This window comes from Rhineura floridana, chromosome 20 (assembly GCF_030035675.1).
Source record: "Rhineura floridana isolate rRhiFlo1 chromosome 20, rRhiFlo1.hap2, whole genome shotgun sequence".
Lineage (NCBI taxonomy): Eukaryota > Metazoa > Chordata > Lepidosauria > Squamata > Rhineuridae > Rhineura > Rhineura floridana.
Genome location: NC_084499.1, coordinates 16,488,082 through 17,028,413, shown reverse-complemented (window position 1 = coordinate 17,028,413; position 540,332 = coordinate 16,488,082). Strand labels below are relative to the sequence as shown.

Genomic DNA, 540,332 nt, shown 5'->3' with positions numbered 1-540,332 from the left:
ATTTGATCGATTCGGCGTGAAATGCAAACTGACTCCAATTTCTGCCCCCTCCCGAGCGCAGAGTTCAATTCTCTGACACATTGCAGCAAAATTCAGTGGTGGCTCCCAGCTCCATGCCCTCCCCTCAGTGCTTTCTGGGGTTCAGGGGGGGATTTAAAGGGGGGGCTAACAGGTCCGATATATAAAGGATCATAATACAGATGCCTCCTTGGATACAAAAATACAATAAAGAACCTCTGTAAGACAGCTCAACCTTGTTTTCAGTTCTCCCCGCCAGTCTCCGGGAATAGATTTTGCTTCAAGGATTTATTTATTTTGTAAACCCAAACAGACTGTTCGAGTTTGGGTGAGGCCCTTCCAAACGGCCCCCACCCAGCTCAGCCAAGCCAGCGGCCTGAATCACCACCGGAAAGGCCCCAAACGCCCCTTCTGTAGCAACCTTCCTCTCCGTGCCTGGTGTCTTAGCCAGAGAAAAAGAGAGGAGTGGGGCGAGGCAGCCTTTCTCCACCCAGACCAGCCCTCCTGTTAATGGGGCCCTTGTGGCTGAGTCAGCCTCTGTCCCCGTCACCTTCTGGGGACTCCTGTTTCTCAGGTCTGGCCACTGCTTCATTCCTCAAGGGAGAGGCTCTAAAGGGTTCAGCAGGTCACCTGCAGAAGTAGGGAAGGGAAGGGCACGAGCTCAGGGGTAGAGCCTCTACTTTACACGCAGAAAGTCACCGGTGGGCAGACAATCCGGAGCTCGATAGACTAACGGCCTGACTCAGAACGAGGCAGCCCCCTATGTTCCTGTTCAGAATCATGAGGACTAGAGTCTTACTTTATTTTTTAGTTGAAGGACAACCATTCAGTGACAGGGTATTTATTTTGCATGCAGAAGGTCTCAAGTTCATTCCGCGGCATCTCCAGGTAGGGCTGGGAGGGGACCCACGTCTGAAACCACGGAGAGCCACCATCAGTCAGCATTGACCAAACTGAGCTGATGGACCAATGGTTCGACTCGGTATAATAGAGATTCAGTCTCCTTAATTTTGTTCGCAGTCATTCTTCTTTCCTTTATTCGTTAGTTTCCATTTCATCTGCATGCTTTTTTTCCATTTTCCTTTGCAATTTTGGGTAGCACTTTTTCTGTGTATTTTGTCAACTCGGTATAAGGCAGCTTTCTACGTTCCTGTTCGGAATCACGAGGACTGGATTCTTTCTTTTTAGATGAACGACAGTAAGTCAGTCTCAACAGAGAGGAAATAAGTCCCAGCAAACCGAGGGAAGTGATTATGAACAAATTGGGATCTGTGGTTGTGCCACACACAGATCAGATCTGTGCAACCACTTGGTGGCTGGTGCCCATTAAGACTGGTGGGGCAGAAGGCAGGGAGACCCACAGCAGGTGGAGCCAGAACCAATGAGAGGCTGAGCCACCCCCTGATTGGTTGTAAATAAGATGGCAGGCAGATGGGGACTCTGGCTGTGTGGAACACTCACTCTGTTCCCTTTAATGACATCTCAGGATGGGCAAATATGTCGGTCTTGGTTTCTTTCATTTTCTCTACTCTAGTACTCTTAAATTCAGGTCTCCACAGTACTACGTCAATTTGCAAATTTCAAATTTAAAAGTTAGTGCAAGTTTCTCCCGACGTACACATTTTTTGCAAAGCAATTTCCCCCAATGTAATGCATTTTTGCATGCCGTTTTCACGAATGCATGTATGTTCATGCACACATTCCACAAGCACGTGCATTTTGTACACACTGCTTGGCTAGATCGCAAAAGTCAGAGAAGTGCACATTTCAAAGGAGGGCTGGGTTATGGTCGGCAAATTGTTTTGGAAAATGTGAATTAGGTAAGTTTGCCCTTAAATGGAAACTGAATAGAATTTCTCCCCACATCCGTAAAATCTGAAGAGGCCACTGCCTCATGACAGGGCCACCTCTTGCCCCTCCTCAAATCCTCCCCCCCAAAAAATCAGAAATCAGGATGCAAAGACCTGCAAATCCTTGCAGAATCCAGGCAGGCTATTGTATCATACCAGGACTAGAGGAGGAATAGCATCTTGGCTTGTCCAGAGCTGGGCAAAGAAGCCATGATCTAACTCAGCTTTGAGTCAGGATTCCAGTGTTAGTAATTTCCTTTGGGAGGCCAAGCTGCAAGCATCCAGGAGACAATATCCTAGCAAACAAGAATCTGCTTGCGTGGTGATCTGATTTCCCCTGTCCTTGGGGCAGGGAAATGAAGACGGTATCACAATAAGCTCGTCCCCTCCAGCCCTCCCTAAGACAACACACCAAAGCTTTATTCCAGGAAAGGCTTTGTGATTCAAGGATCTTGTAGGACCAGTGAAGTGCTTGAGGCCCAATCATATCTAGGCCCTGAACGGCCTTCCCCCAACTCTTAATCTTTGAGTGTGGATTACACGAGTCAACCAAGTGATTACATGGTAAACAGTTGTGTTGCTGCACATAGGAACATGCCTTATATGGAGTTCAGGCCATTGATCCATCTAGCTCAGAACTGTCTACACTGACTGGCAGCAGCTCAACAGAATTTCATACATGGACATTCCAGACCCTCCTGGAAATGCCTGGGGTTGATCCTGAGACATTTTGCATGCAATGCAGATGCTCTGTCGCTGACTTATTGTCCTTCATCTAAAAACAAAGTAAGGTTCAAGTCCTCATGATTCTGAATAAGAGATGCCTGGGATTGAATTTGGGACCTCTTGCATGCAGCACAGATGCTCTGTCACTGACTTATTGTCCATCTAAAAATCAAGTAAGGCTCCAGTCCTCATGATTCTGAATAAGAGATGCCTGGGATTGAACTTGGGACCTTTTGCATGCAAAGCAGATGCTCTGTCACTTATTGTCCTTCATCTAAAAATCAAGTAAGGCTCCAGTCCTCATGATTCTGAAAAGGGGATGCCTGAAATTGCCCCTGGGACCTGCGGATACCTTACCATGGAGCTACCACCTTTGCCTAACATTGCCCTGACATTTTTTTAAAAAAACAAAAATTGCAGCAGGAGGTTGCAATCTTATGTGGGGTGGGTGGGTGGTAGGGACAGCAGGTGGGTGCGTGGGTGTGAATACGTTCCCCTTGGGGTGTTTGTTCAAAGTCACCCCAGCTGCTTTCCCCCAAACAGGCTAAAAGATGCAAAGACAAAAACAACAACAACAAAAGCAGACAAAAGACAGGTTGGGGAGGGCCATTTAAAGAAGACGGTTGGCCCAAGAGGAAAGGCACTCTTCCCGTGTCCAGCTGGCCGCTCTTCATGAAGCAGGGCGGGAGTGCTAGCCTGATGGCTGTGCTCTGCCTCCACCGTCGGTGGCAGGACACTTCTGAATGCCAGTCACTGGAAACTGCAGGAGGGGAGAGTGCTGTTGTGCTCAGGCCCTGCTTGCCGGCTTCCCATTGGGGCATCAGCTTGGCCACTGTGAGAACAGGATGCTGGACTAGGTGGGTCGCTGGCCTCATCCAGCTGGGTTGTTCTTAGGTTCTACCTCCTGTGTTGGAGATGGCATGGTCTTTGGATGCCAGTTGCTGAGGATCACAAGCGGGCACAATGCTCTTGCGCTCAGGTCCTGCTTGAACGCTTCCTGTAGGCATCTGGTGGGCCACTGTGAGAACAGGATGCTGGACCGGATGGGTCTTTGGCTTGATCTTATGGCTGCCGCTCAGGGGTATAGCATTTGTTGGGCAAGCAGAAGGTCCTAGTTTCAGTGCCCCGACTCTCCAGCTGAAAGGAGCAGAAAGGGGAAGCCTCTGCCCCAAGACCCTGGAGAGCTGTGGGCAGACAGAGTAAATAGGCAATACTGTTTGGCAAAACAGCCTACCCTGTATATAAGGCAGCTTCCAGCTCTATATTAAGAACATCAGAAGAGCCTGCTGGATCAGGCCAAAAGGGGCCCATCTAGTCCAGACTCCTGTTCTCACAGTGGCCAGCCAGATGCCCATCATGGGAAGCCCACAAACAGAACTGACCGCATCAGCACTCTCCCCTCCTGTGGTTTCCAGCAATTGGTATTCAGAAGCACACTGCCTCTGACAGTGGACAGCGCTTCACCCACCTTTCGCTAATATGTGCCTTTTTATGCACCCTTTCCCTTAATATACACACATGTTTTGTTTGGGGTTTTTTTTGGCAAGAGAATGCCATTATAAAATTCAGAGAAGTGCAAATTTCAAAGGACAGTTGCACTGCATTTCACATATTGCTTCAGGAAGTGCCCATTTGGACCAGATGCACATTAAAATGTGAGCCGAGGTCCTTCCCCGTCCCTCGTTTGCCATGATGACTGATATCGCATATGGTGAAAGCGGAGATACTTGTAACCATTAACTTCTTCTGCTGTGTCATCCTTTCATCATCAAGCCAGAATTTAAAAAGAGATCTGTCTAAAGCATTCACAACACATGGGAGTATAACTTCAAGTCCTGTATTCTTAAAACCAAGGCAAGGCTTTTTCCAAATGATATATCTGCAAAGGCTTTCCATTTGAAAGAATCTGAACTGGAATGAAAGCACTTGTTTGAAACACGCTAGAAGCCCAGTGTTGTTGTTGTTGGTCTGTAGAGGCCAGCATCGCAACTGAGCCAATGAATCTTCTGGTCAAAGGTCAGAGAGCACAAATATGGCTGATACTCAGAATGGTAGGGTGGAAGGTAGATAGGCCCAACAGCAGGTGGAGACAGAGTCAATGACAGAGCCAACTCAGTCTAGTTTTGTTCCTGTCCTCCTCCCTACAGAGTTCTACAAGGGCAACACTGAGAACAAACAGGAAGAAGTCGACATCAAGGGACACTCCCTGGACTGGTTGTAAATAAGAAGGCAGGCAGGTGAGTGCTGACTGAGGACAGACTGAGGTTGGTGGGAAGGTGCCCCATTTGGCCTAACAGACCAGCCTCCACACCCAAGACACGAAATCCCCTGCCAATGGTCAAATGACTTTGAAAGGAGTGGCAGAGGCTGTGCACAGACAATTATTTCTGCCAAGCAATGGAAGCAACTTCTTTTTCACCATTGCCCTGCCTGTAGCTCTGATATTTGACAAGGTAACGGAAAAGAAAGGCTTGCTCAGGACGGTTGTCTCCACTACCCTGCATTGCAGCTGCTTCCGTACGCCCCACTCCAAATCAATGGAGCAATGAAAACCAACTAGACCAGACTGCATTTGGTCCAGTCAATTCCATGGCTATGGAAAGCTGCACATTTTTAACCTCCCTTTAAAAAAAATAGGGAAAGAAAGAATGAATGGCTTTAAAAACAATCCTAAAATTGAAGACATAGGAGTTGGAACCAATTGTATTATCTATCAAGGGCACTAGCCACTAGATGCCCATAACAGTTATCTAGTGGTTACTGCAGCAAGCACCAATCATGTTTATAGGGAGATGGTTTTGGCTCTTCCACAATCCAGTTTGAGCCTTTGCAAACACCTGCAAAACCAGTTTCAACCAGAGACTGTGGCAGGTTCCCAAAAAGGACGTGCAGAAAAGCCACAGAGCTCGGCTTCAACTTTTCACACTTAGTTTAATATTTCTAGCCCTTATCGTTGCAGAAAGAGATGCTTCAAAGCATGTGGACATCACCTGGTGAAATTGGTTAAAGAATGTCAGTTTTGTTTGCAGTGTCCAAAGCTACCATCTGAACACAGCCAAACTTGGGTAGCATTTTGATCTCCCCTGCACCAACTCATTTGTCAATGGCTGTCCATGGGGGCATCTCCTGAGGGATGGGTGAATCTGTCAATTTCAGTTTCTCAGTGTTTCTCATTTTTCCTGTCTCCCCATTTCCACATCAGATTGTGATTTTTTAAAAAGAGGTCCCCGTGAAAAGTCATCAGCATTATAGTGTGACTTTCTCCTAATATATACATCTGTATGCAAGTCTACCTAATGTACACATTTTTTTAGCAAAGCAGTTTTCACGAATATCATACATTTTTATATGTTATTTTCATGAACCTGTGCATTTTTATACACCTTACTTGCCTGGACAACTGCACTGCAAAATCCAGAGAAGCGCAAGTTTCAAGGGACGCCTGTGTTTCGGGTCACGTATGGTTCCAGAAAAGTGCGAATTAGGTAGGTTCGCCTTTAAATGTGAAGTGAACTGAATTTCTTCCCCACCCCTCCATCTCCTACGCTTTCCTTTCCTCTGCTCCGTGGCCCCAGTGTGTTTAAGTCTGCTGCAGTCTCTTGAGCTGCCAAGGACGGCGCTCTGGAGCACTTTTCCTGGCTCACTTCCGGCTGGAGCAGCCACTGGGCAAACTCCGGAGGATGGATTCGAGATTCCGCTTGTCGCTTTGGATCTCCTCCAGGTCTCTCTCGAAGGCCTCGATCTGTGCCCGCTGTGCTTCAGCCTCAAGCCACAAGGTGCTCAGCGCCTGACCTAGGTTGCCAGGCTCCGCCAGACGCAACTGCAAGCGCTGCAGCTGGGCTTGGCTCGCATTCAGCGCAGCTTCCGAAAGGGCAGCATGATCTAAGTCGCCTGGAAGGGACACAGGAAAACAGAAAAGGAGCACTCATTAGTTTATTATTTGCATTTTTTTAAAAAAAACAATCCTCATCAAAACTCTCCAGCATTTTAGTGTGAATTTCTGCTAATAAACACATTTTTGCAGGCAATTTCTCATCGTATAATGCATTTTTGTAAGTTATTTTCACCCATATATTCATTTTTGTGTACACTTTCCCCCAAAATGCAAATGCACTGCCTTCAAGTCAAATCCGACTTATGGCGACCCTATGAATAGGGTTTTCATGAGGCTGAGAGGCAGTGACTGGCCCAAGATCACCCAGCGAGCTTCATGGCTGTGTGGGGATTCGAACCTTGGTCTCCCAGGTCCTAGTCCGACACCTTAACCACTAGGCCACACTGGCATGTGCTTAAATTCTGGTTGCTTGGCGAACTGCATTGCAAAATTCAAGTAAGTGGGAATTTCGAAGGATGGCTGAGTTTTGGTTCTCATATCGTTTCAGAAAGTGTGAATTTGATATGTTCAGCTTGAAATGCAAACTGAATCTAACTTCTCACCCATCCCTAATGTTATTGTATTGCAATTTGAGTTCTATGGAATGCAAATTACAATACAATAACATACAAGAAAAGAAATACAAGAAGCAATAAAAATTCAATTCAAAGTCATACAGCATCTAGCACAGCGCATTATAATTGCTACAACAGCCAGGAGAATCGTTCAGTGGTCTGCCAAGACCATCACAAATTTTTAAGTGGTCCACGAGAGAAAAAGCTTTGGAAACTAATGATCTAAAACAAGGAAATCAGCCTAATGTCAAAGTGGCAGCTTTTGATTCATGGCAGAGGCAACACAATATTGTCCTGTTTTAAGAAACTTCAGGGGGAAGATATTCTAAGAAGACATTTTATTTCTAACTAGAATTGCTACTGCCTGGAGATCTGGAGCCTTTAAATAACTGCGATTGCTGGCAGAGATTCAACAGTGCAGATGTGCCATCACTGCATCCCGCAAGGACAGCTGCACCTGTTCAACTTCTGCCTGTCTCCCAACTGCTAAAAGGTATAGAGGGTTATAGTCTTGCAGAGGAAATTGAGAGAAGCTGATGAACCTAAGTACCAAATGTCCACTTTGGCAAATGAGTTTTTATTTATGATGTGTGAGGGTTTTTTTTATGTTCAAGAGAATATTTTGTTTTCCTGTTATGCTGCTTGCTTTTCATTGCATTTTTGTGGGATTTATTTTCACGTGCAAGGTTTTAATTGTTATTTTGTAATGTTTTATTTTGATATTTTGCTTTTTTATGTTTTAAGATAGCTTAAAGATTCCCACCCACCACCCACCCTCATGGACTGCTTAAACGTTGCTGGTGGTCTTGGCTGACCGCTAAATGAAATCTCAGAGCCCTCAATTTGTTCTGGCACAAAACGTTGTGGGCAGAATGCTTTTTCCACCACATACCCAGAAAGAAAGAAAAAAGTTCCCCTGCTTAATTTCTGCCAGCAAAGCTGCTGATAAAAGCATAACATTTGGGAAACCCTCACAAATCCTCAAAGGCTATTGATCACAGCACTTAGATTAAAGTTCACTCTCTACGTCTTAAAACTCCTTTTAAAAAATGGGATCAGTTTAAAAAGAAAAGCCTGCCCTCTAGTGGTTGTCACTTGAAGTGCTGAGAGTTCAGCCACAGGACAGGTTAGTTACAGGCCAGATTTCAGATTAGATACTATGCAGGAGTGGGGAACTGAATCTGACTGGTGGGCCAGATCCTTAATCCCCCCCCCAACAGGCCAACTTTGACAACCTGTCAATCACCTAACATCATACAGATCAGCAGATACAGCGAGCCCCTCTAAAGGCCATTTGCAGGCAGATTGACCCCAAACTGCACCTGCAAATGGACGAAGCAGGGCTAGCTATCAGTAGAGCAAATGGGAACTCCTTAGTCCAGCCAATCCCAGTAGGGCTTGCTGTCAGTGCTGATCAAGCTCCCAATTGTTCCCCTTGAGCCATGTCTTTACTTGGTGCAGAGCTGATGACACATACAATGTCACTTATGGGGCAAGTGGGCATGATTTGGGGGAAATGCCCTTGTAGGCCAAACTGGGATCTCTGCCAGCCTTAATTCGACCCGTGGACTAGAGGTTCCCTGCTGCTAGATTACTACATGTAACATTGCCTGGACTTTTTCTGCCCAAAAAAAACAACACCCCTAAACCACAGGTACAAGAGGTAGCAAAATTGTTTGGAAGAGGTGCTTAACTCATTCCCCTTCCAGCTATTTCCCCCACTGTTTTTCCACCCACTTGGCCTAAGATGCAGCTACAATCATGAGTTGCTGAAACCCTCGAACCTCACGTTCTCTGCCAGGGCCGGCCCCAGGCATTTTGCTACCCGACGAGCAAAGGACAAGATGGCGCCCTTTCTCATTCCGCAAGCGAAAGCCGACCAGACCTGCAGTGGAATCCTCATCACGGGTGCATAGAAACAGAGCAAGCTGCCTTACACCGAGTCAGAACCATTGGTCCACCTAGCTCAGGATTGTCTGCACTGACTGGCAGCGGCTCTCCAGCATTTCAGGCAGGGGGATGTTCTCAGCTGTACTGGGAGATGCTGCCAAGGATTGAACCAGAGATCTTCTGCATGCAAAGCAGGTACTTTACCTCTGAGCTACGGCTGAGCTATGGTCCTCCACTGCACCAGAGGGCAGCAGGATGGCTGAAGGGGCAAAGGGCAGGTGACATGCCCCCTCTAGCTCTGTCTTTTAACATCTTGCTGCTGCTCTGTGCACCTCCCCCCTGCCAGTATATCTGCCGCCTGGTGCATCTCCTTCACTCTGCCTAATGATAGGGCCGGCCCCGTTCTCTGGCCTTATGTTGGTCATTCTGTTTCCTGAATTGGTCGGGTGGGACTTTGCTTTTGGCTTCCAGGCTCCAGCTACTCTCACAGACAGGTGATGGAAATGAAGACAGCAAAGTGGTATCGGTTGCCCACCTAGACCGGAGAGCAGGCTGTTCAGCGTTGCAATGTCAGTCTCCAAGGAGCGCTGGGCATCTCGGAGGCTCCTGTCAAGATCGCTCATCTCTGCCGCAACCTTCCAATGAGATGGTCTGTGCGTTAAAACTGTAGAGTTGGAAGGTACCTCAAAGGCCATCTAGTCTAACCCCCTTTTGCCATGTGCTACAGTATCCCTAATAAGACAAGACAGGGCTGAGGAACCTCAGGCCCAGGGGCCAAATGCAGTCCTCCAGGCCTGCTTCTATCCAGCTCTTGGGACTCTCCGGAGGCCACGCTCCTCTCTCTCCAGGCCACACCTCTCACCAGCCCTGTTCCTCACCCTTCTCAATGTGCGGGCGTGCAGAATCTCTGACTTTTGCATGGCTGGAATGTAGCCTATTCTACAAAGGTTAAGAATCACACGTGGGGCTCCACCCACTTTTGCCTCTGACCACACCTACCACTGGCATGTCTCCCCCATCCCCCAGAGAGTTGCCCACTAGGAAATTCAGCCCTTGGGCTGAAAATGGTTCCCCACCTCTGGTGTAAAACAAACAATATTGGGAGCAAAGCAGAGATTTAGGGACAAAAGGGGGGGCAGATTATTATTATTTTTTAAAAAAGAGATAGCAATGCCTCCCTCTCCACCACCCCTTTCCAGCTGATGAATCTCAAACCGTCACTGACTTGGCCAGTTCCAGTGAGCTTGCTGTCCCGTTCTTCAGACTCTCCCTCCTGCCTGGAGATTTCTGCCACGGTCAGAGCAATGTGCCCCGCAAGTTTATCTGCACGCCTTTTCTCCCGCTTCGTGTCTCTGAGTGTGTCTTCGGCCTTCTGCAGAAGATAATTAAAAAAAAAACCCAGGTAAGAAGAGTAGAGGTGACTGGACTCCATGGTGTGGGCGATCTAAAGGTAATAGTAGGTAGAGTCATGGTTTGAGTAGGGCCTGCTAAAATGTCAAATCCCTACATAGCCATGAAGCTCACTGGGTGACCTTGGGCCAGTCACTGCCTCTCAGCCTCATGAAAACCCTATTCATAGGGTTGCCATAAGTCGGAATCCACTTGAACGCAGTACATTTACATTTTTAAAATGTCAGAAAGGAGCGAGCAAGCTTTTCAATTCCTCCTTGTGCGCACAAGAGCGCCGAACTCAATTGGGGCTCCCTCTGCAGCTGTTTTGTGTTTTTTTAAATGATTTTCATTGAAATTTCCAACCGTTTACAACAATAAAAACTGTCACCAACATACAACATACACGTCACTCCGTACAAAAAGAAATGAGCCTTAAAGATAAGACAGCTTCATAGAAACAAGAGGGAAAGTAAGGCAAGTTGCCAAAGTCTAGCGAATCGATTTTTAAGCGATTCAGTTCCCTTCCAACTTTTCGCAATTTCAACAGCTGTGCTGTAAACAGGAGTCTGGGTAAAAGACACATCAGAGTCTTAGGGATTTCCAAATGACTTTTGATACGCAGAAGCGCCAAGGCCAGATCTGGGGTAAATTCTGTCTTAAGAAGTTTACCAGCAACATTAAAAAACATACACCAAAATTGCTTAACTTTGTTACACTGCCACCATACGTGCAGAAAAGCATCCTCGCCAGCAGAGAGGAGACCCAGGCAGCTGTCACTGAGAGGGTTAAGGAGATGTGTTCAGTCCATGCAGCTAATTATGTTAAAAGCACAGGTATGCTAAATGGTGCTGTGCCAAAAGCTGTCCTCCAACTTCCCAGTTTGGGGGCTTTTCAGCTAGGAGGAAAGGTGAGGTAAGAGGAGACATGACAGAACTGTATAAAATTATGCATGGCCTGCAAAGAGTGGATATAGAAAAGTTTTTATCCCTCTCTCATGGTGCTAGAATGTGTGACATCCAGTGAAGCTGAACGTTGGAAGATTTAGGACAGACAAAAGAAAAGGACTTCTCCACACAGCGCATAGTTAAACAATGGAACTCGCTCCCAGAGGAGGCAGCGATGACCGCCAAGTTGGACGGAATTGAAAAAGGATAAGACAAATTCATGGAGGATAAGGCTAGCAACGGCTACTAGCCACAGTGGCTATGCGCTGCCTCCACTGTATGCCCCCAAATGCCAGTCATTGGGAGTCACAAGTGGTAAGTGGGCTGAGTGTAACAGCAGGTCTCACGTCTTGCAGTGATGAGTCATTCATACCTTAGCACCTTCCTTGGTGACCGACTCCACGTCGCTGGCAGTTTTCCGGGCCTCAGCAGAGACTGAAAGAGAACTTCCTAGAACCCTCCGCGCTTGCCTGATCTTTCTCTGAGCATCCACAATCGCCCTATCCCGTACGGCTGCCATTTTCCTGTTGGTGGGGGACTGACCTTTGTGACGTGCAACCTGCCTCCTCATCCCTGATGATGGGGAAATAAAGAGTGTGGTTACACTGCTTTGAGCCAGGGGGATGAACATAGCATGAGCACTGATTTACACCACTGAGCAGAAGTTTAAGAGTGGCCTTCCCAAGCCTACTGTGCCTGACATTCTTGGACTACAATTCTCATCAGCGGCCAATGATCAGGGACGGTGGAGATTGTGGTCCAAAAGATCTGGAAGGCACCAGGTTGGTGAAGACTGCTTTTATTGGGAGAAAAACACCAACATGTTACAAGTGACCTGAACCAATGGGGGGGGGAGGAACAAGAGACTGAAAGGAAATCTATTCTTCCCTCTGCTGATTCCTCCTCTAAAATGTTTGTTGTTTTGGCAGGCTTTGCTTCTCCCTTCTCTTCCTGTCTTTGTTTTCAGTTAGTTAGTAATGGCTCCCTGAGTGGAAGCCGCATGGCTGCTTCAGCATGTATGACTTTACCTCTTTGTAGGAATAAACTTTATGTTTCTTTCTTTCAAGTACCAGTCTTAACAGACTACATACAGACACACACACACCAAAAACTCCAACAGTTTTAGAACATGGAGAACACCTCCTGTATGGTAATACTATGGCTAGTACATGGTTTTCTCAATACCAACTGTTTGCTAAGTGAAAAATGCACTCATTATTGTGAAGGAAACTGTGAAACTAGTGATAGCATTTTGGAAACAAGGAAAGGATGGGTACAGTTTTCAGTGATCTGGGTGACTGGACATCTTCATCCAGCACAGCCGTCAGACACCTCCCCAGCCTCCCACCCAGTTTCTTTACCATATCGCCCTTCTGCAAGTCATATCCAAACACTTTCCCCTCTAGCCTCCCCCCCCCCAAAAAAAGAGCAGATCTAAACCTGAACATTTTGAATGAAACACTTCGCAGATTTTACATTGCACCCCTGCCAAAATGAGTAGACCAAACAGGATAGAATTCAGGTAAGATTTGCACAAAATATGGTTAAAACACAAAAGCAAATAGGCAAAAAGCATCTCTGATCCTGTAGTAAATTGAAGCACTTTGTCCCAACAATCCTTCCCTGGTTGTAGATCCTTATCGCTATGCATCTGAACTCAATACCGCAAGAATTTAGCTCTATATCAGCCTGGTACCCTGCAGATGTTTTTGGAATACAACTCCCATCAGCCTTAGCCAGCATGAGTGTGTTGTTGTGTAGGTGGATGGCCGCTGTAGTCCAAAACACCTTGAGAACACAAAGTTGGCCAAGGCTGATCTAGATAGGAATGAGGGTTACAGAGAACGGCTCAGGCAATCTGTCTTTACCATCCAGGCTGGACAACAGGTTCTTTGCTTCGGAGACGGCAGCCTCTCCGTTTGAGAGCGATGAGGTGGCCAGCGTGTGGGCATTGTATGTTCTTTCCCAGAACTGTAGACAACAAAAAGGAACAGGGTTGAATTTTGCCCATCCTTAATTGGTGTGTGGGTGTGTGCAAGCGTGCATTTAGATTCGTTTTGTTACAGCATGAATGCGTAGGATGATTTTGGTGCTTGCATTGTGTGCAGTGATATTTATGAATTTTTCATGATACACTGTCATTAGGTTGCATTTTGATGTAAGTTTTGATATATAAGGTTTGTTTTTGTGGTTCTCAGTTTGGGTTTCCCCAAGCCTGTTGACAGTTCCTTCTTGTGGCTAGAGATGGAAGGATCTGTCAATTTCGGTCCTCTCAGTTTCCATTCTTAAATTCAGTTCTCCACATTTCTGCAGCAATTTGTTGTTGTTGTTTTAAAAAATCCTGATAAAAATTCTTCAGCACTTTAGCGCAAATTTCTCCTGGTAAAAATATTTGTGTATGCAGTTGTGACTGATGTATACATTTTTGCCAGCAATTTATCCCAAAAGAATGCCTTGTTGTATGTCATTTTCACAAATATATTCATTTTTCTGCACATTTCCTCCTAATATAGCAAGCACTGCAGAAATTGTAAACATTGTTTGATTGGAGAACAACATCACAACATTCGGATAAGTGCAAACTTGGAAGGATGGCTGTGTTTCATTTCTCATATTGTTTTGGAAAGAACATATTTGACAGATTGGGCTTGAAATCAAATTTCTGTTCCTACTCTTATGCATGGGTGGTTCCATTTTGGCAACATAAGCGATGGCATGGACAGCCTGAATTATGCAGATTTCTACCAATGCAAATTCTCCTGCTTGAAAATGAGATGCAACCCCACCCAGAGCGTCATCACCTGCTCCTGCTGATGCATCGTCTGAAGCGTGCCCTCTAGTCTGGCTTGGACAACAAGGGATCCGTCGGACACCAGATGTTTCTTCACTTCTGCCAGTTGCTCCAGTTCACTGGCATGCCGAGTAAGATTTTCAGCTTCCTGCATTAGGGGGCGCTGTAGGATCAAACACCAAAGCAGATTTGTTTCGATTGCACGCTCCTCAGTGGCCCTCAAAGTGGCTCACCATCAATAAATGATACAAAAGGAAAACAAAAACAACAAAGAAACAAAACAATTTAACAAAATGGCACAAGGCCCTTAATAAAACAGTAACAATTCACTAAAAAGAATTCAGTGGGCCATTAAAACAACAGAGTTTCCTACCTGGGGATTAGCTATGGGTTGCATCCAATGCTAGTGCTACTCAGAGTAAACCCACTGAAAATGAAGGAAAGGACTAATTTAAATACATTAGTTTCAGGAGGTTTGCTCTGAGTACAACTTAGTTGGATATAGGGTTTCAGGCCGAGAAATGATCGTTCCTGTCATCTGCAATCAGATCCATTAAACTGGACTTAGCAGGTATTGAACCTAGAGATGGTGTAGAATATTCCCAAAATCGGATTTGGTATCGAATTCTGGGATAATCCATACGTTCATCTCATCGTCGAATAGATTCCCATTATTTGCGTGTGTTTGCGGCTGTAGAGCAATACCATAATTGTTTTTTAAAATCCGTGCTGAGAATTATGTAATTATTTACATAATTATTTTTGTAATCAGCTGCTGCTGTATACATTATATAAATTATACAGCAGCATAAGGAATAATGGAAAAACGGTGTAATTTTTCAGAAAAAATAATGGGGGGGGGAAGGAAGAGCCAGAAATCGTCATGATAACTAGCGGAATACAATTTACGGCGAATCGTAACTGGCAGTCCATTTGACGAACTGAAAAATGAAACATAATCAGATAGCAACCCCCATTCCTAGTTGAACCTGAGACTTTCAGCATGCAAAGCCAATGGTCTACCACTGAGCTGCGGTCCTTCTCTCACCAATGTTTGAGTGCTGATCCATGAGAAGTCCTTTGCCGTGTCTCTGTTGGTCTGATGGATCAAAGCAAAGGTTTTCTTGGCTTTGCTTGCGGCCTCTTCCATCTTGGAGCTGAGCTCCCCCTGTGCTTTTTGGATTCTCTGGTACCTGCGAGGAGAAGAAGCCAAAGAAAACTGAGTTGATGAGGTGGATAATGGATTCAGGAGGCAGAACAATGCAGTCTGGGGGATGGACAGGAGTGGGAATTCTGAGAAAGGTCCGTGGGGATTTTTGCCGTGGGTAAAACTCCCAGTCATGATTTCAGAGTCACTGAAAGCTGAATTGAAAGCAAACGTCAATGAGGAAAACAAAATGGAAAGAGAAAGGACCATCTGTAGGCAAAGTGAGATATAAATGTAAGAATAAAATAGCATACGATTATACAACAGTTATTTACAATTTTCTTATACCTTATCTTATTTTGAGCCTACGGCCATACTACCCTAAATACGCCCAATCTCGTCTGAACTCCGAAGCTAAGCAGGGTCTGGCCTGGTTAGCACTTGGATGGGAGACCACCTGGGAATACCGGGTGCCGTAGGCTTAGAGGAAGGCAATGGTAAGCCACCTCTGAACACCTCTTACCATGAAAACCCTATGAATGTATCCAAAAAAGATTCATAGGGTCACCATAAGTCGGGATCAACTTGAAGGCACATAACAACAACATCTTATTTTGATATTAGAGTGAAGATCCTAACATAGGAATGAACTTAAAAATAAATGAATGAAACTGTAAATTGATTGGGCATCGGAAAGTAGTATGTCAGTGTTATTTACATGTATGCATGTTTGTATGTTGTTTTTTAAACGGACTTACGAACTTCCTACAGCTATGTTCTACTTCCACTACTGGAAGTAATAATGCCTCTGAATACCAGTTGCTGGGAATCACGAGTGGAAGAATTGCTGCTGTACTACTTGTAAGCTTCCCATGGCCATCTGGTTGGCCATGGTGAGAACAGGATGTTGGACTGGATGGGCCTCTGGCCTGATCCAGCAGCCTTTTGTTTCTCAGACAGATTTCCCCAAGAGCTCACCTCTCTTCCATCTGTCCCATAAACTCCAGTGTTGCGTTGTCCTCTATGATGCTCTGCAGAAGGCGATAGGTCTTGCTGGAGGTGAGCATTGCCTTCATCGCAGTGGCCTCCACCAAGGCTGCAGCCTCCATCTGGCTATGGAGAGAAGACAGAAAATACTGTGGCGTCCGCATCACTGGCAGTCTCACCGGTCAGATCACCACTGCCACGAGGTGATTAATTGGCGAGGCTGCGATTTAAAAGGCACATTAATTTTTTTGGCACTTTTTTTTTTTGCTATGGTGTAATGGCGAATGAAAAACAAAGACAGTATAAAAGATGGCCCTGCTTTCAAGCGGCAATTGGTTGTTTTTGTTGATTAAACCATAAATTCTTTCATATTACATTTGGGGAGGGGCTCGGACTCAGCGGTAGAGCATTGCCTTGCATGCAGAAGGTCCCAGGTTCAATCCTCGGAGTGCAGTGATCGACTGCGTATATAAGGGGTAAGATGATATTTCAGGTATCCTGGCCCCAAGCTGCATAGGGCTTTGTACACCAAAACCAGAACCTGAAACCTGGCCTGGTAGCTTATGTGAAAATGAGAAACGTACCTCCGGGCCAGTCCCCTAGACTCCAGCGCTGGACGGCTCCAGTTGGTGGGCTGGTGTGACATCTCAGCAGGAAAATCCTTGAACAGGGTGACAGAGGGAAGAGAAACAAAAAAACAAAATAGGCTTCTGGGTTTTTGACACAAGCTCTCTTTCTCTGGGAGTCATGGCACAAATGACAGCAGGATTTCATCAGTAATATCTTGGCTGAGGGATGGGGAGGGCATGGTCAACCCCTGGATCTTCTAAAACAGGGTTGGGGAATCTTTGACCCACCAGTTGCTGCTGGACTACAACTCCCATCATCTCCAGGGCTGGAACAAGGCTTAGGGCGAGCAATATTTTAGAGGCTGGTTTTTTTTAAAATTGTTTTCAAAACTAGCAGCAGAAAATTGCTACATAAAAATCTAGTCACTTGCGGACCTTTGGGTATCAAGTGACTAATAAATCTAATGAATAATAATAATAGACAATAAGCAAATTAATGGAAAATTAGGGACCAAATCCAAATTAGGCAGAATTCTAGAATATCTCTAGAGTCTACTATGAATTGGCCTCGTCTTTGGATGCATCCCATAATTCACTTACCTCAGGGGTGGGGCACCTGTGGCCCTCCATTTGATGCTGGACTACAACTCCCAGCAACCCTGACCATTTTGCCCAACCACATTTGAAAGGCTGCAGGTTCCCTATCCCTGACTTAAAGAGTCCACCACCGCTACGAAACGGTGACAGCAGAAGGGTGGGTCTATTAGTCTCTCCATCGGCCATGATAAGTAAACAGAATCCTCGGTAGAATGGCAATATACCTGAGTACCAGGCTTTGGGGACAACCAATGAGAAAAGACAATCCTCTCCTTGTTAGCTTTCCAGAAGCACCAAGCTAGTCACTATTAGCCACAGAATGTGGGCCTAGAAGAGGGGAACCTCCAGCCCATGGGCCTAACTAGGCCTGTCAGATCTCTCCACGTGGCTCACTAGGCTGTTTTGGCCAATACACGCCCACTTGCCCTGCACCTGATGTCCTATATGATGTCAAGCATGCAGCAAGTAAAGATGCAGGTGTGAAACTGGCTTTGTAAGCTCCATTGACCAGCTGATGTCGGGATTTGCAAAGCCCAGTGTACGGCACTCTGGAAGTCCCGGAGTGATAGTGGTGGCTGGTGCCCATTGGGACGGGTAAGGTGGAAGGCAGGAAGCCCAAACAGGAGGTGGAGCCAGAGCCAATGACAGGCAGAGTCAACTCATTCTATTTCCCTCCCTACTGAGATCCACAACAGCAACTCTGAGACTAAGGAAGAGGAAGCAGACAGGCGGGCCACCCTCTGGACTGGTTGTAAGTAAGGTGGCAGGCCGGTGGGGACTGGCTGAGGACAGACTGAGGTTGGTGGGGCAGTCCCCCATTTGCCTCCTCTGCCCGGCGATCAGCGATCACTTTCCCTGTGCACAGTTTGGAAATTCTGAGAAACACCGGCTCAGCATTCGGCCTGGTACCATTGCAACCAGCGTCTCGGTGGCCAGCTGGATCTCTCGGTGAGTCGACCACAGGAAGGGCTGGATGTTGGAGAGGAGGGTGCAGCCTTTGGCGCCCCTCTGATAGTCACAGCCCAGGATCTCACTGGTGTTCCTCAGCCGGCTCCCTGCGTCGCGCACCAGGCTCTCCAGCTCCGCAAGCTTTTCTAAGAAAGCCACTTTGGCACCTGTGAGGGACAAAAATGGGCTCTTTACGGCAGCTGTTCCTGGGCCCACGCATCTGGGGCTGCAAAAGTTAATGTGGAGCCTTATTAATCTTATGTGTGTAATGAGGACGGTGTGTTGGGAGAGCGATCACTCCCCTCCCTTTGCACTGAAGATACATAATAAGTTTCAGGTATGTAGTAAGTTTCAGAGCAGCACGCTTGGGCTTCTGCCATAAGCCAGGGAACCAGGGACCACTGTGAAGCCTGGTCTCTCTACCCCCCAGAAAGAACACTGTAGCAAGGAGGAGACCAATCCATTGGCAAAAGAAGGATCACAGGAATATAGGAAGCTGCCTTATACTGAGTCAGACCGTTGGGCCATCTAGCTCAGTGTTGTCTACACTGACTGGCAGCAGCTCTTCAGGGTTTCAGGTAAAGACACCCCCCCAGCTCTATCTAGAGATGCGGGGGATTGAACCTGGGGCCTTCTGCACGTAAAGCAGATGCCCTAACCACTGAGCTATGGCAGTTACCCAAAGGAGAAACAGCTACAGAATGCCATAAGAGCTGATTAAGAGCTGCAGCTCACATTTACTGGACAAATATATGGTTCAGAATAGGGAATTCTGCTCAATTTTCATTTGGTACCAAATTTTCCATTAATTTGCTTATTCTCTACTGTTGCAGATCAGATTTTTATGTAGCAATTTTCCATAGCTGTTTTCAAAAACAGTTTTTTTTAAAGAAATCCATCTCTAGCATACCAATATTAAGAATAATTTTATAGATAATTCCTTTCATAAGATCAACCTTTCCTTTAAAATTATTGACATTTCCATTTAAAATATAGAAATTAATAACAATATTTTTTGCAAGGGGAAGAAAGGATCAGTAAAAGCAGTCACTAGCAGACACAGAACGAATGCAAATGGATATCGGCCTGTTAGGTCGACGGAAGGCTTTTGAACCAGGACCAGCCAATGGATCCCGTCCTTAGTTTGGAACATAATTGTCCTTCCATATTTTACGATAACAGTTCTTGGCTCAAAAAAGTACCAACATGCATTTAAAAAGTACCTATTTGGGGATTAGATCTGTTAGAAATATGTAAACTGAGACAAAGTACATATTATGGGTTGTGGTAAACAAGCTTTTATTCAGAGTAGACCCATTGAAATTAACGGCCTTGGCTAAATTAGGCCCACTAATTCAAATGGATCTACTCTGAGTAAAAGTGAGCTGAAAACAACCCTTAAATATGACTTTTTTGAGAAGATACTGTATGTTGTGACTTAAATACGAACGTTTGTATGGATTTGTACAAAATTCCCAGAATTATGCAAAGATGAGACAAGATGAACTCATGAATGAACACATGTGAAACTGACACAATCAAGATATAGACTGATCCATTCATCCTTAGCCCCAACCTTTTTCGGGACAAATCCTGGGGTGCTCTTGCGTTTCTACTTTGATGAGACATAGGAGATATATTGAATTGGACCATTGGTCCATTTAGCTCAGTATTGTCTACACTGACAAGGCAGCAGCTCTCAAGGGTTTCAGGCAGGAATCTTCTCTACCAGCCCTACCCAGAGATGTCATTGGAGACTGAATCCGGGGCCTTCTGCGTGCAAAGCAAATGTTCTAACCATTGGGCTACAACCCTTCCCCAAAAGGACAGAGGAAGCTGCCTTATACTGAGTCAGGCCATTGCTCCATCTAACTCAGTATGGTCTGCACTAACTGGCAGCAGCACTCCAGGTTTTCAGACAGGGGACATTCCCAGCCCTACTTGGAGATAGCTGGGGACTGAACCGGGGACTTTCTGCACACAAGGCAGATGCTCTACCAATGAGCTATGGCCTTTCCCCCAGGAGGATTCTGCTACTGTTGTGTCTGAAAATTCCCCTCCAGATCTTTCGTTTGCTACGACAGAAAGGGAAGCCCCCCTCCCCATCCAGCCCATCTTTTTACCTTTCAGCAGGTAACGGTTGTGGAGGGTGTCTCCCCGTGGGGCCTCCCCAAGCACAGCGGAATAATAATGTGCCCTCGGCCTGCCACAGTTCGGCTTCTGTAACCACAACTCCATCTCTGTCAGCTTGGCCTTCAGCCTGTCTGCCTGCAGGAGGGAAAGAAACCCAGATCAGATGGCTTTTAGGAAGGAAGACAGAAATAATATAAAAGTACAGCCTCGCTGTATATCCTTGAGCTTTGGGTCCACAGCTTTCTACCTGCAGGGGGGAAAGAGGCCCAGATCAGATGGCTTTTAGGAGGGAAGACAGAAATTATATAAAATACAGCCTCACTGTATATTCTTGAACTTTGAGTCCACAGTTTTCTACCTGCAGGGCGGAAAGAGGCCAAGATGAGATAGTCTTCGGGGTTGGCGGTGGTGGGGAGACAGACATACAAAAACAGCCTCATGGTATATTCCTGAACTTGGGATCACAACTTTCTGGCTGCAGGGGGAAAGAAGCCAATGTGAGATGGCTTTTTGGAGGGCGGGTGGGGAATAAACATAATATAACCCTGCACTTCAGGTCCATAGCTTTCTGCCTACAGGTGGAAAGAAGCGGAGATGAGATGCCTTTTGGGGAACAACAGACATCATAGAAAAAGGCAAGCTGCCTGACTATTCATTTAACTAAGCTGACTAAAAGTCTGATCGGCTGGCTAACTGGCTGACCGACAGACTGATCTCTGCACCTTTTGAAGACTTTCCTCTTTCAACAAGCATATCCCAGTCTGCGTCTGTGTTAGAATTGCTTTTTAATATTTTGTTTTTAATAATATGTTTTTAACCCTTTTTTAAAAGATGTTTTTAAAGCTTTTTTTAAAATGTTTTTAACGTTGTTTTGTTTTAATGTATTTTAAGGTCTATTTTTATGATGTTTTAAAGTGTTTTTAGCACTTCTGTTTGCTGCCCTGGGCTCCTGCTGGGAGGAAGGACGGGATAAAAATCAAATAATAAATAATAAATAAATTAATAAATGAAAGGAAGCGAGCCGGCAAAGCCGAGCAGGAATGTGGACCAGACCTCTTCCTTCACGAGGCTGTAGCAAATGGGGCACTCCTGGCACTGGTTGCTCCTGGGGTCATAGAAGTAGTTAGCCTCGCACTGGTCACACTTGTACCCCACAAAGCCTCTCTTGCACACGCACGTGCTGTTCTTGTGGCACTGGGGGGAGACAGAGCCGAGCCGGGAGCAGTTGCAGGCTGGAAGAAAGGGAAGAAGAGGAGTGATTGCGATGGTGGGGATGTAGCGCGCATGGGGAGTAGTAATCGAAGGAAAGGGGCTGCAGTTTGGTGGTAGAGGATTTGCCTTGCAGGCAGAAGTTCACCGGCTCAGTCCCCGGCATCTCCAGGTGGGGCTGGGAGGGACACCCTGCCTGAAACCCTGGAGAGCTGCTGCCAGTCAGTGGAAACAATACTGAACTAGATGGACCAAAGGTCTAACTCAATATAAGGCAGCTTCCTATGTTCCTAAAGGGAAGGGCCGTAGCTCAGGGGTAGAGCACCTGTCTCGCATGCAGAAGGTCCCCGGTACAATCCTCGGCATCCCCAGGAAGGTCTGAGAGAGCCCCTGGCCTGAAACCCCAAAGAACTACTGCCATTCAATGTAGGCAATATTGAGCTAAATAGACCAATGGTCTGACACAGTATAAGGCTGCTTCCTATGTCCACTACCCCCTTTTGATTCAAACTACACCCCACCACTCCCCAAACTCATTCTCCTATCCCCAGCTTGCCCAGCTTTTGGGGGGCGGGTGGGGGAGAGGCTTCCAGAGGAGGGCAAAGGGAACACAAAAGGGTTTTGTTTTTTTTAGGGCCACTATTTCCAGCTCAGATGGCTCCTACTGTTCCTTAGGACTGTTTACTCCCATAGGATGCTCAGTGTCACCTGATTTTAAATGGGAAGAGCAGATAGTTCCTTTGCTCCCACAAGAGGCCGTGCTGCCCAACAACTTGGATGGCTACTAGTCACGATGGCTCTGTTCTCCCTCCTCTGTCGGAGGCAGTATGCCTCCGAGTGCCCGTTCCTAGGAATCTCAAGTGGGGAGAGTGCTGTTGTGCTCGGGTCCTGCTGACGGGCTTCCTATTGGGGCATCTAATTGGCCACTGTGAGAACAGGAGGCTGGACTATGATGGACCACTGGCCTGATCCAGCAGGTTCTTCTTATGTTCTTCCTCCCTTGTTGGAGGCAGTAAGCTGGGAATCACAAGTGGGGAAAAGTTACTCCTATACTCAGGTCCTGCTTGCGGGCTTCCCATTGGGGCATCTGATTGGCCACTGTGAGAACAGGAGGCTGGACTACGATGGGCCTTTGGGGCCTGATCCAGCAGCCGGGCTCTTCTTAGTCATGACAGCCAAGAATGGAACCTCCACTCCCAGAGGCAGCCTATCTCTGAAAACCAGTTGCTAAGACCTGTGAGTGGGGCAAGTGCTGTTGCACTCAGGTCCCACTTGTGGGCTTCCCACTGAGGCATCTGGTTGGCCCGTGAAAACAGGACGCTGGACTAGATGGGCCAGTGGCCTCATCCAGCAGAGCTCGTCTTATGTTCTCATATAATCTGGCTGCATTTTTCACTCTCTGAATAATTTATCAACTTCTATCACATCCCCTCAGGACAGAGCCTCTGAATCAGCTGCGTTTCAGTTGTGTGTGCAGGGAGGAGATCCCAAAAGAGCGCCCCTCAACCTGAGTGAGACCAGAGAGTCAATTGTGAAGATGACCAAACTGGCATTGACGTTACCTCGGCAGCCTTGGAAGGAGAACCCGAAGAAGCCGGCCTGGCACCGATCACACAAGACTCCTTCCACGCCAGGTTGGCAGGCGCATTGCCCCGTGAGCAGGTGGCAACGGCTGTGCTGGGATCCTACCGGGTGACACTGGCAGCTGGGGGTGAGGAGAGAAGAGGGAAATAGCTTGGGACCAGGTTATCTGACAGACTGCCAGTATAATCCTACCTGTACGCTAAGATTCCAATTCCTTCTCGAGTGCCCATCATTAAGACTAGTTAGGTTGGCTTGGACAAGAAACAGGGCCTTTTGGTGGTGGCCCCAGAGCTGTGGAACTCCCTATTTATTTCTTTAACCACCCTGGTGGCACTTAGCCACCTGAGTTCGCTCTTAGAAGGAGTGACAACTCTTTTTAATCTGTGTTTTATTTTATAATATTTTAACTGTGCATTACATTTTTTTTAAACTGCGTTTTGGATTTTTTAAAATTGCAATTGTACAGTATTTTGGAACGTTTTCACTGTTTTAGAATGCTTTTCTTTTTCTTCTTAAATGGTTTTATTTATGTTTACAGCCCTGGGCTCTTTCATGAGGAAGAGCAGGATATAAATAATAATAATAACAACAACACCAACAACAACAATAATGATAATACCAAGTACCACCTTGTATTTCCCGTGTTACATATTCCCCACCTGACTTTTCTGTAGAGGTCAATTTCCCTGCCCACCCACCTCGTGTCCGTTACCTTTTGCACCCCTTTCCCGGTTGGAGGTCAAAATAACCCTCTTGGCACTGGCTGCAGTCCCGCCCAGTCACGTGGGGGAGGCAGACGCATTGACCGGTCACACTGTCACAAACCTCTGGCCTGCGGGCAGAGCCTCCAGGGTTACACTTGCAGGCTAGGAAGCAAGGAGGGGGAAATAAAGTGTGGTTTTATTGTCTTAAATCAGGGTTAGGAAACTTTGTCAGCCTGAGGGCCACATTTGTTCATGGACAACATTCCAGGGGCCACATACTAGTGATAGGTGTGACAAAGATGGGCGTAGCCAGAGACACAACTCTCTCTTTCTGTTCCATCCAGGCAAGCAAGAGCAGGGCTAGTGTGGGGTCTGGCCTGGGGACAGTTATGCGGGTCAGAGAGGCCTGGAGGGCTGCAATTTACCCCGGGGCTGAATTCCACCTCCCATGGAAACCATAATTTCAAGATAAAACCGATAGTAATTGTTTTTTAAAAATTGAAAAGTGTCCAGAAACATCAATTGATCCAGATAGACTGGTTCCAGATGATGACATGATTGGGCATTTGCTGGTCCCCCAAGGCCAATCACAGGGCCTGCTGCCCTAACCATGCTACTATTTTCACCCTACACAGAATATCCAAGAAGATCAGATGCAGCCTAAGAGAATTCTCGGTTTACATCTTTAGCCTTTTCTATGTTACAAGAGTATCACTGAACATGCTGTTCCATGACTGCACATGTCACAGGCCAGGACCAAGCCCTCACGACCTCTTCCTTTTAGAAATATGAAAAAGTAGGGGTGGTATCCAACTTAATTCTACTCAGGGTAGATCCCTTTAAATGAATGAACCTCAGTCATGTCCAACAATTCCTATGGCTCCACTCAAGTAGAACAAAACACTCAAGTAATGGGGAAAAAACCTACTTGTGCTGCTGGGACAAAAAGTTTCAGAGCAGCTCTCAGGGCAAGCTGGAGGTCTGTACTTACGTGCACACTTCTCAGTAGGGTTGGCAGCTAATGGATCCCCGTAGAAGTCTTCCTGACACCTCTCACAGCGGTCCCCTGCGGTGTTGTACAGACAGCGGAGACAGTGGCCTGAGAGGGCGTCACAGTTGCCCACGGCATTGGAGTCCACGTTGCCATTGCAGTCACAGGGGCTGCAAGGTCGGACTTGTCCATTCCTTCCCAGTGGGTCCCCGAAAAAGCCATCATCGCACAGCTCACACAGTCTCCCTGGATCAGGACAGAAGAGACAGGAGGAGAGAAGGGAGTTTTGTAAAAGGGTCCCACAAACATAAACTGCAGATGGAACTACAGACCCTAAGAAAGCAGTTTTCAAAAGGCTTCACTTTTCACAGGGTACACATGTAACATGCACTGGTGCTTTCAGGTTGAACAGGGTTGGTAGGTTATTGGAACAATTAAAAAAAGCTCTGCTCATCCTGTTTGATTGGATGTGAAAGTAGGATGACTGCATTTGTGATGAGTTTTATCCAGGTAAATTTTACTCAGGCCCCTTCTGTGCTATACATTTAAAGCAAGTATCATAACACTTTAAACAGTCATGGCTTCCCCCAAAGAGTAGACTCATTAAAATTAACGAACCTGATTAACTTAGGTCAATTAATTTCAGTGGGTCTGCTCTGAGGGGCCATCTGCACTGCACATTTAAAGCAATATTATGCCACTTAAACAGCCATGGCTTCCTCCAAAGAATCCTGGGAACTGTAGTTTGTTTTAAGGATGTGGAGAGTTGTTGGGAGACCCCTAGTTCTGTCACAGAGATATAATTTCCAGAGTGATTTAACAATCCATCCCTCTTCCCAGGGAACTCTGGAAACTGTAGCTCTGTGAGAGGAATAGGGGTGGCCTAACCAGAGCTTGGAAAAGTTACTTTTTTGAACTATACCTCCCATCAGCCCAATCCAGTGGTCATGCTGGCTGGGGCTGATGGGAGTTGTAGTTCAAAAAAAGTAACTTTTCCAAGCTCTGGGCCTAACAACTCTCAGCACCCTTCACAAACTACAGTTCCCAGGATTATTTGGGGGAAGCCATGACTGTTTAAAGTGGCATAATACTGCTTTAAATGTAGAGTGCAGATGGGACCTCAGAGTAGACCTACTGAAATTAATCGACCTAAGTTAGTCTGGTTCATTAATTTTATTGAGTCTACTCTTTCAAACCATCTTAAACTCTCTGGAAAATACACACACACATACTTGTTTGTCTGGTGTAATGCATAACAGCAATCCCTTTGCCACAATTAACTTAGCCAAGAGAATTATTTCTCCCTATTTTGTATTTGCCATTGTTAAAATGAATCCAAAGGCCCATAAAGGCAAAATTGTCTTTATTCCTCTCCCTCTGAAGAAAAAAAAAGACAAATCTGTTTTCTATCACTAATTGCAAGGGAGACAGAGTTACAAAACATTTGTCTGCCAATTCCATGAGTCAATATTTAAAATAAATGTGGAGGTCCACTGGGGCAAGGACAACAAGTGACAAAGGAAAAGGGGAAAGAGGGAAGGAAAGGTAGAGAGGTATTCCAAAGCTTGGCTCCATAACCATGAGGACTAGTAACTTGCTCTTTTTAAAAAATATGTTGAAAACGCAGAAAGAATGAGGATTCTTCAAGGTTCTGGAGAATTTGCAGCTTTGGAAACCACAGCTCTACAAACTTTTCAAGGAAGTCAAAATGACCAAAGAGGCAGTGAGGTTTTATGGCTGCCAGGGGAAGACCTCAAGGGTCTGACCATAGGCACCACATTGGCAATTCCTGACTTAACATATGAGCAGTAGGGCCCCGCTTTTTGGTGGCCAGCTTTTCGGCGTTCCACTAATAGGGCGGTTTTCAATTAGAGTAATTAGAGTAAGGCCCCACTAATACGGCGCTTGTTCCGTTTTTACGGCTTTTTGGGGGCGTTAGGTGCCATTTTATCGATGGAGTTTCACTTTTCAGCGGATTTCACTTTTAGGCGGGGGTCTGGAACGTAACCAGCCGTATGAGTGGGGCCCTACTGTAATGATACCTACCTCTCTGCCCCGGCGGACAATGGGTACAGACCACCTCTCCGCTCTCTGGGATGGCCATGCAAGGCGTCTGGCCGGGACAAGGGCAAGGCTCGCAGTCATCAAAGCGACCGATGAAGGGGTTGCCGTGGAAACCAGCGGCACAACGCTCACAGGAAGGCCCCTCTGTGTTGTGTAGGCACTGGCAGAGGCCTGTTGGAGAAGGGAACACAACAAGCCACTTCGAGGTACAATCAGAGAAAAGGAAAGGCAACTTTAGTTCTCCTCACACTGCACAACGCTCTTTGGGTAAGAACGGTAGAGCGGCCATTTCGCTCCATCCTAGGCCAGCATTGTTTTATCAAGCAGGAGTCAGTGAAGTTTCAAATATCTCTTGATTAAAATATTTTGACGGGCTAGCCTAATTTACTTGATCCCCTCAGTGGCACATTCCTCGCTTTAATCTGACAAACGTTGGTGGGCAGGTGGTCTCATGTAGAAATATATGTCTGTGTCTGGAACCCATCGTCCTTTTGCATGAACAACATGGTTCTAAACAGCTTTACAGAGCTGGGCTCAACCGTGGAGGCATTTTTATTATGTTACTTTATTTGCAAAATTTATGCATATTAGAAATGTCAAAGCAACATACAAAATCCTTGAAACAAATGAACGATAAAGACAAAGTCGCAATAAAAAGTGTTCTGATTCAGCGGTCCAAGTGGTATACATACTAGAATGATCAAGAAAGCACACCCAAGAGTCAAGTGAAGGAAAACATTTTAAAACGAGGAAAAAAAGAAAGAACAGTGTCAGTCAAGGTAATTTCATGGACAGAAGGGAGAAGACCGTGCGGTATATTTTTAGACACACAGGTTGCCTAAAGTTATTTTTGGGGGGGGTAGGGATGGGCGAGAAATTTGATTTGCATTTCAAGCTGAATCTATCAAATTTGCACTTTCCAAAACAATATGAGAACTGAGATACTGTCATCCTTTGAAATTCGCACTTATCCGAATTTTGCAATGGAGTTGCCAAGCAAACAATGTTTACAAAAATGTCTGTCAGAGGCAAGTGTGCCAAAAAAAAAGAAAAAGGAATATTTGAGTGAAAATAACTTGCAAAAATGCATTCTGGGATGAGAAATGGCTTGTAAAAATGTGTACCTTTGCCAAAACTGCCTACAAAAATATGTTTATTAGGAGAAATTCACTAAAACGCTGCAGAATAATCATGAGGATTTTTTTTAAATCGCAGATTGCTGCAGAAATGAGGAGAACTGAATTTAAGATTGCCAAAATGAGAAACTGAGAGAACCAAAATTGACAGATCTTTCCATCCCTTGGGCGGGGCGGGGAGAGAGAGTGGGAGGGTTGTTAAAATGTTTTCTTGTACTTTTGATAAGTAATGACCTGATTATATACTCGTAAAACTGCTAAATAAATTTATTTTAAAAAAGAAAAATAAAGCACACATACACAAATCCTTTTTTTTTTTGTCCTGAGAGCCACATTCTCATCTGGGCAACATTCCACATGCCAGTAGTGGGTGGGGCCAGAGGCAAACAGGGGAGGAGCAATGAATGTAAATTTTACCTTTGTACAGTATGCTAGTTTCTGCACATGCTCACACATCCCTTTCTAGCCTCCACCCAAGCAAACAGCCAGACAGCCAGACGAAAACACTTAAGGAAGATGCAAAGTGAGGCCAAAGGACAACATGGCCTGGGGAGAGGTGGTGTGGTTGGGGAGGTGGTATAGCACTGGGAGATTCCCGAGGGCCAGATAGAGAGGTTTCAAGGGCCGCATTTGGCCCAAGGACATAAAATGACCAAGAGGTTGTCTCGAATGAGCTCCATCACGAATGGGCATCACATAAAAGAATAGCTTCCTGGCTCTGGAGCGAGAGCGTTTGATGTCTGCTGAAATAGTTTCAGCCACCAACAAAAAGCAATGGCTCAACATTTCCGTGTTGTATGGTTTTCTGCCAACCATCAGTGGTTTCAGCCCTGATATAAAGCAGAGACAGTAAAAAAGAAAAGAATGCCACTTCAAAACAAGATGCAAAATGAGCCAACGCCTGGGGCCTCTGATAATGTGGGACCGTGCCTATAGATTCAACGTGCCCATTCTTAGGGATTTCTCCAGTTTACATATAAACTGTTTCCAATATGAAATGAAAGGTGTATTGGGGGGGGGGGAAATAGCAAGTTAGCAACACACTTCTGCAGGCAGTTAAAAGCAATGTGTCACACAAGGAAACACAATCACCAATGACACAGTAAAAGATTTAGGAAACAGCTCGAGGGCAGTGCTTATTTAATTTTTAAAATTATAAAACATTGCAGGTGATGGAGTGAACAAAACAGTGCAAGGAGACCGTCTCAAAAAGAGTAAAATCCAGTTCAGAGCATCAGCAGTAGTGATCATTCATACCAGCAGGAGCTGCAACAGAATGTTGCCATGTGGAATGTTCCAGGGATATAAGGATGCAGTGATTTCCATAAGGGATAGGCAATAAATTTGATTCAGTGCGCATTTTGAGCCGAATCGATCAGATTCACACTTTCCGAAACAATATGAGAACAGCAACACAGGCATCCTTCACAATTTGCACTTAATTGAATTTTGCAGTGCAGTCAACAACCAAACAATGTTTTCAAAAATGCTTATGTAAGAGGAAAGTGTGCATAACAATGAATATGAGTGAAAATAACATACAAAAATGAATTAGATGATGAGAAATTGCTTGCAGAAATGTGTACGTTAGTAAAATTGCCTACAAAAATGTGTTTATTAGGACAAAATGGCACTAAAATGTTAGAGAACTTTCATGAGGATTTTTTTTGAAAAAAATTGCAAATTGCTGCAGAAATGTGGAGAACTGAATTTAATATTGGAAATGTTGGAATACTGGAGAACTGAAACAGATCTTTCCATCCCTAAATTCCATCCTATTTTGTGTTTGTTGCAATCAGTGCTGTTTCCGTTCTGCAACAAAACCTATGTAATTTGTCTCACTGCCTGCTATGGCTAAAGCTAATTAATTATGTAATTAATTTCAGTGGAAGGGAAACGTCAAAAGTGATGAAAAAAATCACATAATGATTTGTGTAACATTTATGCACTAAAAACACAGCATCAACAAACACTTTTGTCTTTGCTTGGGTTTCGGTTTCTGGCCTCAGGGCACACATGTGGACTGTGGCAACTTCTGCTCCCATTTCCGACGGAATTATCCATCGTTTATAAATGCTCCTATTCAGGGTTCCAGCCAGCCATACCCTCTTCCAAGCTACTCCATTCCATTCGCACACACACACACACACACCCTGGTGAGTGAGCATTCTATGCCAATTGAGCATGCTCAGTCCTCCTCAGTTTCTCCACAGGCCCATTTAACCACTGTGGCAGCACAGGACAAGATGGAAATGAGGACAGTGTTAGTTGGATTGGATTTTCCTCGGGAAATGAGTTGCAGCCAGAGTGGGACAAGATGTGATGAGGAGGAGTCAAACAGAGAAGAGGAAATTGGGTATGGTAGGTCTGGGGAAAAATAATTAAGCGACTAGCAAGTGCCTATCTAATGGATGCACAGCTTGATTGGTGGAAACTAGAGCTGGGAGATCAAAGCCCTAGAATAGCATCCAGGGATTATGTGCAACCAGAAAGGAAGAAAAAAGAGACCAGACCCGGTAGAAAGCGGAGGCGGGAGAAAAAGGCTTGCAGAGCATCATGCTGTTTCCATTTGGCAAAGCAGAGTAACTTGTTAAGAACTTTCCTTTTAAAAAAAACAACTCAGCAACTCCTTTTATGTCTCAACCCCAACAAACATTCCAGATGTTGTAACAACAGAGCACCAGCCAGATGCTGGCAGCCTCTGCATCCATGAGTGTGTGTCCGTGCGTTGTAGAATCACACACAACAGGCGTATATGGATCGGGTTAAAGGTGGCCACTGCGTGGGCATCAGGGCTGTGGAGTCGGAGCCAGAGTTGTGGAGTCAGAAGCAATTTTGGGTGGAGTCGGAGTCGGTAGAAATGTACCGACTCCAACTTCAAAATAAAAACTTTCATAGGAATTTAGGAAAGTTTTCTTGTTCAGAAATTTTAATCAAATAAATGTATTTTATGTTCTATCAATCTACCTGATGATTCACATGGTGGTGATGAAATGCCTTGTGCTTCCTATTTACTACAGTAAATTTGTTATTACTAGTTAATATACATTTGCCATTTATGAAGGAGTCGGACAGTAGCAAAAACAGAGGAGTCGGAGTCAAAGGTTTGGCGTACCGACTCCACAGCCCTGGTGGGCATGTCCAATGACATTTTATTTGGGGGGTGGTTCCGATGTTATTGTCTGCATTTGTTTTGTATTGAAGAAATTCTTGATATTGATATCCCATATCCTTTTAAATTCTGTTCCTGGGGCATGGGAGACTAATGGCAGGATGACAAAAGTGGATTTGGCGAGCTCTTACGGTCACCAAGAGGCTTCGACTTCGAACCTGGAAGCACACCCACCATGTATTTTGCAGGGGTCCAAGGACCTGACTGCACTTCCTACATTTGAACCTACTTCTTATGAACGTCAATTTCACTTGGATATCTGTCAGGATGTGGGTGGCATACATAGACTTACATGTTTAAAGTGGGATGGATGTATTGATAGTCATTGTATTAATGTGAGCTGATGTCTTCTTTTCTTTTCCTTTCTTTTTGTTGCTGTGGTTAAACTTGCTATAGAAATGAACCACCACCATCACTCCCACCTTTGGCCACTGTAGCCTTTTCAGTTGCGGCTCAGGGCCTTTTCAGTTTTGGCTCCCCATCTGTGGAATGCTCTCCCTAGTGAGGTCCGCCCAGTGCCTTTGTTGACATTTTCGATGCCAAGTAAAGATTTACCTTTTTCCCCAGACCTTTGATAGACTGAGTTGAGTTTGCCTTTTAGGGCCCATTCATACCTAACTGCAAAATCCACGTTTTCCATACTCGGTTGGTGGCCTTGAGATCCATGCGTGTCCCATTTGTGGTCAGATTATTGTGAAAACCCGATTATCAAGCATCCATACATGTGGGCTTTTTTTTGGTCTAAATTGCTTTAGCATTGGCTGCTCCCCTAAGTCCACCCCTTTTCAGTGACTGGTCCATATGGGTCATTTGTTTTTTGCGCATTTTTTCAGAAGAATGCAGAAGTGTGTATCTTTTTTTAAAATTCCCATGCATGCACAGGTTTGCGGATGTGCTATTGGATGGGAAGGAGACAAGGGGCTTGGCGTATGATGGAGGAATACCCATGGACTGCATATTGCAGGAAAGTTTGTGGCATTGCGTCTGAGCGCACGGATGTGAATACAATTAATTACCGGTTTAGAAAAACATCAGGTTTTGGGTGGTATTTCTAATGTGCATTTGTGAATGTGAAAATCCGTATATAGTAAGAAATGTTAATATTTTATATGATTTTTTTCCTATGGTTCATGTGTGTTATGTGCCTTCAAATCAATTATGACTTATGGTGACCCTATGAATCAGTGACCTCCAATAGCATCTGTCATGAACCAATCTGTTCAGATCTTGTAAGTTCAGGTCTGTGGCTTCCTTTATGGAATCAGTCCATCTCTTGCTTGGCCTTCCTCTTTTTCTACTCCCTTCTGTTTTTCCCAGCATTATTGTCTTTTGTAGTGAATCATGTCTTCTCATGATGTGTCCAAAGTATGATAACCTCAGTTTCATCTTAGCTTCTAGGGATAGTTCTGGTTTAATTTGTTCTAACACCCAATTATTTGTCTTTTTTGTGGCCCATGGTATGCCCAAAGCTCTCCTCCACCACCACGTTTCAAATGAGTTGATATTTCTCTTACACTGAAGTAACCAGGTCATTAAATAAATAATACCCCCACACACAAGAAATGCCTAATAGCAAAGACAAGTAGGCAGAGAGAAAGGACTGACCTGTATCAGGATCGCAGCTGCCGTGCTGGTTGCAAGAACAGGGGATGCATCTGGAGAAAGGGCCACCAAAGTTTGCCTCCCGCTTGTAGCCAGCAGCACAGGACTCGCAGAACTGGCCTACGTACCCTTGCGGGCATATACACTCTTCGACCCACACGGCCGGCTGGGCAAGGCCCGGGCGAGCTGACGTCAGCTGGACTTCCTTCAGGGAGATCCTGCCTGTGGAAAAAGAGGAGAGATACAGAGGGGGGCACGGAATCAATGGCTACTAGCCATGACGGCTACATTTGTTGTCAGGGGCAGAATGCCTCTGAATACCAGTTGCTGGGAATGACAAGTGGGGAGATTTGCTTTTGCGTTCAGGTCCTGCTTGAGGGCTTCCCATTGGGGCATCTGGTTGGCTGCTGTGGGAACAGGAGGCTGGACTAGATGGGCAGATAGAGCAGCCGGGCTCTTATGTTAATTCAAGCTCAGTTAAAAGCAGAGGACACCTGAGAAATGCCTCCTTTGCTCATTCTAACACAAACAGACCCAATTCCAGCTTTCTGTTTGCACAGTGGCCAGCCAGATGCCCATGGGAAACCTACAAGCACTCTCCTAACAGTCAGCCAAAGGGCCTCCTTACATTCAGCTGAAATCTGCTTCTCTGCCATTTCCGCACCCATCCATTTGAATCCTGCCCTCTGGAGTGACAGAGAATGAGTCTGCTCCACCTCCTACATGACGGCCTGTATCAGGGAACAGAGGCCTTCCACACACAAGCTTCTTGAATGACTTACCTGGTCCCTGGCTGCTTCTGGCCCGGATCCGGAGCACCTTCAGGTTGGAGAGCAGGCGCTGGAACTGGAACACTGAGAGAGCCGGCTGCATCTCTTCTTGTGCCTCGTGAAGCCTATGACAGAGAAGACCAGGAAGGAATTGGAACCACACCAAATGAGCTGGGCGATTAAAACACAGATCTGCTCACCCCAGTGAAAGGACACTTATCTGATTTCTGCGTGCGTCCCCTTCAGACTTCAGCACCTAACCAGTTAGCGGCCACTGCCACCTCTGCCCAGAAGCATGAATGTACTGCAAATCCCTGACGCTAACCAAAAATTGCTAGAGTTAACTGGACCACACTAAAGTGCATTGAACTGCCTTGTGTTGTTATTTCATTAACTGCTCCCTAAATCTCAAACCAACAATTGCTGGTCATAGTGTTAAAGTAGATGATGATAATGATGTAGGACCTGGGAGACTGTCTTCTCAGACTTGAAGCTCACTGGGTGACCTTGGGCCAATCACATCCTAACCTACCTCACAGGGTTGTTGTGAGGATAAAATGGGGAGGGGGAGAACCCTGTATATCACCTTGAGCTTTTTGGAGGAAAGGTGGGATATAATAATAATAATAATAATAATAATAATAAATTACAGGCAGTCCATGTGACATCCTCCAGATGTTTTTGGACTTCAAATCCCATTATTCCTGACCACTGACCATGCTGGCTAGGGCTGATGGGACCTGTAGTTCATAATATCTGGATGGCACAAGGTTGGCTCCCCCTGTTATGTATCGTATCACATCAAAGTATATCCACATAAAAATACAGAGAAAATAGAACTTTTAAAATTAGGTGTGATTAGTGACCTCAGGTGATTCTAGCTGACCCTCTCTTTACTTTTCATTCGATGGCTGCGATGCTACTTTTCCAGTTTTGTAGCCTTGTGCATGTTAAAAGGCGTTCAGATCAAAAGTCCTTGGCCTGTCATACGAGCAGGTGCAACCCAGGAACAGAGTCAGACCATTGGTCCATCTAGCTTAGTACTGCCTACGCTGACTGGCGGTGATTTCAAGCAGGAAGTCTTTTCCAGCCTTGCTTGGAGATGCTGCCAGGAATCGGATTGGGGACCTCCTGCGTGCAAAGCACATGCTCTCCCACTGAGCTACGGCAGATGACCAGAATGTATTACCTGAACGTAATTATGTGCTCTTCACAATGCGTGCCATTTCTGCCGTCTCCTGCACCCATGTGACTTGCAGACACCAAGATCCCGTCCCCCTCCAAAATCAGCCAGATGGGGAAAGGAGGGGAGCCGGGTGTGGCGCCCTCTGTGCGGACGTGCACAGAGAGGGTCTGCCCATAGCTGAGGCGCTGGTTACCAAGGAACTTCTCTAAGAGAAACAAACAGGAAAGGCAAACATGAGATCTGTCAATTCCGCAGTGGCAGCTGGTGGCTTCCAGGTCAGTGGAACCCTCTCCAGGGTTTTGTCTGAGCTCTTTCCAGGAGCTCCCCAAGGTACTGAACAGCTTGGACAGCACCTTGAAAATTTGGACAAAACCTCGGAGTGGATTCCACTGACATTGGAGCCACCGGCTGCCATGGCAATTCTGGTTTCTTTCTGCTTCTAATTTCCCCAATCTACAATTGTTTGCCAATTGTCCCGCAGCCGTTTGTGATTTTTTGTAAGCCCTTATGAAAATACATCATTTCTCCTAATACATTATTATTTATTTACATTTAAGAATCACTCCCCATGAGACATCCCAGACAGTAGCATATATAAAACAATTACATATCTAAAAACAGTTTAAACAACTGCATATATAACAATCATAACAATTAAAACAGTCTAAAACAACAACAGCGTATACATAAAATCAGTCCAAAGTTTGGCATGCAATTTTGCGAAATATACAATTCCCACAGCGGTTTAACAGTCAATCCCTTTTCCAACTGACAATTCCCAGAGTTCCTTAGGAAGAAGAATTGTCACTCCGTGCAGGGAACAGAGGTCTCCTAACCAGTAGTGTATTAGCAAATTCAGAAATGTAGGGTCGCTTCATAGTAGTCACAGCCACACAAACACCCTTTTTTGCTCCTGGATTGAGAATGAGATCCTTGCTAATTCCTTCTCCCACAACAACAGATATATCTAGGAGCCAATCAACATGAAAGGGGACAGTGTTAGCTACTGAAAAGAGTCTTCTCAGTGGCTGACTCACCTCCTTTCACTCTGATCGGCTGCAATCCGCAGGAGAGGACAAGGGAGTATGTTAGAAGACTCTACGCAGTGGCTAACTCACTCCCATTTCATGCTGATTGGTTTGTAGCATGCTGGAGTCATAGGGACCCTGCTCCCCAAAAAGTAGGGGGACTAAGCCCCCCCCCAAGACCCTGGATGACTACATCCCTGCTCCTAACAACTCTCAGCACCCTTTGCAAACTGCAGTTCTCAGGATTCTTTGGGGCAAGCACGCAGGACTGTTTAAAGTGGAATCATAGTGCTTTAAATATATAGCGTGGGTGGGAAGTAAATTGTAATCATACCTGGTGATAAAAAATCAGCCAGTTCCTGTCCGCCTTGTTCTAGGGAAATCTCTCCTCTAGCCCAAAGTAGGGGGACCTCCTGACCACTTGGATTTTCTGCTCTCCAGCCATCAAGTCCTGGTTAAAAAAAAATACAGAGAGAGAGAGAAGCAAAATAAGTTTGGCTGACCCAATGGTTTGGTTCTGTTGCATACTTGTCCCAAACCATGCATAATGCAGACGATCTGGGTTCAGACCTCCCAATGGTTTCTGCCTCCTCTTTAAACCAGCAACTTGGGGGGAATGGGGTATTTAACCCCTTCCTTCCTGCTTTCCCCATCTAAAACCCCTCCTCTTAAAGGCTCTATAAGCCCTATAGTGTGGAAAATATAAATATGAAACATGTCCCTGTGTCACTCACAGCTAATTGCAGCTTTGGGGGAGCCTTTTAGACTAGGAAAATGCCGTGGAGATAAGAGGTTCAAACATGCAGATGCTCTACTGCGGATCTATGGCCCTTCCCCTTAAAATGAAATAAGATTCCAGTCCTCATGGTTAATGAATAAAGGGCTGAATTAAATAGGGACAGAGGAAGCTCCCATACACAGCATCAGAGCTTTGGCCCATGTAGCTCAGTTTTACCTACTGTGACTGGCAGCAGCTCTCCAGGATTCCAAATGGGGGTCTCTCTCCTAGCCCTACCTGGAGATGCCATTGGGGAGTGAACACAGAACTTGCATGCAAAGCTGGTGCTCTGCCATTAGGCTACTGCCCTTTCCTTCACCCTCCCTAGTCATGGAGAGCTGATTAAATTGCACCTATAACTTCACATCAAAACAGGAGCAGGAGCTTTGGCTGAAAGAAAAGAAAAATAAATGATCCAAGTTCTCAAAAACCTTGCACTGACATGGCCAAGGAGAAAGCCTTTGGATTCCAGACACAAAGACGTTTCAAGGTATAAAGGCTAGCTCTGGACCTCGCTGCAGGCATTCAAACCAACGCCTCAATTCACAGATAATCAGGGTAGGTTTTTATAGGATGGGGTGTCATATCATCCTATATGTACATTCTTAAACCTATTCATGAATCAATTCAATTGAATGATATGCCACTTTATTGCCAAAGTGGCTTCTAAGCAGTTTACAAGTATGAAACCCAATTACAATATATACATAATTCAAATACGCAATGAAACAGTTTCCACTAAAACATTAAAATAAACCTCCACAATTAAAATCTGCAACGAAACACACGCACAAACACACACACACACAGAGTTATGCAAGTTCAAATGGGTACATTAACAGTCAATAAACCCTAATTGGTATGCAGAGAATAACAGTTGTTTCCATCAGAGCAGGACATCAAAAACGTGGAATATTTTTTTTAAAAGCCCAAGAATGTCATACTGATCAATCAAACGATAAACTTATATTCAAATAAATGTCCAGAACAATAAATGTGACATGTACTTCCAATTCATCTAGAAACATCACGGGCATCTACTAGGTTAACAAATGCAAGGGCCAATAAGCAGAAAGTTACAAATTCCACAAAATAAACTCATACTTAGATGAAATGAAAGACTGAAATGATTGTTTGCTAATGTGCAAAATAAACTTCAAACTGCAACAAAATCCTCTGGGTCTGCCTGGCCTCTAAGAGGCTTTAAGTGATAGGTTAGCTTCTTTGAAATGGCAATAAATGTGGATTTTGACAGGCTGTACGATGGATGTCCCTTGGGCCACTCACCAGAGGGCGATCTTTCACACACGAGAGGGGGCTACCACATTGCTTTGGCCTCATCCCAATTCCTGGCTGCTGGATAGCTTGGGAGCAAACTATTTGATAGCTGTGTCCAAGCTAGGTTCACGCAGAGGCCTTTACCCCGTGGGGAATAAAGTCCTGCCATTCAAAGGAAGAACAGGAGGTAGAAGGCTTCATATCTCATTGGATTTACTTGGGACCACCAGCTGTGCGCTCTCCCTCCTGTCCCTCCACTGGCCAAACAGAAAGCTGTAATCCAGCCATGCTCAGCTTGGAGTTAAATAAATTCCAAGCACCGAGTTTACGCAGCTGCCTTCCCCTTTTCTTGGACTTGCTTTGCAATGGCTCTGTTCCACTAGGGAAGCTTTTGTGGACACTGAGCAACTTGCCTGATCTCAGATGCTCCACAGCGCCACCCAGATCATTGCCAGAGAGGGGTACTGCAGCTCAACAGCCAGGGCTATGCTAGAATTCTGCCCAATTTGGATTTGGTACCAGCTTCTCCATCAGTTTGCTCATTCCCTGTCGTTGTGGATTAGATTTTTTATGTAGCTATTTTCCACAGGTATTTTCAAAAACCGTTTTTTAAAAAAAAATCTGCCTCTAAAATATTGATACTAAGAACGCTACTTTTATCAATATTTCCTTTCATTTATCAATGTTTCCTTTAAAAATATTTATATTTTGAAATATCAGTATTCATATCAATATTTTTTGCGAGGGGGGAAAACGGACTAAAATCAGCGGCTAACGGACAAAGAACGAACTTGAATCAATACCGGCCTGTTAGGTCGAAAGGATGCTTCCGAACCGGCACAGACCAATGGATCCCATCCCTATAGCCCAGCCAGACCAGGTGATTTGGAGAGCCAATGGGGGTTAGCTGGACCTCTATAACCATTGCATTCAGGGTTGGCTCTTCATTCTAAGCCATTTGTCCCAAGGAGTAGCTGCTTTAGGGATGGCTAGATGGATCACGAGGATTCAGGGGTAGATCTGTGAGCAATTTGCCATGGATGGACGAGGGCTTGCGATTCTCAGCTGCTAACTAGCAGCAGTAACAAAATGTCAGAGCAGGGATTGCTCACGGGGTGCCCTCCAGACATGGTTGGATCTTGGATCCCATCAGACACAGCCAGCGGGGTCAATGGCCAGGGATGATGGGAGTTGCAGCCCAACAGCATCTGGAAGGCACCACGTCGGCTAGAGATTCCGTTGCCTCCACCCATAGACAGGACGGCTGCCTTTTCAAAAATGGCCGTCTGCCTTACCTGAGGTTGCACCTGCCTCTGCATGAACCAAACTGTAGAATCTGTGGTTCACATTAACATTTTAAATCCTTTCATTGAGGAGTTCCCAAACTGTGGTCTGTGGACCGACAGTGGTCCGTGAGCTTTTTTCAGGTGGTCCATTGCATGGTCGCCTTAAACATTCATATTGATCTTTAATTGCATTTTTGCTGCTTTTTATTTCACAGACTGTATTTTCTTGTACTACAGTTCCATGCAGTACAAGCTGTAATGAAATGTAATACAAGAAAATAAAAGAATCAATGATAAAAAAATTAAAAATGATACAGCATCTAGCACCGCAAGTGACAATTACTACAACAGGCAGCAAAAAATCAATAAGTGGTTAAGACCAGCAGCAATTTTCAAGTGGTCCACGAGGGGAAATTTTTTTGGCAACCACTTGTTTCAGTTCTTTTCTACAATACTTTAAATATTCATTCATTTATTTTTTGCCATTTTGCGTCAACTTATAATGCCGCTTACTTGTGCACTTTACACTACAGACTTATACTGATTTAACTGGTTCTGTCTTCCACCTGGGAGCCCTGGGAACTAGTTGTGCAAACGGGGCCTAGGGAAGTTCAGCCAAATGCATACAACTCTCACCAAACAACAACTCCTAGAGTGCTAGAGGAGAAACTGCGGCTGTTAAAGTGGTATGGACCTGATATAACTTCGTATAGATATACCCAGAGAGAAACATTCCCCAACTACCTTGGCTGAAGTCAGAGATGATATCATGAACCTCATAGCCCCGGGTTGCTGTGCATGCTGTTGAATGCCCATAGCAGAAGCAGCTGGTGCAACCAGTGGGGTTGTGGAGTTGAAGGTTGAAGCTACCAGGTTGGCATCTGCACAAGAAAGAGCATGTGTCAATCAGCTTCATTATTTTATTATTACTTATTTATTAAATGTATATCCTGCCCTTCCTCCCAGAAGGAGCCCAGGGCAGCAAACAAAAACTCTAAAAGCACATTAAAACATATTAAAACAAAAATCTTTTAAAAACAACTTAAAAAACATCTTTAAAAGCTTATTGGAAGAGACCATTTTTTATTTAGAATCAGCGCAGACAGGTGGCTCTGATGTCAGTGGGCAGTGAATCCATCCTGAGTTTTAGTCCGAACTCTCAAGGAGCTGACCAAGGTTCTGAAACCTAGAAAGCTCCTGGAAAGTTTGGACTAAAACCTGGAGCAGATTGGCCTCATTGACATCAGTGCCATCCTTTGCCATTGTTTAGGGGCCCATCCATAATTAACTGCAAAATTCACGTTTTCCATATTCATTTGGTGGCCTCGAGATCCATACATGTCCTGTTTGTGGTAGGATTATTGTGAAAATTCAATTATCAAGCATCCATACCTGTGGGCTTTTTTTTTCTAAATTACTTTAGCATTGGCCACTCCCCTAAGTCCACCTCTTGTCAGTGATTGGTCCATAATGGTTGTTTGTTTTTCATGCACTTTTTCGGAAGAGCGCAGAAATGTGTATATATATATATATATTAATTCCCACATATGCACAGATTTGTGGATGTGCTATTGGGTGGGAAGGAGACAGGGGGCTTGGCATATGATGGAGGAACACCCATGGACCACCTATTGCAGGAAAGTGCGCTGCATTGCATTCGAGCGCATGGACGTTAATGTTATTAATTATTGATACAGAAAAGCATATCGGTTTTTCAGTGGTATTTTTAATGCAGATTTGTTAACACAAAAATCTGTACTAGCTTGCAATGTCATATGGACGATGGTGAATTAATGAGGACACACAGCAATAACATTACAGATTATACAGTCACATGGACAGGACCTAGAATGTATGGCCTTTCTTACTTTCTAGTTTTAAAGACTGCTTCATCCCAAAGGCTTGGAACAGGTACTCCCCTCCAAAAACCCTAAATCAGGATTTTTAACATCTTCTAGGAATTTTAGGTGCTTTTGTTATCGACAACAACAAAATAACAAAAGGTAGATCCTTGCCCCCAAGGAGCTTCTGTTTGCACAGGAGAACAGAGCGAGGGGGGGGGGAGAGGATCAGGTTTTACTCACCTGTTACACAGGTAGCCTTCCACCTTCTCCTTGCACCTGCAGTGTCCTGTATTCGGGTCGCATGTTCCCACACTGCCAGCTGCATCACAAGCACAAGGTCTGCAAAAGAGGAGCCCCCAAAAACACAAATATTCCCTGCTCAAAATAAGCTGCGATGCAGCATAACCTGATCAGAGCAACGTCTCCCTGTGCCTGACACAGCTGCTGGGGCATGTTTCCCATTAAAGGCAAATAACATCCAGTTTCTTTCCTATTTTTGGTGCTAGCTCAGGAAGATGGAAACAGCTGGGGAAGGGTGGGCTGAGGGGAAAAAGCTTGGGGGATCAAGAGGAACATCTGGAGACAGGGCCTACCGTACCCCCAGCATCTACTGCCTGAAGCGGGTGCCTCGCTATGTCTAATTGTCTAATTGTAGGGCACACAATCCCTCCTCTCTCACCTGCACCCGCCGTCGCTGAGGGAGTGGAATCCATCTCGACAACGCTCACATTTCCAGCCAGTCACAGTTGCTTTGCACTCGCAGGCCCCTGAGCTGTCGCACTGGGGGTTCAAGGAACCTGAGAAGATACAATGAGTCAACAGAGAAAGCTGCCTTCTACCTAGTCAGACCATTGATTGTCTACACTGAGTGGCAGCAGTTCTGCAAGGTTTCTTTTTTTTTTTCAATAATTTTTATTCAAATTTTCATAAAACATACAAGACAAAATCATAAAACATTCAAAGACAAAAAACAAAATCAAAAATAGTTAAACAAAAAGAAAAAAAGAAAAAAAAAAAACAAAAATAAAAAATAAAGAGTAAAATATTGACTTCCCATTTGTCAAAGATCAAATCAGTTATAAGTCTATAATATATAGCAATCCTGTCTCTTAAGTCATATTATAAAATCACTTTCCTCCAGTAGTTATCTTACTTAATCATCAAATCTCATAAACATTACTTTATTCTTTCCACAAAAAGTCAAAGAGAGATTTCAATTCTTTAAGAAATATATCTATCAATTTTTTTTTTCCAGATAAGCATATCGATTAATCCATCTCATTACTAATTATGATAATCTTATTGTCATAACCATAGTCAAAATAAACATTTCAATTAATCCATCACATCAGAATCTGTTAGGTTCAGTAATTTCAGTAGCCATTGTTCTATTATCTCTATTAGTTCCATTTTCCATCTTCCATCTTCAGTAGTCTTGTTAAGTCCAGTAATTTCAATATCCAATCTTCCATTATCAGTATTCCATAATAATCTTGCTGTCAAAGCCATAGTCATATAGTAAGAGTCTGATGGGAATTACCTCTATCCCAAATATTTTCTTGCCATCCATTCTGAATAGGTTGCTGAAATACTGCTGTAAAATCATATCTCTGTTCTTTTTTTCAAAATACACTGGGTCATCTCTTAAAAGTTTTTCCATTGTCACATGGCTGCAGTTAATTCCATAGATTTTCTCTATATTGGGCTCCATCACATCATTCCAGTCCAGAAGATAATCCATGCCATTGATAACTTTATCTCTAGAATCTTCATTAATTTCTTCAGAGATAACATTGAGTTCCAAACAATAGATTTTATTTCTAAAGTCCATAGACTCCAAATCTTGTTCCTGTTCCACGTTTGTTCCAATCTCCGGGATCTCCTCTCTCACAGGGACCCCTATTCCAGTCTCCAGGGTCTCCTCTCTCACAGGGACCCCTGTTCCAATCTCCGGGGTCTCCTCTCTCACAGGGACCCCTTCCAGGGTCACCTCTCTCACAGGGACCCTTATATCTTTAATCTCCTGCTTCATTTTACTCAATTCAATTTTCGTTATCTCAATCTCATCCATTATTTTCTGAAACATAGTTATTTCCAGATTCTCAGCCACTTTCTTAATTGCCATTTTAAAAGAAAAATATAGGAAAACCACTTCTTATTTCAGCAACAATTGGGTTAATACTCCAAACTTGGTGACATCACAGTATAAACAGAGCAGACAGCCTTATCTCTCCAATAGTTAAGTAAACAAAATGCAGTTCCCAGGATCGAAACAATTAATGGCAATCGTCAAGAAACAGATTCGTCAAAATAAAATAGACCAAAAAGAGAGTAGTCTCAAAACAGTATAATATTTTTCAAAATAAAAATCTGGAATAGAAATCCCTCTTCTGTGTGTATCTTTAGAATGCAAATCCAGGACAGCTTTTTGCAACAAAAACAGAGATAAGCTATTAATTAGTGCGTAGCAGAGAGAAGTTACGGCTCCCCAGTGAGATGTCAAAAACCGATCAATCTGGCAAATCTCTTTTAAACAGCAACAATTTAAGTCAAGTAAAAGAAAAATATAGAAAGAAGGGTGCTTGCCTGTTAATGCGTTCTCTCTTAGAAGATAAGATGAACGTTCGCTTTAACAGATAGAGCTTGCTGTTGGAAATCCGTCCCACCTTCGTCGGCTGGACCTCGTCCCATAAATTAATGAGATCTGGTCGTCCCAACAAAAATAGGCTTTGAGGTTAATCTCTTCGTTTCTCCCTACCCGGGAGAAGTTTAATCAGTCAAAAAAAAAGAAAAAACTGACTGATATATCTGAATAAGCTTCTTTTGAGGCAGGAGCCCGTCTCAAAAGCAGGCACAGGCTAAGTCACCCTTCCCGGAAGTCAGTTCTGCAAGGTTTCAGGCAGGGGTCTTCCGCAACCCTACCAGGAATGCAATGGAAATGCTCTATCACTGAGCCATGGCCTTCTTCAAGCAGAGGCAGGTGACAGAGGGCCTAGATCAGGCGTAGGGAACCTTTGCCAGCCTAAGGGCCACATTCCTGTTTTGGCAACCTTCCAGGGGCCGCATGCTAGTGGTGGGTGGGGCCAGTGGCAAGAGTGCATAGAGGAAGGGATGAGATTCTTTCCTTCATTCAGCAGCCAGAATTTCACCTATGCAAAAGTCTGAAGTTTCTATATACATTCACACAAACACCCTTGCCCACCTTTCCAACGTCCATTCAGCCAAGCAAAAGGCATGATCACAGTTCAAGAATGCAATCCAGCCAGGCAAACGCACTCGAGGAGGGTGCAAAACAGGGCAGGTGAGCAGGGTGCAATGGGGGGAGGATGCGTAGCCTGGATAGAGGCCTAAGGGCCGCATATAGAGGCCTGAAGGGCCATATTTGGTCTCTGGACCTGAAGTTCCCCACCACTAGCTTAGTCACTCCCGATTGTGGGCCTGGTTTCTGGCTCCAGGGAACAGGTTAGAATGGGAAAGTGATGGACAGATCCTTGGTTGCCGCAGCCAGGCTGGGTTGGGACTGATGGGGGTTGTAGCCCAAAACACCAGCTTTGGGAAGGCTGCTCTGCCATTTGCTTGGGCTTCATTTGTGTTTCAGTAGTGAGGAGCCTCATAAGAAAACTTCATACCTTTCCTCATTAAGAGAGTCAGCATGGTGTAGTGGTTAGCGTCCCAGGCTGGGACTTGGGAGGCCAAGGTTCAAATCCCCATTCAGTCACAAAACTCGCTAGGTGACCTTGGGCCAGTGGCAGTCTCTCAGCCTAACCTACCTCACAGGGTCATTGTGCGGATAGAATGGGGAAGGGAAGAGAACCACATGTGCCACCTTGAGCTCCTTGCGGGAAAGGTGGGAAATAAAAATAAAATGATAAAAACATTGGTTTTTTAATAATATCCTTATTTTTTTTAATAACGCCCTGGGCTCCTGCTGGGAGGAAGGGCAGGATATAAATCAAATAATAAATAAATAAATAAGCTACCAGTTGAAGAAGATAGTTGGGAGCTGTGAGTTGTTTTGCCATCCTCCCTCCCTTATACCACTTCTGAAATCTGCCTACCTGCTGGGTTGCAGTTGCAGGGCTGACACGCTGTCTGGACGTCCCAGTGGTAAAAGTTCCGGCGGCAGATCTCACAGTGCGGCCCGTCCGTGTTATCCTGGCAATTCCGGCAGTGGCCGCCATGCCCAGTGGCCCGGTACAGCTCCCAGTCATAAAAGCATTCATCAGAGCGGCCGCTGCAGTTGCACGCTGGACAGAAAGCATTCACACAACCTTGTGTTGCCGCCCCTCAATGACTAACTTTCAAATTGTAATCTCCTTGGGGCAGAGATTTCTCTGTTTTATACAGGTTACGTCTTTACTGGAATTGCTTTTAAGATGCTTTTTAAAAACGTTTTGTTGCTTGTTGTTTGCTCCCCTGGGCTCCTTTGGGAAGAAGGTCAGATGATGATGATGATGATGATAATAATTATATATTTAATCTTTTTGCTTACAGTATTCTCTGAAGTACCATATGTCCTGATGGCACAGTACAATTTTAAAAATAGTAATGGGCCAACATGAGACATACTCAGAGATGACATACTGAAATCAGCGAGGGAGGAAGGCAGAAACCCCCAAACCTAAGAGGTGTGGCATAGGGGAAAGGGGTATGGCCTGGGAGGAGGTGCCTGAGACCTGCAGGGTCACATTTGGCCCCCGAGCACTGATATGGCCTGAACGGCCTCTCTCCTGTGAATGCGCAAGACTGTGGGTTCTGCATACTCCCGTTTGCCTGTCAGCTATTCGTCTTCAAGGTCCCACAAGGCTTCTTCTTTTCATCACTATATATAACAGTCCTTGTGCATTGCTGCTCATCTTTCTGCTACGACAGGTCACACCTGCCCACCTCCACCCCTTACCCGAGGGCAGCGTGCCACTTACGGAGACACTCGTTGGCCGACTCGGCAGTGCCCCGTGCCCACGGGCGGTCCTGATAAAACGGCTGGCAGGAGTCGCAGTCCACCCCGGCGGTGTTGTGTTGGCAGAGGCACACCAGCTGATCCTCCTCATTCGGGATGCATTCGCTCGCGTGGCCATTACACTTGCACCTAGGAGAGACCCAAACGCAGGAAAACTCAGCACTGGGTCCCTCTGCAGTACGGATCATCTCCAAAGTAGGGTACACTGTCTTCGCTCTTGTGCTGACTACCGCAGGCGTGGGAAGCCTCTGCCACACATACCAAATTAGGAACACAGGAAGCAGCCTTACACTGAATCAGAAGGTTGGTCCATCTAGCTCAGTGTTGCCTACACTGACTGGCAGCAGCTCCCCAGGGACTGGGGGAAGCGGTTTTCCCAGCCCTATCTGGAGACACCAGAGACTGAACCTGGGACCTTCTGCATGCAAAGCAGATGCTCTACCACTAAGCTATGGCCTGTCAGGTTTCCTAATTTGGCCCACTGGGTCCCCAAATGTTGCTGAACTACAACTCCCATAATTCCCAGTCATTGTCTAAGCTGGCTGGGATGATGGGAGTTGGAGTCCAAAAACGTGGGGACCCACAGTTGAAGATCGCTGCCGAGGCCATTTTCCTCTAGCCATGTCCACTTGATGGGGCCTCCAATTCACTGGGGGGAGCAGTGAAGCAAATAGATAAATTGCTACAGAGATGTGGAGAACTGAATTTAAGACTGGAAAAATGGACGCTGAAATTGACAGCTCCCCCCATCTCTACTTCTAATGCATCTTGGTGAGGGATGGAAAGATCAGTCGATTTCGCTCCTTTCTGCTTCTCATTTTTCCAATCTTAAATTTCACATTCTTGCAGCAATTTGCGATTTTTTTTAAAAAAAAATCCTCATGAAAACTTACGAGCATTTTCATGAGAATTTCTCCTAATAAACACATGTTTGAATGTGGTTTTATTTATTATTATTTATTATTTGATTTATATTCTGCCCTTCCTCCCAGCAGGAGCCCAGTTTTGACCAATGTACACATTTTTGCAAGCCATTTCTCCTAATGTAATGTATTTTGTGCGTTAGTTTCACTAAAATATTCGTTTTTACGTACCCTTTCCCCAATACAATATGCAGAAACAAAATGGGAAAGGCAAAGTGGAGAAAAGTTTGGGACCAGGAAATTCTTTCTCATTCTGCCCTCCTCCACTGAGAGGAAGTCATTTTGTTCCTTTAATCCACAATTCCTATTTATTTATTTTATTTATTTATTAAATTTATATACCGCCCGACTAGCAATAGCTCTCTGGGCGGTGAACATAAAATAGCATAAAAATACAATGAACAACAAAATAATACTAAAATACAATCATCAATCCAATACAATAAACATTTTAAAAAGTAAATCAGTGTAACTTAAAATGCTTCAGAGAATAGGAAGGTTTTGACCTGGCGCCGGAAGGAGAGCAGAGTCGGCGCCAGGCGTACTTCCTCGGGAAGACTGTTCCATAGTTCCTACCCTGCCTCATTTAAAACAGTGACTTTCCCGTAATACGTGCATTTTGGCAAACATGATTGGGTCGAAGAACTGCTTGCAAAATTCGGTAAGTGGGAGTTTCGAAGGATGGCCGTATTTTGCTTATCACTGTTTTGGACTTTGATAGATTCGGCTTTAGATTCAAACTGAATCAAAATTCTCCCCACATTCCTAGTCCCGGCCATCTTCCTCGCGTGTTCTTTCAACATGAGGAAAAAGTTGTCTGAAACACTCCTCATATTCAGCAATAACTGTGCTGTTATATTATTTGTGTTTTTTCTTTAGAAAGGTTCCCACTCCTCTACCCTCTGCTTGTCCTGAAGGAGCCTCTGTGGGAAATGAAGAGAATGCATTCTTCTCCTGGAAGGAATGTACGATAAGCAAAGTTCGAAAGGTGCAGCACAAATCAAGCTGCCTAGACCCTTCACCCCTTTTGACCTGGACTTAACCCTGACCTCTAATCCCAGGACTCGCTAGGCATGGCAGCTACTGGGGGGGGGGGTCACTGCCTTGGAGGGCGGCCTAATTTGGAAAACAACAAATCCCAGCTGCGTGGGACAGGACTCAAGGCAGATAAGGCCATTGCAGTCCTTGTGCTTTTGTAAGACCCTCGTTCCCCTGCCCCCCATCCTTCCTCTTTCTCTGTTGAGTTTTTTTCTGAGCGCTGTAGCGGAAATGCACAGAAACAAAATGGAACAGGCAACACGGGGGAAAGGTTTGGGACCAGGAAATTCTTTCCCATTTTCTCTCCCCCCATTGAGAGGAAGCTTGTTTTGCTTCTTAAATCAGCAATTTCCTACCCGCCTCCTTTAAAAGAGTGACAGAGCATCTGATTTGCATGCAGAAGAGCCTAGGATTCGACCCTGGCATCTCCAGGCAGAGCCAGGGAAATGTGAAATGGGTATTTTGCGGTACCTGAGACAATTTGCTTAGATTTGCATATGTGCCCGCATGCCCCAAAAGGTTAGCAGTCCTTGGCTTAGGGTTTTACATTGGAGCCATAAGATGCCAGGATTCATAAGCCAATTGTGGCTTAAAGCTTTGGAAAGACCATAGCTCAGTGGCAGAGCAGCATGCAGAAAGTCCCAGGTTCTCCGATTCAGAATCATGAGGACTGCAGCTTTACTTTCTTTTTAGATGAAGGACAATTTTTCAGCAATGGAGGATTTGCTGTACATGCAGAAGATCCCAGGTTCAGTCCCCGTCAGCATCTCCAGGTAAGGCTGGGAGAGAACCTGTCTGAAATCCTGAAAAGCCACTGCCAGTCAGTGTGGACAATACTGAGCTAGATGGACCAATGGCCTGACTCGGTTTGACTTTCTATATTCCTAAATTCCTAAGCTCAGTGGTAAAGAACGACTTTGCAAGCAGAAGGTCCCAGGTTCAGCCCCCAGCAACTCCAAAGGCTACCTGACAATCTGGAGAGTAGCTGCCGGTCAGTGTCAACAATACCGAGTTAAGTCTGACTCAGTATAAGGCAGCTTTTTATGTTCTATTGTCAAGGCTGCCTAATCAAGAAAATCCCTTGAAAGTCTCAGGAAGTATAGCTGAAGACTCACAGGCCAAATATCACAAGTACTGAAGCCCAAAGTACTAAAATCAGCCGGATGTTAGGGCAGGTGAACAGGCAGAGACAATCTCTGAGGACTGGCAATGATCCCTCCCCCCCAAAGCAGTGTGGACCTTGGCAACTGGCCAGCCGTACTGACCCCCCCTTACAGGACCGTGAACTCAACCCACATTTTCTCTTTCCCCAGATGTGAGCAGTCACCACCACCACCCCGAGAATTCTGCCAGAAATGGAAACAGGAACGGAAATTGCCAATGTTCGCTTATTACATCCAGAATGGAAATCAGTTCAGCAAACACAAATGGTATTTGCTGCTGTTGTTGCTTTTGGTCCACAAACGATACATAATCAATTATGTCTTCCTCCCCATTTGATCTGATTGTGTTTCCTCTGCACTGAAAGGAACAAGATAGCATAACATAATTGACGGAATTGATTTATGTGAGTTACATAATTTCACCGCAGTGGGCAGCGAGACAAATAATGTCGTTTTTTGCAGAAGACGAACTGCAGCAGAACAGAAACGGTGTTGCATGCAACAAATACAGGGCTATCCTTTGCCATTCTCCCCTTTCTTCTCCCCCACTTCCAAACTTACCTGCCCCCGACGGAGAAGTCTGAGATGGCGTAGTAGTAAGACTGCAGCACCTTGGGGTCCTTGAAGATGTCATCCCCAAAGGTATTGAGCCGGTCCAAAGAAATCAGCAGATCTGTGCCCGTCACCCACTCCTGTGGAGTTACACAAGATTGCCGTTGGCAACATGCTAGAGCCGAAATGAATGTTCGCAAAGAGGGTTGCCGGTCTGCTAAGGGTGAGATTCCAAGACAGGGGGAAGGAGCTGAGGAGCTAAAGTGTGGAGCTTGGAAGGTGAAGGGGCAGAGTCTAGTATGGTAGAAGATAGAGGATGTGATCTGCTTGGCCTAGGGTAGGGGGAGGAAATTATTTCAGCTCAAGGGCCACATTCCCAGGACCCATTGAAATGGATGAACCTAAGTTAGTCAAGTCTATTAACTTCAGTGGGTCTACTCTGAGTAGGACTCGCAATGGATACCACCTTTACTTAACAACCGGTCCAGAGGGCATCACTGGCTGTCAGCTTCCTCCTCCGTAATCTCAATGTCACCCTGGCAGATCTCAGCAGGAAGGAAGATGGGAAGAAAGCTAGAATGAGTTGGCTTTGCCGGTCATTGGCTCTGTTGGCCTGCCTGCCCTCTGCCTCACCAGTCCCAGTGGGCATCACCACAGCCAAACGAAGCCAGGGAGAATCGATGCACTGCCTGGGTAGGTGAGGCTCAACTGAAATACAGTTCCATTCTGTCTGGTTGCCACTCTCCCATGAAGGCAAGGCTGGGGAACCTGTGGCCCTCCAGATGTTGCTAGACTACAATTCCCAGCATCGTGACCCTTAGCCACACATCTGTTCCCTCCAATCAGGGAAAGCTGACAAAGCTACAATGAGAGCTGTTGCTTCAGCAAACAAGCAACTCAGACTGGTAAGCTATATAGGAGCTGGATGCTCCACCCCTTCCTGGCTGTCAGTCAGGCCTTGATCCATGCAGGTCCTTCCATGCACTTCCCCACTTCTCTTGAGTAGTCTCCTGGGAAGCTAGCCAAGTACTTGGATCCAAAGTTCCTGCCTGGCTCACCATATCCTCTCCTCCTGTGGCCCTAGGGGAGATGTACGGGAGGGAGATGTGAGCCAGCCAGGAACCCAGAGAGCTGATTTGGGGACCTCTACTTCTGGGGCAGGGATGCCCAGGTCTGATGACTCCTAGGGATCATTGGCAGTATGTAGATCTGCTGGAGGGTCCATCTCCCCTTGTTCCTCATCTAAGGAGACCTCAGGTTAGAGGCCGGGGCAGCGTGGGACCGGACACCACGCTGGCTGGGTCCGATTGGGAGTGGCAAGGAAGCAAGGGGGGAGGCACCCAAAAACAACAATAACAAAAGGAGTGGGAGACCCTCAGAGTGCCAAGCCAGTGAAAAAGCCAGTAGAAACAGTATTTTTTAGATTTTGGAAAAGATGTTGTGCCAGTATCTTATATATTCATTGTTATTTATTTCATTTTTGTGGTACACATCTCTATATACATTTTTGTTTCACTTTGTAATATATTCTACCTCAGTTGTCCCTCTCCCCTCTTTTACCTATTTATTAGAATCTTGTAGCCAGTGTCCAGTAAATTGTTGAACCGTTTATATTTAACTGATTAATGTTTTAAATAGGTTATTATGTTTGGTATGATTGAAAACTGTTGCTTATGTTGTATATTTGTTTTTTCTGACAGATTGCCCTTGACAAAGGGTGACTTACCCGAAACTCGTCGGGCATTTATTAAAAACATTCCTATTTCTACTACTGGCTTTTTCACTGGTTCGGCACTTTGAGGCCCCCCCCCTTTTGTTACTGTTTTTTTGGGAGTGGCGTCCAGTGACATTTCAAGGGCGACAAGTTCCCCAACTCTGTATTAAGGGACCACAACAATCCAGAGATTTGTACCTGGAGAATGGGGCTCTGGTCAAAGCTGTAGGCACTAGGCCGGCCTTCTATGGTGGAGAAAGCCACGTTGCCCCCGCTCAGCGGGGAGATGTCGCTGAACTCATCCGTGCAGAGGGCCACTTGCTCGTCTTCGCCACGCCGCAGGAACTGCCTTTCCGGCTTGCCATAGGTCTTCTCGCACGAGGCGCTGTAGTATTGATACGGGATCCAGGGGCCATCGGCATGACTCCGTTTATAAATGGCAAAGCTTTCTGGGCGGCTGGTGTGAAATTTCAGCCTCACGTATGTGATTTCATAGGATTTTCCTAGAGAAAGAGGAGAAAACAAAGGCTAGTTCAGTTTCATTAAGAGCTTCACCTTGCTGATGAGATGCTTATGGCGATTTCCCATGCCTCTCTGGTTCAATCGGCCTTTATCAGGGACCAAGACATTAGTGTAGCAGGCCTTGCCCTGTGGAACTCCTTGCCAATAGATACTCTGCAAGAGTCATCCCTGCTTTCTTTCAGATGTCTGTTTAAAACTGTGGGTTGTATCTGAAGTTAGTCCTACTCAGAGTAGACCCATTGACATAGCTAATATAGGTTCCATTATTTTCAATAGGCCTACTCTGAGTAGAGTGGAATACAAACCCATGCTGTTCAAAGAGGCCTTCAGAACACGATTTTTTTTAATAAGCCAGTTTTTTAATGTTTTTACTGTTGTTACTGTAGTATTGTGTTTTTATGTTGTATTTTCTAGGGAAGTGTGGTTTCTAAATATTTAAATGAATACAGATAAACAAGTATCTCACCAAACAAGAAAAAAAAAACATTAAGGGTAGAGTAGGCATGGATGAAACTGTCAGTTTTGCTTCCCAAATGTAATGTAATTCTCCACATTTCTGCATCAGTTTGCAATTTTTAAAAAAGAAAAAAGCCCTCGCAACAAATCATCAGCATTTGAGTGTATATTTCTCCTAATATCCATATTTTTGCATGCAGTTTTGCCTAATATTTACATTTTTGCAAGCCATGATCCCTAATATGATGCATTTTTGTATGGTATTTTCAGGAATATATTCCTTGTAATGCACACGTTCCCCTAAGGTACACATTTTCTGCCTGGAGATCTGCATTGCAAAATTTGGAGGAGCATACATTTTAAAGGATGGCTGTGTTTAGGTTTGCGTATTGCTTCGGAAGGGGTGGATTAGGGAGGTCCGCCTTTAAATGTGAACTGAATCAGATTTCTCCTATGTCTCTGCTCTCGTTAAGACAGTCTAGCATTCCTGGAATCAAAAACAGACAACTATACTTTCCCCTCTATCTTTTGGACCTAAAATGGAATGTTTATTTCATCTCCCCTGTGTTCTTCCCTAAACCAACAAACAAATGTGTTTCATCCAAAGAAAGCATTGCATCCTCCAGGGCCGTTCCGTGCCAGCGAAAGATTTAAAAAGCAGCCAAAACTGATTAAGGCAACCAGGACCACATGGCTGTCATAGCAATCCGTGGTTTTCAAAACTTTTTTACACTGGGGGGAAATACCTTTTGCGCACATTAGCTTGTCCACTGAGAAGCCTGTTCAGAGGCTTCATCAGCAGGTTCTAAGGTGATTGGTGTGGCTCGTGTGTCTGTGGGGCCTTCAGGGAAGAGGGCCTGTTGCAAATGCCTGCTGTATATGTAGTCCAATTGGCGAATATTCGCAACAGAACCTTCTCTGTCGTGGCCCCTAGCCAACAGAATGCCCTTCTCTGTGAGGTAAGATCAGCTCCCTCTCCTCCCATATATAGATGGCTGCTGAAGACCAATCTTTTTATGCAGCATTTGGTTAATTTTTTACCCTTTATGCTATCGTACTGATGTTTTTAAGGATTTTAAGGATTTTATGGATTTGTTTATGCATGGCTTCTTTGATATGTTTTTATATTATTAAATCTCTGTATGGTTTTATGTATGCTTTGTATTTTTAAATCTATGTATAACAAAAATAAATGAATCTATTATTATTATTATTATTTCTTCAGGGCCTTGTCAGCTCATACGAACTGACTTTATGCTCCAAGTGTCTGAGTCAGAATGTGGACTTTCAGCAGATGTGGGGAACCGGTGGCCCTCCAGAAGTTACTGAATGACAACTCCCTTCATCCCTGGCTGTCGGCCATGCTGATGGAAGTTGATGTTCAGCAACATCTGGAGGTCCAAAGCTTCCCCACACCTGAGCTAGAAGGATGATCGGTCTGATCTAGCAAGACACATGTTATTGTTATGCATGGGGGCACACCGCCAGATTTCATGTGCCTAAGGCGCATTGCTATATATTTATATATGGTGTGTTGCTATAGATTTAAAGCACTGAGCTAATATTTGGTGGGAGGTACGTGGTGCCAGGGCAAAGGCCAGCACCACCTGCCACCTCCATCCTGTTCTTCCCACTGTTGATTTCCCTCCATCAGTCACTTTTACACTGAAAGTAGGGGAACAACCCCCTAGTTTCCAGGGATGGAGAACATCTGAGGCCCTCCAGATGTCATCAAATGACAACTCCCATTATCCCTAACCATTGGCCATGCTGGCTGGGGCTGATGGGAGTTGGAGTTCAGCCACGTCTGGAGGGCCACAGGTTCCTCAGCCTGCCCTAGAGTGTATTTGAAGGAGGGACAGAAAGATCTGTCAATTTTGGTTCTCTCCGTATCTCATTTTTCTAATCTTAAATTCAGTTCTCTACATTTCTGCAGCATCTGGCGATTATTTGAAAAAAATCCCTCATGAAAATCCTCCAACATTTTAGCGTGAATTTCTCTTAATAAACACATTTTGGTAGGCAGTTCTGCCAACTGTACACATTTTTGCAAGCCATTTCTTATCACAGAATGCATTTTTGTATGATGTTTTCACTTATCCATTTCATGCACACATTCCCCTAACCTATGCATTTCTTGTAAACACTGGTTGGTTGGCAAACTGCATCGCAACATTCAAAAAAATGTAAATTTTGAAGGATGGCTGTATTTCAGTTCTCAGTTTTGGAAAGTCTGAATTGGATAGATTCAGCTTGAAATACGAACAGAATCAAATTTCTTGCCCACCCATATCCCTGACCATTAGCCATGCTGGTTGGGGCTGATGGGAGTTGACGTCTAGCCATATTTGGAGGCCAAAGATTCCCCAGCCTGCGCTGCAGTGTATTTGAAGGCTATATTCAGAGAGGATGGAACCGGTCATTCATTTTCCCTAGAACCCTTGGTGGTGTGGAGCTCTGTGCAGTGCTGGGCAGATGGGAGCTGCCATTTAAATTACCCATAGGGCCCTTGATTCCTAATGGCTTCCAGAAGCCATCACCTGGCACTGATTAGAACACCAGGGGGAAAAAATTAAAGGGAGGCTTGGATGAGGCCTTGTGGTGGGCCCCGTCATGGGCTGGTGATGCCAGGCCTGCTAAAAACAGGCCTCAAAATTAGGTCAACATTTGCACTGCCAGTTATTTTCAGTTGGAAACATCTGATGCAACAGTGGTGAGCTGAAAATGGCTGCCTTGGTCCCTTCACTCAGCGTTCGCACTTGAATCATTTAAATAATCCCTCAAAACGCTTTCATTGTCAGCCACAAAGGAAAGAATCCAAATGCAAAGAGCTGGTTCCCCGTCGCAAAAATGATTTATGACGAAAGGGGGGAGGGAAGATACCACAATTAGCTAACATCATTTGAGAGCTGAGACGCTAATGAATCCAAAATGCTGGAGAAAAGCAATTATTCTGGGACTTAGCAGCAGCAGAGGGATACTTAATTGTACCCACATGGATAAAGTCTGCAAAGGAGCTGGGATGAAGCAAGAGTCTTGCAGGGGTGTGTGGAGTTATTGAACAGCTACTGCGAGGGCAGATGTCAACGTCTGCTCTGGATTAGCATGCAAAAAACAATAAGAGGTTTTGGATCCATTGCACAGACACTCAACAGACATCTCCTGCCCCTTACGCGGGCAGGGTAGGAGACCAGCTCATAGAACCCCTGGAGTGCAGGAGGGGGAAATATCTGCTTCAATGCTTCTGCGCCATGATAAAGGAGGAGGAATTAAAGACGCCTGCAAGTGCAAAGCAAAAGCCACCCATTCATTGAGGAGGTGGCCTGTTGCACCTCTGCACGGCTGGCTGTTTTTCTAGCTGGCCCATGCTTGGGAGTGGTGACCTCCTCCTCCATCAGATGCAATTGGAACATTTGATGGATTCCCGATGAGCGCGTGAGGTTGAATTGTGCCTCTGCATGAGTTGCTGTTATGGCCATCCCAGTAAAATAAAATAAATGCAAATTGTCATTCCATGCCGCCACCACTCCCAGCCATCTGGTACATAGAGGTATATTGCGTCCAAGGCTGGAGGTTTTATCCTTAGTGTTCATGGCCAACAGATGCTGATAGACCTGCTTGCAAGGAATTCATTGACTCCTTTGGAGGAAAAGAAGGATTTTGCTGGCCTGGATTCCACCAAGAGGAGTCATCTGGTCTAGCATCCTAGTTGCAGCACCGCCCACATAGGTGCCTCTTGGAAGCCCACAAGCAGGGGACGGAGGTGATAGGTTTCCTTTTCGGAGACAGTCTGTGTGTGTTTGTGTGAACTTTCCACAACCTTTTTTAAAATGGCAACGGTGTTTACTTTGTCATTGTTGGACATGTTTGGAATTTGCTCAAGGCAGCCATTGCCCAGTGCTGCCGATGCTGTGCTCTTCAACTCCGTGTCATAAGAGCATAACAACATCAGAAGAGCCCTGCTGGATCAGGCCAGAGGCCCATCTAGCCCAACATCCTGTTATCACAGTGGCCAACCAGATGCCCATGGGAAGCCCACAAGCAGGACCTGACTGCAAGAGCACTCTACCCTCCTGTGGCTTCCGGCAACTGATTTTCAGAAGTATACTGCCTCTGAATATGGTGGCAGAGCACAGCCAGCATGGCTAGTAGCCATTCATAGCTTTAATCTTCCTCCATGAATTTGTCTTTAATCTTCTTTTAAAGCCATCCAAGTTGGTGGCCATCACTGCCTCTTGTGGGAGCAAATTCCATAGTTTAACTATGCGCTAAGACCTTCTACTAAGACCTTTCCTCCCCCCACCCACTGCGGCCTTCCAGATGTTGTTGGACTCCAACTCCCATCGTCCCCAACCACTGGCTACGCTGGCAGGGGCTGATGAAAGCTGGAGTCCACCTGGAGGGCCAAAAGTTCCTTGTGCCTGGAGTCAGGGCTGGCCCAAGACATTCTGCTGCTGAAGAACAAGATGGCGTTCCTCACCATGCCATGTATAGAAGCTGACTTAGACTGGCAGGAGAAACACACTTCAATACTGCTTTCTCTCTGTTTCTCATTTTTCCTGTCTTAAATTCAGTTCGCCACATTTCTGCAGCAATTTGCAATTTTTTAAAAAAAAAATCCTCCTAAAAATTACTCAGCATTTTAATGCAAATTTCTCCCCATAAAGACATTTTTGTAGGCAGATTTGGCTGATGTACACATTTTTGCCATCAGTTTCTCTGAACAGAACACATTTTTGAATGTGATTTTCACGAATACATTCATTTTTATGCACACTTCCCCCAAATACATGCATTTTTCTAACCATTGTTTGGTTGGGGAACTCCATCATAAGTGCATAGCCGTGCAAATTTCAAAGGATGGCTGTGTTTCAGTGCTCATGTTGTTTCGGAAAGTACGAATTGGATAGATCTGTAACATCAGGGTAGACCAACTCATTCCTGGTAGTTACAGAAAAAAAAATCCTGTTCCCCAGCGTGGCCAAGAGCTTTCAGACAGGCTGTCCCTAAGAGATGCCGGACATTGCCAACGGAAAAGTCTAGTTTAAATATAGGCGTCAAAGCCTGGAGCTAGGCCGTCTTCACTCCCTCCTTTAATCCTAAACAGGACCATCCAAATTTCCGATTTGGAACAGATGTTGGTACCTTCACAGGGGGCTGGGAAAGGAGTGACCTATCTCAGAGACAGGCCGCTCCAAGCTCTCGTGGCCTGAAGGGCCCCTCCCACTTTTCCCCTTGAGACTTGATGGCTGCAGCTTGAACCTCCATCCCCACCCCAAGTTCACCAGCTGGGGTGACAGCACAGGGCCCCTAAAGAGTGAGACACACAGAATATCCCATCCTCGGAGACGTAAGGGAGACCGGCGCGGCTGCAGGTTATTTGCTTAAGCATCCGTCGGAGATTATCCTGCAATCCCAGGAGTCAAGACTAGGGAGGGCAACGCGACATGAAAATATCATCAAATTGTTCAATGCTGGCAAGGCGCCAAGGTGTTGCTTATTTTAAAATGAAGGAAAAAGAAAAGGTGACTTAGAAGATTCTGGGGAGACAGTACATGCATTAAGATGGGGCATTTTTTAAACACTGCTAAAACAAAAAAGACAGGAGACAGGACAGGAAAGGCATCAGTTAATACCAGCACGGGGTTGGGGAACCTGTGGTTCTTCAGATGTCGCCAGACTACGACTTCCATCATCCCTGACTATTGGCTGGGGCTGATGGGAGTCAGAGTCCAGCAACATCTGGAGGACCACAGGTTCCCCATCTGTGTCTTAGCAGAAAGGAGTTTTGCATGAAGAGTAAGGGACGGGTGAGAATGTCTATCATTTCAAGCTGAATCTATCCAAGTTGCACTTTCCAAAACAATACGAGAACAGAAACACTGCCATCCTTTGAAATTCAGTTATTTGAATTTTGCAATGCAGTTCACAAAACAAGCAAAGCTTACAGAAATGCCTATGTTAGGGGAAAGTGTGCCTAAAAATGACTATATGAGTGAAAACAACATGCAAAAAATGCATTATGTGAAAATAAATGCAAAAATGTGTACGTGAGTCACAACTGCCTACCAAAATGTATTTATTAGGAGAAATTCGTACTAAAATGCTGGAGAATTTTCATGAGGATTTTTTTAAAAATCGCAAATTGATGCAGAAATGCGGAGAACAGAATTTAAGAGGAACTGGGACAGAACTGAAATGAACAGACCCTTCTATCCCTACTCAGACTTACCCAGGTGAAGGGTGATATTGACAGGGTTGGGGTACTGAACCCCGAAGGCCATGGATTGGCTCTGCCACCACGTGGACTCCTCCTGGCTGTGGAAGTCCGTCAGATAGGTGGCGTTGTGGTGAAGCGCGTCATCACCAGCGTCGCAGTGGTGGCAAAGAGCGGTGGAGTCCCTGGTGCCCATCTGGAGACAGTAATCCTCTGGCGGGGACCCGCATGTGTTTGACACCTGTGCCTGCCTCCCAAACGCTGCATTCTCAAAGATGGGCATGCACCGCTGTGCGCGCCCTTGCGCATCATAGCATGAATCCATGCCCCCCATGGCCAGGTGCACGTCCAGGAAAATCATGGCCAGGGACCAGAGAACATCAGCCATGATCGGTCTCAAAGGAGCCACTGAAACATCTTTACACAATCCCAGCCTCTAAAGACACTCACAGTTCCCTCCTCTTCTTTCTCCGACCTGCAGGGGATCTCCTAATATTCAGATCTTCTCTCTCTTGGTTCCATCTTGTGGATGGAGATGGAAATGCCACTCTGCATTCAGCGTTTTTTCTAGGGCAAAAAGGGTCTCCCCAAATCCTCAAGACCAAAGAACAGGGCATACCAGGGAGGCCCTGGATTCAGGAAATGAAACCCAGCGAATGGATTCACAAAGTACCAAAATATTTTATTGTGCCCAAGGTGATGCAGAATGAAGAAATCTCTTCATTTCTTACTAACAACCCACAAAGATGCATTCTTGCAGCTTTCTCCTTCGCTGATTTCTCTGCAATCACCTGCTGTTTGGAAGAACTCTGTTTTGCCCCTGCAGTCATGGGAAAAATGACCAAGTGACACATAAAGGGATCCTGTGAACATGACTTGTGCACCAGGAAAGGTGAAGTGATCACTCTCTTCCCTCTCTAGCTTAGTTAATTGTTCCTGGTCTGCACTGCCACCCTCCGTGATGACATCATAACTAGAGGTGTAGTTGTCCAGGGTCTTGGGGGGTCTTAAACCCCTTACTTTTTTGGGAGCAGGATCCCAGCAGAGTCCCTATGTCTCCAACGTGCTACGAGCCAATTAGCATGAAAGGGGAGCATGTTTGCCACTGAGAAGAATCTTCTAACATGCTTCAATGAATCATAGAATAGTAGAGTTGGAAGGGGCCTATAAGGCCATCAAGTCCAACCCCCTGCTTAATGCAGGAATCCAAATCAAAGCATTCCCGACAGATGGCTGTCCAGCTGCCTCTTGAAGGCCTCCAAAGTCAGAGAGCCACTACCTCTTTAGGTAATTGGTTCCACTGTCGTATGGCTCTAACAGTTTGGAAGTTTTTCCTGATGTCCAGTCGAAATCTGGCTTCCTGCAACTTGAGACCATTATTCTGTGTCCTGCACTCTGAGACGATAGAGAAGAGATCCTGGCCCTCCTCTGTGTGGCAATCTTTCATGTACTTGAAGAGTGCTACCATATCTCCCCTCAGTCTTCTCTTCTCCAGGCTAAACATGCCCAGTTCTTTCAGTCTCTCCTCATAGGGTTTTGTTTCCAGTCCCCTGATAATCCTTGTTGCCCTCCTCTGAACCTGTTCCAGTTTGTCTGCGTCCTTCTTGAAGACCAGAACTGGATGCAGCACTCAAGATGAGGCCTAACCAGTGCCGAATAGAGGGGAACTAATACTTCACACGATCTGGAAGCTTCCTTGGCCTTTCCTGTTGCTTGCAGCCAATCAGAGTGAAGGGACAGTAATCAGTCACTGAGCCATTTGCAATACAAAAAAATAGAATATATAAGCAATAAAAGACACAATAGAAATTTGATTCAAAGTCACACAGCGTCTAGCACAGCATATTGCAGCTCTTACAACAGGCAGAAAAATGATTACGTGGTCTACGAAGACCCTTGGCAATTTGCAAGTGATCTGTGGAGATCCACTAGCTTAATCTCCACTTCTCTGCCCTTCTGATCCTCTAAGTGTGCTGCTTTCAGCCACCTCTGATCAAGAGTGCCCATTACTTTCGCTAACCTAGCTTTCCCCAAATAATTTCTGCTTCTCCAAAGGCTGAATATTCTATTTTCAGTCCCTAGGCCACTGCCAGCCTGGCCCAAGAACTACAATTCCCAGGGTTCCCTGGTGTGCTCAACTTGATGTGACTGTAGTTGTGGGCGGGGCAATCTGCTTTCCAGAGGCATCATGGGAAGAAGAACTTCCAGTTGTTGCTTGGGTTAGTGATAAGATGGTTGGATGTTCTAGAGGCTCAAGGCCTCCACTGCGTTTTGTATTAAAATAAATGGTTTAGACTGCAATCCTAAACCCAATTCCTGGGGAGTAAGCCCCACTGAATTTAATAACACTTTTTAAAAGAACTATGATTATATTTATTTCCCATTGTTTCTCCAAGGACGTCTAGCTGACATGTACACTTTTGATAAAGTGTGGATTCCTTTTTATTAAAAGTTGTTAATATGAAATCAGACCATTTTTACGAGCACTGCTGCAATGATGTCCTGGATCTTTCAGATGAGCATTTGCTCATTGACCAACTGCCTCTCTTGGTTCATAATTCAAGCGTTTCGGAGTTTATTGTACAAGGATGTATACTCTACATAGTAATTTTTATCATATTTATTTATTTATTTATTTATTTATACTTGCAATAATGCTTGGTTATCCAAAACCAACAACAACATTTTTCTGTAAAGATGGCACACATACACACCTTCCCCCCTCTCCATTTTATCCTCCCAACAACCCTGTGAGATAGCTTAGGCCAAGAGATAGCAATTGGCCCAAAGGTGGGTTTCAGGGCTTGAATGGGGATTTGAACCCTGGTTGCTCAGGTCCTCCTAGTCCTACTTCTGAGTAGACATGGGGAGTTAGGACTGTGTTTTCAGTAAGTAGCGGTGTCAGTTCTCATGGGAAGCCTGAGGTCACCTCTGGCTCTTTAGAACAGCATTTGGGGCAAAAGAATTATAGTTAAATCAGTTGGTGTCTGCAGATAGACCCTCAGTGAGTTTGTGGATTAAGTGTGATTTGAAACAAGGACTTTGCAGCCACACTTGTGAGCCAGAACCTCCCTGCTTTGCAAACTGACACTGGTTTGTTTGTTTTTTTGTTTTAATATATATTTATGTACTACCTTTCAAAAATAAAAAGTCCCCAAGGCAGCTTATAGGACTCCACTAGATAGCCTATTAAGCATTCACTCTGATTTGCTTGCAGAAAGCTTACAGAGAAAGGTTAAATTACATCTGGTCTTTACTGAGCATTCATCTTGATTTGTTTGTGTGGGGAAGTATACAATGACTATTCATTCTGCATCTGTGCTGATTTCCTTGTGTGTGTTTACACATCTTGTTAATCATTCATTAAATCCACACTTTTCAATGCCTTTTCCTGTCACTTTCCATTTATTTTTTAATGTGGATTTGTTGTGGTTGGATGACAGAGCACGTTAATTCACTTTAATTTTATGCACACCTACATTTTCTGGTGTGTGCTTGAATCCATCTCTCAAAATATAGTTTGGGGGCATCCACTGGCTATATTAAATTCATTTTTCAATTTACTCAACTTCAGTATAGCTTCAGCAATTTTTGAGTGACAATGGCATACAAACTACAACAAAAATCCATAAAATGAAACAAATCTGCAAAATAATAATAGAAGTGTTAATCCCACAAAATCACCCATGATTACCCTCTTGCTCTCATCAGTCAATTGTTGTCTTCCCAACACAACCACACACACCCGTACAGCTGGAATTTGGCTAACACTAGGTTATGAATCTCTTATGAGGGACAGAAACATGACTGAGGGGTCTTCCTAGCGGGCACAGATGGAATAGTATCACGTGATTTTTGATCCAGATTTTAGTTTTTGGACTCTAGATTGCTCAGAATGGTTTTGAGTATAGTTGTATTCACTGCCATCTCCAAATTCTTTGTGTGGTTGTTTTGTCAAAAGGTTTTCACACTGGAGGTTTGTTTCCCCTTTAATCCTTGAAGGCACATTATCAGACATTTTCTTCTCATTTTCTGGATGGTCTGATGTTCCTTAGCTGCCTCCCACTGTGTTTATTCCCTCTTTATGCTTCTGAGAACTTCTGGATGCCTCTTACTCTAGACTTATCCTGAAGATTCTCTGCAAAGGTTGTGCTTCGCTTAAAGCAGTTTTTCTTTTCCCATCAGTCTCGGACAATTTAAGATCTGATTATGCCTTGGAACTTTGATGGGTGGCCTGACTGTTGTCAGATTCCACTTTGCTTGGTCATCACGGCTCTGGAGTAGTCCAGGGGATTTTCCTTAACAATTAGCTTAAAGGCCCAACATGTTCTATTGTGTAAAACTAGACATGAAGGGTTTTTTTTCCAGTCCCCTTCGGGTTTTGGACATTGATGGAGGAATCTGGTTGCTGGGTTCCTGGCACCTCCGAATCTTGCCATTGGATATTTGTTGGAAAGGAGTTGAGCTGGCAGCTAGAATTCATCCCTAATGATGGCTGTGGAGGAGATAGCTGACCTACCTGCTGTGTCCCAGGTGGGTGTCAGCCACTGAAAGAAAAACGTTGAAATGACTTTCTGAGGACAAAGAATCATTTATGGCTAACTAGAACAATGCGTGAGCCAGTCTAGGACTTCCATAAACACATGCTATGATATTTCAATATTCGACAAGGGGAATCACCTGCAATGAAAAAAACAGACCAAGAATTACAAACTGGTGGAGTCCAACTAACTGGGGTCAGGTCAGGAGAAATTCAAAAGTACAGATCGGGATCTGTGCCAATTATTTGTCCATTTTTTAAAAAAAAGCAAAAGTACTGAGACCTAGATCGGGGTTGGGTGTGTGTTAATTTCTTTGGGTTTCGAGGGACATCTGTCAACTGTCACGTGTCTGCTGCTGTCTCCTGGTCTCCTTGTAGAGCTTGGACCACAAAAATAATTGAATCAAGAGGAATTGGCAACCGTATGACCAAAGAAGGCATTTCATTACCGACATCCCCAGAATGAAGACCCAAGAGACAGGATTTTGTTCTAAAATTATCTTTATTAAAATGCAACATGAGGATCTTCAGCAATCTGTTCCAAACTATTCTGGAGTGGGCAGGTGGAACCTGTACAGAGACAGAAAGACGTCGTATCTATTTCCCATACTGGGCAAAACCACCCCAGAAGAGTTCCATTGACATAAAATGTACAACAAGTCTTCCTATCTTCCCATATAGGTGGGCATTGGGTTTGGGAATCTGGTTTGTACACTTCACCGTTCTGTTCAGTATTCAGTGAGGGGGACACACCCCAGGCCAGAAGAACACCAGACCAAGGACCCTTCCAACCTGGACAGCAATGAAAGATAGAGATGTGCCCTTCACCCAAAAGCGCCTTAGGGTTCATCCTAATCCATTTACCTGCCCGCACTAAATGCCAACTGGAATACAATGAAACTGCCACATTGGCAAGCCCAAGCTCATCATCAAGCATGGAATGGGATTGTTATTCTCTGACCTTTCCTTTCTTTGATGTATGTATGAATATTTGAATCTATTTCAATTGTTAATAAAAAGTTTTGTTGTTGATATATGTCTTCAAGTCAATTATGACTTATGGCAACCCTATGAATCTTTTTGGATATATTCATAGGGTTTTCATGTTAAGAGGTATTCAGAGGTGGTTTTCCACTGCATTCCTCTAAGCCTACGGCACCTGGCGTTCCCAGGCGGTCTCCCATCCAAGTACTAACCAAGCCTGACCCTGCTTAGCTTCCGAGATCGGGAGTGTTCAGGGTAGTATGGCTGTAGAATAAAAAGTTAAAATCCTAAAAAATAAATGGAGCAAACTTTCTGCTATTAAGAACTGTTGATGCAAGACAAGAAAATCCATCAAATATCTTGTAAAGCATCCTATATTAATTACCATGACAATCAATTCAAAGGGCCCCAACATGAAACATAATCTTCCATGAATGAGCCTGCTACCTGGAGGCCCCCTTGAATAGCTTTGGAGACCAAAGGTGTCCAGGAGATAACTGCGGAAGGCATAAAGACTCATCGCCTTATGATGACTGCCTAGTATCAGGGGCCCATCTGAGATGTGACATGTGAGTGAGTTGTCAGGGCCCAGGGAAAGTGGAGGGCACGCATGCAGAGTTAAGAACACCACAGCAGGCAAGATTTGTCAAGAAACCAACAATACAGCTGAAAATTGAGCAAGTGGACTGAACCACAGTAAAAAAAAAGGACTCTTACTAACCAGTAAACTCTTCTTCTTTGCAGGACCAAGTGGGAGCCTTTTATAATGATTTGTTTGTTTTAATTTTATTTCAAGAAAGAAGTTATCCCAAAAAAGTAAAAAGAATTCCCTAGTGAGAACAGCTAAATAAGTATCCTAAGTATACAATCTCACCCACCCAAACTTGGGCTTACGACAGTATGTATCCTGCTCTATGCAGACGATGTAGTCCTGGTTTCTCAAACCCGGCTGGGCCTAAAAAGACTACTTATGAGTTTTGCGGATTACTGTAAAGACAACCAGTTAATAATTAATCATGCCAGATCCAAGGTGGTCGTGTTCGCAAGGAGGAAGATCAGGTTCCCGTGGTTCTTGGGCTCTGCTAGAATTGAACAGGTTAACTCCTATAAGTACTTGGGGATTTGGTTTCACGAAGCTGCCAACTGGGGACCTCAAGTCAAATACATCAAAACCAAAGCTGAGAAAAACCTGGGCGCTATTTCCCGCTTCTTTTTCACTAAGGGAGGGAATTTTGTCCCAGCTGCCGTTTGCGTTGTTAGATCCAAAATTGTCCTGATGATGCTGTATGGGGCCCCAATTTGGTATCCCTATTTTAAGGGATCTCTTGAGGGAAGTTTAAATTTCTTTCTTCAATCCATCTTCGGAGTCCCTAGATGCGTCTCTGGTGCTACTCTTAAATTGGAAGCGGGCCTAAATTCTATAAACTGCTCTGCCTGGACTTATACAATCCAATACTGGGTTTGATGCTGCTCCCTGCTTCCGCAGGACTCACTCACGAGTCAGATGCTGAGTGACCCTACAGAGTCACCTTGGTTTAAACTGGTGAAAGTTGGCCTTTCCCATAATGACCTGCTTTCTATGGAACTCAGCATGGCTAGGGGGATTGTTAAACGGCTGTTAGCTGACATCGATAACCAAGAGCTTTTTGCAGATGCTTCGGGTCCCTGCTCGCCTCGCTCACTGGGTTTAACTGGCTTCCATCATAATGAGGAGATGCGTTACTTAAGTTGGTTAACTGTTCCCAAGTATAGAAGAGCTTTTTCCCTGGCCCGCTTTAAGGCCCTACCCTCCAAGCTTTTGGAGGGTAGATATAAAAAAATCCCCAGGAACAACAGACACTGCCCTTGCGACAACTCTGAAGTAGAGACGATATCTCATGTTTTGTTTATGTGTACATTTTATGATGGAGCTAGGAAAGATCTTCTGTATCCCATCTTCCAATCCTTCCCAGGACGTTCCTCTGCTCCTCTTTTGTCAATATTTCTAGCGGGCACTGATAAAGCAATTACTGTTCAGGTGGCCAAATTTCTGAACCTGGCCATGATGACTAGACCCCACATGATTGCGCACAGTTTTTAATCTATAATGTATGAAATTGATTTCTGTACTACTTATAATATGGCTCTATGTTTTAAGTTTTAACATTTTAATGTTTTGTACTAGCTTCGGATTGCAATGGTCGGTTGACTAAGCAATAAAGATATACTACTCTCAAAAGTATCCTAAGTATTCAAATCCCCACTGCTAGAAAACCAAAATTAAACAGTAGGATGGCATTGCACCCAGCAATAAAGCTTAGTGTAAATAAATTAAACAGCATCAACCCATTCCTGCTAATCTAGTGTGAGAAGGAGGCTTTTCCAGTTTTGCAACATTTCCACCCAACATACATCTTTCCCCGCTTTCTAAGCCTTGTTCTGGGGCCTGAGAAATACCCCGTCATTCCCCGTCATTCCTGTTGTGGATCTGTGCTCTCTGACATAAACCCCAAACATGTTCCCTACCATGTAATAGACCAGCGATGACATTTTCCCTTTGGTCAATCTCAGTTTGAAAGTCAGTTTCTCAGCCATTGTGCTATGGCAGAGGTGACTGGCCAAGTTGTCTATTGTTAAATGACCGGCCTGTTTTGAGCTGACACTTGAGGTGTTGACATACCTGGATTCACACCAAGCTGGATCGTGTCCATGCGGTGGACCCAGGCTTATGGCCAAAACCATTTTGTTATTTGGAGCCAGTGCCACAGGGACAACTGCTTGTCTGTCGTATAGCGCTCCTTTCCTCCGAATGCACAGGGGTCAAGGTTGCACCGTTGTACAGGTGAACATTCATCCCATCCCAGAAAGAAGATGGTTGAGTGTGTTTTCTTGCCCAGGCATCTGTAACAGCTGAAGAACTGGCCACAGGCTGGAGGTGGGTGTGCCCATAAAACCACTCCGTGAGGTTGGCAGCTGCACTGTTGCCTCAGTGGCCCACTGAAAGGCGTAGGGAGTTGGCTGCTTGTTCCCCATCCATGGACGGAAGGAGAAGGAGCTGCTGAGCTGGGAATCTGCAGCTGATTATGGTTCCCAAGTGCTCCCTGCAGGAAAGATGTTTTGGGAGGCAAGTGGTAGGATTAAGCAGGCAGAGCCAAAAATGGAGGCTGAAGCTAAGCTGAGCTCAGAGATGGTTCCAGATGTGCCAGAGATGCTACAAGGACCTCCCCCCATGGCAGAGCTGGTAGTCGTCACCAGCAAATGCTCAAAAGGTGACGATCTGAGCCTTCCAGTGGCTGAGTGTTCGGGGGCTGATCTGTAACAAAAAGTGTTCAAGGCCGTCCACTTTCTGCACCCCCTGACCAGCCTGAGCAATGGCCAGACCTTAATTAAAGCCCAGGTTAATATACTTAGCCAGTTTTGGATGTTCAGGTACATGGGTGTTCCTCACAACAGTCTTGTAACATAGGCTGCTATCATCATCATTTTGCAGAAGTGGTGGGAGGTGCAAGAACAGAGGCTTGCCGAAGTCTCCCCATGAGCTTAGGGTAAGGTGAGAACGATGCACCTTGCATGCTACCCTGGCTCTCTGCTAGGACGTTTGCATTTTGAACTATACACCTCTACAAAATTTTTATCAAGTGTTAATGAAACCCTTTTCTCTCTTGCATCCTTTATAACCTCAATCCCCCCCCTTATTAATCGGTGTCTCAATAATGTTAGCTGAGTTCAACATGCCCACCATGGACAGAGCCTTTTCAGAAGTGGCACCTTGTTTATGGAATAGCCTTCCCAGGGAGGCTCACCTGACACCATCTCCGGGTCTTTCTGGCACTAGGTGAGGACCCCACAGCTCTCCAAAAGCCTTGGGCAGTCCAAAGTGAGGGGCAGGCACCAGTTGAAGGTGCTGGAAAGTTATGAGTCCATTTGGACAGTCAAGGCATGACATCTAGCATAACCACTTGGAACAATAGCTTTCGCACACGCACCCCGATTAAAGGCATCTCTCAAATGTGAACAGCTTACTTTGGATACCTTGCCAGACGCCAGTCATGAGGACCTACAACCCTACAGGTCAGGAGAACTGACTGTGTGGGTCTTTCCCAGAGAATCAGCACTCTTATCGCCTTTTAGAGGCACTTTCGTTCCAAAAATAAGCCTAAGAGCCTGCACAAGGCAAGAGATCAAATTCCTTCCCTGTGGGGGCTATGCTCCTCCCTCCCCTCCACCCTTCACCTTTTAGACTGTAAACTCCTCTGCGAAGGAAACTGTCTGCAATATATACATATATCATTATATTCTGCTGACTCTGCTGCGTAAATTGAGGGGAGCATAGAAACCAACCAATCAATGCTACAGAAAAAGCACCTAAGACACCGAGGGCGCATGCTGCTGAAAGTGAATCAAGGCTGTCATGTTAAAAGCCACAGAATAGTAGTAGCGAATAAAAACATTTAGTTGTCTTTCTATACAAGCGCTTGCAACCTCAGTCACGGGCATTTCTGACATCCTTCTGCTGTCACACGCAATCCGTCATATATCAAACTGTCCCTAAATCGTTCACTTACCAAATTCTTCCCAAACGTGAGTTCCAAATCTATGGCTTGTTTAGCTTCTCCGGTAGCAGTTTGCTTCTTTTTATCTGCATTTCCATATACAAAAAAAAAAGTATAATCATACTACTTTGGATTGTTGTGCTGGTAATCACGTGGGCTTGACCTCACTAAACATTACACACAAACATTTTTTTAAAAACCAGTGGGAACAGGCCTTGGGTGTGGCTAAGCTAAGCCTTGCTGGTGTTCCTGGGACTTAGCTGTGACTCTTTTTCCAGGATTGTGCCCTGTGGCTTCCAAGTTGCATCCTCCTTGTTCACCTTTGTCATATCTTCTATCACAGTTTCTGCTTCCATGCGTCTAACTTTCTGTAACTTGTCCAAAGCCGTTAGTGCTTCCCCGACTATGAATCTAAAGCCTCCCAGCTAGCTTCTGTCTGAGTGCTACCTGGGACAAAATCTCACCAGCATTCCAGTGGCCCCGGCATAAACCCTCTTGGGACATCCAGCCACCCAGGCTTGTTGCCTCACCTCCTCCGTATCCCATGATGCACCACCAAATGCCCCCTCCTCACCCCCTTCTGAACATCTAGATGGCACTATGTCCTACCTGCCATGATGAATGTTCAAATAAGGCAGGATGAAGCAACGACTAACTCCGGTGGCTCCTAACTGATTGAGCGTCTGTCCGGTGAAGGCCATTCAACAGAATGGCGATGATGCAAAATTGTTTATCACCATCCCTTATGGTAACCCTGCAGATTGTAAAGAAGGAAAAGGTTATGATGTCATTGCAGAAGGCGAAAGCAGACCAGGAATGATCGACTCAGCTAGCGCAGGAAAAGCTTGATCAACTCTTCCTGGTGCACAAAGTCATCTTCACAGGCTTCCTTTTACACGCCAGTCAGCCCTCTCCCCCATGACTGCATGCTACGCAGGAGATGTGATGATCACCTTAGGTTGGTCTGGACTGGACCGTCTCAGGCTGCGGGTGGGCATTCACATGATTGAACACGCCTCTATTTTTTTAAATGGGAAAATTTTTAAAACCCTTCTCCCCAGCATATTTATTTATTTATTACATTTATACCCCACCTTTCCTTCACTATGGAACCCAAGGCGGCATACATGTGGTTCCCAGGCAGGCACTGACCAGATCCAGACCTGCTTAGCTTCAGCAAGGTGGTGGCCTCATGTGCCTTCAGATCATAGCCTGGAACCAGCATAGAAAACTAGACTAGACCTCTTCACTCGACATCCAGATTTCAGTATTAAAGTTTCGTTTTTAATATTGATGTGCATTCAGCCCCATCGGCCCACACCTACCATCCAAAATGGTGCAGTCCAGACAGAGGCTCACCACCTCATGGGGTTGTTGCAGGAAACAGGCCTTGAAGCCTTCAAAGCCCAACACAAGACAGGAGAGTTTTGATGCCTCCATTGCGGAACCCAACTCTCAAATTACTGGCTGTTGGCTTTAAAGGCCTGTGAGACATGTGGGCAACTTGCATTTTATGGGCTCACCCATGCCTCCTGAATCTGCCCCATTCTTTCACCCCAACAGAATTCTGACCTTCCTTGTTATTTTTCCCAGCTTTGCAAAGCGTCCCCACTCTTCCTAGATCGTTTCAGAATGACTGGAAGAGGCGGCATTGAGCTGGATACAAATATGTTGCTGGATACAAATACATTGCTGGGTTTTGGTTTATAAAAATAAAACCTGTTTGTATGGCTTGAGAGGGGAGGGAGAAAGTGCCTTCCTGAGTGTTATTCAATAAAACTATACTTTGCTGGGTTTGTCTTTTAAAAAAATCCTGCTTGTATGGCTTGTATGGTCCCTGCCCCTGCTGTCTGAAAACAAACAGATTGGTAGGTTTCTACCAGTGGTGTGAGGAATCAGAATGTGTGAAGCCAGAGACAAAATTGTCCTAGATTCTCTAATCTAGAGTAAGAACTCCCATTTTCACCATGCCTGCCTCCGATTACAATTCCTGATCCTATGCAGATCTACTGGGGTGGGGTGGGGGTGTGCCTCAGGCCCAAGGGCCAAATGTGGCCCTCTGGCCCTCTCTGTCTGGCCCCTGGGACTCTCTCCAGGCCACACCCCATCCCCAGCCACACTCATTGTCGCCAGGCCTCAACGCTCACTGCCCTTGTTTCATATCCACCACGAGTGTTTTTGCCTAGCTGGAATGTGCCTTAGAACTGTTAGTGATCCTTGGCGTGGATGGAGAATAGAGAGGAGCATGTAGCCCACAGTACAAAGGTAAAATCAACATGTCTTGCTCTGCCCACTTTTGCCTCTGACCCTGCCCGCCACTGGCATGTGGCCCTGGGAAGGTTGCTCAAAGGAGGGAATGTGACCCTTGGCCTGAGGAAGGTCCCCCACCTCTGCCTTAAACTGGCATGTGGCCCTTAGAAGGTTGCTCAGAAGGGAATGCGGCCCCCGGACTGAAAACGGTTCCCCAAACCCGGTCTACTGGATTTGATGGGGTTACTTTGAAATAAACATAGAGAAGTGGTTTTTTAAAAGTATATCACACTAATCAAAGTGTGAAAGGGATAAGGCAAGGAGCAGAATTTGTGGCCCTTCAAATCTTGTTGGACTACAGTTCCCATCAAACCTGCCCACCCACCTGCCCGTTGGCATGAGTCTGAGTAAACACTAGGGATGGGTGAGAATTTCGATTCAGTTCGCATTTCAAGCAGAACTTATCAAATTCGCTATTTCCAAAACAATATGAGAACCCAAACACAGCCATCCTTCGAAATTCGCATTTATTAGAATTTTGGGATGCAGTTTGCCAACTAAACAACATTTACAAAAATGCATCTATTAGGGGAAAGTGTGCATAAAAATGAATATATGAGTGAAAATCACATGCAAAAAGGCATGAAATGATGAGAAATGGCTTGCAAGAATGCGTACCTTTGTCAAAACTGCCTACAAAAATGTGTTTGTTTGGAGAAATTCGCATTAAAATGGAGAATTTTCATGAGGATTTAAAAAAAAATTCTCAGATTGCTGCAGAAATGTAGAGGACTGAATTTAACATTAGACAAGTGAGAAACTGAGAGACCCAAAACAGAGAGACAGATCTTGCCATCCCTAGTAAACACACACATGGAATCTGCTTGGAAAGAAGAGCCCAAAAGCTTCTCTCTCTTGCATTGTTCTTTCTTGTTTTCTTTTGTGTTATTATCTTTTTTTAAAAAATAAGCCATCTCAAAAGCTCCTATTTCCATCACTGATTGTTTGGCTGCAGGAAAACTGCAAACATTGCACAAGAGGCCCTCCGGCTTCTTTGGCAAACCCCCCAGCTGCAGGGAAAACCTTTCCCCTCCATCGGCCCCCCTCTCATTTGTTTAAACTCGGTGCTTCCGCTCCACACAGGGACAGGCCAAAGGAAAATCCAGAGTTTTACATTTGCTCGGAACGTGTCTGTGGCAGCTCCTGTTGCCATCATCATGATCCTAAATCCTTGGGTCCTATTTTTTGCAGCGTTCCCCCTGGGAGTTTGCTGGCTGTCAAGAACCCAAGGGGTAAGTCTGGCCTCTAGGGAAGCGGGGAGAGAATGGAGGGCAGGAAGAGCGAGAGAGCTTGTTTCTTTCTGTAAAGTAAATTAGACTGAGTTGATTTGCAAAGCATCCAGCTCCTTAAATGAGAATATGGGGCCTGCAGATGAGGAAGACTCACCTACCCTCTTTAGGTCAGTCATACCCCCCCCATTAATTTCCCCTGCTCAGCGTTGGGTCTGACCCTTGGAAATCTCTCCGAGTTGCACCATGGCAAAACCTAGCACACCTCTAGTCAGCAGGTTATCTTCTGCAAGTTTCATGCTGGGAAGAAGTGATTGATCAGATACCCGGAGGAGGGAAAGACATATAGCTGTCCTCCCCCATTTGAAAAAGAGAATCTTTTGTAATAGTGCTCTTTCTGAATTAGACTTCAAAAAATTATTATTAGTAGTAGTAATCTGTTGCTTCCCCCCCGAAAGGTGAACTCAAAACAACTTACAAAAACAAACATTAAAAACAAGTGTAAAAACATCCTAAAATATTCACCAATAACATAGGCACAAAAGAACAGATCCAATTCAGTTCTTCCACCCCACTAAAAGATAAGCTGAAAATTGAGATCTAAAAGCCTGGGTGAATTTTAAAAAATTTCCTAGTGCCTGACAACAGATAGTGATGGCATCAGGGGCATGCCTCCCTGGGAAGAGCATTCTGTAAATGGGGAGCCACCACCAAGAAGGCCTGTTTTTGTATTGCCATCCTCCGCACCTCCCTTGGAGGGGGTGGCACACAGAGACAGAACTCAGGTGACAAATGCAGGGTGCAAATTGGTGGTTATTGTTATTATTGGCATTTATATCCTGCCCTTGAGCCAACAAGGCTGTCAGAGCGGCCTCAAATAAGTGTACATTTAAAACAAGTGCAAAGATGGTCCCTGGCCTCAGGGCTTACAATCTTTAAAAAAATGACACATGAGGAAAAGAGGGTGGAATGGAATGGAGTCTCCTGGAAAAGGGCACGGCTGGCACCCTGAATAGCAGCACTGCACACTGCAATCTTCAGTTACGGGTGCCACTTGATGCATCCTGTTGAGCCACTCTGAGCCAAGAACACGAGCCCCTGTGTGTTCTTCTCTCCAGCTAGGGAGAGGACAGTGGTCTGAGGCTGCTGTCTCCCTCATCGCTGGAGGGTCCCAAGTTTCAAGTCTGTATTACCATCATCTTAACTATGTATTTACTTACAGCATTTCTGCCCCACCAGTTAACCAAAGAGGCTCTCAGAGCGACTTAACAAAAATCAATATTAAAATGGCCCCTGCTTTCAAGCTCACAATCTGAAAAAAGGACACGACTCCCTTACGAGGAAAGGTTGCAGCATTTGGGGCTTTTTAGTTTAGAGAAAAGGCGGGTCAGAGGAGACATGATAGAAGTGTATAAAATTATGCATGGCATTGAGAAAGTGGATAGAGAAAAGTTCTTCTCCCTCTCTCATAATACTAGAACTCGTGGACATTCAAAGAAGCTGAATGTTGGAAGATTCAGGACAGACAAAAGGAAGTACTTCTTTACTCAGCGCATAGTCAAACTATGGTATTTGCTCCCACAAGATGCAGTAATGGCCACCAGCTTGGATGGCTTTAAAAGAAGATTAGACAAATTCATGGAGGACAGGGCTATCAATGGCTACTAGCCATGATGGCTGTGCTCTGCCACCCTAGTCAGAGGCAGCATGCTTCTGAAAACCAGTTGCCAGAAGCCTCAGGAGGGGAGAGTGTTCTTGCACTCGGGTCCTGCTTGCGGGCTTCCCCCAGGCACCTGGTTGGCCACTGTGAGAACAGGATGCTGGACTAGATGGGCCACTGGCCTGATCCAGCAGGCTCTTCTTATGTTCTTATGTTCTTATGACACACGAGAAAACAGGACAGAGAGGGAGGAGGGAAAAGCAAACTCAAGCACTAGCTCTTTAAGTTGTAGTTCTTCAGGTTGCAACTTATGTTAGCGGAGGCTGTGGCTACCTTGCCCTTGATAAAGAGCCCTCCCTTCTTTGAAGCACTCTTCCCCCAGATCAGATCCCAGGAGCAGCGCTGGTGACAACCTCCAGGCCAGGAAGATAGGGCAACTCTGGCCATGCAGTTCTTCCCTGAAGACAGCATGAGCATTCTTCTGGACGGACTGTGCTTCCTGTTGATTCTCTTTAGTAGTTACTGGATTTGCTCTCCTCTGAGCCTTTGCAACTGACATGTAGAGGTGTTGTTGGTTAATGACATCAGTGGGCAATAGGGATGGGCGAGAAATTCGATTCAGTTTGCATTTCAAGACGAATCTATCAAATTCGCACTTTCCGAAATAATGTGAGAGTCCTCAGGAACCCTGTCTGCAATGGAGGAGGGAGGCTGCTGGAAGATCGTGCCTCCCCCTCTTCAGAGGACAGCCCATTGGGTCAGAGTCAAGTCCACACAGTGATGGTTTATTGAGACTTTCTCTCTCTCCCCTTGCAGGCATTTCTGGATTCTTTGGAAGCCCGTGACATTTTCTCATATTTTGCTACCAGTTCAGCCTCCGAAGGTATGAAGAGGGTAACAGAGTACCCTACAGGCCTAGCTAAGTCCTACTCATAGTGGACCCATAGAAATTAATGAACCTAAGTTATCCATGCTCGTCAACTTCAATGGGTCTACTCTAAATGGGATTAACATGGGATACAAACCTATATTTCCATTAGTAAGCCCAATCTGAGGTGAGGACGATCACCCTTTTCCCAGCTCAATCAGACTTTGAAGAAATCTTCTATTGGAACAAATTTTCAAGTCCTTTTTTTAAAAATCCATCTAGTCCAATCATTAATATGTATAAACTGTAAACAATACAACAGTTGCAAGAATTAGTTATATAAGTAACATAGAGAATATCTATATATAAATATAGTACCTTAAATGTAATGGCAAAGAATAGCTATTTATGTATGCATGATCTTTTATAGAATGGCAAGCCTAGTTTGCGTGGCAACGTGTTCATTGGTCCTTGGGGGTTACCCTGTAGGTACCCTAGAATGCACTCTACACTTCCCCTTGACAGCACATTTCAAGAGAAGTCAAGTCCCTGTGGATGCGCAGCGTTTGAGCAGCTCATCTACCTTGATTTTATCCTGAAAGAACCTCCTGATAATGCAATTGCAAATTACTGCAGAACTGAGTTTAAGAATGAGGCACTTGAGAGAACCTAAATCAACAGAACTTTCCCTGCCTCATAGTTGGATCAATAAGAATAAATATACAAAGTGGTTAAAAATAAATAACATTTTAATTTAAAAAATGGAACAAAAACCACACCATCGCCAATGGCAACTTACAAATAGAGCAAACTCATCATGACTTTGAGCTTTGACGCAAATGGAAATTACCAAGTATATATATACAGTAGTTCTCGTGTCAATACTGTAATTGGCTCGCATAGAAGAGCTATCCCTTCCATTGCACATAAAGTTATACTGTTCTCACACTCCAAATACAGAAAGGATATGTTGGATTGTATCCAGCTACATTTTACTCAGAGTAGGCTCATTGAAATTAATGCTGGAGAATTTTCATGAGGATTAAAAAAATCGCAGATTGCTGCAGAAATGTGCAGAACCGTATTTAAGTTTGGAAAAATGAGAAGCGGAGAGAGCTGAAATGGACAGATCCTTCCATCCCTACCTATTACCAATAGTCTCACCTAACATATTACTAAAACAAATGCATGTTGTGTAAATAATGTATATATTTTATGTATATACACACATCACCTTAATCATGATTTTGGTGCCTCCTTGAACAAGTGCAGAAAGGGTTCCACGTTTCCCAGCCCTGATCTTAAGAATATTTACATCCCTTTGAACTCTTTGTCAGTATTTATTGCTTCCGTTAATGCCAGCCCTTTCCACTCCCAATTTCCACAGTGCCGGAGTTTGACGTGGTGGGCCTGAGTTGTTCCTGCGAAGAGGCCCGCGCTGGGCCGACATCTTGCAAAACTCAACGTTGCTCCCTCACAGCCTGGGGGGATGTCCTTGCCTTTGAATTCCCTGAGGATGGAGCCCTCCTTTCCCCTTCCTTTGTGAGCCACCAAAGGCTGAACCCATCCGCTAGTTTGCTGCGCCATTTCCAGGGCAACTGCTTCGCCGCGGGAAAGGCCCTGAGTCCTCCAGGGGCAGAATGCCGACTGACGTACTGTGAAGGGCAACTAGTGAGTTTAGTCTCAGCATACTTCAGGGATCTCAGATCCTCCTTGAGGTGGCAAGGAGTCTAAATTCTGCACTGAATTCCGCATTGCAAATCAATATAATGGTCCCCAGTTTTTCTCCACAGGCCACTTGAAAACTGCTGAGGGTCTCAAGGGACTGCTTTATGGTTTTTCTGCTTACTGTAGCAATTGTAGAGCAGTGTTAAATGCTGTGTGATTTTTCATTGTGTTTTTATTGCTTCTGTTGTTTCTTATATATTGCATTTTATATTACTGGGGGGGTGCCCCCTGCTCGCTTTGCTCACCCCCCCTCCCTGCTCTCGTCACTTGCCAACCAGGGACTGGTGCAATCTTCTATGGTTTATTCTGAAATATGACCGCTTGGAGAATCTGGAACCTATTCAGTCAAGAAGGGCTTCTGACAAGATTTGCTTGTTCACTGTTCTTATTATTTTCTACCAGCAAGGATTTGTCCTTGTCCGTGGGGCAAAGGTTCACGTTAGGCCTGTTAGAAGACAACATCAAAGCCTGCTGATGGGTCCATTCCTTCCCAGGCCTCACATCATTTTCAGGACTCCACAGAACTACACAACAGCAGAGACAAGTAAGGACGTCTTTTAGGACCATCTCAAAATGGGGAAAAAAGGAGAAACTGAAATGAACAGATTCACCTTTCCTGAGTCTATTATAGCTGGCAAGTACTTGTAGACTTGCAAAGCCTTGGGCTTTTCATTTTAAGGGAAGCTGCTAAGAAACTAATAATAGGAATGCAATGTGTTTGTGACATTGATTATATATACTTTTGAGATTGCACACCCCAACTTGGCTGTTTATCTTTTGTGCCTGGGCTCCGATTTCCTTTGGCTTTTCCCAAGCTCCCATAAAGGCTTGTATCTAGGATACAACAGTCCATGCTCTGAGGCTTAAATTTCAAAAAGACATGACACAAAAGGAAAAGTGATTGGGAGGGAGGAGGAATGCGTTCTTAATGCATGAGCCACAAAAGCCACCTCTGGGTTTGCATGGAAGTATGCTGGGTTTCCGGGGAAAGGCCGGAAGAGTGGTAGAGCGTCTGCATTGCATGCTGAAGGTCCCAGGTTCAATCCCCAGCATCTCCAGGTAGGGCTGGGAGAGACTTCCTGATTGAAACTCTGGAGAGCTGCTGCCAGTCAGAGTAGACAATACTGAGCTAGATGGACCAATGGCTGACCCAGCATAAGGCAGATTCCGATGCCGTTTATCCTCCTGCTCCTCCAAGGGTTTCCTTCTTCTCAAAACCCTCTGTGTGCTGTTGCAGGAAGAAAGTTTCGGCCCCGAGTCCGCAAAGGGGCTGAGGGGGAGGTGAAGCACTTGGAGCTGCTGGTTGTGGTGGGGCCAGATGTTTACCACTTCCACAAGGAAGATACCGAGAGGTACATTCTCACCAACCTGAACATTGTGAGTTGCTCTCTGGCTCTGTGCGCGATTGTTTCCTTTGATTCTTTTCCTGGCCATTTGTACGCTTCTTGTGAGATTGCAGTAGAACATAAATAAAGCCCTGCCAATGGGTCTACTCTGAGTAGGACTAGCACTGAAATCCATCCAATGTCTCGCAAACCTTACCGACATCCTGATGTCGCCACTAATTGTCCCAGTCCCCCATCCCGGTAAAGCCCCTGTTGATTGGGCCAAAGGTCTGCTTTATTTGAGCATCCTGTTTCATTCCCACAGTGGACAATCAGGCGCCTTTATGCTCTGCTTGTGGGATTTTTCTGGAAAAGCCAAGAGTCTTCCTTTGCTGTTGACTTCTCCTCCCTTATCCCCCAGTATCTCGTATTATTCAGAGATAGACTGCCTCTGGGTATGGAAGCTCCGTGCACTGATTGATGCCTCCTCCTCCTCCGTAACATCTCCACCCTTTATTATTTGTTTGTTCAATTTATATCCTGCCCTTCTTCCCAGAAGGACCTCAGGGTGGCAAACAAAGGACTAAAAACACTCCAACACATCTTAAAACCTTCCTTTGAAATATATTAAAACATCTTTAAAAACATATTAAAACAAAACATATTTTAAAAGCATCTTAACAAATGCTTTAAAAGCATCTTAAAAAGCAGTTGCATCACAGACACAAATTGGGATACCGTTTCTACTTAAAAAGCTTGTTGGAAGAGGAAGGTCTTCAGCAGGCACCAGAAAGACAACAGAGATGGCGCCTGCCTAATATTTAAGGGGAGGCAATTCGGTGCCACTACACTAAAGGTCCGCTTCCGATGTTGTGCGGAACAGACCTCCTGATGAGGTGTCTGCAGGAGGCAGGAGGTATTGTTATATACCGGGTAAGACAATCTTTCAGGTCAAAGAAGCTGCATCTGCATCTGTGTTGGAATTGCTTTTTAATATGTTTTTAAACATTTTTTAAAAAAATACATTTTAACCTTTTTTTCTTTTTAAAGATGTCTTGAAAGCTTTTTAAAAAAATGTTTTTAACGTTTTGTTTTAATGTATTTTAATCTGTTTTTTATGATGTTTTAAAGTGTTTTTAGCGTTTCTGTTTGCTGCCCTGGGCTCCTGCTGGGAGGAAGGGCGGGATATAAATAAAATAATAAATAAATAAAGCTCTCAGAGCAGCTTACCTTACCAAAATCAGTTCTAGCACTGTCCCTGTCCTCAAGGCTCACAGTCTAAAAAGGCGAGGGTGGGCAGAGGGAAAAGCAAGCTCAAGCACAAGCTCTTCAAGTTGGAACTGATGTCAGTGGCAATTTTGGATGCTCTCCTAGGGATGGGCAAGCAATTCTATTTCAAGCCAAATCTGTCAGATCTTCACTGTCCGAAACAATATGAGAACCGAAACCCAGCCATCCTTCAAAATCTGCACTTATCTGAACTTAGCAATGCAATTTGCCAACCAAATAATGTTTACAAAAGTGCACATATTAGGGGAAAGTGTGCATAAAATATATGAGTGACGTACAAAAAGGCGTTATATGACAAGAAAGGGTTTGCAGAAGTGTGTATGTGAGTCAAAGCTGCGTACAAAAAGGTGTTTATTAGGAGAAATTCAGACAAAAATGCTGGAGAATTTTTATGAGGATTAAAAAAAAATATCACCAATTGCTGCAGAAATGTGGAGAACTGAATATTGCAAAAATGAGAAACTGAGAGAATCAAGCTTGACAGATTTTTCCATCCCCATTCTCTTTACAGGGAGCAGAGCTTCTTCGAGACGCCTCACTGGGAGCTCAATTCAGGGTTCACCTGGTCCGAATGATTGTCCTCACGGAACCCGAGGTATAAATTAATAAGTAAACTGTGCTGTGTTGGCTCAAGGTTCAGGTGGGCCCTCGCACAAGACATCCTCTATGGATCCCCCTTCCTCAATGAGTCTACCTCCTCAATGTGGCAGGTCCAAGGAGCTCTTGTCAGCGAGGCCTCTACTGGGATGTAGTCTGTTGGCTGTACAAAACTACAGGCCTGAGTAGTCCCGAGTCCACCATAAGCTGTTGTGTGGAGTTGCTCCATGAGACAAGGCTTCATGATCTGATTTTGCTCCTCCAAAGTTGTGGCTGATGGGCTCAATGACGATCCTCTCTCCAGGAATGCATCAATATCTCTGCCAACATCACTTCCTCGATCATCAGCGTCTGCGAATGGGCATGGAAAGTCAACCCAGAGAATGATTCAGATCCTCAGCACGCGGATCTGGTTCTGTACATAACCAGGTAATGAAGCACTCTCTTTCGTTTGAGTGTTGTGCGATGGACAGTGGACAATCAGCCCGGGCTTTGCCAGGCTTTGCTCTCCTGAATCCCTGCTGTGAGGATAAGGTCACTACCATGGATGTTGCAGGAGCACCCAATGCTGTTGTACATCGATTGCTGGTGTAGCCTCATATGTTTATGAGGAGAAATTAGGAGAACAATGCTGGAGAATTTTTCATGAGAATTTTTTAAATTTGCAAATTGCTACAGAAGTATGGAGAACTGAATTTAAGATTAGAAAAATAAGGGTACCTCAACTGACAGGTCATTCCATCCCTAGAGTAAAATGTGTGTAAAAATAAATATACTGGTGAAAATAGCATAAGAATACATTATATAAAAGGAAATTGCTTTGTGATAATATGTATTAGTAAAAAAATTGCATACAAAGATGTACATATTAGGAAAAATTCATCTTGCTGAATTTTCACAAGGACTTGTTTTTTAAGAAGAATCTGAGGTAGAAATGTGAACTGAAGAGTGGAAAAATGAGAAACCAAATGGACAGATTTGCCCCTCCCTGGCTTTAATCCACTTGAATGGTGCAAACCTAAATTCCCTGCTGTGCACTTGAATTCCTCTTGCAAAATACTGACAGCCTGGAAGAGCTCTTTCTCTATTTCTCCAGTGGTTTGCCTCTTTGCCTATTTCACTTTAGGTTTGACCTGCAATTACCCAATGGAAACACGCAAGTGCGCGGCGTCACCCAGCTGGGAGGGGCCTGTTCCGGGGCCTGGAGTTGTGTCATCACTGAGGACACGGGTTTTGGACTTGGAATCACCATTGCCCATGAGATTGGGCACAGGTAGGCATGTAAGGACCGGGGCTGTGCGATAGAACACCTGCTTTGCATGCAGAAGGTCCCAGGTTCAATCCCCGGCATCTCCAGGTAGGGCTGGGAGAGATTCTCTGTCTGAAACCCTGGAGCCACTGCCAGTCAGTGCTGACAATACTGAGCTAGATGGACCAATGGGTCTGACAGGCAGCTTCCTTTTTTCCTATCTAAGGCGGCATCATTTTCTGTTCCACCCTCTTGAATTGTAGCTCTGTTGAGGGGCAATCTACAGTTCCTAGGATCCTTTGGGAGAAATAAAGTGTTTTCAGTGTGCTTTCAATGAACGCTGTGTACACAGCCAGAATAAATAAGAGAGTGGATGATTTTCTACTCCTGCTGCACAAACTGAAAAAAGGGGTGTTCCCCAAACCTCCTTTCCCCTTTCATTCCTTCTTTTTAAATTTTCATTGCAGCTTTGGGATCCAGCATGACGGAGAAGGGAACCGATGCGCAGGTGACGGGCACATCATGGGCTCTGAAGGGGGTCACAACAGTGTGGATCTGACTTGGTCTGCTTGTAGCAGAGAGCAGCTCTTAGCCTTTGTCAGGTAAAAGGGCTGAGCCTGTGCCTTTTCTACTGTCTTTTATTTGTTCTTATTTATTTAAATTTTTATAAACTTCGAGAGAAGTTATTTCAGGATCCGTTCTCTGCAGGAAAACAAGAACACAAAATTGGTAAATGTCTCCTGCTGTTAAGGAAAATGTATCTTCAATTCCCACCTTCTTTTATTATTAATAATATTTTAATTAATCAATAACAAAGCACCAGGGTGAGTTTACACTGTCACAGAGAACACAGTGGCAGCTCCAAGTCATTCCGCATCTGCATAAGCCCACCTCCTTCATCTGTATATTCTAACCTGCAGCCACTGGGAGGAAGGGCGGGATATGCATATAATAAATAAATAATAATAATAAATAAAATAAATAACTCAGGGTCTGTGCCTCCTCTTCCAATACTGTAACCACCCTGAGCTTTTGAGACAGGGCAGGCTATCTATTTTAACAGCAGCTGTGCAGCTTAGGCCTGACCCACACACCATTTTTCTCTTGTGGCGTTTCACCAGTTCAGGCCAAGCAAGCTGCACGAATGACCTGCCAGACCTCAAGGACAACATCCCAGGAGGGAAGCCAGGCCTCTATTATGGGGCGGACGAGCAGTGCATGACGGCCTTTGGGGGCGGAGCGACAGCCTGCACTTTCTCCAGACACGACATTGTAGGTAGAATGCTGGCTTGCTGGGTTATCCTCATATTACTTGCAATAATAATAAGGGTAATACTTCCTGTTCACACTTAAGTTACAACATTTATATCCCACCTTCTCCCTTTCCTTCATATTTTATCCTCACAACAACCCTGGAAGGTGGGTTTGGCCAAGAGACAATGACTGACCCAAGGCCATCCAGTGAACATCATGGCTGAGTGGGGGAATTTGAACCCTGGCCTAGTCTGACACCTTAACCGCCACATTGTGCTGGTTCTCATGTTCATATAGTGTTTCAGTACATTTAACATGTATCACGTACATTAACTCTAATCTATACGACACCCTTGTAAGGTAGGCCAATGACATGGCACATTTGGGCAGGGCGCTGAGGCTGAGAGACTGGTTTGCCTTAAGTTCTCCCCTCCCGTGTTTTTCCTAAGTCAAATAAATAACAACAACATACACAGGAGCAGGATGCATCTCTTCATGCACAGACCCTATCTTTTGGCTGTTTCCAGGACATGTGCAAAGTTCTCTCTTGCCACACAAATCCGGCCGACCAGTCCAGCTGCACCCGGCTCCTTGTTCCCCTCCTGGACGGTACCGAATGTGGGATCAACAAGGTAAAAGGGTAATAGCAGCAGAAGAGAGATGGGGAACTTGTGGTTTTCCCAACATTACTGGGCTCCAACTCCCATCATCCCTGACCATCAGCAATGCTAGCTGGGGCTGATGGGAGCTAGAGTCCCGCAACAACTGAAGGGCCACCGGTTCCCTGCCCTTGCAGCAGAGTGTGGTGGGTGGAGCCAGTGGCGGCTGGTGCCCATTGAGATGGGTAGGGTGGAAGTCAAAGAGCCCAAATGGTAGGTGGAGCCCCAGCCAATAAGAGGCAGAGCCAACTCATTCTAGTTTTGGCCCCATCCTCCTCCCTGCTGAGTTCTAAAAGGGGAAACACTGAGACTTAAGTTGACAGCCAGCGCCATCCCCCGGGCTGGTTGTTGAGTAGGAAGGAAAGGAAGGCAGGTAGGGGACTGGCTGAGGTCAGAGGTTGGTAGGGCAGTGCCCCACTTGCCCTAAAGGGCAAGCCTCCAGTGGATGGAGCCATCTATTGTGACTGTGTGGAGCAGGAGCAGGCCTCAGCAGGGATTCAGCACTAGAGAAGCCCAGGGAAAGTTGAGGTGGTAGTCAAAGTATCTTGCCTGTTAAGATTCAGTAGGATGGTTGGTTGGCTGGTTGGCTGGCCGGTTGGTTGAGCTAGGAATCATTACCACTCAAGCGGAAGTCACTAGCCAAGAGATCCCATCTTGGGGACTGAAGTTGGGCACATTGAATCAAGATCAAGGAGAAAAATGGCACGAGCAGGAGTTACAGGGAAGACAATCCAGGCCAGCCAAGCAAGGGTGGTTTTGTTTAGAGAGGCAACGGCAAGATCCTAAAGTGTCAACCTGTTGCTCAGACAGAGCTGACTGGAGCCACTGATAAGGTTCTGGTTCAGAAGGAACCAATCAGAGCCCCAAGGTGGGCTTTGCCAACCAGTTCCCCTCCATATGTATTAGACTACAACCCCCATCAGCCCCAGACAGCCTGGGATTGTTCATCCCTGAACAATGGATGGGTTGGACAGGGTTGAGAGGAGCCGGAGTTTAAGCCTCTGCAGTCCTAGTTGTGCGTCGTTGGCACCATGCTGACGGCGGTGCTGTTCTCAATTCCAGTGGTGCTCCAGGGGCCGCTGCAGCTCTTTGGAAGAGCTGAATCCCATTGCGGCGGTCCATGGGCACTGGTCCAGCTGGACTGCCTTCACTGCCTGCTCCCGGAGCTGTGGAGGAGGAGTTGTGGCCAGACGGCGACAGTGCAACAACCCCAGGTGGGTAAGTCGGTGATTTTTTCCGCTTTCTGAGGTTAGGCGGTGTGGGTGAAGGGTTAGAGCAGGGTTTTTCAGGTTGTATTCCAAGGAGCCAGAGAAGCTTCTCTGGGTCTCCTCCCTGCAGTGGTGGCTGATGCTCATTGGGACTGGTAGGGCGGAAGGTAGGGAGCCCAAACCATAGATGGAGCCAGGGCTGCTTCTAGTTGTGTCCTCCTCCCTGCTGAATTCTGCAAGGATAACATCACGACTAAGGAGGAGGCAATGACATCCCCTAGGTTGGTTGTAAATAAGAAGGCAGGCAAGTGAGGGATGACTGAGAACAGATTGAGGTTGGAGGGAGGGAACATTTAAACAATTGTCCCATTTTAACAGTCATGGCTTCCCCCAGAGAATCCTGGGAACTGTAGTATGATCAGAGTGCTGTGAGTTGTTAGGAGACCGCTATTCCCTCTGCAGAACTACAATTCCCAGAGTTCCTTGGGAAGAGGCATCTTGTCTATGCTCAGAGAGCAGCCCCACATCAGAAAATGAGGTTTGGCTTGTTGTCCTGCCATACAGAAAGGTGTTCTTTCCTTCCAGACCTGCTTTTGGTGGATGTCAGTGTGAGGGGGAAGATTTGCAAGCAGAGATGTGTAACACGCAGGTAGGGAGGCAGCCATTTTGTTTCTGTGTTCTGTTGTAAAAGTAAGCCGTAAGCCCAGTTGGGTGTGGGGGTAGTTTTGGAAAGGAATTTGAAGGAAGAGACAGTGGACATGGAAAGGGTTAAGTGCCCCACCTTCTGATCGTTCTTTACAAGTGTTGCCTCCACAATGATGCTATCTCCACAAATTCAAATCTAGGACATGATGTTCTGCCCTTAAGACCCCCTACTTGGAATTAAGCTCCACTTAAATCAGTGGGATTTGCCTCCTACTAAGCAATGTGGTTAGAAGGGTGGGCCTTTACTTGTTCCCCAAAAGCAAAGGGCAGTCTGCTGTTATCGTGGAAGGAAGAAATGTGTTTGAGCTCAGCCACCTAGGAGTTCAGCCTGTCTCCTCTTCCGTAGCCCTGCCCGACAACCCAGGTGGGTTTCATGGATGAACAATGTGTAGCGACAGATTTGAAACCACTTTATCTGAGCCTGGAGTTCCCATCCTTTTATAAGTGGGAGTCGGCAGTTGGCTATGCCAAAGGTAATCCAAAAAGGGTGTTGTGTGAAAACAAGGGAGAGGGGAGGGCAGAGAGATACTTTTGCCAAAAAAAGAGAGAGAATGCATCACCAAAAAAGAGGACAGAGATTTGCATAAAATTTGCACATCCATGCATTCTGTTTGGTTGCTATTAAATTGATTTTGATTTTGGTTTAAAGGCTGTTCTGTGCAAGGCAGGCAGAAGTTCACAGAAAAGTTAAAAGTAAGAATGGAAATGTTTTGCACAGGAGGGTAAAAAGTACAGGGGGTGGGAGGGTCAAAAGTTCAGCCTGGAAACCTGGCAATTAGGAAGAAATAGAAACTAAACTAAAAGTCTACTCTCCTGATTCACTAAAATGTTGGGAGAAGGTGTGTGTCAGGCCCAGGATGTGACTCAGGAACCAGACCAACGATTGTAGTTAATTCGTGTTTCATTAGGGTAATGTCCAAACAAAGACTGCGTTTTCTCATGAATCAATACAGGGATACAGGTCCTGCGGCATTGGGAGAAAGTTGACAGAGCAAGGGACTTCTTCCCGCCTGTTCTTTAAGAAGGGGCCAAACGGGCGCGCAATCTTTCGCTCCTCCTTAACTGCCCCTCTGGTACTGCCCGCCTTCCCCCCCTTCTCTCCTGTCTTTTCAGCTGTCTGCGTGTGCGCGGTGAGGGGGGAAACATCACCCCCTCCTCTTCTGAAGTTTCCGATTCCAGGATGGGGGATAGGGGAGGGGCTGATGGTAAACTGCCTACCCGCTTTTCGGCTGTGAGCAGCCCTCCCTCTTCCCCCTCTTGCTCTGAGCCTGAAAGAGGGGGAGGCGTGAGAATGTCCAGGGAGGGCTCAGGCTCCCCGTTGCTAAGCGACCTTATCACTGGCAGTTCCTCTGTTTCGTCTTCGCTCCAAAGGGGGGAAGTTCCTCCCCCTTCCCTCTGCCATCCATCCGAATACTCTTCTCCCAACTCTCCGGGATCCAGCTCCCCGGGATTGGGACCCCAGCTCTGCCTTCCGACAGTGTGAAAATATTACTTATAGGTTGTTGGAAAATAGGGTAGTTAGTGGAACAGCTGCAAGAGGGAGAAAGATCTGAAACACTTCAAGGAAGCTGAAACTCTGGAAAGCGTTAGAACACAGTTGGGATACCGGAACAGAAAGAAGTAAAAAGGAAGCCATTAATTAACCCAGAAACTGAACTGTAGGCTGCAAATGGATAAGTATTGGCTTGATTAGGGGAACTGTCTAGAATACAGTAGGGCCCCGCTTACTGGCGCTCCGCTTATCGGCGTTCCACTAATGCGGCGGCTTTCCTCCCCTCTTTAAAAGCCGATTTTGCAGCATTCTCGCGGCATTTTCGCGCAACGTGCCCCATTAAATTCAATGGGGTTCTGCTTTACGGCGGGGGTCCGGAACGGAACCCGCTGTATAAGTGGGGCCCTACTGTAGCAATGACTGCATGTTTATCTCTCTTTATTTTTATTTGCTCTTATTTTGCTCATATTCTACTTGAACTATAAAAGGTGGGGTTCTAAAATTTTATCAGAAAACTGTTTAAACTTGTTGCCTTATTAAAACTCTAACTAAAAGCATACAGTAGTTTGTTTTGGGAAAAGTTGGTTTGAGGCCATCTTATTCTCCCCAAGCCTGAATGCCATACCACTCTACACAGTATAGGGAGTAGGTTGGGCCAATTAAATTACAAAAGTTTAAATGACTTTTGGAGACAAGAGGGGGAAAAATATATCCACTTGGTGACAGCAGGAAAGCAAATGAGAAGGAAAGGTTGGCTTGACTACTTTGCTACCTCCTTTCCCTCTCATAGCCATCACAATGTATAAATGAAAAGTTAGTGTTAAATACTATAATCGAACTAGAAACACAGTGCTTGCCAGAGTAAGGCAAGGGATGGAAAAGAAATTTGTCCTGCTTTATTGACTCTTCACATCCCTTTCTCCCCACCCTAGGAGACACCATGTGCAAACACATGTGCAGGGCATCTGGGAAGAATTTCATGGCGAGCCGAGGGGACCGATTCGCAGATGGGACAAGGTGTGAACTGAGCGGCCCAGCAGAGGAGGGAGCAGTTGGCCTGTGTGTGATGGGCAGTTGCAGGGTAAGGACGATGGCCACTCAGAGGCAGGCAGCAAACAACTGTCAAGGCAGATGAGTCCCAGTTCTTATCCTGTGTCTTTTCTTGTCTCATTACCCATTTTGAGTTCGCCTCTTCGGTTCAAAATCCTGGCTCAGGCCTGTGAAACCTTTCCCACAACATGCCTCTGAAACACCCCCCCAAACAACCCCCAAACCCAAAACAACTCTTTTTCTTTTATCTTTTAAGAGTCTGGGTCTCACTGTCTTGCTCAGGTAAGGTTGCAGCGGCTATTCACAGGCACAATCTTACTGTTGATCAGGATGGGAGTTTTGACCTGCTCTGCCTCTGACCTGGGCTGGTTCATCCTTCCTTGGTCAACCTGGTGGAGAAAAGTGGGAGGGGCAGGCAGCAAAGTGGTGTGGCCTGAGGGTGTCATGGTCCACACGGGCATCATGTTGGGGACCCCAGTCATATCCCATCATCAGGCCAAGTGTAGCTTCATCATTCCCTGCAAGTAATTGACGGTGCTCTGTTCTTCTTCTTGTTTTTTTTGATCAGGTGTTTGGGTGTGACGGCAGGATGGATTCTGGGAAAAGGATGGACATGTGCCGAGTGTGCGGTGGAGACAACTCTACATGCTTTGTTGTGAAGGATTCTTATGCAGAAGGGAAAGCCAGAGGTGCAGTGGTGTTCCTTCTGGGTTTTTTTGTAATTTTATTTAATTCTTGTTACATTTTTATTCTGTAGGAGCCAATGTGGTGTAGTCATTAGAGTGTTGGAATAGGACCTTGGAAACAGGGTTCAAATCCCAACTTAGCCATGAAGCTCACTGGGTGTGACCTTGGGCTATTCACTGCATCTCAGCCTAACCTACCTCACAGGGTTGTTGTGGGGATTAAATGAGGAAGGGGAGAACCATGAACACCACCTTGAGCTCCTTGGAGAAAAGGGATAACAATACTACTACTACTACTAATACTAATAATAATAATAATAATAATAATTTCAGTGCAAAGGAATTTAATTTGTGGACTGAAAAAAGCAACACAAGTGAATACCAATCAGTATTCACTGGACTGATTTTCATTCTAAGCATGGGTTAAATAAGCAATCATCATCAATTTCCTCTGTCATTTCTGTTTTTGTCAGAATTCTCTGACACCTCTAGTTGCACCTCAGTCCCACACATTTTTAGCTGCGTAGGCAATCAGGACACCTTCCTTTGCCTCTCATTCTCCATTGTTGGATCTTAACGGTATGAGTGTGCCCATGTTTCTCCTTCGTCTCCTAGAGTATGTTACATTTCTGAGGCTCCCTCCTAACACCACCACAGTCCGTGTGGTCAACCGGAAACCACTCTTCACGCATTTGGGTGAGTTTAGTGGTGCTAGGGACTAGGGATGTGCTAGATTTCTGCCCAATTCGGATTTGGTACCAAATTTTCCATCAATTCACTTATTCTGTATTGTTTCAGATTAGATTTTCATGTAGCAATTTTCTATGGCTGTTTTCGAAAACAATTTTTTTTACAAAAAAATCCACCTCTAAAATATCGACATTAAGAATGATAATTTTATTGATATTTCCTTTCAAACTATTTATTTTCAAAATATTGATATTAATATCAATATTTTTTGTGAGAGGAAATAAAAGATTGGTAAAAGTGGCAGCTAGCGGACAAAGAACAAACTCGATTTGATACCGGCCTGTTAGATTGACGGAATTGCTTTCGAACTGACACCTGCCAACGGATCCCATCCCTGCCAAGGGCTGCAAATGGGGCTTGCACATCAGAACTTTCCAGTGTGTGGGCAGCCAACATGGCGCCCTCCAGATGTTGTTGGGCTCCATCAGCCCTGGCTGGAATGGCCAAATGGCTGAGGATGTCAAGTGACAGCTGGAGAGCTGAAGGTTAGCCATCCCTGTGTAGAACATTTGGGGGGGTTGTTTGTGATTGAAAGGAAGCACTCGCTGCTCCGTGGCTCTCCAGCCATAGTTGGACTGCAACTCTCATCAGCCCCAGTTGGCATAGCCAATGGTCAGCGATGATGGGAGCTGGAGTCCAACAATATCTCAATGGCACCATGCTGGCTATCCCTATTCCAGTAGATTCTACTGTAAGAAAGGAAAGGTGAGGTCCACAAAGGTGCCAGTTTCCATTTATTTATTTTACTTTTATTTATTAAAATGATTTCTATGCTACTTTTCAGAGTCATTGATCACACACACACCCTTCCCAAAGTGGCTTAAAATAAAAGGATTGCAAATCGATACAATAAAATGACATAATTAACTACCCAATGAAAAAAATTAAATCACCTAAACTGCTTTAAATATCAAACAGAGCGGCAGATAGTAAAACTGTATTAAGATTGCCACCATCAACCCCACAATTCCTAACACAAAACCGATACAAGGGTGCTTTGAGGCTGTAAGTATTTTACAGGAGGGATTCGGTTGCATACCAGAAATTTAGGTTTGCGCTATTAAAGTGGATTGAAAGTGCTCTGCCACTCTAACACAACAAATACACTTTCTTAAAAAAAGACTTTTTGTGGGACAAACAACTGATTAACGGGAAGGCACAAAAACACCACTCAAGCCAACAAGGATGAACGTTCTTGTTTGTTGTATAACCTCCCCGCAAACAAAACAAAACAGAACACAACAAATGCTTAATAAAGAGCCAAGATTGTCTAACCTCTGGGTAAGCTTTGTCCAAGCCAATGAGAGTGAACCCTCAATAAACAGGTTGCACAGAGGAGCGGTAATATACCAGGCGAACAAACTCACCAGCTTACCATAACGCAAAGCAGATCAGAAAAGAAACATCTCGGGGGATTGTCCAGCAAGCTGCGCTTTCATGAAGCTCCATTTTGAACATTCTTATCTTCACAGCAATAGCAACAGGCAATGATGACGCGTTGCTGTTGCCTTCTTCTAGGTGTGCAAGTTCAAGGGCAGTATGTGGTGGCGGGAAAAGGCAGAATCTCCTTGAACGCCACCTACCCCTCTACCCTGGAAGACAACCAGATAGAATACAAGGTCTTTCTCACAGAGGAGAACCTGCCTGGCTTAGAGGAGGTTCGTGTGGATGGGCCAGTGCAGGAGGACATAGAGATACAGGTAACATGGCCAAGCCAGACTCAGAGGCTAGGAGGGCCACATTGGGCCCTGGGGCCTGAGGTTCCCCACCACTCCTTAAGCCCATTGAAATCAATTGATGTCTGGATGCTACTCAGACTCTAGTTCCTTTTCCTTCCAGGTTTATAGGAAGTACGGGAAGGAATATGGGGCCACCACCAACCCAGACATCACTTTCAGCTACTTCCGGCCGAATGAGAAGGAGGGACACGTGTGGGTCCCCCAGCTCAGCCCCTGCTCGGCAAGCTGTGGGGAAGGTGAGACATGCCGTTCTCTGATTCCATGCCCATTTTGATAGGAGATTCTGTGTCGAAGGTATTTAAGCAGAGGGAAGGTGGTCTGTCAAGGATGCTGACTCAGTGGAGGCTGGTCACCTGTCCCCACTCAAGAAACGCTATGACTTTTGTCATCCTCAGCTCTTTCCAAACAACATCGATTCTCCCTTTCCTTCCAGCCCATTGCAGCAACGGGAATCTTGATCTCCTATCTGTCTCTTATTTGTCAGGCACTCTGCAGGTCGGTTATTCCTGCTTTGACCAGGCAAAGAGTGAAATGACAGATGACCTGCATTGTCTGAAGACCCCAAGGCCCCCTGTCAGGCAAGAGCCTTGTGCTGTGGCCCCCTGCCTGCCTCGGTGAGTAAAGGCTTCTGCCGCTAGTCCTCTTTGAGGGGAAGGAAGCCCCGTTGGAACCCGTATTCATCAGCATCACCCATTGCTGCCAAGACTCAATATGCTAAAGGTAGGGCCTCAGAGGTAGAGCATCTGCTCTGCATGCAGAAAGTCCCAGGTTTAATCCCCAATGGCATCTCCAGGTTAGGTCTGGGGGAAGAAAATCTTGTTTGAAACACTAAAGAGCTGTCACCAGCCAGTGTAGAGGATGTGAGCTAGATAGATCAAAGGTCTAGGTTGGTATAAAGTAGCTTCCTACGTCCAGCTATGCTCTAATAGTAAATATGGGTTGAGTTGGAAGATAGGTCTGTAATGATGATACAATCTTAGAAGACCATCTCTGCTTGAATCCACTCATCCTAATATCCTAGTTTGGTTGGCTGAATTGGCTTGGCAAGGGTGCAACGATGGATGCACTTGGCAATACAAGGTCCCAGGAAGAGCAATCCCCCATGGAGTCTCCAGGCAGGGCAGGGAGAGACTCCTTTCTGAAAACTTGGAGAGCCCCTGCCAGCCAGTGTAGACGCTACTGAGCCAGAGGGACCAATGGTCTGACTCGGTACAAGACAGCTTCCTGTGCTCCTCATGCCACAGTGCTCACTTCCTGTGTGACTCTGGGTAGTTGTAACCAGCCCTTCCTGTTCTTTCCAAGCTGGGTAGCGGAGGACTTCGGGCCCTGCAGCGCCACCTGTGGCGGAGGTGTGATGGAGCGGCTGGTTCACTGTGCAAAAGAAGAAAGAGGGCTGGTTGTGTCTCTGCCTGATTCGGAGTGCGTGGATGCTCCCAAGCCTTCTCCCGTCGAGTCTTGCAACGATGAGACTTGTCCTGCGAGGTAATGCAGGGGTTAGGTGCACAACATGTGTGTCTCCTGCGATTCTGCACAACAGCAAGGAAGAAGTGCAGAAATCTGTAGCAGATGCAGAGTCCAATCTCCTCAAAATCCAGGTGTTTCCAGCCAGTCTTTGTCCTTTTGGCTGCAGAAATAATCTTGAAAGCAAGCAGGTGACAAACGTCCAGTGAGATTTCAGAGGGTGGGCAGGATGTTTAATCAGAGCCTGTTTCTTGATGCAAACGACCTCAGCACCCACCATGCTTGCTCAGTTTGCAGAATCCGTTGGGGGTTTTTTGTCTCAGAATCCGAGTCACCTGCTGCAGAATTTGAGTCAGTTTTAAGCACAGCCTTTAAGCAGCTCTGCCAGAAACAACAGCTGACTTCCTGGCACAGCTGCTGGTGGCTCAAGGCAAGGGGATGAATGTTGGGAGCTCTTTAAAGCTTGGAGCAAACCCAAGTATTTTTCATGTATTTTTTTTCTAGTAGGTAGAGATGCTGGCAAAGGCTTTTCCTGAGCTGAGCACAGATTACGAATCTCATAATAAAAGCCCCTGAGTTTTTCTCCAGCTTGGATCAAAAGAACTCCCTGCTTCTGCATGCCTGCTCACCTTTACCAACTCCAAAAGCCCGCCAAGCCAGCCGTCCATCCCCAAGCATTTGCCACACCTTGCCTTGCAAATGGCAGCTGTCTTCTAACTGGAAGTGATCAAGGAAATCTGGAAGTGACAAAGGCCACTCCATAACTGTTGTTTCTTCCCATCCAGATGGAAGGAATCTGAGCCAGGCAGGTGCTCTGCCATTTGTGGCTTGGGAGTTGCCCCCTTGAATCTGAGCTGTGTCCAGGTGCGCGATGGGCTGGAAAGCACCATGGAAGAAAGCCTGTGCCCGGTGGATGAGAAGCCCCCCGCCTTTGTGCCTTGCATGGTGAACGTCTGCCCTTTGGGATGGAACACAGTAAGTCAAACATAAGAGCCTACTGGACAAAGGCCTATCTGTAAATGAGACTCATGGTCAGATTTCCCCCATCTGTTCCTAAAATTTAACCCAAATACTGCTCTCTCAATGCATTAATATAAAGGGCAAAATATAATCATGTGTGCAACACTTTCAACCTGGCTTAAACTGCAGGGATAGATAGGTTTAGAGCATGGCATATTTCTGAACCTTCCTTCTAATTGCAGATGGGGGAGAAATTTGATTCACTTCTCATTTAGAGATGAATCTACCTAATTCGCAATTTCCGAAACAATACACAAGCCGGAAGAGAGCCATCCTTCAAAATTTGCCCTTCTCTGAATTTTGCAATGCAGTTGTCCAAGCCAAGTAATGGAAACAAAAATGCGTATTCTAAAATCAAGTGTGTACAAGAATGCATATATTCATGGAAATGACATGCAAAATGCATTCTGTTGGGTAAAATGTAAATATCAGGGGAAACGCACTTTGCCAAAATGTGAGTTAATGCATATGTTTATTGTGTAAGCCATAGACCAATATGCCTATTTTGGGCAAAACTGCATACAAGCCTGTATGTCTGTATGTTCTTTGGTGCTGTGGTTAAGGGTGTTCCAGGAATGGCAGATTCAGGAGGAGCTGCCACAACTTTGGTGGTGGGGCTGAATGCATGACCTTCCATGACCTTTCACCACACTAGCTCACTTCATGCAAGTAGCTCCTGACGAGGGCTAATGATTGCATTACATTTGAACGCATCCGCTGTATAACCACAGTTTCTGCCATGCCTATATTGTACACTTACTTAGCTTTTCTCTCCAATGGCTCCTGGGAAATGTAGTTCTGGAAGGAGACTCAGCCACTAATAGAAATCTCAGCACCTTTGTAACCAGAAATGGTTCCTTGTTGTTCCCTGGAGGAAACCAAGTTGACAATTAGCCCAGTACAAACAGGAGGTTAAATATGTCGTGTACATGCATCCTCGAACTGGGGATCCCTGGGAACTCAGTGTTATGAAGTTGCTGAGAAGATCCCAGGGCCAGAACTAGAGTTCCCAGGGTTCCCTAGAGAGGAATCATGACAGGTAAATTAGTGTATGAGTAGTGCAGTGTCAAATTTTCCATCCTAAATTGTTGCCCTTGCTGACTCCTCCAGCAGGAAAGTGTGCCCCATTCAGAGCACTCTGTTCCATTTTGGCCTCATCAGACTGGAAATCGCTCAGTGTACGTCTGGAGTCCTCTGGCTGGAGAATGCTCTGTCACTTGTGGAAGAGGTAAGGTGCTTTCCTGAATGTTTCTTCTCCATTAATGAGATTTTCAATAAAAGCCTGTGTACACACCACACATTTAAATTGCATGACTTCCGCCAAAGAATCATGGGAACTTTAGCTTGTTAAGGATGCTGGGAGTTGTAGTTCTGTGAGGGGTTAACTACAGTTCCTGGGATTCTGTGGGGGAAACTGTGTGCTTTAGATGTGCTTTTAATGTATGGTGTGTACATGGCTAAAGATTAAACACGGTATTATTTTTTAGAAATGAAGCATTGCTTGTGCTTTTTTGCATCCTGTCTTCATTTCCTCCCCCACCCCAAAAAAATTAAAACCACATTTACAAAATTGCTGTAGAAAATTTGAGGGGCAGGTGCTGGTGGTATCTTGGGAACTAGCCAATAGACACCGTCCACAGTTGGCTTTGCACAGTTGTAGCCTGATGGAATGGCTGCTGCCAGCTGACAATTGAGGTAGAGCCAAAGGCAGAGCCGACAGAATAGCCCTGCTTCCCTTCTCTCCCTGTACTTGGCAGCCTGATGGAATGGCAACTGCTAGATGACATTTGAGAGAGAGCCAAAAGCAGTTGGTCTCTCCACAGAACTTTTCTCCCTTTGGCTCTGCAGCCAGATGGAATAGATCAGCCTTTCCCAACCAGTGTGCCTCCAGATGTTGTTGGACCACAATTCCCATCTTTCCTGACCATTGGCAATGCTGGCTGAGGCTGATGGGAGTTGTGGTCCAACAACATCTGGAGGCATACTGGTTGGGAAAAGCTGGAATAGATGCTGCCAGGGTGAGAGTTGAAGGAGGGAAGGTCCAATGTCACTACAAGTTTGAAGAAACAGGTGATCTGAGAGGAGCTTCACGGGAAGCAAAGGAGTTTTAGATAGCTGACAAAATCCATGCTAGCCACTTCTTTTTCCAGGCCTGATGTCGCTGAGCTATGTTTGTCTGGTCTTTGACACCAAAGAAGAAGCAGAGGAGAAACATTGTAACCAGGCACTGAAGCCGGCGAGCCAGCTGGAAACGTGCAGTCCTGCACCGTGTCCACCACGGTAAAAACGCATGGTGCAAGCATGAATTTATCTTGCAAATCCTGTCTGCTTGCCCTTGAATCCATTTGGCAGCTCCTTCTGGCACATTATTAGCCTAAAAGAAAGAAAAGAATTCACTTTCTCTTGAGTTGGCAAGAAACACCTTGCTTGGTCACCTTGAAATTATTTCTACTTGCCACAGGTGACCAGGTCAGTGGTTAATCACAAGCCCGAGTAAGTAGGTGGAACAGCTTTGCCTGATTCCCACTGTCTTCTTGTGGCGCATGATTACTCTGAAATAAAATAATCCACTCTCTCTGGATTTACAAGAGGTCCCTTGCTGGGTCACCTGGAGATTATTCCTATTCACCACCGGTGACCAGGTCAGTGATTAATTGCAAGCCTGAGGAAGTAGTTGGAACAGCCATAACTCATTCTGGCTGTTTTCTTGTGGCACATTATTGTCCTGAAAGAAGGAAAAAGAAGGAATCTACTCTCTCTGAGTTTATCAGAAAGTCCTTGTCTGGTCACTTAGAAATTATTCCTACTCACCCCCAGTGACCAGGTCAGTGACTATTTGCCAACTCAAGGAAGTAGCTGGAACCAGCCATGCTTTATTCTGGTTGTCTTCTTGTGGCACATAATTACTATGAAGAAAAAATAATAATCCACTCTCTCTGAGTTTACAACAGACTCCATGCCTGGTCACCTGGAGATTAATCCTACTTACCACCAGTGACCAGATAGTGACTTAATAGGAAGTAGATGGGCATGCCTGATTTGAGTCTGTCCTCTCTGTTCCTTCTCTTGCTTTCTCTACAGCTGGGAAGTGAAGGAACTCACTCCGTGTCCCGTGACCTGCGGGGGAGGAAAAATACCTCTCTCTGTCCGCTGCGTCAGGCAATACGGGACTGTAACTCGGACTCTTCCTCACTCAAAATGTAGCAGGATGCACAGGCCATCCAGTAGCAAAGACTGTGCCACTGATCCATGTCCAGCAAGGTAAATCCCAATAGTTTTGTGGGATGTAAGCGGTATGGCTAAGGTTGGATCCACATGGCTGTACCTCCTAGCTAGTGGCTTTGCCATGGGCAAAGCACCTCTTCTCTTCCTGGTGCCATTGTGAGCAGATCAGAGCATCCGTTACTGTTTCCAGAGCGCTCTGATCCAAGACTTTGCTCGGCGGGCAGAGCATCTGCTTTGCATGCAGAAGGTCCCAGGTTCAATCCCCGGCATCTTCAGGTAGGGAATCTCCCATCTGAAATGCCGGAGGGCTGCTGCCATTCAGTGTTCTACGGTCTGACTCGGTATAAAGCATCTGTGGGCAGAAATAAGGGTGGGGTGCATATACTGGCTCCTGGGTGCTTTCAACAACTGGGTTCTCTTATTTCTTTCCATCACCACCCCTCCCAAGGTGGTTCTACAAAAAGGGCACATGTAGTACCAGCTGCGGTGGAGGTGTGATGCGCAAGGTCCTGTACTGTGCGCGGGGGATGGAGGAGAAGGAGGAGGAAGAAATCCTGCCAGATGCTGTCTGTGAGAGTTTGCCTCGCCCCGACGAACAGGAAGCGTGCAACCTGGAACCTTGTCCCCCAAGGTCATTCATTAACTGTGCATGCATTAAATGGGAGTCACTAATATGGTTTTATTTAATTACAGTACGTTTTATCCAGCTCAGAGACCACTTGTCTGCTATATATTTTGAGAAGTTCGCTATATGTTAGTACACATATTAAAGTTACCGTAACCAAATTTTGCATGATGGTTCCTGGGATCAGGGAGCAGGGTCTCGTCTATGTTAGGATACTTGTGCGTCCCATCTCGAATCAAGATGGCGGACAGAACCTTTCACATCTGCACAGACTGAAGCGCTGATTTTAAAGCTGCATTGATTTCTGTGGTGTCTTAAACTTTCCAAGCAATGCCAGGTACGAGAAAATAAAATAATAAAAAATAATGAATACCCAGGCTACAAAATACTAAAAATAATAAGAACTTATCTTGATCGCATTCTCTTTGGCTGCATGATTTTAATTCTATTTCTTATCTGGATGTTTTATAATACATTTTGATGTTCCAATTGGACTGCTCTGGGATTATGAAGAAAAGTAATGATGGCGGAAGAAATTGGATTCAAATCTGAAGCCAAATCTATCCAATCCACACTTTCCGAAACGGCATGAGAACCAAAACAACCATCCTTCAAAATTCGCACTTAATTTGAATTTTGCGGTGCAGTTCACCAACCAATGTTTACAACAATGCATATATTAGGGGGAAACATGCATAAAAAATAATATATTTGTGAGAATGACATGCAAAAATGCATTACGTTAAAAGAAATGGCTTGCAAAAATATGTATGTTAGTCAAAACAGCAGGAAAAAAACGTGGAGAAAATCACATGAAAATGCTGAAGACGTTTATTGAAAACAATTCACAAATTTAAATGAAGAAGCTTCATTGAAAAAAAATGCACAGATTACAGCGGAAATGTAGAGAAATTAATTTAGGACTGGAAAAAATGACAAACAGAGAGAACCAAAACTGATTGATCCTTTCATCTCTAAAGAGCAGTATATAAACTAAATTAATAATAATAAACGGATATGCTCAAACGCTCTGTACAAAGTGGAAATGAGAACAGATCTCTGTTTACATCTGGGGACGGTCTGGGGGGCAGTTGTGTGTTTACTTCTTACTGACCAGCTCTCCCCTTTCCCTCTGAGAAGGTGGAAAGTGACCAGAACCAGTCCGTGCTCCTCTTCCTGCGGCCTTGGGGTGGCCACCCAGATGGTCTCTTGCATGCAGCTTTCTGGGGGCCAAGAGATTGAACTGGCAAAGAGTCGGTGTTCAGAAGCAGAGAAGCCCCCCTTCAGCGTGCCCTGTGTGATCCGGGTCTGCCCTTATGAGTGGAGATTCACCACATGGGGACAGGTAACCGTTGAGGTCAGGGTGCGAGACCTCAAGCCTGGGGGACAAATATGGCCATCCAGGCCTCTCTAGCTGGCACTCAGGACTCTCCCCAGACCACAGCCCTCATCCGTCCTGCTTTGCACCCTCCTCGAGTGTTTTTGCCTGGCTGGTCCTTGAAGTCCAGCAATGTGTCTTGCTTGTCTGGGTGGAGGATAGAGAGGAGTGGGAGAGTGTCTGTAGAAGCTAGCCTACTGTACATGGGAAATTTACATTCTCTCGTGGATGACAGAGGTCTCCAAGTGGGTAGTGTGGCTCCCCCTACAGCTCGGAGACAGGAAACACTTCAGCAAACACTTTTGCCCCTACCCTCTCGCTGAGGCTCAGTTCGTTTCCCGTCTCAGCTCGGAGTAAATCCTATTTGGTGATATCTCTCATCTCTCTCTCGTCACTGCGTTTTTTTCCATTTTTCCACTTTCTCTGTCTCTCCTCCCCTCGTACTTACCTCTGTTTGTCTTTCCTCAAAAAAGGACAAGAGGTCTCCAAGGCCCACCCTTAGAGTATGCCTGTGTTTCTGCAAATTACGGTGGCTAGGACCGAGTCAATGAGCGCTGTGATTCTTTCTTACTATAGCTTTATTTGTTGATGGTCAGTTGACCTTGTTCCTAACACATTTGTGGTATGGTTCACTGTTTTTTATTCATGTAGTGTGTGTGTTAGCCTTCACTTCCTGTTGAGGCTGCTCTCCATGGCTTTTCCAAGAAATGGGCTGAGCCTCACCAAGAGGGGAGGGGCAAAAGGATTTGCTGAAGTGTTTCCTGTCTCTGAGCTGTAGGGGGAGCTACACTACCCGCTTGGAGACCTCTTGTCATCCATGAAGAAATACCGTTTGCGGTAAGAACAACTGTTCCTTCTGTGCTCTGCCCACTTTTGCATCTGGCCCCGCCCACCACTGGCATGTGGCCCTCAGAAGGTTGCCCAGAAGGGAATGTGGCCCTCGGGCTGGAAAAAAGGTTCCCTACCTGCGGTTTAGGCTTAAACAGCATTGAGAGACAAGTCAGAACTGGGACAAAATTTCAAACAAATCAGATCTTAATTGGAACCCTGACCTCAGACCTGGAATGCTGGGTAGCTTGTTTGACCAGTTTTTCTTCAGTGAAATGGGTATTTTGTGCTGCCCACCCTAGTTTTCTTAGATGTTGACATGTAATCCCTCTGGCCAAAAAATATTTTTTGGATTAGAATCTGGGACTAGGGCTAGGGAGAGCTGACTTCAAATCCCTGCACAGCCACGAAGCTCAGTGGGCATCAGTGGGTATGCTGTTCTTTCTCAGCCTAACCTACCTCACAGGATTGTTGTGAGCTAGGGAAAGCTGCCTATGCTGCCTTGAGCTCTCTAGAGAAGAGGCAGGTTAGAAATGAATAAATCAATGGTGGGTTCTTGTCCTTATGACAGGGCTGCTTTCTCACCCAAGAATGCTTTGAATAATGGGTTTACTGCACATTTAAAAACAGCTCCTGGATTTCTTCTTCCAGTGTTCTGTGTCTTGTGGAAATGGCATTCAGACACGGCAGGATTTCTGCATCAATCCCGAAACTAGAGCACGGGTGAATCCCATCTTGTGCATGCACTCTCCTAAGCCCGTAATGCTGAGAAGTTGCTCCGTCGCCCCCTGCCTTGAACAGGCTGCGGCAGACACGGTCTCCAGGTCAGATCTTAAGACTTTGCCCCTGGCTGCAGACTGGGTGACAGCTACGCTGACCGTTGTCCCCAAAGGACCACAGTATAAGGCCTTGGCTCTTCCACAGCCTGATGAACCAGCTCCTTCTGTGAAACAATTTGAGAAGATACCATGGGGTGCTCAGAAGTACAGTTACGTGATTTGTATTTATGTGTAGGTGTTACAAGAGGAGTCACCAATCATTTTGGTTCAGAGGGGGCACATTTGGAATTGTGAGAAAGTGCCACTGGTGCCAGTCACAAAATGGCTGCCGTGGGGGTGTGGCATAATGGCTTCAGTGCAGTGTAGGTTCAGCAGCTTTGACAGCTCCTTGAAGGTTCAGACTAAAACCCGGAGCGGATTCACTGCCCCACTGGCATCGGAGCCACCAGTCTCCACTGAGTGTAGGAGAAGCAGAAGCTCTGCCATTGACTTATGGCCTCTTCCCACGCAGGTGTCTGTGGGCAGCTGTTCCTCAATTCCACGGGGTTGATCAACATGACCGGCGTGCAAGCCAGCGACTGCACCGTTGCCATTGGCCGCCCCTTAGGGGAGGTCATCACAGTCCAAGTGCTGGAGAGCTTCCTCAATTGCAGTGCAGGTGAGTGTTTGGTGAATAGCACCAGAGAACCCGAGCTTGAAAGCTGGCAGTTCGAATCTCACCTTGTCCATGAAACTCACCAGGAGATGTCAGGATGAAAAAGTTTCTCCACTCTTAGTGGCCTAAATCGAGATAAGAGATGTCTAATACCCATTCAGGTCACTCTCAGCTGCGGGTGGGAGAAACATTGGATTCAGTTTCACATTCAGAGGAGAACCTACCTAAATTACCCTTTCCGAAACAATATGTGAACCGAAACACAGCCATCTTTTGAAATTCATGCTTCTCTGAATTTTATGCAGTGCAGTTCTCTGGTCAAGTAATATGTACAAAAATGCATCTGGTATAGTGAAATGCACTTAACGATGTCTGTATTATAGAAAATAACATGCAAAAATGCATGATATTTGGGCAGGGGTGACCCTTCAGATGTTGGTGAACTACAACTCCCATCAGCCCCTGCAGCAAGGGCCAAAGGTTCCTCATGCCTGCATTATAAAATGCACAGAGGCGATTACTCCGACATGTACCCCCTCCCCATGTCTTCTGCTCCAGGTGAGGTGGTGCTGATTTCTACACGCATGATGTGGCGGACAGGCTGCAAAAAGCTGGCGCATTTGACCGTAAACACCAGGATCAACACGCTGATGGTGAGACAGCGCCTCCTGGTGCCCAGGAATGGAGTTGTCTTTCAGTACAGCAGCAAAGAGGCAGCTAAGAAATATCATCAAGGTGAGTTGCTTGCCACGAAATTCACATGGCTGCTTTGGAAGTAAAAATTAAGCTTTAAGGATAAGGGTTTGGGCCAGACTACATGAAGGCAGTGGTCAGATCTTCGGATGTCTTTTCCTGAAATTAAAAATAGGTGGGAACATGCCTGGACCTGATGGGTCCAGTCTTACAGGGCAGAGAAAGCCTGGGCAAAAAGATCTGCCTTTTCAAGATGCCTGAAGCCACTAATGGCTGCTGCTTCATGTATGGCAGAGGGAAGGGCAATCCATAATACAGGGGCAATACCGGAAAACGCCCGTTTGCAGGTCACTATCCTGTGACATTCTTTAGGCTGCGTACCAGATGATCTAAGTTGATCTTACAGATCTGCACAGGGGCAGGTGGTCTTGGAGTGCTGGAGATAACATAAATGAGTCAGCTGATGTGGCCATGTAACAAACATCAAGCCTGGAAGGCCAGCTGAAAAAAAACAAAAGTCTTCAGGGCCTTCTAAAAAACCAGCAAGCATAGAGATTTGGGACAGGTCCAATGAGTGATCCAGCGGTAACATCAAAGAAAGGGGGAACAGGGCCGGCCCACCCATTAGGCAGAATTTGCATGAGACTATTCCCTTAGGTGGCAGAGGCCAGAGGGTGGCGAAGTAGCGTGTGTCCCCCCCGCCCCCTGCTCGCTAGCCACCTGTGTTTTCTTGCTGGTAATGTGGCAGCAGGCCACTTGCGTCTCCTCTCTGCCTCACTCCAAAGAAGGGAAGGGAGAGGGTCCTTCCGCAAAAGCGAGGCATTCTGGGAGGGGGTAGGCCCAGGAAAACGCCTGCACTGCTGCCACTTTTCCAGGGCCGCTGGATGTTCTCCTTTGAAATTATTTTTAAAGACTTTGAAAGCACGAGGAAAGCTCCACAGCCAAAACTGGACACTTTATCTTCTGCTTCATTTTCCCCTAACCTCAGATTGCGATGTGCAGTTGTTCGGCCCCCACGGGAAAATAATGAGCCCTGTGCCTTTGGCAGACTGGGGAACGCAAGTGGCTTGCAGGACGTTCATTGATGTGGCCCCACAACATCACATCGCCATCCACGCTGTGTACGTGGATCTGACGGCTGATGGCAACCAAACACACTCCGGTTACATCTCGGTGAGAGCGCTGCACAGAGTGAGGGACTAGGTCTCTGGCCCAAGGGGAAGTAAAGCAAAGCATTTGTCTGGTGCAGGGATGAGGAACCATTTTCAGCCCAAGGGCCACATTCCTTCCTAGGCAACCTTCCAGGGGCCATGTGCCAGTGATATGCAGAGTCAGAGGCAAAAGCAGACGGAGCAATCTTTGAAAAGTAGGCTAGTTTCTAACAAGCCCCCTGAGATTTTTGTGGGTCTTCAGCTCATTCTCTCTCCCCCAATGCTGCTTCCACACTGAACGTTTACTGTGGGATTGTGGGATCCAGATTGGTGGCTTTTGTTTTGTTTTATGGGTGTAATCTGCAACATGACATTGCTACAGTTATAATGCATTAGTGGGTGGCTTTATTCTGGACCATCCGAACACCATGGTGCTTGATTAGTTGTTCTACGATGCCTCCTCAATGTTACCACATTATTGCCAGCTGGAGGCCTGACGCCCTGATAGGAAGCAAATCAGTATGTCTGCCCTGAAACTTTTGCAGGCGCAAACAGTACGGAAACCAGGATGGCGTATCGCTGCCCCGAAACCATCACGAGCGCAAATCGTCAGGAGCGCCCCATAAAAAGGACATCTAGAGGGGCCATTGGTTCAGCCAGGTAGGTAATGTAACTGACTTGACCTTCTGTTCTACAGATCCGAGACGTTGATGCCATGAAGACTGCAGTCTTCCGTGGGAACCAGCCGTTCTACTGGGAATCAATTGGGAGCCGGGCCGAAATTGAATTCAGCAAAGACTTTGCCAGTGTCAGTTTCCAAGCGGAATACTGGGTCACCACGCCAAAATAAACACAGCTGCAAGTTGTTTGCGGAGCAACTGGTTCCAGTGGAGGGCCCAAGCGCTGCTGTATGTCCAAGGGTTATATAGCTAGGGGGATAGAGTAGGTGTCGCTTGTCACACAGCGTGGAGGAGAAGTAACATCTATTGCAGTCCCATCTTCTAAAAATCTTTAAAGTTGCAGGAGTGCTGGTTTCTTTTGCATCTGTTCAAAGGGCTGAAGAAGGGAGAAAGAGTTCCTAGTGCCCAAACTCAACCTGCCTCTGCCACTGGCTCAAATTGTGACCTCTGCCAAGTCACTCAATGCCCCTTTCCATTGCTGTTTTTTGTAGCGCCAAAGTCAGCACCTCAACTCAGTATGCACATAATTGTTGGAGATTGGCCAATAAAAGTGTTACGTGGGTGTGAACCTAGCTTATTAGTCTGAAGTTAAAAATTCCCAGCACCTTGCACAGTTCCTGGGTTTCTTTTTTGCGGGGTGGGTGGGGGTGCTTTAAATGTATGGTGTGCACACAGCCCTGGTTGCCTGTTTGATTTGTACAATTTGGCGGTGAGATGGGGTGGGTGGGAAACACATCTACCCAGCTGGAGAACTGCGCTGCAAAAGTCGAAGAAGTCCAAACTGTAAAGGATGGCTGCAATTTGGTTCCTGTATTGTGTCAGGAATTTGGCTTTGAATGCAAATTGAATCAAATTTCTCCCGTCTCTGGAAGGAGGGTGAGGGTGTAAAGGTTGGAATTAAATGGTATAGGATGCAAAAAGTGTAGTCTGGCCATTCAAAAATCAGAGCCTAAATGCACGCAACATAACTCTTCAGAGGCAAGTGGGGGAATAACAGAATCGTAGAGCTGGAAGGGGCCTCTAAGGCCATCGAGTCCAACCCCCTGCTCAATGCAGGAAACCAATTTAAAGCAACCCCAACAGATGGTTACATATTGTATTTGCACTGGTCAACCAGTTTTTAAAATCCTCCCATCCCATTTTTCACATGAATTAAGGCCTGAGTTAGAAAGCCCAAAAACTCCTCTCTTGTATTAGCTGTTCCTTCCCCCCCTTTTTTTCTTTTGAGGGGGAATGTGGGGAAGCTCACAGCTACACTTCAGTCCCTAATTTCCCCATAGTTTCCTAAGGGCTGGAGCGTTGCTTCAAAATTAACTAGGAAGTCGCATCGGGTCTAGACAATAGACTGGTCGGTCTACCGCTCTTTTTTTAAGTATATGGATGAGAGCTCCTCCTCTTAGAAGGAAAGAAGGGACGGGGGGACCCAGAATGCTATGCGAAGGGAGCCATGAATGGGTTAAACAGCTGTGTGGAGGGGAGGGGCCCTCTCCATTGTCAGCAGGAGCTGTGTTTAAAGGGACTGAAGGCAGGCAGTGGATGCACGGCGACGCGCTGAGGACTAGGATCGTACCCAGTGCGGGGGGAGGGAGTTGCGGTGGCGAGCACAAGGTGGGCGTGGGGGTGAAAGGGGGGAAAGTGCCTGTCCTTTAACCCCCCCCAAAGGGCAGGATGAGTTCCCAAGAAGAGCAGCCTCAATCCGATGCAGCTGCCACCCCATCGTCCCCCGATGATGATGGAATGACCTGGTGGTACAAGTGGTTATGCCGGCTGGCTGGCATCATCGGAGGCATCTGTGAGTATTCTCTACCCTCCCCTGCAACTTTTCCTCTGATGATTGTCCCCGTGGACGCAAAGTCCCGAGGCGCAGATTTCCCCTATGGTGGGCGTGCTTTGCACCTCTTTGAATGGTCCTGTGTCTTTTGGAGTTGCTTGCTTTAATTCTTCTCTCTCCAGGGTGGTGGAAAATTAAAGGTTGCATCCAAAGACGAAACGAGGGGAAACTCTCAAAGTGCCTAGCCAGCAAACAGCCAAAAATTAAAACAGAAATAGTTTATTGCTGCCTGAAGCGTTTTGGGTGACAAAGACCCTTTATCAAGGGCAATCTAGTGGAAGTATCACGCTGCTGCCTCATCGGTGTAGTTTTCACAGGTTGATCCAAAGCCAGCCCTCCTCAGAGACCTACTGAAAATCATGGGCATAACTAACTTAGAGCCATTCATTTCAATGGGACTACTCTGAGTAGTTGGATCCAACCCTAGGCTGCAAACTTTTTGTGTAGATGTATTTTTTTTTCCTATTGTGTTTTGCCACTTTATGACGTGAGCCCTCAACAGGACTATGCTATTGACTGCCTCATGTAAATATATTTAGCAGGTAAATAAATACCCGCATTTGTGCATGTGTGGTTCAAAACCAGATTCAAAAGGATGGTGCTTGCTTTGTATAAGCAAATGCAAGTATTTATTTCCATATTATTTCTGCCCTGGGCTCCTACTGGGAGGAAGGGCGGGATATAAATTTAATTAAATTTATTTATTTAATTAAATAAAACATTATGCTTTTCATGTTCTCTTCAGTTGCTCAGGGTGGCTTAGTTGTGGCTTCTTTCATTTTCATTTTATTTCTTTTATTTTTGCGTTTATGGTTCTCCCCCCTCTCTCATTTTATCATCACAGGAACCCTGTGAGGTAGGCTAGGCTGAGAGACAGTGATTGGCCAAAGGTCACTCAGTGAGTTTTGTGGCTGAGCAGGGGTTTGAACACGGGTCTCCCAGGCCCCAGCTGGACATTCTAACCACTACACCACACTTGGTGTACACTAGTGGTGTGTATGTGTGAAACTCCCATCCAGGCACTAAGGTCCATCTAATCCTAAATCTGGCCAGCCAGAATGCCCCCCGGAAGCCCATAAAAAAAGCATGTTGACAACAGCACTGTCTTACTGTCCACCTCCAGCATCTGATATTCAGAGGTACACTGCTTCCAAACATGGAGGCTCTGCTATCCTAGCAGGACTAGCTGGTGTTGACTTATTCTTCCTTCCATCTTTTGGCATTGAGTCGGTCATAGAGGCCTGGTTTGTAGGCCTACTTGTCAGATCAGTCTGATCAGCAGGGGCATGAAGGCTGGGATCTTGTTGGTAGTAGCCCCTTGTCTCTGGCATGCCCTTTCACGTGATCTGTGTATGGCCCCATCGGCACAGGCTTTTAAATGGGCTTTTTAAAAACCCACATCTTTCAGGGCGTGGGTTTTCTTAAAGGATTTCATAGAGCAGCTAGTCTGAATATGTTGCTTTAGTTTAGTGTTTAATGTTCATTGTTTTTGTTAATTATAATGGTGTGTTGCTGGCATGTGGATTGTTTTGGGCTCCTGGTTTAACTGGTTCTTTTTTTTTAATTAAAGTGTGAAATTATATTTTATGTTTGCTTGATGTAAGCTGCCTTGCAAGGGCTTTGCTCTAAAGGGGAGCCTATAATTATGTAAAAGAAATAAAAATGGGTAAATAGAATAAAACTCTATCCAAAAAGCCCATCCCGAATGAAGTGGAGGTGGAATGGAATGGAATATCTTGGAGAAGGGCATGGCTGGCTAGCTGGCTGGGACAGTGAACAGGGCCACTCCATACTGCAACATTTTGTTGCAGATCCCAGTTGTGTAGCTTACTTGCTGGCTCTCTGGCCTGTTTGCATTTTGACGCAAAGTTTATTTTTGTAGGAGAGGTTAATATTTAAAAACACGTTTTGCAAAGGCTGACTAGGCTGAGGAGGATGCCGAGAAACTTGCTCACAACTTGAATGATCATCTCCATTGCAACACCCAGCCCTGAATGTGCGCTGATTGCTGTTTGCCTCTTAGACCCAGATACACTGCGATTTTCTTCCTCATGTTTGAAGGCATAGTTGATAAGTGTTGGACTTCGCTCTGGGCATTGACCAGCTTCCCCGTGTGCTAACTTGTTGGGTAAACTTTCGTCAGGCGGGTATTTCCCAGCCCCACCTCCTAGTCTGCAAAGCAGAGGTCAGAGTGGCCTGTCTCACAGGTTTGCTCTTTGAGCAAAACAGCCTCAAGATCGTCAAAACCGTTTTGCTCTATAAACGATGTATAGTGGTGGCTTCGAGCAGGGGTGAGGAATCTCCAGCTCAGGGGCCAAATCTGGCCCTCCAGTCCTTTCTGTCTGGCCTTCGAGACTCTTCCTCAGGCATACCCCTCACTAGATTTATTTATTTATTTATTTAGATAATGCCTCTTGATCACTAGATGGAAGATAGAGGGTGTGTGTGTGTGTGTGTGTGTGTGTGTGTGTGTGTGTGTGTGTGTGTGTGTGTGTGTGTGTGTGTGTGTAAACTAGCCTACTCTACAAAGGTAAAATTCACATTTGTTGCTCTGCCTACCTTTCCCTCTGACCCCACCCATTTCTGCCATGCGGCCCCCTGAAGTTTGCTTATAAGGGAATGTGGCCCTTGGGTTGAAAAAAGGTTCCCCATCCCTGCCCTGAACACTTTAAGTGGGCTGTATAAAGGTACAGCACGATGCTTGCTAACTGTAATGTAGCAAAATGCCGTTTGTTTTTCACGCTTGCATCTTTAAAATCGGCCACGAGGACTGTGCCCACTTTGAAGGTGGGGAGCTGTGAGGCAGTGAACTTCCCGAGGCCACTATGTCAGTCGGTGGCGGAGGTTACAACCTGTATCTTACGGAGCCTTGTAAAATAAATCCTGACTGCTTCTCGTTTCTTTGACACCTCCCACTGTTGGCCCATAAGGATGGCTCCTGTTTTCTTATAGACTTACTCTATTGTGACTCAGATCTTACAGCTGAAGTGCTTTTGCTGTTTTCTTTACAATGGGAGGGGTGGTGAACCCCTGCCCCCCAGACCGGAATTGGCCCCCCTAATCCTTTTTTTAATACCTGCCGGATTTTGCGGGATCCGAACCAGTGTTGCAAAAACAAGCGGTGCTATAGTGTCCACAATCATCGCCAAGCTGGTGCCCTCCAGCTGTTTTGGACTACAACTCCCATCAGCCCCAGCCAGGGACAGTGACTGGTGTGGCCCGGGGCCAGAGGATGAGGCCTGGAGGGCCTTGTTTGGCCCTTGCTTTACAACCCTAATAATGGAACAGCGTCCTCCAGTGCCCCCGAAGGCAGTGAGCTCATAGCATCAGTCACCTGACCATAGCATCAGGCACACCTCACTGCCTAATGATAAGGTTGGCCCTTAAGGTGTGGAATGTCTCTGAGAGAAAACTGAGTGCCCACTTTTTTAAAAAAAGAATGGAGGCCCTGATTTCTCTCTCCTCTTCCCCATATTGTGTGTGAGCGCTTGCCCTGTGATGTGACATAACATGAGGGGTTCCCCCCCCCAAGCCAACAAATTTATTTATGTATTTGTCAGATTTAACCAAAAAGAAGCAGGGTCAAAAAAACCCACAAGCAATTAAAAAAAAAAAAGACAGGAGGAAGGAAGGGCTGGATATCAATTTAATAAATAAATTAATAATAATAATTAATTATACAGTCACAAGAGTGGCTGTATACTATAGCCAGCATGGGTTTTTCACATTCCGCAATGTTAAATTGAAAATACCCCCCATGCCATTCTGATGCTTCCCATAAGCTCATTTCAAAACAAAACCTTACAAAACTTATAGTTCTGAACTCAGAGACGCTTGCTTAACAACCCTCTCAATTTTCATGGCGATGCACAAAACAGTCAGAGAGAATAGAGAGTTCAAAGTCTAAAAAGGGAGGGAAAAAACCCCAGAGCCCTTTTGGACTTTTTTCCTCAGAGTTCTCATAATCTGTTGAAATTCATTAAAAATCATCCATATTCACAGAGTACCTGTAATCCTAATACTAACCTTGCCCCATACTCTGACCTTCATCTTCTGCAGTTTAATAAATAAATAAATCTGCACCAATGTTGGCTCACCTTAAACACACGCCAGTCCTTGGGGCTTCCGTCTACGATGAAACGCGCAAGTCGAAGTAAGCCCTCCAGATGTCCAAATAGGTACCCACAAGAAATAGGCGCTGATAAAAAAAAAAAGGGTTCAGATGTAGTCAGTTGAGGGGAGGTCCTCAGACCATTGTGTAATAAACGGCGGGTGTTTATCTTCCAATCTCCAAATATAAGCCACTAGCCAGGGACGTGGGTACAAGAAAAACTCCCAGACCTACCGAAGTTTTCTCGCAGGGCTGGATGGCAACAGGAGCAAGCGTATTTATTTATTTAAATATTTCTTGACCGCGGTTTCCGAAAAAATAGAGCAAAACGGGCAAAAATTGCAATAACCGCAATAAATAGTGGCTAGGAAAAATAAATTCATGTTTCAAAGGCCTGTCTGAATAACAGGGATATCAGGAGATGCCTTTTAAAAAGGCAGCGATGATCTCTGGCAAGCCTCTATCGGCAGGGAGTTCCACAGGGCACTCTCTGGTAAAGGTCGGCCAAACCTTAGGGGAAAGAGGAGCCACCAGAACTGCCCCTCCAGAGGATCTTGGTGACTGAGGTGAAGCAAAAGGGCCCTTAAATTCCTTTGGGCCCAAGTGGTTTAAGGCTCTGTCAGTTAACACAAGAACCTTGAACCTGGCCTGGTAGCAAGTCCTTTGCGTGAGGAGGCCCTTTGCGTGGACTGGTGTCTCATCACCTCATCTTGCTCCTCCGTGGGCTGAGAAGCTTCAGCTCTAGTTGGGTCACCAGCTCTGTTTCAGGGGTGTCCTGACCCTCGTGAGGCCAACCCTTGAGACTGGAAGGGCCTTTTCCGTCTGGAGAACCAAGACTGAGAACTCCAAGGGTTCTCCGGCCTAGCCGGCATTTCCCCTCCTCTCTCATAATACACAGTTGATCATGTGGCCCATAAGAGAAGAACTTGAGGTCAGCCCATCGTGTTGATGGGTGGTGCATTCAGGGTGAACGAAAGGAAGTGCTTCCTAAGACAATGGCTCCGTTTGCCCCTTCGCTCCCCCTCTGGTCCCGCTGGTTCCAATCCAAAAGTCAGCTCTCCACATTTCTGCAGCAATTTGCATTCACCCCCCCTTTAAATCCTCCTGGAAATTCATTAACGTTTTGGTGCAAATTTCTCCTCATAAACCATTTTTTCTCTGCCGTTTTGACCAAGGTGCACGTTTTTGCAAGCAATTTTTCCTGATAGAATAATTAATAATAATAATAATAATAATAATAAATTTAATTTCTGTGTCGCCTATCTGGCCAATGGCCACTCTAGGCAACGTACAACAGTTAAAACATAATATGATAAAATACAATACAATGATACAATATAAAAACAACATAAGAACAATACAGCAGCAGACAATAATATTAAAACAGGGTAGGAGGCATTCCAATCTTAGTAATTAACCCTCCCCGGAAATCCCGAAGGCCTGTTGAAAGAGCCAGGTCTTTAAGGCTGTACAAAATGTATTTAGGGAAGAGGCATGTCGGAGATCTTGTGGGAGGGAGTTCCAGAGGGTGGGGGCCGCCACTGAGAATGCCCTCTCTCTTGTACCCGCCAATCTAGCTGTTTTTGTCGGCGGGATTGAGAGAAGGCCCTGTGTGGCCGATCTTGTCGGGCGGCATAATTGGTGGCGTTGAAGGCGCTCCGTAAGATAAACTGGGCCGAGACCGTATAGGGATTTAAAGGTTAGTACCAACACCTTGAATTGGGCCCGGAAAACAACTGGAAGCCAGTGTAGATCAAACAACACTGGGGTGATGTGATCCTGGCGGCGACTGTTCATAAGTAGTCGAGCCGCCGCATTTTGTATAAGTTGTAGTTTCCGGACCGTTTTCAAGGGTAACCCCACGTAGAGCGCATTACAGTAGTCTAAACGAGAGGTGACCAGGGCATGTACTACCAGTGGGAGCATTTGTGTCTGCTGTTTTCACGCATATATTAATCCTTATGCATACTTTCCCCCTAATAAAACGTTGGTTGGTTGGAGAAGTGCATGGCAAAATTCAAATTTCAAAGGACGATTGTATTGCAGCTCTCATATCGTTTCAGAAAAGAGTTAAGTGTGAGGGATTCACCTTTAAGTATGAACTGAATCGAATTTCTCTCTCATCCCTAGCTGAGGGCAAGTCAGTATGCTTCCAGATACCTGTTGCTGGAAACCACAGGAGGGGAGAGTGCCCTTTGTGCTCAGGCCCTGGTTGCGGGCTTCCCATTAGGGCAACTGGCTGGCCACTGTGAGAACAGGAGGCTGGACTAGATGGGCCCCTTTTTGGGCTTTTCTGATGTTCTTAAGTCAGTCGTTCAAAGTCATGGGTTCAAATCCCCATTCACGAAGCTCACTGGGTGGCTTTGGGTCAATCTCAGCCTAAACTACCTCACAGGGTTGTTATGAGGATAAAATTGGGAGGAGAAGCATGTTTGTACACCACCTTGTGCTCCTTGGAGGAAAGGCGGGATAAAAATGTAATTAATTAATTAAATGCTCTTCTTTCAGGGCAGAGGAGGTACATTGATCTGAATGTCCTAGACGCACAACCACACTGACTCTGAGTGCGTTTGAGAATGAAACGTTTGCTTTCTAGGACACCTGTCAATGTTTCCAATAGAAATTTTGTCATTCTTGGGGGAGAGAGAGAGTGCACGCATGTTTTCTTTGTGGCTTTATTTATTGTTAACTCAGCAGCTGGGCCGTTCTCTTTCAGCAGCAGAGCCACGAGGCTCCTGTCTAATACTGAGATTAAGTTACCTGCTGACGAATGCTAAAGGGGATGGATGCTGTATCAGATGCAGAAAACCTTGTTGCAAGTTTAATGAGTACCAAATCCCAGGTGGTTCCACAGGTTATTTTTGGACTGTTACAGTGTACAGTTGCTAGCTTTTTAAAAACTGGCCCTGCTCCTCTGCCTTTAAACAGCAGCTGGACTGAGAATTTTAGCTGGTGAAATGTTTCCCAGCAGGGAGATTAAAACTGAGGGGTATTAGAGTTTTTGGTAGATATATATTGCAGCAGAGTGCAGAAATAACTGGTCTGTTAAGGCTGGTCATTGAAAGAATAAAGCAATTTAAGGTTTATTCTTACAAAGAGGCAAAGTTATACATGCTAAAGCAGCCTTGTGGCTTCCACTCAGGGAGCCAGTGCCAACTAACTGAGAACAAAGACAGGAAGAGAAGGGAAGAAAGGGAGGAGCAAAGCCTGCAAAAACAACAAACACATTAGAGGAGGAATCTGCAGGGGGAAGAATAGTTTGCCTTTCTGTCTATCCCCCAGCCCCCAAGCTGGTTCAGGTCACTTGAAACATGCTTTGGTGCATTACTCCCAACAAGAGGGGGGTGGGAGGGATGGAGAAAGCTTTACCTACTAAATTTCTCCATCTTGGGCTTCTGTAAAAGGAAGAAAAGCAGAGTTCAGAGAAAAATTGCCAGTGATGGGAAGGAAGGAGAAACCCAGTGAAGAAGGCTATTCACCTTGAACCTTTGGCTCTCCAGATGTTACTGAACTACAGTTCCCATCCTACGGCCAAGGATGATGAGAGTTGTAGTTAAGCAACATCTAGAGGGCCAGAAGTTCCCCACACCTGACTTGGAGCCTCCAGATCAGCAAATTCTTCCTAAAATAGGGAGGCAGAGCCACAATATCTCCAGAATCAATATCAGTGCGTAGCCTGAACTATGGAACTCCCTGCTGCAAGGAAATTGCCGTGTCAAAAATGGCAATCAAAGACTACTAACCCCGATGGCTGCGTTCGACTTCCCACTGTCGGAAGTTGTATACTTCTGAACGTCAATTGCTGGAAACTGCAGGAGGGGAGAGTGCTGTTAGGTACAGGCCCTGCTTGTGGGGTTCCCATTTGGGCATCTGGTAGGCCATTGTGAGAAAGAGGACGCTGGCCCGTGATAGGCCCTTGGCTCGATCCATCAGGGCTCTTCATAATGTTCTTGCCTGCCTTTTCCTTTCAGCATGTGCCCTCGCTGGTCTCTTTAACTGCGTGACCATCTACCCGCTCAACATTGCAGCTGGCGTTTGGATGATGTAAGTAAACTTGACTCTCTTGCTGTGTGCTTTGAGTTCTCCTGGGTGCTGCAAACCAACAGTGGCAGGAACAAAAGTGGGCTGCGAATGCAGGGGCAGGCAGAGGGCATTTTACACCAATGGGATGGGGGCAAGGGTGTAGTCGTCCAGGGTCTTGGGGTGTGTGTCTTAGACCCTTTATTTTGGGGGGAGCAGGGTCCCAATGTCTCCACCATCCTACAAGCCAATCAACATAGAAGGGGAGTGTCTTTCACCATGGGTGGGATGGGTCCTTTCTGTTTTTTGAGTCTGGCTTCTGCCCCCAAAGGTTGAACGCCTTCGTCCTCATCCTGTGTGAGGCCCCCTTTTGCTGCCAGTTCGTCGAGTTTGCAAACGCCGTGTCAGCTAAGGCTGACAAGCTCCACCCGTGGCAGAAAGCCGCCTTCTACTGTGGGTAAGCATGCTTCGGGGGTAGATTTCTGCCATTTTGAGAGCTGGGGTGCCTCTAGGCTTTCGTGGTCGATATTTTGCTGGAAGGATTGACACGCATGCCAGAACTTTAGGTTTAAATTGGAAGAAAGGATTATGTCACCCTAGCACAACAAATCCTCCTTAGATGACTTTTCACATTTTTGCTAAGGCAATGGGAAAACGTGTGGGATGAACAGATGACCAATGGGAAGACATATAAACACCCCATAAGCAAACCAGGACAAATACATTGCTGTAGAACCATCCCATAAACAAGTCAGAACAAATGTATCCACTTTTGGAGCTGGGTATTTTCCCCATTTTCACACACACACTTTCCCCCCGTTTCCTGAATGTCTGGCTTGTACGTATCTCTAATCACGTTGTGTGTTAAAATATATTAGGTTGTCTCCAATGCTGGTCCTACTCGAGCAGACCTATTGAAGGGAATGGAGCTGCCTAACTTAGATTCATTAATTTCAGTGAGTCTACTTTGAGTAGAGCTTAATTGGATACAACCTATTGGGGGCTAGGGATGGGGAGAAATTCAATTCAGTTCACATTTAAATCTGAATCAGTCTAATTATCACTTTCTGAAACAATACGAGAAGCGAAACTGAGGCACCCTTTGAAATGTACACTTATCTGAATTTTGCGATGCAGTTCCTCATCCAAACCATGTTTCCAAAGATTCATATATTAGGGGGAAATGTGCAGAAGAATGAAACTCTCAGTGAAAATCACATCCAAAAATGCATTATATTTGGGAGAAATGACTTGCAAAAAGTGCACTCTGGTCAAAACTGCATATACAAATTTGCACTAAAATGCTGATGAATTTTCATGAGAATTTAAAAGAAAATGCAGATGTGGAGAACTGAATTTAAGAGTGGAGAAATGAGAGATGGATGCTTCCAACTTTATTGGGAGCTAAAAATCTGAGGACACAAAATTCTGCTCCAGCTTGTCATGTCTGGGGTGGTACATATTTGGGTCCTCTCCGCCTGGGCATCGTGTGTTGACACAGCGGTAGACACTCCCTGGTCCTCACCTGCGTCCTCTCCTTTCCCCAGGATGGCCGTGTTCCCAGTCATATTGAGCCTGACGCTAACAACGTTAATAGGCAATGCCATTGCATTCGCAACAGGAGTGCTCTACGGACTTTCGGCGTTAGGCAAAAAGTAAGAGAGAAAAGTCTTCCTTTCCTCCCTGTTTCATTGTGAAGAGGCAATCCGATGTGAAAGCGAAAAGAATCACAGAAAGTGCACTTTGTGGGATCCGGTTTTGCAGAGACTTGTCAGTTTAGCCTGGTCTACAACAGGGCTAGCCAACTGATGTTGTTGGACCACAACTCCCATCATGCCTGAGCAGTGGCCAAGTTGAGGGAAGGGCCCTCCAGGTTAGAGCCTCTGCTTTGCATGCAGAAGATCCCAGCTACAATCCCCGGCATCTCCAAGTAGGGTTGGGAGTGTCCTCTCCCTGAAATCCCAGAGAGCCGCTAACACTCAGTGTACAGTCCTGAGCTAGACTGTCCATTCCTGTGTTCCTATTTTGCTACCCGAGGTAGAGCAGCAAATTGTGTCCTCTGGCCCCCAAAGACAAGGGACGTAGCCTTCAAGGGCGGTCAAGTTATTAAGGCACCTGAGGCAGAACATCCCACAAACTCCTCTTCCCCTGCATGCCCTTAGAAATCTATTAATGAGAAATGGAATAACCATGTGCTGCCCTTGAGAAACAGCCACGATCAGCTGCTTGTGGTGGCTGCCTCATCCTGCCTAATAGAGCCAGCCCTCGCTAGGTGGTCCACTGGCATAATGTGCCCTATGTCTGCCTGCCTGACTCTTGAAATGCGTCTTCTGGAAAGGGCTGGAAGATCCATTGACTACCTTCTAATATGGGGACAGGGGGCCTATGGTCCTCCGGATGTGGTTGGACTCTAGCTCCCATCAGCCCCAGCCAATGGCCAGGGATTATGGGAATTGTGGTCTAATAACATGTGGGGGAGTCGCCCTTGTGGGGTTGTTGCACTTGGTAGGTGCTGTACATTTCCATCCCCCCTCAAAGCCCTTATGCTGTCTTCTGCCTTTGTAGGGGAGACGCCATTGCATATGCAAGGATGCAGCAGTTGCAACGGAAGCCAGCGAACGACGAGGGGCTAACGGGAGCCGTCGAAGCGCAGGCAATGTGAGGCTTCCGTCATTTTAAGGCTGGCCCTTCCCATCTGGGCCATCGAAAAGCAAGCCGTGGGAATTCACGCCGGCAGTAAAACTGACCTTGGAAGCCCATGCTGTGAAACTCTTCCAAAAACTCCTGTTCCAATCCAGGAGAGAGAGTGCAAAATGAAAATGCACCCTTCCCTTCACTCCCCAGAACATTTTTTTTTAATTACATTACTGTGACACTGTGAATCTTTTAAACTGCAGCTTTAAGAGGGTGGGGTTTAAAGTGGGGCTCCTACCCCCACCACCACCCTGCTCCATTCTCAGGTTGGAGAGGAGCCAAAGAGGGTGAAAAACCCCATTCATTACATGGCTGGGATGTAGTCTCCGTTCGGCAGTCAAAATGCTGCTTGACAACAGCCTTTGGTACAGTTTTTGTGGGTCAAGAATGGTACTTCTGAGATCATCTGATGCTGTGTTCTAGGCCTTGATTTTTATTGTTGAAAGTCTGGGGTGATGGGGAAGCCATTGGGGGGGGGTAAGGGCATCAAATGAATACTAGGACCATGGCGTTATATCTTTGAGCAACCGGCTGCACTCTGATTTTGCATTCTCTTCGTGTTATGAACTTTGGGGGTGTTGATGAACTTTGATGCCTGGGACTTTTCCAAAAGTGTAGGCTCTCTCTTTCTGTGTAACACAGAGACCTTCCCTCCCCCTCCTCCCTCGGTGGGTTTTTCGATGACATTTCTTCAGTAATTTCAGAACTTGACAAACCATGTGCTGATCTGTAAGATGCATTTTCTGAGGGGGGAGAAATAGTGTGAAGATATTTGCTTTGTTCGTATTTTGTAGTCCCCCCCCCCTCTAGGATTTTCCAGCAGTGCAGGAGAAAAAAAATAGCTTTTGGTGCAGAAAAAGAGGAGAGCTTTTCGTAGGGATCCCTGAGGCTGGATCCAAAGGGCGGAAAGGGTGGGGACTTGCTGCATCCCTATGCCTGGCAAACACCCCTCCTCCTCGAATAGCACTGCCACCAGTGGAGGTTGGTCTGCTGGGCAAATGGGGCACTGCCCCACCAACTTCACTCTGCCCTTGGCCAGCCCCCCCTGCCTTCTTACTTACCCGTCTAGCGGGTAGCATTGCCTGTCAGCTTGCCCTTCCTTCGTCTCACTGTTGCCTCGTCAGGCAGGATTTTGGGGTGGGTTAGGTTTTTACTGTTATGGTTTTAAATTTTAACGTTTTAATGTATTGTTTTTTATCTTGTACGTCGCCCAGAGTGGCTGGACAACCAGCCAGATGGGTGACTAATAAATTTAACAAATAAATAAATAAATAAATAGAACTCAGCAGGGAGGAGGATGCGGGCAAAACTAAATTAGTTGGTTCCGCCTGTCGTTGGCTCCAGACTCCACCTACAGTTGTGCTCCCAGTCTTCTGCCCTGACCCTCCCAATGGACACCAGCCACCACCGGCTGCCGCTCTCACTTTGCACCAAAGAAAGTCAGAAGTGGCATGAGCGAATTCTTGGTTTACGAACTCCCAAATCCTTCCAGGTTATGCGGGGGGCATTCTGAGCACCCCCTCCCCCCAAGAAATCCTTGAGCCTTGGGGATAAGCATTTTTGTACCTATAAAAGGACAAAGGTTCCGTAACGCAGTACCCAAAAAGGGCTCACGCATTTGACTAGTTAGTGTTTCCGTTTGCTTTTGTAACTTGGAAAAGCTCCTCTGCCCTGAAGATTTTACAATCTCAGTCTTCTCTGTCGGTGCTTCCTTTTGTTTTCCAACACGAGAATTCTGCTCTTCCTATTTATACACTGTAGGTTTACATTTAATTTATTATCGCTATTCCTTCTAATTTGCTCTGAGGAACAGAATATTATTTGGACTTCATTTAAGACTGTTCTAATGGGGATCTATTCTCCTTGGGTATGGGACATGCAGTTGAGATCTCATTTCTTGGGAAACAACTGATGCTTCGTAGCCTTAGTTCACTCACTTCTGAGGAAGAGATGGGGTTAGTTATTTGAGAACTGGGGCAAAAAATGCTGTGAAGTACTAATTTAGTCTTTAGATGTAGTTGATGTAGAGGTGTGTGAGAATTTTACTTGCCAGCTGCAGTGTTGCATTCCACCAGTAGGGGGTCAATATTTTCAATGGCGTTATGGAAAGGAAGTGATTGGACAGGATGGTTCCTTTAGCAGGAAACACATTGGTAGAGAGGCTCATCTTCCTTGTTGAACTGCACACTTTCAGAGGAAGGGACCTTTTGGGGGGGGGGGGGCTTGCCTCTGAAGTTTCAAAGATCAAACAAAACTAGTTTGGTGCCATTTTTTCTCTCTTTTGAAAGATCCTAAAGAATAAACTGGTCTCTTCTCAGGGGCGGATACTTTTCCTGAATAAGAGTCCTACCGTTCTCAGAGACAGGATTCTGCATGGGGACCTTTTCTTTTTTACTGTACTGTAAAACTTCTTGCACACGTAACTACTTGTTCTTTCCCCCCGGAAGCGTATTGTGCAGTAATTGCTGGTTTTTCTTTAGGTGCTTTTGACATGTAAGAAACACATAATTGCAATAACCAACACCATCTTCTAAGCAGATGCAATCATTTAATTCAAGAATCTCCTTCTGGGATTTGAATTATCCTGTAATTAGTCATGGGTTGAGAGATCATGTATCCTGTAATGCAGGAGTGGAGAAAAATTTCCAGCCCTTCTCATCAACCTTCCGGGGACCGCATGCTAGTGGTGGAAAGGGCCAGAGGCAAGCATCTCCTCCTGCTCAAGAATCTACAGTTAACAATGCTGGCTTGCGTCAGTTCCATGCTGTTCTGTGGTGAAAGTTTTGATCCAAGTAAACCAATTTTTTTTATAATATAGAGAATCTCTTGGCATCCACCAGTTTATGAGCTGCCTAAAAGCTGGTCCTCTTTGTGTGTGTATGCAGTGAATAAAAAGACCATTCTACCTCTGGTAAGAACTTTAGTGCTTTCAAAGACTCGTTACTACAGTTGGGTGTGTGTGTGTGTTTGTGTTGGGGATGGCCGAGAAATTTGACTCAGTTCACATTTCAGCCTGAACCCATCAAATTCGCACTTTCCTAAACGAGGCATGCAATACAGCCGTCCTCCGAAATTCGCACTTATTTGAATTTTTCAACACAGTTTGTCAACCAAACAAGGTTTACAAAAACGCATATGTTAGGGGAAAGTGTGCATGAAAAGGAAAATATGGGTGAAAATCATACTCAAAAATGCATATTATGAAATATGGCTTGCCTGTAAAAATGTATTTATTAGAGAAAAATCTCCACTGAGTTGCCACTTTCCTGTCCCTCATCTCGCCACGATTAGTGCATGTACATTTTAATGTTTTGCCATATTTGCTCATAAAATAGTTGCTGTGCACGCCCAGAAAGGATCCACAAGTGTGTGTGCTTTTAGTCTATGATCATTTTAAGTATGAACGATGGTTTACATTTATATAACACTTTACACTGTGACGTTTTACAGCAGAGTGCCAGCACCTCGTATGGTGCCTGCGAAAGATCTCAGTAAATATCCCCTCAAAAAATTGCAATGCATGAGAGACTGCTTGCTCTTCCTGCTTAGTTCCTGTTTGCACTGGCTAGGCCTCTTCGATACTGAACATGTCCCCTTAAACAGGGCCGCATTTCATTGGATGCCAAGACTGGCCCCCACCCTTCCTTCTATTCTGAAAAGAGGAGGGTTGCAAAGCGCTCCTGTCTGTGAGCAAGCACAGCAGTGGCTAACAAGGTACCTTTTCCCCATTGATAAGGATGCTAATGGAGGGCATGCTCACTCATTTTATGGCCCTGACTCTTCTCTTCTTTTAGATGTGGCAGCCATTTTGTGTTATGCCACACATATCCACAGCCGCCATTTTGTGACTGGCGCCCATGGCACTTTCTCAAAATTCCAAATGTGCCCGCTGGCCCCAAAGGGTTGGCAACCCTGGTTTAGCAGGTTCAAAGTGCTTCACAGACACGCCCTAGCAGCAGTCCTTAACCATGCAAGGTAGGTCAGTGCTATTTTCAAATTGCAGCACTAATACAGCGAGAGTGGCTTGCCTTCAACCATTTTAATAAGTTTGTGGCTGACGGAAGCTTCCAGCTGAGAACTTTCTGAGATGTATCGCAATCCCTTAGCTGCTACAGTACCTTTCAGTTTTAAGAAAATTAACAAATGTAAACGAGCATCAATAGCTCATGATCTTTCCCCTGTCCCAGTTTAAGGACTGATGAGATCTATTCACTTGGAGAACAGCGACCACAATGGTCAACCTGTCTCAGCCTCAAAAGTCCCTCTCACTCTCCATAACGCCTGGACTTGAATTAGTTTTGAACTTTCATTTATGGCGTCGGAAGGATTCCAGAAATGACCTCCGCCCTGTGCGGAAGTATGATTCAATGCGCTCCAAGGACCTGGCTCTGGTTTCGGGAATGAAATATGTGAAGATAAGGTTCACCACGCAGATGGCGCTGAAGAAAAAGAAAGGCACCTCCAAGCCATACTTCTCCTGGGAAAGAAAAAAGAAACCATTCTCCTTCAAAGACAAGCGGAGAGAAAGGTGTGAGCAAGAGAGCCGGGTGAAAATGAAGGTGCATATCGGAGATGCTTTCTTACACATTCCAGACAATTGTGGAACTCCATCTTTTGGCCAATGAGGGGGCTTGGAGAATTGAGTATTGGCTACAGATCTGTAGCCAAGGATTTGGCCGTCTGTTGTTTTTTTAATCGGTACGTGAAATTTTGAACTCTTGGATGATCTGCTTTCTTCCCACCCAGCAAGGCTGTCTGGGAAAGACTTTGGGGCAAAAGTCCAGGCCCCAATGAGCAAGAGCCGCCCCCCTCAATTGCAGAGTTTACATTTTGAATCCACGTTACTATCGAAAGCGGCCCCTCCCAATAAGGCCATTAAGTACAGGGTTTAAATTGTCTAACAGCATTGCCTTTTCCATCCTCTTCTGTCTCTAGACCATGGGTGGGGAAACTCAGGCACAGGGGCTAGATATGGCCCTCCAGGCTTCTCCATCTGGGCCCCCGGACTCTCCCTAGGCTACACCCCATTGTCAACCATGCCCTCTCTCTCCAGGCCACACACCCTCACCAGCCTTGCTTCACACCTGCCTTGAGTGTTTTTGCCCAGCTGGAACATTTCCTTGAACTCTAAACATGCTTCTGGCGTGCCTGGAGGGAGGAGAGGGAGGTGCGTGACTGCGTGGAAACTAGCCTACTGTAGAAAGGTAAATTTTTGCATCTGTTTCTCTGCCCGCTTTTCACTCTGGCCCCGCCCACCACTGGCTGGTGGCCTTTGGAAGGTGACCCAGGAGGGAATGCAGCCCTCAGGCTGAAAAAGGCTCCACGCCCCCTGCTCTAGACCCTGTCCTGTGATAGAATGCCTAGAGTGGTTCAACCATCAATCTTTCTTCCCAGCGAATTGTCGCTCTGTGAGGGGAACAGGGGGATTCCTAACAACTCTCAGCACCCGTAACCAACAACACTTCCCAGGATTCTCTGGGGGAGGTCATGAACATTACAAGTGGTATGTTTTAAAGGTGTTGCAGATCTGGGGAACCTTTGGCCCTCCAGATGTATAGTACGGATGTGGCCTTAGTCTGTGGCACAGATGCCCCCCAATGTGTATAAGGTCTACCCTTCTTCGACTTACCTTAACCAACAGAAAGACTTTTGTCAAGGCAAAGGCAGTCAGCCAGCTCACGAGCACACACAGACCAGACACCACCCCTCGGGCCTTCAGCGGGAGAACCTCAGCCATGAGCAGCCACGTTATAGGACCCCAGCCCATGGCATAACCTAGAAAAAGGAAAGAGGGGCCCTTTGAAAAAGCCAGAAGAGGGGAGGCCTCAAGCTGATCTGAATTATGAGTCCCTCCTCAAAAATTATTCAATATTATATGGTCGAACACAAAGGCTCCACGTTCCAAACTTGATCTGGTTCTATCCGATAAGAACCGATGACCCTCCAGATGTTGCTGAACAACAGCTGCCATAATCCCTGGCCATTGGCCATGCTTGCTGCAGAGGCTGATGGGATTTGTAGTTCAGCAGCACCTGGAGGGCCAAAGGTTCCCTGTCCCTGCATACGAAGAGCCCTTCTAGAGGCCAACCAGATGCCTCTGCAAAGTCCACAAGCAGGACACATGTGCAACAGCACTCTCACTCATGTTCCCCAATGACCGGTACCGGAGGTAGTACGCAGCCATTTTTGCTAGTAGCCGCTGATAGACAAATTCATGGAGGATAAGGCTAACGTCTTTGTACAGCCATCTTGAGTTGGTAGCCATCGGCACATCTTGTGGGAACAAATTCCATATGGGCAGATCCACACCATACATTTAAAGCACCTGCAACGCACCTTTAAACCAAATGACTTCTCCCAAAATTTCATGGGAATTGTAGTTTTTTAAGGATGACAGGAAGTTGTAGCTCTGTGAGGGAGAAAGCCCGGCTCTCAAGATTCTTCTGAGGGAAGTCATGTGCTTTAAATGCGCTTTCAATGCAATTTAAATGTATGCTGTCGATCTGTCCTACATGCCGTGGGAAGAAGTACTTCCTCTAGTCAAGCCTTTGTCAACCTTCGGGTCCCCAGACGGTGCTGGACTACAGTTCCCATAATTCCTAACCGATGGCCATGCTGGCTGGGGCTGATGGGAGTTGCAGTCCAGCAATATCCAGGGACCCAAGGGTTGGGAAAGGCTGATTTAGTCTATCCTGAATCTCCCCAACATTCAGCCTCATCGGATGACCTTGTCAGGTTCCAGAATAATGAAAGAGAGAGGAATAAAAACCCCATGTTCCCACAGGATGCATACACACCATGCATTTAAAGAATCCCAAATGATTCTGGGAGCTGTAGTTTAGTTAAGGGCGCTGGGAACTGTAGCTCTTTAAGGGTAAACTACAGCTCCCAGGATTCTTTGGGGGCAGATATGCTCCAAAGGTGCTTTAAACATATGGCACATACACAGCCATGTTCCCACATTTAACGTACCTATGATGAAGAACATGGTGGCGACCAGAGGGATGACCATCAGGCCGCTTCTCAGGCTGGTGGCTGGGCCCTCGTGGCTGCTGCCGTTCACCATAATCGCTGAGGAATTATGGGAATGTTGAGGGAGGTAGTGGATGTAGAAGCCCAAGGTCAGGTTTGAAGCGAGCATGATGCTGGCTGCCATAAGCGTGAGGGGACAAAGGATAACATGAGATGCAAGGGTAGTTAGGCTCATCCGTTCACACCCAGACTCTGGATCCTGACCTTCCATGGAGATGCCCCTGTGGCTAATAACCCTAAAGCCACCTTCCCACCATATGCTTATTCCACTTTAAACAGTCATGGCTTCTTACCCCAAGGAATCCTGGGAACTGTATCTTGTGAGGGGTGTTAACAGCTGTTAGGAGACCCCTATTCCCCTCACAGAGCGACAATTCCCAGAGTTCCATTCTGACAATTGTAGCCAGGGCTTTTTGGGATAAAAAAAATTGAGGTGTTGGTATACTCATCCCTTGATAAAAGTGCTCTGGGTGCCAGCACAAAGTGGTTGCCACGGGCAGCCCCCCAAAAAGATGGCGGTACTCTCTACCACTGAGTAAAGTCACACACACAACACACAAAAAAACCATGTAGCTCTGTGAGGAGAACTGGAGTCTCCTAACAATTCTCAGCAGCCTTCACAAACTATAGTTCCCCCGATTCTTTGGAGGAAACAGCCATGACTGTTTCAGGTGGAATAATATGGAATAAACATACGGTCTGGCCCTCTTGTTTTCTGCCTGTAATATCACCATGGAATTGGACAGAACTGAACCACCTGAAAGGTATGTTGCCCCATCTACCTGGGCTCCCAACCCCTCCCCAACAATCCATTCTGTATCCTCAGATATCAAGGGGATGGTGGCTGCAAGGTCTCAAGGTGAGACCATGGCTGAAGATCCTCAGGCCTAGGGGCTGAACGTGGCCCTCCAAAAGGTGTCAGACAGAGGAGGGCCAGGATCCTTTCTCAATCAACCCAGAGTGCAGGACATGGAATAAGGGGCTCAAGTTACAGGAAGCCAGATTTCGAATGGACATCAGGAAAAACTTCCTAACTGTCAGAGCGGTACAACAATGGAACCAATGACCCAGGGAGGTGGCGGGCTCTCCAACGCTGGAGTCCTTCAAGAGGCAGCTGGACAGCCACCTGTTGGGGATGCTTTAATTTGGATTCCTGTATTGAGCAAGGGGTTGGACTGGATGGCCTTACAGACCCCTTCCAACTCTATGATTCTATAAGCCTCTCTGTCTGGCCTCTGGGACTCCCTCCAGGCCATGCTCCCTCTTCCGTAGCTGGCTGGGGCTGATGGGTGTTGTGAAGGGCACTAGGTTGGCAACAGCTGGCTAGTAATTAACCAAGTATGGAGGGAATGGAGGATATGAAATTCGCACCTGAGATATACAGAAGAATCTTCCTTCCAGCTTTATCCATTGAGAACGCGGCAACCGCCACCGACGCTAAGCGGACGGCCCCCACGATAACAGCGTCGTATTGTGGCTCCTGCAAAGGAAAAAGGAGATGTGAATTAGAAAGTTTCAAGGCTCTCTCTTTCCCCAGCCAGCAATTTTATGGAGCGCTTTTAAAAAAAGAGGACACAGGAGACTTCTGACCGAACTGGACACAACCATAAATCTCCCTCCCTCCCTGTCCGTTTTCCTTTTGTGTCATGTCTCTTTAGGTTGTAAGCCTGAGAGCAGGGAGTTTTTTGGTGGGTTTTTTTTTTTGGCTGAAATAAAAAAATTATTTAAAAACATTAATAAAGAAAGGAAAGATGTCAACTTTTTTTCTTAGGCCATTTTCACACCAGACCTTTATTCCACTTTAAACAGTTGCGGCTTCCCTCAAATAATCCTGGGAAGTGTAGTTTGTGAAAGGTGCTGAGAGTCATTAGGAAACCCCTGTTCCCCTCACAGAGCTACAGTTTGTCAGAGTGGTTTTACAGTCAGTCCCTCTTCCCAGAAAATTCTGAGAATTGTAGCTCTGTGATGGGAATATGAGTCTCCTAACAGCTCTCAGCACCCTTCCCAAACTACACTTCCCAGGATTCACTGGGGGAATCCATTACTGTTTAAAGTGGAATGATAGCGGAATAAACGTCTGGTGTGAATGTGGCCTTAATCAATAGCAGATGGAGATGAGGGGTAATTGTTTTATGGTGATTCCTAATGTCACGTTTAGCATCCTGTCCAGGATGTGCTTAGGAGGGGGGAATATATAGGTCATAAAGGTAGAAACAAAACACACAGTGGACAGGCAGAGCTGTCGAGTCTGTAGGTTGGTTTGGTATTTGATGCCCTCCAAACACTTTGGATATAACTCAGCCCCAGCCGGCACGTCTAATGGTTACGGATGATGGGAGTTGTAGTGACTACCCCCTGGTTGATTGCTTTTGATCAGCACATACATTCAGACAAATTGTAAGTAAAAACAAACATAAGAGACTTCAGGTACCTTAAAGACGAAGGTTGCAGATGTACCATACATTTAAAGTCCTGTTAAAGTGGTCTAATGAGAGCCAGTGTGGCGTAGCGGTTAGAGTGCTGGACTACGACCTGGGAGACCAGGGTTCGAATCCCCACACAGCCATGAAGCTGACTGGGTGACCCTGGGCCAGGCACTGCCTCTCAGCCTCAGAGGAAGGCAATGCTAAACCACCTCTGAATACTGCTTACCATGAAAACCCTATTCATAGGGTGACCCATAAGTCAGAATCGACTTGAAGGCAGTCCATTTCCATTTTCCAAAGTGGTCTCACTGCTACCACCAAAGAATCCTGGGAACTGTTGTTTGTTAAGGGTGTTGAGAGTCATTAGGAGGCCCCTTAACAAACCCTTGTTGCCAGGAATCTTTGGGAGAAGCCACGACTAGTAAAAGTGATGTCAAAGGGTCAGCTTACCAATATGACGGCCGTGCTCTCAAATATCAGCTGCAAATATACAAGGATGGGGGTGACCCCGGAGAGCTGCTGCAGGAACCTCATCAGCAAGGTGATCGCCAGCGGTTTGCAGATGTAAGGCTGCCTGATCTCTGCCCACGAAATCGGTTTGCTCTAAGGAAAGATGGAGATAAAACTGGTCAGACGGATACGTGTCACCCACCTCCTTGAGCAAGGTCCTCATTTTGTGGGACAGCCTCCAAGATAGGGGACAGCGCCTCCACTTTCGCTGAGCCGTCCCTTTCGGCAGTCGAGGGCTCTGCGACAAGGAGAAAACAGATTCGCACAGCATTCGAGGATCTGATGTCTTACAGGTGAACATAGGAGCAGGGCTGGCGCCAGGCATGACTGGGCCCTTGGGCACCAGCCTGCCCTGGGCCTGTGGTGCCGTAGCCCAACATTCCCTCCCGATATAGGCGGCGTGGGATTAATAAACCTACCTGCATGCCCCACCCATGTCATATGAACTATGAACTATGAACTATGGGTGGTGGGGGCATCAGCCCCTTAAGGGACCTCCTGCTGCCACCTTAGGTGATGGTAGGCATGCATGCACAGCACCCATGATGTTCATCCTGATGGGAGAGGTAGGTGGAGCATGCGTGCAGGCTTATTGAAGCCCATACTGCCTGTATGGGGGGGCGCCTGGGAGCTCCCTCTCTGCTGTCCGCTGCAGCATTGGGTTGCAGAACCTGATGCTGCCACAGATAATGGAACGGGAGCACCAGCCTCCCACCCTAAGGGGGGACCCTTCAGGGGACCCTCTCAGCTACAGGGGCCCTCAGCCAGAGCCTAACCTGGCCGCCCTTTGGTGCCGGGAGTATAGGAGTAGCTTCTGTGAAAAACTACTGCATTTAAGGATATCTACCAGCTTTGCCACCCTAGTGCCACAGACCTGAACTTACAAGATATGAACAGGGTGGTTTATAACAGATGCTATTGGAGGTCGCTGATTCATAGGGTTGCCGTAAGTCATAGTCGACTTGAAGGCATAAAACAACAACAAAGCAGGAGAAATTCACACAAAAACGCTGATAAACTTTCATGAGAATATATGTGTGTGTGTGTGTATGCGTCTCCCTCTCTCTCTCAAAGTGATCTGTACACAGCACACCTGCTCCTTCACGCTGTCCTTGATCTGCTCATATTCCCACCAGTAATCCACATCTGTTCCTCTCAGCCACCTCAGCGCCTGCAGGGCCTCGTCCTCCTTCCCCTTGGAGATCAGAAAACGAGGTGAGTCAGGCATGAAGCACAGCAGGACGATCATGAGAAGGACAGGCACCTGCCCGGCCACCGCCAACCAGCGCCAGGGGACAATGAGGCCTGCAACAGGAAAAGGTCGCATGAGGAGGTGAGTTTAAAGATTGCTTGCAGGAAGCAGCAAGAGCAATAAAGAACCATTCTCCTCTGTTTCCGATGTTCAGGGATGACGGGCGTTGTAGTTCAATCACATCTGGAGGGCACCATGTTGGCTACCCCTGCTTTTGAGGCTTGGCAGCACCAATAGAAGTGTAGTTTTCAACCTGCTGCATCATGCGGTGACATGGTTAGGGTGTTGGACTAGGACCTGGGAGGTCAGGGTTCATATCTGCACTCATCCATGAAAGCTCACTGGGTGATCTTGGGGCCAGTCACTGTCTCTTTCTCAGCTAGGGAAGGGCAAGAAATTCGATTCAGCTCACGTTCCGAGCCGCATCTATCAAATTCGCACTTTCCAAACCAAGATGAGAAGTGAAACACGGCCATCCTTCAAAATGTACACTTGTTCAGATATTGGGAAGCAGTTCGCCAACCAAACAATATTTACAAAAATGCGTATGTTAGGGGAAAGTGTGCATAAACATGAATATCTTTGCGAAAAATAACATCAAAAATGCATTCTAGTCAGAGAAATCGCACAAATGTGCACATTAATCAAAGCTGCATACAAAATCAAGCTGACTAGGAGAAATTCGCACTAAAAATGTTGGAGAATTTTCATGAGGATTACAAACAAAATCGCAGATTGCTGCAGGAAGTGGAGAGCTGAGTTTAAGATTGGAAAAACGAGAAACCGAGAGAACTGAAAGTGACAGATCTTTCCATCCCTACTCTCAGCCTAGCCTACCTCACAGGGTTGTTGTGAGGATAAAACTGGGAGGGGCAGAACCATGTTTGTAGAGCTCCTTGAGCTCCTTGGAGGAGGACAGGTGGGAACTAAATGTAATAAACAAAGAAATAATCAATCAGTGCTGGATCCCATCCCCCTAGTCCAGTGGTTCCTAACTTTAATTGGGCCAGGACCCCTTTGAGAATCTGATGAAAGCTATGAACCCCCATGGATAAATAAATATAATTAATTTTATTACAATGGAAATTGGTTAGTTGTTTTTGTTTTTGCACCTGGTTTACAGACCCCCCCGTTAAGCCCATCCACGGATCTCCTAGGGGTCCACGGACCACACGTTAAGAACCTCTCCTCTAGCACTTTGCCAGCCAGAATCTTTGGAAAGACCTGCAATGTGTTTTCAGTTAAATCGGTGGGGCGCCTTGAGCAACTGCATTGTCTCTCCCCGGGCATTCCCAAGGCTCCTGTCTTGTTCTCGCCTGGTGTGTTTGACTTACGCAGCTGCTAGCTGGCTCTTGCATTACCTGGCTGTCCCCCTCTTCAGGGCCAGCCTGCAATTTACAGGAAGATTGCCTGGCCATGCAAAAGTAGCCTCTGAAGCAGGGAGCAGTCAGAGGATGCTGGTCCAGCGGGGAGGTCCAGTGGTGCTGCCCCACCAACCTAGGCTTGCCCTCAGCCAACGCCCACCTGCCTGCCAGTCCAGGGGGTGGCACTGCCTGTTAGCATCCTCAGTGTTGCCCCTTGTAGATCTCAGCAGGGAGGAGGATGGGGGCAAAATTAGAATGAGTTGGCTCTGCCTCTCATTGGTTGTGGCGCCACCTACTGTTGGCCTCCCTGCCTTCCGCCCTACCAGTCTCACTGAGCATGAGCTAACGGTATGGATAGCATTTTTGGTGGCAAATACACGTTTCTCATTATCTTGAACCCAAATTGTACATTTTGGCACAGACTTCTTGATGATTATGATGATTAAAGATCATAGTTTGAACCACAATGACGAGAAAACATAGGAAGCTGCCTTATACAGAGTCAAACCTTTAGTCATCTGGCTCAAACAGGAAGCGGTTTTAGAGATTCAAACCACTGGTCCATATAGCTCAGTATTGCCTACCCTGACTGGCAGCAGCTCTCCAAGAGTTTCAAGGCAGGGGACATTCCCAACCTTACCTGGAGATGCTGGGGACCGAACCTGGGACCTTCTGAATGCAAAGCAGATGCTCTGTCAATGAATGATTGTCCATCATCTAAAATAAAGTAAGACTTCAGTCCTCATGATTCTGATGCTGGAGACTGAACCTGGCAGATTTGCTATCACTGAGCTATGACCTTCCCCCCCCCACCACCAAAATCTTCTGATTGCCATTGGGTGTATCTGCCAAAAGGTCTAACAAGGAGTTAACACAGATGACTTTAAAAGATCAGATAATTTTTTTTTCAACTGCTTGTGAAATTTCCAGTGTTTCACCAAGCAGATCAGGAAGAAGGAGTTACCGGGGAAAAATAAATCCTGCAATTTGGGGAGGTCCCGAGCCGGTCTTACTTGTCCAACCAGCAGACGAAGCCACTGGATTGGCACAGAGGAGGATGTTTGACCAAGTGCCAAGAGGGAGTGGGCGCGAAATAAGGATACCTGAATCCTTTCCAAACAAAGAAAACATTTCAACAATCTCTGAAGCTCAGCTGTCCAGTCTTAAAAACCAGCCGATCTAAGGGCCACCAACTGGCTTCCGTTTCAGCCAGTAGTTTGCAGTTGACCAATCCCTGTAAGACTCGCATTCGGTACTTGCCTAAAGCATAGAGAAAAAGGGCGCCCAAGACAGCCATGATCTGAGGGCAGGAACCCAAAGCACCTCGGACCCCAGGGTGAGAAATCTCGGAAATGTAGACCTGGAAGAACAAACAGAACAGGAAGGTAAGTGGCACTCCCAGAGGAGGGAGCAATTTGGCCAGGTCGCCAGAGTTTTGTCGGTAAAACGGGGTTGTATCCAACTGAGTTTTACTGAGTGGGCCCACTAAAAAGAAAGGACCCAAGTTAAGGGATGTAGCCACAATGGTTTTGTTCCCCCTCGACTGTAGGAGGCAGCCTGAATACTGGTTGCTGGGGATCTGAAGTGGGGAGAGTTGCTGTTGCTCTCAGGTCTTGGCTTGGAGGCACCTGGTTGGCCACTGTGAGGACAGGATGCTAGCCTAGATGGGCCACTGGCCTGATCCAGCAGGGCTCGTCTTAAGTCTTTAGTCATGTCCATTCCTTACAGTGGGTCTACTGTGAGTAGGGCAGGCCTTTCTTTTATCCTCACAACAATCCTACGAGGTAGGCAAAGCTGAGAGTCAAACAGGATGTGGCTTCAGTCATTCAGTTCATTGGCCCGTCTAGCTCAATATTTGGCACATTGATCCACTGGGGCTCTCCAGGGTTGCTGGCACAGGAATAGTTGCTAACCTGACCGGGAGATGCTTTGGCTTGAACATGGCATCTTTTGCATACAACGCATGTGCTCCAACCTGCGGCCCTTCCCCTTAAACCAGGAGTGGGAAACTTTAGACCCAGGGCCGAATGCGGCCCTCCAAACCTCTCTATCAGGCCCTCTCCCTAGGCCACACCCGTCACGGGCCAGCTTCACAACCGGAGTGTTTTCGTCTGGTTGGAATGTGAACCTCTTGCTTGTCTGAATGGAAGATCTCAGAAACTAGCCTACTGTCCAAAGGTACAACTTACATTTGTGGCTCCACCTACTTTCGCCTGTGGCCACGCCCACCACTGGCATGTGGCCCTCGGAAGGTTGCTCAAGGAGGGAATGTGGCCCGCGGGCTGAGAAAGGTCCCCCACCTCCGCCTTAAACATAGGAAACTCCCTTGTATTGAAAGCAAAGATAGCTAGATTCGGCTCTCCTAGACGCTGACCAACGCTGAACTTACACCCAGAGATTCTGGATTCGAGAAACGCACAAGAGCTGATCCTCCATTTTTGAAAATATTCTGCCCAGCAGTTTTCTAGCTCTGTCTCCAGCCTTGAGCAAACACATAGCTTCCTTGGGGAACATCACTACAGATAACTGAGCTACTGATTTTTATTAGCAAGCCAGAGATGAATTTTAGGTGTCGTATACTGAGTCATTGGTCCATCTAGCTCAGTATTGTCTACACTGACTGGCAGCAGCTCTCTGGGTCTCAGGTAGGGGGCAATCCCATCCCTGCCTGGAGGTGCCCAGGATCAAAGCTGGGACTTTCTGCATGCAAAGCTGGTGCTCTACCACCGAGCTACTACGGCCCTTTCCCCCGAAATAAAGTAAGATTCCAGTTCTCATGCGTTTGAATAAAGGGCTGATTTCAACAGGAAAACAAAGCTTATGAGCTATGGCCACAATAATTCCTCGACGATAGGTCCTCCACTCTCCCACACAGGTCTATGGTGAGGGTATTTCTTCTAGGACGGCTGCTGTCATCACATGCTTGAGTATGTAACCAGGAGGTGTGTTCTCTATTCATAAGCTAATGTTGATATCTGTTTGGAAGTTAGAAAAATTCAATAAAATATATTCTAAAAAAAAAAAAGCTTTGAAAAAAACCACGCAGCTTTATCACTGCCTCCACTTTTCCTGTTTTAAATATTGCTTAACCGAATTACATACTGGGCCATCCGGTAAATGGAAGAGGAAGGAAGCGTGTGGCAAAGACAAAGACCGTTTTCCCATCCAGGCCTTGCACCCATGCCCGAAAGCGGCGCTGGAGGCAAAGAGGATAACAAGAATCCATCCAAATCCCAGTATGGATGGTGGTATCCAGAACAGTTGCCAGGACTCCAGGGCCGTGCTGTTAGCGGCACTGCTCTGCAAAACAGGGACCAGTTGTGAATAGGTGACCCAGCAACGAAGAGAAGTTTCCTGTGGTCACAGATTTGTGGCTCTGTGGCAGGGGTGGGGGAACCTGGAGCCTGAATGTGGCCCTCCTGTTCTCTCTGTCTGGCCCTTGGAACTCTCTCCAGGCCACGCCCCTCACTGGCCCTGTGTCGCACCCCAAGTATTTTTGCCAGGCTAGACTGTGTCCTTGAACTCGGATAATGCCTCATCTGGATGTACGATAGAGAAGCCTGTGTGTAGAAACTAGCCTAATGTACAAAGGCAAACATTCAAATGTATCGCTCTGCCCATTTTTACATAGGAACATAGGGAAGCTGCCTTAGACTGAGTCAGACCATTGGTCCATCTAGCTCAGCACTGTCTACACTGACTGGCAGCAGCTCTCCAGGGCTTCAAACAGGGAGCCTCTCCCAGTCCTACCTGGAGATGCCAGGGATTGAAATTGGGACCTTCTGCATGCAAGGCAGATGCTCTACTATACTCTACAGCCCTTTTGATTCTGGCTCTGGCCACCACTGGGATGTGGCCCCCAGAAGGGAATGTGGCCCTTGGGCTGAGGAAGGTTCCCCACCTCTGCTCAAAGGTGATGAACCTTTAGCAAGAAGCTCAATGAACCCTGAAGAAGAGGATATACCAGGCCAGCACACTTGCTCTCTTGCCCCAGAAGTGGGATCACGCACTTGCTATACCCACAGCTTCTATCGCTGCTGGTTTGTATTTATTTGTTTTCAGGTGCGATTCAGTCACATCCTGGCAAACTCAGGTTGTACAATTAAAGTTGATCTGGCTCTCTTGTGTCACAACCTGCCTCTCCCCCCATCCCCAAATCGGACTTTTTGCGATAAGGAAATGCACTGTAAAGGAGGGAATAACAATTACTTGACACAACAAGATCTGTGCTTTCATCAGAAACGTTCTTCATACCGAACAAATCAAATAAATCCGGCTCTTTTGCCAGTAAATCGTGCAACATGCGAGAAAGAAAATGCAAACACCCCTTCAAAAAACCCCTCCCCAATAAACTGCCCTCTAACCCCCAAGGTGGTGTAAATCAAAAGGTGAACAAATCCATAGTTATTATCGTTCATAGCTTCTAAGGCCCATAAGGCGCAGAAATAGCCTGGATTAACTGCGAAGACGTTTCTTTTCTTTATGAAAGAGAATTTTGTTGTGCAAGGCCACATCCGCACCACACATTTAAACCATTCTTATACCACTTTAACAATCATGGCTTCCCTCAAAGAATCCGAAGAACTGTGGGTTGTATTCAACGAAGTCCTACTCAGAGCAGACCCATGGAAATTAATGAACCAAACTGAGCCATGTCCGTTCACTTCAATGGGCCTGCTCTGAGTAGGACCAGTCTTGCATACCGCCCTGTAGTTTTGTTAAAGGGTGCTGAAAGTTGTCGGGATGGAAACCCCTGTTCCCCTCCCAGAGCTACAATTCCCAGAGATTCCCTGGGATGAGAGGTTGACATTTAAACCACTCTAGGAATTGTAGCTCTGGAAGGGGAATTGGAGTCTCCGAACAAACATGGAAGTGCCCACCTTCTGAATTATCCGGGGGGGGGGGAAATCAGGAAGGAAATGGTAAATAAAAGGGCTGTTGCAGAAGCACTCGATGACAAGTATGTTGTTGCTCTGAAGCCAACTTACCGGGATGGAAGCGGAAGTCACGCCCCCTGCAAATCCTGTTAAGAGCCTGCCCACCAGCAGCATCCAGATCTCTTGAGCGCTGGCCATGAAGAGATACCCAATTACAGATGGGACAGCGGAGATCATGATGCTCAGCTTGCGGCCCAGGTAGTCGTTGAAGTACATGGTGCCCAAACCGCCTGCAGCAACTCCGAGGGTGAACACGGACTGCAGGGCACACAAATAAATTGGAGCAATTTGTAGCAAAGCAAATCTGGATCATCGTGGCAGCCTGTGACCAATAGGGGCCCAAGGATTAGACCTCAAATTCAGCATCCTGAGAAATTTAGGGTGTTTTGGTTTGGGGCAAAAAATCAAGTTTCTAGTCCTTATGATTGCGAAGATACGCTTGAAAGCCAGGGTAATTATGGCACCCTGTATAGAAATATGTTTAAAATTTAGAAAGTGTGTTCAAGAAAGAGTTTCTCACTCAGGAAAGGAGGAGGAAGAGGAGGCATTGTAAGCAAATCTAGTTGACTGCACAGGTTGTTCATTAAAGTTACTATCGTGCTTGGAGTCAATAAAGGCGCCTGATTAATTTCTCATGAGCAGAATCTATGCCAAAACAGAGAGAGTCAGAGACAGAGAGACAGAATAAACTATGGAAAATAAGCAAATCTCTTGTGCCTCCTAAACCCATCAATCAAGTACATTTAAATACATTTGCATATTGTTAACGCCCCAGCGTGGGTGATGTTAAGAAAGCAAAGGAAATGTGTGAAATTAAGGTTTAATCAGTGAAAGCTACCGATCTCTGTTGGATAGAAAGAACACTTTTAATGCTTCATTTCTTCATTAGAGGAACACACTGTGAGCCATTATAACCTCGAGCAATAAAGTTGGGCATCTTTATCTCTCAGTTCTGCCAGTTAAAATGAGCATCCGTTGACTAATCTGATGCACCCGCTGATTGGACTCTGCGATTAAAGCTTGCTGGCCTAATCATTGGCACAACATGTACTGGTGAATTTCACAGAATCGTAGAATTGGGCGGGGCCTTGAGGACCACCTTCTAAATCCAGGGATGGAAAGGCCCGGGGGCAGATGTGGCCCTCCAGACCCCTTTACCTGGCTCTTGGGACTCTCTTATAATAAGAACATAAGAAGAACCTTCTTAGATCAGGCTCAAGGCCCATCTAGTCTGGCATCCTGTTCTTACAGTAGCCAACCAGATGCGGCAATGGGAAGTCTGCAAGCAGGATCCAAATGCAACAGGAACTCTCCTCGCCTGTGCTTTCCAGCAATTGGTGTTCAGAAGCATACTGCCTCCGACAATGAAGGCCACATCCCTCACCCAGTCTGGCTTTGCCTCCTCCTGGCTGGAATGAGTCCTTGAAGTCTGATCGTTCCTCTTGCTTGCCCAGATGGGGGACAGACGGGTGTGTGTGTTGTAATTAGCTTGCTGCATAAGGGTACAATTGTCACTAGCTGCTCCAGCCATTTTTGCCTCTGGCCCCGCCCACCACTTGCATGTGGCCCTCGGAAGATTGTGCAGAAGGGAAGGTGGCCCTCACACTGAAAAAATGTTCCCCCACCGTACGCTAATCCAGCCACCTGGTCATACGCAGCCTCATAGTACGAGAGAAGTTTGGGAATCGCTGCCTGAGAGACTGGGCATGTTTTGCCTTGAGTAGAGAAGGCTGAGGGGAGATACGATAGCCCTGTTCGAGGACATGAGAGGTTGCCACACAGAGGAGGGCTGGGATCGCTTCTTGATCATCTCAGAGTGCAGGACATGGAATAAAGGGCTCAAGTTACAAGAAGCCAGATTTCGGATGAGCAGCAGGAAAAATGTCGTAACTGTTAGAGCGGTACGACAATGGAACCAACGACCTCGGGAGGTGGTGGGCTCTGCAGCACTGGAAGCATTCAAGAAGCAGCTGGACAGGCACCTGTCGGGGATGCTTTAATTTGGGTTCCTGCATTGAGCAGGGGGTTGGACTCAATGGCCTTATAGGCCCCTTCCAACTCCACCGTTCTATTATTCTTTGATCTGGAGATCTGACATCCCTCCTTGAACACCCTTGGGAATTCACCACAAGTCAACCAGTGACATGTACCTTCCAGGTCTATTTTCCCTCTCTCTCTCAGCCCGCCAGCCAGCCTTCCTTACCCCAAACCAGGATGCTGTTGCCTCTGTTAGTTTCAAATTGGGGACTGGAGTTTTTTCCAAAGCAGGGATGACCGGGGAGGTGTAGACTAAAGCAAACCCGAAATTAAAGTTCCCCAACACGGCAGCAAACGTGGCCAGGAAGAGCCGCTGGTTTTTAAGAGTCCTGAAAAAAGAGAGAGGAGGGTTCAGTTATGGAAGAAGAATGAGGTCACTCCATGGGTGCTGAAGGCTGCTTATGCACCATACATTTAAACCACATTCCACCCTCCAAGAATCCTGGGAACTGTAGTTTGTTACAGGTCCTGGGAATTGCAGCTCTGTGAGGGGTAATCAACTGTCCCCAGGATTCTTGGGGTGGGGGGGGAGTGTTTTTTAAATTTGCTTTAAATGAATGGTGTGTCTGTAGCCAACAGCAACAGGGTTCCTGTACCTTAGTTAATAAAGTAGAAGAACATATGAGGAGCCGCCCCGGGGTCAGGCCAAAGGTGGGGGACATTGGCAGTGGGCCCCTGCAAGGTTGCTAGCCCCTGGTAACTGCCCGGGGATGTCAGGTGTTGGTGCCAGCCTTGAGTATCATTTTCCTCTTTTTCATCCTCCTGAACTTGACACCCATCACCTGCACTCCAGACATCCCTTCCTTTCCCTGGGACCGGTATTGTTCAGAACAGGGGGTGGGGAACTCTGGGGGCCAAATGCAGCCCTCCAGGTATCTCCATCTGGCCCTCGGGACTCATCTCAAGGCCACGTCCCAACTCCATACCCTCCTTGAGGGTGTTTGCCTGGCTGGAACGAGCCCTGGAACTCTCGCTTGTCTGAATGGAGAGGCATGTGTGAGCATGCATAGAAAGTAGCTTACTGTAGAGAAGGAAAATGTACATGTGTTACTCCGCCCACTTTTGCTTCTGGCTCTGCCCACCATTGGCATGTGGCCCCCCAGAAGGTTGTCCAGAAGGAAATGCGGCCCTCGGGCTAAAAAAGGTTTCCCCCATGCCTGGTTGACAAGAACACAAATGATACACTGTCAAAGTACGTGGCATTAGCAGAGTAACCTTAAGCAAAACTGACAGGTCCCTGCCCCAAGGAACTTACAGCTGAAATCACAACAGCCAGGGAGACAACATGGAAAGGAGAGAAAATGGAGGGCCTGGTTAGGAATTAGGAATGGGGGGAGAAATTCGATTCAGACAAATTTATCAAAACACAGACATCCTTTGAAATTCAAACTTCTTGGAATGTTGCAGTGCAGTTCTCCAGCCAACCAGTGCTTACAAAAATGCATACATTGGGAGGAAATGTGCGCAAAAAGGAACACAGTCGTGAGAGTAACTTACAAAAAAATGCCTCACGTTATGAGACATTGCTTTGCAAAAATGGCTACCTTTGACGAAACGACATAAAAACACGTAGACCAGGAGAAATGCACGCTAAAGCACTGAAGAACCTTCACGAGGATTTAAAAAATAATTTAAAAAATCACCAACGGCTGCAGAAATGCAGAGAGCTGAGTTCAAGACAGGAAAAAATGAGACACCAAAATGGACAGATCCTTCCATCCCTAGCGGCAATGAGAGGCGAATGTGTGCCAATGCTGCTAGAGGGATGCAAGCACCAATTCAGTTGAGGGTGAGGACTAGCAGCTTAAGCCAAAGGTATTCCTGGAAAGGCATTTTTTTTGGGGGGGGGGAAGGGTTAAAAGGAAGACAGGCAGAGCTCCAGGTGTAGGAGGAAGAAAGGGAAGAGCAGAGCTGTCCAAGAGAGCTGGAGATATTACCGGTAATATTCTTTCTCCACTTGCCGGGCATCCTTCTCCCCCAAAGCTTGATAATCTTCGCCCGGCTCCCTGCAGAGGAGCGGCTCTTTGATGTTGGGATCCAGGGTGGCTCCAGCTGTATCTTTTTCCCCAGGGAGAGATATGGAGAGGTACTGCAGGGCACTCCTCTGAGCAGAATTGTGTGGCCAGTGTCTCTCTCTCTGCTGTGCCCAGGGAAGCTGTTTGCCTTCAGCAAATAATCTTCCAGAAAGCCGTCTTTGGCTGGGATTTCCCGAAATGGGCAGGGAAGAAGGAGAGGCGAGAGAAAGCAAAAGAGAAAAGAAAGATCAAAGTGTGCAATACTGGGGGAAAAAAATCTCTGTTCTTCTGGCTAAACAACAGACCCAAAAGAGGAAGCCGGGAGGAGGTGGGAGGAAATTGGGTGTAGAAATGAGATAACAGAGGACAAATGACGCTTGAGCCAGGACAAAAATGGTAGAGTAGAATCTCCAAAGCAATTTTTAAAAAATTATTATTATTACTATTAAGATTTGTTAGTCGTTTGTTACCCAAAGGTCTCTGAGCAACTTACGACATTGTTAAAAACCAAAATAAATATGAAAATGGAAACGGGCTGCCTTCAAGTCGATCCCGACTTATGGCTACCCTATGAATAGGGTTTTCATGGTAAATGGTATTTAGAGGGGGCTTATCATTGCCTCCCTCTGAACTCTAGTCCTCTCCAGCTGGCCAGGGCTTGCTCAGCTTGCCACAGCTGCACAAGCCAGCCCCTTCCTCGTCTGCAACTGCCACCTGAGGGGCAACTGTGCTCCTTGGGAATATGCAGCTCGCCCACGGCTGCACAGGTGGCACAGCACATAACCCCTGAGCCACTCACTGTGGGGGCACGTAACCCCTGAGCCACTCACTGTGGGGGCACGTAACCCCTGTAATCACTGTGGGGGTGATCTTTAGCTGGCCCTTGACACCCAGGAGAACCTCCACTTTTAGAGAGAGTCTACCTTGGAATACATCTAGAAAGCATTTTACAACGGGTTAAAAACATGATTGCCTAATCTCCTGTATTGCCCTTTATGCCATTCACCGAGAGATGGTTTCCTCTCTTCGTTTTACAGCAGGGGTATCTATTTGGAGTCTGAATTAGGTGGGCCTATGTTAAAACATCAGCTAAACCAAATATCTCCTCCATTACCACTCTCTGTCTCCCACCCCACCCCTTCTCAGCAGAGTTGCCAGCCAGCGTTTTCTGTGGCAGAGATCTAATGTCTTTGAATGGCAGCATCGCAGGCCGAAATTCAGCGCGGCAGTTGTGAAAAAGGCAAACTCCATGCTAGGGATCATCAGGAAATGGAAATGAAAATAAAACTGCCGATATCATAATGCCATTACACAAATCTATGCTGCGGCCACATTTGGAATACCGCGGACAGTTCTGGTCGCCTCAAAAAGGATGTTGTAGAACTGGAAAAGGCTCCAAAAAAAGACAACCAAAATGGTCAAGGGGGTGGGTTGACCCCCCGTATGAGGAAAGGTTGCAGCATTTGGGGCTTTTTCATTTAGGGAAAAGGCGAGTCAGAGGCGACGTGATAGAGGTGTATAAAATTATGTGTGGCATGGAGAAAGTGGACAGAGAGAAGTTTTGCTCCTTCTCTCATGACACTAGAACTTGCAGACATTCACTGAAGCTGAATGTTGGAAGATTCAGGACAGACAAAAGAAAGTGCTTCTTCACGCAGCGCAAAGTTAACCTGTGGAACTCACTCACACAGGAGGCCGTGATGGCCACCAACTTGAAGGGCTTTAACAAGAGAATTAGATAAATACATGTTGGGTAAGGCTATCATGGCTACTAGCCACGATGGCTATGCTGTGCTTCTGAACACCAGTTGCCAGAAACTGCAGGAGGGGAGAGTTGCTGTTGCACTTGGGTCCTGCTTGGGGGCTTCCCGTTAAGGCATCTGGTTGGCCACTGTGAGAACAGGATGCTGGACTAGATGGGCCACTGGCCTGATCGCAGCAGGATCTTATGATGATGTTGTTGTAATTTATTAAATTTATATCCTGCCCTTCCTGCCAGTTGGAACCCTTATGTTGGTTGGCAGGCTCCCCCAACCATTATCCTGCAGAGACAATAACAGCTGCCCACATGATTGGTATTTCCATTTGGCTGCAGCACCTGTATACCCCAGGAATAGGGAAACTTTGGCCCTCCAGATGTTGCTGGACTCCAACTCCCATAATCCCTGATCATTGGCCATGCTGGCTGGTGCTGATGGGCGTCAGAGTCCAACAACTCATCCCCTGATACACACATTGCAGCCAAGTGGTGGCTGGTGGGGCGGAAGGCAGGGAGCCCAACAGTAGCTGGGAGCCAATCACAGGCAGAGGCAGAGCCAATCACAGGCGGAGCCAACTAGTTCTAGTTTTGCCCATACCATCCTCCCTCCTACCAGGGCAGTAATGCTAAACAGGAAGAAGCTGGCAGGAAATGCCACCCACTGGACCAGTTGCAAGTGTGACGGCAGGCACATGGGGGGCTGGCTGGGGGCATGCTGAATTTGGTGGGGCAGACCCTCTATTTGCCCTAATAGATTAGCCATCATTGCTGCGGCCACATGGGATCACACCACAGGAAAACAGCTAGCCACACGGCTGGGTGCATGCGAGACAAGGCGTTACAGTCGCCAACTTATTCTTAGTGGCCCTGCTCTCATGCCACCTTTTAAACAGGGCAGGTCTGGAACTGAAGAAAAACAACAGGCTAAGTGTGCCTTTTCTCACCATGGAAAAGCTCCACCTGTGGAATTGTTGCCTGGTGTACAGCTGTTGCTGGCAGTATTCTTTAAAAGGGGGGAGGGTGCCCTTAAGGGAGGCACATCATGAGAGTCTCAGCTTTCAGTGGAAAAGCACACCATGCCTTTGCCTTCCAAAGGAACCAGCCTAGACAGAATTGTGCGGCTAGTTAGGACTTGCCCACCCTTTATGAATGTGAGCCTGCTGCAGTGCTAACTAGGCCAGTTTGCTACCCTGCTGCCTCTGAAAATTACCTGCGACCTTAAACTTTTAACTGTTAGTAGGCAGGGAGGCCCAACTGAAAGGCGGGGCTTTAATACCACCACGGAGAACCCATTGCCCCCTGAATATTGCTAGCTTTCAGTTCCCATCAGCCACGGCCAGCATGACTAATGGCTTGGGCTGGGGGAGAAATTGGTTTCAGTTTGCATGTCAAGATGAATCTATCTGCTTCACTCTTCCTAACACAATGCACAAAGCAAAACACAGCCATCTTTCAAAATTCACTTCTCTGAATTTTGCAATGCAGTTATTACGTTATTGTTTATTTAATTTCTATCCCATCCTTCCTCTCAAAGAACGGGGACAGAAATAGAACAAGTTGGCTCTGCCAGTTGTTGGCTCTGACTCCACCTCCCTGCCCTCCACCCCACCAGTCCCACTGAACAGGAGGAATTTCATCCTGGGATCTGTTCCCCTTGATGCTGCATCTCCCACATTTCCCCATCACCACCACTTATTCTCCATCAATGAACGAGAAAAGGAGTTCAAAAATCATCCAAAGGGGAATTAAAATTCAGGTGACATTCTCATGGACAGGATGCAGGGGTTTTATGGCACTCACCTTGGGATGGATGGGAAATTCGATTCAGTTTGGATTTCAAGGCGAGATTCGTGCTTTCCAAAATGATACAGCCATCCCTTCCAATTTGCACTTCTCTGAATTTTGCTGTGCAGTTCTTCGGCCAGATAATGTTTGTGCAAAAAAATGTATAGGGTTAAGGGTGCACATAAATGCATGTACTGGAGAAAATATACAAAAAAGCATTATATTAGGGGAAATTGCTTTGCAAATGCATGCATATTGGGGGCAACTGCAGACAAAGATTAGGAGAAATTCACGCTAAAATGCTGAAGAATTTTCATGAGGTGGCTTTTAGAAAAAACTGAAATGAAATAAAATGAGCACCGTTTTTATGTGGAAAACTGAACTTAAAATTGGAAAAATTACATTTTGTTTTAATGTTTTGAAAGATGTGTTTTAATATGCTTTAAAGTCTTTTGTTTTTAAGATGTTTCAGAGTGCTTTTAGTGGTTTTGTTTGCCGCCTGTGGGCTCCTTCTGGGAGGAAGGGCAGGACATAAATTTAATAAACAAACAAATTAATTAATTAACATGAGAAAATTAGAGAAACCAAAGTTGACATACTCTCTCATTCCCACTTTTCAGGTAGCTGAGCGGCCTCCCATTCTACAAATCAATCCCTGGCTTACTCCCGGTAGAGCTGGAAATGATTCTTGCCTGAAATCCTTGAGTGTTCTTGCCAGTCAGCGTAGTCAGTATTGACCTTGATGGACCAATGGATCTGACTCACTATTAGGAATGGGCGACAATTTTGATTCAGTTCCCATTTCAAGCAGAATTGATCAGACTCACAATTTCCGAAACAGTATCAGAACCGAAACAGCACCATCCTTCGAAATTTGCATTTATTAGTATTTTGAGATGCAGTTTGCCAACTAAACAACATTTACAAAACTGCATATATTAGGGGAAAGTGTGCATAAAAAGGAATACACGAGTGAAATGATAAATGGTTTCCAAAAATGTGTGCCTTTATCAAAACTGCCTACAAAAATGTGTTTATTTGGAGAAATTAGGGCTAAAGTGGTGAATTTTCATGAGGATTTAAAAAAAAATCCACAGATCGCTGTAGAAATGTAGAGAACTGAATTTAACATTGGAAAAATGAGAAACTGAGAGAACCGAACCAGACATGTCTTTCCATCCCTGCTCACATGGCAGCCTCCAGTGTCCCCCGGATGTTATTATGCAAGTCTGACCCCTCCCTCACTACCTCTTAAATTGAATTAAGCCCTGGTTTGTATGTATCCATTTACATTTAAATCCAAAACCAGAATGTACTGCTAGCTTTAGGACCTAGAGAAGACTCTGCCTTGTGGGGAAGGAGGAGATCTTCTGTTAGTTGCACACCTGTGGAAACATCTACCTGGATGCAGGTGAGAGGTGCAGAAGGAAGTTTGCTGTCGCCAGGTTGCAAGAGCAGGGTGCAGCCTGGAATGGAAGGCAACCTTTTGGGTGGGCAAACCTACCTGTACACGGAACGTAGGGTGTAAGTATTTGTTTTTTCAAGTCTTATTCTCTTTGATTCTGTAGTAAAAGTGTGTGTGCCCCCGTGTACCCTTCATTTTTTTCTTAAACTGGGAGTAGGAATTAGAGACGGAAGAAATTCAATTCCGTTTCATCAAATTTGCCCTTTCTGAAACAATCTGAGAACCGAAACACAGCCATCCTTTGGTTATCCGAATTTTGCGGTGCAGTTCCCCATCCAAAGTTTACAAAAATGCATATATTGGGGGGGGGATGTACATCTAAATGAGTACATGAGTGAAAATGACATGCAAAAATGTGTACGTTAGGCAAAATTGCATACAAAAATATTTCGTATGAGAAGCTCGCACTGAAATGCTGAATTTTTTTTTTTTGGCCAGGATTCTTTTATTTAAAAAATGGCAGATTTCTGCAGAATCAAGAAGAACTGGATTTACGAGTGGAAACTTGAGAAATGAAGAGAACCGAAATGGACTGATCCTTCCATCCCTAAGAGGAATGCACCCTTTTCAGTTTTTTTGCAGATCTGGAAAGTCCCAGGAATGGAACGTCTGTGAACATTTAGCGTAAAGCAACACTTGAGGAAAAGGTGGGGTGAAATATCTAAAGAATGATGAGTTGGGGGGGGGAATGCACCAAAGAGACTCAGTGAATAAAATTAGACCTCATTCTTGGGGTTGTCATCAGCTTTGCTCACCCCCAGGTGGGGTTGCCAGGTTTTGAACAAGCCTCTGTAGCTATGCCTTTAACAGGCACAGTTTGAGCTGCAGGCAGAGGGGCGCAGGCAGTTCCCTTATACCGAGTCAGATCACTGGTCCATCTAGCTCAGTACAGTCTACACTGACTGGCAGCAGCTCTCCAGGGTTTCAGAGAAGGCGTCTTTCTCAGCTCAACCTGGAGATGCCAGGGATTGAAGCTGAAACCTTCTACATGCAAGGCAGATGCTCTACCAGTGAACTACAGCCCTTCCCAGTCATTTGCTGGGTGGGTAAAAATGCTTACAACCCTTATATCCGTGTCATAAAAAGCTAGGCGGCATGATTTCTGTAAATGAAAGTGTCAGACTCCCCTCCACACACCTGTGCTGGCAACCTTATTATGTCAGCAACCTTATTATCAAGATTCCAGATTTGTCTTCTGAGGCCCAGGATGCTCTCTCTCTCTCTCTCTCTCTCTCTCTCTCTGTGTGTGTGTGTGTGTGTGTGTGTGTGTGTGTGTGAGAGAGAGAGAGAGAGAGTGAGAGTGAGAGTGAGAGTGAGAGTGAGAGAGAGTGAGAGAGAGAGAGAGAGAGAGAGAAGGATCATTTTCAGGGTCATTCCTAATATTAGACAGGGCAAGGCAGTCTTAGGCGAGCCATGCTCTGACTCTGCGGCATTGGGGTGGTGGTAAATAAAACTGGCTTACCCTTACAGGGCCGTGGTACGGATTGCAGTTAGATGATCTGGGCAAAGTGCTTTGAGTGCTTGAAAAATTCTATAAACATGTCAAGCATTATTATATGAACTTGCATATGTTATATGAAATTGAGTTTGTTCTCCCTGCAAGCAGAAATCTAACATACCGGGGAGTGGGCTGGGCTTAAGCCTTGCCTCTTTATTATTTTTAATATGAGAGAGTAAAAATGCCTCCCCCCCATCTGTAACCTGAATTAGTTCAGTCTCCTCTACACCCTAGGAATCTATTATTGTTATTGTTGCTGTAATAATAACAACAACAACAATCATAGTTTGTTTCCCTGCCCATCACCATAAGGCCCCAGGGCAGGTGATAGCAATTTTAAAATACAGTATAGTATGCACCATTTCTTGTTACTACAGACCAGGTCTTAATTAATGTTGGCTTTAAAGTGATCTAGTGGTTAAGCTGTTGGACTACGACTTGGGAGACCAGGGTTCGAATCCCCACACAGACATGAAGCTCACTGGGTGACCTTGGGCCAGTCACTGCCTCTCAGCCTCAGAAGAAGGCAATGGTAAACCACCTCTGAATACCACTTACCATTAAAACCCTATTCGTAGGGTTGCCATAAGTCGGGATCGACTTGAAGGCAGTCCATTTCTTTTTTTTCAATTGAGGCTGTGTACTTGCCATACATTTAAAGCACATGACTTCCCCCTCCCCCAGAAAAAGAATCCTGGGACCTGTCATTTGTTAAGGATGCTGGGAATTTCAGCTCTGTGAGGGGTAATAACTACAGTTCCCAGGATTCTTAAGGGAAAATAAAATGCTTTAAATGTGTGGTTTAAGACACTGGCAGAAATGGAAACTTAGTAGAGAGCTTTTCATGTTGCCTGCTACTAGTTAATGCGTCCATTTAACCTACTGTGCCCCACCCTGCTTGAGCAGCTGAGGTTTACTGATAGCTTTGCAGATTGAATTGCACCTTCCTTTGAGGTTCTCCTATAAAAACTGCCAGGCCAGGATTTTTTAAGAGCTCACACAAAACACACCATTCCCCACCATTTCTGAAGTCCAGAGGAGAGTGCCGACCCTTACATAGCCAAAAATGGCACCATCCTTGCACGAGAGGGAGGGAAGTGTATCAGCCAGATCAGGGGAGATCTTAAGTGGGCAGAAAAATCTTGAGCACAGTGATAGACTGGGTATATAAGGGGTAAGACGGTCTTTCAGGTATCCTGGTCCTAAGCTATATAGGGCTCTGTACACCAAAACCAGAACCTTGCGCGTGGCAATGGAACTTTGTGAGTCTTCCATCCAGAGTCAGGCTCAGGACATCACTGGGGTTGAGCGTTTCAAAACAGAACCTATCCTTTGTCTCCAGTCTGAAGTGGTACAGCCATGCTCTCATTTCAGGGCTCTGGCTTTAAATCTTTTGCTTTAAATTAAAGATCCTGCTTTTGATGATCTGTCTTTCTTTCCTCTTTGTACACTAGAAGACCGAGAGATGCAAGAGGAGCGGAAAGATGAGGAGAGCCACTTGGACTGTAACAATTCCCCAGAAGAACCTTGCTCTGAGTCCTGGAAGTATGTGGAGGTGGAGGCCAGGGAAATGTCAGCTGCTTCTGCATCCTCAGAAGACCCTTCTACAGATCAGCTGGATTCAGATTTCATCCCTTCTGTTTCCCTCGCTGCCTTTCTGGCCCTTGTGTTTTTCGTCTCTCTGATCTTGCTTCATCACAGAAACAGCTGCTTACCTTTGGGTGACTACAGGGCTGTGAGTCCCAGCAAGGCTTGTCCAACAAAAAGCAGCCTTTGGACCCTTTGCCGTCTCTTCCCAAACCAGCCAGAAACCACATGGCAGACTCTTCAGCAATACATGCACGGCCAGCCAGGAGGGACTCATCCCGGCAAGCTTCGGATCCTGGTTGCTGTTGGGCTGGGTGATGCAAGTGGTACTCTATTGTGCCTCACAAAAGCAACTCTTTCATTCCTGACAGAGGTACATGCCGTGAGAGTTCGCTATCTCGAGCAAAGGAGCACCTGTCTTTCTTGGAGGGACATCCTAGAAAATAGGACCTGCGATATCTCCACGGCTGAGATTTATGTGGGTCAGAGTCTTGTTCCGTATGGAATTATGGTGTCCACAAAACTCTCCTTGGATGGAAAATGGTTGGCTGCCAAGATCAATCTTGCTATGTTGTTGAATGGTACAGAACAGGCTCGGGAAATGTTCCTTCTCCAAGACTTGACGCTTCCCTTCATGTCTGATATTGTGAACGCCATTCTGCTTGCTGATAAGATACCAGATAAATTGATGACCACCAACGGCAGCTTGTTTGTCCTCCTCGTAAGGTCTGAACAGTATTTGGAAGGTGGTTTTGTCTGCTAGAGAGCCAGTGTGGCATAGTGGTTAGAGTGTTGGACTATGACCTGGAAGACCAGGGTTCGAATCCCCACACAGCCATGAAGCTCACTGGGTGACCATGGGCCAGTCACTGCCTCCCAGCCTCAGAAGAAGGCAATGGTAAAACCACCTCTGAATACCGCTTACCATGAAAATCCTATTCGTAGGGTCGCCATAAGTCGGGATCAACTTGAAGGCAGTCCAATTACATTTTGTTTGCTAAGTAGCGACTGTCTGGTGTGTGAATGTTCTCAGAAGGGGCTACTTTCCGATTAATCTTTGGTGGGGCCACACAATTACTGGGGAGTCTGGAAGGCATGTCTTAAAATGAAAGTAATTGTTCCAAGGCTTCATGTTATTTGAAAATCATTTTTATTTGGATCTCCGCACTGGGACTATTTACTAATGCTGATTGATAGAATCCTTTATTTGAACAAGACTGATTTATGCTCCGGTTAAGAATTTCTATATTAAAGCCATTTTTCAGTAGTTGACCTTTGTTTTTACTGTGTTTTGTTTTTGTGTGTGAAATAGCAGTATACAAATATGCTTATAAATAAATAAAAATTGGATTTCGCTCATTTGGCCAATGAAGACAACCAAAAGGTGGAAACGCGTCAGGCCAACCTACTCTAGGAGCCCTCAGATTAACCTTAACTTTTTTTTTTAATAAGGCACATGGGAGAAAGTCTCCAAGGAGTTGAGGACGGGAGGGTGCAATCCTGAACAAGCTGGATCAGTGCAAACCTTTCTAGCATCAATGAAACATTGCTATTTTTTTTGTCCGTGTCAATGCCTAATCTGATTATTTTCGGTTGTATAAAAGGGCAAATGTGTTCGGTGTGAGTGTAAGCCCAATTCTCTTTGGAATCATGTCCACAGGTCAAAATAGCATAATTCTTACTAACCTGCCCACCCACCAGCAAATACAAATTATGATCCATGCCTTCTTGTAGCAGAATTCTTACCCAAGCCAAAAAACGAAGATACAGAAAACCACACATCACAGTGTATGGGGGGAGAGATTTTGTTCAGTTTCTCTAGAAAGACTGGTGGTTTGTAATAAGCCTAAAAAATTATTGTGTAATGTGCCCCCATGTTCTACTGTTTCTATTCAATTTCACAAAACATGCATACCTCTAGTCAGTGGCTTCCCATATGAATTTGTGTTCTTGGTTCACTGATTAAATTTTGTCACTCTGTTTGTGTCCACTGGGTGTCCAAAAGCTAGGACTGGGGTTCCATTTGGACACACAACGATTAGCTGAAAAATACCTTGCCTTCTACAGAGTCGTGCCGTTGGCCCATCTAGCTCCATATTGTCTACACTGACTGGCAGCTGCTCTCCTGGGTTTCAGACTGGGGTCTCTCCTGGCTCAACATGGAGATGCCAGCAATTGTAGCTGGGACCTTCTGCGTGCAAAGCAGATGCTCTTTTCTCTTCTGGCCAGCCCTCTGGGGGCCACATGCTAGTGGTGGCCAGGGCCGGATGCAAAACTGGACAAAGCATTAAATGCTTTGATACGCATCAGGATATGCATCCAGTGACATCCCTCTCTGTCCTTCATCCAAGCAAGGAAGAATCATTCTCAGAGCTCAAAGCCAGGCAAAAACACCTGAAGACGGATGGAAAACAGGGTTGGTGAGAGGCGTGGCTCAGGAGGGTGTGCAACCTGAGGAGAGTCCCGAGGGCCAGGTAGAGTGGCCTGGAGGGCCGCATTTAGCCCTCAGGGGCCTGAGGCTCCCCATCCCTGCCTTAAGTTAGGCTGCTGCCTTCAGGTGTGGTAGGGTGATGCTGAGTCATCACCACCGCAGAAATAAGATTCAGCTCCATGTCCAGTTGGCTTCAGTACATAGAACTGCAGATTGGGGGTTGGGGGCGGATACCATCTTGTCCTTGACCTCAGGCAGCAGCATTTCTCTGAGAATTGTGCTGGGATTTTAGGGCAAAGTATCCTGGAGCATGTACAGAAGGCTTATTAATTCTCCAATGTTCCCAAAGCAAGCAACCCCAAAAGCAACGGCGGTAGCGGTCAGCTTCGGTTTTCTCCGTTAAATTCATCTCTCCACATTTCTGCAGCAATTTGTGAAAATCGTCATGAGAATTCCCCAGCATTTTAGTGCGAAGTTCTCCGGACAAACACATTTTTGTGGCCAGTTTTGACGAACGTCTGCACTCTTGCAAGCCGTTTCTCATCAAACAGAATGCATATTTGCACGTCATTTTCACTCGTATGTCCATTGTGATGCACTTTCCCCCTAACACATGCATTTTTGTAAACGTTGTTCACTTGGCGAACTGCACTGCAACGTTCGAATAAGTGCGAATCCTGAAGGATGCATTTCAGTTCTCAGATTGTTTCGGAAAGTGCAAATTGGATAGAGCCTTAAAATAATTCTGTTTTAAATGTAGATTTTTATATGTCCAAATTATATGTACCCTTTTTTAGTTGTAAGCTGCCCTGAGTTCCAGTTTTGGAAAAAGGGTGGGGTATAAATAAAGATGATGATGATGATGATAATTCTTGAAATGCAAACTGGATCGAATTTCTCACCCATCCCTTGGAGGAGGTCACCTTGGGCAAGGTAGGGCCTTCCTGATCGCCAAGGCAGCTTGCGCCTCACCTCCTCCCCCCCCCTCGTTCTCTCTCCTTGACTGGCTGGTCCTGGTAGTAAACAACAGCTGCCTACCAACCTGACGGAGGGAAATGCTGAGCTCTCCATCATAAGGGACAAAGTCCCCTGAGAATGGGAGAAGAGCAAACACCCTCGATGCAGCAGTGCGGGCGAAGGAAGCGTCTTTCTGGATACGCTCCCTGCCCTTGCGGTCTTCCTCTCTGCCTTGGACCAGCTCGCATCCGGCTGCAACCTGCCCTTGCTTTCCCTCGTAAAAAAGAAAAAGAATGGAGCAGCAGCTGGCAAGGTGTGCTACTCACTTCCTGCAGGTGTGCAAAACAACGGTGCTCCTCGTTTGAACCCTATTGAGGCCATAGCACCTGCATCTCCTACTTTGCATGGTAAGTCTTTTTTTGGTGTGCTGTTAGTTTTTGCAGGGGGTGGGTGGGTGGAGAACAAAGCTGCTTTTATACTATAGCAGAGCTTGGAAAAGTTACTTTTTTGAACTACAGCTCCCATCAGCCCCAGCCAGCATGGCCATGCTTAGACAGTACTGAGCTAGGTGGACCAATGCTCTGACTATATAGCAGAGCATTGGTCCACCTAGCTCAGTACTGTCTGCACAGACGGGCAGCAGCACTCCTGGTGAAGCCATGGCTATATTGCATAGTCCCATGCATGCTCCCTCTGAAGTTCTGTGGGGCTTACTTCCAAGTCAGCACCTGCAGGAGTGCAGCCTTAAGAGCATTCAACGGGCTTGTGCGTATGGTCCTGAGGAAAGTTGCATGATGGGAGTTGTAGTCCAAAAGAGCCAGACAGCATAGCATTGGCTACTCCTGGCTTAGAGTGTGTTGGATTAGGACTGGCCAGAGCCACATTCAAATCCCCACTCTGGTGCAAAGATTACTTGGTGACTTTAGGATAGTCAGGGGAACGGGGAGGGAAGAATCATATAGATTGACCCAAGCTTCTTGTGAAATCCGTGACACAAACAAGTTTTCAAAACCATAGGGGCTAGAAACATGCCATTGTTACTGCTTTTTAAAGTGAAAATCTATACCCAAATTCTATGCCCAACTATTTTATTTATTGGATATTAAAAATATTTCAAAGCCATTTACAAACGGGAGTCAAACGCTCTAAAGCACATAAATAAAAATAATACAAATAGCAGGTAAAGTAGTAACAACAAAAAACCCTCCAGGGTTATAAAACATGGTGAAATGTCTAGACAAAAAACATACTTTCTCAGTAAAGCATCTCAAACATGGTACAGATGTAGCCTCCCAGATGCCAGGAGAACAGGACCCACCAGAGAATAATCCGTATGCCCAAACGGTATCTAAATGAGATTGACGATTATAAGCCATGCGTGCAAATGTAGAAAGGGCAACGAGACCTTCAGACCAAAGAGTAGTAGATGACATTTATCCTTGCCAGCCTTGCAGTATGTGGCCCCCCGCTGCACTATACATTTAAAGCAGTATCATACCACTTCAGAGTCATGACTTCCCCCAAAGCATTCTGGGAACTGTAGTTTGGAAACCCCTCTTCTCCTCGCAGAGCTACAACTCCGAGTTCCCTGGAAAGAGGGGTTGATTATTAAACCAACTCTGGGAATTGCCCTCTGAGAGTGCCCTTAACGAACGACAGTACCCAGAATTTTTTTTTTTGGAGGGGGAGCCATGATTGCTAAAGTGGATAGCAGAGCTTTAAATGTATATTGCGGATGTGGAGGCCTATGTCTCTTTCCAACTGTAAGAGTTCATTCCCTGCCAAACTTCATATTGCACGTGCTCTGGGCCAAGGACCTCTCTTTTCATTGACTTGTGCTGTAAGTGTATGGTACAGTGATGGTGCCGTATGCACAAAAATGTGCTGAGCCACCTCCTGCTTTTTCTGGGTCCCCCAGGTAGCAAAGGCTTTGCCGCAGGCTGGGTCCCCCCCCCCCAACCGCAACATGGCTGAGAAGCAGAGCCAAGGACTGGCAGCCGATTGCCCCGTCTGCTGGAACCCTTACGACAACACCTTCCGCACCCCCAAGGTCCTCCACTGCCAACACTCCTTCTGCATCGAGTGCCTGGCTCACCTCAGCCTGGTGTCCCCCGCCCAGAACCGCCTGCAGTGCCCGCTCTGCCGCCAGCCTACCGTCCTTCCCTCTGACCAGCCGGTCACCGAGTTGCCCACCGACGATGCTGTCTTGCGCCGGCTGCATTTGGAGCCCAAACACATCGTCCTGGAAGGTCGGCAGCTGTGCCTGAAGGAGCAGTGCAAGAGCAGGTACTTCCTGCGCCAGCCCAGGGTCTACACCCTCGACTTGGGCCCGGTGACAGACCCCAGCCTCGAGAGCTACCGTGAGCCCGTCCGCCCAGCGACCGCCACCACCACCACTACCACACTGCCCAACCGCTCCCGGCTCTGGCTCCACGGCTGCAACCCCCAACTTCGTATTTTCACCTACCTGATGGCCGTCATCTTAAGCGTGTCTTTGTTACTCATCTTCTCCACCTTCTGGACCAGGCAGTTCTTCTGGGGGTGGGGGTGACAGGGGCTGGCCCTATCGTTAGGTAGAGTGCGGCGGCCGATGCTGGGAGGGGTGGTGGCCAGGGAGTGACATCAAAGTGTCGGGAGGACAGATCTGTATGAGCCACTCAGCCTGCCCTGCGTTTCCGAAGCCAGCTTGCTGCCTTCAAGTGCCCTGGAAGATTTTATGCCGTCACCAGTCTGGTCAATTTTGGTACATCTTCGCCCCAGGCAACATAATGGATTGGGCTGTCCCTGGTCTGAAGTGTGAACTTGAGAGTTACTTGCAGACTTTTAAATAGGGATGTGGACAAGGAGGACACAGAGTCCCTATATTCAGGGTGGGCAGGAGGGACACCATAAGAATCTAAGATGAGCCTGCTGTATGAGGCCAAAGGGGGCCCATCCAGTCCAGCATCCTGCTCTCACAGTGGCCAACCAGATGCCCATTATGGGAAGTCCACAAGCAGGACCTGAGTGCAACAGCACTCTCCCCTCCTGCGGTTTCCATATATTCAAAAGTATAACACCTCCGTCAGTGGAGAGTGCAACTCTCCACTTCTGAATTTGGCTGAGTGAGTAAAGAGAAACAAACAGGAGAGGTGGAGCTGAACCGGCATCTTCCTCTGTGCCAAAAGCCTCTGCCACAGCCAACAGTGAGCACTCGACAGCCAGGGAACAGTCTACTGCAATGCTGAAGCTGTGAACCAGAAAGGCTACGGCTTTTGCCTTCCTCTCTCTGGGAGACCAGACTCAGTTGTTGCCCTCGGGAAGCTCACATTATACAGATGAAGCCAAATGTCGTTTTTCCTAAACGAGGCCAGCTCATTTGCAGTGCTTGAAAAGACACTGGCAGGGCCTACCAGAAGGATTTCCGCCCCTTGGTGGTTTTGAGGCCAAACGCACACAAGATTAAATGCAGTTTTTGCATCTAAACTGCAGTGCTTTGTTGCTTTTAAAAATCAAATTGCATCACTTGGGGGGCAGGCAGGAGGAATGTAACCCTTTCCTGTCCATGAGGAAAATCCCCCCTAAAGGCAGTATTTGCTTGGGGGGAAATCCCCTATTACCCCCCTCCAATGCAGATTGCACCTTCAGAGGAAGGCTATTTCTCAGGAGGCAGCAGAGGGAAGAGTCAATTTTCCTTCCATCCCAAGAATTCTCTCTCCTCCACCTGCAATTTGCATTTTTTAAAAAAACAAAAAAAACCTGCTGTTTAGATGCAAAGACATATTGCATGTCACTGGTAGTTTGGCTCTGAGGTTTTTTGTGGCCAGCAGACGGGCTGTCCTGGGCAGGCAGTGTGGGGGGGAGGTGATCCTCCAGCTCCCATTGGCCTCAGCCCTCATGGCCAATGGCTAGGGATGATGGGAGCTGTAGTCCAGCAACAGTTGGAGGGCCACACATTAGCCCCCTCTGCTTTAAGGCTTGCTTTCTGCTAGGGGTGGAACATTCAGGAAGGGGTCCCCCCCCTCCAGTTCCAGAGTGCGTTTAAATTCAAATAAAGGGATATATACACAGCTAGAACAACCTCCTGTTACTGAACAGTCTTTTTTGTGTCTCAGCAATGACACAAGAAGGACGGCAGTGGAAATGGCTTGTCATTAGGCCTCGTTTCCTCCCAGGAAGAGGACCCAGTTGTGGGTGCAAACTGAGTCTTGCAAAGAGGTGGATTGAGCAGATCCTGACCGAGGTGTACTTGCGATCCAAGCTAATTTGTGCAGCTCAATGCTGCCAAGGTGTGGGGGGAAGACAAGTATTTTTATGCACAGAACAGGCCACACAGACTGTTACTGCGCCTGCAAACTGGAACAGGACACAAGTCCAAAGCAATCTGTTAGAATCTGATGCCTTCCAACTTCTAACAGCTCCAGCAAATATGGCCAACACCAGTATCTGCTGGACAGGAGCCCAGTGACATCTGGGGACGGGGACACAGGTTTCCCAATCACTGCATTAGGGGGCTATATTGCCCATAAATGTGATCATCCAGCACGTACAATCCTTACAACAAAGCACAAAGTCCAAGGACTGTTTTATGTTTTGCCGTCATAGCTACATGACTTCTCTCAGGCCAAATGCGCACGCCTGGTTGTACGTTTGATGTGTCAGATTATCATGTTTGCGAGGACAGCATAGCACTATTTTAATATGTAGTATGAGGGTGCTGGGTTTGTTGACGAGAAAAGCCCTCCTTGTACATGGATTTGAACCCTTCCCCCCATCAAGTGCTTGCATTCTCTGGGGCAGCCGTGGGGAACCGTTAGCCCTCCAGATGTTGCTGAACTACAGCTCCCATCACCTCTGGTCATTGGCTGTGCTTGCTGGGGCTGATGGGAGTTGTAGTTCAGCAACATCTGGAAGGCCAAAGAACCTTCACCTCTGCTGCTGGGGGGGGCATCTGGCAGGAGCCAGTGGCCCCGCACACTCTTTGCAATCCCCTTTTCTCTCTCTCTCACCCATCCTCTCCCCTCGCTACCCACATAAAATTAGGCTTAGGGATGCAATTTGCCCACTGCTGAGTTACGTGGAGGGATCTAAGAGACCAGAATTGGTGGCTGCCATATCACATCTACAGTTTCTCTTCCACTCCAGTCACCAAGACCCCTGAAGGTTGCATGAGAGCATCGTGGGCCAGCCACACACAGAGCACCAACACACCGCCCTGTCCCCCCAATAGGCTCAAGTGAGATTTATCTATCTATCTATATAGATAAAAATAAATGCTGGACTGGGAATATGAGGTAACAAGAAATGACATTGTGGAGCTGGTGAAGGTGAGGGTTGTAGTGCCTTTCCATACAAGGAAACGCTCAAGTGGATGGTGGTGGCTTTTTCAGCCTGAGCAGGGCCAGAGACAGATGTGGGCAGAGAAATGACTCTAAATTTAATCTCGGTACCGTAGGCTAATTTTTACACACACACTCCCACCCCCTTTCTCTGTCCTCCATCCAGACAAGCAAGAGGCCTGATCAGAGTCCAAGGGACACATTCCTGCCAGTGCACAAACATTCAAGAAGGTTGGCGAGGGGGTGTGCGGCCGGGGGAAGAGTTCCGAGGGCCAGAAAGAGGAGCTTGGAGGGCCGCACTTGGCTTACGAGCCTGAGGTTCTCCAGGCCATGGCGAACAACTATTTGCAAGGAGCCTTTCTGGAGCGATGATTCGATGGACATAGCAGCAAGAGCGAGGAAGCTGAGCACTGAGGTAGCAGGGAACAACAGAAGGCTGCCTGGGTTTGCAGCGGCCCCAAGAGGAGACGTGTCAAAAAGACAACCGGCGGAGGCTTTGCAATTCAAGCAGCAACTCCGCTTTAATGCTGTTGTTGTACGTGCGGGTGCGTGTTTGAAAAAAGGTCTTGGTCCATGTGAGAAGGGGCCTTGATCCCCACAATGACAAGAGCAACCCACCCTGCCAGCTCTCTCTTGGCACCGTCAGGGCTCCCAACGGTCAGATCAATGCAAGCCAAGGAACCCCAGTCTCTGCCATACAGGCAAGCCTTCCGAGAAGGCTTTCCCCTCAGTTGAGGTAGCCTGGAGCCAAAGGGATCCAAGCCCAGTCCACAGGGAAGGGAAGAGAGTACAGCAATAAAACAAAACCCTCAGGGGAACGCTTTCACAAACACAGCTTGGCCTGACCAGGATGCATAGAGAGGCCAATACGTTTGGGCACCGCTGCCCCCTGGTGAACCCCAGGGGGTTGACACCAGGCTGTCTTCCTTAGCTACAGGAGCTGGGAAGGGCCAGTCTGGGAGGAAGCGCCCCACCTACTCCGCCATCCAAAGCTTGAAGGTCCTGTCGTAAGAGCACGTTGCGATCAGCTGCCCGTCCAGGGAGATATCCAAGCCCATGACTTTGCCCTCGTGGCCCGCCAAGGTTTTCAGGGGGGACCAGCCTGGGTGCGTCCAGACCTTTGCTGTGTTATCATAGGCTCCGGTGAGCAAGAAGTTGCCATGATTTGCTGGGTGGAGAGGGAGAGGAAGAAAACGGTGAAGCAAGGAGGTGCAGGAGATTCACACACACAGCAGGGCTGGGGAACTCCGGTAGCCCTACAGCTATTGTTAAGACTACAGTTCCCATTGCCCTTGACCATCGGTTGTGCTGGCCAGGGCTGATGGGAGTCGTAGTTTAACGACCCCTGGGAGGGCACCAGATCGCCAGTCCCTTCCCTTCCCTGGAACAAAATTTAAATGGGGAAAAGGAAGGATGCAGGAAGAGGGGCGTGAGGTGGGGGATCACGTGGGCCAGGGGCAGAGAACCGTCTTCAGACTGAGGGCCACATGCCCTTTTGGGAAATCATCTGGGGGCCAGCAATCACTGGTGGGTGGGGCCAGAGCCAAAAGTGGGCTGTACTTTCGTACAGGAGGGTAGTTCCTACACACACTCAAATGCACCCTGTCTATCCTCCATCTAGGCAAGCAAGAGGCATTGAGCCAAAAGCACTCAAGTATGTGAAGGAGGGCCAGTGAGGGATGCAGCCTGACAGGAGTCCTGAGGGCCATACAGAGAAGCCTGGAGGGCCACATCTGGCCCTTGGGCCAGAGGTTTCCCACCCCTGTGGAAGGGCTCTTCTTATGTCCGCCCTTCCGAATCCCAGTGCCAAGCCCCCCTGCAACTTCTCTGATGTTCCTGGCGGGGCTGTCAGTATCGCAGCCCTGACGGGTACGTTTCCCTCCAATCGTGTGGACACAGAAACAACGGATGGATGGGCGGAGCAGCCAGTAGGAGCAATGGGCTGCACTTCTGCCCCATGACAAAGCACAAACGCTCGCTGCTGCGGTGGATTGTCACAGTACTTTTCAAACCAGGTTACTGCCAAAAGGACCTGGCAGCTGCGGAGACTTACGTTCAAACTTCACGCTGGTCACCAGGTTCTGGTGGGCAGGGATGGTGTAGATGCACCTCCTCTGGCGGAGGTCCCAGACTTTGCAGGTGTTGTCGCCGCTGCCGGTGGCAATGTGGTACCTACGAAACAGGACAGGAAGAAATAAAACTTTTTCCCTTTTTCGCACAAGGGGTTGTATCCAACGCCAGTCCTATTCAGAGCAGACCCACTGAAATTAATAGGCTGCATACACGCACCATACATTTAAAGCACATTATTTCCCCAAAAAGAATCCTGGGACCCATGGTTTGTTGAGGGTGCTGGGAACTGTAGCTCTGTGAGAGGTAAACTACAGTTCCCCAGATTCTTTAGGGGGAAGTCATGTGCTTTAAATATACGGTGTGTGTGCAACCTAAACTTCGGTCCATTCATTTTTATGGGTCACTCTGAGCGGAATTTGGTTGAATACAATCCTATGTGTGTTACTATTAATACCTACACTCCACCCAGGGATGGCAAATTAGCTCTTACCCATTTGGGGAAAAGTTGATCCCATAGATCTCCTTGAGGTGACCCTCCAGAAACATGATGCAACGCCCCGTGCGAAGGTCCCACACGCGGCCAAATGCATCGAGGCCTCTGAAAGAAACAGAAAGATGTCAAAGACGCCCACACAAACCTCCCAGCACTCCCATTTGAATAAGAGGCACCTCCATTGAAGGCTGCTGTTGGCCTTTTCTGCTCTTCAGTTTTCCCATCAGCTGGGCGTCTCCTAACACCATTCAATAGCAGGCAAAGAGACTTTGCTGAACCATGGTTGCTAAAATCAGAGCAAAACTTTTACTGTGATGCGGCTTGTGCCTGCAAGGTTCTGTCATGGCAGCTCGGATGTAAGGTTTCTCAAGTGGAATCCAGATCTGAGCAAATCACGTTTAGCAATGTCGAATGCCTGATGAACATGCGAAGCAGACTCTCTAACATGGAGTTATGGCCCTTCTCCATTGGAATTCCCATCCTGTGATTTCACTCCAGAACTAAAAACTTGGGTATGGTCTTCTAAAAGAAGGATCCCAAACGTTTCTCTTCTGGAGTTTCAGAACTGACAAGAGCAAGCATTATTACTGGGTGGCTGCATGATACTTCGTCAAAATGACCCTCTGGAACGTAAGGATGTGTGCACACGCAGATTTACCCGGTGCCAGAAAGGGAGCCATCGACATGGAAGGCAATGTCGTAGACTCCTTTGCTGTGCCCCTCCTGGTGCAGAATCTCCTCCTGAGCCTCCAAGTCCCACAAGCGCCAAGAGTGGTCGTAGCTGCAGGAAAAGGAAACAAAGACACTTTAGAGCTCATAAGGCCCTGGCAGGTTTTCAGAATTTCAAGTGGGTGCAGTGCCTAGATTGTCTTGTCTCTCTTGATCCCTAATCGAAGCTTGAGGTTAACAGCTGGGACTCTCTGAATTTCACCTAAGCTGGGTTGGTATTTAGTGTGGCATTTAGAAGATCAGCCTACCAAAGCAGGCAGATGTGTAGTTAGGACACAAGGCATCAATACTCAATTCCCTGCTCGGTTATCAAAGTAATTTGCAATGGTCTCCTGCAAGCCAGAAAATGGGAAGGAGAGGATTGAGATCTTTGTCCCCAGCTTCCTCTTCCTCTCATTCCATTCTAACTACTTCTTATTCTTGTGTTAGAAATACCTGGGATTGGGGGGAGGGGGTTCTGTCAAGGGCAGCATTCCTTTGAAGGGAATCCATTGCAGGGGCACTGGTGGTGATGGGCACCCCATTTTCTCTCTCTCCGTCACTCCCTTTTCTCCCTCTCTCTCTGCCACGCCCTCTGTTTTCCCCCTCCACGCCACCCAACATGAAATTAGGCCAGGTGCCGCAGGCAGCATTTGGGCTGTGCAGATTGCCCACCCCAACTTACCAGGTGGTGCCCAGAAATCTGCCAGAGGGATGCCACGCCACCCGGGCCACTCGCACCATGTGCCCCTCGATGTCGGCCACCGGTTCGTCACTGAAAGAAATACAATGATGGCACGCTGCGGATTACTGAGAGTGCTTCCTCCCCCACAAGAGCCTGAAATAACATGGCAAACAAATACAGAAGATTTGTGGGTGGATCCACTTGGCCAGATGGAGGGCAGAGAGAGGTGAGTGGTGTGCAGAAACTAGCCTTTGATTTGGATTCCTGCATTAAGCAGGGGGTTGGACTTGATGGCCTTATAGGCCCCTTCCAACTCTACTATTCTATGATTCTGTCCGAAGGTGACATATGCATGTGTTGCTCTGCCCTCTTTTGCTTCTGGACCTGCCCACCAATGGCATGTAGCTCCTGAAAGGCTGCCCAAAAGGGAGAATGGTTTACAGAAGCTGCAGGGGCTCAGAGAGCGCCAGAGTGGAACCAATCCCAGCAGGGGTTGCTGTCTGTGCCAAATTTAAAAGGTGCCAAATACAAGCCCGAGTGGCCACAGAACGGCTGGGAGCACAAGCTCAGGCTCTCGATTGTTCCTTTGCAGCCATGTGTTCATCTGCTCTTCAGACCTGACATCATATATGACATCAGGTGTGAAGTGGGTGGGTTTGGGGGGGGAAACGGCCTTACAGACCGAATTCAGACCGCTGTCAGGTCTAATTAGGCCTGCAGGATGGAGGTTCCCCGCTGCTGCAAAAGAGGGTCTAGAGCCCAGCTGCAACGGGGAGGGGGAGCCCAGTTCTACGGATGGAGAGGTGATTTAGGCTATGTACACCATATACTGGAAGCACATTGCTTCCCCCCCAAAGAATCCTGGGAACTGTTGTTTGTTAAGGGCGATGGGATTTGGAGCTCCGGGAAGGGTAAACTACAGTTCCCAGGATTCTTTGGGGGAAGTAATGTGCTTTAAATATGCGGCGCATATATAGTCAAAGATTGAGTTACACCCACACCATCCATTCAAAGAACATTTCCCAAATTCTGGGAACTGTAGCTTACCCCTCAAAGAGCTACAATCCTCAGCACCCTTAGACTACAATTCCCAGGATTCTTTGCGGGAAGCAACATGCTTTAAACGTATGGTGTGTAGGCAGGCACCATCTCACAGTCAACCAAGATTGAAAGGAGGAGGGGTGGATTTACTGTCACTGAAGCTTCTGCCCACAGCAACAGTATCAGACAGAAATAAGCCTTTTCCCCCCGAGGCCCAATTAAAGACAAGTTGGCTCTTTCTATGTGCTTCCTTGGATGAGCCACTGACAAGCCAGCTGCTTTTCCCCAAGAGTCACAGGGCTTTGTCTCTTGGAAAAACCCACAAACCCAGCCTTGGTCTCTTTGGGTGCCACTGACAGGGGACTATGGGACACAGCAAGGAGAGACGGCCAGAAAACTTGATCAAGACAAGATGGGTACTAACACTGGGGCACAGGAGGAATATTTGGAGAGAGCCGAGAATCCTCTGCCCCACAATTTGCACCGTGGGGATACAGCCAATAAATCAAGCAAACATTCATCTCTATAAAGCCGGTGTGGGGAAGCTTGGGCCCTCCAGAGGTTGCCAAACTACGACTCCCATCTGTCCCAGCAAGCACGGCCAACAAGCAGGGAGGATGGGAGTTGTAGGGTCAAAGGTTTCCCACATCTGCTAGAAACATTTCATGGCAACATAGCAACACAGAAAAGGAACCTCTGCTGTGAGAACTTAAGAAGAGCCTGGCTGATGAATCAGGTCAGTGGCCCATCTAGTCCAGCATCCTGTTCTCCCAGTGGCCAACCAGATGCCCCAATGGGAAGCCCGCAAGCAGGACCCAAGTTCAACAGCAGCGCTTGCCCCACTTGCAATTCCCAGCAACTGGCACTCAGAGGCATCCCCCACCCCGACAATGTGGGGAGAAGAGAGCCCATGAAACCTTATTATTGGAGGCAAGCTGTTGCATGAATTCAGGGCAACAGGTTCATAGCTCAGGGGTACAGAACACACCCTCGGCATGGGGGAAAGTCCCAGATTCAACCCTGGTGTCTCCAGGTAGGGCTGGGAGAGATTCCTCCCAGAGACCTTGCAGAGCTGGTCCTGGTCACCATCGTGTAGACCAGGGACTCCCAAAATGTGGTCCGTGGACGACCAGTGGCTTGTGAACTTCATTCAGGTGGTCCATGGTGCGCCTGCATTAAATATTCATCTTGATTTTTAAATTGTTTTTTATTGCCTTCTTTTTATTTCTCTATATTGTATTTTACCGTATTGTATGCAAGATAAGAAAGAAGCAAAAACATACAATTAAAAACCACACAGTATCTAGCACAGTGCACTACAATTGCTGCAACAGGCAGAAAAAATCTCTGAGTAGCCTGCCAAGACCCTCAGCAATTTTTGAGTGGTCTGTGGGGGAACAAAAGTTTGGGAACCACTGGGGTAGATAATACCAACCTAGATGGATCAACAGGCTGACTTTGGTGTGGGGCACTTTCCTACGCTCTAATGGGGTCACTGGACTGGCTCCCTATTGGGGTCACACAAAGATCAAGGCGTAGTCTAATGACAGCATTTGTTTGTCACCCCCAAGGGCTTCGCTACCATGAGCTTTAATTCCTGGTCTGGCTTTCAGTCTTCGGCTATGTGGCCAGGCATTTTTAAAAAGCAGTATACCAGAAGAATCCCTTGTAAGTACTGTAGCTATGCAAAAATTTTCTTCGTCCAGTTTTATGTTGCTGAAACATATTTTACATTGTTTAATATTTCTGAACCATGGGGATTTTTTAAAAAAAAAAACTGTCTGTGATCACATCCGTACCGTACATTTAAAGCTTCCCCACAAAAGATCCTGGGAACTGTGGCTTACCCCTTGCAGATCTGCAATCCCCAGCACCCTGAACAAACGACAGTTCCCAGGATTCTTTGGGGGAAGCCACATGCTTTAAATGTATGGTGTGAATGTGATCTTTGTTTACTGCAGCCCTTGCCTCGATCACTTGTACTAACTCTTTGGGGATGGGATTTTTTTTTTTTAAAAAAAGTCATCCGCTGGGCTGCTTTTAAATGCTTTTCCCCTGGCGGCAGCAACCAACCAAGGAGGTGTACATGAAAGGCTGTCACACACAGGAGGGCCGGGATCTCTTCTCAATCATTCTGGAGTGCAGGACACGGAATAATGGGCTCAAGTTGCAGGAAGCCAGATTTCGACTGGACATCAGGAAAACCTTCCTAGCTGTTAGAGCCATACGACAATGGAACCAATGACCTAGAGAGGTAGTGAGCTCTCCGACACTGGAGGCCTTCAAGAGGCAGCTGGACAGCCCTCTGTCAGGAATACTTTGATTTGGATTCCTGCACTGCACAGGGGGCTGGACTTGATGACCTTACAAGCACCTTCCAACTCTACTATTCTATGATTCTTTGAGGAAGGCCCCTTGGCTCCCTGGGCCCAGACTTGCCTTTCGAGACTCCAGAGTTTGACGGACCCGTCGGCTGCGCACGAAGCCAGGTTGACGTCCTTCTTGTCCAGAGAGATGGTTGCCTTGGGGTGGAAGACGATCGCGCCAACATTGGTGTTGTGCCCTTAGGAAGAGAAGAGGCAGGCAGCCAGTTTGAGAGCCGGCCAGTTCCTCCGCCCAAGCCTTGCCCCGTTTCCACGGGATTTCTGTTTGATCGGGAAGGGCTCCAAATTGCAGCATTTGGCTGAAGCAGGGGTGGGGCACCTCAGGCCTGGGAGCCAAATGAGGCCCCTTGAGGCTTCGCTATGTGGCCCTCGGCACTCTCTCCAGGCCACACCCCTCACCGACCCTGCTTCATACCCTCTGTGAGGGTTTCCGCCTGCTGGGAATGCGCCCTTGAATTGCGATCATGACTCCTGCTTGCCTGGATGGGGGAGGGCCGTATGCCAGTGGTGGGCAGGGCCAAAGGAAAAAATGGGCAGAGAAACAAATGTAACTCCCCCTTTTTACAATACGCTACACACTTTCACATATGGCCCCTCTCTCCTCCTTCCAGGCATTATCAGAGTTCAAGGACAACTGTTACCACAGGGGCATCTGCAGCAGAACCATCTTGCTCTAAGGGGAGTGGGAAAAAGCAACAACAGCCTCTTCTTAAACCAGCTGACTTCTCCATTTTATTACAATGTTTTATTTAAAAAAAAATGAATTGCTGCTGTAATAATCTTACGTAAACCGCTTTATGAAGTCCACTTGCAAAGCGGTATATAAATGCCTTAAAATAAATAAATAAAGACACATTCCAACCAGGCAAAAACAACCAAGGGGGAGGATGTGTGAAGCAGGGGCGGTGAGGGATATGAAGACAATCCCGAGGGCCAGGTAGAGAGGCCATGGGGCCGCATTTGGGTTCTTCAGCACTGGTTTAGTCAATGGTATTCCTTTGCCTACAAGAGCCAGATTACAGGACATGGCTCTAAATTTAAGATTATCAGAGACAAGGCCATCTTCCAGAGAGAAAGACCAACCCCAGCCAAACCCAAGGTGGACAATTTTTAAAAAATAAACAAACAAGCCTCGCAGAATCCAGTCTCCCAACCCTGCCCAGCCTTATCATTGCTCCAATCACTTGAAAGAGGTTAGTGAAAAACAGGTTGTTATACCTCGCAAACTGTGGATGAGATTGCAGTCTGGTACCGACCACAACTTGCAGAGGCCGCTCCTGTGAGAGGAAAGGCCAGAAGATCACAAGGAAGGAACGTTTCCTGGCATTTTATTTTAAAACTTTTCTATCCTGCCCTTCTGGTTTACAAAAAAAAAAGGCCAGGAAAGCTAAGAGTAATAATAAAAGATCAACCGTAATTAAATCTCAAAATACGCACAGTTGCTGTATTAAAATACAATGAAAAGAAATGTGATTTCAAATCATGTAAGTGACCTCAATACACAGGGTCCAGGCGTAGTGCCACAGCCTTACCAAATAGTTTCCAGCACCAAAAGTAAGTTGGTAGATTTTTCTCCTTTGCTCAGTGAGATGGTGTCCACACAGAAGAATATGGCATTACAGTCTTAATTACAGATGCAATTCAACAATGTAATTACAGGTCAAAAATGCAGAACCACCTTCTACATCTTGAAAAATGCAGAACCATCTTCATGCATTTTTACATGCTGTGCAACAAAATTTGCGTAACATTTAAAATAAACTTTCTACTCAAATGCTTCAGCAAGAGCCTTCTTTTTCCTCAAGCAAGAACTCAAATCTAAAAAACAATGGAAAGTATCAAAAAGGATCAAAGTGCCATGGCGCCTTCAGATTCGATCCCATTCCAAAAGCTCCTTCTGCACATGACTTCTGGATTAATCTCCCTGGCTGCTCTCCTCCTCAACAGCCCTTGCAGCCTCTCCTGCACATGACGGGAGAACTAGCGGGCCTGGGAGGGCACGAATTAGGGGGGAAAAGTATCAGGCTTACCAGCAGGCTGTAGCCAGAAGCTTGGAGTTGGGACTGAAGTGGCAGTACGAGATGGGGCGGTCATCCCCAATTTGGCTGCAGAAGTTATTCAGAGACTGAAAGAAAAGAACACAAAGTCTTTGCTGTCAGAGGAACTAAAGGGTTAACTAAAAAGAGACCATCCTGAGATGAAGAAAAGGGATTAAGCTCCAGGTCTGGCTGAAACCTCATCTCTCCCCTGAGTGGCTCCACAGGTGCAGGATCTTAGCATTCTCTCTCTCTCTCTACACTGAGTCAGACCATTGGGTCCATGCAGTTTAGTGTTATCTGTTCTGGCAGCTAATTTCCAAGCCTCCCCTACAGAGGTCTTTCCCAGTCCTAGCATCAGGGGTCCTTGAGGCAGAGATTCTGCAGATGGAAGCTGGGACCTTCTGCATTCAAAGAGTGTGCGCTGTCACTGAGATGTGGCCTGGGGGAATGGGGGAGAGATGAGCAGCGGTGCATGAGAGGCTCCAACTTTCCTGCAAGGTCATTTGAAGCTCCATGCCGGAGGTGCCTCCGGGTTGCAGCAGCCCAGGTCTGGAACATTCGTCGTGGCAGAGACGGCCAAACTTACCCTCAGAGATTTGTGCAGCTCCTGTTTCTGGGATGTCCGCGTGGCTTCGGGGACCTCCTTGAGCAGCCGGGCTTCATCCAATCGCTTCATTGCCCTGGGACAGGGACCAAAAGAGATATATCCCAGTCGCTCCCATGTTCAAATGGGCCCTTCCTTGCTACCCACAATCGGCCACCAGCTTCTTTGGTGACAATACTTCTGCCATGCGCAATCTGCCTTTTGGCCTGGGTTTGAAACCTTCATCTTTCAACCACCACTGCTCCAGGGACAACAGATATCCTGATGGCAGCCCCTTACCGTGGGAGGGAGTAGTTGGCAATCCACAGTCGAGCTGTCTTCAAGGTATTTGGTCCTTCATGGTACCAGGTTTGCTGATACTAAGGGGAAAAAAACAGCAAAAAGAGGAGAAATCTCTCATGAGACTTAGCTAGTATATTGGGTTCGCTTTTTATAGCAAAGGGAAGGGGCAGAGCTCAGTGGTAAAGCATGCACTTTGCATGCAAAAGGTCCCAGGGTTCAATCTTGCTTGTGAAGACTCCCATTTGACAATCCAGACAGCTGTTGCCACTCAAGAGTAGCTGATAATAGGCTAAATGGATAAATATTTTTGACTCAGTAAAGCAAGTTCCCATAATAATGGACATAGGATATTAAGAATGCAAATGGCCAGTTCTCTGTTTTCTTTAAAGCAGGGATATTGAACGTAAGCCTGGTAAACTTTAAGGTCTATTAGAAGACACACACCCCACCGGTGCAGACTTGCCATTCTCTAGTCAGATCACTTAACCATCTACAGAGCTAGAAAATCGATAGAGAGTGGCGTTAAGCTAGCTGGAGGAGTTTGAGAGGCAAGTAACTTCTAAAATGGGTTGTTTCTACACAGTTTCCCACACCTATCTATCCTTCATCCAAGTAAACAAGAGGCATTATCAATGCTCAAGGATGCATTCCAGGCAGGCCAAAGCAATCAAGGAGGGTGCAAACCGAGGCTAGTGGGGGACATGGCTTTGGGAGAGGGGTCTGTGGCATGGGGAGAGTTCCCAGGGTCAAACACAGAAGCACCCAGGGAGCTGCAATTGGACTCTGGGCCCGAGGGTCCCTCACTCCTGCTATAAAGCCAACCAATCGCTGTTTTCATAACGCACTTTACATTTCTTACCTCCTCTTTTGATTTCTTGGATTTCTCATCATCTTTCTTGGTCTTCTTCAGTGCATCTGTGCCAACCACTGAGAGAATATTACGTAGCCTGTCGAGAAATGAAGTTGAAGTTAGATTGTCTTTGTTTATATAGTTTATATTTGTTTGTGTGTTTTGTTTATATAGGCCACGCCAACACTCTGGAAAAGACAGGGAGAGCGAGTCAAACCCATTCCCTCTCTTTCACCTCTCTCTCCTTTCCGCAGGGCCCTCTCCGAAAAGTGTGATGGGCTCCCCGAGGGCTCGTAAGCAGGCCTTGACCTCAGAGTCATCTGTGGAAACGTTGATCTGCCGGGCACGCTTCCGGCGCTCAAACTCTGCCAGAACTTCTGCCTGGCGCTCGCTGATGTGCTCGTCCAGGTCAAAAACTTCACCTGATCACAGTAAGAAAGCTAGAAGTTATAGCAAATGCAACCCAGTCAAGCTCCTGCAATGTATGTCATCTCAGCGAGGCCCCCATTAAGTAAGGGGCTATGTTCAGCTTGCTTAACCCCGACCAAGCCATAAGTAGAGCACAACTGTAACTGGTATATGTGGTGCCACCTATCCCTGCTCCTTCAGGGTCCAGGTCAAACCCCTACTTTCTGTGAAGTCTTTGGCTTAATCCTTTCCTTTATACCCGTTTTCAGCCAAAAGTTGCTCCCAAAGTGGCTTGAAATTGAAACCCATACATAAGAGGAACCCTGCTGGATCAGGCCAGTAGCCCATCCAAGTCCAGCATCCTGTTCTCACAGTGGCCAACCAGACGTCTAAGGGTAGCCCGCAAGCAGGGTCTGGGCACACCACTCTCCTCTCCTGCGGCTTCGAGCAACTGGTATTCAGAAGCATACTGTCTCCGACAGTGGTAGGAGAACATATCCATCAGGGCTAGTAGCCACTGATAGCCTTATTTTCCTTTATCCAGCCTTCTTTTCTACCCATCCAGGTTGGCGGCTGTCATCGCCCCTTGTGGGAGCGAATTCCATAGCGCAACTCTGCACTGTGTGAAGAAGGGTTTTCAATATTCACCTTTGTTAGATGTCCTCAAGTTCTAGGGTTATGAGAGTGGGAGAAAAATTTTCTCTATCCACTTTCCCTGAAGGCAGAATGAAAGTAAGGATATGCTGCTATGAGCATGTGGGACTAGCAGTTAGTGATACAGTCCAGAATACCTCCTGAGAGAGGAAATCAGGGAGGGAAAAATGGAGAGGGGCTAGCTAATAGCAATTTCCCAAATGAAACCTAAGTGTAGCACACCCACATTGATCTGCTGTTACCTGCGACTCTCCCTTACCTGCATTATCTTGCTTCTCCCCACTCCAACCCAGATTTAGACTGTAAACACCTCAGGGCAGAGATATGTTTCTTGCTTACTTTCTCCTGAAAACTGCTATATAAAATGATAGCATCTCCTGGACAGAAATAGACTGGCCAGAGTTATTCCTGGACCAATTAGCATAATTCGCTGTAGTTTGTATGGAAACTACAGTCAATGTAAACCCAGCAGTATAGCTGTTTGCTGGGACTGGTGATATGGAACATATTTTGCTAAAGAGTTACACTGGGTTCTGATCCATATCCATGCTCAACCGAAAGTGCTGATTTTGACCCACAAAGCCCCAAATGGATTGCCAGGCTACTTGAATGATCACCTGTTCCCGTAGGACTCCCCTCCCCAGACATTAATTTCTGCCCTTGGAGGCCCTACTCAAGGTCTCACCACATTCTAAAGTGAGGGGGGCAATGACAGGGCCTTCTTGGTTGTGGCATTCCATCTTGGCATCAGGCAAACCTTGCTCTCCAGCTTTGTTTTCTGTCAACACCAGGTAAATGGATTTTCATTTGCACAGGCTTTTAAAATGTTCTACTGCAGCATTGCCGCTTTATGCTCTGACAGCATTTACTGAAGAGAAGTCTACTTATAAACAAACACACACACACCCTACCAGTTCCTTCCCCCTCCCCCACATTTTTGCTCTCATCTCTTTGGCAGTTCACTACCAAACTCTTACCGCTGGTGATATTGATGTTCCCAGCCTCAATAGCCGCTTTGACGGCATCTTTGCCCAACAGTCCAGACTCCCCTTTGAGGAGACGCTCACGCTCCTTCTCCTCCAGGCTTCCATAGAAAATCGGGGCCTTTTTGGCAGGAGGAGCGTCCCCCTCATCTGAAGCCTTTGTCTTTGTCCCCTGCAAGAAGGAAACACGGTAGTAGCAACAGGAAGGAGCACGAGAGCAAATGCGGTTCCCCACCTGCCCACAACTAATCGCAGCTGTAACTTCAAATATAAAATAAAAATGCTTTGCTTTACTATTCACTGCTTTGAGAAGTTGCTAGACCTGTAAACCAGTAATTTTAACTAAAAATGCATATTTGCTCAGAAGAAAGTGAATTAAGCAGGATTTATTTTCAAGTAGACATGGTTAGGATTGTGCTATAAAGCCCATATGTTTATTGCTGTGACTAACATAACAGACACCACAAAGGTAATACAGACTAACAATTTTTTATCCTGCATAAACTTTCATAGACTGCAGTTCACGTCATCAGACGTCAATGCCAGAATAAAAACGGTTGCATCTTTAAAGTGTCACAGGACTCCTTCCTGTTTGAACCTAACAGAGGCACTTAAGCCTTAAAGCATAACGTTGCGCCTTTTGTGGCTGAAGCCAAAACACTGGGTTGCGTCCAACTCAAAGTGGAACTGCCAAAATTAATACTGAAGTTATGAACATCCATCAGTTCTGATATGTCTGCTTTGTGTAGGACTGACATTGGGTACAACCCAATGGAAGCTATCTTATACTTAATTAAACTTTTCTCTTTCAGCAAGCCTTCTAAAGGGCGATAAGGAGTGGTGTATCCAACTCAATTGTAGACCCACTGAAATTAATGGGCTAATTAACTTCTTTAATTTGAGTGAGTCTAACTCTTGAGTTGGATACAACTCGTTACGCTTCGAAACTTTACTACTTATGTTACGTTAGTCACCGTAAGAAACGCATATAGACCGTAGATGTGGATATCTGTGATTTTAGGTTGGTGTTAATTGCTTTTTAATGACGTATTTTAAAATTGTCGTAACTCGCCCTGGAATCTCTGGGTGAAGGGCGGGTAATAAATATCAAAAATAATATTTACATTATTATTAATAATAATATATCTAAAGCAATCCCTCGCTTTATTTTCATTAATATGCTTTTTTTTAAAAAAATCCCGTCAATCCCCCCTTACAACCCAGTCTCGCTTTCCCTGCCTTATTCACCGCGACGACCCGCGACGCAGCCATAACGCTCTCCGCGGGCCCTTCCTCAGCCTGAAAAAGAAGCCACCACACGGGCTCCTCGCAATCACTTCCGGCGCTCAGGCGGCCCGAGGAGCTTCACAGCCAATGGCGTCTTTCCATTCCTTTGCAGCCGGGGGCTGGGCCACTCTAGCCTCTTCGGAACTCTGTGGTTATACCGGGCGATCACTTCCGGGTTGGTGGGCCGCGGCGGTGCGCGGTATGCCGGGATCGAGTCCCCTGGGTGGTTGGTGGAAGAGAGGCGGCAGCAGTGATGAGTTACTGCGCATGTGCGGGCGAGCGGCTCGGGGGCCCTACCTGGTGCTAACATGCTGCGGCGGAAGCCGACGCGCCTGGAGCTGAAGCTGGACGACATCGAGGAGTTTGAGGGCGCCCGCAAGGAGCTCGAGGTGGGTAGATGGATGACTTCCCGGCCGGAGAGACATTCATTGCCCAGCTTTTTTTGGCGTTCTTTATAAAGAACCCACCCTTGGGCACTCTGCACATGCTTAGAGGTACTTTGCCCTTGCAAAACAAAAACAGAAAACTCTTTCTCCTCATAAGCGGAATGGGTATTCTGTTCGTCTTCAGATCAATGTTTGCTTGTAAAAAGGGTGGTAGGGCTTCTGCTTCGCATGCAGAAGGTACCAGGTTCAATCCCTGGCATATCCAGGGAGAGCTAGGAAAGGCTCCCAGTCTGAAACTTTGGAGAGCTTCTGTCTGGCAGTGAAATAGATGGACCAATAAATCTGGCTCACTATAAGGCGGTCTACCCGTTCAGTCAGAATCATGAGGACTGGAATCATTATTTTTAGGGAAAGGCCTGCAACTATGGGGTAGACCTTCCGTTTTGCATGCAGAAAGTCCCAGGTTCACTCCTTGGTAGGGCTGGGAGATATGCCTGTCTGAAACCCTGGAGAGCTGCTGTTGGTCAGGGTTGGCAATACTGATGGTGTGGTGTAGTGGCTAGAGTATTGGACTGGGACCTGGGAGACCAGGGTTCAAATCCCTGCTTGGTTGTGAAGTTCCCTGGGTGACCTTGGGCCAGTCACATGTCTCTTAGACTAACTTACCTAAAAGGCTTGTTGTGAGGATGAAATCAGGAGGAGAACCATCTTTGTACTCCACCTTGAGCTCCTTGGAAGAAAGGTGGGATATGAATTTAATGAATATGGCAGTTACCTGTGTATGCATAAGCACCCCTTTTTCTTACACAAGCACACAACTGCTACTTTAAATACCAAGTTATACATGAGGTGCCTCGATGTTAGCCCTTTGCCACCTATCTGTGGCAGGAGCTTTTTGTGTATTTCGGCCTGCAGTGAATTAACCCCATGAGCAAAAATGTGGACCTTTAATTAACGGCCTCCCTGAAAAACTAAGTCAGGAGGTCATTCTGGTGGGCGCAGGGTTGGGGATTGTCCTAGGGAAGCCCTTCATGCGTGCTTCCTGTTTTGCATTCCCAGAGCCGCAAGAAGCAGCGCGAAGAGGTGGATTTGGTGGGAGCCAGCGATGGCGAGAGCGCGCTGGGACTGAACCCTGACCACAAGAGCCGGGAGCAGATGATACACGACCGGATTGGCTACAAACCGCAGCCCAAGCCAAATAACCGTTCATCTCAGTTTGGGAACTTTGAGTTCTAGAGCCACAGGGTGGACAGTTGTGGTGCTGGTTTCGGACAAAGCAGGAATTCCTTTTTTTGTTTGAGTCCGAGAAGCTGTTTAGAAATGCCTGAAGAGCCCAGGCTGATCTCCCTGCGTTGAAGGAATTTGCCCTTCGAGCACAGGAGGGCCTTGCTTTCCTTACAAAGATGGGATCTCCTTTTACTGCATGCCTCTTTCTCGCAGTCTCTTTAGCTGCTGTGTCTTAAATGAATGTTTTGCTTTTTAAAAAAGAAACTTTTACCAGCAGCATGATATGAACACGGATAGACATTTCTACATGCGAGAGAGATTAAAAATGTTTGGAGTCTTGTGGGTAGGCAAGCTACAGAAGTGAAATCGAGTCTTTTTTTTTACTTTGCCTCAAGAGAAAGTGGTTGAGTGGGTTTATTACAACTGAGAGGCCACAGATTAGATGTAGGGAACTTTTGACCCTCCAGATGTTGCTGAATCACAAACTCCCATCATCCCTGGCCACTGACCATGCTTGCCAGGACTGAAGGGAGTTGTAGTTCAGCAACATCTGCCACGGTTGGTTAGTGAAAGGGAACAGGCATTGTATGCAGAAGCTGCCGGGCTCAATTGCTGACATCACCAGTTTAAAAATACCTTTTGAGTTGCAGGGCTGGGAAGGCGCCTTTGCTGTCAATACCCTTCCCAATCAGAGTAGACCGTGGTGGGGAACCTATAGCCCTCCAGATGGTGCTAGACTATAGCTCTCATCATCCCCGACCATTGATTATGCTGGCTAAGGCTGATGGTAGTTGGGAGTCCAACATCATCTGGCGGGCGTGGCACAGGTCCTTCTCTCGAGTGAACATACTGAGCTAAGTGGACCACAGGCCTGACTAGGGGCAACATCACTACTTTTCTTACGCACCGCCTCCTGCAGATGGTGTTGCCCACAATTACAGTCTAATGCAAGTATGGGGAATGTTTGACCTGCCAGATGTTGAACTACAACTCCCATCATCCCTTGCCATTGGCCATGCTTGCTGGGGCTGGTGGGAGTTGTAGTCCAGCAACATCTGGAGAGCCCAAGGTTCTTCGCACCTGATCTAATGTCTTTATGTGGTATTTTTGCACAAGGAAGGGTGGATGAAATAGATAGAAGGGACCTGGGTCTACTTGTTACTCCGAGCTGTTCCAAAAGTAGTGAAGAAGGCAGTTCTCCACAGGTGCTCCATACTACCAAACTAATCTTCCTGTGAACTACTACACTGTGTCACAAGAGACTGTCTGGTAAATCCATGGTGGGACAATAAAACAGCTGTTACTTCCTCTTGTGCTTTGTATTATGAGATCCTGTTCACAAGCAAATGGACTGTCTATTGCTAGTCCTACTCAAGAGCAGGTCCACTTAAATGAATGAACCTGACTAACTTAAGAGTCTATTAGTTTCCATGGGTTTACTCTGAATAAAACCTAGCTGGATTCAGTCCAAACAGTTCAGAAGCCAGAACTGCTTTCACTTTCTCATAGTAAGTTAAAATGTTAAATCTCACGTGTGCGTGTGTGTAACTCTGTGAACAAAGTTTGGGTGCCTGGGTGAAAATCTCTTGGGCTGTATTCCATATTGCTTTTGGGTATGTGCATTATTTATCCACCTAACTATAGTGCCCCCTGGCTGCATTTGTAGGAGAAGGGACAAAACCAAGTCTGTCCCGCAAGTGGGCCTGCCATTGGCTGCTTCTCTCCTAGAAATATTTCATGCAGTGGCATAGTCTGTAAACTTGGTGATTTCTTTCTTCCTGCTGTTATCCTTCCATACCCTGTCTCAAATTATAAGCCAGTATTTGAAACTGGAAACCAGGCAGAAAATTGGCATATAAATATAGTATGTACAATGCAGCAGCATCAAAGGCTCCCTCCCACATGTAGACATGACAGTGAAAAGCATGACGCATGCTTGCATTTTTTTTAAAATGCAAAAAACTGACTTCAAGTCTGCTAAGCAAGCGTGGGGAACCTCGGGCCTTCCAGATGTTGCCGAACTACAACTCCCATTATCCCTGGCCACTGGCTGTGCTTGCTGGAGCTGACTAGAGTTGTAGTTCAGCAACATCTGGAGGGCCACAGCTTCCCCCTGCTGATGCTAAGGCTGTTGCTTGGTACAATGCAGCTTTTAAACATTCCACAAACGTCCACCATTTCTGTAAGATGCATTCTGCTTTATTAGTTACATACACAGACTGGTCATTGGTACTTATATACAGCAATTATCAGATGGGCAATATCCAGCTATAGATTTAATAATAGCGTACATCTATCATGGCATATTTTACTAGCAGAGAGACATGCTCTGGAAACTTGTTAAAAGGCACCATTGTTTCTTGGACACAGTGGGGGTATACAGCACCAGCAACACAATCCTGTATATACTAGAAGCAAGTTTGGGGGCAGATATCAATATTGTCATCTGTCCATAATCATACACAAGGTGTACACCAAAATTAAGTATGCTGGAATAATTTCCTTCTATCTATGTAAACTGAAAGCTTGAGTCTCCTAAGGCTGGGATCACGCTGGTGTTAACACTAACGCAGGGGTGGGGATGCTGGAGCCCTCCAGGTGTTATGAGACTTCAGTTCCCATCAGCCTCAGCCGGCATGACCAATGATCAGGGAGCTGCAGTACAACACATGGAGAGCCACTAGTTCCCCATGCCTGCACTAAGGTGCTAGCACCCTGTCAAGGGATGATATAGAGCGGGTTGGAGACTCTGCTTACACCTGGCTCAGTTACCTGTCAATTACTGTCAGCTTTCAGGTGACTGTGTGTAGTGAGAGGTTATAAATACAATTAGTGCAGCAGCATACACCCCAAGAGCCAATTGACTGTAGTGTCTGAAACTAGACGGACATTGTTCATTTGCCTCACACTGTGCCCCAGATGCTGAAGACAGGCAGCATCCAGCAAGTTTGTACTAACCTTACAAGTCACTATAATGCAGGTGTGGGGAAACTTCAGCCCTCCAGATGTGTGGAAAACAACTCCCAGCATCCCTGACCATTGGCCATGCTGGCTGGGGCTGATGGGAGCTGGAATTCAGCAACATCTGCAAGGCCAAAGGTTCCCTACACTTCCTATAAATTTACTAACCTGACTGCCCACTTGTACCTATATTAGTTGTGGCCTAAATGAAAAAAACACCCATCCTCACACCAATTTACAAAAAAAAATTTCCATAGCTACTTGAAGCAATTGGTTATCTAAACCCTAATCTTCTGATGCCTTCAGAGTTTGGCTTTCCAGAGAACTAAAAAAAACAGGAATGTGGCATGATACTTATTTGCAGCTACTGGAAACCAAACCTGCACAGAGAGGGTTGCGTATGCCTTCTGAAGAAATTACTCAAAAGAAATCCAAAATCTTTTCCTTGTAAGTCAGGGATGTATTCAATCCCAAATGTTCCCCCTGCGGAACAGCTATTTTAGTTTCACAAGGACTTGCCGAACTTCCTCTTGCACACAGGGATATTCCAAGATTTTCTGTCGCCTTAGGCAAATTAAAATTTTTACTACCCTGTCCTATTATGTTCCTTATCTTAATAATAATACTACACTAAAGATTTCATCCAACAGTAGTCCAATTCAAAGTAGACCCATAAAACTAAGGTACATGACTAACTTGGGTCCATTAATTTTAATGGGCCTACTCTGAGTAGAGCTTAGTTGAACATATGACCAAGAGTTGACTGGTGTACTATTTTCATTTTTAATTTCCCCAAACTGGCCAAATTGTCCCTAGCTACATCAGTGTTAGCCAATGTGATGTCCTCTCCAGATGTTGTGGATTCCTAACTCCCATCAGCCCCGGCTAACAAAGTCAATGGAACTGTAAACAGCACCTGGAGGGCATCAGATGGGCTGCCTCTGTGTTACATTAACAGCAGCAGAGTCACGACAAACCAAAAGCATCAAAGTTCTCACAAAGATAGAATTATGGAAGTCACTGATGGAGGATAGTGATGGCCACTGGTTTGATGGCTTTCAAGGGAGGACAGACAAATTTTGTAGAGAATAAGGCTATCAGTGACTATTAGCTACAAAGACCCTCTAAGTACAGAGGTAGTAATGACTGTGAATATCAGCTGCAGGGGACCTGGGTGGGTGGGGGCTGTTACACTCCTGCTTCGGGGCTTGCTGGAGGCATGTGACTGGCTACAAGGGAAATGTGATGCTTGACTAGGGCTCTTGAGTAATCTGGACTAAACACAGCTCTCAGACTCCTAGCTACCATCACTGAAATTGATGAACAGACTTACTCCCATGCAGAGTTAGGCATGCCAAAACCATTGATTTCAACAGACTTGGGCAACTGCAACGCTGCATGGCACCGGCGCCCATCGGTGCTGACTTCCGAGCTCTGCTTTCTGCAGGGATGAGCTACACTCTGGGGTTCCTGAACAGAAACCCTGGCATGTAGCTGATCCCAGCAGGACTTGCAATTTGGCCCCAAATTTAAGACCCTGAACACCCCGCTTGCCAAGGGACAACAGGAAGCACATTTTAAGCCTCCCGATTGTGGCTCAATGGGTTTATTCATACAGAGCTGCCGCTTAAGTCTTGGAAAGTCTGATTTGAAAACATCTATAGAGCTGCCAAGTTTCGTAGCAGCATGTCTTCTTGCAGTTTTGATTTAGCTCTACCCGGCTTGGTTTATAAAAACCAAAAAGTGCTACAGGAAGAAAGTCTGCAGGAAAAAAAACATTCTATAAGGGACTGGGCCACTTTTCCTTTCACTAAATTCACAATTGTCTTTATTTTCACCACCCCCTTGCAAAAACGGAACCTAATCGCAATAGCAAGTAGCTAGAACGGCCAAACAGCAGCACATTGAAATAACTGGCATAGAAGCACAGCAGGACCTGAACTGGCACTGGTTCGCCTGGCATTAAAAGGAATGCAGCCAACAGGTGTCCAATGGAGTACAAGCAGGGCTGGCCTCGGCAACTGCTTGGCGTGCCAAAATTTCAGGGCTGCCTGTGCCTGCTATGCAAATCCCTTGGGGAAAGAAATACTACTAAAGCAGGGGTGTGGTAAAACCTGTGGCCCTCCAGATGCTGCTGAATTACAACTCCCATCATCTGTTCCTGTGGCTTTGTCTTTTTTGTTCTACGTATTGGGAACCTATCCTTTGTTTTGGTTGTTTACTAGCCAGAAGTGGAAGGGGGAAAAAATACCCAGCCACATCCTCCATTAGCACTAGCTGTGTATTTTTGGGGTCTGCTTCCAGCCAGACTTTTCTACTGTATCTCCAGGGTCATCAAGTGAGCAATGGCATCCAATGCAGACTATTGATCCTCAACGGCAGCCTCCAGGCACTTCTTCCTTCCTTCCTCAGTAAATAGCCTCTCGCATGACATTCAAGCAGATTATTGGTTTGCCATTCTTCATGTTCATTCCTTGTAGCGCAGGCAGATGTGCGCTGGGGAGCATCAACAGAGCCTGGCAATCCTCTTGGGAAGAATGCCTTTCCTTGTATTGCTGATGGACGTAGGGCTTGAGTGCAGGCCACCTACGGCTCTCCAGCTCCTGTCAGTTCCCATCAGCCAGCATGGCTAATGACTAGGAATGATGGGAGATGTAGTTCAGCAGCATCCCAAACCTGTCTTAGTAGAGCCAAGGATCTCCCGCTCCTTGCTGTATGCTTTGTTTGCTCGTATGCCAATCTAAGCACAAGGAGGGCACAGAAGTGAGCCCTTTCAGGGATGGGTTAAAGGATTTCTGTTGGGCTTCTGGTGTACAACGCACTTCACACTCTTTTTAGGCTGCAATCCAATGCACACTTACCTGGGAGTAAGTCCCACTGAACCCAATGGAGCTTACTTCTGAGGAGACATGTAATGGATTGCAAACTAAATCTCATTTTGGATGGTCCCGTGCAGATAGTGTAGAAAAAAAGCCTCTCAGGTAGGCTTGCACCATCTGTTTTAATAAAACAGGTTATATCCTAAGACCTCGAACATACCAGGAATAGCTGCTACAGTCTGCGTCTTCTGGGATAAAATTCCCTCAAAGTTTTGTCCCAGAAAAACCAATGCCATTCTTTAAGACAGAAGCTAACTTTCTCATGATAGTTGGCTGCTTGAAGGACATTGTTCCCTAGCCAGCTTAATGCTTGAAACGACAAATTGGGATGCCTACCTGTAAATGGGTTGATGTGTATCTTTGGGCATGATAGGCTGGGGTGCTTCTTCACAAGGAATTCCTGTGCTGTCCTTTGTCCACAAGGGCTGGGAAATGCACAGAAACCATCACAGAAATGTACCAGGAGAAAGAGTGACACTCACCTACCCCTTCCTCAAAAAGAACGAGATATGGGTTGCTGGAGCAGAAACGGCCTAAAGCTGTTCGACTCCAGTCTCAATCTGAGGTAGTTCTAGTCTTGTGTGTAAATAATCAAGCTGTTTGAGTAAGACAGATGTGCTGCCTCTTCCTGCCGAGAAGGCAGAATGAAGCTGGTATTTATTCCATCCATTTATTTAAAACAGAACTTGTTACTGTTTCTATTTGCATTATTTTTTTTTTGTACATCCCACAATTAAACCAGCAGGTCCCAGTGGACATAAGCTGCGTGCCGACACTGAAGGCTGGCCAGTACCCATGGCTGATGTGTACAGCCCCACAGCTGTTCTGAAAAAGCAGGCGCTACGGGGTGCTGCTGGACCAAAGGCAACGGCCTGTCCTGACCTAGCAGACGAAAACCAAGCCAGCATAAACAGGTTGGCGGGGGGAGGGGGAGAAAGAGCACAATGCTGGCCGGCAACCTTGAGGGAACAAGCGACCAAGAACCTCCAAACAAATGGCATAGGCCCCTGCTATAAGACCAAAGCAGATATACTGGCACAATGACTGCAGCTGACTATCTTGCTACTACCACTGATCTGACTATGCCCATCCGATGGTCACTCACACCGTTCTCCCCCCACCTTTATTTATTTATTTATTGCACTTGTATACCGCCCCATAGCCGAAGCTCTCTGGGCGGTTTACAGCAATCAACTCCTGCAAGCCCCAGTTAAAGCATATGCTGCTTAAAGTATTCTGAAAAGAACGTGGAATAATTTTCCTGTTAGCCTGCCAGCTAGTTTCAATCATGGCACAGTCTTAAAAACAGAATAAAAATCAAGCACACTAATTGTATCTAGCATATAACCCAACCATCCTAAGCAGGCTGTCCTAGCTGGCTATTGGCTCTCTTCCTACCAGTCAGGACCCACCTTCATGGGAAGTAAGGAAAAATGGGGGTGGGGAGTGAGAGGCACAGGTATCACCCCCAGAAAGTTGGTGGGAGGGCACCCCAAGGATGTTCTTGGCATGGTTTCCAGTAAGCCTGAGGCCGAACCTGGTCCTCGCCAGAGGCTGCAGGTAAAGCTCAGGCCCCTTGCCTGGCATTAATGGCAATGCTCTGTGATATCCACCACGACAGCCTTCTTCCAGCTGAAGAGGAAGTAGCCCGTCCCTGCGCCTGCTGCCACAGCAATGCAGAGGTAGCCATTGTAGGTCATGAAGATGAGCATGAGGAAGTAGCTGACCACCACCTGGACAATGTGCAGCACGGTCTGGAAGAGGTGAGGGAAGCTCACCATCTGCTGCCTAGCCAATCAGGACAGAGAAGAAAGAGATTATCGGTAGACGCCACACACAAAAAGGAAAAAGTTGGCTACAAAAGGAGGGCTTTGGATTCAAAAAGAGCAATGATAGGATCTACCCAATCTGAAGTAACAGGGCAGATTAAGAGAGGATAAAATATTGGGACAGTTGCTATCTCTCTCAGCCTATACTACCTCACAGGGTTGTTGTGAGGTTAACAGGAGGAGGAAAAGAACTGTGTATGGCACCTTGAGCTCTTTGGAGGAATGGCAGGATATTAAATGTAATAAAAAATAAATTGCAGGGAAACAAATTTTCAGTTAAACATCAGGAGGAACTTTGACAGTGGGACACTTTGCTTCAGGAGACTGTGGACTCTCCTTAGTTTGAAGGTACTTAAGTAGAGGCTGCATAGTTGTGTCCTACACTGCAGACCCTGCTTAAGAGGGAACTGGATGACCTCCAAGAGATGACTGGAGTTGTATTCCAAAACCTATGAAGGGCATAAGGCTGTTCTGCGACATACCACTAGTCTGTGGGTTTAGTTGAAAAGGACCAACAGACCATGAACTAATCATGTCCTGGTTGAGCTTCCCCATGTTAGTTTCCTGCGGATGGAGACATCTGCTCACCCGACTGTTTTGTGCGTCTCCATCAAGACGGTGCCATTTGGTCCTGGGACTGGCATGGAGTTGTAGCGGATGCTGACTTGTGACTTCCGGAGGAGGTTCTCGCGGGCAATCTTCAGGCCCTCGTAGAACATGGCCAGGAGGAAGATGGCCACAAACGCACCAGCCATTTCTGATGAAGAGGGAGGAAAGTTACTCAATCTGTTCAGTACTGAGATGTTAATATTCCAGGTCCAGCAGGTAACACATTCCATGGGGCCTGGCTATAGTGATATGATTGGCTGAGGCTATTACTTAGCAACATGGATTCCAGCATCACATTCCAAGTAATTCAGAAGGACCATGTGTGCTTCACCCACTGGGCTGTGGCCTATTTCCATAAATGGGGTCTTTCAATGTTAACATTTCCAAGGAGGTCAAGATAAATAAACAAGCCTTTGTCTATGATTTACCATACATAAATCAGTTGGTTGAAGTTAAGATTCAAATTGCTAGGCACCCCAAAGACAACAATCAGCTCAAGAACACCCATCCTCATGAAATCGTGCATACCAGTCTCCCCATTCCTAGTTTAAGGCCTGAAGATGCCGAGACAAATTTCTCTGTGAGCTCCAGCTCCACAGCCTCATGCTCAATCTGCCAGCTGACACAGCGGACAAACCAACACGGAAAGAACGTGAAGGTTTAAAGTTTGAAAACTACGGCTGTGGTGGAACAGCTTCAGGAGGAAAGAGTATTCAATAGACCAGGGGGTGAGAGATCTTCTTCAAAACCAAGAGCCACATTGCCTCACAGGGAACCTTCCAGGGGCCAGATCCCAGAATCAAAAGCAGAGACACCAATTGATGCAACTCTTGCATTTGTACAGCAGGGTAAATTCCAGCTGTGTAAAAATCAGACTCCATCCAGACCAGCAAGATATATCACAGTTCAAGAACACATCCCAAACAGGCAAAAGCATTTGAGAAGGGTGCGGAGTAAGGCTGCAGAAGGGTGTGGCCAGGGAATGTGGCATGTTTAGGACAGTGGTTCTTAACCTTTTCTGGACCTCCATGAGAATCTGATGAAGCTATGGACGCACTTCCCAGAAAGTGCACATAAACACACATGCACAATGTTTTGCACACATTTTTAAATTGCATTTATTTTTTTGCATCCAGTTCATGGACCCCCTGAAGCCCATCCATAGGCCACAGGTTAAGATCTCCTGGGCTAGGGAGAATCCTGAGGGTGAGATAAGTGGGGCCTGGAAGGCTGCATTCAGTATGACATTCCACAGCCCTGCGCTAGACTCTAGCTTGGGCCACAGAGTTACTTTGACCCATCACAGTGTCACCAAGGAGACCACTCACCTCTGGCTGAGTTGATGACGAGCCCGGAAAACAGCAAATGCACCTTCTTATAGCCAAAGTAGAAGGTCATATCCTGCCCCAGACAGAGACACGGAGTCCAATTAATGCCATGAAACAGCTTGTGAGCAGCAGGGTCTTTTGGCATTGCATTTTCAAACAAGTTATACAGGACCGCAACCCCCCAAGACTCTGCAAATTCACTGGAGTGACACCCCCACCTCCATCCATTGCCTCCCTCTTTACCAGCATGGTCAAAGGGCAGTCAATTTATGCATGTTGGAGAATGGGGTGGCTGACATTTGCATTCTCCGGGGAAAGGGCTGGCCTTGTAGCCAGCCAAACATGTATGGTCACCAGGAAACCTCCCCTGACCCATAGGATGAAAAGGGGACTCATTTTGGAGACACTCATTTATTGTGTGTTATGTTCCTTCAAATCGATTACAACTTATGGCCACCCTATGAGTCAGCGACCTCCAAGAGCATCTGTCATGAGCCACCCTGTTCAGATCTTGTAACTTCAGCTCTGTGGCTCCCTTTTATGGAACCAATCCATCTCTTGTTTGGCCTTCCTCTTTTTCTACTCCCTTCTGTTTTTCCCAGCATTATTGTCTTTTCCAGTGAATCAGGTCTTCTCATGATGTGTCCAAAGTATGATAACCTCAGTTTCATCATTTTAGCTTCTAGTGACAGTTCTGGTTGAATTTGTTCTAACACCCAATTATTGGTCTTTTTCGTGGTCCATGGTATCCGCAAAGATCTCCTCCAACACCACATTTCAAATGAGTTGATTTTTCTCTTATCCCCTTTTTTCACTGTCAACGTTCACATCCATATAGAGATTGGGAATACCATGGTCTGAATTATCCTGACTTTAGTGTTCAGTGATACATCTTTGCATCTGAGGACCTCATTTAGAGACCCTCTGAAATCACCAGTCAGTTACCCAATGTCATCATATTTTCAAGTAACCCAACTTCAGTGACAATTCCTGTGTGGCATAAACTGGCATTTATAGCAAGCTCCACTTTGGGCAGGGATTGCTGCACTACGGAGTTCCTGATCAGCGATTCATCATCATCTATACCTCCCCTTCACCAGAAAGTCCCAGGGTGGGTTACAACAATTTAAAGTTCAGTATTAAAAACAGTTAAAGCAGTCACAGGAACAGTGTGGGTCAACCAACCCCATGGGGCATGCTATCAGTGGTGATCAGCACCTTGCTTGAAATTTGACAGGGCCAGAAACAGGCCATGGGCAGCCAGTCGGCTCCCTCTGCTGACCTAAAGAGTCCCAGTGGGATGTGTACCACTGTTGCTTCCCTCTCGTCCTTCTGATTTGTACAAAAAGGGGCAGCAAGGAGACTTTTCAGCTGTTCCTGCTCCACTGCTGATGTGCCCTGCAATTCCTTTAGCACTAGAGGTATCGCACGAGCTCTACTCACCATCATCCCTCCATCATGCATGTGTCCCAATGATGCTGTGGTATGATGGTGTGCATGAGGATCTGGGGTGGGCGTTGCTGAGCCATTCATTTTATGGTCCATGTGCTGACTGTGGGGCATCTTGACCCTGGAGGCACTATAAAGGGCAGGGGACGCTGCAGGAGCCTGGAAGACGCATGCAACAGCAGACATAAGGAAGAGAAGCATGAGGAATAAGGAGCGCTTCCAGAGGACGAGGCACATTTGTAGCAAGTCTTGAGAAACTTGAAGGCCGGCTGGCCCTGAAAACAAGCCTAGGCATATTATACACAAACACAAAAATGTCCATCACCTTTTCATTTTTTAAGAAAGGCACGTTTCACGACTTTTAACGCTGTGGCATCAGTCTTGAAAGATTGTGCAATACAAAAACAGCTGATATGGGGAAATTTATTCATTTAAAATGTTTATTATTTATATACTGCCTCCCCCCCCCCCGCAAAGAAGGCAGCGTACATGGGGTTGTAGCCAACTAAGTTCTACTCAAGAGTAGACCAACTGAAATAAATGTGTTGAACCTAAGTTAGTCAAAGCCATCAATTTCAATCAGTCTGCTCTCAGTAGGGCTAACAATGGATACTGGCTACATTCCTTCAGCGTCAGAGATAGCATGCATCTGAGTACCAATTGCTAGGAGCTGCAGGTGGAGAGAGTGCTGTTGTGCTCAGGTTCTGCTTGCAGGCTTCCCACTGGGGTATCTGGTGGTCCACTGTGAGCACTGAGCTTCGGTCTGGATGGACCTTTAGCCTAATCCAACAGGAGTCTTCCTATGGGCACAGGAAGCCTGGTGGCTAGCAGCAAGGGACAGGAAGGTAGTTAAATGATGGAGCAGGCAAGGAACTATTCTGTAACGATTTGCCAGGCTGCTCAAGCCATGTGCAGAATGTGAAGAGGACAAGATGGAACCGGGTCAAGTGGTAATCAGACCCACAGTGCTATGGCACAAGATGGAGAAGGAGTAAGTAAAAAGGGACATGCTTTAATCAGATCTCTTGGAAGCTGCAGGCGTTCTCTATAAACACCAAGAGTTAACTTTGCTTGCCACAGGGTTTAATTGTGCTCAAGCCCCATTTTAAATTACATCCAACTCAAATGCATGGAAACCTTCTGCCTCTAATTGGCAGCTGAACATTTCTTTTTACTGAGAACAGATCTCTACAATCACATTAGGGCACAGAATTAAGCAGCACAGAAAAGGTCTCTGGCTGCCCGCAGCAATCTTGTCCCCATTCCCAGAGCAACAGCCTCCCATCTTTATAATTTTATGAGGTGGGAGATGGTTAAGTGCCCAGAAGGTTGGACTGAAATCAGTTTAATCTCTTTACAGCCGATAATCAAATGGTCTCCAGGGCAAAAGAGAGAGAAAAAAATGTGGGCATTCAACATTCAAGGCTTAGCTGTTGCCAAAGGAGGAAAGTGGGAAGACATCCAAAAAAATACTAGTTGAAAAAAGGTTACCACATAGTGGCTCTAAGTGAGTGAGCTAGTGGTCATCAGTAGCTTCCAGCCCCCTAAACTTACCACCAGCTTCCATTGTTTGGACTGTGCCAGGAAGTGTGATATGGCAGACTGTGCTGTGTAGCTAGAAACTACAAGTGACCCCTGCCTGCCAGTTATACCCTAGGGGCTAAGTGGCTCCTGTATGTTTTTTCAGCCATCTGTTTAGCAGTAAGAGAACTGAACCTAAGAGGATCAGGCCAGTGGCCTATCTAGTCCAGATTCCCATTCTCAAAGTGGCCAACCAGATGCCTATGAGTGCAACAGCACTCTCCCCTCCTGCAGTTTCTAGCAACTGGGATTCAGAGACAGAGAACATAGCCATCAGGGTTAACAGCCACTGATACACAAATTCATGGATGATAAAGGTTAATCCTCTTTTAAGGCCATACAGCTTGATGGCCATCACTGCCACCAACTGAAACCAACTGGACTTTCGAAGGCCAATTTCAGCCCTTGTTGAAATAATGCTTAGCATTTATGAAGCATTTGAAGCAAGGTGCTTCACATACATTCAACAATCCTCACAGGAACCATGTAAGGTAAAATTTTATTATCTCTCAAGCTGCCGAAGGGTAGAGGGAATTTTTGTTCATCTAAGACTGAGGAAACACGTGGCTGAGAAGAATTGGATTGGGGGCTTCCATATTCACATTCATCATCGCCACAATATACCATCTTAAAAATGATAGTGAGGCAGACTCTGAACAAATCCCTTTAGTCCATAATATGTTGTCTGGGCACACAAGCCAGCATTCTTGCGAGGTCTCTTAACATACACAGAGGGCTCAGGAGAAAGACAAAGCTGCCTTCATTCCCATTGGTTTTTTGGAGAGCATAAGAAACGTAAGAACTCTCTTCAAAGCAGTTCTAAGGACTCCTGACATTTTCAATTCTATGGTGGTCCCACATCTATGAAATTCCCTTCCACTAGGCCTGCGTCAAATTTCTACATTGCAGAGTTTCTGGAAGGCCCTGCAGACCTTTTTTGTTTTCACTTGGTCTTGAAGGCACAATGTTGTTAGTTGAGTGACGGTGCGGTTAAATTGCCTTTTTTTTCCAACTCTTGTTAAAATAAAATAATGCAGTGTTTTGAAGTTGTAGTTTTTTAAGTCTTAAACTTTTGTAGTATTGCTCTTTTCATCTTTTGTTGTTTTGGGTATTAAATTGCTTTGGATGAGCACTTGCCTGGAAAAGAGGTTAAAAATACTTTAAACAAGTAAGTCATTGAAAACTCAGGCACAGGATCTGTATGTCTGCTGGGTGCTCTGCTTGCCAGACGACCTGAGGTATTTGCCCCCAGCAAGCAGATTTGCACAGATCTGCCCTTACCACTCCAGAAACATTCATTATCTCACTGGAACTCATCCTGCCACATCCGCCCTACCACAGTTTTTCATAAGAAAATAATCTTGCAGCTTCTTTATGGCGCAGAGATTTGGGGTCACGCCAACATTGCCCCTCTAGATAAAATTCAAAATGCTTTCATCCAATTTATCCTGGCAATCCCTCGAGGCACGCCTGTATCCTTTCTAAGGTTAGAGACAGGCCTCTATCCTATAGAGTCCCTGGTTCATGCGGCTCTGGCCATGTATTGGCTAAGACTCGCATGCATGAGCGATGCCCGCCTCCCAAAAAAAATCCTTTATTGAACAATCACAGACTTCCTCCTACATTACCTGGCTAAACCGGACTAAATCCATCATGGCCATTTATGGGATTAACATAGATTTTCCACCGTCCCATCTCTCTATGCGGGCAAAACAACTATCGAAGGAAATAATTTATCTGTACTCCAAAAGATGGGTCCTCTACTCTTCCACTAAACCGTCTCCCTCTTTCTGGTACACCTGGTTCAAAACGACTTTTATCATGGAGCAATATCTTACTTTTTTATCTGCCCCCTATTGAGAAGATTGTTCACGGCCTTGCGCCTCCAAACTATGCCTTCAGCTATGCTAGAAGGGAGATACAATAACACTCCAATTCACCTCCGCATTTGTATTTGCAAATCAGGAGAAATTGAGGACATTGTCCATTATCTATTGAGATGTCCCCTCTATAAAGAACCAAGGTTGAAATTTCTTCTCCCTATTATCCATTCCATGTCAAACAGGTCCCCCTTGGAACAAATATGTATCCTCCTAGTTGGCAGTGATGCCTTTCTAACGCAACAAGTGGCCAACTTTGCTTTGGCCGCGGGGAAAATTAGAGCCAAATATGCAAAACAATGAGTGGCGGCACAGGAGCTGTCCTAACTTCCGATGCTTTTTATTCTTTTTATCCTGGGTTGGAAGGTGACCTTGTTAACTGCCCTATGTCACGCCCTGTCACACTTTTTAACTTTTATATATGTTCCTAGAATCTGTATTGGTATCTGTACTTGTATTTGCACTTTATTGCAGCGGCCTATGGCTTTGAGCAATTAAAGTTTCAAGTTTCATCCTGCCACAGCATTCCCAGGAATGACCGCAGCTGCGAGATGTGCATGAAACCAGCAAAAGTTAGCAACACCAAGCACATATCCACATGTGCAACATCAGGAAAAGCGAGTGTTTGCTTTTTAAAAATAGTTAAATTTGTATATATTGTACCGCCAGCCTCATACCTGGCATTGCTCAGGAGTTGTAAGAAACCAAAAAAGTCAATGCAGTTTTGAAAGGCTTGGTCTGCTATCTTGACTCAAAATGGTATATAACTGTATCCAAACATAAGACAAAATCCTGCTGCTTTATCTCCGGAACCATCATGCAAAATTTTGTTATGACACCTTAAGATTACGATTGCCATTGCCTTCCAGGTGTCATTGGACTACAGCTTCCATCATCCCTCTGCTCATTGGCCATATGGGCTGAAGATGATGGGAATGGGAAGTCCGACAATATCCAGAGTACACGAAGTACCCTCCCAATGTACTATAGCCCCTCCAGTGCAGAAAAGCAGGAAGGGGAGACAAAGGCTTGTGCTATAGAGAGAGGTCAGAACGTAACAGGGTTCAGTCGAGCTCTGAATGACTTGGGTTGCGGTGGCAGCACCAGCAGTGAGCAAGTTGTTGGTGGAAGGCATCTTTCCTACAGCACCACCCACTCCTGCAGACACACAAGCGTACGTGCCAAGGCTCCAGCCCACACAGCGCTATATATTTAGCATTCCCAGGTGCTTGGTTTCCCTCCCCAGCCATTGTGAAAGGAGTTCCCTGCATGAGAAAGCCAAGGAAGTGCAGAAGCAGAGCTGCAGGCTCCAAAGCAAAGTGTGCAATTCTTGACAGGGGGCCAGTGGCTCAGCCTGAAAGCACTTTATTGTCTGTTGCAGGCAGGACTGCCAAGCAGCCCAAGCGAATCCCGGCAGCTAAACCTCAGGGCCAGCAGGGGCTCCATCTCGACACTGTGTCTGCCCTGCCCATTAACATAAACAATGAAAAGGCACAAAGATCAAGAGCTGAATGGGTCCCGATGCTAGGCAACCCTCCCCTCCAAAAAAACATGTACTCACAAGCATACTAAAGGCCTGTGCATAGTTCCAAGGCTGCAGCTTTGGCTACAGAAATGGGTTCTGGGTTCGTACATGGGAAAGGCTGTAGGTTGGTGACAGAGCACATGGTTTACATGCAGAAGGGCTCAGGACCACAGGCTGGGAATCCCTGCAGCAGGAGACTGATGGAGAGGACTGCAGCCCTTTAACCGGAAAGGCACCTTCCAATGAGGGCGGATGCAGCTGCTGCCACTATATAAGGCTCAATCTCAGTTTGATGCTTGCTGAAGCATCTGCTTTCCTATAACAGCCTGAGCCTGGCCTTAGACTAGAGCTTGCCTCACAACAACCACTTGGCAAAGCCTTAGGAGGAAAAAGCATTGGCTAAGTAGTTTCGCTTAATGAGGCACTGTCTGTTCCCATCAGGGACCGTCTGCTCCCATATGAACCTGTCTGCAAGTTAAGATTGGAATCTGAAGCACATACAATTGAAGGCACTATCAATTCTTTTGCGCAACTGACAACTAGGCAAGGGTCACTTTACACTGAGTATTGGCAAAAGTATCAACACCCCACTTACCGCCTGTTAGACCTGTGTGGCACTATACCTGTAAGATCACCAACGATAAACATTATGGGGAAGGATGTAGTAACTCAATAGCCACTTTTCAGAAAAACTAGGTGTTATTTGTGCAAACCTAAAAGATTTCTTGAAAATATATTAGAACGGATTTTTTTAACAGGGAAATTAACGTTTTAATTGCATGCAGTTAATGCGGTTATGTTTAATACTGTATATCCCTTTTTACTTCTTAAAAAAACTTATGGGGATCTGCTCAGAGTTCCACTCTGCAAAATCAGCTGGTGGTTACCCTTCACAGGGACTTTTCAATAGAGGCACTTCCCCTTGGAGATCAGTCAGTCTTTTGACATTCAGTTCTTTACTGAAAGCTGCCTCATTTCAGCAATGCTTTGCTTCTTGCTATCGTCCTTTTTATCTCCTTTTCTGGATTGAATTTTATCTGCTAGTGCCTTAGATTAGCTATGATTAGTTATGTTTTTGCAACACAAATCCTATATATGCCCACTCACGTCTGCTCTACTGAGATCAATGGGGCTTACTTTCAGGTAAGAAGGCACAAGATTGCAGCCTTAACACCTTATTGCTTTTCATTTCGTAAGATGCCTTTTGCATGTCCACAAACAGAAAAAGAGGGGAGGAAATTATTATTTATTGCATTTATTAATCGCTTTCTACAAAAACATCTCAGAGCGACTTACAAAAAGATAAGATCCCCAACAGCTCGTCAGGCACTTAAAAGGAAATACATTAAGACTAAGAACACAGTAAGCAAATTGCTAAAGGTGCTCCTCCAACAAGAATAATAAAAGGAGGAATCCTACCCCACCCCACTAGAAGATGAGCACCCCCCCAAGGTGATAAATCATACTGAAATGTGATCTAAATTAAAAACCAAAAGCCTGAGCAAGCAGGAATGTCTTAGCCTGGTGCCTAAAAGCTGACAATGTTGGTGCCAGATTGTATCGAATCAAATCTCCAGCAGGCAGTGTGCTTTGACTCAGGACTAGGAGAAGCAAAACAAGTAAAAAAAAGCACGTACAAACATAGGTTTGATTATCTTATACAAGATGTGCAAATAATCTAGAAAGCCTCCTCTTCAATAGCAAAGCTGTTTTAGAAACTGAGAGGGATGTATCAAAACCAATTTTGCAGCACAACACAGCAACAGTTCAAAGGGAAAAGTCCTACTGGGTGTACGGAAACCCTTGCAGAGAGTCTAAGTAGGTCCTTGGATTCCAGCCGACATGCAGCTGTAAAGACAGACTTGAGACAAAACCCCCAATACGACTTGAGTAGCCAAACAAGTTTTATTTGCGTGCGCACACACCAGTTAAACGCAAAACCAGTTAAATAAAAAAAACACACAATTAAGGAGATTATGGCACCAGGAAGTTTGCCTCCAATACATACCTGCTCAAGGAAGCACCAACAAAAAGGTTTTCCTCCTCTCCCAGCACTTTCAAATGCAGAACACAATACGATGGTTTAGCCTTTCACCCTGGAATTAAAAAAAAACAAACCACACATATACACCCCTCAACACTTTAATTGCTACACTTGGCTCTGCCTAGAAGAACAGGAAGCTTTTCACCCTCTCAGGTTTCCATTGTGCCCAGGTTATTCAACCCCCTCCCCCATAAAGAACTTCTGCCCCTCCAGATTCCAGGTTTGGTAAAACAGCAGCCTTGCAAGGAGGCAGATAAAGAAAGTGTTGCTACATCAGGAACTTCCCATCCTGCAGCTGTTCCACAGCAACAGACAATCTCCTTCTCCTTCATCATCATCATCATCATCATCTCCTTCATCATCTCCATCTCCTTCTCCTCCTTCTTCTTCTTCTTCTTATTATTATAATATCCCGGCCTTCCTCACAGCAGGAGCCCACTAGCTAGACACGGGGCATAGCCAGTATTTCTAGTCTGAAAGAATTCTGTTCTATCCCCCAGGCAAGCAGCAGATAGCCTATTCCACATCCATCTCCCAAGAGAAATGATATAAACATCAAACAGATGCTGACTAGCTCTCTCCTCTAACCAGAACTACTTCCTGCTACATATACACTGAGTTTTTAGGCTGTGTACACACCACACATTTAAAGGAACTTTAATTCCCCCCCTCCCTCAAGAATCCTGGGAACTTTAGTAGCTCTGAGAGGTAAACAATTCCCAGCCCTCTTAAAATTATCAGGATTTTTATATGTGTGTGTGGGAAATGTGTTTTAAATGTACGGTGTGTACGTAGCCTTAGAAATAATAGCTAACACATACACATGAGGCAGAAGCAATCTATGTTCAGCTGGCATTCAAACATATCGTTAGGGATTCTTACCTCTGGGCCAAGCACTTTTCAGACCAATCTTTTGCACACTAAACAGAAGAGAGGCCCCAGAGCTGGTCATTCAGTCTCTTGCTAACCGCAATGGATACTCTTAAGCTCAGCATCATGAGACCAGAATGCCGCTCCCAGTTTATTCAATTTCCTGACATCCTTCTGCCAGTATTAACCGCTTCCTCTCCAAAGTAAATACCCACCCCTCTTGCTTACCGCTCAACATTTCAAGCCCTGAAAGGAGCTAGTGAGAGGAAGATTTGCTGAAACAGGCATGGCAGATTTTCCTCACAAGTGTTTGGGCACGCTACTGTAACATACTGAAATTGCAATCTTATATCTGGAAAAACACACACAACTTGTATGCCCAGTCTCTTCTTCTCCCCGCTTTAAAAATAAATAACTTCGTTATCTTGTTCCTGCCCTTCCGCTGATCACTGCATCCATTTGGTTGCAAACCTTTGCTCTGTGCTTACACTGCTCTTCCCTTTCCTCTCCCCAAGGCTGTCTCCCTTCCCACACTGAGATTGCAAGCCATACACCCCTTGGCACAGGAGCCAATTTATCGCTTATGATTTACCAGGTCTGTGACGATATAATAAAATATGTATTGTTAGCGCATGAAAAACTATGTGCAACTGGATGGGTTGTATTACTAATAGAGCACAGGGCCAAACTGGAGGCAGTGGGGTGGCCATGTTTATTTAGTCATGGATTTGCAGTGTTCATGGGTAAAGTGGGAGAATGGGAAGGTCTGCTTTTTACCCTGAAAGAGGAGCTGAACTCTGCCTCATCTTCTGTCTTATCTGGACTGAAAACCGTAAGCAATGCAGGCTTGGGAGAAAAGGAACTGAAGTGACAGGACATATGGAAGGTAAAACTGAGGAGGGTTCAGGCTACCTGTATAATACCAAGGATGTCAAGAAGCATTAGACACCCTCCATCTGATTTTATATATGAATGGGACAGAAATAAGAACAAAGCATGCACAGCAGCCCTGTAAGGTCTAGTTTGGCCCATGGAAGAATGGAAAGAATGTAAGATATTAGGGTCAGCATTTGACTGCTCCACTATTTAGAGGAATGTAATCTAATTCAGTAATAGCTTTGAACCTTTCCTGGGTTCTTGTTCCAAACCGCCTGCAGTTACCTGACCTGCCCAGTAGGAGATGCTATGCTGTGTGATGTATTGGGGAGGGGACAGGGCAGAATTCAGGGCAGAATGAACTTAAGAATTACACCCAATTATAAAATTGGATGGACTTCTATAAGACCGCAGAAGCTGTATCGCATTGGTGGTGAAACATGTAACCCTTCAGATGATGCTGACCTCCAATTCCCATCAGCCTCAGCCAGTCTGGTCAATCAGGGATGATGTGAAATGCAGTCCAAAGACATCTGGAGAGCCACAGGTTACCCACCTACACTTTACAGAAAGGACAATGCTTCCTACCCTGAAGCAGAATGGGAAAAGATTTTCATCTTATATTGCAACATCCCCACCTCAAATACATATTGCTGCAATTGTGCGTTTGGGTTTATTGATTGCACACAGTGTTGTGGGCCCAGGCCTGTGGAACCTCTTCCCAACTGAGGTTAGACAGGCACCGCCCTTGCTGATCTTCAGGCATGTGACCAAGACCTTCTTGTTCCAGCAGGCACTTTTAGGTAGTGTTTTTTTGTTTGTTTATTAAATGTATATAGCCAAAGGCTGTTACAAAAGCAAAACATAAAACATAACTATACACAAGACTAAAATAAAACAAGCAATGTTTGGTTTTATGATGTTTGCTTTATTTTATGTATAGCTTATTTTTATGTATACCGCCTCAAAATGCTAATGATTAAGCAGTATATACATGTTTTAAATAAATATATTTTGGAGGGGTTAACCCCCCACCCAAAACCCATGCATCAAAACCCATGCATTTCCATTTCATCTCAGCCCTAGTCCTTATATTAAACAGGGATTAACTGGACTGTAGACAGGCAAGAGCGCCCTGCTTTTGTTGGGTCTTTTTTTCTGTGTAAATGTACATTTGTGCAGCTGGATGCTGTCAAAAATGCCTGGCTTGCTAAGGTTTCCTAATAAAAATGGTTTTGTGGCAAGGAATTTTGGGGGGGGACATCTTGCCTGAATTAGGGCCTCTGGAAGGTTGCGAGACTGTCAGTTCTCACAGTTTAATTGAATCCAATTAATTAGGCAGTGAGGACTGGTACCTCAAGGCCACAGGCCTGGGAAGGTTGGAGAAGTGTGCGACTGTTAGGCATGAAAGCTCTGGAAGATTTCATCATCAGAAAGCCCCCTGAATTAATTCCTGGCTGTTGCTGGGCTTTTTCCCCAATAAGAGTAGAGCTAAAATTCTGGGTCTTTGTTCCCCAATGCTCCTTGGTGTTATCTGATGTTGGGGTCCCATTTGCTATCCAGGCTATACATCTCTGGGGAGATGTGGGACCATGACGTGATTCTACCCGCCTTCCTATAGTGCGAGTATAGAATGGGTTAGACAGATTTGTTCTTTTCCTTGGAACTTGACCTCCCAGTATTTTACCTAACCCTAGAGCTGCTTGGTTTAAGGAATTATTTTGCTGCTATATTTTGAACTTATATTTTATTTTAATAAAGCTACCTCTTATTTACCAATGTGTGTTCATCGCAGGGGGAATTTGGCTCTGAATCCAGCACCTTGGCCAAGTACCCACAGACTACCCTATAATTGGGTATATTGCCTTAAGGCTCCAAGACAAGGAGTGTATCGTTGGCTCTTGTCTTTTGGAATCCTTGGCAGGTCTGTTTCTGGCACTTTGGTTTCTCCTTGGGCCAGAGTGGGTGACCAGGTTTAAGGGGTGGTGGCAGTCTACCGATACAGGGTCGGTGTTGGTTTAACTCAGCTCTGGTAAGGGTGGCACAGGTTGCGCCTGGCCAGGATCAATTGCCCTGGGCTTGGGAAATGACCCCCCCCCAGCGAGAGTCCTTTACAAATGCTACGTTCCATGGGCAGGGGGTTGAAGCTTAGCACCCTGTAACTGGCTACTACAAAGCTTGGTATCAGCTGCCATCTCAGGAATTATTCATGATGGAGCATTATCATTGCAACTATACTTAATAAAAGGCACTTCACATGCAGATCCACTGAAGCCATCTAGAGGTCTTTGTCCACTTGACATACTTGCTGTACAACTTATCTAAGCTTCAAAAATAATGTAATGCTCTTAGGATCACACTTGTTCCTCAAGTTTAAAATCATGAAATCGATAAGGAAGTTGCTCAGTCATGTTTTCTTTGTACCTCTCCCATGCTCCCAACTCCACACTTGACAATTTTGCTATTTTTAGCACATATTCAAGTACCTGGACAGCACTGCCTATACTCCTGAGATCCCAAGTCCAGAAATCAGAATGCAGAAGCAAATGACTCTCAGAAGTGGCTTACAGCTCCTCCGTGATGTAAAAGCAGCTTAGATTCAATACTGGGGATACAGTCTCCTGCTCATGGGGAACCTGTGGTCCACCATCATCTGGAGGGCTCAGTAATAGTCAGGGAGGATGGCAAATATAGTCCAACAAAATCTGGAGGTGTACAGGCTCCCATACCTGCTCGAGAATGTCAGAATTTCCCTTCAAGATCAGATCCATTTTGTCCAGTACTCTGAATCCAACAGCAGCCAGACAGGTATGTCAAGGAAGCTCACAGGGAGGCAACAACTCTTCCCCAAAGTCCTGCGTTCTATTTCATATAATGCCATCACCCCTGATAATGTGGCTCACAGTCTTTAAGAACAAAGTAACCTAATCCCAACATCAATCAACCTCTTATTTTTTCCAGACCTCAAAAGCATCAGGTCTGGTATATGTTACTTTGTGTTGGTGCAATTAGCTTACTATCAGCAAATAATTCCTCCTCCTCTTCCAGGTGGATGAGAATTAGCATGTCCCACAAACAGCAACAAGCACCACCACATTCTTTCCAGAGTGTGGAAGGACCAACATAGAACCACAGCAGTAGAATCTGCTAGTGCTGAAAGAGGATGCAGCTGTCGTAGCACAGAGGCACACACTAGCTGAACAAGGAACGCTGTGGCAATCTTACCTAGCTTTCTTAAAGCTGTGGAATTAATAGAAAACAGGCTGCCGCATTCACTCTCCCCTTTTGGAAGCAAGCAGCACAGACCAGACAAGTGTGGGAAGACAGAAGGCATAATATCAGACTTCCTGAAAACTACAAAGGGTTTTTAGGTCACATGTCAAAATGTTCCCACTAAAAAGTAAGTCTGACATTTGAAGGGAGCCCATGGTACACAGGAGACAAGGCTAGCCAAGCAATGAACCCACACCAACCATGCTACTGGGCACACAGCAAGGTTGGAAGGGATTCAAAATCCCCTCTTGCCTCTAGCAGACCACCACTATTCTTTCCTGGGAGAACCTGAAGAGGCATGGCCCGGTATACGAATGACCATATCGAAGGCAAGGCTCTAGTTACAGGGAAGAAAAACACCAGAGAAACAAGCTCTCACTGCAGCTGCCATTTTAGTTCATGAAACCCAACAGATTATTGCAAATTCAACCCTGCTGTTCATGAAGTGACAGAGAACGGGCACTGGGCCCTTGCATTTCGTAAGACTTTCTGGGAAAAAAGCTATCTCTACACCTCCTCTCTGACCAAGACTCAGCCTTTAGAGCGTAATTGAGAAGGAAATGCTGCCACAATTATTTGCAGTTATTGCAACAGGATGTCAAGCTCCAGCTGGCAAGGTCCATCCCCAAGTCCATAGCCCACACCTGATCCTAGAAAAGAAGATAAACCTGCTTACAGTGGAGTTTTGACAAAATTCACTGCAGCATCAGAAGAAAACAGGAGTAATGGTTCTCTTCCCCTAAGGTGAACAAGGACTCGTACTGGCTGGCAGCAAGGAGCACTGCAACCCTTTTGGTACAGCAAACTATTATGCGAGTTTGAACTCTGGAGCACCACTCAATTTTGTCTTGGCAAGGCTGGCAGATCAGAGCCTTTGACACAAGTCCACCGCTTGCTAGGGGCAGGTGTGCACGCTGACAACTGGGAGCAGTGAGTAGCATGTCCCCCACCCCCGTGGGCATTTTCTCCATGCACCACCACTATTGCCACTGGAATATGGGTGGGTGGCCACATAAGTAATTACAGTGTGTCCTAGCAGTTTGCAGAAAAGGAAGAAACACAAGAAGGGGGAAATGGGGTGGAGAGGGACATGAGGCACAAAGCTCTGTTCAGAAATGAAGAGGCACCCTTGACAAAATACCCCCACAGCAGGTGGGGGGAACCTTTGTCCCTCCAGATGTTGCTGAACTACAACTCCCATCATCCCTGGTCATTCTGCATGGAGCTGATGGGAGTGGAGCTGACGATAGCTGGCAACATCTGGAAAGCCAAAGTTTCCCCACACCTGCCTTATGGCATCATACAGAGCCTGTACAATAGGAACATTGTACTGATTCAGGCAACTGGTCCATCTAGCCTGATAATATTGACACTAACCGGCAGCAGCTCTTCAGGCTTTCAAACTGGGTTCTCAGTTCTACCTGGAGATGCCAGGGGCTGAACCAGGGGAATTCCTGTCTGCAAAGCAGATGCTCTACCATTGAGCTACAGCCCTTCCCTATGTCATTTTTAAAGACAGAACAGCTAAATGTATGTCTACAATATCCTTACTTTTGGATTGTAAGCTTGCGGGCAGGGCCCGTTTTTAATTTTTGTACAGTGCCTAGCCATTTTAGGCATCATCAGATTTCACGACTGGAAAGGATTTAATCTGAACTCCCCAAAGTGTCACTACCAGCTTGTACTGGACTAAACGGAACAATGAATCTTACTGGTCAGGTTAGGAAGATCCTTCTCACCTTCTAAACAGAACAGCAAACAATCTGCCAATACCCATAGATAAGTTGAGGGTCTGTAATTCTGGGAGGGAAAAAATCTGAGTCAAGAGATCATTGTTTCTGTAACTGATGAGAGTCAAGCTGGCGATGCGTATTTTTGCTGACTTGTTGGAGAAGCGTCTCAAAAGTGCTCCTTCCTTGAATGCCTTCCTCAACTTCAAAGGTAGTCACCTTTAAACATTGCCCTCTTTCTGTTTGTCAGGTGGACAGCTCACGGGAGAAGGGCAGTGGGGGTGGGGGTGTAGCTAGGCCAAGTTGTGACATGTTGTACATTTGGCCACAATAAAGATATCACAGTGGACAAAGACTAACGAGGATTTGGATACAAGTCCCAGGTTAAGAGGCCTGTCAGGAAAGGCCACTACTTGTGAAATTGGAGAGCTGCTGCCAATCAGAGCAGGCAGCACTAGGATAAAATGAACTCTTGTTTGGAATCAGAACAAGAGAGCTTCAGAAGTTCCAATAATGATATGTTCAACTGATGCAAGTGTGTTGATCATGCAAGCGTGTGCTTGAGTGGAACTAAGTAGTATGTATTTCTAGTTGTAATTAGATTAATTTGAGTTTATTGCTACATAGGGGGACTGGGGATTTAATTTGAATTAATTTGTTTAATGGTGTAATTGATTTATGTATGGTGGTCAGGAAGTGAGGGTTTTCTTTCCCTTAATTGTCTATCATGTTACTTTAAATGGTTGAATTTATACTTCAGTTGATTTTAATTGGTAATGTCTTACTTCTTGGTGTTTACAGGATATTTTGTTTACCACGTTTATTATGAATTTTCCTTGTATTTTGTAGCCAATATTTATGTGCAATGTTTATTTGTATACTAAAGCAGATGCTCTATTTAGTGGTTGTGATTTACAGCATGTAGAAATCCACTGGTATTTTTCTATATTGGCTGTTTATTTAAGATATTTAAGCCTGTGTTGTAAAGTGCTTGGGTTTGCTTACATAAAAGTGGTAAATAAATTGTTCAAATAGATACATAAATCCCAATAATCCAGCTCAGCAGTACCCACAGCTTCTGTAAACCTGCAACAATTTTACTAACGTCCCTAAATAGGCCTGTGGGGCTGGGTGCTACCTCTCCCCCTCACAGCGCCTATTTCCCAGTTTCATAGTTGGCAGCTTTCCGCCCTTGCAACAGTCCCTCGGTAGATCAAAGTTTCCAAAGGGCAGCTTCCAATAGCATTGATGTGCAGCATCCCAACCCACTATGTATACCAGGAGGGTAATTATTAACTTCCAAAAGCCTCTCCGGCTTCACAGTCTCTCTTCTTCCAAGCCATCATCTTTAGGGACTATGAGAAGAGCCCATTATGCTAGAGGGGTCTCTGGTGGGGGCACCAGAAGCGAAAGGTGGAGTGGGTGGAACTAACCAGAGCCAAACCTACCTGCTTCCTCAATACACCATTTCCAGCAATTGAAGATTCTGTATGACCTGGGAATAAGGATTGCTGGCCTAGAAAGCCCCCTGCCTCAAACCTGGACACCTTTCCAAGTAACTCCGTAGACTACTCTAGCTTAAGAAAATCATAATTTTCGTTTGGAAACCTCAATCCAGACACAGGTAAATGACATTGCTGACACAGGACAGGAAGAGATATGCCACATGAAACAGGTGTGCAATGGGCACTTGCTAGCAACCTTCTGCCTGGCTCATTTGCTAGTTTTGTGACTGCTTTCTCACTGTAGGTCCGAAATTCAAGTCACTCCCAGTTCGGAGAATTCCACCAACATTGTATTGCCTTTGACCTACGATGACAAAAAATCACCCTTGCAGAGCAATGCAAGCCCTTTTGCATTATTACTGTGTACTCGTCAAGATTTCCCCCAACCTACTGCCGCATAGAGTAACTATGGGACACACCAGGGTGGGCAGAAGGTAGATTAAGACTGGGATCTACTGGTAAATCTCTGGGTGATCTGCAGTATTAAATCAGTAAAACAAATTTACAATCAGAAAAAAATAAGGTGGATTCTAAAAATATGTACCTCAGGTGTTACAGTGATGCTTTTAGGTACACTTCTATTTAAGGGGACCTTTTCATAACCTGTCTTTTCTGTTGCTATTAAAACAGATGCTTGCTTTATTTCAGATGGTAATTTTTTTAGTATTGGTTTTATGTAACCTACCTTGTGTACCTTTGAAAGAGGTGGCACATAAATAAAAAAAGATTCTAATAACCGTGGCTGTACTCCTGATCACTGCCAGCTCTCTTTTGTCCACTTGGCCTGTTGCAGGATGCGTGTCGGCCTCACTGTAGGCAAGAGGAAGGTCCAAAGCTCATTGGCTTTGCCTACAGAAGGTTCTAGGTTCAATCCCCAGCATCACCATCACCATAATAATCTCCAGGTACGGCTGGGAGAGACCCCTGCCGGAAACTCTGGAGAGCTGTAACCAGCGGCTGACAACACTGAGCTAGATGGACCAATGGTCTGATTCTGTATAGGGCCACATTCACACCAGACACTTATTCCACTATTATTCCACTTTAAACAGTCACGTCTTCCCTCAAAGAATCCTGGGAAGTGTAGTTTATTAAGGGTGCTGAAAGCTGTTAGAAAATTCCTGTTTCCCTCACAGAGCTACAATTCTCAGAGTTTTCTGGGAAAAGGAAATGACTGCTCAACCACTCTGACAAACTGTAAGTCTGTGAGGAGAATAGGAGTCTCCTAGCAACTCTCAGCACCTTTCACAAACTACACTTCCCATGATTCTTTGGGAGAAGCCATGACTGTTTAAAGTGGAATAAATATCTGGTATGAATGTGGTCTAGGTCAGCTATATTAAGGAATCTGTTTACAAAAGGCATTTTTGGACCTTTTGCTTTGATTTACAGCTGCTGGATATGTGTTATGCAAAGTGGCATGAATCACAAGTTAGTTTGCAAGAGAAAGCAAACAGCAATTGGGGGGGGAATACAAAAGAAGCCTCAGTTTGCCACAATAAAATTATTTCATCCGTGTGGCTCCATTCTGAAAACTATACTGCAGAGATAGCAAACCTGTGGCCCCCCAGAAGTTGTTGGGGACGACGGAGGTTGTAGTCCAACAACTGGCTATTCTGTTTGGGGCTGATGGGAGGAGGCTGCTGAAGGGCCTAGAGGTTCCCCATCCCTGCAACACTTCGAAGAAAACAATTTGCAAATGGTATAGGTTCTAGGTATGGAATTGTCAGTTACAAGAAACTGACCCTTAAGGCAAGATAGAACTTGATTTGGCTAACATAGCAGATTCTTTGTTCATTCACTCTCCACCCCAACAGCACAGCATTGGCTTTTAAGAAGTTTCATTGCCAAACACGGCTGCTGAAAATATGTGCAGACGTTTTAAGTGAGCCATACTGTACCTACCATGAAATATGTGCCTGGACAACTCTTTGGGGCCTGCCCTGTGTTTAAGCTCTGCTCCAGTCTTTCAGACATCTACCTTTAGTCAGCAGCCAAGATGCAATCACTCCTCCTGTTCCCTTCCCTATTTAAAATCACTCCCTTACACAAACCAGCTGCCACTTCCCTTTGGATTAGCAGAAAAATCCCACTGTAAGAGAGTTTCAGCTCAGTAACTGCAGTCACAGCAAGGAATGACCCGTTTGGTAGTATAAAGTACTTTTACCTTCCTGTTGTTCCACTTGAGGCAAAGAGCAGATGCGGTTCCCACGACACGTTCAGCAAGTTGGGAACAGACAGTTTTCTCACTCTGGTCCAGCTCAGCCTTGCTCCCAAACACCCACTTCGTGTTAGCTCCAACTCCTGGTGCTAGGATGATGGTGTCTGTTCACTGCCAGCAAAGAAGAAATTGGACCCTTTACTCAATGCCCCATGCAAGATCTCTAGAAACACAGGCAGCTACTTAGGAAAAGATGGAGCATTGCCCTCATGTTGATTTTAATGTTGTCCCCCTGTTCTCTTGATCTGGCAAAAACACAACCCAAAGTCAGATGGGTCGCATGTTGGGTGGAATCAAAAAGCTGGTGATGCAGAACACAAAACAGGGCAATGTGTTGTTGTTTCTGTGCAATGACTGTGGGTAACCTTTTGCCCTCCAGATGTCGCTGAACTCCAACTCCCCATCATCCCCAGTCATTGGCCATGCTTGCTAGGGCTGATGGGAGTTACAGCTGAACAACATCTGGAGGGCCAAAGGTTCTCCACACCTACTCTCAACACATCCAGGATTCAACAATCTTGCTTACTCCCCTCACCACCACAGCAAAGAGTCAGCCATGCTCTGGCAGGTGAGACAATCCCAAAGCTTTCTCCCAGCTCTGGAACTGCAGAGGGAGAGAAAGTTGTTTTAAATTGTTGTTCAGGATGTATTCTGAATTGTTGTAACCCCTCCCCCAGTACCTCAGGGTGAAGGGCATTTTATAAATATTACTATTCAGCACCCCTCTCCAGCACCAAACATGAGTAGAAAACTGCCATTTGTTTTAGCTCTGCACTTGCTGGGTGCAAACAGAGAATCAAAACAAACTTTTCCCTCCCCTCTCGGACTCTGAGCTAGAGGGAAATGATACAGAGGCAGACAGCACACCTTTGTCAAGGAACGTTTGTCCTTCAGCTCCCACAGAGCTCCAGAGATGACCCTGCTCCAGAGGGCATGCTGCATGTCCTAGTGACCACAAATTTTGAATTGGCCACCAAGGCCATACAAATTTTTACCAATTCCTGAAGACATTATGGGGGTGGGGAAGCCGTAATGCTTCTGTGCACTGACTCCTGGAACTCCCTTGAAGTGTGGGCTCCCAGCAGCAAACATTACTAGAATGGCATGTGGGAATGAGACATCTCTTGTTTACTGCAAGAATTAACTTCAAGCGATGATCCAGGAGCTGGACCATTTCCTGTGACGTGTATCAGGTCTTTATCTATTTATTAAATTTATATCCCACCCTTCCTTCCAGAAGGAGCCCAGGGCATCTAACAAAAACACTAGAAGCACTTTAAAACATCTTAAAAAACAAAAGATGTTAAAACAAATTAAAACAAAACATCTTTAAAAAAAACTTTAAATACATCTTAAAAAGCAATTCCAGCACAGACTCAGACTGGGATAAGGTCTCTATTTTAAAAGGCTCGCTGAAAGAAGTAGTTCTTCAGTGGATACCAAAAAGACAACAGAGATGGTGTCTGTGTAATATTTAAGGGATAGGGAATTCCAAAGGGTAGGTGTCACTAAACTAAAGGTCTGCTTCCAGTGTTGTGCAGAACAGACTTCCTGATAAGATGGTATCTGCAGGAGGCCCTCATCAGCAGAGTGCAGTGTGACTGGGTATATAAGGGATAAGACAATATTTCAGATATCCTGGTTCCAACCTGTATAGGGCTTTGTACACCAAAACCAGAACCCTGACATCATGCAAACTGCCTCTGTTTGGCTTCACCAACTCAATTTCCTCTTCAGCTATTTCTCAACTACCCAACACCTGTTAGGGTTTGAGACAGCCCAGAGAATTTGAATCAGCTATTTGTTTCTGATGAATCGCTTTTCGAAGACCCTATCAATAGGGAAAACTCAGGTGGCTTCTAAAACATCCGTTTCAACTCAGCTTTTGAGTAAGATTCTTATTACAGAAACTTTTTTTTTTAATAAAGTTGATCTTCAGAGTGGAAAAGCCTTCATAAAATCAGTTCTTAATTCTTTTGGGAAAATTGCCTGGCCAACTCTCCACACAAAGGCATTCTGAACCAGCAACAGAACCTGGACAACAGCCCAGAAAAGGAACCAGAGGCACAAAAGAGCATAGCTAAGGACTGATTTCCCAAAGTGCAACAGAATAAATTAGGCTACACCTGCAGAAAAGTTTCCAACTCCTTAGTAGTCACAGCATCACTCAGGGCTGAGAAACATCCTCCAGAGGTTCAATTCATTTTATTTTTAGTTGTTTAATAATGTTTTAACTGTATTGGATGTTTATATGTTGTGCACCGCCCAGAGAGCTTCGGCTATGGGGCGGTATAAAAATCTAATTAATAAATAAATTAATAAATGTGCCGACTTAACACTTCTTGGCAGCTGGGAAACCAAATGCACGGAATGCTTTATATACCTTTGCCTGGCAGCCTATCCAGGAAACGACAAGCAGACATGCCGCTTCTAAAATGGATGTGGAAAAATATTATGAAGCCACACATGCCACTCCTATCCAATATAGGTTTATTGATTTATTTTGAGCCTGCTTGTCTTCTAAGTCAGCAAACATCAACAACAAAAAAGAGACTTCTTCAGTGGCCTGGCACTCAAAGTTTGGGACATAAATGAACCAAAGACTTATGAAGGTGGTTTACACCACTTCCTAGAATGGCACTTCGACAGGGCTGTGGATCACAGATATACACACATCCCCCTCTTCCTGCAACATTCGTCTCTACTAATACACCAAGCTCTATTCTCATTCTCTACCACTGCTCTCCTCTCTCGTGTAACCGGAACCTCCATCCCATCCCAATCTTATTTTCAACTTTCATTATGAACAAATGGCAAAAACTCCATCATTCATTTTCAGTCTCCAGCTTTGGCTGTATTCTCTTGCCCTTCCTCCATGCCCCCCCCCACTTCTTTCCCTTGACCCAACTCGCTTTCCTTTGTCACATATTCCATGGAGCCCCCCACCTCCCCCCATTCTTGGTATATCCTACCTTAACTTCACACCTCAGCTCCATTCTTCTCACCTTTCCGCACTCCCCCACATCTTCCAACTCCACATCCCAGCCTTCATTCTACCTGGCCATCTGCTGTAACCTTTTCAGTACCTGCTGAAGACTTTTTTTTTTAGGCAAGCCTATCCAGACATGTAGAAATTGACATATGTTCCAATCTCTTTTTTAGCTTACCATTAACTTATATTTTTAATGTTTTCAAATACTTGCTTTTAACTGTCTTTGGTCAATTTAAAGTTGTTGGGGTTTTTTGTAAGCTGCTTAGGGGGTTGTAAGCCTATTATGATCAAGCAGTACATAAGTGTACAATAAATGTGTCAAAAGCAACCCACATGCTAAAAATAAAGAGAACAAAGACAATCAGGTGAAGATAGCTGCAAAGAAAAACTAAAATGCTCATCCGAGTATTACCCATTACCATGTCTCACCTAGAGATGTGAAGGACCAGAAAAAATGGTGGGGGAAACTTTTGTCCCCCCCCGTTTTTTTTTCTGGAAAAATTGGAATAAAAACAGTCCTCCCTCCGCCAAAAACCTGTTTTTCCACCAGGCCTTCACATTTCTAGTCCAACCTCCCAGGCTCTCGCCCCCCCCCAACATCCCTCTTCGCTTGCTCCCATCTAGTCACTCCTCTGCCTTCCCTCACATAGGGTTGCATCATGAGCCCCCCCTTCTCATCCCCTATCCAGGCTCCCTCCTCTTCTTTGGTTCTTAAAGACTCTCTCCCCTTCCTATCCTTGTTCTCCTTTGTCCCCCCCCCCACATTTATTACTATTATTTTTATGGGTTCCATCCAACTAAGTTCTATTCAGAGCAGAGCCCCATAAAGATCAAATGGCCCTACTCTGAGTAGAGACTAACACAGCCATGAGGCTTCCTGGGTGACCTTGGGCCAGTCACTGCCTCTCAGCCTCAGAGGAAGGCAATGCTAAACCCCCTCTGAATACCGCTTACCATGAAAACCCCATTCATAGGGTCGCCATAAGTCGGAACCGACCTGAAGGCAGTCCATTTCCATTTTTGCATCAGCCACTGGCTTTTGCAATTAGAACACAAATTAGATAAATAGATAGAGGTGCTTCAAAGCGACTTGCACAATAAACATAAAAAAAGACGAGACCTTAAGATCAAATCTGAAAAAAAACCGAAAATAAACAACAACAAAGCACTTTGGATGAACGGCGGGTAATAAATTCTAGCAATAATAATAACATGCTCATCCGAGTGTTATTACTGCTTCCCACCTCCCAGGCTCTCGCCTACAGCTCACGTCCCGCTTTTCCCACTCTCGCCCGTCTGCCTTTCTCTCAGAATCTCGCCCTTCCTCAGTCCCCCTTTTTGCCCCCTCGGCCCCTTTTTATCCCCATCCCAACCCCGTCTTCTCCCTCATTCACCACACCCGTGCCCCGTTATTCCGGCGTAATAACCACCCATCTATCCACTCACTCGCCACTTCTCCTCAGCCTTCCCCTCTACCAGCGTGTCTCCCTCGTCCTCCTCCGACGTGTCCCTTCTTCGCCTGGTAAGCTCCGCTACTCCTCACTGGCCAAAGAGAGCGTTACATACCCGCCCCGAACCACCTCCTTCCCGAAAGATTTAGCTCTAATTGGTTGGTTGGTTGGTTGGTCGGTCCGTCCATCTACTCACTCACTCTCTCTCGCCTCCCTTGCGAAATTTAGAGCTCCGCCCCTAATCCTAAGGCCAGGCGCGCAGCTCGCGATTGGTTCCCGGGGCGCCGCTCAAAGGAGAAGCGTTCTCTCGCGCCTCCTGACACGTTTTTCTCTGTGAGGAAGATTGGGCTGCCCGGCAGCCGGTAGCCGTCACGTGTTTTTCAAGACGCCGCCGGCCGCTGCCGCTCCACAACTTCGCTTCCTGTTTGGGCGGAGCGGCTTTACGACACTGCCGTGAAGCTGCACACCCCCTCCGCCGCGCTTGGCGGCTCTGCCTCCTGGTTGGGTGTCCACGGAGGGGCGCGCGCGACGGCGGGCGAGCGACGATGTTCGGGGTCGCCGAAGAGGATGACGCGGACTTCCTGACTCCGACGGGAGGGTGAGAGAATACAGCAGCGTCCCCGCCGTAGAGGGACCAAAGATTCTTGGGGGAGGGGTGGAACCGGAAGGGGAAGTGGTGGTACTTCCGTCCACTTGCCCAGACTTTTGGGATGTGCTTGGGCCGGCCTAGAATATGTCTCTAGTCACTCATTCCCTGTCAAGTGGTTGTTTTTCTTTAGGGAAAGGTACAGTGCTTATTAAGAATGCACCTGAACATGTGCAGAGCGTCTCTCTCACACCCTCTCAACGAATTTTTTTTATTGTTGTGCTTATATTCCAACTTTCCCTCCAAGGAGCTCAAGGTGGCACACGTGGTTTCTTCTCTCCATTTTATCCTCACAACAACCTTGTGAGGTGGGATAGGCTGAGAGGCAGTGACTGACCCCCAAGGTGTCTCAGTGAGCTTCATGGTCGAGTGGGGATTTGAATCTTGGTTATAGTACGTCACTCTAATCTTTACACCACACTGGCAAACACTGAGTGTTGTGGGATTCCAAGGAGGCCTGCATTCACTTCTCTGGTCGGCTGGGTGGCTTTGGGCCAGTAAGACACTCACTCTCAGCTTAACCTGCCTAGCAGAGTTGTTGAGAGCATAAAATGGGGGAGAGAGAAGATTATGGCTTGTCTTCAACTAAATTCTACTCAGAGTAGACCAGTTGATATTAAAAGACCTGAGTCAGTCATGCCCATCAGTTTCAATGAATCTACTCTGAGTAGGATTTAACATGGGAGATAGCGTCTAAGTGGAAGAGCCAGCTAAAGATATTATTAACACTGTCAATGCACATTGGGGATGAGCTGTAGTTCACTGGTAGAGCATCTGCCTTTAAACGCAGAAGGTTCCAAGTTCACTCCCTGGTGTCTCCAGGTAGAGCTTTGAAAGGCACCCCCCACCTGCAACCGTGGAGAGCTGCTGTCAGTCAATATAGACAATATTTAATATTCTGGAATGGGATGGGCATCGCCACATAGGAGGAATGCAAGGAGGATATAAGCCAGAAATGAGGAACATGTGGCTGGACTCCAACTCCCATTAGTCCCTGCTAGCATGGCTAATGGTCAGAGACAGTAGAAGTTGTAGTCCCTCAGCCATGAAGTTCACTGGGTGCCCTTGGGCCAGTCGCAGTCTCTCAGCCTAATCTACCTCGTAGGGTTGTTGTGAGGATAAAATGGGGAACAGGAGAACCATGTACGTCACCTTGAGCTGGAGGAAAGGTGGGGTATAAATGTAACCGTAAATACATAAATAAAACATCTGGAAGGCCACAGGTTTCCCCATCGCTGACATAAGCAGACGTTATGTTGTTGTAGAGAGCCTTCTTGCTTTTGCTAAGCTGCTGCCTTAATACTCCCTAAGGCTGCTGGTGGTCAGGAGGGTGATTGTTTGGACTCCTGAGTGAGTGTTGCAAGGATACAGCGAGATAAGCAAGCAGGGAACTCGAATTGTGCAAGGGAAGAGCTTGGTCGCATTTGGAGAAGTTGTGGGTGTGTGTGGAGTGATTAGATTGGTGTTGCTGCAATATCTGAGGAATCATTTTAAAAAAATAAAAGTTAACCAACACTGCATCATCATTGGCACTGTTTGAAAAACAGGGAAGGTCCCCAAATCTGTGTTGAGTAAAGAGCAGCTGGCTGCAGTTCACAGCTTGGGAAGGATTCTCGGGGGTGGGTAGGAGGGAGGGGAACAGGAATATAAAGGGGTCCAGAAGGGAAAATGCTATGAGGAAATCTTAATGTAGGGACTTGGTGAATTCCATGATTGCACCACCATGAGCAGAGCTTCGTTCCTGGCACAGAGCTGAGAATCCTGACAATCTCAGCTTTTTCCTATGGGAGGTTTCTCTTGGGGCATCTTCTTCTGTTAAAAAAAACCACAAACAAGTTTCTGGCCCTTAAGTTGGGGTAGTCAACGTGGTGCCTTCCAGGTGATGTTGGACTCCAACTCCCATCAGTCCCAGCCAGCATAGCCAATGGTAAGGAATTATGGAAGCTGAAGTCTAGCAACATCTGTATTGTTTTGTTTGTTTGGCTTATGGATCATGGCATGTTAAGGAGCAAGACAGAGTTTGGAAGCAGCACTAAGCTAGCCCCTTACGGATGTGTTTTTTTTTTAACCAGGGGAAGAGCAAAGCCAGAACAGTTAGGCTCTATACTAACTATTAAGGCCTTTTTCCTTGTTTACATTTAACATGCCAATGTTGTGGCACACAAATCCTTTAATTTAGGGTTAGGGAATCTCAGGCCCAGGGGGTGAATGTGGCTGTCTTCGGGCTACACCCCTTACCAGCCTTGCTCTGTACTCTCCTTGGCTGCTTTTGCCTGGCTGGGATGTGTCCTTGAGCTATGATAATGCCTCTTGCTCACCTGGACAGAGGATGAAGAGACATATGTGTATAGAAGCCTCTGATTTTGTCTTGTGGGAATGAAGCCTCCTGTGCAAAGATAAGAGTCGCAGAGATAAGCGTTGCACGCTTTAGCCTATGGCTGCGCCCACCATTGACCTGTGCCCACTGGAAGGTTCCTTTGTCTGGAAAGGTTTCCCTACCCGGAACGTAAGAAGGCATCATTTGCCGTTTTGCCTCATATTTGTCGCATGCACCACTGTTTCCGTTCTGCTGCAGTTCATAATCCACATTATTTGTCTTGCTGTCTGCTGTGGGGAAATTAGGTTGTCAATGTGTTTGTTGTACCACCTCATTCATTTCAGCTCAAAGGAAACATAATGCAAAGGAAGGGACAGGAAATGTAGTCAGTTATGTATCATTTGCAGGCTGAAAGCAACAATGGGAGCAAATGCTAATCATATTCACTGGATTGATTTCCCTTCCAGACGTGGGATGAATAAGCAAACACCAGCAATTTCCACTCCCGTTTCTGATGGGAGTTCTCCGAATCCTTCATCCCTTCCCTTGCTTTAATTAGAGAGGCCACAGGAATGGGGCCTGTGAGATCCTTTTAGATTCCAGGATATCCTGTCTTGCGGCTATTTTGGGGGCGCTGCCAGCTCTGATTCTTATTTATTTATTTAGACTATTTCTATACCACTTAATATATAAAAATATCTCTAAATATTCTGTATTACGTCCTCTTTTTTTCTTGCCTCCGCCTCCCCCACCAATATGAAGCCGAGTAGGCATATATGAGGCCCACGTGACGGAGTGACTCGTGAGCTTGCAAGCCAGAGCCAGGATGTGTCATGGCAAAAATATCACTCTTCGCAGAAGAAGAGAGAGAGAGGAGTCTAGCTCACAAACCCCCTTCCTCTTATTTATTTGTTTGTTTCATTTAGATCCCTACCTTTCCTCCAAGGAACTCAAGGTGGCGTACAAATGTGGCTCTCCCCCTCCTGATTTTATCCTCGCAGCAATCCTGCGAGGTAGGTTAGGCTGAGAGACAAGCGACTGTGGCCCAAGGTCACCCAACAAGCTTCATGGCCAAGCAGGGATTCGAACCCTGGTCTCTCTCTCAGGTCCCAGTCCGGCACTCAAGCCAGGACCCCACACTGGCTCTCTTGCTTCACCCACCCCCAACCATGGAACTGTGTTTTCTCTGTGGCCAGAATCCCAACAAGAGCTGCTTCGGGATTATACAGAAGAGTGTTCTCTCTCTGTCTGTCTCTCGCAAGGTCATACCTTAATTCCAGAGGGTTGCAATTGTGCAAAGGCAGAGTTGCCTTTGGAAATCCTAGCTGTTTAGTCCTCCTTTCCCCACCCCTCCCCCACCCTCACTCTGCTGATGCTCCAGAATGGAAAAGGGTGGATGTGAGATCACACTTGAGAAAGCAGCAGTGAAGGTTGAATGGGTGGGAACGACAGGAGAACTAAGCAGTGAGCTGGTGGGGGGGCACTTGAACAGCGATGTCGGACCCATGGCAGACAGAATACCTTTGGCAGGAAGCCCATGGGTTTGTTTCTTTTTTTGGGGTGCTCTTGAGCATTTTAAAAACTGCACCAGGATATTTTTGGTTGCTCTTTAACGTAGCACAGAGTTCATTGGTTGGGACTGAGACTCGAAATGTAATGTTTTGAAGACGTATTGGTTTTTCCAGGTCGGTTTGTTCTTAAACGTTTATTGCAAAGAGGTTGGATAGAATGTGAGTGGCGAGTTTCCTGAGCCCAAAAATGAATGGAAACGAGGTGCTTCTGAATGTTCAGGAGAAAACCCTTGCTCAGCAGTGTCCTCGCCCTCGCCCCCCCCCCCCCCGGACCTTTCTGGAGTTTTTCTGCATGGGGAAAGCTAACACGCAAAGCCAGGTTTTCTATCTGTGCAAAGACTGGGACATTTTGGGGCTGGGGAGTAGGTCCTGTACAATCTATGATTTGGAAATGGTCTTTGCTTCCAGCTTTGTAAATGGAGAGCTTGGGACAAAAAGAGAGGAAAAACACAGGGCTGTATCTAACTATAGAGTAGACCCATTGGAATTTATGGACCTAAGTCATGTGCATCATTTTCAGTGGATCTGTTGTAAGTAGGACTAGCATTGGAGACAACCCTTTACTGTATTTAACACTTGAGCTGTGAATTTTGAACAGCTGAACAGAAAGAATAATAGTTTGCGGCACAGTGGGTTAATGTATAAGGAATGTTTTGCCAGCCCCTCCTTCTAAGCCAGTACATTTATTTTGTTCAGTCAAAATACCGATTTATTTTGTTAACAGTTAATATCCATTCTTCCTTCAGGGACCTTAGGGCAGTGTAGATGGGATTCCCTCCCGCCATTCACAGCACTCCTGTGAGGTAGGTTAGGCGTAGAGAGATTGGGCCAAATGCTTTTCAGCAAGCATCATGGCTGAGTGGGGAGGTCAACACTCCAACCACTGTACCACGCTACCTGAAAAAGAAGTATCGCCCCCTATTATGGTATGACCTCCTGGTCTGCAATGAAACAGTAGCATCCCTGCATTTTTCTGTACATGTTCCGTTGTCTCTGTCTTCTCCCTCCCCCCCCGTATGAAGTGAACAAATGCTTTTCTCTCCACACAGGAGCAGGCTGGCCTCTCTCTTTGGATTGGATCAGACAGCTACAGGCACTGGAAATGAATTTTTCCAGTACACGCCACCCAAGCAGCCTAAAAAAGGTCAACCAGCTACTGGTAAGTAAACCGTTCTTAGCCCTTGAGAAGAGTTCTGTTCTGCTGGATCAGGCCAGCGGCCCAACTAGGTCAGCATCCTGTTGTCGCAGTGGACCACCAGATGCCTATAGGAAGCCTGAGTGCAACAGCACTCTCCTCACTTGTGATTCCTCGCAATTGGTATTCAGAGACATACTGCCTCCGACTGTGGAAGAGCCCCTCTGCTTCAGGCGAAAGGGGGCCATTCCCGCCCAGCCTCCTCACAGTGGCCAGCCAGATGCCCATTATAAGAATCCTGCAAGCAGGACCTGAGTGCAATGGCGCTGTCTCCACTTGTGGTTCCCAGCAACTGGTATCCAGAGGCTGACTGCCTCCGGCAGCGTTGGTCGCTCTTTCATGCTAGTGCCAGAAACAGTCAGCAGCAATCCTTTTTTCAGTGAGTGCTGTGCAGATATGCTAAGGGCCTGCTCTGTCTTGTCTAGCTGCTGGGACTGTTGGTATGAAAGCAGAGCAGGACAGAGATGGAGGAGAGAAGAAGCACCTTCTCCCCATCCCCGCCCCGAGGCCAATTACAGAACATGAACTTTTCAAAAAAAGTGGGAATGCTTTTATGAAATATCTTTCTCTTCTGTTTGTATATGTTAATTGCACTGGGGGGGGTGGATGGTCCTTCCTGAATCTTTTTCTCTCTCTAGGCAAATGAGTGCTCTCCTCCGTCTCTGCCTGAAGCCTGTGTACTGGGCAGAAACTGAGCAAGGGTTGGCTGCAACCAAGTTCTGCCACTGCTTTCAGTGGCTAGAAAAAAGGGCAGGGATGGGCAGCCTGTGGCCTAAGGGCCACAAGCACCCTTGGCCAAATTTCATGTTGGTGGCGAGGAGGGAGAAAATTGGGGAGAGAGAGAGAGAAAAGGGGTGGGCAAGAAAAGCAGTGCCCCACCCCTCAGTGGCTTCAGCCCCCAACGAATTGCACCCAAAGGAATGCAGTCCTTGACAGAAATAAGGTTCCCCACCCCTCAGCTAGGAGAAAAATCATCACACCAGCAGTTAACATCCTGGTCCAGGCACTGTCAGTAATTCCAAGCTAGATGGACCAATGGTCTGCCTCGATTGAAGACAGCTTCCTTTTCCCCCATTAATCTGAGCAACTGGTTTGGTCCCAAGGCAAGGGCGCTCTCTTGGGCTGCTGCTTGCAAGCCAATTCTGAATGTGTGGTGGAGGTGCTTACCCCTTGCTGTGTGCTGCTTCAGCTGCAGGTCCACCAACCCAGAAGCTGCCTGCTCCTGCGCCCACTTCAGGAGCGCCGTCTGTCTTCATCGCTACAGCGGTTCATGCGTATCGCTTGTGAGTACTACAGCGGGGGAACGATGGTGTCCTTGTGGCTCGAATTGCTGGTTTGGCGTCTCCTTCCTCGTAATTGTGGGGTGGGGGGGGCTTACTTGGTCTAGCCTGGTCTGCTGTGTCCAGCAGATGCATGCTCAGGAAGAGATGGAACTGAAACAGTGGAGGCTGGTCTGTTAGGGCTAATGGGACCCCACCCCACCATCTTCAGTCGGCCTCCAGCCAGCTCTGACTGCTTGCCTTCTGACTTGCATCCAGCCCCGGGGGTAGCAGCCCCGGCTGTCGGCTTCCTCCTCCTCCTCCTTCGTCTTGGTATTAAGAAGGGGGAGGACGGGGAACAAAACTAGAGTTAGTTGGCTGTGGCTCCATCTACTGTTTGGGCTCCACTGCCTTCCACCCCGCCTGCCACCACCAACCTGAAATGAGGCTGGCTGCAAAGCAAAAACTAGTGTTCTAAGCGGCAGAGAGAGACCTTTTGCTGGCAGTTCCTTTCAGCAAGCCGCGGACGCTTAAGGCGAGGGTGGGGGAGCCTGCAGGCCTCCCGGAGTTGCTGGACGACGGCCCCATGCCCCGTCATCCCTGACCATTGGCCAAGCTGGCTGCTGGGAGTTAGGAGTCGGGCAGTGTCTGGGAGGGCCACAGGCTCTCTCCATCCTAGACATAGCCAGTCTCTGTAAAGAGCTGCAGAGTGCAACGCTTGGGTTGCGATGGTGGTGAAGGCTTTAGTAAAAGTGTCTGGGGAGCTAAGAGGCTTTCTCCTCTTGTTCCAGCGCTAACGGGCAATACGTGAAACAGGGCAAATACGGCGCGGCCGTGGTGGGGACCCATGCGACCAGAAAGGTAAGAGAAGGTGCGGTGTGTTGGGCTAGCCCAGCTTTTTGTTGACCTGGTGCCCTCCCGATGCTTCGGACTACAGCTCCCATCAGCCCCAGCCGGAGCTGTAGTCCGAAGCATCGGGAAGGCACCAGGTCGACCAAAGGCTGGGCTAGGCGAATGCTTCTTTTCTTTGCATCCTGGCATCTCGACCGTGTCTTGCCGAGAGCGAATTGGAGGTGCCGTTTCAGCACCTGCTGTTCTTGACATAACGCGGATAGCAGTTCCGGTTTTTTGGTCTTCCCTCTTCCCCACTGCGAACACTTTTGTAGAGAAAGGCCAGAACTCGGTGGTAGGGCACCTGCTTTGCGAGCAGACAGTCCCAGGTTCAATTCCCAGCGTCTCCAGGTTGCGCTGGGAGAGAGCCTGTCAGAAATCCCAGAGAGCCGCTGCCAGTCAGAGTAGACAACAGTGAGTTAGATGGACCGGTGTTTATACTAAGGCAGCTTGCTCATGTTCCTAACTTTGGGGAAGTATTTGCAGTGAGGAACAGCCAGAGCTTAGTGTTCAGGCACTTGCAGCGCAAGCTGGAGGCCCCAGGTTCAGTCCCCACCGTTGTCTGATTCGAATCATGAGGACTAGAGCTTTGCTTTATTTTTAGATGAAGGGCAATAATTCATTGACAGAGCATCTGCTTGGCATGTGGAAGGTCCCAGACTCAGTCCCCGGCATCTCCTGGAGGGGCTGAGAGAGACCCCTGCCTGAAGCCCTGGGGAGCCACTGCCAGTCAGTGTAGACAGTTCTGAGCTAGACGGACCAGTGGTCTGGTTCAGTAAAAGGCAGCTTCCTATGTTTCTACAGGGGCTTACAAGTGAAAGATGAAACAGATCAGAAACATGATGCATTTTTCCAGTACCTGCCTTTCACAGCCCAATCAGCTAAACTGAATGATCAGTATTTTATTTTAACCCACTTTTATACAGAAGTGTCCACAGTAAAAGATAAAATACATCAGAAAAATTCATCTGTTTTTCCCAAGAAGCCACTGAAGCAATCGCCTGCTCCCAGTGCCCTAGTGTATCTAAGCCAAAGCACATGTGATTGAAACAATTCCTGTGATTAACAAATTGGACTAGTTTGTATGTAATCTGACGTTCGGCTGTTAGCATGCCGGTTTTACCATTGCCACAGAAACTCTACCTAGCTCCAGGTGTTTTTGGACAGCCAGTTCCATAGTTTTCCATTCATCTCTCTCTTTTTCTTTCTCTTTCTCTCCTTCCTTCCATCTTTTGTGGAATCCAGTACGGAATCCTCCTTTATATCAACCAGCAGCAGCAGATCACAGCCGCCAGGATCCATTCGGGGTTCACACTCACGGTAAGCCTTGGCAGTAACCTGAAAGAACCATGGCATGATCTGAGAGTACAGGGTACAGCTCCCTTGCTGAAGCTAAGGAGGTCTAGGCCTAGTCAGTGTCTGGATGGGAGACCATCTGGGGATCCCATGAACACTGCTGTGAGCTCTCTCGCATAAGGATATAAATCAGATGTCGCAATGTGTTTTTCGGTTTTAGCGGGTTTTAATGTAAGTCACTTTGGGTTACTTCTGTGAAAAAAACAATGATCAAGTATAAAAATAATGCCTGCAGAAGGTCAGCAAGAGTAACTATTTAAAAAATAAAAAATGGAACTTATTGTAAATCTACAAAGTTCCTCTCAGAACTTTAGAATAAATGGGCCTTAGTTAATCATCTGCATTAATTTCAGTGGGTCTACTCTGAATAGGACTAACATTGTAATTTATATAATGGGTTGTATTCAATTGTTAGAGCTCTTACGTGGAGTTAGCACCTGGTTGGCCGCTGTGTGAACAGGATGCTGGACTAGATGGGCCACTGGCCTGATCCAGCAGGCTCTTCTTATGTTCTTATGTTCTGAACAAAACAAAGTAGATGAAATGCTGCCCGCTATCCTACTATAAATAATTTCACTTAGGGTATCTCCTCCCATCCTTTGACATTTTTCAATTTCTAAAACGTGACATGCTTTGTTGATTTTCAGTGAATGACCACATCTTACTTTTTCCTAAATGAATAGGTTTCTTTCTTCCTCTTCAACATCATCAATCTGCTTTTTTAAAAAAATGAAAGGTTGTATTTAAGCAAGTTCTACTCAGAATAGACCTATTGAAGCGAACACACCTAAATTAGTCATGTCCTTTAATTTCAGTGGGTTTCCTCTGAGAAGGTCATAGATACAACCCTATTAAAAAAACCAAACAAAATGAAATGAAATGAACTGTCTTCAAGTCGATTCTGACTTATGGCGACCCTGCATATAGGGTTTTCATGGTAAGCTATATTCAGAAGCGGTTTACCATTGCCTTCCTCTGAGGCTGAGAGGCAGTGACTGGCCCAAGGTCACCCAGTGAGCTTCATGGCTGTGTGGGGATTTGAACCCTGGTCTCCCAGATCGTAGTCCAACACTCTAACCACTGTGCCACACTGGCTCTCCGATACAACCCTATTAAAAAAAAAAAAAAGCAGGTATTTAGTGATATTCATCCATAGTAAAATCTCAGCTGCTTTCAGACGAGGCCACCTGCCACAACGAATGTGACTTCCTCCTCTTCTTCCTTGCCCAGGTCCAGCCCAACAACTATAGCACGTTTTATGATGATCAGAGGCAGAACTGGTCCATCATGTTTGAGTCGGAAAAGGCGGCCGTAGACTTCAGCAAACAGGTGCCATGGACATGTATCACATTTGAGCTGCCGGGTGGACAATGGCTGTCCCGGGGGCATGCAACTAGCTGAGCAAACTGAATTGGGTCACCTGGCTTCCAAAGCTGAGTCTTGATGCGGTGCTAACAATGGGCCCCCAAACTCCACCCAGCCCTGTTACTTAAAAAGGCCAACACATATTTTTGCTGCCTGCCACTGAAAAACATCCAGAGTCCTAGCAAACAGCATTGTTGCCAGGTTGGACGGGCGAGGGGTCTGGTTGCTATGCAGGAGTTCAATCCCAGGCAAACGCTAAGGGTTTGGTTCTTCCTCTTTGTAGCTCTGCATTGCCAAATATAACAGCGGCCCTTCCCCCGATGCAGTGCTGTACCAGGATCTTGTCATTGGAGAGGGCCAAGGGGTGGAAGTTGGAGACGCGCTGGAGATTGCTTTTACTGGTTGGCTGTTCCAGAACGGTGGGCTTGGACAGGTGAGACGTAGAAGAGGGCCTGGGTTAATGATGCTGTTTCTGTCATTATGAGCTGCTACTGTTTGACGGCAGGTATGGGGAACCTTTGGCCCTCCATTTGTGGCTGAACTCCAACTCCCGACAGCTGCGGAAAAGCATGGCCTATCGCCAGGGATGATGGGAGTTGTAGTCTAACCACATCTGGAGGGCCACAGCTTCCCCCCCACTCTATAATATGCTTTCCCCCCCCAGGGGCCTTTTTTTAAGACTCTCAATTAACCTCCCGAGAAAGCTCCTCCTGAAACAGCAGAATGACTTGCTCTGAAACTCAGTGTGGGTCCAAATCTCAGCTTTGCGCACAAAGGCCCAACGTGCCCTAGCCATTTGCAGAACTCTGGTTCTGAAAAGGCTTTCCCATCGGGATTTTAGACTTATAAGCCCCGAGGGCAGGGATTTCCTTTATTGATCTGCAAGCTGCGCTTGAGCCTTTTCCGGGCTGAGGAGCAGGGAGAAAACCCTGTAAGCAAAATCTCAGGCAGAGAAGGGCCTTTCCCCCCATCCCTGTGGGCCTTTTTGAACTTTTCCTGCATGTGACACACGTACTCTGTGCTGGTCTCCCAGGACAAGACACTATTTTTCAGCCTCGCCTTTCCCCCCAATCTGTAACCTAAGGGGGTTCCTGTCTGGGCACTGCCATGCAGGGGGTGCCACATCGGAAGCTGCCTTTATACTGAGCCAGACCATTGGTCCCTCTAGCCTAGCGTCACCTGCACTGACTGGAAGCAGCTCTCCAGGATTTTTCAGGCAGTGTTTGGGGTTCTGTTTGGATTTGTTTGTTATTTATTTATTAAATTTATATCTCGCCCCTTCCAGAAGTTGCCCAAGGCAGCAAACAAAAACACTAGAAGCATTTTAAAACATATTTTTTTAAAAAAGATGTTAAAAGATATTAAAACAAAACACCTTTTTTTAAAAAAAAAACTTTAAAAACATCTTAAAAAGCGATTCTCGTACAGACGCAGACTGGGATAAGGTCTCTGCTTTAAAAGGCTTGCTGAAAGAGGAAGGTCTTCAGTAGGCACCGAAAAGATAACAGAGATGGCACCTGTCTAATATTTAAGGGGAGGGAATTCCAAAGGGTCGGTGCCACCACACTAAAGGTCTGTTTCCTATGTTGTGCGGAACGGACCTCCTGATAAGATGGTATCTGCAGGAGGCCCTCACTTGCAGAGTGCAGTGATCTACCAGGTATGTAAGCGGTAAGACAAATCTTTCAGGTGTCCTGGTCCTAAGCTGATTAGGGCTTTAATACACCAAAACTAGAACCTTGAACTTGGCCCAGTCGCTAATGGGCAGTCAGTGCAATTCTTTCAGCGGTGGAATAATATGTTGGAGATACCCCACCCCATTGAGCAGTCATGCCTCCACATTTTGCACCAGCTGCAGCTTCCAGACTAACCTCAAGGGCAGCCCCACATAGAGCGCATTACAGTAATCCAGCCTGGAGCTTACCAGAGCATGGACACAACAGTGGTCAGGCTATCTCGGTCCAGAAACGGCCACAGCTGTCTTACCAGCCAAAGCTGGTAAAAGGCACTCCTAGCCACTGAGGCCACCTGGGCCTCTAGTGACAGAGATGGATCCAGGAGCACCCCCAGACTACGGACCTGTTATTTCAGAGGGAGTACGGCCCATGGTGAATTTGTATTGTTTTTATTTTCTGTATGGTTTATGTGTACCGCTTAGAAACGCTAACGATTAAGCAGTGTATAAAATGCCTTAGACATTGTAAATAATAAAGTCTCTCCCAGCCCTACCCGGAGATGCCATTGGGAATTGAACCTGGGACCTTCTGCACACAGAGCTGCAGCTCTATACCCTGATCTGCCGCCCTTCCAGAAGTATTCACCGCACTCAGATCAGCAGCTGGAGTAGCGGAACGTGAGCCTGTTGGGCTCAAAGTTAAGTGACTTCACCCCACTGACCTTCCCTTTTGACAGGTGTTCGACTCAAATGTGAGCAAAGGGAAGTTGCTGCGTCTGAAGCTGGGCTCTGGCAAAGTCATAAAGGTAGGCGAAGGCAGCCCCTCTGCTGCTGTGCGAGGATCTCCCTGGTCAAATCCAAACTGAGAGAGTATAGTGGCCATTGCTGTGCAGAAGCCTGAGTTAACAGTAAACCTCTCTGATTTCAAACCCTGATCGTGGTCGAATGGCTTCCTTGAGAATTATGGGCAGAAGGATGTCTTAAGCACGAGGAATGGGGCCACACTTATCTGCTGGAAGGGGAGGCCCCATCTGTGTGTGTACATCCCTGGAAAATTCCACTCGCTGCCGCATTAGCCAGTCGGGTTGCCCTTTTTTTAAAGCAAGGGTGGGTCACCTCAGGCCTGGGGCCCGAATGTGGCCCTTCAGGCCTCTCCACCCGGCCCTCGGGACTTTCCCCAAGCCACATCACCTAACCAGCCCTCCTTGAGCGTTTTTATGCCTGGCTAGAATGAGTCCTTGGACTCTGATATGTCATTTGCGTGCCTAGATGGAGAGGAGTGTGTGTTGTAAAATCTAGCCTACTATATAAAGTTAAAATTCACATTAGTTTCTCTGCCCGCTTCTCTCTCTGTCCCCGCCCACCACTGGCATTTGGCCCCCTGTAAGGTGGCCCAGAAGGGAATGCGGCCCTGGAAAAGGTTCCCCGCCTGTGCTTTCAAGCTACTTCCTTCAGACTGCAAGAGAACCGCCAGTATTCTTGTGTCCTCATAGCACAGCCTCCTCTGACCAGGCGCCCTCCAGATGTTTTGGCCTACAACTCCCATCAGCCCCAGCCAGCATGTGCTGGCTGGGGCTGATGGGATTTGTAGGCCAAAACATCTGGAGGGTGCCGGGTCTGCGGAGGCTGTGCTAGGCTGTGTGCTTCATGTATTTAGCTCAGGCTGCCTCTTCCTTTCTTTGTGGTTCTCCTTTTCTGGCACTTGAAGGGCTGGGAAGACGGGATGATTGGGCTGAAGAAAGGCGGGAGGCGCTTTCTCCTCGTCCCTCCGGCATTGGCCTACGGGCCTCAGGGAGTAGCCAATCACGTTCCTCCAGACTCAACCCTGGCCTTTGAGGTGGAAGTCAAGCGGGTGAGTGTATATCTTCCCTCCCAGCCTGTTGATGATCAGGAGAACATTTGGGTGGCCACTCTGCCACCCGGTTAGATTGAGCAAACGTGCATCGTTTGTCTTGCTTTGCCTACTCTATCCTGTTTGGGTTTTTTTAAAATCATGGGGAGGGCCCTTGAACTATACATATACAGGCCACTGGATCCCATCCCTCAGCTCTTGGAAGTGTTTTTTAAGTATTTTGGTTAAACTAGCTCTTGGAAATCTTATTCAGGCTACTCTCTGGCTTCTGAAAGTTAGCCTAGCATTGCCCACTTTTTCGTGTGTGTGTATCTATAACTATAATATATCTCCACAGCCATAACGGCTTGAAATTTGAGTTTTGAAAAGAATGGAATGCTTTGTCAAGCTGAATTCTGTTCCAAATGCTACGTTTTATTCTCTACCGTGACCTTGGCAATTGCCTTCCGGTGATCTCAGTGGAGTCATGATCTACACTTACAGGCCAGCTACCAATTATAAGAACAGCCCATAGTTCTCAGGAATAAAAACCCACTCTTTATTTGTTTATTTTTAAAATCTAGGTCTCAAAGCAGCTTACAGCAATAAAAATGTACAACGTACAAGATTTAAAGCATAAATTAAACTTCAAAACTTTAAAATCACAGAAATGTAGAACAAAAGACGTCAGGAAAAAAAACTGAAAAACGCGGGGAAGCATTCATGGTGCAAAGACCTCCTGAAATAAAATGGTTCTAACCAGGCGCCTGAAACTCATCTAGGATGGTGCTTGTCTTGACTTCTCATGGGAGGGAGTTCCACAGGGTTGGGCCCACAACATTGACAGCATGACTTGCCTTGACAAGACTCCATGGTGTCCCTTTTTGCTTCTGTAGGTGAGGCTTGCAAAGGATGCCAGCTCCAATGGACAGAGCCTGGGCCCCCGGGACACCCTTATGCCTTCTCCTGGACCAAACACAGAAAACCTCGCAACAGACCCAGCAGAGTTGCCTCCTTCTACACTGCCTCCAAAGCCAGGGTGAGAAATCTGGGTTTGTCCTGAGCTTTTAAACATCCCCCCCACTGCCCGCTTACTGTTGTTGCATCCTAACTCGGCAGTAAATTTGTTGATGCTTCTGTGGTTTTACCATTTTGGCATTGCTTCAGCTGCATAACCTACACATCCAAACTCAGTCGTTGGTATTCCTTTCCTCTGGCTGCTTAGCTTTTGGCCAAAACCACCTACCCATGATATGCTAAAGGCAGTCGATTGGTGAATTTCTTTTTTTTTTTTCTTCAAAAAATTGTTACTCTCTTTTGCTCTTATTGTATACCACTGATATTGCCGCTAACCATGACTGAGTCTGTGTGTGTGTGGGTTTCATATATGAAAAATTAAAGAGGGCACAGGAAGAGAGGCCACAATCCTGTGACCTCTTCTCGACCCTAACTATGGTTATGAGATGCAGTGTCACGTTTGCATTGTCCCACTGCCCCCATTTCCCCCTCGAGAGTCAAGTGGCACTACGAGAGAGAGAGAGGTACATTTAACTGAGTAATGTTTGAACGCCACAATCTTGAGCTTCCCCAGCCCTGGCTTGTCCTTTTTTCAGCCTAAGGGGTCCCACTGTCACGTAGGCAACCTTGTAGGGGCAGCATTCCAGCGGTGGGTTGGGCCAAAGGCATAAGTGTACAGGGTTTTTTGGGTACAGTTCTCTATATTCCAGCCACACAAGTCAAGTGTATTCTACAAAAACCTTCTCTATCTAGGCCAGAAAGATGCATTGTCGCAAACACATTTAAGGAGAGTGCGATGCAGGTCCAGTAGGGGGCGTGGCCTGGAAAGAGTCCCAAGGGCCAAATAGAGAGGCCTGGAGGGCCGCATTCGCCCCTTGACCCTGAGCTTCTCCACCTGTGGAACAGACTCTTCCTACAGTGCTCAGCTGTGCTAACTCCCTTCTCTCCCATCATGCAGGGAGCCAGCCGTGCGGGCCAAATCTAACTCGATTAGTGAACAGCTAGCGGTAAGTCCCCACCGGAGGCAAATCTTCATATTTAGTCTTTTGTTGTTTTTATTTATTTATTTAAAATATTTCTATCCCGACCTTGTATCCTATAATAGGGCACTCAGGGCGGCTTACAAAAATAAAATCAAACATGTACCTAATAAAAGGATTTTTGAGGATATTTGGCCAAAACCACCAGCAGCGAGAATTTACTAGGTTAATGAGAATTAACTAGGAGAGCAATTTTTGAGACATGCAGGTTATGTTTCCTTGTAGGTCCTGTAGTTTTTAATTAAAAAAAGCACCCTTGTTATGAAGGTCCGCTGTGGGAAAACCATCATGTATATTAGAAACTTCAGTGGGGCTGTTAACAGTGATGAATAATTATATTTTATTTGGTTTTTAACCTGTGTGCAAATGTATGAGATGAGTTTTCTAACTGGATTTATTTTTTTTTAAAAAAAGTAAAAAGTGAGACAGTTTTTTGGTGGATTGTATCTTAACTTTGCCATTTGGAGAAGCATCTTAAGGACGAGGAGCCCTGGTAAAAATGGAGCAAGGAAATACGACATTCACTGGGGGGAGATAACTACTTTTGAAGATTCTGCAAACTGAATTCTCTCCCTGTTCCCCCACCCAGCGTGGTTTCTTTTAAAGCCATGTTAGGTGATTATATGAGAATTGCATTAAATTAAATTCTGCTCAGAGTAGACCCATCAATGGCCCTAAATTAATCATGTCCATTAATTTCAATGGGTCTGTTTTGAGTAGGAGTAGCGTTTTTAGTTCCCCAGACCGACTGCAGCCTTCCCCCAACCTGGTGCCCTCCCGGTGTTTTGGACTCCAGCTCCCATCAGACCCAGCCAGCGTGACCAAAAGTGGGGGATTATGGAAGCTGTAGTCCAGCGACATCTGGAGGGCCACAGATGAGCCACACCTGTTCTACAGCATGATGTCTGATTCTGACAAACGAAAACAGCTTCATTCCTTGAACGGCCAGTGTTGTTGGATATGAAAAAAGTAAAGCTCCTTTGTTTCTCCTCTTCTCCCTCACTGCCCCTGCCCAGAATCCTGATCTGGCGAAAGCGAAGCTGATTTCGCGCATGGCGAAGATGGGTCAGCCCATGCTGCCTTTCCTTTCGGGCACATCGCCAGCCCAGCTAGACTCGAGCGACTCGGAGATGGAGGTGTGTTTTGCTCTAGGTCAGGGGCTCCCAAGCTGTGGGTCCGTGGGCCACCCCTGGCCCATGAGCTTTGTTAAGATGGTGGACTCGTGGTTGAAGACGATAGGCAGCCCACCTGTCGTGTTCAGCACTCGTACTGTTTTTTAACTGTATTTTTATTCGTTCTTTTCCTTCTTGTATTGCATTGCAGTCTGAATTCTGTGGAATTCAAATTGCAATACAGCAAAACTCAGTATGTAAGAAATAAATAAGCCATCTTTTATTCTTTTCAGTAGCTGGTTGGAGGCAGGCTTAGCCAACAGAGCTGGGTTGACAGGCACCGTCCAATCCACACAGACGCAACTAAAAATCATATAGCATCTTGCACAGTGTGTTGCAATTGCTATAACAAGCAGGAAAATCTGCCAAGACAACTCGACAATTTTCAAGTGGTCCATGGCGGTGTGTGTGTGTGTGTGTGTGGGAAGTTTGGATGTGCTGCTCTAGATTTGGGGGGGAGGGGTGCTGTGACAGCAGACAGAAGGGGGAGGGCCACATTGATGGAGTGACATTTGCCTCACTCTTGTGGGAGGCAGGCTTAGCCAACAGAGCTGTGCTGATGGGCACTGCCCAGTCCACATACATGCACATCCCTCTTGGCGCAAGTGAGGGGGTTGACTTGCTCTGCCCATCCAGCAGCTCTGTCCGGCAGTGTTATCTGCTCTGAATGATCTTTTCTAACTTTTTTGGCTTTCTAGTTTATTTTTGTACGTTTCAAAACTTACTGATGAGTTGTGAGCTGCCTTGTGTACCTTCCTATCAAGGCAGACAGGCAGTAAAAGCACCAACGGTGGACCTTGACTGCCTCAGGAGGTTGTGGGCTCTCCTTTGCTTGAGGTGCTTAAGTAGAGGATGTGTCTATTTGTCAGGGACGCTGTAGTTGGAAAATTCTTATTTTGTAGAATATGTTTGCATTGAGCAGAGTGGGTTGGCCTAGATGTCCTCTAAGGTCCCTTCCAAGGCTGCCCATGAAGATGACTTGGAAACCGCAACTGGTCCAAAATGCAATAGCCAGATTACTGGCTGGTGTTCCCTTTAGATCTCAAATAACCCCTGTTTTAAAACAGCTGCATTGGTTGCCAGTTTGTTTCCGGGCCCAGTTCAAGGGGCTCACGTTAGTGTTCAAAGCTGTAAACGACTTAAGTCCCAAATATCTGAGACCACCTGCTTCCCTACAGACCCTGTCAGGTGATGAGATCAGCAGAGGGGGCCCTTTTGGTAGTTCTGCCACCCTCAGAAGCTCGGGGTGGTGGTGGCCCGGGAGAGGGCATTCACTGTGGCAGCCCCTAAGCTGCGGAACTCCCTCCCCACCGAGGTGCTTCTGGCAACTTCATTGTACAACTTTCGGCGAATGCTGAAGACACACCTCTTTACCCTGGCCTTCCACACCTGAGACGTACATTTTTAGGATCCACCCTATTTTAATTGTTTTAATTAAAGGTGGTTTTAATTGTTTCCAATGCTGCATTTTAAAATTGTTATCTGCCTTAGAGCCTTTGGGTGAAAGGCATTTAATAAATGTTGATGATGATGATAATGAAAATGCTATGATTTCAACTACATAAAACTTCTCTGGAGGACTAATCAGGAGTTTTCCTCTGTGGGAATCTTTTTTTTCCCCCCAGGATCCAAATACCTTGCGAGGAGCAACTCAGCCTGCAGTCCCCTCCCCCCTGAAGCCCTCCCCCCAAATGACCCTCCCTCAGATGACAGCGCAAGGTGAGGAGTGTGCATGAATGTTTATCATTGTGCCTTTTTAAAAACCAAAGCAAACCATGCATTAACTATTCTGGTCCCGCTCGTCACAGCCAAAGTCAAGGGGAGGGCATTTAATCTTCCTCTGCCGCTAACCATTTGGAATCTCACATAGCAAGGGGAATATTCAGCTTGGAGAGCATGTAAAAATAACTAAATAAATGGCCACTAGCATCAGTACATGCAGAAACAGAGGCTTGTTTGTTCTTCTTGGTGATCACATGTGACCGAGTAAGATTGTCTTCCAAAATACAGTCTTTAACAAAGGATCCGTCTGAATCTATATCCACTGCCGATGTACCAGACCATGACTAAGGGCTTCTGGATTTCACAGTTCTGCCCCCGTCGCCATTTTCCAATCACCATGGGACTTTTGTTATGGAAGACGCCTGTGTGTGAATTTGTTTTATGTGGGGAGATTGGTGCACCACGATCAACACACAATCTTGACAGACAAAGGCTTTGATCCAATGGAATGGGATACCACGACGATTGGAAGTCCTTTATCTGCTGCAGCCTTCATCCACCTTCACAGCCGTTGTTACGTACATGTTGTTATCCTCCACCTGTTCTGCCGTTGAGGACTTTCTTGGATCGTTCTTTGTCTGGTTCCTCTCCCTTGGCCTTACCGCCATGGGTGACCCTGCTGGGAGCACATGACTCCCGATGGCATCGCTCACAGGGTTCATTGGAACACGCAAGCCCACTCACCAGTACAAGGTGATGATCCAGTGAGGGGAAACAGAGGCTTGTATCCAGTCTTAGATCTACTCGGGACTCATTGAACTGAATGGACATTGCTCACTTAGGTTTGCTCAGTTTCACAGGAGTGGAGCAGCTCCGCTGTGAGGATAAGTTAGAACATTTTGTTCAGAGAAAAGGCGAGTTAAGAGGCGACACGATAGGGGTGTGTAAGATTATTATGCATGGTGTGGAGAAAGTGGATAGAGAAAAGTTTCCCCCCCGTCTCTTGTAATAGTAGGACTCGGGGCCATACAATTAAGCTGAATGTTGGAAGATTCAGGACAGGCAAAATGACTTTTTTTTTTTTTTGCACAGTGGATAGTTAAACTGTCAGGATTCGCTTCCCCAAGGGGCGATGGTGGCCCCCAACTTGGATGGCTTTAAAAGTGGATTAGACAAATCCATGGAGAATAAGGCTAGCAGTGGCCGCTAGTCATGATGTGTATGTACTGCCTCCACTGTCGCAGGCAGGATGCCCCTGAGTACCCGTTGCCGGGAATCATGAGTGGGGTGAATGCTCTTGTGCTCAGGTCCTGCTTGGGGGCTTCCCATTGGGGCATCCGCCTGGCCACTGTGAGAACAGGATGCTGGACAGGATGGGCTTCCTGTGGCTTGATCCAGCAGGGCTCTTCTTATGGAGGTCTGTTGTGATAGCAGAACCTCCATGCCCAAGGGCAGTCTACCTCTGAATACCAGACTATGGGGAGCAGCAGCTGAAGAGTGCTCAGCTTCCCATTGGGGCATCTGGCTGGCCACTGTGAGAACAGGATGCTGGACTGGATGGGCCCCTTTTGGCCTGATCCAGAAGCCAGGCTCTGCTTACGTTCAGTGGGTCAGCTCTGTAGTTGGTTGCAATCCAGACACCAGCATGAAGCCCTCCTACAGGTTGGGGGAAACTGGGAAGTGATGGGGGAATGTGATCCATCTGCGGTACCCTCTGTGGGCTGCTCCTCTAGAGACCGGCGATGCTGACGTCTCCTGTTTCTTCCCAGCTCCTCAGGGAACTGCCTCCGGGCTCCAGATCCCCTCAGCTGCCGTAATGCCTGCAGCCCTCCAGCCACATCCGGCTCTCCCGGGGGCCACTCAGAGCTTTCAGGTAAGGAGATGCTTTTGTGGTGGGTGGGGAGACGCTCTTTTACAGATTGGCATGTGAGCCATCCGCAAGGAGGGTCATGCCCCCTGATTCACCTGGGACAGGGACGTGTGACAAGCACACTTGCTCAGGCTTCCGCATCCCAGTTTTGATTCCTGCCTTCGCCCATTGCAGACGTGACTCTTCCTCTCCCTCCTCTGCTCTGCCCTGCCAGAATCCATTCCATACCAAAAACATACTCCGTCGTCAAAAAAAGGGTGCTGAACCGTTGAGGACTAACAACATTAGTAGCCTCAGTTCAAACTCTTTTTAAGTTGGACGGAAGCAGTTTCTCACCTTAACAGTGCTAGTTCATCAGCTCGGGTGATGCGTTTAGGTGCTAGCCTTGCAGTCCTTGGCCTTTGATTCGCCTAGATGTGGAGAACAGGGTTAAGCGATTTTCCTGTTTCGGATGAGGATTTTGTGCCCCTGCTATGGTCAGTTTTGCAGTCACCTTTATTTATTTCATTATTACATTTATATCCCACCTTTTCCCCCAAGGAGCTCAAAGTGGCGTACTTGATTCTCCTCCCTCTCTGTATTCTCCTCCCAACAACCCTGTGAGGTAGGTTAGGTGGAGAGGCAGGGACTGGCCCCCAAGGTCACCCAGCAGGCTTCATGGCTGAGTGAGGATTTGAACCCTGGTCTCCCAGGCCATGATCCCAGCACCATAACCGTTTCTCCCCCTGTGTCCTCCTGTCTCTCCATCTGTGTTCTCAGCCATATGGAGGAGTGACGTACGCCTACCCGCAAGCGAGCGCAGCAGCTTCCCAGCTTCAACCTGTCGGGGCAATGTACCCGTCTCCTTTCCAAGGTATGTTCAGACCATACACTGTGTGCAGGACTGGGAGATGCTGTGAGGTGCATTAATGGGGTCCTCTGCATGGCGTCCTTTCAAGTCCTTGAATGGTGCTATCATGTCTCCCTTTAGTCTTCTCTTTTCAGTAACATAAAATGTAAGAAATAAATGAAGCCATATTAAAAACCCATATAAATGTTTGATGCAGACGTGTCACGGACCACCTGAATGAACTGTTGCTCCACAGACCGCAGTTTGGGAACGCCTGCTCTAAATGAATGCCAGCTGTTCCACAAAAGGAAGCTGCTTTAGCAACAGCCGTCACCCAGTGTGGAGAGAGCATTCTTTTGACCAGTGAGATGCTGGAAGGGATCTGTGCTGCATGGGAAACTAGGAAGCCGCTTAATGCTGAGTTAGGCCATCAGTCCTTCCAGTTCAGTGTTGGGACAGGGAATCTGTCCCAGCCATACCTGGAAACGCCAGGGATTAAAACCTTGGACCTTCTGAAACACAAAGCAGATGCTCTACCCCTGAGCTATGGCCTTTCCGCTAAAAAACTGAAGTAAGATTCTAGTCCTCATGGTTCTGAATAAAAGGTTGAATTAAGATGGATACCTTGGAAACTGACTTATATTGAGTCAGGCCATCGGTCCATTTAGCTCAGTATTGTCTAAACTGATTGGCAACCGGCTGTCCAAGGTTTCAGGCAAGGGTCTCTCTCAGACCTACCTGAGATGCCATCAAGGATTGAACCCAGGACCTTCTGCATTCCAAGCAGGTTCTCTACCCACTATGCTCTGGAATTCATAAAAGTTTGGTGGTGGGACATCCTCCTTCCCGTTGCCTTATTCCAGCCACCTGTCACTGGCCATTCTAAAGCCTTTGAGCCCCTCCCTCTAGAAATTCGTTGCTGCTTGCTGAGATGTTCAGAGGTAACTCTGTTCCCCTTCCCTGCCTCTTCTGGTTAGAGCAACCCCTATTTTTCCTCTGTGTGTGGTGGTTTTGGTTTTTTTGGCCTGTCGTGTCCCATTCGCTTCTGGTGACAGGCTCGTGTTTTGTTTTTTAACAAAAAGCCCAAATTTTTCACCGCTTCTTTCCCATCACGGCAGCCGGAGACATTGGTTCGTTCCTGATGACGGAGGCGCGGCAGCAGAACACAGAGATCCGCTTGGCGGTCGGTAAAGTGGCTGACAAGATGGACCAGCTGGCAGCCAAGGTAATGCTCAACTCCTGGGCTGTGAACTCTGCACAAGAAGTGCCTGGCGAGACGTAGCCGAATTCTGCACTTTCCAGAAAAAAGGTTGCAAAACCATTTTTGTTCTGGCACGCTTTCCCGGCTAGCTGAAAAGGTCTCTGCCTTGGGTGCTCATTTTCTATTGGTTTTAAACTAGAGCTTTAGGTTTTTTTGTACCATTTTTAGCTGTTTTTATGGTGAGCTCGTACATTGCCCTTTCTAGCTAGTGTGGCATAGTGGTTAAGGAGTTGGAGTACGACCTGGGAGACCAGGATTTGAATCCCCACATAGCCATGAAGCTCCCTGGGTGACCTTGGGCCAGTCACTGCCTCTCAGCCTCATGAAAACCCTATTCATAGGGTTGCCGTAAGTCAGAATCGACTTGAAGGCAGGACATTTACATATATTTTAGCCTCTGCTTGGGAAGCCTCTTAACTGGGGAGCAGGGAAGGGCCATAGCTCAGTGGCAGAACGCCTGCCTTGCATGCAGAAGGCCCCTAGTTCCATCCCCAGCAACTGTAGGCAGGGTTTGGGAAAGACCCCTGCCTGAAACCCTGGGAGAGCTGCTGCCAGTCAGTGTAGGCAATACTGAGGTTAGATGTACCCAGTGGGTCTGACTGGGGAGAAGGCAGCTTCCTACATTCCCACTGTTCCCCAGTTGCTACTTGCCCTGAGCAAGCAAGTGGAAAGGCCCAGGCCTGGTCCAGCCTCTTCTCTCCTACAGTGCTGATGTTTGATGCTGCATCTCTTTTATTTCTTCCCCCTCCCCCTTACAGGTGGAGGAGCTGCAGAAGCAAAACTCTGGCCACAGCTTGTTGCCAGGTATCTCTTCCGTTACCATGGAAACTGCCATGATCATGAGCAACATCCAGCGCATCATCCAGGTAAACATGGCTCCCACCTGAATGGTTAGAGGTGGCTTTCAAACTGTGTTGCAGGGAACCTTGCTCTGTTCCTCAGCAAATTACTTTTCCTCACTTTTAACCGGTTTCATCTTCACTCCATCAGGAGGTCTGTTCCACACAACATAGAAGCGGACCTTTAGTGTAGTGGCACCTACCCTGTGGAATTCCCTCCCCTTAAATATTAGACAGGTGCCACCTCTGTTGAAGATGAAGACCTTCCTCTTTCAACAAGCCTTTTAAGTAGAGACCTTATCCCAGCCTGCTTCTGTGTTGTAATTGGTTTTAGGATGCTTTAAAGATGTTTTTAAAAATGTTTTGGTTTTAACGATGTTTTTAATGTTTTGTTACTTGCTTGCTGCTTTGGGAGGAAAGGCGGGAAATAAATTTAATAATAATAAATAATCCATTTGCAATGGGCAGGGGCACTGGGACAGATGCTCCAGGATTCCTGGGTGGGAAGGCTGATACTGAAAGTGTTCTGGAAGGTAGAACTCTCTGTCCCCGGATAAGAGTCGGGGTGGGTGGGGGAAGGCAAAGAGGCCAGAATTGATTTGTGGTAGGAATCCATAGCTAAGACATCAGAATAGGATGCTTAATTGTGTTGCTTTGGTTCCAACGCATCCCTTTCTTTGTTTCGTTTTTGCGCCGCAGGAAAACGAGAGGTTGAAACAAGAGATCTTCGAGAAGAGCAGCCGCATTGAAGAGCAGAACGAGAAGATCAGCGAGCTGATCGCCCGCAATCAAAGGTGAGGGACCTCCTGCTCAGTTGCTCTGTGTGAGGAACAGCTGGCGCTTTTGGCGGGATCGACGCTTGGTGGACCCCGTCGCCCAGCCTCCGTGGAACTCAGCCTGCTTGGGCATGGGCTGGGTTTGATTTTTATCGGCTCCCTGCTTTGCCTCGTTAATGCTGCAGTTAAAGCAACTTGGTAGCAAGTGATCATAGTATAGTAGAGTTGGAAGGGGCCTATAAGACCATCAAGTCCAACCCTCTGTGCAATGCAGGAATCCAAATCAAAGCACACCCAACAGGTGGCTGTCCAGCTGCCTCTTGAAGGCCTCCAGTGTTGGAGAGCCCACTACCTCTCTAGGTAATTGGTTCCATTGTTGTATGGCTCTAACAGTTAGGAAGTTTTTCTTGATGTCCAGTTGAAATCTGGCTTCCTGCAACTTGAGCCCATTATTCCGTGTCCTGCACTCTGGGACGATTGAGAAGAGATCCCGGCCCTCCTCTGTGTGACTACCTTTCATGTACTTGAAGAGTGCTATCATATCTCCCCTCAGTCTTCTCTTCTCCAGGCTAAACATGCCCAGTTCTTTCAGTCTCTCCTCATAGGGCTTTGTTTCCAGTCCCCTGATCATCCTTGTTGCCCTCCTCTGAACCCGTTCCAGTTTGTCTGCATCCTTCTTGAAGTGCGGAGACCAGAACTGGATGCAGTACTCAAGATGAGGCCTAACCAGTGCTGAATAGAGGGGAACTAATATGTGTGATTTGGAAACTAAAGATGGGAAAGATTTTTCTCCCTGAGACCCTAGGAGTGGCTGAGGCTAATGGGAGTTGTACTCCAGCTGGAGGGCACCACGTTGGCAAAGGCTGGCCTAGAGAGCTGCTGGCTCCCTGGTGTGCTTCTGCCTGCCTCCCCCCCCCCACCCCCGGAGCTGCCTTTGTCTAAGAACTCCATAGCTCAGTAGCAGAGCCCCCTCTTCGTATGCAGGGGGGGCAGGTTTAGCAGGGGGATCACCTAAGACTTCTGCATGAGACCTTGAGAAGCTGCTGCCAGTCAGAGTGGGCAATACTGGGCTAGATGGACAAATATTCAGCTCCTAGTATCAGCTCTCCTAAGACAGCCTATGAAAAATAAGACTTGCACATGATGTATGTTTTGTTTATTTATTTATTTATTACATTTATAGCCCGCTTTTCTTTTCATGAAACCCAAGGCGGCTTACCTATGGTTCCCAGGCGGTCTCCCATCCAGGCACTGACCAGACCTGACCCTGCTTAGCTTTAGCAGGGTGCCGGCCTCATGTGCCTTCAGACCATAGCCTGGGACCAATGTTCTCATACTGGATCCTGCATGTAAAAATGAAGCTGTAGGCAGACGCTTTTGGGGGATGGCTTATAACCTTGCTTAAAAACGTTAGCATGGTTGTCATGGGTCAGATGAAACCGGCTCCAGGGACAATCACACCATCAGAGCGTGCAAGTAATCCCCGCCTCTTTCAATTTTCTCTCTCCCCAGGTACGTGGAACAGAGCAATCTGTTGATGGAGCAGCGAAACAACTCTTTGCAGATGACCACAGAGCACACGCAGGCAAGGGTCTTGCATGCTGAGCAGGAGAAGGTAAACCCAGCCAGGGTGAAAGGCAGGAAATGGGTGTGTGTGTGCGCTGAGTAATGCTATGGGGAGGGCCAGTGCAGCCCCAGGATCCCGGTCTCGTGTTCACAATGTCCAGTGCAGATCAAAATTCCACTTCGCCTGTCAGCATATTTTGGGAAAGCAAGAGGAAAATAGATCATGCCTTTATTTTAAGGTATTTACAAAAACCAGAAGGTCAGCTTCTGAACAAAATAAAAATAGAACAAATTGTCCTGGGGATACACACGCACACACAAATCCTCAGCTTCAGGTAAGTTTGTGCAAAGCACTGTGGATCGAATATGAGAGAAGCAGAATGAAATGTCCCTTGAAAATCTGCACCAACTTGAATGTGAGTCTGGCAGGGTGGTTAAAAAACCCCACACTATATTGGGCCATAGTGAAATCTGATTGACTGTGTTTGCACCTTATCCTAAACCATGGTTTAACCTGAGGTGCATAAGCTGCAGTAACCCTTACCTTCTCCTTCTCTTATGCATCTAAGAGGAGGAGTTTGAGAGCTTTCAGTTCCAACTGGCTTTCCGTGTTGTCCAAACTGAGTACTGCAGTTCACGCTAGCTATAGTTAATTTCAGTAAGCCAATAAACCGTGGTTTGAAGCTGGTTTGAAATTAGCCATAGTTAGCATTTAAAGTTAACCAGAGTTTGTGTTGGCTTGTTTGAAATTAACCAGAGTTGGTGTTGACCACAGTTTGGCACACCAGACAACACAACAAACCGCAGTTAGCCAAAAGCAAAAGCTTCCAGACTCCTGGCCACATGAGAGGAGGAGATGCAAGTAGCGGGAACATGCAGGTTGAGCGTTCTTTCTTGGGCATCAGTGTGCAACTACTGCCCTTGAGTAGTCTTGCTTGTGTGCCCTCCTTGAAACTTGTTGCTACAACTAAGGTTGCTAAATTCCTGTATCCTGCTAGGTTTTTCAGTTGTGTGCTCAACACTTGGGCCTCAGAATACTCACAGCACTCCTAACTCTACAATGCTGTCTCCTCTCTTGAGAACACTCTTCCCTCTCTTGCTGATTTTGCTCCTGGTGGTGTTAACTTTCCTCTCCTGTTGCTGCTTTTCTCTCTAGCATGTGCTGCCACTGGATCGGGGGTGGGACCAGGTGAGGCATTGTCCCTGGATGTCCAGATTCTCCCCTCCCCCCTTCCAGAGTTACAGTTCCCCCACTCCCTTAAGCAGGTCAAAGCCCAGCACCTCCACAGATCTCTTGTTTCCTAGGCGTCTCTGCCAGCACATCCCAGCTTCAGTGACATGGATTTTCCAGAAAGCACAAGAGCTCTCTCTTCCCACTTGCGATTCCCAGCAACTGCTTATTAAGAAGCCCACTGCCTCTGAAAGCGGAGGGGGAACATAGCCGTCATGGCTAGTAGCCACTGATAGTCTTATCTTCCATGGGTTTTGTGGAAACCTCTTTTTAAAAGCCATCCAAGCTGGTGGCCGTCCCTGCCTCTTGTGGGAGCGAATTCCATAGTTTAATCATGCACTGAGTGAAGAAGTACTTTTTTTTTTTTGCCTGTCCTGAATCTCCCAATGTTCACCTCCATTGCGTGGCACCAGGTTCTTGCATTATGAGGAAAAGATCTCCTCTTTCCCCACACCGTGCGTAATGCTGCACACCTTAGTCATCCGCCCCACTGCTTTACTCGCCTCTTCTCTAAACTCAAGAAGGTCCAAACCTTGTAACCTTTCCTTATGGAGTGTATTAGTCGCTTGGAAACTTTCCATGGATAAGCAGGGCCCCCAAGATGCCCTGAAGTGCATTAGTCGCAGCAAGCCGCGTTGCCTCCCTATCGCCCTTCCTAACCTTTCTAACCTTGCCCAGCAGAGTAGCCTTTCATGGTGTTAGGAACGTAGCTAGCTGCTGTTGGCCTACCTAGCTCAGTGTTGCCGACACCGACCGGCAACAGCTCTCTGGGGTTTCCGGCAGGGAGTGTCTCCCAGGCCTGCCTGGAGATGCGGGGAATTGAACGATGGCCCTTCCCTTGGGAGGCCAGCATTTGGGTGCCTACTGATGCCATCCCCTGCATGCGCGCCTCTTACATCCTCAAGTGAGTAGGACCTGTGGGGCCTCCTCCCCACAGCCTCCTGTATCTATCCTTCTCCTTTGCGTTGCAGGTCAAGGTCACCGAGGAGCTCGCGGCTGCCACGGCGCAGATCTCCCAGCTCCAGCTGCAGCTCACCGGTCAACAGAAGGAGGAGATGGGTCTCCGCTCCCAGTTGAACGCGGCCCTGAAGGAGGTGGAGGGGCAGGGAGCCCGGCTCAACCAGCTGCAGGCCCAGCTGGCAGGTTAGAGAAGTTGAGGGACGGGGCTTAGCCATAAGGGAAGAGCACTTCCGAGCATGTGCAGGAGAGTGGTCCTTTCAGCCTAGTAAATGCTCCAGGTCAAGGGTGGGGAGCCTGTGGCCCTCCCCGCTGTTGCTGAACTGCAATTCCCATCAGCCCCAGCAAGCATGGCCAATGAACGGGGTCGATGGGAGTCGTAGTTCAGCAACATCTGGAGGGCTAGAAGCTCCCCACGCCTGCAGTATGGCCACTAGTTGGGGTTGCTAAGGGAACTGGTAGTCCTGGTTTAAGGCCTCATGCCTTGGAGCTCTGAAAAACTCAGGCACAAAAATAGGGTTCTGGAGAATCTTGGCTTTCATTCTGTTTCTTTGTTTTTCTTTTAAAAAGGCAAGTTTCTAGTCCCTCCAAACTTGCTAAGTGTATTAAGGTTCTAGAACTTTATTGCAGTGGGTCTGGGTGCGCTCGGTACAGAATTTGCCCCATACTTTTTATCGGTTCCAACTCTAAGCCCTGCTCTCCACCTCCCCTTCAGAGCTTCAGGAGTCGTCCGAGGACACAAGGAGCAAATTCCAAGTGGAGAAGCAGAGCCGGAAGCAGCTGGATGGGAAAGTGGCAGCCCTGGAGGAGGAGCTGGCTGACCTCCGCATAGCGAAGGAGAATCTGGAGAAGGTAGGGCTGGGGTGGCGCGTCTCGTTCCCCGAGGCCAAGTGTGGCCCTCCAGACCTCCCTGTCTGGCCCTTCAAAGCTCTCCCCAGGCCAGCCCCGTTGCTGATCGTGCATCACGCACAAGCCTGGCTAGAATGCTTCCTTGGAATTCTGCTCATGCCTCTTGCTGTCCTGGATAGGAAGACCGAGAGAGGGGCGTGGATGTGTGTAGAAGCCAGCCTACTGTCAGAAAGGGAAATGGATGTTTATTGCTCCACCCACTTTTGCTCCTGGCCCTGCCCACTTTTCACTCTGGCTCCGCCCACCACTAGCTTGTGGCCCCCGGAAGGTTGTTCAGAAGGGATTATGCGGCCCTCGAGCTGAAAAAGAAAGCTTTCCCACCCCCGAGGTAGGGGATCCATAAGAAGATCAGGGGCACACAGGCCTAATCCAGCCAACCAGCCCTTTTCTAAACTAAAAAGTAACTGCAACACCACCACCTCCCGCAAAAAACCAACCCCAAAACCAGGCAAGGGTAGAACCTTGACACTCTTTTAAGTTGCAGGGATTTTTTCTTTCTTTCATGGGAGAAGCGGTCAGAAATGGTGCCCTCCTGCCTGTCATCTGGAGCGGGGCCGTTTGGTCCAGCGCCTTGTCCTGCTGCGTGTGTGAACACAGCTCGGCTGCAGGCCTGGCTCGGTGCATGCTCCTGCGTGTGTTTCCTACAAATCTTTTCCTTCTGCTTCAGAACCTCTCCGAGAGGAAAAAGAAATCCCTCTTAGAGAGAGAGCAGGCCGAAGAGGAGATGGACGAGATCCGTCGGTCTCACCAGGAAGAGTTGGACAAGCTCCGGCAGCTTCTGAAAAAGGCCCGGACGTCGACTGACCAGGCGGCTTCAGCAGAGGTGAGAGGCTCCCTCTGCTGGATCCTAGTCCCCTCCTCCGGCTAAAACAGAAAGCAGGGAGAATAATTGTACAGAGCTCTTGAGCCAGAGCGTTGATTGGTCTATCCTAGTACAGTTCACTCAGACTAAACCTACTAGCCCTCTAATGAGACCGACTCTCTCAACTACCTTGAGATTTTCATTTAAAAAAACAACACTGGAGATGCTGCGGATTGAACCCAAGACCTTCTGTGCACGTGACCCTTCCCTCTCCTGTGGTTATGGAAGCCTAGATTCTGCGTCTCAGCCCATCATTCCCTCCTGCTCCTCCATCTTCCTTCATGATGCTGGGGATTTAGGGTGAAGCTCAAAGTCTTCACGCGCTTCAGAGCGCCTCGGCGCCAAAGCAGGATGTGAAAGCTCTTGAGGCCTTTAAAAGTTAGGGGTGGGGTAGGGCAGGGTGGAAGACTGGTGTGTTTGGGGGGATTGACCAGTGTGTCTTGTTTGTGTTGGGGGGACGGAAGGTGTCCCTTGTGCAGGCAGAGCTGGAGTCCCAGTGGGAGGCCAAGTGTGAGCGCTTACTGAGCTCTGCCAAGGAGCAACATGTGCGTCAGTACCAGGAAGTGTGTGAGCAGCGGGATGGCTTACAGGAGAAGGTCTCCCAGCTGGAGGAGAAGGTAGGTGGACTTTCCTGTGTGTGTTGTCTCCTTCCTCCTCCCATGTGCATGCCTTTCTCTGTTGCTTCTGGTGCCCACATCGGAGCATCTCTGTTTTTCCTTAGGCTATTGCACGCGTATACATACAAAACTAATAGGCTGCTTGTCCTGATTTTTAAAGAAATCAGTTAAATCACATGTTTTTGCTTTTTCTTTTTAGTTGGCAGATTAATCCAGCCTTGGCCGGTCTGGTTGCCCTCCGGATGATTTGCTGGCTGTCGCACTCAGGTCTTCCCTTTGAGGCATCTGGTTGGCTACTGTGAGAACAGGTGGCTGGACTAGACAGACCTTTGCCTGATCCAGCAGCCAGGCACTTCCTTTTGTTCTTATATTTTGAACTGGGGCTGATGGGAGGGCGCTAGGTTGGCCAACGCTGGACTAATCTGTTGAATCTAGGAACATAGGCAGCTGCCTTTATAATGAATCAGACCACTGGTCCATCTAGCTCAGTATTGTCCACTCTGACTGGCAGCGGCTCTCCAGGATTTCAGGCAGGAGTCATTTCTTAGCCCTCCCTGGAGATGCCATTGGGGATTGAACCTGGGACCTTCTGCATGCAAGGCAGCTGCTCTACCACTGAGTTTACGGCCCTTCCCCAGTCTGCCAGTTGTTTAGAGCGGGAAGATGCATCTATTCCTTGTTTTTGAGGGTGCATGTGTATGTTACAGGCCTAGCCACCACGTAAATACTTTTTAAAAGTAACTAAAGCGCATATGCAAAGTGGCAGTTGCGGAAGTGCTTGCACGTGTCGTGCTTTGTCCCTTCCAAATGCACAAGAGACTGATTTGTTCCCAAGTGCTGCTTGCTTGCAAAGCTGTGTCATTGCTGTTGTTGCTATATTACACAATGCTTCCTAAGTGATGCCATACCTGTTTTTGTTTTGTGTTGAGAACAGCCTTCCAAATACAAAATGTGCCCACTTTTTAGAGGGCATCAACTGATCTATGATGAGGCACTTGGCTGATAACGGGCATTAGTATGGAGCATAAATCACCTGTCTCAAGGGTTCTGGTTTCCTTCTAGCTTTCCCTGCTTAAAACCACAAGGAGCTTAGAGGATGAGAAGCTGTCAGCACTGCAGGAGCAACTGGAGCAGCTAGAACCTGTGAAAGGCAAGGTCGGTGGGGCTCTCCCTTCTACCCCATTAAACACAGCTTGATAGAAGTGTCCACGATTCTCAAGTGCCTGGCAGGCTTGTTATATACTGTGACCAGGTGTGACATAGTATGGTGCCGAAGAAACCAAACTGCAAATAAGTTTGCAACAACCAAAAGGCTGTTGGATTCTCTGGTCTCTAGTAATGTAGATGGATTCTTTGATCAGTAGCAATGCAGATGGATTCTCTGGTCTGTAGCAATGCAGATGGATTCTCTGGTCTGTAGCAATGCAGATGGATTCTCTGGTCTGTAGCAATGCAGATGGATTCTCTGGTCTGTAGCAATGCAGATGGATTCTCTGGTCTGTAGCAATGCAGATGGATTCTCTGGTCTGTAGCAATGCAGATGGATTCTCTGGTCTGTAGCAATGCAGATGGATTCTCTGGTCTGTAGCAATGCAGATGGATTCTCTGGGTAACTCGGAGGTGGATTTGTACTTGTGACATGCTTCATGGGGTGCAGTAGGCAACTGGCTTCTGCACCCTGAGTCAATATCTTGTGGGTTGGTGGATTTCAGCCTGTTCTTGTAATTTATTTTTTAAAAAATCATAGACCCTACAAGCTGCAGTCTGTCTACGCTCACTGGGACTCTGTCACACTGCATGTCCTTTCTTCTTTTCTCTCTGCTTTCCACCCCCAAAATAGTACTTGGCCCTGCAGTCCCAGGTAGCCATTCTCAAGGCCCACTATGAGGATCGGATCCAGGAACTTGAGAAGGATCGTCACCGGTCATCACCTGCAGGTTCAACGGAAGAGGTGTGTTTGCTTTTACTCGTTCAGTGCTGCTCTGAACAGAACTGGGCGAGTTTCCTGCTTAGGTCGGTAGCCTATCTTTGAGGTGGAGAGGGCCCCATGAATCCGATATGAGTAGCAACCCTCTTTTACATCCCTGAACTGTCCACCATCACTGCCCTTGGATGACTGGCAGCTGCTGCTCCCTTCATGGTTGCCACAGTGTGCTCCGAGGAGAGCATCGTTGCAGCAGCAGGTCATAACCATGTCACTGTGCTCCTTTTGGACCAGGGCACTGAGTGGCTTTGCAAATGTTCCTCCAGCAGTCTTCGTTTTGCTGTGATGCCGCCACTGTAATTGACGCAGTTGTTGTTGGTTCTTTTCTGGGCCAGGCTTGGCCTACCTAGCGCCCTCCAGATGTTTTGGACAACAGTGCCCATCAGCCCATACATCTCGAGGGCACCAGGTCGGCAACGGCTCTCCTGGGCTCTGCCCTTCTTGTTTTCTAGCTGTTGGTGGATTTCCCCATCTGCGGCATCACTCGCAGTGGTGTCCTCCCTCCCTTACAATACTGCGGTGTTTGTTTTTTTCTCTTCCTGAATGAGGAGCCCCCTCTTTGTGGTATCAGTGGGCCATTGCTTATCACCAGCATGCAGTTCCCTTTCCTCTCTTTTCTCCCCAGGGAAAGACTATGTATATGTAACTGTTTTTATATTTATTTATTTATTCATTATTAACCTTCTGCCCCACCCTTCCTCCCTGAAGGAGCCCAAGGTGGCAGACAAAGGACAAAACACTAACATCTTAAAAACAGCAACAACTTTAAAACGTCTTTTTAAAAGATCTTTAGTGTATGTTTTTATTATATTGTAAATCACTTCAGGATGCCTCGTGGGGAGTGATTCATAACTGAAACGAATAGCAAAGAAATAAATGGCAAATGTGTTTCTCGCTTTTTGAGATAATAATAATAATAATAAGCCCTGTGGCACTCCTGAAATAAGAATTAAGAACCAACAGTTGCTAAACCTTAGTCGCGTGCAGGAAAAGCAAAAGCAAATCAAGCTTCAAGCTATCTTGGTGGACTTGCTGGTGGAAGGGGAGAATTTTCCTGTAGACGTCATTACTTTCATGTTAATCTGAACGACACAATGTAATTTCATCCATCTCTTGTCACGTGAATGCTGTCCGGATAATGTTTGTTGTATAATAAATAAACAAATCTCCCCCCCCCGATGCAATTAATCACCATCATCATACTTTGTCCAGAAACCGTTGGAAGCCCACTGCTGTTGCTCGTGCTCCCTATCTGCCTTCTGACTCTTTGAAGTGCCTCTTTCTCCAGGTGAAGAAGATCATGAACGGGGTGTTCCAGTCTCTGCGGGGCCAGTTTGAGTTGGAGGAATCCTACACTGGCAGGACGGTCCTGGGCGTTGTCATGAATACCATCAAGGTACAGCCCAGGGCAGATGGGTCCTGACACCTGCATAGATTTATTATGCAAACTGAGCAGATCTGTTAAAGCATTTTTCTTCTTCTTTGCATAATTCTGCTATTACTACCCATTAGTGGAGCAAAGAGGATGGAGTCGCCGCCCCAGCAAATGCTGGAAACAATGGATTGTATCCAGTGTAGCGCTGAATGAAAGTCATTTAGTGGTATATGTGGCTGAGCGGGAGATTTGAACTTTGGTTTCAGCTGGTATAGCACAGTGGGGAGGAGAGCTTGGCTGGGAGTCCAGAGTCTATGAGTTCAAATCCCCGCTCGTGTCTCCTGGATGTCAAGGGCCAGCTAAAGATCACCCCCACAGTGAGTGGCTCGGGGGTTACATGCCCTGCCACCTGTGCAGCCGTGGGCAAGCGGCATAGTCCCAAGGAGCCCAGTTGCCCCCCAGCTTGGTAGTTGTGGACAAGGAAGGAGATGGCTTGTGCAGCTGTGGCAAGCTGAGCAGGCCCTAGCCAGCTGGGGAGGACTAGCCTCAGAGGGAGGCAATGGTAAACCCCCTCTGAAATCCCTGTTCATAGGGTCGCCATAAGTCTGGATCGACTTGAAGGTAGTCCATTTCCATTTTTCCCAGATCCAAGTCTGACACTGACGACTACACCAGCAGTTCCCAAACGTTTTTCCCCACGGACCACTTCAACAGCTAAGGGTCTCAGCAGACCGCTTAATGATTTTTCTGCCTTTTGCAGCAATTATAATTTCCTAGAATTCAAATTGTAATACAATACAAGAAATAAGGATACAATTAAAAATCAATATGAACATTCATCTCCCACCTTCAGCTACAAACCCACAGACACGCCCGCGGACCACCTGATTGAAGCTTGCAGGCTGCTGGTGGTCCATGGGCCACAGTTTGGGAACCCCTGCAGTACACGATAACTGGCATCAGGGTTGACTTGCATGGGGGGCTGACGTCGGTTTTGTGGCAAATAATTTCCCCTTCCTTCTGCTTGTTTTTAGGCGATAACTCTGCAGCTGCTGGAGAGGCAGGAGGAGAGAGTGGGGAGCAGCAGCAGCACCGAGGGGAAAGGACCGGACCCTGCAGAGAGGATGCCGGCAAGCCCAGCAGCAGGTCTTGATGGGGAACGCCGGAGTGATTCTCCCCATGGAAGAGCAGCATCTTCCGTTCCTTCAGCTACCCTCGAGGAGGACTTGGGCGGTCCCACTTCTGTCTCTCTGGACAGAGGCCAGGACGAACCGGCTTCTGCCACTTCTGAGGTGCAGACTTTGGAAGTGCTTGATGAGGAAGCCTCTCTGGCCTCAGATCATACCACAAAGCCTCCTCCAGGGCTCCCGGCCACCGAGGCGGAGCCAAGCCCTCGGGATGAAGCGTGCACAATAGACACTGCCATTCCAGTGACTCCGAAGCCAGCGGCTAATGAGGAGACGGCGCCCAAGGTGGAGGGGCCCACGATAGGCCCGGAGGGAATGCAGGAGAGTGTTCCGGACCAGAGTTCTGCTAGCTCCGCCTCCCCGTCTGGTGTTCCAAACCAGAATTCCGCTGACTCCGCCTCCCCACCCGCTACAGCTGACAAGCACGACTTGGCTGGAGCCAGGCAACCAAGACCAGCATCCAGCCCTACCCAAGTGGGTTCCAGGTCAGTATCAGGGAGGGAGAGAGGGGGGACTGGTGCTGTGCCCTCAGTGAGTCTTTCCCTTTTGTGCCGCCTCTCCACTGGTTGGCACTGCAAATATGCCAGAGGGGGCAGGGATTTTCGTTTTTACAAGAACTGTCAGCGGAAGCCCTCTAAGAGGCATAACCAGTCTGCACTGAGTGAATCCCGTGTCTGCGTAAGAAGAGCCCGGCTGCTGGATTAGGCCAAGGGCCCATCCAGTCCAGCGTCCTGTTCTCACAGTGGCCAGCTGGATGGCCCAATGGGAAGCCCGCAGGCAGGACCTGAGCACAACAGCTACTCTCCCCCCCTGCCAGTCCCAGGACTTTGTGGTTCTTGCTTGAAGATGTGAGGGGCACCTTGCTGGACCAGGCCAAGGCCCGCCCACTCCAACCCTCTGTTTTAGCAAAAATCCCAGCCACCAGCACACTCTGTGTGCCCCCCCTTTCCTCAGCCCACCCCTGCTCCAAGAGTTCAGCCCGCATGCCCTTTGACACTGCTGCTGGCAGGAGTGCTGGGGCCATTGCCACCACAGCTGTCCTCAAGTCCCCTTGCAGGCTCAACATGGGAACCTAGGAAGCCGCCTTTTGTATCGAGTCAGGCCTTTGGTTCTATCTAGCTCAGTACTGTCTACCCTGACTGGCAGCAGCTCTCCAGGGTTTCAGACAGAGAATCTTGTCCCATCCCTGTGTGGAGATGCCATCGGGGTTGGAACCTGGGCCTTTTTTTTTTTGCAAGCAGAGCAGCTGCTCTGCGGCTCTTCCCCTAAAAATGAAGTAAGATTCTAGTCCTTATGGCTTTGAATAAAAGGCTGAATTTGAATAGGAACGTAAGCTTCCTTATATTGAGTCAGGCTGTAAGTCTATCTAGCTCAGTATTTATACGGATTGACAGCTGCTCTCCAATGTTTCAGGCAGGGGACATTCCCAGATCTATGTGGAGATGCCAGGGACTGAACCTGCAACCTTCCGTGTGCAAAGCAGGTGCTCTGCCACTGAGCTGCAGCCACTTCCCCAATGACCACGCAAGCCGTGTGGCCTGGCTGGTGTTGATCTGTTGGAACAACCTGGCTTTTTTGGGCATGGCTGAAGGCTCTCATCTCTGTTGCTTTTGGCTCTTCTCAGTCTTTTCGATTAAGATAACTGGATGTTAGCACTTGGATCTTGGAGTAGTGTTTTTTTTTTGAGGGGGGGTGTCCGCTTTTCCTATAGGGAGGTTATGCCTTACATTGTTGTTTTCTCTCGCTCTCCCCCACCTGCCCCCCAATTCAAAATGAGCTCTGTTTTTATCCCTTCTCTTGCGCAGCCTCCTTGAGGACAAAGGCAGGTTGTTCAAAGCTTCCCCTCGCAAGCCGTCTGCGCTGGGAGGACCACTGGAAGGGGAGGAGGAGGAGGAGGAGGAGGAAGAGTTGGTAAGTGCTAGACTGTGCCTGTGTGTCCATGGTCCTGGAGAGGTCTGGCCGTGGTGCTTTCTACTATGACCTGGAGTGTGAAGTTTCTACCAGCATTAAGGCTGGCAGCCGTGCGTTCAGCATCTTGAGGAATTCCACCCAGGATGCTCTATGGAGTTGTCCTCCGCGAGGCATAGGCAATGGGTTGTATACAGTGCTAGCCCTGCTCACATAGACCCGTTGAAACCAACGGGGATGACTAACTCAGATCCATTGATTTCAATGGGTCTCCTCTGAGCAGACCGCCGTTGGATGCACCCCTATGTGTTTGTCCCAGAGGTGTTGGTATAGGATGCAAAGTAGCATCGTGAGGATTGCAGCTTTCTTTTTTTTTAAAAAAAAAAGGGGGGGGAGAAGGGGGAAGCATTCTACCATTTTGACTGAGAATAGAAATGCAGGTGGCGATTGGTGAAGGCCAGCCAGGGCAGGCCAGGCTGCAGGAGAGGCTTCTGTCCGCGGCCTGCCTCCTTGACCGTCTTGCAGGCCTGGCCCGATCCGCCTGAGGCAGAGTCTGCTCCCCCCTAGCTGCGTTGACCAAATTCTGCCTTCCCCCTCCTTCCTCCCTCCCTCCCTCTCTCTGGGGATTCAGAGCCTGAAGGGCCGGCCTCCCCCAACCCCACTCTTCGAGGATGATGATAATGACGACGACCTAGACTGGCTGGGATGAGCGACCCGACAAACGGCACGGCGAGACTGTTCTATCTCGGGCACACAGCAATCGCGGGTCTGGGCTGAAAAGGATGGAACTGTGTTTCTGTCCCCACCTCACCCCCAGTGGGAATCCCTGGTTTGTTCATTCTGGCTGAGGCGGCAGCTACAAGATGCCGGGACTGTTAAACTTGCACTGTTTATGGGGTCAATAGGCAGCCATTTCTCTCTCTCTGCCAGGACTTACTCAAGCAGCTAGCCCCCCTCTCCTCTGCATGTCCTGTCTGTCCTAACCCTTGTGGCTTAGCCTCCCACTAATCCCAAACTACTTATGCAAATGAGGTTGGGCTACCTTTTTCTTCCCGCAGAGACTGAAGAGAGGCTGGGATTTCCTCCCGCCCCCCCCCCCCTGCAACTGCCAGATTCCCCTTCTCTGTGTGAACATAAATATATGAAGGCTGTGGGGTGCTAGACTGTCTCTCTCACACTCGCTCACTGTCTCACTTGCTCATTCACTCACTCTCACCTACACCATCCTCCAGACCGTTGACCCTTCTGCTGTTTTAAAGCCTCGTTCCCCAGCTGCGCAGTTGTGAGTGGGGGAGCATGTCTGTGCTAGCTAGGATGTGGGGTGGGTCCCTCTCTTGTACCCAGCAACAACCCCTTTTGGAGAGAAGGGTATTTCTACTGTGCCTGGGGGGGCACCTTGCCCATGAAGGTCATCACTGCCTCCTCCTCCGCCACCTCTTTGCCTCTTCGATCCTGCCGCTTTCCGCCTGCCGCCACGGCAGGACTGTTTGGCATTGGCAGTTCCTTTAAGAGCCCATTGAGCTCGCTGCTTCTGGGAAATGAAATTCCCGGAGGCACCCAAAGGTGAAGAGGTGACAGTCAGTTGTTCTCCTCCCCAGCTGAGAGGGTGGCAATTTGCTTTGTCCTCTCAGCAGTCTGGGCATGTGTGCGTTGCTGCGTTTGTCACCTTTAATCCCATTAAGCCAGCTCTGTGCTTGGTGAGGGGGAGAGTTGCCATGATGGATGGCTAGAGAAAATCTATGGCTTACCAGGAAACCGGATGAAATGTTAAACTAACCCCGGCTGGCATTGCCCTGTGAAAAGCCACTGCTCAACAACATTCCTTGTTCCAAAAGAGCGCCCAGGAACTTTCCCCAATGCACATCTCTGGGGCGAAGCTGTTCCTTGATCTCCAGCTGGGACATCTCTGGGCCGTGTCCTTCAGATGGGGTGACGCACCTTTTTTTAGCTAGGTGTCTGGGGTCGGCACTGCCCAGTTCACCTGCTGTTTGTGCGCAGCGGGGAGACGCAAATTGCGGCATTCAAAATGCAAGAGTTACCCAAGCACTTCACAGGAATACACTGCGTATCGTTCACGTGTTTTAAAGCCTCTTTGGGATGCCCAAAGCAGGCTCGCTCAAAGCTCTTGTCGGGCTAAACAGTGGCTCCCCAGCACTTCATGACAAGAGAACTCCCTTCCGTTACCTCCTGTCCACGGGTGCACCATCCAGTCTTGCGGCAAGGCCTCTGGCAACAACCACCCAAAAAGCCATTTTAAAGTGGCTGGGTGGCCACATTGTACGCAACTTTGAATAGTAGTCGGTTGTTGGGTTTTTCTCTCAACACGTTTTGGGGTATGGATACAGATACTGCCTAAATTAATTTAAACTTGAAGCTCACCTCAGCATTACCTGATTCAAGGGTTGATGTGGCTTTGACCTCTCCCTCTCCCCCCCCCCAGTCATAATGTTGCCTAATTTTAGATGGGTTGCTGGAGAGAGAAATGGCACAAGCCCAATTGTTTCTTGAACCGTAGCCTGAAGGCAGCAGATGCCGGTTGGGTGCTTCATGCGGCTTTAAAATCCTGCCGGTTTAATCCACCAACCACAACCACACACATACCCCACTTGCTTTCATCACAGCCACTATCTGTCACTTTGGGGATGGAGGTCACTTTGGGGAGGCAAACATCTCTTGAACAGCATCTCTCTCTCTCTGGAAACCGAACTTAGCCTATGCCATGCAGCTCATCTCTCGTTTTTGAACCTTGTTGAACTTTGAAACTCTGTTTCATGTCTTGGAAAAATAAAAAAGTGCAATTAAAGTAAATTAAATCCATTGTGTTGCTTAAACGAAAAGAATTGGGGGTGGGGAGGGGGCCTTTGGGAATTGCAAACACCAAAACCCCATTTGCTACTCAATATAATGCTTTAGAAACCTTCCGAGTGCTTCATGTTCATACATCAATCTCAATAATCGTTTCCCCCTCCATGGTTCCTAAACCTTGTTCCCCATGGACCGCTTGGAAAATGCTGAGGGTCTTGGCGGGGACCATCAATGCTTTTCCTGCCTACTGTAGCAATTGTCATGTGCTGTGCTAGATGCTGGTATGGCTTTTAACTACATTTCAGCTACCTCTTTTATTTCTTAATATTTTGTATTTTATTGAATTCCGTAGAATGCAAATTTGTAATGCAATAAAATACAGTATGAGAAATAAAAGCAGCAATGAAAACACAAGTAAAAAATCGATATGAATATTGAGTGCAACGGATGGGTTGTCTCTGGTCTTCCACCACAAATCCACAGACATGCCATGGCCCCCCCTGGATTAAGCTCGCAGACCACAGTTTGGGAATCTCTGAACTAAGTTATTTCCCGTTATTAATCCCAGCCTGGGCTTGTTCCATTGCCGAAACACCAGCTCATCTCTACCAAGCTGCCAGCTATTGCTGCAGTCTGGGCCACAGTCTGTTGATTCTGAAGCCTGTATCTCCTACTATTACTCGGGATCAGGACCTTGCTCGCCTTTCGTTGCAGTGTTGTTATCTCTTCCTTTAAATTTCCTGTATTATACCACCAGCAACTCACCAAATACTTTCTTCAAGAGCTGTCTACGTTTGCTTATTGCTAAATGAAACAAAGCACTTCGTAAGCTAGCTCAGCTCCTCAGTGGTACAATTATATGCCTTGCAAGATCTACACCGCAAAACCGAAACAGAGTTGCTTGCAGTACCTTGACCTCTTTGCAAGCAAAGACTGCAGTCCTAAACATACTTACCAGTACCTAATTCATGGTCAACCCAACAGGGCTCGCTTTTGATTAAGTACATTAGGATGGGGCTGCCTTGCTAAACCTCTGCTGCTCGGGAAGTGTGAGCTACAATTCTGAGGAAGTATTAGAATTTTTTGATAAAAAATGGGTAGAAAGCTGCACAGCAGATGCCTAAACTATTTTTCACGAGAACAGCATCGTAATGATTTTTCCCTACTAGAGACAGCAATAGATTTTAAAAGTTGGCAGGCATGCCTTCAATCACGTTGCTGTCACAAGCATCTTAAGTGTCCCAAATCTTAAAAAAAAAATAAAAAATAGATCAAGAGCACAGATGCCACATAGGTTTTTATGTATTTATTAAAAACATTTCTATACAACTTAATTATTTGCATTTCTTAGAAGCGTACATAAAAACAATCCATACATGAAATGAAACAATAATAAAACCAAGATTACCTTAAAATGCCTGAATTACTAAAGAAAGCTTTAGTCATATGCTTGAAGTTCAACAAAAGGAGGGTGCTTGTTTAATCTCAGTCAGGAGGGAGTTCCAAAGGCTTGGGCCCACAACATTGAATATGTAATTTCTAATACAAGCCATGCATCTGAGCCATGGGGGGCCACCAACAGAGAGTCCCTGCAAAGATCTTAGCCATCGGGCTAAGGGATCAGGTGAGCCTTAAGACATCCTACACCCAAGCTCTTAAGGGCCTTGCAAATTAATACAAGAACCTTGAACCTGGCCCGGTAACATATGGGCAGCCAATACAAGCTTTTAAGAACCGGAGTTAAGTGCTGGTGGTAGTTTTAGTGGTATGTAGGATGGGCTGGAAAAACAGTGCCTGCAGACCTGTGCAAGGGTGCTCCCTATTTCCACATCAGCTAGGCCCCCAAAAAGGACCTCTTCCCTTCGGCTGAGAAGTTGGCTCGCCCAGGCCAATCTCCCGGCCTCTCTTCTATTTGAAGAAGACCAACGCGAAGAAGACGGAGACGATGAGGAGAATGATGGTCACAGCGAAGCAGAGCCGCAAGTTCTCCACGGACGGAGGTGGCTCTGAGTCTCGGGAGGAGGCCCTGTGTGGAAGATCAATCAGCACAGAGTTCCGCACTTCCTGCATGTGGAACCGGCCCCAGACTCCCATGCTGGAACGGAGCCCCGTCACCGGATATGCTGGCACAATGCCACTGACGGTGAAGATGGGTGATCCCGTCCGGTAGTTGAACTCCACATCCAGCGCCAGGGTTGAGTCACCGAGGGACCAGTCGGAGGCCCCGGAGGACTCTTTGTCGTCCCCCGGTTCCTCTTCGGCCTCCATCCCCACCCCTTCCTGGGGCACCATTTCCCGCAGAAGGGCTTCGTCGTTCCTCAAGTCCTGGAGCCCTCCCTCAGGGACTATGGTTACCATCCGGCAAAAAGGGCACAACACGAAGGAGAAAGCCCTGTTTCGGCAGACCAGCTTCCTCAGGCAGGCCAGGCAGAGCGAGTGGCTGCACCGCAGGAGCTTGGGCACCCGCCCGCTGGAGGCATCTTTGAAGGCCTCGAAGCAAATCCCACATTCTGCCATGCGCACGTCTGGCCGCCCATCAATGCCGGGCAACAGCAGCGCCATCTCTTCTTTGTGGCCTTGGAGATGGTTCCTTTCCTAGCTATCCTGCTTCGAAAGGGTCTGGCAACGTCTAGACTACAAGGACAGACACACACACAGCCCCGAGAGTGAGGGCCCTGCGAGGTGCTCTTTCTCCAAGAAGACTTTTGTCCTGGCTCATGCGGCTTTGGGCTGAGAAGAAGCAGCTGCCTCCGATGCCTGGCTAAACGTGCCTTTTGAAGCCTTCCAGCCAAGCTAAACAGGGGCAGTGCCCCAGTGTGTTAATGAAGGGCCGCTTGCTGGCAGATAAGGGCGGACTCTTCACCTCCCAAGCCACGCCAAGGCTGAACTTTAATCCTTAATTGATGACTTGTTAACAGAAAACATTTGTTTCGTTTGCATAGGGCTCTCTGCACAAGGATGTTGTGGGGTGGGGTCCATGCTGGGAATTTGACAGTGAGGTGTGCTCACCTAGCACCAGGTATTGCATATCGGTCATAAGAACATAAGAAGAGCCTGCTGGATCAGGCCAGTGGCCCATCTAGTCCAGCATCCTGTTCTCACAGTGGCCAACCAGGTGCCTGGGGGAAGCCTGCAAGCAGGACCCGAGTGCAAGAACACTCTCCCCTCCTGAGGCTTCCGGCAACTGGTTTTCAGAAGCATGCTGCCTCTGACTAGGGTGGCAGAGCACAGCCATCACGGCTAGTAGCCACTGATAGCCCTGTCCTCCATGAATTTGTCTAATCTTCTTTTAAAGCCATCCAAGCTGGTGGCCATTACTGCATCTTGTGGGAGCAAATTCCATAGTTTAACTATGCGCTGAGTAAAGAAGTACTTCCTTTTGTCTGTCCTGAATCTTCCAACATTCAGCTTCTTTGAATGTCCATGAGTTCTAGTATTATGAGAAAGGGAGAAAAACTTTTCTCTATCCACTTTCTCAATGCCATGCATAATTTTATAAACAGGTTCATAGATTTAAAAAAAATGCAAGCATGCCTCCAATACCCTTATCGTACCAAAGAACTCCTCACAGGCCTCCCCTACACCCACCCATACTCCGCTCTTACATATCAGCAAAGGCTTTTGTGCATCGTTTATGCATCTTTAACGGCAGAAAATCAAAACTTCCTGCCAGTTTTTAGCTGCGGTGCAAAACATTTCTCGGCAGCCACAGTGAATGGCATTGCACGCCACCTCGGCTTTCCTTCACATGTGTTTACGATTCAGGGATGGGGAACAAAACCGAGTCAGGCAGTGGTGACCTTAAGTCTGGATTACTGCAATGCACTCTGTGTGGGGCTTCCCTTGACCTCGATCGGGAAGCTGCAGTTAGTGCAGAATGCTGTAGCAGGGTTGCTGACAGGAGTGAGACCCTGTCAGCATTGCTCAAGAGATCTGCATTGGTTGCTGAGTTGCCATTAGGCCAAGTTCTAGGTGTCGTTATGGGTATATAAAGCCCTTAACAGCTTAGGACCAGTTAACTTGCGGAATTGCTTTACCCCCAATATGCCCACTTGACCGCTTTGATTTGTAGAACTGTCACTTTCAGGCGCCACATAATACTCATTTTGCACTTGTAATGAACCGATCTTTTAGTATGGCAGCACCTATACTTTGGAACTCCCTGCCTCTTGACATCAGGTGGGTGCCTTTGCTGTACTCTTTTCGTCACCTGCTGAAAACTTTTTTGTTTAGGCAAGCCTATGCAGACATGTAGGATGTTGACGTGTGTTCTGATCTCTGGTTAGCTTACTGTGGATGCTAATTATATTTTTAAATACCTGTTTTTAAGTGTCTTTTACCGATAATTTTAATGTTTGGGGGGGTTGTAAATTGCGTGAAGGTTTTATTACAATGAAGCGGTACATACATTTTGATTTAAAAGACAAAAAGACACCTGGCAGGCTTCCAGCTTTTGCTGGGCTGCTTCTCCTGTCGTTCCTGATCATTGGTCATGATGCTGGCTGAGGCCGACGGGTTGGAGTTCAGCAACGTCTTGGAGGGTCACAGGTTTGGTTGACCTGCATATCTGCTAGAGACAAGGTACATCTATTTCCCCATTCAGACCACTTCTAGAGCAGGGATAGGGGAACCTTAACACAAGGGCCACATTTTCTGGTGCAAACCTGTTGGGGGCCACATTGATATTGTGAGTGGGATCACTGCTATTGTCTTTTTGCAATAGTTAACCTTTTATTGTATTTTGTGTAGTGGTTAGAGTGTTGAACTGTGACCTGGGAGACCAGGGTTCGAATCCCCACACAGCCATGAAGCTCACTGGGTGACCTTGGGCCAGTCACGGCCTCTCAGCCTCAGAGGAAAGCTATGGTAAACCCTCTCTGGATACCACTGACATGAAAACCCTATTCGTAGGGTCGCCATAAGTCAGGATCGACTTGAAGAGAGTTCATGTCATTTTTCAATGTTTTTATTGTACGGTTGTTGTTTTAACGTGGGGTAAACCGCTTTGATGTTTTTATATGAAATAGCAGTGTGCCAATATATTTATAAATGAAAGAGGGAACAATAAGAGATGTGCCTCTTAAAGTAACATACTGAAGCTGCCTCATGCAGAGTCAGCCCACTGGCCCATATAGTTCAGTATTGTCCACCCTGACTGGCAGCAGCTCTCCAAAGTTTCAGACTCTGGGTTCGCTTCTAGCTGTACCCGGAGAGGCCAGAGATTGGACCAGGGACCTTTTGCATACCACGTAGATGCTCCGCCAGTGAACTGTGGCCATGCCCCTCTAGCTAATGTTGTTTTCATGGCTCACGGTGCCGAGGGGAGGACTTTTACCAACTTAATCTGCTCTGTCCCCTAAACTCAAGGCCTTGCCTAGAGGACACTTTGGGCAGCTTTGTGTAAACAGGCAGGAGGCTCAAAGGACACCTGGTGATGCGTAGCTTTGGAAAGTAAGGGAGAGTCCAATCATGTGTGGAAAAACCAGAGAATGCAGCCAAGGGTCTCTTAGGCAGGTTCCCAGCCCCTCTTTTAGACCCAAGAATTGGTACTCAGAATTTATCAATTTCTAAATGGAACCATTTACTGGTGAGCGAGAACAGGTCACTTGCTCAGATGACTAGTGGCCATTTCTGTCATATATGAATTCTAACTCTGGGGAAAACAGACAGTCTGTCTCAAATGCCATTCTGGAAGGATATGTTGACTTGACAGACATTAAGACAAGTGTGTGGAAGCTGAGGCCCCTTCCAGATGTTGCTGATCTACAATTCCCCTCATCCCTGGCCATTTGCCACGCTTGCTGGGGCTGAGGGGAATTGTTGTTCAGCAACATCTGGATGTCTGAGGCTCCCCATTCCTGCAATACTTTTTTTAGAAAAATATTTATTAAATGTATATCCTAGGGAAGCCAGGGTGGAAGTGATTTATTCATTTTAAGATTTAGGTGACAGCCTTGCTAGCAATCTGACAGGTTAACCAATTAAAACGCTGCACCTTGAAGAAATCATAATTCAAAGAAAGTACCATTGGCTGTCTACTCTTGGTCTACCCCAAGTGCGGGGAACCCTTGGCCCTTCAGGTGATGCTGAAAGACAACTCCCATCGGCCTCAGCGAGCATCGCCAACAGCCAGGGTTCAGAGGAGCTCTACTGCAGCAAGATTTGGAAGGCCTAAAGTTCCCCATACCTGGTCTACCCTAAAGGAGCACAAAGAGAGAACATGGATTGCATTCCATACCTGGTTTTTTATTTCTTTGCTGGATACACATGAGACGATCACAAGTAAAAATGGACCAACGCTGGAAACAACAGAGTCATGCAAAGGGATCACCGCTCCAGTTAAGCCACTGCTGCTGCCTGAATTTGGCCTTGCAGCCTTGGGTGGGCACGCCTGTCTCCAAAGGGGCAGAGATGAAGCGTCTTCTCTGCTGCTGGCAAAGCGAGGGAGTGCTATACAGGCCTATCTCTGGTTTACATGTAATGGCTCCCACACACACTCGGCACTTTTGGGGATTTGCAGTTCTGAGGGTGGGCGGGCGAGACTGTTCGTGACCATCTTCAGCACCGGCACAAAAGGACTACACTTTGCAAGGTTCTTTGGGAAGAAGTTTGGGTTTGCAATGCGACTTTGGGGAGCACAAGATAATGGTAAGCCGCACCATGCATGGAAGAGAAGAAACAAGCCGTGGATGTTTGGCATAGGCATCCTGGCCTTGTGCGTGGAGGGACTGGAACCCCGGCCTCTGGGGTGGTTCTTGCTGGACAGGGAAAGAGACCCCGAAGTGACTGGCAAGGCAAAAAGCAACTTTCAGATTGTTTTTGGTTTCGAGCAGAGATGTGGCAGGTGTGGGTAAGTTGTGGCTTGACAACAGACGGGGGGGGGGCAAAGTTTCCCCTGCACCTGGGCTAGGGGAAGGACGTGCACGGCTTAGCCCAGCACAGAACTGGGGAGTCCCGTGGCCTCCTGGTGTTGCTCGACTCTCAACATCCCTGGTCGCCGGCTGAGGCGGAGTCCAGCAATTTCTGGAGGCCCACAGGTAACCTGCTCCCAGCGAACGAGACCGCAATTAGGAACCCTCTTGAGGAGCCCACTGTGCTCCTCGCCCCAGCAGCGGCCAATCTCTGCTCTCTGTTGCTTTTGAGGGAATGCGCCCAGGCTGTACCTGTCCATGCTGCGAAACAGCCACAACGCAGGAAAGCATTGCTGCGGCTAACAGGGTTGTTTTGTTAAGAGGACAGCCGGATAAGAGGACCACCGGTGGGCCCAGCAATGTCTAGCATGGGGAAAGTGGTGGCTCCTTTGGCTGTTTTTAGACTCCAACAACCATCCACCCCAGCGGCCGGCAGGGCCAACGGTCAGAGTTGATGGAGTGCAGCTCAATGTGCTGGGCACAGCATCCTTCTCCCTGGGGTAGAAGGGGGCACAAGCCACCCCGAGAGAGAGATTTGGGCAGGGAAGAGATTGCCGAGCCAGAGGTCTTCTCACTCATCTTGCACCAGGCCTGTTCAAGGCCTTACTTTTGTTGGCTTCTCCCCCTCCCCCCCCAGTTCGGCGAACACTTCATCTTGGCGTTCCAGAAGAACGGATGCCAAGGGGGCGCAGCTATGTCAGGTGTGGAGAACCTTTGGCCTTTCAGATGTTGCTGAACTACAACTCCCATGGGCCATGCATGCTGGGGCGGATGGGAGCTACAGTTCAACAAGATCTGGAAGGCCACAGGCTTCCCTGCTCCTGCGTTAGGTAATCCAAAGTGCCAACCGTTGGTTTCTGGGAAGGAGCTAAAGATAGTCTCCAACTCTCCCACCAGGAAACCAGCCAAGCCTGACCTGGCAGCAGCCGGCTCCTTCTAGTAGAGGGGAGGTGGCGACTTGGCAAGCCGATCAAGGCCAAGTGCTGACCAATGAACCGAGAGGCACCATGAACCACATATCCAATGCACACACCTCCTTAGCAAAAACAGGCAGTGGGCGGAACAGGGGCACCACCCAACCAGGCCTCGGGTTTGGCTGACCCACCCCCTACACACCCGGCCTAGGTATCAACCGACAGCTGGATTGAGGCTGACAAGGAGAGGGATCTGCAGTCAATTTGAGAGCCTCTCCTTCCCAATTGCCACACGGTTAGACCGGGGAAACATGAGATGGGGGTGGTGCAACACACTGATCAGCCATGGACTTGGCTAGACCCTACCCCCATCCCTGTGGCTTCTTGTGGTTGCGGTGTTCTTAAAGCCACCTCTCTCAAGTTGGTGCCTCCCCAGCTGTTTTCGACTACAACTCCCATCAGATGTAGTCCAAAACACCTGGAGGGTACCAACTTGAGAGAGGTGGCATTACAAAGCTGCCCCCAAAGAGCTGAAAGGTGGTCTAAATTGGGAGCTGGCTGCTGAACGGCCAGGCATCAGTCAAGGCCCCTTCCCTGTGTTAAGGGGGGGGACAGCTCCCAGGCACCTTTGCTACGGCTCAGTCTGTGAAGATCCCACAGCACCAATTTCCTTCTGGGGGGTGGGAAGGCAGAAGGGAATCCCATCCCTGAACTCCAAACTCCCTAGAGCTGACTCCACATACAGGTTTGTGCATGGAGTGTTTTTAAATAATCACGTGCAAAGTTCCTCATGGAGTGTTTTTAGATAATCACATGCAAGGTTCCTAGCAAAGAAAGGCCTCTTGGCCGTTCCTCAGAACCTTTGAGGATCTGCAAGCGATCTGGCCAGGGGACAGCACGCGCACACACACACTCCTCCCTGGATGTGCCCTTGGCACCCAAACCGGGCGCCCGCCTCCATCTTGGCTTCCAAGCAGCTACAGCTATGTACCAAGGGCCGGGGAAGGGGAACGGCAGCCATGCTTTGCGAGCGCATGATGACGACGAGAACAACAAATATGTAGACGAGGAGGTAGTGCAAATTGCAAACTTAGCCTCTGCTGGCTCCCCCGTGCACGAGGTTATGGGGAGGGCGGGCTCATGACGGGAGTGATGCGATCTGCACCATCCTCCAGGGGCCTAGCCGCTGTGGAAGAGGCGGATGCGCTGGACAATGTCCTTTCGGCACAGCGGACAAGTGCTCAGGGCCTCGGAGCAAGTTTGGCAGCAGCAGACGTGGCCGCAGTTCAGGAAGACCATCTGAGCCTGGGGAGAGAGAGAGAGAGAGAGAGGGGCAGCTGCTAGGCAGTAACTCTTTCCAACCACAAAGCCTCCACCCCCTCCCTGTGTTATCACCAACAGTCAGAAGCCAGAAGGGCTGCCCTTGGGTGCTCACAACATTTTATTTTATTGAAAGCATGTTCATACCACTCTTGAGCCCCCATAAAAGGCCCCCAGAGCGGCTTACAACCGTCAGTGATATGACAGTCCCTGGCCTCAGGTTTAGAATCTAAAAGACACAACACAAAAGGAAAAGAGAGTGGGAGGGACGAGGGAAGAAGTAAGCTCAGACGTTAGTTAAGAACGCGATACATAAGACTATCAGAAGAGCCTGGCTGCTGGATTAGGCCAGTGGCCCATCTAGTCCAGCATCCTGTTCTCACAGTGGCCAGCCAGATGCCTTAACAGGAAGCCCACAAGCAAGACCCAAGCGCCTGTTTTCTTAGTAATGATCAGCTGGAATGGAATGATATGGAGAGGTGGCAGCAAAAGCTGCTGGCCTTTTAAGCAGGGAAACTTTACATCAGCCAGCCCAGAGTCTCCATCTGCAACTCCTCCTGCCACCTCCCTCTGGAGGGAAAAGCCCGGATCCTGGACATACGCCAACAAACACAAGGGATCCAAAGAAAGCGCCACAGGCACCTCCGTGGAGCCCTAATCGACTGCACTTTTTGTGGATTTTAACTGCAATCTTGGCTGAAGAGTGGATTCTTAGGATCTCTTTTCTTGTCTATAGCACATATATGTTTGCTTATGATATGGCTTAGCTGGATTCTTTGTGGGGCACAGAAGGGAGAGGCGGATACAAGTGCCGTTGCCATCATCACTATTAATTGGATTTATATCCCGCCTTTCTCCAAGGAGCTCAAAGAGGTGTACATGATTCTCTCCCTCTTCACTGAATCCCCACAACAATCCTGGGAGGTCATGAAGAGAACACAGGGCAATAAAGACATCGGAGGCTCTCTTGTGATGTACAAAGACACGGAATTTGGTGCAAAAAGCACAGAATTCGGCCCTCTCGGCGTCCCGGAATTTCATTTAAAATGGCTCATGTTGCTAGTCCCTTATGGAGGCAACCCTGTCCCCGCCCCCCACAGCCCAAATATGCACACTGTGCCTTGGAAGACATCACAGACTAGGAGTGACGGGTCTTAGGAGAGATTTCTGCAGTTGTGGGGCAGGGTGGGTTGGGATTTCAACATGTCTGGGTGGTACTGATGCCTTTGAGCATCACCAACTCTTCCAGGTGTTCAGAAAGGAGGTTTTCAAAGCTCCTCATGCCCCAGAGGCCCACCTACCTCTAGCTCCATGCAGACCACACACTCGCACTGGTGCTCTTCTGGAGGCCGGGCAGAAGGGGCCGTGGCACCCGGGGGCTTTCTGCTGGTTCCTGCAGTGGGAGGTTCTTCCTCTTCTGGGGGCTTCAGCAGCTCTGCAAGCGATCGGAAGGGGCCAGTCATTGAGAACGCCTATTCATTTAAAAATATTTCCAGCCTGTGCCTGGGTGAGGTGGCTTACAACCGTTGTTACATGCCTTCAAGTCGATGATGACTTATGGCGACCCTATGAATCTTTTTTTGGGTACATTCATAAGGTTTTCATGGGAAGAGGTATTCAGAGGGGGTTTACCATTGCCCTCCTCTAAGCCTACGGCACCCGGTATTCCCAGGCGGTCTCCCACCCAAGTGCTAACCAGGCCTGACTCTGCTTAGCTTACAAGATCGGACGAGATCGGGCGTGTCCAGGGTAGAATGGCCATAGCTTATAACAGTAAGTTTTTTAAAAAAAGAGTTAAGGAATATGTATTAAACAATACATAAATGTAAGAATTGTTAATGCATTGAAAAATAAAAGCAAACTTTAAATTCTTATTCCAAAGGTATATCACCAGCTGATGAGACAAAAACATATTTTTAAAAAGTGCTCCTTTCAAACTGGAAACAATATATGTCACAGACTAGTGTGGAATGCCGCAAATCACCTTTATAGTCCAATTCCAGTGAACAATAAATAAATCTTACAAAGACGCCGCGGACATGCTTCTGTCGTTGGCTACATGACAATTCTTGTTGTTGTTATGTGCCTCCAAGTCGACGACGACTTATGGCGACCCTATGAATCCGCGACCTCCAAGAGCATCTGTCATGAACCACCCTATTCAGATCTTGTAAGTTCAGGTCTGTGGCTTCCTTTATGGAATCAATCCATCACCTCTTTTTACCCTGGAAATGTTTGCATTTTGCAGGAACTTTTTCTACTTGTTGGCTTACAACAATAAAACATACAGTCATTAAAAAGAAACAAACTAATATGCTGGCTGAGGCTGATGGGACATCGGCCCGGTCTGCAATATACGTTTAGAGCACTGTGATACCACTTGAACAGTTACAGCTTCCCTCAAAGATTCCTGGGAACTGTTGTTTGTGAAGAGCGCTGAGAGTTGTTAGGAAACCCCTATTCACAGAGGTACGATTTCCAGAGTTCCCTGGGAAGAGGGATTGATTGTTAAGCCACTCTGGAAATTGTAGCTCTGGGAGGGGAATTAGGGTTTCCTAACAATTATCTGCACCCTGATTGATTGATTGATTGATTCATTCATTCATTCATTCATTCATTCATTCATTCTTTAATTTATATCCCGCCCTTCCTCCCAGCAGGAGCCCAGGGCGGCAAACAGAAGTGCTAAAAACACTTTAAAACATCATAAAAACAGATCTTAGAATTCATTAAAGCAGAACAACACTCAAAACGTTAAAAAAAATCTTTTAAAAAGGGTTAAAAACATTAAAAAAAAACATTAACAAGCAATTCTAACACAGACACAGACACCCTTCACAAACTACAGTTCCCAAGATGCTTTGGGGAAGCAGCTGCTACAGTTTAAAGTGGCATTAACACTGCTGGTGCAGACGGGACCTTAAGAGTCCAGCATCATATCAGAGGCTCACAAGCTGCCCACCTGAACGGTAAAACACAGAATGAATACAGCTCCAGGAGCTTGCTGAAGGCTATCCCCAGGAGCACATCCCCTGACCTCCAAGTCAGCCCATCTACCTCAGTACTGCCTACACTGATGGGCAGCAGCTCTCCAGGATTTCAGGCAGGGGAGATTCGCAGCCCTGCCTGGAGATGCCATTGGGGATTCGGCATGGGATCACTGAGCCACAGATGCTCCTGGTGGACACAAGACGTTGCCTTTGGACCACTGGCTCCATCTGGCTCAGTCTTACCTACACTGACTGGCAGCAGCTCTCCCAAGGTTTTAAGCAAGGGACATTCCCAGCCCTACATGGAGATGCCGTCAGGGACTGAACCCAGGACCTTCTGCATGCAAAGCAGATCCTCTATCACTGAGCCAGGGGTTCTTTTATTTCCTCAATGAGACAGAGCTAGTAACCTCTGACATGCTCAGGGGAGAAGAAGGGGGATGGGGTGGAGAAATGGGGCTTGTGCCAAGCCCTAACCAATGGTCTGGCATGTTCTGGTGGGGGGGAAATTACCTGGGATGGTTTTCGCCACGGCGTGGATCTCCCGGGCCTTCCGGATGATGGAGTGCTGCAGGCCAGTTTCGGCAACCCCCATCTGTAAAAGAACGTGAGTAAACGGCAGGGCACAGTTCTCCGAGCACCGCGGTTCTGTCTTCAGCAAATATTTATTTTTCACTGATCTCATGTATTACTTAAGTTCTTCTGCCCCACCTTTCCAAAAACGTAATAACCATTTTAAAAAAGCAGGGCCGTTTACACAACTAAAATCCCGTTGCCAAAAATAGAGGAAGCTGCCCTCGGAAGCCTAAAAGTGGCAGGCGATGCAGCTTGTAAAATAGAGTGATTTAGATTTAATCAAATCCTCAAATTTTTCCCATTGGTATTGTTTGCAGAAAACAAATCATGAAAGAGCTCAATATCTGCAAATGATGTCTTCCTTCTCTGAGAACCCACAGAATTACGCTTTCAGACCACGCCCTCAGCTTTTTTGGACAGAAGATATAGACGTGTTCCAAGAAATCCACGGCTCTGTATTTGCGGTGGGGAAGAGGAAGAGGGTATTTCACCCTGCCTATTATACTGTCATTTATATCAAATTCCCAGGGAGAGATTCCTGGGTCAGATTTTGACCTCCCTGCGGGGCGAGACTAACTCAGTGATAGTATGTTGGTTACTGTCAGATTGTGATCCGTACGTCACATACAAAACAGCTTTGTTTGCTAAGGCAGCAAAACATATTCGTGCAATTACTTTTGAGTGCGATTGCAGTGCACTGTGTCAAAACTGAACTTTGTCCCTCCATTTCGTTACTGTAATATATATTTTCTTTTTTGGTTTGTAATATTAGTCAAATACAATAAAATGATGACCAAGAGTGCACATTCAGGACTAAATGTTTTTGTCGTTATAAAGCCTGGGGAAAACAAAAAGGCCTTTGCCTGGCACTGAAAAGAGATCAATGCAAGCCCCAGGTGAGTCTTCCTGGAGATGGGGGGGGGGCATCGTTGAGATGCCTCTCTCCCCAACCATTACCCTCCCGTACACAAACACACCATACATCTCTCTATCCTCCTTTGAAGCAAGTGAGAGGGATTGTTGCTGGGCAAAAAGGGGTGTGGCCTATGGGAGAGGGGGCGTGGCCTCTGGTAGAGTTCCAAGCGCCAAACAAGAGAGACCCGGAGGGTTGCATTTGCCCCTGACCCCCACAGCTTTGTGGTTCCACACTCCTGATCTACCGTGACCTAAAGGAAACAACTTCATTGCTCACCTTTGCCAAGTCGCTGGGGACCATGGCACTGAGCATTTCGAGGGAGATCCGATGGTGTGCAAAGACGGGCACATACTGGTCGGCTGACAGGTCAGTCAAGAGCTTCACAAGCTGCCGTTCCAACCCTTCCTCCTTCAAATAAAAAAAATGTTGGTGAGAGAGAGATCTCCACATTACCAGCCTGCCTTTTGACTGGAGACTAAAACCCAGGGAATGTGCCACAGGTGAGAAGGAGGACCAAGCGGGCCCAAGAGATCCGGTGAAGCACCCGCGGAAAGGGACTTCTCTACCAGGGGCTCCCCGGCACCACGCCAGCCAGTCACCTGCAGCCGGAGCGAGAGAGGCTTCTGATCCAAGAGCCGCTGGTATTGGATCAGCCAGTAGTTCTCCTGCTTCGTCTCGCTCTTGGCTTCCAACTCCCTCTGCAAAGGAGAGAAAAGTCCATCAGACGCTGCTTGCTGACTTCAGGAGCATCGCTTCTCACTGAGCCGCCAACCCAGGCAGTTTGAAAAGGGGGATGAGGCAAAACGCATGGACGATGCTACCAGCGGCTACTAGCCACAAAGGCCGCCTTCCACTGTTGGAAGCAGTATGCCTCAGAATGCCACTTGCTTGGAATCGCAAGTGGGGAGAGTTGCTGTTGCACTTGGGGGGTCCTGCTTGCGGGCTTCCCATAATGGACATCTGGTTGGCCCCTGTGAGAACAGCACGCTGGAGGGGATGGGCCACTGGCCTGATCCAACAGGGTTCTTCTGATTGTCAAGAATAGCCAACTTTGGTCAAGCTAAAATGGTTCAACCAGAGGGAATTCTGGGAGCCTTGTGGATCCCTGGGACGCCCTACGGAGGGAGATCCGTGGCTCAGCGCCAGACAGGCAATTTGCAAAAGTCAAGAAGATGCAACTGAACTTTGGCTGTTATCTCTTACCTGCTTCCTGAGATCAAAAGTCAAGAAGAGGAGGTGTTGTAGATCAGGACCCCTGGGTGGGGCTGTCTAGCCCCCTTATCTTCAAAGAAGCTGATCATGGCAGGGGTGGAATATGGCTAATTGCCCCCCCCGTTGACCGGTAAACATAAAAATGAAGGATGTTCCTTCAGTTGTTGTTCCCTATTTCCATCTATCTCGACTCGCCTGAAGTTTACAGGGAACTGTGAGTATAGTATCTTAGCTTAACAAGCTCTTTGTTACGTTTTTCAGTCTGTATTGAATCTCTCACCTTTGTTATGCCAGTGTATCTCACCATACATTATCTAATACACCTCTATCATGTCCCCCCTCACCTTTTCTCTAAGCAAAAAAACAACCCCCAAAGGGCGTAACCTTTCCTCAAAGGGGCACTGCTCCTGCCCTTGGATCCTTTGGCTTGCCCTTCCTCTCCCCAGTGCTGCAGTCTCATCCTCAGTTCCGTGCACCTCAAGCCCACGGACAAATGCCTTCCCTCCCTGGCCCCCTTACCAAGATCTCTTGCAGCTCCTCTTCCCGCTGCCTCTTCTCTTTCAGCAGTTGCTGCAGCAGGTAGCTGAGGGCTCGCCGTTGCTCCGCGATCGCCTCCTGAAACGCAGCGTCACGCCGGCCGTTAGGAGACTGCAAGGGCGGTTCAATGAGGGAACCAGTTTCCCCGGGGAGTGGTTGGCTTTCCCCCTCACTCTTCCAAGCAGAGGCTCAACCAGCCGTCTGCCAGGGGTGCCTTAGCTCTGGATTGCCTGCACCGAGCCAGGATGGGGGAAGCCGCAGGACTGGGGGCCAAATGCGCCCCTCCAGGCCACTCTATCTGGCCCTTTGGACTCTCTCAAGACCGGCCCTGCTTCTCACTCTCCTCAAGTGCTTTTGTCTGGCTAGAATGTGTCCTTGAATGGCAGTTGTGCCTCTTGCATGCCTAGGTGCAAAGAGGGTAAGGGTGTGTGTGTGTGGGGGGGGGGACGCTCTGGCCTTTGCACAGCTGGAGAGTAGCAACCGTGCAAAGGTTCAGAGCCCCATTGGTTGCTCTGTCCACTTTTGCCTCTGCCCCCCTCCCCTCCTGGCAAGCGCCTCCTGTGAGGTGCCCCATGGAGCAATGTGGCCCCTGGGGCTGTAAAAGGTTCCCCGCTCTTGGACTGGAAGGTGCATCCTCCGACTCCAGGATTCCAGGTTGATCCCATCCGTCCCGGATGCCCCCTGGCTCCTAGTTCTGCCCCAGATGTAGCACAGGATCAAACCAGCTCAACTGGTTCACAAAAGAGTCAGAGACTCACTACTACCCGCAACCAGAATCCTCAAGAGCTTTCTGACTGAGGTTAATTTAAAGCAGGTCTGGGGAACCTTTGTCCCCTCCAGTTATTAATGATCATTATTTATTAAATTTGTATTCCTCCCTTCCTTCCCAGAAGGAGCCCAGGGCAGCAAATAAGAGACTACAACTCCCATCATCGCCGGCCGTTGGCCACGTTCGCTGGGGCTGATGGGAGTTGTAGTTCAGCAACAGCTACAAGGCCGCCTGGTTTAAAGCAAGGATGGCCAACAGGGGAACCTCTAAATGTTTTGGACTACAGTTCCCATCCTCCCCGATCTGACTGGGATTGATGGAAGTTGCAGATTTGCGTGAACGCTTTTGCAGAATTGATTCTGCTAAATAAGTTACAGAGTTATGAGGGGGAACCAAGGACCCCCCCCCAATCTTACTGATCTTCAGAGGGTTGCATCCAACGCTAGTCCTACTCAGAGCAGACCTACTGAAATTAATGTCCATGCCTAACTGAGGTTCATTCATTTCAATGGGTCTGCTCTGAATAGGACTAGCATTGGATGCTACCCGTTGATTCTAGCAGGCTTTGCCGTGCGTTGCTCCCAAGCTCCTTTCTGCGGCCATAAGGACTAGAAACCTGATTCCCTTTTGCAAAATGAAAGCACAGATCCTAACTGCAATAACACACACACACAGAGCCCTGTCCTCTGCTCGCTGAACGGAGTGAACGCGAACCGGAAGGGATGGAGCGTGTTCTTTGGAATGTCGCTTTTTGCATGGATCTTTGAGAACCAAAATACATCAAAGCGAAACCAGCCAAATAAAGAAAAAGAGAAAGAAAAATATAATCATGGAAAAATGTGAAATGTTCAGCAGGTCTCGATTCCACCCATCCTCCAATTCCCACTTCTGAACCCAGCTGTGGGCCCTTCTGGCCGGGTCCCACCAACGGATCTCCAGATCTCTGAGAGCAGGAGCGTTTGCAGAAGGGACTGGGAGATCCCCAGCCAGCCTGACTCGAGCACCAAGCCACCTCTCCAAAGCAGAAAGGAAGGGGAAGGCGGCAAGCAGAACGTGACCCGGAGGGAGGGAGGGAGAGGGGTCTAAAAGGGCCCGACGTACCTGCAGCGCCTCCGTGTCCAGCTGCTGCCTCTTTAACTCCAGCTGGGTCAGCTGCAGTAACTCTCTCTCTATTAACTTAATCTAGGCAGAAGATGAAACAAGGGGAGGGGAGGGAGGTTTGATTTTTTTTTTTAAAACTTGCATCGGAAAGGGCTCCGCTTCCAGCTGCTCCCCCTCTGCTCCTGGCAACCCTGCCGGGGTCCTATCTAACTAAGCCTTCAGCCAAAAAGAGGGTCAAGCCAGCACCCAGAGGTGCCCTTGCAGCAGCCTTTGGCCTCTCTCCTTGCCTGTCGTCGGCCTCCCAGAGGGGCCAGAAGGGGTTCAGTTTGGGAAAAAGGAGTCAGGGTGTGGGGAGCCTTTGGCCCTCTGGATGCCACTGAGCCACAACTAGGAAAGCCACCCAAAGCATAGGAAAGTCCCTGAAGGCCAGCGCCTGTCAGAAAACGCCTCTCCCTGGAGCGGAAAGAAAAGCCTCGGTGCCCCATTAGCCAAACAAGGTTAAGGGTTGGGGTTCGAGGAGGGCAAAGAGAGAGGATAACATTGAGAAAACTTGCAAACTCCACCACCTCAAAGCCTCTGGGCTCGCCACCCCTGCGGGGGCACCCCCACCCTCGCCGGCAACGCGCATTGTGGTTGTTCGGAATGGATTTGAACAAGCGGGCGAGTGAGAGAAACAAAAGGAGAACCACACACGACAACCACTGTAATCATGGAGCTCATGCTGTTCATGGGCCGCTGCAGGATGGAAATGCAATGGACCCCCCCCCCCCAGTGGAGATGAGGCATACCTAACTGGCCCCGCGGGACGCAGAGGATTCAACTTGCCAGGGCCCAAGAGAGCTCCCCTCTTTTCCACAATGCCGGTTGACCAGGCAGGAAGCTGAGAACTCTCCCCCAACCCACAACTCCACTCCCTGCCGAATCCCGCTTTCGACTCACCTGATTTCGGATTTGGCAGTGCATCAGGTCCCTCTTCACCTGCAGGGCTTCGAAGGCAGCTTTTTGCATCTCGCTCTAAAAAGACAAGGCCAGCGCATGGGACCATTGGCGGAGCACACTGCCAATGGCGGTGCATCAGGCCCTGTCACTGCACAGTGCCCTGAAGTCTTATTCCAACCTTCCCAGGCCTGATGCCCTCCAGAAGTTTTGGATTACAACTCCCATCAGCCCTGGCCAGTGCAACACCAGGTTGGCAAAGACCAACTTGTTTGTTTTCTGTCACATTGGCTTGAATGGGGTTTATTGGGGTGCTGAATTGGTCTTAGCAGGGATTTAGCATTTTACTGGGTTGGGCATCTGCCTCCATTGCTTGCTAGCTATTTATTTATTTGATTTATCCTGCCCTTCCTCCCAGTAGGAGCCCAAGGCGGCAAACAAAAGCACTAAAAACACTTTAAAACATAATAAAAATAGACTTTAAAATATCTTTAAATAAAACATCTTTAAAAACATTTTTTTAAAAAAGGTTTAAAAACATCTTAAAAAGCAATTCTAGCACAGATGCAGACTGGGATAAGGTCTCTACTTAAAAGGCTTGTTGAAAGAGGAAAGTCTTCAGTAGGCTCCGAAAAGATAACAGAAATGGCGCTCGTCTACTATTTAAGGGGAGGGAATTCCAAAGGGATTAGCTTTCAGGAGAAATTTAACTTTCAGGAGAAATTTGAAGACATTCCTCTTTACTGAGGCATTTGATGGCTGAAGGGGACTGTTCCTGGCAACCTAAAGATTCCTGATGAAAGAATGTGTTTAAGCTGTGTTTTAGGATGCTTTTCACTGTGTTTTAGAATTTTTTTAAATTGTTAATTGTGTTTTTGAATGTTTAACTTTGGCCTGATCCAGTAGCCAGGTCGCTGTCCTTCCACTGTGCGAGGCAGTATGGCCTCTGAATACAGGTTGCTGGGAATCGGAAGCGGGGGAGAGTACTGTGGTGTTCCTGTCCTGATTGGGGGCTTCCCAGAAACATCTGGTTGGCAGCTGTGAGAACAGGATGCTGACAGGATGCTGACATGGGCCTGACCTGATAGCAAGGAGGCTCTTCTTACGAGACGTGCTTTAGGAACAGACCCTAGTTCAGTGTCCAAACAGCTGCGTCGCGGCTTTTTAGTTTAAGAGAAAAAACTAGTAAGAGGAGGCATAGTAGAAATGTAGAACATTTTGCACGGCATGAAGAGAGTGCACAGAGAGACGTTTTTCTCTCTCATAACACTAGAACTGCGTGAGGGACATCCAACGAATCTGAACGTTGGAAAAATCAGGACAGACAAACAGTCCCTCACGCAGCGGGTAGTTAAACTATAGAATTCGCTCCCATGAGAGGCACTGATAGCCATCAACTTGGATGGCTTGAAAAGAGGATCACATGTTGGGTAAGAGTACCAATGGCTGCCAGCCATCATGGCTGTGCTCTGCCTCCACGGTCGGAGGTGGGATGCTTCCGAATACCACTTGCTGGAAACCGCAGGAGGGGAGAGTTGCTGCTGCACTCAGGTCCTGCTTGGGGGCTTCCCGTTGGGGCACCTGGTCGGCCACTGTCGGGAACAGATGCTGGACTAGATGGGCTGCTGGCCTGATTTAGCAGGCTCTCCTTATGTTCTTATGTATAAGGTCACAAGCAGTAGTGTAGGGGCATATTCAAAGTGCAGGGTCCCTTCATGATAGTCACGGCCATGCCCCCTCCCCTCCCCCTCCTGTTTTTTCACTGCTGGGTTAAGACTGAGATCCTGGTTAGCGCCTTATCCCACAGCAACAGACATCCCTAGGAGCCAATAATGAGCTCCTGCCGGGAGGATATAAATCAAATAAATAAACAAACAAACAAGGATGAAAGAGGAGCATGTTAGCTACTGAGAAGAGACTTCTCAGTGGCTGACTGACCTCCTTTTACTCTGAATGGCTCCAGTCAGCAGGAAAGGACATGAAAGCACGTTAGAAGGCTCTTCTCAGTGGCTAACACTCTCCCCTTTTCATGCAGATTGGCTCATAGGATGCTGGAGACATAGGGACTCTGCTCCTAAGAAAGGAAGGGGTCTAAGACCCCTTGAGACCCTGGACAACTATGCCCCTGGCCACAGGTTCAATCCCTGGCAACTCCAGGTAGTGCTGGAAAGAGCCTTGTCTGAAACCTTGGGGAGCTGCTGCCACTCAGTGTAGACAACACTTAGCCAGATGGAGCAGTGCACTGGCTCTGTAGCCTAAGGCAGCCTCCTATGCTCCGCTCCCCAGGCTCTGCTTTGGCCCACCCTCTCCTGTCCTGCACACAGAGGCACCCCTACTCTGCCCGGGATGCAACAGCAGAATACCTCCTGCAGGATCTGGCTGATGGCTTTGCTCTGGTCCAGCTGCTGCCATGCCAGGATCTGCTGGAATCTCTGATCCATCTTGGCGAGGCTGCAAGAGAAACGTGCTGAGGGTAACCGCCGCTGCCTCTCGGCCGGCAGACGCACAAGCAAAGGGGAGAGGCGCTGACGAGAGGCAGAGGAGCCTCGCATCTTCTCCGGCAGTACCTGGAACAAGTCTGGTTGACGAGGTCTTGCCGGCGCGACTCGTAGGCAATTTGGAGGAGTTTGTTCTTGTAGGTCTCAGCTAGCATCTGCTGCATGGCCGCTGGGGGTGGGGGGCAGGAAAGCAGAGGGAGTCAGGGCTCTGGGATTTTGCTCCGTTCCCCGAGCTTACAAGACCCTGATTTGAAAGCTGCTCCCTCCCGCATTTTAGAACGGTAACAAACTTTCCAGAGGAAGAGATCAACAGCCCAGGAAGCGTCCTGCCTCCCCCACCTCTGTTTTAAGGATGGACAGACGCAGAGGGGAAAACCCAACAAGAAGGAACGGGGAAAGTACTCCACCAAAGAGCAGAGCAAGGTAGGAAAGCGCTAGGCTTGCCTCTTGGGAAGCAGGAACCCAAACGGCAGTGCCTTTGTTGTGGGAGGGAGGAAATGCAGGGTGCACAAATCCCAATGGTCACAGCTATTTGGGATGCAAGCAGAATTTGAAGGCGTGTTCTCTTAAGACGGGACCAAAAGCATCCTAAGGATCTTTCCATCCATGGGGTGGGGAAACACAAGCCAAATGTGGCCCTCCAGGCCTCTCTGTCTGGCCCTCAGAACTCTCCCTGGGCCACGCTCCTGACTCCAACCCTCCTCAAGCGCTTTTGCCTGGCTGGAACGCGTCCCTGAACTCGTGACGGTGCCTCTGGCTTGCCCGGGTGGAGGACAAAGAGGAGTGGGTGTAGAAACAAAGCCTGGGCCTCAAAGGGCCCCACCCGGAGCTCTCCTGGCCACACTCACAGGCCACCTCTCTCCTGCGCAGCTGCTCTGCCTCCTCCTGTGTGATGGCCATTAGCTGCTCCATCCGGATCCTAGGAGGAAATGAGAGAGAGACAGAGAGGAACAGCCACTGCACACCCTTGTCCCAACTTTCAGCCAGTGGCAAGATCTGCCCTGCCTCTTTTGCTATCTGCACCACCAGGTCAGACTCAAAGGTCCATCGAGTCTAGCATCTTGTTTTCCAACAACGGGTGGCCAAAGGCCTCTGGGAAGTCCAAAATATGTGTGTGTGTGCGTGTATAAAAGCAATGGCCCTTCCCTGTTTTGGCCCTAGCATGTGATATCTAGAGATATACTGTTCCTACACATGGAGGCTCCACTTCGCTATCATGACCAATACCTGCTGTTAGAGCCATCATATTTATTTTTTTTTTGGAAAAAAGGGAAATGTCTAAGCTGAGTGACTGTCAGGACTTGCTGAGGCTAGAAACTAGGAGCCAGCCCACCCACCCCACATTGCTGTCCAGTGTGGTGAATCCCTAGAGCAGAGATGAGGAACATCTGGCCCTGGGCCAAACTGGACACAGCAAGGGTCCCCATTTGGCCCATGAGGCTGTTTCCCCAAACCATGTCCATTTGGCTCTGGCTCCGCCTACTGTTGGGGCTCCCTGCCTTCCGCCCTACCGGTAGCCATGAGCACCAGCCATCGCTGTTCACCCCATATAAATATTATCCCCTCACCCACCCACCCACCCACCCACCCACAAGCAGCTACGCTACTCACCGATCATTCTCGAGGGATTTGAGGATCTCAGAGCTCTGCTTTTGCCTAGAAAGATAGCAGCAGCAACGAAATGGAGGCTGTGACTAGTGCAGGTTGAGTTCAGAAAGGAGGAGGAAGGTCATGTAAGGGCCTACCTGAATTTTCATTTTATTTAACAAAATTTATATACCACTTGATTGAAAAACACTCTAAGCAGTTTACAAGAAACATGAAAAATTATCAATAAAAACTGGTAAAGACAAGTAATTAAAAACATTTTCAAAACAAATGAAACAACAATAGATTAAAAGAGATTAAAACACATCAGCACCTGTGGGTCTGGCGCCAGGCTCACCTAAACAAAAGTGTTTTAAGCAGGTGTCGAAAAGAACAAAACGAAGGGGCCTGCCTGAGGTCAAACAGCAGGGAGTTCCAAAGTGTAGGTGGTGTCACACTAAAAGAACGATCAGGGTCTGGCTGAGAATCAGGAAGGGGTGGAGCCTCCAGCTCCTATGTAAGCTTCCTATCCCCTTGTTGAAACAACTGTGTGTAGCCTTTCTTGAAATGGTGGTAAAAGATAGCAAGATAGCCTTTTCAGTGGTGGCTCCCCATTTGTGGAATTGCTCCTTCCTGTGAGGTAGGTCTGTCTCCCACATTATGGACTTTTAGGAGGTGTTTGAAAACATTCCTGTTTACCCAAGCATTTGATGGATGAAGGAGACTGTTCCAACGCGGTAGGCTACCTTATAGTAAGTCAGAACATTGGTCCATCTTGCTCAGTACTGATGTGGTTGGACTCCAACTCCCATCATGCACAGCCAGCTTCGCCAGCAGTCAAGGATGATGGGAGCTGTAGTCCAACGGCATGTGTCTGAATGGTATCCAGAGGAAGAAGGTCTTTGTGGGATAGGGTTAGGGTCCCTTTTAACATAGGAAGCTGCCTCATAGTGCGTCAGGCTCTGGCTCAGTACGGTTGGCTCAGTACAGTTGTCTCTGACTGGCAGCAGCTCTGCAGGGTTTCAGGCAGGGAGACTCTGCTAGCCATACCTGGACATGCAGCCAGGTGTGTGTGGGGATTAAACCCAGAATCCTTTGCGTGCAAAAAAGATGCTCTGCTACCTCTGAGGTGCGGCCCTTTCCCAAGCCCACAGGCTTTCAATGAGTTTTTTTTAATTATTATTATTTTGCTATGCTTGCTCTCCTGACGGCTGCCCCGCTCTCCCTCCCCGCAACGCCTCTGACCTTCGATTCTCTTCCAGCAGCTTCTTGATCCGGCCGGAGACCCCCTGCTCCATCTGCTTCAGCTGTTCCAGCAGCTTCAGGTGTGCCTCGCCCAGGCGCTCCTGGTGCCGGCTCAGGCCTTGCTCCAGCTTCACCTGCTCCTGCAAACGGAGAGTCGAAATCGGGGATGCTCTGGGAGCGCCTTCTCTCCCACAGAAGCCTCCCTGAACCTTGGGATCTGTGGGATAAGCCCAAATCCAGATTCCTTCCGTAACTGGAGAATGGCTAATTTCCCCCCAGGCTACAACAAATAAAACAACATATGAAGCTAGGCAGTGGGGGTTGGTCCACAATACTAGCTTTCTACTTACAACCATACTAGGGGGTATCTCTGGTTGTCAGCTTCCTCTTCCTCAGCCTCAGTGTTGCTTTTGCTGGGAGAACAGGGATGAAACTAGAATATCATTGGCTCTGGCTCTGCCTATCATTGGCTCTGGCTCCGCCTACTGTCGGGCTCCATGCCTTCCGCCCTGCCATTCCCAATGGGCAGCTGCCATGGCTGCTTACATGGAGACTGCCGGTCTATCCGAGTGTGGTGTATCTACAATTTATTTTATTTAGAAGGATTTATGAACCCCTCAGTCAAAGAGCTCCCTAGGCGGTCTACATAAATAACACTGTAGATAAAGTGCAGCTAAGACTCCACAGAACGATTGCAAGTATACATAGAGTCACAGAACAGGCGCGTTGGAAGGGGCTTATAAGGCCATCGAGGCTTATAGGAGGCATAAAATTTGTATTTGTGTTTATTTTTTTTTTGTGAGTTGCCTTGAGGGCCTTTTGGCCAAAAGGAGGCATAGAAATAGAATAAATAAATAAATGAAATAATAATGATCAAAACACAAATAAAAACCAATTAAAACTTTTAAAACTAATACAGGGAACTAAATTATATGTCTGAGTGGGCTCGCTTAAATTACCAAAAAAAAGCTTTCAGGTGCCTAGAACAATATAGCACCTGCCTAATGTCAATGGCAGGGAGTTCCAGCAGTAAGTGTTGCTGCACCTGTAGCGGCTGGGGTGTTGGATTAGGGCTGGGGAGACCCGGATTCAAATCCCCACTCAGTCGTCAGGGTCACTATGTGATCCTGGCCCAGTCACCATCTCTCAGCCCAATCAACCTCGCAAGGTTGTTGTGAGGTTAAAAGGGGTGGGGGGAGAAGAACCATGTATGCTGCCTGGAGCTCCTCAGTGGAAAGGCAGGATACAAATGAAGGAAATAAAAGAGAGAAAACAGAATCTAGCTGAGTGCTTTTTATGGGCTGCAGCTTAGGGGTAGAGTATCCGCTTTGATTGCAGAAAGTCCTGGGTTCAGTCCCAGGCTTCTCCAGGTACAGCTGAGAACATCTCCTGTCTGAAAACCTGGACAGGTGCTGCCAGTCAGTGCAGACAATATGGAGCCATATGGATCAATGGCAGATTGCTACATATTACGCCAACTGAAAGTGTTAATCCAAAGTGGAGAGGCCTTTCCTAAGGAGAGCCCTACAGGATCAACGGTGAAAGGGATGGAATAATAGAAGAATCCAAGGAGAAGCAGGAAGGGGGAGGAGTTAAGGCAAGTTACCTCCTTCATGCTCTGGAGGATCTCCCCTTTCTGGGTGTGGCTCTGGTGCATCAACTGTGCCTGACCCCGCTGCTCCAGGTCCAGCCAGCGCTCAAACTCCAGCTTCTCCTGCATCTTCAGCTCCTGAAACGGGCCGGCAAAGAGCCTCGTCAACACCTGCCCACACACACACGGCCGGTAGGGTTCCTCCCAAGACGTGACAGGAGGCAGGGTTTGCTCTCACAAAGGGCAGATGGAGGCAGGGCTTGCTCTCACAAAGGGCAGATGGAGGCGAGCAAGCCTGTTTTTAGACTACACCACTTCAGATGGCGGGTGGGAGGGCTTGTTTAACTGAAACCTCCTCTGTGCAAAATATATGAATAAAGATAATCCCCCACGTGTAGAAAACTAGACTAGAGCCCTTCTCCCTGTTATGATAGTTTTCTATATGTAGGGAGGGGTTTTACTTTGGTTGAAGGTTTTTTGCTCAGAGGAGCAATCAATCATGTGACAACCTCCCCCCCCGGCAGTTTGAAGTGGCATAGTCCGGACTCAGCTCTACCACCTGATCTTCCACTAAATTTTCCTCTCCTCACCTGTCACCTGGCAGTAGTCATTCCTACTGGTGAGAGAGAGATGGGACAGCAGGGGCCCACTCCATAGGCTTGGCTGAGACACCAGCTCCTTTTGACTAACTGTTTCTATTCATCATCATTTTATTTGTATGCCACAAAAAAATTGTCCTTAAAGTGACTTACGACAAAGGGAACAGCAAGAACAATCTCATAGTGTCAAAAATAACAAAACAGTAACAGAACAGCAATATCCCAGCAAATAAACAAACAAAAAACCACTTTTCAGTACTATAAATAACAACAACATTGCATCTGTTCCAGCTGGTCATTGTGCTTTGTAATATCTACTTGGAGAATCGTTGCCTGAGCTGACTTGTTTGCCTTCTCCCTCCTCCATCCTTTTTTCCTTTTGTGTCGTGCCTTTTAGATGATAACCCTGCAGGTAAGGACGGTCTTGCTTCTTATGGATCTTGTGTAACCTGCTCTGACAGCCTTTTTGCTCTGGCATTTTATTATTCATTTATTTACTTTATTTATTATTTTATTTATATCCCGCCCTTCCTCCCAGCATTTGAATGCTTTAAACCAGGTTGGGAGGGGGGCATTTGCGGCTCTCCAGGCGTTACTAAACTCCCATCAGCCAGCATGGCCAATGAACAGGGATGATGGGAGCTGTACTCCAACAACACCTGGAAGCCCGCAGGCTCCCCAACCCTGCTTTAAAACAAATCTGCTGTTTGGGGAAACTGAGGCAGAGTCGGGCCTGTTTCCGCAGATGGCGCTGTCATCATAAAGTTGTGTTCAAAGAAGTCCTACTCAGAGTAGGCCCACTGAAATGAAATGAGTTAGCCATGCCCATTAACTTCCGTGGGTCTACTCTGAGTAGGATGAGCATTGAATACCACCTGTCATCGTTATGACATGACGCCATCCGTGTACATAAGCAATGCCATGCATGGAACCTGGCGAACCCAGCAAGGAAATGGGATGGGCTGAGGAACCAAGCTGGAGCGCACAGATGTTTGCCGAAAGGGAGAGGGGCTGAGCAAAGGATGGCATCCCTTACCTTCCGCTTCTCGTAATCCAGGAATTTGTTCTGAAAAGGAAGCAAGAAAAATGAGGGCTGGGCCTGAATGTAGCTGGCCATCTTCTGAATACGTTACCCAAGCCACCCATCAAGCAAAGAGGCGACAAGACCAGAAAACAGCAAGGGCTGCAGCTCAGTGGCAGAACATCTGCCTTGCATGCAGAAGGTCCCAGAAGGCAGCTTCCTATGCGTCTGGAAGTGCCCTCTCTCTTTGGGGAAAGGGCATGGCTCAGGGGTAGAGCATCTGGTTTGCATGCTTGTTGTTATATGCCTTCAAGTCGATTACAACTTATGGCGACGCTATGAATCTGGACCTTTTCACGGTAAGAGGTATTCAGAAGTGGTTTGCCATTGCCTTCAGTATCCAGTATTCCCAGGCAGTCTCCCATCCAGGGCCTGACCCTGCTCAACTTCCAAGATCAGACAAGATACAAGACATTGCCATACATGATTGTTTCTAACAATGTTTTATTTCTTGTTACTTTTATATATTAAAATTACATGTGTTACTTTAGATGTTTTAATAGGTATATTACCTAGCCCAGTGTTCAGAGGTTGTCTAGGTTGGGTTTCTATCCTTTTTTGGTTGCAGTGCCCTTCTTAAGGCCAGAGAGTTGGCCCTTTAAAGTTCTGAAGAGGGCTGGAGACAGAGGCTCAAAAGGCCTCAAGTCTGCTTCCAGCCTCGGATGGACAAAGTTGCTCACTCAAGAGCTATCCATGGGCCAGCAGCCTCCTTCTCCGTGGGATCCGGCACTGGACCAGAACGCAACAGACAGGAGAGCAGGGCTGACCTATATGGGGAGGATGTGGGACTAACAGCCTGACAGGCGGTTGGGGCCCTTGGGTCAGCCCAATGAGCGATGACCGGATGTTCAGGGGAGGCTAGGAAGGGCAGCCAAGCTGGTACCTGGGTCAGCTTTCCCCAAGCTGGTGCCTTCTAGGCACTCCAACTCCCATCAGCCCCAGCCAGCCTGGCCAATGGGTGAGGGCAGTTAGGGGTCCAGCAACATCTGGAAGGCCACAGGTTCCTCACCCACCTAGACGCGGCCGCCTGTTCCTCATGGATTACCTGCCACTCAGCCTCGTCCTCCGCATATTTAGAGACCGCCGTGCCACCCCGTCCACCGAAGTCTCTCCTCTGTCGCTTTCCAACACCGGGAGTAAATACTGCGAGGGAGGATTGTACTCTATTCCTAATTCTGGAAGAAAGCAGGATACGGCACCATCAGGTCAGGTACTGGGAGGGCTCAGGGATTGCATCTAGCATGGTGGTGCAATCAGCAGAGGGCTGGACCAAGAAGACCTGGGTGAAAATCCCTGCTCAGCCTCCAAGCTCTTCAGTGTGGTTATAAAATGCAGCAAACAGGTTTTCTGTCCCTTTCAGCCCAGCCTACCTCACAGGGCTGTTGCGAGGATAAAAGGGGATAACCCCATATACGCCGAGCTCATTGGTAGAAGGAGGTTACCAGTGTCATCAGCAAGCCCAGTTTTAAAGCACACGTGTGAATTGTCCTTGCTTTGCTGTGGCAATGCTCACTGGCTGCATTTGCAATCATGATAAGCTATGGTTTGTCATGACAGAAAGAACCCCAGCCTCTCCCTGGGGCATGGGGAGCGTGCAGGCCTTGGCTGAGCTTAAGTTTGTTCCCATCACAATAACCATGGTTTATTGTGATGACTGAATGCCACCACCAGCTCGATTCAGACGATTCTCCAAACCAAGGTTTAGAGGATGGTCTAGATGTAGCTGCTGGATGCAGCTTGCAGTTGCTGGTTCCAGAGACCTGTCGCTCCACGAATACACAAACATGCTCTACCGTCTACCACGAGGTCAAGAGCATAGCTGGTGATGGATGCCAACTCCTGGAAGACAGCTGGGAGCCCACGCAAATTGTCATTAACTGGCTGACCGCCTACCCCCTGCTCTCCTACAACCTGACCTGCTCCTGACCGCCTACCCCCCTGCTCTCCTACAACCTGACCTGCTCGGACATCTCATTTAGTGCAACAGGGCTCACTCCTGAGTTTATTTATTCTCGTCTTTCCTCCAAGGAGCTCAAAAGTGGCATATGCTGTTCTCTCTCCCCCCCCCCGTTTTATCCTCACAACAACCCTGTGAGATTAGGGCTGAGAGGCAGCGATGGCCCCTAAGGTCACCCGGTGAGCTTCCTGGCAGAGCAAGATGTAGATTCTGGTCTCCTGGGTCCCAGTCTGATACTCTTAACCATTACACCGCACTGACTCTCGGTTAAGCAGGCATAGGACAGAACTATGAGGAGGGAAGACAGCTTTGCAGAAAAGGAAGAGGCTGCCCTGCCCTTGCAGTTTCCTTCCCCTTTCCAGGAGAGGCTCAGAGGCATTCTTGGTAGACATAAGACACCATCAGGTTGGTTCTCCCCCTTAGCTCCCTGCTTGGGCTTGGCAGGCCCTCTGCTTTACTCACCTCTGCACAGAAACTGCTGGATGGCCTCCGTGCCAGCACTGCAGATGTCATCGGGTGGGTAGGTCATGGATGAGGCATCCAGGGTCAGCGTCTGTGGGGCACAAATAAAGCGATGTATTTTAGGACACAAGAACAGCCAGGCCGGATCAGCCCAAAAGCTCAGCATCCCGTCCTCACAGGGGCCAGCCGGATGCCACTCACTTTTTCCATTGTGGCCCCCATTCTATGGAATTCCCTCCCAAATGATCTCCACCATGCCCCCTCTGCGATGAGCTTCCGCCGGGCCTTGACGACCTGGCTCTCTGGACACACTTTTGGGGTGGGTTAGGTTTTATTATTGTTATTAATGTTCTAATATAATTATATGTTTTTATTTTATACGTCGCCCAGAGTGGCTGGATAGCCAGCCAGATGGATGACTAATAAATCTAATAAATAAATAATGCCCAAATGGGAAGCCCACAAGGAGGACTTGGGTGCAACAGCACTCTCCCCACTTGAGATTCCCAACAACTGGCGTTCAGGGGTGTCCTGCCTCTCACAGTGGAGGCAGAGCATAGCTTGTTGTTGTTATGTGCCTTCAAGTCGATTACGACTTATGACGACCCTATCAATCAGCGACCTCCAAAAGCATCTGTCGTGGACCACCCTGTTCAGATCTTGTAAGTTCAGGTCTGTGCCTTCCTTTATGGGAATTGATCCATCTCTTGTCTGGCCTTCCTCTTTTTCTACTCCCTTCTGTTTTTCCCAGCATTATGGTCTTTCCCAGTGAATCAGGTCTTCTCATGATGTGTCCAAAGTATAACTTCAGTTTCATCCTTTTAGCTTCTAGTGATCGTTCTGGTTTAATTCCATAGTTTAACTATGCGCTGCACGAAGAAGTACTTTCTTTTGAATCTTCCGACATTCAGCTTCATTGGATGACCCCATATTCAGGCATTAGGAAAGAGGGACAAAAACTTCTCCATCTCCACATCATGCGTAATCTTATGCACTGCTATCATGCGCCCCCACTTACTTGCCTTTTCTCTAACCTAAAAGGCCCCAGATGGTGTAACCTTTCCTCATAGGGGAGTCGCTCCATCCCCTTGATCATTCCGGCTGCCCATTTCTGAACCTGTTCCAGCCCTGCAATATCCTTTTTGTGGTGCGGTGACCAGAACTGTACTCTTAAAACGCATTTTAACACCGTCCAAACATCCCTTTATCCAAACAGATCCCAGGGCGGTGTACAATGCTCCTTACTAATAATAAAACACAATAGAAAAGAAAACTTCATTCCTCAGAAAACAATTAAACCAAAAGACAGCTATTAAAACTCCAAAAGCAGACTGAAAGCAAATGTAACTCCTTTAAAATGCCTGGGCAAACAGGAAAGTCTTAACCCATCGCCAGAAAGACTGCAATGCCAATTCAAGCCTCTATCGGGAGGGTATTTCAAAGTCATGGAGCCACCACTGAAAAGGCCTTTTTCCTCCGGCACTATAATGCACTTCAAAAAGTGATGGGACTTGGGGAAGAGTCTCAGTTGAATATCTTAATGCAGAAAAAGTCTTAAGCTTCACTCCTTGGTACAAGGCTGGCTTTGCACCCTCCCCCTGAAGAGTTGCCTACTCCCATCCTACTGTGATCCGAGACAGGCTCGTCCATGGTGCATCAGACAAACCCCAGAAGAAGCAAAACTCTCCAAATCTGCTCAGTATTATTATCCCCAGTATGAATTACTCCACACAGAAACAAGCAAAGCAAAGCCCTCTTTGAGCACGTACTTCCAGCGTCCGGATGTGAGCCAGTGCTTGTGGCAACTCCCGCACCAGGTTTTCGCTGATGTCTAAAGTCCGCAGGCTACGCAGACCGCTCAGAGCAGCCGGCAATTCCTTCAGCTTGTGGTTGCCTGCAAAGGAGGGGGGAAGGTGTAGAAAGTGTGAGACTTAATCATTTTTTATTGTTTGGATTTATCTAATTACACATCATATTCTGAATTAAAAATTATACATATTACAATGTAATGGGCTTGAGCCCATATACGTCTAAAAGTACTTATTATTGCTGGTATTGCTGTGTAGTTTGCTTATTTCCTAAGGCGCATATTGCAAAAGAGTAAAAAGTTCCTTTTAAAAAAGGGATTTCTGTACCTCGCCCTTCTGTATATAGCTGTGGGTTTAGTGACAGAGAGCTGGAAGACAAGGTGTCTGGAAAGGCAGCTAATGCTGCGTTATATTGATCAACATCTAAGATAGTTACCAGAGCACTATGTAACATCATATAAGGCATTCCATTTTGGGGTGAGACGTACCAGTCAGAACCACCCGGGAGACACACCTGGTTAAGTTAACTTCTTATGACAAACGGTTGGCTGGTCACACTTGCTATCTCTGACAGATGGCCCAGAGAGGCAGCATGGGGAGAAGAGGTAGGTAGCCAGGCGGCACAGCTGAGAAGATCATGGGAAAACGCCCTCTCTTTTGATAAGAAAGTGTATAAAAAGCCAAAATCATTTAATACTCAGTGCCCATCTCTGGCGGTATGTTTTCTTGATCTTTGTTGCTTCAGTACATAACATACTCAAGTCTTCTACAAAGAGATGATTCTGTTGCATCCCCTCTCAAACCCTTACCATATTAGTTAGTTCACTCTTCTTCAACGTTGGGTCCCCAGATGTTATCAGACTACAACTCCCATCAACCCCAGCCAGCTTAGCCAACGGCCAAGGATAATGGGAGTTGTAGTCCAACAAACGTCTGGGGACCCAACGTTGAAGAACAGTGAGTTGGTTTAACCATATATACGATTTCCCAGAGTTTCACAATCCACTCATCAACAGTTCTTATTTTCTTCCAATTGCAGAAGTCGACATTTGAGCAGCTGTTAAAAGATGCACTATCATAGAAGATTTATGTAACGTTAAAGTCGACAATGAGGACATTGAATTTGTCAAGGATTATCAGTACCTTGGCACAGGCATTAACCAAAATGGAGACAATAGCCGATAAATCAGAAGAAGGCTAGGACTGGGGAGGGCAGCTAGGAGAGAACTAAAAAAGGTCCTCAAATGCAAAGATGTATCACTGAACACCAAAGTCAGGATCATTCAGACCGTGGTATTCCCGATCTCTATGTATGGATGTGAAAGCTGGACAGTGAAAAAAATGAGTAAGAGAAAAATCAACTCATTTGAAATGTGGTGTTGGAGGAGAGCTTTGCGGATATCATGGACCATGACAAAGACAAATAATTAGGTGTTAGAACAAATTAAACCAGAACTATCACTAGAAGCTAAAAGGATGAAACTGAGGTTATCATACTTTGGACACATAATGAGAAGACACGATTTGCTAGAAAAAACAATAATGCTGGGAAAAACAGAAGGGAGTAGAAAAAGAGTAAGGCCAAACAAGAGATGGATTGATTCCATCAAGGAAGCCACAGACCTGAACTTACAAGATCTGAACAGGGTGGTTTATGACAGATGCTCTTGGAGGTCGCTGATTCATAGGGTTGCCATAAGTCGAAAACGACTTGAAGGCACATGACACATATATTATTTATCTATTTTTATTACTGTGGAAGAGCTTCCTGTGTTCCGACGGAGAAATATTTCATCCTACCTTTCAAATTCAGGGTCTGCAGCTGAACAAGGTCCCCTATAGAATCCGGAAGGGCCTTCAAGAGATTTTTTTCAACGTTCAGGACCTATGAAAAGGAGAAGAGGGACAAGAGCGTCGGTGTCTCCCAACTGCATCAGGGAGAGGCTGCTGGGAAATCTAGGCCCAAGGCCACACTTTCCAGGGTGCTGTCTCTGAGTTCACCAGCCCGAGTTGGAGGCTTAAATGCAGGAGAGAAAAACATCTTGTTCTGATGAACTAGAAAAAACGGGAAGGCCAATCCAGAGGCTTCCTACTGGCAGCCAGTTGCAGAGGCTGCTGTCACACACGTATCCCTTTCCGTGTTTTATTCTGTCACCTGAATATGTACACACTCTGTGGTAGCTCACTTAGGTAAGTTCTCGCCTCAAGCAATCAAGAGGCTCTCGATTCAGGCCCGGACACTATCCTGTTTTGGGAGGCTGAGCCCACATGGCCAAAAAGTGACAGAAAGGATCCTGTAGGTTTTCAGTCACCCACACTCATGCTCAGTAGAGTAGTGGCAAATTCAGAACTGCAGAGTCCCTTCAAGATAATCACGGCCACATTCCTTCCCGCCCCTACCCCCCATTTTTGCTGCTGGATTGAGAATGAGATCCTTATTAATGCCTTCTCCCACAACAACAGATGCCCCAAGGAGCCAATAGGCACGAAAGGGGAGAGTGTTAGCTACTGAAAAGAGTCTTCTCTGTGGCTGACTCACCTCCTTTCACTCTGATTGGCTCCAATCAGCACGAAAGGACAAGGAAACATGTTGGAAGACTCTTCTCAATGGCTAACACACTCCTCTTTCATGCTAATTGGCTCATAGGATGCTGGAGACATAGGGACCCTGATCCCAAAAAAGTAAAGGGTCTAAGACCTCCCGAGGCCCTGGATGACTACACCCCTGCTGAGGCTGCCCAGGAGAAATCGTTCTGAGAAAAGGATTCCCCCCAGGATGTGTTTGTCTCTTTTACCTGGAGAGATGTCAGCTGACCAATATCAGCAGGAAGTGAGGTCAGCTGGTTGTCATGTAGATCTAAAACCTGGGAGGGAAGAAGAAAATAAGATGGACACCATCTTATCTGCCAAGCCTTTACAGCAGGAGTCACAAGAATTTTTTCTGTTGAGAGCCACATTCCCTCAGGTGCAATATGTTGGAGGTCAAAGCAAGTGGTGAGGGGGCCACTCCTTTCTCTCTCACATCCCTTTTCTCTCTCTGACACCCCCTTCTCTCTCTCACCCACTTTGACATCCCCTTTCACTCACTCAAACACCCCTTTTCCCTTTGACACCCCCTTCTCTCTCTCTCTCTCTCACTTTGACACCCCTTCTCTCTCTCACTCATTCAGACACCCCTTTTCTGTCTGACACCTTCTCTCTCTCACTCACTTTGACACCCCTTCTCTCTCTCTCTCTCTCTCTCTCTCTGTGCCATCCCTCTTCCCCCACTTTTCCCTCATTGTCACCCTCATGCAGGCAGCCCAGGGTCTGCAGGCTGACCACCCTGGCTCTACAGCAACAGGTCCGTTCTTATGGGTCAAAGAAAGACAGATCTGTCTTTACAACATGTCTGAAGCAACTGATGGCTGCTGCTTCACATACGGCAGAGGGAAGGGTACAGCACAGGGCCAATAGCAGAAAATGCCAGTTTTTGGGTTACCGACCTGTGAGACTCTGTAGGGTCCAGTGCCACAAAGAGAACTTCCCCCAGATGATCTAAGTCAGTGGTTCCCAAACTGTGGTCTGTGGCCCACCAGTGGTCCATGGCATGTCCACATGAAATATACTGATTTTTAATTGTTTTTATTGCTTCTTTTATTTCTGGTATTTTACTGTGGTTACCATTTGAATTCTATGGAATACAAATTGGGATACAACAAAATACAAGATAAGAAATAACGTATGCAATAAAAACACAATTAAAAGTCGTACAGCAGCTAGCACAGCACATTTGCAATAACTGCAACAGGCAGTCGACCAAGACCCTCGGCAATTTCCAAATGGTCTGCAGAGAAAAACGTTTGAGAGCCACTGATCTAATCGATCGTACAGGTCAGTACAGGGGCAGGCAGTCTTTCAGGTAACCTGGTCCCGAGTGGTCCAGAGCTTTATGCAGCCTTTCCCAATCTTTCCCCAGATGTTGCTGGACTACAACGTCCATAAGCCCCAGCCAGCATGGCCAATGGTCAGGAATGATGGGAACTGTAGTCCAGCAACACCTGGGGAACCAAAGGTTGGGCAAGACTGCTTAACATGACCGGTAGCTATTGCTAAACAGGGAAAATGGACATTACGGTGTAGGGAAAGAACCAGCAGAGTTGCGTAGGAATGGGGCCTAGTTTCAAGGGTCTCCCTTCTGACAGCACACCAGGGTTCTGCGCCTTCTCCTTCACCAGCAGACCCCGAAGCCTCCACCTTGTTACACTCCTCCCTAGTCATTTGCAAGTCATTGCAAAAAAAACCACAAAGAGAATTTCAAGTTACCTTCACATTTATCAGATTCAGAAGACTGCAGGATTTGGGCACCAGAGACGTCAAGCAGTTTGTGTGGGCAATCAACACCTGAGCAGAAAAGAAATGGAGAGAAGTGCCTGTGATTTCAGCAAAAGGGCATGACCATGCTCACGTTTAAACCATGATTTACTTTAACTATGGTTTTGCAAGCCAAGCTAATGAGTGATCAGCAAGCGGGTGGGGGCAATGAAGAAATAGCTCTTGCCAGAAAGACACTGCATAGGTTTGGACTGTTATTTGCTCCCATAAAACCCTCCAAGGAGTTTAAAGAAAGTTAAAAGACAAAATAGAGGGGGGTGGGACATTGGCCAGGACCCAAACAGCCACATTTACGCCTTGTGCTGTCTTGCTCTGGGTTGACCAAAAGGTTCGCTAGCCTCACCTATGGCTGATTAGGAGAGGGGATAAGAAGAGTCCCATGCACAGAGATGCAACCGCTCAATACTTTGATCCTGGCCTTTATGTTAACACAGCCTTTGCCAAACTGGTGCCCTCCAGATATTTTGAACTACACCTGCCATTAGCCCCAGCCAGCATGCCCATTTTGGACTACAACTCGCATCAGCCCCAGCCAGCATGGCCGTAGTGACTGGGGCTGATGAGAGATGTGGTCCAATACGGATGTGCTGGCCGGGACTGATGCGAGTTGTAGTTCAAAATATCTGGAGGGCGCCAGGTTGACAAAGGTCCTGTTAATACTGATAACGTGTCTCTTACCTTCTTCTGCAGAACTTTACAGGTTGCAAAGGCTCCGTATGGAAGCTAAAAGCAGGCACACAAAAAGAAACCAAATCTTGGTCCAACAACATATTATGAACAGAATCAGAATGAGATAGAAAGGATTCTTCAAGGCAGGCCATTTTGACACAGGGTTTATTATTAAGAAAATTTATATCCTGTTCTTCCACCCAAAGGAACCCATGGTGGCAAACACACAAGTGACAAAGCAATTAATACATCTAAAAACAATTCCAATATAGATGCAGGCTGGGAAAGATCTCTACCTAAATGGTTTATTGGAAGAGGAAAGTCTTCAGCAGGCACCAAAGAGATGACAGAGATGGTGCCTGTCTGGCATTTAAGGGACGGGAATTCCAAAGGGTAGGTGCCACAGTGCTAAAGGCCTGATTCCTATATTGTGCAGAACAGACCTCCTGATAAGAAGGCCCACCTCCCTCGCTGTAGTGAGCGCCAAGTGTGCCCCGTTGCACGAAAAACGAAAGTAAGGAGCAGGAGAAGCTGCCTTCTCCGAATTCATTGATGTTGCGAATAAAGCACCAACGCATGTTACAAATGGCCTGAACAGATGGGGAGGGGCAACAGAGAGAAAGGCAACCTATTCTTCCCTGTGCTGCTTCCTCCTCTAAAGAGTTTGTTGCTTTTACAGGCTTTGCTTCTCCCCTTCCTCCCTTCTCTTCCTGTCTTTGTTCTCAGTTAGTTTAGCAATGGGTTTTTTTAACCTTTTTTTTTAAAGATGCCTTGAAAGCTTTTTTTAAAAAAAGTTTTTAAAGATGTTTTGTTTTAATGTATTTTACAGTCTGTTTTTATGATGTTTTAAAGTGTTTGTAGTGCTTTTGTTTGCAGCCCTGGGCTCCTGCTGGAAGGGCGGAATATAAATAAAATAATAAATAAATAAAATAAATAAATAATGGCTCCCTGAGCGGAAGCCCACACGACTACTTCGCAGCAGGTATCACGTTACCTCTTTCTAGCAATAAACCTTAAGTTTCTTTATTCTTTCAGCTACCAGTCTCAACAGACGACCAGTTATTTCTGCACTCTGCAGCAATATATATGTACCAAAAACTCTTAAAAATTGGCAGCAGTGGCCTGCATGGAGGGGCAGAGCCACCCTTCCAACCCTGCCATAGCTGTAACTTACCCAAATAAGTCAGGGCTGCGCTGGCACTTCCCCGGTGCAGCTGCACAGCCCTGACCTTCTGGCCATCCCCCCCCCCGCCTCATCCCCGTCTGTGTAAGCCGCATCAAAATGGTGAGGCTAGCTCTGCTCCATCACGAGGGGCTGCTGTTGTTCTGAGGCGAACGAAAGGCAGACAGAGGGAACCTGGAACCTTCCAGATACTGTTGGAATGCAACTCCCATCATGCCTGGCCATCGGCCATGCTGGCTGGGGCTGATGGGAGTTGGAATCCAACAACACTGGGAAGGCCTCCAGTCTCCATCCTTGACGTCAAGGTACAATGTGAATCATCCATTGATGGAGGGGGCCAAGCACAAAGTCATTTGCACAGCTCCGCCTCCGATACAAATGGCAGGAGAAACTCAGTCATAAGAACATAAGAAGAGCCTGCTGGATCAGGCCAGTGGCCCATCTAGTCCAGCATCCTGTTCTCACAGTGGCCAACCAGGTGCCTGGGGGAAGCCCGCAAGCAGGACCCGAGTGCAAGAACACTCTCCCCTCCTGAGGCTTCTGGCAACTGGTTTTCAGAAGCATGCTGCCTCTGACTAGGGTGGCAGAGCACAGCCATCACGGCTAGTAGCCATTGATAGCCCTGTCCTCCATGAATTTGTCTAATCTTCTTTTAAAGCCATCCAAGCTGGTGGCCATGACTGCGTCTTGTGGGAGCAAATTCCATAGTTTAACTATGTGCTGAGTAAAGTCCTGGATCACCTCTTCCACCACAGCAGGTGCAAGGAACCTTTACCCCTCCAGATGTTGCCGAACTACAGCTCCCATCCTCTCTGGCCATGCTTGCTGGCGCTGATGGGACTTGTAGTTCAGCAACATTCAGTGGGTCAATTTCCCCACACCTGTGCTATAGGAAGGTAATAAAAGGTACAGATCTCCCGGCTGTCGCACAGCAAGCTAAAGACCATGCCCAACGGTGTGGATTTTTGACCCCCAGTGAAACAGAGGTTTTGATTCCAACCAAGAGATGTAAGCAAAACGGGCCCTGCCAACAGCCTGGTTTCTCACCCCCCGAGGGCCAACATTTGGGAATCAGCATCGCAGACGACATACCTCTGAGAGTTCACATTTGGATATGTCAAGGATATCATCGGCTCCAGCTTCCTTTGCCTGTTGAGAGACAAGACAGGTGAGCTGCAGTTGCAGAAATCAGAAAAGTATTGGAGACGGTTGGCGGCTTTGTCTCAAATATGTGAGATAAGTTTTTTTTTTTTAAAAAAGTTAAATGGGGGGGACTATGTGAGTAACACTGCAGCCCCTTTGCTTCCAAGTCTCCGGTTGTCAGCAGTACGCTCCAAGCCCTGTCCATACCAACACAAGACATTCCCAAAGGCCGTGCTCGGGGCTGTAGGGCTGGGAGAGTCTCCCTGGCTGAAACCCTGGCGAGCTGCTGCCAGTGCGTTGAGCTCCTGGTGACTGTGGGCATCCCAGCCACCATCCCAATTAGCCAGCCAAGCCCCCCCCCCCCAGACTTACCAGGCACATTTGGTACTCAAGGCGCTTGCGAGCTTCATCGCTGGGTTTCCTTTTACGGAAGAAGAGAGGCATCTTCCTCTTCTTTCCCTTCGTCCCAATTCAGTGACGGAAGGCAGGAAAAGGGTTGGCAGGGAAAGGGAGGCACAGTGGGAAGGTAACCACAACCCGAGAGACAGGAATTACATCCCTGTCACTTTGAGAAGCGGCTGCTCCTGTCAGACAAGTTCCGTTCAGCGTGCCACCCTCTGGAGAGAGAGAGACAGAGAAACAAAGAAAAAAGAGGGGGGGATCAAAACCTGCTACAGTACAACATTTTTGAATTTTATTTTTCATAGAGCGGGTCAAGATCCAGACAATTCCTAAGGCAGCTTGCTGCTTACAGCAAGGGCTAACAGAGGGATGAAGCTGGGAGTACAAAGTTTGAGAGGGATGTTGGTGTCCTTACCGGTGGCCTGACAGCCAGAAATTCAACAGGGGCAGCTTTTTACAGCATGGCTATGTGCTGATGGGAAAAGGTGCCACAAGAACATAGGAAGCTGCCTTACCCCAAATCAAAGCATTCCTCTGACTAGTTTGGAATTGACAACAGCGACTGGCAAAGGCTCTCCAGGAGTTTAAACGGGTCTTTCCCAGCCGCAACTGGGAATGCCAGGGATCAAACCTGGAAACTTCTGCATGCAAAGCAGGGGCTCTGCCATTGACCTCTGGCCCTTCCCCTGTGGATTTTTCTGCATGCGATGCAAGCACTCCACCACTGAGCCACGGCCCTTCCTGAGGATCTTTCTGCATGCAAACTGATTGCTCCGTCACTCAGCGACGGCGCTTTCCTTGAGTCATAAGGCACGGGCACCTTGCCAGAACATGCTCCCCACCCACCCTTCCCCAGCAAACGCGAGCCACAATGCCGAGGGCTGCCAATGACTCTGTGCCTGCAGCGAATGTGTTTGACAGACCTTCAGAGCAGTGATCTGATCTGGACCTGATCCATTCCTGCCTGTCAAATCAAATTTATTACAGTCATAGATCCAAAACATTGAAAGAAAAAAATACAATAACTTTCCAAATAAAATAGTATTAAGATCTTACATAAAAACAGGACCATCAAAAGGGAACATTTCCCCCCATATAGATTGAGCAGCAAATACAAATTTGGCAACAGATAAAGTAAGTTCACTATTTGAAGCTGACAAAAGGTGGGGAAGTAGACAATCAAGCGGCTTATAAGGAAACTTTTTTATAATAGGAATTACAAATTTGGAGCGTTCAGTAGTATAAAGTGAGCACTCAAAAAGAACATGAAAAAGGGTTTCAATAACGCATGCATTACATAGGCACAGTCGATTTTCATACGGTAAGCCTCGATATCTCCCTTCTAGTAATGCAGAAGTTAGACAATTAAATCTAGCCTTAGTAAAGGCTAGACGGTATTTGGGGACAGTGAGAAATTCCAAGTAAGAAGAACAGGTCAGCGGCTCATACATCAGGCCGAAATGAATGGGAGAGCATGATGAGGTAGCTACCATAATTGTGCGTTGGAAGTCTATATCCCTAAGCCGAGTCAAAATGGAATATTTGACTGCTTCTGAGTCTTGAGAAGAGAGATACTGCAAGGAAAAGCCTATGGTTGCAAGGTAGGTGGAAAACATTTTAGCCCATAGGGAGGAAAAGGGGTCCTCCCACATAAGTGGGGGATAGCCAGAAGAATACCCATATGACAATTTAATCCAGTACTTTAAGGCTATAGACCACGCTTGAGCCTCAAGCGAGGTTTGGCCAGATTCCAATCTAAGGGCTGCAGCCGGAACACATCTTGCGACTCCAAAGATTTGTCGGAGGAAGATCGAAAGTACAGCCTCTACAGAAGAATTAAAGGCACGAATCCACAGTGGTACTCCATATAGGAGTTGAGGGATTATTTTAGACCTAAAAACCTGTAGGGCTGCCGGAATATATTGTCCTCCTTTTGTAAAAAAAAATCGTAAAATGCCCTTTGCTGAATTTCGTACTGTTGGAACAGCTGCTCGAATGTGAGGGGCCCAGGACAAGGATGAGTGAAACAAAATACCCAAGTACTTAAATTGGGTAACCTGTGCAATTTGATGAGTATTAATCTTCCATTCAGAAACTGAAGGACGCTTGGAGAAAACTAAAATGTTTGTTTTGGAAAAGTTTATGGTCAACTGGTTTTCATGACAGTATAGCATGAAAGCTCGAAATAAGCATTTTAAACCAACTTTGGATAAAGATAAGAGGGCAGCAGCATCTGCATATAACAATAAGGGGCAGTGCTGAGTCACTAATTTAGGGGAGTGAAAATCAGGCGAATAACATCTAATTGATAAATCATTCATAAAAAGGTTAAATAAAAGAGGGGCTAAGATACAGCCTTGTCTAACGCCTTTTGTTGTTGAAATGGAGTTTGTTAGGCCCCCCTCATGGCCACATCTAACTCGAAAAGATGTATGCTGATGTAGTCGAATAATTAGAAAAAGAAGTCTTTTATCAATTGTAGTGTTTGCAAGTTTTGCCCATAGTTTCTCCCTAGGGATAGTATCGAATGCAGATTTTAAATCGACAAAAGCAACATATAGGCCATTGCCCCATCGGTTCCTATATTTTTCAGCTAAATGATTTAGGATTACACAATGATCAATCACAGACCTGCCTTTCCTAAAGCCCGCCTGTTCCCATCCCAGGATATTTTCCTCTTCTAGCCAAGTAGAGAGTCTCCCTTTCAAGTAGCTGGCATAAAGTTTACCAATTACAGAGAGAAGGCTGATTGGTCTATAGTTCGCAGGATCCTCTCTAATCCCTTTCTTGAATATGGGAATGACTATAGCTTCAAGCCAGGACTCAGAGGGCTATCCGGATTTATTTATCATTGTAAACAGGTTGGCCAGCAGAGCAGCCCACCAAACTTGATGTGCTTTCAACAGTTCAGATGGTATATTATCAAAACCAGGAGCTTTGCCTGGTTTTAAACTGCTAATCAAGTCAATTATTTCCTTTTGAGTGACAGGTGACCAGACCGGGAGATTTGTTAGATTTAAAGAAGGGAAGATGTGACATGTATCCTCATAATTTTCAGTAAAAATTTTTTCCCATGTGTGTGAAGTAATGGGGCAGGAATGGTCTTATAGCTCCAGAAACAAGCCTCCAGAAGGTTTTCGAATTTTTATTTCTGGAGGCTTGTATTGTTTTTCCACCCTTCCTGAATCGCCTTCCTTTTTTTGGCGGCTATCGTTAACTTATATTTCCTTTTAATGACAAAGTACTCAGAGGGAAGAGTGTTGGCATTTTGAAGGCGATATTGTAGATAGGACTGCCTTAGTTTTCTCTTGGCAGCAAGACAGTCCTTATCAAACCATCTGGAAGAGCCCATGTTGAATGTTGCCCTATGAGAGGAAGATTTGGGCTCTAAGATCGTTTTTAGGTTCGAAATCAAAATAGCATAGTCTGTTAATATTAGGTGGGGGTTTGTGGCTTTTGTTATTCATTCCTGCAAAGCCAATCCGAGACAGGAAGTAAGGAATTTTGCCACATTTGTGGCTACAGAGGGGCACCAAGAGGTCCTTTTATGTGTAGTATATGCTAAATTGTCCATTTGGTTATACTCTAGGGCCAAACGTCCCCTTTCTGGAAGTTGTATAGAAAGAGTTACAGGGAGATGGTCACTATCCTGTCTATTGTCCACCATGAATTTCGATGTTAAATTAAGTAGGTGGTGCGAAATTAGGGCATAGTCGATGACACTGCTCCCTCAACCTGAAATAAAAGTGTATTCTGCACATGGATCTACCGGTCTGAGGCCATTCAGCATAATAAGATTATGATTGCCAATTAGGCGGGTTAGACAGATGCCACCATAATTTATCTTGGTATCCTTAGAAACCCTGTCGTAGTGAGAGGCATAATGAGCATTGTCCTCTCCCCCCCAGAGGTTTGATGCAAATAATGCATCATTGTTGGGGCCAGTCCTAGCATTAAAGTCACCCATGATGATAAAAAAGGCTTTAGGGAATAGGGCCTCAAGTTCTATTAAGTATCTTTCTAAATCTTCCCAAGCTTGATCGTTTAATTCCCTAGAGGAGAATGGGGAAATATAGATATTGACTAACAAAAATGATATGGTGTTATAAGACAATAAGGCTCCCATAGCAATATTTTTACATGAATGGGGGCATTTAAGGTGGGCTGACAATGCAGTAGAAGTCAGCAGTGCCAGGCCACCTTTAGCTCTACCCTTTGGGTTAGCTTGGGAATAAACTGCAAGTAGGCAAGCACCTTCCCAGAACATGCTCCCCACCCACCCTTCCCCAGCAAACGCGAGCCACAATGCTGAGGGCTGCCAATGACTCTGTGCCTGCAGCGAATGTGTTTGACAGACCTTCGGAGCAGTGATCTGATCTAGACCTGATCCATTCCTGCCTGTCATGAAGCTGGCAGTACTGTACCACTTCCATCTGCAGGAGGTGCCGACTTTGTCTGACACAAACACACACAAATCCCTGAATGTAGGAAACCAGCCAGAACCTTTCTCCCAGGCATGTGATTCTTAAAATAAGATTTGTGGCTTTTTGATTTGGATTGGAAGAACGTTCCATCGTGAGAAAATCTGAAGTGAGGCTGTCTTTCCTTCCCACATTGGGACCTCCATGCAAAGTACACCCTCGAGCATTTATTCATGATTTCATATATAAAATATAACAGTGAAAGATACAAACATTGAAAGCTGATGCTAACGCTACGAATTTTCCATCAATCCTAACTTAAACGTATAGATTAATATCTACAGTCCATATTTCCAAGTGTGTTTCTAAATAACATTAACAACTATAAGCTGTGTGTTGAAACGGAGATATTAGATTTATATCCCGTGGGTTCAGAGAGGCTTACATCAGGTCCACTGCCACAGCCAGCCCTCCTCCTATAAAGGCTCACACATCTCCAAGGGAGCCACAACCTTAGGCTGCAGCCCTTAGGATCCTCACTTAAGGAGAAGCCTGGCTGCTAGATTGGGCCGAAAGGGACCCACCTAGTCCAGCACTTCACAGCGGCCAGCCAGAAGTCCCAGTGGGAACCCCGTAAGCAGGGCCCTGTGAGCACAACAGCACTGCCTTATCCTGAGTCAGACTATTGGTCCATCTAGCTCAGTATTGTCTACACTGACTGGCAGCAGCAGCAGCTTTCCAGGGTTTCAGGCGGGGAGTCTCTTCCAGCCCTACCTGGAGACACCATTGGGGACTGAACCTGGGACCTTCTGGATGCAAAGCAGGTGCTCTGCTACTGAGCTAGAGCCCTTCCCCGCTTGTGATTCCCAGCAACTGGTATTCAGAGGCGTATTGCTTCCGACAGTGGAGGCAGAAGACAGAGCCATTGTGGCTAGCAAACTTACCTGATGGGAGTAAGTCCTACTCGAGACAGCGTGGTGCAACGTGGTGCAAAAGTGGGAGAGGATTTGTCCCTCAAGAGGATCTTGAGGGCTGGGGTTCAGGCAGGCATTCAACAGGTGCAGCTCTGCCTGGCCTGTCATACCAGCTGCAAAAAGCAGGCAGGAGGCCTGCTGCAGGAGGGCGAAGAAGCCCCAACGGCAACCTTGGCTATGCACATAGCAAATTGTAGAGAAATGGTACCTTCCTTGGCCACACCCAGAAGACTGGGGAAGGAGGGGGGCTTCTGAGGAGCAGCCCCGCCTCCAGAGCTTGGCACCAATCCCAACCCTGGAAGAAAGGGGAGATTTAGGCCACGCCCACCTCGGCAATGTCACCTCCCGCGTTCCATACCGGCTCCTTATCCCCCCCCCTTTATTTTCTGTAAGAAACACCGAGGCGCCTCAGGAAATATCCGAGTCCTGCCCAACTCCCGCCCCCTCATGCCGATCGGGTCATCCCGTGCCTAGCCCCCTCGCCACAAAGACTAAAGGCCAGAGTGGCCTCCCGAGCCTACTGCCTTGCCTTCCTTTGCCCACAGGTAAAATGGCGCTCGCGGCCTCGCCCTCCTCAGCAAGTGCCCATAGTCGCCATGGCGGCGAGGCAAATGAAATCTCGCGAGATTGTGAGTGGGAGAGCGACCACTCCTCCCCGGCGTGGGGGCGGCGATCTCGCGAGACTTTCGCCGGTATATCTCGCGGGATCGCGACTGGTCGGCCTTTTTGCCACTTTTGCCTCCAAGTGGAAAGCAGAGTTTGCTGCTTCCCGGAATCCAACGCCATCCTCCGTGCCGCTTAGCCCGGCACCCCGTTCGCCGCCATGCCGCCCAAGTTCGACCCCAACGAGATCAAAGTCGGTAGGTATTCTGGCCGGAATCTTTTGGCATTGGGGCAAATTTGGGGTTGGGGCCTGATGGGCACGCCTCACGTGGCAATATGTACATCTCTACGAGTAGAGGGGGGCTAACTCGTGTGAATGCCTTGATGCGTGTTCAGCTCACTTTTTAGCCTGAATTGGCTGGGCTGCATAGGCTTCCTTGACTTTTTTCAAGTCGGTGAGTTCTATTTTTAAATAATCTACAGCAGTATTCCTTCATCTCTTTCGAAATGTGCCTGTTCAGGATCTTGTGGACAGTGGATGGCCCTGTGTATCTTTTTTTTGGTATGATGGATTGTATTCAAGGCCTTCCCAGAGCCGCTGCCAGTCAGTGTACTGTAGACAATACTGAGCTAGATGTGCCAACGGTCTGGCTCGGCGTAAGGCAGCTTCCTAGGTTGCTGAATTGCTCAGGTGGCTGTTTTGCTGCTGCCTCGTCGGCCTCAGCTCCCGAATGCGGGTCTTCCTATTGTTTCTTTGTCCTTGGCTCACTAGTTGGCTGATATCTTTTCCATGCTGTTTGTTTTTCCTCTCTAAGTGTTCCTGAGGTGCACCGGAGGTGAAGTTGGTGCAACGTCAGCTCTGGCTCCCAAAATTGGGCCTCTGGGTTTGGTGAGTCCGCTCTTTTATTTCTCCAGAGGAAAAGCTATCCAGGCCTTTCACCATAGAAATACTAGCAGGGAGAGCAGAGGCGTGGAAATTCACATGTGGTCCTCCAGGTCTTTACTTGGCCCCCAGGCCATGCCCCTCACTGGTCCCGCTTTGCAGCCTCCTTGGCTGTTTTTTGCCAGGCTGTAATACATCCTTGAACTATTCTCTGGATGGAGATGGGCACTCATGTGTGAATGTGTACAGAAACTTGCCTCCTGCCCTGCCTGCATCACTGGCCTGTGGCCCCTGGGATATTGCTTAGAAGAAAACGTGGCCCTCTGTCTGGAAAAGGTTCCTCACTCAGAGAATAGACCTGGTCATCCACAAAACCTCAAAGCCTGATGATGAAAACTTTGTCCAGTTCTGCTGCTGAATGCAAGTGGTGACAATTCAGATTCTGAAGGCGAAATAGTGCCATCGGCCCAGCCCTGTGGAATGCTCTTCCAAAGACAGACTCGGCAGGCGCTTTCTGTTTTAATGTTTGCTGAAAGCTTTTCTATGCTGCTGCTTTGCGCAGACAATTAAGAAAAACATCTTCTGTCATAGTTAAGCTGAAGGTCTGTGATCTTCAGGATGATGACAGGACGAACCTGCAGGCACGTAAATTATCTCTTGGCTGGTTATGATCACCTCTAGAGACAAGGGAAGCTTTTCAGAACTTGGTCCTCCTTTAGATTGACAACGTTTCACTAATTACAAGCACGGCCTGCCTACACACACGAACCTAACAAAAATTTCTTGTGGGCTAGAAACTTTGGTAGGTTCGTTTGCAAGGCAAACCTTGTATGCCCGGAGTGCAAGTTTGCTGCATGTATTGGTTAGACAGAGCTGTGTGGGTTGCGACTTCAGGAGGCTGAATCTTTGGTCAGTTGCTGATTTTGAGGAGGGGGTGGATGGGGGTGAAAAGCTCACCCAGTGTTCCAACTGCTTTTCACTCTGGATTCCCCCTTTTTTCCCCTTCTGGATGGGCATTGAGTGGCTACTAGCTGCTTTAAGCAGATTTGCAGGTTGACCACATAACTTCCTGTGGACTAGTAACTTTCCTAGGCTTATTTGCAAAGCAGAGTGTGTATGTTCTGCCACAAAATGTCCGGCACATTCTGGACACTGCTGGAATAAAAACCAGCCCCCTTAAGAGGAGGGTTTTGCTTTCAGTGTTATCCACGTGGCGGAGGAGCAGCTTTGTCACGTGCGTGTGTGGTTCTTTCTTTCAGTCTCCCAAGAAGGTGGGGGATGACATTGCCAAGGCCACCGGGGACTGGAAGGGCTTGAGGATCACCGTGAAGCTGACCATCCAGAACAGGCAAGCTCAGGTACAGCCAACGCCGTAAAGGACAGCTCTGTGGCCAAAAAAGCACCGGGCCTTGAAAACACCCAGCTGGACTGGCGCCACGAGCCACAATCCTGGCAGGGTTGACTCAGCCCTTCATCCTTCCGAGGTCGATAAAATGAGTACCATGCAGCTCGCTGTGTGGGGAGGTCTCTGGGTCGGGACCTACAAAAAAATACGGCCCGGTCATCAAAGTTTGTGAGAGGTGTGTGTGAGCGGAGACTGTATGCAGCGGGCAGTGTCTGGGGGAGGGTTGCGGGGGGCCCCTAGTGGGGAAAATTTTCCTACCCAAGTGGAACTCCTTCTCCTGAGCTTGCAATACTTGACACCTATGCATTGTGCAACCCTGTTGCCGACAGGACTAGGGTAGCCAGGCAGGATTTGGTCGCACAAACTGGTGCCATTGGCCCAGGATCAGAGCTAAAATCACTGACTAGACATGTGAAGGCCCAGGGGGGAAAAAACCCAGAAACATTTGGAGGAAAAAACTGATTCCCCCCCCCCCCGGCCTTCATGTCTTTATTCTACGCACCCCTTGCCGGTCCTTTGAGCCCCCGCCACCATGCCATCCGTGCCACAGTGACTGGCATGCTCCAATGGTGAGCTGAGAGCAAACCCCCCCCCGCTTAGGAAGCAGAGTTTATTTTCTCTGCCCCAGGGTGTCCTGTGCTGAAAAGCTGGGGACGTGGAGTTAGAAGAGCTGTGCTGGATTTAGGAGCAAGCCAAGTAAGCTATGGCTTGGAGCCTCCCTGTACGAGGGCCCGCTTAACGAGTTGGAGCTAGCCAAGCAGTTTTATTATGATTGAAATTGCTTTGGGTTAAATAGCCGTTCATACAAAATTCTGAAGCCTGGCCTCCACACCCAATCCGATCAACTTCCTTCTAGAGTTGCTGGACCGCTTGCATCGTCCACAGGTTGCCCAGCCTCACATCAGGCCTCAAGAAGGGACAGTGGGAGCTAGCCTAGCCACACGTTCTAAAGTCCGTTCTTTGCCACTGTCCCATCACCTTTTTCCTCTTTGTTTTTTACGGTATGGGGCCTCTGCATCTTGACATGGCTTTAGGGCCACAGCATGTCTTCATGCAACCCTATTGAAGAAGATGAAAATATTGCTTGGGTGCCCTTGTGTCTGCGAGAGGCCGTGCTCCCTCTTGCGTGCACCGTAAACCCAAAATCAATCCCAGTTGGGCAGTTCCTGCTGCTTTGAGTGACTTTGGAGGCGGTGTCTTCTAATGCATGAAACTGAAAGGGTTTTTCCCCCTTATCCACTCTGTTATGTATGTTGGGGGGGCTATTGTGGTGGTGGGATTACCTTTGACAGGCCAGGCTTTCCGTAGCCCTTGATCCTCGTCCCCATGCCTGCCTCTCGTGTCTCAAATGTTGACTGCTTTGCCCTCCAGATCGAGGTGGTTCCCTCAGCTTCTGCCTTGATCATCAAAGCTCTGAAGGAGCCTCCCCGTGACCGCAAGAAGCAGAAGAACAGTGAGTGTCTTCTGTGGGGGTGGGATGTGTATCCTCATCCACCTGGGTGAGGCATGCCTGGGGCTGCTCCTTTAAACCAAGAGGGCAGCAGTCCAGCCTGGCAGTACCACTTAGCTTGCAAGGAATAACTCCTCTTAGTACCACTAATCTTTGCTATAGCAGTGCGCTGTTGTGATCTGTTTGTGTGTATTGTGGAGAAGTAAACCCTGCAGTAGAATATTTAGGGGAGGAACTATGTGCAGGATGGAGGGATATAAAAAAACCCCACATTTTCACTTTGGTTATTTCTAAACCAGTTTCTAGTCCTTGTTGTGGATCCTGATCAGTGAATCTTGGGCATTGCAGTTCTGTGATTAGGGAGCAGGCGGAGAATTTCTAAGTAGCCCACCTGGACAGTTGTGAAAATAGGATTGCGGGAAGGAAAACTGATGGGCTGATTTACAGCTAGTTTTAAGAAATAGGAGACCCTTTGGAGGAACCGTACTCCCCCCCCCCAGTAATATTCAAAAGTCTGGTTCTTAACGAAAACAAAGCATAATTTAAAAGCTAGCAGTGCTCAAGAGAGAGAAGATACCAAAACCTGCTTGAATATGTAATGTGGACATGCCTTCTTTGCACGTTGCTGCAGTTTGTTCTAAAGCAGCCACCCGCCACTGTGCCTGCCTGATTTCATCTGTGGCTTGTACATTCCAGTGGTGAGCTAAGAGGAAACCCCCATTCAAGGAAACAGGGTTATTTCTGTATGTGGGTAACTCTGTGCCGAAGAATGGGAACAAAGCAAGACTCATGTAGTTAAGACCTGTCTCTCCTTTGAGGAACTGGCTGAGGTCTGTCTGTCTCTGTGTGTGTCTGTGTCTGTGCCAGCTTATTTTAGCTGGTAGATGCGCAAACCCTGCCTGACATAATTTCTCTCTTCGTTGCAGTAAAGCACAGTGGCAACGTCAGCTTTGATGAGATTGTGAACATTGCTCGGCAGATGCGACACCGGTCCTTGGCCCAGGAACTCTCTGGTAAAAGTGGGGGACGCTACCACATGGGGGTGAGGGTGAAGGCCCTGGGTGCATGGGTTGCTCACTTGCACCGCATGACAGACGTTGGAACGTGTAAAGCTCGCCTTTCATTGAGTCTGCTCAGGGGTCCATTTCGCCCAGTACACTCTACTCCAGGGAAGGGGAACCTGTGGCCCCCTTTGAATGTTGTTGGGGCTCCAGCTCCCTCACCCAGCATGGCAGGTGGCCAGAGATGACGGGAGATGTAATCTAACCAGGTGCTTTTGAGAGATTGCTGGACTCTGTCTCCCATGAGCTCCAGCCAGCAGGGCCAATAATCAGGGATGATGGGAGCTATAGCCCGGCAACACTTGGAGGGCCATAGGTTCCCCATCTCTGTTCCACACCATCTGGAAAGAACCAAAAAGTCCACACGTGCGATCCAGAAAAGCATGGAAATGCTGAAATGCAGTACACGTGCGATTCAAAATACCTTGATTACTAGAAAAACTTGGGAAATGGACATAGGGCTTTTTGTGCATGGCTGGCACAGGATAGCTAAGCCACCATGGGTTGGGATGCTGGCTTTTTCTGTCCTCTGTACACCAGGAATGGGGAACCTGCATTCTCCCTCTGGATGTTGTTGGGACTCGAGCCCCACCCAATGTGGTTGGTTAGGGATGATGGGAGTTGTAGTTCAACAGCATGAGGAGGGCACCATGTTGGCTAGCCATACCTTAGTAGGAGGGTTCTTCGGTGTAGAGATACAGGCGGATTGATTAAACTCTGCGGGTCTCTTATCTGAACACTGACCATCTGGCAGAGGTGTTCTTGCCATGAGGCAAGGCTTAGCAGGGAGCAGGGCCCCATCCATCTGCCGGGTCTGCTTTAACTTGGATTCCTGCATTGAGCAGATGGATGGACTCGATGGCCTTATGGGCACCTTCCTTCTATGATTTTGCTGGCCTGTTGGACTCCTTTGAAACGAACAGCTGCTCTCCAGCGCCATTGGGGCCAAGCAGATGCCTCTGGGGAACCCAGAGACATAACACGATAAGCACAGTAGTCCTTCTCCCGCTGTTTCCCAGCAACTAGCATTCAAAGCACATCATTATCACTTTTTACGAAAGAGCTTCAAAGCAACTAAAATAACGAAGACATTAAAATCAGGTAAAAACAGCAGTGCGGAAAAACTAAAACGTTTATGAGACAGTATATTTAAAATAGACAAGTCCTACCCACCCCACTTAAAATAGGAGCACAACAAAGGCCACTGACATATCTAACTACCCTCCCAGTGAAAAACCATAAGCCTGGGTAAATATATATATATATATTGCCTAAAAAGAGATGGTGATGGTGCCAGGTGTGCTTCCCTGGGGAGACTGTTCCTCAAATACTTTTGTATTTGTTATATTGATCTTGTAATTTTATTATTGTATATGCTTCTATGTTTGCCGCCCAGAGAGCTGTTTGCTAGTTGGGCGGGATATAAGCTGAATAAAATAAAATAAATAATAAAATAGAGGCGCCACTGAAAAGGCCTGTTCTCGTGTCATTGCCCTCTGCTCCTGCCTCCCTCAGAGGGGGCGCACCGAGAAGGTGCTCGGGTGGTGAACGCAGTGTACTATTCAGACTAGTACTTACTAGTGTGCTGCCTCTGATCCTGGGGGTCATGACTTGTACATCTCTGCCCCCTCTGCAGGAACCATTAAGGAGATCCTGGGAACGGCTCAGTCCGTTGGCTGCAATATTGACGGGCGACACCCCCATGATGTCATCGACGACATCAACAGTGGCGCAGTTGAATGCCCTGCGGTAAGTGCCTGCCTTCTCCAAAGCAGGCTGCGTTCACAATTCTTCCCCTTCCCTGATTCCAAACTGAAACGGCGTGTCTCTTGACGAAAAATTGTTTCCCAACAGAGCTAAGACTGCTGCCTGAACGGACACGACGCGAGTCAGCAAGACCTGTATAGCGGAGCTTGGTAATAAAAATGGAGTTTGACACTTGATGAGTGGTGGGCTGGCTTTTGTTTTGGTGCGTACTTCTTCTCTGCCATCCACTGACCAAGAGGAAATTCAGGGTGGAGGTTCAGCCGTTCTTTATTTTTAGTGGGTTTTTATTTATTTATTATTATTATTAATTAAATTTCTATACCGCCCCATAGCCGAAGCTCTCTGGGCGGTTCTTCGCAATTCCCTAGAGCAGGAGTAGGCTTGTTTATGTTTTGCATGGAAAAATTGTATACCAGTGTCATCAAATTCTGGACAATGTGAACTCTGAAGCCTTTAAATTAAATTGCATACACTTGATTTACTTTTGCATAACTCCTGCCTTAATTCCAAGTAAGCAAGGAAGAACGTGGCAGCCAATAACCACGTGGAAAGTGGTGCTATCACCCGGATGAGAGTTGAAGGTGAAAGCCCGGACTAGGATGATCCTGCAAACAGCCCAGTCTGTTGGCTGCAATATCAATCAGTATCCTCAGTGGGAGACACCCCCGTGATATCATTGATTACCTCAGTAGTGGTGCAGTTGAACTGTGACTTCAGCTGCACCACCCTCCAAATTATACAAGTCTGCAGCTTAGTTCAACTGTATATACTTATTCTGCATTAACCCACCCACCCCAATCTTTTTAAGAGGGTGCAAGGATAGGGCACTGCAGGCGTAGAGTAGAATGATTTATAACCCCTTGCGGATCTAGTTTTTGAAAGACTTGGGAATCATTTTACTATTGTAAAGGGCACACATTTGCTCTGTAAAAAAAAAGTGTCTGGACTCCTCGGTTCCACAAACAAGATTCCTCTGTTCCAGTGTCAAGCTATATATATATATATATATATATATATATATATATATATATATATATATATATGTAGCTTCCTTGACCTTTATTTGTGTCTTTTATATATATATGTGTGTGTGTGTGTGTATTTATGTATATATAATTTTTTTCTAGTAAATGTGGGCAAGGCTGATACTGGGTTTTGTGCTTTAACAAACTTGAGCCTGTATTAAGTTAACGGGAGCTGCCCTGGAACGTTAACACTGAGCAGAAATGGGGTTCCTTGAAGGCAGGGCAGCCCGTTTCTTAAATGCGCCCTGATGCATGTGTCATAGCGTTGAAAATGGCCCCGTCTCGTGCTTCTTGGGCCGTCTCACGCCTTGGATGAAGAAACTGGGGGAATTGGGCAAGCGAGCAACGTGCCCCCTCTCCACATTGTAAGCGCCGGGACCAGGGGTGGTGCCTGCAAGCAAGGAAGAAAGCAGCAGCAGGTAAATGTATGTGGCAGGCTCAAACTGCACATTTGAAAACGTTTTGGGTCCCTCCTTCCGAAAGGGGTAATGAGAACAGATCCCCCAGTGACACTTTTAACCAGGTAGCACTAGAAAAGCCAGAGCTGTCTTGCAAAAGGTTTGTCAGATTTCACTCACATTCAAATTTTGCTCGAGAAACTCATATCGCCTGTACCAACTTACAAAAGCCTGTCTAGTCCAGCATCCCGTTCTCACAGTGGCCAAGCAGATGGCCCAATGGGACGCCCACATGCGGGACCTGAGCAAAACACTGCTGTCTCCATCTGCAATTCCTAGCAACCTCTGACAGTGGAGGTAGAACACCACAGTTGCGGCTAGTACCATTCATAGCTTTCTCTTTCCTGAATTTGTCTAATATTTTAAAGCCATTCAAGTTGCCTTTTAAGTTGTAAAATGTGCCCCTGGGCAAAAAGATAAGTCTTTACAAGACACCTGTGAACCAAATGGTGGATGAAGCTTCACTTTAGCGGCAGTGATGGGCATAGGGGTACTCTCCCATCTGCCCCTTTAAAGATTGTGATGGTGGGATGGTCTTTGCTGGTTCTCACCTTTTCTGGCCCATCTGTACACCGTTTGCGGTGCAGGACTGATAATGAAGGAGGGTGATCTGTGTAGAATGTGGTTGTAGGCATATATGGTATTGTATTTATTGGGTCCTGGGTCGGTCACAGTGTGTGCAGAGGAGAAGAGGGTGAGAGCTGAGAAAGTAGGGAAGTCTGTCCAACCTGTCGTGCCAGAAAATTAAGGGGAGGGGATATTTGGGTACTACCTAAGAGCCACACCCTGGAAGGGTTCCTCCTGGCTCCCCTTGGCCTATCTGTCATAGCCTGCTCTCCTTGCTGTTACAGCCTGTTCACCCGTCTACTTCAAGCAAGGCAGCAATAATAGGAGCAAGGAGTGGCAACCTTTGCTCATCTTGCCCCCCCCTTTGTGGTGTTGATTGGTCTCAGATGGAGAGGGCAAGTAAATGGGCAATGGTAATACCATTAATAAGAGGAACACTATTGATGACATCTTTCCTAAGACCACTTGAAAAACCTGGAGGTGGCATTCCTCAAAAAACAGGTGATTCCTGATTGGTATTCCTCAAAAAGCAGGTGCTGGGCTTCCTGATTGGCTAGAACAGAGCAAGAATTAGGGGCCTTGGGCAACCTGACCCAGAGAAGGCTAAGTTACCCATCATGTCCTCACCTTTGTTGACAAAAGTAAACTCGCCCTTCTGACCCATGGTGAAATTGGGTCTGTTTGTCTGGTTGGCTGGCTTCGTTCCCAGGGGCTGGCTATAGTCAAAAGGAGATGGCCACTGCAAAGAACAGAAGGAAAGCTGAGCTACACGAGTCTTCTCATGGAGGGAACCAGTGTGGCAGAATGGGTGGAGCATAAAGACTAGAACCAGGGGGACCCATGTTCAAATCTACTTGGCTGCAAAGCTTGCAGTGTGACCTGCCAGTCACAATCTCTTGGCCTAACCTACCCCACAGGTTTGTGAGGATAACACAGGAAGGAGGAACCACCACGTATGCTGCATGGGCTAAAAAGTAGTAATATGATAGGTTTTCCTCTCCTGGCCTTTTATCCTTGAGGCTGCTGTCCTGGAAAGCCTTAAAAGACTGTGCCTCATTATGTCATCAAAATCCAAAGAGAGCTATTCTAGGGTTATTAAACTATATCCCTGTAGGGCAACAAAAAAGTGGATTTTGAGAGCCCTTATGGTTGCTAAGATACTTCACGCTTGGAAGGATAAACACCCAACGTCTATTACGCAATGGTATGAGTATCTCGCCACCCTTGTTACATTTGAATGTTTGGACATCGGGAGGGCTTATGCGTTTAACCTAAAATTGGTGTACTGATTGTTACTGTATCCGTAATGTGGGCTGATGGTGGTTTAAAGAAATATATATTGCTACTTCGTTTATTTTGTCATGTTTTGCCAGTGAGGTGTAGTGGTTAAGGTGTTGGACTACAACCTGGGAGACCAGGGTTCAAATCCCCACACAGCCATGAAGCTCACTGGGTGACCTTGGGCCAGTCACTGCCTCTCAGCCTCAGAGGAAGGCAGTGGTAAACCCCCCTCTGAATACCGCTTACCATGAAAACCCTATAAGTTGGAATCGACTTGAAGGTAGTACATTTACATTTTTTTGGTTAAAATTTGCAATTTTTTTTTTAATTGTGGGGTTATTAATACTCTAAATAACATCCTCATCTCATTTGAACAAAAGGCTGAATTCAGACAAAGGCTGCAATTGTAACCACACTTACCTGGGAGTAAGCCCCATTGAATTCAATAGGACTTCTGAGTTGGTTGAGCTTGGTTCCCAATGAAATCAGTGGAGCAAGTTAGTTGCCGTCTTAACTTGATTAGAATTCTACGGATAAATCTTGGGCTACCTCCAAACATAACTATAGGCTGGGATGGCTAGACTTCATGTACATCTACTACCTGATCTTTTAAAAGTGGAGATTGACTTTGGAACTTTCTGTGTGCAAAGCACGTGCTCTGCTGCTGAGCTACGGATCAGATAGGCCTTAGCGCAAAGGGGTCCACCCTGGGAGTGACACATACGTTGGTCTCGTGGGTAAAATCTGCCTTCCTGGTAAAGGGGTTCTTGCTCAGGAACCAAGACTTCTGCCAAGATCGGCGCCCTCCGCCCTCTGGAGAAACAGAGCAGACAAGGTGAGGCAGCAGCAGAGAGTAGTTAGTCGGGGAGGAAAGAACTTGAACTCTAAACAAGGACCCAGACCCCAAACTCATTCCACGAGCCGTAGGTCCAGTCTACTCATGTAGCAGAATGAGGTGACAAAGTGGAAGTGATGGAACAGGTTGCATCATTTCAGTATGCTGGTAGATTCATAATGTGGTTTCCCCCACTTGCAGCCTGAAGCAGTGGTACAGTCCATTCTAAACAGGGCTTTACCACTTCATTCTGCTGCATGAGTCCTATACGTTTCCTGTTGTTTTCCCCCTCTGATTTTTTTTTTTTGGTCAAGGAAGCTAAAGCTCTTGCATGGTTTCCAATGGCCCCAAGTGGTTTTTCATTAAACAGGATTACAAAAGCTGATAGCCCAGAATGTAACTAGCCCAGCAGGCTACAGTGTGTGTCATTGTGGCACATCGCTCTTGCTATTCCCAGGAAACAGGCCTGCCTTGCGCTTCAGGCAACTGGCTCTTTACAAGCCTGCCCACAAAACCATATTGGCTCACAAATTGCTCTGGCTAGCTGGCAGTTGCGGACAAGGAAGGGGCTGGCTTGTGCAACTGTGGCAAGCTGAGCAGGCCCTAGCCAGCTGGGGAGGACTAGCCTCAGAGGGAGGGAATGGTAAACCCCTCTGAATACTGCTTACATGAAATCCCTATTCACATGTGACGATCCCACCTTTGGCTCCACCTGTCAGGTTCCCACCTGCTTGTGGCTACCGCCTTTCACTAGGCACCACCTCAGGACACCACCAGTCAGGATCATCGTTTTTATTTTTTCTCACTCCGCTTCAGCACAGATCTCACAAGATCCCACTGCTAGGCAGCACCACCACCAGTCACTCCCTGTAAACAATACTGCTAGAGACTTTGCCTCAGTCTATAGCTTGTCACTTTGTGTCTGGGTGCCCTTGCTGTCCACAACCCCCTTGTATCTTTGTCTATAAAGCATACAATCCTGGGTTGCTCTGGATACTTGACGTGTTACAATATCTCCCTTCACCGCTGCCACCATATGATACAGTTTCCCTTCAGCCTTGGCAATTACTCTGCCCTCCCTTCTGGTCTGTGTATTCCCAGCCAAGGATCAGGCTTTTGGTAAACCAATAAAAGTATTTATTTGATAACACCAGGAAATAACAAGATTACTTTAGGAATGTTTAACAAGCGTATGGTTTCATATAGTGTCACTCTTTATGTTTCTGGTTATATATATACTGTCTAAATATCAGCCAAATATAATCCAACCCTCCCTCAGCCCTGCTTTTAATAAGTCTGGATCAACTTGAAGGCAGCCCATTTCCAACCCTTCCCTGGTACCTCTAGGGGGCGTCTTCCACCCAAAGGTGTAGGATGGTGCAATGGTTTCGCGGTAGTTCATGCTGGGGGGTGAGTAGGCTGCTGGCCCAGGGCTGTCCACGTTCAGTATCAGCGGCACCCGACCTTCCGGCATCACGTGGCACCCTGGAGCCAAGAGAAGAAGCTTGAATCGTTCAGGCTGTGACTCAGGCAGGGAAGGAAGATGGGATCAAATTGCCTTGTAAGGTAGGCTTGCTTGGCTGCCCTTGTCCCATTGACCTGGTCCTCTATAACACTGGGATGGGAAGATTCTGTGGCCCTCTCCGTTGTTGGACTCGACTCCCATCCTCCCCGAGCATTGTTGATGCTGGCTCCGGGGCTGATGAGAGTTGGAGTCCCAACAACATATTGAGGGCCACAGATTCCCCTGACCTGGCCTCCCTCTTAGGGGCTGATGTGTGTTGTACATTTTTGTCCTCCATAAGATCAGCCCCTGAGGTCCTGCTAGCTTGTCTGCCATCAAGATCTCTCCAGCCTAGAAGCACAGCCTTTTCAGTGGTGGCCCTTTGTTGAGGAACTCTCTTAAGGGAGGTATGTGTCTTTGGCGCAACCGTATTCTCTGTTGCTGGTTTCACTTTGGGTTTCCTCCTAAGCTAGTTATGGCGTGTAAGAAATACTAGGCTTTTGTTAGGCCCAAACCTCCTGCCGATAAGGGTATTGCTTCAACTTTTAGATGAGGGGTAACCAAATTGGTGTCCTCTAGATGTTCGACTCTCAACTCCGATGACTGGGGGTCGATGTGAGTTGGGGTCCAGCAATCTGGAGGGCTACAGGTTGCCCAGCCATGCTTTTAACAGCAGCTGTGGAAAAAACACAGCAGGATGCTTTGCGGAGCACAGAGATCGCCTTCATTCACTGCCTGCTCCTAAAGTTGGCAGGCTGTTGTTAAGGATAGGAGCAGAGAAAAGTAAAAGCAATTGGCAACCTTGCCGGCTTGCAGGGTCAAACAGATGAGACTGGAGTCACCTGTGGACTAAATTTTGATAAGTAATAAATGTTTTATTGCAATGAAAGCCAGCATGGTGTAGTGGTTACAGTGTTTGGATTAATACCTGCGAGACCAGGGTTTGAGTCCCCACTCAGCCCTGAAGCTCACTGGGTGACTTTGGGCCAATCACTGTCTCAGCCTAACCTACCTCACAGGGTTATGAGGACAAAATGGTGAGGGATAAGAACCATGTATGCAACCATGTATGCCACCTTGGAGAGCCAGTGGCGTAGTGGTTAGAGTGTTGTAACATGACCTGGGAGACCAAGGTTCAAATCCCCACACAGCCATGAAGCTCACTGGGTGACCTTGGGCCAGTCACTGCCTCTCAGCCTCAGAGGAAGGCAATGGTAAACCCACCTCTGAATACCGCTTACCATGAAAACTATTCGTAGGGTCACCATAAGTCAGGATTGACTTTAATAAATTTTATCTAGCTAGCTGTCTGTCTGTCTGTATACAGTATATGTATATATTCATTCTAATTGAGTTCCTTGCATCATCATCAGCGGCACAGCAATAAGATATTCAACCCAAGCAGCTTTCCCAAGAGATTATGGCACAGGAAGGAAAAGGGAAGGGTGAAGTGAAGATTCATCTATCCTTTGAGCCAAGGAGCATCGTAGGTGTCTAGAATTAGTACGACAGAGGTTCAGGGACTGAGAGGCGGTATATCCCAATGGCTACTGTTGGATCTGCAATGGGTGGGCCGCTCAGCTGTGAAACGCACTGGTTGCTCTTTGGCCAGTTATCTCACAGCCCAACCTACCTCATGGGGTTGTCATGAGGAAATACATGGATTTGCTCCACGTATGAAATGCGATGTGATGATGGTGAGTTCAGTTTATGCCTTGCTTGCCACACAGGAGTCTCCAAGAGACTTGGAACATTTTAAGAGCATAACATAAAATCAGGAAAAAGATGAGATATCACAATAAAGGCCAAGCAATAACCTATAAAACAGACCTAATAAATCAGCAGCAAAAGGATCCAAAATCCAAGGAGTTTATTTGTATTTGTGTATTTAAAAAACAAAATCTTGATAACTCTTTCTTAAAGCATTTTGTAGAAGAAAAGTTATCCTTAAAATGTATTGGAATGGCTAAAAAATTTTCAGGGACACACCCACCCCACCCCAAACTTCATTATGTTGGAATTGCATTGCTGTCGGCCCCCATGAACCAGCGGGGAGAAAACCTATGTTTGTCCTTCTCTCTCTCTGAGACCTCCTTCCTACTTACTGCTTTGTCTTCCGGAATGAATATCTGGCAAGAGTGGTGGTGCACTGGTTTCCCTGCTCAGGTGGCCCCTGGGAACGAAACACATGTAGCAAATAAGGAAAGGCTATCCCCAGAGCAAGAAACACAAAGAGTAAGGCACAGCTGGCACCAGCAGTTGGTAACATTGGGTGTTTGCTGGATCCCCAAGACTGGTTGTGGGGCCTGCTGTTATATGTATTTTCTTTAAGTTATATTGACATTTCTGTCCTTATAGTGCCCCTATATAAGGTGAGTGCTGCTGGATCATGTCAAAGGCATGTTTAGTTCAATATCTTCTCTCGCAGCAGCCAACCAGATGCCTACGGGAATCAGGCAACAGCTTAAAAACCACAATACTATGAAAATAAATGAAAATGCAAAGAGTACAACAATATTCTTTGCGCTCAGGTCCTGCTTGCGGGCTTGCTGTAGGCATCTGGTTGGCCACACATGCTCACACACACCTCCTTGTCCTTTACCCAAGCAAAGAAGATGCATTATCAGAGTGCCGGGATGCATCCCAGCCATGCAAAAACAACCAAGGAGGGTGCAAAGCAGAGTAAGTGAGGGGCATGGCCTTGGGAGGGGGGATGTGGTCAGGGAAGGGTGTGGCATGGGGAGAGGCCCAGGGGCCAGTTAGAAAGGTCTGGAGGGCCCTATCACCAGACTAGATGGTCCGTTGGTCTGATTCAGCAAGGCTGCGCTTGGCTGCTATCACATTTTCACTTGCATGGAGGGCCAGATGACTGCCCATCTGTGTTACCGGTACAATTGGCTGCGCCTCTTATAAAGCAATGGTGTTTTAGGTTTCCTTTTCTGGCTGCTGTCCAGGTAGAGCTGAGCCAGAAACTTGATGTGCTTCTGCTGGAACTCCATTTTCTACAGCTCAGCGATGTTGACTCAGCCCATGATCTTGGTCAGCCGGAATGGCTGTTACTCGTTGTGTGACATCGGCGGGTTCTCACGTTCTGTGGCTCTGCAGGTTCCATTCTGGATAGTGGCATTCATTTCCCCCAGGAACGAGGCAGGCAGGGCCTGGTACTCTAGATTGGTGCAGTGTGTTAAAGAGTCTTTGGTATACAGAGTGCAGAAATAACTAGTCTGTTAAGACGGGTAGTTGAAAGAATAAAGAAACGTAAGGTTTATGACTACGTAGAGGTAAAATCATGCATGCTGAAGCAGCCATGAGGCTTCCACTCAAGGTGCCATTACTAACGAACTGAGAACATCTATATGAAGTCCTTGGGAGTGGCCATCAGGAGATTTGGGGTGAGGTGTCAGCAGTTCACAGATGACACCCAGCTCTGGTTCCCCTGGACTGCTGCCTGGACTCGGTGGTGAGCTGGATGAGGGCCAATAAACTGAGTCTGAATCCTAGCAAGACGGAGGCTCTGGGGGCTGGTGGTTCCCGAGTTTGTGTAATGGGTCAGTTGCCTGCTTTGGATGGGTCACCGACACTTGTGCTGGAATTGTTTTTTAAGTTGTTTTTAAAGTTTTTTTTAAAGATATGTTTGTAAGATATTTAGTTTTAATATGTTTAAAAGTTTTAAAGATGTTTTAAAGCTCTTGGAGGAACAAATATCCATAATTTAAGATATGCAGACGATACCATACTATTAGCAGAAACCAGTAATGATTTGAAACAAATGCTGATGAAAGTTAGAGGAAAGCACAAGAGCAGGACTACAGCTGAACGTCAAAAAGACTAAAGGAATGACAGCAGAAGATTTATGTAACTTTAAAGTTGACAACGAGGACATTGAACTTGTCAAGGATTATCAGTACCTCGGCACAGTCATTAACCCAAATAGAAACAATAGTCAAGAAATCAGAAGGAGGCTAGGACTGGGGTGGGCAGCTATGAGAGAACTAGAAAAGGTCCTCAAATGCAAAGGTGTATCACTGAACACTAAAGTCAGGTTCATTCAGACCATGGTATTCCTGATTTCAATGTATGGATGTGAAAGTTAGACAGTGAAAAAGGCGGATAAGAGAAAAAAATCAACTCATTTGAAATGTGGTGCTGGAGGAGAGCTTTGTGCATACCATGGACTGTGAAAAAGACAAATAATTGAGAGTTAGAACAAATTAAATGATGAAACTGAGGTTATTATTCTTTGGACACATAATGAGAAGACATGATTCATTAGAAAAGACAAAATACTGGGGAAAACAGAAAGGAGTAGAAAAAGGGGAAGGCCAAACCAGAGATGGATTGATTCCATCAAGGAAGCCACAGACCTGAACTTAGGAGATCTGAACAGGGTGGTTCATGAGAGATGCTACTGGAGGTCACTGATTCATAGGGTCGCCATAAGTCGTAGTTGACTTGGAGGTACATAACAACAAATATATAATATATTATTTTATAGGTGCACGTATGCGATCGATCGACCTAGCGCGCTTACATTTTCTATCAGCCTCTTATACGCAGCTCGTGACCGCGGTACGTTTCCTTTAAAAGGCGGGAAGTCGTGGCGCGTTCAGCCCCGCCCCTTCCCTTCTCCAAACCAGAAGGGAGGGAGGCAAGGAAAAGAGCATACCCGCGAGCCTGGTGTGTATGTCATCGGCCACCGCCCGCGCGCGGATCACGTGAGGCGCGACGCGCGCCCTCGCTCCCTGGCCTCGCGCCGTGGGGGGGGGGCGCCTCCCGGGCGGCTGTAAATGACGCGACGGTGCGGCTCGCGCGCTGATTGGGCGCCGCGGCGAAAGGGTTGGTGGCGGCGGCGGCTGTGCGTGCTGCCCCGCCCCCTCCCCGTTCCCCTCTCTTCGGGTGTGCGCGAGGCGGCGGCGTCTCCGTCTGCGCGGCGGCGGCGGCGCGTGGCCTCGGCGTCTCCGTCTGCGCGGCCTCCCCTCCTCCCTCTTTCCCCTCCCCCCCCTCTCCTCTTCTCTCCTTTCCCTGCCAGGCCACGGCCATGACCGACTTCAAGCTGGGCATCGTGCGGCTCGGCCGGGTGGCGGGCAAGGTGCGGGCGGGGCTCCTGTGGGCGCCAGGAGGGACGGGCGGGAGGGTTTGTGGGAGACCAGCAGCCCCCCTCCTCCGCTGTTCCCCCCTTCCCTAGAGCCGGGCGGCCTCCGTGACGTCACACACGGCCCCTCTGTGACGTCACGGGGTTCATTAGGGTTCCATGCCCCCTTATTATTTTTTAAGGGATGTTGGAGGCTGGTTTTAGTCTGGAGTTCCCTTCTTCTTCCCCCCTCCCTTTCTTTTAGTAGTAGGGGAAGTGAAATGGTAATAGGGCTGTTCTATGGGGCAGGTTCCCAGGAGTCCTTAAATGTGGAGGCTTTAAGTCTAAGTTGGCTTTGAAATCAATGGGTCTAAGTTGACCATGTCCATTACTTTCGGTGGGTGACCCATTGAATTTAATGGACTTGGCTAACTTAGGTCCATTGATTTCACTAGTTCTACCCTGAGTAGAATTTAGGTGGATGCAAGTTCACCCTTTTAGTAAGTCATTTGTGTGAGACAGTTGAGTCCTTTACCCCTTTTCAGCCTGCAGGAAAGGGTACAGAGCTCATTGGTAGAGCATGTGCAGAATGCCCTGTGTTCAGTTCCCAGCACCTCCAATTAAAAGAGTTACATAGTAGATAATGTGAGAGGTGCCTTTCTGCCTAGGATCTTGGAGAGTGGCTGCTGGTCAGAGCAAACAATAGTGATGGACTAACACTCTAACTTTGTCGGGTAGTTTACTGTTTTGTTATAGGAAAAATAGGTAGTTTCCTATATTGTTATAGAACAAAATGGTATTCGTGTGTGTGTGTGTTGTAACCCGCTGCTGTTAGCCATGAGTACTGTTCTCGCAGTGTTGTTTATTTTGGGAATGATCAATATGGACCACAAAGGGTGTGATCCTGTATGTTGGTGTAAGATTTTCTTTATGGACAGACAATTAAAGCTAAATTCTGAAAAGATAGCTATGTTAGTTAATCTGTCATAGCAAAAAACGAAAGGTAAAATACACACACACACAGAGACAGAATGTCTTTTAATGACTTAACAGATTTCTGTGGCATAACTTTTTCTGCATCAGAACTGCATCCTTGAGTTGCAGCTGGTTGTCCCTGGGGAAGAATTCATAGTTTTCTCTTCCTCTCCTATCTCCTTCCAAAGGCAGGAGAAGCCTTGTCTTCTGATGGACACTTGGGCAGGTTGACATCTCAGAACACTCATCTCAAAATGTATTTCTTAAGGTGTATAAGTTTCCTTCTCAACTTCAGATGTAACCTGGAATAGTTTAGGATGATGTTGTCCTGAAATGAATGAAAAGGGCTTTGACAGGTATTGAAAAAGTATCCTCAATAAAGAGTATTTAATTATCTTTACTTTTTGATTCTAGACAAAGTACACATTGATAGATGAGCAAGACATTCCACTTGTGGAGAGTTACTCTTTTGAGGTAAGAATCTAGTCCTCGTTGTTGTTGTTATTAGCATTTATTGCCTGCCCTTCATCCAAAGGTCCCAGGGCAGGTTACAACAAATTTAAAATACAGCATTAAAATCAACTAAAAGCAACCTAAAATCACAAAGTAGGGTTGGTCCTAAGAATAAAAAGTCTCAGGTGTCAAAGGCCAGGGTAAAGAAGTTAGGTGTTTGATCTCCCTCAATTTTACATCAGGGTTCTTTAGCAAAGTCTTTCCTTTGTCACTTTAAATCAGAGGTGGCTAAACTGTGACTCTCCAAGGTGGGAGTGGGCTCCAACTCTCATCAGGCCCAGCCAGCATGTCCAAGGGTGATGGGAGCTGCAGTCCAGCTGCATCTGTAGAGCCACAGGGCTCTACGTTGCTATTTATACAGGGCTATTTATTGCTCTTGGTCAGGCATGGGGAATCTGGCTCTCCAGATGTTGCTGGACTTCAGCTCCCATGAGCCCTGACCCAGTATGGCCAATAGGAAGGGATGCTGGCTGTTGTAGTTCAAGGTGAAAGGTTGGCGACTGGTGGCCCCTGGACTGGTTCTGGGCCTCAGGCTTTCCTGTCTCTCTCCCCCCCCCCCATATGACAACTTCAGGAACAAGTGAGAGAGGTGAATGAGCAGCATCAGTGGCAACAAGATTTACCAGCAGGGTTGGGGCTTAGTTTATTTCCCGTCCCCCATTTAATTTTTCAGTGATATCTTGGAAAAAAACTTTTTGACTAAGAGTCACCTTATTTGTTCTTCTGCTTTTACCTGATGCTGTCTTTTTTCTATCTCCGCACACAGTCAATTCCCAACCATTTCCCCTTTTCCTGATCTTATTATTTGTTTTATTTATTTATTTGTTACATTTATACCCTGCCTTTCTTTCACCATGGAAGCCAAGGCGGCATACTTGTGGTTCCCAGGCAGTCTTCCATCCAGGCACTGTCCAGACCCAGACCTGCTTAACTTCAGCAAAATAGTGGCCTCATGTGCCTTCAGATCATAGCCTGGGACTATCTTGTCTGTTCTGTATATATTATAAGTTTCCTAAACAGGGTAACTTCTGCATGCTGTACAGAATGTGGCAAGCTAGCGCTAGATATGTTAACTGTGTGTAGCAATCAAAGGTGCTTTTATAATATGTGATGGCTATCACAGGAATTGTGCGACTGGCTATTGTTAACACCTATTAATTTTATGGAGGAGGGACTAAACGCAGAGAGTGCCAGAGGACAGACTTAAGCCTAGTCCTGTTAGGGTTGTCCAACTCTTTAGCAACGGGACCATCTTGTGGTATCATGGCAGAGCAAAGGCAGTCAGGCGAACAGACCCTGTTTTAATCAGGCTCCTGAAAGCTCCACATAATGACTGGCTGAGGGTGTGGGACAAGAGAAGGAATTGGCACTCAAAAAAAGTGGGGCATTAAAGGCCAGTGTGATTCCACTACCTGCTCCCGATCCCTGGTATCAGGCCTTTGGCAGGGATGTGTATGAAAAGTACCAAAATCTCTCTCGAGTAGAATAATTAGGCCCACAGTTGCGGAATTAGGAGCTTCTTTATTAGTGTTTTTATTTAGACTTAATGTATTTTCAGCCTTGAAGGGGGGGGGGGAGCTTAATGAAAAAGCAGTGCCCTTGGAAAGGGGGGAAAGTTGAGTTAGACTGCCATCACACTTGACCCATTCATTCTTGATGCCAATGGGTGCTTTTGAGGTGTGTGGAGACTCGTACGTTTTCTCTGTATCCTTGAGCTTGTTAACCAGCAAGATGGCTCTGATCGTGTTCAGAGTGCCTCTTAACTCACCACAGAGTAACTAAAGCTAGCCCCCACATCTCTGGGAGCATGGAGGCAGGGATCCTGAGGCAAGGGCATACATCTCATCAGGCACCTCCCATTTCCACAGTGATCCACTTTCTCTCGTCGTCTGATATAAACCTGCCTGATCTTGCTTTTCTGTGGAGGCCCTCCTCGGAATACCTCCTGCCTTCAGATGTTAGGCGTGTGGTACCTGGGAACAGAGCCCTCTCTGTGGTGACATACCCTTTTTGGAACACTCATCACGTGACAAGTGAAAATGTTTTATTAGGCCAGGTGTTTAATATTTGAACCATTTCTTTGTGTGTTAACGTTTTTGCTGGTTCTGTTGTGGTTTTCATTTTAGGAGTCATCATAGGTTGTATCCAACTAAGTTTTCCTTACAGTAAACCACTGAAATTAATGGGCGTAAGTTAGTCATACCCATTAACTTCCAATGGATCTACTCTGAATAGGTCTAAGATTGGACATGAGCCTATGTTTCCATAGGTTGCAGTTTTAATTAGGTTTTGTTGTGTTCAGTATTTTGAGCCACTTTGGAGATTAGTTGTTGTTGTTGTTATGTGCCTTCAAGTCGATCACGACTTATGGTGACCCTATGAATCAGCGACCTCCAATAGCATCTGTCGTGAATCACCGTGTTCAGATCTTGTAAGTTCTTGGAGATTAGACAGGCATACAAATGTTTTATGAAGAAATGCATAACTTTATGTGCTCTCTGTTTTGGGGCAGGCTCGCATGGAGGTTGATGCTGATGGAAATGGTGCTAGAATATTTGCCTTTGCGTTTGACAAAAACCGAGGAAGGGGGTTTGGACGCCTGCTGCATGAGTTACTGTGGTAGGTATTGCTGTGCATGGGAAAACACAACTACAGGTTTCCAAAGACCTGTATAGTGGCTGTGTTCATGTCATGGTAAACCATAAACCATGGTTTACTGTGCATGAGTTACTGTGGTAGGTATTGTGCACGGGAAAACACAATTGCAGGTTTCCAAGGAGTTGAGGAGTGTGTACATATGCTGTCTGGATCTGGGCTCTATAGTAGTCCCATTCACATCTCATGGTAAGGCATAAATGATGGTTTTGGCTGCGCACAAGCAAATTGTGCCCGCTTTATTTCTCCCAATTCATGCTGGGAAGAAAAAAACCACAATTTCTAGTTTCATGTTGCATCCGAATCGGGATGTGGTTAGCTTTGCTCTTGACACACCACAGTCTGTAGCTAAGTCTTGTTTGTTTGGCTGATTGTGATTTGTTGGAGTTAACCAGGATCCCTGGTGCAGACACACCATTAAACCAGGGATCATGGTTTGTTTCCTTCCAGCATGAGTAGAAGGGAGACAGAGAAGTTAAATGTGGTTTACAGTGCCGTACAACCTGAGCCACTGTAAACAGGAAAGTGTTTTAAGTATCTTCTTTCCACTTTTCTTTATAATTACCTATTTGAACATCTGAAGCTGCCTTATACCAACTCAGACCAATGTTCCATCTAGTTCAGTGCTACCTACACTGACTGGCAGTGGCTCTCCAGGGTTTCAGACAGAGTTCTCTCCCAGCCCTATCTGGAGATACTCAGGATTGCACTTTGGACCTTCTGCATGCAAAGCAGATGCTGTACTCCTGAGCTAAGATCCTTCCCCTTTCAAAGCCTGGAAGAGCTTTTAAAAAGAGAAGTGTTTGCCTACCACCTAAAAGATAAAGCAGGTGCCAGTTGAAGTTCTGTTGGAAGTCCACTAATCAGGGAACATCAGGTGGGAAGGTGCTCTCCCTGGTCACCACCCATTGTGATGGCAGGGGTACCTAAAGAGGGGCCCCAGTAGAAGATTTAAATATCTGGTCATGTTGATGTGAGACTGGGCGTTGCTTCACATTCTTGGGTCCTAAGCAGTCTAAAGTGTTAAATGGGGCTTCAGAATTGACCAGCCGCCTGTGAAGCTCTGTCGCACCCAGTGAGATGGGTTCCCAGTTACCTGACCCATTTAGAATGCTGCTAGCTGCGCTTTGAGCCCACTATGGTTTCCACGCTGCCTTCAAGGGCAGCCCATGATGCGTTATAGTAGTCTAAATGGGTTTACCAGAAGCAGCCTCCAAACGTTTTCTGTTGGGAATTGCAGGTAGCTTGTCTTCTCTTTCAGGGAGAGGCACCGGGGGGGCATTGCCCCCGGATTTCAGGTGGTGCATTTGAACGCAGTGACGGTGGATAATCGTCTAGACAACCTGCGATTGGTTCCATGGGGCTGGAGACCCAAGGCCGAAGAAATCTCTAGTAAACAAAGGTAAATCTTCCATAATAGAGTTATAGGTGGGGGTTGGAAGTCAGACCAGCCTGTGGGCTTGTGTCTTTGCATAACTTCTTGGTGGGTATGTGTGTGCCCTTTGCATCTGGAGAACCAGTGGTGCTAGCTCGACCCTAGAGGGGAGGCCACACACCCACACCTGTTTTTTATTACCTAGAGAGAGAACGTCTGCAGCTGCAATAAAAGCTGTGAGTTTATATTTGAGCATGTGTCATTACAGGTAGGTTGCTAGCAGGGAAAGGCAGGATCAACTGTTGATTGCCACTCAACTGCTTGCTGAGTGGCAAATGGCTCCTCTACTCCAAGGCCCAGATATACTGACAGCAGGATTTGCCGGTCTCGGGAATGAAAAATACAAGTTCTAGCACAAGAGTGTGTGTTCTTTATCATCATAATTTTTTCTTATCTGCCTCTCACCCAGAATACGGATTACATAGATTTAAAACTACAAAGCATACATAAAACCATACAGAGATTTAAAAATACGAAAACTTACAAAAAAAAACCCTTACACAAACCAATCCTTAGAATCCTTAAAAACATCAGTACAATGATATAAAGATATGTTTTTAAATATGTTTTTTAATATATTTTAAAGTCTGTTTTCAAGATGTTTAGAGTGCTTTTAGTGTTTTTGTTGGCCACTCTGGGCTCCTTTTGAGAGGAAGGGCAGGGCATAAATGTTAATAAACAAAAGTAAAAGTGTAACCAATGCTTGCACAAAAAGGTGGGTCTTCAGCAGCCATCTAAATATGGGAAGAGAGGGGGCTGATCTTACTTCGCAGGGGAGGGCATTCGGTAATCTAGGGCCACGACAGAGAAAGCTGTCTTGCAAATATTCGCCAGTTGGTTTCAGATATAGTAGGCACTCGCAGCAGGCCCTCTTCCCAGGCTCTTGTGCGATGGGCATGACTCACGAGGGGAAGGCGAGCTTGGATGCAGTACTAGTCCTACTCAGAGCTGAGATGGGAAGTCAGGCTCATCCCATCAGCTCTGCTGAAAGACTAGCTCCACCAGGCACCTCCTACCTCGGAACTGTTCCTAAGCCAGCTGGTTGTGATAAGAACTACTCCTTAAGAATTAGTGCCCGAGTCTGCTTCTTTCCTCTTCCCTCCCAGCGCCTTCCCCCTTGTGCAGGCAAGGCCTCTCTACCTGGCCTTCAACACTCTCCCAGGCCCCACCCCTCACTAGCCCTGCTGTGCACTTTCCTTGAATGTTTTTTGCCTGGCTGCAACGTGTCTTTCAATTCTAATACCTCTTGCCTGCCTGGATGGAGGGCTGGGGGTGGTGGTGGAGGTGTGTGATTGTGCATAGAAGCTAGCCTAATGCACAAAGGTGAAGTTTGCTCCACCCACTTTTGCCTCTGGTCCTGCCTACCCCTGGCACGTGGCCCCCAGGAGGTTGCCCAGAACAGCATGTGGCCCTTGTGCTGAAAAAAAGTTCCCCACCCTTGGCTATCAGCCAAGGATCACATCACCTCTCTGCTTGGAGAGCGAATTAATGTTTCTGACAGTGGTGCAAACTTGCTGAGTGTAATTTAATTGACCTTGCCTTTTTGTTGTTGTTGTTCTCGAAGGGAACAAAGCTTATACTGGCTGGCGATACAGCAGCTTCCCACAGACCCCATAGAGGAACAGTTTCCCGTCCTGAATGTGACACGCTATTATAACGCGAATGGGGATGTTGTGGAAGAAGAGGAGAGCTCCTGCACCTACTACGAATGCCACTACCCTCCCTGCACGATGATTGAGAAACAGGTGCGTTCAAAGCCAGAAGCAAGTCCTGGATAAGACCGTCCCCCGTTCTAGGCTGGCTGCTGCGAGTTCGCCCTCTTCGATGCTTTGCCAAAGTGTGGTGGTGGTTTCTTTATCTTTTTCTTCTTTAAAAGGTCCTTAGCCACAGCTAGTGTATCCTTTTGTGTTCCTCTGCAAAGAAATTCTCTGCACCATATATATATTTTTTTAAATCTAGTCATCCTGGCCAGCGGCCACCAAACTTCAGATGTGTCTCTATCTCAATGGTGCTTCTGTCCTGCGAACCTTTGTGGTGCCATTCGGCATGGAGAAGCCGTCATCCTGCCCCTCAGGGTGGTCGAGATGCTGTTGCTCGTAGGCCCAGAGCCCACCTTTTCCTAGCCCACCACTTTTTTCTTGGTGCACGGCGGGGAATGGGGCCAGAATGAACTGCTCTGGTTTCAGACCTCTCTGCCTGCAGTCCAGAAGGATGGGCGGAAGACATCTGAAAAGATGCAGAGCGAAATCTGTCCACTCTTGAGGACAGAGCTGGATGCCTTTGCAGAGGAAAAGATGTAAATAGGTCTGTGGGTACGGGGGGCAGGGGGCGGCTACGTAGCTCGGCAGTAGAGCACCTGCTTTGAATGTAGAAGGCCCCAGGTTCAGTGCCCGGCATCTTAGGGCAGGGTTGTGTCTAAAACCATGGAGAGCCACTGCCAGGTTAATGCAGGCAATACACTGAATGGACCATTTGATTTGGTATAAGGCAGATTCCCATGTTGCTATGACAAAGCAATAGATTTGGGCAGCGGGGGAGCACCTGTGGTCCTCCAGATGTTTTTGGACTCAAGCTCGGATCCACCCCCGCCAACCTGGCCAGTGATGATGGGAGCTGTGTCCCCAACGACGTATGGAGGGCCACAGGTTCCCCAACCTTGCCATGCTGGCCACGAGCAAAAGAAATTGACAGTGCAGTCCTGTACAAGGCTCAGGGGTAGAGCATCTGGGTGGTATGCAGGAGGTCACTGGTTCAGTCTTCAGGCAGGGCTGAGAGGGACTCCCTGCCTGAAACCCTGGAGAGCTCCTGCCAGTCAGTGTAGACCAGGTGTGGGGAAGCTCCTCCCAGATATTGCAGGACTCCCAACTCCCATCAGCCCCAGCAAGCATAGCCAGAATCCAGGGATGATGGGAGTTTTAATTTAACAACATCTGGCCAAAGGTTCCTCACACCACCACCTGCTGTAGACAGTACTGAGGTAGATGGGCCATGGGTCTGTCTCAGTGCAAGGCATCTTCCGATGTTTACTCAGAAGTAAGTCCCATTGAATTCATTGAGGCTTACTCCCAGGTAAGAATGTGTAAGACTGCACAGTGAGGCTTGCAAGGAGGTGGGTGGGTGGCAGGGGCAAAAGAAGCTGAGAGTCCTGTTGGGATTTGCAGGTTCAGAAATGGAGAAGTTCACATGTGGGGATCACAGAATATTTTCTTGATAGCCTCCCTTTCTTCCAAGATGGAATTTGAGGCAGCGTTTTGTAGTTTCCCAGGCTGTTCTCTCATCCAAACGCTGGCCGGGCTTGCTTCTAGTTCCAGCAAAAGGCCACTTGTGTCGTGTGTCTTCAGGCCGTGCCCCGGGACGTGACCCCCTTAGGACTTCTTGGTTGGCTTGTTTTTGGGGGGGATGGCTCCCTGAAAAAAAGGGGGTACTGATTCTTCTCCCGTGCTCCTCTCTCCAGTTACGTGAGTTTAACATCTGTGGGCGGTGCCAGGTGGCCCGGTACTGCGGCTCGCAGTGTCAGCAGAAAGACTGGCCGGCTCACAAGAAGCACTGTCGAGAGAAGAAGCGAGTCTTCCAGCAAGAGCTCGGACCAGAGCGATGACCAGCCGGCTTGAGGCCTTAGCCCACAGGGGCATCCTTCCCAGACAGCGAGGGGGGAAGGTGCCCGCTTTGCACAGACTGCTCACTTGAAGCCAGAAGCACTGACAAAGAGGAGACAGATTGTGAAAAAAAAGACAAACCAACCCCTGTGATGCTTGAGGAAAGGGACTGGCTCCTCCCCTTCCAGTGTTAAAAGTCTCAAGCAAAAGACTACTGCGGGAGCTCTCCTGACCGGAAGCTTCCTGTTATTTATATGTTAATATGTTTGTAAAGTTGTGTACAGGGTTTTTTTTTTTTTTTTTGGTTAGCAATTCTCTTATATAGGACTCATTTACTGTAATGTTCAGGTGAGAACATGTTGGTTGAAATAATAACTGTCCGGTAGCGTCCAAAAAGAAAAAGGCGCTTTTCCTCCCCCTGTGGCTGGGAGAAGGCCTGGGGAGCTAGCTCAGAACGTCAGCACAGTCGATCTGAACAACTCTGCATGGAAGTTGTGTTTTCAAGTAAAGGATTGGAATGGATTGGCTGCCTTTTTTTTTAATTTGAGCTGTTGTGGCTGACTCCCCTTCTCTACCAGCACCACCACCCCGTTCTGTTTTTTCCTTCCTAGTCACCCCTCCTTTCTCTCTGAAAATGCAAACGCGGCTGAGCTTCTTAGGTGCTTCCCATCACCACTGACCCTCATGTCTTCTGTTTATAGCGGCAGCTGCTATACCAATCCTAGCCGTCACAGTCCCTGATGATAAGATATATTTATAAGGCACCTTTGGCAGCAGGAACGAGAGCGCCTGCAGGCTTCCTTGAGCAGAGGTACAGAGTTTACAGTGAATGATTCTTTTGCTACTTTGCTGATTAATTCAAGGTGGAGCAGTCCACCTTGGCATGGCATTATTAAATGTTAGGGATGCAGTACGATATGCAATAAGGATCCCTATGTGTCAAACACAGTGAGCAAGACAGAAGGGCTGTATGTAGCTCAGCAGCAGAGCATCTGCTCTGTGTGCAGAAGGTCCCAGGTTCAATCCCTGGCGTCTCCAAATAGAGTTGGGAGATGATAACTCCTTGCCTGGAAACCTGAAGAGCGACTGCCAGTCAGTGCAGACAGTCCTAAGCTGGATGGACCAATGGTCTGACTCGGTGTAAGGGAGCTTCCTGTCTTCCTAAGACATGCAGTTAAGAAAATATACTTGTGATGTACTCCAGCAAACACACAGGAAAGGGGAAGCAAGGGTGTTTAAACAAAAAAATCCAATCTGCATCTCCGAGAAGAGCCTCTCAACAAAAAGAGTGTCAGCCGCTGACACACAAGAGGAACAATTGGGGCGTACTCCCCAAAGAAGACAGTTGAGAAAACCTTTCTCAAGGGATTTAAACGGGGACATACTTGAAAAAGACTTAATGATTGAAATGGATCTATGACTGGTTGTTCTGTAGCATTATTATACGTTGTCCTATTTGTGTTATTTTTCATTGTCCTTTCTTATGTGTTTCTTGGAGTACATTACAAGTGTATTTTCATGTCTGTGGGTCTTTTTGCTCGTGTTTGATTTAGGCCAGTCAGGCATTACTGAGAGACCTCCTCTGCCCTCCTGTCCTCCTGTAACCTTTAAGGTGGACATGGAAATGCTTTCTTACTGCACCATCTGTTGGCCATATCATGTCCTGTGCCGTTCTCTTGCAGACCTGTTTGATGGCTGCCCTTCAACTTTAGAATTCCCTCCCCCCCCCCCATCCTAGAGCCAGGGATAAGGAATGTGTGGCCCTCCCTATGTCATTGAACTCCCAACTTGGCTGCAGCCAAGCATGGTCAGGAATTATGGGAGTTGTAGTCCCAATGTCATCTGGAGGGCTGCTGATTTCTCATCCCTACTCTGGAGATTTGAGCCTTTTGGAAGTGTAAGATTATTATTATTTTTAATGCAAACTGGCTTTTGGTAGCCCAGGTAGGTAGAATAATGAATATTGTGTTATTTGTCTTGAACCAGTGGTCTGAGACAGGCGGTAAGTCCAATCACTGCATGCCACTAAATCCCCCAATATAAGGTATTTAGAGTTCCTACACTCAAGTGATTCCACTCCATGCTCCTTTCGCCTAAAAGCAGGTGTCTGTGTGACTAGTTCTGTCCACCCACCCACCCACCCACCCACCCACAGTCTCTATGGATTATATGTTGGGGGATGTTGGGAGAGTTTAATTGCCTGCACTGTCAGCAGTTGGTTGATGCAAGGTTGTCCTTTTGACACTTGTGGGCAAGGCAGACTTAATATCTTGTGGGCAAGCTGAATGCAAATCGTGTGCACACAGAGGATGGTTCCTGATGAAGTGACCTCCGCCAGCCTCAATACATGCATGCCTAGCTGCTTGCTATCTGGATCTGAGGCAGGTAAGCTAGTCTGAAAGTCCGGAGTAGGAGCTGGCTGTTAGTGAAGGGAACAACAACTGGGAGGACCTGTGATCAATTGTCTTCCTGATCAATACCATATGATCCTCTTAGCTGCCAACTGGGATGTAAGTCATGTAGATGCAGTGACAAGATTTGTTTTTTGGGGGGAAGAGTCCCCTATGGGCTGAGGCAGAGGTCTTTGGCCCATCACTGTCAAAACTAGTTACTGAGCAGGCCTGTATTACAACCTTAGAGTTGGGCCAGCTTTCTGTAAACTTGTGCCTCGCTGCTGTTTTGGACTACAGCTCCCATCGAGCACAGCCATGCCAGCCAAATCTGTAGTCCCAACAGCTGGAAGGCTTAATTCGGCCCTCCTGGCAGCATCCGTGGTGTTTGAGGACACTGCTCCCTTCAGCCCAAGGCAGCACGGGAGTGGTTGTCCAAAATGTTTGGAGGGCACCCTGCTGGCAAAGGCTGATTTACTGTAACGGTGTAGCCTGCGGCTCTTGTAAAATGTGTGAAAATGGCCCCCATGCCTGAGGGTGGGGTTGGGTGTGTTTTAAGCACATAGGAAAGCCGCCACCAGCTTATTAAAAGCTCACGCCTCATCTGTGGTTTTGTTTTGTTTTTTTACAGTTTTCTCATCCACAATGTGTGAAACAGGAGAATCATAGTGTTGGAAGGGACCTCTAAGGCCATGGAGTCCAACCCCTTGCTCAATGTAGGAATCAAACTTAAAAGTATCCCTGACAAGTGACTGCCCAGCTGCCTCTTGAATGCCTCCAGGGTTGGAAAGCCCACCCTCTTCACACACACATCCATAAGATTGGGGTGGGATGGATAAATACCTTTTTGAAGGTTCGATCTTGAGGTAGGGCTGGAAACGTCCCCTGCCTGAATCTCAGGAGAGCTGCTGTCAGTGTAGACAGTACTGTGGTAGATGGATCAATGGTCTAACTTGAGATAAGCAGCGTCCTATGTGATATATCCCATTCAGAATGATGAGGGCTAGAATCTTAACTTTTTTTTAAGGGACCATAGCTTACTGGTGGAGTACCTGCTTTGCATGCAAATAGTCCCCAGCATCTCCAGAGGGATGGGTGGGAAAGACTCCTGGAGAAGCTGCTGCCAGTCAGTGTAGGCAACACTGAGCTAGATGGCACATTAGGTCTGATTCTGTATAAGACTGCTTCTTAAATCAGCCTTGTAATTTAGAATCAGCAAGGACTCCAGTTCTCCTTCATGCAGGGGAAGAACTGTAGCCAAGTGATAGAACATCTGCTTTGCATGCAGAAGGTCCCAGGTTTAATCCCCGGCATCTCTCTAGGTAGGAGATATTCCGTCTGAAATCCTGGAGAGATGCTGCCAGTCAGTGTAGACAGTACTGAGCTAGATGGCCTAGTGGGTCTGATGCAGAAGGTAGCTTCCCATTTAATTCAGACCCCCTATTCAGAACCGTGAGGACTAGAAACTCACTTTCTTTTTAAAAGGCTTGCAGTGGCAGAGCCTCTGCTTTGCAACATGTGCAATCCCTGGCTGCATTCCCTATTCAGAATCATGAGACATCCAGTCTTTATTTTAGATGAGCCCCTGCTTCGCATGCAGGGAGGGCCCCAGATTCAATCCCTGGCAGCATCCCCTCCAGGTCAGGCTGCGTGAGACTCTCTGCCCGAAACCCTGGAAGGACCGCTGCCAGGAGGGATGTAGTCGTCGAGGGACCCAGAGGGTCTTAGACCCCTTACCTTTTGGGGAGCAATGTCTTCCATGTCCTTTCCTGCTGATTGGAGCCAATCAGAGTGAAAGGAAGCAAGCCAGCCACTGAGAAGACTCTTTTCAGTAGCTAACACACTCTCCCCTTTAGTCTTAGTGTGGCAACCAAGAAGGGAAAACTCAGCAAAGGACGTTCCTTACATTACTGCATCGTAGTACATTTGCCCCACCTACATGCACAGCGAATAGTAATCTCAGTTGAAAGGCAACACGTGGCGATCTGCATTGATCCCTGCAATGCATCACTAAGGGAGAGTACCCCAAACAAAAGAAAAAGAGGCTGAAAGCTCATTTTGTTGTATAATCTTAGAAAAGAGGCCTAGCTGTGAGGATGCACGACGATCGCGAGGTGACCCTGCACTTCTACGCCGCTGGCTGCCAGTCAGTGTCGGCAACGCGGAGCGAGATGTCCCGACGGCTCTGACTGGAGGCGGAGGCCGCTTCCTCCGTTCCTTGCCGCTGTGGGGCGGGGTGAGGGTGGCAGGAGACCTCGGGAAGAGCCGGACCGCGGCCCCCGCCTCAGGCCTGCTGGAAGAGGAGGCGGAGGAGGAAAGGGAGGCGGCAAAGGAGCGTCGTGGCCCGGCCCAGGCCAGCCTTTCCCTCCTCCTCCTCCTCGCCTCATTCGCTCCCCTCAGCGGCGGCGGGTGCGTGTGACCGGGGCGGCCTCCGCTCCTCGCTTCGCCTCCCTTCGCGGGGTCTGAGGTGCGGCGAGGCGGCCTGTTGGGGGTCTAGAGTCTGAGGAGGACGGGGGGCTTCTTCGTCCCTAAACCCACAGATGGGGAAAGTGTGTGTGTTTAGGGGGGGAGAATATAGAAGGGGACCCCCCCATACACACACCCACACCTTTCACACTACCTGTGGGGCTTTTTCTTGCCTTTATTGTGGGGTTTAGGTGGGCTCCACGAGGTGGGGGCGGAGTGGGGTTCAGACCTGTAGCCTGGGGAGGGAGGCTATGGGGGGCTTCCCCCCCTTGACATCTATCTGTACTAGTAGAGGTGTGGGGAAGCTGTGGCCCTCCAGATGCGCCTGAACTACAACTCCCCTCAGCCCCAGCGTGCAGGGCCTGTGGCCAGGGATGATGGGAGTTGTGGTTCAGCCGCACCTGGAGGGCCAGAGGTTCCCCGCATCTGCATGTACATGCACGCACGTGTGTGTGTTCTGGTGAAGAGGGAGCATTCGGACCACTCAGATGTGGGCACGTTTGTGCATAGTAGGGATCTTAATGCATATTAATAGTGGCGTGGCTGGGGTGGGGTGGGAGGGTTTTAACGCTACATGCAAGAGTGCACATGGCGGTGCTGGCCGGTTTTTAGGGGTTCCAAGTCTTCTGCTCCCAGTGCTGCCTTCATTCAGAATGTCGGGGTCTCTGACCCTTGTTTCTTGCGCCTTCCTTGCAGGGCAGAATGAGCGGCCGCTGACATGGCTCTGCAGTGCAAGATACAGACCTTGCAGGTGGTTGACACGGAGTACAACGCCGATGTCGTGGAGTGGTGCCCCGTGGAGGGCTGGCGGAGCATCCTGGCGTGCGGTACCTACCAACTCAAGAAGCCTGACAGCAATGTGAGTGGCGGTGTTTCCTGGCATTGCCTGGTGCAGGGAAAGAATCTCTGTGGTTTCTAAATAACTGTTTGTGAAGCATCTTTTGGGGTTAATGTTTCGGTGCTTTGATGGTAACAGCTAGGGGAACGTTTGGCCCTCTAGGGGTTGCTGAACTACAACTCCCATCATTCCTGCCTGCTGGCCATGCTTGCTGGGGCTGATGGGAGTGGTAGATCAGCAACCCACATCTGTTCTATAACTTGGTTACTTCTCCCTCATTAATATTTCTGTGTTTGGTAGGTTTATAACCTATCTCTGCTAAACTGATCAAGGTGGCTTACAAATAAAATAAAATAAAATCAGATAATTCAATAAACTGACTTATCTGCCGCTGTACTGGTTTTAAAACAGGCTCTAATCAGATAAAATACTAGAATATAGAACAATAGTCTCCAAACTTTACCCCCCATGATCCACTTGAAAATTACTGAGGGTCTTGGTAGGATGACTTAATGATTTTTCTGCCTTTTGTAGCAATTGTAATGCACTCTGCTAGGTGGTGCATGATTTTTAGTTGTATTTTTACAGATCCTCTGTGGACTAGCTGAAAGAAGCTCACAGTCCACTGCTGGTCTGTGGACCACAGTTTGGGAACCCCTGGCATAGAAGACAACAAACAGTTAAAACACATTAAAATTATAGCTTAAGATGTTCTTAAACAAACTGCTTTTCTTTCATCCCTACTTTATTTCATCTACAGTATTCAGTTGAAGAGAGTGCGTGTGCTACAGATTGATTTATTGCAAGGATTACTGAGATAATGCATGAGAAAAGCCTTGAACATTCTGCAGAAATACTAAGTGTTGTCATTTTGACAGGTGGTGTGGTGTACCTCTGTAGCAACTGTAGTTTTTAGTGAAGCTGTGGGCTGTAATAAAATGAGGCAAAATTATAGAAAGAAATTAACACCAAAAAGGAATAAGTTATAAAAAGTCTTTGACATAGACAGCTAAAAATCTGCAATGTACACTTGCCCTAGGAAACATTTAACAACATTTATTTCTCTTTTTGAAAATGCATACCAGCATGTATATATCTGCTTGCTAACAGAAATGCATTTTTTATTTTGTTTTGTGGGTTGTACCAATAGTCCTTTCTGTGCAACATGATGCTCTATGTATTTAAATCTTAGTCCCTGGTGAACATTTTCCTTGGACATCAATGTTATTTCACTAAAGACTAATGCAGAGCAGATGATCCTATGGCTGAATTGTGACATTGTGAGCATTGGTTTTCTAGCATTAGTCTCGCTGAGTAGGGGATTTCGCCTCTTGCCACGACCAGTGAGCTGTTCACCTGCTCTTCAGTTTTCCTTCTGGAAGTTACAGTGGTCTTTGTCATCTGTGACAGAGGTGACAGGGCAATCAGGCAAAGTCCCAGAGAAATTGGATGCTCGGAAATCTCTGATGTCCTCTAGCTATGTGACTGGCTGGCAGTTCAGGGATAGCAGGTGGTTGAATGTGAGAGAGGAAGGGGGGGGGAATTCTCCGAAGTGACAGCTTTTCATTCTGCTTCCGGTGGCAGCCTGGTGAGAGCCCTGACAAGAACAATGAGCCCCACGTGCGGCTGGGCCGCCTCTACCTGTATTGCTTTGAAGAACAGATTTTCGCACCCCTGACCGAGATCCAAAGGCTGGAAACGGCGGCCGTGCTGGACATTAAGTGGTAATGCTGGAGACAAGAGTTCCAGACGAGCACCTAAGCGGTTCTTTTGCATGTTGTTTGATGATTAGCATATTCGGTTTGCAAAGAGATGACACAGCTGTCGACAGTAGTCGCATATACTGTTTCACCAACACTGATTGTGGATTTGTGGCTTCCTGTCACACAATTGGAACAAGTGTTGGAGGTGGGTTGAAGGCCTGCTTCTCCCCTGGGCTTTATCATATGGCTTTGGGCATGTTGCCCTGTCTTGATTACCCATCTATAAGATGGGAAGAGTAATGATCAGCCTTACAGTGCTGCTGTGAGGGCAAGTCCCACAGATAGTGCATATCAAAGAACCTACTCCACCACCACAAAATAATAGCGGTGGTGTAGATTTGTGGCATTTTTTCAACCTATTCAATCAGCAAAATATTTACTGAGCTCAGGACTGGGTTATTACACTGGAAATTGCTGCTATTACTAGTATTCGTAAGTATTATTAGTATTGTTGGCCCTTCACCAGCAAGTCCTAGGGTGGGTTACAACAATTTAAAATTCAGTACAACTGGTAAGAAATATTTTTTTATGTGTTCATGAATTACATTTTTATACTGCCCAATAACCAACATTTTGGGGGCATTTTATAAAAATTAAAATAATAAATAGTAAGTACAATTTGTAATAAGCAGGTGGCAGAAGAAGCTAGTCAGCTTTAAACCTTAAGAAAACAGTAAATGCATTGTATAGATCTCTTCTTGTACTGTAAACATAATCGAAAGGGAAATGCAAGCTTAAGCCAATTCTTACAAGGGCCCCTGGACTGTACTCTTATGCTTCTGTTGAATTATTTTGTATTCATTCCTCTTCAAGGTGCCATGTTCCCATTGCAGAGCATCCTGTTCTAGGCATTGCAAATGCCAAGGGAGCAGTAGAGCTCTCCCACTTGACAGGAAGTGAGGTAGGTGAACAGGAAGTGAGATTACTGATTGGGGTGTGAGCCACTGCCATGTAAAACAGTTCCGTTTACAAGTGGGCAGAATGTAGGCTTACCTTGCCCCCCCCCTGGCTTTAGATGATGTTTTTCCTATCAGTGTGCTATCAAAGCTTTCTGCAGATGCTGAGGAGGTTGTTTTGTTTTGCTGTGTGTGTGGTTATTACTACTGCTATATATCCCACCTGTCCTCCAAGGAGCTCCAGGTGGTGTGCAAACATGGTTAACCCCTTCCTGATGTTATCCTCATAACAACCCTATGAGGTAGGTTAGGCTGAGAGACAGTGCCTGGCCCCAAGGCCACCCAGGGAGGTCTGTGGCTGAGCGGGGATTTGAACCCTGGTCTCCCAGGTCCCAATCCGACACTCTAACCACTACACGACACTAGCTGTCACACATACGTGTGTGTGTGTGAGAGAGAGATACACATACACTAATGATTTGTAGGTGTTTTGTATGAATTCTTTTAATGGCATAGTGTGTTTATTTTACACTTTTAAATGTAAATTGCTTGGAGACCTTTGGGTAACAAAGCAACTAACACGTCTGGTAAATAATAATAACAATGTGGCTCTGCATGCTTTGCTTGAGTGCATTGTCTTGCTAGGAAAATATAGTTGAGGGTGCTGAATTTCTGTTGCAGGCACTGAGTAATTGGGATTGTCTGAGCACAAAATCCTTGAGAGTAAGGGAGCAATAAAGAGGTGGTGTCTGTTGGGAGAAGCAAGGGTTGAATAGAAATATATTTTTACTATTTAAAGAAAATGTGGAGGTTGTTGATGAAAACGTGGCTCAAAAACTCTTAAGTGAGAGCTGCACAAACCTTTCCTGACATGGGGGCTGCTGTGTGAATAGTGATTTATAGGGATTCAGGAAACTGCCTCTCAGTGGTTGAAACTGCACACATGCTCTGATTTGTTTGAACAGACTGCAGAGGTGTCCATCATCAGGGTGGGCAGTAGCTCAGTGGTAGAATACTTGCTTTGCATGCAGAAGGTCCCAGATTTACTCCCCAGGATCTCCAGTCAGAGCTGGGAGAAACTCTTGTCTGAAACCCCAGAGAGCTGCTACCAGTCAGTGTAGACAATACTGAGCTATATGGAGCAATAATCTGACTCTGTATGAGCCCACTTTCTAGCTCAATGGTTTTATCGCTGTTGGATCAGAGGCTCCTCCTTGGGCCTTGATCAGTTTTCTTTTCTCTTCAGTAGAAGAGCTGCAAGCTGGAACCATTGTGCTGCATGGACCTGGGAGCTGAATGCCTTGCCTTATCTCTGGATTGGTCCACGGGACGAGAGCAGCGGTGAGCAAAGGCCAGGGAGCTTAACAATGGACCAGTGGGTGGGAATAAACATAGCACTGCCGTATTTCAAGAGTTGAACAGATGCCTCTTGGCTCTCCACTAAACTCAAATCCCTGCTGTAGCTGACAGCCCTGTCTGATGGGTGCCTGCAGAAGGCAGCAGCATCCTTCCTGGGTCTCTGTACTTAGGTTTGTCTTTTCCTGCTCCTGTTTTGTGGCTGTGATATTTTACCCTGTGTCAGGGATCCAAGGCCAGATGATGAGGGAATAAGTATTGCTGGCCCCCTGTCCGGCCTCTTCTCTGCCCACACTGAGCAGAGCAAGGCCTTGCAATGCGCTTTTCAGAGTACATTGCCAATACCTTTATAATCTGGGAGCTTTTTTCTTGCATTGCTGATTGGGCTGTAAGTACCTTAGGAAAGGTTTTTTGTTTTATTTAGACCATTTCTGTACCACTTAATATATCTTGTTTCTGAGCAGGGTACAGAAAACTAAAACAACAAATGTTATGAAAATGCACAATAAAACCATTAGTACAAATTACTAACAAATATAATAATGATGTCAGTTCCTTCTCCTTCTAGCGCGTCTCCCCACTCAACACCTCTCAGGTTCCTGGCTCTCACCTAGGACTCCACCCATCCATCCTGGCTGTCAGCCAAGGTCCAAACAAACAGATCACCCCCAAAATCTCACAAAGAAAAGAGTTTGTGGAAAGGCACAGCTGTTTCACTTTCCCTCATTTTTGACAGCCGTGCATATTCAGACACCTATCTGACATGCAGATGTTAGGATACCCTGTTCTTTCCCACAGGGCCTCACAACACAAACATTGCGAAGGTTTTGAGCCGGGTGTTCTAACTGCTAATGGCCACTGATAGCGGATCTGGCATACTGTTCAAAATTCAGTTCTCCTTTCCTGAGAATTAAGTTGTTGCATTTCTGTGGCAAGATTAAAAAAATTGCCACATCCATGGCACTGGTAGGAAATCCCCCCTCCCCCAAAAAACCCCATGCACACTAAGGACTAACTTGTCATTGCTGTTTTGCATTACTTGTTTTGGACAGTGGCTGCCCACTGCGATTGATCAGCAGCGATTCAAAGGGAAGGCTGAACTTGCTGTCCATTGATGAATCTGCCCCCTCGGTGCACATCTTGGAACAGTGGAAGGCACATGACTTTGAAGCTTGGATTGCTGCATTTGACTATTGGAACACATGTATTGTATATTCAGGTCTATACTTATTCCTTATTCTCTCACAGTGGATACTTGTGTCTCCCTCTTTGTATTGCCATTGGGGCCAGACCATTTTTGGTGACAAATTGCTTGGGACTGAAACTTTACCTGCGTTATCTGACTTATGGTACCTGAGCTGTATACCAGCAATTTGAACAGATTTCCCTAGAGATCTAGCCCCTGTTGATGTGGGATTTTGACTGTTGGTTTTGTAAGCCATCTCAGATGGCAGGACAGGCAAAATAAATAAATCTCGGTTCCCCTCCCCATCACTCTCCCCACCCCTCTTTTTTAAAAAATTTCAGGATTGTAATTGACGCTGTGTCAGAGAAGGTCTAGTATATTGGTGGATTGTTCTTTAAAAACCCTAACAATGAGCAAATCAAATTTGTAATAGCCAAAGAGCTGACTTCTTCGCCAAACTAATAGCCGCTTCCCTTAGCCCCTGTTCCATTTCTCTCTTGCTCTTTACTTACTGAAAGGGGTGAAAAACAAGCCCCCAATTTTACTCTCCTAAAAGAAGGTGTAAAGTATGTGACTAAATTGGACTTATGCAGTGGTTTGCCTGATGTATATGGTTTCTAGTGCACATTTCCAGGCTATTGCCTGCGGGGAGGCAGCTGAGGAATCGGAGGCCTGTCATCCCTTTAGGATTGTAAGAAGAGCTTGGCTGCTGGATCAGACTAAAGGTCCATCTAGTCTGGCATCATGTCTCCCACAGTGGCCAGGCAGACATTTCCAGGAAAGGAAGCAAGCAAGCCAGGCCTAAAGGCAATAGGCCTCTCCTGCTCTTGCCCCAAAGCAACTGGTGTTGATTGCCTATTAGCTACTAATATATCTTTTTTTATTTGGGGCAAGCTAGCTTGGCTGTTCTTAGCTGGTGGAGTGATGTGTCTGGTTAATTCTGAGAATGAATGAGAAACTGGTATGCATCCTGTGGCAGTACATTCCATAAATTGCACCTGGAAAGTACTTGGGTTTTTTCCTGTTCTAATCACCTCCGCACCACAATTGTTGGCACTAACATGGACTAATTTAGAAAACACTTCGCGTGCATTAGTAGCAAGGCTTTGAGTTGGCAAACAAAATATTTTCCGCCCTTCAGAAAGCTTTCCTTCAGCCATGTGGAACAGCACTGTCCTCTCATCCAGCTTCACAAGTCTTGTTTGTTTTTTTAATTTCAGGTGGGGATGATTGCAAACTACGGGGCTGGGACACCCGGACCAACCCAAGGGCTCCCATCTTCACTAGTGAGAGGTAAGCAAGTAGCCTGTCAGATGAGGTTTGCATTGCTCATCTTTCCTTGCAAGTTTCGACCATCATCTTGAGGCAGTTCCATCCAAGTGGTGGGTCCTGATAAAGGTTCTTTCTGCCTGAACTTTTGACTTGCATTCCATTATAGGCATTCGATGGGGGTGTGCAGTATTCAGTGCCATCCACTCTGGGATAATCTGCTGGCCACGGGAAGGTGAGTTTCCCTTGGATACCACTTGCCGAGTCTATTGTCTGGCCTAATGGAGAGAAAGGCAAGGTAATGGTGGTTTGTGTACGTTTGTGATAGAGACTCTGATAATTTACGGATGCAACTCTGGATGCCTGAAGAACAGCAGCTTTCCCAGCTTGGCCATGGCCTTTATTGGTAGACTGGCAAGAGTTAAGCAAGAGTTACCTAGAAACCTGCAATGCTCTGTACCCTTGAAAAGCTACCTCTAGTGGTTTCCTAAGACCTGTCTCGTGTTTCTCCAGCTACGATGAACATGTCCTCCTGTGGGATACCCGTAATATGAAGCAGCCATTGGCAGACACCCATGTACAGGGTGGAGTCTGGAGGTTAAAATGGCATCCGACGCAGGAATACTTCCTGCTAGCAGCCTGCATGCACAACGGCTTCAAAATCCTTGATTGCCAAGGTAGTATGGGTGAGTGTTCTCTGATTCTGGGAGTTGGCACGGCGGGTGAGAAATGCTGAGCAGTTAATCTGAGGTTTTTATTGGAGTGAAAAATCAAGGAAAATCACAATTGTATGGCACTTTCTCATGTTGTGTGGCTACCAACACTCCTAGAGTGGTCTAGCTGATAAGACTGAACGCTTAAATAATACTCCAAGGAGCTGGTTAAGTGTTAAAATCAGTGGTGTTTGTTTGGAGATACTTGAGAGGGATAATGTGAATGGTTTGAGAAGAGAATGTAATTAGTACATTCCTCCTGAGTAAAAATAGCTGGGCAGAATAGTTTTCATTAAAGCATCCTTCATGTCCCCTTACTCAGAGCAAGGGAATATGCAGTAGCCATTAAGTTGTTCCTCCTGCCCCGTGACAAGAGGAAATTTTTAATTCCGGTTAAAAACAGCTGCGGAAGTAGAGATAAATTATTTACTGTTGCATTTAAAGTTTGGTTCTTAATGTAGCTACCTCAAGGACTGGAAAACTGGAATAAAAGCTTATTTAATAAAATATAAAGCTGAACGCGGCTACCACTGTTGGAAGTGGCAATTATCAATGCGCTTTAATTAGTTGTTATTTAACAGACTCCTTTTCTGTCCATTAGTGGAACACAAAGAGGAATGCACTGTTCTTTCATCTTACATCTTGCACAATTCCTTGGCTTATGGAGCCGATTGGTCCAGGCTCCCTCTGAGCGACCCCTCAGGGCTGTCTGCAGTGATGCCTGCAGTTCCCATGGAGCAAGGAGCTGGGAAAGTGGACCTTAAAGCCCAGAATCTCAAGATAGTTTACGAGTCCCCTACGGCCACTTTTGATGTGATGCTGGATGAGGAGGACCAAACCCCTGGATCACCAGTCCAAGCAGAAGGTAGCTTTGACCTGCAGGGGTCATGTACTGAAGAAAAAGGTTCCGAAACCAAAGCATACAGTGAAACAGGCATGGCTAAAGCCCAAAGAGAGACCAGCCTCCTAGCAACGTGCTCTTTTTACGACAGCATCCTGCATGTTTGGAAATGGGAAGCTGTCAAGACTACCTCTTTGGCCTATACACAGGGTCAGTCTTGATTAAAGTTATGGTTTTCCTGCCTTTTTAGCATTAAGGTGTGGAAGATGACATAGCTCTTGGGGTAGCTGCCCTCCTACGTCGGGTTTCCAGCTTTACTCCTGGGAGTCTTTCATTGCTCTGAGAGCTTTGAAGACCCCTCAGGCACTTCAGGGATGTACTGCTGAGTCTGCTCTTTCCCCATCCATTCTATCTCTTGCTGCAGAAATAAAACTATTAGATTGATGTGATTCTCATTCTATTACATCTACCACAGACAGCAGTTACATCTTAGTTTGGGGTTAAGGCATCTCTATTTGATCAAGTAGATTTGGTTCTGCTTGACCCCTACCAGCCACTCTGTTCCTTTTACTTTTCCTGTGTAATAAACTTCTTCAGCTTCTTAAACTGGGCTCACTGTCTGTACCGCAGCAAGGAAAACTAGCCACTATTACTGAACCCCACTTCTCTTGGGGTAACATGTCTGAGTTACTTATCTCTAAACACCAGCTGAAAATAAGGCAGGCAAACCTATGTCTTTGGATTTGTCTGAGTTCACTAGCCATCTAATATCTGAAAGATCTCTTGCCCCAGCCAAACACTGGTAGACGGAGAAGAAATGCTAAAATGCCAGCCAGCATTTATTTCATGCTTCTATAGCTTACCTCCCCGTTGCAGGAAAGGCAAGGTCATACTCAGGTTTACGCTTCAGGTTTCTTTGAATATGTTACTAGGAGCAAATAAAATAAAGGGAAAAGGGATGTAATTTGGACCTTCACTGATGCACCTCCATATCACAGAAGTGAAGAACACCAGCAACAATCAGTATTAACAGTGGGGATACTTGCCAGAAACCTTGGTTTGGACTTTGCAAGTTCCTCAGTACTGCAGAAGTCCTCGCTGAAGGGGCAGACTTGTAATCTGAGACATTACGACTCCAAAGTAGTGCATTTATGTATAAATATAATCAGTATTGTAAACAATCATCTTTAATTAAAAAAATATTTTGGATCTTTCTAAAATAAACTGATGTCTATCCTTAGTCACAATGGATTCTATTTCCAATGGTTCTACTTTTTGTAAGTCTTCCCTTTGGGTGTGTGGCCTTGAGTTACCATGGGTGTCAAGGGTTACATTTGCCTCGCTGCTTGCCTTCACCAGATGTTTTGTGGTAGGACTGTCAAATTCATGTTATAATTTTTATTTTACTACATTTACATTCTAGAACCCCAGGTGGCATATATGTTTGTTTCCAGGCAGTCATCTCTTCAGGCCCTCACCAGCCCAAACCTGCTTAGCTTCAAGGTGGTGGCTTATGTGTGAACAGACCTAATGTTAGGCATGTGCTTGCAACCTAACTTAGTTTCTCTCTGCTGCAGCAGGAGAGTGCCCCTCTCATTTCCCCTAGCAAGCCAGGATTAATTCTGCTAGTGTGACGTTCGTATGTAGTTCAGTGGCACAACTGCACCTGTGAACATTACTGTTTAAGTATCACAAACTTAAATAGAGAATTACGCCTTTTTTACCCTTCTCCACAATTCTTACATTCAGTAGCATGCTTATTATAAAATAGCTCCATCAATCAACTAGACTTGGTGAAGCTAAGGCAACCAACCCCTCGTACTGCTTCCACATAACATTATAAAAACCGGGCCTCTAATGGCAGTAATAATGGGCTCCAATAAGAATTTTCAGGAATGCAGCTTCTAGGGCAAGATTATCCCAGTGTTGATTGTGTCAGCAGTTCAGAAGTCAGGAAGACACATCTCAAAGGGCCTCTGAATAGGCAGCTTACCTAATTGGAAGCCTATTGCCGGCTTCTATGTAGCAAAGCCAAGATTTAGCACATCAACAGTAATTCTGTCCACACACACAGGGAGAGAATGAGCCTTAGCGTTTAATAACTTTATTTAAACAAAAACGTGATAAATGTTTGCAGCCTACTTCCTCAGCATCTTTAATATCTATCCATGATAACAGTGCCAGCCTCACCAGCTACACAAGGTAGCTTTCTGACAATCCTGCAAAATTGCTGGGCTGAATACCATTTCCATCAGCTTATTACAATTACGGAGGAAGGCCACCAGGCCCCTTTGTCATCCATGCCCTTAAAATAGGACTCCTCCTTTTTTGCTTGCAGGCTCGCTTCCACAAGATGTAGAGTGTGTGTATCCATTTCCTTCCAGGGTGTTCTGGCATGGCAGCTGACAAAAACTGCATGACTGCTCATCTACGTTTCTGGTTTGGTGGCCCAGATGTCCAGCCTGAGCATTATGGGAAAGGAAAGCAAGCACCAGCTTCCTGAAGGCTCCTCCAGGGCTTCTCTTTACTGTCAAGCCCTGGTGTCCTCTTTCGTGTGGCATGTCTGGTGTCTTGACTCTTTTTAGGACTTTGGTTTGAGTTCCTCAAGCCAGTGTCTAGGCGCTTCGTAAACATTGCCCTGTGCGGCTTCCTCACGCCAATTTCCAGTCCTGGGTTTTTAGCGCTGGATGTAAATGTTGTATGGAGATCTTTCCCCTCCAGCCTCTCTTCTCCTATGCCGTCCCTAGCGCACAAAGTTCTTGGGGAAAAGCTGGAAGAGCTTGCCCTCCTGGGTGGGCTCGAAGCCGTACTTCTCCAGGCGCTGCAGGTCGAAGGTCCCGGCCTTGATGTCCTTCTCGATCTGGGGGGCGACGACTTCCTGGAAGAGGGCGCGGGCAGAGAGGGGTGGCTCGCTGCCGGCGGGGGCCCGGTAAGAGACGTAAGGCCTCAGCTTGAAGCCGCTCAGGTCGGGCACCACCAGCCGCGGCACCTGTTCCGGTACCAGCTTGAACTTCCGGCTGGACGTTATGCAGCCCAGGACCTTGGCGCCGCGGCTCTTGTAGAAGCTCCGCGGGCCCCGCTTGCTCGTCCAGGCAGCCGTGCGGTCTGCGCCGCGCACCAGGCCCCGCGTCACTTCGCCTAGCAGGCCCATGGGTGGACGGGCCGGTGCTTGCTGAGGGGCGGAAAGGATTAAGGACAGGGCCTCAGGGAGGACTTTTCCCGCCTCGTTCCTCTCACGCCTAATTTACCTCACCTCAGGAGCGTAAGCCCGTTCTTCACCTTCCCTCAGCCACACGTCAACACCGCCCGCTCTCATTGGCTAGCAAATGCGCAGCCAATCCCTGACTTCAATACTTCCGTTTCTCCAACTGTGAAAGGTGATTGGAGAGGGGGGGATTCGGACCAATGACAGCAAAGCTTTACATGAAAGGGGCTGGTCTTGGAGGCTTCTAAGGGGACGACGACTGCAGGTGTCGCTGGCACGCAAAGATTCTGACCGCGACGCTGAGGGGAGCGCTATTCTGATTGGTCAACGTGAGTGAGCCTTTCTCAGCCTCGCCCAACAAACGTGAGAATCTACATTATGATTGGTTGTGGAGGCTGGGGCGGCGGTTGGTTACTGTGGCCATAGAGAGAAAAAATAGAGTTAAACACATCGGTTTGTTTCTGTGGCTTTAAACATAACCTCCCGATTGGACTACTGCAATGCGCTCTACGTGGGGCTGCCTTTGAAGACGGTCCGGAAGCTACAGCTGGTGCAAAATGCAGCGGCCAGACTAATAACGAGGACCAGGCGGTCCGGACACATAACACCTGTTCTGGCCCGCTTGCACTGGCTACCTATATGCTTCCGGGCCAGATTCAAAGTTTTAACTTACAAAGCCTTATATGGCGCGGGACCACAATACCTATTGGAAAGCCTCTCCCGATATGAACCTGCTCGTACACTGCGCTCAACATAGAAGGCCCTCCTCCGGGCTCCGACCCATAGGGAAGCTCGGAGGATGGTAACAAGAACTAGGGCCTTCTCAGTGGTGGCCCCCGAACTGTGGAACAGTCTTCCCAAAGAGATACGAATGGCGCCGACGCTGCTATCTTTCCGTCGCCAAGTTAAAACCTTCCTATTTTATCAGGCATTTTAATTTTTTCTATATATGTTTTTAATCTGGTTTTAGATTGTGGATTTCTATATATATATCTGTTTTTTATTGTTTGTGATTTTATTGTATTCATTTATATTTGTTGTACACCGCCCAGAGAGCTATGCTAGTGGGGCGGTATAAAAATTCAATAAATAAATAAATAAATAAATAATAGTGACGGCTCTTCTATTTGCCTCGTCTCTGTGATGTGCGCCCTCTTTAAAACTCAAACGACCCCAAAAATTTAAATGTTAATATCGGAAGTGCCAATAAGGGCTATAGCGGGATTTTATTTCTATTAGACATATTTTTTGGGGGGGGAAAAACACCTTTTTTGTCTCTTTCTGTGTGGCACTCTGAAACTGTTTTCAAAAAAACACTCCACTCGAGAGGCCTGTCAGTAGAATGACGTCCTTTTAATTGGACGTGACGCATCAAAAAGCGCCGCACACGCAAGTGACTCCCTTCCCTCGCACTGACCCCGCCAACGGACTTTGCCCTTTGGCACCGCCCCGAGGGCTCGCTCCTCCGGGGAACGAGCCGTTAGGAACTTCCCTCTCCCCGCGAGGCTGCCTGTGGAGCCTCCGCCATGGAGCCCAAGGACGCCTGCTCCTCCCTCCCGCAGGTACGTGGCTTCCCTCATCTCGGCGCCCTCAGGCAAGCCTCGCCTTCTGGGGGCTCCTTCGCTGCGTTCTTCTGCTTTAGGGCGCCTTCCCTCACTTTGCCGCCGCCTCTCTCTGTCTCTTTCTCACACACACACACCGGATTTGAGAGGGGTGGTGTCTATAGACTGTGGCCAAATAAACTGGGCTGGGGGGAAAGGAAGCACCAAGGTAAGGAAACAACCACAAAAAAGGAGACACTGGGGGGCTGCTGGTGAACGGGCTGCGTTCATTAAGCTCAGCGCGTTCCTCCTTCGTCAGGGGCCTAAGACAAACCCCCATTTTGAAACTTGGGATAGTTTCAGGGCAACGTGGTATGTTGGGGCACAGTTCTGTGGGCAAGTGGCATGCAAATAAACTGATGGTGGTGATGGTTTTTTAAAACTATATTTAATTTTTATCAACTGTGTGTTGCTTTGAGTGCACATGTTTGTGTAGAAAAGCAACTCATGTAATAAACAGCATATATATATATATACACACACACATAGAAAGACTTTGGGGTTGAGGTGGCTCTACTTGCTGGGTTGGATGGGCATTTTGAATTTAATGCTAGACTCCATGAGGTCCTGTCTGAAAGGACCAGTTTCAAAGAATGCCAAGCTATAGTAGGTTTACCCAGTGACCTCTGGACCCTGACTACAGGAAAATACACGTTTATTATGCCCAAACTCCCTAGAACTCAGCAGTTATCTGAAGAATTGATCCTGTTTTCTGGATTGCAGATGAAACAAAATAAAAAAAATCTCCAGTGTTGCATAAAACTATGTCCTCAGAAGCTTCTCTAACAAAAGATGTATGCTAATACACTTAGTCATAATACAGAGACATGTAATATATATTTATGATAAGCCCTTCATTACTTCAAAACAACTTTATGCTAACTCCTAGTGTTGGGCCAGGGAGAAGTGCCTTGAAATCTTTACTCAACTTTGACATTTGCTGGGGCCTTGGGCCAGTCATTCTCTCTTACCCTTCCTCACAGGAATGTTGTGGGAATATAAAGCATGTGTGAGCATGCACATGTGCTGGCTGAAGAATGGGGTGGAGAGAACCAGTCATGAAAGCCATATTATTATTGTTATTGGGTGGTATTCAACTAAGTCCTACTCAGTTGGCCAATGAGAACAGGATGCTGGACTAGATGGGCTGTTGGCCTGATCTAGCATTCTCTTATGTTCAGAGTAAAGGTAAAGGTGTCCCCGCACTTATAGTGCAAGTCGTTTCCGACTCTTAGGGTGACGACTTGCGACATTTACTAGGCAGACCGTATATATGGGGTGGGATTGCCAGTTCCTTCCCCGGATGTTCAGAGTAGACCCACTGAAATGAGTGAACCTAAGTTAATCATATTCTTTAGCTTGTTGCCCTGAGCTCCCTTTGGGAGGAAGGGTGGGATGTCAACTTAATAATGAATAAATAAATAATTTTAGTAGGATTAGCATTGAACACCACCAATTATTTCATAGGAACATAAGAAGCTGCCTCATACTGAGTCACATCATTGGTCTATCTAGCTCATTATTGTTTACACTGGCTAGCAGCAGCTCTTCTGGATTTCAGACAGGGAGTCTTTCCCAGCTTGTAGCTGGAGATGCCGGGAACTAAACCTGAAACCTTCTGCATGCAAAGCGACTGCTGTCCCACCAAGCTATGGCCCTTCCTCATTTGCCAGAAGACAAGGAAGAGAGGATTTCTGTGTCATTCTTCCTCCTGAAGGGGCCCAGGGGCAGCAAACACATGAATATTTTTTTAAAAAAACAAACAAACTTTCTAAGAATGGTTAAAAAACATTATCTCAACCAGTGACTTCAGGGTTGCCAGGAACAGTATCTTTTAGCCATCAAATGCTAGGCTAAACAAGAATGTTTTTAAATTCCTCCTAAAAGTTAATAAGAGAGAAGATGGATGCACCTTAGCATGGAGGGGATTCCACAAATTGGGATCTGCCACTGAAAAGACCCTGTCACGGGTCAGTGCCTACCAGGCAGCCCTCAGTGGCAGCCCCACCATATGCATCTTTCTGGTTCAGAAGCTGAATACAAGTTCTTGGCAAGAAACACCAAGTGAGAGGTGTTGCCTTCATGTTCTGCTTTACGGTTTCCTTGAGGCAACTGGCTGGCGTTAGCAGCTGTGGGTTACATCCAGTGTTCGTTCTATTGAAATTAGTGGACCTGACGTGAGAAGAACTTAGCTGGGTGCAGTCCTTTGCTTTGCCTGCAGAAGGTGTCTTGGTGTTTCCAGGTAAGGCTGGGAAGGACTTCTGATTGAAATCCTGGAGAGCCGCTGCCAGTTGACACAGGTAGTGCTGAGCTGGGTGGACCATTGATCTGACTCAATATAATGAAGCTGCATGTCTCTCTGGGAAGTACAGTAGGGCCCCGCTTACCGGTGCTCCGCTTACTGGCGTTCCGCTAATGTGGCGGCTTTCCTCCTCTTTTAAAGCTGATTTTGCCGATTTTGTGGCATTTTCGCGCAACGCACCCCATTAAACTCAATGGGGTTCCGCTTTACGGCGATTTCTGCTTTACGGCGGGGGTCTGGAACGGAACCTGCCGTATAAGCGGGGCCCTACTGTAGATGAACTTCAGATCTGATTCATCTGGGTGCTTCTGAGGGTCTTAAAGGGTGAGTCCATCAGCTGCTAATAGCCATGATAGCTAAATGAGCCTCGCATGTTTAATGACTGTTTATCTTGGCGTACTTGGTCTTGGAAACATAAAACTGGGGAGGGGGTTGCATTCAAAGGCCTCTTGTGGGCCTCTTGGAGGTTTCTGTTGGAAGAAAGATGGTGCTCTACATCAGGTGAAGGGAACCGTTGGCCCTCCAGATGTTGCAGAATGGCATCTCCCATCCTCCCTGGCCATTCACTGGGGTTGATGGGGTTGATGGGAGCTGCAGTTCAGCAACATGTGGAAGGCAAAGGTTCCCTACACCTGCTCTAGATGAGTTTTGGATCTGATATAGCAGGGCTGTTTTGCTGATACATGGAATTCAATAAATATCAAATAATATAGACTGTGTCACTCATTAATATCCTCTAGTAGCAGTACATATGTAGAGTGGGATTGTCAGCTCTGGCTGGCTAGAAAATATGGTATAGTGAGGATTGAGAAGCCATATGAAGAAAGCCAATTGGCATAGGAGGCTTCTTTTCGTTAATTATTTCTGTAACTCTCTTCAGTGTACAAACGTAGCTGGAAAGTTGTCACTTCCCAGGAAGTTTTTGTTGCTGTTTATCTCTGTAACACTGCTTAAAATGCCAACTGCTTTGCAATGATATTATTTATTCTGAGACACCCACGCACAGCTCCTCAGCCAGCATTGCAGGAGAATAAAGATGAACCTGCGTCTTCTCGCCTTTGAAGTGCACAGAGAAATTTCTGCACTCCTGGAGTGCTTAGAGTAGGGCTGGGGAACTTAGGGTCCTCCAGGCCAACTCCCATCAGCCCTTACTAGTATGTACAGTGGTCAGGGATGATGGAGGCAATAGTCCAACAACTCTGGAGAGCCAAAGGCTCCACTGTTGGTATCACTGTCTTGGTTTTTCTTCCTCTTGGTTTTCACTGTCTTGGTTTTGCTTCCAGCCACCTTCAGATGGTCCTGGTATCTGTGCTGTTCTGTTTTTATCATATTTAATGTAAAGTATCTTATACTCGTTTATACTAGAAAAGCTATTTGATCATGCTGTATCAACTTGCCTCTCATGTGTTTCAAATATGTATGTAAAACCAAAGCTTGTCTTCTAACTACCGGTTTGATTGCCACAATGCTGTCTTACCGTACAAAGAAACTAAACCTTGCAACTTTGCTAACATCTTTTCCTTTGGTTTCCCTCCCTCAAACAGCTGTCCTTTCTCAGCTTGCTGCTGTTTAAGCCTGGAACTGTCTCCCAGAGCACCTCCGTACTGCCACCTCTGTTTTTTCATATCCCTCCTCAAAATCCACTTTTTTCTGTGAAGTCTTTAACGCTACCTGCTAGTTCTCTTGCCGTGCCTTGCTCCAACTAAACCTAAGTACACGTAACTGTAAGAATTGCTTATTCTTCCCTTGTTTAATCCTGCTTCCATTTTCTCGCCTTCCTTTGTTGCCTCCTTTGTCTGTCTTTATAGATTTGTAAGCCCTCTGGGGCAGGGCCCTGGTCTCTCATATTTTATAAAGTGCCATGGACATGGTTGGCACTATATAGTAATAATATATGTGTTAATTTCTTGAAACTACAAATGTTTAGCGTTGGTGATACTGTATGACAATAAAACATTCAAATTAATGAACATAAATGTCTGTGTGTCTTCTGATTTTTATCTTTTAGAGCCAAACAGATTTCTCAATGGATATTTGTTTTATAAATAAAAATATTGATAAAAACATAACACCTTGAGGATTTTCGTCTCTCCCCCCCCCCCGTTTTATCCACCTTTTAGATGATGTATGGACTTTAAGCTGATTGCTAAACATTTAATACTGTACAGTATGTGGTGAAGGTTAGAGTATGTATTTGATGTGCTAATTTGTACCTGAAATAGCTTTTGGGATCCTGGCCCAGGTATGCTGCATGGGAAGGAGGGAATGCCTTAAGATTGCAAACCTCTCCGTTCCAGAATTCATCTCCTTCCTAATTCTTGATGGGGCAACCTTGGCCTTGATTGTAGTACAGGAGAAATACCAAGCTGATGCTTTGAAACTTTCCAACAAGGAAAGAGGAAGAAATTCCAAAATGCTGAGAGAAAATTTATTTCTTAGGAAATCCCAGTGCGTTTTGGCTTCTAATATATTGGGCCTTCATGAGGGGATAAAATTGTCTGTAGAGATCTCTAACAGCAAAAACACTTTGTGGTTCTTTGGGTGCTGAACATTTTTTGTTTCTAGTTGAAACGTCCCAAGCCGATTGAGTATCAGAAACCATAAAACTGTATTATCCTGGCTCTAGCATGAGAGGGGCACAACAGAATTTTAGGTGGGAAGTTTCCTTCCCTCTTCTCCCCTGTAACATCTTCAAGCAACTATAAAAGCATCAACACAGAATCTGATTTTATAGCTACTTGGACTTTCTTGTCCCCAGGGGGTGGTCCTAGTGAATTCTTTTCAGCTAGAGAATTAACCCAACAAGTGCTTTGCAAACTCTTATCTCATGACATCTCTGGGAATGGGGAGCGGCTGCCTTCAATCTGTGTTACACTTCTGCTGTTCTTGTCCTTTAGGTCAACTCCTCAAGTTTAGACCTAAGAACGCAAGTTCTTCAGTTCGTACAAGACCGAATGCAGACTACTATGGTAATGTTTGAGCCTGTGTGTTTGTTTAATTTGAACCATTCTGAACAGCACTAAACAGCTTAAATGGACCTTGATCTGGTTTCAGGTTTCTGCTATACAGTGCCTAGTCCTTTTTTTTTTTTATCCTATGTGTTAAGGTGGAGGTTTTTCTTTTGTGTCTCATCAGTGGTGCAGGGATGGCTGCTGCACATTCAGACTGGCAGGGTGGAAGGCAGAGAGCCCAATAGTAGGTGGAGCCAGAGCTAATGACAGGCAGAGCCAGAACCAATGGGGGCCAGACCCAACTAATTCTGGTTTTATCCCCATCCTTTTCCTCCCTGCTGAGTTCTATGAGGGCAACACTGAGACTGAGGAGGAGGAGTGACAGGTGGGGCCCACCCCTGGGCTGGTTGTAAGTAAGAAGGCAGGCAGGTGGGGGCAAACTGGGATTGGTGGGATAGTGCCCCCTGTGTCCCAATGGGCCTCCCTTGTTGCGGTGGACTAGTCAGAAGCTTCTTGAGGGAAACCAAGGCTCAGTTGCCACCTCGGGCTCCTTCTAGGAGGAAGGGCAGGACATAAATTTAATGAATAACTAAAGTGACTCATTTTATCCAGGATTCTGCAGATTCTACCAGGACTTTGCGGCCAACTCACAATGTTGATCGCTAGGACCCTGCCCCTCTTCCAAGGCGGTCGGGGGCTTGTTAGTGGCCTCAAGCTGGGCCTTCCAAAATGCAGCACCAGGTCAGGGACAATCCCCTGCTCCATGTTTGGAGCTAACTGAAGTGCGCTGCCAGATCAGACCAAAGGCCCATCTCTTCCAGCATTCTGGTCGCACAGTAGCCAACCAGATGCCCCTTGGAGCAACCAGATGCAGGGTATGAGGGCAACCACACTCTGCTGCTGTTGTGAGTTCCATCAGCTGATGCTCGGAGGCAAGTTGTCTCTGATCCTGGTGGTGACATGCAGCTAGTAGCTTTATTCACCGTGAATATGTCTAACCCCCCTCTTACAGCTTTCTCAAGCTGGCGGCCAACACGACATCTTGCAATAGCAAAGCCCTTATTTTTACACAGTGTGAATGTGAAAAGCGTCATTGTGGAGTGTCAGGTCCCTTCCTGTCAAAGTAGCAATGAGTCAGGAGGAGACTAAGGCACAGTCTCAAGGCATTATTGTTTACAGGGAGTGTCTGGTGGTGCTGCCTAGCAGTGGGATCTTGTGAGATCTTTGCTAGAGCCGGTGAGAGAACTGTTTTGAGAGCAGGACCCTGAGGTGGGACCGTGGCAAGGCGGTGACCGCAAGAAGGGGCCTGACATGGAGCCCTTATATTCCTGCCTTTTTAAAAACAATTATAACCCACTTGAGTTAAGAAAAGTTTAATTTTCAGATACAATGGTAGAATAGTTCAAACAGAACCGACCCCCCGCAAAGGAGGAGGAGGCAAAAATGTAGAGAACATTCCCAAATGTGGAAAAAAGCTTGCTGAGCAATAAGAAATTGTACCCTGCAAGCATACTGTATAGATAATGTCAAAAGATACTAACAAAATGGCTATTTGGCAGGTGTTTTTTTTAGTGATGCTTACAGTCCATTCTGAAATGGTATTAAAGGGGGACCACAAAACTCAAGGTGACGAAACAGAAGAAATGTAAAATATGGAAGGACCAGAGCAAGCCTTCGAAAGGGGCCTCAATGCCTCTCCCCTCTTCTGCCAAGTGGTGGGCTGCTGATGGAAGGTCAAGGGCTGTTGGGGCAAGAGGCCAGTGGACAGGGCCCCGCTCTCTCCCCCTCCTCCTAAGCCACAGAATGGCCAGCTCGAGGTTCTGCTCCTAACTTACAAAGCCCTAAGTAAGTTGGGTCCCAAGTCCTCTACAGGGCATCCCTTCTGTTGCCTGTTGGCCTGTGCTTTAAAAATCTCCTAAGGAGGCCCTCGTCGCAATTCCAGTGGCACAACTTTGACTTCTAGTGTACATGTTGAAGTTTTCACATTTGCTTTGATGTTGCAAAGGTTAGGAACTTCAGGCCCTAAAAGTGGCCCTCCAGGTCTCTCTGTCTGGCCCTCGGGACTCTCCCAGGCCACTGCCCCCCCCAGGCCCTGTCTCCCACCCTCCTCGAGTGTTTTTCCCTGGCTGGAATGCATCCTTGAAGGCTTCATGCTTGCCTGGATGGAGGGTAGAGAGGGGTGTATGTGTACAGAGAACGGGTGAGGGACCTTTTGCAGCCGAAAGGCCGCATTCCCTTCTGGGTGACCTTCCAAGGGCCACACACACACTCACACACCCTCTCTGTCACCAATCCAGACAAGCAAGAGGCGTGATCAGAGTTCAAGGCCAGGCAAAAGCAGTGTGGGTGTGAAGCAAGGCCAGTGAGGGGTGTGGCCTGGGGATAGGGGGTGTAGCGTGGGGAGAGTTCAGAGGCCCGGAGGCCACATTTGGCCCTGGACCTGAGGTTTCCCGTGCCTGGTGTGTGGAAACTAGCTCGCTGTACAAAAGGTAACGTTTTCATGAGTGGTTCCGCCCACTGTTGCCTCTGGCTCCGCCCCACCACTGGCATGTGACTCCTGACAGGTTGCCCCGAAGAGAGCGTGGACCTCAGGCTGAGAAAAGTCTCCCCGTCCCTCTTAGGACAGATGTGTAAATCGCCCCGATACCAGTTTTAACGAGAAGTGATTTGGAAATTGCACATGAAATAAAAACGTACATGCATATATATTGAGATGCTTGGTTGAATTTGTCAGATGCAGCAGATTTTTTTTCAGAAATAAGTTGTCTTCCCAGTATAGTTTGGGGGAGAAAAAACAAATGCCTAAGACTCTCCCTGTCTCTGTCTCTTTCTCTCTCCTTCCCACAGCTAACTGGAATAATCATTGGTGCGACGGTAGCCCTGTTGCTTATTGGGATCATTGTCTATTTTGTTTACCGGAAGGTGAAGCAATCAAGTAAGTTTGATCACTTTCCTCGATAGTCACTGTGCTGTTGGGGTATTCATGTGCAGCATGATACCATTATTGGTGCACGGGGGAACATACTGATGGCTTCTTCTCAGGCTGGTGGAGGTTCCGGTACTCTCCTAACAATTTTGTCTTTTGAGGATGTGCAAATTATATTGTTGTGGTCAAAATGAATAGGGATCCTTTGGGGGAAGCCACAACTGCTTAAAGTGATATACTGCTTTGAGTGTAAGGTGTGGGCGTGGCCAAGGGTGTATTGGGTTGTCGTTTTCTCCCCGTGCAGCACAGAGACCTAGCTGGCAAGCTTGGGTGGGTGGGAGGTTCTCTGACCCTTCACAAAGAGGGCTACAGGACAATGCCTCTTTTGCTGTCTTCCAGAGCAACCTCAGCCACAAGTGCCTCAATACAGGTTCCGCAAGAGAGACAAAGTCATGTTCTACGGCCGCAAGATCATGCGTAAGGTAAGGTTGTCTGCAGCCAGTCAGAGGTCAGCAGTGAGCTCAGGCAGAGGGGTCATAGAGGCTGGCATTGCTGCGAAAAGGCCTTTGTGCACATTTTTCCACTTATCTCGGCAATATTTTTTTTTACAAAAACAAGCTGATGGATTGGCTCTGTGTGTGTGTGTGGTGTCATGACAAACTGCACTTTACTCTCCATTGGATCTGCTAATTGTCTTCCTGCCAGTTTAGGGAGCAGCCCTGACAAGTGTTTGTCCGTAGGGCTCCTCTGAAAGAAAAATGGGTCTTGCAAGCATTTACGTTCAGCACTTGTGACTGAGCTAAGGAAAGCATCAAAGAGAACTCCACAAGTATATGGGGGAGGAACTCTGAGTAGTTGCTAGGTGACCGGCAACTTTATTGATCTGATTTGCACACATGCACGCACACACTCGTTACTAGGGGGGAAGAGGAGACTGTGCATCACTGGGATTCCCTTCCCAGGCCCCCAGAAATGCAGAATCTGATAGAAAACAGATTGGGAACTAGGAGGAACGATGGCTGCTGAAACTACTAAGTCTCCCAAGTTAAGCCTGTCAGGTAGCCAGCCCCACCTGCGAGGTCCTTCTGAAATCCACGTCTCTGTTCTGCGGGTGTGTGTGATTTTTTTTTTTATGTATATACAGGTAGAACCAGGCTAGAAAGATCGGTTAGCAGATCAACTTTGGCAGCCTGCTTTCATTTGCAGTATGCACATTACTCCGCTAGATGGCGGTCAACACTCTGCCATTGCCAAGCAGGTGCCTTTGGTTGCAAAGGGGCGTTTTCGCAGATTACTGTTTCCCAACGTGCCACTTAAATGTCATCTATTAATAATGCCCACAGAGAGCGAAAGGAGTTCTCCTCCAGTTCTCCTCCCAAAGCTGAGTTATCGGCAAAGAACATGTTTCGACCACCACCACCATGCTGTGATCTAACACGCTGCAGATGGGAACACCTTAGATCAGCCTTTCCCAACTAGTGGGCCACCAGATGTTGTTGGACCACAACTCCCATCAGCCTCAGCCAGCATTGCCAACGGTCAGGAAAGATGGGAATTGTGGTCCAACAACATCTGGTGGCCCACTAGTTGGGAAAAGCTGCCTTACATCAACCTTGGCCAACCTGGGGCCCTCTGGATGTGTGGAACTACAACCCCCATCAGCTCCAGCCAGCATGAGCTGGCAGGGGCTGATGGTAACTGTAGTCCCACACATCCGGAGGGCCCCAGGTTGGTGAAGGCTGCCTTAGATAGGGCACGCTATCTGTCTGGGAGCCATTTATCACGTTATTGCAATAGTATAACTTTTGGCCTCCCAGCTCTAGCCACCTGGGCGACCCCTTCCCTTCCTCTGCTGGATTTCTTCCCTTTTCGCCTCTTCTCTCTGCCATCTCTTCCTTCTTCACTTTCCGCCATCTGCTCCCCCGCTTTCCTGTTATAATTTGGGAGCTTGTTTGCAATGATGGGGGGGGGAGTTGCAGGAGGTGGTGGGCGTAAACAGGAAAACTTGCCTTTATTACGGATCAACTGCTGGTCTGTATTTGTAACATTAAAATTTAAGAACCCAATTTTAAAAAAAAGTTTGCAAGCCACCAGGAGAAGTGCGTGTGGAATTTTCGGATTAAGAAAATAGAATTTCTTGTTTTTGCTTGCCACATTTTTTTTCAGGCCTTTCTTCTCTTGTCTAAGGACAAGCTGAGGCTCTGTATTAGTAGGGTTGTCGCAAGCGAAGTTCTACTTGGAGTAGACCCGCTGGAACTGACGGAGTTAAGTTAGTCGCGTCCATCGGTTTCAGTGGGTCTGCTCTTGGGTAGGGCCAATGTTGGATATGACCCGTAGTCCGCTAGCACAGGGTTGCAAGACTGTTGCTTCAGACACGACCCAGTAAATCCCAGATCGTCTGCATTTTATTCCCTGGCCACCCCTCTGCAGGATGAGATTCCTCCCCTTCAGGAGACCTGTCTTCCTTTCTAGGTAACGACTCTGCCAAACTCCCTGGTTGGAAACCCAGTGCCTCGGCAGCGGATGCGGAAGAGGGCCAAGGTCCTGTCCTTGGCAAAGAGGTATGGGGGCACAGGGCTGTTGGCTGTGCCAGGTTAACCAGGAAGGAAGGAGATGGAAGACCGTCTTGTACTTTTCCCCCACGACCCATGGCGGGAGAGTGAAACGGCTCTGCTTCGTTCCCTGCAGAATCCTGCGCTTCAAGAAGGAGTCCCCCACGCTGCAGCCAAAGGAGCCGCCTCCCTCCCTACTGGAGGCCGATTTAACCGAGTTCGATGTGAAGAATTCCCACTTGCCCTCCGAAGTCCTTTACATGCTTAAAAATGTCAGGTAAGGGCAAACATGACAAGAGAGACCTGGGGCGGTGGGAGGCTTAAAAGCAACAACTCCCCACACACACTTTAAAGAGATTGCATTTGAGCAAAATAATGGTTGACATTCTGGGCCCATTTAGCTGTCTCATCCTGGTTACCGGCAGCAGGCAGGTGAGCCCCTCTGGGAAGTTCATAAGCCGGTCAGGATGGCAATCGTATTTGCTGTTTAACCTTTGCATCGGGTTCTTCTGCAAATGGGCTTTGGACTTCTCTCTGACTTTGGCTAGCAGAGGTCACGAGCAAATCATCCTTCTGCACATGCGTCTCATGCTTCCAAAGAAGTGTTTAAAGTAGCAGCTGTGCCACTGTCCAGTGGCTGTGAGTTCCACTGGCTGATTCTGTGTTGCATGCAAAGCTGCCTCTTCCTTTGTCTAAAATCTGTTGCCTGCATCTCAGTGGGTGATCTCCACGTGTTGGTGTTTTGAGATACAGCATATGCTCTCTCTCTCTCTCTCTCTCTCTCTCTCTCTCTCTGTAATAGAGGCACGGTGGAATGCCTTTTTAATAGGTAAATGGAGAAGAGAATTCTCAGCTGCTCCACCTTTTATTACCTCTACAAGAAAAACTGGCCTTCTTTGAAATCCTTTTTTACTGTGTCATCACTGATGGTGCACCATCAGCCTACCATCCAGGGGTGGGAACCTCTTTGGCCTGGCGGGCTGTATTTTATTTCCCCCAGACCCGGTTAGCCAACTTTCACAGGTGCACCCACCTGTAAATCATGTGATGTTATGATGATGCCAGGTGACAAATGCTGGGCTCCTGCTGGGAGGAAGGGCGGGATATAAATCAAATAATAAATAAATAAATAAAATAGGTGGGCGGTTGCCCCCACCTGTCAGCGTTGACCCACGGGGGCGAGGGGAGAGGTCTGTTTTGTGAGCACATTCCCCGCAGGGAACACACACACAGTGGCAAAGCAGTACCCACAAGGCTTGAACTCTAAGATCATCGGCTGTTGAGCGGAGGATTCAGTCCTGCACTCTTTAGATGTCTGTTTCACCAGCGTGTTCCCCGCACGCAGTAGGGTTGAACCATGCCTCCCTGCCCATTAGCTGATTAACAGATGGCTGGGGTTTGGGGAAAATGGTCTCGCAGGCCAAATTGGACCCCCTGGTGGGCCAAGTGTGGCCACAGGTGTGGCCGGAGGTTCCCCACCTTGGTCTACGTGGTGGCCTTATGGAGTTCAACAGGCTACACAGAAGGTTTCTGCCCACAAGGAGCTTACAATTTAAAATAAGGCAGTGGGGAAACGAGGACAGGAAGGGTGGAATGTCGGCAAATGCAGTTACCGTGCCCTTCCAAGCTTGGTTTCAGTTGGGAAGGAAGGTGGAAGAAGGCAGACCAAGGGGGATCATGTACCCATTTGAGAGGGAGTTCAAGGCATAGAAGAGCACTGAGGGAGAACGGGCAGAGTCATGGTAAAGAAGCTTTTAGGCCAGCCTCCCCCAACCTGGTGCCCTCCAGATGTTTTGGACTACAGCTCCCATCAGCCCCAGCCAGCATGGCCAGCGATGATAGTAGTTGTAGTCCAAAATACTTGGAGGGCACCAGCTTGGAGAAGTCTGCATTAGAGTCCAATTTCTCTGCTAAGGGGTGCTGGAGATGCGATGATGGGGGCAGGGACAGGAGCTGCCGCGGGTCGCTCCAGCCACAATAACAGTGCATTAGAAGGTGATGTCCAGCCCTGCTCTGAGCCCATGGCAAATGTCCCAGGCTATCTCTGTCGCTACCCTCCTGGCGTGCTGCTGCCTCCACCTCAGGGTGGCCTGGCGCACAAGCTCCTCCCCAGCACCTGTGCATCTCTTTCCCCGCAGGGTCCTCGGCCACTTTGAGAAGCCTCTTTTCCTGGAGCTGTGCAAGCACATGGTCTTCGTGCAGCTGCACGAAGGGGAGTACATCTTCCGCCCAGGGCAGCTGGACAACAGCATTTACGTGGTGCAAGACGGCAAGCTGGAAGTCTGCCTCCAGGAAAATGTAAGGGCGGCCGGGAGGCCAAACGCTGCACAGCGATGTGGCATGAGGCGGAGGCAGCAGCAGCTCCTGCTGCTGCTCATTGGCTACCCACCCTTCACCATCAGGTCCCCGGGCAGGCCGCCTCAACTTGAAATGCAATAGTAGTCTACAACAAATTGGTCACAAGAATAGGGTGGGTCAAAAGATTTCTCCCTCTGTCTTTCGCAAGTGTCAAAGTAGGGACTGTCCTGACTCTTCTTCCCCATGGTGGCTGGCTCGATGTTAGAATCCTCCCAGGTCCTGCGAGGGGAGGAAGCGAGCTCTGTAAGCATATCTAGAGCAGAGATTTGTTTCAGGTGCAAAGTTGGAGCAGCTAGAAAGCATCTCTCTGCCTTGTTCCACCCACCCCTCCAGTACTTATTTCTTAGTTGCCCTTGCAGAGAGACATACACAAAGATCTTTGAATGTAACTTGCTGTTGGGTAGACGCCGCGTGGCCAGCTTATTCTTTTTTCCTCCCCCCGAAAGGATGGCACAGAGGTGGTGGTGAAAGAGGTCTCGGCGGGAGACAGCGTCCACAGCCTCCTCAGCATTCTGGATGTCATCACGGTGAGCCCCGACTCTTGATTCCTTACCTTTGGTGCAGGCGTGGAGAACCTTGCGCCCGGTGTGGCCCTCCAGACCTCTCTGTTTGGCCCTTGGAGCTCTCTCCAGGCCACACGCCCCTCTCCTCAGCCTTACAGTTACTGTCCACCAGCCCTACCCTACCTGCCTGACAGAGTTGCTGTGAGGATGAAATTGAGGAGGGGGTTGGAGAAAGGCATATATGCCACCTTGAGGTTCTTAGAGGATATATAAAGGCCATAATAAAAACAAATGGAATTATAGAACCATGGTCTTGTGATTTATTTACAATTAATGTATGCATTATGTATAAATATTATGAAAATATTTATTATATTAAATTTAATCTATTTACAGAACTAACAAAAGCGTTTAATTTCTTTTTATATTTTGTAATGGACTGTTGTATTTTAATTTGTCGTGAGCCACTCTGAGTTATACAAAAGTCCTTGAAGGATACAGCATAAAATATCTAAATGGAATTAATTTCTTTTTTTTGCAGGGCCACCCTGCCCCATACAAAACCGTTTCTGCTCGAGCAGCAATGCCTTCCACCATCCTGCGCCTCCCAGCCAACGCATTTCAAGACGTCTTCCAGAAATATCCTGAGACTCTTGTTAGAGTCGTGCAGGTCAGGCTGATGCAACATTCTCTTGCGCTGTGCCTTACAGGAGAGAACTTTCAAGGCTGGACTGGGGAACCTTTGGCCCTCCTGATGTTGCTGAACTGCAGCTCCCATCGTCCTTGGCCATGCTTGCTAGGGCTGATGGGAGTGGTAGTTCAGCAACATCTGGAGAGCCATACCTTTAAGGCGATAGATGCAGAGGTGGCTTGACAGAAAGGCAGATCAAGATGGCTGCCTTTGAGTGGCAGGATGGGGGGATGGAGGGGCAGACGTACATCCCTTGGGAAGTTCTTCCACCTAAGTTTCTTCCTGGTTCTTCGGCCGCTCTCCTGCAGGGCTTGAAGTGACATCCCTGGGGACTGTGGCCCATGTTAGTCAGCAGGAATGTGAGTCCGCCTTGGATTCCCCCTCCCCCCTCTTCCAGCACCACAAGGCACTCACTCAATCACTTATTACAGTCAAAGACCAGCACTGTAAAATATTAAAACGATAAAACTTACCAATATTATACAGAGAAAGAAGCACACAGCCGCAGCATAAGATGATATGGCACTCATGGTGTTAGATAAATGCACCAATGGGCAAAAAGCCCCCCAGAGGTTAGCTATTATTATTATTTTCCATCACTGATCTATCCCTGGACTGATACCTTGAAATTTTCTCTGCTGTGATAGGGCAGACGTAGCTAACCCCGGGCAAAGCTTCCTAGCAGCCGGCAAATGTTCTGCCTTATCACAGCCAGGAAACTGGAAGGCATCAGTCCAGGGATGGACCGATGCATTCTCAGCCCCCTGCTCTACCCGCTGGGCTGCAGGCTGCCAGACCCCTCTTGCTTTTGGCGGCAGCAGCAGCAAGGAGAGAAAATGCGAACATGTAGACACAAAGCAGATTTACTCCCGTCTTCCCAGCCCGACAGCCTGATATCTCCCCGTCCCCGGTCATCAGGGTGATCATTTGAGGGGAAAATAAGTCCCCTCCTGAACTGAATGTACCTTGGGAGGGCATATGCAAGAGAGCGTGAAGTAGCCATGGTCACCACTGGCATGTGGCCCCCAGAGGGTTCACCAAGGGTGAATGTGGCCCTCAGTCTAAAAAAGGTTAGCTGCCCGTGAGAGAAGGCTTAGTGTTTTTTTTCTGAATGCTTTGTATTTAATTTTCCATAAACAGTTATACGCATGCATGCACACGTGCACATACACACTTGCGTGTAACCAAAAGAAACGATAAATATTTTAACTAGTGGAAAAGAAAAGGAACATTTAGTGACTACCTTGCCATGCAAACAGGATGCTGCTGTTGTAAATCAAAACTTGGTTCCTCAAAGACCCCATCCTTGCAGGCGTCAGTGTGTATGACTAGTTCCTTGATCGCCCTCCCCTTACCCTTGGTCCTCTGCTGAACTTCCGTCTTGATTCCTCCCTCTTGGAGCAAACGTTTGAACCCCCCTGGAGCCAGGTTTCTCTCTGATTCCAGGCAGGACTAACCATTGGTCTGCACTTGACCCTCCTCTCTTAGATCATCATGGTGAGGCTGCAGAGAGTGACCTTCCTGGCTTTGCACAACTACCTTGGCTTGACCACCGAACTCTTCAGCTCCGTAAGTGAAGCCCGGTTGATTTAGTAGAGAGAAGGACTAGATACCTCCCGATAGGCAAACGTCAACTGGTCTCAGTTCCTACGTGGAGACCCAGCATGGTCTAGTGGCTTTAATTTTTTTTAAAGCATTTTCATGTCAAAAAGGCTCCCAGAATGGTTTATCTAAAATAAGTAGAAACAAGGCTGTCCCTGCCCAGAAACTTGCATTGTAAATCACACGACACAAAAGGAAAACGGGGGAGGAGGGAAGATGCGAAACTCACGCACCAGTCCTGAAAACTACCCAAAGTATTCGACTTAGGTGGAAGAGACTTGGGCTGTAATCACTGTCACATCTTTGTCTAGCCTACTTCACAGGGCTGATGTGAGGATAAAATAGTAACCCCCATATGCCAACCCTGAGCTCATTAAGAACATAAGGAGAGCCCAGCTAGATCAGAGCACAAAATCAAGCCTGTCCAGCATCTTGTTTCCTGCAGTGACCAACCAGAATCCTCTGTGAAACCCACAAGAGGGGCGTGCAGGCAGCAGACCTTTCTCACTGTTGCTGCCTGGCAACTGGTATCCAGCAACATGCTTCCTTTGAAGATGGAGATTCCCTACAGCCATCACAAGTAGCCTTTAATAGACTTATCTTCCTATGTGAATCTGTCTGGTCCCCTTTTAAAGCCATCTTAGCCAGTGACCGTCTCCAAATCTTGTGGCAGTGAGTGCCATAAACTAATTGCACGGAGAAGTCCTTTCTTTTGTCTGTCCAAAACCTACTGCTAAACGATTTCATCTGATGACGCCAAGCTCTGGCCTTATAAAGAAATATGTACCCATATTCTTCACACAATACATCCTTTCAGGAAGTCTCTATCACGTCCCCCTCCCAACTCACTGGGGGTAGGATGAGATTAAAGTGACAAAAAATAAACTCTATTAGTGATTTGTGCCAACCGAGAAACCCAGAAAAAAGAAATTAAAAGAAGTCCTCCATTTGTGAGCTACAGGGTCCATATCTACTTCCAGATTCCATTGATCCAGGGCTGGAGGTACCTGCATACGCCCCTCAGCCTAATTTCACGCAGGTGGAGGAAGGCATCTGCAAGTAATCAGTTCAGACCTCTGGCAAGAGCGATTTGCCTGTCCTCTGGCAGCAAGTTGGGCAGGGAGGACGAGGGAGGGAAAGAAATGGGGGGGTGTCCCTCCCCCCTCACCAGCATGCAGTCCCCAAAGGATTACCCTCAAGGGATTGCAGCCCTTGACAGAAAAATATTCCCCCACTTTTGCATTAATCCATTGTAGTTGGGACTTGGGACCAATTTACTGCTTAGCCCAGAGAGAGATGGGGACACCCTCTCGAAGCACCACGCCATAAAGACAAGGGCTGCTGGGGTGGGATTAAGCAAGGCATTTTCCATAACGGATTCGAGTGGTGGCATTGAGGCAGGAATGCGGAAAGCTGCCTTAAACCAGAGCACCATCCCGTTAAGCTACACTGACTGGCCACAGCTTCCTGGGGTTTTAGGCCAGGTTCTCTTCCTGCCTTACCTGGAGATGCATTCAAAGAGTGAACCCGGAACTTCTGCCACTGAGCTACAGTTCGGTCTTTCCACAACAAAGATTCTAGTCCTCACCGTTCTGAGTAAATGGCTGAATTAAAAAGACGGGGCAAGCTGCCTTACATTGCATCAGATCATTCATCCGTCTAGCTCTACGCTGACTGGCCGTGGCTCTCCGGGTTTTCAGGCAGGGAGTCTCTCCTGGCCCTACCAGGAGATGACATCAGGGATTGAACCCAGGACCTTCTGCCTGCTCTGCCCACGGATCCACGGCCCTTCTGTGTAGCTGCCGGGCTGTGGCGCCTCCCGATCTGCACAGTGCCGTGCCCGTGTCTACCTCTTGTGCTTTGCCCCTACCAGGAGAGCCAGGCCATCCCGCTGGTGTCGGTCGCCAGCGTCACCTCTGGTGGAAGCAGAGCGGTGAAGAGGCAGCTGTCCAATCTGTCCGAGGATGAGCGAGCAGAGAAGCCAGAAACTGGTAAAGATCGTCATGGTGGGGATTTGCTCTTGTGGACCATCTTGAGTGGCCTGGTTTCATAAAAGGCGCCTTGCAGTTTGCGTAAATGTGGGGTGGGGTGGGGGACAGCGGCAGCTACTGGCTCTATGTCAGTGCAATAGTGGAGTCCGCTTCAGATTTTAGCTCCAGCCTTCAGAGAGCTGTCCAAGGTGCTTCAGCTGCCCCACTGACATCAGAGCCACCAATTGCCTCCAGGTGGGAGAACTCAGGCTTGCGGGGAATGGAGGATGTGGTTGGTGAAGCCTTTGTCTGGCTCCCAGGAGTTTTTCCATGCCACATCCGCTCTCCCCAGGCCGTGCCCCTTGCCTGTCCTGCTTTGCACCTGCTTGTTTTTTGCCTCGTAGGGATGCGTCCTCGACCTCTGATCATGCTCTTGTCTCCTTGGATGGAGGGCAGAGAAGCATGCGTGTGTGTGTGTAGAAGTTAGCCTATTGTACAAAAGGCAAAATTTACATTCGTTGCCCTTCTCACTTTTTGCCTCTGCCCCCCCCCCGCCCACCACTGGCATGCGGCTCCCCGGAACGTTGCTCGAAAGGGAATGTGGCCCTTGGGCTGAAAAAAGTTCCCCGCCCCTGCCGTGAATGTATCTGAACATGTGGCAACAACGGCCGTGCAAAAAGCAGTTCGTTGATGTACCACTCGGCGTGTGATGTGTTCTGAATTGCAGAGCCTGGGAAGTCTCCTGCATCTGAAAATCCTCTCAGAAGGAGCTTGTCTTTGTCATCATCCTCAGCATCGTCCTCTGGATACGCGGATACTTCTGGTGAGTAGGAATGGGGGCGGCGGGGAAAGCATGGCGAACTGCCCCATTGGCTCTGAAATATCCCTCAAGATCGCTTCCAAAGCACTTTGCCCTTGACCAGGGTGAACTGAGGTCCTGAAGATGCCCAGGCGAGTGATGTCTGAAGCTAATCTCCCTCTTACCTCCCATCTGCAGGAACCGTGACTGGTGGTAATCCAGACTTGGACAGGGCCTATGAAAGAGCCAGAGTCGCCTCTTCTTCCTCCTCTTCGGAGGTGCTTTCCAGCACTGCCACATGCAAGGTAGATTTTTCCGAGCCCTTCACCTCCCTAACTCCTGTTTTTAAATGCTGGTGGATGAAGTGATGAGTTTGAACAAGTGTTTACGTGTGACTGTGAACCTGGATCATGCTGACACAGTCTTCTGTTTTTGTTCTGGTAGCTTTTTGAAATATTTATTTACTTAGAAATGCATTCTCCGCTTTTCTTTATTAAATAAACCTCAAAATGTCTTATAAAATACATAAAACAGTGTAAAAAAAAAGTCCAAATTCCTGAAAATCAGTTTGGTACAATGGGTTGTATACAATGCTAGTTCTACTTAGAGCAGGCCCATTGAAAATAATGAGCGCGACTCACTCATCTATTCTTTTCAAGGGGTCTCCTCTTGAGTAGAACTTAGTTGTATACACGAAGCCGTGAACAGGTTTAAAACCATTCAGCACAGAAGGGGGACTGAATTTAAACCCACCCTAAAAGCTTGGCAAAATAAAAGATGCTCAGCAGCTCAACTAAAACTTAAGAGAGAGAGAGAGTCAACAAAATCTCTCTAGGGCAGCATTTTGCCAACTTGGTGCCCTCCAGAAGTTTTGGACCTCAGTTCCCATCAGCCCCAGCCAGCACGGTGGGCGGGGCCAGAGGCAAAAGCAGGTGAAGCGATGGCTGCAAATGTTCACTTTGCACAGTAGGTGAGTTCCTACACACGCTCACACACCCCTCTCTATCCTCCCTCCAGACAAGCAAGGAGGCATTGTCAGAGCTCAAGGTCCCATTTCAACCAGGCAACAGACACTCGGGGTGCAAAGGAGGTCCAGTGAAGGGTGTGGCCTAGGGAGAGTTCCAAGGGCCAGGCAGAGAGGCCTGGAGGGCCACACGTGGCCCCCAGGCCTGACGTTCCCTACCCCCTGCGACAAGGGTTTGTACCAAGAAGCGGCTGCCACCAGCATCCTCCTCTCTCCCTGCCATCCTTGCTGAGCTGTGGAATTTCATCCATACTGGTCCCTCCTCCTCCATTTACTGAATTTTTTAATTTACCCCATCCTGAGCCACTCTAGGCGCCAGAACAACTATAACAATTAAATGCCCATTAAGCTCCCTCTTCACTGGCACCAACCATTAAGATTAAGCCCGTATACGGCCTCGGTGAAAAATTGCTGCCGCTGCATCTTGCATATCGTTCGGACTCTTTGCGTGCAAATCTGGAGGGTAGATACGATAAGTCTCCAAGTAACAACAGATGCTGTCCTTGTGACAGCGGTGAAGTGGAGTCTGTTTTACATGTTTTGTTCAATTGTAGGTATTATGAAGGGGCCAGAAAAGATCTAATATACTCTATTATGCCGTCTTTCCCAGGCCGCCCTTCTGAGTTTCTTGTGACTGTTCTGCTTGAGGGTTCTGATAAGGCAACCACTGTACAAGTGGCCAGATTTTTGAACTTGGCCATTTTGACCAGATCCTGTAAGATTGTGAATGGCAATTAATTCCACTGAACTGCTTTGCTGTCTGCCATAGCTCCTGTTACCAAGTAGTCTTATTTTTAATACTTAATACTATGGTTTTTAATTGTGGTCGGTTGACTGAAAATAAAGATTGACTTGACTTGTTTTTAATTCTTTGCATGCAAGATTGAATTCAACTGCCTCGACTCTTGCCTCCTCTGAACAGCACATCCTGCCAGAGCGGCTTTTGTTCTGCTCTTTTTAAACAATCTTTCAGATGGGTTGATACGTTTTTCTTCTTCTTTCTCTTCTGGCACTCGAACTGCAGTCTCTGTCCAGGGCTTGGAGAATGGCCTGCGCCAGGTTTAGCAACTGGCAGCCCGGTGGCCAAACGTGATCGCTTGAAAGGCATCTCCGCCTGCTTCCAGTTTCTGCTGCTGCTCGCTGCTTCCTTCCTCCTTTGGCAGTGGGGCTGTGGAAGAAGCAAGGTGGCCCGGGGGGGGGCAGAGTCTGAAATGGGAGTGCACTCCAGAACCCACTATGAGTTTGCACAGGCTTCAGAGTTCCATAAGAACATGAGAGCCTGCTGGATCAGATCAAAGGCCCATCTAGGCCAGCATCCTGTTCTCACCACGGCCAGCCAGATGCCTACGAGAGGGACCTGAGTAAAAAAGGAGACTTCCCCCCTGCAGTTTCTAGCAGCTGGTATTCAGAACCGTGCTGCCTCCAACTGTGGGAAACCATAGCTCAGGAATTGGAAGTCCTTTGGCTCTCTGGTTGTTGGTTCCCAACTCGGACCAGCATGGCCAAAGACCAGGGATGATGGGAGTTGTAGTCCAGCAACATCTGTAGGGCTATGGGTTTCCCATCTCTGCCATAGTCAGTGTTATATGTTCTAGATTCCCAGCCTTTGCGAACAGGGCAGTGGGGAGGGGGGGAGTGAATCTGGCCCTCCACCATCCATGCAAGTATCTTATAGCCAGACTTGGTGGCCAGCTGAATCTCACGCTTTCTTATGTTTTTATGCTTTGCTCCTCTTTGTGTGAGCATCAAAACAAGCCAGAATGTAAAGCTATGGTTTAAAGCTGGCTGAATATCTTGGCTCGTGTGGAAGCCGTGAATGATACTTTTGGGTTTTGCACAGGGAGTGAAGGTTAAGGCCTGAAGTGGTTGCTGAGAAGTTCCATGCAGCTCATGCATTGCTTGGCTTCTTCAGATGGGATATTTGGCTTACTGTGAGGTGTCATTGTGGCCACTGTGTGTGTGTGTGTGTGTGTGTGTGTGTGTCAGGTAGATGTTTAAAAGTAGCATTAAAAATTAACCTCTAGCGTTTCTGCTTTCTGCAAGTCCATCTTGAAGAAGGTGACCGTGACGGAAATGCCCTCAGTCATCTTCCATTACACGCAGGACCACCTCTCCGCGCAGGACCCCGGTGCCAACAAGCAAACTGGGGCCATCTTAGAAGCCGCCAAGATGGATCTTTTAACCTTGATGAAGCTGGATGTGAGTTGTTGGGAGGTTCTGAGTCGGATTCACAGGTTAAAGCCAAGTATGCAATGAACGGACACAGTTTGGGCTTTCGAGCCTTTTGGTACCTTAATGAAAGATTGTCCCAAGTGCAGCCACGAAGCAAATTTTTATCCAGCTGTCCTTGCCTAATGGGAGCGCGAGTTGCTTCAAAAATATTGTTTTGTCCAGGACAAAAGGAGTGGGAAGAGAGAGACAATTTCAATTGGCAAGAAATGTAGGATTTTCTACGCTTTATTCCATTTACATTCCATCTCTCAAGTTTGTTAATGCTCAGGGTTTCAGCTTTTCATCCCCTTTCCCAGGACACTCCATTTCTCTTCCCTCTCATCCCCCCCAACCCACAGTCAGAATTCCATGCCACTGAGCATGCTGAATCCTCGCTGAGCCGTTTCATTTCCTTCCCCCCTTAAGTTTTTTTTCCTAAAAAATTTTTTTTTAAATACAGCTGCAAACGTTGGAGTTTCCCTAAGCTTGCTGATACTTCCCTCTCTAGTATCGTTTTGGCTACATAAGGCTAGTTGCCCAGAGAATAAGGTTTCCTGTTGGTATATCAGACACTCTGTGTGTGAGTTCTTGCACTCCATAACTCTGAAGCACGCACGGCTGGACTTTGGCAATTGAACGATGGAGCTGGGCATCTCGACTCCTTAAGTTTGGGCAGTGGGCAGTAGAATCTCAGCGAGGCTGTGTGCAGTGGAGGCTGGTCTGTTAGGCCAAAAAGGGCGCTGCCCTGCTAACCCTAGTCTGCCTCTGTCCAGCCCCCGCCTGCTTGCCCCCTTACTTAACAACCTGTGCAGGGAGGCAGCAGCAGTACCTGTCAGCTGGCTTTTCCTTAGTTGCCCGTAGTGTTGCCCTTGTAGAACCCAACAGGAGGGTGGATGGGGTGATGCTGTTGTCCTTGGCTGCACCAGTCATTTCCTTTGGCTCCACCTACCGTTGGGCTCCCCGCCATCCGCCCTACCAGTCCCAGTGGGTACCAGCCGCCACTGGTTCTGTGTGATGGGGGCGGGTCAGTGAGGAGGATGGAGCGAGGCCCTTGCATCCAGTGTCCTTTAACTCTCTGTCACTATCTGAACTGGAATGCATAATTTATTCAGCTTCCCATGGTTTTTAATGCCACGTCTGCGGCAGCCCTAGGTTTAAATTCAGCTCCTTGGGTTATGCCTGGTGTGATGAATACGGACCTTGTTTTGCCCCCCAATTTTCATATAAATATGAGTATAAAATAACATAAACAGCCTCTTACCCAGTGTTACTCAGGAATTCCAAGAAACAAACAAAATCAGTCCAGTTTTGAAACCAGGGGTTAAAACCAGTGCACTTTTGAAAGGTTCAGTCTGCCAACTTCTTTCAAAATGGCTTCCAGTTGTATCCACACATAGATGATCTTGGGAAGCATTTCGCAAAATTTGGTGACGATGTCTTACCTGGTGTCCATGTGCATAGTGAACACAGACAACTGTTCCATATATACAGCAAACACATTCTTTTACTCCATGTCTGCACGCCGCACGGAGCAACCAGGGTTGGGGAGAGGGGTAAGACTGGGGAACTTTCCCAGCCGTACGCTGCCGGCCTGCGTCACGTTCACGTGTAGCGTTAATGCACCACGCCTTGTTCTGGGTAGTCTTATTTCTCTTCTTGCCTGCTTAGGACCCCTGCCTTTTGAATGGGAAAGTGATGCTGCATCAAGTTACTGGTGGGACGGTGGTGTCGAGGCAAGGGGACCAGGTGAGTCTCTACTTGATGCTGTTCTGTGTGAGGCAGAGGGGGTTGTAGGTGGCTTAACCTTTTCAGATCTTGGGTATGATTGGAGCTGCCCCTGTACAGACACATAAAGCCGCATTATACCGGATTTGGCTGCTGGTTCAACTTGCTCAGTACTTTCTACTTTGGAGGTCGCCAACCCATTGCCAGCAGACACTGGGGCACCTACAGAAGCCTTCAGTGGTGCCCCCAACAGGTAGCCCAGAGTCTGAGCTTTCTTTTTTTTTTTAAAGTAACTCTCTAGTTCTTAGAGAAAGAAAGTTATGGAGCCAAATGTGCAGGTAACCTTCTAAGTGACTTATGTGAAATAAGCCAGCCTGCCTGCTCCTGCCTGTCAGTGTTATTGGCCAATGAGTGAAGTCTGAACTGTGATTTAATAAGTGAGTTCTTTGGCAGCATGGGCTTTGGGTTAGAATTGGCATTGGGGGGAAAACAGGGTTCTTGCTTCTTTAACAGCAGGCAGAAATTCAACAGGTCAAGCCTTTTCTACTATGGAAATACAGTTATGGGAAAAGTTTCACCATACTACTTTCTAATTTTGTATCCCCCCCCCCCCGGCTGCCATTTTGTGACTGGTTTCCCCCCTCTGCCCCCAGCACTCTTTCTAAATTTGAAATGTGCCCTCTGGTCCACAAAGGTTGGAGAGCCCTGGTCTACTCTTGACTGGTGACAGTTCTCCAGGGTCTTGGGCAGCAGTCTTTCCCATCACCTGCTACCTGATCCTTCTAAGAGGAGATGTTTCCTGGACCATACCGCCTGCAGTTTGAAGGAATACAGCCCAGGAGGAGCTGCATGACTTGATTCTGTTGGGACGGGCCTTGCGCTGCTGCTTGATGTGTGCCATTTGGGATGGCAACCTTGGCTGACCCTCCCAAGTTGTCCTGGCGGAGGGAGGAGCCAGCCCACCTAGGAAGAGGCCCGCTTGGTTTCTGGGTGGCTTCACATGCCAGCGAAACTTCCCCATTTGTGTGTTGTGTGACTTGGTACACCCCGATGCCGACTGTAGAACGGCGGTTCTGTTCCCCGCCCCCGCTGCTCCATTTGAGAACTCCTTGCATTGAAGAAGGCAGCTTTCAGACCCTCGAGTGGGATTGGGTGGGTTGGGAGGAGCAGCGTGTAAAGCGGCCGGACGTCCGTTCCCACCCTCATCGCCCCAAGCGCAGCTCCTGCATCAGGGAACATTCCCTGTGGAAGGTGGCGGGCTCTGGAGCAAGTGAGCCCAAAGCAATTCTTTTGCGGCACACGCTTCCAGCTTGGCATCCCGGCTCGCCTACTGAGGATAGCGCAAGGAACCTCTAGAAGCCAAGGGCAGGCAAACCGGAGCAGAGTGTTGGTTTGCTCATCGGTTAGGTTGGACCAAAGAGGGATTGCGGTGCGGGCCAGCAGGGGGGGGGGCATTTCTCTCTTTCCACCCCACAGATGCAATGCCCAGTTGGGGTTAGGAGAGAGGTGGTACCAAATGCAAGGAAACAGACTCTGCTTCTGCCCTTGGCAGGACGTCAACATCCGGTTTGTGATCTCGGGAATGCTGCACGTCTATCAGCGGAAGATAGACTCCGAGGAGGAGACCTGCCTGTTCATCACCCACCCCGGGGAGCTGGTGGGGCAGCTTGCCGCCCTCACGGGGGAGCCCCTCATTTTCACCATCAAGGCCAACCGCGACTGCAGCTTCCTGGCCATCTCCAAGTCGCACTTCTATGAGTGAGACCCCCATCTCCTTGTGTGTGCGTGTGTGTGTATTGGTGAAGGGAGCTAGGACTTCCCAAGCCTAGACTGCACGAATCAAATCTCTAGGCCAGCCTTATCCAACCTGGCGCCTTCCTAACGCTTGAGACTACAACTCCCATCAGCATGACCCATGTCAGGGATGATGGGAGTCTAGAGGATGGGGTCATAGCTCAGTGGCAGTGCGTCTGCTTTGCACGCAGAAGATCCCAGGCTCAATCCCCGGCATCTCCAGGTAGGACTGGAAAAGATTCCTTGTCTGCAACCTTGAAGAGCCACTGCCAGTCAGTGTAGACAATACTGAGCTAGGTGGACCAGTGATTTGACTTGGTAGAAGGCAGATTTCCTGTGTTCCTAACATCTGGAAGGCACCACACTGGCTGTGTTAAAATTGTACAAAAAACCCCAATGACAAAGTTAACAAGACAAAGTAATGCCAAACCAGCAAAGCAAGAGGTGGAAAAGCCCCTCCCCCCCAAGCATCTGGGCAAAGAGTTGCGTCTTGATAGAAAAACATACAGAGGTGGTGCAAGATGCACCTTGGAGAGATCCTCCTTGCTCAGTTGCTCCCATGCGCCCAGCACCTCTGAGGACTTTGCTGGGTATTCCACTTTAGAACATTTCTGTTCAATCTTAAGGACTAGGACCTTGGTTTTTTTTTTGTAATGTTGCATTAAAAAAAGGATTCTTGGGATGCCAGATTCTATACGCAGTGCTGTTTCCTGTCTGGGTATTGATATGTGGCCCTGATCACAGCTATTTGTGGCTTCTTCCCTGTTGTCACTGCTGAGGGGCCGTGGGAGGAAACGGCTGAGGAAGGCCCGCCATTGTCTCCAGCCCAGCTGTAGGGCCAACAAAGGCAGCAGCTTGTCAGCAGTGCCACAGCGCATCCCACCAGCAGGCCTTCGCAGTGGGATTTAAGTACAGGGCAGATGCCAGCTAATTACACCGTTTCCCCAAACTCGATGCTGTGATGTGCTAAATGCAGGGTACCGGCGATGCAGCGTAGGGCAAGGGAGCTTTTGAACCATCACCACCCCCAAGCATCGAATTAAGCCATCACCAGGGGTGTGTGGGATTACGAGGGAAGGTGGTGTGAAGTCTTGAGCAGTCTGACTGGTTGCAAAGGGGATGGGAAGCCTTGGATCGTGCCTTTCTCAGAAGCTGGCCAGTGGAAGCTGCTCCTTTAAAATAAATAATAATCCTGTCTTCCTAACACAGAGAGAGCCAGTGTGTTGCTCTCCAGATGTTGATAGACTACAACTTGCAAACTACAACTTCAAAGGATGTGAGACCTCAATCTTAACAAAAGCTGAATTTCAAAAGCGGGCTAGTGGGTGACTAGCTTGAATTGTTGGAATGATTGATGTAATTTTAATGTAAGTTTAATAAATAACACCATTGAACATGATTGAGAACAACCAAAATATGCAATTAAAATAGATATACAAACATACATAGAGCTCGAAAGCTTGCATAACACAATTTCTTACTCTCTTACGTATCTGAACGTGCCAGCTTCACAAGGGAGTCCTATTGTGAAGGCTTTGCAAAATAATAATGCACACTATCAAGATAGTCTAACCCAAGTCTGTCACCAAATGTGTTTTGACCTTTATGAGGTGTTCTTCAGTGGACAATATGAATAATTATTGGCTGTATGTTACTTAGCTCCTTTTAGGTCTTGATTGTAGTGAATATGGCCTATATAATGTAATATATATGTGTGCTGTTCAGTCGGTTGGTCTAGAACTGGTCAATGGATGTTTTAAATCTAGAGTAAGTTATAGAAAAATGCAGTGAAGAATATCTCATAGAGGAGTATAGATATCGCATGTAGGTTGCATTTAATTAGTAACTAATTGTTATGCCGGCCCAATATTTTGAATATGACAAATGCTTAGAAATAGGGCTAGGATGGTACAGTCAAGTCCCAAGCTTCTAGAACAAGGTGGGGGAACCTTTGGCCCTCCAGATGTGGCAGAAGAGCTTTGGACCGGGTCTCTGGGCACCAAACACAGATGGTGCTGTTGACCATCTCTGTGCGCTGCACACCACGCACCTCAGCACTCTTCCCTAAGGGCGAGGCCTTGCCTTCCAGGATAATGCGGGAACAGCCCTCGGTTGTCCTGGGCGTGGCTCACACGGTTGTGAAGCGGATGTCGTCCTTTGTGAGGCAGATCGACTTCGCCCTGGACTGGATGGAAGTGGAAGCGGGGCGAGCTGTTTATCGGTAGGGTTTTGCGCACAAAACGGAAAGCTCGCCGTGCCCTTTTGCCCCCAGGTGGGATGAGGGTGGGCGGACGGGTGCGACTCCCCCAAAATGGCCTCACAGGCCAAATGGGGAGGCCTGATGGGCCACAGTCACCAGTGGGGAAGAGGTTCCCCACCCCTGACATAGACGATTCTGAACCCACCCGAAAACAGACCCAGGATGGAGACTGTGCCGGAGGCTCTCCCTGTCTTTAACTGGGATGTGGGATGTTCCTTCGCAGACAGGGCGACAGCTCAGATTGCACCTACATTGTGCTGAATGGTCGGCTCCGCTCTGTCATCACGATGGACGATGGGAAAAAGCAGCTGACGGGTGAATACGGCCGTGGGGACCTGATTGGCGTGGTAAGAAACTGGTGGCTTTTCCTCCCCCCTCCTCCCCCCTCCTCCCCCCAGTTTATGAATTAGATTGGGACAGGCCTGAGCCAAAGCAAAGATACAACAGGATAGGGAGCTGCTTGAACTGAACTGATTATTTCTGAGATGCTGATGGAAGTTGGGGGCAACGGGTTCCAGGGGGAATCCGTGGGCAGCTCTTCCTGGCCCTCAGTCATGAGTTGTTCAAGCTGAGGAGCCAAGCCATCTTTGTAGGGCCAAAAGGAACCTCACTGGGTCTCTTTGTGTCACCTGACCCCCACCGGCAGTGGTGGGGAACCTGTGATCCTCCAGAAGTAGCTAGACCACAGCTCCCGTCCATCTCAGCCAGAGAAGAAGCCAAGTGGAATTACCCTGGAGGGCTAGCATTGATGCCTTCAGGGTAGGAACTCCTTTGCACTCTGATTCCCAAACTGTGTGCCATAAGAAACAAATTCTTCAAGCCTCTGGTGAACCCAAAGTTCTTTCCCCACACAGTTATATTCGTTGTATCTCTGCATGACTCTCTGCTCTAGACTTTCCTCCACCTAATCAGGTTTGACTGCAGGTGACTAAATCTGCACTAGTTTATTATTTATTTATTTTTATTATTTCTTAAACTTATATACCGCCCGACTAGCAATAGCTCTCTGGGCGGTTAACATAAAATACAATAAAATTACAGAATCTGATACAACAAGCATATAAAAACTACACAATCTAAAACCAAGTTACAAACATTTAACTAAGATTAAAATGCCTCAGAGAAGAGAAAGGTTTTAACTTGGCGCTGAAAAGATGATAGTGTCAGCGCCAAGCGTACCTCCACGGGGAGACTGTTCCACAATTCGGGGGGCGCCACTGAGAAGGCCCTAGATCTCGTCACCACCCTCCGGGCCTCCCTATGCGTCGGGACCTGGAGGAGGGCCTTCGTAGTAGACCGTAGTGTACAAGCCAGTTCATATCAGGAGAGGCGTTCCGACAGATATCGTGGTCCCGCGCCGTATAAGGCTTTATAGGTTAACACCAACACTTTGAATCTGGCCCGGAAGCGTATTGGAAGCCAGTGCAGGCGAGCCAGCACAGGTGTTATATGCTCAGACCGCTTAGTTCTTGTTAGCAGTCTAGCCGCCGCATTTTGCACTAGCTGTAGCTTCCGAACCGTCTTCAAAGGTAGCCCTACGTAAAGCGCGTTGCAGTAGTCCAAACGCGAGGTTACATGAGATTGTGGGATTGTTCATTCAGCCGCTTCTGATGCAGCAGAATTACCTGCTCTTGGAGTAGGCTGGGCACAGCATCTCTGCATGAGTTACTGCTCTGGTCTTGGCCTCCATCCTATTGACCTTGGCTGGGCCTTAGTGGGTACAATTAGCTCATTCAGTCATTTCTGTGCAAAGGGGAGCAGAGTGACTTGCCATCAGAGAAGGCTGCTCATTGTATCTCTGTGTGGTTTGCTGTTCTGGGCTTCTCTTTTTCCATCTGGAGGCAGGCCCAGAACAGTGGTGTGGAAAAACCCAGAATCTGGGCCTTTCTGAGAGCAGGTAATATTCGTCCTCTTTTGCGTTCTGAAATTGAATCTCTTTGGGTTATAAGACTGCATTGTCTCCATTTTCTTTTTCATCTTAAAAAACATTCTTATTTTATATTTTGAAGCCCAAAACATTCTTATTTTATATTTTGAAGCCCATACCTCTTGTTGCCTGTGTTCTCAGAGAAATGTGTTACACTTCTACAAATATATAATACACAATTAATGTCACTTGGCTCTTGGAATATGCACTTTAATGAATTCATAGATTCCAAAAACGTATACTTTTAAGAATCTTAATAACTCCTTTTCAAAAATAACAAGCTCCAGTGTGACATTCTGGCTATAATATCTGTTCCAACGAGAGGTTTACAGTCTTCATGCATATATCATCTTTTTAATTAAGAAATATTTTGCCTCTACTGGCAGCAGAATTAATTATGTACAAAAAGCATGGAGGCAGTGTTTGTTTTGCTTTTAACGGGTTGCAGAATTTAATGTATCCTGCTGCAGAATCTGTGTTTGTGTGTAAGTAAAATGTGTATAATTTTAAAGCACAGAGAACTTCTGTCCCTTGTGGCCTCCCTTTTAAGTAAACTCTGAAGGAAAACAAAAGATTTCAAAGGCTTTACAACAGCAGCATTGAGCCCGTGATATATTGCCACAAAGATTAAATTAAATTAGCAAATGCTGCTTTGAGCCAGCTTGTGAGACAGTGAATTCCATTTTACGCTCCAAGAGTTAGGGATATTATAGTCTGCTCTAAACATTTCAGGTAATTCAGGTCATAAATATTAGTGGGATGAGATGACCAGCAGGGTGGGGGACGCAGACACTATCAGTCAAGCCCATTCAAATGTGTTTGTCCAGTATGCAAAGATTCGCACTGCTAGTTGTGTGCCCAACAGAGCTTGTTTCTCAGTCACTCCCCATCATTCCTTCTGTTTCACATGGTAACCTACTTCCGAAACTGAAGGGGGCTTTCAAAAGTAAGATGACAAGTAAACACAATTTGGGTCTAAAGTAGATAATTGGATCCTGGCTGCAGAAGGTTCCCCCCCCCCTTTAACCATTGAAATGAAACTTGCACCTCTCATCCATTTACCATTTTGAAAGCGTCTCTGAACGCATCTCTCTCATTGATGATGATGAAGTCCTGAAATCGGAAAGGAGGTTGATCTTTGACACACACACACCCTCCAAAAGGCTGTGGCCGAACGATTAATTTTGGGTTGTTTTGGTCACATTCTTTGCCTGAGCACTCGTTCGCTTGCTGTATTTATGCGACCGCCCAGCAGCATATGCTCCTGGGATGGTTTGTGGAAGATTTGAAAAGATAAAAATGGCAATATCAAAACAGTCAAAAGCAGCCTAAAAATAGTTCTTTTCAAGAGGAGGAGGAGAAATGGAACAATTCAGAAATGCAGAGAGACAATAAAAATGCAAATAATAGGCTGAGCAGCCCCAGCCTGTAAATCATGAGTTGGCAAATGTAAAGGTCTTTGCCGGGTGCCAGAAAGATAATAAAATTGACCCCCAGGTGAACCATTTTGAGGTCATTAATAAGTTTCTCTATAGAATGCTGAGCACCATTTAGGAACGCAGGAAGCTGCCTTGAAACAAATGAGTCCATTGGCCCATTGAGCTCAGTATTGTCAACACCCAACGGGTAGCTGCTGTCCACGGTGACAAAACCTGCTCTTGTTTCCGTGAGTGTTGCAAGGCCAAAGGTGATGCGAGTCCAGACTTCTTGACCTGCCCCTCAGAACTCTTCCCCCAGGGCCATAACCCCTCCCTGGCCCTGCTTTTCACCCACCTTGAGTGTCTCTACCTGCCTGGCATGCATCCTTTGGACTCTGACAATGCCTCTTGCTTGTCTGGAGGGAAGATAGAGAGGGTGGTGGGTCGGTGGGTGGGTGGATGTAAACTAGGGTACTGTACAGAAGTGAAATTTACATTGGTTGCTCCACCCACTTTTGCCTCTGGCCCCACCCACTGCTGGCATGTGGCCCCCGGAACGTCACCCAGAAGGGTACATGGCCTTCAGCCTGAGAAAGGCCCCTCACCCCACCCCCCATGCTAGATGGACTGATCCAGCAGGTCTGATCTTACATTCTGAGAAACTGAGGTGGCAGAGAAGGCTGTAGGGAGGAAGGCTGAAGAGGGTATAAGAACTGGCAGCAAGAATGTCCCAAGAAGAAGCCAAATCTGTGACTGCAGCCTCCTCAGTCTTCATTTCAGCTTTCCAGTTTCACTGTCTTTCATATTTGGTTTCTCACTGCTGATACGCACGCACACACACCTTAGTTCCTTCATCTCCTTTAAAAGAACACACATACCAAGGTGTTTTAGTAGTAGTAGTAGTAGTAGTCGTCGTCATTGTTGCCACTGCCGCTGTCGCAGCAACAGCTTGACACCTGAAGGTCCCCAAGTGACTTACACAGTGTTAAAACATAAACAAATAAAACACACTATAAAACAACAATAAAAAACAAAACAATAGCAATAGCACCTCTGTACCTTTTTAGTGTTTTTAAATTAATTTATATACCACTTAAACCTGCCCAAATGACTTCTAAGCAGTTTCCAAGTATAAAATCAATTATAAAATCCATGCGTAGTGAAAATATGCAAGGAAACGGTTCCAGCAAAGCACTGGATGCATCTGTAATTAAAATACACAATAAAATAAACCAGTTTAAAAAGCATAGTAAGTAAAGCAATGAAATTGGAAAGCTCAGGTTCAGGGTGTTATTGATACCTTGCAAGTATCTTGAGTTCAAGCTCATTTGTACTTTTTTTTTTTGGTAGATACGGAGTTGAGGCTTGCAAATAGGTCCTGCCTGCCCCAGATTGTTGCTGCTCCCTTTCAGTGGGGCAGAAGAGATGATCCTCCCCCCTTTGGATGCCTGTCCTAATCTCAGACTTTGTTTGGCTCCGTCTGACAACACAAATCAGATTAGTCTACCCCAGAAGCTGAGAGAGAGGGAGGGAGAACACTCCGGCAGACGTCTCTGAACAGCCAGGGTCCTTTTCAGTGTGAAAAGACTTGGCTGTGTAGGGGTTTTGTGGTACAAAAGCTGGCCTTATGTCGGTAGAGCCCGGCTCCCTTGGCAAGGAGGGTGAAGAGCTTTCCAAAGGGACATGCTGTACTCGGCGCAACCTTTAAAGTTTCAGTCCCGTTGAATGTTCCTCCTCTGGTCTCTGCACACTACCCCATTAAGGGTGTGCGCATGTGCACCACAATTCCACGGGGTGCAAAAGGCTACCTTGTGAAAACTTCCTTAAGGTGATTTATATGATATCGTCATCATGTGTATCTATATTTTGGAAAGATGTTGCTCTGTCTGTTCTCTATGCATTCAGACACCTCTTAAGACGCTGTTACCAAATTTGGCGTGATGGTTCCTGAGAAGCAGGTGTTTGTCTATGTTTGGGTACAGTTGGATGCCATCTTGAATGAAGATGTCAGACTGAACCTTTAAAAAAATACACGGTATGGTGTATTATAATTAATCCAACAGCATTAGAATGCAAGTGCATGACTTTTTTTGTCACTAAGAAACTAAAAAAATTATCCACTTATAAACCTCAGAATGTTGTGTTTTCTTAGAATTCCCAAGCAATGCTGAGTATTATGTTTGGGCAAAACAAATCAATGCAGTGTGGCCTCTCAGGATGTGATTTTTGGCCTGGAAGGAGGGAAAGTTGGTGTGTTTTTAAGGGAGGAGGAGTATCTTCTTTCCTCTGTCTTCTTCCTCTCCCCGCTCCTCCCCTGCTGGACTTCTCTTCATCCTGTCCTATATTCCATTGATCCCCTTTCCTCCAAAGGACAAGAGTCAGCATCTTAACACTGAACTTGTCTGTATCTCCTGCGTTCAGGGAGGCCTCCTGGGCCAAAGGTTGTAACCCTTGTATTTAGTTATTTTAAAGCATTTTAAAAACCACACTGCTTTTTTAAAAAACCTCAAAGTGCAATCCCAAAATGCAGCGTCAGAACAATAAACCAGTCTCATTAAAAACAGAGGTGCAACATAAAAACCCAGTAAAGCAGCATTATAAAAACAGATAAAAGCGGGAATTCAGAGACAACAGAGTCCTATCTAAGTCGAGGAAAGTCTGGGTAGACAGATCTGTCTTTACAAGACATCTGAAACAACTGGTGGATGATGTTCCCTGTAGGGGGGGCACTCCCCATGGCAAGAGCAATGAGTGGACAGTGCCCATTTTCAAGGCACTGCCCTGTGATGTTCATCCTGTGATGAGGATACAGTACCACGTGTCAAATTTCCCCAAGTGATCTATGTGATCTTACAGGCCTGTAAGCTTGTACTGAACCTTATGTGAGCGATGGGAGCAGGATGGAACTGGAGAGCGTGTAACGTGGTTAGCAAGGAGACAGGAGAATGCGAGTGATGTCAGTGAAGAGTAAGCAATGGGCAGAGAGGGAAGGACAGTGATGGCAGGCTCGGGAAAGTGAGAGCTATAGTGTGTGTGCATAAAAGTTGTTGTTTATTCTGTGTTTGTGATACTGAGTTAATTTTCATATCCTGTGTTCACCCAAAATAATAATTAGTAGTAGTGGTAGTAGTATTTTCCCCCTTCCCAAAGTAACTTAGACAATAAAATAAAATAACAAAGACATTAAAATCAGGTAAAAACAGCAATAAAACGCTCACTTGACAATACAGTAATACCTCAGTTAATGAATCCTCCAGGAACAAGCTCCCTTGAACTAAGGCTTTTTTAAAGGTGAAACTGACAAGCTTTGCTTTGCAATGGATAAACTTTCAAGCCTGTCTTTGCTTTAAGATGAAACTGACTAGCCTGTGTCTTTGCTATCAATAAACTGGCATGCCTGTGTATTTGCTGTGCATTAAAGAGATCTGGTACTTTCTCCCAGGGCTGGGGAGGGAAGGATCCAATACAATTCAGAGGAGGAGAAGGAGTGGGAGTGGGTGGGTGCCAGGTAGGCACCCTTTAAAGCTCCTGTTGAAGCTGCCCCCACCATCTAAGGGCCGGTGTGGGAACCTATCCCTATTCTTGCCATGTTATTCCTACCCCTGGTACCAAAGTCTCTGTTAAAGAAGTAATGTCCAGGACGCATCTACTTTGCTAACTGAGGTATTACTGTATATTTAAAAGGAACAATTCCTACCCACCTCACTTAAAAGATGTGCACCACGAAGGGCACTGTATAACATCTTATCTGTAAAGTAAATTATCTGTGAAGTAAACCTACTCCAGGAACATTTCTTTTGCAGCCTGGTAGGGTTTGCACACACCCTGTCCCCAGAAAATATTGCTTTTACAGCCCCTTGGGAGGGGGGGGATAGCTGGGGGCTGATGGGAACTGTAGTCCAAAACACCTGGAGGACACCAAAGGCTGCTTTAGGAAAAACTTTGATTTCTAAAGAGAGAGAGTGAGAGTGTGTGCGTGTGTAATATATTAAACCATTCCCTAGCTCCTCTTGCGACAGGGAAAAAAGAGACCCAAATGGCAAGTGACGTCCGTTCCCTCACCACAGTCCATTAGTTGCTAGGTGCTGGGCTGGCTTGAGTGCTCTCTCTCCGTTTCACCCGGGCTGCTGGTGCTTATCGGGGTGTGGTGTGCCACCAGGAGCCAGGCGGCGTTCCCATGCGGGGAAATGTCAGTGCCTCCCTCTGAGCAGCGGGTGGCGTTGCTGTGCTCAGCACGAGGTCTCATTAGGCGACGGCTGTGTTTGAAAGCGACTGACCGGCAAAGCCAGCTGCAGCTTTTTCAAAGGAGGATGAAGCTGTACTTCTCTGTTGCCTTTTAAAAACAACAACCCAGCACCGTCCCATTGGATCTAAGCATGAAGACCTTCCGTGAATTAGAACAGAACCGTCTGAACCTATCCAAATGGGAGATGAATTGGGCAGCCTCCAGAGTGGGGGGAAGGGAGGAACCTTTGGACCACAGGCCAAACCTGCCATGCCAGGCTTCCCTATTTGGCCCACGAGACTGTTGTGTCTTGAAACCAGGCCCACCTGCGTCCCATGTGTGACGTCAAGTTGGGGCAGGTGGAGATGAGGCTGCAGGAAGCAGGACTGAAAACCTCCCAATGCATCAGTCGATGCGTGGGAAGCTCAGTCCTGCTTGGCTCGGGCACCTCACACACACACACACACACACCTGAGCAAAGCAGGATTGATGAGGGAGCTCATCCCTGCTTTGTGCAGCATCACTCCACCCCGCCCCGGTGGGCCAAGATGGGCGAGACCGCCCACCTGTCACTCATATGCTGCCAGATAGTTGCCAGGTAGGTGGGGGAGATAACAATCTGGCCCACTGGACCAAAAAGATTCAACATCCCTGCTCTAGAGCATGAGTAGCCAATGCGGTGCCCTCCAGATGCAGCGATGGCTGGTGCCCTTTGGGACCGGGATCAGGGATGATGGGAGTTGTACTCCAGCAATGTTTGGAGGGCACCACGTTGGCTATCCCTGCTTTGAGTATACCCTTTCCTGTGTTTTCATGCAGTACTTCCTAAAGCTTTTTTTAAAAAAGATGTTTTTAAAGACGTTTTGTTTTAATATATTGTAAAGTCTGTTTTTATGGTGTTTCGGCATTTTTGTTTGCCGCCCTGGGCTCCTACTGGGAGGAAGGGCAGGATATAAATGTAATAAATAAATAAATAGATAAATTTCTGATACTTAAAGCACACTTGTATATATGTGGTGTTTTTTCTCTCAGTTAAACATTTGAGTCTCACTTTGCTCTTGCATCCAAAATGGTTTATCTTTAGAAAATACACACAATCTATCTCATATATCTATTTATCTATTTAGTGATAAATAGGAATATAGGCAATTATTACCTTTATACTGAAGCAGACCCACTGGCCCATCTAGTCCAGTCTTGTTTACACTTATTGGCTGTGGCTCTCCAGGGTTTCAGACATGGGTCTCTCCCAGCCCTACTTAGAGATGCCGGGGACTGAACCTGCTTGTGGTATGTTTCCGTTGTGGCAGCACTATGGCGGTTGCTGGTACCATCTGGACAGTGCTGTGGCGGTTATCGGTGCCATCTCAGCAGCGACTTTCCCTTCTCCCCATCTTAGGTCGAAGCCTTAACCCACCAGCCCAGGGCAACAACGGTGCATGCAGTTCGTGATTCTGAGCTGGCCAAGCTTCCTGAGGGAGCACTTACTTCGATCAAACGCAAGTTCCCCCAGGTAAGCTGATGGGCTTAGATAAATGCTAAGATTCTTGACTTCTGTGCTTTTAAAAAAAAAAAAAACAGCAAGTTTCTAGCCCTTACAGCTGCAAAGATATGCTTGGAAAAAGATGTATGTTCCATGCCTGCTGAAATGTCAAAAGTTGACGATGGGGCGACTGAAGCTGAATTGGCATCAGTGTCCCTTGTGGCTTCTTGCTCTTCTCTATGACAAGCAGAAACAGGATACATTATGCAAAACGTTATGCAAAATAGCGTGACTTATTCGACTGGCACCAAATAACAGTTTTTGAAGAGATTGTTGTTCCACATGCTTGACTGGCTAGTTAAACAGTCCTATTCCACCTTTAATCAGTGATTTCAAGGCAGTTTACAAAACTTAAAAACAAAACCAGCAGGGTCGGGCTGGGGGAATGCAATTAACAGGGAGCTAAAAATATTTAAAAGTATTAAATGTGTTTTATACATTTGCAGTTTGCAGCATGTAGCTTTTCTAAAGCTTGAAACTGGAGTCGACCATATAGAGTGCAGAATTTAATTTTACCTGTGAATTATCCACAGCTTATCTAGCATCCCACCCTTTCCTCAAGGAACTCAGGACACTGTATTGTACTTCTCTCCCCACCACCACCTTTAATTCTCACAGCAACCTTATGAGGTAGGTTATGTTGAGAGATAGAGACAGGCCCACGTTCATCACCTGTTGAGGTTTATTGACTATGCAGGGGTTTCCCATGGTCTTTCTGGGCCGCGTTTGACACTAACCGCTACATCAGCCTTTCCCAACTAGTGGGCCACCAGATGTTGCTGGACTACAACTCCCATCAGCCCCAGGGAAAGGCTGTGCTACATTATGGTGGCAACGGACAAAAACACTGGAAGAGCCTGGCTACTGGATCAGGCCAATGGCCCATCTAGTCCAGCACCCTTTTCTCACAGTGGCCAACCAGCTGCAAGAGCACTCTCCCCTCCCACAGTTTCCATCAACTGGTATTTGGAAGCATTCTGCCTCTGACCATGGAAGAAGAGCATAGCCGACGTGGCTAGTAGCCACTGATAACCTTATTCCTCCATGCATTTGTCTTAAATCCTCTTTTAAAGCCATCCAGGCCGGTGGCCATCACTGCCTCCAGGAGCGGATGTATCTTTTTCCTGGGCTTATGTTTAGGGCAGCCTTTCCCAACTAGTGGGCCACCAGATTTTGCTGGACTACAACTCCCATCAGCCCCAGCATTCCTGACCATTGGCCATGCTTGCTGGGGCTGATGGGAGTTGTAGTCCAGCAGCATCTGGTGGCCCACTAGTTGGGAAAGGCTGGTTTAGGGTTTCTCTGAAAGCCTTTTTGCTCCCTTTTGTTCCTCTTCATTTTCCTCAAGATGGCTTGGTGGAGGCTCTCTTGTGTTTTTGAAAAGAGGAACCTAACCAAGGACCCTCCTGGGCCTAGCATGTGTCTTGCGTTTTTAAAATGAAGTGCACTGCACTGTGAAATTCAACAGCTGGGTTGTTGAAAACCACCTGCGTGATGTGACTATGTGGGCTCAGCGAACGCTGCCAGAAATGCGCACACAGGGCCAGCTCAAGGTGGGCGGTCAGGCTCAACATGCCGCCGCCTCTGCCTCTCGGCATAGTGTGTTAGACAAAAAAAGAGCACTTGTGTGCAGACATACGCGCATGTGCATCTAGGTCAGTATTACCTGCCCTGGGGTGGCCCCCCAGTTGATGATGGACTCCAGCTCCCATCATCATTGGCTATTGGCCATGCTGGCTGAGACTGATGGGAGTTGGGAGTCCCAACAACAGCAGGAGGGCCACGTGTTCTGAGCTGACGGACGGCATTTCTTTGAGGTTTCATACAGGGCTCTTTCCTGGCCCTGTCAGGGACTCACTCTGGGGACCTTTTGCATGCAAAGCAGGTGCTCCATCTCTTAAGAGATGGAAGTTGTGCACATCTCCAGGCCCGCCCACCCCCTTCATCCCTGGGTCGGCAGGAGGAGACGTCGGGAAGACACCTTCTGATTTCTTGACTATTGTCTCCATTTTGGTTAATGACTGGGCCAAGGTATTGATAGTCCTTGACAAGTTCAATGTCCTCATTGTCAACTTTAAAGTTACATGAATCTTCCATTGTCATTACTTTAGTCTTCTTGACATTCAGCTGTAGTCCTGCTTTTGTGCTTTCCTCTTTAACTTTCATCAGCATTCGTTTCAGATCATTACTGCTTTCTGCTTCATCTTGGTCCAATCCCACTTTCCATATGATATGTCCAGCATATAGATTAAACAAATAGGGTGATAAAATACACCCCTGTCTCATGCCCTTTCCGATTGGGAACTGGTCGGTTTCTTGGTAACTGTATGCAGGGCCAAAATCAATTCATATTGGCGATTGGGGGGAGGGCAGGAAGAGATCTTTTGGCCCCTGACTAGCCTTGCCAGCTGTCTTAAATGCAGGTCTTCTGGCTGGCCCCACTGAATGGCATTTTCCCTCCACTCTCCGGGTTTCTGTGCTGCTGCCCTGACTATTAACTTGCGATTCTACTCTTTTTTTTAAAAAGGCTCTTTTTTTCTACTCTATATTTAGAAGGAAGCTCCATCTGCGTATTATTGCCAGAGAGGCTGTTGTTGTCTTCATATGGAAATGGGGCCATGGAACTGGTTTGGGATTTTATTTATTTATTTCAGTTTTAACAGGCAGTGCCAGGTAGGAGAATTCTTCCCCCCAACTAAAGCACGTCGTTTTTTGTTTTTCAACTGAAGCAGGTGAATAAAACAGGTCCTCTTTGTGTACTGGCACGCATCTGAGAATAAGCTAGGGCAGGGGTCACCTGCCTGCTTGGACCAGAGGACACCAGTTCGAATTTTGAGAAAGTGCTGTGGCCACCGGTCATAAAAATATCTGCCATGGGGCCTTGGCATAACGTAGAATTAGAGAGTACTCATGGTGAAGCTTTCCCCATAATGGAGAAGAAGATGCTAGAAAGGATGGACCATTGGCCTGATCCAGGAGCCAGGTGCTTAATGTTTTTATGCTGTCTCTTGGTAGCCTTGCAGAAGTTTTTGAACTACAACTCCCATCAGCCCAATCCAGTGGCCATGCTGGCAGGGGCTGATGGGAGTTGTAGTTAAAAAAAAAGTAACTTTTCCAAGGTCTGACATCCACCCCTCACCCTCTTCAGCTCAAACCACAGAACCGCACTCCCCTCACACCAACTGTCATTCTCACATATATACCTTCAACCACCCATGCACTCAGCCAATCACAGCGTTCCTCAACATTCTATCACGTACTCCATCCCCAACTCTCTCTACTTACCATACTTACACTACAAAACCCGCACTTACCATAAATACTGTACAAATATAATAGGGGCATCACAGACTACATCTCCCATCTTCCTTGAACCGCTAGCCATGCAGGCTGGGGCTGAGGGGAGTCTAGAGTCCCAACAACATCTGAAGGGTACAATGTCGACTGCCCCTGTGACCTTGAGTGATCAGGAGAATCGCCACATTATGTGTTCTGGTGGAGATGTCATGCTATCAATGTGCATTTTTTTTTAAAAAAAATGATGATTTGATAGAGCACCTGCAAAAGGTGGCTGTTGCCCTTTCAGAAAAACAAAACATATCACACCCTCACCCACCCTCTCCTTAGACCTTTGCCATACAGTACATGCACTCTTCCTGTGAGCTACATGCGTAGTGGGCCAGTCAAAAAAAAATACGTCGATTGACATTTGTGTGTGGAGGTGCTAGTCCGTAGCTTCTAGTTTGGGGTTGATGGAGTTGCCTCCCTCTGTTCTGAAGTTTTCTCTATCCATAAACTTTGAAAAACTGTTGAGATACACAGGAAAGCAACTAAGATAAAGCCAAATTAGACAGTGGCCTGTGTCCAGTATTAACCCTACTCAGAGTAGACCCATTGAAACTGATGGACATGAGCTAACTTGGGTGCATCAATTTCAGCTGGCCTACTCTGAGTAAAATTTAGTTGGGTGCAACACATAACCACTACCCAAAACTGAAGGACCAGGGTAGTGGTGGTTTAGAGTGTTCTCCATGAATCATGTTCAAATCCAGACTTGGTACGTATTTGGGTGACCTTGAACTTGTTGCCAGCCACTTCTGCCTCCCCAGGGTTTTCGGATAACTGCCATGTTTGTTGCCCTAAGATCCTTGGAAGAATGACAGAGATTCACAAGGGATAAATAAAAGTTTAGGAAAACTAGCAGTAGTCAAAGGTGTATACATTCATCCATATACACACACACACATATACCCCTTTGGCTAGGGGTTAAGGTATTTTTTTGTGTAAGGTGTGTGTTTTGTCATCTTTGACACCCTGCACGTTTACAGGGTATTTCAAAACAAAAAACTATTTCAAACCAGTCTTGTTAGCCTTTCTGGGAGACATTCACATTAAGGATAGAGGCAGGTTTTTTGGTGGGGAGTGAGTCACCAGGATTTGGGCTTGGCAAGCAATCTGTTTTGTGCTTCATGTGGTGATGTCCTTTGGGTCCTGGTTGGGAAAGTGATTAATGGTTTTCATGTGCAGTATTTGCATTTTTCTAAAGCCAGGGTCTTGGCTCTCCCCCCAGATCCATAAAAGGGTCGCCTTAACATTTAATCTTTTTAAAAAGCCCAGCTTCGAGCTCTTTGTAAATGCAGTGCATAAATCCAGAGGCGTCTCTGGGAACCACAATAAATTACCTCTGTCATGCCCCCCCCCCCCAAGAGGGGACAAGTCCTTGGAGAGCTGCACGGTTGCTTAGGTCTCATAACATAGGCGCTGTGGTTGCAATTTGCAGCCTCGTTTCTACTGCTGCAGGCATGTGTGGGATGACAGAGGCTTCAGAGTGATCAGTCGCTTCCAAGCCACGCTTTATCGAGTTGGGAACGGTGCAGAAAAAGCAGAAACCATCAACTGGTTGAAGCACTCTTACTGCAAAGGCAGTGAATGTATTTGAGACTTTCTCACACAATTTTGCTCTCCCCCCCCCCCATCATAAGCACGAGAAGCTTCACTTTGATTTTTAAAAGAAAGTGAAAATAATCAGAATGCGGATGCCACACTGGGCCATACCTTGTGCGTTCTGGATTGTGGATGGATGAAAGAGTGAATGTGCATTGTTCTCGTAAATGGGTTTGGATCTTAGATAGAGGTTGCTGAAATTATGGGTTACCGGAGTAGGCCCATTGAAACAAATGGATCTAACTTGGTTATGTCTTTTAGTTTCAGTGGGCCTACGTGGAATAGGACCAGCATTGGATGCAACCCCATGAATGCTGGGAGTTGTGAATTTTCCCCTCCCCCTCTATAAATGCTAGAACTCAGAGTTGCCCAAGGAAATTAGTCAGCAGTTGGTTCGGAGCCAGACAGAAGGAACTACAGTTTCCCTTGAAGCGTTGTTTACCTAGAGCATTGGTTTTCAACTTGTGTGTCAGGACCCACTACGGGGTGACTGCCTGAGCTAAGGTGGGTCTCGGTTCTGTACAAATGTAAAATTAAAAAATGGGTCCCCAAATGCATGTTGGGGTCCTTGGTCTGCAAAGGGGGGAGGTCTGTTGACTAATCGACTACCATGCAATACGATAGCTACTCACTTAGATGGTGATAGCTATTGAACCATGACAGTGAAATGGAACCTCTGTGTACAGTAGCAGTATATCACTGAATACTGGGTGCTGGTGGTAAGGAGCAGAGCCAAGCCATCGCCTTTGCGCCCTGCTTATGAGCTTCGCAGAGTATCTGGCTGGGTGCTGTTCGACTTGGAACCTGTCCCAGCAAACGCTTTCTCGCGCATTCCTGTGCACAAAATGTGTCAGAATTCAGATGGGTAGCTTAGTGGAAAAGCGTGTTTTATATCAAAGATGCAGATCCTGCCTAATTTTCAAAAGAAACTCAAGGCTGGCCACTAATCCAAATGTCACACAACCAGGATTCCTGAAATACTGTCTCACCACTTATAAACCCAGCCGATCCCTGCGCTCTGCAGGTGAGGGCCTCCTGCAGATACCATCTTATCAGGAAGTCTGTTTGCACAATATAGGAATCAAGCCTGTAGTGTTGTTGCGCCTACACTTTGGAACTCCCCAGTCCCCCCCACCCTTTAAATATTAGACAGTCACCGTCTCTGTTGCCTTTTTGGCACCTTCTGAAGACCTTTCTCTCCCAACAAGCCTTTTCAGGAGAGATCTTTATCTTGGTCTGCTCCGATATTGAGATTATTTTTAAGAAAAGATGTTTTCATTGTTTTATCACATGTGTGTTTGTCGCCCTGGGCTCCTTTTGGGAGGAAGGGCGGGAGATAATTTTAATTAATAATCATAATAATTATATTAAAAATATATCACAGGCCTCATTCCTAGCCTTTACCAAAATAATGAGGTTAAAAAACCCCACAGGAGTAGTTTTCAAAGCAGTCTTCAAAATTAAAGCGACTTCAAGTTGGCACTCTCTCTTCTCCCCGCGCCCTCCAACCAGCCAGCTAGCTTTAGAGTTTCCTCCCCCCGCAACCCACAGTTTTGTCTGAAGCTGTTCTGTGCTTCAGCAGGGATCTCTCATGCCCCACGTTTTGGCCGCCCTCAGCAATATTGGAAGAGCTCATGCGTACAGTTGGGAATGTCTGCAGTTTTTGTTTTCGTTACTGGCATAAGACTAGTAGAATCTCTCTCTCTCTCTCTCTTTATGTAGAAAAAAAGCCCCTGTGTGCCCTTTTTTTAATATATGAGCGAAACGTTCAGCGTGCTTTAAAACTCCAAGGAAATCGCATGCCACTCGCCTCGCTCAAATCAGAAATTGATGTTCCTTGTGCGTTGCCATGGCAGCGACGGAGTGACTCACCCAGTGGCAGCAAGCAACCCGCCGTGCGCTCACTCAGAGAGCTGTGTTGGGGTTTGTGTGTGTGTGTGTCTTCTTCAGCAAGTCATCACGTGAAGGAACGCAGTCTCTAGCAGAGTGCTGCAAATTCCTCTCTCTGTGACCTTGGAACATTAACAGGCAGGGCCATGAATAAGCTGCCCTTTTAATTCCCCTTTTACCTACCTACCCACCCACCCACCTGAAAATCTTATGCCAAGTAAAGGTGGCTTCTTCTGTCTGTGAGTAATAAGTAAATTTGGATGTGAAAATGTGCACACACACACACACTTCCAGTTGTGTCTTGCATAATTTAATCTGCTGCCTCTGGGGAAGGGCAAAATGTACGGCACTGAGGTTGTAAGGCAGGTTCAGGGAACCTTCGGCCCTCCAGATGCCGCCGAACGACAGCTCCCATCAGCCCCAGGAAGCATGGTTAACGGCCAGGGGTGCAGGGAGTTGTTGTTCAATTTCTGGAGGGGCCAAAGGTCCCTCACACCTGGTGTGAGGGCTGTCGCTCAGGGGTAGAGCATCTGCCTTGCGTGCAGAAGGTTCAATCCCCAGCAGCATCTCCAGGTAGAGCAGGGAAGAGACTCACTGCCTGAAATCCTGGAGAGCTTCTGCCAATGTGTACTGAGCTAGATGGACCAAGTGGTCTGATTCAGCATAAATCAGCTTCCTTTGGCTGCTAGACATCTAACTTGATCCTCCCTTTCTCCCTCCTAGGATCCGGCTTCAAATTCCTGTTCAACCATGAAGCTGACCCTGGGCCAGTTCTTTCATCTCCCTCTCTCTGCTTAACTGATCACGTAGGAATTAGGGGATGAGCTCGGTCAATGAGCTAGGAGGAGGCACGGCTCCTGCGCATCTCTTGTTTTTCTTAGGACTCATCCCCACCGTAGCTTTAAAGCACATGGCTTGATACAGGCGCTGGGAAGTTGTAGTTCCATGAGGTGCAACTGACAATTCCCAGGATTCTTTAGGGGAAGTCACGTGCTTTCAGTGTATTTTGGGGATGTGACCATAACTAGGAGGACTCTGACCAGACTTGTTTGGAGTGCTGGAGCAGACCAACAGGAAGACCGGGGCGTATAGATCAAACTATGAATGTATATGTAAATGCTCTTTTAACAAAGTTGAAAAAGTTAAAATAGAGTCTACATAGAAGGAAAGATTTATTTCGAAGGAAAATCAATCCACTACTAAACCTTAACAAAGAGGTCATTGTCTCTCCTGGAGCTGTTGCCTTCCATGTCAACCATGACCTGTTTAAAACCTTCCCTCGTAAATCTTGATGTTGAGGCCGCTTGCTGAAGATGCTTCCGTCTCACTGCTGTTTGGTCTGACAGTTGTGTGTGTTACGTGTCTTTCTCTCTCTCTCCTCTTTATCTGCCAGGTTGTGACTAGACTGATCCATTTGTTGGGCGAGAAGATCCTTGGCAGCCTGCAGCAAGGGGGTAGGACATTTATTGACCCCCTTTTTCATTTCCTTCTGGGGGGGAGGCGCAGGGATCGGCTCTTTAAATGGTACCACGGACAAATTGTATCTCCACTTAACACTCTCCTTGGCGTTACAGAACCGGCAAATTTTTTGGGGTCATTTTTGGTTTTTTAAGGTGATTATGTGGTGTAGTGGTTAAGGTGTTGGTCTACGACCTGGGAGACCAGGGTTCAAATCCCCACACAGCCATGAAGCTCACTGGGTGACCTTGGGCCAGTCACTGCCCCTTAGCCTCAGAGGAGGCAATGGTGAACCCCCTCTGAATACCACTTACCATGAAAACCCTATTCATAGGGTCTCCCATAAGTCGGAATCGACTTGAAGGCAGTCCATTTCATTTTCATATGGAGCACCACTATTGGTTGGAGAGCTAATTGCCCTCCCGGAACTCTTAATACAATGTTCCACTCCGGCGTGCCTGAGCTTGGTCAACCCTTATTACATTATTTTTACCCACTTCCCCTTTTTGCCCATTTTCCTGCTTCCCCCCCCCTTTTTTTCCATGTCTGGAAACTATAGCTGGAGCAAAACGAACTAACCTTCCAGGCTGCAGCCCCTGAACATGAGGTACAGAATCTTCCCACCCTGAAACATCTATTGGGGTTTCCTCTGCCACTAACCATACACAGTAATAATAAGTTCAGTGACTAACAACTCAGTGCTCTTTTCATGACGCCCAGAATTAGCTGCCCAAGGTTTCTCCCTGCTTTAACAGTAGGGCCGGCCCCGGCAGGGCAGGAAGGAGGGGTAACGTGTGCTGGTGTCTGGTTGGCTGTCTTTACAGCAGGTCACCCGCTTGGACTGCATGCGTCGGGCAGCAAATGGGATGCCAGCAACCCTGCCAGCAACCTCTCCACTGTCGCCATCATGCCTGTATCGGAAGATGTGCCCCTCTCCACCTTCACCTTGGAGCTGAAGCACGCCCTCTGCGCCATTGGTAAGGTCATTGTTGGCTCTGCGGTTTGGATTTCTTCCTGCATGAAATGGTGGGGGGAACTGTGTGTGTAAAAAGAAGAACCTGGCTCTCCCTCTCAAAATTCCTTTTAGGATGCTCAAATCAGTCTTGTCTCTTAAGCATCCCTTCAAGTTCTTCAGATGACTGATTGACTGATTGATGAGAATACACAAATACTACAATTTTATTTTATTTTTTTTAAAAAAAAAATCAAAGTGCTTTACAACAATTATATCTAAGTGGTAAAAGCTGCATAAAAATGTGAATCAGATCACCAGCGAATGATTGCAGAAGGTGTTCTTGTTAATTGTCTGCATAAGCCTGGCGGCCAGGGCCTTCTACCTGCAAAGTTTGTAGCGTGCCACTGAGCTACCTGACCCTTCGCTAAAGGCGCTTTGTGCTGAGGGTGGGCAGCTTGAGGAAGCCGCCTGCCTCATTTTGTCAACTGTACAAAAACTGTGGGCAGATGAAAACAGTCGCCCTCTTTGATTTAGAGGTGCTTGCTGAATAACAAGGGCCCCTTGTAGATTAATGTAGCCGTTGCCCACCGGTCACCATCCAGATGTTGTTGGGCCATGCTGGCTGGGGCTGATGGGTGTTGTAGCCCAACAACATCTGGATGTCGAAGGCCATCCTAATAAATTCAGCCATGTGCAAAGCACAACTCAAAGCCTCCAGCATGCCTGCAGCCCCTCTTTCATCTCATTCGGCCATGAACCGCGCTCGTGACTGCTATGCTACTGTTCCTGGCTTTCTGACAATAACCTTTCGTTTCTGCTTTTTTCCCCCACAAAGAGCTGTTGCTCCCATCCTGCAAACCTCCCGCTGGTAGGTTTTCAAAAGGCCAAGGCCCACGCGGCTCTATCCTGGTGAAAACTCGCTTTCTTTGACTGACTAGTGCTGGGTCCTCCCCCCCCCCTTTGAGTGTTGCCAGGCAGGCAGCGCTGTGCTCTACGCAAAGAGGCTTGTCGTCAGAGTTGCTTGCGTGAATGGATGACGCCTTTGGGGGGGGGGCACAAATCCAGGTTTGCGGAGGCAGCCGTCTGAGTTAAAATGAGCCTGCGAGGCTGCTGCCTGATCCTGAAGGTGCTCTGTGCACCGCTGGCGACAGAGTGCTCGGCTGGGTAGGTCCGTGTCTGGATCACTCCAAGTGCTCATCTGCGGTCCTCCAGGCCTCTCTGTCTGGCCCTTGGAGCTTTCCCCAGGCCACACCCCTCGCCAGTCCTGCTGTGCACCCTCCTTGAGTGTTTTTGCTTTGCGGGGCTCTGCTAATGCTTCTTGTGTCTCTGGATGGGGGAAATAAGGAGACACGTCTGAACATGTGTAGAAACAAGCCCTGCGATATGTCGAAAGGTAACATTTGCTCAGCCCTTGTTTGCCTCTGGCTCCACCCACCACTGTCGCATGGCCCCTGGAAGGTTGCCCAGAAGGGAATGTGGCCCCCAGGCTGGAAAAAAAGCTCCCCGCTCCCAGGTCTGTTTAGTCCTCTACATCCTGTTTCCCGCAGTGGTCTGCCTCCCAACAGCCTGCAAGCAGGGGCAGGAAGGCCACAGCCTCTGGAACTCAGTGGTACACTGCTTGTGAACATGGAGGCTCCACTCGGCCATCAGACCTGATAGCCATTGGCCAGAATAGGTTTGAGTTTGCTGCCTAGCCTGTTGCCAAATCCATCTTTAAAAATATAGGAAGCTACCTTTACTGAGTCAGATCCGTATTCATCTGGGTCAGTATTGTCTGCACTGATTGGCAGTGGCTCTCCAGGGCTTCAGGCAGGGGACATTTTCAGCCCTACCTGGAGAAGCCAAGGATTGAATCCGTGACCTGCACACAAAGTAAATGTTCTACCGCTGAGCTGTGGCTCCTTTCCTAAGCCAGCAGCCACCTCTGCATCTTGTGGCGGTGCATTCCACATGTTAATTGTGTAAAGATCTTTCATGGAACCACCCGAGATTCCTTGGAGCAGTCGGTTAACCTTCCTCGCCTGTATTCCCTTTCTCTGAAATTGGCGTGGGCCCTTAACTTCCAAGTTGGGTTGCAGCCAAGGGCCTCCTCCTCCTCCACCGCTTCTGCCCTGCCATGAGGACCCAGTTGAGCTTGTGAGAGACACACGCACCACTTTGCTCTATGCGCCTGGATCTGTGACTCATTCCGGTGCAGACTTGAGAAGTGTGCATGGTGGGTGGTGGTGGCGGTGGAAGGCTGTTTACTGAGAGGGGGATGCTTTTCTGTGTCCTCCAAATGTTGCTAGATCAAAAGCGTCTGCTGTGCATTGTGGAAACCGCTTCGTGCCGGTTGTTGAGACGGTTCCCCATTCCTCATTTGCCGTTTCAAAGCTTAGTGACGGAAACGGCCACAGGGAAGCTATGCAAAGGGCAGGGCGGGGGGAGATGTACAGCCAGTGATAAATTCTTCCTGTTTTTTTCTTAAGATAACTTTGCTACAAAAGGGCGTGTGCTGGTGGTTATGATCCTTTTGAGAGCTGTTGCTTGCTGTGCTGCTTTGCAGCTGAGAGATTCTGGGTTTGTGTGCGTGTAAAAAGGCCACTCCATTTAATTCTGTTCCGTTCCATGAATGTATGGAACTCACTGCCACGCAGGCGGCCCTGCCAGCCTGTCGCTCGCTCAAGCCCGATCTGGGATATGTAGGCCCCAGGAGAGTCCTCTCGTGCATTACACAGCAGTTATGTGACGGTCAGTGCGGAAAGGGTCTCTGGAAGATGCGTGACAGTGCTGCTCTTTCGGAAACAAATCCAGCACAGCTTATCTCCCACCACATTCATCTGCCAAAGCAGCCTTCATCAACCTGGCACCCGCCAGATGCTTTGGTTGATGAGGCAGTGATGGTCACCGACCAGGAAGACTTTTAAAATGGTGGGCTAGGCAAATTCACGGAGGTGCTTCTGTCTCCAGCATTAATGACTTTCAGGAGGGATTTGAAAACATTTATGTTTACCCAGGCATTTGGTGGCTGAAAGAGACTGTTCCTGGCAGCCTGGATGTCACTGGAGGGAAGAACGTTTTTATTTGCAACTGTTTTTAGAACATTTTTAATTGTTTTTAGAATGCTTGTTGTTGCTGCTGCTGTTAAATTGTTTTGTTTGCCACCTTGGGCTCCTTCAGGAGGAAGGGCAGGTGGTGGTGGTGATAATTTATTATTATTATTATTATTATTATTATTATTATTATTATTATTATTATTATTATTATTATTATTATTATTATTATTGGCTACTAACCCTGACGGCTATGTTCTCCCTCCGCTCCTGGAGGCGGTGAATGCCTCTGAATGCCCGCTGCTAGGAATCACAAGTGGGGAGAGTTGCTGTTGCACTCAGGTCCTTCTTGGGGGCTTCCCAATGGGGCATCTGGTTGGCCGCTGCTAGAACAGAACACTGGACAAGATGGCCTTTGGCCTGACCCCGCAGCCAGGCTCTTCTGATGTTCTTAAAGCATTTGGAGGGCAGCAGGGTTGGCAAACGCTGGCCTAAAGGAGAGATTCCAACCAAATCCCAAACCCATAGCAATTGCATCAAAAGAAAGGAAGAAAAAAAGGGGATGGATAGGAGGAACAGGTCATACATCTGACGCTGTGAAGGCAGCATTGTTGAGTTGCATTAAAATGTTTCTCATTTGGTTTACTGTTTGAAAAACAGACCCAGAGCCCACATCTTCTGGGTGCATTCCCCCCTCCCCACAGTAGCCCCCAAATCCGTCCTGCCTTTTGACTTTTATCTCACACTTGGGGCTCTGATTGATGGGTCTGTCACAGGGCTGAGGAACCTCTGGTGCCCTCCGGAGGCTGTTGGACTCCCATCAGCCCCAGCCAGCATGGCCAGCGGTCAGGGATCATAGAAGAGTAGAGTTGGAAGGGGCCTATAAGGCCATCACGTCCAACCCCCTGGATGATGGGAATTGCAGCCCAACAACATCTGGAGGGCTGCGGAATTTCCCCATCTAGACAGTAGCCTCCAGGCTGGGGACAAAGGGAAAGGTTCTCTTCTGTGCCCTTCCTGTGGGTGTCCCAGAAGCATCTGGTCTGGGTGCAGTTGGATGCGGTTGGCTGGATTGTATGGACCTTCTTCCCAGTCTCATCCAGCTTGGCACGTCTCACGCTGTTGTGTTTCACTTGCAGCCAAGAACGTGTTTAAGAAGCTGAAATGAATAAACTCATGCTGCTTCCAAGTCCTCATCAGGCTGGACCAGATTGCTGCCTTATCCAACAATTTAATTTTGTTGTGTGTCTCTCTCCCTTCCTCCCCCCCACCGCGTCTTGGCATATCTTCTGAGGGACACAGTAACCATGTTCCTCCCTTGATGGGTTTTCTGCAGTGGCCCAACGACTCTTTGGTGGTGATACCCCAGACCGCTGCTTCTTCTGCCCTGGGACCCCTCAGACAATTTCTGCAGCTGTTGCTCGGTGGGGCTGGTAGAGCGGAAGGCAGAGATGGCAATAGCAGGTGGGGTCAGAGCCAGTGGCAGGTGGAACTTGCTAATCCTAACTTTGTCCCTATTCTCTGGGCTGAGTTCTGCAAGGGGCAACACTGAGACCCGAGGAGGAGGAAGCTGACAGCCAGGGCCACCACCTGGATTGGATGTAAATAAGAAGGCCGGCAGGTAGTGGCTGCCTGAGGGCAGACTGAAGTTGGCAGGGCAGCGAGCCATTTTGCCCTGATGGACCAGCCCTCCTCTGGTGGTTGCTAGCCACTCAAATGGATTTGCTTAGAACAGATCAGGTCAAATCGGTACATTTTCCTTACAGTGTTTTGATAGGCGACCGGTGGGACTGGCTCAACCGCCCAGGCAGGCTATGGGGCCCTTCACATACAGTGTAGCCAGCATGAGCCTTGTGCTGACCTACTCCCTGTTTCCCTTCCTTGCATGCATGATTAGAAACTTCCCGTCTTGGTTTAGCAGCAAACCATAGTTTGCTGTTTATTCAGAAGCCATCACACTAGGGTTTGGGCATCCCGGGGTTGTAAATTAGTTTGGAATAAAACCATAGTTTGCCACTAAACCAGGATCGGAGGGAGATGGAAAGGGAGGATAAAATGTGCAAACTTGAGAAATCTGCCCATTGATTCTCATAGTGCTGAAGCATAACTTGGCATTATGCTTAAAAACAAAAAAGTATTCTACCTTTTCAAAGATAACATTTTCCCAAGCCAGCTCAGAAAGCAAGATGATCAAGACAAATAAAACAATATCAAACCGCTGAGCTCATCAGCTGTAACATACAAGAGCTCTCATGAAACCATAAAATTAGCCCCTATATTGTCTTAACATCAGAAGAGCCCTACTAGATCAGACCAAAGGCCCATCTGGTCCAGCATTCTGTGCTCAAACAGATGCCTGTTGTGAATCCCGCAACCAAGAGAACGGGCGCTTGCCACCATTTCCTCCTTGTGATCCCCAACAACTGGTATTCAGAGGCATCGTATTAGATCTTTTCTGGTTTGATGTAACACGTCAGCAAAGGAAAGGAGTTTTGAAAGAAAACAACCACTGCCGTCCAGTCTAGAGACCATCACTCCCTTGGCCTTGTCTGCCCTTCCTCCTCTTCCTCCCACCCCCCGCATCCCATTTGCCTGGTGCTCATTCAAGCGCTGAACAACTTGTTCCTCTAATTCGCAGCTATGATGTTTTGTTAATAGGAAAATGAGTTATTTTGCACGACGCGATTTTGGCAGGGTTTATATTTCATACTTTGCTAAACACAGGCACTTCTGTCAATACCACCAATGACCTTTCTCTCTCTAGCATGACATTAATCCCTGGCTTTCTCTCTCCGCCCCCCCACCCCCCCATTTGTCATGTCTTACAGCTGCAATTACTTTGGAGGGAGAACTTTGGCTCAGGGTTGACATTTATAGGAGCAAATCACAATAGGGCCAAAAGGCGGCCGTGGCCAGCAGGCGCCTTTGTGAGCAAGAAAAAAGCTGTTTCTTCAGAAACAGAGTTCAGGGCGTCTGAGTGTTCAGAAGGGAAAAGTATATCCCAAGGCCCGTGTCTAGAAAGCCTGTGAGCTGAACAAAAGATGTGAGCTAAGGGCTGTGTGCACGGCTTTTGCTTCTTTGTAACTGATTTTCAGGTTTGCTAGCCCTGTGGGTAAGTGAGGAGCTATGCTTCTAAATGGGCGTTTGCCTATGGCAAGTTAAGAACCTCCACCAGGCGACCAATCAACCAATATTAATTGGAAGGGAGCTGGTCCTTTTTTGTGTTCTCCTATTTTGAAGCTCCCACATCCTGTAAATGACAAGTACCAGGCTAGTAATAATTTTTGGTGGACTTATTTGCAAGGTTTATGAAAAGAACAAATTACTGCCCCCCCCCCCAATAAGTGCAAACCCTGCTGTGCCCCTTTCTGACTTCATACTGTTTTAATCTTTGCAGCCGTAAGTTTTGGTAACCCAGGTTGGTTGAACACTTGGAGCTACCTGCTACTGTCTACTATGAACAGCGGCAGCTGTCCAGGGGCTCAGCAAGGAATCTCTCCCAGCCCTAAGAACGTATGAAATAGCCTCCTTGGTGTATTATTGAATTAGATCATGAGAGTTCTGTGCCCTGAAAGGAGGGATAGGAATTTAAATAAATAAAATGGCATCTACATGATTGCTCTGTCCAGCCCAGTACTATGGCTGATAGCGTTTCATGTTCTCAGGCACGGGCCCTTCGCAGTCCCATTATCTGGTGACAGAGCCAGGGATCTTCTCCCTGCAGAGCGCGTTGCCCTGCCACTCAAATGACAGCTGTTTCCATTTCATTTTCAAAGTCAAAAGAAGAAACGCCCAGGGTGGCTTGAAGCTCTACAAGGGAACCAAAATGGCTTGTTCTGCAGCTTCTCTGGTGCAGTCAGTGAGGGCTAGCCACTCTGGATTTGTGTGTTTTGCAAACTGAAAGCCAAGATTTGCAGGATAGCAAATACTGGATTCCAGTGGCGGCTGAGGGCTCCATGTCAGTGGGGCAGTGGAATCTGAACCTTGGACAGCTCCTTGAAAGTTCAGACTGAAATCCGGAGCAGATTCAACCACCCCACTGACATGGAGCCACGAGCTTACCACTGCTAAATGCTGAACTTCTTGTGTCGTAGCTGTGTGCTCAATAGGTTACCAGCTCATCTTTTCTTCTTCTAGGTCCCGCTCTGCTGCTCACCAGTGACAACATCAAACAGCAACTTGGCTCTGCAGCTCTCGACAGGTGACTAGCCCTCATTGTCCCCTTAACATCAGAGAGGACATTTTGAGCCTAGGAATCCCATGCCGACTGTTTCATCCTTCTGATGCCAGGCAAAGATGTTTTGAATTCTCGCGGGCATTTGGACAGCACTAGTGTTTGTTCTTACATGGGGGCGGGGGGTATTTTATGTTGTGCTTCTGTCACAGGAACATGGAATGAGGCTGCCTCCTTTCTTCATTCAATCATTTTGTTGAGGTGCATTGGCCTGCGGCCTTGTTTGCAGAAGGCAGTATATAAGATTGACTGATTTTTGTGGGAGAACACTTTCAGTATATTTTGTTTTAATGGGTTTTTATTGTCTGTTATATTTTGTATGTTGTCCCTGTAAATTGCTTTGAGACTCCTCCTGGCAATGTGAAGCGATACGTAAATTGATTTGAATTGAAATATCCTCCCTTGCAAGAATGTTGTGCAGATAAAATAGGATGAACAACAACACCATCACAGTGTATATCACTTGAAATGCAAATGAGTAAAAACTGAAAGGGTTGTATCCTGGGTAAGAGGGCCAGTGTGGCGTAGTGGTTAGAGTGTTGGCTACGACCTGGGAGACCAGAGTTCGAATCCCCACACGGCCATGAGGCTCACTGGGTGACCTTGGGCCAGTCACTGCCTCTCAGCCTCAGAGGAAGGCAATGCTAAATCCCCTCTGAATACCGCTTACCATGAAAACCCCATTCATAGGGTCGCCATAAGTCGAAATCAACTTGAAGGCATTCCGTTTCCATTGTATCCTGAGTTACTTCGACTCAGAATAGACCCATTGAAATTAATATACATGGCTATTGGTCTGTTGATTTCAGTGGGTCTACTCTGAGAAAAAACTTAGTTGGATACAACCCTGCATAATTCCAGTTGTGCTGTTTATGTTTCTCCAGCCTGGGGTTGGGAGAGGGGGGTAGGTATTAGAATTGGAATATTAAACTAAGAAAAGGGGAGGGAACCACCTTTAATTTCCTGCAGGCTCATTTTTCTCTCGTCAAGCCCCTGAAATACCAGGCAACTGTCAGGTTAATTAGCTCTGCTTTTGAAGGAGTTGGATGTTTTCGCCTACTTTTTGAAAAGTTGTCATGAAATGCCTGATTAGCGTCTGGTAGCCGCAGATCCCATGTCTTTTGATATGAGGTTCCCGAGTGGAATAGAAGGCAGGAGACAAAAAGAAAATGAGAAGCAAGCTGGGCTGGTTGCTAGATGGAAGATTGGGGCGGCATCCAATCCAGCTCTACCCGGAGCAGACCCATTGAAAATGAGTGGCCCTCAGTCACGTCCATCATCTTCAATGGACCTGCTCCGAGTAGGACTCGGTTGAATATTTATTCTTTATTTCTTTATTTAGATTTATATCCCTTCCTCCCAGTCGGAGCCCACGGCGACAAGCACTGAGACATCATGGAAACAGACTTAAAAACATATCGAAACAAAGCATCTTTAAAAACATGCTAAAACAAAACATCTTTTTTTTAAAAGCTTTAAAAACATATTGAAAAGTAATTCCAAAGGGATAACAACCCTTTGGATCCTGAGGTTAGCAGGAGGAATCGGGCTTTGCCCAGACGGTGGGAGAAGGATGCTTTCTGACAGATAGCGGGAAATTACATTATGACAAACAAGGGGGCAAAGAATGCTGTATCCGGAGACGGAAGCATGTCCAAATGATACCAGGCAGTGCAGTGATGCCTACTAGTTCTGAGGCAGGAGAGTCCCTGACACACACCCCCTCTCAATTCTGAAAGAACTGCTTTAAAGGAGAAGGGGGTGACTCGTGTTTGGAAGGGGTGGACTGTGAAGCCCGAGAGGCAGGGGACAGTAGGGGGCAGAGATGCCATGCTTTGGGGGTGGGGGCTGACCCATCGAGAGTCCTGCTGCTCCTGCACAGCCCCCCCTCCCCCGTTTCTTTCCGTTCATGCAGGAGAACTTCCTGACCGTGGCGCTGTCAGGGGAGGACTTTGAGACAGAGGCCCACGGTCCCCCTCACCAGAATGGGCCCCCTCTCAGGGCTCCTGTGGGAGGAAGGGCAGGATAGAAATGTAATAAATAATTAATTAAAGTGAGTGGTGGAGGGGGCTGAATGCAGCAAGACTGCTTTATCGACCTTGAACATTTTTTTTCCCTGGCAGGGTCAGGAAACTGGATCTGGACGATGAGCCCGGATCCCCAGTTCTCCCACCCCACATGGGCCAGCTTTGCCAGGTGGACTGTCGCCTGGCATGATGGTGGTCATGGCATGGTTGCCTGACATGTCAGGTGACTGACAACTTGTCAGAGTTTGACGGTGTCCCTCGTAACTGCCAATCAGCTGATCAGTGGTTACTGCCGCCTCCTTTCCAGATGCACTTTCATTGCCATTCAGCTGATTGGCGCTGGAAGTGTGTCTTCGAAAGGCTCTTGCTGTAACAGCTGATCAGCACCCCGAAAGGGGGATGGCTGTATGCAATTGAGCCTGTAGGCAAGTGCACAGACTTAGGTGTTCCCGATGCTGGGGCATTAAACTGGGCTGGGGTGGGGAGAGAATCTGTTGCCTTCATGTTCCGCTTGTGGGCTTCCAAGATGGTAATCTAGTAGGCTGCTGTGGGAAGGCAGATGCAGGACTCTGTAGATGAACCTTTTCATCCCGTCCAGTCAGGCTGATCCCTTACTGCCCAAAATTGCGGCATTCTGCATTTCTCTCTCTCTGTTCTCCCCCTCCACCCCAAGGACCATTTGTGACCAACGCTTCATTGCCAAGGCCTAGGTGCCAACAGAGCCTGGTCCATTTGGGTGAAATGGGGCACTGCCCCACCAACCTCTCTGCCCCTGCCTGCCTGCTTTCTTTCTTACAACCAGTCTAGGTGGCGGCACTGCCTGTCACCTTCCTCCTTAGTCTCAGCGTTGCCCTTGTAGAACTCAGCGGGGAAGAGAACGGGGAGGAAACAAGAATGAGCCGGCTCCGCCTCTCATTGGCTCTGGCTACCTTTGGGCGCCCTGCCTTCCGCCCCACCAGCCTCAAAGGGCATCAGCCACCACTGCCTAGCAACCACTCAGCCCTTCCTCTTTGTCTCTCTTTCCGCCACAGCATCCATGAGTACCGTCTGTCCAGTTGGCTGGGCCAGCAGGAGGACATGCACCGCATCGTCCTCTACCAGTCCGACAGCACCCTCACCCCCTGGACCCAGCGCTGCATCCGCCAGGCTGACTGCATCTTGATCGTAGGCCTGGGAGAGCAGGAGCCGACTGTCGGAGAGGTGAGGCGCTTTCCTGAACAGGGCCGCCTTCTAACCGAGACGGCCCATTGATACACCAGGCCGGTCTACACCAGGGGTAGCCAAGGTGGTGCCCTCCAGATGTTGCTGGACCTATCATCCCTGGCCATTGGCCATTCTGGCTGGGGGTTTGGGGAGCTGGAGTCCTGGAGGTGAGACGCTTTCCTGAACAGGGCTGCCTTCTAACCAAGACGGCCCATTGATCCACCAGGCTGTTGTCTACACCAGGGGTAGCCAAGGTGGTGCCCTCCAGATGTCTACAACTGGACTACAACTCCCATCAGCCCTGGGGCCATCCCTGGCTGGGGCTCTGGGGAGCTGGAGTCCTGCAACAGCTGGAGGAGCACCACCTTGGCTATCTCTGGCTCTCTAAGATTTCAGGCAGGAGTCTCTTCCAGCCCTACCAGGTTTTTGTCCGATGCTCTAACCGCTATGCCACTTAGGTCCATTAATTTCAGTTGTTCTGCTCTGAGGAAAAACTTAGTTGGAGACAACCCTATGTTTCAATTCTTGCCTAATTTTGTCCTGCTTTTGCTGGTCATGGGAAAGGGGGGCAAGAACCCCCCCCATCCCAGACACTCCATATCTTCTTACTCAGCCTTCCCTTTGGCCCCTAAGATTCTCCAGGTGTTACCCACAGATTTCAAACGTGTGCTTGCAACTGATGAGGACTAACAGCTTGCTTTTCTTCCCTTGTCTTTAAACAGAAGCTGATACTATCTAGAACAGATGTAGAGAACCCTTGGGCCCCCAGACGTTGCTGAACTGCAACTCCCATCAGCCCCAGCCATTATGGCCTCCGGCCAGGGATTATGGGAGTTGTAGTTCAGCAACATCTGGAGGGCTAGAGGTTCCCCACGCCTGCACTAGATGTCAATTCCGTGGTAGTGCAGAATTCATGCCATATGTGCAGCCCTGCTCGGGCTACCAATTTGGGGAAGAGCATAGATCACCAGCGCATGCGTGCCCTTGCTGTATGACAGAACAGCGGCACAGCAGATCCAAAGGTCATGTGGCTCTTTACCCTGGCCTGTGACACTTGAGATGCATATATTTAGGATCCACCCTGCTCTTGCGATTGTAATTGGTTTTGAACCGTCTTCAGAGTTGTATTTTAAATTGTTGCGAGGTGGTGGGAGGCGATTACTGCCGGAATGGGCCTCTGAGAGCCGTGGCCGTCTGATCCATCTCTCCTTCCTTCCAGCTGGAGCGGATGCTGGAGAACACGGCTGTCCGAGCCCAGAAGCAGCTGGTCTTGCTTCACAGAGAGGACGGGCCTCTTCCTTCCCGCACTGTGGAGTGGCTCAACATGCGGAGCTGGTGCTCGGCTCACCTCCACCTCCGCTGCCCCCGTCGTGTCTTCTCCCGGCGGAGCCGCCCCAAGCTGGTAAGGAGCTTCCGGGGTAGGAATCCCCTGCCCTGGTACCAAGTCACTATCAATAGCATCTGTGCCCATCAGCCAAATGTCCAGTAGGTGCTGGTGGTGATGCTTCTGCTGTTGTTATAATATCCTGCCTTTCCTCCAAGGAGCTCAAGATGGCTTACTTGGTTCTCCACCCTCCCCTTTTTCTCCTCGCAACAACCCTGCAAGGTAGGTTAGGCTGAGAGACAGTGACAAACCCAAGGTTACCCAGCAAGCTTCATGGCTGAGTGAAGATTTGAACCCTGGTCTCCCAGATCTTAGTCCAATGCTCTAAGCACTTTGCAATACTGGCTTGTGGCTGAACCGTGAGACTCAAATTCTCATTTTTATTTACTATATTTGTTTATTTCTTACATTCATATCTCACCTTTTCCTCCAAGAAGTTCAAGGTGGCATACAAACATGGTTCCCCCCACTTCCCACTTTATCCTCCCAACAACCCTGTGAGGTAGGTTAGGCTGAGAGATAGTGACTGGCCCAAGGTCTACCCAGTGAGCTTTATGGCTGAGTGACGATTTGAACCCTGATCTCCCAGGTCGTAGTCCAGCACTCTGATACAGGTGTGGGGAATTTTTGGACCTCCAAATGTTGCTGAACTACAATTTCCATCATCACTGGCCAGACTTGCTGGGGTTGACGGGAATTGCAGTTCACCAATGTCTGCAGGGCCAAAGGTTCCCCACAACTGCTCTAACCACTACACTGGCTCAAGTGTTCAACCTGAAGTGTCATCTAACTCGCTTGAACCCAGGGCCCTTCTGCATGCCAAGCATGTGCTCAGTCACTGAGCTCCCTCCCTGGGGATGCTTCCCCAGATTACGTATGTGAGATGATGTTTGCGCACCTGGGCGCTCGCTCCTTTCTCCCCAGACAGCTGACAAAACATGTCCTTGGGGGAATGTTGTTTTCTTCATCCTTCTTTGCCCCCACCCTGGGGTGCCCTTCTGTCATGTCAAACGATTGCACTGTGCAAGGCGATCAGGCCAAGCCTCCCCACCCCCCGCATCCTTGATGCGTTGTGTTCTTTGCCGCTTGATTACTCAGAAGCCGACCACTCTCTTCTCCTCAGTATGCCTACTGTCCCTTTTGTATGCTTGTTAGCCAGCCTGATCGTAACAGCCATCAAATGGCCGGGAGGGATCAGTCTTGATTTTCCAAATGTTTTCCAAGTGCATTGTTCCTCTGTTGTAGGGGTTTCTAAAATAATAAACCCAACCCACCAGGTTTACCTAGGAAGCTGCCTTATGCCGAATTATACCATTGGTCAGGATTGTTTCCGCCACTAATTGGCAGCAACTGTCTAGGGTTTCAGGCCAGCCAGACCTTCCCAGCGAGACCTGAAGATGCATCCAGGGATTGTACCTGGACTGATCTTTTGTTGTTGTTGTTATTCCTACTCTTTGGAATTCCCTTCCTTAAATATTAGACAGGCACCATCTCTGCTGTCTTTCCGGTGCCTGCTGATGAAAACCTTCCTCTTTCAACAAGCCTTTTAAGTAGAGACCTTTATCCCAGTCTGCTTCTGTGTTGTGATCAGTTTTTAAGATGTTTTGTTTTTAAGATGTTTTTTAAAAGGGGGTTTTGTGTGTGTCTGCTTTGTCACTGTTGTTTGCTGCCCTGGGCTCCCTTTTGGAGGAAAGGCTGTCATAAAAAGTAAATAAATTTATTATATTTATATCCCATCCTTCCTCACAAGAGGAGCCCAAGGCAGCACCTTTTTGCATCTAAAGCCTACTGAGCTGAGGCTGTTCCCCGACAAGCTTAACATTGTTTACGTCCTTTTAGGCATCCAAACTGACATCTCAACAAGGCAAGTTGTGGGTCCTATTGTGTGTGTGGCTTCTTTGGAGGAAATTGCGTATGTCAACAAGTTGTTGTTTGAGACACAGTACTTTGCAACTTGGGATTCTCCTCCTGGTCCAGTGGGGAGCCATCTTTTATCCAGAATATACGCATGGTCCCCTTTGTACATGCTTGACCTGTGCTGGCCTACACTGACACTCTCACTCCTCTTCCTCATTTGCAGAAAGAACTGTACGAACGTGTGTTTCAGAAGCCTCCGGACAGACACTCGGACTTTTCCAGGCTGGCCCGTGTCCTGACCGGGAATGCGGTCGCTTTAGTGCTTGGAGGAGGCGGGGCACGGTAGGAATGGCCAAGTGCTTTGAGATCCATTTCGGGCTGGGCTGGTGGGAAGGCTGCCCAGATCCATTGAAAGTTTTTGCTTCTTGGGGGTGCATCTCTGGGCCCTCCGGATAGCCCTCCGGCAGCAATTGCTGGCTGGATTAAAAACCTAAGAGCCCTGCTGGGTCAGGCCAACAGCCCATGTAGTCCAGCACTCTGTTCTTACAGTGGCCAACCAGGTGCCCATTATGGGAAGCCCGCAAACAGCACTCTCGGCTCCTGAGGTTTCCAGCAACAGGTATTCAGAAGCATAGCACAGCCATCATGGCCTGTAGCCAACAATAGCCTTACCCTCCCTGGGTTTGTCTAATCCCCTTTTAAAGCCATCCATGTTGCTGGCCATCGCTGCCTCTAGTGAGAGCGAATTCCATAGTTTAACTATGTGCTGTGAGGGTTTGCCTCCCCCATTCCCAATCTTTGTCCTTCCTTTGTTATCACCCAGTGTTCATGTTCTTGGCTTGAATTTATTTTATTTTATTTAAATATTTATAAACCGCACTTTTGTAGAAAATTTAGCAAGGCGGTGTAGAACATGAAAACACAATGTTACAATAATAATATTAGTAAAAGTATTGACAGCTTATTGCTAAAGCCGGTCGGTTAAAAAAAAAAATAAGCTAGTTCTGCAAGCCTACAAAAAGACATCTAAAGGAAAGCTGAGACTCCAGGCTTCTACAGGCAAGCAGTTCCTCGGGGCAGGACCTGTCATGCTGAAGTTTCCGTTCCTGGCGCAGGGGCATGTGGGGCGGTGGGAGGACCACCGAAAGTGCCCCACCGGGAGATCTCTGTGATCAAGGCAGAGCACTGAGGAATCAGGAAGTCCTTAAGGTACTTTGAGCCCAAGTTGTTTAGGGCTTTGTGCGTTAGCACCTGATCGTGGCCCAGTAGCAAATCTCTCTTATATACCTTTATGATGCCTGATCCTCACTCTGCATGCGGACGGAGAGTTCTTTGTCTGGGCCCCTTCATATCCTTGGTTAAACGTTCGGGGTCACTTAAGGGCTCTGGCTCTGGGCTGAGTCCTTGTCAATGTCACCCCCTTTTGTCCTTGGAGGTTTGCTGCACTTGGGGAGGGGTTTGCTGATGCATGCCTGCGTTAAATTGAAACAAACCATGGAATTTTCTTGTCTCCTGTACTATCGCATGGGTAATTAGTCCCCTGATGCCTGGCTGCCTGCCCCTGTGCTGATTGTTCTGGGGTTTGGGAGAAATGCCACAAAGTTAAAAAAAAAAAAAATATCGCCCACACATTGTTCCAGCCCTGATGAGAGTTTTTTAAAAATGCCTTCCCTCCTTTTGTTAAACATTCTAAGTATCCCACTTTTTGCTCTCCTTCTGGCTTCAAGCTGACAATGGGGGCCGGGGGGGGGGGAGGAAGAGAGCAAGCGGTTCCTTGGAATTGGTGTTGAGGGGGTGTCCCAAAACCAAACCGAGAGAACGTCAGCATCGCAAGGCTGACTGAGAGACTGATTTTCTCTCTCACACATGCATACACTCTATTGTTCCGAAAGTCCCTCCTGCAGCTTGTTCACATTGGGTTGTATCTAAGTCCTCCTCGGAGTAGACCCACTGAAATTAATGGATCTAAGATAGTCTTGTTCCATGGTTTTCAAGCAGGTCTGCTCTAAGTGGACTACCCCTGGATAAAATCCCATGTTTCCAAGCACTTTCTACAAACTGTTGTAGTCTGTCTGCCTGTCTCTCTCTCTCTCTCTTTTAACCTTCCTTGTTTTTGCGATACCCCTGTGAGGTAGGTCACCAGCTTTCAGGGTTGCATCTATCGAGTGCTTCTGCCATCGCACCCCTCCTTTGCCCCTCTCTGATACGATGTTTAATATACTCCTTTGTGTTCCTCTCTCCTTTTCCCTGGTATGATGTTTTAATTGCTGCATTTTTCATTGGATTTGCTACGGTGAAATTGTTCGATGCAACTATTTAGACAGACAAACAATCATTTAAAACAAAAATAACGCTGGTTCTGCACCCTCAAGTGAAGCAGAGCTCAGGGTCCTGTAACTGCATGTGCTTAAGTTTACCCCTTGCTGAAGCTCAGATTGTGCACCTCTTAGGGAAGGGAGGGGTTTTGTTCTGATTTTTTTTTTGTGCTTAGATTATGTGTTAGAGCATCATATATGCTGATGGGTGCATATGTATGTATCATAAAAACGGGGTAGTATTCAGCATTAGTCCTGCTCAAAATACTCCCATTGAAATTAATGGGTCTGATTGATCAGTGGGTCTCCTCTGAGTAGGATTTAGTTGAATACAACCCATAGGAAGCTGCCTTATACAGAGTCAGACCATCAGTCCATCTAGCTCAGTGTTGTCTGCACTGACTGGCAGCAGCTTCCCAGGACTTCAGGCAAGGAACATTCCCAGGCCTAGTTGGAGATGCCATCAGGGATTGAGCCTAGGACCCTCCGCATGCAAAGCAGTTGCTCTACCCACTGAGCCACCTTCCCCTAACTCCCCCCCCTCAACAGTAAATTATAAGGATCTTATACAGACTTCTTCATAATTGCATTGATATAACACTTTATAATCAAGTAGAGGTCAGGTCCCTGCCCTGAGGGGCTTGCCATTTGAAACTCAGCCCAGAGGAAGAAAGGGAGAAAAATGGAGATGTTTGGGGGGGGGGTAAGCAGGTGGAAGAATATGCAGTTAATTCAGGTACACGTACTTGGTTTTGAGGACATTTTATTTATTTTATTTATTTAATTACATTTCTAGACCGCCCTATAGCAGAAAGCTCTCAGGGCGGTGGACATAAGGCGAGCCTCAGGCCTGGGTCCAAATGTGGCCCTCTAGGCCCCCGGCACTCTCACCAGGCCACACACCTCACTGCTTGCTTCGCATTCCGAGTGCGTTTGCCTGGCTGGAATGTGTCCTTGAACTCTGAATAGCGCCTCTTGCTTGTCTGGATGAAGGGCAGCGAGAGGGGTGTGTGAGAGTGTGTAGAAACTAGCCGACCGTACCAAGGTGTAACGTTTGCATTAGTTGCTCTGCTCACTTCTGGTTTCCCAGAAAGGAATGCGGCCCTCAGGCTGAAAGGGGCTTTATTCGGAAAGGCGGCATATATAGATGGTTAAAAATAGATCCCCCTGCGGTCATGAGGGCTAGGAATTTGCTTCTTAAAATTTCAAGCCGAGATTCTCAAGACGCTGAAACCTGCACCCAGCACCTGCCGGAGAATCGCACCATGCACGCGGCCCTGGATGCAGGTTCCAACTCAGCGTTCTGCGTGACCCTCAAAAAGTTTGACATTTGTCGCAGGAGGGGAGGGGGGCAATTTTTACTTATTTATTTTTTTAAAACCTTCCTGGGACTTGAAAGGGAGATTGCCTCTGCTTGTTCTGACAGCCGCTTAGCATTAGTGGCGAACAACGACTGTTGAGGCTTCTTCTTTTTTTTGGTCCGGGCTCTTTTTCCACGGAATCACAGCCAGAGGCGCCGAAGACAGGCAAAAGACGGCCTCGCAGGGTGGTTGGTGGCAGGGAACAGCATTGTGTTTTTGAAGCAGGAGGTTTTGCCAGGCTTCTCAGGTAACAATTACTGCTGAGAGCCTTTCTTCTGTTCTTCCTGCCTTCCTTCCCTTTCTCCCCCCTTCCTTCCTTCCAACCAGCCACTTCATGGTAATTATCTTTTTTTGCCGTTTGTCATGACAGACGTGAGAACAGAGTGCTCTCTCTTTCTCTCCTCCCTTGCTTCCCCCCACACACATGCCCCGACATCCTGGCGTAAAAATACAACAGCTCCAGCAGATAACCGCGCTCAAATTACAGCGTTTCACGTCCGCAGAGCAGCTATCCGAGGAGGGGGGTTGGTATTTATCCCGCTCCGCTGTCAGGCTTTTGTTTGTGCAGCAGGCGAGAGGGGGACGCGAAGGGTAGCACCTCAGTGTAGCTAGGCTGGAGCTGGTCAGCTTGGCTCAGGCCGCTGTTGCCAAGACTGCTTGTCAGGGCTACAGGTGGCCCTACCGGAAGCTGGGAGGGGAGGGATGGGGGACGTTCAGAGCTGGTCCTACCATGAAGCAGAGCGAGGCGGCTGCCTCAGGCCAACGGGCCATAACTAAGTGGCAGCGCGCCTGCTTTACACACAGACGGTCCCAGGTTCAATCCCTGGCATCTCCAGGCACGGCTGGGAATGTCCCCTGTCTGAAGCCCTGAAAGACGGCTGCTGGTCGGTGTAGGCAATACTGAGCTCGATGGACCAGTGGGTCCAACTCATGAGAAGGCATGTTTAAATCAGTCATTTCTTCAGAAACATGAGGGCTGGAACCTTACTTTATTCTTAGGGAAACGGCTAGAGCTTGATGGTAGAACATCTGCTTTGCATGCAGAAGGTCCCAGTTTCCATCCCCAATGGCATCTCCATGTAGGATTAGGAGAATCTCTCTGCCCGAAACCCTGGAAAGCCACTTCCAGTGCAGGATTGGCAATGAGTGGATGGACCGATGGCCTGACTTGGTGTAAGGCAACCTCCGTCATTCCATTGCTGAGAGGCGTGCATCCCGTGGGCCCTGCCCTGTTGCCCTCTGAGTCAGCCAGCCTCAGGTGGAATGGAGAGTGCTCTCCTGTCACCAGGGCAGAGGTGTGATTCAACGGCCAGCCTGGTCAGCTTTTGCACACAGAACGATCAAAACACAGAAAAGAGCTGTGTGCAGATCTCCCCTGTTTTGTACAATTCATACGGGTGGGCATTTTGCACAATCTTATCGGGGTCACAGAACAATGTTTTTTGCCATGACAAATTTGCACGGCCTGGATGTAAAATGTCTAATTCCTTTTGGCGCCCTCTCCGGGGAGAGGAGCCTTGTATTTCTTTGGGTGGCTGCAGTTTTAGGTTTTTTGCTGCCTTTCCTAATGCACGTGTTTGATTGATTGATTCCCCCCTCCCTTCCCCACCGTCCCCCTTTTGCATTGCTCCAGAGGCTGTTCCCAAGTGGGCATCATCAGGGCGCTGAACGAAGCAGGCATCCCCGTCGACATGATTGGCGGCACCTCCATTGGCTCCTTCATGGGAGCGGTCTACGCTGAAGAGCGCAGCTACACCCAAATGAGGATCAAAGCCAGGCAGTGGGCGATGGTGAGCATTTCTCATTGGGGTGAGAAGAGTGAATGCGGGGGGGTGGAGGCATGTGCTTGGTTTTGCTGGACCCCTAGTGCAGCGCTCAGATCAGGGGTGGGGAACCTTTTCCAGCCTGAAAGCCACATTCCCTTCTTGTAATCTTTTTTTTTGGGGGGGGGGGGACATGCCAATGGTGGCCCGGGCCAGAGGCAAAACTGGGTGGAGCAACCCAAGTGAATGTTACCTTTGTGCAGGAGGCTACTTTCCACGCATGCTCCTCTTTGCCCCTATCCAGGTACACAAGAGGCATTTATCAGAGTTCAAGGACACACACCAGCCAGGCAAAAGCACTCAAGGGGGGTGCAAAGCAAGCCTGGGGAGAGGGGCTGTGGTCTGGGGACAGTCCCAAGGGGCTTGGAGGGCTGCATTTGGTCACTGGGCCTGAGGTTACCACCCCTGACTAAGATCCTCAACTGGAAGAAGTTGACAAGACTTAAAATGCCTTTGTTTTCACATCTCTTCAAGGCGGAGAGCTCCCGAGGCCTTAAACAAGCTGGCAGAGAGTAAGAGGCCGGTCAGGCCTGATGGGGATGGGGGTTGGCAAGGCAGCTGCCCAAGGGAGCCTTTCCTCCTTCCTTACTGGGCACACCAGCTGTTCCGCCACGCATCAGTTGGCAACCTTGAGCTTTTACCGCGGCATCTGCTTGCTCATTGTCACGCAGCAGAACGGGCGTTTTCCCAAGGGTGCGCTGTGCCGTCTGACATTGGCAGCATCGCTGGTTTTGTTCCTAATGGCATACCCGGCATTGTTGCTCTTTTCTTTTTTGGCTCTGCCTTCCCGCAGGGAATGGTAGCATTGATCTTTCTGGTTTTTATGTGAGGGCCAAGCAAATGGAAATCGCTTGCAGGGAGGAGCTTGGGGGAAAGGCACATGCCGGATTTTAGGGACAGGCCCTGGACCTTGTGCAGTGAAAACCTCTGCTATCGTTTTAGGAGGGGGGCATGTTTCGATCTAGCCTTGAGTGCTGCAAAAGTAATGGACTAGATTAGACATCCATAAGGGAATAAGGTGGTAGAATGTTGAGGTGGTAGCAGCATCCAGCTTTTACCACAATGTGCAATCAGATGCCCCTGGGAAGCCCCAAATCAAGAAATGCAGGCAACAGCCATCCCATGTTATGGGTAGAAGTGATTGATTCTATCTAGCTTTTAAAAAAAAAAACTCTTGGGGAGCAGAAAAGAAAGGAGTTTGCTGAGAATGCGCTCTGTGTGTGTGTGTGTGTGTGTGTGTGTTTGAGGTTGAGGTTCTTGTTGCCGCCGCCACCTCCCGCCTCTGCCACCGGAATAGCAGTGAAGAGATTTTGTACAGGAAACGGGTATCTACTGGCTCCGAAATGGGAGGGTTGCTCCCACCAAAGCGTACATTGAGTATATGGCTCCAGCGAGCGTGCAGGGCGATACGTCTTGCTGTCACTTAGAAGCATTTCCCCTTTGATTTATCTAGTGAGAGAGAATTGGTTTCTAGGGGATCTCTGAGAGAGCCATTCAGGCCTGCCTTAATTAAGAAGAAGAGACCTGGAGATGAAACCACAGCTCACCCACTCTCCACCAGCACCTTTTTTTTTTTTTAATTCTTCATTGCCTCTGAATATTGATGGCTCCGACCAGAGTGACGATAGTTGAATGACGTGGACACCAAATGTGAGCCAGAGCAGCATTCTGGCTTCCATCTGCCTCTCCAGCCATCCCTGCCCCCCCCCCAGGAGGAGGAGAGGGACAGGTAGTATTGCTGACAAGTTTCTGGGGAACTGCCGAGGAGGGATAGGGGCATTCTTCTCTCCTCCGCCTCTCACCACTTCCCCGTGCTTCCCATCTCATAGTAACATGATGAGGAGCGAAGGGCACTCAGGTGCTTCCTATTCCTGCTTTGCTTTAGAGCTTTTCTGCATCTGATCTAAAGGAGCTCTGAGCAGGTATTTCAAGGACCGGGAGGAAGGTTCAGATGTCAAAATCAGGAGTGGGGAACTCCTGTGACTTCCCAGGCAGTGGCGGCTGGTGACTGGTGGGGCGGAAGGCCGGGAGCCCAACAGGAGGTGGAGCCAGAGCCAATCACAGGCAGAGCCATTCATTCTAGTTTTGCCCCCATCCTCCTCCTCTTCTACAAGGGGCAACACGGAGGCTAAGGAGGAGGAAGCCGACAGGAGGTGCCACCCCCTGGACTTGTTGTAAGTAAGAAGGCAGGCAGGTGGGGAGTGGCTGAGGGAGACTGAGGGTGGGCAGCACCCCATTTGCCAAATAGACCAACCTCCACTGCCTCCAGGTGTTGCTGGACTACAGCTCCCATCATCCCTGAGCATTGGGCATCCTGGCTGGGGCTGGTGGGAACTGGAGTCCAGCAACAGCTGGAAGACCATAGGTTACCTTTCCTGATCTAGCTGTAGCTAGGCCGAAGCACTTCTGCAGGATGATTTCCTTTATTTCATTTTATATCTGACCTTTTTTCCTTAAATAACCTTTAAAAAAAAAGGTTAAATAAATCATCTTCAAAAATCAGCTTGCACAAGCACTTTGAAGAGAATTGGTCCCGCAAAGGACTCTGGAAGGGCCTTGCTGTTTCTCGCTCTCTGCCAGCTGACAACCTTGCCTATCAGGCAGCACCTTGGCCCAGCGGGCAGACGTGAGTGGGCCTTGCTGTAAGCAGAACTGGAATGTTTGCCCCCCAAGCGGGGGGGGGGGAGCTCTGCATTTCATCCATAGCAGAAGCTTTTCCGTTTCTGCCTGAGCACCGATGCAAACTACGTGACGGAAGCCAGGCCCAAAGGCAGCCAGTTCCTGATTTTGTTTTGGGTGCTGGATTCTGGATTCCGTCTTTGCACGTAGCTCACCTAACACTGCCATGGAGGCTTGGCTGCAGAAAGGGGGCTGCCAGCCAGAGCGCGGCCTGGCCCTCAGCTTATCTGTCTCTGTCTCTTTGCCGGCCTCACGAAATAGCTTCCACCTGTTGCCCCATTGCTAAAAATGCAATGAGAAATGGCTGCGGGTGAAAAAAGGGTTTAGGTATTTTTAGAAGAGCTTCCCCCCCCCCCCGGCCCGGCTTGCCGCATGTCAGGGGAGCAGCAGAAACCAGGTCGATGGGATTACTGAATAACAAATGGAAGGGAGCTTTTATGAACCTTTTTTGGGCCACGTCTGTCAGCTGGGTTTCATCTGTCAAGCCTCGAGCGGCTCGAGGTTAGAAAACAAAAACAGCGCAGTTGGATAAGCCGAGCCAAACTTCTTGCTCAGTCTGGGGTGGGAGTGCAGGGACAGAAGCTCCGTGCGTGCGTTTCTCTTCCATCCACAGAACAGAACTTAAACTCTGCGGGGCCAGGGAACGAGGGAACCTTCCTCTCGAGCTCTGAAATGTAGTATTTCCTCCAGGGATTGGCCAGCTCCAGTATTCTGAAGGGGCTGGTGTGTTTTCCAGATTCTGTTCAGAGGACCAGAACAATCCACACCCTCACAAACAGTTTGTTGTTGTTATGTGCCTTCAAGTCGATTTTGACTTGCGGCGACCCTATGAATTGGCGACCTCCAAGAGCATCTGTCATGAACCACCCTGTTCAGATCTTGTAAGCTCAGGTCTGTGGCTTCCTTGATGGAATCAATCCATCTCTTGTTTGGCCTTCCTCTTTTTCTACTCCCTTCTGTTTTCCCCAGCATTATTGTCTCTTGTAATGAATCATGTCTTCTCATGATGTGTCCAAAGTATGGTAACCTCAGTTTCATCATTTTAGCTTCTAGAGACAGTTCTGGTTTAATTTGTTCTAACACCCAATTATTTGTCTTTTTCGCAGTCCATGGTATGTGCAAAGCTCTCCTCCAACGCCACATTTCAAATGAGTTGATTTTTCTCTTGTCTGCTTTTTTCACTGTCCAACTTTCACATCCATACACAGAGATCGGGAATACCATGGTCTGAATGATCCTGACTTTGGTGTTCAATGACACATCTTTGCATTTGAGGACCTTTTCAAGTTCTCTCCTAGCTGCCCTGGGCTCTGTATAACAAGGCTGGTGTGAGGGAACCTTTGACCCTCCGGCTGTTGCTGACCTACAAATCCCATCATCCCTGACCATTGGCTGTGCTTGCCAGGGCTGATGGGGAGTTGCAGTTCAGGAACGTGTGGAGGGCCAAAGGTCATACCAAGCCCCCTTTGCTCTTTCTCATTTCTCTCTCCGACTGCTAACATTTGAAATGTTTTGGTTCAAGTGTTGCTGCTTTCACCAGTGTTGCTTTTAAGTAGTTTTCAAGCTGTCTTCCAGGGAGACTTGGATTCTTTGCTGACAAAAATGTCTGTTCACAGAGGGCAGATATCTCCAGACTGTGTCAGTCTGCATGCTGGCAAAGCATGCAAAGTGGGGTGGAGTGCATTCTGGGGTACTGAGATCCATCAGGCTTGCCCTGTGCAAACTTCATTAGTGCTCTGAAATGCGGCCCAGAATCTTCGGAAGACGCATCAGTGCAACAGAGATTCCATTAGGATGGGAAGGTTGAAATCCCTTGCATTAGACTAGTTTGGGTGGAGGGGAATCTCTCTCAGTTGCTGTCTTTAATATATATATGTCTCTGTGTGTATGTATGTATTGGCTTCTCTTTAGACCATGAATTCGGTGTTCAGAACTATCTTAGACTTGACGTACCCAATCACCTCCATGTTCTCCGGAGCCTCGTTCAATCATGGCGTCTGCAGCATCTTCAAAGACAAACAGATTGAGGTGAGTGGCTCGTCTGCTGCACGTGTCACAGACAGCAGTGGCCGGCTGAAGTCTTTAACAGCAGCCGGTGACAGACACATAGGAAGTGAGGTTGGCGTCCCCCACTGGGCTGTTGTCGAGGGATGAGGCCATAGCTCAGTGGCAGACCACCTGCTTTGCTTCCGAGGTGCCAGGTCCAATCCCTGGCATCACCGAGTAGGGCTGGGAAAGCTTGTGCAGGGACATGGCGCTCCTTTCTTACAGCTGCTGTCACAGATGTGCCTCAGAGGAGCATTGGGTTGGACACTTGTGCCTTGAAGCGTCCCTGCGGAAGGCAGCCTCCCTTTGCAAATTTTCTGCCATTACAGATTGCGTGGCTTCCAGCGCTGCTTAGCCCGTCCAGCTTTTGAGTTTCTTCATCTGTTGTATATTTGTAAGGAAGAATCCTGTAATATCTTGGAAGAGGACTAAAGGTTCTACGTGCAGGCATGGATTTAAGTTGTTCCAGCCCAGATTGTGAAATGTGTGTGCACGCTAATCCAGCATTCAGCTGATGTTCCTTTATGCCTCCAACTGGGTCTTGCTTAAGGAGGTTTTGAGCGGTCCACGTGCATATCTCCTATGCTTTTCCACCCAGGTTTATTTTGGGATCACATTTTAAGCCCATCTCCTCCAGCTAAGGATGCTTTCCTGCAGACCCCAGTTGTTCATGGCCTGCAAGGTAAAGGATGCGTCTTAAGAGTCCCATTCAAAAATGACCGGGTGTAGTAGGGGATTATTTTTAATCGCCTCTTGTATTTCTGATGTTTATGTGTCATAGCCAAACATAGCCAAAACAGATCCACCCATGCACAAGAGGGCAGTATTAGAAGGTCAGGGGAGGCCCAAGGTGCGGCACAATCTGTGGGGTGGGAGTGCGGGACAAGCCCAATGGGGACTCGGTGTCCTCCATGGCTATAGAATGCTGACTGACTGGAGAGAGGGTGGAAAACTTGGGGGAGGGCATGGGCAATGGCTGGAACCCTGAACAGGAACACCCCTCACCGTTTCAGACGGGCACACGCTTTCCCCCTGGAGTTAAAACTGGAGGTGTGCTTTTCATACGTGAAAAAGTTTGCAAGTGTAAAAGATGAACTGTCAGCTCTCAAAGGACACTGTGTTTCTGCATGAGTCGCTGATCTATGTGCATCTCCTGACTGGAAGGAGAGAAACCTAAAGCAGTGATTCGTGCAGAGATGTGATGGGCAGCCCCCTTCAAAGTCAGTGTGTGGTTGGTTTTTTTTTCTCCCTGCAACTCTGCACCAGAAGTGTTTGGTCAGTTGCGCCCAGTGCCAAAATGTGGAAGAATTGCCCACCCTCTGGTACAAGCTGGCTGGCCCTGTCTGCTTCCTGTGAATTATGCCGAGGTGCAGCAGACAAGACTCCTTCGTGTGGCTGGGTGCTTTGGACTTTCAGGATTCCTGTTTAATGTTATTTCTCACAGTGCCCATAGTTTGGGAATCAGTGGTTTTTAGTAAGTGCTTTCTGTGCTGCAGGATCTTTGGATTCCTTACTTCACCATTACAACAGACATCACTGCCTCGGCTATGAGGGTCCACACAGATGGTAAGTGTGTCTGCGAAATGGCCCACAGCTCAAAGTGAGGAGGGCTGGATGGCGTTAGTATAAATGCATGCATACACACTCATTCTGAAGAGGCTGCATCATGCTTGTCACTTTTATTTAAAGCTACGGAAGCCCTTGGAAATGTTTTGCCACTATACTGCATAGGTTTGAGGTTTCCATAGGTATGCTTTGAGGGTTGGCTCTCAGAAGAAGAGGTCCAGCTGAACTGCGCTAAAGTTATGCTGGCCATGTTCTCCCTCCCCTGTCAGAGGCAGTGTGCATCTGAGTGCCAATTGCCAGGGATAGCAAATGGGGAGAGTGCTCTTGCACTCAGGTCCTGCTTGCGGGCTTCACGGAGGCATCTGGTTGGCTACTGTGAGAACTGAAATGGAGGCTAGATGGGCCGTTGGCCTGATCCAGCAAGTAAGCTCTTCTTAAAACCATTTGGTTTTTAGAATGTCCAGCATCCTGCTCTTCCCCCAGTGGGCAGCCAGATGCCTCTGGGAAGCCCACAAGCAAGGAATGGAGGCAAGACCTGTTTCTTACTGTTTGTCCCCATTCAACTGGTCTTCAAAGGTATACTGCCTTTGCCCATGGAGGTTCTGTTTAGCCATCATGGCTAATTAACAACCTCCCTCCCCCAATTCCTTCCCCATGGATTTGTTTAGTTCCCTTTTCAAAGCCAGAGAGTGGTCTTCAACACGTCTTGGTGCATAAGAGCCACCCGTGATCATGTCGTCTTTGGGGATTCTGAGAGCTATCCTCCTCCTCCTCCTCCTGCAGTGATGTCTGGTGCCTGCTGGGACTGGTAGGGCAGAAAGCAGGGAGCCCCGACAGTAGGTGGAGCCTGGGCCAGTGATAGGTGGAGCCAGAGCCAATGGCAAGCGGAGACCACTCATTCTAGGTTTGCCCACACTCCCCTCCCTGCTGAGAAGCTCTGCAAGAAGGAAATTGCTGGAGGTTAAAGGGGCTTTCTTGCCCCTTTGTGGGTGGGGTGGGGGGATATGAGAACTGTTTGGGAGTTGCCCGCTGCACATAGCCTGCCCTCTATCCAGTCCTGTGGGGTCTGTAATCTAGCGCTACCAAGTTGTCAGGGTGGCCCTCCCAGGTTCCCATAAGCCCTACCTGATTTTAGTCCCAGTATTAAGAAAACCAGGGGTGGGGGCGGAATCTCCCTTAGGGGACAAAGCAGCCACGACACCTTTGCCGAGAGAAACTGTACCTCTTGAGCTGCGCAGTCCTGAAGCCTCGTTCAGAACTCTAGAACGGCTTGGCCTTGTCATTAGCTAATTGGGACTTCTGGCCTACCTTATTCCCCCAAGGCTCAAGCCACATCAAACCTAGTACTTAAGTCTGGACGCCTGTCGTGTCTCTCTAGTCCTCTCCAGCCCCATGGCGGTTGGTTGCCTCCGAATAAAAGGTTTCTGTGCTCCGGCCTGCCATTCTCCCCCTCCAAGCCTCTGGGGATGGAAAATGCACAAAGGGCGCCTCTGAGCCACCCCCTCTTCTCCCCCCCACCCCAAAATATCTAGGCTTGTGGCTGTCAGAAGATGAAAGTTCAGAAAAGAGCCCCGTGGAATGAATTGCGAGGGCGAGTCTTGGACCTCGCCACATTCCACAGGGAGCGCATCCAATCCATTTCTGCTGATTAAAACCCCTCTGCTTTTCATGGTTATAAATTCCCTCATCGCGCAGCCCTGAATAGAAATCATGGAGCCAGTCCAGGAAGAGATGGCATTGTTGGCCAAAGTGTTCCAAACCGTGCCGTTTGGCAGGAATGCTGAGGGTGGGGGCTGTGGGATCAGAGGAATCGCTGCTAGTCCTCTGGTGGTGGTGGTGGTGGGGTCCTTCAGGGTCTTCCCAGGCTTCCAAATCTTGCTCTGTCCCCGGCTGGCTGGGCTGCCCAATCTTCTCTATTTCATCCACTAGCACCAGGCCGATCCAAGGAGGAGTTAACACGTTGCTGCATTTTTTTTATCCTGCCTTTCCTGATGGAGCTCAGTGTGGGAACGCGCACGAGACTTTGCCCTGCTTCATCCTCACAGCAACCCTGAAAAGTGGGGGTGGGGAGCCCCCCGCTGTTGGCCTCCAGCTCCCTTCGGCTCCAGCCAGCATGGCCAGCGGCCAGGGCCAATAGGAGCTGCAGTCCAGCAACATCCAGAGAGCTCCAAGCTTTTCCCGTCGCTGCTGTAAATGTGTCAGGCTGAGATGTCGCGACTGGACAGCCATCTGTCGGGAATGCTTTGATTTGGATTCCTGCGTTGAGCAAGGGGTTGGACTCGATGGCCTTATAGGCCCCTTCCAACTCTACTATTCTATGGTTCTATGATTCTATGACTAGCCAAACGTCGCCCCATGAGCTTCACAACCGAACGAGGATTCGAACTCCCTTTGGCTTAACTCCAGCGCTCTATCGGCCGCATTGCTCTGACTTACGTGGCTCCTCTGTGCAGGGGAAAGGGGTTGGGTGGAGTTAGAGCAGTGCTGGGGAACCTCTGGCCCTCCAAATGTTGCTGGACAACAACTCCCATCAGCCCCTGCAGCAAGCACAGCCGGTGCCCAAGGTAGAGGGGGGTTGCAGTTCAGCACCATCCAGAGGGCCAAAGGCCCCACATGTGTGCGTTGGAGGAAAGGTTAGGCTGCTGCTCTTTTTTTCCTCAGAAGATGGATCCCCTTTTTGCCTCTCCCCCCACTAGGCTGCCTATGGCGGTACATCCGGGCCAGCATGTCCCTCTCTGGCTACTTACCCCCCCTCTGCGACCCCAAAGACGGGCACCTCCTGATGGACGGAGGTTACATCAACAATCTCCCAGGTACCGTTGTCAACGTCCGTTTACGCAACCTGTTTTTCTGCTCATCTGCAGCTGGCTCAGCTCTGAATTTCCTGAGGGTTTGTGCTAGATGAAGAATCAATTCAGTATTGAGTCTTACTGCTGCAGGATCCAGAGGGGGGGGGCAGGGAGAGATCAACCTGTGCAGAGGCAGAGCTTTTAAAGGGGTCCTGGGCCGGCGTGTTTCTTGCTCTTGTAAGTGCCCCCCTCCGTCTCCCCCTGCCCGTCTCCCATGGAGCTCAAGGTGGCACGCAGGTGGCATTCTCTTCCCATTCCCTTTCAATTTCCTACTAAAAATGCTGTGAGGCAGGCTAGCCGGTGTCTGCACGTGTGTGTGAGAGTGTCTGTGTGTGAGTGGGGATTTGAACCCAGGCCTCCCTGCTCCTGAAGCAGCACCCTAACCCCGGCGCCTGCCAGATGACATGGACTGCTGCCCCCAACAGCCCCAGTCAGCACAGCTGTCGTCCCACAACATCTGGCGGGCGCCCGGTTGGCGAAGGCTGCTCTGGCCTCTGCACCGCCCTGGCATGCTTACCTCTGTTTTGGGTGTGCCTGCCAAAGGCATGGGTGTGTTGATTTTGTTTATCCTGCCCTTCTGCTCAGGTTGGGGAACCTGCACCCCTCAAGACCTGCCTGGACTCCCAGCTACCATCAACTCCATCCATCGGGGATGATGGCAGCTGGAGTCTGGAGCATCTGGAGGGCCCCACCTCTGGGGTCCATGCTCTTCCTCCCTCCTTCCCCATTTTATCCTCACGACAAGCCTGTGAGGTGCATTAGGTGGAGTAGGAGCGATTGCCCCAAGGCTACACGCAGCGAGCTTTGTACAGTGGGGATTTGAACCCAGGCCCCTGCCCTCGACACTTTCATCACCCCACCTCGCAACACTTAAGTAGTTAAGAGGAATAAATAAACAACAGTGCCCAATGCTCTTCAAATATACTGCTGCCTTTGTTAAAAAAAGTAAGACTTTTTTTTCAGTGTTTCTCCCTCTTTTTATATAAAACTGAATGCAGACAAAGGGATAGGTGAAAGGGAGGAGTGGGGGTGCAAGTCAGCTTGTCCAAATGTTCGAGGTGCCTGGCTGTTTGCAGCGATGTTCCAGGTGTCCACTGTATGCAGGTAGCCTTTCAACCTTGCTGAGAATCTCTCCGCCCCCCAAAGTGGAATATGAAATGACACACTTGTCATGATTGCTTTCTGTCAGCCTCTTTCACGTCACTGTCTGTCTCTTGTCTTCTCACCCTCGCCTCCCTGAGGGACACTGAGTCACTCCTCTGCAAAAGGCCACCTTCTGTCAGGAGGAGAATTCCCCCCCCCCTGCCATGTTTGGGTTTAGAAGTGAATTATTGGAATGGAGAAGGACTATAAATTAACCTAATTCTGCTGAGAGGGAAGGAATTTTCTGAGAGCAGTTTTAAAGGTAAAATGACCCTCTTGGGAGCAAAGCCTGCAAATGTCTGGTGTGGAAGATGAGTGGCAAAGCCCCTGCCAAAAATGATGGCATTGTGCCAGGTGGTAGGCTGGCAGGCGAGAGTCGGAGGTGTCATGTGAGGTGGGGAGGGGCAAGGAATGACTCTGCTTTGTCACCCCAACAGCGGACGTTGCGAGGTCCATGGGGGCGAAGGTGGTAATCGCCATCGATGTGGGGAGCAGAGATGAGACGGACCTCACCAATTATGGCGACGCCCTCTCTGGCTGGTGGCTGCTGTGGAAGCGGTGGAACCCCCTGGTGGAGAAGGTGAAGGTACGTATAGGATGGAATTGCCCCTAAATAGTTGCTTGCCTGGTCGCTTATGGCAACTCATGGTAGCTTCCAGGTGACCAGGCAGAATTGTTGGTTTTCCATGGGGTTTTTTTAGCGTTCTCTTTGGGAAAGTTTTTAACACCCTGAAAGAGAACTCTTGCCTTTTTAACGTTCCACCAACGCTTAGCATAGATTTGTGGGCAAAATGGGGAGGGGTCGTTAATCTTCCTCCCCCCTCGGGCAAGTGATTTCCTGTGTGTGCAAACATATTTTCAAGACTACATTAGGGTTGCAAGGACTCCTCAAAGCTGTCATAGCACAGATGAGAGATGAGACCATGCACATTGTTTTCGTTCGCACCGTGTTGGGGTGAGGCCAGGCATGGTTGCAGGCCTGTGTATGTGGTTGTGCATCCGAACTGGATATGAGGGGCCATGCCTGTGGCATGCACGGACACACACACGCACACACCTGTTTTAACTGTCATGGTTCCATGGCTAGAGTTTAGTCCTCTGGGAACTGAATTAGAGAGATTAAAACTCTCTCTCATGAAGAATACTCACAGCATGCTCACTAAACAAATTCTGAGGGTTATTATTATTATTTCCATTTATAGACTGCTTACTATCTAAAAGATCTCAAAGCAGTTTACAATAGAATACACAAGGTACAATTAAAAAAATCAAATTAATTTACAAAGCAAAATACATAAATAATATCCATATACATAAACACAGTATAAAAGTCAGAATTCACCAAGGGAAGCCCATAAGCCATAAGGTTGTGTGGGAGGCTGTAGCAGTCAGTCAGCCAAGATGGTCACACCTGCTCATTTTCCCCACGGAGGCTAATAACACTTTGCACCTTCGGCAGGTGCTGAACATGGCCGAGATCCAGACCCGGCTTGCCTATGTGTGCTGCGTACGGCAGCTGGAGATGGTCAAGAACAACGACTACTGCGAGTACATCCGGCCACCCATAGACCGTTATGGCACCTTGGATTTTGGGAAGTTCGACGAAATCTGTGTGCGTTGGAGGCAGAGGAAGGGAAGGTGATGGGGGGTCTGGTTATTGGCTTGGAGGCCTCAAATTGCTTGCTTAATGCAAGACGGTGGGATTCTGTAACCAAGAACTGGTACCTGAGCTTGCGTATTTCCTCCTCCCTCCCAATCTATTTTCCTTTTGTGTCGTGTCTTTCAAGATTGTAAGCCTACCTTTTCTAAACGTGATCTTTTAAGTCACCCTGAAGAAAAGGATAAAAATTCTTTAAATAAATAAATCCAGCTTTCTCCAGAGGAAGCTGGGAAACATCCAGTGAGATACTGGTCAGCAAATAGATTTTTAAACAGGCATATTTTGGATCGGGCAAAGGGCTGCTGCAAAGAAAGACACAGGCAAAAGGGGCTCATAGCAAAGGGCTCAGGAACAACCCCCCCCCACCTGCCCAGCACGAGCCGTGACAACCGCTTTTGGCAGAGCCCTTTTTCGTAACGTGTCTCAGCAAGAGAGACACAAGGCAAAGGGCTCTGCCTCCCCCGGCAGTGGCGCACAGAGCCAGCTCAGCTGCGGCGGCTGACGGTCCCCCTCTCTTTTTCCAGGAAGTGGGCTACCAGCACGGGCGGACAGTATTTAACGTCTGGTGCCGGAGTGGTGTCCTGGACAAGATGCTGAAGGACAGGCAGGAGCTCTGTAAATCCAAACTTCCAGGCGTGAGTATCCCAGTGGGAGGGAGGCAGCTGGAGCAGAGACCTTCTTCCCTACTCCCCAAGCGTGGCTTTCCTTGATGTCCTTTTTTATATATATTGGTCTCCTGCCACAATTCTTCACAAACCTCGCAGTGGTTTTATTGCCAAGGGTAGGAGTTTTTCTACGTATGCCTTCTGTTCCCTCTGGAGAGACGAGCCCAGACTGCGGTGGAGGCTGGTGTCCATTTGGGACTGGCAGGGCGGAAGGCAGGGAGCCCTGCAGTAGGTGGATCCAGAGCCAACTGAGCAACTTTGCATACTTTTTATTACTTTGCATGGGTTCTCCTGAATGATTGGCTGAGGGAGAGAGGGGCGAGACAGGCCACCAAAGCCTCAGCCCCAGTCAGTGGGAAACTCACTGAGCTGTGCTCTCGCTTCTGAGACATCTGCAGGATGTTGCCCTCCATGCTTCTCGGCTTATCTTTACAGCCATGAGATCTAGAAACTTGCTTTAAAAAGGGGGGGGAGTTGCTGAGTGAGATTCTTGGGAAGATGAGAATCTGCTTAATCTCCTGTCTTTTTCTGCACCGTAGAAGCAAAAACATAGTGACTTCTGCTGAACTGCTGAATAGCACATCCCTCTGTGCCGGCGAGCAGAGGTCCCTCCGTGACTATTTTTAAGATCTAGTGACTCTTTGGCTGGCAGCATTTAATAAAGGCTCCATAGATCAGATGTTGTCTTCCTCGCCTTGGGGCACCGCTGGTTTCAGCCCTCAGGGCAGCTGTGTCACGGTTTCTGCTTTGGCAGCCCTTGTTTTAGTCAGGAGTGCAGCCTTCGCCAACCCGGTGCCCTCCGGCTGTTTTGGACTACAACTCCCATCAGCCCCTGCCACCACGGCCGGGATATGTCTTGCCCAAAGCGTCCTAGTGAGCTTGTAGCAGATGCAAGATTCCAGCTCCCAGATACACACTTTTGGACTCTTAGCCCCTGTGGTGCACTGATCCTTCCTGTTGGCTTCATTTTCCAGCATGGGATTGAGTTTGTGGGTGTACGTGTTTTCATCTCAGGCCCTCCTCTGAGTGCCCCCTCTGCAGGAAGTTCAGAGGGTTGCAGCAAGGGAGGGGGCCTTCTCAGCTGGGGCTCCCTGCTTCTGGAACGCTCTCACCAGCGAGGTTCACCTGGCACCATCGTTAACATCCTAGGTTAAAAAGTCTCTCTTCTCCCAAGCATTTGACACATTACAATGATTTTGCTGTCTGTTGATGGTGTGTTTTTACTGTGGATAGGGTTTTGGTTCTTTTTAGGTTGTTACATGGCCTTTATTGTAACACGCTGCTTTCCTCCCCTGATTTTATGTCTTGCTTTGTGCCGTTGAAATTTTGTTAAGCCCCTTTGTGAGGCTCCTTACGGGTCAAGCGGCAAACAAATGGAATAAATAAATAACAGATAACGGGTGAGGAGGCCTTTGGCGGCAGCAACATCACCATGTATGGGGAGGGGGCAGCTATTGCACTCAGGTCCTGCTTTTTCAGGCTTTCCATTATGGGCATCCGGTTGGCCCTTGTGAGAACAGGATGCTGGACTAGATGGGCCTGATCCAGCAGCCAGGCTCTTACCCGTCTTTTTGTTCTTCTTTTCCTTCTCTTCCAGGTGGTGACCTGTCCCACAACCTCCTTCACGGATCTGGCAGAAATAGTCTCCAGAATTGAGCCAGTCAAGGCTGCCGTAGTGGATGGTGAGTGTGTGTTTGGGGGGTGGGGAATGGCAGCTGTGCAAATAAGCAAAGTGCACCCTCCTGTCTCCCTTGTCTGTCCCTGTCTTCACCAGAATTTATTTATTTATTAATTCAATTTATATTTATTAATTCAATCTATATTTATTAATTCAATTTATATACTGCCCCATAGCCGAAGCTCTCTGGGCGGTTCACAACAAGTAAAGACAATAATGCTGGGAAAAACAGAAGGGAGTAGAAAAAGAGGAAGGCCAAACAAGAGATGGGTTGATTCCATCAAGGAAGCCACAGACCTGAACTTACAAGATCTGAACAGGGTGGTTCATGACAGATGCTCTTGGAGGTCGCTGATTCATAGGGTCGCCATAAATCGTAGTCAACTTGAAGACACATAACAACAAGTCTCCCTTGTGTTTGCTGCACTGGTGCCCCTTGGAAAGGTGCTCTTTTTCTTTTGAGGGCAAGGGGCTAACTGAGTCTCTCTCCCTTTCCTGCCTCTTACTCAGACGAGTCCGACTATCAGACAGAGTACGAGGAGGAGGTTCTTGGCAGTCAGAAGGACGACTACGTCAATTTCCTGAGCAACCAGATGGAAGATGACTCAGACTCCGTAAGAGCTCCCCTCGGCCCTTCGGGGCGCCGGTTTCTGCCCACACGGCAGTGGGACCAACAGAAGAGGGATGCATTGGAAGGGAGCAGAGCTTAGCCTGAAAAAAAGAGGCCTTGGGCCTCATTACTCAAGTGGAAGCCATCCCTTGGCTACTCGGTTGCAAGGAGAAAAGTACTCTGCATGTGTTCAGGGACAATCTCATAACTTTACATGTTCCAAGAGCCAGAAATGGTAGCCTTCTGTTCTAGCGCCTCTACTTTGTAACACTTAGAGCCATGAAGACAGACTCACAAGTCTGTGAGCTGCATCTAGTGAAAATCTCCAGAGGCCCACATATACATATCTCCAAAGCTAAAAGGAGCAGGGGCTAGTGAGATGTTGTTTAGGTTACCTTTGCAAGCACAAGGGCTAGAAACTTGTGTGCACCTGTGGTTGTTTCTTTTTTAAAAAAAGGAAATCTATTGTGTGCTGGTTGGAGCACCTTCTCGACAAAGAAAAGTTAAAGGAAGTTTTGTTCTTTTAAAATCTTGGGAAAAGATAACTGATGGGAAACATGACAGAGTAGATAAAAATTATGCAAGATGCAGAGGAAGTGGAAATAAATAGAAATCTCCACCCCCAAAAAAATTATTTTGCCACCCAGTGAAATTGATGGGCAGTGGATCTGGGATAGCCCAGTTTGAAACACAAACCCAGTGCATCATCAATTGGTGGCACTCACTAGCACAAGATGATGACTGCTGGCTTAGATGACTTTTAAGAGGATTAGACAAATTTGTAGAGGATCGGTTGAACAAGCAGCCATCCGTCACATTCAGAAAGAGTATGCCGCTGAATACGGGTTGGTCCGACAGCTAGAACCACCAGAATGTGGACTTAGATTGGGGTTGGGAAGACGCCTTAAACTGAGGGCCATCGTCTGCCAGGGGCAGCATACCTGTGGTGGGCGGGGCTAGAGGCAAAAGCAGGCGAAGCAACTCCTCCCTCTCTCACACTCTCTCTGCCACCCACCCACACACACTTTCTCTCTCTCTGCTTGAATTCCATACTGTGCGGGGGGGGGCTTCTCTCCCTCCCTCCTCAGCACAGAAACTCAATGGGGCTGCCAAAGGAGGACTGGATCACTCTGGCCCTTCACCAGGAGCCACTTGCCAGGCAAGAACAGACAGTGGGCCCAGGGCAACCCAGGCCCACACTTCTGGCACACACGGCTTTGGCGCAGGGTGGGTTGATCCAGCAGGGTTCTGCTGTTATAGCCTTACAGGGCTGAATGGCGCACAGTGCAGTCACGGAAGCGCCACTCGTTCTCCACCTTGCATCTAAGCATGGGCCTGGAGGGCAAAGCTTTTGGCAGTGGCTTTATGGGGCCTGCTGCCAACCCTGCCTAAATGAACACCTTGTTGTCTTCTTCTTGCTCCCAGCAGGACCAAGAACTCCGGCAAAGGAAGCAGGCCAGCCTCGACAGCCAAGGAAGCAGCAGGGCAGAGCTGAGCTGAGTGGCTTGCCTGGGGGAGGGACACACTCCCACAGCCTAGCTGGGCCTTTGCTGTTCATCGCAAAGCTTCCTCCCTTTGCCATTACAAAGCTTCCGCGGTTTGAGAAAGGCAGCGGTTTATCGGGGTTTTTTCTGTCTGTCCTTCCTAAACCCAGCTGGGTAGCAAGAGAAAAGGGGCTACCGCTTCTGGCTGAACTCTCTCTCCCTTGGATGCAACTCTGCAGAAACCTTTCGTCAGCAGCTTGTCCCAAACCCCTCCGGGGCAGCGCTGGATTCCTGCAAGCTGGCTGTGGAGTTAACAGAGTATTTTTCTGCTTGTTCTATGAACAAAAGGGCGCCAGCAGAGGGGGAAGAGTGTGTGTGTGTGTGTGTGTGTTGTAAAAGAGAGGGGGGAGTCTTTAATGACTCCTCTCCCCCTGTTTTATATAGTTCTTGCACCAGCATCTGCAACGGTTCTGTGGTAATTAGCAAGAAGCCTGAACGTTAACATGCAAATGCGTCGGGATGTTCCTCGCTTGCATCCGACACACACGGTGTGAAAACGAAGCCATCTGCTGGGAGCCGACTCGCCCAGCAGCGGAGGCAGCGCTCCTTACGGAGCCAACACCACCGCTGGTTGACATACTTTTGCAAGGCCTGCTTTCCACAGCAGGGCTGGTAAATGAGGAGGGGACCTTTCCCCCGCATGTGCCTGTCTAACGCTCCATGCACAAGGCCTCGGCCTGCCTGGCAGGTGCGTCATTTCCACTTTGGCAAACACACACAGAAGGCACTGTTGCCTCCGGACCGTCCGGATAACTTTGTTCCATCTGACAGCATTGGGCTCTCTCTCTCCCCGTCCTCCAGATGTTTTTTAAAAAATAAAAACCCAGCAACCAAACCTCTTTTGTGCTCTTGAACAAAATTCATTCGTGTGTTTCTCTGCACCCTTGCGCCTGGGCTGATGTGGCATGTTGTGGGGGAGCCCTCTGTGCTGCGATATATTGGCGGGGGGGGATTAAGAGTAGTAGCTTTAGAGATGGATCGGACCCATTGAGGGTGTCGCATTCCAGGGGATATTCTCTTGCACAAGCTCTGTAGAAAGGAGCACAAGCTGCTTGAGAAAGTAGGAAACTCCCTTATTCTGTGTCAGACTCTTGATCTGTCTACTGACCAGCAGCTGCTCTCCAGCTTTTTAGGCAGGGAGCCTCTCTCAGCCCTACCTGCAAGTGCCACCAGGGATTGTATCTGGGCACTTCTGCATGCAAAGCAAGTGCTCTGCTACTGAGCTGCAAGCACACGGCTCCTGTCCGTTGGGATGACATAGGAGAAACATCAGAGAGGGCTATGTCCCATCATCATTAGTGCAAATGAATGGAGAGGGACTCTTTTTTGCAGGGGGGGGGGGCACAGGCACCAAAATGTCCTGGGCCAGCCCTTTGCAGAAGGACAGCCTTCTAATCTATTCATATTTCTATTCCACCTTCAAAGACTTCAAGACACTGTACATGGTTCTTTCCCCATCCCCACAGCCATCCTGGGAGATAAGCTAGTTCTGAGTGAAGGTGACTGGCCCAAAACTGCCCAGTGAGTATTGTAGCTGAGCAGGAAATTGAACTTGCCTTTCCCCAGTTTAAATCCAGTGCTCTAACTTCCACATCACACTGACCCCCTTTCCTTTTGAGGCTGCGGGGCAGGGGAGTTCCTTGAGTTTCCCGTGGCAGTCCGCTGCCCAAGAGACGTGCTTCTCTATGTGGTGGTCATTGTGAACCAGATGACAGTAGACTCGTATCCAGCTGGGGCTTCAGCGCAAAGATATATTTTACATATAACCAGCCTTCATCCCCGCTTAATGTAAGATACAGCATGGTATAGAGAGAGAAGCACATAAAGTGGAACCGCAGCAGCAAATGAAGACAACACAGGCAAATACAAATGTCTTCCTGGTGCTAAAATGTTCAACAGGTCTTGCTGCCTGATCAGCCCCCTTTGGGAGGAAATTCATACCATTATAATAGAGTTGGAAGGGGCCTATAAGGCCATCGAGTCCAACCCCCTGCTCAATGCAGGAACCCAGCTTAAAGCAGACCCGACAGGTGGCTGTCCAGTTGCCTCTTGGACATCTCCAGTGGTGGAGAGCCCACCACCTCCCTCGGTCATTGGTTCCATTATACTGCTCTAACAGTTAGGAAATTTTTCCAGATGTTCAGCTGAAATCTGTCTTCCTGTAACTTGAACCCATTATTCTGTGTCCTGCATTCTGGGACAGTCAAGAAGACATCCTGGCCCTCTTCTGTGTGGCAACCTTTCATGTACTTGGAGAGTGCTGTCATATCTCCCCTAACTCTTCTCAAGACTAACCATGCCCAGTTCTTCCGGTCTCTCCTCATAGGGCTTTGTTTTCAGTCCCCTGATCATCCTTGTTGCCCTCCTCTGAACCTGTTCCAGTTTGTCTGCATCCTTCTCAAACGGCTGTGTCCAGTACTGGATGCAGTACTCAAGATGAGGCCTAACCAGTGCCCAACAGAGGGGAACAAAAATGCCACTGGATTTGGAAACTATACTTCTGTTAATGCAGCCTAAAATAGCATCTGCCTTTATTTGCAGCCACATCGCACTGTTGGCTCAATCAGGTTGTGATCAACAACAATCCCAAGCTCCTTCTCGCATGTAGTATTGCTGAGCCAAGTATCCCCAATTTTATAACTGTGCATTTGGTTTCTTTTTCCTAGGTGTAGAACTTTGCATTTATCCCTGTTCAATTTAATTCTGTTTTCTGCCCAATGCTCCAGACTATCAAGATCCCTTTGAATTTTGCTTCTGCAGGGTACCAGCCAGCTCGCCCTGGTGGGAAGTTTTTCTACCCTCAGATACAGCCAATGGAAGCACAAGCAAAATCTATCCATGTTCTGAGACTTTCTGCGAGGCAACGACAGCGTCCCAGTTCCTCCATCTGTTTCTTGGAGGGTGGGGGGAAATGTCACATTTGAATTCCATCTCCCCATTGCCTACACACTGATCATCTCTGAAGTACCATACTCTCTGTGAAAACGCACCACGCACCATCTTCCCAGCGGCATGATTTCGACATTTGAAGACGTCCAGTTTCGGCTTCACATAACCCTTTTTTTTGTTCTGTCATTCCACTCGTCGACCAGGAAGATTAGATTCTCTCCAGCAATAAAGCAGCACGGAAGTGCCAATACGGACATGGTAGCGAGTACATTTTTTATACCACCATTCTGTCAAGGCACTCAACGGCAGTTTACAATTTAAAATATTCATTGCATATATGGTACAGAATATTCTTGGACCGATTTCAAGAGTGGATGGTGCAAGCTCCTTGGCCTGTGCTTAACTTCTTTAGGCCTGCAAAATAAATCAGTTTTTTTTTTGCAACAGCTGTAGTATCCGCTGTGCATGCAGAAGGTTCATTCCCCAGGAACTCTAGGTAGGGCTGGGAGAGAACTGGGGAATCATGTCACCCCATATGTGCCCACTTGACCACTTTGATCTGTGCAAATGGCACTGTTACAAGCGCCACATAATATTCGTTCCAAACTTGTAAGAAGTTCTTTTGGTGTGGCAGCACCTACACTTTGGAACTCCTTGCCTATTGACATCAGGCAGGTGCCTTCATTGTATTCTTTTCAATACAATGAATACCTGCTTAAAACATTTTTGTTTAGGCAAGCCTGTCCAGACAGGTAGATGTTGATGTCTTTCAATCTCTTTTTAGTTTACTGCTGATTTTAATTATCTTTTAAATATTTCTAATTCCTTGTTTTTATTGATAATTTTGATATTTCTTATAAACCGCTTAGGTTTTGTTACAATCAAGTGGTATATAAATTCTGATAAATGTTGAAATGCTCAAAACAAATGATCGGTTCTGAACTTCATCTCTCATTGCACAGGTCCCTCCAAAAGTTAAGAGCAAATAGGGTGCAGGTGTATTTATTTTAATTTCCAGTAGGACACTCAGTACAGCAGATGTAGAGAACCTGCAGATGTTGCTGAACTACAACTCCCATCATCCCTGGCCATTGCCAGTGCATGCTTGCAGGGGCTGATGGGAGTTGTAGTCCAGAAACTCCTGGAGGGCCAAAGCGTCCCCACACCTGGTCTAGTCACTGCCTAGATGGAGGACATTCTGGGCACCCTCTGCACTCCATTTTGAATTCTTATCAAAAACAGATGGGATAGAAATATAACACAAAATTTTAAAAAGAAAAATCTGAATCAAGTTCCCCCAAATTCTGAGCCAAAGGAAAGGAGAAATGTTGCAATTTGTCAATTGCACAACCTGTGAACTTGCTTATCATCATGCCTTCTATTTCCGACGCTCGGGGTGAGTGCCACTGGGTATTTAGCCAAAATGGCACCATCCACACACGAGAGGGAGGCATAGAGGCAGGCATGAAATGTGCAGAAATGCAAAGAATCTTTAGATGGGGGAGGAGACATAAAGGAGGGGAACCGCCAGTGAGGACTGAGCATCCTCATTGGCCACAGAATGTTGACTGACTCGTGGGGCGGGAGAGGGGAATGGAATGGAGTGCCCTGGATCCTGAACAGCAGCACTTCACATTTTGTTGCAGTCCCTGCTAGCTTTATATAATTCTGTTTCTGGAAAGGATTGAGGAGTGATACAAGACACTGCAAACCTCCAGCCTCAGCCACTGGAAATCCTGTTGGCCACTTCATGAGGTTTCACCAGGCTTTGTGGCTTTAATCCCATCTTCATGAGGACCAGAAACTTGTTTAAATTTAAACATATACCCAAACACACTTTCTTTTCAGGATACTAATATGGTCCCTCGCCGCTTTTAGCTTATATAGTCTAGAGCATGGGCAGCTCATGTGGTGCCCGCCATATGTTTTGGGCTATAGCTGCCATCGTCCCTGACGCTGACCATTGGTCATGCCAGCTGGGGCTGATGGGAGCTGTAGTCCAGAAACACCTGAAGGGCTGCTAGTTGCCCACCCCTGCCTAAAATAATGAATTTACCCCATTATTTGAACTTATTTAGCAATCCTCTTCTACCATTTCTAATAACCAAACGTGTCAATGTGAAGTATTCCAATTTTTTTATTAATGTTTAACCACCTTCAGCTTGTTGATTTCTTTCTGTTGCCTCCGAGGTTATGCAATTAATTTTTGCTGCAGTCATTGCATTTTAAAATGATTTCCGCGTCCTCTTGTCTTAATATATCCTTGAGGAGATCCATCAAAACAGCACTGGCATCGAGTACCCATTATCTCCTCTTAATTTCATTGGGAGTTTTCTTAATGTTGCTGGCAATTAAAGTCAGCTTTGCTAGGGCTATGCAACGTCCCCTTTCCTTTTCTTTCAGGCTACGCGAGTCTGGTCTGAGCTGCAGCTAGACCAAAGCAGAGTGAGCCTCCCAAGATTAAGAAAATAAAATAGGATTTGCTAAACCTGAGCTGAGTTGCTAAACCTCAAAAGACCCGAAAGGCATAAAACGGCTTCCTCTAGCTGTGTTAATCCCTATGGCAGAGACGGGACGTTTTTCAGCCCAAGAGCCACATTCCCTTCTGAGCAGCCTTCTGGGGGTGCAAATAGGCAGGGCAATGAATATGTATTTTATTTTTGTACAGGAAGTTAATTTCTACACATACTCACATACTCCTCCAGACAAGCAAGAGGCATGATCAAAGTTCAGGGGTGCACTCTAGGCAGGCCCCTGGGCCTGAGATGCTTTATCCCTGTGCTACACCAAAGCACAGTGCCTCTTTCAAGCTTAACATAGCTGCAAGCAATATCTACAGAGCCTTCGTTTATTTATTAAATTTATATCCCACTTTTCCTCCAAGGAGCAAGGTGACCTATGTGGTTTTCCTCCCTCTCCATTTTATTTATTCATTATTTAATTTATATCCCGCCCTTCCTCCCAGCAGGAGCCCAGGGCGGCAAACAAAGCACTAAAAACAATTTAAAACATCATAAAAACATCTTAAAATACATTAAAACAAAACAGAGTTAAAAACATTTTTTAAAAACCCACAACAACCCTGCAAGGTAGGTTAGGATGAGAGACAGGCCCAAGATCACCCAGTGAGCTTCATGGCTGAGTTGGGATTCAAACCTGGGTTCCATGGTGTATCTTAGACACTCTTATTCCTTAGGAGTATATAAGGGGCACCTATTCTTTAGGGGCACCTAGGGGGTGTGGTTGGGGAGGAGCTGTGAACTGGTGAGAGTCCTGAGGGCTGGATTCAGCCCCCAGCCCTGAGTTTTCCCCTTCTCCCCCTCTACAGAGACAGTTCTGTTGAAGGTATAACTTTGCCTTTCCATTCCCATCCCAGGTTGCAAAGGGCTTGCATTGCCTCCTCCTACCTCTAATCCTCTGAAGTGCTGTGATGGATATCATTAATGGTTCTGTTGGCTGCTCGCCCCAGGAGAGCAGAAGCTGAGCTTGGAAACAGTGGAAGGGGGTGAGCAAAAAGAAATATAGGGAACTTCAGACAAGAGAAGGGTTTGGTCCTCTGCCAGCCTACACTCCTTCTTGCTAAGTTTAGAGGGCAGGATGTTTAGGTTCCTGGCCAGGAGAAACATCAAACGGTAGGGTTGCCAACTGACCAGGAGTGCAGTCTGCTCATTGCGCCCTGCCTTCAGCACCAGCTCAAGGGGCAAAAATCAGAGCCAGGAGCATGTTGCATCTCAGATGTTTATGCATTGGGCAGCTGTTCAAGGCATGATAGCAGAGGAAGGTTGAAAAGTTGGCAACCGGAAGTGGCTGGTGCCCATTGGGACTGGTGGGGCAGAAGGCAGGGAACCCAACAGTAGGTGGAGCGAGAGCCAATGGCAGCCGAGACAACTATGGTCCACACCATGCATTTAAAGCACATAACTGTACCCAAGAATCATGGGACTTGTAGTTTGTTAAGGGTGCTGGGAATTTGTGGCTCTGTGAGGGGGAAACCACAGTTCCCAGGATTCTTTGGGGGAAGTCATGTGCTTTAAATGTCCATTGGCTACGTGTTAAATGTATTGTATGGTTCTGTTAAGTTTGTCTAGGGTTGTCTAGATTGCCTAGCTGCCCAGTCAACAGAGTTCAGATTCCATGAGGCTGTGCCCATAAGCCACAGATTCCATCATGCTCCACCAATGAGCTGCCATCCTCCACTGACTCTACCCATGACTTGCACCGGCTCTGCCTGCATTGGCTCCACCCCCTGGCCCCGCCCACTGAGGGAAGTATTTTTGAAATCAGCAACCAGCACTCATGAACCCTCTGGCTGCCCTCCTCACCTCTCTCTGTACAACATCGATGTTCCTCCCCACCTCAAGATCTCCCCCCCTCAACCCACCCACAAATCACAATGTGCAAAATAAACAGACACCCATTTTCCTGATTGGCATAATTTCCCCCCAAATTATGTTATTTGGATGTTTGTTGATGAGCGGGTTTTGAGCACAGCTACATCTCGGCCCCTGATTGATTGATTGGGCGCCTCGCTGGTAATGGAGAACATCAGCCTGTTCCGCGGGTTGGAGGCGGGATGCATTTGTGCATCTGAAACTTTGGCTGCAGCTGGCAGGCTATTGCGTCTGTACCAAGCATGGTCTCTGAAGGTACATAGCTAACCAGGTTGGGATCTGGTGGGTGCCTGCATGGGAAGACAGCTTAGGAACCCTTTGTGATGCCATCTTGGATTCCAGGGCTGGTGCAGGTATAAATATGCGCCAGGAAAAATGTATACTCCCCTCTTACGTTGATGGGGTTCTAGCTGGGCTTGGGACTGGCAGCCAGCCAAGTTGAGCACTGGCTGAGGGCCCAAAAGGCTTGGAAGCGTTCAGAGTTTTCATATATATCTCCAAACATTTCTTGTTCTTTGTGATTCCTGTGCAGAGGTTTCTATCCATGTGTATCAGATAACATAAGAAGTTGTCTTATACCAGGGGTGAGAAATTGCATCTAGATAGGACCAGTTCCCCCCAACCCTCAAGGACCACCAACCCTCAAGGACCACCAATCCTCAAGTGGTCACCATGACATCAGGTGAAAAAAATTCCTTTGCCTGCATGGTTTGAAATCAGCAAATTGGCGGCTGCCAATCAAATCAAACTATGCAGGCAAAGGAAGTGTTTCTCTGTGGGGCTTGCTAACTGGTGCCGATATCAAGCCCTGCTTTGTGCAGACATCTGGGAACTCCAGAGTGCAGCCAAGCTCTGCAGGGCTTGCTCTCAGTGCTGATCAACACTGATTGTTCCTTTGCGGATATATCTTTGTCTACCCCACACCTGACATATGATATCAGGTGTTGGATAGGTGGGCGTGGTTTGGGAAGAAATGGCCTCACAGATCAAATTAGGACCCTATGAGCCCTAAGAAGCATGGGAAACCCATTTATTTCTGTTTCTCATTCTTCCAACCTTAAGATCAGTTCTCCACCTTTCCACAAAACTTTGCAACATTTTTTTTTAAAAGCCATCATGAAAATTCATCAACATCTTAGTGAAGCTATTCGTATGAGACTGTTAATGATTGTTTGATAGTTTCCAAACCAACTGAGACTTGGTACTTTGTAATTTTTTAACAAGATTATTTCACTTATTTATATATATATTATAATAATAGATAATATTATTACAACCTCATTTTTATTAAAAATGAGGTTGTAATAATATTATCTGTTTTTATCTGATGATTCAATGTTCCATTGACTGTAATAAAAATTGATTTGATAGTGAGGATTTCACCTAATGGATACATTTTTGTATGCACCTTTGCTTAATATACACATTTATGCAAAGCAATTTCCCATAATATAATGAACTTTTTTTCCACAAATAGATGCATTTCTGTGCACACTTTAATTCATAGAAGTGCGACTTTCAAAGGATGGCTGTGTTATGTTTCATATATTGTTTCGGAAACTCAGAATTAGGTAGGTTTGCCCTTAAACTGAACTGAATTTCTCCCCCCTCTAGCAAGAACACAACACAGTGGAACACAATATTGTGAGACAATACCTAAAGCAAAGACTCTGGAATGTTCTGTGTCTTTAGTCATGATTGATCTGCTTTCTGGCCCCTCGATGACCTTTGCGGCTCTTGGTCGAATTGTTTCTAACACTTCCGGCTCCTTCCATCGTTCCTGATGTGGAAACTGTCCTGTTTTACTGTCTGATATCCCTGCAAGGTAGCCTCTGCTGGGGACCCTCTGACAGTGGCTGGTGTCATAATGGGGCCGTAATGGGGCCTGAATTACTGCTAATTTGCGGCAGAGGAGAAAATTACACGAGGGAAGCATGCTGGCCGGCCGGCCACAGTTCTCGGATGCCTAGCCAATTATGGACTTCATTTTATATAATGGTGGCCCTATGAAGAGGTATTCAGAGGGGGTTTACCACTGACTTCCTCTAAGCCTACGGCACCCGGTATTTCCAGGTGGTCTCCCATCCAAGTGCTAACCAGGCCTGACCCTGCTTAGCTTCCCAGATCAGATGAGATCGGGCATGTTCAAGGCAGTATGGCCGTAATAATAATAATAATAATAATAATAATAATAAAAGTGTCTCCTCTGTTAGAACTTCAAACAGAATAATTTTCCAAGAAGTTCTGGTCTGGGGAAAAGCAGGGGGGATGGAGTTTCTGTGTGCAATAGCTCAGAAACCAGTGTTTGTTTTTAAAATCCTGAATTGATCATCTCGTAGGAAAGCAAAGGTAGGTGTATTTGCTTTTATTTCAGTCTTTGGAGGAAGGAAGGCTCCAGGTCTCATCTCCTCCAGCTGACTTGGACACCTCCCATAGGAGATTTTATTTAGTTTTGATGCACATCCAAGATATTTCCACTGTAAAACATTAAAAGTCTAAAAATGCAGCTTGTGAAAGGGAGGCCTGCATGTGTTGCACACGTAGGGCATGCGGGCGCTCTTCTCAGGCAATTCTGATGGCATCATGTGCTGCTCCCTGGAATAACCCATTTGTCAACCTGCTTATTTATTTATGACATTGATATGGTAGTAAGATTAGGAAGAGAGCGGGCAGGAGGTGACGGTTCTTGGAGTCAGAAGCAATGTTGAGGAAGGGACTGACTTACTGGACTTGGCATTACAGGAGTGTTGGTGTTGGATTATGACCTGGGAGACCAGGATTCGAATCCCCACAGAGCCATGAAGCTCCCCTGGGTGACCTTGGGCCAGTCACTGCCTCTCAGCCTCAGAGGAAGGCAATGCTAAGCCCCCTCTGAATGCCACTTACCATGAAAACCCCATTCATAGGGTCGCCATAAGTCGGAACCGACCAGCCCACTTCCCCTGGAAGACCAGCCTCCGTAGCTTTGGCTGAGCAAATCTGGAGGAACACTCACGACATGGGGCATCTGGAGGACACTCTGTTGCGAGGCTTTGCACGCAAGGGGTCCTTGAGGAGCACAAGTCTTCAAGATGCTGGTGCCCAAAAGGCTCCTTGGAGGAAAAAAAACAAGGCGATGATAATTTCAGCTGTGCGAGGACATGCGGCATGCACACAGCTGAATGGAGGCGGGGGCATAATTTATTTTTGCATAAGAATAAATTCGAGAGGCTTTCACCTCTGCAGGAGCAGCCTAACGTTGACCCCCGGTTGCCGTTGAAAGGCCTAGTCCTCATGGGGGTCATACTGCTGTGCTAGGGGTGTCCTAATTCAAGGAGCACATGAGGGCTCATGCGAAGCGATTATGCTTCTCTTGATCCACCCAAAACCGCTCTTTGCATGTGGAAAAACAAGAGGCACAACCCAGGAGGAGGTTAAGGGAAGGTCCCCTTTAGGATATTAGTTGCAAGCCTGTCTTCAGCACCATACAGCAACTCTAGACCAGCATTGACCCCCCTGCCCTCCAATGCCAGGCAGCTGGGTCTGCAAGCCACCACCACCCCGTTCCAATTTCCCACAGTCCCCTGGAGTAGAGATGGGCAAATGTGTCAATTTTGGCTTCTCCCGGCTTCCCATTTTTCCAATCTTCAGTTCAGCTCTCCTAATTTCGGCTAGTAGTGTAGTGGCAAGTTCACAAGTGCAGGGTCTCTTCATGTTCATCACAGCCTTGTTCATGCCTTCTCCCACAACAACAGACATCCCTACGAGCCAATAAGCATGAAAGGAGTGTTAGCTACTGAGAAGAGTCTTCTCAGTGGCTGACTCACCTCCTTTCCCTCTGATTGGCTACAATCCACAGGAAAGGACAAAACTATGTTGTAAGACTCTTCTCAGTGGCTAACGCACTCCCCTTTCATGCTGATTGGCTTGCAGGATATAGGAGACATAGCAACCCCCCTGGGCTCCTGCCCCCCCTCAAAAGCAAAAGCTCTAAGACCCCCTGATACCCTGGACTGCTGCACCCCTGATTTTGGCAGCAATTTGCAATTTTTTAAAATGTTTAAATCCCCCTGGAAATCCATCAGCATTTTAGAGTGAATTTCTCCTATTGTTCACATTCTGTATGCAATTGAGCTCGACATATACACGTTTTGGCATGGCATATAGTGCACTTTCGTAGGTTCATTTCAGGAATACATGCACTTGCTTGAAAGGCTGGTTGACCATAATAAACGATTGATTGATTGATTGATTGATTGAGAGGTGGTCAGAAAGGGCATGTGGTCGTGGAGGCCCTGCCTTGGGTGGTGCATGTGTCAAGAGTCCCCTGAAGTCTAACGTACTGAGTCAGGCCACTGGTCCTTCCAGCTCAGTATTGTCTACCCTGACTGGCAGAGGCTCTCCAGGATTTCCTACAGGGCGTCTCTCCCAGCCCTACCTGGAGATACGGGGATAGGACCTAGGGCCTTCTGCATGCCAGGCAGATGTTCTGCCACTGAGCTAAGGCCCTCGCCCAACGACCCCGGCAAGGATGGAGATTCGACGTTGAGCAAACGTCGGTGCGCTCTCCGATTGCACGGGCACCGCCCGTCCCCACATCCTCTTCGTTGCCTCCCGTCGAGGCGCGGGTGAGTTTGTGAAGCGAGGATAAAAATGACAAGGCACTCTGCACTCCCGCAGAGGCCCTCACTCCGCGCCCCGATGACGACAAGGCACTGTGTGCTTCCCCAGAGGCCCTCACTCCGCGCCCCCGGTCCCGCGCCCCAAACTTCGGCGCGCAAGACCAGAAGCGGTGCCGGGGGTCCGAGAGCCAGTGCCCCCGTCAGCCTCCCCAAATATAGGCATGCCACCGCCCGGCCTTCCTGCGCTCCGCCCCGTCGGCTCTCTCCTGCGGCGCTCGCAGCCACAGTCAATGGGCAGCCGCCCTGCGAGCCGAGGGGCGGCCGGCAACGGCGGCTCCTCCTCCGGCTCCTCCTCCAGCGCCACTCGCGGAGTCCGCCTGGGAGGAGTAGGAGGACTGAGCACGGCCCACCGAGGCGGCAGCAGCGCCGGCGACGAGGGCAGCCTGGCCCCAGGTGGGGGGCGGCATGGGCGGTGGCGGCTCCGGGCGGTGGCGGCGATGAGCCTCGAGGAAGACGATGGGCACGGCCGTCTCCAAGCGCCGCTCGCTCCGCAACGAGGCCGTGGCGTCGGTGGCGGCCAAAGTCAGGTGAATCGGAGCCTGGGGTGGGTTTTTTGGGGGGGGGGACAAGATCGGAGTGCAAAGCAAAGGAGCAAAGCAGAAAGAAAGAAAGAGGAGCGCGCTAGGCTGGTGCGTAAAAAGGTTGTGCGTAAAAGGAGAGCCGCGGACGCATACGAGGAGGAGGCGGGGGGGATCGTCTGGTCTCCCTCTCCCTTCCCATTGTTCCGGCGACAGATCGGCGGTTAAATGGGTTTTTTTGTGTGTGGCGGGGGGTGGGTGGGTTTCTAACGTGCAAAGACGAAGGAGCAGGCGAGGCGAGTATGCCAAGGCACAGCGGGATGGACTAGTCTCCGCGTGGTGCGTGGCTGGGAATTCTTTAAAGGGAGGCATGGGGGGGTGGCTGTGCAACTACTAGACGGCAGGTTGGAGGAGGAGGAGGAGGAGGCGGTGCGGGAGGGGCGCCCAGTTAGGGATTGTGCAAGCGAGCGGGCAAGGGAGAGCTTTGTTCCAGGAGGAGCAGGGCGACGGGGTACCGTGTTCCGCGCTCGGGGTTGTGGTCAGTCTTTCATTTACGCCTGAAGCGGGGTGGGGGGAGAGGGCGACTGCGGGGAAGGAGCTGTTGCCCTCCTTCCGGCCCGATTGTGGGCTTCCAGAGCAGGTCGCCTTCTGGCCAGCCTGTGCTGGGGGCCAGTAGGGATTTCGAGGCTGCAGGACTGGAGCAATGTCCTCCTTTAATGCTCCTGCGCATGGCATGGGGGACGCCAGGATTCCTCTGCGAGGGACAGGCCTGGACAATTAGGGGAGGGGGCTCTGGAACATCTCAGCTACCTTCTCCAACCAACTCTTCTCTCCCCTGCCCCCCCAATTTGTGGGGTCAGAGATGAAGCGAAAACATCTCCCATGTGTCAAGTTCTCCCCCACTCCAGGGGCTCTCGGAGACTTTGCTTCCCCCAGTGCAGAGCCCATCCCTGGGGTGTCACGTCTCCCCAGTCTGCCAAAAGTGTGTGCTGTTGGGGGGGAGCGGCGGGGAGGTTAACACTGCTGCTGATCTCCCCACCCCCACCCCCTTTTCGTCTCCCGCCATACCAGCCAGCTAGAAGTGTTAACTATGTATTTATAGTCTGGCTCTCGCTTTGCGCCGGGTTGAAATAGCAGCTGACGTGAAGTGTGAAGCGCTTGGCACGCTGCCTGACCGTGCAGCAGGGTTTTTGGGTTTGGCCGTGTCCCAAGGAGCCCATGGCGGCTCCGGTGAACTTCCAAGCTCTGGGAATGCAGCACGGAGGCTGCGGGTAACCTGCCTGCGCAGTCGTCTCGGCAAGGAAGCGGCAGCTGTTTGACTCCTTCGCCTCTGAGCGGGTTTTGCTTCTCCTGTGCGATCCACCTGCGAGGAGATTGCCACGTGTTGACCCAGAAAAGAGGTCCTTGGCTTGGGGGGGGGACAACCATTCCACGCTCTTAGGCTTCTGTGCGCCCAGCTGCCCTTCCTGAGCTACACTGTGGCTGTCGTTTTATAGGCGGCACAAATCCAAAGAGAACTGCAAGCGCCACCGAGGGTGTTTAAAATGTAAGGGCATCTCCAGGCTGTCAGCAATTTTGTAGGAGGGATTCGAGCGCCTGCTGGTTCACTGATTTAATTTATTTTATTCATTGCATGAACGTTGGATCTTTTCCCCCAGGAGTTCAAGGTGGCATACGTGGTTCCCCTCCTCCTCATTTCATTCCTGCGACAACCCTGTGAGGTAGGTTAGGTTAGGGCTGAGAGGCAGCGACCGGCCCAAGGTCACTCAGTGAACTTCATGGCTGAGGGAGGATTCGAACCCAGGTTTCCCAGATCATAGGCCAACACTCTAACCACTGTGCCACACTGACTCTGGTTTGCACATTTGAAGTGGATTAAAGTGCTCTGTTGACCTACAGCGACAAATGCCCTGGTTTTTTTTTTAAAAGAATCGCAGAACTTTTTGCGGTTTGGAAAATGGGGGGAAAGTTGCATTGAAAAGTGTGGAAGGAACAAATGATTTAACGGGAACAGCAGTGTAGTCATCCAGGGTCTGGAGGTGCGGGATCTTAGACCTCTTACTTTTTTAGGGATCTGGGTCCCAGCAGGGTCCCTATGGCTGCAGCCAGTCGGCGTGAAAGAAGAGTGTGTTAGCCACTGAGAAGAGTCTTCTAACATGCTTCCTTGTCCTTTCCTGTTGATTGGAGCCAATCAGAGTGAAAGGAGGTGAGTTAGCTACTGAGAAGACTCTTCTCAGTAGCTAACACACTCCCCTTTCATGCTGATTGGTTCTTAGGCACATCTGTTGTTGTGGGAGAAGGCACGAACAAGGATCTCAATCTTAACCCAGCAGTAAAAAGGGGGAAGGGACGTGGCTGTGACTGTCATGAAGAGACCGTCTGCATCAGAATTTGCCACCATGCTACCAAACCAGAAGACACATCAGCGCCCTGCAAGCAAATCAGGATGAACACTCAAGAAACAGATCACCTGGCAGAGCCCTGTAGCGAACTTTACTGGAGTTATTTTTTTTTTAAGTGTGCAAGAGAAATTAGTGGTTAATTTTGTTTTGTTTTTTAAGTAACAGGATGCTGGACTAGATGGGCCACTGGCCTGATCAGGCAGGCTCTTCTTATGTTCTAAGTAGGTGAGCAAAGGAAAGGATTAGAAGTAGGAATGAAGGCCTTTTTTGAAATAGCAGGGAGAGTCCATGAAACAGGCTTCTGAGAGGAGCGGGTCGATCTTTTTGTCCTAGTGCCAGGCGTGGGGAGCCTTTGGCCCGTCAGATGTTGCTGAACTACAACAACCATCGACCCAGCCAAGTATGGCGAGTGGCCTGGAGCGATGGGTACCGTAGTGCAGCAACATCTGGAGCGCCAAGGGTTCCCCAAGCCTGCTGTAGAGGATGGATTAAACAACCTGTTATGACAGACTACAGAGCGCTGAACAAGGTGACCTTGAATTTCTGCCCATCTCTGCAATTCTAGGGTATCCTTTCTCCATTAAGCTGGGATGCATGATGTTGGCTGAAGGATGACTCCTGGCCCACTAAGAGCAGGATCCCTTATTTGTCAGCACGCTCTGAGACCACTGGTTTGCATCAAGTCCAGATTTGGGTGCAGGCTGCAGAATTTTCTGGACATTGGAAACCTTGGTTTCCATTCAGACAAGGTTTCTAGCCCTTATTGTTTTGAGTGAAGGCTTGCCAAAGGTGTTAGCAGTGCCTGCTGGAAATCTCAGAAGGAGAGGCAAGGGGGCGAAGGGTGGGTCTCCGAGCTCTTCTGCCTTCTCTTTAACAAGCAGAGGAAATCATTCCAAATTAGCGAATGATGTGGAGGTCACGGATTCTGCATCTCTGTATGACTCCTGTTTTTTTTCTGTCCACAGCGATGCTCCCACCTCCTTTTTCTGAGATTTCACGCAGCGCTGCTGACGGCTGGGCAAGCTTGCCTTCAGAACAATGAGGGCTAGAAAGCTTGTTGTTGTCGTTGTTTTTAAAGGACGCCAGCGTTCTCGGTGTTCTAAGAATGCTACGCTCTGTACCAGATTGCATGTCCTGTGTGACGTTGGGGTTGACGTATGGCACAGACTATGCACTCAGCCCTGGTTTTGATTGTGGCAGTTGTTTGGTTTTGATTATGCTGTTGGGCTTGTGACAAAACTGTGGGGGGTCAGGGAACACACGAGCACTTAAAGCCCAGACACTTTGCTTTAAGAAGAGGGAAAGCAGGGGGCTCTGGGAGGGATTTGCTGGTTTTTTGAAGTAGCATCTGTGGATCCTTCTCGCTGACAAATAGACTGCACCCATTTCCTCATTTGTGAGGGGTGTATAGTAGTGAGCTTCAATGGGGCTTATAACCCCCATAAGAAAATGAAAGAGGTCTGCAGAATCGAACCAAAAGATTGTCAAGTCTAGCTTCGTAACAGTGGCCAATCAAACGCCTCTCTGAAGTCCACAAGCAGGGCCTGAAGGCAAGTAGCCCCTCTTCCCACTGTTTGCTCCGTAGCACCTGCCCTTCAGAGGTAGACTCCCTCCCAACATGGTTAATCACTGCTGATGGTCAATAGCTCATGGGTCATAGCTCTCTTAGTTAACAGCTGCTGATAGACACGCATGCCACAAACATGTCTAATGTACTATACGATCAGACCAGAGGATCACCAAGTCTGCTTCCTGTTTCCACAGCAGCCAACTAGATACTCTGGGAAGCCCACAAGCAGGGCATTTAGGATACAGCCCTCTTCCATTGTGGTTCTCCCAGCAACTGGCATTCAGTGTTAGACTCCCTCTGAACGACAGAGGCTCCATGTTTCCTTCATGATTAAAGGTGTGCATGTCATTTTTCTAGGACGTGGCCTGAAAAGCACATGATCCGTCTTATATTTGATCATATACATGAAGGTATTCTTATGACTGTATTTTTTGATGTAAGCTGTTCTGAGCAGAATTACGAACAGGCAGGATCTAGCGCAGGATTGGCTAGGCTTCTGGGCAACCTTCCAGGGGTCACATGCCAGGGGTGGGCATGGCCAGAGGCAAAAGTGGGCAGGGCCAGGAATGTACATTTTGCAGAAGTCTTGTTTCTACACCCCCATCCCTCTCTGTCCACTATCCAAGGCATTATCAGAGCTGATGGACATGTTCCAGCCAGGCGAAAGCACTCGAGGAGTGTGCAAAGCAGGGCTTGTGAGAGGTGTGGCCTGGGGAAAAGGGGTGTGGCTTGAGGCAAATCCCGAGGGCCAGCTACAGAGGCTTGGAAGGCCGTATGCGGCCCTGAGACTCTCCATCCCTTTCTTAAGGAGACAGTCCTTATCTGTGTCCCGTTAAGATGAGGCTTTCCTTAGCCGGGGAAACAGGATCAAATTGATACCCAGGCTGGGTCCAATTTTTGGTTCCGTGTTTTTTAAGAAGGGCACCGGGACATCCTGAGGAGGTTAGCCTGGATGGTGTGAGATTTGGAGAGGAAGTTCTTTAGGAACAGTTGAAAGAAGTGGACATGCTCTCACCTAGAGAAGAGGAACTTAAGGGAAGAAATGGTAGTGATCTTCCAACATCTGAAGCGTCTGTTGCACAGGGGACGCAGCAGGCTGCTTCTCTAGGCCGGCGGACGGGGCTCAAACAAATGTTTTGTTTCTGTTCTGTTCCCTACATGGAAATGGCAGGAAAGCAGATTTTAGCTCAACATCAGCAGAAATGTCCTAGTGTTCAGAGCTGTTTGACGTCGGGATGGACGGGAGGCGGAGAGCTGTCCTTCACTGGAGGTCTTCAGGCAGAAGCTGGACAGCTGTCTGCCGGGGATGCTGTGAGTTGCAAGATGCTGAGCAGAGGGTTGGGCTGGAGGGCTGGATGACCTCTAGAGGTACCTTCCAGCTTGACAATGCTATGTGGGGACCTCTGTTGTGTGAATGAGCTCTTGTGTCTCAGTTGCCACCGGTAAGATTGCGGAGACTGAGGCTGAAAAAATGACTTGCTGGAAGGCTCTTCAGTGTGTCTTTGGCAAAGGATACTGGAAAAATATTCTTACCCCTTGTGTACCCAGCCGACCCCTGCGCTCTGCAGGTGAGGGCCTCCTGCAGATACTGTCTCATCAAGAGGTCCGTTCCGCACAACATAGGAAACAGACCTTTAGTGTGGTGGCACTGACACTTTGGAATTCCCTCCCCTTAAATATTAGACAGGCGCCATCTCTGTTATCTTTTCGGTGCCTGTTGAAGACCTTCCTCTTTCAACAAGCCTTTTAAGTAGAGACCGTATCCAAGCCTGCATCTGTGTTGGAGTTGCTTTTTAGAGGTGTTTTTTTTTTAAAGATGTTTTTAAAGATGCTTTGTTTTAGTATGTTTTTTAAAAAGTTTTGTTTTAATATGTTTTCAAGTCTTTTGCTTCTATGATGTTTTAAGAGGGTTTTTAGTGTTTTTGTTTGCTGCCCTGGGCTTCTTCTAGGAGGAAGGGCAGGATATAAATTTAAGACATAAATAAATAAAGGCAGAGGCTGAGTTTTCAGTCTTCTAAGAAGGGGCTGTTGAGCTAAGCCTCCACAGGGTGTTTGGGGCAGTGGCCGAGGGTGTGTTTGTGGTGAAATGGGCTGGCTTATTGGACAGTTGAATAACGTAGCACTAAGCTAGGAGATTGTGGTAGAATTCATACACTGTCTGGCTCCGGTGATGGAGTCTGGGGTTACTCTGCCTGTTTTCAGCTGCCCCAGGTGGCTTCAGAGGCAACGGATGACCGAATTACTCAGTCCCTAATTTATCTAATTTTCCCAGTCCTACGTTTTGTTCCCCACATTTCTGCATCAGTTTGCAAAAAATATTTTTTGTTAAAACAAAGAAACACCCTCAAGAAAATCCATCAGCGAATTTTCCCTAACAGACGCTTGTTTGCGTGGGATTTTGCCTCATACGCACATGCTTGTAAGCCCGCTTATCCCCTGATCGAATGCGTCTTTGTATATGCTGTTTTCACAGAGATGTACATATTTGTGCCCAGCTAACCCCAGCACCTGCATTTCTGCACATGGTGCTTGTGCTTGACCAGAGAAGTGCCTTGCAGCATTCAGAGAAGGGCAGATATCGAAGGGTGGCTGAATGTCACGCGCGGATTAGGTAGGTTCGCCTTTAAATGTGAACTGAAATGCAAATCCCCCCCCCCAATCCCTGCCAGAGGTAAAGCCACCTGAATCTGAGACACTCAGCTCAGAGTCTCCAGGGCGCTTTCCCGGAGCGCTTAATTTCAGTTCCAAGTGCACCTGATCAAACACTGCCCCAGATGGTTAATTAAGTTCCATGTAGCTTTCATCTCGACCACGATCTTTGTAAACAAGCAAATTGTGACACCAGGTTAGGCAGAGGATATCTCTGAATGCCGCCAGTTTGTATAGTTTGCTGTTTTGTTCTGGCTCAAACACTTTTGTTGTCTTAATATATATATATATAATTGTGACTGTTTTATCGGTTTTTCCAACTGTGTATTGTATTGCTGGGCCCTGGGATAGGGATGGAAAGAGCTGTCAATTTTGGTTCTCTTAGTTTCTTATTTTTTCAATCTTAAATTCAGTTTTCCACACTTCTGCAGCAATTTGCTATTTTTAAAAAAATCCTCATGGAAATTCTCTGCACTTTAGTGTGAATTTCTCTTACTAAACACATTTTTTGTAGGCAGTTTTGGCTAACGTACACGCAAGCAATTTCTCCTAACATAATATGTTTTTGTATGTTATTTTCACTCATATATTCATTTTATGCCCATTTCCCCCCTAATATATGCATCTGCGTAAATATTGTTTGGTTGGTGAACTGCGCTGCAAAATTCAAAAAAGTGCAAATTTTATGTTTCTCTTCTCATGTTGTTTCGGAAAGTGCAAATATTGATCGATTTGTCTTGAAATGCAAAGTGAATCGAATTTCTTTCCCATTTCTACCTTGGGACCTTAATGGTGAAGGGTGGGTGAGGCCCGCTATAGATAAATGTGATCAATAACACAAATCTCCCACTGGTAAGCTGGGCGACTTTGAAAGTTGTGGCAGTGGGTAAACGTCTCGGATTAATTTCCTGTAGGGCTGAAATGTGAGATGTCTTATGATTTTACAAACAGTGAGTCTGGTGTGCGTGTGTGAGTGTAAGTAAACCTAGGCTCCAATTTGATTGGATCACTCAGGGGAAAAAATGCTTGGATCTCCACCCCACTCAAGTGTAGGTATGTAAGATGGGGGGGGGAGGAAATAGGCAAAGCTTCACGACAATCAGATATGCTTTGAGTAGCTGCTTCTTATAGCTTTCTAGACCTCTCACGTTTCTGTGGGCCATTGAGAGCAATGATTAAAACGAACGTCTTGTAACTTTCTGCCTCATGCCAGATTTATGTCCTCCCCCCATCCTGCTTCTCCACCCGCTCTTAGATGGAGCGCCTGGAATTCTGAAAGGGTCTTCTAAAAATGATACTAGATTACTTCTCCTTTCTAAGAGCCATCAAAGACGGCTCCAACAAGTTCAGTGCTCGTGCTAATCAGCATACACGGTGATCAGCATAAACACACGAATTCCCAGGTCCCAGTTCTGAGAAATTTAGCTTCTAAATATTGTCAGCGGTGGTCAGTCAACAGAAGGAGGCAAGGGAAATACACACAGCAGAGAAATAGACACAGATGCAGTTCTTCCACTTTAGGCCTTGTTGAAGTTGGGGTTGGAGATTAATCCTGTGCTGTACTTCCTTGGGACCCAGGCCCATTGACCTAAGTAAAAATTCAGGATGTGTGACAGCTGTACATGTGAAAAGGATTTAGGGGTTTTTAGTAGAACGCGAGCGAAATGCGAGCCAGCAGTGTGACACAGCGGCTAGCAAGGCTAATGTGATTCTAGGCTGCATCAGCAGAACTATAGTCTCCGGATCGCCAGCAGTAATGGGTGCCACTCTATTCTGCTTTGGTCAGACCTCAGCTTGTGTACTGTGTCCGGTTCTGAAAACTGCAATTTTAAGAAGGCTGTCAACAAATTGGAGTGTGTCCGGAGGACGGCAAAGAAGATGATGAAGGCCGCAGAGACCAAGAGGAAAGGTTGAAAGAGCTTGGCGTGGTTAGCCTAGGGAAGAGAAGATTAAGAGCCTGTATCATTATTGTTGTTGTTGTTGTTGTTTGATTTATATCCCGCCCTTCCTCCCAGCAGGAGCCCAAATGATTGCCGTCTTCAAATATTTTCTCAGGTGGAGGAAGTTCTTTGACATACATGATGGAGCAGACTTAGTTGATCTAGCACTGTTTTTCAACCTTACGTCCCCAGATGTTGTTGGACTACAACTCCCATCATCCCCAGATAGCATGGTCAACGATCAGGAATGATGGAAGTTGTAGTTCATCAACATCTGGGGACCCAAGGTTGAAAAACACCGATCTAGAGGATAGGATTTAAATGCCAAGAAAAAGGATTTCGACTAAACATTAGGAAGAACAGCTCTTTTCTCTGGTTCAGTCGGATGGGTTTTATTCACGGAGGAGGACAAGGCTATCGGTGGCTAGGGATGGAAAGATCTGTCTGTTTCGATTCTCTCAGTGTCTCATTTTTCCAATGTTAAATTTAGTTCTCTACATCTCTATAGCGATCTGTGATTTTTTTGAAAATTCTCATAAAAATTCTCCACCATTTTAGTGTGAATTTCTCCAAATAAAAACTTTTTTGCAGGCAGTTTTGATGAAGGTACCCATTTTTGCAAGCCATTTTTCATCATTTCATGCCTTTTTGCATGTTATTTTCACTCATGTATTCATGTTTATGCACACTGTCCCCTAATATATGCATTTTTGTAAATGATGTTTAGTTGGCGAACTGCATCCCAAAATTCTAATAAATGCGAATTTCGAAGGATGGCTGTGTTTTGGTTCTCATATTGTTCCGGAAAGTGCAGATTTGAGAAATTCTGCTTGAAATGCGAACTGAATCGAAATTCTCACCAATCCCTATCAGTGGCTGCTAGCCACAATGGTTCTGTTCTAGCTCCACTGTCAGAAGCACTCTGCCTCTGAATGCCAGTTGCTGGGGATCACAGGTGGGGAGAGTTGCTGTTGTGCTCAGGTTCTGCTTGCGGGCTTCCTATTGGGGCATCTGGTCAGCCACTGTGAGAACAGGATGCTGGACGAGATCCAGTCGTGCTCTTATGTTCTTGTGGTATAAGCTGACTGACAGTAGAACAGACTTGGAAGGCAGTGGACTCTCCTTTGTTAGAGGTTTTCAGCAGAGGCTGAATGCTATAGGAGTGGATTTTCTCTACTGGGAGCGGGTTTGACTGGATGACCTTTTGGGTTCCCTTCTGACTCTTTATTTCTAAATTTGTGTAGACACAAGTGGTGTTGCCAGTGTGGTGTGAAAAGGGATAACTAAATAACAAGCCGAGTTTGTATTGCTAGACCAACTAAGCTCATTTATTAAGACGCCATACAGAAGACTCCATTTTCAGTGTGGCTCGTGAGTCATCCAGAAGTCTTCCTTGAGAGCTGAGGGACCTTCTGGAGTTATTCACTGGCTCTCATCAAAAGACGGTGTGGATGCAACTCTCAGATCGTCTCGGTAATCCTTATATCAAGCACAGTGCATATTTCATTCTGTGTTAATTCACATATTAATTTGATTTCGTCCAATTTGGGGCGGGAGGGCAGGGACAGGACATTAAAAATGGTTTACATCCATGTGGGTTTATAGGCGACTGTAGGGTGTTACATTCACATGCAGTCGGACTTCAAGCTGGGCGTTCTTATGAAAGGACTGTGACTTCTGTTTGGGAAATGGAAAATCATTTTTATGATGAATTAGCATTGATCGGGAGGACGATAGTTTTCGATGCTATTGCTGTTGGTAACTCATTAAAATAGGAGTCCATTACTCTTAAATATTCTGGCTATGTCTTATGTGTGTGTGTGTGTCCATGGATCCTTTTGGGTACTTAAACTGCTGTTGTACAGACGTAATCAACTTCTGTATGAAAATAATAGAAAAGCAAAGTAGAAGGTGCTTGTTATTGTGCAGAGTGCTCTTGTTAATATTCTAGTCAACATGACTCCCTTCAGCTGTTTTGGACTACAGTTTCCCGGGCGTTGCTTGGGAATTCTAGGAAACTGAAAAATCAGTGCAGTTTGGAAATCAGCGGTTAAAATCAGTGCAGTTTGGAAATCAGCGGTTAAAATCAGTGCAGTTTGGAAATCAGCGGTTAAAATCAGTGCAGTTTGGAAATCAGCGGTTAAAATCAGTGCAGTTTGGAAAGGTTCAGTCAGCCGTCTTGATTCAAAACAGAGTCAATGTTCCAAGAGGTTCTGGCCTGGGGAAAAGCAGAGGGGATGGAGTCAAATGGTATAAGCGGAAATCTGCTCCTTGATTTTAGGAGCCATTATACAAAAATCGTTTTTACGTTATCTTCAGAGGTGTCCAAATGCATAGTGGACAGACAACTTTCCAAAATGTATAACAAATGATGATTTTTACATTTCTATGCCACCTTTCCTCCAAGGAGCTCAAGGAGGCATACATGGTCCTCCCTCTCCCAATTTTATGACAACAACCCTATGAGATAGCTTTGGCTAGGAGACCATGACTGGCCCAAGGTCACCCGGAGAGCTATCGTGGCCGAATGGGGATTTGAACCCTGGCCACCAAGGTCCTAGCCCGACACTCTTAAGCCCTGCACCACTCTGGCTCTTTGCTCTGTGTCTTGCCCTGGGCTGCATGTCTGTGTGCGGATCCACCCTTTACAGAAGCCATAGTGTCTTATCTGTTTGCTTGTTTGTGTGTCGGCCGTGGTGGGGGAACCATCCCTTTTTTGTGACTGTACAAACCATCAGACTTTCCCCTTCCCCTCTGTGTTGTTAAGTCTTCCAGGTTTTTTTGTGATTGCAACAGGGAGCACCTCCTGTGTTAAAATGCTGCGGACTCTGGAAGGCTCACCCCATGGCCGAAATGCCCCCTCGCTCAGCTGCTCTGGCTTCTAGTCTTTGCATTGAGCAGGTCCGGCTTTGTCTCGCTTTCAGGCACCTTGCGCTGGCTTGGTGGCAAATCCGAGTCCCCCTCCTGCGCGTTGGTTGTGCAAGCGGAGCAGTTAGAAACCCGATGCCCTTTTGACCTTCACCTTGGGTGCGGCCGTGTGAAACCCGTGGCTGCAGCTTCTGCCCATGGCCGTCGCTTGAGGGTTGTTTCCTCTGCTGCAGACAGGACTGCCGTGTACACTTGTCTGCCTGCTTCTGGGAATCTGGGCTGAGCAGCTCTGCAGAGCAGATCCCACTTGCCAAAGTCATGGCCCTGTCGTAACAAACAGCTGGAATGGAAGCAATGGTGTCTGCATGATTTCCACCCACCTCCTTTTTGATACAGGGTTTCCCAGAGTGGTCGGTAGTGACCCTGTGGAGTCAGTGGGATTGTGCAGGGGGTGAACAAAGGACCTAGGGGTTGAAAGGGGCCTAGAGAAAGGATTTTATGTGGTAGCGTGCCAAAAAATTAATTTTAGGAACTTTGAGAACCAGATGGCTAGGACATGGGCATGTATAGAGTGCACCTCTTTTGCCAGTGAGGAACCTCTGTATTTAATAAAGATGATTCCACAATACAACACTAATCTCAGATCATGCTGCTTTATTGCTAAAAAAAAAGATGACTATACAAGAGCAGAGTTTCACTTTTTTTTTTTACATGTTATGATTCCAAGTCATGAGGATGGATGATTAATAAATGTTGATCGCGTATTGATATGTCTTGACTTTATTTCGTTTACATTCCTAAGAATTTGAGTCGGGGATGGTGATAATTTTATGAGCTCATCAAGGAGTCAGTGAACTCGGATGTTTGGGGAACGCTGATTTAGAAAATACGTCTCTTCCCAGGTAATATGGAGAGGGAATTTTTGCAATTCTTAAAGGTGCAGGCTTTTAGAAGTTTGACCTTCACCTTATTCCTGCATTTACCTGCTTACCTTCCTCTCAGAATGACAGAGCAGTCCTTTCTGTGCAACACTGGGTTTTTGTGTGGATGTGTGTGTTAAAATGTGCACATGGAGAACTCTCTCCCTCTCCAGACCTTAGAAACTTTGCCGACTTTTGTATAAAGCAACAGTGACACAACTAGACTGGAGGGCAGTGAGACATCTAGTTTTTAGTTTATGTATTATTATTTACATTTCTATCCCAGCTTTCCTCCACAGAGCTCAAGGGGGCATACGTTGTTCTCCTTCCCTCCATTTGATTCTCGCCACACCCCTGTGAGGTAGGCTGGGCCAAGAGAGACAGTGATTGTGGGTCCAAGGTCACCCAGCAAACTTCGTGGCTGATTCAGGATTTGAACTCTTGTCTCTTAGGCCCTAGTCCAACACTCGTAACTACTACACCACACTAGCTTTATGTAGTATTGATGAATGAGTGGAGTTTGTGCAGAGTGTGTGTATGAGTGTCTTCAGACGGAGGTTTATTGTGGAATCAGTGGTGATTAGGTGCGTGACTTTTTTGCAGCTTGTAGAAAAATGAACTCATTTGAAATGTGGTGTTGGAGGAGAGCTTTGAGGATACCATGGACCGCAAAAAAGACAAATAATTGGGTGTTAGAACAAATTAAACCAGAACTATCACAGAGAGCTTTGGCTATGGGGCGGCATACAAATGCAATAAATAAAGAAATAGAAGCTAAATTGATGAAACTGAGGTTAGCATCCTTTGGATACATAATGAGAAGACATCATTCACTAGAAAAGACAATAATGCTGGGGAAAGCAGAAGGGAATAGAAAAAGAGGAAGACCAAAAAAGAGATGAATTGATTCCATAAAGGAAGTCACAGACCTGAACTTACAAGATCTGAACAACAAATGCTGTTGGAGGTCGCTGGTTCATAGGGTCTTCATAAATCGTAATCTACTTGAAGGCACATAATATATACACATATGATGATGCTATCTTGCAGTTTTAAAACTATTTTAAGCCAGATTTCTCCTTACCACAGAGAATCCAATCTGTAAAAATGATCCATGCTACGTCCACAGCCACCGCTGGCGTGGAAACTCATTCGCAAATTTTGGGGTGGGGGTAGGTTTGTCACGCGTCTGGTGATGTTTTAATGGGTGGTCTCTGTTGCCACATACCTCCCCTTCCATTTGCTCCTCAGCTGAACACAACTTAGCCATTTCGTTTCCGGCAACCCCCAGTTCCAAACTGAAAGGCAGAGAGGGCACATCCGTGCCATACGTTGAAAGCACATGGCATCCCCCAAAGAATCCTGGGAACTGTAGTCTCTTAAAAGTGCTGGGAATTCTAGCTCTGTGAGGGATAAACCGCAGGTCCCAGGATTCTTTGTCTGTGTGTGCGGGAATGTGCATTAAATATATGGTGTGCATGTGACCCTAATTCCACTGATTGCCCAATGTATGGGAAGGGTGGTGGAGCACATGTTTGCATGCAGAAGATCCCAGGTTTGGCCCTTGGCATTTGCTGGACTCCCTGTCTGAAATCCCTCTGCAAGTAATCAGTTCAGATCTTTGGCAGGAGGGTCCCACCTTCAGACACATTTCAGAAACAGGCCAAGATGGAAGTGGAAATTAGGAACAGAAGAAATTGCCCTCTGCTGAGTCAGATCATTGGTCCATCTAGTTCAGTATTGTCTGCACTGACTGGCAGTGGCTCACCAGCTTTATCCGGAGATGCCATCAATTGAAGCCTTGACCTTCTGCAATGTGAAGCAGGTGCTGTACCACTGAGCTACAACCTTTCCCTGACATGTATTTACATCCTCGCTGATCTGGGAAGCTAAGCTGGGTCAAGCCTAGTTAGTACTTGGATATTTATTTATTATTTATTTATTTAAAATATTTATACCCCACCCTGTTTCCAGAGAACTCAGGGCGGCTTACAAGAATAATCATAAAAAAGATTAAAACAGTAAATATACAAAATTAAAAACAATTAAAAACAATTAAAATGAATAAAATCAAGTACAATTAGTTAACCAATTCAATTAAAAGCTCGTCTAAAAAGGATAGTCTTCACCTTAGCACGGAAGGACAAAAGCGAGGAGGCTAATCGCACTTCACTAGGGAGCGAATTCCACAATCTGGGGGCGGCCAACGAAAAAGCCATATTCTGTGTCTTTGCAAGTAAAGAACTTGTGAAAAGGATGGAGTAGTGAGTAAGGCCTCACCGGAGGATCTTAGAGTCCGGGCAGGTTCATAGAGGGAGATACAGTCTAACAGGAGACCGCCTGGGAATACCGGGTGCCGTAGGCTTAGAGGAGGGCAACGGTAAACCCCCTCTGAATACCTCTCACCATGAACACCCTATGAATACATCCAATTCTACCCTGTGGAATTCCCTCCCCCTAAATATTAGAGAGGCGCCATTTCTGTTATCTTTTCGGCGCCTATTGAAGACCTTCCTCTTTCAACAAGCCTTTTAAGTAGAGCCCTTATCCCAGTCTGCGTCTGTGTTGGAATTGCTTTTTAAGATGTTCTGACACCTTTTAAAAAATGTTTTTAATCTTAAGAAGATGTTTTGAAAGCTTTTTTTTAAAAAAAGAAACATTTTTAAAGATGTTTTCTTTTCATGTTTTTTAAAGTTTGTTTTGATGATGTTTTAAAGTTTTTAGTGCTGTTGTTTGCCACCCTGGGCTTCTGCTGGGAAGAAGGGCTGGATATAAATCTAATAATAATAATAATAATAATAATAATAATAATAATAATAATAATAAAAGATTCATAGGGTTGCCATGAGTGGTAATCGACTTGAAGGCATATAACAACAATAGATAAAGGTGTTGTAAATCACTTGGAGACCTTACCCCTGGTAGCTCTGGTTGCTTGATGTTCAGTGTTGCTAAAGAGAGCCGTTATTGATTATGCCCCTGTGGAGAGGGGGGGTTAAGAAGCACCTGCCTTTCTTAGCAAAGCGCTGGGTTGCGAAATGCCACTGAATGCTTTTGGGGTGATTGCATTTACAAAGAAGACAGCCCAAGAGAAAATCCTTCTTCTATGAGCACAGCCCTGAGGCTGATGGGCTCTGATGTGCCAGACGCCGAGTTCTCAGGCTGTCAAGGGGTCGGGGTGGGGAGGTTTTTGCCTAACTTTAATGGAGCCGCTGGTGGTGAGCCTGCCTGCAGTGGCTGATCAGGCAAATAGCTAGAAAGCTGTCCCATCGATAGGGACAGATGAATATTCAGTGTTGCTTTCTCTCTGTTTCTCAACTTCTGTTCAGTCCAGTTTTGTCATATTTCGGCAACAGTTTGTGATATTTTTCAAGTCCTCGTGAAAATCCATCAACATTTTAGTGTGTTCTCCTCCTATTATACCCATGTTTGTATGATGTTTTGCCTGATACAACAATTTATATATTTATTTATTATGCTTATATCCCACCTTTCCTCCAAGGAGCTCAAGGTGGCATCCAAACATGGTTCTCCCCCACCTGTTTTTATCCTCACAACAACCCTGTGAGGTAGACTAGGCTGAGAGACAGTGGCTGGCTCCCAAGGTCGCTCGGTGGGCTTCATGGCCGAGCAGGGATTTGAACCCGGGTCTCCCAGGTCCCTGTCCAATCCTCTCACCATTATGCCACACTGGCTCTTGGGATGGTTCCTGCAATCAAGGGGCAGGTTTCTGTCTCTGTTTGGACACAATTGTGCGCCATTTTGAATCAAGATGGCCGACCAAACCTTTCCATACCGCGCTGATTTTAACCCCTGATTTCAAAATGGCATTGATCTTTTGGTTCCTTGAAATTCCTGAGCAACACCGGGTTTGAGGCTGCTAGTTTGTGTGCGCCCGTGTGTGTGTGAGTGTGCACGCACACTCATATATATTGTATATCACGGACGTGTCAGAGTCTAAGAGTTAGAGCACAGGAGACAGGACCAGCTGGCAAGAGCGCATACGCATCACAGTGTTGATGTGAGCTGGAATTTTTTCCCAGTGCTTTATTTTTTCCTTGGAACGCTTCCTGTTTTCTTAGGTTCATTAATAACAGCAAATGAATGCCAATCGCAAATACACTATTAAGCAAACTTGGCAGTTGCAAAGTTTTTAGCGTTGTTTGCTAAATACAAGTAAAATAAATATGCTACATTCAGATCATCCCCTAGGGTACTGGAAATGTTTCCAATGCAAATTGACATGTTTCTGATGCAAATTATCCCAATTTGCATGGGAAAAATTTCCAGAAAACCCACATCATTGGATCTGGGCAAACATTGCTTTCTCCTTGTTTTGCTTTTTGAAGGGTGTTTTTTTTATATGCATTTTATGCTGGTCTGTTTTTAGGCTGGTTTTTTGTTGTCTTATGCTGAGGTTTGAGGTGTGTTGTTTTTTAAAATGTTATTGCAAAGAGATTGCTTTATGGATTGTATATTGTGGGTATTCTTCCCTTTTTTTTTTCTTACCACATTTTCAGGAAGGTTCAGAGGAAGGCAATGGTAAACCTCCTCTGAATACCGCTTACCATGAAAACCCTGTTCATAGGGTCGCCATAAGTCAGAATCGACTTGAAGGAAGCCCATTTCCTTTATTTCAGGAAAGTTATACAGTGTTAGCTGATTGAACATTATTTCTGATTTGTTTGCAGGGAGGGTAGACGCCAGCGCAGTCTCCTCTCACTTTTCTCACCCCAAAAAGTCTGACTTTTTTTTTTTTTTGTACATGGGGATGGGCCAATCTATCAATTGCAGTTTCCCATTTTTTCCAGTTCTGCATATTTCCACTTCCGTTTGCATTTTGTTTTAAAGTCCTTTTGAAAACTCACCAGCATTGTGATACAAATTTCTTCCAATATTTACGTTTGCATGCAATTGTGTCTAATACACACATTTTTGTAAAGCAATTTCTCCTAATATAATGCATTTTTGGTAAGTTATTTTCACTGACATAGACCTTTTTATACACACTTTACCTCCAGTGTATGCATTATTATGCACATGACTTGCAAGTGCTAATTTCAAAGGATGGCTGAGTTTCAGTTCAGTTCAATAGCCAGAAAGATGGCTGTTGTTTCAGAAAGTACAAGCTAGGTAAGTTCACCTTTAAATGCGATCTGGAGCAAATTTCCCCACTGTCCCAAATTGCCCAAGAGCTCCAAATCCACTTTAATTGGGCTACCTGAGTTTGCTAGTTTTGGATGGACTCCCATCTGCGAAACACCGACAGGCTGGAAGTCTGATTGCCTCAGTGTGGGCTTGCGGCTGAATTTTCTTTTCTGTGACCATCCTCTGGGTTGTGGCTGGGAAAGACACAAGCTTAGCTGGTGGAATTTTCCAGCTCTCTGGGCTGCCAGAGGGTGCCGTTATAGCCCGTCAGGAGATGTTGTGGCTCACTTCTGCGGTCAAGCATGTTTGAAAAGGACAGAACAAAAGATGTCCTTGAGCGCAGGGAGTTCTGTGGGATGTTCAGTAGAGGCTGCTCTGGTGCTTTCTCTTTGATGTGTTCGGGTGGCAATTGTGCTCTTAGCCCTGACAGGGAGAAGATTCTCGGGTTTGCCTTAAGCAGTGCCAGATCCAGGTGTTTGGTTCGGTTTCCTTCACCTGGAAAAGACAGGGCATGTGAATTATCTCATAAACTGCTTTTGACAATCCTCGGTGTATTTTGTAAAGTGAGCCAATGGGTGCATTGTCGATTTCAAAGTCCTGGCAAATGCCCAACCTTGACCACCCTGCAGCCCAGGATCTTTCTTTCATTTTTTTTCTTTTTTAGAAAAACTGGGTTAGGGAGCAAATTTCTAGCTAGAGAGAGGCAGATTTCTGGTGCCTGTGAGTTCTCTGTCCCTCTTGGCTCCTCCCCGGGAAATCCTTGGTTGAAATTGGCAACTTGTGTGTAATGTGTACAGGCTGTAGAATCCAGGTCAGGGGTAGCCAGGGGTTGCCCTCCAAATGTCATTGGGGCTATAGCTCCCATCGTCCCTGACGGCCATGCTGGCTGGGACTGATAGGAGTATCAGGCTTTGGGGATGGGCTAGATTTTATCGTTATTGTTTTTAGATTTTTAATGTCTATTATATTTGTATGCCTATTTTGTACGTCACCCAGAATGGCTGGATAGCCAGCCAGATGGGCAACTAAGAAATTCAATAAATAAATAATAGTCCAGCAACATCTGGAAGACACTCCATTGGCTGTCCCAGTGTTAGGTTTTCTTGGTGCAGGTTTTGGGGTCCAGGGGGACTTAGTTCTGACTGCATGGCAGAGTGGGGTGGCTTGTCTTTTTGTGGGGCTGCCAGCTTTGCTACAGATGGGAGGTTGGTCTCTGCTTGTCTGTCTCTGTCTGCCATCCCACCCCCACCCCATGGACAGGTGGGGGTGATCTGCAGCCAAGTGCCAGAAGTGCTGTGCCTGAACACCATTGCATGTTGACACCACACCTTTCCACTCTTCCCCCCACCCCAGATTAATGCAGAGCTTAATCTCCACACACCCTGGTTTTAATGCAAGCCCTTTAATCCAGAAACACCTAATCCTTGTATTCTGCAGTAACCCTGAAAAACCTCTGCCCTTCAGATCTGTATTTCACAATCCCTAATGAGAATTACACCTCCTCTGTTCCACATCGATTATGAGTATGGCAGGGTAGTTCAAAGGCACAGCTAAGGGTCAGCGCTTGCCAGTGGGGGAATCTGTCAGTTTCTCTTGTGGTGGGTTTATCCAGTCGTAAACTCATAAATTACAATTTCCAATTGTAAATTCAGTTCGCGTTTATGCATCGGTTTGAGGGTTTCTTTTTTAAAGGCCTCACAAAAATTCCTCAGCTGCTTAATGTGACTTTCTTCTCATCTGCACATGTTGGCACACATAATACACACATTTTTGCAAAGCAATTTCCCCTAATATAATGCATTTTTGTTATGTTATTTTATATGCATTTTTTAAGGCACACTTTACCCTAATATATGCATTTTTGCACACATAACTTGTCTCACGAACTGCATTGCAAATTTCAGAGAAGTACAAGTTTTTAGGGATGGCTGTGTTTGTGCATTGTTTAAGGAAGTGCAAATTAGGCCCCCATCTGCACGATACGTTTAAAGCCATTATCATACCACTTTAAACAGTCATGGCTTCCTTCAAATAATCCTGCAAACTGTATATATCTGAAAGATCGTCTTACCCCTTATATACGCAGCCGATCACTGCACTCTGCGAGTGAGGACCTCCTGCAGATACCATCTTATCAGGAGGTCTGTTTCGCACAACATAGGAAACGGACCTTTAGTGTGGTGGCACCGACCCTTTAGAATTCCCTCCCCTTCAATATTTGACTGGCACCATCTCTGTTGTCTTTTCAGTACCTACTGAAGACCTTCCTCTTTCAACAAGCCTTTTAAGGAGAGACCAGATGCCGGTCTGTGTCTGGGTTGGAATTGCTTTTTAAGATGTTTTTAAAGCTGCTTTTTTCTTTTTTAAAGATGTCTTGTTTGAATACGTTTTAGAGAGTGTTTAGTGTTTTTGTTTGCCACCCTGGGCTCCTTCTGGGAGGAGCTAGAATTCCCAGAATTCCCTGGGAAGAGGGATTGATTGTCAAAGCACTCTGGGAATTGTAGTTCTGTTGCTCTGCCTTCTACGACAAAAGCAGGAAGCAGCTGGGGGGGAATGGAGGCTCTGATGGGTGCTGGGGATGGAATCATAGAATAGTAGAGTTGGAAGGGGCCTATAAGGCCATCAAGTCCAACCCCCCCTGCTCAATGCAGGAATTCAAATCAAAGCATTCCCAACAGATGGCTTGTCCAGCTGCCTCTTGAATGCCTCCAGTGTCGGAGAGCCCACTACCATAGAATTGGAGAGGTTAACTGACTCCCTGTGCCAGTTTCACAACCTGACTACCTCCCCCCCCCAAAAAAAAGTGGTATTAGCTGCTCCCCTGGCAGAAAACATACAGATTTATTTTCCACTGTAGAGGTTTTGAAGTTCATGTGTATCTTTGGGTAAAATGAAAACCTGGGGGAAACTCCATATCAGCTGTCCTGAATCTTGTCTTTTTTGGGGGGGAATCCCCCTTTTTTATGTGTCGAGGTGGTAGGTGGGAAAGCATTTTGGAGCAGTATTTTGCTAGTTTGCCCTGACTAAAGTTCTTTCCTTTTTATTCCTTGCTCTTCTCTGTCTGCTATTTTGCGCATCTGGCGACGTGAAGAGCGGCAAGGGCCTTTGGTGATTATCTCTCTCAGAACCATCCGGAAGGCAAGAATGGCTCAGGTAGGAAAGACTGGTTTTCATTTTATACCGATTTATAAAATTGCTGACCGGCCACCTTTTGGGGCGTCGCCCACTCAAGGCAGCATATGCAGCATAAAAGCACAACTCCGGAAGAGCCCTGCTGAGAGGTTTTTGTAGTGCCTGCCTAATCTTGATTTAAATAAATGGTGGCATACATGTGTGGCTTCTGTGTGGCTTGCTGTAAAACGTGGTGGCGTGCTGTTGTGGCAGAATAGGCAAAATGAATGAGCATGTGCTTAATTTGCACAATGCAATAGGCAGGACTGGTGTGTGTGTGTGGTACAGTTATGTAGGAATGCAGAAAGGGCTGGATGTTGCATTGCCTGAGAGTCTTAGCTTTGTTTGTTCATGTTATTAATGTTCTAGTCCTCATGAATTTGTGTACCAAATGTGAAGTTGGGTTAAGAACCCAACTGCTTGAAAATCTTGGCTCTGTTTTTTTTTTTTAAATTAAAGGTTCTAGGCCTCATGAGTTTGTGTACCGAATGTGGTGTTGTGTTAAGAATTTGGCTGTCCGAGAGTCTTGACTGCTATTTTTTTAAGGTTCTAGTCCTCATGGGTTTATTTATTTATTGAGGTATTTATCAGCCATTTTATTTGAATGTAAATTCCCAAAGTGGAATCATCTTCATTTTCATCTTCATCAAAAATCTAATTTTGGGTGCAAAGGTACGTTTGCAAGTGGGCAGGTAACATGTTCTGAAATCTCAGAGGGCTGAGGAGTGGCTCACTACATTTCTGGTGTCGGGATATGGGGCTCTAGTGTCTTATGAACACAAGAAAAGCCCTGCAGATGTGGAAGATTTCACCCCTTTGTATCCCAACCAAACACTGTGCTCTGCAAGAGATGGCCTCCTGCAGATACCATCTTACTAGGAGGTCCATCCCACACAACAGAGGAATTGGGCTTTTAGTGTTGTGGCCCCTGCCCTTTGGAACGCCTTCCCACTAAATACGAGACAGGCGCAATTTCTGTGGTCTTTTGAGCACCTGCCGAAGACCTTCCTCTTTCAACAAGCCTTTAAAGTGGAGATCTTTTCCAGTGGGCATCTGGATTGGAATTGCTTTGAAGCTGTTTCTTTTTAAGATGTTTTATCCTTTGGGAGGAGGGGCGGGATACGAATTTAATAAACAAATAAATGCACATTTCTGATTGCAAACAATATCAGCTGTCCTCTGCCCATCGCAGAATCCAGATCTTCACCTCGCAGAGCCTGAGCCAAGCGCTTTCAGGCAGGTTTTCATGCCCCTCCCTTGTGGTGCGCGCGCAAGTCCCCTCCTCCTCCTCCTCCTCGTTTACACACTGCTTGCCTTTCTTTCAGATCACCTGCTGGCGGAATCCTATGTCGGGCAGGAGGACTCCCCGGAGATGCACCAGGGAGCCCAGAACAAGCGCCGCCTGTCGCTCCTTTCTGACGGCAAGTTTGAGAGGAGCTTCTCGGAAGAGCACGGGGAGAAGCTGGCAGGTGACGGCCCCAAGCCGCGGGTCTACACCATCTCTGGCGAGAGGCCCATGCTCTCCCAGCACCAGAGCATGGAGCTGGTGGTCATCAAAGGGGCTGAGGCCGTGGAGGACGAGGACGAGGAAGACTGTTCCCAGGGACAGCCCCTCCAAACCACCGGCAGCTCCCACAACATTGGAAGGCCCTGCAAAGCCAGTTGGGCCAGCAGCCGCCAGGGCTCCAAGGAGTGTCCCGGCTGCGAGGCTCCATCTCAGCAGGCCTGTGACCTAGAGCATCCTCACCACCACCACCACCACCATCACCACCATCACCACCACCAACAGCAGCAACAGCAGCAGCAGCAGCCCAGCGAGACGGGCTGGCGCCGGAAGAAGCTGGAGAGAATGTATAGCGTGGACCGCGTGTCAGGTAGGTACGGAACGAAAGACCCCACCGTGTTGGTTCAGCCAGAGGCCCATGCGCTTGTCTCCAGCAGAGGGCAGCTGGATATCCCGGGAAAGCTCATGGTGGGGCCCTTGTGAGCAATACTTCTCTTCTGTCACTTGTTTGTCGACTCTCAGGGTGCCTTCGGAGGATGGCATGAATGCAGTTCCCTAGGATAACAATGTTATTGCTGCTGTTATGATTATTTATTACATTTCTGTTCCCCCTTTCCTCCCAAAGTTGCCCAGTGGAGATCATCCTCATAGCAAGCATCACACTTAAACACCCCATAATAGTTAACTCACTGCTTTGAGTCGGCCGTTGCAAGGACCTTGCTCCCTGCCCCCCCATGCAATTCCTGCCAGAAATAATACTTATAAGAACTTTGTAACTAAAAGAACAAATGCCTGGGTTTGCTTTTTTCCTCTTCCCTCCCCAATACCTTTTCCTTTTATGCTCTGTCTTTTAGATGGTAAGCCTGTAGGCAAGGACTGTCCTGTTTGCTCATCGCTGTAAGCCGCTTTGGGAGCCTATTTCATCTGAAGACAGGGATAAAAATACTTTAAATAAATAAGTTAACCCCGGGGGGGACGGGACTGTCTCTCTTTCCACTTTCTCCATACTGGTGTAGCTTTATAAACCTTGATCACGTCTTGGGGAAGGGCCGTAGCTCAGTGGTAGAGCATCACATGGAAGGTCCCAGGTTCAATCCCCAGCATCTCCAGGCAGGGCTGGGAGAGACCCCTGTCTGAAACCCTGAAGAGATGCTGCCAGTCAGTGCAGACAACACTGAGCTAATGGCCTGGCTCAGCATAAGGCAGCTTCCTGCGTTCCTGTTTAATTGAGCCCTTTGCTCAGAACCATGAGGACTAGAATCTTGCTTTCCTCTTAGGAGAAAAGGTGATAGCTTAGTGGTAGAGCAACTGCTTTGCACCCAGGAGGTTCCTGGTTCAATGCCCAATGCCATCCCCAGATAGGGCTGGGAGGGACCCCTTCCCCGAAACCCTGGAGAGCCGCTGCCAGTCGGTGTAGACAGTACTGAGTTAGATGAGCCAACGGTCTGGCAGCGTCCTATATTTCTATTTAATTTGTCCCATTACATAGAATGATGAGGACTAGAATCTTGCTTTCTTTTTAGGGCTCCCTAGCTTTCAGGCAGAGCGCATGCTTTGCATGCAAAAGGCCTCCCCCCAGCATCTCCCTTTATGACTGGGGAAAAACTCCTATAGAGCCGCTGCTGGTCAGTGTAGACAGTACTGAGCTAGATGGATCAAAGATCTGACTCAGTAGATGGCAATTCTCCACTTACCCCATGCCAGGATCAAGGGTTCTGCTTCCTGGTTTGTCCCCCTGGCTGGCTCGTTGTTGTGACTGTGATCTTTTCTTTCTTTCCTTTGCAGACGATGTCCCCATCAGGACCTGGTTTCCCAAAGAGAACCTCTTCACTTTCCAAACAGCTACAACAACTATGCAAGCGTAAGTGAAAAGCTGGCTGGCGGACCGGGGAGGAGGGGACCACCATAGTTCCCTTCACTTACCCATTCATGCTTCTTGGCTCATGTAGCATAGTTGTAACAGAACCCTCAATGTACAGGTGGGCAGAAAGAGGTTTTATTTTTCTAAAAACGGTAGTGTTTCCACTCTGCTCTTCAGCCAAAAGGGCTCCCGGCCTGGCTTGCATGCAGTCAGTTAAAATGATCTCAGCTCACAGGCTTACAGTCTATAAAAATGCAACACGCAAGGGACAAGGGACAGGGAGGGAAGAGGAAAAAAGCAAGCTCAGGCACCGATTCTTAAAATAGTAGTTCCTGTCATGACCAGCTGGCACAGAAACGGTTCAGGGGTAGGAGGTGCCTGACGGAGGGTGCTGAGAGTTGTTAGGAGAGAATCCCTTTTCCCTTCACAGAACAACAATTCCCAGAGCTTCTCAGGAGGACGGATTGATTGTTAAACCACTCTGGGAACTGCAGTTCTGTGAAAAGAACAGGGGTCTCCTAACAATGCAGTTTTAAACGACAGTTTCCTGGATTCTTTGGGGGAAGCCATGACTGTCTAAAGTGACGTTGTAGTGCTTTAAATGCAGTGTGCCCATGGGGGCCATAGTCTGGAAATGACTGGAGAGTAGTCTCGCAAGGGAAAGGCCCCTGCCCCGAGTTTACAGTCTTCACTTCCCGCAGAGGGAAAGGAGAAGCGCTGGGTGCATTCCCCCCCCTTTGCTCAACGCGGCTGCTTTTGCACGAAACGCATTGTCTTTCTTTCTCAGAATGCCATCTCCCCTTGTACGTTTACGTGCAGACATCCTTGCGCTCTTGGCAATGGCTGCCACGGCTGCTTTTTCGCGCGGTAGGCTCCACGTGGCAGTTTGCCCGGCGTGGCGGCCTCTGTGTAGATTTTGTGCTAAATTCTCGCATCGAAAGTGCCTTGCCTTATTAAATTCTGGAGCCAGGCCAGGGGACCTGAATGTTTGCCCCAGCGATGGCTGATTGGTTTCCTTCCGTGGCGTGGAAACGCCACAATCCCAAAATGTAGCAGGCTTGTTTTCCTCCGAAACCTTTTTAGTGTCGCCGTTTAAATATATAGAGATGTGTTTTGAAATACTTTGCTGCTGCAGAAGGGCAGCGTAGCTTGGAAAGATGTCTTCACTAATACAAATTCTTTCTCACTTTCTTTCCCTCCCCTGCCACTTCTTTCCGCTTTTCTTGGGGGATCATCAGTATCTCGTAAGTACAGCTGCTAACCTCTTCCCCACAACGTGCACCCTGCTTTCGAATCGCCTGTTTGTTGACATCTTTGGGTTAAAAAAAACCTCCACCTTTCCTCCAGTATCTTGTCCATATTTGGATACCCCCCCCCCAAAAAAAGGTGACAAGGTCCGCCTGGCCTTCCGCCTCTTTTTCTCCAGATATGATGTTGTTTCCAGGGTCTCACCCCCCGCAACCACCTTGCATACTTTTGGGCTTGCCTGGGACCCAAAGATGGAAAATCAAAGCCACCCAGCCAGCAAGCAAGCAACCAGCAGATTACGTGTTCATCTAAGCCTCCTCTCTTGTTTTCACCTTTGTTGTTCTATGCTTTTTCTTTTTCCTTCTGTCTGTGACCCCTTCTCAGACACGGAGGATGAGGGGAACCCTTGTAATCTCGATGGCAGGGAAGGGGGTAACTTTTGGTCCTCCGGATGTTGCTGGACTGCACCTCCTGTCAGATCCAGCCAGCCCAGCTAATGGTCAGGGGTGATGGAAGTTGGAGTCCAGCAACATCTGGAGAGCCACATGGTCCTCTTCCCTGCTCTGGGTAATTTGTAATGCCGACGGGAAGGACCGGGGGGGGAGGGGGGAGCATGGCAAGAGATGGGAGTTGCCGTACTAAAAATATCCATTAAACCAAGTTCCACTCAGCGTAAACCCATTGAAATTGGGTTGGAGTTAGCCGTGTCCATTATTTTCAGTGGGTCTACCCTGAGTAGGGTTAGCTTTGGCCACAGCCCAGAATTCTTGTCCCCCACCCCCAAAAGGAAGGTCTCCGCCAAAACATGTTGTGCATTTCATTGCTTTATTAAGGTCCCATCTATGTAAATTTTTTCAGTACCACTTTTTGAGGCTTGCCTCTTTTCTATGTGCTCTGGGGTTTGGGAGGCAATCATCTCGTTTTTGCTGATTCCTTCTCTTGTTGGCTGTTCCGACACTAGGGCGGGCAAAGGCCTTCTTTGTGGATACGGTAAATTCCATGGTTGGGTCGGGTAACGAGGGGGGAGTTAGGCCATGGGGAGGGGAGCATAGGGTGTCAGCCTGCTGCTGCTGTGTCCCCACAACACTTGGGTCCCCTTTCCCCGTGCGACGATATGCCACCACCTGATCCATTCGGCCACTATCCCCAATCAGTGTGTGATGATACACTCAATATCCCTCCTGATCTGTTTTGCCCACCCCCCAAAAAAAGAAACCAGCGTGTGACATAACATACGACATCCCCTTTGATCTATTTTTGCCCACCCAAAATCAGTCTGTGACTTACACTCGACATCCCTCCTGTTTTGCCCACCCCCAAAAAAGAAGCCAGTGTGTGTCACATGCTCAACATACCTCCTGAATTACTTCCCCCGCAAAAAAGTGTGATTTACACTCGACATCTCTCCTGATCTATGTTGCGCACCCCCCAAAAAAGAAACCAGTGTGTGACACATGCTCAGCATCCCTCCTGAATTATTGCCACCCCAAAAAGAACACAGTGTGTGATACACACTCAGCATCCCTGATCCCTTTTGCCCACCCCACAAAAAGAAACCAGTGTGTGACAACACCCCTCCTGATCTCTTTTGCCCCTGCCAAAACCAGTGTGTGGCACATGCTCAACATCCCTCCTGAATTATTCCCAAATGTGTGTGATATACAGTCAACATCCCCTCCTGATCTATTCCCCCCCAAAAAAAACACAGTATGTGACATACATTCAGCGTCCCTGCCTGCTCTTTCAGCCTCCCGCCCAACTTGTTCGTGGTCCATTTTGTGGCTTGCGTCTCCTTCCTCCTCTTCCTCCTCTTCCTCCTCCTCCTCCCCGAGAGGTTCACCTCTTGTGCGGGAGTTTGGCGCCGCCTTGTCCTGTGTTACTGTCCCCCTCCCTTCTGCCCCCTCAGTGTCGTTTCCCACTTTCCAAGCTGTTCTAGTTTGGTTTTAATGCCTTAAAACTGGTTTCCCAGGGCATTCAGGGGCTACGCAGAGAGGAAGAGGAGGAAGCGGGAGAATGATTCTGCGGCTCTGATCCAGAGGTACGAGGGCGTCTCCTCCTCGCACGGGTTCAATCCTCGCCTTGTTGTTGCATGGGCCACCTGCAGGGGGCGCTGGTGTTTTTGTTAAAAAAAGTATGCTGGTAGTTGTTGCCACGTGGGCCACCTGCAGGGGGCACTGGCTTTTTTTTAAAAAAAATGCTGGCAGTTGTTTCCAATGCGGATACAGAGAACAGTAGCTAATGGCCATAAATTGGGCAGACTCTTTTATTCTTAAGAGGACCCGGGGCCTCCAAAAGCAAACATGGCAAGGGCTAAATATTTACTAACGTGATGGGGTTCCAGCATGGAGGACTTAGCGCTGATCTTGGGCCCTCCTCAGGGTAGTGGCTTTGTTGACCGCATCCTGCTATGGGGGCACTCATTTAAGGCTGTCTGGCGTCCTCTCCTGTTGCTTGGCAAAGACTGACGTTGCGAGTGGTTGAACAGGGAGCCCGGCCTGGGTTGGCGCTGCCAGTTTCCCAGCCTGTCCTGGCCATCGCGGCTGCCTTGTCTTGGCAAGAACCTGCACTGCAGTCCTATAACGCTCCCCCCTTTCTCCACCCCAAACCCCCTTGCTCAGAAACTGTTGCGCATCCAGTGAAGAGAGGCAGGCTTGAGATGAATGTGAACCTGGCCCCCTCCTCTTCTGGCGCTAGGCTGGCCTGTTCACTCTCCTTGGTGCTGAAGGGTCAGCTTTCCACCAGCAAACTTCGGCTCTTGGCATCGTGCCGGGGGCGGCCTGTAGGACAGGGCAAGGGTTTCCTTGGGGCCGCTTTTTGGAAATCGCATTGGGGGGGCTTTTCCTGCGGCAGATGGGGAGGCCGTCGCTTGAGGCTGGCTGAGAAACCGGGTGTGGTGACGGCTCCTTCTCGAAAAAAATTGCAAAAAGCCCTTCATGCTGCTAGTCCACAGGATCCTGTGCGAAAAGACTTGGTTGTGAGGGAGGGAGACCGTTTGGAAGGGAAACGGGCAGCCGGGAGGGGGGTAGCTTTTTCCTTTTTCGGCTGTTGGGTTGTCTTTGGGACATTTTGAGAGGCAGGGAGGGTAGCAGCGTTCTTGCTGTGGAGCAACATTTCCCCACTTTCCCAGTGGCTGTAGACTCTGGGCCAGCAATGGTGCCCAATATGGCCACCTTATGGTACGTTGGTAGAAGGATATGGAGGGAGCGAACGAGAGTATATGCATTTGGCTCTTCTCAAAAATGGAGGGGATATTTGGGGGGAGGTGTATCGTCCTCTTTTACGTAGGGTGGATGCGGCCAAGAGGCGTACGGAGCCTCCGCCATGTACTCTAAGCCTCGTTTTATGTGCTGTGTGTGTCCGCAGCGGGGCCTGTCGCCGAGGGCTTTGCCCTCGCGCATTGGTCCCCATCGGTCCAAGGATGATCCCCCGGGTCTGGCCTAAATGGTGTGTTCTGTGCCCCGTGCTGGGTCCGGGAAGAGGCCGCGAAGGTCTCCATGGCAACGGGGCCTAAGCGTGGATCGTGACAGTGGTTGGCCATTGTGTGATCTTGGAAGAACGGTCTGGCTTCTGTTCTCTTTCTTGCACGTGACGTCCTTCCTGTGACTGAAATCCATTCTTTGTACTTAGGTTGTTTCAATACCCCCCTCCCTCCCCACCCCTCGCCTATAAGAAATGAATTCCTATGTGGTTATCAAGTCATGAATTGACTCAGGCAACTTTTCTCTCACTCCCTGAGAGGGGAGGAATGGAATCCCGGGTGTGTGTGGCTGGCCGGCTGACTGGCTGCTTTCAAACATGGCTGGGGTGAATAAAACACCATTCCAAGCCCCCTCCTCACTTCCAAACCCCTGTTCAGTTTGTGTTTAATGTTTTAGAGCAGAGCCAAAATGCTGCTTTTTACATATTGCACAATCTGATTTTAACTGTTTTTTTTCCAGATTTCAAACACTTGCCCAATGTCTTTTTAAAATTATTTTAAGACTTATATCTTATACCTAAGGTCCTAAGTACAAATTGTTGTATTTATTACAACAATAAATACATAAAACAATAAATAAATGAAAAAGATTATCTAACAACTGAGAGCAGGATATCCCTCAGCCAGAGAAGTTCTAGGCCAGATTTCTTTTACAATCTAAGAACTGGCTGGGTATCTTCTGATTTAAAATAAAATCGGAGGATTTTTTGAATTAAAAAAAGAAACATTTTTTTTAAATCAACAATACAATAAAATAAGGTAATCTGTCCTTCTCCTGTGATCCAGGAATCTCTTGACATTTAAGAAGCCTGAAGGAGAAGGCAAGTTTTCAGCTGGTGCCTAAACAACGTTGGCACTAGTCAGATGTTCCGCAATTGGGGGGCCATTACTGAGAAGGCCCTGCAGCTGGCCATAGAGTGTCTTTAAAAACAAACCTCTGGCAATCCACAGATTCGTGCCCTCTAAGTGATGCTGATTTGTTTGATAGCAGTGGAGGCTAGTGCATTTGGAGCAAATGGGGCACCGCCCCACCAATCTGTTCTTGGTCAGCCCCCCCACCGGCCTGCCTTCTTACTTATAACCAGCCCAGGGGGAGGCCGTGCTGCTCAGCGTCCGCCTCCTGAGTCTCAGCCCTTTTACAACTCAGCAGGGAGAAGAATGGGGACAAATCTAGAATTGGTTGGCTCTGCCTGCCATTGGCTGTGGCTCCACCTACTGTTGGGCGCCTTGCCTTCTGCCCGACCAGTCCCAAAGGGCACCAGCCACTATCGCTTGGTAGAGTACCACATTTCTGGTGCCTGATAACAGGAAAACTGTGTGCCTGATAGATTTCATTTTTATTTATTTTATGAACAATTTTCTCTTTCTGTGGTCTTTCTGTCTCGCATTTTGAGTGTCGAGCCTCGCTGCAGAGGATTCTGGGATGCAGCTCCCACTGTAGCCATGGATGGTGTTGGATACGGCACAAGGCATTTTGAAGCCCAAGGTGGCGGGCTCCCCCATGAGAAAATATATTCCCCCCATTAATGCTGGAATGTATTACTTTCAGTCTTGATTATCGTGAAGGTTATGAAAATTCTTCCTCCTGTCCTTTGACTGTGAAGACGACCTTGAATTTTTGAAGCTGTGGTAAATGGCACAGAAGATGTAGTCCCATGGCTGACCTCAACATTCTTTTTCTGTGTTGTGTCTCTTGTAAACAGTTGGGTCTCTGAGACAGACAAGGCCACAAGGAGGAGGTTGTAAGCTGTTGCTTCCATTTTTGATTAAATGCACTTCAGTGTTATGTCTGATCCCCAAGCTGTGCTTAATCGTAGCCTTGGCTTGTTTGAAACAAGCCGGCTTCATAATCCATGGTTTGGAGTTGGATTCTTTCATAAAAACCGTTGTTAAGATTAACCACAGTTTGCTGGATTCCAATGACATGACAAGATAGGATTGAGCAAGAACAGAAGTGAAAGCTTCCAAACTCCTCGTTGCAGCCACTTCAGGGTAGTTGGGGGCACAGGAGCTCAAAGCTCATACAGGTTCATCTCTGTCATGATAAACCACAGTTTACAGTAGCATCTGAGTGGCGCTATTAAAATCCAGCTGAAAGTGTCTTTAATTTCTGGCAAAAGAAATTAAATTTCTGACAAAAGAGAGGCTTGAAAGCACATTAGAAGCGCATTCCCCCCACTGCTGGGAATTGTAGCTCTGTGAGGGGTAAACTACAGGTCCCAGGATTCTTTCTGAGGAGAGGGAACCTACTCCAAATGTGTTTTTAAATGTATGTTGCACACACAGCCAAAGAGAGATCCTAATGAATTTCATTTGGAAGAGCATTCCAGAGTCACAGCACAGCCACGTAAAAAGGCCATGCACTCTACCTTCCTCCAGGATGGGTTAAAGCATCTTATGGAGGGGGGGGGTAATTTTCAGCAGAAAAACGCCACAAAGGTCAAGGGCCCAGAAGCCCCTCTTTCCTTTTTGCTGGTCTTCCTCTTCAGGCTGCAGCCTTGGCAGCCGCATTGCACAAAAATTAAAAGGAAAAGGAAAAAGAACCGTAGAACAGCGTGGAACTTTTGCCTCGGCAAAGGAATCCTGAGCAGGATTTCCCTGGCTTAACCGTCAGGCTGGCTTTGGATTCCAAAAGACAGATGTAGCAATGGAGCCCCCAAGTGGCGACTCTTAACGCGAGCATTGATGGTGCTTCTCCACCCTTGACGTTCCTGCGACATGTGCTGATTTGGCTGCCAACATATAGGCACAAACATTCTCCCGATCCGTTGCATTTCGGAGCGCGTTTGATCAGGATCCTGGACAGCTCTAAAAGTGGGGGAGAGATCTTTTGCTTTTCTGGTGCTGACTCCTATGCTTACCACCCCAAAACACACACACACACACACACCACTCTCTGTAAAGAGTTTGATACGCTTACCACCATTGCCCCTGCCAAGACCGACCAAATGATCTTCCTGGCTCCCCAGGACTGACACCCTCCTCCTTCTATTTTGCTTGTTTCAGAAACTTCAGGAAGCATCTCCGCATGGTGGGGAGCCGCCGCATGAAGGCGCAGAGTGAGTGACAGGAACGCAGGCAGGGTCGGGTGCATTGCCTTGAATCACTTCCTGAAGCCCTAGATCTCCTAGACCAGGGATGGAGGTGGGGGCAACTCTGGGCCTTCCAGATGCTGTTGGACTCCCAGCGCCCCCGACCTCAGCAACCAGCACGACCAACGGCTGGGGGTCTCGAGAGCTGCTAGTCTAGGTACAGGAATACTCCGCATTAACGTACGCAATGGATCCAGAGCGAGTACGTAAACCGAAAATGTACTTAAAGTGAAGCACTACCTTGTTTCACTTATCGATGCATATACTGCATTGCAAACATCATATACGGGCATAACTGATGTAAATAACGTGTTTATAACTAAAATAAACACAGTAGGCCTTCCAAGTTTGTAGTTGGAAACTGATCGGGCGGTGGCATCATGCCGTTAAGTGTCCGTTCTTGCGAAGCGAGCAAACGCAAACAGGGGAATGGTGCTACTGTAAATTTGTCCGTACTCGCGAGTGTCCGTAAAGTGAAGGTCCGTATAGCGGGGTATTCCTGTATAGCCTTTCCTAACCTCTGGGTACCCAGATGTTGCTGGACTACAATTCTCAGCATTCCTGGCCATTTGCCATGCTGGCTGCAAGGGCTGATGGGAGTTGGAGTCCCACAACATCTGGGGACCCAAAGCGTGGGAAAGGCTGGTCTAGGAGCATCTGGAGGGCTCCAGAGGTTCCCCATCGCTGCCCCAGATCATTGCCCTGGCCTTGCCTCACCATCCCTTGCCTTTCCATCTGGTCAGGCCCGTGGATGTAGCCATTCTTTTCCTTTCCTACCTGCTCTAGTGGCTACGTGATGCCTCAAGAGTGTGAAGTGCAAGCCAGGGAGATGTCTTGTTTGTTTGTGTGTGTGTGTGTGTTTTGCTGGTGGTATAAAAGATGTGATCCTTATTGCGATTATTTGATTTTTTTTTTTAGCCTTTGCTGACCGCCGAGAGAGAAGCTTCAGCCGGTCCTGGAGTGACCCCACGCCCATCAAGCCCGAAAACCTCAATGATTCCCGAGAAAGTACGTTCCTTGGTTGTGTTCTTGACGACCCGCCCCACACCTCCCCTACTCCCATCCCATTCTCCTGTGGCATGGCCTATGCCACTGGGAGTGATTGGATAGGCAGATTTGGCGGGTCCTCTCTGTGAACCCTTCCGATGGGTGCCTAGGGTCGCCAGGGCCCTGTTCTGCCGATTTGCTGGGGTGGGGGTTGGACTGGGTGAGGTGTCTCCTTATGGGGTTGCAGGTTACTGCCTGTGTGGAGTTGCAGGGGGTGGCCTCCCACAACAGCTGGAACAGCAGGAACGGAGGGGCCTGTGTGGGTGTCTGTGAGGAGTTTGCATGTATGTCATCGCTGCTTGAAAGAGAGTTCCCTTTGGACAGGCCGTGGGTAGGTGGTAGAACAGCTGCTTTGCATGCAAAAGGTCCCGGGCTCAATCCTCGGCATGCCCAGTTAGGCCAGGGAATGTCCCCAGTCTAAAACCCTGGGGAACCACTGCCCGTCCGGATGGAGCAATGGTTTGACTCAGTCAGTGTTTATTTAGAACCATGAGGACTGGGATTTTACTATATTTTTAGAGGAAAGGACCATAGAATCACAGAGTAAGGCCATCAAGTCCAGCCCCTGCTCAATGCAGGCATCCAAATTAAAGCATCCCTGACAGGTGGCTGTCCAGCTGCCTCTTGAAGGCCTCCAGCGTTGGAGAGCCCACCACCTCCCTAGGTCATGGGTTCCATTGTCTTACCCGAAATTCCATTGTTGTACCTGAAATCTGGCTTCCTGCAACTTGAGCCCATTATTGCCTGTCCTGCATGGAATATCGAGGATATTGGGATGATCGAGGAGAGATCCTGGCCCTCCTCTGTGTGACAACCTTTCAAGTGCTTGAAGAATGCTTTCATACCTTCCCTCAGTCTTCTCTTCTCCAGGCTAAACATGCCCAGTTCTTTCAGTCTCTCCTCATAGGGCTGTGCTTCCAGTCCCCTGATCATCCTTGTTGCCCTTCTCTGAGCTCAGTAGTATGGGCAAGAATTTCGACTCAGTTCGCATTTCAAGCCGAATCTATCAAATTCACACTTTCTGAAACGATATGAGAACTGAAAAACAGCCGTCCGTCAAAATTTGAGCTTATTCGTATTTTGCGATGCAGATCGCCCCACCCAGCAGTTTTTTTTAAAAATGAGTATATTAGGGGAAAGGGTGCACAAAAAAGAATGTATGAGTGACAATAACATGCATTATGCATTACGTGTTGAGAAATGGCTTGCAAAAAATGTGTTGGTCAGGAGAAATTTGCACTGAAATGCCGGAGGATTTTCATGAGGTTTTTTTTAATTGCAAATTGCTGCAGATATGGGGAGAACTGAATTTAAAACTGGAAAAACGAGAAAGGGAGAGAACCGAAATGGACGCATCTTTCCATTTTTATAGCAGAGCACCTGCTTTGCACACAGAAGGTTCCAGGTTCAATCCCCGGCATCTCCAAGCAGGGCAGGGAGAGACTCCTGCCTGAAACCCTGGAGGGCTGCTGCCAGTCTGTGGAGGCAATATTGAGCTAGATGGGCTTCATACTTGATCATTTGTGGGGCCTCTTTATTGCTGTCCTAATCATGCGAGGAAGGCGGCGATAAGCACGTGGGCCCCTTCTCAAGCAGGGGCACGTCGGGACATGTTTGTCTGTGTCTGTGCGCATAAGGGCCCTTGCCAATGCTCGTCCCTCTGCACCTCACAGGCCATGAGCTCCAGGACTCCTGTGGCGCACTCGACAAGGGGGTCGACTTGAACTGGGAGGCAGAGAAAGAGCTGGAAGGTGCGGCTTGCAGCGGGGAGGACTTTTTCCCGCCCAAGATCATGGTGAGCACTGCACAGGGCCGGCCCAGATCAATAAGAGGAAGGGCTGCTGCTCAGTGGTAGAGCATCTGCCTTGCCTGAAGAAGGTCCCGGGTTCATTCCCCAATGGCATCTCCAGGTAGTGCTGGTTGTCACCAAATCTTGTGGCAGAGAATTCCACTGGTTCCCCACTGCTGAAGTCAGCTGGGGCGTCGACTGATCGCCAGCAGAAATGACAAGAAAACACCCAAGAGTTATCAGAAAAACCTTTGGAAGGGCCGCAGCTGAGTGGTCGAGCACCTTCCTTTGCGTGCAGAAGGTCCCTGGTTCAATCTCCGGCATCTCCAAGCAGGGCTGGAAGAATCCACTGTCTCACAGCCCGAATAGCCGCTGCCAGCCAGAGTAGACAGTACTGAGCTAGATGCACAAATGGGTCTGACTCAGTAGAAGGCAGCTTCCTATGTTCTAATAAGCAGAATAGGCAGCTGTCTAGGGCAGGTGAGCCCAAGGGCCACATTCTCTCCTGAGCAATCTTCCGGGGTCCAGATGCCAGGGGTGCGTAGAAACAAAGGCAGAACTGGGCAGAACAATGCAAGCAGTTTTTATCGTGGTACAGTTGCAGGCCAGTTTCTATACCCGCCCCTTTCCCTTGCTCACTGGCCCTGCCCATTTTCATTCCCTCTGCTTCTTTTTCTCCTCTTCCTCCGCCCTTTCCAGCTCATTTCCTCCAAGGTGCCCAAGGCGGAGTACGTTCCGACGATCATCCGGCGGGACGACCCGTCCATCATCCCCATTCTCTACGTAAGTCTGCCACGTCCGCTCCAAGGCCCCTTTCCGACTCTGTCATTCTGCGAGATTCCATCGCGATAGGCCTTCGGGCTCTTGGTGAAGGCGTGCCTCTTTTGCGAGGGTTCCTGGGGAAAGCTGCCCTTTTTGCCGATTCTGTTGTTACAACATTTCATCGCACTGTTCTAGATTGCCATTATTTGAATCTCTGTGCTGTGAGCGCAGGCCTCGTTCAGGCTATACACTGAAAGTGCTACTCTACCAATCTAAACGGTCATACCTGAAAGATCATCTTACTTCTTTTATACCAGTTGATCACTGCTTGCAATACGCTTTCCTTGGCCAAGCAGTGTCTAAAGGTTTTCACTTTGTATGATTTATTTATTTATTACATTTCTCCCCCGCCTTTCTTTTTATGATTGAAACCCAAGGCGGCTTACATATGGTTCCCAGGCGGTCTCCCATCCAGGCACTGACCACAACTTTAGCAGGGCACTGGCCTTATGTGCCTTCAGACCATAGCCTGGGACCACTTTGTAGCTCTTCAAAAACCTGCAGCACCTGTTTGGCCGGCAATGACAAGGAAAACGAGTACCCGCCTCTTGCAGGCATTAGTGGCTTGATCACATCACTTCCAACTCCCTTCAAAAGCCTTTTCTTCCGCCTAACACAATGAGCTCTTGAGCCTTGTTGATGGATAAAATTTAGATTTTCTTTTTAAAAAAACAAACCCGTGCCTCTCTCTTTGTTTGCTTGCAGGATCACGAGCACGCCACCTTCGATGACATTCTGGGTAGGTGAGCGTTTGGCGACCAAGCTAAACTGAATTGGGCTGAGCTCTGTGCATGTTTGTGGGGTCAACATGGCCTGAGATTAGTCGCCTGAACCTTTGTTTGGAGTTACTCTGAGGTCTGGAGGCAAGGAAAGGGGGATCAGAGTAGGCTTTTTCACAGAGCCCACTGGGTGCAGAAGAAGCCCAAATATAGAGGAAAGAGGAGGGTTAGGGTGCCCTTAACAGCCTCGTTTTAATTTTCTTGGGCCTGGTGGAATCCTCATCAATGTTGGCCAGCATGGATGGCTTTAAAAGAGGACTGTACAAATGCACGGAGGAAGCTAAGACTGTCAGTGGCTTCTTGCTATCTTCTGCTTCCACTGTTGGATGCAGTCTGTCTCTGAGTACCAGTTGCTGGAATTGCAAGCGGAGAAAGTGCTCTTGCACTCAGGTCCCACTTGCAAGCTTCCTCTGGGCACCTGCATGGCTGCTATGAGAACAGGATGCTGGACTAGACAGGCCTTTGGTCTGACGCAGCAGGGCTCTGCTGATGCTCTCTTTCGACTGTGGATAGAGAAAAGTTTTTCCCCTTCTCATAACACTAGAACTCATGGACACCCAATGAAGCAGAATGCTGGGAGTTTCAGGACGGACGAAAGAAAGTCCTAGCGCGTAGCTGAACTATGGGATTCGCTCCCACAAGAGGCAGTGATGGCCACCAGCTTGGATGGCTTTAACAAGAGGATTAGACAAATTCACGGAGGATAAGGCTATGGAGGATATCAGCAGCTACTAGGCCTGCTGGCTCTTTTCTCTCTCCACTGTCAGAGACAGTATGCCTCTGAATGCCAATTGCTGGGAATCATAAATGGAGAGAATGCTGTTGCATTCAAGACCTGCATTGGGGCATCTGGTTGGCCACTGTGAGAACAGGAGGCTAGACTGAATGGGCCACTGGCCTGGTCCGGCAAGGCTTCTCTTTTTAGGTTCGTCTGTGGACCAGCCCTTTGATTCTGCCGTGGTAGGAATCTCTGCACTGTGCTTAGAAAACCTTTTTTGCACACGCTGCGCATGACTCGCATGCCTCTCCTCTCTACTTCTCTTTCTACCGCAGAGGAAATTGAGAAGAAGTTGAACATCTATCGGAAGGGCTGCAAAATTTGGAAGATGCTGATTTTCTGCCAGGTAAAGTCAGCACCCCTCAGACAGCTGCCTGGTCCTTGCAGTGGCGGCTGGGGATTCCATGCCAGTGCGGCAGTGGTATCTCCAGGTTTTAATCTGAACTTTTCAGGAGCTGTCCAAGGTGCCGAAACATCGTTCTGATGTCACATGAGCTGGTGGGGGGGGTGTCTATGTGTGGGGATGCGCATGGCAGAGTTTGAAATCCGATACTTTTGTTGTCTGTTTTTAAGATGTTTGCTTTTAAGTTGTTTTATTGCTTGTTGTTTGCCACCCTGGGCTCCTTGTGGGAAGAAGGGAGGGATATAAATTGAGTAATAATAAACAAGAATTTATTCAGTTTGCTAACTCTAGGGGTGGAGGAGTGAGACCACCAGCAACTTGTATGCGGCAAGTCTGTTATTGCTGTTTCCTGTGTGTTTATTCTTCTAAAAAATATTAAAAATAGCAATAAAACTAGCAGAAGCGCCACCACACCACAAAGAAGTTGCTCCTTCAGGGGAAGCACCAGGCCGTTGGCTGTAGACCCTGCCTTTTCTTCCTCTTGCAGGGCGGCCCGGGCCACTTGTACCTTCTGAAGAATAAAGTCGCTACCTTTGCAAAAGTAGAGAAGGAGGAGGACATGATCTAGTGAGTTGAGTAAGAGGCTCCAGGGCTTGTCGTTTGGGAAGGCTTGTCAGTCTGGCATGTTTCCTGCCTGAGAACCATGGCTGTGTGCATCCTGCCTTTGTGGAACTTCAGCATCTCAGCATTTGCTGAGGAATAATAATATTCAGGTTTCTAGTCCTTAGGACTGCAGAACAGGGCCTGCACATGGACGGGCAACACCTGCTGAAATCTGTATGTGCACACTGCATATATGCAGAATTTTGCACTGAATCCAGACAATCTCAGATTTTACTTTTTTAAAAAAGGTGTTCCTAGTCCTTAAGATGGGTGGAGAATGTGGGCAAAATCACAGAAGTCAAGACTGGGGGATGAGCAGGATTTTCACTGATTGGAAGAAGGCAGGCTTTTGTGCCCTCCATAGTGTTCTACCCCCATGACTAGCAGAACAAAACAATGTAAAATAAATAAGCAATGCAACCCTTGCGCTGGCAGGAGCTTGTTGCGCGACAGCTGATTCTTGTCATGCAAGCCGTTGTGCAACCATCTCTGGCAACATACTTGTGTCTTTTGCCTTGTGCAGCAACGTTCTGCCAGTGCAACAGTTGGCTTTAACTTAGCGCAACATCGGAAACAGTCCCTGTGACTGGCTAAAGCGTTCTTCCGTCTTGTCCCTCCAGTTTCTGGAAGCGGCTTGGCCACCTGATGAGCAAGCTGAACCCGGAGCCAAATGTCATTCACATCATGGGGTGCTACGTGCTCGGGAACCACAACGGAGAGAAGGTGAGGCCTGCCACGTTGTCCCTTGGAGAGAAGGCCTTTCGCTGACAACCCTCTGCACCTCCTTACCTCGTGTGGTAGATGCTGCTGTTCTGAGGGTCAGACAGAGGAGCTGTGAGGCGGTGAAACCTTTTTGGCCTGAGGGCCACAGTTCTTTGTGGGGAACACTCCAGGGGCCACATGCCAGTTGTGGGCGGGGCCAAAGGCAAAAATGACCAGAGAAACCGGTGTGATTCTCACCTTTGTACAGTGGGCGACCTCTCGGTACCACAAGCCAAATTCATTCTGCATGCTGACACATATTTTCCCATCCTCTTATCAGAGCAAGGAGGAAGCATTGCCACCATTGAAGGCTAGCCCATTAGGATGAGCGGGGCACTGCCCTGCCAACCACAATCTGTCCTTGCCCAGCTGCCCCACCTCCCTGCCTTCTTACTTGCAACCAGCCCAAGAGGTGGAGGCACTGCCTTTCAGCTTCCTTTTCCTTTGTCACAGTGTTGACCTCGTAGAACTCGGCAGGGAGGTGGATGGGGACAAAGCTAGAATGAGTTGGCTCCGCCTCTCCCGGGCTTGGGCTCCACCTACTGTCAGGGCTCCCTGCGTTCCTCCCCACCACTCTCAATGGGCAACAGCCACCCCTGATCATCACAGTTCAAGGACACAGTGGTGGCTGGTGGTTCCGTGTCAGTGGGGCAGTGGTATCCCCTCTGGGTTTTAGTCTGAACCTTCAAGAAGCTGTCCAAGGTGCTTTCATGGAGCCACTGACTTAAGGAGAGCATAGATCCAGGCCTGTGGGAAGAGGTTATGGCCAGGACAAGTCCCAAGGGCCAGATAAAGAGCTCTAGAGGGCCGCATTTGGCCCCCATACTTGAGGTTCTCCATCCGCACTCTTAACACTTTTGATCTGGCTGTGCTCCCCATGCTGTTCTTTTTGGGGGGAGATAGGTGCATAACCTATCGTAACCTTGCTTTTCCTGTGCTACTAAGACTTCTCAAAGCCTTCCTCACCCTCGATGGCAGTGAAGTGAAATGCCTTGTGTAGTGCAGAAGGGCCATAGCTCAACGGTAGAGCACCTGTTTTGCATGCAGGAGGTCCCCAGTTCAATCCCTGATGGCATCTCCAGGTAGGGCTGACAGAGCGCTGTGCCCTTGGCAGGTGCCCCAGGGATGCCAAGCGCAAACGCCTCCCCTGCTCAGATGTCGGTGACTCTGGCTTCTTTGCCTTTCAGCTGTTCCAAAACCTGAAGAACCTAATGAGCCCCTGTCGCGTTACATTTGAATCTCCGCTCGAACTCTCTGCTCAAGGTAAAACACTTTATAGCTTGGTCTGGGGGCTGATTTGCCTTTTTTCAGGGCACCGTATTGGGTGCGGTGAACCGTCGACTGTGAAGGGAAGACATGCAAACCCCCAGAAATTTAACAAACCAATAAAAGCATCTTCATCTCTCATTTCTGCCTTTCCTTCCTCCTTTTTTTAAATCTCCCTTGTGTTAAATGTTGTACTGTTCAGTTCCACAGGGCAGGGATGTCCTCTTATATCAGCGATAGCCAACGTAGTGCCCTCCAGATGTTTGGGACTACAACTCTCCATCAGTCCTAGCCAGTACGGCCAGGAGTCAGGGATGATGGGAGGAGGGGTCTAGCAACATCCACAAGGCAGTCACGTTGGCCGCTCTTGGTATAAGAGGACATTCCTGTCACGTGGAACTTAAAATACAACATTCAACGCGAGGGAGATGAACAAGAGGAGTGAAAGGAGTAAACTCTGGGCCTTTATCTCAGTTACACGTTCTCAGGCTCATCAGAAGAGTTAAGGTATGGGTTCTACGGGGTTACGCTTTGACCTTTCCTTCCTGCACATGGTTGACTTGGCTTGATCTGGGTTCTGTTTCCAGGGAAGCAAATGATTGAGACTTATTTTGACTTCCGCCTTTACCGCCTCTGGAAGACCCGGCAGCACTCCAAGCTTCTGGATTACGACGACATCTTGTGAAGCCAGACCCACGATGGCTGAGAGCGGTCGGTTTTATTGAAGTCCCACACGTCTGAGCGTCGTGCAGAGAGGGAGAGGGACCTTTTCACGGGGAAGGCCCCGAGAGCCCCGCCTGGGGTGGTGGTGCTGCAGAGCTGAACAAGAGCGCTGTCAGGATGTCGAGAGACTTAGAGAGAAAGCAGCCTGCTAAGCTGGGGCGCGGCTCAGCCCCGCACACACGTCTGATGGAGGGAATGCTGTCGAACAGGGCAGGACGGGAACGTCCTCACGGGACTGAGCTGATTTTAGGTCACAAAGGGCCAAACTCCACTTCAGGTCCTTTTTTAAAAAAGACATTCCAAGCTCAGGTTTTCTTAACTACAAAAACTCGACGGATCATCTTTTGTTTCTTCTTCTTCTTCTTGCGCTACTGGATAAGGCGAGCCTTGTCTCTGTGCAGCACCTTCCGGTTTCACGTGTGGGTGTTGCCTCCCTTTTGCAGGCCTAGAACGCCATACTCAACCCTGTGTGCTTTGGAGATGCAAGGTCTGAAACCTTCGTGTCGATGAAAGGAAGTTCAGACTTTAAAATCATGTCCGTTTTAATAGGAGAAATATACCTATACATTATATATATATAAATAAGTGCAATTTTATATGAATAGAGAGAAAATTTAATTTAGCTAATGCCGTAAACCCACGTCAGTAACCAATAGATGAGATATTTTTGGTCTGCTTGAAAATATATTTGAAATAGTAATATATCTTCTGTAGACATATATATATGTAATCACCAGCAGGATGTTTTTTTCCACAAGCTTTTTCACAGACCTGCATGTCTGCCATGTTTGGTTTGATTTCCAGATGAGCTGTGGAAGGACCTTTTAACTGTAGTTCTCTTAAGAGGGTCCAGTTGTTCGTTCAAGCAGTCTCCATATTTTCCTGTTTTGGCAGAATGAAAGCTTTTGCCAACTGTTTTTCGTTTAGAAATACGGTGACATGGCCGAAATGGATCTTGGTCCGTTTCCGTAAGTGTGTATATATATATATGTATATATATATATATATATATATATAACAAACTAGAAATGAATAGCCATCTTCAAAAGACTCTCTTGCTGCACTTAAACTTGCTGTTTTGATTGTTTTCTTTTTTCCAAAGACAGATTTGAATACATGGGCTGCTGTATAGGATTGGGGGAATGTCTGCCGTGATGGCTGGATGTCAGAGGGAATGTCCTCTGTTTGTGTGCAGTGCAGGATCTAAGCACAGGGATGTGGTATATTCCTCGTTCTTCCCCTTTAGCGCAGAGAAGGGAATTTGCCTGCAGTGAATTGGCAGAGCATATCTGCGCTCTAATCACGCGCTGGGCTTGTCCGTTGTCTGTGCTCGACCATCGCTTGGACAATCCAGACCTGTGCTTATTACCTTTTGGAAGAAATACTTTGAAATAGCTCTACATTTTTAGTTTTTTGTAGTTCTCCTGTTCAGGTGATACGAATCCCTGGAGGAATCTGCACTCCCTGATCAAGGTGCAGTTTCCCTGGTTAGTTTGAGCAGAGTTTCTCTTTTTATGTTGTTCTTTCTATGAAGTAGGATGATTTGGAAGAGACTTGATTGGCTTCCCCTATTTTTCTTAGTTTTTAAGAAGATTGTGAAGACAAGGATAATCCTGTAAATCTTTCTTACGGTAAAATGACAACCTCACTATCGACAACCGCGCAACCGCAAGTTCTCCCTTGTGGCAATGGTCTCCATTTACTTTTGCTGTTTATATGAACTGATGATTGCCCCCAGGGCAGATGACTGAACCACAACCCTCATTGTCTGTCTATTATTGTGCTAAAAAACTTGTCCAAGAAGTGGGGTTAAGAGACCAGGTAGCAAAAGGATGACTGCAAAATTCGCATTGTTGAAACTTCAGCAGACACTTCAGATTTTAGAATTTTTCTCTTTTGAATGTAAAGTTAATTTTTAAGAACATTTTTTTCTAAAAAAACAAAACAACCTGAAGTCTTTTTTTGGGGTACATTTATATAGCATCAGTCTTCTACCCCCGTCTCTCTCTGCAACAGCATTCTTAATTGAGAATCTTATACAAAATTCTAAATGTGATCATATAAATTTGGGTTTTACACAGGACACCCAAGGTGGGGGCATTTGTTGATTTCTTCCATCCCATGCTCTAAAACAATTACTATCAAGAGCTGAAGTGTAAGAGGTTCCGACAATTAACAATTCAAGAACAATAGTGAGACACGGCTTTTTTAGCAGAGCAAACATTTCCCCACAGACAATTGGTTGCTTGCTGTTTGTTACAGAAGACAGGGAACAAGGCTTTGGTTCTGTTTTTGTCTGGATATCTATTGTAGACTGCCTGTGAACATGGAGGCTCTATTCTTAGCCTTCATAGACCTGACCGCCATAAAACCTATGTTGGTCCTTCTTATTTTTTTTGTATTTTTAAAGTCCTGCCTGCTGGCGGATGTTGAAACATGACTAGCAGCTACATGCTTCAGTTTCCTAGATTATCTCAGTGTGGGAGAAAGTTGTGGGCATGAAATGGCCCTTAGCAGCACCGCCTTGTGGATATTGTAGAATTATGCTGTTGGAAGGGTCTTGGTGGAGCCAGTGGCTGTTTTTTTTTTTAGCACTTCCTAGGAGAGGGGTGAGTTTATACCCCCTCCCTGGACACCTTTTCCCCTTCACAAATACTTGCTGCTTTGTGATCAGAAAGTGTTTCCTTACATTTAAACGGTGGCGGCTGGTGGCTCAAAGTTTGAACTCAAACCTGGAGCGGCTTCCACTGCCCCACTGACATGGAGCTACCAGCCACCACTGTATATAAACCAGATCTACCTCCCTATAGTTCAAAGACATTTGCTCTTTTTCTCAGGCAGCAGGATGAGCAGTTAATTCTTCCATCTCCTCCTCCGCCTTACCAGTCTCTTCCCTATCCCCATTTTGACCAGGCATTTCCCCTTCTTTCAGGCTTTCCTGAATTGCAGTTCATCTTCTGCAGACCCCTTTGCAATCTGTTACAACTCTCTTGTGAATCTGTTCTCAAGGCTCGACATATCCCTTCCTGACGTCTAGGAATGCAGGGCTGAGTTCGCTATTTTGAAAAAGAAGTTCTTCGCCCTAGAAGCGTACGGCACTCTTTTTTTTTTTTAACTACTTCACACTGGAAGCTCAGCCTTAGAGATTTTGCTGCAAGGAGCAATTTTCTAGCCCTTAAGGATGGGATGACAAGTCTCTAACATCGCAGGCAGTACCTGGTGACCACTCTTGCGTGATGCAATGAAAACAGATAGACACACACACATCTGTGTATGGATATAATTATGATTGACAAAACAGAGGTTTTTATTTTTCTAGCAAAATGTTTCAGTTTCTGCCTTCATCAGCTGCTAACATACACATGTAATGATGCTATTACCAAGGTAGCAGTTATAGAGCTTTGAGAAGGTAATGCTCATTAGGGGAAGCTAAGCGATGATGGTGTTTGCCTCCAGGTTGAGCCATGTGGTGCCAATGGGTCCAGGGTGTGTATCCAGAAGTTCTTCCTCTTAGTTAAGGTCATTGGATCTGTTGGCATCTCTATAGCTATTATAGATAAGTCTTTGCTTTATTTATTTTGTTTAACAACGTTTATATCGCTTGATTGTAAAAAGAAACAAAACCCTCTAAGTGGCTTCCAAAAAAAAAAAAACATTAAAAAGTGTCAGTAAAACAATTACAAACAAGCACTTAAAACATTTTTAAAACGATAACTAACTAAAAAGATGACACCACGTCAACGTCTATGTGTCTGGGTAGACTTGTGTGAATGAATTTTTTTTCAGCAGGCACCTAAAGGAATACAGCAAAGGTGCCTGCCTGATGTCAATAGGCAGGGAGTTCCAAAGAGGAGCGCTGCCATGCTAAAAGAACATTTTACAGGTGTCACTTTAATACTTGTTCAACGCTTGCAAGAAATCATCCTTTAGTGAGGCAGCACCTATTCTTTGGAACTCCCAGCTGACGTCAGGAAGCGGGCACGTATGAGGTTTTAACGTTTTGCTAGAAAAATAAAAACCTCTGTTTTGTTAATCACAATTAACATGTATATATTTTAAAGAGATTAACAGAATCCTTACAGGGATCCAGAGCAAGCTTGGGTGAAGTTTTGCTTGTTGCTTTTAAAACTGTCTGTCAAACACCAGCTTTTCTTTGAGCAGAATGCACATTCACTCGGCGCAGAATTGATTTTTGGTTCATGAACGCAGGGTTCATGAAGAACTCTATTGAATGATAGTGGAGAAAGCCACATTGAAACACTCCCCGTCTTTAGAGTAAAGTTTGCCATAACCCCCGAAGAGGAAACATAACAAGCGGCCTTATACAGAGTCAGATCCATTGGTCTGTCTAGCTCAGTACTACCTACATGGACTGGCAGCAGCTCTCCAGCGTTTCAGATAGGTGTCTTACGCAGACCTTCCTAGAGATTGCACCTGGGACCTTCTGCATGCCAGGCAGATGGTCCATCACTGAGCTATGACCCTTCCCCCCCAAAAATTAGGAAGCTGCCTTACATCAAGTCAGACTGTTGATCCATCTATTCAGCGTTGTCTTCACTGGCCGGCAGCAGCTCCCCAGAGGTTCAGACAAAGTTCTCTCTCAGCCCTGCCGGGGAATCCAGGGATTGAACTGGGGGGCATTCTGTATTCAAGGCAGCTCTTCCACTGAACTGTGGCCTTGCATCTGTCTCAGAGGCAATGCTGCCCGCCCACTTTCCCCTCCTTTCAAGTAGAAGCAATTCATTTGGATATAATCTTTATTCATCTGCTGCATAAAGAAATTCTAAGTGCATTACAGGAGATCAACCACTTGCAAGCTCTCCAATTTCATTTTTTTATTTTTTGCCAATTTGCTTCAAAATAAATGCTCAGCCGTCCCCAACACGCATTTGAATGACGGCACTGGAGAGCATTCCATGCCGGTCATGAAAACAGAAGCCAAACAAGGAGAAGCGATTCCTAAGTAGGAGTACCCCCCGTGTTTAACTTTTAAGACATACTTTATCTTCCTCTTGTGATGCTGCTTCAGTCTCCGGGATGTGAAGCTGGTACAATTGCCGTTAAATCCTGTGGGGATTTTTTTAAAGGGAATGTAGAACCTGCCTTATCAGAGCATTGGGTCCATCTAGCTCAATATTGTCTACACCGGCTGGCGGCTCTCCCAGCATTTCAGGCAGGGGGTCTTTTCCAAACCCTACCTGCAGATGCTGCTGGGAGTTGAACCTGGGACCTTCTGCGTGCAAAGCAGATGCTCTGCCACTCAGTTACTGCCCTACTCGAGAGTAGACGGGCCCTCCTCAGTTTTTGGAGAGTCCCCACGTGCCCTCTCTCCCACCCAAGTTCCCCATGGCAAAAGCCTCCAGCCTACCTAAATGTCTATGTGCCCTTTGAACAGATCAGCTGGTAGCGGGGGAAATCCTTGCTAGGAGAGTTTGCTTCTTGTAACCAGCTGGAAGGAATGGGCAGGGGAGAGTCAGCAGGCTAGACCCCTTGGTACTAGTCAAAAGAGGGAAAGGAACTGGGGAGGTGGGGGTCTTTCATCCCCCACAATTTCCTGCCTCTCCTGCTGCATCTTTCCATGCACCCCCTTAGTCAAGACTCCCACATTTATACTGGCGGCAGTCAATCGAGGGGGTGCCTGGATATTATCAGGGTTCCAGGACTAACAGAAATACCTCCCCCATCATTTCCCCAGGGAGGGATTTGGTCAATTTGCCCTGTCCCCTGTTCATGGTTGTGCTACCAGGCTTGCTCGGAAGTTCTTTCTTAGCAAGACAGAAGGAGACAATTTTTATTTTGCACAACTTCCTCTTGATGCAACCCAAGCAGGCATCTCGGCGCATTGGGGGAAGAGATTGGCGCCAAGCAAAAGTTCTTTGCTCCTATGACATTCGTACATGTCCTTTAGGAGTCTCCATCTTGAGCCAGACCGTGGGTTCACCTAATCCAAGATTGCCTATCCTGAATGCCATCAGGTCTCCAAGGTTTCAGGAGGAAAAGGCTTACCTAGCCCTGCTTCTGGGCGTTCCAGGAACTGGATCTGGGGCCTTCGACGTGGGAAGGATGATTTTCTCACTGAGCTACAGCCCCTTGACCAACACGAGTTACCACTCGACACAGTCAACTACCTTCTTCCTAAAGTCCCATCGTGGTAGCTGTTCTATGCTTCGATCCTGGGAAGCCCAAAGCAGCAAAGAACCTTAATGGGGACACCGTTTTAATTTTTGGCCACTATATATCTCTGTTTTTAAGCTTCTCTGAGCTTGTGGCATGGAGAAATCCCACGCCGCAAGGTCCACGCTGGATTGTAAAGCTGTGAATCTCTGAACTTTGGCCCAAGCTTCCAGCTTTTAAATAATAATAATAATAATAATGGAGGTTTTGAGCAGTGATTAACTGACAAGCAGGCATTTTATGCCCACTCCAAAGCTGATTACAACTGATAGTTTGTTTTGTTTGTTGCTGACCAGGAAACAGGACTGTACTTTGTATTGGTGTTCCTTTAGGACTTACCCGCTCCAGTATACAGCAATAACACATCATGGGGATCTCTTGTGACAATAACCCTGTTATTTCTGGCCTTTGGTCCTGTGAGCACGTCCATTTCGTGAGGTCCCCTCCACCTGGTGTCTTACGATCTCGATCCCTGGGATGAATATAACAATTGCTTCCTTTCTACTGAGCATGAATAGCATCCTGGCTCCAATGCAACTATGAGCCTCAGGCTTTGGACAGGCAGAACGTTAGATTTTGCCCAGTTCCTAGAGTTTTGGACACACAGATATAGAAGTCTGTGGTTTGTTGGCTGCCTTGCCATTTTCAAGTGCACAAGGGGGATCACTGAGCTGCTCTGAGCATCCACATAGGCTATAGAGTGTATTTTGCCAACACAACTACAACCTCAGCGAAATGTCCTCAGGACCTCCCAGTTTGGGGGGTAATTAGAAGGTTGGGTTAATCCAAACGGGGCACTGAGAGAGGTGGACTTATCAGGAAGGATACTGTGTTGGTCAATAGATTTTTTTTTAATCACCAAGACATGGTCAATGGCATCCTGCCCTAGATACACCGAGGGAGATCTTCAATTATTTGGGGAGACTTACAGAAGAGATATAGTGTGGCATAGTGGGTAGAGCACTGGCCATTGACCAGGAAGTCCCAAGTTCAAATCCTCCCTCAGCTATGAAACTCATTGAGTGACCTTGGGCCAGTCACTATCTCTCAGCCAAACCTACCTCACAGGGTTGTTGTGAGGATAAAATTGTGTGTGTGCACATGCGTGTGTCTTGGGGAGGGGGAAGAACCTTGGATGCTGCTGTGAGCTTGTTGGGGGAAAGGGCCGGATAAAAATACAACATAAATGCAGACAAGAAAAATACAAAGTCAAGATTTTTGTGTCTAGATTGCCTGGTGGCGGAGAGAGTTTTGGAAATTCATGGATGAAGCCCCCGATATTGGAAAGCTTTTGAGAGCTGGTCCTGGGCTGCTTTGCAGTTTCCTGTTATGCTTTTGATGAAAAACACAAGGCATGATAAAAAAAACACAAAGGACTTGGAACTAATTTTTGCATGTAAGAATTGCTATTTTCAACACAGCCATTTCCACTGCAGAAGAAACTAGCCACTTCTTCTGTAATCAAATGACGGCTTGTCTCTTCTGCAGTGAGAGATGCTAAAAGAATGTGGCCCACGTGGTACCCTTCAGATGTTGCTGAACTAAGTTCCTATCAGTCCTAGTGATCATGATCTATGGTCAGGGATTATGAGAGTTGTAGTCCAACAGCATCTGGAGAGCGCCACATCAGTTACCTCCACAGTAGCGTTCCAGTAATATGTGGTTCTCTCCGTAACAGCCACTGAGCTCAGGGGTATAGGGTGAGGTCTATGAACATGAGAATTGTCTTGCTGGATCCCACCAAGGCCACTGGTATATCCAATGTGGCACTGAGTTAAAGTCACATAGTGTTCTACTTATTCCATTGGGCAAATGTTTTGCACCAGTGGAACACTGTTGTGCAAGAGAATGCATAAATCAATCTGCTGGTGAATTTTGTAGTGGAACAGATTGCAAATCTCTTGCACAGCGATTCTCTGCTTTTGCGACTATTGAGTTGGATTCCTCTGTTGTGCAACATTAAACCGCACCCACTGGCTAGAGCCCTTGCGCTAGTGCAGAGATGTCCAGAAGGTGATCTGCGGACCAACAGTGGCCTGTGAGCTTCATTCATGTGGCCCGCGGCATGTCCTCATTGAGTATCCATATTGAATTGTACTTGTATTTTCATTGCTTCTTTTAATTTCTTCCGTCGTATTGCCATTTGAGTGCCATGGAATGCAGATTTGTAGTACAGTAAAGCAATGAAATTAGACTTAAAAATCATGCAGCACTTAGCAGAACGCCTTACAGCGGCTACAACCGACGGAACCATCGTTAAATGGTCCGTCGAGACCATCAGCAATTTTCAAACGGCCTGTAGAGGGGGGAAACAGTTTGCTGGGCTAGCAGACAGAGAACCTTGCACACAGCCTTTGCTTCTGTGCCCTTCTTGGGGCGTCCAGTTGCATCTGGTCGGCCGCCGTTGAGAAGAGAATGGTGGCACCTTGGGATGACTCAGCAACACAGTTCTTACTTTCCTACACCTTCGCCCTTTCGGCGTCCTTAAGCAGTTTTAAGACTGGCCTTATTGGTTCATCACCAATGGTCTCCTGTCTGTCGCTTCAAGCTGGGCTCCTCACCTCCTGTCTCACGCATCTGTATCAAGGATCATTTCCCAAACAAAGGAAAGTTTCTAGGTTGTCAGAAGTGATTTAATAAAAAGAACCATTGGGGATAAGAGAACTGTTTGGCGTTCTTTTCTCTGCACCAGGTGTGGGGAACCTGTGGCCCTCTGGATCAGTGCTGCTTAACCTTTTTAGGGTCACGGACCCCACTGGGAATCTGATGAAGGTTATGGACCTCCCCCCCCTGGAAAAATGCACACAAACGGACACAAAAATTTGCATAAAATGTATTTGATTGCATTGGAAATTGGTTTGGGGTTTTTTTTGCACCTGGTTTACAGACCCCCTGGAGGCCATCCATGGACTCCAGGTGAAGAACCCTTTCTGTAGATGTTGCTGAGTTATGTCCCTCCCATCATCGCTGGCCATTGGCTGATGGAGGTATAGTTCAGCAACATCTGGAGGGCTAAAGGTTCCTCACACCTGCCCTGCACATTCACACATACCGCACACACCTTCTTTGTCTCAAACTCTTCATGTTGCTTCCTGTTGTAAAGGAATTCGTGATGCTAACCTCTTTTTATACAGCATAAATTATTTCTATGGGATATAGAGAGCCAGTGGGGTGCAGTGCTTAAGAGTGTCAAACTAGGGCCTGGGAGACCAGGGTTCAAATCCCTACTTGGCCAGGAAGCTCTGAGAGTGATCTTGGGCTGGCCAGTCACTGTCTCTCAGCCTAGCGTACCTCACAGGGGTTGCTGTGAGGATAAAATGGGCAGGAAGAGACCCATGTATGGCCTCTTGAGCTCCTTGGAGGAAAAGTGGGATGTAAAATATATTTTTTATTATTTATTATTAATAATATATTATTAATAATATATTTATTATTTTATAATAACAATCAGAGTAAAAAGAATAAGCAGGTAAGCTTGTTGATCTGTTAAAACAACTCGCAGGAGGACAATATGTTAATACAGTGGGGATCTATGTTTTTGTTTCGTAATCTCCCTGTCAGGGACAAGGGGGAATGATTGCACTTTGAGCTATCTGTCTGGGCACTGATGTATTCTCAGGATCTAGTTTGGCTCCACCTACCAGAGTGTGCTATTGGGTGCTCCTGGACAGGAAGGGCTACAAAGGGCTTCCTCTTTGGGCAAGACTTTGCCTGCTCAGCAGTGGTCTTCCTGGGGAGGTCAGGGTGGCACCCTCAAGATGATGTTGGACTCCAACTCCCATTGGCCCAGCCAACGTTCAGGGATGATGATGGTTGTAGTCCAGTATAATTGAACTAGCAGGTGTGGGGGACATTTGGCCCTCCAGATATTGCTGAACTACAACTCTCATCAACCCTGACCATTGGCCATGCTGGCTGGGGCTGATGGGAGTTGTCGTTCAGCAGCATTTGGAGGGGAAAAGGTTTCCCATACCTATTGTATAGTATCTGGGTGTTTTTTTGTTAGTAAACATTCCATTTCATTCCATCAATGAAGTCAGTGACTTCGGAGAGCAGCAGCTACTAAGGTTTTATGTACTAACTGCATTTACTCCACTTCCCCTTCATTATTTTCTCAAGCTTATGTGATCAGGAAGGGGCGTAAATTGGCGGAGCCACTCTTTTCCTGTAAAGCAGTGCATTACCCACTATTAATTCCAATATGCTTTAAGCTGATATTTCATTTATCCCTAATACAAAGTGCCTAAAATAGCACCCAAAGCTGGCTTCGCCTTCAAAACTAGAGATGTAGATTAGACTCCAACCAACGCTTACAGTGCAGACAAACCACATGCGGCACTGTGAACCAGGGTTTGCCCTACCCACGTTCCACTGTCCCTACGATGTCCTCTTCCTGTTTGCCCACTTAGCTTAAGAGGGCTGTCTGGCACAGAGGAAAGGTGCACTTGTCTTGCTGATCTGCGTCTAGCATGTTAAATGATTTCAAGTCGGCAGGGACCCCTATTCATGAGGGATGGGCAGATTTGTCTTATTTTGGTTCCTTTCCGATTCTCATTTTTCCAGTTCTCCCCAGTTGCACATCAGGTTGTCTTTTTTTAAAACTCATTGTAGCACAAATTCCTCCTGATAAACATGCGCTTGTGTGCAATTTTGCCTAATCGCACCCATTTTTGCAAAGCAGTGTTCCCAAATGCAACACATTCTTTACGTTGTAACTGATAGGTGCATTTATAGGCACACGTGACCCCAGCATGTGCAGGTTTTGTTCACTTGGCTGGAGACGTGTATTGCAAAATTCAGAGACGTGCGAATTTTGTAAGAGGGTTACATTTTGGTTTGTCTACTGTTCTCGGAGAGGGTAGGTTTGGTACGTTTGCCTTTCAGTGCTAACCAAATTGAGTTTCTCTCCCATCTTCACTCATCACCTTGCAATAGGCTCACCCTTCCATCATTTTTTTCCAGCGGTTTTGCTCGGCAAAGCATGAGGAACCTGCAATTAATGCAGCAAGGCGAGGGCATGGTGGGCAAGTCGGATTTGTGACGAAAAAAAGGGAGTGCTATTTTTCAGAACGATGCTCACAGTTAACGCAGGAGGCTAAGAAGGTGAAACTATCGATTTCAGTTTTCCTCCAGGATTTTGCAACACAAGCAGCAAAGGATACTCTGCTGTAGGGATCAGGGGCGGAGAGGACTGGTTTCAAGTCACATTTTAATGTGAACTTACCTCATCCGCACTTCCTGAAACAATAGCCGGACTGAAATGCAGCTATCCCTTGTTGATTGTGCATATGATTAGTTGGGCTTTTCAGAAAAAAAACCCCCACAATCAGCTCAGGCGTAAGTGGGCACTCGACCTGAGAGGCAGCCTGAGGCGGGCAGCACTTGATCGAGTCAGAAGTGCCAGATCCTGCCACTGAAAGCAGATTCCTCCTCCTTCCCTTTCGGCTCGCCATTTTTCCTTTTATATACCCCCATGCCTTGGTAAAGTTTAGCTGTGCTTAAGCAACTAAAGGTGAAATGATCATTGCGGCATCTGCGCGGATCATCCTCTGCAAGGACTCTAAAGCCAGATGGGTCCTACGGACACCTTTGGAAGAAAAAAGATTCGAAGAGGAAGCTGGTCAGAAAAAAAATCTGTGGGATGAATGTCTGAAGTATCGGGGAGGGGGGAGGGATTGTGGTTTCCCTCCCCACCCTCTTATCGCACATCTTTCAGTGCCTTTATGTAATTTCAGAGGAGTGGTTTGAATGGGCCAGGTGGCCAGGTTGGAAAAAGGCATCCCAGAATGCTGCTGGCCGGCCTACGTGTCCCTGGGACTGTTTTCATCCAGCTCGCCTTACAGAAGAGGCTTTTGTGCCTGTTGCGATGCATTGTTTTTCGGGCCACGCTGCCAATCCAGGATTTCTTTTGTGCCCGGCAATGCAAGGTACCCACAAGTCTCTGCCATTTGCAAGGGTTGCCTTGGGTGCCAAAGGGTGTGTCTTGGCCACAGGCCACGGGATGACCCTCCCTAGAGCTGCCATGTCTTATCAGTTTACAAGGCAATGCAAGTGCTGGATACAATGGCCTGTGGCCCATACCAGTCCTGTGTAGAGTAGACCCATTGAAATGAATGAACATGGCTAACTCCAGTTCATTAATTTCAGTGGGTCTGCTCTGAGGGGAACGTAGGTGGATACAACTCAGCATCTTCCCATTATCATTAACATAGCCAACAAAGTACTACTTTGTGTATACCTATTGAAATTAAAACACCTAAGTGTCCTGTTCAGAGCAGGATTCACAAGGCTGAGACGCAGGTGTTTTATTAAAGTAATGGATACATCAAAAGCACTGCGCTTCATAGAAATCTCTAAGCTAGCTCGCTAGAAGTCCCTAACTGCACTCTAGACATGCTCTGCAACGTGTGTAGAAAGTTGACTCAGCAATGTAACCCAGAGAGCCGCAGTCTTAAGTAAGGAAAGTGTAATTTCTGACTCCTTCGCAAGTCCTGCTTCTGTCCTGTCCACTTCTCGCAGCGTCGGGAGCGGGGTGACGGGGTGTTTGCTTCCAATGGCTCGTCCAAAAGAACCGTCTCCTTGGCAGCCGACTCGAGGTCAGGGGGCGGTGACGCACTCGGGCATCTCGAGAACCGCTTGGTAAAGGGGGAGTCAATGCCCACTCTGTGACATCTTCCAACGGCTCCTCCAACCCATTGGGGGGCGGCGTGCTCTCCGCTTCCGAGACCGCGCCATCCATGGGAACTGGCCTGGAGTCAAACTCACTCCTCCTCCCAAGGTCTTGCTCAGACTCAACAATTCCTTGGTCTTCCACGTCCTCTGACAGCTGGGAAACCTGGAACTCATGTCTCCCCCCCTCCCTGGCCCTCATGGGGCAGCGGAGGCTCAACGCTAAGTTAGTCATATGAATAGGACTACTCTGAGATGACCTAACATTGGATACAACCCTAGGTTGTTTGCAATAAGTTCTACGCAGAGTAGACCTGTTGAATTTAAATGACCTATTAGTAGTAGTTAATCAATATAACATAGGGCAGCCACTTGCACATCACCAAAAAAAAAGATTTGCATGAAATTTGCATATATTGCTATAGACTCGGATTTAGAATGGATGACTACAATTTAAGTAGACATGCAATCCCTCTTTCAGTATAAGTTGCTTGGAGGCCTTTCAGGTAACAAGTGACTTAAAAGAGTCTTAAGTGACTTTAATGACTTGACCAGTGCAGCATAGTGGATTGCGTGTTAGACGAGGACCTGGGAGACCAGAGTTCAAATCCCCGCTCAGCCGTGATGCTCACTGGGTGACCTCCATGTATATATAAATGCAACCAACCAACCAATCACCCAACAATAAATAAACAATCCTTACTACAGGGGGGAAGACCACTGTGGCCGGGTAGCCAGTCCTCACCAGACTCCTGCAGAGACAAGAGACTTCCCAGCAATAACACAGACAAAGGCAACACTGAGGCAGCATCCAGGGCCAGTCCAAAGTCAGAGCCCACAACAACAACAGAGCAGCAAAGTCAGAGCAGTCTAAGGTCAAGTTCCAAGCAGTCCGGGGTCAGAGCAAGCCAAGGGTAAGGCAGGAGGCAGGTCTGGAGTCAAACAAGTGATCAGCAGACAGGTCAGGTACAGAGCTAGTGTATAGACATTGTTCCAGCAGCTCTTCCTGCCTAGCAAAGGGGTTTTTATGCTGCAGCTGCTGGAACCATACCCCAGGCCTCCTATTAATCCCCTTCAAGCAGTCCTTTACTCCCAAGGCGTCCAGGCCTGCAGTCAGGCACTGCTACGGATGGGTGAGATCTCCAGGTGGCTTTTGAGAAAATCTCCTTTGGGCTTGTGACCCATTCAGCCTCAACGTCAGAGGCCGAACTTGTCCTGGTTCCTCAACCTTGTCATAGGAACCTGGCTCCTCACCCCCAAATGGAGCCTTACCCAGGGCTGGATCCAAGTGCAGAGCCACCTGGTCTTCTGATGATGATGACTCCCCCAGCTGAGACCCGACAGGAACTCCGCTTGCTATAAAAGCAGAAGCGGATGCTTCTGATGTCGTCACAACTGCATCAGAGGATGAGTGGGGTGGCATGCTCACTGAGGCCCATTCATATAACACTGGGATCGTCAGCATGGTCCCTATTAATCCGTTCCTCCAAAAGAGTCATAGAATCATAGAGTTGGAAGGGGCCTTGTAGGCCATCGAGTCCAACCCCCTGCTCGCAGCAGGAAATCCACAGCTACAGCATCTCCTGCAGATAGCCGTCCGGCCTCTGCTTGAAGACATCCAGCGAAGGGGATCCCACCACCTCCCTAAGCAGTCGGTTCCATTGCCGAACCGCCCTTACTGTCAAGAAGTTCCTTCTAATGTCCAATCTGAATCTACGCTCCTGCAACTTAAAACCATTAGACCTAGTCCTACCCTCTAGGGCAGCAGTGAACAAATCTGTACCCTCCTCTATGTGACAGCCCTTCAGGTACTTAAAGAGTGCAATCATGTCGCCCCTCAGCCTTCTCTTCACCAGACTGAACATGCCAAGTTCCTTCAACCTTTCCTCATAAGACTTGTTCTCCATACCGGCTACCATCCTTGTCGCTCTCTTCTGAACCCGCTCTAACTTGTCTATATCTTTCTTAAAATGAGGTGCCCAGAACTGAACGCAGTATTCCAGATGAGGCCTGACTAATGCAGAATATAGTGGGACTATTACTTCCCTCGACCTGGAAACTATAGCTCTGTTTATTTATCCCAAAACCGTGTTTGCCTTTTTTGCCGCAGCATCACACTGCTGTGTCATGTTCAACTTGCAATCCTTGCAGTCCAGGCCTGCAGGCTTGGGACCCATTCCGCCTCGATGTCAGAGGTCGAATTCACCCTGGGTGCAGACGGCCCTTTCTCAGCTTTGTCACAGGACCCTGGCGCCTCACCCCCAGATGGACCTGAGTCAGGCTGAATCCAAGACCAGAGCCTACTGAACTTCCCCTGAGGAGAACGGAACTGGTCCCAGGTGACCTGTGCTCACTGATGCTGCGGAATGCCCAGGCCTCGCCTACTCGCCTTTCTTCAGGTTGTTTACCTTGAAACCGGACTCGCTTCTATTTTATATGGTTTGGGGAGCTTCCAGACTAGCTAGAAAGCCAAACTATGATACACATGGAGTCTAAGATAACTAAGAAAAGGCAATAATACTGGGGAAAATAGAAGGGCGTAGAAAAAGAGGAAGGCCAAACAAAAGATGGATTGATTCCATATAGGAAGCCACACAGCTGAACTTACAAGTTAGAACAGGATGGTTCACAACAGATGCTGTTTGGAGGTTGCTGATTCATAGGGTCGCCATAAATTGAAATTGACTTGAAGGCATATAACAACATGTATGGATGTGAAAGTTGGATAGTGAAAAAAGCGGATAAGAGAAAAATCAGCTCATTTGGAATGTGGTGTTGGAGGAGAGCTTTGTGGACACCATGGACCACGAAAAAGACAAATAATTGGGTGTTTAGAACAAATGCAACCAGAACTATCTCTAGAAGCTAAAATGATAAAACTGAGGTTATCATACTTTGGACACATCACGAGAAGACATGAGTCACTAGAAAAGACAATAATGCTAGAAAAAACAGAAGGGAGTAGAAAAAGAGGAAGGCCAAACAAGAGATGGATTAATTCCATAAAGGAAGCCACAGAGCTGAACTTACAAGATCTGAACAGGGTGGTTTACACCAGATGCTATTGGAGGTCACTGATTCATAGGGTCATCGTAAGTTGAAATTGACTTGACAGCACATAACAAAAGTCTTTCTACTCTTAGAGGAAGGCAATGGTTAACCACCTCTGATTGCCTCTTACCATGAAAACCCTATGAATATATCCAAAAAAGATTCATAGGGTCGCCATAAGTCGTAATCGACTTGAAGGCATATAACAACAAGTCTTTCTACACCAGCGATGGGGAACCTATGGCCTAGATGTCATTGGATTCCAACTCCCATCAGCTCCCAGCCAGCATGGCCAATGTTGAAGGGTGATGGGAGTTCGAGTCCAGTTAGGTCTGGAGGGCCAGGGTTGTGCATCCCTGCTGTACAAACTTGAATTAGCCTTGGAGAGAATTTTCATTGGCAGCTGGAAACATTAAAGCGTGCAACATACAAGCTGAATTTACACAATAGTATATTCTGGGGCTGGTGGAAGTAAAATTGGGGGTGGGTGGGCTCTGGCTAACAAACCCCATTGCCTTTTCTGTTTAGGACAAAAAAACTTTTTAAGAAACCTGCAGAATTTGTCTTCTTCACTATTGAGACTCCAAAGATTGCTGATGTCCCAGAAAAGAAAAGAAAATGTATCAAGCTGTTGTCTACTTGGCTTGCCTGTGATTTATGGTTAATTAAGGGATTAATAAATGATGCCTCAGTGACTGTAAAGGCAGGATCAGAATTCTGCCTCTGTCAGCTAACAAGTGATAAATGAGGACACCTTGACCTAGTCTGGGCCTTAATTAAATTACTTATCTCAGAGGAAATGTCCTTCTTATGAGGCCATCCCATACCTGAAGCTCTGTGGAGTAAAGATACTACTTTGGTCTCCAAGTTTGAACAAGCATTAAAGGAAGCCCGGTGCCCTCAGTGGTCGCTCTCAAAGTCTAGGGGTGGGTGAGAATTTCGATTCAGTTCCCATTTCAAGCAGAATTTATCAAATTCACAATTTCCAAAACAATATGAGAATCAAAACACGGCCATCCTTCGAAATTCGCCTTTATTTGAATTTTGGGATGCAGTTTGCCAACTAAACAACATTTCCAAAAATGCATATACTAGAGGATAGTGTGCATAAAAATGAATACATGAGTGAAAAGAACACACAAATGAAGAGCACTGAAACAGACAGATCTTTCCATCCCTGTATTCAAGTCTGATCAAGAATGGGCGTTCCTATGAGCAGGTCACCTATTCAAAACTTCCTCTGGAGGTCCTGTAAGGTCTGAGCCTGTTCCTACTTCCGAGGCAGCATAGAGACTGTTTCAACTGGTGGCATTTTTCCTTTCATGTGATTCTTGCCATGTACAGGATCATGCAGCGAGCCCTTGAACCAGGCGGGTACCTAAGGCGAGATCAGAGCCAATACCTATCACCAGGCTGGCATGTATGAACTGGAGCTAGATTTTGCCGTTTAAGGAAACATTATGAGTTGTAGGCAACTAAGTTCTACTCAGAGTAGCCTCATGGATATCAGTGGATCTAAGTTAGTCATGCTTATTATTTTCAGTGGGTTTACCCTAGGATGGGATACAACCCTCTGTGTGTGTGTGTTGCTCGATATACGTTATGGGCAATCCTATAGCTGCTTGCATCATAATGTGCACCAATTGTGAGCAATCTTGGTGCACACCTGTGGCAGCACAGGATAGCAAGCAAATCAGCCAAAGCGATGCCTCTTTCCTCTGAAGTTTAACATGGCCACCAAATGGATGTCTTTTTTTATTTATTTATGCTTGCTGCCTCCCATAACCAGCCCCTTTAAATTTCTGGGTTTCCAACTGGGTTAACCTATTTCCAATGCTGGTTGGAGTGGTAGGGCTCTTAGGCACAGCTTGAAAAAGAAGGCATATGATCAAATTTCTCCAAAACAAATTATGCTTTTACTTAAGAATCTAGTAAGGTGACGTTTAGCAGTTTTTAAGGAAATGAAATTAGAAATAAAGTTAATTTTATCCATAAGAGCATTTTTTTTAAATCAACAGAGAGAAATGTATCCAGTTATACCAGTTCTAAATTCATTCCAGTGTGTCAACCCTATTCTTGCTCTTGCAGCTGTTTGGAGTCATCTTTCTGACTCCGCTACTTTCAGACAAAATACTTTTCTCTAGCTTGATATATGCAATAGTTTCACCCCTCCCAACCTTGTAGCCAGTCAGTAGACTTCCAGCTAAGTTGATATTTCTCCTTGATTGTCTGCTTCCTAGGGTGAACGTTTGACCCTCCTGTGCCAAACGTCTTGATCAAAAAAGCAGCTCTGAAACTTTTAACCTTCCTGTGAATGTTTGACCCTCCTATGTATGAGAATCTTCAATGTGAAAAGCAACCATTTTATAACTCATTTTACAACAACAACAAGATCTTATCCCAGTCTGCGTTTCTGTTGGAATTGCTTTTTAATATGTTTTTAAACGTTCTTTTTTTAAACAATATGTTTTTAAACTTTTTTAAAGATGTCTTGAAAGCTTTTCAAAAATGTTTTTAAAGATGTTTTGTTTTAATGTATTTTAAAGTCTGTTTTTATGATGTTTTAAAGTGTTTTAGTGGTTTTGTTTGCCGCCCGGGGCTCCTGCTGGGAGGAAGGGCGGGATATAAATCAAATAATAAATAAATAAATAAAACCAAGTCTATTTTTTGTGCATGCACATTTTCACAAAGTTATTTAGGAATTATAATGTGGGGGGAAGGGAAGACAACATGTTGCCTAAGCAACTCTGGGATGTTCCCTTTCTTTCTGTGTATATAATGCCAAGGAGATTGGAGAAGGGAAATTATCATCCTACAAAGAGGAATGGATTTATTTATTTATCTTATTCATTAGATTTATATCCTGCTGTTCCTCCCAGTAGGAGCCCAGGGCGGCAAACAAAAGCAGTAACAGTAATATGTTTATTGCTTAGTCCAAAGACCACTGCAGAACAGAATGAAATGCAAAACATTAAGACATTAAATGACTCTCATGCAATGTCAATAATCACAATTAAAATTAATAAAATCACAAACAAAAGCACTGAAAACATGTTAAAAGATCATAAAAACAGACTTTAAAATATATTAGAACAATATATATATATAAATATGTATAATATACATAAATATATATATAAATGTATATATAAATACATAAAATATTTCTATCCTGCCCTACTACCCTATAATAGAGCACTCAGGGTGGCTTACAAAAATAAAATTAAACATGTACATAATAAAATTGTAAACAGTAAAATCACAAAAACATTAAAATAAAGATACATAAAATACAATTAAAAAACATAAAATACAACACACACACACACACATATATATAGGGATTGATACTAAAGGGACCAGAAAAGTAAAGTTAATGTAGAAGGCATAAAATCAGTGTCAGGCTCTACCTTCAGTCCCTCCCAAAGGCTCTCCGAAACAAGATCATTTTCAGAAGTCTCCGGAAAACCAACAGGGAGGGAGCAGAATGAACTTCTTGGGGTAGGGTATTCCAAAGCTTGGGGGCCACAGCTGAAAAAGCTGTCAATCTAACATCTTTCACTCCAGCCATGCAGACGAGACCAGAGGCAGATGATCTTAAATCCCGGGCAGGTGCATATGGGCGTAAGCAGTCCCTCAGGTACATTGATCCAAGGCCGTTTAGGGCTTTAAAGGTCAGAACCAGCACTTTGAATTGGGCCAGGAAGCAAACTGGGAGCCAGTGGAGTCGATAAAGCACAGGGGTGATATACTCCCTGTGCCGTGCTCCAGTTAACATTCTGGCTGCTGCATTTTGAACCAACCGCAATTTCCGAATCGTTTTCAAAGGCAGCCCCACATAGAGTGCGTTACAGTAATCAAGCCTCAATGTCACCAATGCATGTGTCACTGTGGCCAAATCAACTGCCTCCACGAACGGACGCAGCTAGTAGACCAGTTTGAGTTGGCCAAAAGCACTCCAGGCTACCGCAGCCACCTGATATTCAAGCAGCAGGGCAAGATCCAGAAACTGCAGACTTGCTCCTTCAAGGGGAGTGCAACCCCATCCAGAGCAGGTTGCAACCTTGTCCCTGATGCAGTTTTTCCCTTGACCAGCAGTACTTCCGTCTTGCCTGGATTAAGTTTCAGTTAGCCCACATCCAGCCCACAGCCTCAAGGCACCGCTTTAGGATGTGGATTTAATCATATGCTAGGCAGTGGCTTAGGTGCTCCACTTGGTCTAAAGGATCAGATCAACAAAGACCCAAGTATCTACAAACATGTTCTAAACACATGCACAAAATAAGGAATCTAATCACTGAGCAAAGAGATGCGTGGCATGAGTGTGGCTGATTTTTTTTTTGCCTGTTTCCAGACTACATTACTGTTATTTTGTTTTGTTTATTGAACGTAACCTGGGATGCAAAGAAAGATCCCTGCTGAAATGGCCTTGCAGTCAACCCCAGTTTAGCTGACTGTAAACCCTGCTTTTGGCAGGGCTCAGCTGCGTTTCGGAGGTCCAGTCAGGTACTCCTGAGTGGAATCAATTCCAGTCGGGCTTGCATTTGGCACCAAATCTAAAAGTCACTGAACGCAATCGGGATGGAAAGATCTGTCTGTTTCAGTTCCTCATTTTTCCAAACTTAAATTCAGTTCTCCACATTTCTGCAGCAATTTGTGTTGTTTTTCTTTTTAAAAAAAATCTAAAAATTCTCCAGCGTTTTAGCGCACATTTCCCTTAATAAATGCATTTTTGTAGGCCGTTTTGACTAACGTACACACGTTTGCAAGCCATTTCTTGCCATATGTCTTTGTCATTTTTTCCCTGCTGTTGTCACTCATATATTCACTGATATGCACACATCCCCCTAACGCATACATTTTTGTAAACGTTTGGTGTGCGAACTGCATTGCAAAATTCAGCTTCAGTGCCAGTTTTGAAGGATGGCTGTGTTTTTGGTTCTCGTATTGTTTCAGAAGATGCGAATTTGACAAATTCGGCTTGAAATGCAAACTGAATCGAAATTCCCACCCATCCCTGGAATGGAAGCCCTGGTTGCCAAGGAACAATTGGGAGTGCACTTTATCACTCACTAAAGCTAAGCAGGGTCAGGCCTGGTTAGTACTTGGATGGGAGACCGCCTGGGAATACCGGCTGACATTGGCTCAGAGGAAGGTGATGGTGAACCAGCTCTGAACACCTCTTACCGTGAAAACCCTATGTACATCCAAAAAGATTCATAGGGTCGCCGTAACTCGTAACTGACTTGAAGGCATATAACAACTAAGCCAAATTGCTTCTTTTGTAGTTGCATCTATAAGCCGTCCAGAGAATATATCTTAATGGGTGGCCATACAACTATGTGCAACAAACAAACGTGCTTGAGTACTCCCTCCTCCCTTATCATGCACATTTTCTTGAAGGCTTCCTGTTTTCCCCAAACTATTACAGTGCTCTCCGAATGGCAAACTGTAGTTTTAGCAATCTCTCCAAACCACAGTAATAGACTTGAAGGCATATAACAACAAAGCCAGATTGCTTCTACTGAAGTTGCATCTTTACCTGTCAACACCTGAGGTCATATATGTCTTTCTAGCCACTTTTTCCATATACGCCGTCATATATGCCACATCCATGCCATACATTTAAGGGGCTATGATACCACTGGAACCGTCATAGCTTCCCCCAAAGAATGCTGGGAATTCTTTGTTTGTTAAGGGTGCTGACAGGAGACCCCTTCACAGAGCCCCAGTTCCCAGAGTGGCTTAACAGTCAATCCCTCTTCCCAAGGAACTCTGGGAATTGTAGCTCTGCGAGAGGAATAGGGACTCTCCTAACAACTCTCAGCACCCTTCGCAAACTACAATTCCCAGGATTCTTTGGGGGAAGCCACGACTGTTTCAAGGGACTGGATACTGCTTTAACTATCCGGAGTGGAAGTGGTGATGGGGGTGGGCCACCTCAAGCAGGGTGCAGGCGATGGGGGTGGTGTGGTGGAAGCAGCCCCCCCCACAAATCCCCCTGAGCCCTCTAAGCTAGCCTGTTGCTCTCAGGTGTAGTGGAGCACGTCGTCCTGATGTCAATGATTAAGCATGATTAGGGAGCTGCCTTATACGGTATCAAACCATTGGTCCACCTAACTCAGCACTGTCCACACCAACTGGCAGCAGCTCTCTGGGGTTTTCAAGCCGGAGTCTCTCACCGCCCTACCTGGAGATGCCGGAGACTGAACTTGGGACCTTCTGCACTCAAGGCAGGCGCTCTGTCACTGAGCGACGGCCCTTCCCCTGACTTGCTGGCACTGACCGGCAGCGGCTGTCCAGCGTTGCAGACAGGGATCTTTCCCGATTCGATTATGGCGATGCCGAGGATTGGACTCTGGACCTTTTGCATGCACAGTGTGCGCTCTGAGCTGTGCGCTTCCTCACCCAGGGAAGGAGGCTGGCTTTCTCCACCATGGGGCCTTCTCCATCCCTCCCAGCCTCTCTCTTGCTCGCTCGCTCCTGGTTTGACAGGCGCTCCTTTCCTGCCGTACTTCGAAACTGGAAAAGCAAACACCATCTCCTTGACCCTCCATTGTGAGCCCGTCAAGGAAATTCTCGCTTTGTTTCTTCCATGTGAAGCCGTCGTGACTCGTCGCGCTCCGCTAGGGACGCCGCCTCACCAAGGCCTGGCCTGTCAACAAAGCCTGTGGGCAGGTTGTACCCAAAAGGTGTTGCCCAACCGGGCCTCTGCGATGTAGAAAAGGGCCGGCAAAGCGGAGTTCCAGTTTCAGTGACAAGGGAGGGAGGGAGAGAGAAGTGTGGGGTATGGCTGGCTGTATCAATATCTACAAGTAGTCGACCTTTGTACAGCTGCACATCAACGGGAGCTGGCTTTGTTTGGTGGTGACGGGCTCTGCCAGCTCGCGCTTGCTGTGTTTTCTCCTGCTGAACTCAGGGTCATCCGGCTTGCCCTCTTCTGCCCCCTGGAGGTAAGTGGAGAACTCCCCTACCCCACCCTATGCACATGCACCTTGGGGAACGAAGGCAGATTTCGGGAATGTGGAGAGAGACAGAGAGGGTTCCCACCCCTCTGTCATAATGCTAGAAGTGGGAGTCCCGTCTGATGAAACAGGCAGACAGGAGACTCAGGATAGTTACGCACACACAAAAAGGCCCTGAGTGCTCGGGTCGTGCTTGCGGGCTTCCCGTTAGGGCTGGCCGCTCTGAGAACAGGATGCTGGATTAGATGGGCCGCCGGCTTGATCCAGCAGGGCATTTATGTTCTGCGGAAGGTTAACGTCTGGAACTTGCTGGCACAAAAAGCTTGTTTGCACTCTACGGAACTCGGCGACATGCTGTCTCTGCACATGTGCAAGTGTTTACGTGGAAGAATGCTCCTTTGTCGGCTTATACGGTTTGGTTGTTCCTGAATACGGGTGCGCAGGCTGTACGCTGGTTGAACTTTACATGTGAATGACTGAGTGCACAGCTCAACCATCGGTGCGCACAGATGATACACTCATTGCACAGAATGAGTGGACACCCCAAACTGCGGGGAGGGCCGCTTGGCCATGTGAGCTGAAAAGAAGGTTGGGTTAGGGTTAGGGGGTCTATCCACGACTACTGGTCACAATGGTGAAATGGAACTTAGGTTCAGAGGCAGCGTACCTCTGTTAACACAGAGTGCCAATTGCTAGGGAATAATAATGAGGGGGGTGTTTATTTATTTATTATTGTATTTATATACTGCCCCATAGCTGAAGCTCTCTGGGCGGTTTACAATAACTAAAAACATTGAAAACAAATATACAAATTTAAAAACACATGTTTTAAAAACAATTTAAAACACAATGTAAAACAATTTTAAACTTTTTGCTTTTCTGCCCTGCTTGTTGGCCTCCCTGAGCCACCAGGTTGGTCACTGTGGGGAGCAGGATGCTGGATGAGATATATCTTTGATCCTGTGGGGCTCAACAGCTACTAGCCATGACCGTTAGTGGAGCCTCTACCTTTTGGGGCAGTCTACCTCCAAATGCCAATTGCTCAGGAGCAACAGAGGGATAGAGCCTTCATACCCTGCCTGTGGGCTCCTTGCACGCATATGGCTGGCCACAGTGGGAGATGGCTAGAAGCCATGTTTTCAGTTTAGTGGGCCCAAGCCTGTGGAACTCCCTCCTGACTGAGATCAGACAGGTATCCTCTTTGTTGTACTTCAAGGCATTTTAAGGTAATGTTTGGTTTTATTATGATTTTAGTGTCCTATTATTTCATGTATAGCTCGTTTTTATGTACACTACTTAGAAATGCAAATGATCATAGAATAGTAGAGTTCGAAGGGGCCTGTAAGGCCATCAAGTCCAACCCTCTGCTCATTGCAGGAATCCAATGCACAGATATGTAATGCACTAGGGGCTTTGCCCCTGTGTGCTTCGCACACCAACTCTCTGCCACCCCCACCCCCTGTCAAACCCCCTTGCAATACCCCCCTGGTGTCTCCAGCCGTTGGCACTCATTGGTTGCCATGGGCCCACTTGTACTCCTTGGCTGCGTGCCTCGCCTGTTCCTCTGCCACCACTGCCTTGCTCTGCTACCCCATGCCACTGCTCCCCTGAACAAACAGCACTGCCACGCAGCACACCTAAGCAGCTTACCAGACTTCAGCCCAAGCCGCCGCCATCCCATCTAGGCCATTTACCAGGCTGCCGCCCAAGGCAGTGGCAGCCAAGCGAGTAGCGTGCTGGTGGGGGGGTAGAACTGTTCACACTGGTTTGCAGCGCCACCTGTGTGTGGCTGTGCAAACTGCAGCATGAACTTTTACATTTCTTACATTTGTAATATACATGTATTTATATATGTTTATATATATTAAACAGGATGCTGGACTAGATGGGCTTTTGGCCTGATCCAGCAAACTCATCTTCTGTTCCTATTCATAGAAGGGGGTACTATTTTGTCCCTGATGTGCTTTGTGCAATGCAAAACCCAGGGCATAGATGGTTTCTCTGGGCTCCACCAGATAACGGTTGCGTTTCCTGTTGTAAACTTTCCAAAACGATGGTGCACCCAAGCATGAAGCTGCTATAATTATCATTATCGTTATCTGATTTCTATACTGCGTACATGATACCATAATGGCTTCTAAGCAGTTTGTGTGTGTGTGTGTGTGTGTGTGTGTGTGTGTGAGAGAGAGAGAGAGAGAGAGAGAGAGAGAGAGAGAGAATGGCTCCACCCACTTTGGGCTCTGGCCCCACCCACCAGCAGCTCCAGCCCCACCCACCATCAGAATGACCCCCTCCTTCCCCCTGGAGGGGAGACCTTATCAGAAAAAAAAGATTCCCTTCCCCTGTCATTGTGACTAAAAACTAAGCTACAAATCACAAATTCTCCAGCTGAAAGCTTGACAGGTGGGCTTAGGCAAAGGATCATCACTCAGTCTCCTGTCTGCAATGCAAGGAAGATAATAATGGGAGACCTAAAGCGCAGCTCAATGTCACCCTTATGAGTCAGTGTGGTGTAGTGGTTAATGTGTTGGACTACAACCTGGGAGACCAGGGTTCGAATCCCCACACAGCCACAAAGCTCACTGGGTGACCTTGGGCCAGTCACTGCCTCTCAGCCTCAGAGGAATTAGTAATACTACTAATTATACTACTAATTACAAAAGGGATAGCCAAATAAATCATACTTGAAATAGACCCGCTGAAATCAATGGACTTAAGCATGACTAAGATTGGATATTATCTAACATGATAATGATGATAATAAAGTGATATACAAACACATCATATTCAGAGCAATCATGTAGTGGCAAATCCAGAAGTGCAGGGTCCCTTCATGATAGTCACAGCTACTCCCCCTCAGCCACACCCGCTTCTAAGATTATAGAACAATCTGGCCAAGCCTGAATACTGATTTAGAAGACTCTTCTCAGTGGCTAACACACTCCCCTTTTGTGCTGATTGACTCGTAGGACGCTGGAGACTTAGGGACCCAGCCCCCCAAAATGTAAGGGGTCTAAGACACTCCCCCCAAGAGCCTGGATGACTGTACCACTGATTCAGAGCAGACCTGCTGAAATCACTGGCCTTGACTATGACTAACATTGAATATTAAACAACAATAGCAACAACAATCTAGCAGCAGCAGCAGCCAGAACCACAACCTCAACCATTATATAGGAGCTCTAACGTCCTAGGGTGTTCTCGCCTATTCCTTTCTCTAAATAAAATAACAGGCAATGCCAGCAGAATTGCCCATTTTACTGCCAGGCTCCACTTTTGGAGAGCTGACCCACCAGTTGAAGACTAATAATTGAGCAACTGGGGGGTTGCTATAATATTGAGGCTGCACTCCTATACACACTTAGCTGGGAGTGAACTGTGTTTCAGTGGGGCTTCTTCAGGATGCCAGGAACTGTAGCTCTGTGAGAGGTAAACTACAGTTCCCAGGATTCTTTAGGAGGAAAATGTGCTTTAAATATATGGTGTGTAAATATAAGGTGTGTACATAAGCTAAGATTATACTGGATATGTCCCAGACCTTAAAGGCTTTTCTTGATTGACATCAAAGCAAGGAACACCTTGATCTGTGTGGGATGTGTGTGTGTGTATGTATGTAAGTAATGGTCAGGGCTGCTTTTAGGTAAATGGATGATCTGTCTCAGAACAAGAAGGTTGGACTTGATATTCCATTTTGATCTTGAATGATTATTTATTTATTTATTTAGTATCCTGCCCTTCCTCCCAGCAGGAGCCCAGGGTGGCAAAGATCCTGAATGATCCAGGTCCTATATCCTATACCTACTTTCCTGGGAGTGAGACCCATTGAACTCAGGGATGTACTTATGAGCAGACATGTATAAGATTTTATAGTTAAAATCCTTTGCATGTATACCCAGAAGTAAATTTCATTGCTTCTAGTGAGGGCTACTCCCTATTCAATAAGTTTAGAATTTCAGCCTTAGGGTTTTCTTTTAAACATTGCCTGCCAAGGTCAACATTTGAAAAATTAAATGGGGGGGTATCACATATTTTCTAGCTCTATGTGTCTGCCACTGAACTGATCTAGCTTCCTGGAGTTTTCCAAGTACCTTTGTTCCACGTGAAATGACACGAAAGCCTAAAGAATGAAAGCTTTCGAAAGCGAGACTTGATCATTATCGCACGATCCATCTTCATTAAAAAGGGGGAAAAATAGTGCCAGACCTCAGCTGACAAAATGACTGAGCTCCTCAGGCTCTTAAAGTGCTTTTTCAAATTTCCTGCTTCCGCCAGAGAAAGTCAGTCTATAAACTTGTTCAAACAACAATGTTCTCTGGTTCTTAAAGATGTTGGAGCCACCATGATTGGGGGGGGGGGAGATGCCACACACCGTATCCTGAAGGGTAGGAATATGAAAGAACTACAAATTAATTGATTAATAGTGATGGGGAGAAATTTGATTCCATTCGCACGTAAAGACGAATCTACGTGGCATTTTCTGAAACAATATGCAAAACCGAAACACAGCCATCCTTTGAAATTTGCACTTCTCTGAATTTTGCCAAGCAGCTCACCAGCCAAGTCAAGTGTACAAAAATGCATATGCTAGGGTTAAAGTGTGCATATAAATGCATATATTAGTGAAACCAACACACAATGAGGACTTTGTGATTGCAAACTGATGTGGAAATCGGGAGAGCTGAATTTAAATCAGAAATAGAGAGAAAGCAAAACTGACAGATTTGCCCATCCCTATTGATTAATTGTGTATTTATTTATATTTATTTTTTTACATGTAGATCATGGCAGCGTACACACCATACATTTAAAGCACATTATTTCCCCCAAACAGTCCTGGGAACTGTAGTTTATCCCTCACTGCCTTACCATTCTGAGCACCCTTAAGGACTACAGTTCTCAGGATTCTTTGGGGGAAATAATGTGCTTTAAATGTATGGGGTGTGTGCAGCCCAATATTAAAGGTGGTTTATGATGTAAGGCTTCTCCAGATTACCTATTTAGTCAGCAATTCATCCTGATTTCCTTGCACAAAGGTTATGTGGGGGTTCGACTATGACCAGTCTTGACTGAGCATTCATTCAGATTTGTTTGCAGGGAGGCTATACGACAAATGAACATTTGTCCTACATGCATCCTGATCTGCTTGTGGGGCATCTACATATATTTCCATTATAGTCGTTTGCCTCTCACTTTCCAAAACACACAAAAAAGTCAATTTCTTAAACTAAAAAGCGGCTTTGTTGCGCCAGGGCCACAGAGCATTTCAGTCAGTGGAGACTGGAGGCTCCAACGACAGGGAGGCAGTGAATCTGCTCTGGATACATACAGTACATAGAAATTGAATGCTTGCATAACCAACATGATTTCTCACTCTCATTTGTATTTGAACATGCCACCTACACAAAGGAGTATTGTGAGGACTTTGCCAAAGAGCAATGTACACTATCAAGACAGTCTAATCTTAGACTAAGCCTCTACAAATGCATTTTGCCCTTTATCAAGTCTTCTGCGGTGGAGAATATGAATAGTTATTCACTGTATATTACTTAGCTCTTTTTAGCTCTATATGAGAAATTTGAATTAACCTGAGAGGCTGATTTAAAACATCTATCGACCAGTTCTAGACCAACAGACTGAATAGGATACATACTTGCATATTACACCGTATCGGTCATATTCATGACAATCAAGATCTAAAAGGAGCTAAGTATATATACATTTGTATCGATGATATTTTATTGTGGTTGTTTTAGATTATGCTCAGTTTTGTTATTTATTAGATTTACGTTAAAATTAGGTTAATCATTCCAGTAACTCAAGCTAATATACCACTTAGCCCAATGTTGTAATTCACCATTTCAAACCAAGCAGGCAAAACCAGGTGATTGGATGCCATCATGACGCCAAGTGATTGACAGGTGGGCAACCCCGCCCACATGCCATCATGACGCCAAGTGATTGACAGGTGGGCAACCCCGCCCACATGCCAAACTTGGCCCACGGAGGATGAAAGAATAAAAAATCCAGCCCACCAACCAAAACCAGTTCCCCATCCATGTGTAAAACGGACCCAAATGATCTGACTCAGTATGAGGCAGCTTTCTGTCTTCCTGCCACGTTTTGTGATGGGGAGGTGTGGCTGGTATGAAATCCCACGGATGCCCTTCCCCTCCTCCTGTCCACGGCTGGCTCTTTGGAATGTGCTGATGCTCTTTGAGAAGGATTTATTCTTTGGCAGAAGCCCAGGGGCCTTGTTGAACATGAGGGTGGATCCCTTGGCTTATCTGGATCCGGTTTTCGTGTGTATGTTACAGGCAAGGGATATCTCTAAGGTCAGTTATATATAGCTTCTTTATAAGAGAATGTTAAAGAAACTATACCGGCCACCGCCAATTAGGTGAAAGGCAGGGCACGTAGGTACACAGGAAGCTGTGATCTGCTGAGTCAGACTAGTGGTCAGTATTCTCTATGCAGGGGATGGGGAACCTCTGGCCTCTGGGGCAATCGTGGCCCTTCAGGGGTCCCATTTGGCCCCCAAGGCCATTTTCCAAAACTATGCCCACCCACCCACCAGCTGACATCATTTGTGATGTCAGCAGACGGCTGGGAGGACAGGTTTAATCCTGTCTTGGCTGAGTGATCCTGTTCCCAGCGGGAAACAAGGTTGTGCAGCCACAAGAGCAAGATTTGATCCTCACTCATCAGCTGAGCAGGGATTAAAGTCCTTTGCAAAAGCACCCTTTGAAGCTGCTCTCACACATGAGCTGCTTCAAAGAAGCTTTGGCAAAGGCTTTAAGAGAGCTCCAACACATGTGCTTGCTCAAACTGGGAGAGCGGGAGCTGTCTCAAAGCCTTCTCCAAGTCTCCCCGTGCTACTCTGAAGTCTCCACAATTGGGGAGTTCAGTCTTCAAAAGCGTTTTCCAAGTCTCCCGCGCTTCCCTTTTAAATCTCTGCAATCGAAGACTTAAAGGAGGAGGGAGAAGACTTGGAAAATGCTTTTACATGTCTCCCCCTTCCCTCTTTAACTCACCCAGGCCATACCCCCTTTCCCCAGGCCACACCCCTCCCTGGCTCTGCTTTGCACCCCGAGTGCATCTGCCTGGCTGCAATGTGTCTTTAAACTCTGATAATGACGCTCGGTTGCCTGGGTGGAGAGGGTTGTGCATAGAAACTAGTCTGCTGCACGAAAGTGGAAATGTGCATTCGTTGCTCCTCCCATTTTTGCCTGTGGCCCCATTAACCACAGGCGTGCGGCCCCCAAAAGGCTGCTCAGCAGAGAATGTGGCCCCCAGGCTGAAAAATTAGCAGGAGAGCATGGATCATATTTTGTGCCTCGCTTTTGCAAAGCTGCACTTCCTGATTTCTGATCGAATCCCTGTTGGGGAACCAGACTGAGCCGGTTTCTCTCTCTCTCTCCACTTGGCAACTCTAGTTGTGTGCCGTCCTTGCTGTGTGCCGTCCTGGCATTGTTGCAGACAGATTTACTTCTTGACCCTCACACTTCCCTCCTCTAGTAGGCCCAGTAGACAACATCCTTGACTTTAGGGCAAGGGTAGGCAACTTTAGAAACATTGGAAGTTGTCTTATATTAAGCCTAACCAGGGTTGTAGTGGTTCAGGGCAGAGCTTGGAAAAGTTACTTTTTTTGAACTACAACTCCCATCAGCCCCAGCCAGCATGGCCACTGGATTGGGCTGATGGGAGTTGTAGTTCAAAAAAGTAACTTTTCCAAGCTCTGGTTCAGGGTGGTCTCAGGGGGTCTTAGACCCCTTACTTTTTGGGGGAGCAGGGTCCCAAGGTCTCCAGTGTCCTATGAGCCAATCAGCATGAACGGGGAATGTGTGAGCCACTGAGAAGAGCCTTTTAACATGCTTCCTTGTCCTTTCCTGCTGATTGGAGCCAACTGGAGTGAAAGGAAGTGAGTCAGCCACTGAGAGGCCTCTTCTCAGTAGCTAATACACTCCCCTTTCATGTTGATTGCCTCCTAGGGGCATCTGTTGTTGTGGGAGAAGTTGCATGTGGGAAGAACGTGTTAGAATGTATGAGGTTCAACTCCAACTTGGTGGGTTGAGGCTGCATGGGTTAAAGGGTAGCTAGAGAGCTAGACTTCTTGCTGGTTGAGGCTATACCTATCCCTTTGGTCCTGCCATCTCTCCCCTTCCTGCTAGACTGATAAGCACCAGGATGTTTGATCCCAGTTCCTTCCCGCCTTCCTCTGTGTTCTCTTTCTCTTGAGAGAGGAGCAGACATCTTTGTCTCTCCTCTCAACCAGGATGAGGGCGAGTACTGGGACCAGTGCTCGTTGCTCCAGCATAGCTAGCTAGCTAGATATAGGACTCTTTCCTATCAAGCATGTACTTCCAGAATAAAGTAGTTGTTTCTTATTTTAAAGCTTAAAGTCTCTGTCTGACTAATTTGCAGGGAAGGTAGAATCTTTAGCAAAGATTCAAACACACACACACTAAGCTCACTCCATACTCTCCGTTCCGCAGCGCTACACAACTCTGCTACACATCTCAATAGAGAAATTCCAACAGAACGGAGGCGTGCGACCATACCGGACAGCAAGCCGATGAGCAAGGAGGCGCAGCTGTGAGGGGACCTGGCATGGCTATCATGAAGGAACCCTGCACCTCTGAATTTGTCACTACACTACTGAGCCTGACCTGTTGGTCCCATTACCTCCGTACTGTCTACACTGACTGGCAGCTGCTCTCCAGAGTTTCAGGTCGGGAGCCTCTCCCAGCTCTACCTGCAGAGGACTGGCATTGGGACCTTCTGCATGGGTAGATGCTCTGCCACCAGGCTGCGGCTCTTTTCCCTTTTAGCCTGAGGGCAGCATCCCCTTCCGGGCAACCTTCCTGGGGCCACATGCCAGGGCTGAGCGGGGCCAAGGGGGCAAAAGTGTGTACATTTGACCTTTGTATGGTGGGCTGATTGCTTTGTACCCCTCTCCTCTCTATTCGCCGTCTGGGAAGCAGGAGGCATTATCGGAGCTGAAGGACACATTCTAGCCTCTCACGGAGGGTGCGAAGAAAGGCCAGGGAGGGCTGTAGCCTGGGGAGAGTTCCGAAGGCCAGAAAGGGAGCCCCGGAGGGCCACCTTTGGCCTCCGGGACTGAGGGTCCGCACCCTTGCTTCAGGAATCCAGAAGAAATCTGAGAAAGGGGGTGAAGTCATCATCCCAAAGCAGGGATTGGTATATCTTGCTGATACCGCCTCGCCCTTCTGCCCCACTGTTGATCTTCCCACAGCATACAACATACTTCAAACTCCTTCCCCGCTGAGCCGCGTCAGCAAAGGGCTGCCAAGATCAACACGTTAATCCTCCTTTTCAAAGCCAGTGAGGCATCCCGCATGTCCACAAGGGTTGAATCGCTGCCAGCAGCTCAGGGAAGCAATGACGAAGGCCCTGGCTCCAGGCAGGATTCTCCCCATTTCTGATAGCTCCCCCCCCCGAGAATTAACATTAGAATCGCTACTTAGCTCTTAATACCAGCCCACAAGGAAAGTTTACTTTTAGGATGTGAATGAATACGAATGACTCCTTAGAGTGCCTCTGCATGAATTGCTGTTCTGAGTGGGATTCTCCTGAGGGGAGGTCTGTGCAAAGAATCTTACAGAGAAGCAATGGGCACCCTCTTCTTGAGTGCAATGCTTCTGATTTTAAAGAGGGGAGGTCCATGCAAAGAATCACGCAGAGAAGCAACAGGCCCCACTTCCTGAGAGTGATACTCCTGATTTTAAGGAGGGGAGATCCATGCAGAGAACTGTGCAGAGAAGCAACAGGCACCTTCTTCTGAGTGCGATGCTCCTGATTTTAAGGAGGGGAGGTCCATGCAAAGAATCGTGCAGAGAAGCAATGGGCAGCCTGTTCACAGGGAGGGCAATTCAGATGAGATTCTGCATCAGGAGCAGATGGATAATCCAATTGTGTGTGGAGAATAAGACCATCAATGGCTACTAGCCACTCTGGCTATGTTCTGCTGTCACTGTCGGAGGCAGTGTGCATCTGAATACCAGTTGCTGGGAAACACCAATGGGGAGTGCCTACTTGTGGGCTTCCCATTGGGGCATCGGGTTGGCCACTGTGAGAACAGGATGCTGGACTAGATGGGCCACTGGCCTGATCCTGCAGGCTCTTCACATGTTCTTAGGACTGGCTTCTGTGTAAACATGCCTAGGGGAATGCACTATTAAATGCTGAGTTGGATGGTCACTCGATCAAATGGCACTCCCACCATGAGGGCATTAAGTTACCTTTAAAATGCAGTTATATGCCCTTAGACAACTCGCTCCATTCTCAGTCACAGCGACCATCCAGTGAGAACTGAGCACTTTGTAGGTTCTTGCCAAATCATCTGCAGCGCCAACAGGGTTTGTTTTTTTAAAAAAAGTCCCGTTTCATCTGATAACGTACAGTGTGGGCCTGGGAGATTTCTGTTACGTTTGGAAGTCTTCAGTGATCCATGTAGTTGATTCTGGCACAACATCAAGTGGCAGTGAGGCACATCGGCCAGAGGTTCACATGCCCCAGGCTTTTCAACGGCATCAAATTTCAGGTGGTTTTCATGCTGGAAATTGGGAAATCTTTGTCTGGAATAATAATAATATAATAAATTTTATTTCTGTGTCGCCTATCTGTCCGAGTTAACAGACACTCTAGGCGACGTACAAGCAATATAAAAACACAAAAAAATAGCAGACAACCAAGTTCTCTAGATGTTTCATCACCCCCATGCCCCAGATCCTGTGGCTGGATTATAACAGGCAAGGTTCTCCATAAAATTCCTTCCGTTACCCATGTTCCAACTGTGCGTGCTGTTGGGTATCTAAACCAAATCGGTGCCGCACACCAGAGCGTGGAAAAGTTACTTTTTTGAACTACATCTCCCATCAGCCCAATCCAGTGGCCATGCTGGCTGGGGCTGATGGGAGTTGTAGTTCAAAAAAGTAACTTTTCCAAACTCTGCTGCACATACACACACAGAGCGGGGAGGTATCAGTAGTCTTGGGTGAACCTCAAGATTTGCAAAAGTACAAATAATATTTAGGGGAAAAAACCCTCTAAAGCTGATGTTGGGAATGTCAGGACTGGGGGTTGCCTGTTTGGGCCTCTCCACCAGGCCCTTGACATTCTCCCCAGGCCACACCCCCTTTCATCAGGCCATACCCCTTCTTCCCAGGCCACACCCATCAACAGCCCTGCTATGCACCCTGCGCAAGTGTTTTAACATGGCTGGAAGTTACGCTTTTGCTGTGATAATGCTCTTGCTTGTCTCGGTGGAGGATGGAGAGATGTGGCCGTAGGTGTAGAAATGACAAAGGTAAGAGTCACATCCATTGCTCTGCCCACTGTTGCTCCCAGCGTCATCATGGGGATATGGCCCTTGGAAGGTTCCCCAGGAGCGAATGCAGCCCTCAGGCTGAAAAAGTCCTAAGGGGGGGGAGAAATCCAATGAGGACTGATCGTGCTTGAACGCTGACCAACCAATGCCCGGCTAGGAATGGAATGCAGTGGCAGGAATCCTGAGCAAGGAGCACTTCCTGCCTCAACATTTTGTTGCTGCTGCTGACAAGAGTGCTAGATTAGTCTTTGGTCCAGGTTTTGGTTTGTTTATGCCCTGCCCGTTCAAAATAATCCACACGACAGAAAGATAACAAAAACGTTTTTGTTAAAAAATGCCGTATCGTCATGGCAAGCTATAAACCAGAAGGTAAAACATCTATAAAATAGCTCCAGCAGCAGCGAATCAAATCATGCCATTGTTTTGTAAAAGTCCAGGCAAATAAATAGAGCTATGGGCATTTCTAGGAAGGTATTCCACAGAGGTGCCCATAGTTGGAGCATCACCACCACTATCTGAAGTTAAGGATATGCAGAGGCTGTCCATTAGTATTTACAGAGTGTTTTTTTTTTTTAAAAAAAAAGTCTGTTCTTATGTGATGCACCATTTTGTATTGTTATCAATATCTCTTGCAAGTCACCTTGGAAATGTTTCACATTCCCCACCATACATTTAATGCACATTTAAAGCTTCCCCAAAAGAATCCTGGGAACTGTATTTTGTTACGGGTGCTGAGAATTGTAGCACTGTGAGGCATAAGCTACAGTTCCCAGGATTCTTTGCAGGAAGCCACGTGCTTTTAATGTGCATGAAATATGGACATGTCCTTTGTAAGAAGACTCAGAAATATTTTAATAAATGTGTTTCATGTTACCAACTACTCAATGTGTTTACTATATGAGGCTTATCAACGCATCCACATTGAAATGGGAAATAAATCCACAGAAGTTCCTAGCCTAAAAAATTGTTCTGCTGCCGCATTTGCCCATATACACGTCTCAAACAATCCTTAGTCCGATTGTTTGGCAAAAAGGCTCCCGGAGTGGCTTACAAGATAAGATAGTCTCTGTCCTCAGGCTTACAGTCTAAAAGACATAACACACAAAGAAAGATTGATGGGGAAGGAGGAGGGGGGAGAAAAGCAAGCTCAGGGACCAGTTCACTTGCCCAGATACAACTGGGGCAGACTGCCTCGAAAGGTGGTGATGGATTGTCCTTTGTTGGAGGTATTTAGAGGCTGGTGGGTCATCCATCAAGGATGCTATTACAAGATGGTTCTAAAATTCCTGCACTGACCAGGGGGGTTGGACTACATGACCTCTAAGGTTACTTCAAACTTTAACGATTCTATGATCTTAATGGATGGATATGGGATCTGCAAGGAAATCCTTTTGTTTTTATGTTCTTAGCTATGGGCAACAAATTGAAGAATTGGTACATCCCAGCAGCCCTTCTGCTTCTGGGCACATTTTCCCTCACAGCCCTGATCCTCAGCTTGGTGGGAATCCACAGTGTCTCACAACCTCCTGGGAACAAGGTGAGTGTGCAGCCGCAACTAATACCATACCTTTATTTGAATCAACTAGCATGTGCCTTCAGAAAGTACCCTAGAACCATCTAAAGTCACCCTGAGTAACTGATAAATGTCAAGGAAAGACCAAGCTAATTCTGAAGCTATTCCTGATCTGATGCACAAAGCAGCTGAGGTCTTGCAAAGAGCTTTGATTTGAATTAGCAGCTCAGGTTTTGTAAAGTGTATTTTAACCAGATCTGTTGTTTCTTCCCTCTAGTATGGGCTGGTGTTCGACGCGGGCTCATCCCACACCTCTCTGTTTGTCTACCAGTGGCCAATGGATAAAGAGAACAACACAGGGGTGGTCAGCCAAACCTTCTCCTGTCATGTTAATGGTCAGCTTTTCCTAGTTATGCTACGGGGAGGATAGATTGAGATCTAGAATATTGCCTATCTGGGCCTGGATAGGCAAAGGGTGAGCCTTTCCTAGGAAGGAAGAGAAATTTGATTCAGTTCGCCTTTAATAATAACAACAACAACAACAACAACAACAACAACAACAACAACAACAACAACAATAATAATAATAATAATAATAATAATAATAATTTAATTTATGTGTCGCCTATCTGGCCGATGGCCACTCTAGGTGACGTACAATTCAAATGCAATAATACATCACGATAAAATACACATAAAATACAAAATGACAGTGAAATAGTAACAGATCAGAGTAATAGGCAATTAGTCCTAAAAATTAACCCTCCCCGGAAGTCCCAAAGGCCTGTCTGAAGAGCCAGGTCTTCAAGGCTTTGCGGAATACGTTCAGGGAAGGGGCATGCCGAAGATCGTATGGGAGGGAGTTCCAGAGAGTGGGGGCCGCCACTGAAAATGCCCTCTCCCTAGTCCCCACCAACCTAGCTGATTTAGTTGGTGGGACTGAGAGAAGGTCCTGAGTGGCTGATCTTGTTGGTCGGCATAATTGATGGCGCTGGAGGCGCTCCATCAGGTAAACTGGGCCGAAACCGTGTAGGGATTTAAAGGTTAATACCAACACCTTGAATTGAGCCCAGATCTAATCTGCCTAATTTGTTCTTTCCAAAACAATGTACAAACTGAAACACATCCATTCTTCAAAATCCACACTTCTCCAAATTTTGCAAGGCAGTTCTCCAGCCGAGTCATGTGTACAACAATGCACAAGCTAGGGTAAGGTAGGCATGAAAATGCAAATTTTCCTGAAAATAACATTAAAAAATACAATGCATTAGGGAAAATTGATTTGCAAAAACGTATACCTTAAGCAAAATGGCATAAAACAGGTGCATATCTGGAGAAATTTTGCACTAAAACACTGATGGATTCTCATGAGGACTGATGTGGGCATGTGCAGCATGGAACTTAAAACTGGAAAAATAAGAAAGAGACAAACCAAAATGGATATATTTGGGCACCCTTACCCTTGACTATCCTGTTTGTGTTTCAGGGCCCGGGATATCAAGTTACGCCAGCAACCCGCCGCAAGCAGGTGCTTCCCTCAAGAAATGCCTGGATGCAGCCATGATGGTGATCCCCCCAGAGAGGCAGAAGGAGGCACCGGCTTATCTGGGGGCCACAGCCGGCATGAGGCTCCTCAGGTACGAAGGTCAGGAGTTGGGGCCTGCAGAGTGAAGTGCAACCAGTAACACCAGCAAAATAGGTGTTAACTTTTTTAAAAAGGAATCTCAGCTTAGGAATCTCATCTTGAGTTGTTTTTACAAAGGTGTGTCTAGTCCTTACCATTTTTTAGAAAAGAAATCTCAATGTAAAAAATTCATTTTCATTCCCCCCCGCCCCAAGGAGTATGTTTCTAGCCCTTAAGGATGCCAAAATAGGTTTTAAAGAGCATGGGCAACACTCAGGTAAAACTGAAGAGGAGTTCTAGGGGTACAAGAGCTGAGTATACAGGGTTTGTATACCATGCTAGTCCTATTCACAGTAGACCCATTGACATTGATGGACCTATGTTAGTCATGTCCATTAACTTTCAGTGCTGAAATTGATGGGCCTATGTTAGGCATGTCCATTGACTTCAGAGTTGAAACTGATGGACCTATGTTAGTTATGTTCATTAAAGTCAGTACTGAAATTGATATGTTAGTCATGTCCGTTAAATAAATAAATAATAAATAAAATTTTATTTAATTAGTCGCCCATCTGTCCGCCTAAGCGGACACTCCGGGCGACGTACACAGTATAAAAACAGTATAAAAACATATACATACAGCAAATTACAATATTAACAGCAATTCATCTAACCATCCTTCAGTAATACAATATCAAAACCTAACCCACCCCAGAAATCCCATAGGCCTGCCTGAACAGCCAGGTCTTTAAAGCTTGGCGAAAAGCCATCAGGGAGGAGGCGTGACAAAGGTCAAAAGGAAGCAGGTTCCAGAGGGTGGGGGCCACGATCGAAAAGGCCCTCTCTCTGGTCCGCACCAGTCTAGCTGTTTTCACCAGCGGGACCGAGAGAAGATCCTGTGAGGCTGATCTTGTTTGGCGGCATATTTGATGATACTGGAGGCGTTCCTTCAGATAGACTGGGCCGGAACCGTATAGGGTTTTAAAGGTTAGTACCAACACCTTGAATTGGGCCCGGAACACAACTGGCAGCCAGTGTAACTCCCTCAGCACTGGGGTAATATGGTCCCGGCGACAGCTCTGCTTTATTAAGCGCGCCGCCGCATTCTGTACCAGTTGTAATTTCCGGACCGCCTTCAGGGGTAACCCCACGTAGAGCGCATTACAATAGTCTAATCGAGAGGAGACCAGGGCATGTATCACTCGTGGGAGCAGATGTAAAGGAAGGTAGGGACGCAGCCTTTGTACCAGATGAAGTTGGTACCAAGCTGCCCGGCTCACTGCAGAAACTTGAGCCTCCATAGACGGCTGGGAGTCCAAAATGACCCCTAGGCTGCGGACCTGGTCTTTCAGGGGTAATTTCACCCCATTAAGTACCAGGTCAAAATTTCCCAGCCTATGTTAATGTTAATGTCAGTGCTGAAATTGATGGGCCTATGTTAGTCATGCCCCTTAACTTCAGTGTTGAAATTGATGGACCTATAATCATGTCTGTTCATTGTTGAAATTGATGGACATCTGAGCAGGATTAGCATTGAATACCACCCTCTGACTCTATGGGTTGTGTCCAACATTTAGTTCTACTCAGAGTAGACCCACTGAAAAGAATGGATATGACTAACTTAGGTCTATCAATTTCAATGAGTTTATTCTGAGCAGAATTAACACTGGTTTACAACCCTTAATTTTTTGTTTGTTTCATACACTGCTCAGTAGTATTTGCAATACACAGCTGTGTTTTGATCTAGTTTTTAGGAAACTTTATTGAATATTGTTGATTGCATTTTTGAATTGTTTTTATGTGAACTGCTTAGAGATTTTTACTATATTAAGCAGTATGATTTTTCAAACATCTAGGGTTGTATCCAGGGCTGGTTCTACTCAGAATAGACCCACCGAAATTAACAGACCTCAGTTAATCATGTTTTTCCATTTCAGTGGGTCTACTCTGAGTAGGACCAGCCCTGGATATAATTCCAACTATATATTTTGGAAAGTTGTCTCTTCACTATGCATTTGGATATCTCTGAAGATATCGTAACCTGAAACCAAGGCACAGGTTTTCGTCCGCATTTGGATATATTTGGACACTATTCTGAATCAAAATTTAGTATTATTACCAAGGCCGAACCTTTCGGAACCACATGGATTTTTTTGGTTTCTTAAAATTCCTGAGCAACGCTGGGTACAACACTACTAGTAAATAAATTAATTTAATTTAATGCTTCTTGGATGAAGGATTTTTTAAACTGTAACTGTTTTTTAGAATGGTTTTAACTGTACTTTTAGAATTAGGTTTTAGAATGGGTTTTATTATTGTTACGGCCATACTACCCTGAACACACCCGATCTCGTCCAGTCTCAGAAGCTAAGCAGGGTCAGGCCTGGTTAGTACTTGGATGGGAGACCGCCTGGGAATACCGAGTGCCGTAGGCTTAGAGGAAGGCAATGGTAAACCACCTCTGAATACCTCTTACCATGAAAACCCTACGAATATATCCAAAAAAGATTCATAGGGTCACCATAAGTCGTAATTGACTTGAAGCCATATAACAACAACATGATTATTGTTATTATTATGTATTTCCTGCCCCGGGCTCCTTTGGAAGGAAGGGCAGGATAAAAATTCAATAAATAATAATAATACAAGATCCCAAATTGCCTTCATGCCTCCATGTTCACAATACTTTCTTGGTAAATTATCCTACAGAATGGAGAATGAATCTGTGTCAGCACAAATTCTGGAAGAAGTCTCCAAGACAATCAAGCAATATCCTGTGAGTTTCCAAGGTGCTCGGATCATTTCTGGAGAGGATGAAGGCACTTACGGCTGGATCACTATCAACTATCTGTTGGACTCCTTCACCAAGGTGGGTCTGATGCTATCAGACTGTCAACAGGTTTAGGATACACATATGAACAGGTATGGACAACCTAAAGGTTGTTTCAGTTGCAATGGTGCCTGGCAGCTCCACGTCAGAGGGAACAAGTTTCAGAACCTTAGACAGCTCCTTGAAAGTTCAGACTAAAGCCCGGAGCAGCTTCCACTGCCCCACTGACATGGAGCCAGCAGTGGTGCCCTCCAGAGATTGCTGGACTACAACTCCCATCATCCCTGACCATAGACCATACTGGCTGCTGAGGCTGATGGGAATCCAACAACATCAAGATGTACACTGGCCTGAGCTCCCTCGAGCTAGGGTCTGTTACAGCTGTAATTAATCATCATCATCCTGTTTTGCTGGTAGATGTTTGAGAGATCATGCTCTACCCTTAGCCAGTTCCCTTTCACTCTCTCTGCCTTCCATGGATGCCATTATTTATGTATTGCTTCTGGCCCTACCCATTTCTGTAAGGAGCCAATGGCAGCTGAGGGGTGGGGCTGTCTGCATATTTTCAAGATGGCAGACACCAACCAGCCATTGAAAGGAGAGCTTCCAGCTCATGATGGGCCATTCTAAGAATATTAGCCCTGTTGAATCGGATCAAAGGTCTACCCTTAGGTATGTGGTCCTCCAGATGCTGTTGGACCCTAAATCCCATCAGTCCCAGACTTTCGTGCTGAGGGTTTGTGGGATACAATCAATAAACAGAGTGCTTTCCTCTTGCATGGTCTTTCAAAGTTTGTCTTCATTACCAGCCAACAAACCATAGTTAATAAACCATAGTTAAGGTGCCGGGCTGGGCCCCCATGTAACGTTAAACCATGGTTCCTTAAACTTTGGGTTACTAAACCATGGTTTTGTAAGAACAAGGCCACAGAGAGTTAAGAAACACCACTGACCAACATAAAGGCAAACACTGGGAGTTAGCAGATCTCAAAATGATGTCCCTCTCTGCCCTCAACGGCTTCTTTGGAGTCCGGGGCTAACGTGTTGTGACTTCTCCACAGTATTCAGCTAAAGACAGAGACTGGATCCACCCCCCAACAGCCAATATCTTGGGAGCTTTGGATCTCGGAGGAGCGTCCACTCAAATTAGCTTTGTTCCAGCTGGCCACATCGCCAACCCAGATGAAGCTGCTCAGTTCCGACTCTATGGCTTTGATTACACCATCTATACCCACAGCTACCTGTGCTTTGGCCAGAACCAAGCCCTGCAGCGCCTGATCCAGATTATTGTCGTAAGTCACTCTGTTGTCATTCAGAAGCTAAACCCCAGGCAGGAACTATGGGGCAAGGGGGGTTAACGGAAAAGGATGGGAATGTTATTTGGGCTGTGCTAGAATTGTAGAGTTGGAAGGCACTTTAGAGGTCATCTAGTCCACCCCTCTGCTCCAGTGGAGGATGTGACTGCCTCACCCCAACAAGGATGTTGTAGAGCTGGAAAAGGTTCAGAAATGGGCAGCCAAAATGATCAAGGGGATGAAGCGACTCCCCTATGAGGAAAGGATGCAGCATTGCAAGGAAAAGGTGACATGACAGAAGAGTATAAAATGATGCATGGCATGGATAAAAATGGACAGAGAAACGTTTTTCTCCCTCTCTCATAACACTAGAACACATGGACATCCGATGAAGCAGATTGTTGGAAGTTTCAGGCCAGACAAAAGGAAGTCCTTCACACAGTGCATAGCTAAACTATGGAAATTGCTCCTACAAGATGTAGGATGTCACCACCACATTGGATGGAGGATAAAGCCATGAGGATAAAGCCAGTGGCTACTAGTCCTGCTAGCTATGTTCTGTCTCCACTGTCGGAGCCTCTAAATGCCAGTTGCTGGGAATCTCAAGTTGGGAGAGTTGATGTTGTACTCGGGTCCTTCTTGTCCATTGAGGCATCTGATTGGCCACTGTGAGGACAGGATGCTGGACTGGATGGGCCAATGGCCTCATCCAGCAGCCGGGCCCTTCCTATGATCTTACAAAGGTACAACTGAGCTATTGTTTCCCTCTGTGATTATTGTCTCTAGAATTCAAGCACGTCAGGCGAAGTTGATCACCCTTGCTATCCAGCTGGTTACAAGGATGAGATATTGACAGCATCGCTCTACAGCAGTCCGTGTGCCGAGCAATCAGACCCACCTCCAGCCTTGAAGAATGTGACTCTGATGGGCACAGGCAATGCAAGCCTTTGCCGGGAGACCTTCAAGCAGATCTTCAATTTCTCAAACCGCAGCCATAATGAATCCTGTGGCTTCAATGGGGTCTACCAGCCTAATGTCAACGGAAAATTTCTGGTATGGGACTTTGCTAATTGGTACTGAAATGCCAGGGAACATGGATGTATGTGTGTGTGCGGGGGGATGTTGTGCCCCGTTGGTTTGCACAGAGACTTCAGAATGGGTAAAAATATGGAAAGTAGCTCTGTTGGTCTATTACGGGAGGATCTAAAAAGACACAGAGTCCTACTTAGAGCAGACCTGTTGAACTGATGGATGTTACTTAGGGTTATTAATTTCAATGGGTCTACTCTGAGTCAAACTTCATTGGGTACAACTCACAGTATGGTAATTAGAGGGGGCAAATCTGTCAGTTTTGGTTTCTCATTTTTCCAAACTTAAGTTCATTTCAACGTCAGTTTGTGGGTGCTTTTTTTTTTTTTTTTTAAATCCACCTGAAAATTCACCTGCATTTTAGTATACATTTCTCCTAATACACACACCTTTGCAAAGCCGTTTCCCTAACATAATGCATTTTTGTATTTTATTTGTTTTTACTTATATATGCATTTTTGTACACATCACTTGGCTGGAACACTGCACTGCAAAATTTGGAGAAAGTTTGCAAATGTCAAAGGATGGCCATTTTGCAGTTTGTTTATTGGTTTTGGAAAGTGAAAATTAGGTAGACTGACCTTTAAATGCAAACTGAATCAAATTTCTCCCCCAGGAATGCACCTTTACCAGTGAGAGCTGCAACAAAATGTTGCAGTATATTCTTCACCTCCTGTTCAGGGTTCCCTCCAGTTAGCCAGCTGTGCCTTCTTTCTATTCCCACCCAGGCTTTTTGGTTTTCTTTCTCCACATTCTTTGGCTAATGAGCACACTCAATTCTCTGTTGTCGCTGGTTTCTTATCGATTTTTTCTTTTTTTTAGATAACAAATTTTTAACCAGGCAAGAAAAATTAAAAAAAGCAAGAGGGGAGAGGAAAAAACCCATGCATTTATTTCTCCACATCTTTTAATGTTTCAGGCTTTTTCTGCCTATTACTACACCTTCCACTTCCTGAATTTGACTGAAACCCAGCCACTGGCCACCGTCGAAAAGGATACTCAGGCATTCTGTGCCAGGACATGGGACGATGTAGGTATCCCATCGTCTCAAAGCAGTACTTCTCAAAGCAGCGAGAAGTCCCAGGGGTGCAGCACCCTTTTATGCAGGCTTAGCTTCCTTTGTAAGCATCTTAAGTTGAGCACCCCGCTTTGGAATGCCCAAACTCCCTGCTCCCCTAGGACAGAGATGCCAGGGGAACCTTTTTCAGCCCGAGGGCCACATGCCCTTTTGAGCAAGCTTCCAGGGGCCGCGTGCCAGGGATGGGTGAGGACAGAGGAAAAAATGGGCATGGTCAGAGAGACCAAGGTGGGTGGAGCATCACATGTGAATTTTCCCTTTGTACAATAGGCCAGTTTCTACACACACACCTGCACCTCTCTGTCCTCTATCCAGACAAAGCAAGAGGCGTGATCAGAGTTCGAGGACACTTTCCCCCCAGGCAAAAACACTCAAGGAGGATGTGAAACAGGGCCAGTGAGGGGTGCGGTCTGAGGAGAGGGGGTGTGGCTGGAGAGGGGGCATGGCCTCAAGAGAGTCTGGAGGGCCAGACGGAAAGACCTGGAGGGCCAAATGCAGCCTCTGTGCCTCAGGCTCCCCACCACTGATGTAGGCAAACAGCTGACAAATCTGAGATCCTTCCAAAGCCCACAACTCTGTGCCTGTTCTCAGTCTGCCTCAAAACTGTAGCCTTTCTGTTTAAACACGCAAGGAGGAGGTGTAGCAAGATCATCACTTTTAACTTGGGCCGCACTGTGATATGATTGGCACCCGCCAAAATCCTCTCTCCTACGCAACCATGAAAAACAAGCTGTAGCCCGTGATCGCTTATCCCAGGTGAGGCCTGGTGCTGCCACCAGGGGCTGGCCAGTTGGCATTGACCCACAACAGGGCCTTCTCAGTGCCCCCCCATGTGGACTGTCTTCCCTGGCAAAGGGCATCTGTCTCCCTCATTATTGACTTTTGGAAGGAATGTAAAAGCATTCCTGTTTACCCAGGAACCCTGTTCCTGGCAACCCTGAAATCACTGGCTGAGTGAATGTGATTTTGTAAAAAGTGTTTATAATTATATTGTTTTAACGATGTGTTTGCTGCCTTGGGCTCCTTTGGGAGGAAAGGGGGGGAGCTAAATTGAATAAAGCATCATCATCTCAGGAATAGCCAATGTGATGATGCCCTGCAAATGTCACTGGACTACAGTTCCCATCATTCTTGACCATTGGCTATGTTGGCTTGGCCTGATGGGAGTTGTAGTCCAAAATATCTGCAGGTCACCCTGTTGGCTCCCCCGGATTATGGCACAGCACATTTGTTAAATCTTTAAAAGTACCATGAGACCCTTTGTTGCTTTTGCTGAAACACAGCTACCCCTCTGGAAATTCTTATAATTCTGAAAGGGCACATTACCGGACCCTTTGATCATCTTAATCCAGTGATGGGGAATCTGTGGCCCTGTAGATGCTGCTGGTTGGCCAGTGCCCACTCCCATCAGCCCCAGCCAGCATGGCTAATGGTCAGGGACAATGAGTCCATTAACATTTGGAGGGAACCAGATTTTCCCATCTTTGCCCTAAAAGGATCTAAACTAGCTGAGCCGGTAATGGCCTCTGCCTGAGATCCTGGCCAGAGCAGGGAATCTTGCGAAGATACAACAGGCAAGTCACCTGCTGGTGACAAGGGACAGCAGTCTTCTCTACTCTGGTGCCCTTCAGACGTTTTTGACTACAGCTCCCATTGGTGCCCCAGCCAGCATGGCCAAATGGTCGGGGGTGAAGGGAACTGTACTCTAACAACATCGGGAGGGCCTCAGCTGCTCTCGAAATGCTGCGTCTGACTCCCTCCATGCCTTTCCCCAGCTGAAATCCAGTTACCCCAAGGAGAAGGAGAACTACCTGAAAAACTACTGCGCCAATGCCAACTACATCCTCACCCTCCTCTTGGACGGTTACGGCTTCCGAAACGACACCTGGAACAATATTGCCTTCCGGATGCAGGTGAGGGCAGAGGTGGAGTTCAAGCGTACCCTTGGCTAGGGCCAAAGACCTGGAGGAGAGATTTTCAGAGGGGGGTAGGGGTGTTTGTGCAGCTGTCGGGTACTGAGCCAGACCATTGGTCCTTTGGCTCAGGGATTGGGGAAGGACCTTTATCAGTCGAGGGCTGTAGTCCCTCGAGGCAAATTATCAGGAGCCACACATCAGCAGTGGGTGAGTCCAAGGTCCAAAATTGACAGGCCACCCTTTCTCTATCACCCTCTCTGTCATCCCATTTTCACTGTTTCTGCAACCCCTTCTCTGTCTCTTAACTGCTAGCCCATCTCTCTCGCACACACACTTTTGCACCCTCTCTCTTTCCGGCACCCCTTCCCTCTCCAGAGGTCTGACTGAATCACTTCCAGGGGGCTTTCCTCTCTTCGCAAGGTTCCACCTGCTTCAGCTCTGCCCCCAGTTCCCCTTCCCTCCTTTCTTTTCTCTCTCTGAGCTCCCTGCAGCATGAAACTGGGCAATGGGTGGATTCCCTACACATGCACCCCATTATGCACTGTACTGGCTATGGCTCCCAGGGGTCTCCAGCAGGTCGCTCCTGTTGCCACCTACCTGATCACTGAACTGGCGATGCCAGGGGTTGAACGTGGTACTTTCGTCCAGTGCTCCAGAGATGTGCTAGGATTCCACCCAATATGCATTTGGTTCCGAGTTTCCCATTATTTCGCTTATTCGTTATCATTGCAGATTGGATTTTTATGTAGTGATTTTCCGCGGTTATTTTCAGAAACGGATGTTTCGCATCTAAAATATTGATATTAATATCGATATTTTTATCAATATCTCCTTCCATTTTCTTTCAATGTATCAATATTTTCTTGGAAACATGGGAAGAGTCAGACCATTGGCCCATCTAGCTCAGTATCGCCAACACTGGCTGGCAGCAGCTTTCCGGGGTTTCAGGCAGGGGTCTGTCTCCCAGGCCTGCCGGGAGATGCCAGGGACTGAACCTTCTGCATGCAAAGCGGATGCTCTACTACTGAGCTATTATGGCCATTCCCACCTTCGAGTTGGCTCCCAGTAAGCCTGCTAGCGCTAAGGTGCATTCATTGCCCTCCTTCATGGCACTGTGCTCTCTCTCCCTCCCTCTCCTTCCTGCAGGCTGCCAACACAGACATCGGGTGGACGCTGGGCTACATGCTCAACCTCACCAACCTGATCCCCTCGGAGGCCCCCCGGTCGCTGAGAGGACACGAGGAGGGGGTGTGGGCAGCAAGCGTCTTCTTCATTGCCGCTGCTCTGGCGCTCAGCCTCATCCTGCTGGCCGTGCATTTCCTGCGGTGAGAGAGAGGGAAGGGCGCCATTTTGGACCGTCTGCCCGCCCTTCCGACACAGCAAGGATTTTGGGGCATCCGTGCGGGCAAAAGTGTGGCTCTCAGCTCACCAGCCCCTCCGCGGATTCCCAGGCAAATAAATATCAGAGGGATTGTCACTGGCGGAAGCTACCAAGCCGGACCAAATGCCCCAGCCAACCCCTCGCTGGGACTCAACAGGACCAACACTGGCTACTTGTCCAACAGTCATTGATCATGCATTTAATTTTGGAAAGTACATGCAGAAGATAATTTAATTGCAACCTCGTTTTATTTAACTTTTTGGTAGTGCATGAACCAGAAAGTCCCTAGTTCGAATCATACTCCCGCCAGGAACCGTTGCCAAAGGCAAGCCACTCTCTCAGCTGCCCATCTGCAAAAGGGGGGGGGACAATAATACTGCCCTACCTTACAGGGCTGTTCTTAAGAGTCACTGGGGATAACGGATGAAGTGCACTGACCCTCCCCCCACAAAAGTGCTCTGTCGAGATCATTATTATTAACTAATTAAAATTAATGGTAATGGGAACATAGGAAGCTGCCTTAAACAGAGACAGACCGTTGGTCCATCTAGCTCAGTATTGTCTACACGGACTGGCAGCAGCTCTCCAGGGTTTCAAGCAAGGGATCTCTCCCAGTCCCACCTGGAGGTGCCGGGGACTGAATTTGAGAGTGTCTGCATGGAAGGCAGATGCTGGACCACTGAGCTAATATTAATATTGTTTCTTAACTGCGGTTTTCTTGGGAGGACTGAGGGCTTCTGCCTTCACCCACTGCTGTTCATAATACTGATGTGTTGTTCAGACGACTTTTCCTTTTGGCTTTTGCAATGACATGGCTGTGATTGCATCGTACATCCACGGTTTACCATGCCAATTGGTGGTGCCCGTGCAAGCAGCATGCACGTTCAGAGCGCAAAGGCTAAAAACTGCTCATCAGGCCTAAAAAGCTGGTGTTGGCAGCAAGGAGAGAGAGAAATGTTTTAAAGCAGAACATAAGTTCTCAGCTCCGGACAAGGAATTGCAGGGTGTTGGGGATTTGGTATGTATAGTAGCTACTGTGGGAGGAGGAATTTTAATGCAATACAAATACTGTAAATACTTGGGATAATTGATTCTATAGGGCTGTTCATCCTCTTCCATTTTGATACTCCAGACCTGGTTTTGGTACTCCATTTTCACACAGAGAGATTTTCGTGTGTGAAATAGCCTCTCCTAACCCCATCAGAAGGGATGTGCTCGATTTCTGCCCAATTTGGATTTGATACCAATTTTTCCATTCATTCACTTATTCTCTATCGTTGTGGATTGGATTTTTATATAGCGATTTTCCGTGGCTATTTTTGAAAAGCAGAGGCTAGTGGACAAAGAATGGACTCGAATCGATACCAGCCTGTTAGGTCGACAGAAGGATTTCAAAGCTGCACTAGCCAACGGATTGTTGGTGCGTGTGGAATTGCGTGTCCGGCTCTTTACAGGTGAACAGCAAGACGTTCAAGAAATCCAAGCACAGACAGAAAACTTGTATAAGAGTCCTTTACTTTTGGACATTAAAGTAGCGAAACAGCATACAAGGCTTTTCTCTTCCCCTCACGATTACAACACCTCCCTAGCAAGACTTTTTCCCCACAGAGCTTCTTTCGGTTTCTCTCCAGCCTTTTGTAGATAAGACTGGCCTCGCTGGGCACAGCTGCCTCCCAACGTCCTTGGTGCTCATCCTGGCTGGATTAACCCCATAACTACAGTTTTGCTCTTCTACTCATGTGAGGCACATACGCACATACACACATATCCAACAGCCCCCACCTGTGTCTCACATGTATATAATCAATACATACAGGTATTTACAACTTTACAACTTAACATACCTTTGCCTTTGTACAGTACAGTTTATGTTCACCTTGCACAATTTATTTATTTAAAGCTTTATTTATTCACTGAATTTAGGTTTTACACAAGTCACATATAATGTTTCTGCATCCATTTCATGTTCACTGTATGCACCTGGGCCGCTGACTATACCCACTGTGAATCTGTCCGGCAGCTTCCCTATGTTAGCCCTCTCGGAGCGCCTCAAGGGAACTGGAGCTTCGGCTCCCACTGTACCACCACTATCTGCACTTGTACCTGGCATTGCTTGTTCAGGTGATGTCAGATCATCAGCTTTTCTTTTCTTTGTTTTACGTTTGCCCCATATTAATTCATTTAGAGCATCTTTCAATGGTATTTGAGTCTCTTCTGTTTTCACCCCTTGCGTTGGTGCATTGTCTGACTCATTTAGAACAACAGACTGGTTTTGGTCCCACGGCTTGACTGAGATCTTTATGCTCCTACTCAGCACAACTTGCTGTGTCTTAGGAACCCAAACCCTGTAAAAAGCATGTTGGAAACCCAGCACAAATGCTTCCTGTGCTCTGGGAGCCAGTTTCCCATGCCTTTTTCCCTTTGGAATATGTACCCAGCACCTAGCCCCGAACCGCTCAATGTGTTGCACCCTCGGCTTTCTTCCCGTGAGTTTCTCATAGGGTGACATCCCAATGAGACTGTGTAACACCCTGTTGTGTATGTATGTTGCATACAAGATGCACTTTCCTCAAAATGAGCCTGCTAGGCTGGAATCTCCCAACATGGCTCTCATCGATTCCTGAAGGGCTCTATTTTTTCTCTCTGCAACCCCGTTAGAAAACGGAGAAAATGGAGCTGTGAAGTTTTGTTCTATTCTTTGCTTTCCAGGAATTCATGCAATGTTTTGCCTGTGAATTCCCCCCCCTGATCTGAGCGTATACGTTTCACTGTAATGCCATGCTGTGTTTCGATGCTCCTGATAAACAGACGTAGCTTCTGTTCTGCCTCATCTTTTCTTTTCAGTAAATAAACATGACAGTACCTCGTAAAGTCATCAACCACGACCATGAAGTATTTAGCACCCCCTCGTGAACTTTGTATTGGCCCTGACAGATCAACATGAATCAGTTAGTAGGGAGCGGTTGTGGAGCATTCCGCCTCTTTATTGATGGGTGCAACCGTAGCCTTCGCTTTACAACAGGCATCACAATCCATCAGTTGCCCACACTCTGTCAGTTTCATGTTTTCGCTATGTGTAGGGGTTTTCTTAATTGTCTCATAGTTTGCATGTCCTAACCTTCTGTGCCAATCATGCACACAGCCGTTATGTGTCTGTCTCTCTGCAATCAACGCAGCACACCCTGCATGATTGCTCTGTATGATGAACTGTGAATCTGTTAGGCACCCTTGCATGCAGACCTCACCCTTTCTTTGCACAATACATTTCTCTTTATCAAAGATTACAGTATAACCAATATCAACTAACTTCTTCACAGATAGAATATTACTAGCTAATTGGGGTACATACAAAACGTTTGTCAGAATTCCCAGCTTACTCAACTTCACTGTGCCTCGTGCCAGAACGTCCCTCCTGGATCCGTCAGCCAACAAAACAGAGTCTTTTACAGCTCTCGACGTGTGAAACAAGCTTAGGTCCTTTAAAAGACAATGGGAAGCACCGCTGTCACACACCCATTGCTTATAGATGGTTTGAGGTTTTTCTGCACTGACAAAGTTCACATTTGACTGCTTCCAGCCACAGTCTCTGCTCTTCTGCCTGGCTGCACAGTTCCTTTGTATATGACCCCCTGCTCCACAAAAATAACAGGTTTTCAGCCCCTGCTGCTCCTTGAAGTTAGACTGCTTGCTTTTGACAGCTTCCTTTAGCTCAGTCCTTCTCAACTCCTGTCTTCTTTGCCATTCTTGGTTCAGTTTTTCCTCCACAAAGTCCAAATTCAGACCTCCGTCTGGCATAGCCTCCATTGACATCATGAGATTATTCCAGGTTTCATCAAGTGAAGACAAAACTATGTACACCTTTTGTAGATTGCTATGCTCAATCCCTCTGTCCTCCAATTCTGCAAATAAACGTCTGAACTCTGTTAGATGCTCGGTCATGGTGCTTTCCTCAGTTAGACGCATCTGGTACAGTTTCCTCGCCAAGCAAAGTTTGCTCCCCGCTGTTTGTTGTACATGAACAGTTTGTAACACATCCCACATTCGTTTTGCTGTGGGTTCGTCTCTCACATATAGTAATTGAGAGTCAGAAAGTGCCAAAGTAATAAAAGCCTGTGCCTTCTCATCCTTACGCGTCCAGGCCGCCTGAGGAACTGCCGGTGGGGTGGTGTCGATAACTTCAAACAAGTCTTCTTTAATCAGAAACGCTCTCATCCGTAGCTTCCAGCTGGCATAGTTAGTCTCCGTGAGACGTTCCATAGGCATGCCTGCAGACATATTCACTGCCATTGTTGCTCACCTCTTCAAGGCACGATCAAGCTGCCTTCCGGAGCTCTGACTTGGATCAGAACAGTCTTCACTGTGTTGTAAATTGCGCCGGATCTGGGCCCATAACCCTGTTGGTGCGTGTGGAATTGCGTGTCCGGCTCTTTACAGGTGAACAGCAAGACGTTCAAGAAATCCAAGCACAGACAGAAAACTTGTATAAGAGTCCTTTACTTTTGGACATTAAAGTAGCAAAACAGCATACAAGGCTTTTCTCTTCCCCTCATGATTACAACACCTCCCTAGCAAGACTTTTTCCCCCACAGAGCTTCTTTCGGTTTCTCTCCAGCCTTTTGTAGATAAGACTGGCCTCGCTGGGCACAGCTGCCTCCCAACGTCCTTGGTGCTCATCCTGGCTGGATTAACCCCATAACTACAGTTTTGCTCTTCTACTCATGTGAGGCACATACGTACACACATATCCAACAGGGATCTGTAGTGCCAAATATTTCTGGAAGAATCTAGATGTACAAGGAGGCTTTGTATGGCATGCCCCATGTTCCCTGTCCCATAATTCATCTCATACCCTTGATTTATTGGAGTGCTTATTGCTTTTGCACACTGTCACTGTGTAGTATTGGAAGCTGGAGAGCTCAAAGCACAGGGTTTCTGACATGGTTTCTAATAAGCTAAGAAAGAAGTTTTTCACTCTGCCTATGCTCAAAAACAGGGCTTGGGAAAAGCTGTTCAGTTAACCAAAACAATCAAGATGAGCGCACCTCACACCCCTGCTTGCCCAGGTGGGCTTGTTTATGGCTTTCCCAAGCTGAGAAGGGACAGTGAGCTTTATTGGTTTACAAATGTTCTCATCCTACTTATTTAAACAAGAGTCAGAGAAAGACTCTTGTAAGTCAACCGAAAGCAGCTATTCCCATGGAGGGCAAAGGCTGGGAATAAGTGTGACAACTGTATTCCCAGCCCAGATTGTAGCAAATACAAGCTCAGAAGAGATAAACAAAAGTCACCTGTGTGAGAACCCAGCAACCTGGGTGCTGGGAAGATAATGATCTCATAGATATAAGGTGCTCCCTCCCAGAGGGTCTTTGGGGTATATATAGAGGACCCCTAGATCGGGGAGATTAAGCCTCAAGGGGTCTCAAAAGCCCCAAGATAACATCAGGAAAGGCCAAGCTTCAAGCAGAACCAGGAAGCAGAGTCTCAAGCAAGAATCTTCGCAGTGGCTGATTTGTGAGGCTTCCAGCCAGTGAGACAAACATAGTGGCAAAGACAGGGGAGGAAGGGACCCATTAGCCATTAGTTTAGTTTTAGAGTTTGATTGCCTGCAGACACCAGCAGCTGTATGACAGCCAGATATTTATTTGCTTCAATAAATCATTTAACTTCTTCACCACCAGTGTGTTCATTGCCTTCTGTAATTTCAAACTAATTTGCTTGGTGCCTGCCCGGGCTAGGCATTTGGCAATACAGGATCCCATCCCTACCCATCAGGAAGAAAACCATCACAGGTGTAGGGCATTTCCAGACTATAGTTATTTTGCGGCCGGGATTCCATTGCATACTGGCAAATTCAGCTTGTGAAAATGGATTTGCTGCAACCAACCCACTCCTTAAAAGAAACCTGGACTTTTTTTGCAGCAAGGAAATTGGTAGAAAAATGGACTGGAAAATAATAGGTAACACTTATCGTAGAAAATTCTCACAAACAAATCATAACAAATGCTTAATAAACAGTGGACATCTGTTGAAATGCAAATTTTGAAGGATGGCTGTATTTCGCTTCTCAAATTGTTTCGGAAAGTGCAAATTGGATAAATTCGGCTTGAAATGAGGACTGAATCAAAATTCTCACCCATCCGTAGTATACACCATACATTACAGCACATTGCTTCTGCCAAAGAATCCCGGAAACTGTAGTTTGTTAAGGGTGCTGGGAATCGTAGCTCTGTGAGGGGTGAAAACTGCAGTTCCCAGGATTATTTAAATGTATTGTGTGTAACTCTTAGTTACAGTGCCTAAATGGAACATTCACTTTCAAGAGCAGTGTATCTCTCTGCAGCACAGTTCCTGGGGGATGGTGTCAGCGGAAAAGGTGGTTATCTTTCAACCCTGCTTGTGGGCTTCCAAGAGGCATCTGATCACTGTGAGAAACAGGAGTCCGGACGGGATAGACCTTAGGTCTGATCCGGCAGGGCTCTTATAACGTTCTTACAAAGCATTTTGAGCATGCTGGTAGGGAAATCCAATGCCCAACGGTAGGGAAAGCAAGGTTGTGGCCCAGGGGGCAAGGTCTCCCCTTCTGCTCTAGGCAACAGCGCTCTCCCGCACAGCAAAGCACTTTGGGAAGATGCCAACGGTTCCATTGCAGCATCCCTCCAGCCATTCCTCATTCACTGTGGAAACATAACAAGGCCTTGGGTTAGGGCAGGGAGGTTGTTTACGGCCAAGGGCACAAATTCAGAGGAGGGTAGGGAGTGGGAAAACAAGGTAGGCTTCTGTGCCTTTTGAGATGAGGCTGGGGAACATTTTGTCTGTCAAGGGCCACATCCTCTGTGGGATAATCTATCTAGAGCTGTGCGCCAGCAGAGGGCAGGAGCCAGTGACGGGCAGAGCTGAAGCCAGTGGTGGTTGGGCCACCCCTTCCCTCTTTCTCTCTCTTTCTGATTCCCCTCTATCTCTGACACCCCTTTCTCTCTGTGACACCCCACTATCTCTCTGATGCCCCCTCCCTCTCTCTCTCTGTCTGACACCTCTTCTGTCTCTGACACCCTCTTCTCTCTGTGACATCCCTACTTTCTCTCTGACACCCCTTCCTCTCTCTCTCTCTCCGATAACCCTCTATCTCTGACACCTCTTTCTCTTTGTGATACCTCCTGCTCTCTGTATGATACCCCTACTCTCTCTCTGACCTCCCCTCTCTTTCTCTCTCTCTGACATCCCATTTCCTCTCTCTCTGACACCCCATCTCTCTCTCTCTGACACCCTCTTCTCTCTGTGACACCCCTCCCTCTCTCTCTGACATCCCCTTCCCCCCTCTCTCTCTGACACTCACTCTCTGACCTCTGACACCCCCTCTCTCTCTGACACACACACAGACCCTCTCTCTGACATGCCATTCTCTCTCTCTCTCTCTCTCTCTCTCTCTCTCTCTCTCTCTCTCCCTCTCTCTCTCTCTCTCTGACACCCCGTTCTCTCCACAACACCCCTACTCTCTTTCTCTCTCACCTCCCTCCTTTTTCGTTCCCTCCCAAGAAGCTGTCAGGGGAGTGACAGATGACTCTTGACAGATCTCAAAGAACATGAGAGAAAAAAACCCTGTACATTTACAAGGAGCTGTGAAAGTTTTGACTCCGCACCTTAGGTGGCAGCAGTTTGCTATGAGAGCCAGTGTAGATGGAGCAGCTCACACGTGACTTAAAGCTTTGGCAGAAAACAAACAAAAGAGCAGCTTCACGCTCAGAAAGCTATTTGTTCAGTGGCTGAGCGAACCTTATTGGATAACGATTAATCAATCAATCAATCAATGAAATGTTTATCCCGCCCTTCCTTCCCAAAGGAGCCCAGGCAAACAAAAACACTAAAAACACTCTTTAAAAAACACAAAAGGCTTAAAAAATATATTAAAACATTGTTAACAAAATTTAAATACAGCTTGATTGTTAAAAAAACCCTCTACATTAAAAATTATCAATTAAACAATGAAAAACATTTCTAAAACAATTAAAGCAGCAACTAACCAAAAAGATTAGAACCTTAACACCTATGTGTCTGGATTACAGATGGAATGATCTTTCAATTTCATTTCTCACAGGTCCGCATTTTTCTAATCTTAAATTCAGTTCTCCACATTTCTGCAGCAATTTTAGTGTTGCTGCTTTAAAACAAAATCCTCATGAAAATTCTTCCGCATTTTAGTGGGAATTTCTCCTTATCAATGTATTTTTGTATGCAGTTTTGACTCACGTACACTCTTTTGCAAGCCGTTTCTCAGCACATAATGCATTTTTGTATGATGTTTTCACTCATACATTTTTGTACATGTGTGCATTTTTGTAAACATTGCTTGGTTGGAAAACAGCGCTGCAAAATTCAAGTAAGTGGGAATTTCAAAGGATAGCTGTGTTTCAGTTCTCATAGAGTTAGGAAAGTGCAGATTTGGTCGATTCGGCGCAAACTGCAAATTGAACTCGACTGTCCCTGTATGGTGATATAGTGAAAAGAGTGTATAGTGGAAAGAGGCTGTTCCTCACAAAAGAAATGGGAGAAAGAGGAGGACATTGGCTTCATCTGAAATTGAAGAAAGGGGACCCCAACCCATGGAAAAAAGGGTAGATGGCAAGATAGCATCTCCCCTGATTGACAATCACCACTGATCGCTTGCAGAGATGGTCATGAGGACAACGTAAAATGAATGCCTATGGTCATAAGTTGCTCACCTTTGCTTCAAAATATATGGCACCTTCTCATCCCTACAGGGCAGGCTGCTTTTTCCAAAATTCCCTCTTCAGCACAGCTATTACAAAGATACCTCAGCCTTGTACCCGGGTTTACCCAAGGAAGAAGCTACTGACCATTTTGGCACCACCCTGCCTACCTTCAGAAAGGATCTCCAGCTTGTCGCCTTCTTTAAAAGTCAAGTCCTCTTGCCCCTGAGCAGTATAGGGGTGGCACGCAATCATGTGGTACAGGACTGGTCTGTCTGCAATTTTTTCTTTGCCCTTCAAAACACATGCACTGGAATCATAAAGTTGGAAGGGACCTCAGAGGTCATCTAGCCAACCCCCTATAAAGTCAGGAAACCTTGTTTTTAGATATGTGTTTTAAATTGTATATTTGTTTTAATGTTTTTGATTGCTGTAAACAGCCCAGAGAGCTTCGGCTATGGGGCAGTATACAAGTGCAATAAATAAATAAATATTACAGCATCTGTGATAGGTGGCTATCCAGCCTCTAATAAAGGAGAGTCCATCACCTTATGGGGCAGTTCTCTCCCACTCCTCATCAGCTTCTATGGTCAGGGCTGAGGTGGCAGAGGGGCCTGGAATGAAAGAATGGGCTGTACCACTTCAGATGGAAGGATGCCATCTTTGAATGCTACATTAAATAATATGAATAATATAATGCCCCTGTAAGTAGAAAACTAGCACAGCAAGGTTTTGGCCAAGTTCTGTCCAAGCTATGCTAGTCTTCTGCTTGTAGGGAAGGCTTTTTTTGTTTTTGTCTTTAGAAAATATACACATAAGGAGTATTTGTACCAGGGACCAGAAAAAGACTTCTCATAAACCCCTCCACATATCCTTAAGATGTTGCACTTTTTTGGTAAATTTTAATTGTAAATTGTATTTAGAAGAAGGTCTTGGCTGAGACAGAAGGTTTAAATATTCTAACAGTGACCCCAATTTTCCAAATCCTAGTTCCATGTGAGAAAGGTATCAGCAACCTTGGTGGAATCCCAAGATTTGCAAAAGATCCAAAAGATTTTTAGGGGGGAAATCTTAAGGAGGCAACCCTCTGGGGGGAAAAACAGCTCAGTGACAACTGAGCGTATTCAGTAGGCAAGGAATGCTGGCTGGCTGACTGTGGGGGAGAAGGAATGGAATGGAGTATCCTGGAAGAGGGCAAGGCTGGCTGGCTGGCTGGCAGGCACCTGAACAGGACCATTCCACACTGCAACATTTTGTTGCACTTCTCTAACATTTTTTTTAAAAAACTCAGAATTCAGTGACTCACATAGAAACATAGGAAGCTGCCTCATCCCGAGTCAGACCATTGGTCCATCTAGCTCAATATTGCTGACACTGACCGGCAGTGGTTCTGCACGGTTTCAGGCAGACATTCTCAGCCCTATTTGGAGATGCTGGGGGTTGAACCTGGGATCTTTTGCATGCAGAGCAGACACTCTACCCACTGAGCTATGGCCCTCCCCTGCAACCTGAAATGGAACTGTCCACCTAACTCCTCCAGATGCAGCCGCTCAGTTCCTAATTCATTCTGCTGGATACGCAGATCTATTTTGAGTCAGGACAGAACTAGAGGGAAAACACACACACACACACATCTGAGCTGGAAACCCCAATGCTACTGAACGCATACCTGGCACCAGAGGGTCAGCTGGCCCCCTTGCACATCCCCCCACACGTTCCTCAGCTCCTCATCATCGCTAACGGGGATTAATTCATCACGGCCCGGAGACCTGTACCTGCAATGAGTCAGGGATACAGACAGGCTGCCTTACGTTGAGCTGAGACCATTTGTGCGCCTGGCCAAATATTCGGTGGTGTCTGGTGGCTCCACGCCAGCGGGGCAGTGGAATCTGCTCCAGGTTTTAATCTGAGCTTTCAAGGAGCTGTGCAGGCGACAAGCCTGTTGTGGGATACGTTTCAGCACCTTGGACAGCTCCTCGAAAGCTCAGACTAAAACCTGGAGCGGATGCCTGCTCTCCAGGGACTCAGACAGAGGAAGAATTTTTATAACTGGGGATTTTTCTAAAAAAAACAGGAGCACAGAAGTCTGTGTAGCAGGAATGGGGCGGTTCCCACTGGGGGGTCCAAATGCGGCCCTCCAGCCCTCTTTATCTGGCCCTTGGAACTCTCCCCAGGCCACGCCCACTCCCCCAGGCCACGCCCCTCAATGGCCCTGCCTCGCACCCTCCTTGAGTGTTTTTGCCTGGCTGGGATGCGTCCCTGAACTCCGATCATGCCTTTTGCGTATCTGGATAGAGGGATGGATGTGTTGCGTGTGTAGAAACCAGCCTACTGTACAAAAGAGAAAATTCACATTTGTTGCTCCGCCCACTTTTGCTGCTGACCCTGCTCACGACTGTCATGTGGCCCTCAAAAGATTGTCCAGAAGGAAATGTGGCCCTTGAACTGAAAAGGGTTTCCCATTCCTGTACTAAATCATAGAATCATAGCATTGTGGAGTTGGAAAGGGCCTATAAGGCCATCGAGTCCAACCGTCTGCTCAAATCAAATCAAAGCATTCCCGACAGATGGCTGTCCAGCTGCCTCTTGACCCAGGGTTGCATCCAGCTAAGGTCTACTCAGAGGAAATTAATGTGCCTAAGTTAGTCATAACCATCCATTTCAACGAGTGTAACTAACATTGGATACAACCACCATCTCACATATGCAGTTTGGTGCTTTTCTGAGCCAACTATCATAAAATTTGGAGATGTGCAAAACCCAAGGGATAGTTGCGTTCTGATCCTCGCATTCGCCTGGGGAGTGCAAATCAGGTCAGCTCGCCCAAAAATGCAGAGCAAATGAAATCCTTGAGCATTCCTATCGTTGCTTGGTGCGGGTTGTACATCTGATCTTAGCCAATAGTTCAAGAAGTCAGCCCATAATTTACTGACTGAGCAGACAAGATAAATACACAACTATGAAAACGGCACATTTTCTATCGGCCGTAACTCACGAGAGAAGAAAAATCTTGATAAAGAATGGTGTGTTTTGCCAGGGAGATTCAGGATTTTTAAGTTTACACTGTTTCCACGTACTTTTATTCAAAATTTTTGTAACTTGTATTTTATTTCATTTAAAAAAGGGGCAAGGTGTGACTTGCCATGGAAATACAGCATTTTAAGTTTGTTCATGCTTAGTCTGATTTGCATCCAAGTTAATTTCTATTTCTGCTAGGGATGGAAAGATCTCTCAATTTCCGTTCTTCCATTTCCTCATTTTTCTCAGTTCTCCACCCTTCAGAAGCAATTTGCAATTTTTTTTAAAAAAAGAAAAATCCTCATGAAAATTCTCCAGCATTTTAGTCTGAATTTCTCCTAAAAAACACATTTTTCTAGGCAATTTTGGCAAATGCATGCAATTCCTCATCATATAATGCACTTGTTTGTTATTTTAACTTATATATTCATTGTTATCCACACTTACATGCAATGTTTGTAAACAGTGGTTGGCAAACTGCATTGCAAAATTTGATGAAGTGCGAATTTCAAAGGATGTCTGGTTTTGGGTTCTCATATTGGTTTGGAAAGTACAAATTTGATTCATCTTGAAATGCAAACCGAATCAAACTCCTCACGTACCCCTAGTTTCTGCTGTCTTCTCTTACCCCTGGCATGGGGAACCTTTGGCCCTCCAGATGTTGCTGAACTACGACTCCCATCATCCCTGGTCACTGGCTGTGCTGGGTGCGGCCAATGGGATCTGTAGTTCAGCAACATAAATGAATCTGAATCCGGTGCTGGTTGATGTGTCGGGTATGAAGCGGCGTGTGTGCCACAGAACCAACCTCAGTGACATCTGCGCAGCCTGCCGACAGCACTCTTCCTGCAGCAGGGCGTTGAGCTCAGCCAAGGTTGGGGTGGTGCTCACCTTCATCTGAATGGTGTAGGAAGCGTGGATGTTCAACAGGACAGGCCTGTCACTAGGGATAGAAGGATCTGTCAGATTTGGACCTCTCCCCTTCTCATTTGCCCCATCTTAAATTCAGTTCTCCACATGCCTGCAGCAATTTGCGAATGAAATCCTCACGAAAATTGATCAACATTTCACTGCAAATCTATCCTGCCAAACACATTTTTGTCTGCACGCACAGTTTTGCAAGCAATTTTCTCTAGCGTGATGCACCGTTAAATTGTTATTTTCATAAATATATTCATATTAATGCACAATTTCTCCTAATATATTTGTTTTTGGTGAGCGTTGGTTGGAGAATGGCACTGCAAAATTTGGATAAGTGCAAATTTCAGAGGATGGTTCTCGCGTTGTTTCAGAAAGTGTGCATTAGATGCAGACTGAATCGAACGTCTCCTCACGCCCTACCTCTCACCGATGTGAGCAATCTCCTCTGAAGCCGACAGCCCCTGTTTGAGAGATGGGAAGGCATGCTGAACAAAGGAATAATCTGAAACAGGTTTAAAGCTGTTCATAACTAACACACACCATTTTGCAAAACGGGGATTATCTTATTTCCACGGCAATGACAGGGACTCACCTCCAGGGCTGTCTCTGGGCCAGCGATGTTTGCGTCTCCCTTGTCCACCTCTCCCTCTGCCAGCACTGCAAAGCAAGCGTCATCCAATTTACTAATTCTATTGCACTTAGATCCCACCTTACATTTCCAACCCACTTATCCTCCAAGGAGCTCAAGATGGCGTTCTTTCCCCCATCTCCTGATTCTATCCTCGCAACAACCCTGTGAGGTAGGTCCGGGTGAGAGTGATCACCGAAGGTCACCCACTGAATTTTGTAGGTGAGTGGAGATTTGAACCCTGGTCTCCTAGATCTTAGTCCAGTACTCTAACCACTACACCACACCAGCTCTCTTTCCATCAAGCCTTTGCCTTCATCAATTCTGGGAGAAAGCAGGCAACCGAGATCCTTCTCTCTCGCCCTGTGTTGCCATTGGAAGAAAGGGTGGGAGATAAACGCCTCCTCCAGACATCCTTTTTAATTGAGCATTAGCGATGGCGAGATCCGTCCATTTTGTTTTCTCCTGTCTTCTCATTTTTCCAATCTTAAATTCAGTTCTCCACATTTCTGCAGCAATTTGCAATTTCTTTTTTTTTAAATCCTCATGAAAAATTGTCAGCAGTTCTGCAAATAAAGACTTTTCTTTTTCTTGTGAAATTGTTTTCTTTAGGTCTGCTGCCCTGCCCTCCTTCAGGAGGAAGGGTGGGGTATAAATTCAATCGACAACAGCAGCAGCAACCAATTTTGCATGCAGTTTTCAGTGATGTACACATTCTTGCAAGCAATTTCCCCATATATATTGCAAGTTGTATATTATTTTCATGAATACATTTTCATGCACACTTTCCCCTAGTGTATGCATTTTTGTAAACATTGCTTGGTTGGAGAACTGCATAGTAAAATTCAAAGAATTTTGATTTTTGAAAGATGGCTGCCAGGCCCGGCGTCCAAGAGGTCTTCTGTATTGTTGCGCAGGGGGAAGGAAGAACTCCACCTTGTGGTTTTTCCCATTACAGGGTTGCAAGAACACCTGCACTTGGCTGACCTTCTCAAGATACAGGATCAGTCTCAGGCCAAGAACCTGGCAACCCTAGTCTGGAGGGGCCCTAAGATGTAAGTAGAGAAACAAATAGATCTGAGCTTCTCTTTTCAAAAGGAGAGGTTTGTGGCGCCAACAAGACTGCCTTTGGCCATGTGCAGAGTCCATTTGCTTTTTTTATTTTAAAAATAGTTTATTTCACGCTGAGACCGTGATACTAAAAAGTGTGTCCGTGTGCGCGCGCACCCCTTGATCCAAATTAAACACTGATTTAAATTCTGAAATCTCTGTCATCCTAACCCAACAAAATTTCCATCTTGTGACTGACCTGGTTTTGGAATCTTTTGTCTCTCACGGGGTCGGTTGGGGAGCACTTTCCCAGGTGGTGGGGGAATGCCACTTCTCCCTTTCTGCAAGAACAGAGAAGCAAAAAGGTATGTCAAATTCCCTGCACCCCCCCCCAAAAAAATTGCTATCCTCTCTGGCTTGGGGAAGGAGGTGAGGTGGGAACAGAGGTAGGAGATGCAAGAGACAAGCAAAGAAGAGGCACAGAGGTTCAGGCGCACCTAAGACAGAATTGCCAGCTTTTCAAACCAGCCTTTGTTCCCTGCCCTGTTAATACAGTCATCTCATCGATGGTGGGGGCAGCTTCCATGGGGACTTTAGAGGTTGCCTACCAGGCACTCACCCACTCCCCCTCTTTCTCCTCCTCTAAATTATATTGGATCCTTCCCTCCGCAGTCCTGGGAGAAAGCAAGAGATCTCTTTAATGTAAAGCAAACACAGAGGGTTGTCAGTTTCACCCTCAAAGCAAAGGTACAGGTTTGAAAGTTTCTCCATAGCAAAGCAAAGCAGGTCAGTTTCACTTTTTAAAAAGCCTTCCTTAAAAGCAGCTTCCTTCCTGGAGGATTCCTTAACTGAGGAATTACTGTATCTAAACTCTAATTATCACTGATTGTAATTTTTACATCATTGCAGTTCAGCTCCCATCTTGCAATACATTTCTTTATACACCTGTGGACTACGATTTCGCTTCATGCATTCGATGAAGTGAACCTGAGCCCAGGAAAGCTTGTTTTATTTTTATTTATTTATTATTTGATTTGTATCCCGCCCTTCCTCCCAGCAGGAGCCCATAATAAAGGTGTGGCTGTTGATACATGCCACAGGAAGCTTCACTGTTAGATTTCTGTATGCAAGGCAGTCATGAAAGGCCGAGGAGCCCCGGGGGAGAGGCAGAAAGAAATGACAGCTGTACTCTTCCGCCCTCTTGTTACTATGGGCAGAGTTGCCATGCATGTGCAGAGGTTTTGGAGAGGGAAAAGCTTCACCTATTCATTGTCTGCTTGTTATAAAATGCAGTTGTTAAAGGCAGAGGCACCCTGCCAAGAAAAAGAAGTTGGCGGCTGTTTTCTCTGGGGCAACAGCCTGTGCACTCCTGCATCCCTCCCACACTTCCCCCCATTCACCTGTAGCTGCAGACCGTGAAAGCTGCTGGTGTAATCTCCCTCGAAAGCAGAGGAGATGACCTGTGAATGCAGAGAGTGCAGAACAGCATGAGCTCTGCAAGCCTAGCACATACAGGGTCAAATACTAATGTTTCCTTGGATAGGCTGGAGAAAGTGCCTTTTCTATAGTAGCTTCCTGTCTGTGGGACGCTCTCCCCCACCCCAGCGAGGCCCGCCTGGCATCATTTCGGTGCCAAGCAAAGACGTTTTTGATTTCCCAGACATTTGGACAGCACCAATTATAGGCGAATGTACTGTTAGATTTGTTTTTAATAATGCTCATGTCATTTTATTACTGTATGTATTACTTGGTTGCAAAGTGACATACACAGTTAATTAACCTAACCATAAATAATTATGAAATCTGAGACCAGGTGGGGATGGAAGGTGTTAGTTCAATTTCAGTTCTCTTCATTTCTCATTTTTCCAGTCTTAATTCAGTTCTCCACATTTCTGCGGTAACTTGCAATTTTTAAAAAAATCCTCATGCAAAATCTTCAGCATTTTAGTGCGAATTTCTCCCAATAAACACATGCAATTTTGACTAATGTACCCATTTCCGCAAGCAGTTTCTCCTAACATAACACATTTTGTATGCTATTTTCACTCATATGTTCATTTTCATGCACACTTTCTCCTAAGATATGCATTTCTGTAAACATTATTTAGCTGGCGAACTGCATTGCAAAATGTGGATATGTGCGGATTTCAAAGGATGGTTGTGTTTTGGTTCTCAGATCATTTTGGAAAGTGCAAATTCGATAGATTCAGCTTTAAATGTGAACCAAATCAGATTTCCCCCCCATCCCTAATGTCAGGCTCCTAAATCAGCCTACTTTGTCTTCTCTCCTGCCCTAGCTCATCATTAGCTTAGGTTGATTAAGCATGCTGACCACCTCGAAGAAGACTAGCCCCATGGCAGCAGAATAACATCACCCCTCATCTACAGAAACGGAGGTCCTACCTTGGCCTGGCCCAGAAAATCCTTTTCTTCCAGCTCTTCTACATCCTTCTTCGGGGGCTTGAAGATCTCTCCCTGAGGGACACTTCGGGGTTCCAGAAAGAGATGTTCCTAGGGCAGGGCAGGTTTAGGGTAGACCATTCAAAACAAGGTTATCTTGTCCCATGTATACTTCCCCCTGTTCACCTGAAGCTAAAGAAGGAAAGTTAATCTAGTCTAGGGTGATCATGTGCCTTGCTTTGCTGAGGAAAGTCCTCTTATTCAGAGTGGGGAACCTCAGGCCTTGAGGCCAAATCTGGAACTCTCCCCAGGCCATACCCCTCACTGGCTCTCCTTTGCATCCTGAGTGTTTTCCTGGGGCTGAAATGTAACCAAACATCTAAGTGCGTGTCCATCTCTGCTGAGCAATCTCCTCCTTGGAGGGTGTATCTACTTTTCAGCAAAACGACACTTCCAATTGTTCCGATTTCATTCAGAGAGCAGTCTTACCTGCACTTGCTCCAGAGCAATATCAAGGTGGTGGATTTGGCTCTTCGGGGTCTGTCTGGTAGCCACCTGCAGCACCCGCCGGGCATCCTGCCACTTCCCAAGCCGGCAGTAGACCGTGGCAGTATTGTACAGCACCTGCGGACCGCACAGGAGAGAACAGCTTAGCTGGATGCAAGCCTTTGGGATCACACTGGATTCTTTGATGGGGTGGGGTATTTTATTTATTTATTTATTTACTTTCACAGACACTCAGAGTGGCTTAGTATCCAAAACGAAGGCAAAAAAATCTAGCAGTTGCCCATGATCTTGGTCAGCCAGAGTTACCCTGCAAACATGCATAATATCAGGGCAAATGGCTTTGCAAAAATGTGTGTCTTGGGCAAGATTGCATGCAAAGATATGTGTATTAGGAGAAAATTGTGCTAAAATGTGGTGGTTGTGTTTTTTTAAATTGCAAACTGATGTGGAGAACTGAAATTAGGAGAAACTGCGTAGAACACACTTGCCCATCTTTATGCTCAAAGTGGATACAAGCTACCTCTACACATGTGCAAGGGCTTGTATGAAAGGGTGGGCACTTGTTGATTTGGGTATGCAGGTTCTAGGGGTGGGAGAGAAATTCGATTCAGTTTACATTTCAAGCCAAAACTATCCAATCTACCCTTTCTGAAACAATCTGAGAACCAGAACACAGCATCCTTCGAAATCTGCACTTATTCAACTTTTGGGATGCAGTTCGCCAACCAAGCAATGTTTACAAAAATGCATATGTTAGGGGAAAGGGTGCATAATATGAATGAATATAGGAGCAAAAATAACAGACAAAAATGCATGATGTGACAAGAAAGGGCTTACAAAAATGGGCACATGCGTCAAAACTGCCTACAAAAATGTGTCTATTTGGGGGAAATTCGCACTGAAGTGGGGAGTAGTTTCATGAGGATTTTTTCTTAAGAAAAAATTTCACATTGCTGAAGAAATGTAGAGAAGTGAATTTAAGATTGGAAAATGGAGAGAACCAAAACTGACAGGTCTTTCCATCCCTACCAGGTACACAGAGATGGTAACACTCGTACAATAAACATATAACTGGCATTATGTGCTCTGATGGTAGACGAGCCATTCCTCAGTCATCGTATGATTCTCTGCCACTATGTACCTCCCAGGGATACAGCACAAACTTCAGACCCAGCTGCTTGTAATCGATGAAGGGACCCGTTCTGAGGTGCAACAGGGCCAGCCTGCAGTCATTCAGGGCTTCTTCATATCTGTCATGGGGAAACAGTCATGTTACTGATGGCCACATCCACGCTATACATTTAAAGCCGTATTATACTGCTTGAAACAGGCATGGCTGCTTCCCCCAAAGGATCCTAGGAAGTGTAGTTTGTGAAGGGTGCTGAGACCTGTTTGGAGACCCCAATTCCCCTCGCAGAGCTACAATTCCCCTAGTGGGTTTAACCATCCGTTCCTCTTCCCAGGGAATTCTGGGAATTGTGGGCTCCCACGAAATTTGGGTGAGCTCAGTTCTTGTCCCCTTTATTATTCATTCATGGCTTTTTGTACAGTCAGATGAATGAATATGCCACAGTTAGGTGGCTAAGGGGGTGGTCTGATTTTTGGGGTCTTATGTGAACAGTATTTTTATTATGTACTTGTTGATTTTTATTTTGATGTTGTTTTTGTATTTTTATTCCTTTGTATGTCGCCTAGAGTGACAGGTTGTCCTGCCAGATAGGCATCGAATAAATTTTAGATAATAATAATAATAATAATAATAATTCATTTATGAAATGATTCCCATGAGATATTCCAAAATGATTTACAATATAAGAACACATGTAAAAGCAGTTCAAACAACTGCATATAGAACAGCCATTAAAAAAAACAATTATAAATATACAAACAGTTTAAAACAACAGCACATACTTAAAATCAGTTCAAAGGCAGAGGTCCACCTAGACAATGATTTTAGAAAGCTTGTTGAAAGAGGAAAAGGCAATAGAGTAGGCACCTGTCCGATAGGAAATGGGAGGCACTTCCAAAGGGCAGATGCCCCCCCACCAAATTAATTAATTAAATTTACATCCCGCCCCTCCGTCCAAAGGAGCCCAGAGTGGCAAACACGCCAACGATAAAACAATGAAAAGATCTAAAAATAAAAGTGTCAATAAACTTTTGTGTCGACACACTTGGATGAAACGGATTATTTGGATCCATACCAATCGGGTTTCAGGACTGGACATGGAACTGAAACAGCCTTGGTCGCTCTGGTTGATGATATGAGGAGGGCATTAGATAGGGGAGAATTCACCTTTCTTGTCCTCCTCGATCTCTCAGCGGCTTTTGATACTGTTGACCACAGTATCCTTCTACATCGCCTGGAGGGATTGGGAATAGGAGGCACTGTATTACGGTGGTTCCATTCCTTTCTCTCCGATAGGCATCAACAGGTAGCATTGGGGGAGGAGGTTTCAGACCCTTGGCCTCTCGATTGTGGTGTGCCACAGGGCTCTATCCTCTCTCCCATGCTATTTAATATCTATATGAAGCCGCTGGGGGCAATCATTAGGAGATTTGGGCTGCAGTGTCACCAATATGCGGATGACACTCAGCTCTATCTCTCGTTTAAATCTTCGCCAGAGTTGGCTGTGGAGACCATGTCCAAGTGCCTGGAATCCGTGAGTGGATGGATGGGAAGGAACAGGTTGAAGTTGAATCCCGATAAGACTGAGGTGCTGCTTGTGGGAGACAAGGGAAGGTTGGGTGATGTTGACCTGATGTTCAATGGGGTGAGATTGCCCCTAAAGGACCAGGTCCGCAGCCTTGGGGTTGTGCTTGATTCCAAGCTGTCCATGGAGGCTCAGATTTCGGCAGTGAGCCAGGCAGCTTGGTATCAATTACACCTCATTTGTAGGCTGCAACCCTACCTCCCTGTTCATCAGCTCCCACTGGTAGTACATGCCCTGGTCACCTCTCGTTTAGACTACTGTAATGCGCTCTACGTGGGGTTACCCTTGAAAATGGTCCGGAAATTACAACTTATACAAAATGCTGCGGCTCGACTACTCACAAATTGTCGCCGCCGGGAACATATCACCCCAGTGTTGTTCGATCTACACTGGCTTCCAGTTATTTTCCGGGCTCAATTCAAGGTGTTGGTATTAACCTTTAAATCCCTACACGGTTCTGGCCCAGTTTACCTGATGGAGCGCCTCCAGCGCCACCAATTATGCCGCCCGACAAGATCAGCCACTCAGGGCCTTCTCTCGGTCCCACCAACTAAATCAGCTAGGTTGGTGGGGACTAGGGAGAGGGCATTTTCAGTGGCGGCCCCCACTCTCTGGAACTCCCTCCCATACGATCTTCGGCATGCCCCTTCCCTGAACGTATTCCGCAAAGCCTTGAAGACCTGGCTCTTCAGACAGGCCTTTGGGACTTCTGGGGAGGGTTAATTTTTTAGGACTAATCGCCTTTACTCTGAACTGTTATTGTTCTTTATTCATAGTTTTACTGTTATATGTATTTTATGTGTATTTTATTATGATGCATTTATTGCAACTAAATTGTACGTCGCCTAGAGCGGCCATCGGCCAGATAGGCGACATATAAATAAAAAAAAAAAATTTTTTTTAAAACAATTTCAATATAGATGCAGACTAGGAAAGATCTCTGCTTTAAAAAGGCTTGTTGGAAAAGGAAGGCTTTCAGTAGGACCCGAATACACAACAGAGACTGCACCTGTCTAACATTTAATGAGAGGATATTCTAATGGGTAGGTAAGGCCCACTTCCTATGTTGTGCGGAACGGACCTCTTGATAAGATGGTACCTGCAGGAGGCCCTCACCTGCAGAGCGCAGCAATCGACTGGGTATATAAGGGATAAGACAGTCTGTCAGGTATCCTGGTCCTAAGCTGTATAGGGGTTCATGGAGCAACACTAGCAAATGAAAGGCACTCACCTTTCCAGTTGCAGGTAAACGTACCCTCTCTGGAAGAACCCCACAGCCAAGCAATTGTCTTTGGAAACAGATTGGTCAAATGCCTGAAGGCAGAAAAATAGAAAACTACCAATTATCACTAAGCTAGCCACCTTGATTTGCTTTGTTTACTTTGCCTGCTCCTGAGCTTTTTAACAGCACATTAAACAGGAGACTCTTTTCCTGGCACAGAGATAGAGGGATGAGAGCAACTGTCACCTGTTTACATTTCTGTCTATCAGGCTGCTTACAGGCAGAGGAGCAGAGCCAGTAATGCAAAGGTGGCAACCTTCATTAGCGTAGCTTCCTCGGCATTAGTTAGGATCAGAAATGCAGCTGCATGGTGTTGGCAGGGCTCAGGTCTTGTGAATTGTCCCCATCAGGCTAAGACCTTCGGGCAGAGGTCAGGGCCCCCCTTCAGCAGAATGAATGGGAGGGGGGTGAACACAACAGGACCAGTGAACCACACTTTGAAGTCATTGAAGCAACGTGTATTCCTGCCTCAAGCAGGCTTTCCCAAACCCTGGAGTGCCCCAGAGAGGTTTAAAAATTCATCCTTCTTCTCAGGAAACTCCAGGAATTGTAGCTCTGTGAGAGGAATTTGGTGTGTGTGTGTGCCCTAACAACGCTCAGCACCCTTAGCAAACTACAGTTCCCAGGATGCTGTGAAGTGGGGGGGGGAGGAAGCCATGACTCCTCCTGGTGGTATGCTGTGGCTTTAAATGTATAGCACAGAAGGAGCCAGAAGACATGTCTCTTCCAGAATCTGTGGCCTTAAGCTATTCCTTCATGCTGTTGCACAGCAAGGCCAGCCCTAATCGCAAAGTAGGTCAGAAAGCCTCCCGGGAATAAAGTGTTTAGGAGGAAACCTCTTAAGTCATCGTTCCTTCTGTAAAATGTAGCGTACTTCACTGAGGCTTAACCCAGTAGTATAGTGGCAAATTCAGAAGTGCAGGGTCCCTTCACAGCCACACCACCCCCTTTCTGGCTGCTGGATTGAGAATGAGATCCTTGTTAATGCCTTCTCCCAAGACAGCAGACTTTCCAGGAGCCAATAGTTAGCTCTTCTCAGTTAGCTGCTGTACATGCTTCTTAAATAATGGCTTAAAATGAGGGTGAGATTCTATTCCTACCTGCCTGACACTGTGTAAGTCCGAAATGTGAGGGATGGCATCGACTCATCTATTCCAGGAAATTGTAAATTTATTCAACCCTTGCTTCTTCCTGATACGGTAACCTAGCTCTTCCTTTTCCAGGAAGCGATGAAGGGGATCACTCTCCACCTCAGCTCTCCCCACAACACATTTTATTGTTACATTTCCATCCTACCTTTCCTCCAGGGAGCTCAAGGTGCTGTACAAACGTGGCCTCCTCAATGTTATCCTCACAACAATCCTGTGAGGTAGGTAAGGCTAAGAGACAGTGACTGGCCCAAGGTCACTCAGTGAGCTTCATGGCCGAGCGGGAATTTGAAACCCGGTCTCCCAGGTCATAGTCCGACACTCTAACCACTACACCGGCCTTTCCCTACCTTTGGGTCCCAGATTTTTTTTTTTGCTGGACTACAACTCCCATCAGCCGCAGCCAGCATGGCTAATGGTCAGAAATAATGGGAACTGTAGTCCAGCAATATTTAGGGACCTAAAAGTTAGAAAAGGCTGTTTGGCACCACACTGGTTCTCTTTCTAAACCTGCATTGCACTCCTTAGAAGCACAGTTTAAATGCTCAAGCGTACACCTGCATTTTATTTATTTATTTATATGTTAAACAAAATAGGTATACTGCTGATTCAATTATCAAAAGAAAAACAAAACCACCTCTAAGCAGTTTACAAAAGACAATGTTATTATTATCTGTATCTCTGTTGGAATTGTTTTTAAGTTGTGTTTATTGTTTTACCATTTGTTGCCTGCCAGCCTGGGCTTCTTTTGCATTTATACCCTGCCTTTCTACCAAAAAATCATTAAAATCTAAATATTTTTATCTCAAATCTTCATTAAAAATACCTGTGAAAACAACCATTTTAAAAAAGGGAACATAAAAATTAACTATGAATAAAATCAGCAATCTTAAAACCGTGATTCAGAATAAAATCACAGGTTAGCATTGCATGTTCAAATTGCACGCCTGAGTAGGCTTGCTGAAAAGAAAAGGTTTTTAGCAGACACCAAAAAGATAAATAAAAACAGTGATGGAAGGTGCCTCCTTAGTATACATAGTAGTGTAACATGTGAATGTAACACACGAACAGGTGTAGCTCCGAGGGGTCCCTGGGTAAAGTGCCCTCGGGTGGACTCTACATTCATGACTTTCTTGGTGGGGCCAGGGACAGCACTCAAAGGGTGGCTGGGGAGATTGACATTTAAATTTCCCACAATGCTCTGGAGAGCCCAGTGTAGTGTCACCCCAGAGCATTCTGGGAAATTAAAATGGAGGCTCACAGACCCAACTTTGTGGCACAGAAGGGCTGGGCTACCAGCCTCTGCCAGCCTGGTCTCCTCCAGACAGTTTGGACAACTGCCACCAGCCCCAGCCAGCCAGCCGCATGTTGTGTGCGCACTCTGTGGTGAACCTGGGTTTAAACCTGTTATACGTGAAACGGTCCTGTGGCTTACCTCCAGAGCTCGCTCCAGATCTCCCCTTCCGAGATGCAAGCAGCCAATATTGAAGTCAATTTTGGAGTGAGGGTTTTCAATCCTGCAGAAGATGTTTAAGGCAGATTCCCAGCTGCTGTTCTCTAGAGCCAAAACCCCTTCATTCCAGTCCCTGATCAGGTCTCGGTAAGCCATTTTCCTCTCCATCTAAGAGGAGCCTATCTAGCATGCAAGGCCTGGCTGTTCAGAACTCGCACTTCCTCCACTCCTCTGGGCTTCGCTTCCAGAGGCATGCAGACCAGGAAGTTAAGCATAATTTTTGCCCCAAACCATCCTTTGTTGCTCAAACGAGGAAATGCAGGCAAAGGAGGAGCCATCTTGCCAGCAGAACAGTTCACAGACAAAGCTTTTTCTGTCCAGGGCTTGGACAAAAACAAGCAACCCTCTGTCTCCACCTGTATCTATTTTATCATCAGGTGCACTACCTAATTTTTCTCATCACAATGTCCACGTTTATAGTAAGTACTAGAATGTCTGAAGTAATATTAAACAGGAAGGGGTGAATGTGAGCATGTGCAGAGTATCGTCATCTCACCACACTACAACTTTCACTGCCACTAAAAAGAAATGCAGAGTCTCCATGTTCCATTCGGGCCATGTGAAATGTACTGGTTCTTTGCTTTGAGAAGGCAGGTAACTAGGTAAGCAACAGCAAAGACTCCAGGGACAGGTTGTGTGGGGCCCCTTTCTGGGATATAGGCCTTGGCAGGTGCCCGATGATGCCAGCTCCTGGGCCCTATTTTTGGCCTTTTGTGGATGTCTTCTTAAAAGTTTTATGTGTCCCTATATATGTCAGTGAAATGTTGGGAGGTGTAAAGAACTGTTGTTTCGTTATTCAATTTATATCCCACCCTTCCTCCCAAAGGGCGCCACATGCATGATGAAAAAGATTGGTGAGACCCTGAGGTACCACAGTTTCAGAGGGGGGAGCCTGCTGCATCTCTGCAAGATTTACTGGGGTTTTTCCCCTCTTCCACTTATCATCCATGGGAGATAACTCTTCTGCCACATCTCTGCATCGGCGTGGATGTGACCAAAGTATCCAGTCACTCCCAGTGCTGAGATGCAACAGAAATCAGAGTAATGCTGGAAATCGTTACGGTAACGCCTTATCCCAGATGAGCCTCCCTGTACACTGAGATCATCCGAATGTTCTAATTGCCTTCGTCTCCAAAACTGTGCGATGCTTTGCTTCCCACTGAAATCTCGCTTCCTCCTGGAGCCTCAAAAAGGCTTCAGTTGACCTTTCCTTGCAATACAGAGACATGCTAAAAATGTAGTCCCTGAGGATGTGCAATAGGATGCACACTTACCTGAAAATAAGCCTCACTGAACTCAGTGGGACAAGCACTCGAAAGTAGGGCTGTTAAAGAAATTGTGGTCGGATGATTAGATGAGGTTTTTTGTTTCGTTGCATGTAACAGTTCTACAGCCATGGGCTCAGTCTCTTTGTCTTCAGAGGGTGCATGCATCAGCTTTGCACAGGCATTTCTCTCCTATGTAAGAGAGCAAGGGGGATGCCTTTTCTAAGGCCCCGTCTGTGCTATGCATTTAAAGTAGTCTCATACTACTTTAGTCTTAAAGCCTCCTGGGAAATGTCATTAGCAAAGGGTGCTGAGAGTTGTTTGGAGACCTCTGTCCCCCGC

At 47.2% G+C, this 540,332-nt stretch overlaps 19 protein-coding genes, 2 long non-coding RNA genes, 2 other non-coding genes and 5 pseudogenes across 44 annotated transcripts; 17 read left to right on the top strand and 11 right to left on the bottom strand.

The window, feature by feature from the left end:
* Nucleotides 1-4,748: 4,748 nt before the first annotated feature.
* Nucleotides 4,749-9,608, top strand: LOC133373888 (uncharacterized). Its single transcript, XR_009759766.1, has 5 exons — nt 4,749-4,831; nt 6,013-6,079; nt 7,396-7,536; nt 8,845-9,128; nt 9,405-9,608. It is a non-coding gene; the product is annotated as an uncharacterized LOC133373888 (long non-coding RNA).
* On the bottom strand, nt 5,506-58,999 carry LAMC3 (laminin subunit gamma 3). The gene is made up of 28 exons (XM_061604245.1): nt 58,634-58,999; nt 51,622-51,926; nt 49,719-49,849; nt 45,996-46,162; nt 45,132-45,320; nt 41,753-41,870; nt 41,314-41,412; nt 39,974-40,110; nt 36,222-36,338; nt 34,863-35,064; nt 33,686-33,798; nt 32,907-33,125; nt 26,976-27,164; nt 24,930-25,175; nt 23,947-24,100; nt 23,213-23,355; nt 21,495-21,673; nt 20,432-20,576; nt 18,270-18,475; nt 16,779-16,855; nt 16,186-16,320; nt 15,109-15,253; nt 14,071-14,223; nt 13,138-13,240; nt 11,643-11,842; nt 10,159-10,305; nt 9,469-9,568; nt 5,506-6,485 (listed from the first exon to the last, which is right to left on the bottom strand). Exons 1-28 carry the CDS (start codon nt 58,977-58,979, stop codon nt 6,235-6,237), a joined length of 4,716 nt encoding a protein of 1,571 aa, XP_061460229.1. The 5' UTR covers nt 58,980-58,999; the 3' UTR covers nt 5,506-6,234.
* Nucleotides 15,571-15,689, top strand: LOC133374067 (5S ribosomal RNA; annotated as a pseudogene).
* A 5,306-nt stretch (nt 59,000-64,305) lies between the features above and the next one.
* Nucleotides 64,306-64,414, bottom strand: LOC133374088 (5S ribosomal RNA; annotated as a pseudogene).
* A 7,651-nt stretch (nt 64,415-72,065) lies between these two features.
* On the top strand, nt 72,066-103,630 carry ADAMTS13 (ADAM metallopeptidase with thrombospondin type 1 motif 13). 4 transcript variants are annotated; one of them, XM_061604449.1, is made up of 32 exons: nt 72,066-72,216; nt 74,690-74,756; nt 76,129-76,412; nt 76,872-77,013; nt 77,707-77,846; nt 79,596-79,679; nt 79,986-80,110; nt 80,808-80,954; nt 81,398-81,532; nt 82,052-82,202; nt 82,712-82,816; nt 83,906-84,057; nt 84,637-84,700; nt 85,103-85,229; nt 87,181-87,329; nt 87,867-87,987; nt 88,600-88,680; nt 90,253-90,434; nt 90,574-90,709; nt 90,958-91,087; nt 91,776-91,955; nt 92,720-92,909; nt 94,065-94,182; nt 95,105-95,234; nt 96,036-96,215; nt 96,628-96,810; nt 97,945-98,149; nt 99,662-99,998; nt 100,301-100,447; nt 101,003-101,179; nt 102,126-102,310; nt 102,986-103,630. In XM_061604449.1, exons 1-32 carry the CDS (start codon nt 72,142-72,144, stop codon nt 103,136-103,138), a joined length of 4,782 nt encoding a protein of 1,593 aa, XP_061460433.1. In that variant the 5' UTR covers nt 72,066-72,141; the 3' UTR covers nt 103,139-103,630. The 4 variants fall into 4 exon arrangements, with proteins under 4 accessions (XP_061460433.1, XP_061460434.1, XP_061460436.1 ...); XM_061604450.1 differs by lacking the exon at nt 84,637-84,700 and having other exon boundaries at nt 83,906-84,061; XM_061604452.1 differs by lacking the exon at nt 102,126-102,310 and having other exon boundaries at nt 102,986-103,083.
* Nucleotides 103,631-103,725: 95 nt separating this feature from the next.
* Nucleotides 103,726-118,547, top strand: CACFD1 (calcium channel flower domain containing 1). Its single transcript, XM_061604455.1, has 5 exons — nt 103,726-104,760; nt 112,882-112,954; nt 113,262-113,387; nt 114,478-114,585; nt 115,496-118,547. Exons 1-5 carry the CDS (start codon nt 104,637-104,639, stop codon nt 115,590-115,592), a joined length of 528 nt encoding a protein of 175 aa, XP_061460439.1. The 5' UTR covers nt 103,726-104,636; the 3' UTR covers nt 115,593-118,547.
* SLC2A6 (solute carrier family 2 member 6) lies at nt 118,191-140,969 on the bottom strand. Its single transcript, XM_061604454.1, has 11 exons — nt 140,757-140,969; nt 137,120-137,380; nt 135,349-135,511; nt 133,197-133,403; nt 129,469-129,568; nt 126,686-126,897; nt 125,533-125,685; nt 124,028-124,136; nt 122,597-122,773; nt 121,254-121,399; nt 118,191-120,101 (listed from the first exon to the last, which is right to left on the bottom strand). The coding sequence occupies exons 1-11, from the start codon at nt 140,930-140,932 to the stop codon at nt 119,931-119,933; spliced, it is 1,875 nt and encodes a 624-aa protein (XP_061460438.1). The 5' UTR covers nt 140,933-140,969; the 3' UTR covers nt 118,191-119,930.
* LOC133373961 (uncharacterized) lies at nt 129,323-146,542 on the top strand. 2 transcript variants are annotated; one of them, XR_009759784.1, is made up of 3 exons: nt 129,323-129,593; nt 142,645-142,853; nt 145,159-146,542. It is a non-coding gene; the product is annotated as an uncharacterized LOC133373961 (long non-coding RNA). The 2 variants fall into 2 exon arrangements; XR_009759785.1 differs by lacking the exon at nt 129,323-129,593 and adding an exon at nt 141,368-142,265.
* Nucleotides 146,543-148,774: 2,232 nt separating this feature from the next.
* RNF183 (ring finger protein 183) lies at nt 148,775-153,961 on the top strand. Its single transcript, XM_061604165.1, has 2 exons — nt 148,775-149,086; nt 150,598-153,961. Exons 1-2 carry the CDS (start codon nt 149,084-149,086, stop codon nt 151,228-151,230), a joined length of 636 nt encoding a protein of 211 aa, XP_061460149.1. The 5' UTR covers nt 148,775-149,083; the 3' UTR covers nt 151,231-153,961.
* Nucleotides 153,962-154,499: 538 nt separating this feature from the next.
* On the bottom strand, nt 154,500-168,617 carry PRPF4 (pre-mRNA processing factor 4). 2 transcript variants are annotated; one of them, XM_061604160.1, is made up of 14 exons: nt 168,450-168,617; nt 167,196-167,373; nt 165,392-165,578; nt 165,166-165,253; nt 164,304-164,383; nt 164,007-164,100; nt 163,412-163,506; nt 162,600-162,658; nt 161,437-161,560; nt 157,957-158,046; nt 157,222-157,344; nt 156,561-156,668; nt 156,051-156,169; nt 154,500-155,165 (listed from the first exon to the last, which is right to left on the bottom strand). In XM_061604160.1, exons 1-14 carry the CDS (start codon nt 168,471-168,473, stop codon nt 154,972-154,974), a joined length of 1,563 nt encoding a protein of 520 aa, XP_061460144.1. In that variant the 5' UTR covers nt 168,474-168,617; the 3' UTR covers nt 154,500-154,971. The 2 variants fall into 2 exon arrangements, with proteins under 2 accessions (XP_061460144.1, XP_061460143.1); XM_061604159.1 differs by having other exon boundaries at nt 168,441-168,616.
* A 29-nt stretch (nt 168,618-168,646) lies between these two features.
* Nucleotides 168,647-171,414, top strand: CDC26 (cell division cycle 26). Its single transcript, XM_061604179.1, has 2 exons — nt 168,647-168,877; nt 169,934-171,414. Exons 1-2 carry the CDS (start codon nt 168,797-168,799, stop codon nt 170,108-170,110), a joined length of 258 nt encoding a protein of 85 aa, XP_061460163.1. The 5' UTR covers nt 168,647-168,796; the 3' UTR covers nt 170,111-171,414.
* Nucleotides 171,415-172,278: 864 nt separating this feature from the next.
* SLC31A1 (solute carrier family 31 member 1) lies at nt 172,279-203,599 on the bottom strand. Of its 10 annotated transcripts, XM_061604167.1 has the most exons (8): nt 203,100-203,208; nt 198,608-198,772; nt 197,126-197,250; nt 188,151-188,238; nt 181,151-181,315; nt 179,708-179,780; nt 178,359-178,527; nt 172,279-177,729 (listed from the first exon to the last, which is right to left on the bottom strand). In XM_061604167.1, exons 5-8 carry the CDS (start codon nt 181,268-181,270, stop codon nt 177,528-177,530), a joined length of 564 nt encoding a protein of 187 aa, XP_061460151.1. In that variant the 5' UTR covers nt 181,271-181,315; nt 188,151-188,238; nt 197,126-197,250; nt 198,608-198,772; nt 203,100-203,208; the 3' UTR covers nt 172,279-177,527. The 10 variants fall into 10 exon arrangements, 9 of the variants coding, with proteins under 9 accessions (XP_061460151.1, XP_061460155.1, XP_061460156.1 ...); XM_061604171.1 differs by lacking the exons at nt 197,126-197,250; nt 203,100-203,208 and adding an exon at nt 203,301-203,599; XM_061604172.1 differs by lacking the exons at nt 197,126-197,250; nt 203,100-203,208 and adding an exon at nt 203,305-203,599.
* Nucleotides 203,376-269,206, top strand: FKBP15 (FKBP prolyl isomerase family member 15). Of its 2 annotated transcripts, XM_061604157.1 has the most exons (30): nt 203,376-203,702; nt 208,688-208,797; nt 210,023-210,116; nt 210,884-210,953; nt 212,229-212,303; nt 213,570-213,668; nt 213,988-214,137; nt 216,117-216,185; nt 217,088-217,231; nt 218,107-218,249; nt 219,186-219,234; nt 220,284-220,403; nt 222,065-222,158; nt 223,931-224,034; nt 224,791-224,884; nt 225,979-226,085; nt 226,880-226,987; nt 227,660-227,754; nt 229,249-229,351; nt 231,505-231,676; nt 232,206-232,342; nt 233,067-233,222; nt 233,726-233,878; nt 234,941-235,033; nt 235,719-235,829; nt 237,151-237,258; nt 238,272-238,909; nt 240,230-240,335; nt 264,095-264,240; nt 269,131-269,206. In XM_061604157.1, exons 1-30 carry the CDS (start codon nt 203,650-203,652, stop codon nt 269,174-269,176), a joined length of 3,747 nt encoding a protein of 1,248 aa, XP_061460141.1. In that variant the 5' UTR covers nt 203,376-203,649; the 3' UTR covers nt 269,177-269,206. The 2 variants fall into 2 exon arrangements, with proteins under 2 accessions (XP_061460141.1, XP_061460142.1); XM_061604158.1 differs by lacking the exons at nt 264,095-264,240; nt 269,131-269,206 and adding an exon at nt 240,964-243,148 and having other exon boundaries at nt 203,378-203,702.
* LRSAM1 (leucine rich repeat and sterile alpha motif containing 1) lies at nt 249,363-281,982 on the bottom strand. The gene is given in 25 exon segments (XM_061604180.1): nt 249,363-252,267; nt 253,584-253,717; nt 255,786-255,867; nt 257,041-257,172; nt 257,364-257,462; nt 258,496-258,591; nt 260,384-260,464; nt 261,323-261,397; nt 263,683-263,770; nt 263,887-263,986; nt 264,666-264,736; nt 265,429-265,473; nt 266,650-266,789; nt 268,256-268,378; nt 269,876-269,905; nt 270,966-271,003; nt 271,006-271,095; nt 272,340-272,430; nt 274,109-274,233; nt 275,948-276,032; nt 276,943-277,011; nt 278,453-278,530; nt 279,200-279,244; nt 281,466-281,522; nt 281,889-281,982. Coding segments are annotated over 25 exon segments (2,172 nt in total). The 5' UTR covers nt 281,961-281,982; the 3' UTR covers nt 249,363-252,141.
* LOC133374091 (5S ribosomal RNA) lies at nt 253,930-254,048 on the bottom strand (annotated as a pseudogene).
* A 6,045-nt stretch (nt 281,983-288,027) lies between the features above and the next one.
* RPL12 (ribosomal protein L12) lies at nt 288,028-294,656 on the top strand. Its single transcript, XM_061604176.1, has 7 exons — nt 288,028-288,173; nt 288,732-288,805; nt 290,059-290,157; nt 291,576-291,657; nt 292,581-292,667; nt 294,352-294,464; nt 294,570-294,656. The coding sequence occupies exons 1-7, from the start codon at nt 288,137-288,139 to the stop codon at nt 294,573-294,575; spliced, it is 498 nt and encodes a 165-aa protein (XP_061460160.1). The 5' UTR covers nt 288,028-288,136; the 3' UTR covers nt 294,576-294,656.
* On the top strand, nt 289,181-289,249 carry LOC133374048 (small nucleolar RNA SNORD38). The gene has a single exon (XR_009759806.1). It is a non-coding gene; the product is annotated as a small nucleolar RNA SNORD38 (small nucleolar RNA).
* On the top strand, nt 292,304-292,435 carry LOC133374050 (small nucleolar RNA SNORA65). Its single transcript, XR_009759808.1, has one exon. It is a non-coding gene; the product is annotated as a small nucleolar RNA SNORA65 (small nucleolar RNA).
* Nucleotides 294,657-294,829: 173 nt separating the features above from the next.
* On the bottom strand, nt 294,830-303,151 carry STPG3 (sperm-tail PG-rich repeat containing 3). Its single transcript, XM_061604163.1, has 7 exons — nt 303,039-303,151; nt 302,258-302,325; nt 299,990-300,133; nt 298,538-298,626; nt 297,160-297,271; nt 296,517-296,666; nt 294,830-295,898 (listed from the first exon to the last, which is right to left on the bottom strand). The coding sequence occupies exons 1-7, from the start codon at nt 303,149-303,151 to the stop codon at nt 295,765-295,767; spliced, it is 810 nt and encodes a 269-aa protein (XP_061460147.1). The 3' UTR covers nt 294,830-295,764.
* Nucleotides 303,152-304,884: 1,733 nt separating this feature from the next.
* On the top strand, nt 304,885-314,919 carry ZMYND19 (zinc finger MYND-type containing 19). The gene is made up of 6 exons (XM_061604164.1): nt 304,885-305,241; nt 306,613-306,672; nt 309,224-309,330; nt 310,628-310,768; nt 312,366-312,546; nt 314,256-314,919. The coding sequence occupies exons 1-6, from the start codon at nt 305,191-305,193 to the stop codon at nt 314,397-314,399; spliced, it is 684 nt and encodes a 227-aa protein (XP_061460148.1). The 5' UTR covers nt 304,885-305,190; the 3' UTR covers nt 314,400-314,919.
* A 4,110-nt stretch (nt 314,920-319,029) lies between these two features.
* Nucleotides 319,030-329,371, top strand: DPH7 (diphthamide biosynthesis 7). The gene is made up of 10 exons (XM_061604162.1): nt 319,030-319,254; nt 319,950-320,112; nt 321,676-321,815; nt 322,668-322,755; nt 324,000-324,091; nt 325,159-325,325; nt 326,513-326,585; nt 326,731-326,796; nt 327,075-327,247; nt 327,876-329,371. Exons 2-10 carry the CDS (start codon nt 319,972-319,974, stop codon nt 328,334-328,336), a joined length of 1,401 nt encoding a protein of 466 aa, XP_061460146.1. The 5' UTR covers nt 319,030-319,254; nt 319,950-319,971; the 3' UTR covers nt 328,337-329,371.
* Nucleotides 329,372-329,387: 16 nt separating this feature from the next.
* MRPL41 (mitochondrial ribosomal protein L41) lies at nt 329,388-331,481 on the bottom strand. Its single transcript, XM_061604177.1, has one exon. The coding sequence runs from the start codon at nt 331,264-331,266 to the stop codon at nt 330,859-330,861; it is 408 nt and encodes a 135-aa protein (XP_061460161.1). The 5' UTR covers nt 331,267-331,481; the 3' UTR covers nt 329,388-330,858.
* A 180-nt stretch (nt 331,482-331,661) lies between these two features.
* On the top strand, nt 331,662-415,460 carry PNPLA7 (patatin like phospholipase domain containing 7). Of its 5 annotated transcripts, none has more exons than XM_061604156.1 (35): nt 331,662-331,683; nt 338,121-338,192; nt 341,022-341,109; nt 341,500-341,582; nt 343,573-343,661; nt 343,789-343,929; nt 345,791-345,950; nt 346,457-346,537; nt 347,055-347,183; nt 348,693-348,773; nt 350,680-350,797; nt 351,504-351,599; nt 351,774-351,880; nt 354,643-354,798; nt 356,479-356,556; nt 358,088-358,293; nt 360,419-360,550; nt 360,813-360,936; nt 369,559-369,672; nt 377,930-377,990; nt 378,819-378,971; nt 386,119-386,182; nt 389,274-389,442; nt 390,665-390,847; nt 392,910-393,028; nt 397,996-398,152; nt 402,776-402,892; nt 404,407-404,476; nt 407,173-407,289; nt 408,906-409,054; nt 409,928-410,080; nt 410,653-410,763; nt 412,391-412,475; nt 412,982-413,085; nt 414,507-415,460. In XM_061604156.1, exons 2-35 carry the CDS (start codon nt 338,178-338,180, stop codon nt 414,579-414,581), a joined length of 3,885 nt encoding a protein of 1,294 aa, XP_061460140.1. In that variant the 5' UTR covers nt 331,662-331,683; nt 338,121-338,177; the 3' UTR covers nt 414,582-415,460. The 5 variants fall into 5 exon arrangements, with proteins under 5 accessions (XP_061460140.1, XP_061460139.1, XP_061460137.1 ...); XM_061604155.1 differs by lacking the exon at nt 331,662-331,683 and adding an exon at nt 332,698-332,882 and having other exon boundaries at nt 378,822-378,971; nt 414,510-415,460; XM_061604153.1 differs by lacking the exon at nt 331,662-331,683 and adding an exon at nt 332,698-332,882 and having other exon boundaries at nt 378,822-378,971.
* An 8,493-nt stretch (nt 415,461-423,953) lies between these two features.
* On the bottom strand, nt 423,954-424,072 carry LOC133374084 (5S ribosomal RNA; annotated as a pseudogene).
* Nucleotides 424,073-426,847: 2,775 nt separating this feature from the next.
* On the top strand, nt 426,848-476,731 carry NSMF (NMDA receptor synaptonuclear signaling and neuronal migration factor). Of its 2 annotated transcripts, XM_061603889.1 has the most exons (16): nt 426,848-427,093; nt 447,673-447,734; nt 449,078-449,626; nt 451,042-451,117; nt 452,356-452,361; nt 454,335-454,403; nt 458,850-458,902; nt 459,854-459,943; nt 461,656-461,777; nt 462,471-462,554; nt 463,299-463,332; nt 464,426-464,496; nt 465,041-465,120; nt 465,777-465,879; nt 467,106-467,181; nt 467,772-476,731. In XM_061603889.1, exons 1-16 carry the CDS (start codon nt 427,023-427,025, stop codon nt 467,867-467,869), a joined length of 1,644 nt encoding a protein of 547 aa, XP_061459873.1. In that variant the 5' UTR covers nt 426,848-427,022; the 3' UTR covers nt 467,870-476,731. The 2 variants fall into 2 exon arrangements, with proteins under 2 accessions (XP_061459873.1, XP_061459871.1); XM_061603887.1 differs by lacking the exons at nt 452,356-452,361; nt 454,335-454,403 and having other exon boundaries at nt 426,849-427,093.
* A 13,889-nt stretch (nt 476,732-490,620) lies between these two features.
* ENTPD8 (ectonucleoside triphosphate diphosphohydrolase 8) lies at nt 490,621-517,915 on the top strand. 2 transcript variants are annotated; one of them, XM_061603768.1, is made up of 10 exons: nt 490,621-490,754; nt 503,523-503,650; nt 503,904-504,021; nt 505,113-505,263; nt 507,960-508,119; nt 509,142-509,372; nt 510,162-510,428; nt 511,384-511,494; nt 513,318-513,455; nt 514,605-517,915. In XM_061603768.1, exons 2-10 carry the CDS (start codon nt 503,525-503,527, stop codon nt 514,785-514,787), a joined length of 1,485 nt encoding a protein of 494 aa, XP_061459752.1. In that variant the 5' UTR covers nt 490,621-490,754; nt 503,523-503,524; the 3' UTR covers nt 514,788-517,915. The 2 variants fall into 2 exon arrangements, with proteins under 2 accessions (XP_061459752.1, XP_061459753.1); XM_061603769.1 differs by lacking the exon at nt 490,621-490,754 and adding an exon at nt 491,921-491,992.
* On the top strand, nt 507,567-507,685 carry LOC133374068 (5S ribosomal RNA; annotated as a pseudogene).
* A 3,509-nt stretch (nt 517,916-521,424) lies between the features above and the next one.
* Nucleotides 521,425-538,821, bottom strand: NOXA1 (NADPH oxidase activator 1). Its single transcript, XM_061604489.1, has 13 exons — nt 538,648-538,821; nt 536,014-536,096; nt 533,210-533,318; nt 532,051-532,185; nt 531,565-531,672; nt 530,562-530,621; nt 529,421-529,502; nt 528,076-528,140; nt 527,904-527,944; nt 527,371-527,505; nt 525,214-525,319; nt 523,715-523,838; nt 521,425-521,513 (listed from the first exon to the last, which is right to left on the bottom strand). Exons 1-13 carry the CDS (start codon nt 538,819-538,821, stop codon nt 521,425-521,427), a joined length of 1,311 nt encoding a protein of 436 aa, XP_061460473.1.
* Between the last annotated feature and the right edge of the window lie 1,511 nt (nt 538,822-540,332).

Coding starts and splice junctions, on each gene's coding strand:
- LAMC3 (XM_061604245.1), bottom strand. CDS start 58,979: ATGATTTTCCTGGACGTGCACCTGGCCATGGGGGGCATGGATTCATGC. Junction 41,871..45,131: donor CTGCAACTGCAACCCAGCAG/GTAGGCAGATTT, acceptor GTATCTTCTCAG/GTTCCTTGAACCCCCAGTGC. Junction 10,306..11,642: donor TCACCAAGGAAGGTGCTAAG/GTATGAATGACT, acceptor TATCTTCTGCAG/AAGGCCGAAGACACACTCAG.
- ADAMTS13 (XM_061604449.1), top strand. CDS start 72,142: ATGATCCTAAATCCTTGGGTCCTATTTTTTGCAGCGTTCCCCCTGGGA. Junction 79,680..79,985: donor TTGTCCTCACGGAACCCGAG/GTATAAATTAAT, acceptor TCCTCTCTCCAG/GAATGCATCAATATCTCTGC. Junction 99,999..100,300: donor ATGGGGTGCTCAGAAGTACA/GTTACGTGATTT, acceptor CTTCCCACGCAG/GTGTCTGTGGGCAGCTGTTC.
- CACFD1 (XM_061604455.1), top strand. CDS start 104,637: ATGAGTTCCCAAGAAGAGCAGCCTCAATCCGATGCAGCTGCCACCCCA. Junction 104,761..112,881: donor TGGCATCATCGGAGGCATCT/GTGAGTATTCTC, acceptor TTTTCCTTTCAG/CATGTGCCCTCGCTGGTCTC. Junction 113,388..114,477: donor AAAGCCGCCTTCTACTGTGG/GTAAGCATGCTT, acceptor TCCTTTCCCCAG/GATGGCCGTGTTCCCAGTCA.
- SLC2A6 (XM_061604454.1), bottom strand. CDS start 140,932: ATGCATTTATGTGCACCCTTAACCCTATACATTTTTTTGCACAAACAT. Junction 133,404..135,348: donor CAACAGCATCCTGGTTTGGG/GTAAGGAAGGCT, acceptor TGTGCCCTGCAG/TCCGTGTTCACCCTCGGAGT. Junction 129,569..133,196: donor TGACTTCCGCTTCCATCCCG/GTAAGTTGGCTT, acceptor TTGTTCTTCCAG/GTCTACATTTCCGAGATTTC.
- PRPF4 (XM_061604159.1), bottom strand. CDS start 168,473: ATGGCTGCGTCGCGGGTCGTCGCGGTGAATAAG. Junction 167,374..168,440: donor GGGTCGTCGCGGTGAATAAG/GCAGGGAAAGCG, acceptor TCCTTCTTGCAG/GGGACAAAGACAAAGGCTTC. Junction 162,659..163,411: donor CTTCTGGCTACAGCCTGCTG/GTAAGCCTGATA, acceptor TTCCTCTCACAG/GAGCGGCCTCTGCAAGTTGT.
- CDC26 (XM_061604179.1), top strand. CDS start 168,797: ATGCTGCGGCGGAAGCCGACGCGCCTGGAGCTGAAGCTGGACGACATC. Junction 168,878..169,933: donor GCGCCCGCAAGGAGCTCGAG/GTGGGTAGATGG, acceptor TTGCATTCCCAG/AGCCGCAAGAAGCAGCGCGA.
- SLC31A1 (XM_061604171.1), bottom strand. CDS start 181,270: ATGCCCCACAGTCAGCACATGGACCATAAAATGAATGGCTCAGCAACG. Junction 179,781..181,150: donor TGCATGATGGAGGGATGATG/GTGAGTAGAGCT, acceptor TGTCTGGGGCAG/GATATGACCTTCTACTTTGG. Junction 177,730..178,358: donor GAGACGCACAAAACAGTCGG/GTGAGCAGATGT, acceptor CTGATTGGCTAG/GCAGCAGATGGTGAGCTTCC.
- FKBP15 (XM_061604157.1), top strand. CDS start 203,650: ATGTTCGGGGTCGCCGAAGAGGATGACGCGGACTTCCTGACTCCGACG. Junction 210,117..210,883: donor GCGGTTCATGCGTATCGCTT/GTGAGTACTACA, acceptor CTCTTGTTCCAG/CGCTAACGGGCAATACGTGA. Junction 231,677..232,205: donor GCTGCAGGCCCAGCTGGCAG/GTTAGAGAAGTT, acceptor CCTCCCCTTCAG/AGCTTCAGGAGTCGTCCGAG.
- RPL12 (XM_061604176.1), top strand. CDS start 288,137: ATGCCGCCCAAGTTCGACCCCAACGAGATCAAAGTCG. Junction 288,174..288,731: donor CCCCAACGAGATCAAAGTCG/GTAGGTATTCTG, acceptor TTCCTCTCTAAG/TGTTCCTGAGGTGCACCGGA. Junction 290,158..291,575: donor TCCAGAACAGGCAAGCTCAG/GTACAGCCAACG, acceptor TTTGCCCTCCAG/ATCGAGGTGGTTCCCTCAGC.
- STPG3 (XM_061604163.1), bottom strand. CDS start 303,151: ATGGAGTTCCAGCAGAAGCACATCAAGTTTCTGGCTCAGCTCTACCTG. Junction 300,134..302,257: donor TCATTCCGGAAGACAAAGCA/GTAAGTAGGAAG, acceptor TCTTGGCTCCAG/GGTGCCACGTGATGCCGGAA. Junction 296,667..297,159: donor GTTTACTTTTGTCAACAAAG/GTGAGGACATGA, acceptor CTACTTTCTCAG/CTCTCACCCTCTTCTCCTCT.
- ZMYND19 (XM_061604164.1), top strand. CDS start 305,191: ATGACCGACTTCAAGCTGGGCATCGTGCGGCTCGGCCGGGTGGCGGGC. Junction 309,331..310,627: donor CTGCTGCATGAGTTACTGTG/GTAGGTATTGCT, acceptor CTTCTCTTTCAG/GGAGAGGCACCGGGGGGGCA. Junction 310,769..312,365: donor GAAATCTCTAGTAAACAAAG/GTAAATCTTCCA, acceptor TTGTTCTCGAAG/GGAACAAAGCTTATACTGGC.
- DPH7 (XM_061604162.1), top strand. CDS start 319,972: ATGGCTCTGCAGTGCAAGATACAGACCTTGCAGGTGGTTGACACGGAG. Junction 322,756..323,999: donor CCCACTTGACAGGAAGTGAG/GTAGGTGAACAG, acceptor TCTCTTCAGTAG/AAGAGCTGCAAGCTGGAACC. Junction 324,092..325,158: donor TCCACGGGACGAGAGCAGCG/GTGAGCAAAGGC, acceptor TGTTTTGGACAG/TGGCTGCCCACTGCGATTGA.
- MRPL41 (XM_061604177.1), bottom strand. CDS start 331,266: ATGGGCCTGCTAGGCGAAGTGACGCGGGGCCTGGTGCGCGGCGCAGAC.
- PNPLA7 (XM_061604152.1), top strand. CDS start 332,847: ATGGAGCCCAAGGACGCCTGCTCCTCCCTCCCGCAG. Junction 351,600..351,773: donor TGGATACGCGGATACTTCTG/GTGAGTAGGAAT, acceptor TCCCATCTGCAG/GAACCGTGACTGGTGGTAAT. Junction 410,764..412,390: donor GTAAATCCAAACTTCCAGGC/GTGAGTATCCCA, acceptor CTTCTCTTCCAG/GTGGTGACCTGTCCCACAAC.
- NSMF (XM_061603889.1), top strand. CDS start 427,023: ATGGGCACGGCCGTCTCCAAGCGCCGCTCGCTCCGCAACGAGGCCGTG. Junction 458,903..459,853: donor CCGCCGCATGAAGGCGCAGA/GTGAGTGACAGG, acceptor TTTTTTTTTTAG/CCTTTGCTGACCGCCGAGAG. Junction 464,497..465,040: donor AGATGCTGATTTTCTGCCAG/GTAAAGTCAGCA, acceptor TTCCTCTTGCAG/GGCGGCCCGGGCCACTTGTA.
- ENTPD8 (XM_061603768.1), top strand. CDS start 503,525: ATGGGCAACAAATTGAAGAATTGGTACATCCCAGCAGCCCTTCTGCTT. Junction 505,264..507,959: donor GCCGGCATGAGGCTCCTCAG/GTACGAAGGTCA, acceptor ATTATCCTACAG/AATGGAGAATGAATCTGTGT. Junction 510,429..511,383: donor ATGTCAACGGAAAATTTCTG/GTATGGGACTTT, acceptor TTAATGTTTCAG/GCTTTTTCTGCCTATTACTA.
- NOXA1 (XM_061604489.1), bottom strand. CDS start 538,821: ATGGCTTACCGAGACCTGATCAGGGACTGGAATGAAGGGGTTTTGGCT. Junction 530,622..531,564: donor ATTTTCTGGGCCAGGCCAAG/GTAGGACCTCCG, acceptor CTGCATTCACAG/GTCATCTCCTCTGCTTTCGA. Junction 528,141..529,420: donor ACAAAAGATTCCAAAACCAG/GTCAGTCACAAG, acceptor CTTGCTTTGCAG/TGCTGGCAGAGGGAGAGGTG.